The sequence below is a fragment of the Ahaetulla prasina genome, chromosome 6, assembly GCF_028640845.1.
Source record: "Ahaetulla prasina isolate Xishuangbanna chromosome 6, ASM2864084v1, whole genome shotgun sequence".
NCBI lineage: Eukaryota > Metazoa > Chordata > Lepidosauria > Squamata > Colubridae > Ahaetulla > Ahaetulla prasina.
The window spans coordinates 69,849,751-70,388,535 of NC_080544.1; the positions used below are offsets into that span (position 1 = coordinate 69,849,751).

Sequence of the window (538,785 nt, forward strand, 5' to 3'; positions counted from 1 at the left end):
AAACGTGAAATCCAAAAAAATACAAGAATTATACAAGATCATGGAAGGCTCAAAAGCCTTTCTTTAGTCTTGAGAACATAAAAAGCTGTTTATTCAGAATTTATTTTGGTAAATAATACCTGAATACTTTGGAAACCAATATTCTACTTTCTTCAGATTATATAAATCTGTTGCCTTTTACAGTACTAAACATTTCCATTGCATGGACTGTTATATTCTATGTTTGTAACTAATTTTGGTCTCTTTCTTGTGGAATACTTTCCCTCTTGAGATCCAGTAAACTCCATCCTCTTAATCTTCCAAAAAGCAGTTAAGAGCTGACTTATCCCTTGTCTGGGCGATAGTTCTGCTGAACCAAGTGATTGTATAGTTGGCTGGATATAGTTGATAGAGTTATCAACTCTAGTTTTTCTTGTTCATTGAATATTTTTATTGTTGCATTTCATAGCTATTACTGCTATTTATTTTTCTTTGTTGTTTCACAGCTATACTTTACTGCTTATTTTTTAGATCTGTATCTCCATCTTTCCATAAATAGATGCATTAAAAAATGAAATAAATCTATTGCCTGTCTGTCTGTCTCTGCCTGCCTGCCTGCCTGCATGCCTATCTATCTATCTATCTATCTATCTATCTATCTATCTATCTATCTATCTATCTATCTATCTATCTATCTATCTATTCTTTGACTCATTCTTGATTCCTTGAGATTGTCTGGAGAAAATTGGGTAGCTTTTTAGGCAACGTTTTAGGAAGTGGCTTGCCCTTGCCTTTTTCCTAGAGCTGAGAGAAAGTGACCTGCCCAAGGTCAGCCAGCTGGTTCTGTCCTTAAGGAAATATTAGAATTCACAGTCTCCTGATTTCAAGTCTTTAAGTATTACATCCAGTGGTGGGTTGCCCTCGGGTCGGACCAGTTCGCAAGAACTGGTAGTAAAACGGTTGCGAACCGGTAGTAAAACTAAGTAGAACCCACCCCTGACTACCTCAAATTGGTTCTAATTTAAAATATAATTACACATTCAAATCAGAACATCAGTAAATCTATATCATAATCATATACACATATTTCAAAGTAAACTAAGTTTTGCTGCTTAAATAATACTTAAATACTTAAATATTTAATATCCTTATTCATTTTGCCAACTCTTCAGGAAGCAAAGACTTGTTTAATCCACTTCCTCCTACTTGCTGACATTTTCTGGCAAGTTCTCTAACCTATTCCATATTAACTCAATAAGAATCATCTACAAAATGGTATGTAGTTAATTTATTTCTGTCACATTTCTTACAGATATACATCATCTTGAATCTTAAGACTGGATTTTAATACACTAAACCATAGCATATTAAATTTTGTATGAGCCATGAATTCTTAGCTGCAATAAGTCTATTTGTGATTTAGTCAACAAATCATGATTAAGCCAACCATAACTTATGCAGAACTGTGTGCCTGCACTTTTGGGTTACACTTGGTTCTATGTGGAGTGCTGAAGATGCACACTACTAAAGTAATGGATTAAAAAAAAGGAACGTGGGATTTTTAAGAGCAAAATAAGGTTCTACAATGCTTGCTTTTGCCCCTTACCTGCCACTGCCAATCTATTAGAAATGCTAACACAGTGAGAGAGATAGAGAGAGAGGGAGACTTCCAGGGTTTGGGAATGCAAATAAGATATTGGATGACTGCATGAATCTCAATGATTGCAAATTGACTTTGCCTGTTCTTCTGTACAGATATTCAAGAACAAATACTTCTCTTTTAGTTACATAAGAATAGAAAGCAACCTGTTTGGATTAGATCACGCGTGACCAGAGTTGGGTTTCAGCAGGTTCTGACCAGTTTGAACTTTGAGTAGTTCAAAGAACTGGTAGTAAAAATTCTGACTGGTCCCACCCCCATCTATTCTCTGCCTCCCGAGTTCCAGCTGATCAGGAGGAAATGGGGATTTTGCAGTAACTTTCCCCTGGAGTGAGGAGGGAATAGTGATTTTACAGTATCCTTCCCCTGCCACGCCCACCAAGTCACACCCACCAAGCCATGCCATGTCCACCAAGCCACACCCACAGAACTGGTAGTAAAAAAATTTGAAACCCACCATTGGGCGTGACCAACCTTTTGGCTTGTCAGGGCCACATTGAATGAAGAATTATCTTGAACCACATATAAAATATATCATACAGTTAATGTATATATATATGTACAAATGTTAAAAGTTTACAATCTTGTGGGGGCCGCACTACTAGCTGCTTAGAACCACATGCGGTCCATAAACCAAAGTTTAGACACGCCTGGACTAGACCCATTTTAGTGCAGCCTTTTGTTTCCCACCAAATGCTATGGGAAGAAAACATGGAGACATATCCTTACCCACTCTTGTTCCCTTACAAATGATATTTGGAGGTAAGCTATCCCCATCAGAAAGAGATAGAAAAAAAAAATCTCCTTGCTTATTTTCTCCAGGCCATCCATGATTTTATACACTTCAGGAATGTGTCTACTTAGTTATCTTTTTTCTAAGCCAAATAGTGCAAGCATTTACCCTTCTCTCATAGGGAAGACATTCAAAGCCCCTCATGCTTTCGATTGCCCTGTCCTTCATTTTAGCCAGTTCTTTATATCTATTTTTAACTTTGGCAATCCAAACTGTGCACAGTATTTCAGATGTTGATACCTCATATATTTGTTTATATTTTGTTATAAAAAGCTTTGGCTGTGAAATTAGCCTTTTTCTACGTATATTGACCCAATATCTGATTATACAGATTGTATTTCTGTTTGCCATTTGGTAGAATCCACTTAGTTTGTTGAAAGAGATCCTTCTTGTGTTTGCCTTCTGGGCAGAGCAAAAAGGAAATGTGTTGGAGGGAATTTACCGGTAGATTGCAAAAGGCTCAGCATATATATTTGGTCACAAAAATAGTTGCTTCTGAATTGTAAAACCTTTTTAACTTCATCATACTTAAGAATGGCTTTTATTAGTTCAGCCTGAATCATCAACTTGGTGGTTCTTACATCTGCCACAAATGTTTAAAATTTGCATCTAATAAAGTACCTTAAAATGCAGTATAAAGTTGAATTTCATATGTAATTCATGTAGCTTTATTATGTTTGTATATAATATTTATATGTGGGATGCGGTGGCTCAGTGGCTAAGACGCTGAGCTTACCCATCAAAAGGTCAGCAATTCAGTGATTCGAATCCCTAGTGCCGCGTAATGGGGTGAGCTCCCATTACTTGTCCCAGCTTCTGCCAAGCTAGCAGTTCGAAAGCACGTAAAAAATGCAAGTAGAAAAATAGGGACCACCTTTGGTGGGAAGGTAATAGCATTCCGTGTGCCTTTGGCGTTTTGTCACGCTGGCCACATAACCACAAAGACGTCTTCAGACAGCGCTGGCTCTTCGGCTTTGAAACAGAGATGAGCACTGCCCCCTAGAGTTGAGAATGACTAGCACATATATTCGAGGGGAACCTTTACCTTTATCTTTTGTAATACCTATATAGATAGTAAAATTTCCTTAGAAGGAAAAACCTTTAAAAAATAATGCTTCTTTTTAAGGTGCAGAAATAAGAAAAATATCATGGAAATATCATTAAATGTTAAAATTAATTGAATATTACAACTAATGAGGTGATTTGTTTATATGTAATGTTGATTTCAGCAAAGGAGTTGAACTTTCTAATTTCTTAAATGAATATGCTATGTCTAGTGTTATCAAAAAACATTTATGCTCATACAACTAAGACATCTAATGTTCATAAATTTATCTTTTCTTCTAGGTTTTCAGATTTTAGGAACAATTTTTCAGATTCTGCAAGACAGGAGTTCCTTTGCTTTGAGTGTTTAAAGAAAAAAAAAAGATCCCTTTCCACTCTATTTAGAAAACATCCAACAGATAAAAAGAAATGGAATTTATTCAGTTTTATTCAACTTGTATTAATGAAAATGCTTTTCGTGTCAGCATCAGCTGAAGATGCCTATGGAATTGGCCAGACATCCCTTGACATGGCATATAAAAATCCAAGAGCAGTCACTGAGTAGATCCTCCCTCTTATCTTTACTAAATGTGCTTTTGGAAGTGGTGACCAGAAAGAATGGCAATTCCCAAAGTTCCTAAAACTTGATAAGGCTCAATTCCTTAAGCCATTTGCTGTCTGAATTTACAAATATGAAACTGATCAAGTTTCCCTTCCTTTCCCATACGCTTCTTTTATGGCACTCTAATTGGTAACACTTGTGTCAGGAAGAGGTCAGAGCTCAAGTTTGTACCCCACATTCTTCAGACTGAGTATTCAAATGTGGCTAACAATCTTACCTCTGTTCTATTCTTCAGCCGCTGCCTTTGTTGTGATATAAAACTCATGTACTTAGACCTGATTGATTCATTAAATTGTCTCTGTACATACTATGCATATACAGACCATAGCTTTAATATTTGATTTGGCAAATTGCATTACTTCCTTTATTTTAGTTACTGATTTTCTACAATCTTGCATATTGACTACTCCCTATTATATTTTATTGCGGTTTTATGATGTATACCATAAATGTGACAGAATGGCCTTTACAGTAAATGTCTCTCCCTTCCCCTTTTATTTACCCTACCATCTTAATGAGAGACTATGAGGATTGTAAAATCTTGTATTAAATGGCATCTCTGCAGTTCAGGTACACGCTAAGGAAATTACACCATTGGGTCTCATATAATGAAATGGTTCTAAATTCCAGTTTTACGTAATTGGTTGAAAAAATAAAGGAAAAAAGCATTGATGTGTATGTCTATGAAGACTCTCGGTCATTCAAGTCAGAGCTGTTCCAAAAATGTTTTTTTTTTTTGAAAAGGCAATTGGACTGATTTTTGGAGGAAGACGGAGATGTTCCACTTCCAATCCTGGAAGTTTCATCAGTTGTATTGGATGGTATGGGTGATTCTCTTACACCATGGTTGATACATAGATACATCTCTGCCATGTACAGGTAGTCCTTGACTTATGACCACAATGGAACCCAAAATTTATGTTGTTAAGTGAGACATTTTTAAAGTGAGCTTTGCCCCATTTTATGACTTTTCTTGCCACAGTTGTTAAGTGAATCACTACAGTTTGTAAGTTAGTAACCTGGTTGTTAAATGAATCTGGCTTTCCCATTGACTTTGCTTGTCAGAAGTTCACAAAAGGGGATCACATGACTGGGACACAGCAAAGATCATAGAATTAGAATAGAATAGAATAGAATTTTTTATTGGCCAAGTGTGATTGGACACACAAGGAATTTGTCTCGGTGCATATGCTCTCAGTGTACATAAAAGAAAAGATACGTTCATCAAAGTACAACATTTACAACACAATTGATGATCAATATAGCAATATAAATCATAAGGATTGCCAGCAACAAGTTATAGTCATACAGTCATAAGTGGAAAGAGATTGGTGATGGGAACTATGAAACGATTAATAGTAGTGCAGATTCAGTAAATAGTCTGACAGTGTTGAGGGAATTATTTGTTTAGCAGAGTGATGGCCTTCGGGAAAAAACTGTTCTTGTGTCTAGTTGTTCTGGTGTGCAGTGCTCTATAGCGTCGTTTTGAGGGTAGGAGTTGAAACAGTTTATGTCCAGGATGCGAGGGATCTGCAAATATTTTCACGGCCCTCTTCTTGATTCGTGCAGTATACAGGTCCTCAATGGAAGGCAAGTTGGTAGCAAATCATAAATACGAACCAGTTGCCAAGCATCTAAATTTTGATCACATAATCATGGGAATGCTGCAAAGATTGTAATTATGACAAATGGTCATAAATCACAATTTTCAGTGCCATTGTAACTTTGAATGGCCCCTAAACGAACTGTTGCATGTCAAGGACTACCTGTATATTATCAGGTTGCCACACTGGTTTTGATTACTTTTCCAAAGGCCTTTAGAAATAGAGGGCTTTTGAAAGTCACTGCTAATAGAAAAAAAAGAAAAAAGAAACAACATTGTGAAATACAAGGAAACGATTACCAAGACTGACAGAAATTTCAATGTAGGAGAAAGAAAAAGTTCCTTATACTCAGAACAGTCAATGTCTGTCTCACAGCAACCACTGACTTCCACATCTATTATAGCAGGGGTCTCCAACCTTAGGCTTGTGGACTTCAACTCCCAGAGTTGAACTCTGGCTGAGGAACTTTGGGACTTGAAATCCACAAACCTTAAAGTTACTAAGGTTGGAGACCCCTGTATTATAGCATAGATGATACAGATGCAATGTGCCTTTGACACATATGCTGAGCCTGAAAACTCAGCAAAATAAAATTTTATTCCTTATTTTATTAATCTTGACTGAAGAAATTTAGTTCTGGATACAAAAAGATTATTCAAAGTGTCAATACCGACATAACTGATTATGAAAGTAATAGATATGGAAAGCTTCAGATTTACCTAAAAGAGTATGAAATAGGTTATATCTAACGTTATGTAGAATAATCCATTTTGGAATACTTTATTAATGCTGTTAAATTCATGTTCACAGAAAAACACAATAAAGAAGAATTCCACTTGGGGGAATTAATGAATTAATCCAAGTATATTACCCAAATGAACTAATTTAAATATATTACAAGAACTTTGCAATCATTTTTCAAATATTTCCATGAAATCTTATAGAGTAGAATTGAGATAGAATAGAATAGAACAGAACAGAACAGAACTCTTTATTGGCCAAGTGAGATTGGACACACAAGGAATTTGTCTTAAGTGTATGGGCTCTTATTTATTTATTTATTTATTTATTTATTTATTTATTTATTTATTCGTATTTGTATACCGCCCTATCTCCCTAGGGACTCAGGGCAGTTTACAGGCAGATAAAAATATATATAAATATAAAATAAAACATCAATTAAAAAACTTATTCCAAATAGCCGAATAATTAAAAATAACAATATACATAATAAAACCCATTAAAACCAGTTTAAATTTAAAATCTAAAATCTAGTCCAGTCCTGCGCAGATGAATAGATGAGTTTTAAGCTCGCGGCGAAAGGTTCGGAGGTCCGGAAGTTGACGAAGTCCTGGGGGAAGCTCGTTCCAAAGGGTGGGAGCCCCCACAGAGAAGGCCCTTCCCCTGGGTGTCGCCAGACGGCACTGCCTAGCTGACGGCACCCTGAGGAGTCCCTCTCTGTGAGAGCGCACGGGTTGGTGAGAGGTATTCGGTAGCAGCAGACGGTCCCGTAAATAGCCCGGCCCTATGCCATGGAGCGCTTTGAAGATCATTACCAAAACCTTGAAGGTTTGTGACCCGGAAGGCCACAGGCAGCCAGTGCAGTCTGCGCAGGAGAGGTGTTACGTGGGAGCCCCGAGGGGCTCCCTCTATCACCCGCGCAGCCGCATTCTGAACTACCTGGAGTCTCCGGGTGCTCCTCAAGGGGAGCCCCATGTAGAGAGCATTGCAGTAATCTTAGTGTACGTAAGGAGAATAAAATACATTCATCAAGAGTAAAAAGATACAACAATTTGTAATAGTTAAGGTTAGCTATCAAATCATACTAGAAAAAAAATAAAAACAATATAATTGAAAGATACAAGCAACATGGTTATAGTAATAAGTGGGAAGAGATAGATAACTAGTAAGGAAGAGAAGAATAATAGTAATAGTCTTAGTAAATTATTTGACATTGTTATGGGAATAAGTTGTTAAGCAGAGTGATGGCATTCAGGAAAAAACTGTCCTTGTGTCCAGTTGTTTTGGTGTGCAATGCCCTATAGCATCTTTTTGAGGATAGAAGTTGAAACAATTTATGTCCAGGATGTGAGGGTTCTGTAGATATTTTCACAGCCCTCTTTTTGACTCGTGCAGTATACAGGTCCTCAATGGAAGGGAGGTTGGTAGCAATTGTTGCATGAACTTTGGAATCATCTGTCAGATGGTTCTATATATAGTCCTCAAATATTTACATAAGATTCTAAGTTTTAAAAGAAACTTGAGAAAGCTTTTATGAAATGAAACTGTAGTTAGTTGATGCAGATTACAAGTGTGTGCATCCAAGGAAAAGAGAAAAAACCCTAACAATTAAACCCAAAATTGTTGAGTTTTCTCCCATTTTACTAGAGGAATTATTGAATCTTTCATCTGCACCTCTATAACTGTCTGGTTTGATTCTGCAACCCAACAAGACAGACACAGACTTCAGGTGATAATTAGAACTGCAGAAAAAACAAATTACTACCAACCTGCCTTCCATTGAAGACCTGTATACTGCACAAGTCAAAAAGAGGGCTGTGAAAATATTTACAGACCCCTCGCATCATGGACATAAATTGTTTCAACTCCTTCCTCAAAATGACGCTATAGAGCAGTGATGGCTAACCTTTTTGCCATTGTCTGCCAGGAGGTGGGGGCGGGCACCCATGCCCGCACCCATAATTCTATGTGCCCCACCCCCCACATATGCGCATGCGACCCCCCCCTTGCTCCTGAGCCTCCTCTGAGTCTGAGGAGGGTGAAAATGGCCTTTCCCACCCCCCAGAGGCCAGAAATGGCCCATTTACCAACTTCCGGTTGGACAGGAAGTGACTTTTTTGCTGTCCCCAGCCTCCAGAGACTCCTGAAGAGGAGTTCTTCTTGTTTGGCTAGTTCAAGAGTGTCAAACTCATGACAACATGTTGTCGTCACGTGACATATCACAACTTTCCCCCCCTTCGCTAAACCAGGGATGGGCGTGGCCAGCACGCCATAGGCCGCGAGTTTGACACCACTAGGCTAGTTGGTTAGAATCTTTACTAACCGAGAATTTTCTAATTTGTCTTTTATTGTTATACATGCTTCTGTAGAGATTCTATCAATTTGTATAGCCTTCGAACTTGGCAATGACTGCAGCACTTATCTAAGTTCATTTTCCAGTACTAGAGATACTTGTGACTAGGAAATATCTTCCAATATATCTTTGATGTTGACATCTCTACTGTATAGTATTTCAATACACTTTTTCCATCTTTCTTTGGTCTTCTTTGAATCAGTTACTACATGTCTACTGGTGTCTTTTGGATAGTGGAGAGATAATCATGCCATAGGAAGCATGTTTCATTCTTGCAAGGTTTTATTTGCTGTTTATTTATTTATTATTTAACACATACATTAGTTACATTAACATGTTCTATGTCTGTGCTTAATGTATTCTACTAATCAGGCACTGGGATTTTCCTGTTAGCCACTGTGTGATTCAGACTCCATATACAAGATGTTTGAAGCTTTGTATACTAAACCAAACTATTTGAAAACACAGAAGAAAATGTCATATAGATGTTTGTGATATCCGGCTATAAATGAAAATTCATACTGGATCCTTTTACAAAGTGCAGTTTCTACACACTATAAAAATAGATAAATTTTATTTAATTTTTATAGCATTTATGCCATTAAGAAACCATGTTACATTTTAGGGATGGGTAACTCAGACCTTCTGAATGCTATTGTAGTACATGATCTCTGACTTCCCTATATCATAACTGAGGCAGGACAGAGCTGTGGTTCAACTGAAGGCCTACAGTTCCCTTATTCCGATTTGTTTTCTAGAACAGACCTTGAAGACAAGAAGAGAGGATCCTTAGGAAATAGTATTCCTGAAACTGCCAACGTTTTCATTCAGATCAGAAAATAAAACTGTGGTAGATAATACTGGGAAATGAATCAAGTTCAGTTGTTACATTCTTCTTCTTTAGAAAAATAGAAAACTGGCTCTGGCTTCAGAGTTTATTTACAAAAAGACCTGATACACCATACAAGCAATAGATTAAAACTTCCAAAAGTATCATTGTTCAGCCTTTGATGGTAATGTTTTATAAGGGTTTAAAATTCCCTTAGGATCTAACATAACTTTGAATTGCTGCATGAGAAGAACGGCCTCTTTTGGCTTACTGTAGTGGATGTAATGTTTCTTCTTGAAACCCAGGCCATGCTCTGCACTGATGCTTCCATCATATTTTGAAACCCACTCATACACATATGGCTCAATGGCATCCAGGAGAGAATGACTATATGACTCTGCTGTGACATTCAGGTGCAAGTTTCCATCTCCTGTCAAAGCAAACTGGAAATAAGAACTGACTTCAAAAGAGAAAATAAACAATATAATTATTCTCTGTCTGTGATATGCATTAGTACTGAGAATTGGTTTCAAAAGAGAAAGTAGACAATACTTTACTAATTGCTTAGCTGTGATATGCAATAATATATTTTTATTAAAAAGTAACAATTTCCAAACTCCTTTGCAGTTAACTGGAGATGGTGGAAATGGTAAGCCAACAACACATTGTAATAGTTTGGTGATCTTTTCTGGAATGCTGAAATCTTGAGGGTACTAAATTGAAAAAGTGTATTCTAAACACGGGATCATACCAGTCTTCCATAGTTCATGGCTTTATTTTTGAACAAAAAAGAACTAAAAGATATCACTATTGTTCTGTCCTCACTATACATTAGTCTGTGTGCAGCTTGACATGTAGCTAAACCCACCTATCCTCCAATAAAACAGATCATGTGTGTAGAAGAAAGAAGAGGATATGGTGAAACTGGGGAAAACAGGAATACATACAATGAGAACCAAATACAAGATAGACAGCACTGAGTTACTGCTGAATATAACAATTAATAAATACAAGCAATTTAAATCTCACCAGCGATGTGTGTGGGATATGGGTTTGTCCTTGTATGACCTTGTGCCACAGATTAAGTTGGATTCTTCTTTATGCTTCTGCCTTCTCCAAATACTAAAGAAAATGGAGTCTGGCTTCCTAGCATGCACTTGTTTTGAGAGTGCGGGCTGATGGGTAAAAGGGTTGGGTCAGCTTCAGACAATATAATTAGTATTTGTCTCTCCACCCATTAGATGGGGCTAGAGAGCAACAACAGTATATAAAAGTTATATATATGCTGGGGCATGACAACTATCATATTCTTGAAAGAAAAAATACAGAGGGACACTAGTTTCTTGGCAGCAGGGAATAACTGCATTTTAATCTTTGTGTATAACTTTGCATGTCCATATTTGTAATAAAGCCTGGCCTTCTGTCCCTTTCAAAAATGCTTCCTATTAGCTGCTAGAACACTTTGCCAATCTGTGCCTTCCATAAGGTTACTTCATGGGCTTAGAAAATAATGTCCTATATCCATGCTGAGTAGTCTCTTTTTGAAATTTCCTGTCCAAAGAATTTATATGATTTTAGCATTTCCAGAAAAGATCATCCAAATGTTACAATTCAGCAATGTATTATATCATTTTAAAAACATAATTTATTCTGGGCCAACAACACTTCCTCCCCTAATATGCATGCTTACAGTAATTCTGTCAAGTCAGCTACTATTATATCCTTGCTGCAAATGCCTGAACCATGCACAAAAACACCAACTTGACTGAGACCAAAAGATAATAGTTTAACATTATCTAGCAATTGAAAGCAGAAAGCTGAGATTTAAATCCAGAACTGAAACACAATCAGCTATTTTGCTACGATTCAAAATCCAAATCATTCATAATTAAGGAAGTTTTTATCAGCATAGTGGAACTCGCCTAGATGTCCATAGCCAACCACATTCTTAGCAGCTGTATCCAGTCGTACTTTCATGTCAGTCACAAGATCATAGAGTTTTTCCACAGGGAGTGAAATGTCATATTTATAAACAACTCCATCACATGTCAGAGCTTCTGTGATCCGTTCCCGTAAAGCCCATAATGCCTGTAGTTGACCAAATAAATTGTTTGGAGGAAACAATACCACATTGGCATTCTTAAAGAATATAAGACTGGGAAAAGTTATGGGTTTAACTGTCTTTATGTTGTTCTCATTTCTGAATGTTGTATTATTTTTACTGGTTTGTTCCGCTGTATCCTGCTTTAGATCATTTTTTTTTAAAGAAAACCAGGTTAAAAAGACCAAACAATAAGCAACTTACATTATATTCACTTAGATGTGCACATTGAAGAGCAATGCTTCCATACAAAACATCAGCACTGCAGGATTTGAGGCCAAAAGATCTCTTGTTTAAATCAGGGATAGGAGGTGCATTTTGGAATTAAGAACATCATCTGTACACTGTTCCAATCTGGCTGACATATCTTCTATAGAGAAAGGCAATTACTTATTCACAAAATAGGGGCCATTCTATATGTGGCTAGGCCTCAAAACCTTCATTTACTAAAAGGCAATCTGATAAAAAAAGCTCTCTTCTCCTTTAGACCCAAAATGCACTCTGCCAACTAAAGTTGTCTTTTTTCTAGCTCTGGGCATATTTCCAAACAAGGCATCACATTGTAGCCTTTCTACCACTTTTTTAATTATCTAACATATATATGGGATTGAAAGGGATTTAGAGGCATTCTTGTATAAAACATTAGAATAGAAGTAAAGATGGGACAACTTTTTAAACCTAGAAACAGGGAATGACGGTAATGATACTGAGTCTTTAAAATGCAAAACATGTAAATTTTAGACTAACTCATTCTGTGGGGTACTGAGGATTGTAGATGGGTACTGGTGATCTCACAAGGTCCACATATTGAGGGTAAGTTCTGCAGCAGAGTACTCACATTCCCAGGTCCCATAAGATGACTCTCTTTGAGCGATGGGACCCAAATGTCTATGGAGATTCTCAGTCATCCAGATCATGGTTGTCCCAAAGTGCACCTACTCTGTCTGATTGTACTGGACTGTCAGAAACATTTGGAAATAACATACCCTCAGATAATCAAGACAGTTCTCTGAGACTTTTACTCCAACTGAGCTACAGTGTAGAGTTTGAATTTATTATTCAGTGATCACTTATCAAAATACATGGCCAATAGTTGCAAATTCAGCTCAAGTATGTTTCAGATTTAAATCATGTTTGAATCCAAAACAAACATGTCGGTAAGAAAAGAAAAAAAATACCTTTATCTTTTTTCCTTCTGAGGCCAGAGTTCCATCTACCACCAAATCTGAGCCCATTACATGTTCCAGGAAATGGCTGAGTTTTTCCTCATCATGACTAGAATTGGAGCCTGAAGTCTCAATTAACACATAAAAAGGACTTTCTAGGTTTACAAAAAGGAGAATTAAAGAGTCATACAGTTTCAAACATATACATCAACTGAAGTTATGAGATTTTAGATGTAAAAATTAAGTCAAATTTCCTAGGATTATGAAAATTGAATAACAGAGTTGGGACACACACACACACACACCCAAAGTCCTACTATAGTGATTGCATGTTCCTGGGAGGGGTGAGCAAAGAATATCAGGGGTGTATGCCAATAATACATATTCCCAGCACGACACCCAAAGTGTGAAAGTTATCCCAGCTGCCCAGCTAAAATCAAAGAGTACAGTGAAAAATAGGACTAAAATTAAATATAGAATAGAATAACAGAGTTGGAAGGGACCTTGGAGGTCTTCTAGTCCAACCCCCTGCTTAGGCAGGAACCCCTAAAGCATTTCAGACAAATGGTTATCCAAGATCTTCTTAAAAACTTCCAGTGTTGGAGTATTCACAACTTCTGGAGTTGTTGTTCCACTGATTAATTGTTCTAACTGTCAGGAAATTTCTCCTTAGTTCTAATTTGCTTCTCTCCTTGATTAGTTTCCACCCATTGCTTCTTGTCCTACCCTCAGGTGCTTTGGAGAATAGCTTGACTCCCTCTTCTATGTGGGAAGACTCCCTCTTCTTTGTAGGTGGCAGCCCCTGAGATATTGGAATACTGCTGTCATGTCTCCCCTAGTCCTTCTTTTCATTAAACTAGACACACCCAGTTCCAGCAACCGTTCTTCATATGTTTTAGCCTCCAGATTATTTAAGCAAAAATAAATTTGCATATATAGACTTAGTAATGGGAATCCATTTGTGGAGCAGCTGGTACCTGTTACTGGATTGGTCAGTTTCAGATGTCTCTCTACCAACTTCATGCATCCATTGTCCATGAACTCATAAGCAGACAGAATTTCTCCCAGCATATCCTTGCAGGTTATGAAGGTTCTCAGGACCTGAGAGAAACTTAGGCAAGCTTTATGGTGAAAGCAAAAATCATAGAAAATAAGTAAGAAGGCACATAAACAAAATAAAAAAACGGTAGGGAAAGCACTGGAACTTTTCATATTTATTCTTTCTTTTTCTTTAAATATATAATTGCTACCTTCATTCATTCTACCTTCATTTCAAGATTAACAGAGAATGAAACTGACAAAGTCATTTCTATAAAACTAAATTAGATACCATAATAGAAATTTAATTGTTCTCATTTAGTGTATGCACGAAAGGCAGAAATTAGTCCATTCCCCTAGCTTTCATGAATGAAGGCAAATATATGTTTCCCAGGATAATGTTGCAATCTGACTCGGTCACCAGAGGTTTTGTCTTCCGAGCTTTTGGGCTTCTGCTGGAGCCATCCTCAGGGAACACGGAGAAGTTCTCCGAGAATGGGCTCTAGCACGAGTCTGAAAGCTTGGAAGACAAAACCTCTAGTCCCAATGACTGACCCAGATTGGATGCCCTAGCTTTGCTTGACACTTCTCACTGCCTCCCCCAGCAAATATCACCAACTGAAGGGAAAACACCCATTATCCATCTTAATATGATGTAACAGGGCTGGAGGAAAAGTTGAATTCTGACATTTGCTTTGTTTAGGTCCAGGTGTTTTGTAAGGGTATTCAAAGGGATGATGACTCTTTGCTGAGATGTGTGCTATTCCAAAAAAGTACTAAAGTCATATTCAGAAGCATACCAGACAACAGCTGTACAAGTGTGGGAAAAGACACACTATGAAATAGCAGAGTAAGATCTTCTGTCTTCCCAACATCATCATGCACTGCCCTCATCCTGCGACCTATCAGCAGCTGTTCAAGCTGATTCAAATTTTGCAACTTGAAATAGCTTGGAGATTTGGTAGGTATTGGGCAAGAGCCTGGTTTTAAAGACCCAGACTTACCCATTGCCCAAATCAGAAAACCCAGAAGACAGTAGCCAGGCCTCAAAGGGCACCAGAACCAATAGGACCAATAGATCCCAGGTTGAACCTATCCCTTAGAAGCCACTCGACTGTACCACCAACAGATCAGTTGGCATAACATTATATTTTATACATGGCAAAACCTATGTCAAAATAAGGAGGAAAATGCTACTTCAAAACCAGTACAGCTAAGAACAACTTAAAGCTGCCCCAGATATGGAGTAGAGGTGTAGTGAAAGCAACTCATAAAGGCAGAAGGGAAAAAGGAGATAGCCAGATGTGATTTTGTTGTAGTTAAGTATAAGTGAAGAATTAGTTTGTGTCATTCTACATGAGAGCTCTAATTTGCCACTGACAAAAGTTTTGAGGTTTATCTATAAATTAGACAAGATTCATGATAATTCTATTTCATATCCAGTTATTATTTCAGGATGCCCTGGTTTTTCACATCTGCCTGTGGCTTCCATGCCAATAGTAAAAAGCATAAATTATTTTCTCTGTTCTCATTCCTCTGTTTGCTACTGGCATAAATTATTTTCTCTGTTCTCATCCCTGTTTTCATTACTAACACTGGTGATCACATCAAATGGTTACAAAACCTAAATATAAGAAGTAGCCTTGATAAACAAACTGCTGCCTCAGTTGCACTCTTCCTGGGCAACACTTGGAAGTACAAAAAATGCACTAAAAATAAAGAGACAGGAATGATTCGCACCAAGAAATGCCAGATTCACAGCATTTGGCTTCCGTGGACAGAGGATGGACACAGCAGTGACCACCCCCAAAGTCCCCTCTGAGCCAATGAAAAGCTGCTTCAAGTCATAGCCAGTATTGTCTTTTCGCAGAGATGCCAAACAGTTCAGAATGGAGCCATCAGCCAGCACCTGAAAGAGGACAAACTTTGGTCCATCACTGAGGAATCTGCTTCATTTCAAATAAATCAATACTATGTTCTTATTTTAAATTTTGTTTATGATGGTTACACAGGCTGAACTAGAGAAACAGTATTTTCTAAATTACATTTTTGTAGAAAAAAGGAACATAAGATAGTAGTACCTTTGAAATAGAATAAAGGGAATGGTAGAGAATATTTATTTTAAACAATTTAAAAAACAAAGTGCTTTTTTGAATTTCAACTTACCACTTCCAATCCAAGAACTGTCCCTCGAAGGGACCCATACCTCAGGAGGCGCAAGCCCCCTGCATTTGTAGCTACATTTCCTCCAATATGACAACTGCCCTTGGCTCCAAGGTCAAGAGGCATGACAAAACCCTTTGGCTCCAAATACTGGTTGAGGTTTTCTAAAATGCAGCCTGCCTGGCAAATCAGGATTCCTGAAGCATAAGTATCAAATCACAGTAATGTCAGATAAATATAATTCTTTCTAATGGAGCAGCTTTCTCTAAATTCAGGCATAAAACAATCTGGTTGGATTTGTGGGATACAATTAGCAATCAAAGATCTAGTAACTGCATCTTCACAACAGGCTAAGCTCAATCGATTTTAGTTGTTTTCATTTAGCATGCAGCCGAACCCAGTCTCTGGTGAATTTATGGCTCAATATGTTTTGACAAAAAAAACAAGAAAAGGAATTAAATTTAAAGGTGTGGTATGAACTCAGCTGGATAACCTTGAATAGGTCTTCCAACTCTTCAACTAACCTTCCTTGCAGTAATCAGGTGACTATTATATATGCAAGATCCTTTCTTAGACCACAGATCACTTTGAAGTCTTCAAAGATATGGCTGAGGACACAAGCATTTAAGAACATTTCTCTATCCGGTATTTAGATTCCCTCCCTCCCCTCCCCCCCATGTTATAGGTGTGGAGAGGGGAGATAATACTTTTATTAGGCTTTGTAAGTCTGGGAACCATCTTCCCTGAAAAGACAATTCTATCAAGCCACCAGACTTGCCCCCCAGGCCTTGACAAGAATTTACCAGAAATATGGTCAAAACTGATGATCTGGTTCATAAGTCCTGTAGAAAGAATGATCTCATCAAAGACAGGAACGCTGCCACCAACAAGGCCGGTATTGCCTCCCTGAGGATTCACAGCCAAGTTCTTCTCATTGCAGTACCTGAAAAGGAAAACATTTTTGACTGTTCTAGGAGTTAAAAATGCTGCACCCATGACACAATTACTTTAGGTCTCTCCACAGATCAAGTCAGAGTAAACTTTCTGGCTTCTAGTCAGAAAGTCAGTATGATTCCTACACTAAAACATGGGGATGGCTAGCCAAAATTCAGGAAATGATTGTCAACATTTACAGCTAGTCCTCGCCTTACAACCATTTGTTTAGGGACCATTCAAAGTCATAACAGCACTGAAAAAAGTAATTTACCACCAGTTATTGTACTTACAACCATCAAGGCATCCCCATGGTCATGTCATCAAAATTCAGGCATCTGCCAACCAGCATGTATTTACAATGGTTGCAATGTCCTTGGATCATGTGATTACTATTTGGGATCTTCCCTGCCAGCTTTTGAGAAGAAAGACTAATGGAGGAATCGATTTACTTAATAACCATGTGATTCAGTTAACAACTAATGATTCACTTAACAATTATATCAAAAAGGTTGTAAAATCAAGTGTGACTTACCTAACAACCACCCTGCTTACTAACAAAAATTCTGGCCCCAATTGAGGATTACCAGTAATGTCAGCATTCAGCACACATTTGTACTAATGACTGTCAGCATTTGGTACCTATTTAGTTGATACTGCTTCTTCAAATAGTTATATGCTTGCATACATGGATGTGTAAATATGTCCTAGGAGAATCTGCATCTGTTTTCTTGCAAAGTTGACATGCAGAACTCCCTTTGACTATAGATGCTTCTATACACTCTAGATGTATAGATGCTTCCTGACTGAAGGCTGATACTGCTTCCAGTCAAAAGATACCAACTATTCCATCATTTTTCCACTTTTGGTGGAAAAGCTGCAATAGTAAGAAAAAGATAGAAGTGTTGGTAAAATATGGAAATATTATAGTCAACAATATTTAAATCTTCTGTAAAAATCATTTGTCTGTGGAAAGGGATTAAACAAATGCATGCTGAAATCCATCTATCTGGAAGCACAATTTTGACAGCATTTTTTAAAATCTGTTTTAAGGTTAATGTCTTCTTAAAAGCACAAGGCTGATATAGTGTATACTCTGATGATTCCTTAGTGTTGTCTCAGTTTCTCTTTTTAAACAAAGATTAAGTCAACTGAAAAGTATAGACAATTGTTCTGTGTTCCCACATAAAAATTGTCAATTAAGAGATTATGAGAAGATCCAGGAGATAAAAACTACTGTAATGTTCTATTCTCTCCTCTCTATGTAGTAATTATAAGCTGTGTTCTATCCTCTTAAACATCAATTCATTTATCATACAAAATCATGCTTATATGAGTTTTTCCTATTTAATGCACCTTAAACCTCAATACTAACTGCTCTTTACCTGCTTCAGACTTTACACTGATAGTGCAGTTACAAAAGGGGATGGAGAAGGAAGGGAGGGATGGGAAAAAGGCAAGGAGGCTGCAGAAGAGAGACAGAGAAAGACAGAGAGAGACAGAGAGGTGGGGGGAAGAGAGAGAGAGATGGAAAGAAGACTCTTCTTCAAAAACTACAATCCTAACTCCTGAACTACTAAGTCTTCAGAAATGTAACAGGACGTGGGCCATTTTGCTTCATTCTGTACTCTGTTTTTCATATGTCTATTGACAATACAGAAGTAAGGCACGTTCTTCTGAATAACAAAATTTCTAACACTGTGCACTATGTTCAAAGAAACATGTTTACTTGAGAATCTGAGATACTTCCATTGTTGTCCGTGGCTTTAGCAGTACTGTACTGCAGCCTGCAATGAAAATAAGATGAGAGAATTCTATTACAAGCATGACTGAAGTCCAATTACCCAACCCTTCATGCACAGGGGTTAGATGGGGGAGGAAATTAACCCACCCCAGCCTCCCGTTTTCCCATCACTTATTTCTTAGCTGCAAAAAGCAACAACCACCCTTCAGAATAAAGATAGCTACACAATGCAATTTAGTTGGTATTACACTATGGATACTCCTATGCAGTACAATTCCCCCCCTTCAATGCCAGATTTATCCTTAAATAATCTTTGAGCTAAAGACCTATCCTATGCTGTTTGCAGAACTGCTTTATCAGGATGGCAACTATAGCAATGTTCAGTTGTAATAAAACATTAAAATAATTTACCTCTCACAGACTTTAGCCAATCCACATTGAAAGGTTTGAGTTCCTCTGCATCAGTAATGACTCTCCCAGGCAAAAAGTGCTCAAAGAAAGTTAAATCAGAATCAGAAATATGGGCAAAGGGCAGCCTCTCTACCCCATACCGTTCACACGTGAGAATTACTTCCTGGAGATGAAGCTGGCTGGTGTGCAGATTTCTCTTAGCTATGTTGCTGATGCTCCACTGGAGAGAAGGTAAAAGCAGCAATGTCTTCAATGGTTCTGTGGCTTTCTTCTCGATTCTGGATAGAGCGGCAGTTCTATTCCATACACTCCTAGTTTTTCTCTGGCATCTGGTAACTAACCTAGGTACAGTCCCAATGTATTGAAATAGACAAGGCCAGACAAGGCTGGAAATAGCCATAATCAACCTGAAACACAAAAATAACCGGATGGAAACCCTCTTTCCAAAAAGCTCCCATTACATTTTTTCCCTTTTTAAAAAATGAAGACCATTTAAAATGTTTATAAAGTCATAGTCATGGATAAGATCACATGCTATAGCAATTTGCTAAGCTACTCTAGGAGGTTCAAGGACTAAAAATCAATCACAACTGACTTCACCAGTCCTGTTTATTTCTATATTGCTATGTAGGAGAAAATACATTTTCAATAAAGTATAATTGCATTAACTCTGCAATTATATGTGAATAATTGCTTGTGGTCCCATACATTAATGGTCCTCATCCAAAATACAGTTTGGTATTTGAAATGAATTTTTTACTACGCAAGAAATAAACATGAAAACTTGATTTACAAAGCATGCACAAAGTGCAAAATATCCCCAGAAATGGGCAAGGAAGCTGGGCTTTTTGGGTGCAAACCATAGAAGAGACTAAATCAGATAAGCCGTCTAAATCTCACTTTGCTTATCTTCAAATTATTTCACCACTTTACTTAATACCGTAGTTAAATGAATACCAGTTTCCAGTCTTGACAATTTCCAAATATAATTTATTAATTTCAGGTGCTTTAGAGTTCTCCACTTGGCAGATCATTGTGGGTGAGAATTCTGCTAGCTGAAGTCCAGCAAACGAAATTTGACATTTGGCTTTAACCCTTTTTTAATCCTCTTCCTGCTAATTGGAAAAAAGCAAAGATTGCACGCTATTTTGTGACCTTGCAATCGGATTTATTATTCTTTTTAGGATTGCTGGGATTTAAATAGGAAAGGGAACAAAACGAGGGGGACAAGGCAGAGCTCGTTGCTTATTTTTTTTTCCGAGCTACTGGGAAAATTCAATCAGGCATTTATGGCCGGGAGGAGCACGAGAATCGCAGGACCTGGAGGAGAATTCCGATCGACGCTAGCAGAGCTGTAGGGAAGGGAAAGGCAGGGAAGAGTGTCGCCAGGCGTAAGTTTCTTCTGCGCGCCTCTCAAGCAGCAGTTATTTCCCTACTCACTTTTGCACCAGATCAGGGCCGACTTTTCCACTTCGGGCGAATCTAGGCGGTGCCTTGTTCGCTCCGCCCCATCTTTGCGGGTAAAGAAGCGACACGCCACCTGAGCTCGCTTAAAGGCTCGTGGCCTAAGCTCGATTGAATCGATCAGGAATGAATGTGGGTGGCGTTCCTGCTTCCCGACTTTTCTCTCGCAGCGCTGCATCTCTACTTTTAATGTGCACCATTCACTCCGCTGATTCAGGACAGAAGCTTCTCCATCTATCGGTCATAGCCTAACGCCCCCCAGGGCTGTCAAAGCGGCCATAGAAAAATACAATCGTTTGACGTTTTAAAGTTTAACGAATGTATTTTCAAAATCTGGGGGGTGGGTGGGAGAACATGGCAATGTTAATATTCTGGTTAACGCTCGTATTAAAATAGCGGGTTCTTCGAGAGGGTCTGAAAGTGAAACTATCTCTTGCCCCACCCACTTGGCTTTTTGGCCACAGAAGAAAGGCGGTGGCGGCGGGGGGGAAGATAGAAATGTGTTCAATTTCCCACCCACCCAGACTTTAAAATGTAACTGGAAAGTCAGTAAATAAACATCAGTTCTCATTCTTTATTTAAATAAATCATTAATATTTAAATTGTAAACGTTTTTTTCTAGCCCCTTTCCTTTCCAAAGTTCGTAAAACGTTATCATGCTTTATGATGTTTATCAGCGTAAACATTTAGGTTTATATACTATATAATCTTTTTGTGTGATGCTTATGTATATTGTTGTGACTAAATAAATAAATAAATAAAGGTTAAAATAAAAAATCGTGAGCACGTTGAAACTCTCTCCACACACTGGAGGTCCCATGTGAGCAGAGAATGTGCCCCTGTGGACAAGGGGATCATTCAAACTATAGCTCTTACCCTGTTACATTGCACCCTCTGTAAGGACTCAGACTCCTATCTCCTTACCACAGAAAAATAACACAGAAATTCTTATCTATGTAGTTACTACTATCAGCATCTCCAAACATAGTTAAATTCTGTTATACTATCCGTAAAGTTAGGCAGACTCTGGCTACCATTGATTATCACCATTAATTCTAATAGCCATTATGTTTTGTTTTGCTCTATTTTATTTTAATGTTTTAATTTCTATTTTAGTCTGTAGCCATAATAAAAGATTGAAGTGAATTGAGTTGCAAAAATAGAGATTTGTCATCAGGATTTTACTTGGATTTAAAATCTCGCAACTAAAATGAAAGTCAAATTTAGAAAAGTAAAGGTTAAGTGGAGGATTACAAAATCCTGTAATCATCCTAAGGAAATATTGTTCTGATAAATCATCCAATGCAGGGAGATTATCATTAGAATAGTAAAGGCTGAATTATACTTTAGAAATAGACAGGAAATTAGATATTGTGACTGCAATAACTGCTAGACTTGAATTCAAAGTGGTTATGCCATCAAATGTACAAGCTTTAAACTAGATGTTTTGAACAATAATGGAATGAAACTGGTCAAAGCCAATGATTCTTCTTCCATAGTTTTCTATAAGATAATGTTATACAGTGGTGAAAGTGGGTTACTTCCATTTCAATTATCAGTTATACTCCAGATAAAGCATAAAAGTGAAATGTAAATATTCAAAGGGCTCCTGGAGTGGAGCTTAAAATAAAAGTCAACTTCGCAACTGAGTTTTCTTCCCAAGAACTTTGAAGCAAGACTTAAAAGTTCAAACTTTAGATAGAGATAGATGATAGATATCTAGATAGATACATAGAATTTTGTTTGCAAACAAATTCACTTCTAGTTTGTGCACTATTTTCTTTCTCGGAAACAAACAAAACATATCCATATATTTGTCCTCAAAAATACTTTATTTATAATATACCTAATATAACATGATCAAAAATACATTTCACATTTTAATAAAAAGATTTATAATATTCTCTTCATTTACAAAGAAAACATAAACATAGAGCTATGACTAGAAAATTTACGCTGTGACATTTATTTATGACAAACAATGGGGAAAAGATAACATTTCTTTTTGAAAAATGGAGTTCTTTATTTTTTAAAACGTATTCAGCTTCTCACATTCAAGTTTCAATAATGAAACAGGATACTGTACAAGCAACATTGAGAATAGTTTCTCAAAAGACAAGAATCAATGTGACAAGTTCAAAATCAATAAGGATTTTAAAACTTCAATAATAAACTAGTTGGTATCAATGCAAAGCCTTCTTTCAAAATAGACAAGTCAACATGGAACAATTGCTCAGTCCAATACCATTTTTCAAAAATTGGATGATGAAATTTTACTCATTCACTCACTCATAAGGTTAAGGTAAAGATTCCCCTCGCACATATGTGCTAGTCATTCCCAACTTTAGGCGGTGATGCTCCTCTCTGTTTCAAAGCCGAAGAGCCAGCACTGTCCAAAGTGGTCATGATCTGTGGTCATGTGGCTGGCATGAATAAACACCAAAGGCACATGGAGCGCTGTTTCCTTCCTACCAAAGGTGGTCCCTATTTTTCTACTTGCATTTTTTACGTGCTTTCGAACTGCAAGGTTGGCAGAAGCTGGGACAAGTAATGGGAGCTCACCCTGTTACGCAGCACTAAGGATTCAAACAGCTGAAATTACAACCTTTCAATCGACAAGCTCAGTGTCTTAGCCACTGAGCCACTGCATCCATTCTTCATTTGCCCATACCAAATACCTAATTCCTTGGGACTGAAGAATTTGTTTATGATAAATTAACAATCTAATTTGCTTCAGGAACAATGTAGCAGCTGTCATTGTTGGTATTATATAAAAAGAGCCTTTACCATCAACCTATAATACTGTACTCTTTACTGACAGGAAAAACAATTTAAAAGTAATTGCAATTGTAATATAATGTCACTTTCTTCTAAATCTGGAATGGAAGGCTAAACACCACAATTACTGTTTGTTAATAACTGAACTACTGATCTGTGAATTCTTACAAAAACAGCTGTCAATAAGAATGCATACTGTTTTATTGGAGGCTAGAAAAACTGACTTGGCGGCTATTATAAAAACTACGTAACTTTGCTCAAGAATCCCATAAGGTACTCAATATAATTTTTATTATGTTACAATTGGGATTGTAAAACAACTACCAAGCATCTGGCAGACTGTAAAAGATTAGTCAACTGATGCACCACTACCTACAGAGGCACCCTTTATTTTATAGCAGATCAATATAGTACACCCACAATTTCACATTTATCTTTTGCTCTCTTCTAGAAATTTACCATAACTTAGGGCAGAGACTTCGGTAAAAGCCTGTCTTCTAAAATTCCTTAATGCTGAAAACAGAATGCTATGCAGTGGTACCTTGGTACCCAACTGCTTTGAAACTCTTCAAATTCGGTACTCAATGCATTCTGATGAGAAAATTTTGTCCTGGTACTTGTTTGTTTGGGACTCAACACACAAGGTGTCAGTTGCCTCATGATTCATAACTTTTCCAGCCAAAACAAAGGGTGACCTGTTAGTAACGTGATAGTCCTTGCCCTGTGCACATCCTCTTGTAGTCTTATCTTAGTTTCTGTGGTCATTTTGTGTATTTTTGTATTTTTTTTCTCAGTACAAGTGAAGTTTTTATTTTATTTAATCAATTTATTAATTTTTAGGCTTATTTCTCATATAAAGTAATGATACACAATCCTAGCTTTTTACATATTGCCTTAAAATGTGCATTGTTTTTGGTTTGGGAACATATTATTGACATTATTCCTTATAGAAGAAAAAAGTTTGGGTACTCATTGCGCCTCCCAGAACCAACGAGTACCGAAGTACCACTGTATAACAATACGACATTTCAGAAGCATATAAGGACCCTGTGGCATGACTTCTACAATGTTGTTTCTTCTCTCCTTCGTAAGAAATTAATGCAGTTTGCACTTTTAGAAAGCAAGTACAGTTACAGAAAACATAAAATGGTACAAAGAATACTATAAATGAACTGCCTTACTAACTACAAAATTGTGTGTATAAAACTATATGAATTTGCATTCTTCCATAATAAAAACCAAACTCTTATAAGATTTTTTTTCTAAATGTAAACTAACCATTTTGAGGGTTTTGCAACATTCTAGAGATCAGCTTTTCCAGATTGAAATGGAGTTCATTTTGATACTGCAGATGTAATGGTGACAATTGTTTAAAGAAAGGTATTGATTGCTATCATTTCTGGCAATCATTTTTACATTACAAGCTAAAACCAATTTTAGCAAATTGGGCAACTGGATATTTTCAAAAGGGTATTCCTTCCATTTAAACTGACTTCACTTTTTATTTTTATTTTTAAATTAAAATATACTATTTAAAAGCTGAAGGTTGTATGGCAGACTCCTTGGTGAACAAGTGTTATGTTTTTGTCTAGCTGAACAGAATTGTCAGGTTGATGAATTATATAAAAGCATGCAAACCTTGACTACCTATGAGAGAATGACAGATGGACAACAAAAAGCAACGTGTGTGTATGTTTGGGGGGGGGGGGGGAGGGAATGCCTATCTCTTACCTGAGAAGATCAGAAAAGAATGCCAATATTTACAGTGGGTAGTAGAAAGTATCTCAGTGAAGTCAGAACAGGAACATACTGCATAACATTCTATCAAACACTTTTGTGCAGTTATGGGAACTTCTCATTTTCTAAAACTATTATTTCCTGAAAACTAGTTTTCCTGGTCCAGTTTTCCTGGTCCTTTATTTTAAAATATTAAATCTTATTTTATGAGGGATTTATACTATACTGATATCACAGGTATTGATTATCAGCAGGAATGAGAGCAATGCATCCAGTTTCAGTGAAAGCAAAATGAAGTTCAGAGGGGACAGCACACAGAAACAATAAGCATTTTGAAATAAGCATTGTGAACTCTCCTAATCAAAAACAAATTCTCTATTCTTTTTGTGAAATATAACTTTGCAAACTTATTTCCAAAGTGGCAAAATTGCACGTTGAAAACCTCAACCCACTCCTTAACAGAGTCAAATGGAAAATCTACCTGCAAAAGTGAACTAAGTAATTCTACATCTTATTAACAATAATAAAGATTTAAAAGATTTCATAAATTTATTGTGCAAAGCAAAGGTTTGCATCAAAAATTATGCAAGCATATCCTCACATAATAGGACTCTTACTTCATTCTGAACCTGTTTCCCAATGCTCATTCCAAATCTCTAAAATAATTTTAGAGGATGCATTGGAAATACAAGAGAAAACATGTCATTCTGCCGGTGAAATGGCGCTGGTGAAAGTGACTACATTTTGTGACAACAAAAGATGCTATCTTATTCACATGAAAGGCCACAGGCAGTTTTCACAGGTTTCAGTATATTAGAAATTCCAGTGCAGATCTATCCTTAAGTACTTCATATCTTTGATTACAGTGACCAAGTGCACTTTGTAACCCAAATAATCATTACTAATGAACTTCCTGTATACCCCACTTTTATGATTCGCATGGCTAATAAAGAGAACACCTGGCTACTGCATTGCTTCAGGCCAAACAAGATGGGTTGGTGATGAAAACAATATACTGCAACATATGAATATATTAAAACTTTTCTTTTCATACTATACATCATTTCTACTTCTTCTTCTTCTCTTGCGCACAGCGAGGACAGTACCTAAAAAAAGAGAAGCATTATATTTAGCCCAATATACTTCTATGAAACCACTGTTATTTGAGAAAGGAATAAATTGATTTTAGCACAAAGACCACTGGGGATCTCATGTCCCCTATTAATATTATCACAGATGTATTCACTTCCCCTATTTTCATTCATTCATTCAATACTGCATGTTGGCCTAAACATACTAGACCCACATAAGATATGTACAGTATGTTACATGTGTAGATATGTAATTTTTTTAATTTGCCAATTTAGATTTGCAAATACGCAGATGTATAAATCCTAAAATATAAATCTCACAGATTTCAGTGATATTTGCAAATAAAGGAATAGTCATTTCTTCGTACAGCAATTTGCTGAACGATATACATTCCTAAATTCAGTGGAATATGTTTCCCAACAAATATGCTTACAGTAATTGCAGACCACTTTTCCCTAAACTGGAATCTGATAGATATGTTAAGACTATAATTTCCAGGACATTCAGAAGGTTGCTAGATTGAGGAAGGGTTGTTTTATAAGCTCAAATATCAAAGGATAGCTCTTCCACAATAATTTAGAAAGCACTGAATCAAATATAGCTTGGCAACAGTATTTTCAATCTTCTTGGGACAAATGATCTATAAAGAAATAGAACAAAAAGTAAACAATTCATGGTACATACCATTTTCCTTTGGGTTTGGTCGTGAGATCCACACAAGCAAAGTGAAACCATTCAATTGGACACTGTATTTGGGGTTGAAAAAAAGATGAATGGCATTATGTTTTCCTCATCAGTCTTATGAGCAACGTGAGTTTGGCTACCTAGTCCTTCCATATCATATGCAGAATAGGAAATTTTTTACTATATTCTTTCTTGCAAAATGCTTACATTGTAGAATTAGATAGCTTATTCTTTACAGCAAAGGAAACAAGAGTGTATTAACTGATGATATATTCATGATTTCATAGTAGTATGTATTCTGTGTGTTTGTGAGAACTATGTAGTATAAAATATGGAGCAATGATATGTGGAGAATGTTAATGTGTAGATTTTTTCAAATTAAAAAATATAATTAAACTTTTCCAAACTCTCTATGGTGTTACTATGACTGATTTTTTTTTGTTTTGCATCTTCTTTTTCTTCTTTTTAAACCTAAACTTCAGTGTAATTTTAAATAGCTACTGCAATGCCGCTTTTTCCAAATTTGCAATACAAATTCTTGCAAAATTAATTGTATTTTCTGGAAGGGTACAAGATGACTCAATATTCCAACACTCTGCAAGAACTAGGGACAGGTTTGTGATTTTATGAAGAATACTATACTGGACTAGCAGTTGTTTTTGCTTTAGACAGCAAATTTAAACTCATAGTACAAATGGATAGCATTTGTCATACTTTGGTTTATTTCAATACTCACATCGGGGTTGTCACACCCAATCATTTCTCCATAAGATACTTGATGGCACAAGCAGTATGTGGGTTCATTGGGATCCACTGGCATGTCCAAGACATCAGAAGGGTGAACCGACAGGATGGTATCAGCTAATTCAGATCTGCTATGATATAAATTCAGTGGAATTGGGTGAATGTCAGTGACTCAGTAATTCAGAATGTTAAGAATTTGTCATTAACTAGAAGGGGTTCAAAAACTGAATTAAAGTCTTGCTAAACTAACTCTATTGCATTTTTTTAAATCAACAAACATCCTTAATGAATTGTGAGAATGCTGTGCATCCAATATCATGATTTCAGCAAAATATCTGACAAAGTATTCCATGATATTCTGATTAGCAAGTTGGCAAGATCTGGATGGGTTGACAATTAAGTGGTCAATATCCCTTCTATTTCTCAACATTTTTATTAATGACTTGAAAGAAAAGATGAGAACATGCTGAACAAGCCTGTAAAATAGTACAAGTAGTCCTTGACTTACATCCATTTGTTTCGTTACCATTCAAAGTTAGAACGGCACTGAAAAAAGTGACATGATCACTTTTCACTTTTCCAACTATTGTAGCATCCCCATGGTCACATGATCAAAATTCAGATGCTTGGCAACTGAGTCATGATAGTTGCCATGTCCTCGGGTCATGTAATCACTTTTGCGACCTGACAAGCACAGTTAATGGAAAGCAAAACAGATTCAGTTGCTAAATTAACAACTGCAGTGATTCACTTAACAACTGTGGCAGGAAAGGTTGTAAAATTGGGAAAAACTCACTTAACAGTCTCACTTAACATCATAAATTTTAGGCTCAGTTGTGGTCATAAGTCGAGGACTACCTGTATTATTGATGTCTCAAAGTCAGAAATAAAATTTAACACAATATTAATAAACAAGAAAGAGTTCAAGATACTGCAATAGGTTCAGAAAGCCTATGAGAATGATCAAAGGGCTGGAAAGTAAATTCTCTGAAGAGATGTATTTCTGTATGTTTTATTCTTTAGAAAAAAAGGTAAACAAGACAAGATTCTTCAAATCCCTGGAAGAACATTCCAGGATATAAATATATACGATCTTATGTTTAAATGTTATTATCAACATCTTTTTCAAAGATGATACATAGCAGAAAGACACCACCACTGGGTTTTTGAATAGCTTAAACATTTTTCTGTACTGTTTTGTCTTGCTCCCATTCATAAATTTATGTCACCCATTAGAATATTCTCTTCCATTCTATTCACTGCATCATAAGAGAAAGAGTCACAAACCTATGGTTTTCTACTTCAATATGCATCTGCAATCATTTAGATGATGCCATTGGTTCCTTTATGACACCTACTGTTTCATTCATAATTAAATTTGCAACTTCATCTCCTTGTAGTAGCCATCAGCCGCATTAAACAAGATCAGATCACCTTCATTCAGATCTATTACATAATTATCAATGTACTTTCATTCATTTCACTCCTTAATGCTTGCTCTTTATCATTTATTCCTTGTACATTCCAAACTGCAATCTTTTATAAGCAGTGGCCATCGCCAGACTGGCCCATAGACATTAACCTTTGTGGCTTTGGTCAAGCAAAGCTTTCACATGTTTTTAGGAATTATAGGGAAGCTTTATATTAGGTTACCAGCTGAGTGACTTCTCCAGGCAACCCCCAAGAACCCCATCTCACAACAATCCATTTGCCATGCCTCAGATGAGGCAGGTGGAGTCACTGTCTTTACACAGGGGTACCATTTTGCACTTGCTGCAATTGGGGAACAGGGAAGAATATGGATTTTCTCCCCTCTTCTGCTGTCTCCCTCTTTCTCCTAGCTCACTTGCTTCCTCTGTTCCTCTTCCTTTCAATGCACCTTCCCTTATCTCTACATCTGCTGGAAAGTACCAGAACCATGGTACTCTCTTGGCTTATTTCTCTGTGCCACATTTGAAAGTTTTCTGATAAAAAATACCACTTTCCTGCCAGATAGCTTTGTCCGATTTCAACTTGCCTTGCTGGCAGCAAAACGGAGGTCTACTATGTCTTCAACAAAAAGAAAACAAGCCATTTTGGAGCTGTGGTTAAGAGTGCAGTCTAGATGAGCACCTTAATGACACGTGTCACAAGAAGTATTTCCTGCTAAAGGTATGGACAATACCAATTAGTTTGGACACATTTTGCCCATAGGCTACAACTGCAATCAATGCTCAATTTTTTACCCCAAGCACATGGAAACTACTCTCTGTGAGCTAGGATATCTAAATTAGGGCTTGATATTCCCAACAGCTGTTTTCTGCTCATTCTCCAATGATTGAGTATTTTTGTCCAAGATTCGGTATTTTTTTAAAAAAAAACCCATCTGAAGCCAGCCAAAACAGAAGGCAAAAAACAAATGCAAAATGGAGTTTCACTTTTCTCTTTTTAAGCCTACCTGGAAAGGAACTTTCTTGCTTTTGACTAGTTGTTCAAAGGTTGGGTTCCTAAGCTTTACTCGTTTCTATTCACTCTCTATAGACTGAAAGATCTAATTTGAATAATCTTGAAATCTTTTGTGTCTGAATGGGATTTTTCCTTCTTACCAAAAGCTACAAACCAAAACATACTTACCCTAGAATAGTTTCATGGAGTCTGGAATAAAAAAGTGTCTCTACTGAAAGTTGACCGGGGGGGGGCAGGGGGGGGCAAGAACTCCTGCCTATAATTTGTACTAATATTAACCTTCGTTTTGGTTTCTTTTTCACTGGAGCATCTTCCTCTGATGTCCGCCGGCCTCGACCACGGGAAGTTTTCTTATCCTTTGGAATTCTCCCCTCTGAAATACAAATATTTTTCATTAACTACGCTGTTAAGGAAAATAGCATGATTTTGTTTTTAGATGTGTGTACTAATATTATCACAGGAAGCTTTTATCCATTGCCATTTTCAATTCAGAATTTTTCTCATAGGTATCCAGGCAAGGAGTAAGCTTTTCTTACAGGAAGTGCTATTATAAGACACTTCCTCAAGGTCACATTAATACTCTTTCCCCCTTCAATCATAAAGGAAAGCATATTGACACAAACCAAGCTGCTCCTACAACCTATTACTGCACCATATCACTGCTGTTACCCTGACACTAATTCATATGGTATAATTTGGTGGATTCCCAAATTTCCTTCTCTTCTCCTGTTCAGCATCACCTGCTGGCAGGACTTCAAATACAAATTAGTATAATGAGTAAGGCTGAGGGATTTAATCTATAATTTCACTGCTTATTTATTTATTATTAGTTTTTATTATTTACAGCTTGCTTTTCTTAACAAGTAAATCCTGCAGGAATCCGGATGATCTCAAGAATGCAGTTTCTCCCGAATTGTTTCAGGGATTATCACTCTCTTGGCAGCTAAGGAGTCCTGTTACAGGAAGATTGGTATGTCTGGTTCAAACAACTTCTCTTCACAAAATCTGCCTAACTGAAAGCATCAATTTGAAGTACAGGTAGATCTTGACTTATGACCACTATTAAGACCAAAATTTCCATTACTAAACAAGACAGTTGTTAAGTGAGTTTTGCCCCATTTTACAACCTTTCTTGCCACAGTTAAGTGAATCATCATAGTTAAGTTAGTAGCATGGTTGTTAAGTGAGTCTGACTTCCCATTGATTTTGTCAAAAGGTCGCAAAAGGTGATCACGTGACCTCAGGATACTGCAATTGTCATAAATATGGGCCAGATTCTAAACAGCCAAGTTTGATCATGTAATCATGAGGATGCTGCAAGTCTTAAGTATGAAAAACAATCATAAGTCACTTTTTTCAGTGCCACTGTAATTTCAAATAGTCACTAAACAAATGGTCATAAGTCAAGGACTACCTGTACAAAGTAGATGTGCCAAATCAGAAAAATTGCATCCCTGGATCTTTCTCATTTTTCTCTTCCAAGGACAATTTATCTCATAAATCATGTTTGGTCAGATAGTCTTTTCTTTCTCTATTCCAGTATTTGAGTGTGTAATTATACCATCAATCATACACTTCCTCATATTACGAACTTCCCCATGTACAAATATGTGTACACCTCAAGGGCCAAGATTGTTGTCTGAAGCTGACTGAAAAGTTAATTCAAGTTCTAGAGACTATTTCATATTAGTCACAATATCCATACTTTTTAAGGTTTGTGTCACAGGGTTTTCAAAATCACTGCCTTCCAACTTATCCTTCAGATCAGCTTCAAATCGGGCAAGATCAGCATCTAGCCGTCGAATGTGCTTGTCCACCTGAAACAGAGACAGATACACCACAGAGCTGAAGAAAACAATTTTTCTTAAATAGTATTTTAATTAAAAATCAGACTGTTTTTCTGTAATAAAATATTAGATAGAAATTAGATACATGTTTAAAAGGTAAAATAAGACTAGCTTTAAAGTACAAGAAAGCAGATTTTGGTTAGATATCAGGGAGAATTTCCTAATCATAATAGCTGTTTAACAACAGAACAAACTGTCTCAAGAGGCAGTATACTCTCCTTCATTCAAGGATATAAACATAGCCTGAATGGCCGTCTGATGTTATAATAAGGGATTCTTACACTAGATGATTAATAATGCCCCTTCCAACCATTACATTATTTTTTTTAATTAAACATTTTTAAGAAAAGGAAAAACAGGAAGAGAAAAAAAGAAAGCATCAAATATATTAATACTTAATTTATATACAATATAAAACTAGGTCACATTTTTCAATATTTCATTAATTTATTTTAAATAACTGAATATACAATATTCATGTATATTTTTATAATTTTATAAACCACACAAAAATATTTGTACGTCTTTCCTCATTTACTTATGCACACTAAATTTGGCTGCTTGCTAGCTGTTCTGAAGCTTCATACCAGTAACAAAATATAGGTGGTGGTTACAATTCTTTTTTTTCCAGACATCATTGGAAACATTTTTCTATAAGTGCAGAAACAAGGGAACATTATCATAAGAATGGATTCTGCTTTTATTAAGCAGAATTATGTCTCAATGTCAAATGTGCACAATATAGTTATTATAGCTGTCAATAAGCCAGGGGCAAAAATCATGATTTAATACAATGTGTGAGTTTCAGTTGTTTCATAGCTGTTAATATATTCCTCAATGAAATTCTAATCAATACTCCATTCCAGAAATATGGCTGAAGAGAAATTTTGATAAATGTATTTCTGACAAATATTACTTAGTAACTCGTCAGATACATTCACTCTAGATTTCACATCTTTTACTGTTTCTTCATTCTACAAAAGATTAAATGAGGAAATAATAGAATCTTATACACAATCCCTGAATCAGAAAATTTATAATGATAGGTGTTAGTTGAAGTCCAGCACAGCACCTCCATTTGTCAGTTAGCAGTTACTAAATATTAAAAAAAAAGTTGCTATTTGAAAGACAAGCTAAAAGGTTAGATAAGAAATGTCATAAACATAGGCACTGTCTTGGTCTTCTGCAGTATCATTGCCCTATTATTTAATCTTACCATCTCGTAGGTCTGCATGGCCAACTGCACTTTGTCATCACTATACTCTTTGCATTTTGTATAAGCATTTTGGATCTTCTGCAAGATTTCTACTCGTTGCTCTGATGACAGATCCCGCACCGTTGAAATATATTGTGCAGCAAGACTATCAATTTCTGCTTTCTTGTCTGAAGGATAATGAGAAACAGTATAAGTATAAAACTGAAACCCAAACTTCATCATACCAAAAAGTCTTAAATTGTCTAAGTAGAGAAATAAGAAAATGTGTTTCGATGCTGTAGTTAGGAGTTCATTTACCAGGGGATGTTTTACTAATTTGATTTGGATTTATTGTCACATAAACACAATAAGTATCTAATTGTATTTTATAACTGAAATGTTTCAAAAACCATACAAAACAAAACTTATTTATTTTAAATACAAATATATTTATTTTAAAATATAGGATGGAAATCTCAACCCTAAAGTGTCATTTTAAAAGTCTTTAGCACTGCAATTTCTAAAATTTCAGTATCTCAATCTCCAATGAATTTACTTCACCCACTAACTCACTGGCAACCATCTCTTTACCACAAAATCTTTAAGCATACTACCAGATGGATGGAGCTTATTACTGGATATCTCATATGTGATTTTGGATGCTAAGCCAACGCTAGCATTAGAAGAGAGCTAAACAAAATATCTCACTCTCCCTCCAAAAACCAGCTAGTTAAGAAAAGACTAATGTATTATTTGACTCTCTGAATGTAAATGGCTAGAATAATAATTTTGAGGATTAAAACATTAAATTTCTGCTGGTAGGAGAAAACATCCCTTTGTATTCAGACCTCTGAAATAGTTTAAAAAACTTTTTTCCAACAATACCTTATAAATGCAGATACAATACTTGTTTCCCATATGCAAGCAGAGGACCGAAGTCGAAGAAATGGGCTACTTCTAATATACTTTTGGCTAATGAATAGCATTGCAGCACCAGACCTGTACTGTTTGTCCTTCAAAACATGTCATATACAAAAATAAAATATTCAATAATTTGATTCTTATCACTAATTATTGTCAAGATGAGGAAAGTAATATTGTTCGACTTTAGTTTAAAAATGTATGCCAAGTCTTTAAACTTACCTTCTCAGATATACATTACATCAGAAATGGGAAACCTTTCTTTCTATTGAAGGCTATATTGCTTAGGAGCAAAATGAGAAATATATTGCTTTGAAGGTAATATGAAAGATAAAGCTTAAAACAAACAGTGAATGGGGCTAGAACCAAAAGTACATACTCATTCTTTTTCTAATGCCTCTTTTTTCTCTCATTCTCTTTCTGATATTTTTCAACTCTCTTCCACGAATAAAGTGTAAGAGAGGATGTATATCTTACCATGATTCTGAACTGATCTCTTGCAAAGGGCTTTTTAAATTAAACCAAAGGCTAAATATGATCCTAAACAATCAGTTATATCCCTGCATTACCTGAAAAAAATCTGAGTTAGTATATTTGAATATACCTTCTGTTCTCTGATCCAGTTCACGCATAAGTTGGAAGTTTCTCTGTAATTCACAGGGCAGGTTTTCAATGCCTGAAAAAGAGATAGAAAGACTGAATTCTTTTCATATCACAAACCTATTCAAATTAAATTTCTGATCACAGTTTGTAACTATCATTATGATCTCTTCCCACCACACATCATTCGCAGTTGCATATGCTGCTTGGTCTCATGGGTCCCAGTGCCTAAGGTTGAAAAACAAATATTGCTAGAACCCAAAATACTTTAAAATCTCCGAATGGGAATTAAAAGTGGTAATTGTGGCTCATAAACACTGCTCTGTTCACTAACATTCTTGCTGTCTCCGAATGTTCTGTTGTCAGAAGTTATGCGGGGGAGGGGGGGGGAGAGAGCGCAGAAAAGCTAAACTTGCAGCAATGTCACCATGCCATTTCCCTGTTTTCTACAATATTATGGATAATGGCAGAAGATATTGCTCAGAAGTCTTTTACCAACTTTACTTCTATCATCAGCATGTATAATATATTTTTGGCACAGAATGTATGTCTTTTCCATTATGATAAAACATTTTCTGTGCATTTGATGTCTCTGACATTTTACATTCTAATCCTATGGACCCTTTATCAATGCTGTTCGGTATCTGAGAGAATTCCTTATCCTCACAGTGGTCCGTCCATCTCACCAACCTCTTGTATTACTGAGTAAGAGGGGGATTGAATGCGGTCTTCTATTGGAAAATACATTAAAACCTATGTGAATGATCCCTGTTATATGGAAGAGGAGTATAAAAGAGATCAGCAACATGCAAGGCTCCAGTTCTTCTGTTGCAAGACCACTCATCCCATCCAGCCGTGGGAATTTGTTGTTTCATAGACATTTCTGTTCTTGCTGCTGAAGAATATCAATAATGCAGCTTCTTTCTTTTCTTCTTTATTTCATAATAAAACTATTGATCTTGTAGAGCAGCTCTTACAGGAAGCTGATATTCCCACATACTGTATCTACAAATGGGCTGCCAGTGACAGCATGGTTCTTTACTTTCTTTAGCTCCTCTGTCAAATCCAATATTTTGCTTGCTTCTAAGGAAGTATCTTCAGCTTATTACATGAATCTACTTACTTTTGTGATACTTCACTCATTGCCCAGCTGATTCCTGGGTTCTGGTCTGCTGCCTTTTACTAATAAAAATGTGGGTTTCAGAGAATTCAATGTACTGCATGTTATTTCAGCTGCTTGCTCAAAGTTGTATCTCCCTGCCACCTGTCTTTCATTTCAGTTTTCATGTAATAAAACAATAATTTCCTTGGAAAAATTAAAAAATGACCAATAATATAATAAGCTGATTGGCTACTTAAGTTTCAACCCTAGTTCACTGCATATTCAGGGCTGGAGAAAAGCAAAACGTATCTTTCCTGTTGCAAGCAGTTTTCCAGAGCCCTAGACTAACTAATCACTGAACATAACAGTTGATACTTTTCTAAACAGTATAGGCAGCAGGAGGTACAAAGACAGATGTGGGGGGAGGGGCATCTGTCTTCTACTTCTTCAAAACTTCTCCCGATCTTTGCTAGTGCAATAATTCAATATCAGCAATCCCCAAACCAAGCTCTAATGATGTGACAAGTTAGGCCTGATCTGTACTTATTTGTAGGGATATACTTTTCTCCAGTTAAGGACGAGACATCCACAACCAAGAGGGTATATGGATAAGCCTAACAAGGGGGGACAGACTGGATTCTCAACTCAACCTTTATACAGGTAGTCCTCGATTTACGACAACTGAGCCCAAAATTTATGCTCCTGTGAAACATTTGTTAAGTGAGTTTTGTCCCATTTTACAAGCTTTCTTGCCAGAATTGTTAAGTGAACCACTGCAGTTGTCAATTTAGGAACATGGTTGACTTTGCTTGTCAAGTCATAAAAGGGGATTCACATGACCCGCTGCAACTGTCATAAATATGAACCAATTGCCAAGTATCTGAATTTTGATCACCTGACTACAGGGATGCTGCAATGTTGTAAGTGTGAAAAACGGTCATAAGTCTCTTTTTTCAGCACCGTTATTAACTTCAGTCACTAAATTAATTGTCGTAAGTCGAGGACTATCTGTAGATAGTGAAAGCTGGGCTGTAGCCCACATCTGGTTCTTTCCTCGTTGCCTCTTGGGAGTTTTTTCCTCACCGCAGTTCTGAATTCAGTAATGAGAGCATTCGTTTCGACGTTTGCACAATTCTCTCGTCGGTATTGAAGGGAAGCTTTCGGTCTGAGCCAGTCGGAAGAATGCAAGTTCGCTTTAAAAATTCCGCGACGGCTCAACTGATTCAAGATCAAAATCGGTAAAAGATGGTTCGCTTTTGCTCTTGAAAGTGTTTTAAAGTAACCGTTTTAAGCAACTGCGCCGACTTGCAGCGAGGAATAAAAAGGAAATTCTTTCATGGCCACGAGGTTCTTTAAAGAGAAGGGGGGGCTGTTGTAAACGGGGCGGTCACCTGGGAAAATGCTCCAAGTTTAAAGTGTTGGTGTAATAAGCTTACAGGTGGCACTGATGGCGAGGAGCGACGAAGCGGCCCCTACAGGCCAAGACCATCAACTACAGCCCCAGATCCGGCTGAATGTGTTTTTCGGTGCGGTTAGAGGTGTGACGCAGCAAAAATACCTCTCCAGTTAGTTCCTCTCCGCACCACCCCTCCCTCCCCAACACACACACACACACACACACACCGGGGCTATGACGCAGCTGTAACAGCCGGCGAGACCACGCGGCGGTTCAACCCTCCCCAACGCCGCACTCACTCACTGTCCAGGTAGTGCTCCAAATACAAGGCCGCTGCCGCCATCTCGAGTCAGCCAACCGCCAACCAACCGGCCGACGCCCACCTTTCAGCCGTCGCGCGCTCGGCGCTGTCACCCCGGAGCCTTCGCAATGGCCGGCCAAGCTTTCATCGCATAGTCATGAGGCGCCGCCACCGATTGGTCGCGCCGCCACCGTGCCGCCTATCAATAAGAAGGCGGGGACGAGGACTGGAAGGCCGGGAGCCGTCCGGGCACAGCTTCTCCCCCAGCTGGCTGGACGCTGGAAAGTTTGCACGACACGGCCCCGGGGCGCGGCTGCAAGGAAACCCTCTCTCCGTCAAGCCTTTGCTTAATATCAAATGCAGTTTGGATGCCTAACGTTCTCGGTTCTAAGTCTTTTGGACATTCGTATTTGTTTTTTCAAAGTAGTTCTCCCCTTGTCCTGTTCCGGCCACTTAAGTCGCGCCACGATGAGGAAATGAACGGGCTGCGAACTGCTATCCCGTTTGTCAAACCCTGAACATAAATATTTTTCACAACGGATTCGGTTATAAAGCAAAGCGTGCTACTTTGGAGGGTTCTTTTCCAATGAAAAGAATTAAGGGGGAGGGGAAACAGATTTTGAGAGTGATGCTTTATCTGTCGTGGTTAATTTGCAGAAATGGTTTGAAAAGATCCAATCCTTCCAATTCCCCGCTTAGTTGATTGAAGGCAGCCAATCTCGTGCAGGGTTCGTTATGGGGATAAATGAGGGAGTGCCACGTGCTCAGCCTTCAGCATCCGAAGCAGAGGTTTGGCGTACTTATTAAGCATGAATAAAAATCCTCGGAAATATATCCGATATATTTGAATATATATATTCATTCAAATGAGCTAAGGACGTTCTCTCGCTAAATAAAAATACTGCATACAAAAGTCCTCCGCGATCGCTTCTCCCGCTGTCTTGAAAGAGTTACCGCTCCGAATCCCGTATTTTAAAAAATGATTTCTAAAACCTATCTCGCAGCGCGTGCAGTTCTTCCACCTACCCCCTGCAAATTAATCGGCGACTGTTTTACACTGTATGGAATTTGTTAGAAGGTAGCCACAAAAAGACTTGGTGGTTAATAAATACGGTAGGTTAAGAGATAAAAGCGAGAAGAAGCGACGAAGCACCGGGCGATCGGCTTCCTTGCTCGCATCTTTCATTAACTCGTAGTTCTTTTTGGTGCTCAAAAGGAAATTCGGGTGTGTTCTCCCGCCCACCTTCTAGTTAAACCTTCTTTCTTGGTATTTTTCCAGGACCTCATGTAAAGAAAATGTTCGCGCGTTTCCGGGTTCACCTTCCTGTTTGGTTACCATGGCGACAGTAGGGCCGCTCTGCACGCCGGAAGTATCATTTCTATGACTTGTGAAGCGCGGGAAGTTGCAAGTTCGGTGACTGTTTTTTTTTGGTTGTTGCTTCGGGTAGAGACTGGAAGGGTGTATCAATGGCGGGCCGACGCGGGGCTTTGATTGTCCTGGAGGGGGTTGACCGAGCAGGCAAAAGCACACAGAGCCAAAGGCTCGTGGAGGCCCTCTGGGCTGGAGGGCATCAGGCCGAACTTCTCAGGTTTCCCGGTAAGTGGAGTGCAGACCTCAGAGTGGATACACACTGCAGGAATGGCGTCCCCTCTAATTTAGTTAGAGAAAAATGATCTCAATAGAATGTCGCAGAGCAGACTGGAACTCAATGGATACAGCCGTTCAGAACCAGACAAGCATGGTTTAGATGACATGGTTGAATTTATATTTATTGAGCAACTGATAGTAGAAGAAAAACATGGTAATGCTAAGCGGGTTTTCCATTAGTGCTATTGATAGGGAAAGTGTTGTACACCATCTGTGCTTTATTATAATCTGTGATTAATCTATAGTTAATAAATACTCAAAATTATCCTGCCCTACACTTTTAAGCTTTTCTTTAAGATCTTACTATTGGAGCACTTGGAACTAGCATTTTCAGCAGCTGGTTCTGTACAGAATATGCTTACATTTAATCATTTTCAGCATACTAGTGAAATTTTAAATAATGTTTCCTTTATTTTCACTGCAAATTATTTGTTACAGTGGTGCCTCGGTACTCATTGTTCCAGGTTCCAGGAGACGGGATGAGTACCAAATTTTTCCCATAAAGAATAATGCAGTGAATCACAAGGCAGCCAACACAAGTTTTAGCTTGTGCATTGAGTACCAAACAAACAATGAGTACTGGGACAAAATGTTCATATCAAAAGTACAAAATTCAGTAGGTTTCAAAGCAGTTGAATATCAAGGCACCACTGTACATACAGTATTTAACTAAATTAATATTCCATTAGGATCTTGTTTGCATGTTCATTTGGATTATGGCACTAAAGAGGGGAAGGCACATACAGCTTTATTTCCTACACTTCAAGACATGAAGTGCAACTAACAAACATGGAATCATAATCTTTGTATGTACTTTACAGTACTTTAATTGCATATTGAAGTCATGCCATACTTTTCAACTGAATTTTGAGAGAGATAAAAATTATCAGATAAAGCAGTGGCACTTTATGTAATGCATGTTTAATTCATGTGCTGTATGTTTAAAGAAGAGACACTGAGGAAGTGTGTGATATTTCATTTTTTCCTATTTATTTATTATAGAAAGGTCAACAGAAACTGGACAGCTAATAAGTTCTTACTTGGAAAAGAAAAACAACTTGGAGGACCACACAGTACATCTACTGTTTTCTGCGAATCGTTGGGAGCAAGTGTAAGATAATTTTTTATTTAGTACTAGGGGGTCCAAATATTTCCCATTAAATCCAATTTGATTTCACATTTTACTTTGGGAAAATTATGAATGTATAACTTTCAAATATTGTGTTAGGCTTCAATCCTGTGATCTGTGTAGAATATCCTAAGATAAAAAATAAATTTTTAGAAGCCCTTCTCAGTTTCAGTTCCAAGAAGGAAATCGGGCATAAAGCCCCTTCTCCCAAGAACATTCAAAACTTCAGTAGTTCTTTTCAGAAAAAGGTGAAAGAAGCAGATTGGAATTTGAATATTTATATTAAGCACTTGTTACTATAAACTAGCATGTAATTAAATTAGCAGAATTATTTCAAGAGGTTAAGCATTATTTCTGGGAAGATAAAGCAGAGTGCCTTTTCTTATTTCTGCCCTAAAAAGTGCACTAACAACGCAGATGGGGCCTCTGTGGCTCAGACTGGTAAGACAGTCTGTTATTAAGAGCAGCTGCTTGCAATTACTGCAGGTTCAAGCCCCACTAGGCCCAAGGTTGACTCAGCCTTCCATCTTTTATAAGGTAGGTAAAATGAGGACCCAGATTGTTGGGGGCAATAAGTTGACTTTGTATATAATATACAAATGGATGAAGACTATTGCTTGACATAGTGTAAGCCGCCCTGAGTCTTCTGAGAAGGGCGGGATATAAAGGCAAATAATAATAATAATAAAAAAAGATAGGATTGTTCTGGACATATTTCCTGAAAAGGATGGGAAAGGTAACCAGGGAACAAAATCAGGAAAAGAGTACTATCTCTTGTCAAGATCCAGAAATTTCAGAATTATGATATAGACATGCTGGTAAAATATTTGAAATAAAGAAATGTTGTAGAATAACATCATGAAGCAAGTGCAAACTATCTTTAACACAAGTTTAAAGGATATTGTTCCAAAAGTTTTTTAAAGAATAGATTCTACCACCCATTTAAATCCGGTACAGGTATAGTACAGAATAGCATAATAATGTAAGAAAAGACAGCGAAATGAGCTTAGAATTATAACACAATTTCCTAGGCCATAAGATTGCAACTCTGGTGCAGTATTATATAAACTTACCCAAAAATTTGTACTGAAATTCTTGTAAAGACTTATCTCTTTTTGTGCCTTTGAGACATGTTGACACATAGAGACTACCTGAACTAACCCTTGCAGTTTTCTTATCTTTAAGCGCGAGCTCAAGACTTTCTTATTTCATCGAGCAGGGCTAGCCTAAAGGAAATTTTAATGGGATTTTATAGGGTTTTTATAATTTTATTCTATTATTTTTAACTTTTAGCCAAATTTAATTAGATTTTTAGTGATATATGGTTTTAATTGCTGTGTTACTGTTTTATTTTGGCTGTATACCGCCCTGAGTCTTCGGAGAAGGTGGTATAAAAATATAAATAATAAATAAATAAATAATAAGGGTTTTCTTAAGTGGTTTGCCATTGCTTCCTTCCTAAGATTGAGAGAGTGATGGCCCATGAAACAGCTGGTTTCAGAACTCATGGTCTCTCAATTTCTGATCTTAAAACGACATCAAATTGACTCTCAAAAACATAATCCAGTTTTTAAACTGTAAGTAACAAAATGAAGGCACTGAAAACTATGGTATTAGCAAAACACATTTTACTGACCTTAAAGAGTTGCCCAAGTGCCAGTGACTATATATGCCTTTAAAAATTATCCAATGAATTAATTGTTATAAAACTAATTATAATTGGTTATAATTTTGAAGTAGCCCAATTTGTTTGGTATATTATCTTCATTATATTAAAGGATGTTATGAAACAATGCAGTCTTAAAAGTAATCTATATAAAGGAGAAGTACTGAAATCGCCCATTGCTTTCTTCTGGAGTTCTTCCCTAAGATGTGTGAACATTGACCCTTCCCACACACTAAATGAATAGTCATGGAATGCTAATATTGTAACTTAATCTATTTTTATTTTTGGTAAATAACATACCATTCTCTTGTTTAGGCCATCTATTAAAGAAAAATTAAGCCAAGGTGTCACTCTAATAGTGGACAGATACGCCTTTTCTGGAGTAGCCTTCACAGGTGCAAAAGAAGTGAGTAAATCAGAAATGTACTAGCCTAGCATTGTATCAAAATTTTATTTTGCCCTTTCTAGCAGCGATCCCTGGGAATCAGTTTATGTCAATTTTCTGCTTGCTTATAAGATTTTTTTATACATTTTGCAGTGTTGCAAAGTTTTGTTAGTATAAAGGCTTTGACAGGAAATCCCTTTTAACATTAAGATTGCTTGTTGTATATGGTTATTTGTCTTTATTGGACTCTGTTTTACTGGCTAAAGGCAGTTATAAATAAATAAAATTGAAACGGCCTGGCCTATTTAATCCTATTTAAACTCCCTAAAAAAATTAGCATTTATCCTAATACATTGGGTACTGTTCTCAAAAGTCCCAGTCATTGTCGAGTATCTAAATATTATGGGAATTTTAGCAGAATAGACGATATCCTTGGGGAAGGGTAGTAGTTTGCAGCACATCTGGTTGTACTGTATGTAAAGGTCTTATGTTCAAATATTTCTACAAGGTAAAAGCTGACAAGATACAAATACTACAAGAATGCTTATCTGTTGAGAACTGAAAGTATGGACAGTAGTGAACAAATAGAACTATAATTTATGTTCCTATAATCTTATCAAATGGTTATTTGTTTACTTTTAACTATTTGCTACAGCTCTTAATTCTCTCTGAACAGAACTTCTCTTTGGAATGGTGCAAGCAACCTGACGTGGGGCTTCCAAAGCCAGATTTGATCCTTTTTCTTCAATTGAGCACATCGGAAGCAGCCAAACGAGGAGAATTTGGAAATGAACGCTATGAGAATACGTCTTTTCAGGAGAAAGTTCTCCAGTGCTTTTACCATCTGATAAAAGATAAATCTTTAAACTGGAAGGTAAGAAATTAAATTAAAAAAATAGAATTAGCTGGTAGTACTTGCAGTTTTTGGTTAACCATAAGCTATTGGTAGTTAGCTATAAGCTATGAATATCATTAAGTGTTGTAAGTGTTGTGCCTTGATGAAGGTATCTTTTCTTTAAGCCCGAGCTCAAGACTTTCTTATTTCATTGAGCAAGGCTGGCCTAAAGGGAATTTTAATGGGGTTTTATAGGGTTTTTATAATTTTATTCTATTATTTTTAACTTTTAGCCAAATGTAATTATATTTTTAGTGATATACGGTTTTAATTGCTGTGTTACTGTTTTATTTTGGCTGTACACCGCCCTGAGTCTTCGGAGAAGGGTGGTATAAAAATATAAATAATAAATAAATAAATAATAAGGGTTTTCTTAAGTGGTTTGCCATTGCTTCCTTCCTAAGATTGAGAGAATGATGGCCCATGATCACACAGCTGGTTTCAGAACTCATGATCTCTCAATTTCTGATCTTAAAACGACATCAAATTGACTCTCAAAAACATAATCCAGTTTTTAAACTGTAAGTAACAAAATGAAGGCACTGAAAACTATGGTATTAGCAAAACACATTTTACTGACCTTAAAGAGTTTCCCAAGTGCCAGTGACTATATATGCCTTTAAAAATTATCCAATGAATTAATTGTTATAAAACTAATTATAATTGGTTATAATTTTGAAGTAGCCCAATTTGTTTGGTATATTATCTTCATTATATTAAAGGATGTTATGAAACAATGCAGTCTTAAAAGTAATCTATATAAAGGAGAAGTACTGAAATCGCCCATTGCTTTCTTCCCTAAGATGTATGAACATTGACCCTTCCCACACACTAAATGAATAGTCATGGAATGCTAATATTGTAACTTAATCTATTTTTATTTTTGGTAAATAACATACCATTCTCTTGTTTAGGCCATCTATTAAAGAAAAATTAAGCCAAGGTGTCACTCTAATAGTGGACAGATACGCCTTTTCTGGAGTAGCCTTCACAGGTGCAAAAGAAGTGAGTAAATCAGAAATGTACTAGCCTAGCATTGTAGCAAAATTTTATTTTGCCCTTTCTAGCAGCAAACCCTGGGAATCAGTTTATGTCAATTTTCTGCTTGCTTATAAGATTTTTTAATACATTTTGCAGTGTTGCAAAGTTTTGTTAGTATAAAGGCTTTGACAGGAAATCCCTTTTAACATTAAGATTGCTTGTTGTATATGGTTATTTGTCTTTATTGGACTCTGGTTTACTGGCTAAAGGCAGTTATAAATAAATAAAATTGAAACAGCCTGGCCTATTTAATCCTATTTAAACTCCCTAAAAAATTAGCATTTATCCTAATACATTGGGTACTGTTCTCAAAAGTCCCAGTCATTGTCGAGTATCTAAATATTATGGGAATTTTAGCAGAATAGACAATATCCTTGGGGAAGGGTCGTAGTTTGCAGCACATCTGGTTGTACTGTATGTAAAGGTCTTACGTTCAAATATTTCTACAAGGTAAAAGCTGTCAAGATACAAATACTACAAGAATGCTTATCTGTTGAGAACTGAAAGTATGGACAGTAGTGAACAAATAGAACTATAATTTATGTTCCTATAATCTTATCAAATGGTTATTTGTTTACTTTTAACTATTTGCTACAGCTCTTAATTCTCTCTGAACAGAACTTCTCTTTGGAATGGTGCAAGCAACCTGACGTGGGGCTTCCAAAGCCAGATTTGATCCTTTTTCTTCAATTGAGCACATCGGAAGCAGCCAAACGAGGAGAATTTGGAAATGAACGCTATGAGAATACGTCTTTTCAGGAGAAAGTTCTCCAGTGCTTTTACCATCTGATAAAAGATAAATCTTTAAACTGGAAGGTAAGAAATTAAATTAAAAAAATAGAATTAGCTGGTAGTACTTGCAGTTTTTGGTTAACCATAAGCTATTGGTAGTTAGCTATAAGCTATGAATATCATTAAGTGTTGTAAGTGTTGTGCCTTGATGAAGGTATCTTTTGTTTTATGTACACTGAGAGCATATGCACCAAGACGAATTCATTGTGTGTCCAATCACACTTGGCCAATAAAAAAATCCTATTCCTATTCTATGCTATGCTAGTCTAGTCTAGTCTAGTCTAGTCTAACTTTTTATGAGTAGAAGTTGGAAAGAGTCATTTCTCTCTAGCTGAAAAGCTGAATTTAGGGCATTCATTCAATGACACTTTTTTCTTAGTTGAATAATAAATGTTTCATTTCTGTATGTTTTGTTTTTGAATATAGTTGATCGATGCCTCGAAGAGTGTAGAAGATTTGCACAAAGAAATTAAATCCTTTGCAGAAGAGGCTATGCAAGAAGCGCAGCACAAACCTCTAGGAGAACTATGGAAATGAAATTACTTAACTCTTAAAAGTCAGAGCTTATTTAATCAAATCCTGCACTATTTGCATTCACATATTTGGTGAACCTGCATGTGTGTATCTATATTTGAGAGGCCAAGCAGGTTTCATTTGCTAATCTTTACTATTTATTAGTTGCATTCCTCAACAGACTCTGGAGTTTTAGAAGAGTGAAGCTTGTCCTTTCGTTAGAAAGCAATTTTGCAGAGACTCACACCTGGAAAAAAATGCATGAATGGAGTACCCTGTTTCCCCCAAAATAAGACATCCTCTGATAATAAGCCCAATCGGGCTTTTGCGTACATGGTAATAAGGCCAAGCGCTTATTGCAGGGTTCAAAAAAATATAAGAGTTTTATTTTCGGGAAAACATGGTAATATCTTCTATATTCCATTAGATAAGACTTGATATGTTCAGTACTAAAGTTTTTCTATAAATATATTGAATGAAATCATGTGCATTAACTTTTTCTCACAATAGTTTGTAATATTTCATTTGTAATAATGTAGAGTAAGTATCGATAAAATATTTCCAATATGCAGTGGGCATGTTTGGCTAATGACATTTAATAACTTGAGGTATTAACGTGTGTGTGGGGGCGGGGGTAGATTCTAAAGGAAGTTTGATGTCACTGATGTAACAGCTTAAAATAGTGTTTGTATGTATAGAGGTTGGTAATAATCGTCCAAGCTGACACAGACTGTTCCAGGCATTGTAGGAAGACAACCAGGTTAGTCTTTGGAAGACAAAAATCTGGTAGCATCATTTTAAATTAACATTTTATTCTATTGTATAGTGGATTAAAGCAAAATAATAAACTTTTTTGTCCCAATTGATAAACTTTTGTCAGGATTATCTATTGGAAGAGTTTGAAATAGATCAATTTTGGGAATAATATTTTACTGGTAATTGCTGATATATGGCCCAAAATCCTAGAATAATTTGTTCAACCTTTTTATAGTCGTTTTATCCCAAGCAAAGCCATAATTATAATTGAATAACTTACCGTATTTTTTGGTGTATAAGACGTACCTGGGGGGGGGGGGAATTCTGCCTAGCAGAGCCATACCAGTCTACTTGCCTTTTTTTGGAGTCTACCTTCTTTAAAAATAGAGGCACCGGTCTACTAGCCGCCTACAGCGCTGAGCAGCTGTAGTATGGCCCTTTGAAGTGACACGGCAGATGAAAGACCGTTTTCATGAGGATGCGCAGCTATGCAACGCACAGAGGCTGACAACTTCCGAGGGTGGGGGGCGGCAAGTAGGTGGGGCTACATTCGGTGTATAAGACGCACCCAGATTTTCACCCTCTTTTGGGGGGTAAAAAGGTGCATCTTATACACTGAAAAATACAGTATTTAAATTCTTTAATATGTTAATTTTTATATATGTTTTCTTACATTTTATGTTCAAATGGAATTTCTAAAATAGTGGATATAATTTTTTCTTACAAGGTGAATTTGAATGCTATTCATATACTATTATACAGTATTAAAAATTAGACTTAAGCAATTCTTGGTTTTTTATTAAACTGGCAGGAATATATTGCATTACAGAGGATTATAATAACTAGCAATTTCAATCAATTATTCTCTCATAATGCAACCACTGACATTTCAATAATTAAACACAGACTGAATATAGACTGAAGCAATAGTTATCTGTAAATTATTTAACTTCAATAAACATAATTTTTCAGGAAAAAATTATCTTTAACACTGTCCTGTAAGTTTCTTGCAGTATAATGTTTGAAGTGAAATAACCTAATTACAGGAAGTCCTTGAATTACTATCACAATTGAGCCCAAAATTTATGTTGCTAAGTGAAACAATAGTTAAGTGAGTTTTGTCCCATTTTACAATCTTCTTCCCAGTTCAGAGAATCACTGTAGTTAAGTAACATGATTGTTAAGTGAATCTGCCTTCCCCATAGCTTTGCTTGTCAAAAGGTGATCACATGACCTTGGGACACAGCAATGGTCATAAATACGAACCAGTTGCCAACATCAGAATTTTGATCATGGGGATGCTGCAAAGATTGTAACTGGAAAATGGTCATAAGTCACTTTTTCAGTTCTGTTGTAACTGGTCATTAGAATAGAATAGAATTTTTTATTGGCAAGAATGATTGGACACACAAGGAATTTGTCTTGGTGCTTATGCCAATGAACTGTTATTAAATGAACTGTTGTAAGTCGAGGACAACCTTTCCTTGATTTGTTAAATTTTGCAAGCTTGGGATTTTGAACTCTGCACTTCAATCTAATGTACTTCTGGGAAGAGATCATTAAATCTTATTACTATCTAATCCATCACATCGTTAGCTTTTTTGCTAATATTTCTGATTGGTTCATGTTGCTTAGTTACATATTTCAAATTTTGCTATTTTATTTTTTATTTATTTATTTTCTATTATTTTAACCTCAATGATATTCTGCTAAATCAACTGTACATTACAGGCATTTTAGCACTTTTCTCTCAGACATATCTATTAGATGCCAATTCTCTCAGACGTATCTATTAGATCTTTTATTAAAATAAAGGACTTCTCCCATTCCAATTTCAAACCCCATTTGAATTCTTGAAAACAAATGTTTGATTGAAGGCTTTTGAATAACATGATGAGCTGAATAACAGGATGAGCTTTTGAATAACATGAACTTGGTTTGCATTTGTTTCATTGCCCTCTATTGGAAGAGGATAGTTGATTCCTTGTTTTAGCTCTTATATGTTATGTTTTAATCCTTTTAAACTTTTTGCAAAGCACCTCCAGAACTATTTGCATTTGGAGGAATATTTGGTTCATTTAATCAGTTAATAATAGTTAAAAACTTGAGTTGGAAGAGTAAAGGTTTCAGTATATTCTCTGGAGAATATGGAGGTTAAACTACCTTCCCCAAGGTCTACAGAATTCTTAGGTAATTAGGATTTGTTTTTAATTTGTGTGTGTGTTGTCTGCCTTGAAAATTCCTCAGTTATTTGATTATAAAATACTTAAAAATCTGCAGACACATGGAAGGAACTGCCTTATTTTCTTTCCTCTTGTTGGTACTTCTTTTTTACGAATTAACGTACATATCTTATTTACATTTAATGTGTTTAAATTATGTATTCAAATGTTAAATAATGTGTGTAATTTTTAGTACTATTTTCTTCATATTCAATTATTAGTCCACCAATTTTTAAAGGATGAGGCTTTAATTGCTTGTATAATTTAACTTAATGTTCTTTTAGAGCTGTATGTGTCAATCAGATTATCAATCCTATATACTGGTAGTGTTTGTTATGTCTGTGCAGAAAATTTAATGAGGAAACCTAAGTACTATATCCGTCTAGATTGGGAAAGGTTGTATTAGAATATTCAGAATGTGTATCATTTTTAAAATACACAATAGAGCTTTTATTAAAAGAAAGTCTGATTCTCTTTTAAGTTTGTCTTACTTTCAACCAGTGTACAGAAAAAAGTACCAGGAATACAAAAGGCTTTTTAAATTTGTTTTATTCAGATACAAATTGAAAGCAGTTGATGAATGAAACACAATCTGACTATGCTCTTCTTCCAAAAGAAGGAGAAACACAGCAAGCTATAACAATGACAAATAGCAACATGGTTCAAATTTGATTTCTAGTAGCTAAATAGGCAACTGGACCTACTATATGCAATTACTTTATAGATGGCTATAGTACCATCTGTAGTTTGACAGTTCTGCTTATAAATGCAGGCAAGAATGCTTTGTAAACATATTTGCCACTGCAACATCCATTGATTGAGCTAATGCTTGGAACTGATGGGGTTCTTGCCAGCCATTCCTACCTTTTAGAAACAGAGGAGCTCTTCTGCTATTTTGGAATATAATAGGCTGGAAATCCTGGCCAGAAAGCTAATCATTTAAGGGACGCAGAATTTGCTTTAGGTTTCTTTAGAATTTCATATTAAGAACTGAAACAAATGAAAAACAAATAAAGACACACAATATAAATAGCCTTGTGTAGTACTTTCAAAAAGGGGGAGATGAGAACACACCTTTGGCCTAAAATTGTGATTTTAAAATAGCTGTTAATGCAAGATTTATGTCCATGTACAGTCTAAAGTTTATTAAAAGGAGGAATCAGAAGTACTTTTAATTCGTGAGCTAATGGATGTTTTCACCTCATTTTATTAAATAGCAGCCATAATTTTAATACAAAATAGAAAAATGTCCAAATAAAAATTAGGTATAACGAAGGAAAATCTGAATAACACCATTCTGTTTGTGCATACTATGAGAAGAGTCAAGTGAATAACTGAGAGCCTTCCATATTATATAGCGATGTTCTCTTGTTATCTTTAGAACATATTTTATCATGTTCCGTATGATATGCTCTTGTGATTGCTAGAATGCAGACCATTATATTTTTAAAAATAAATTGCAACTTTGAAACCAAAAGTATGGAAGCACTGTATTGGAGAAAATCTAAAGTACAAGTTGGAACATTTGGTGCAGTCAATCTTGAGAGTGCTTGTGGCCCCAAATAATTCAGAATATGGCCGGCTGGTTAGGGAGACATAACACAGATACCTGTCTCACAGCTGTTATGCTGGTTTTCATTTCACACTATAAAAATGGGAACAGAAGTAGTAAGACCCCCTAATAATAGAGAGACTTAAACCAAACACTCCGAAGGGCTTTTACTATTATAGTCAAGCCTTTGTGCCTGTGCCTGTTCCTATGAAAATAATTTCCAGCTCCTAGGAAACTTTGCATACCGTTCCCATGGATATCCTTGCACTGAGAAAGTAACTAAAGCTATTAAGGCCTTAATGACGACCCGTTTTCTTGATCCCACTGCAAAAATCCACTCTGCTCCAAGGTTGCACAGAATGCTGGGGTAAATGGGAGGCAAGGATGTCAACAAGCACCTATGAAAGCTGGTAGCCCAAGGCTCTCCAAGGAGCTCCCCTCCCCCCCTCAACCCAAGTTGGCAGTTATTGTAGTTTATTTTGTTAGAGTGATAAGATTTCAAAATCTTCATCCTCTGAATCAAAGAATCTTTCCAATCTGTCTGCATCAGAAGAATCTACAAGAGATGAATGATTTATATGCTTCAGTATTACATTTAGACTGTTTCCGCAACACATTTAATCATAATTAAATATAAATTATGGAAACACCAACTGTAATTTGCATTCTGAATAATAAAAACACTAGGTAATGCCAGGCAGTTTAACTATTATTTTTAGCAAATGCACGTGGTCTATGCTAATTCAATTTGCATCAGCCACAGTACATGGGTAGAATGAAAGCTTAGCCTTCCTTCTCTATTTTCAGAAATTTTTACAGGGATGAAAAGCTAAAGTAGTACTGTATAACAAAAATCCTGCAAGAGCTGCTCTGCTTTGCAGGATTTAGAAGTAATTGTTTTATAAATTATTGCATTTTATGAAACAACAATGTAGTGAATAAAGAGGATGACTCCCAGGATGGAAGACTCCCCTCACCAAATGTGAGTCCAGGTTGAGAAAATGTCTCAGACAGCCACCCTCTCCAATTTTCATGAAGATAAAAGGGAGGGAAGATCTGTTAAACCTGCAGAATCCTGCTACTATAGCTCAGGGGCCCATGGGCTGGATTTGGCCTGCGGAGTGTTTAGATCTGGCCGGCAGGGCCGCCCTGGAAATAGCAAAGGACCAGCCCCCGGTGCCTCTGCCAACAAAAACAGCTTGGGAGGACCACACATGGCCCTCCCGAGCTCTGTTTTTGACTGTGACGGCCTCTCAGCCCTCTGCCAGCAAAAATGGAGCCTGGGAGGACAGTGCATGGCCCTCCCGGGTTCCATTTTTTCTGGCAGAGGGCTGAAGCAGGATCCTGCCAGCCCTGCCCAGGCCACCAAAGGTGCTCCCAACACGAGTGACGTCGAGCTGGTTACGCCCACCCTAGCCATGTCCATCCGCCGCCCTGAGGTCAAACACAACCCTGATGCGGCCCTCAATGAAATCAAGTTTTGACACCCCTGCTATAGCTGTTCTGATAAAAGTAACTAGATCTGCACAATGTTTGTTTCATAGTCTGGTTATCTGATACAGCTGACATTAGAATATTATAGTGTGGAACTGCATCTAAAAACAATCCCAATGACTTTTAAAGATCAAATATCAATTTTGAAAGCTGGTACACTTTCTTAGGCAATGAAGAAATATGCTGTCATAATTTATCTGGAATAAAAAAAATCTCCAAATATTAAAACTCCGTTATTCATACAGCATTCATTCCTTTTATAACCAAATAAATGAACATTACCTGGAGTGAGATTCAAGACATCAGGACTAGAGAAGTGTGAAGGCTGATGTTCTATTAGCTCAAACATGGGAAGGGCTCCTCTAATCAGTGACAACTGTTAGAAATGTATTAAAAACAGTTATACTCCTTTGCTATTTCTAGGGGTATTGAAATAAATAATGCACCTTCAGTTCACAGTTTCACTTACAGAACAAATTGATTTTGTCTTTATGATTGTAAAGACTTGCTTAAAATGTGTAAATGCACAGCATATTGCAATACTAAAAAATGTTCTGAAAAGTATAGTGGTTTTACATATTTGTTATAATTCTCTTCAGCTTCCAACAATAAAAAAGAACTAAGTAATAAAAGCACAGGAACCTATACTGTATTTGAGGATAGAATATACACAGTCCCACTTAAGGAACACAAATTAATGCAGCCAGCAAGACAGCAGCTTTCCAGTGAGATTTGAACCCAAGGAGGGGCAAATTTATATAGTTTGATTTCACTGTTTTTCATTACATTAATCCTTATATGCTAGCTTGTACAAATTTGAATATATATTTTTGTGTGCATTTTCTCTTAGCACACAGGGTTGCAAATGCAATTTTCTTTAAAGATGCATTGTGTATTGCAAATTGCCTCTAAAATGAGGATTAGTGCAGATGCTGGAAAACCAGGAATTTTGCTTTTTATATATATTTGTGAAATGTATGCTTATTTATATTAATCATTTATATCCACTATCTCACCAAGGGAGATCTACTGGATGAGTTTAGTTTTTTTAACCTTTCCCCCCATTCCTGTAATGTACAATTAGGTTCCCCTTCCTTTTTTCCCACTATTGATTTAATACACAAAAGTAGGGAAGTTGTTACTGTCACAAATCAAGACTGCATGCCTTTTAAAGAAATTAGGTCATTTAGACTTTGCTACTGTGTAATATTTTCTTGTTCCATCCTCTTTAAATACCAAAAAATGTTAGCTTCTTGAAAACAAAAACAATGCTAGAAGTGCTACAACTAGCTAGTGTTCAAAGTCCTTCTAGAGATTTAAAGCTTGTAATCAATATTATTTTACTGTCTAAACAATTTCATATTTCATTGTTGAACTTTCTATCCAATCGTTTTAATGGAAAGTAAAATCTATTCTGCATTAAATACAACTGGCGTGGAAATACTGTTTTTGCACACTATCATTAAATTAATACTTTAATAATAGGCTACAGGATTTCCATCGCAATATCCAGCTCTTCACCCTATTTTATATATTTATTCTTGAAACTACATTCCCAAAGTTCCTTGCCTAGGACCTAGTTTGATGACTTTAATGTGCCTTACATGAAATGCAGAAAAAACTTGGGCTTCAATCTCAAACAAATAGGATGGATAATTGTGGCTAGCTGAGGCCCTGTTGATTTTAATGAAATTTGCAAAATGACTAATTGAGATATGGTTATTTCATGTTTTATCATTTAATGTTTCAGAGTTAAGATGAGTTGTTTCAGATGTCTTACAGATCTCATGGTTTCAAGCAGGAACTTGGAAGAATTCCCCGGTGATCATGTGGGCAGTTCTGTTCACTGGCAATAGGGGATGGTGCAGACATTTGCTGAGACCAGCCTCCCTCTATTGGCTCCCTAGCGAACTGAGGAGTTCTTGGTAAGTGATGAGACCAAAGTAATGTCTGGAGGGGGTGAAGAGGAATTTATTTTTCCCTTTGAGTGTGTTGGTGGGCTGTTGGCCAGTGCTCTTGTTTAAGGTAACCAGCTCTCTTCTTGGGAGGTGGTGGAAGGTAGATTTCCCACCCAGCTACTAGGACCAGTTTGCATAGTACATTACAGATAAAGTTATACATTAAAAATTAAATTTCTTATCTTTTAAACATCTTCCCCAAATTTCTTGTCTCTTTATGGAGTTCTTATGGCTTAGATGTCCACCCCATGCCCATTCCTGGTTCTTCTACAGATCTGCACTTCACTTCAAGAGGCAACTGAAAGAAATTCCTGTGTCCTCTCCTTCATAGGCCTCTCTACATTTAACCATTTTTGACTTTCACCCTGACTCCAAAAAGGAAAGATTTATTAGAGGGCAATTATACAGCACCCTTCAAGAGGATGATTATCTGGATTTTTTGAAGACATGGAACAAAGCCAGCACTGATTTCTTACATAAACAATTAAATAATTCCATGGTAAATCTTAGATTTTGTTTACCAGATGTTTCAAGACAACAGAAGTACTTTTATTTGTACATATCCCATATTTTATTACTTTTAAAAAACAAATATTCAATGGATATCTCTGAAAGAGATAAAACATTTTCAATATCAAATAAAGCCCACTGATTTATCTATCTTACAATAGTAAAATGATGGCCTAATGATTAGGCAATCCAGAAAAGCTGTAACCTCTAAGAAAGATATCTAACAGAGCTAACATAAGATGACATTGGCAACAGATATCTTGACAAGATTGGTAGACTTTTAAAAATAACTCATTTTACCCTAACTCTTCCAAATGCATTCATTTTTATATATATATTTTTTAAATCAGATGTTGCCCTAGTCATAAGTTCTGACCATTTTTGTGTTTTGTTTTGTTTTTACAAAAAAAGCTACATACAAACCTTCTTGATTTGCTGGCACCAGTCACTGAAATCTTCTTCTTTCTTGCAGAAAAATCCCTATAATGGCAATATTTTTATTATTCTACAACAGATTCAAATTAAGACCCCTATTAGATAAGTCATGAATCTGTCTTCTCCAGCATTCAGTATTACAGAGTGGCCAATAGATGTATTTGGAAAGCTCACAAGGTTGTACTTGGAGGACAATATGAATTCCCAGTAACTAATATTTCAGACATGCTGCCTATGATTCCATCCACATTAGTAGGCACTGATAGCCTGATTGTCCATCAACTTGATCAGTTTCCTCTAAAACCACCCCAATGTATTGCCATTATATTTACAGGGATAACAGTTTATATTTAGTTAGATTCTATATGAAATTATGTCTGTCCTGAATCTCCCTACATTAAATTTCAATGGATGATCTTTTCTTGTAATACAATGTAAAGAATATGGCATCTGACCATTCATTTATCTAGGATACATGTCTCTCTTCTGTTACCCATAATCTAAAAGCCTCAACTATTGTAATCTGGAAATAATTATTTCTCATGCTTCAGAACAGGAATATATTCAATTTTATGATGAAAAGGGAGAGCACAACAGAATACCTTCATAAAGAGAGGAATCGGTAGCTAACTAGAGCAGGGGTCTCCAATCCTGGCAGCTTTAAGACTTGTGGACTTCAACTCCCAGAATTCCTCAGTCAGCTTTGCTTTGCTGGCTGAGGAATTCTGGGAGCTGAAGTCCACAAGTCTTAATATCGGCAAAGTTGGAGATCCCTGAAATAGAGGATTGTCCGAAATCATAGCACTCCCTTGATAGGAAAGTGAACTTCATGTATGCATACTCACTACTGCAATAGAAGGATCCAGCTCTGCAATGCTCATTCTGCAAGGCGGATGCTGGCAATGAAAGCTTTCATCAGAGATGTGGCAACTGTCTACAGGATCCACTGCAGGCTGAGTAGTGTGTGGGTCAAGATAGATTAGTTCTTCACCTAAATAAAGATCAATGGAAAGATCATTGATTTACAAGCTCCTTAATATTATCAGTAAACTCTATGTGAGACATATCCATTGGAAACAAAAGATTACCTGCAAAAGAACAAGCTGCTTTGGAGAAGGTCACTTTACAATTGACCAGTGCCTCACACTTGAACATCTTACTGGGAAATATAGCCCCCAGAGTAGTATCTCAGTCCTGCCTTTATCTTGATTACATGTCTCAGACAAAGCTATCCCAAAAGGTATATACTACTACCACTGATCACTGATTTATTTCTTATTCATGAACCACAATAAAATATTCTAAAATTATATGTCATTGTGAAGGATATTTGACAGTACCCCATTCCAGCTGTCAACGCTGTAAAACAGAACTGCACATCAGCACCTTTTGTATTCAAATTGTATTCAAACGAAATGGTAGATTGGCTTGACAACCTGAATTTTCAACCACCCAAACAGTAGAGAGGCATATTGTTATTCTTTTTATGTACTAATTCAATTATAAGTTATAAACAGATGATGCAGTAATCCTCTCAAGGACCCCTATTGGACTTGAATGCTTTTGTACAGCTAAATAAAAAGGAATAATTGGAAATTAATTACAGTACTCCCCCTCCCAAAAAAATTACTGCATTTGCCAATTGATCCAAAAGGCTCCCAGGTCTATCAATAACAATGCCACTGAACAAATGGTAGATAAATAAATACCAAGCAGTGGTCCTCCAAACTAATGGAAAGAAAATGGCTGATGCTAACTATGTTACACAGAATGCACATAAAAGGGCAGTGGATATTTTAAGATTTTACTACTCTAGTAAAGGCCAATATAAATACCTGCAGCTATTTAGCTTTTTAAGCCAAGTAAGTAATACAGAGTTTGGAACAATCCACAATCTGTCTTCTTTGAAACTCAATGCAGTCCAAATTTCTAAGGGCAATTCTGAGTCCTCCACCTAACGCATATGGGGTTGGAATGGCAAGTGTGGAGATGAGAATGTACAGACCACATTAAATTACTGGCTGAAGTAAACACTTCTTCCATCAGGTTTAGGATAGATTACAAAGCAAGTAGAAGCAAGCAAATTCACAAGTTTTTGCTCCTATGACTTTCCCTCTCCTACCTAATTCTATTTAGATTATGAACAAGTAACAGTAACATTTAAGAAGCAACTGTTTGATATAGCTCATCAAATCAACGCAGGTAATACTTCTCAGTTTCTCACGGCTAATAAAATCTACATGGAATACCAGGTAAATGTTCTAACTCAGAAGGGTTTTCACTCCAGCCTTATATAATGCTCTCTCCTCAGCATTGCTAGAAGATGTAAGAAGATACCCTATCTGCCAGGACTATGCCCCTGGATTTAGAACAGGTTTAAGCATGTTTTCCTATACTGACATTTCTGCAGTACACTTCCTCCTCTTTTGAGCAACATAATAGGATTTACTATCATGTGCAAATCCTGCTTTTTGACCTTGTTCTGCAGTTGCTAAGTGAATCATTGGTTGTTAAGTGAACCTGGCTTCTCCCATTGCTTGTCAGAAGCCATCTGGGAAAGTTATAAATGATATAATCCCAGGACAGTGGAACTGTCATAAATGCATGCGAGTTGCCAAGTGCCCAAATTTTGATCACATGACAATGGGGATGCTTCAATAGTCTTTAAGTGTGAAAGATAGTCACAAATCACCTTTTTATGTGTCACTGTTAAGTTCAAACAGTCACTAAATGGTTGGTTATAATTTCAAGGACTACCTCGAATTGCATGTATGTGTAATTCTGTGTTACTAGGAAACTTGTTATATAATCCTAATAGTCTCCAAAAATACAGGTTAAAGATTGTCAAACCACTTTATTAGTACAGGCTGGAAACAAAGTTCAATACATTTTTGCATGATCATGTAAGAAATTACCTTTTTACAGATCAAAGTTTGAGAGAATACAGATTTTAGGAATGACTGTGTGAACACAAACAGATGTTTCCCTCATACTATAAATATAAACTTAAGACTCCCCATGTCCTCTTCAGCTTGGTCTCATCCTCTTAAGAAGAATGCTTCAAGATATGTCAATAAATAGCACTAAGCCTTGTTTAGTCTATCTTGGCTCACAGCAGCTGGTTTGCACCTGAGAAAATGGTTTGAAATATCTTACAGACCCATACTCATTAATATATTCAGCATCAATACAGCTTAAACTTACCAACATATCCAATGAAATAATGAGCACTATTCGGTTTTCCTCCAATCACACCTAAGGACTGAGGCATCATAAAACAATGCTGGAAGGTAATATATGCACAGTTAATCACAGTGGAAAACAACACTCATAATAAAGGGCATTACACAGCTATTCAGAATAGGATTTTTTACACATATCTACTGAACATTCAAACAAGTTACTTCAGCACTAGCCATTTTTAAGACAAGAAACCACAGGGGGAAGCCATTTACAGTGCAATGGTTTTCATGAAATAACAGTGTCAAAACTACTTTATATAATTAAACTCCAATAAAGAGTGACTGACAATGATAGCATGAAATGATTGGCTCCCTACACACAATACCACCACCACAATTTTATGCATGGTATTTAATCAAAACTAAGCTCTATTCTCAAGAAAATGTTTGTAGTTTAATCATATTAGTCAATGAAGACACAGTTGTTCAGAATTAGCTCAGAGAAAAATATATGACCTTGAATTATTAAATAGAACTAGGGCAGTGGTGGCAGACTTTTTACTTACCAAGTGCCGAACAGGAACGCGCTTTGCGTGCTGTGTGCGCTCGCATACCATCTGCAGTAATGCACGGCTCCTCGTGTGCAACCACACCATCTGCACATGCACCCAGCACTAGTGCACGCTGCATGCACAATCTATCTGCGCATGCAGCACAGATTTCATCAGGCAATGCATGCACACAAACGCTGTCTGCCCACGCATACACTGCGCACCAGTCATCTCATGTGCATGCGCAAACACGCATGCACTGGAGAGGTCCAAAGACCAGCTGGGTCCCCTGAATTGCGCACATGCACACCATAGGCCTGAACACCAGCTGGGGCGCGTGTGCATGCGCAGCTTCAGACGAGCTTGGCAACGGCTTGTGTGCCCAGAAAAAATGGCTCTGCGTGCCACTTCCGGTATGCATGCCATAGGTTCGCCAACACTGAACTAGGGCGATTACAAATGTGTATTGGGTACCTGCATATTTAAATCACTGCAACAACCACTAAGCAATTCTACTTATTCAGAATGAGCTGCTCTAATAATGACAGTTTTGGATAGCACAGCTGAATACAGTATATAGATCATGTATTTCAGACATTCTGAGCCTTATAATGAATTTATCTTGATATGCTATTGCATTCACAGTTAAGACTGTTAATTATGAATTAACAGAATTATAAGTATTAAAAATGCATACACCAAACCACATGGTTTCAGATATCCAGGTAGTTAAAATTATTTTATACCTTTAGTGTTTCAATATAGGCTTCATTGATGTCTGTGAGACCAAGGCGAAGAGGTATCAGCAGCACTAGTGGTTTCCAAAGCAATAAACTGTCTGTAGATACATCTCCATCTGGATAACCATTGGAAAGAAAATCTGATTCTGCAGAAGGAAATGCTGAGGCTCCAGGACATGGACAGTTGGCCTTACATAACCTTCCTGCCAAAAGATAAAAAATCAGCAGAAATAGCCTTGGTTATGCCCATATAATCTAATTTGCTGTTGAGTAGCAAATAGAACTACATACAGTACATCTACCACATATTACGTACATCATTATTGCTAATATAAATTTTTATTTTATTGTAAAGGAAATATTTATAATCAACATTTCAAAGCCTGGAAGCAGGTTCTTCCACACATTCTGTTGCTACCATAAAGCTGCAAAAGTAAAACTTTCTTTTTCATAAGTAGAAAAGAAATCTTTAGTTTTGAGAGCTCAACCATTCAGTTTTATCAGACATAACAATAAATACTGAAATATAAAATTACACTATTTCAGAAATCCACCTCTAACAACAGTACCAATAAAAACTTACTCAAACCAAACAATTACAGATTTGATACATTGCAGCAGGCATCCAGTAAACCTAACCAATATCTTGTAACTCTTTAAACCCAATTATCTTAAAAACCTCACTGACTCACTGGAGAACTCACTGGAGAAGAGCCTAATGCTGGGAAAGATTGAGGGCAAAAGAAGAATGGGACGACAGAGAATGAGGTAGCTGGATGGAGTCACTGAAGCAGTAGGCGTGAGCTTAAATGGACTCCAGAGGATGGTAGAGGACAGGAAGGCCTGGAGGAACGTTGTCCATGGGGTCACGATCGGTCGGACACGATTTCGCAACTAACAACAACAATCTTAAAAACCATATCCCTTCAACAATAGGCACATACTTTTATAAACATTACAGTGATACTTACTTATTTCCTCTATCACAACAGTATTGTCCATGGCTATGTGCACTGCCAAAGAACTCCACATATCAAATGTGGCAAGTTTTCTAAGGATAAAAATTAAAGACAAAAGTATTTAAGTGAATAAAGTACACATTAAGAGATCTAGAAATTTGCCAAGGGCAATCACATCACCTGGGTCACTATCAGTGAATCAACACAAAATCTCAAGTTTTAATCTGTCATATTTTTACTGAAGTACACAAAATGATAAAGTATAAAGAGGATATAAATATGAATTACAAATTGCCTGCATTCTTCTTTTCCATACAATTTCATAATACTTAAATTTTTATTATTTTGACCAACAGAAAAAAAAGAGCTTTCAGGGAAAAGGACTTTCTACCTATGGTTAATATGTTCTTGTTATGGTCATTCAAAATTCACTAACACCTGATGAGATGCAGTTTACTTGGCAGTATTTTGAAAATGATTTCTCAGTACCTTTTTTCTTCCAGAACTCAATTCTGCCTATTCCTAGTCTGGCATTTTTAACTACTATACCAAATTTGTTCTATTTGTAATGCTATCAATACTCATTTATATAGTGCAATTGATGTATGTAAAGCTTTTTTAAAAATTAGAATAATTATATTCTTTCAAGGGTCTTTTGAGCTAAAAATATTGTTTTCTTCATTAGACAAAAACTCATTTCCTGCTTACGGTCTTTGTATATATATCTAGTTGTCCACAATAGGATCAAGATGCTGAATCAGGTAAGTGCCTGATCCAGCAGGGCATGGAGCAAGTGGTGAGAAATGGAGGCAGAAGAAAGGTATAATTCAATATTATATGAGTTATAGGAACTTCATTTTGAAGTTTTATTCAATATTGGGTCTCAGTAGCTTTTCTAGAATTTTTGGAAATTCTAGAAAAATTTATAGTGAACTATATGAAATATACATATTGATAGCATTTTGAAAAGCTATTCATTCTGGAGTTCAATAAATTGCTCAGACAACTATATTTCAGGGTACCATATAAACAATATGGAAAAGCTAAGCATAAACATATGAAAATTGACATAATATTTGGCATAAATTCCTCTAGCATGAAGACAGAATAAATGAACTTCATGAGACAGAGACTCTGCTAATATCCAATTCAGAGTCTACAAAAAATAGTATCTCAGTATATTGATGACAATTATAGCTTCAAACTGTGAATGATCTTTCCAGCTGATCTTTCACGTTGGCACTGATTAATATAGAAGGCAAAGTTGAATCTTCTGAGCCTTTCCCCCCAAACAGGTCCATTCTCAAGGAAAAACCTTGCAATACAGTATCATTTTATTTTCACCCAGAAAAGTTGAAATGGAAATACCAGATGGCACCTTCCACCTCCAGCTATCTTAAGCACTCCAACAAGTTAATGTAGTCAACAATATCAAAATTCACCAAAAGATCCAACAGAATCATATTCCCCTCCCCTCCCTCTCTTTCCTAATACAGAATATCCAAAAAAGTGATCAAGACCGTCACCACATGTAAACCAGAGAGGAAAGGGTCAAGGAAAACTGACTCATTTAAAGACTCCTAAAATTGCAATGCTACTTAATTAAGACAGTTTGTCTTAATATAGAACATCAGATACGGCTGAAACTTATTAAAATCTATTAAGTCTAATTATGGCCTTGTTTGAAGCAAAAGCCTCATCTTTTTTTCTTGTAAGGTTACAGACAATTCAACATGCAAAAGAAGTATTACTGATCTATCATTGGTTTGAGGCTGAGGAACATTTCTTTAGAGCAGTAGTAATATTAACAGAATAAAAACCTCACAAAACAAGTAATGAAACTAATTCAGACAGATATTAATAGAAAATGTGATAGATTGCCCAGGTAAAGCTCTATCTTAAGTAACATCAAGCTTAGCAAAAAACTGAGCAAATACAGCTGCAAAGAATACTACAAATTGCTCAGGTGATTTTGGGGCACAAGCTAGGACAACTGGAAGATCTACCCACAAACTCTAGAAATAGCCCATGGAATTTAATATCCCAATATTAGATACAGAATTCTGAAGGCATACTGAATGGAAAATCAATTTTAACATTTCATTTGTATAGGTAATTTAACTGCTTTATTTTATACACTATCTAAAACCATAACTGCTGGAGCTATTGAATACTTACTTAAGTACTTGTGCAACTGTATTTGGTCCATACCATTGGCCTATGGATTTGCCTTCTCCAACTCCCATCTGGGCTGCAACAAACACATTATAATTGATCCATAGTACCATTCAAGGTTACTTCTCAATCACTTAAGAAACTTAATTGGACAAGTATTTAGACTTCTTAAGAATACTGAACTAAGGTCCTATTAAAAATGTGAAATGTTTTAAATAATAACATACCTATCCAGCAAAGAAGTATGTTGTGATCATTGGAGAAATGTACTACAGTAATTTTTTGGAAGGTCATACATAAAAATTCATCAGGGAAAATCTTTCTACTCTGTCTATAATAAGGAATCCCACTAGGCTTCAAAACAAGAACCAATAATTCCAGACATATTAACCTATTGCAATGTTTGTCAACCTTAGCAACTTTAAGAAATCGGGACATCAACTCCCAGAATTCTGGGAACTGAAACCCATACATCTTAAAGATGCCAAGGTTGAGAAACATTGATTTATTGCCATCCCATGCTGCTATAAAATCATTATGCTCTTTAGGGCAAGGACTTTTTTCTCGGGAAGCATTTTAAAATCTGATCTCTGAGGCTGCAAGCAAGATGTCTGGCAAACTGATGTCCTTGCTGAGTAAGCATAGCTGAAAAATGTTGGCCTTTTTCATTTGTTAAGATATGGAAGAAGTTTAATGATTGGAAATAGATAGATGAAGCCTTGCAAAGATGTCATACTTTAAAAAGTGAAAAATAAGCAGTAATGCCTTATTTTGCCATTTTTGATGCAGTCTGGGGGCTATACATTTCAGATTATGAGTTTTAGTGTGAATGGCTCACCCTGGTGGAGGATAAAGCCTATTCTGAGAGATGCAAAGAATGCACTCTTCGCATTGAATAGAACAACTAAAGGTATGTTTTCCTGTATTCTCCATTCATTCCTTTAAGAGAAAATGCTACCTTTTCTCATTATACTCCTTATGTCCTTCAGTCACTTATATTTCTTTGTGATTGCTAGTAAAGTTGAGAACGCTGCAATGTAAATTAATGTCTCAAGAGATGGATTTAAAAAAAAAATATTCTCACAGCAAGAGATTATATTCCATAAAGAGAGAAGAGACACAAAAGTAGACAAAAAAGGCTTAGATAATAAAAGTTGCTTTAGCAACATTATTAAATAACTATTTTGAACAAATTGCTGGTTTAAAACGAATCTTAACTAAAATATCTGCTGTACGTTTTTCAAAAAAGAGTTTCCAATTTAGAACTAAGAGAAAAGGGAAAGATATAAAGATCTGTATAAAGACGGTCTGATTCATACAGGGAAAATGGTAATACAGTACATATTGGGAAGTGAAGGAAAGATTTAACTTTTCAGCTGCCATAACATAACAGAAGTTTTGTAAGGAGAGAAGGATATGAAGAGGTATAGTGAAGCATATTAATTCCTTAAAGTTAAACACATTACATTTCCTTTCCCTAGCTCATGTTTTTTAATTACCTTGGCTTAGTATTTCTGATTCCCTTGTTTCAGGTTGTATAATAACCCTGCTTATCCTGAAAGGGATTAACTGTACATGTATGTATGGTTTATATAACTTATAGCTGAAGGCAAACTGAAGTGTTAGTTTATTGCATCTTATAATCCACGGAACAAGATGTCTAGGTTTTCTTCTCCAACACAAAATGTAGAAAGTCTTTTAAATAATAAAAGCAGCCCTATGTGTTGTTTGCATAGATTATAAGGGGAAAATATAGACATGCTCACATCTTAAGCTAAGTTCGATTAAGCTCCATGGAATTTATTTCTAATTTGTATAGCAGTTGGCCTTTACACAATTATGTTTTATTTGGAAATGCCTGTCCCTAGATAACCTAGATCTATAATAGAAAAAAAATGAAAGGCTGGGCCAGTTTCTACATTATTATTTCCCTAACTCAATTTTCAATAATAAAACATGGTAATTTATATTATGTTTGCAAATGAACATATTCTCACACTTGATTGCCTATAGTGCTGATAATCATTTTACCTATTTGGTGGATTGAGTAGTAACTGTCCTTTTTATCAATGAAAGCATTGAGAACATTGTAATAGTTGTCTGTCTGTTTCTTCCCTTTCATCCACCTCCAATCTAAGAAACAAAAGGCAATGTTAAAGGGGGGGGAAAAAGAAAATCAAACTACCACACTTATATTTTCAAGGTATTCATACCAAAATAATCAGCTTGCTTTAAATGAATCCTTTCTAATACAAAGGTTGATGATTATAATCTGAAACTGCTTGAAAAGATAACTTCAAATACAATCTGCATGTAAAATGACAAACACTTTTCTGCTTTTATTGTTATTGTATTTCACAATCAACTCCACCAATATGTAATTTCTATGGAAAAATGTATGCACAAAATATACTTTACACTACAAGAAGTAAATAAACTGATCAGTCATCAAACTTATTGATTTCCACAACCCTTTTAACCATGACAAGAATTGTTGTCGTATTCGTGCTAGTGGTGCTTCTAGAGTGAAAGGATTAGCTGGGGGGAGGGGGGGCTTCCATGTCTCCATTAGGGGGCCCACCAAAGTGGTACCTATTTAGCTATACGCATTTTTACACACTTTCGAACTGCTAGGTCAGCAGGAGCTGGAGCGAATGATGAGCGGTCACCTATCACATAGCAGCACTCGGCACTTAAACATGGACTTGTTGATTGTCAACCCAGTGTTTTATCCATGGATAAGGTAAAATAAATATCCATGAATAAAATAAATATCCATGTAAGCCACTGTGTTCCCCAAGAAAAGAATTATACATTTTGTATACATTTTGAAGGAAATGATGCTACCAAGAGGAACTTGGAATATTTGGAAATAGGCCTGCTTCGTTATGCATTCCTTTACAGTGAAAAACAACTTTATGAAGGACCTTGTGTTACCTGAATATAAGGAGTATCATGATTTTGCATTATAATCGTCACAGTAATGTGACTTACCTCTGCTTAAATGCCTGCCAACCAAAGCCTGGGCAAAAATCATCTGGCCACATCTTAGCATACAACCCCAACCAGTGTCAGATGTCGGACCTGTTCCCCCTGCATAAACAAATCACACAAACCAACCTTTTTGACAAGTTGACACTTATAATTTGAAGCATTGGAGTTTTATGATGTACCTGAATAGGTTCGGGGGCCAGAAGTCAAAATACAGTTGTAAATATAAATATACTGATCTGATATTACCCTCTGAATATAAGGAAACATGCTTTACAGGTAGTCCTTGACTTACGACCACAATTGAGTCCAACATTTCTGTTGCTAAGTGAAACATTTATTAAGTGAATTTTTCCTAATTTTAAGTTAAGTGAATCACTGCAGTTGTTAAGGTTTTTTTTTTTTTTAAAGTTAGTATGGTTGTTAAGTGAATTTGGCTTCCCCATTGACTGCTTGTCAGAAGATTGCAAAAAGTGATCACATGACCCCAGGACACTATGACCATCATAAATATAAGTCTGTTGCCAAGTGGCCAAATTTTGACCACGTGACCATGGGGATGCTGCAACAATCATAAGTATGAAAAACGGTCTCAACTCACTTTTTTCAGTGCCATTGTAATTTTGAACAATCACTAAATGAACTGTTGTAAGTCATGGACTCTATCTGCACATATATAGTGTTATATCCTATTGAGTGTGAGTAATATTTTGTTTCCTTCTCTTGTGTTGTTGTCTACTCAGCAACTCAGTAAATTAGAGAGGAAAATAAATATACACATTTTAGAACATTATTAAAATATAAATTCATATGTATATGGTTATGATAATGTTAAAGTTTCCTAACCATTTCAAAAAATACAAACATCTATTCCCAGATATTGTTATAGATGAATAATTAAGTCCCAAAATATTAGACATGACAATTTTAAAATATATAGCCCACATGCACTATGAATATTTAAAACATGAATTTTATGTATATTTTTAGCCTCCGAGTTTATACGTAAGAACAACAACTAGAAGAGAATTTTAAGCAAGCCAAAAATTCAATCTTCTTCGTAGTGTACCTATGGCTCTCAGGCCTTTTTAGAAATTTCACAATGGCTTAATAAAGACAGGTAAATTCTTTTCAAACTTGAAAACTTTTCTATTTTTATCATTTGCTTCTTAATTTTTATGCAAATAGAAAGAAAAAAATTAATTGATCTAAATGATATAAAGTTGGTTGAAAGATGTATAGCTTTACATGTTTTAAATAAATATACAACTCTGATTTAAAAAAGAACACCTTTTTATTTTTTGCAATTTCCATCTTCCCATACTATTTTCAAAGTGGAAGAATCTTACCTTCAATAAAATGAAAACATACTCAGAAGTCCAAACAGACCATAAGCCAATGTTATTTGCTGAAATCTAGATAGTTTAGTACAAACTCAAATGTCAGGATGGCTTAACAAACACTAAATGGTTTATTTATTTATTATGGAATTTATTTGCCGCTCCTCTCCTAACCAACAAATATGCCAGGCCAATATTCCAATTGGCTTCTTTAGGTTGTAAAGAAATATGATTTAGAAATAAATATGCACCATTTCCACAACAATTTGGAAAATGAAAACTGGTGCTTACCAATGGCTGGAAAACCTTTCCTATATGTAAACCAAAGACGAGAAGTCACATCCAACAAAATCTCCTCTTTCTCTAAAGGGATGAAAACAACATTTCAATACACTTGCAGAACTTAAGATTGCATGGTTTCAATGATAAATGTTAACTGAAATACATTCATTTTTAATTAGGGTTATTCCATATTTAAAGTTAAGAATAGTATGGCACATATAAAAATAGTATATGTTATGTAAATTTTTTTGGGGGGTGGATGGGAACAGTTTAATATCTTTTGGACTTCTCCATCATATCAGTAGGAAAGTAGAACACCATCTAGCATTTATTATCTTCAAAATATGTGCTTTCTCTAAAAGGTTCAGCAGAAAGCAAGGCATTTGTTAGGATGGCAGAGCTGATCCAGAATAAGATCAGGAAACTGCCCTACGTGCATTCTAAGGCATGCCAAATCAATAAAGCGACAGCAGATTTCACGTCATGGTACAAAATCATAAAGCCCTTGAAATATTAGCAGAAGAAATACCTGTTAGTGCGCTGTATTTTCTTCCCAGGATCCAAACAGGCTCTTTGGTTTCTGGGAAGTCTTCATACTCAAACCTGAGAGTATCATAAGTGAGAGTAGCTGCTCAAAACAAACAAAGACAGGTAGTTTCAAACACTTTTCAGGATCTGCCATTCAAAATACAAAAAAAGTTTCCTTCAGAAAATTTCAACAAAGTAAAACTGTTTTAGATGACGAAAAAGTAGCAAGTATGCTCCAGGTTCTAATATCAAACAACAGAGGCAGATATTATATTCCATTTTGTCAATAGAAAAGAATATTTGTAGCTCAGGGTTGAAATGAGAAGTCCTTGGTGCTCTCTAAACTTGGTTGTTTTCTTGCAGAGTTTCACTACCAAAACTAGGTAACACCATCATGATCACTAGCACTGTTGACTATGAGCATCTATTTGCTTCTCTGCTTTCAGAAATTAAAGTTTGTTGTACTTAATTTTTTTTAAAAAGAACTGAGAATCAGTATAATCCACTCTAGAGTAAACCTACATCACATCCTTCTATTTGCCTCATAGTTGTTAAATCTAAAAATTAGTGTCCAGATAACCCATTCAGTTCAAATTTCACATACTCTGCAACCTTGCCTTAGAGAACATCATGTCCCATACACCATGTGATTCAGAATGGCATTTAATGTGAGAGGTTCCAAGAAAAGACTGCTAAGCCTTTTTCCTCAGTCTAGTCATAAATACATAACAGACAAGGTTCATTTTGCACTTGCTATGAAGTCTCAAGTCTGTTACATTCAATACACTGTTTACATGAAGTTAAAACATTCTCAATACATGTATTCCAAAATTTAAATTATCAAATATCAGAATTAACATGGGAGATTAGACTGAGAAATAAAAATAAAAACAGAAAAAGGGAATGCCAAATTTCAGAACAGAACTTAAAAAGCAAACTAATATTATTCAGTCAACTATCCTTATATAATATTAACATATATTCAAATAAAGATGGAGAAAGGGAAGTTTATAAAGATTTATTCTGCTAATAGCCAAAATGCAAAATGACTAATGAGATGGAAACAACTGTTATAAGAGACAGGCTGAAATAAATTTATTTACATATTCCAAACATATTTACATAGAAGTGCAAGTATAAGTACCTGGGCCTTATTCCCCAAGTACAGTATAGCATATAGGATTGCAGTAAAATTGTAATATATAGGAATAGTATAAATATATTGTGGAAAAAGTATGTGTATTTTATATGCCTTAAAATCAATTATCAATTGTTTATGAAATATCACTAAATAAAAGAGAATTTTCAAAATTCATTCTGTAACTAGAGAGCCAGGAGTCCATGAGTTCTAGTCTTGCCTTAGACACAAAGCCAGCTGGGTGATCTTGGGCCAATCATACTTTCTGCCCTAAGAAGCAGGCAATGGCAAACCACTTCAGAAAAACCTCACTGAGGAAGTTTTTGACCAGGAAGTCATCAGTTTGATTTGGAGACACCAGATTAATAAACAAATAAATAAAAATCCTTAACTGTCATCTACTAAGATGTATTTGGAAAGTTTCAATAAGAATTCAATTTGATGTAGATCTACTACCGAACACTGCACTTGTCTTCATAATCTTATTCAGACAGTAAAACCAGTATACAATTTTTTATATAAAATGCTTGTTTTATATATTTAATTTTTATTTATTTTTTTGGTTTGGGGAAAGTCAAGAAATTGATGAAAAGGAGAGTATTACCCATTTGCCTTAGAGTCTTAGTTTTTCCATTTGGGCAATGGCACTTTGGTAGATAGTATTAAAACAGCATGATTTTCCTTCTATCACAACTCAGGTCATTATATTAGTTATATAAGGAATCAATGTATTCACTTTTAACTACTTAAACAAGAACCTTGGGTCCTTATAAACTTTAGAAAACTTTAAGATTATTTCCATGCATCAAAGCCCTGAAGGACCAGCACGAAGCTTTATAAACCATGCAATCAACTAATGCTAGAAAAAACATGGCAATGTACAGTAGTGTCTTAAAATTGACAGGCTTTGTTATAGTGGAGTTGCCTCTATTTGAAAAGAGAAGGCATATTAGCCAAATTGCTTTAGCAACTTTAGCAACTTCTATTAATCACAGTCATTTAACAAAGAAAAAAAAAATACCGTAAGAAAACACAAGGCAACATAATTGACCCTTCATCGACCTCTCTCTTTTGGGCAATTCACGATCACAGTTCCACCGACTAGCCCAGTCCGCAATTTAGCCCTCTGCTGAAAAAACAAACCCGACTCCTTCCTTTCCACACCCATTGCCCGCTGCTACCCCAAATATAGAGCTGCGTGTCGACCCACGCAGCTTTCCCAATTGACCCCCACCAAACATTTCCCCACTCACCCGCGTCCATCCTGCCCCCGCCCTCTTAAGCTCGGGGAGCCCACGGCTGTCTCCTGACTGACACTGATCACCAAAGCGGCGCACTTTATACTTCTCATCACATAGCGCTGCTTTCGCCCAATCGCGGAATTGTTCAACACTCATCTAAGCGACGATTGGTTCGTTTCAGATGCAATGGTTTCTTCCGCTGTATGGCAGGTGCCATTTTGTTGTACGGAGAGACCGATGGGTGTGCAAGATTGCTTAAATCGGCCTTGCTTTCCTTCTGAAGCAGGAAAATTTTTTCCGTTAATTACCATGTACTGTTTTCTATCCCTCGGAGTAGTTTAACTGACATATGGTATTTTCAGGAGTAGAAAGTAGAAGGGAGCCGCCATATTCTTGTACGGAGTATTAAACACCATCCACTTGACCCAATATGGCGCTCTCAAGTAATTCGCATCGTAGCGTGGTTGTAGCAACATTGGCCCAACAACAGAGTAGCTGTTCTTCGCTGCTTCTGATTTGCCTGACAGCGAGTCAATCGGTGAGATGCAAAGGGAGAGGAGGGGGGGAAGAAAATTAAGGAGGGTTGCGGGTGGTTGTAAGCGCCGCTTCGCTTCGCTCACATACTGTACCACCGAAGGCATGTGGGGTGTAAGTGAATGACAGCTTCTTCCGTACGGAAGTTACTCTGCAGGGTGTGGCGAGACAGCTGTGTGACTCGCTTGGCTTCGCCATCTTGTTGTACGGCTGAAGGGGGGGCGGAGAGGGGGGTGAGGCAGGGCCGCCCGTGCGGCCTCCAGCGATGGTGATCTGTTGCGCGGCACTGAATTGCTCCAACCGGCAGGGCAAAGGTCCCCGGGGCCAAGTGGCCGTCTCTTTCCACAGGTAACCAGGGGGAGGGGGAGGAGCGGTCGCACCTGCCCGTCTCCTGCTTCGTACCTCGACACGGGGCTTCTCGAGGCGCACCTTTTCCATCGGGTAGCCCGACGCAGAGCTTCCCGTTTCCCTTCCGCTTGCAGTTCTGTGACAGGCTGATGCCCCCCGAAGCTAGCCCGGCTGTCCCCTTCACGTACCTTATTGCACTCGCCTTCTGGGGAGTTGGACAGTTCTTGCTCTTTCGCTGACTAGCATCACTCACTGCTGGTCTCTCCCAGACAGGCCAAGTCAGCATCCCCCCAACAATAGGAGACCAACTTCACACACACACACACACACACCCAACAATAGGGAACCAACTCCCCCCTCCCGACAATAGGGGACCAACTTCACACACACCCACCCAACAATAGGTGACCAACTTCACACACACACCCAACGATAGGGGACCAACTTCACCCCCCACAACAATAGGAGACCAACTTCACACATACACCCAACAATAGGGGATCAACTTCACACACACACTCACAGAGCCACACATGCACGCCAAAAATGCATTTGTTGCCTTTCTCATCCTTCTTATTCTCACCACCACCACCACCACCACCACCATTCTTCTTGCAATCTGTGCCCAGTTTAAGATAAAATAGTGAAAGGGGCTGCAACTTCTGTGAAAATGACTGTACATGTTTTGGGCTAAAAGTTTCTTTTCTTTCTTTTTTTTGTGTTTTGTTTGAGAAGGGAAGGACTCTACTTGCTTGGTTATAGTGACATCTCCCCTAATCCTCCACTGCCACCCTGCACCATGGATTTGTAGTTGAAGCATTCCAGTGTTAAGATATGGCTCAAGTTTTAGCTCTGATTTTTACTTATTTAGTTAGTTATTAAATTTCATATGTGGGACACGGATGCATGAGTAAGCAGTGTTACTGTTGTTCACAAGTTTACCTGTTCTGTCTTGTCTGAGTTTTGCAAATATACACCCATTGGAGTAGCAAATCTGTCTGTAGGTGGCTTGTGGAGCAACCGCTTTCATAAGAAAAAAAGCTGACAGTTGATTTTCCTGTCACATCCTAATCTCTGATTTGCTCTGAGATGTGGCATATTTGCCAATCCTTGCAAGAGATAGATTGTATTCTAGAAGTATCAACTGAATATGGATTGGTTTTTTAAATCCAATATATACAGTTGTGTGCGAATCCTTATTTGAACTAGAACTTAACAGTAATAGAGTTGGAAGGGACCTTGGAGGTCATCTAGTCTAACCCCCTGCTCACGCAGAAAATCTGTACTAGGGATTCGAACCGCAGAACTGCCGACTTTTCTGATCGACAAGCTCAGTGTCTTAACCCCTTGAACTACCTAGTCAAAAGAAACACATTACAGCTATGAGAAAATAAGCAAAAAAGTGATAGTGTTTTTTAGTATGCTGTCAATGTAAAACAAGAAATGTCATCTCTGTATATTCAAACTATGAGGCATTTTCATTTTCTTTATTTATTTTGCATACAACAGAAAAACAAATATATAATTATCATCACAGTGGATGGTATCTAATGTTTTTGGTATTGGTGTAAATGTAAACATTTTCAAGAATTAAAACATTCAATAGCAGCCATTATTTCCTATCTAAGATTAATTTTAAAAAATTTAAAATGTGAAAGTAGTCCAAAGGTAAAAATATGCAAGATCAATTTAATTCAGTTGAAGAAATTTTTATGAATTTAAGATAAGGATTGGATGCTGGATAGTGACTCTGTTTAAAAGCATCAAATGAGATGCATCTAGAAATTCCCAAGTATAATGCAAGGACAATGTCTGGGCCCTGTTTGCTACTCAAAACATATATTCCCTTTTCAGCATAGGAGTTTGATTCAATTATTATAAGTAGTAAATATTCTTTGGATCCCAGATTTTTCTTATGCAATTGTCTTGTGATTTATTTTTGCTTGTCTCCATATTTTAAAGATGGTTTATAGTGTTTGATTGTGTCAATTGTTTATTTTCTGGGACCAAGGTGGGACAGATTGATTATACAAGGATAACCTCTTCAAGAAGTCTTTTCGTTAATATATCTTTCTCCTGTTTCTTTGCTGTCAACTGAATCTTGCATTGTTCCCCCATCTAAACCAATCTAAACATCCCTCATCTAAAATAAGATCATCCTTAATAGTTTTCGAGAATTTGGTTAAAATTGACTTATTTCAAAGAACTTTAATGTGAATTGTAACATCATCAAGCTTGTTATGTGGTTTTAATTTTAAATTAAATTTAACAATTAGTTTGATTGTTAAGTTTAATTGCAGTCAATCTCACCTCTAAAGGCAAAATAAATAATTAGTGCTGCTAAATTTTTGCTGCTTAAATATTGGAAAAAGATGTGTGACATCTTTGCAAGGTTCCAACTCTATGTTTCCAACTATATACCATATATGTGATTAAATTTCTTCTGTATCTTAACAAATGAAAATTTCTGGTCCCAATTATGGTCATAACTGGAGGACTACTGTAAAAATGCATAATTTCTATGACAAGAGGTCTATATACATTTCTTTTAAGTTCCTTTGAAATATTAAAACTGACTTCTTAACATGCTTAGAATTGCGTGGTATCCTCTAATTATGATTTGCTATAACATATAATTTGAGTTACATAAATATTTAGCTTTGACACACTAAACTAAAAATGGATGAAAAGGAAAATTTATTTACTTGATTAATTAAATACTTAAATAATTATAATAATTAAATAATTAAAATAGGTTTATTGCACGTAGCACTTTCTACAAGAATCTGAACTACTAATTGTCAAAGCAAATTGGTGGCAGATAAGAGTCAATAGAATTCAAGATGGGCTGAACTTAGATCCCTTTTGAGACTGATGACTCCTCTCTCAGGGCTCAGCCTTATCACCTCCTATATCTATTAAAAACACTTAAAAAAATAAATAGAAACAAGACTTCTGGAAGAACTTCCATCTAAAAACACAATACAACCATCACATTACATGGAATTCTAATCTCTACTTCAACATATTCAATGATGTGGAACACACAGTTCATTTCACTAACTGATGCCGCTTTCAAATTGCTGTTATGGCTAGAAAAAAAATTGTAAGGTTCATTGGAATACTTTTCTTCAACTTTAATATATTATTTAGTGTACTAAACTTTTCCAGCCAGAGGACTGGAAAAGAGCTGATGTAGTTCCCATCTTCAAAAAAGGAAAAAAAACAGATCCAGGAAACTACAGACCTATCAGTCTGACCTCAATACCGGGGAAGATTCTGGAAAAGATAATCAAGCAACGAATCACCGAACACCTAGAAGCAAACAAAGTAATAACCAAAAGCCAACATGGGTTTGTCAAAAACAGATCATGCCAGACTAATCTTATCGCATTCTTTGACAAAATGACAAAATTAGTAGACCAGAGGAATGCTGTTGATATAATTTACTTGGACTTCAGTAAAGCATTTGATAAAGTAGACCATAACCTACTACTAGATAAAGTAGAAAAATGTGGGTTAGACAGCACCACCACCAGATGGATTCGTAACTGGCTGACCAACCGCACTCAACGTGTAGTCCTCAACGGAACTACATCCACATGGCAGGAAGTATGCAGTGGAGTACCCCAAGGCTCTGTTTTAGGCCCAGTACTCTTCAACACCTTCATCAATGACTTGGACGAGGGATAGATGGGAACCCACCAAAGTTGCAGATGACACCAAGCTGGCAGGAATAGCCAACACTCCAGAAGATAGGCTCAAGTTACAGAAAGATCTTGACAGACTTGAACATTGGGCGCTATCTAACAAAATGAAATTCAACAGTGAAAAGAGTAAGGTTCTACATTTAGGCCAAAAAAACAAAATGCACCAGTACCGTATATGTGGTACCTTGCTCAATAGTAGTACCTGTGAGAGGGATCTTGGAGTCCTAGTGGATAACCATTTAGATATGAGCCAGCAGTGTGCAGCAGCTGTTAAAAAGCCAACACAGTTCTGGGCTGCATAAACAGAGGATAGAATCAAGATCACGTGAAGTGTTAGTACCACTTTATAATGCCTTGGTAAGGCCACACTTGGAATATTGCATCCAGTTTTGGTCGCCACGATGTAAAAAGATGTTGAGACTCTAGAAAGAGTGCAGAGAAGAGCAACAAAGATGATTAGGGACTGGAGGATAAAACATATGAAGAACGGTTGCAGGAACTGGGTATGTCTAGTTTAACAAAAGAAGGACCAGGGGAGACATGATAGCAGTGTTCCAATATCTCAGGGGCTGCCACAGAGAAGTGGGAGTCGGGCTGTTCTCCAGAGCACCTGAGGGTAGAACAAGAAGCAATGGGTGGAAACTGATCAAGGAAAGAAGCAACTTAGAACTAAGGAGAAATTTCCTGACAGTTAGAACAATTAATAAGTGGAACAACTTGCCTTCAGAAGTTGTGAATGCTCCAACACTGGAAATTTTTAAGAAAATGTTGGATAACCATCTGACTGAGATGGTGTAGGGTTTCCTGCCTGGGCAGGGGGTTGGACTAGAAGGCCTCCAAGGTCCCTTCCAACTCTGATGTTATGTTATGTTAAATGTTACTGCATTCTGGAACAATGGAAAACAGGTGTGATCTTGCATTTGACATCCTTTCAGGTATTTGAATAGTGCTTTCTCATTTTCTCTTGGTTTTTTTAAAAAACTAAATGGACCCAATTGTTTCTACCTTTCTTTTAGATTGTGATTTCTAGTATCTTGATAGTTATCATTGATCTCTGAATGTGTTCCAGTTTCTCTGAATATTTCTTAAAGTATGATATCCAGAATTGAACATAATATTTGAAGTGGAGATATAACCACTCAAAATAAAAGGAAGCTACAATCCTATGATTTGGAGGCTACTCTTTTTGTTGCAGTCTAAATTTTTTGGTATCTCCTTGATGACTCATAGCCAGTTTAGAGCATTCTAGAAATCTCTTACATATAACCAAGTCAAGTATCCTCAATCTTTTGTCTGAATATTTGATTGTAGTTTCTTAAGATAACTTTGTGTTTGATTCTAGTCAGTGTAATACTATTTTTAATAGCCTGCTTTTCTAACCTATCAAAACCATTTTGAATTCCTAATTATGTATTTCTGTATTAGCTATCTCATCCAATTCTTTGTCATTTCTAGTCTGCAGTTTGATCATATGCAGTTAATTGACTGAGAACCTTTGGGGCATAATTTCACGTAGGATTAATGTTTGGATGATGAATCTTTTAAAATCTAATCGTTGAACCACTTTTTGGAAATGATTGTTTCATAAAAATAGCTATTGAATAAATCAAAAGCTAAACAGCTCGGCATCTTTATGAAATACTGGTTTTAAAAATGTAATGAATGCTACTTATGTCTGTATGTTATATCTAACTTTTTCAGAAGATATTTAGTTTAACCTTATCTATGTAATTTTCATGATTCCAAGAAAGAAAGAAAAAGTATATAATAATGTTCTGCTTTTATACTTTTTTGAAGGTTTCCATTAAAGGATTCAAAGCGATTAATTCAATGGTTGAAAGCAGTACAACGGGACAATTGGATTCCCACCAAATATTCCTTTCTCTGCAGTGAACACTTCACTAAAGACAGCTTTTCAAAACGGCTGGAAGACCAGCATCGGTTACTGAAACCCACCGCCATCCCAACTATATTCCATATTTCTGAAACAAGGAGCAACAGCAGGGTTTATGTCAAAAGAAAGAGAAGAATAATAACCCAGACTCTACAAAAAAATGGCAATCAATCAAATGAAGGAAATGGGGAGGTAGTTGACGAAATCTTATCATCTGGCCAAGACTTGCTTATGGAAGGAACTAATAATATGGAGCACATGACTCTTCAAGCTGAAATTGGGTCAATGACTGAGCAGGGGGAGAATTTTCAGGTCCAACTTGAAGGTTCTCTCAGAAGGATATTAGCAGATAACTTAGTTACAAAAGTTACTCAACATAAGCCAGAAAAGCATTCTATTGAGGACCATTCTGAAGTGGTCATCCACCCAGGAAGTTTCAAAATCGATAAAAATGGTATATCAGAGGATGACTTCACACCTCCGGTGTCAGGTGCTTGTAAATTTATTGGATCCCTTCATTCTTACAGCTTTTTCTCCAAGCATACTAGAGAGAAATCATTTCCAAAGGAACAACTAGAAAGAAAAAGGTTAAGGAGAAGTGTGGAATCAAACTCTGGTAACAACCCTGTGGAGCAGGACACTAGGTTTAGAGAAGCCTCCTCTACTTCTTCTCTTACAGCTATCCCCCAGAAATCTTCCCAAAGCATGTCTGCATCCCCTGCAGATCTGACCCCTAAATCAGCCACAGAAGCTGTAGTAGGTCAGAAGCGAGAGACTGATGCCAACCCCATGTCAATCAATGAGGTCATTATGTCTGCTTCAGGAGCATGCAAGCTCATTGATTCCCTTCATTCCTACTGTTTCTCCTCTAGGCAAAGTAAAAGTCAAGTATGTTGTTTGAGAGAACAAGTAGAAAAGAAGAATGGAGAGCTGAAGCAGCTGAGGCAAAAGATCAGCCGCTCTGACAGCCAGGTTAGAAAGCTGAAGGAAAAGCTGGATGAGCTGAAGAGGACTAATTTCCCCTTGAACAACCTGTTGCCCCAGGACTGTGGTTAGTATACTGTGCACTTTCACAGCTGAGAAAAATTGATGGCAAAATGTGCAGGTATCTAACATAAAATATGATGTTTCTTTTTTTTTTTTCCTGTTCAAGAAAGATTCACACTTGCCTCTTGCCATAGCTCTTTCTCTCAATACTATTATGATATTCACTTCTTCCTCTATTTCCTCTTCTAATTCTATTGTTCTCAAGTTCTGGTCCTGCCTGCCTAGAAGGGATTCTCACCCATCACTCTCTCATCTTAATTTTTAATTATAACAGTCACATACTCCAATGTTCTATACTTCTCACTCATTAGCAACCCATATCCTTTCTCCATCATTTGGCTTCCCATGCCTGAGTTACTTAGCAGCCACTACTAGTTGCAGAAATCCCATCTAAATGTTCTCTAATTACCCTAATCCTAACCAAGATCAATTATATTTCCACTCTCCCCAAGTAGACTCCACTCGTATCCATAACTGATGGAAAATACCAGCCTTGACTCCCCAAACTTACTCTGATTGAATAATCAATCTTGCAACTGGAGAAGACCATATATCTTTTTCCTTATCAACAGGTCCAACCCATATACTCCACTTTTATTAATTTTTCCTTTATCCTCCTTTATCTTCACCTCAAATAGATTGCTTTTCCAAATAACTTTACACAAGACCAATTCCATTTACCACCAGTGGTCCTCATGGAATAGTTAAAGTCATGATCATTCCCTATCTGTTTTCACCATGTTCAAAAGTGAAGGCAATCAAATGACCTCACAGAATAATCCTTATGGATATACCCAGCCAAGTCAACCATGAGACTTGAACAGGTAGCAAACTTCCAAAAAGATAGACTCTGCTTCTGCTGCCTATAATGCTCTGGGCCATCCATCCCATTTTTACCAGCTGTCTCACTTTCAGATCACTTTCACTATTCTACTCACTCCTTGCATGCCATCAATATTTTCTACCATCTGGCGCCTCCAACATTTCATTCTCATGTTTAACTAATGTTCCCACCTAGATTTTTCTTTGTTGCATGCAGTATCTTTTCTTTTATGTACACTGTGAGCATATGCACCAAGAAAATTCCTTGTGTGTCCAATCACACTTGGCCAATAAAAAATTCTATCCTATCCTATTCTGTTCTGTTCTATTCTATTCTATTCTCTCAGTCTGTCTTTCTTCCCTTCCATTTTATCTTCAATTGAGTTCTTCCTTCTCCAATAAGCTGACATACTAATACTTCCCTCTTCTCTTCTACTCATAGCTCACAGCTCACTTTCACTAATCTTAATTTCTTTTCACTTCATGCTGCTATGCAGTTACTCCCTCCTCATTGCTATTAGTATTTTCTCATATTTAAATCCCACAAATTCATATCCCTTGATTAGTATAGCATTTCGTAAGAGATAAAATTAATTCTGTTCGAATTGAAGGCTTGGCTGTCAAGTGGTGGAATACAGACCTATATAAATATAGGTCATGCCAAAAATATAACTCAACCAGTATTTGAATGAAGTTTCAAACATGAATTACACCCAAAATAAATTGGAAAAGAAATAAATGATGCAATGCTAAGGGCAACAGCTATAGTTACAGAATCTTTCAAATCTTGAATGTGTTGCCGCCCTCCTTCACTTTATCTTGTTGTGAATTAGAGGACCTTGTTTTTTCAAATTAGTTTCTTGGCCAGACTCAGTCGTCTATCAATCAATCTAGTTTCTTGGTAGTGACTCTTCTTCCTGTCCTTCACGTCCATTTCTTATATTCTCTTTACAAGTAAACTGTGTATTTAGTAATGCAAATTTACTAAAGCCTGCAAACAGGACCAGATGATGTCCAGATGACTGGAAAGATGTGTATCTTTCCAGTTGGGAATCGGCAAATCCTGCCTTTCACTCCTAAAATTGAGGTTATCAGCACTAGGAACCAGTTTTTTTTCCTCAATAGTGATGTAAAACACTATTGATGAATGTGGGCCAAAAGAAAAAGATGTTTGAAATGAGGTCAGAATGCTTTCCTTGCCTGCATTCCAAAACCTCTTAATTGTCCCAGTTTCAATTATCTCACTGATTATAGCTGTTGTCCCAAAGAAATCTATGAAAGTCATGCACTTTCAGTTAAAAGAACAAGTACTACATTTGATATTGTGATGGAAACATTCAGAATTTTTATATAATATGAGTTAAGCACCAGAGAATTGACCGTTGGACCGTTCGACTGTCATAATTTGGCATTCAGAATTACACCAATAATTCTTATTGGTGTAATTTTTAATGATCTGCTACTAAACAATGGCTTTAGTTATGTTATATGTGCTATACCGAAGAACTTCTGAGGGACGATTACTGTTACTTATTGTTATACTCTTACTGTTTAAGAAAAACCAGTAAAAATCACAGATATATTTTGATATTCTGTAGGGAAAATTATGTGCTCATTTCTTTTGTTTGGATAACAATTGTTGCCAGCCTTCAGATTTTTATATAATGTTTATTCTGAATGCCTAATTTCTTACCTAATCCTTTTAATTTATTTTTAAAATAGGATACAATTTAATAGGAGCATATTGTCAATTTATTTAACAAAATGTACAGGTGAAACTCAAAAAATTAGAATATTGTGCAAAAGTTCATTTATTTCAGTAATGCAACTTAAAAGGTGCAACTAATATATGAGATAGACTCATTACATGCAAAGCGAGATAGTTCACGCCTTGATTTGTCATAATTTTGATGATTATGGCTTACAGCTCATGAAAACCCCAAATTCACAATCTCAGAATATTAGTATATTGTGAAAAGGTTCAATATTCTAGACTCATACTGTCCCAGTCTAATCAGCTAATTAAGCAATAACACCTGCCAAAGGTTACTGAGCCTTTAAATGGTCTCCCAGTCTGGTACAGTAGAAATCACAATCATGGGAAATACTGCTGACCTGACAGTTGTGCAGAAAACCATCATTGACACCCTCCATAAGGACAGAAAGCCTCAAAAGGTAATTGCAAAAGAAGTTGGATGTTCTCAAAGTGCTGTATCAAAGCACATTAATAGAAAGTCATGTGGAAAGGAAAAGTGTGGAAGAAAAAGGTGCACAAGCAGCAGGGATGACCATAGCCTGGAGGGGATTATCAGGAAAAGGCCATTCAAAAGTGTTGGGGACTTTCACAAGGAGTGGACTGAGGCTGGAGTCAGTGCATCAAGAGTCACCACACACAGGTGGATCCTGGACATGGGCTTCAAATGTTGTATTCCTCTTGTCAAACCGCTCCTGAACAACAAACAACGTCAGAAGCATCTTACCTGGGCTAAAGAAAAAAAGAATTGGTCTGTTGCTCAGTGGTCCAAAGTCCTCTTTTCTGATGAGAGCAACTTTTGCATCTCATTTGGAAACCAAGGACCCAGAGTCTGGAGGAAAAATGGAGAGGCACACACTGCAAGATGCTTGAAGTCCAGTGTGAAGTTTCCACAGTCTGTGTGGGCGAGCCATGTCATCTGCTGGTGTTGGTCCACTGTGCTTCATTAAGTCCAGGGTCAACGCAGCCGTCTACCAGGAGATTTTGGAGCACTTCATGCTTCCTTCCGCAGACGAGCTTTATGGGGATGCTGACTTCATTTTCCAGCAGGACATGGCACCTGCCCACAATGCCAAAAGTACCAAAACCTGGTTCAATGCCCATGGGATTACTGTGCTTGATTGGCCAGCAAACTCGCCTGACATGAACCCCATAGAGAATCTATGGGGTATTGCCAAGAGAAAGATGAGAGACATGAGACCGAACAATACAGAAGAGCTGAAGACCAGTATTGAAGCATCCTGGTCTTCCATAACACCTCAGCAGTGCCACAGGTTACTAGCATCCATGCCACGCCGCATTGAGGCAGTAATTGATGCAAAAGGGGCCCAAACTAAGTACTTACTACACTGATATTGTTCTATGTACAATCCTTGTTTTATTGATTTCATATAATAATCTAATTTTCTGAGATTGTGAATTTGGGGTTTTTATGAGCTGTCAGCCATAATCATCAAAATTATGACAAATCAAGGCGTGAAATATCTCACTTTGCATGTAATGAGTCTATCTCATATATTAGTTTCACCTTTTAAGTTGCATTACTGAAATAAATGAACTTTTGCACGATAGTCTAATTTTTTGAGTTTTACCTGTATATCCTTCCTCAATCATGATAATTACAGGAAAAAAAAACCCTAGGAAAAACATTCAAAAGAAGAAAACATTTAAAACATTTAAAACCAGATAGTCAAGACATTTTGAAGGAACTAAGTATCAGAAACAAACTGGATCAAATTTTTAATGGATTTTGTGCTACACATTGCTTACAAGATCTGTATTGACATTCATCTTTTTCTGGTCTTGGCTCAAGCAGAATTAAATTACAGCAGTGTATTGATGTTTCTGGGTGATCTGCTCATTGATTTCATATTTATGCTAAATAGCACAGGATACAGGATAGAACTCTGCTGCATCAGATTTTTCCTTAAGAGAAACAGGTAGACAAAGTAAGATAATTAACGAAGTTTCTTAGCATAGAATATTTTCAAGGGCCAGTTGCTCTGTTTTCCCTCTATATACATTTCTCCTTGGAGGGGGGAATGTCGGGTAAGTAGGACTAAATCTGTTTCACAATGGTCTTGATACCTTTGCTGGGAGATGGATTGTATCAACTGTTTTGCTTCCTGCCCTCATGTGCTACCTTCAAAGGGCCTTGTGCACAAGCATTGAGTTCTGTTTGTGAGACCCAGTTGTTAAAATGACAGACTAAAGTGACACACCTAATACTGGCCCTATTGCTGATTTAGCTCCAATGATAGTGGTGGTTTTTTCACACTCTTTGGCTGCTAGTCTCTATGGATTAGCCTACCAATCCAGCTGATGGGTGAGAGATCCCAGGCTGGTTGCTCAGCTGGGCCACATCTTAATTAGTTACAGGTGAGAGTGATAGTGGCAGGAAGTCCTGTGTGGCAGACAGGGTCTCACTAAACCAGCACAGCCCACAGCCTCCCCAGAGGTTTAACAGATGAAACTGGGTAAGATTTTCGCCTGCCCAAGAGCTTGCCTGCCCCCAATCACATCTCCCAACTCAGAGAGTTGCAGATGATAATTGGAATAGATTGCTGCCTAATTTATTATTATTATTATTTATTATTATTATTTATTATATTTGTATATCGCCCTTCTCCCGAAGGACTTAGGGCGGTTCACAGCCAATAAAAACAACAGAAAACATATAATACATATAAAACAGCAAAAAAGAATAGAAAATTAATTCAATTGATGACCTAAAACTTTTAAATACAAATTTAAAATTTAGATGACTTGGGCTTGAAGGATTCAGTATTTGAGCCTAATCCTGGTCATGTGCACCTGCTTTAGGTCAGTGCCATATTGCACTTTCCAAACAAGAAATCTAGGAACTACATTTATTCTGTGTTGGCTAAGTTACCTGATGCTACAGTTTAAATCTGGTCAAAAGAACCCACAGGGCCACATTGCCTTTTTAATATTCCCTAATTAGATTATAACCCTAATTAGATTTATAACCATTTATATTTTACTGATAAAGGAGAATATTTGTAACTGAGGGTTGAATTGGTGTCCTTGGTGTTCTGTGTGCTTGGTTGTTTTCTTGCAGATGTTGCATTATCCAAACTAGGTAACATTATCAGTGCAAGTGATGATGGAATAGCACTGACGATGTTACCTAGTTTGGGCAATGAAATATCTGCCAGAAAACAACCAAACTCAGAGAGCACCCAGGACCCCTAATTTATGCTTGGAACATAAATTTATTTTCATATAACACTGATTATGAACTATAATATTGTTGAGGTACATTTTCATTTGTAAATGTGTGTAGGCTGCCACCATTTCTATCCCTTGTTTACTTACTGTATTTTTCGGAGTATAAGACGCACCAGAGTATAAGACACAGCTTAGTTTTTGGGGAGAAAAATGGGGGGGGGGAATCTACCTACCAGGTATTCATCTGGCTAGCGTCCTTAGTCTGGTCAGCTTCAGCACGTTAGTTTGCTGGTTTTGAGCGCGCACAGGCTTTTTATCCCTTGCTTGGGGATAAAAAAACAGCTTCTAAAGCTGATCTTTAGAGAGAGAAGCAATGAGAAAAGCAGGCAAAGCTTGGAAGATTGCTTCACTCGCTAGTGCCTCGTTAGGACTGAAAAACAGCTTCTAAAGCACAGCTGAGAGGGAGCAGCAATGAGAAAAGTAGGCAAAGCACGGAGACTGCTTCACTGTCTAAAAAGCTACATTTGGAGTATAAGATGCACCCAAATTTTCAGCCTCTTTTTGGGGAGGGGGGAGTGTGTCTTATACTCTGAAAAATACAGTAGCTTATAAAAAAGAAAGCCTGGCAAATTGGATTTCACTAGCAAAAGAATTATTTAGTCATGCTAACATTTCTCACTCTGGCTTTTAACTTCCTCCTCCTTTGTTTCTGCCCTGTTTTACAAACTGAATACAGTATTGAAAGCTTGCCTTTGTTTTATGGGATGCTAGCATGTGCTTTATCTTTATGAAAGAGCAGAAGGAACCAAAAAGAATTATGAATCACAATCTATGCCAAAGTTTCCCATCAGTTCTGCATAACTTGTTAAATTTGACTACAAATCCCAGAAAACACTGCAGTAACCTTTATAGAGTCCAAAGATTGTTTCCTGTTCCTTAGATTGTTGCAGCTTTTCATGGAGGCTAGGGAAAGAATTAGTGATCTTAAGTAAGCAAGCTATAAATAATATTGCAAAATATGGCCAGTGGTGAAATGCAAACAGGTACTGTATAAAATAGTTACTTTTTAAAAGTGAAGTACTAATACATTTCGCATATAGCGATATGGGTTATGTTTTATGTACTGTATATTAAATTACTCTGCTAAGCGGAGCCTGCACTTGTGGGAATACACTAGGAAGAAGAAGATATTACATTACACTGCTGATTGCTATTCTTTTTCCTTTGCATATAGAAAACATTTCAATCAGTGCTGCACAGGCACTAAATTCTATAATGTTTCAATTTGTGCTGATTGTTGATTGTTTCTGAACCTGTGATAGTACCAAAAATAAGAAAATTCCAAATTTACACACTCTTTCTCCCACTTTGCTAATGTTAAGTTAATGTTAAGAAGGGACCAGGAAGTTTCTATATGGTTTTGAATTCAATTGTGTCAATGTTTATTTATGGTGGCAAGAATTTGGCTAACATTAAGCTCAATTTCCAGGGCATGAATGCAAACAAAATATTGTTGTATTCAAGATACATACACAGTTAAAAATGTATAACATATTATTATTTTTCTGTGACTGATCATTTCTCAGGAATTAAGTCCTCACAAATACTATAATACATTCATAAGCTTTTAAACTATTATTTTTAAACTGTTTACTATTAACTGCATCTAACAGCACAACTATTAGATGAACTATTCAGAAGAGGATTATAAAGTTGATAGGTCAACTGAAACATTTGTAATGTTTATTAGTTTAACACTATATAAATAAATGTAGTTCCATGAGTTTCCCCTTTTCAAAATATATATAATCATATCATTATAAGATTGTAGTAGATAGGTATCAAAAATTTTAAAATCATGTAACCATACTAATTTATTGGAAAGCAATACACATTCAGTGAAATTATGCACTCCTTGAAGCTGTTCAATTAAGTACTATTACAGTATTTGCAATGTAAAATAGGAGCTTTGAGTTGCACCAAACAACATTTAGCATAGTACTAAAAGGAGGGAGAGAATGAGCAAGGCTTAGGCACTGTTTGTATGTGGCTTTTGGGAAAGGCTGCTGGTTAATAATATATAATATTTTGTTTCAGATCAATTTTCTAAGTTAGGGAACTATTTATATTTCACCATTGTCTTTGGTTTAATTCAATCCAAAAATAAAAATAAAGCTGCTTGCATGATCAGGTTGGAAAATTAGTTAAATTATGATATAGAAGAATAAATCAAGTTGTCTGTGAGCAAAATGATTCAGAACAAATCTATTAAAATGTAGCTTTTGGATTTTAGATCAGTTTTTATATTTAAATTGTATGAATCATGATATAAAATTTCTACTGCATGCCAACATATTTAATAAGTTTTCTGTTCCTTTTTTTGCTCCACCCACAAAAAAAGGGGAAAATACCCAGGACTGATTGTGTACTTATATGTCGTTACTCAGCTGCATTAAAATATCTGATTTCTCCATTAATGTTTGTGGGTAGCTTTCATGTTCATCCCTAGGCAAATTTAAAAATAGTTTTAAGTGTGATTGCAGATTGCTTACTCAAACAATAGCATAGTTCAATCCATCCTTTTATTTCTTACACCCTTTTCTGCATTCATTGTTAATAGCTACCAATACATTCTATTTCCCTTCCCAATCTGTTTTCATTTTTTTCCCTTCTGGTCCCTAAAACTCTAAAGCCATGGAGTGTTAGTGACCTAGTTGCCCTCTTTATTCCCTCCTGGAGTTAGTGTGTTTTGTTTATGTGGAGGTGTGTGTCAGTGAAAATGTATGAAAGTGTAATGCCTACAGAGTATGTATTTAACTTGAATCTGTGAATACCTTTCTATTGTGCACAATGATACAGTTCTGGTTGCAGTTCCATAAGCAAATATAAGTTAAACATTTGCAAAATGTTGCTTAGTCTGCTGTGTACCTTTATGTTTTGAGTTGCTATAATGTGAGTTCATCCACTAGATGGTAGTATAAACACTTCTTTAGCCTCCCTTCATTTTTCAATTTTGTTATTTGAATTCATTCCCCCCCCCAAATATCTTATCAATTTTTAGTTTCCATTCCATGGAAATACTGTTTAACTCCAAATTCAGCCCTGTTTAAGCTTCAGAAGATCATAAAATATATTTCCTTAGACTCTTAAAATAATCCTTTTAAAGTAGATTATTGTCTATATTATAGCTTCCAAGAAGCCCCAGCTGATATCTGTGGAACAAATTTAACTTGATTTTTCTTTACAACCACTCCATTGATTTTCTTTAGGTTTTCTCCAAATTCAAAAGAATACATTTTTAATAAGCTTTTAAAATACATTATTGTAAATGTTATTTTATTTTGCAATTAAAAAGCTGGCATTATAAGGATCTATTAATTTATCATTTCTTCTGGAATTTTATACAACTTATTAAGGGAGGTTGCCTATTGCTACTTTCAAAAAACTGGTACAGTTTGATACTCTCACATTGTTTATTTATTTAGAAACTGCACAGTTGAATCCTGTGATTGAACCGCTCTCCTGGATGCTGGGCACTTGGCTTTCAGATCCCCCTGGAGATGGTACCTTCCCTTCAATGACGCCCTTCCAATACCTTGAAGAAGTGCACATCTCTCATGTTGGTCAACCCATGCTGAATTTCTCGTGAGTTTTCTTTTCTTTTTCATATGTTTAAGAAGAACACCTCTGAAACAATATGTAGTAAATAATAATTTATTGCTTTTGACTTCCTAAATATTAATGAGGCATAAAGAAAATCTTAACTATAGAGAATACTGGTACACTAATTTTAGAAGAAAACCTCCTTCTAAACTGTAAGTTCCCAAACGGCTGCCACAGAGACCTTGACTTATTTAGCTCTCTTTGTTAATTGTTAATAATTAAAAACATTTTAACTCTTGTGGGCTAGCTCAAGGGAATTGGTGGTTTTTACATTATTTGCATAGCTTTTTAGGAACCATCTAAGCTAGACATAAGCACCTAACCTTCCTTCGTGTAGCATGAAGGAATTAAAATAGAGGAAACTATTCTGTTACATCATAAATGTAGGTGAGAGAACAAGGAGGTTATATGGGAAAGCATGTTTTTTTTGCTGTATCTCTTTTGGATCTGTTGTTTAGAAATAGCACTTTTTCCTAGTATTAATGTTCACGAACCGATTAAGATGATCAATGAACAAGAATTTATAATGAGCATGAATTGGGGCATTTTGTGCCTACAGAAAAAACAATATCCCACTACTTTCACATATCTACTTTTGAATTTCTCTAATGTCAGATAGTCCGATAGTTATCTAATGACATTGACAAATTATTTTCTGAAGCAAGATTATAAAAATGGTCCAATATTATAACAGAGAGAAGTATATCTTGCTTCCGACAATAATTTTATGACAAACATATTACTTTACATTTGAGTACTGTTCAGTGGTACTTCTACTTAAAGAGAATATATGAGAATGCTACTCAAATTTCTTTCATTCAAATAATATTGAAGGGAAATGGCTGAATGAATTCTGATTTATGTGGAGAATGCAGATAGTACTGTTTTTTATCCCAACAGTTTCAATGCTTTCCATCCAGACACCAAGAAACCAATGCATCGAGAATGTGGATTTATCCGCATCCAACCTGACACTAACAAGGTGGCCTTCATTAGTGCTCAGAACACAGGTATTAATCTTATTGCATTAGTTGTTTTTAATCCCAATTTTGAACTTGATTTTCCAGAAAGTGCTTAGAAAATGTTGTGGTATCTACTTTTTTGTTTTCGTAAATCATTATTTTGGGGAGGTATGGTTGATATACTTTTGTGAACCCTATGGATATTAATGTTCATTTGTTTTCTATAGGGTTGGTGGAAGTGGAAGAGGGAGAGGTAAATGGACAAGAGCTTTCTATAGCTTCCCACTCAGTAGCAAGGATTTCTTTTGCCAAGAAACCTCATGTAGAGCAAGTGAGTATGCTTAATCATCATTTAGTTGATGAATATGTACTTAGCATCCTACTGCTAGCCCAAACAATATAATTCTGCTATGACATTCCCCTCAAACTGTTGTATTTCTGGTCAATTCTATTCTATATGTTTGTAATAATAGTGGATGGACCAGAAAACTCAGCTGTTGTATCATCACCATTGTGTGTTTTCTAAAGCTCTAGCTATATTACCACTGTGGAAAATCACTTGCTATTTTGATGGATTTTAATTGAATCATCACACATCATGCTTCTAATATTTTGTAATTATTTGACCTTTCCATTTAGTTTTAGCTAAGTGAAAATGAAAGCAATGAAATGGAATTTAGGGTTAGGACATTTGCAGCTAATTCTATCAGCAGTACATTTGCTTGATGCAAAGGTTTCTTTGTGCTATTATAATATTTAAAATTCTTCAAATAATAATTTTACTCACATTCCTGCATCACTGCTAGGATTTTTTCATCTAGTCCAGTGATCTAGTCCTCCTTGTTTTAAGACTGGTAGAGCAGAGGTTACTTTGTATTGTTTTCCAGAGATTCTGATACTCTGATGGAGTTTTGCATGTCCCCAAACCACACTGTTTTCCAATGGATGGCTGTGTTCAATTTGGTCAAGATGAATCTGTGGACCATAAGATTGGATACTGATTGAAAATCAGTATCTCAGATTCTGCTTAAGATCCTCCCGGCATTTAACTTACATACATAATAACAGAGTTGGAAGGGACCTTGGAGGTCTTCTAGTCTAACCCCCTGCCCAGGCAGGAAACTCTACACCATTTCAGACAAATGGCTATCCAACATTTTCTTAAAAATTTCCAGTGTTGGAGTATTCACAACTTCTGCAGGCAAGTTGTTCCACTTATTGATTGTTCTAACTGTCAGGAAATTTCTCCTTAGTTCTAAGTTGCATCTCTCCTTGATTAGTTTCCACCCATTGCTTCTTGTTCTACCCTCAGGTGCTTTGGAGAATAGTTTGACTCCCTCTTCTTTGTGGCAACCCCTGAGATATTGGAACACTGCTATCATGTCTCCCCAGTCCTTCTTTTCATTAAACTAGACATACCGAGTTCCTGCAACCGTTCTTCATATGTTTTAGCCTCCAGTCCCCTAATCATCTTTGTTGCTCTTCTCTGCACTCTTTCTAGAGTCTCAACATCTTTTTTACATCGTGGCGACCAAAACTGAATGCAATATTCCAAGTGTGGCCTTACCAAAGCATTATAAAGTGGTATTAACACTTCACATGATCTTGATTCTATCCCTCTGTTTATGCAGCCCAGAACTGTGTTGGCTTTTTTGGCAGCTGCTGCACACTGCTGGCTCATATCTAAATGGTTGTCCACTAGGACTCCAAAATCCCTCTCACAGTTACTACTATTGAGCAAGGTACCACATATATCGTACCTTTGCATTTTGTTTTGTTTTTTGCCTAAATGTAGAACCTTATTTTTTTCACGGTTGAATTTCATTTTGTTAGTTAGCACCCAATGTTCAAGTCTGTCAAGATCCTTCTGTATCTTGAGTCTATCTTCTGGAGTGTTGGCTATTCCTGCCAGCTTGGTGTCATCTGCAAATTTGATGAGTTCCCCATCTATCCCCTCGTCCAAGTCATTGATGAAGATGTTGAAGAGTACTGGGCCTAAAACAGAGCCTTGGGGTACTCCACTGCATACTTCCCTCCATGTGGATGTAGTTCCGTTGAGGACTACACGTTGAGTGCGGTTGGTCAGCCAGTTGCTAATCCATCTGGTGGTGGTGCTGTCTAACCCACATTTTTCTACTTTATCTAGTAGTAGGTTATGGTCTACTTTATCAAATGCTTTGCTGAAGTCCAAGTAAATTATATCGACACCATTCCTCTGGTCCACTAATTTTGTCATTTTGTCAAAGAATGCAATGAGATTAGTCTGGCATGATCTGTTTTTGACAAACCCATGTTGGCTTTTGGTTATTACTTCGTTTGCTTCTAGGTGTTCAATGATTCATTGCTTGATTATCTTTTCCAGAATCTTCCCTGGTATTGAGGTCAGTCTGATAGGTCTGTAGTTTCCTGGATCTGTTTCCCCCCCCCCTTTTTTTTGAAGCTGGGAATTACATCAGCTCTTTTCCAGTCCTCTGGCAGTTCCCCTGTGCTCCAGGATCTTTGAAAGATATAGCTCAGTGGTTCTGAGATCTTATCTGCCATTTTCACATCCAAATCGGAAGAGGCTGTCCAAAGAGAATCCTAGAAGTTGAAGACGGCTTTTAGCTCTTGCTAGAATAGAATAGAATAGAATAGAATAGAATAGAATAGAATAGAATAGAATAGAATAGAATAGAATTTTTTATTGGCCAAGTGTGATTGGACACACAAGGAATTTGTCTTGGTGCATTTGCTCTCAGTGTACATAAAAGAAAAGATACATTCATCAAGGTACAACATTTACAACACAAATGATGGTCAATATATCAATATAAACCGTAAGGATTGCCAGCAACAAAGTTACAGTCATACAGTCATAAGTGGAAAGAGATTGGTGATGGGAACAATGAGAAGATCAATAGTAGTGCAGATTCAGTAAATAGTTTGATAGTGTTGAGTGAATTATTTGTTTAGCAGAGTGATGGCCTTCGGGAAAAAACTGTTCTTGTGTCTAGTTGTTCTGATGTGCAGTGCTGTATAGCGTCGTTTTGAGGGTAGGAATTGAAACAGTTTATGTCCTGGATGTGAGGGATCTGTAAATATTTTCACGGCCCTCTTCTTGATTCGTGCAGTATACAGGTCCTTAGTGGAAGGCAGGTTGGTAGCAATTATTTTTTCTGCAGTTCTAATTATCCTCTGAAGTCTGTGTCTTTCTTGTTGGGTTGCAGAACCGAACAAGACAGTTATAGAGGTGCAAATGACAGACTCAATAATTCGTCTGTAGAACTGGATCAGCAGCTCCTTGGGCAGTTTGAGCTTACTGAGTTGGCGCAGAAAGAACATTCTTTGTTGTCCTTTTTTGATGATGTTTTTGATGTTCGCTGTCCATTTTAGATCTTACGATATGATAGAACCTAAAGGTTTCTACTGTTGATACTGTGTTGTCTAGTATTGTGAGAGGTGGAAGTATGGAAGGGTTTCTCCTAAAGTCTACCACCATTTGAGCAGTTTTGAGCGTGTTCAGTTCCAGATTGTTTTGGTTGCACCACAAGGCTAGTCGTTCGACCTCTCGTCTATATGCGGATTTGTCATTGTCTCGAATGAGACCAATCACTGTTGTGTCATCTGCGAACTTCAGTAGCTTGACAGATGGATCGTTGGAGATGCAGTCATTGGTATACAGAGAGAAGAGAAGTGGGGAGAGCACACAGCCTTGGGGGGCCCCTGTGCTAATTGTAAAGGTATTTGATGTGATCTTGCTTAGCTTCACCTGCTGCTTCCTGTTTGTTAGGAAGCTTGTGATCCACTTACAAGTCTGTTCCGGTACCTGTAGCTGGTTTAGCTTAGTTGGAAGAGTGTCTGGAATGATGGTATCGAATGCTGAACTGAAGTCTACAAAGAGGACCCTTGCATAGGTCTTTGGAGACTCAAGATGTTGTAGGATGTAGTGCAGAGCCATATTAACAGCATCATCTGTTGATCTATTTGCTCGGCATGCAAATTGCAAGGGGTCTAAGAGTGGATCCGTGATGGTTTTCAAGTAGGAAAGCACTAGCCTTTCTTTTTTTTTCTTTTTTTTTTTTATTCAAAAAGTTTTACAAAAAAAATTTTTTTTCCCCTTTCCCCCCAACCACTCTCCCTTCAGAAACCCCCTCCCCCCTCCCCCGCTGGCTTCCCGGAACAAACACAAGGTATAGTTAAAAATAAAACAAACATATGCTAAAAAAATTTTTCCCAAAACTATTATACCAATTCTCCCTCTCTAGCTCTGACTTCCTCCTTACATAACCAAATCCTTCAAAAAATTAACAATAAACAGTAATAAAATATATAAATCAGTAGAACAAATTAATCCTAAAATATTTAAAACCAGCTAAAGCATAAAAATCCAACCTAGTTCAGAGAATATCTCTCTTATAGCTTCTATAACCATATAACCATATAATTTCCCCCCCAAGTCTTTCTTACATAAGATCTTTCGAGAATATTCTATTTAAAGTTCAATACAACAGATTATAAAATTTATAAAATTTCAATAGAGAAAATTACAATATTATTTAATTAATTACAATATCTATTCAACTTTAGTCCTTCCTCATCAAAATCCAGTATATCCAAATATCTAGTCTCTTATAATCACAAATTGTCTTTCGGGGACACTAATATTTTTGTCTATTAATATTTTAAAAAAACCTTGTTTCAAGAATAATACTTTTGTCTCTTGCCATTTTTTTTGGTGCATTAATCTCTGTCTTTCCTTCGTTGCTCCTTTTAAAAAGTCAATCACAATATTTCCTAGTAATTCCTTATGTCCAGAAATCCAAAAATTACTGCCGATATTCCATCAGTCCAAAAGAGAACTCTTGGGAAACATTAAGCTTGTGGGTCTTTTCCATTTGAGGACAATCTCCTGTAGCACAAATTCAGGCAGCTCATCCAAACTATTTAAAGAAAACTTCTTTAGATCACCTTGTTTCTTCACGATCAAATCTTCATATTTATCCACTTTTATTTGTATGTCCTCCATTCCATTTTCCGAATAATTGCACTGGTTAATTTGCTCCAAACTCTCATCCAAAACGTCCCCATTTTTTATCAATTCGTATTTTTGAATAATTAAATACATACTTTCTGTGTAGTCCTGTATAAAGTCACGAATCCATTCTTCTGAAAGAACCCCCATAACAAAATTCCTGCTGAGAATCCCCTTGTAAAGTACTTAAACCGCGTAATATAATCCAACAGTCCACAGTCAAACACAATAAGATAAAATCTCCATTCAGTTTCGATTCAACAGCAAAGCTCCCTTTGATGTATCGCTCTGCTTTCAGTTTCTCCAAAACGAAACTGAAGGGGGGGCGGAAATTCCTTTTTTTTTTTTAAAGGGTAGAAGTCAGAAAATCAAAAATACTTGCAAACCAATAATTGTTCCTCACACTCGTTCCGCCTACTTTTCGTATCCACAAAAAGAAATCAATTGCTAGCAGAAGTGGACATCTTCCTCTTTTCCTGCTTTTTCAGGAGCGCAGAGAATACTGGAGGTTGGGGGAGGGGTAAATAAGGGGATTCGACCGTTCAGGACTTTGTATTACAAAAACAAAGCCCCTAGGGGAATCTACCCAATTCCTTCCCCTTGCTCTGTCTCTCTCTTTCAACCAGAGAGAGAAATGAAGCCGGGATCAGTTGTTAAATCTGGCTTTTACCATATTCAATGCGGAGTGCCATAAATTAGCACCCAGCGAGAAAGGTGGCGCCACCCAGAAGCCAGCACTAGCCTTTCAAAGGTTTTCATGACTACAGATGTTAAAGCAACTGATCTGTAGTCATTCAGTTCCTTGATGGTGGGCTTCTTCAGCACTGGGATGATGGTAGAGCATTTTAAGCAAGAAGGAACATAGCACATCTCTAGTGATTTATTGAAAATATGGGTGAAGATGGGGGCCAATTGGTCAGCACAGACTTTTAAACAAGAAGGAGTTATCTTGTCTGGGCCTGGAGCTTTTCCTGGCTTTTGTTTGTGAAATAGGTCCTGCACTTCCTTTTCTGTGATTTAAAATGGTACCTGAGAACTAGTGGGATCAGAAGATTTTAACACTAATTAATGTGATAATACCAGGCTATGGGACCCACAGAAACCCATTCTGCCTCTAGCCGTAAGGCAGCAATGTTGATACAGTTTGGAATTGCAAAGATAGCTTTCAAAAACTTGGACTGGAAAGCTTTTAGGATATTATACTTTATAAAAGTACAAATCTGAATCCCTATAGAGAAAGTGCAAAATAATCATAGCAAGAAAGACCTTGTTTACTCTGTGAATACATTGAGCAACACTGGTCAGTCAAGAGAAGTATGTGCTCCAAGATAAGAAGGTCTGAATCTGAAACGCAAGATATTTATAAGTACACACCTGCCCTATAGAAATCCCATTAATTGACCATTTATGCATATCTAATCAAATATTTGGAGTTAGAAAGAATATAGGATTAAAATCAAACGGTAGATTGGGATTGAGGTTAAATAAAAATGGGTACTGGCATTGTTCTTCACAAATCTTTATGATATGTAATATAAATCCTAGTTAAAGTATGAGAATCTTTGAGTATGTGCTAATTTAACAATTCTGCCAAAAAACCAATAACAAAAATACTTTTACCTGCAAAATATAAATATAAAAAAGTTTATTCTGAAACTGTTGATAAATTCAGAAAACATTGATAGCAGCTTGATCACATTACAATATATCCTTGCCCATCTTCAAAAGACAAGCAGCTTTCACAATTAATTTAAAAGGTTTGGTTTAAAAGTATCTTGTTCTTCTTTGAGTGGAGTAATAGCATCCTTTCTCTCCTTAACTAGAGACCAAAGGTTTCTAGAGTTGAGGAAGAATAAAGAGATTTATAGCAGCTATAAGTTTTTAGCCAAAATATTTGGTCAAACTGTCCCAGTGCCCTCAATGTCTCTTCACAGGACTTAGCTCATGCCCTCCTGATCTTTCTAGCTACCTTTCTCTCAACTAGCTTCAAATAGTCTGAATTAAGTGAAGTGTCCAGAACTGGACACAATACTCAAGATAGAGTTCGAATTTATTCTGAAGCAGTTACTTCTGGTGAGTACTGCATGAAAGTACTGTTCATGCAATCTAAAATTGCCACTTCCAGCCACATTAATAGTCTCAAAGTTTGGACTAACTTGCTAGTCCAAATTCTTTTACATAGCTATTCAGGTCTCTTCCTTTCTATATCTTTGATATTTATGTCTTAAGTGAAGAGCTCTGTTTTGATATTTACTATACTATTTCTGGGTAATTATCTAACAATAATGAATTTCACATCCACACACCCCAAAAAAATTTCCATTGGGAAATTAAAAATGTGGTGTAGTGATAAGGGTCCTGGACTAGGACCCAGATCCCCAAATTCTACTCTTCTAGTCTTAGCCCTAGATTGGGAAGACAGAATACACCTATTTGCCAGCCTGCACAGAACTAGCCTTGTAGATTATGGTCCATAAACTTCACTGAAGAGGCCTTTATCTTGCAGTGGATTGACTTGGGATATAAGAATAAGAAGAATAGATACAGATTTTATTGCAGTAGTTGTCTTTTTTCATAATATATCCCTCAAAATAATTGGTCCTTTAATAGACATTGATGTGTTACTATTATTGCTGTGCAATTTTTATTATTCATCTGTACCAGGCAAACTGTTTTTCAAGTTGTTTTGAACACTTGCCCCAAAAGAACAATTTTTGGCAGAATTTCCTGGGGAGGGTTTTGCAATCCCAGATATTTCATTCTCATTCTAAAATACTATTTCAAAGGGACAAAGGGCACCACAGATTCAAAACCTAGATGAGAAACAGAATTGTTTTTTAGAAACAATTTGATGAGCATTGCAGGAGACCGGTACCCTGTTTGGGTTTGCTATGTGAAATTTTATTTTAGTTATTTATTTTGATCTAGCCTTAATTATTTTTATATATAACTCAAGGTGGTGAACATACCTAACAGCCCTTCTACCTCTTATTTTCCCCACAAGCCTGTGAGGCTAGATGGGCCAATAATAAATTATTTGACATAGTATCCTGTAATTTTCAAAGGTATTTAATGTAAACTATTCTTTGCTACCTCTCTTTTTAAGAATTACTGTTAGGTTTATTACTTACATTGTTTAATTGTAACTTGACAAATTAGAAGCAAATGTAGGTTTCAGACAAAGCAAAGAGATCACCATGATTTACTGACAGATTTCTGTACTTTTATTCTAAGGGTACCCATTAGTCTGTGCTTTTTGTATTATATACCACAATTCTGGTTTGTGTTCAGAAGCCTTCTAAAAAGGTTTCTCCTTCCAATAAGTGTCAAAATGAAAAGATAAACATTGAAATAAGACTCAATATCCTGCTTGGAATTTTGCGAGGATTTGAATTATGCATATTATAGTAGTACTTGGGAACATTTTTATTCGTTTATGTCCCTTCATCTTAATTTGCTTTGCTGTTTTCTTGAATTCTAAGCAGACCTCAATAATACATAATGTCTTTTTTATATTCTTTTTAGATTACTAGAAAATTCAGGCTCAATTCTGAGGGGAAACTAGAACAGACAGTCTCTATGTCAACTACTACGCAACCAATGACTCAGCACCTTCATATAACATACAAAAAAGTGATTCCTTAAAAAGGAGGATTTGTTTCATGAAGAAAAAGACATTGCATGGAGAGAAGTGAAATAGCTTGAAAGCAAAATATGACTTTGCATCTTCACAACCCAATTCATAACCAAGAGTAGAACTGCAGTTGTTGAAGTTTATTTTCAGTTTCTGTAATAGTAGACTTACAAAACCAAACAAAATCAAAAGCCAATAAAAAAGCTTTTATTTTTAAAAATGTGACTTGGAGTTGCATTCTGTTGCTTTAAAAATGCTTGCAAAGGGATGCATTAAAATTTCCAAAATGTATTATTTATATAATAATGAAAATCAAAGGGATTTTATCTTGGGAGTTTTCTTTCAGTTCAATTAGGAATTGCAAATAAAATACTGCATGCAAAGGAAGATTGCGGATGACTCTACTTCAATGCAGCCCAACGTTCGAATCTGTTAATTACTTTATGATAGTAGTATAATAGAACCACTACCTGCTTAATGCTAAATAACCAGTGATGAATCTGTAGTTCATGTCCAAATGCGGCTTGTTAGTCCTTTGCCCTTCTACCTTGAAGCCCATATGGATGGAAGTCCCAATTTCCCAAAATAACCCAAGCAGAAGATACTGTCCATAAATTTAAATAAAAGGGAGATGCTGGAACCATTATTTTAAGACTGAACAACTGAATCAGTCCTTTCCTACCTCTACTTCCCTTTTCAGAGAATTCATAGTTTTGAGTGTTGGGATGAGTCAATTTTCCTTTTCCGAATTCAAAAACTAAACGACCTTTAAAATAGTTTTGAAAAAGCAGCCTATATTTGATCAGTGTTTACAAATGGTGACAAACCAGATGAGGGCAAATGGACCCAGGAAGTTAAAAAATTCACTGGTTGGGCAGGTTGCAAATCCAGGGAGTGGGATTCCTCCCCACCCCCCCACCCTGGTGCTAGCAGTTCCCTCTAGGACTACATTTGGGAAGCTCTGGGAAGTCAAATTATCACTGGAGATGCATATGATCTTTGTTTAGAAAGATGCACAGATTTGGCTGGCATTCAACTCTGTCTTTGCCAGAGAAAATAACATGACCTTAGTTGTACATGTTATAAAAATTCAGAGTTTACATCTGGTGCTATGCCTAGGTTATGGCTAGAAACAGATGTTGGCTCTGAAAACAAGAGCATGTTACTACTACTGTGGAAGCATACTAGCTGCCAGCCCTAATTTAAGATGTTGGCATTTATTTACACAGCTCTAAATAGTTCTGAACCAAGCTATCTGAGAGCATTTTGCCTAATAATATCTACAATCTGAGATTTACTAAGGAGAGATTGATGACAGTCCCATTTGTAAAAGATGAATTGGCAGACTCCACAGTTTAATAAAGCCAGAACTTGGAATAAACTTCCAACAGGCCTCTTTACTTCGGACTTTTTTAAACAGTTAAATGTATTATTAACCAGTCATTTCCTGAAATATGAACAGGCCCCCTGAAATGGATTTAACATATTTTTACAAGGTTTACATATGTAATGTTATGCTTTCCATGTTTGAAATCTTCATGCTATTTTTGTGTATTGTTGAAAGGCACCTTGAGCACCATGAGTTGGTAAGGCAGTACATACATCTAAATATATGTCATGGAATTCAATAATTATCAGAATCTTCTTAGGAATTCTCAGTAATCATGGCTAATCTGGATTGATACTGATTTAATTTGCCATACTCACCTGACATGTTTGTGTGAAACTTCAGTAAGCACAGGGCACTTTTCTCCCCTTTCTCATGCAACATTTTAGACTTACCATCAGTCAAACTCTAAATAACCACCAGTCTGAATATATTTAATATTTAGAGTTACCTTATATATATAAAGTATGAAAGCTCTAAAAAGCTACATGCAGGTAGTTAACAGTGTAACTTGCTTGCTCTTTACTAAGCATATTGAACAAATCCAGCTTCTCTTTATCTAATATGGCAGAGATCCCCTGTTATATTTGTCCATTCGTTCCTTAACTCAGAGGATAATTCTTATAGTTCTTGTCATGTTGCTTGATGATCATATGTATAATATTTAAGAACACTTAATGCACATGTTTTCTTGGGGTATGTCTTCTGTAAACATAAGAGTTTTTCCACATCTTTATATATTTTTTATTTAGGGCTCTGATTGTATCTATGGCAACAGATCTCACAAAATGTAGCATTGTACACTGATTCTGCTCTGGAGCTGAAATATTCTATTTCCCCCCACAATGTTATGTATTTTCAGTGTATGCTAAATATAGTTTTGAAGGGTCCTCCTACTTTCCACACCCAACATATATATTTCTTCTCTTAGTGATGGATCTTTCAAGCCTGCTCCTTATCCTTGCATCATTTTGGCTTTATAAGGACTCGGTCAACAAACATATCAGCATATACAAATCTTTTTAAACCATAGAATGGTGGAAAGAAGTTCTATAGAGGAAACCGAGACCTTGTCCTGCTTTCTATTCATCAGAATGGAACTCACTTTTCACTCCTGGAAATTTCATTCCATTTCCTTCCTTGCAGAAGGAAGATTAAAAAAACGGGCTAGGTCCAGATGGAATCTTCAGACGGGAAAAAAAACTTGAAAAATCCCCAAATATATCCTTTTTTGGAAAGGCATTTAGATAGCCATTTGAAATATTCCTGATGCCACAAATCTAAGATCAACTTCTGACCACTTGACCCAGAGCAGAATTATGATTAAGTGATTACAAAGAGTTCCAGAAGACATGCTCTTCATGCTCTGTTGTGTTTTATTTAGTCACAATAAATCAACCTCTTCAAGGTGTCATTTCATTATACACAGTGTTCAAATTCTGTTTCAATGGCTTAACACCAGAAGCCTGAAGCTTTGCTGTTTTTCACAAATTTCAAGGATAATCTTCATTGCTAATCCCACTCCCATTTACCAGCATTTTTCACACTGTAAGTTACAAAGTAGAAAGAAACAAAATGAGTTGGAGTATCTTTAAGATGTTTACACACTTCATTGTGTATACACAGTTCTGTATTTGCATTTAGGCATCAAAGCAGGTTTTGATTTCCTTCTGTCTTGATCATATATGGGCTACAGTAGGATTACAATCAAAGCACATACTGTAATCTGGCAGTTGCACCTCACATTAAAATGTATGCTCCAAATAGGGTATCTTTTTGCTGTATTCTAAAAATTGTTGCAGTTGATGTCTGGATCCTTTTATTCAACATAAACAAGCTTTTTTTTAAAAAAATATCACATGACCTTATATTTTGGTACCTCGGGTGTGAAAATACAAAGATGGATATGTAGATTGGCAATATATGATGTATAATCCCAGTTTACTTTCTTAGACAGGAAGTGGTATTTAAACTAAATTTCAGTATATTGGAGAAACCCCTCCCTTTATTTAGCAATCATTAACCAACAATTTAGAATCCAGAATGAATAACACTGAAAAGCACAACTGGAAAATACAAAACATTTAGGATACAGTTTTCCTCTTTGCACAACTCCAAATCAACTTCCTTGTGTTTTTAGTACAATAAAATGTGACACAATTTATAAACAATAAACTGAGTGGCAAGTTCTTTCATTGGTCAGCCTTGTGAACAGATCTATGCAAATCTCAAAGTACAAAAGATGCTTGGTATAAGACATGAACTGAAAAAAGGCTTCCCATTGCGCAGGAAGGTCATCTCATTACTTCTTTACTGTGGCTCTTTGTCACTGAGAAGAAAATGGAACGTCTTTTGATAACTAGATATCATCTTTCTGGCAAGAGCACAAAAAAGATGGCCTTCAAAAAGTGGCCAAAATTACAAATGGCAGCCACAAGCCAATGGGAGCGGAGGTTGGGATCAGTATTCACTACACATTTTGTTATGTCTGCCTGTGGTGGAAAAGAAAAGGATAATCAGCATTTTTGCATAAGTTATAGACTGAATACTAACATCAGATTACTGGTGAAGGATTTATCAAAATCACTAAAACATTTCCATTGATCTGGAAAACTTGAATAAATCTCCTGTTGGAAACCTTGAACTTTTCTCAATCCACTTCTGAATACTATCTCAGAGATTTAAATTTTCAGGATGGTGGTGGCATGGACAGGCACTAGGGGAGCATAGGTGGAAGAAACGGCAGCAAAAGCATGAGTGCTTCTGATGTCATGATGGCTTTTCCATTGACTTTGCTGGTGGGAAACTAGCAGAGAACATCAGAAATTGTGGCCATGTAACAGTAGGAATATTGTGATGACCCAAACACTGCTTGTTCAGTGCCTTCGGAACTTTGAATGGTTGTTGACTGAATGGTTATAATCTGAGGATTACCTGTACCTGTACAGATAGTCCTTGACTTACAACAGTTCATTTAGTGACCGTTCAACGTTTCAACACTACTGAGAAAAGTGACTTATGACCAGTTTTCACACTTACGGCCATGGTAGCATCCCCACGGCCACGTGATCAAAATTCAGAGGCTTGGCAATTGATTCATATTTATGATGGTTGCAGTGTCCCAGGGTCATGTGATCTCCTTTTGTGACCTGACAAGCAAGAGTCAATGGAGAAGCCAGATTCACTTAACAACAGTCTAACTAATTTAACAACTACAGTGATTCATTTAAAAACTGGCAAGAAAAGTCGTAAAATGGGACAAACTCACTTAACAAATGTTTCACTTAGGAACAGAAATTTTGGGCTCAATTGTGGTTGTAAGTCGAGGACTACTTGTATAAGACTGTACCTAATCAGCTCTATCTCCATGTGCAGCATTATACTATTGCCTAGCCACTGAAAATGGCAGTTAACAAACAAGGGGCAGGGATATTTTCCAAGCTACAAAGTATCTGTAAAAAAGGTGCCCCTGAATACATATATACACACATCAAATGACTAATAACTGGCCAAGATTTCCTATTGTGTCATTACTTAGCTCTCTTAAAAGCACAAATTCCTATAAACGATTATCACAAGTCAGCAGTAGCAAATTAAGCAAATGAAATGAGGCTAAAAACTTGAGAAAAAAGGCAGCCACAGTTCCAATGGATCAGATTCAAAGCTACACGGAGAAACTAATACAGTCTGAATTCAGACCAAGGATGGCAAGAAGGCCTGACAAAGTTTTATTGAAGGAGAACTTTGTCCTCTTGTGAAATACCCATCTAATTTGATTCCTGCCAGTAACAGTCCCATGGCTTATCCTCTCATGCTTTCAAGGAAGGTGTAACTCTACAGTTACACTTACCCAGCCTCCTCTCCTCTTCATCCATGTCACCAATGTCTTGCGCACAAACTCTCCCAAACAGTCCACGATGGTATGGACCATGGCTGGCTGGGCATGTCTCACACAGTCCACAGCAAGGCCTGCTGCCACAGCATAGAGAGATGCAATTTTACCCCATGTTATTCCTACAGCAAGAGAGAAAAAATCAAACATAGTTGGCACAGAGCTGGCAGGAAAATGGTGAAGTTAGTAGTTATAACCTGTGTGTTTAGGTAAGCCTCTTCAGGCAAGTATTTTTGCATTTGGTATTGTTCTTTCCCATCACCCCACTATCATCACATACCAGACAGTTCAGCTGGAGAGGTGTTCAGCCAGATTCTATACAAAATTATGTGTACACATAGTTTATTTTCACATTGTCTGACCCAGGCTACAGACAGTATATGGAGCAACTGTTGTGCAGTGTTACTTGTCCAATTGGAACATTAACGTTTGCCTATTTTGTAATTACTCCCCAGGGATAGGCATTGACTGAATAGCTACCGTTGGATAAGAACAATTCTTAAAGATTTCAATTAGATGTGATGCCATTCACACAATTATGGGAATAATTTATAAATATGTACATGAATGTATATAATATCCTGCTTTGGATCAGATCTAGCTTGCTCTCTCCTCTTGTGTGCTTGCTCCAATAAGAAATCTGGATCGAATGTAATTGCTAGAGCCACTCTGGATTCTGATATAGAGAAGAGTTAAAGTTATCAAGGGACAGCCCAATCTCCATTCTCACCCCCTTCTACCATCTCCATTTGCTTTTAAACATTTATTTACAAAATTGCTTATCACACATATGAGAGAACAGCTGATTTGGATTTTACAGTACAATATATTTTATGTAATGCCACCAATTAATATTCATTCTCTTAACAAATATAAAGCATGGTACAGCAGATACAGTGTCGCCTCATCAATGAGAGGGGTGGTATATAAAAGTAATAAATAAACAAACAAACAAACAAACTTTGTCTTACATATGAAAGAGCTAAACCCAGAGCTAAGGACAGGACACAAGAGTGTTTTAGATAATGTCAGCCCAATGTAAAGCATTTCAGGCACAGGTGAGGGTTGCCAAAAATGTTATTTTCATCATTTATATAGTTTTTTAAAAATGTAATAGACATTAACACCCAAGGACAGCATTAGGGTACAATCTTATTTCTCCAATAATTCAGAAAATTAACTTTCATCAGTACCTCAGAACGGAACAGAACCAAGAAATGTTATTAAAAAAGAAGAAGAAATAAATATGTTATAGAAATGTATTTCAGCATTCTGCATTCTACATTCTGAAAATTAGGAACCTACTGAAGTATGAAGAATTTTGATTTCATGTGTTAGAGCAAAAACTAAGAGCAAAAACTAAATCAATGGATGATTTAATGATATCTGATCTGAATATTCACATATGACTATCAATTACAATGTAATATATAATACAAGACAATTCCACATGTCAGGATTTCATTTGTTGCTTAAGACTTGAGTATCATAAATACAAATGGTTTTGATATTTATTTTTTCTTTGTTCTTTCTTTTTTTTCTTGCCACAATTTCACTTATTTTTCTGGTTGATTTCCTTTTTTCTTGCATTGTTATTACTTTCTTTTGTTATTGTTAGGTTAGGTTAAAAAAAAAAACTACACATCTTTTTAAAGGGTTTTGTCTAAGCAGTGATTAATATGTCAGCATAACTTTGCCGCAGCTTCTTATTTTCTAAATGTACACATTATATAAAGCTACAACATGATTAATAAAAAAAAGAAAAATTGTAGGCAAGAAAAAAAATATAAGCCAGTTATCCCCAAAGAGTTATTTGTAGAGATAAAATTAGTATTGGATTCTAATGCTTATACTAGAAATTCACAATTTGTGTTTCAATCGTTTTAAAAAATGCACCTCTTAGTGGAAGCATATACAAAATTTCTGACCCGCAGTGGCCACAAACGTTGTCAGCCAGGGAATTACACACACATACAAAAACACACTGTTCTTCTTAAGATTGCTGGGAAGAGGGAGAGCCTCCATCTTCTCCCTCCCATTAACCCTGCTTACATAAAGTGGGCATAAATTGCTTGCTACTTTGCCTTCCCATGTACAGCAGGCAGTGGGAGCAGTCGCAAATGGCATCTAAAAAAAATGCCACCAGATCAGATTCCAGCTGGGCGAAACTGTCATTCTTTATATAAGCATCTTCCTAACAGCTGTAAAAAAGAAGTCAGCTTGGAGAACAGGCTCAAAGGAACTGGTTCTAAAACCAACCTCTATTGCAAAACTATGAGAGAGCAGAAAAACAGCTGATTCTGCTGAATTATTTTTTAAGAGTCGACAGATGGAAGCCATCTGTCGAGTGGAGTTATGTACCGTAAATACCAAATGGAGCAAAACAAAATAAATGAGAACTGGTCCCTTGCTTTAGTCTCCTAGATGCTGGAAAATCTCCAGGAAACCATGTGGATAAGCGTCTGGTCAGTTTCTGAGCTCACAAAACGACACTTCCTTTCACTGTACAAATAAACTTATCCACTTGATGATCAAAGTGCACAGCTTTCTATTCCAGTCCAAAACAAACTTGTGATGGACTCTATTACAAGAGGGGGGTAGGGAGAGAAAACTGAATTAGCATGTGTTCCGCTTGAATGTCACCACCTTCTCACCACTTGCAAATGACAATAGTAAGGATAACATACTTACTAACCTTGAATAATCAAGCCATGTTTTATTTAGTCCAGGATTACTCAAGATAATAAGCCACAAATAAGTCAACTATTTTAACTTAGCATGTTCTGGAAATCTAAGTTTTAGTTCAGAACTTGCTCAACTTAGTGGGGCACTAAACCTGGGGACACCCATAGTTCGAGAGAACTGGAATGGATGTTGTAATTTTCTATTCACCTCCAACTTACTATGAATGTGACTTCTGCCAATGTTTTCCTGAAAGTGAGAATTTCTGGCTTCTTCCAGATCAAGAGTTGCTTGCTTTGTTCTAGGAAAATCCCTTCACTTTGATTGGTGACTGAGTAGAAGCAGGAGTAGTCCTCAATTTAAAATCAATAGCTTTTATGGTCTACAATCTCTTCTAAAGCTACCTTTATCAGTACTGTAGTTATCTAATTCCACAGTGGTTATAGTTCTTATCTAGAATATAGTTGCTTTGAACCAGCAATATATACTGTTTATTACTCCAGATAGTCTGCAACTTACAACAGTTTGCTTAGTAACCGTTCAAAGTTACAACAGCACTATGACTATTTTCCACACTTATGACCATTACAGCACCCCCATGGTCATGTGATTTACATTTGGATGCTTGACAGTGGCTCATATTTATGATGGTTGCAATGTCCTGGGATCATGTGATCCCCTTTTGCAACCTTCTGACAAGCAAAGTCAATGGGGAAACCAGATTTACTTCACAATCGTGTTACTATGTAACAACTGCAGTGCTTAACAAATGGGGCAAGAAAAGTCATAAAATGGGGCAAAGCTTACTTAACAAATTTCTCAATTAGCAAATTAATTTTGGGCTCAATTGTGGTCATAACTTAAGGACCACCTGTATTATTTTTCCTGAACTATATACTTTTCTATTGGGGTTTTTGAAAAAAAAAATAATAAATCCACCAGTGCATTGTTTCATAATTCTCATAATTTTCCAGATGTCTGAAATACAAGGGTTCCAGCTGCCAAAGAGCCCATCTGATTCATACACATATTTTTATTTTTATGTATGTATTTTTATGTATGTGTGCAAATACATATAAAAGCATTTATATCCAGTAGAATCTGCCCACTGAAACAGGGGTCTCCAACCTTGGCAACTTTAAGACTTGGTGACTTCAACTCCCAGAGGAACTCTGGGAGTTGATGTCCCCAAATCTTAAAGTTGCCAAGGTTGGAGACCCCTGCATTGAAAGGATTGTGGTTGACAAGTGTTTCCTGGAATGGGAAGCCACAGCAATCAGGACATAATAGCATTTAACTCCAGCTTCACTCTTACAGTAATTCCAAAAGTAAAAATTAGCTCTTATCTTGCTCTATTTAACATTAAGCAAATAAAGGAAAGTTGTGATAATGCATTCAGTGGATCTAACAATATGCAAGCTTTCTAGTGATTTAGTTTAACAGATTTTTTTAAATCATGAAAAAAGAGATAGAAGGTAATAGAATTTAGGCTCAAAGTAAAATAACTTTTATCCATATTCAGTGTGTTAAGTCAGGAAAAACACACTATAATTATGGGTAAGCATTGCTCATAATAGTTTATAAAAAACAGGAAAAAATAGTTTGCAGGAGTCCTACATTTTTCCAAGTAAAACTAAACACAATTGTTTTCATTCCATATTAAGGCGTACAGTTTTATCAAGTTTCTATTAATTCTAATGTTACTACAGGTGACTGGTTTACAATTAAATATAGCTTCATCAGCTGCTTTAATAGAGAAATTATTTTCCGTCACAAGACACAATCAGAAAAAAAATGACAAGGAGAGGTCTATGATGAAAATTCTGTTCCAAGATTCTGAATCTCAGAAAGATCCTGTTCAACAGATATAGTTTACACAGAGGTCAATAGTCAATGGTTTATTTTCAGTAGAACTTTTTAATAGCATAGAAACCCTTGCCTTCTGTATATCTGTTATACTTTATAAACCTTACATGAATCATTCAGCTAGTAATACATTGTGATGGCAAATGGTAATCATTTTGGGATTGGCAGGCTCGGTACAAAAAAATGGAAAATAAGTTTCATTCAGTCTTAGTCTGGAATGATTACTGTTATCTTTCATCTTTGCACACAGTAATAAAGGGAATATTAAAATAGATTAGCAGATAGAAAGAGGATGTGGAAGGTCACCTCCATCCTACCAAACTGACAATTAGGGAGTCGTTCATCTGGACTCAGGAGTCAACTCCTTGCTTCTTGTTATTTATTTGACAGAGAAGAGCAGAGATTGATTGTTTGACAAAGAAGAGCAGAAATTGAGTATATGTTGTTTCACCTTAAAATAAGCACTGAATATTACACACTAGTTTATACAATGTCTTGTATAAGGCAGTTTTTCTCCACTTCTTCCAACGGTCTCTTAAAGTAATTGAGATGACTCCTCAAATGAACACATGTATGAAAGATCCATCCCTGACTTGACTGGGTCCTTGAAGTTACCTTAGACTAAACATGATTTGTTTGGGTTTGCCTCTTCACAGGAATGTCTACAGCAGGGGTGTCAAACTCATGTTGTCCTAGCAGTGTCACGTGATGTATAGGGACTTTTTTCCCCTTTGCTAAATTGGGCGTAGCCAGCATGTGACACATCCAGACTGCAGGCTAGCAGTTTGAGAGCCTTGGTCTACAGGATACATTTTTGACCATACCTTGGCAGATATCCTTGCCTCCTCATGTTATACAACAATCTACAACAATCCAGCCACAAAATGTCTACTTCCAGTTATAAGCTATATTAGGGGTCCTTAGTGCTTGCTTGTTTTGTTGCAAGAAAACGAGCAAGCTCAGAGAGCACCAAAGACCACTCATGTCAACCCTGACTTACAAATATTCTCCTTTGTTAATAAGCTATATTTGCAGGATACTTTTGTCTGTGTGTAATAGAAACTAATAAGGTGACATTAAAAGACTATACTAATATTTTAACCTCTGGATTTAGATACACTTGTTTTTTTAATTGCTACTTAACTTGTGACAACTAAACAATACAATGTTAAAGAACAAAGAAAATAAGGAAATATTTTTGTTGTCTACTACTATCATTCTCAGAGATTAGGCAAATGAGAAAAATATATTATCAATCATGGAGGATGATCTTCAATTGAGAGGTGTTTTTTAAAGTGTTTTTAGAAACAATTTTAGCATTTCAGCCCTTTTAGTAGATTGTTATATTAATTTTTAAAAAGTATGCAGCACATTAGCTAGGCAACTTGATGGTGTTGTACTGAGGTTTAGTTGGCATGAGCCATGATGGTGCAGTGGTTAGAATGCAGTACTGCATACTAGTTCTGCTGACTGTCGGATGACTGAAGTTTGGCAGTTCAATTCTCACTGACTCAAGGTTGACTCAGCTTTCCATCCTTTCAAGGTCAGTAAAATGAGGACTCAGATTGTAATCCAGGACAATATGCTGACTCTGTAACCCACTTAGAGACAGCTGTAAAGTACTGTGAAGCAGTATTTAAGTCTAACAGCTATTGCTATAACTACTTCCCCATTTATATTTATACTTAATACCATAGCTTGGCAGATCAATTTTCAAAGACCCAAGAGTACTATCATTTACAACATGAAGAACAAGTCCTGGATTACAGTGAAATAACTAGATGTGCTTCTGTATGTGTTTGTGTGACAGAAAGTGATGGCATCACTTATGTATGTATTACATGTGGATGTAAGCACAAATGACAAAAATCCAAAGGCAGGCATACTCACCTCCCTTTCTACTGAATACAAAAGGAAAATAAACACAGTACTTGGAAAATAACCATACTAAGCACACTGTTTGGGAAAGACAAGACATTTTGTTTCTCCATTTTTACATTTTTTAACAGAGCCAGTGCTTTGTTATATTGTCACATAATTCTAGAGAAATTGAATAAATCATACATACCCCATTCAACAAAGCTAAATACAGTAAGCATACACAGGGTTTCAGCTTTAATATTTTTCCCCCAGAAATTTCAAACACCTCCCTCCCTCAGCAATCATAACCTCCCACTTTCTTGATATTGTGTCTTATGCAATGTAACCCTCCTGACAAAAGGAGATAAAAAATATTCTATTTTCAAAGAGACACTAAAAAAATAATATATTATTTTTAAAACCCATTCCTAGGTTTCTTTTAAAAATGGCCTATCTGAACAAAACAACTGTGTTTTATAAACATACATTTTGATAAGTTTCTAAATTGCATATGTGTTCAAAGATTCAAGAAAGCCTGAAATAAATTTGTACAGAAAGGTTCATCAGTGCTAAATCAATATGGTCAATTTGGTTGGTTTTTCATTGGGATCCGGGAAGCCCAGTTTCAAATTCATCAGACTCATGGGCAATGCTGAACTATCCCTTCTAGCATTCATGCAATATGCTAAGCCACATGGTACTTTGTTGCATTAATCTTGTTCTAACATAGAAACTTTGTGGTTTTTGTCTGGCACAGAGTGGCCAGCTGGATGTATTGATAAGTTCTCAACCTAGACTGAAGATGGAGTGTCCGTTCCACTGTTGCTTTCAGCAACAAGAATTTAAGACATGCTGCCTATAATTCAGAAGGTAGTAAACAAGAATCACTGATAAGTCTGATTCTCAGTGAAAATGTCCAGACTTGTTCAGAAGAAGACTGGACATTTAGCCAACTGGCTATCATAACACAGTTTTGCAATAACCATGTGCTTATAAAAAAGTATTTCCTTCTGTTAGTCTCTGAAATAGCTCTGAACATGAAGAACAACTTATCAGCCACTTTGCAATCACTACTGTCCGTGTGAGGAGATAAACTCTCACAGATAATCTTCAGTTAGCCAACACCAAATTTTTATGGTAAGGAACAGCATGCCTAGGAACTGGAAGCTGAATAAATCCACTCCATTCCAGTGAGAAATTATATACACTACTTTGCAGGGCTATATTATCATTTCAAGACTAGCTTTGTTCTGATTTCAAATAAATTGATGCAGAGCTAGGGAAAAAAAATCAACCTCACTGTTAAAAACACTCAATGAAATGCAACAAATCAGGTCTTAAACTGGCTCCAAAGTGACACAAAAACTTAGCCTATTTCACAGTGTTGTGATAGATATTAGGAAAAGGGGGAGGGGCAAAATCATAAATATCACCACCAGTCTCTGAAATAAAGACAAGAAGCTCAAATATTGATACTCCTTGATTTTCCATCTAGACCTTTTCTTACCGCTTTGTTACTTGAGAAACAGAGTAAAATGAAGCTCATTCTGCAGCCCGGGGGAGCATATACAATCTCACAAACCAAAGAGAGGAGAAAAACAGAACTGTCTGTAGCAAACATAGCAGTTGCCAAGAACGTATAAAAATAAGCACTTGACATTAAAGAGGCTTCCTTGCTGGAAGACAGAAAACAGGGAGAGGCTAAAATATTTCTTTCCTCAAGAAAAATGTGCATTTGTCTTACAACGTATGTTTAATACAACATCCATTGGCTCTTTGCTTATGCTAGTGGCATTCTTTGCCTTGTGGCCTCCACTCACTCCACTGACCAGCAACTGCTATGCTCTACACACGTTGGCTTCTCTAGTTTCTCTTTTCTCTGCCCATAGTTTGCATTTTAATACATCACCTGATGAAAAGATTTGAGTGGCCACAGCCAAGAATGCATCCGTCACCACAGTTTCTGAATGGAGAGAGATGTTTAGCTGCCGTGCTATGTTTCGATAAAGATTGGGCCTGATATACTCCAGTTCATCCCCTAAAAAAAAGAAACACAAATATGCAAAACATATTTATTAAACTATCTGAATCCTACTTTCAGTTAAGATATTCAAACAGGATGCAAATCCACAAAAAATCAATAAAATTATAGGATGAAATCATAAAGCTAATAACATGTTCTTACAGAGTAGCTAAAATGCTGGGATCCTGAATAGAGCGCTCTTGGCTCCATTGAAGGGAGTCTGTTGTGGCATCCGATCTCTTTGTTTCTCTTTCTATTGCTTTTTTTGCCTTTATTTTTTTTACGATGTTGGCTTTGTATAATGGTTAGGAGCCACACAGAATTATGGTTCTAAAATGGGCACCCAAGCAAATCTTTTAAATAAATAAATGCATACTTTTCATTGAGACTTGAGATTCAAAATGTTTTACTATTTTTTACTGTGGGGGTGGTTTGGTGGGCATGGCATGGCTTGGTGGGCATGGCATGGCTTGGTGGACGTGGCAGGGGAAGGATACTGTAAAATCTCCATTCCCTCCCCATTCCAGGGGAAGGTTACTGCAAAATCCCTATTTCCTCCCAATCAGCTGGGGACTTGGGAGGCTGACAATAGATGGGGATGGGGCCAGTCAGAGGTGGTATTTACTGGTTCTCCAAACTACTCAAAATTTCCGCTACCGGTTTTCCAGAACTGGTTAGTACCTGCTGAATACCACCTCTGATGTTAACTATATTTAAAGGGGAAAAAACACAACAATAGGAGTTGCTGGTGCTTTCTGAGTCTCACTGTTTGCTTGCAGAAGTTTCATTACCCAAATAGGTAATACCATCAGTGGGAGTACCTAATTTTCAGCAGAGACAGGACTCTGCCCAGTTGTAACTAGGAAGGATAGTGTGCCACAGATATGTGTGCCACAGATAAGTGTGCCATTAGTAGAAACACTACACCTCTCATTATTATCTGATGGACTTCGCTTGGCAGATGGATTTCCCTTGATAGCCCTGAGAATAAAGTCTTAATGAGAATATCAAAGGACAAAACAGGAGACCAGTAATCTATGCTTTAGAAATGCAATACATCCTCTAGAAATGAGCACATCTAAATTATCTGGCAGTCATTTTCATGATTTGACTTCTATCTAGATATAGTGTGATAGACATGTAGCCAACCTAGAAGAGATACAAATTAATGAAATGCCACCTAACATTAGTACCCAAATTAAAATAGTTGATTCAGTTGTACAATGCTTTTTGGCAGTGAGTGCCTTGGTTTCCTACTCTGGGGTGACCTCCTTAGCCTGTGCTTCACAAGCATCTACTCCCCGTTGTGGAGTCAGATACCATCTGTTTCCTCCATCCATACCAATGGATCCAGTTTGAAGAACCACATATTTCTCTTATTAAGATTTGTTTAACATACTAAACAGTACATTGAACTAGGAAGTGGTGATATTATCAAATGTTTATGAAGGCTAGTATTCAGCCTATTTTTTCTTTTGAAATTCCATATTCATATATATCTTCATAAGATATACATTCAATGCATATTCCTCTAATGCAAACAGTTTGTAAATAAACTTTAAAAAAAATAGCTCTAAAAATGTTTCTGCAAATCTTATCAGGTCAAGGACTTGAAAGTCAGCCACTGTTTATTTCTTCATCCCTCTGATCCTTCAGAGAATTATTTTGTGACTTTGAGTTGACCTAAAGAGGTCTTGCCCTAATGCGGAATTTACATCTCGAAGTGGACATGCAACTAAAAACATCTAAAAGAAATGAATCCGAGTCACGTATTCTGGCCTTCATACTGTCTGTGCACGTACTTGTGAGAAGTAACACCTTTTCTTTCTTTTTTCCCTTTGCCCTACACTTTTCCCTTCCCTTATCCCTCCCTTATTTTCCCACTATTTTCTTTTATGTTTTATATTATAAACTAATAAATAAAAAGATGTAACAAAAAAGGGCTGTTGACCATTTTCTAAAAGATCAGGGAGGCCGCCCTTCCTTCAACTGGCCTCTCTGCTGGGAATTCTGATGTTTCTTACTCCCAACACAACAAAAGGATTATCAAGCTGAAAGAGAAAAACATGCTAGTTCTTAAGATGAGGCTGCTATTTTAAATTCAAATGGCATAATTTTTTTTCCTCTATTGGAAAAATGGCAAAGTGCCCTTCTGCGCTTATGCTAGCGTGGATAGCAAAAGACAATATAATCTATGTCATAATCCTGATTTCATGTGATTCAGTAGATTCTATTTAAAAAAAGGATTAAGAGCAACCGGATGGGGGACGGTACTTTAACCTTATATGCTTGTCTGGTATATTTTTTACTATTCAGTTGTATGGTTATGATTTACCAGATTTTCTTGCTTATGTTTTTGTTTTTAATCATCTTTGAAGCCGTTCTGGATTCAAATTTTTAAAATAATATTTTGTTCAGACTTGTCCCCAAAATCTTTAGAAATATGCTATTGTTTTGTTTATATATGGCTAGAAAAATGTGATAATCTTCCCCATTGGACCCCAGACAAGATGAGGATTAACTTTTATTGTTGAAAAAAAGGGTGTATCCCATTAAAGCAATCTGTCAACCTCATCTCAAGCAAAACAAAAAAGGATTTCCATGGTTGGAACATGATAAAAGCTTATGGCTTGCCTGAAGCCGTGAAACATTCATCAGACAGACTATTGTGTCACCAGTTATTTCACACTACGGCAGACATGAGGTGCTAAAATCAGGAACCGTATTTATTTCTTGGGTTCTTTCCTAGCTTGGCAGCCTCTCCTTGAATCTCAGTATATCCTTCCCACAGAAGCATAATAGAAAGATTATCTCATCCAGAAAAGGCCATATCCAATATCAACTTTCCCAACATCATCAAATATTTTTTAAAAATTGGAGTGAGGACAAGGAGGTTCGAAAGTAGCCAGGGATGCTTGTTATCTTGCAAAAAGAGAATTGCCGAGGATAAGTCTCCAGCTCCATCAATTCCACAAACGTCTCCAGACGTTTTGCAAGCGCACTTTCAGTAGGCATAGAGTTGTTGTTTTGCATGAAGCAAACTAATTTTATCAGAAGCTCAGATCCTGACAGCCACTACTGTAGTACAACCAGAAAATAATCTAATTAACAGCATTCAATAGCCACTACTAATCAGTGTATAAAAAATACACTTAAATGTTAGATTTGCTGGATGAGACCCTATTGTATTCCGCACCTATCTGTTCCCATTGTACAAACATTTTTGCCATTTTCTATCCACTCATTTCTTTATCTTGGAACCTATATCTCCACCAGCAGTTTGAACTAGCCACTAACTAGTTCTGCCATAAACATAATTAGGAAAACATGGTAAATATGCATTTATTTCTTCTTTCATGTGTCTGTGCATCATTCCTTAATAGGAAGATTTATCCATATTTTCTTTTCAGCATTTTCAGTTAATTTTAAAATCTTGTCTTCTATATGGAAATTGGAAGAAAGAAAAAGCAAACCATTCCACATGCTGACAAAAATATTATAACAACATGACTATGTAGTCACCAAGAATCACTCAATTCTATTAAGATTTTGTATTTTTCCCCAAGATAATTCATTATTAATTAATTTTAGTATTAGTTCTTCTAGCTTTTAGTATTCTATATTTTAATTGTTGCCAGCTGCTTTAACTTCTCAGTTAAACAAAAAGATAGTATACTTATGGAATAAATTAAACTGCTGGTTGAAAAGACTTATACTTTCTTTTTTGAAAACCTACTAATATTATATTTCATTTATCTTATATAGTGAATAGCATCCTGGGAGTTTTATATTTGAAGAATGGCTTAAATGGTTTTTTTTAAAAGTAATAAAATAGCTCTCTATATGAAAGCCATTTCTCCCTCCATTCCTCTCTTTTGTTTTATGTGTTACTTACACAATCATTTGGAAATCTCATTTAAACCAACTTCTGAAATATTTGGCAGAAAGCTGTAACATTTGACCCTCTGAAGGGCTAAACTGTTCCATGTAATCTGATAAAAAAGAGAGAAAGGAAACATGGCATATACATGCACAGCCTGATAAGAAACCTTCTGAGAATAGGAACTTTCTGCCCAGAGTGTGTAAAACTCCTTCATGAGATAAAGCAAAAGAAAAAAGGCAGGAAATCAAGGATGGCAGCTTCTGAGAAAAATAAAATCACATTTGGATGAGATATAACTGAAGCTCCTAAGGGAAAGCTATTTTCTGTCATATAAGCTGATTATTTTGCTTGGGAGAAGGCCGTCTAATTATGGCAGACTGCCTATGTCACTACACAAAGATTTAAAATATTTACGCATCTGCACCACTCACTTTTTCATGAACGTGAATGTATCTTAGCACCAATCTCCTGCTGGTGGTCCTTCACACATAATTTTAGAAGGTAAACAGTTACAAAAAGACAATGCCGAGAACTCCAAAAAGCTAATTTCCAAGGTGTGGGAACAAATCAGCAAGTACTCTGCCGTGCAAGTATACAAGGATTGCATACTCCCTTCTACCCACCCATCCCTAAATTCACTCATATACTGATGGAGTCTGAGCTGACAGCTGGTGACTAAGAGAATCTGAGGTCATAATGGATAGATCAGGCTTCCCTAGATGTTTGAGCTCATTTGGAATAGTGAATGTATAGTAATAGTAATTCTTCCAAAATGATTTGTGACATCTGCTGTGACAATCAGGTGTGGAAGTTCCACACAGATCAAAATCAAAAACACAGCACTGTGCTGCAGTCTCCTCTTAATTAAATTTATAAGAATGCCTCTAGGATGTATTTTTGACTTACAGGCATTTTTGGAAATGCAGATTCTACCAGAAGCAACATTTTGCTTTGCAGCATACCAGGTTCCAATGCATTATTTTAATAAAATTTAAAAAATAGGTAGGATATGGAATTTGATAGGTGCTAAAGAATGTATCTCAGCATGCACACCGATTGCCTTGTCGGACCATAGAGGGAACCCAATATCATACATTCATCAATACAGTTCAGAAGAAAATGACCAGGTGAGGGAATATTCCATGTTAGGGAAGTAGGAAAGCAAAGAAAACTACCGTAATCCTTTAGCAAAACTGTGATGCACCCAAATCTGGACTATTAAGTATAATCATTATTAAGAATACTTTTTATCAATGTCAAGAAAGGGAAACTAAATCAATGAAAGCGCTTGATCAGTGCCTTTATAAGGAAAATTACAGTATTTCTGGATTTTTAATGTGTGTTTTTTTTAAAGGAAGTGACATATGTTACAAATTATCCAGTGAAGCTGAATGATAAGACATTCTGGAATAAATAAAAGGAAAGACTTTGGGAAACCCTGTGATTTCACTGTAATTTATTATAACAATGACCGCTAACTGAGATAGTTTTAAAAGACTATAAATCAGGGGTGTCCAACCGTGGCAACTTTAAGACTTGTAGATTTCAATTCATGCTGGCTGGGGAATTCTGGTAGTTTAAATCCACAAGTCATAAAGTTGCCAAGGTTGGATACCACCCCTGCTATAAATTGTTAGTAGTTGTGGTCATTATCTGATCTGGGAAGTAGTAGTGGCTATAACAGAGGGGAGTATAGGCTGAAAAAATATCTAGCAGGCACTGAGATTTTCACTCAAGATAGATTGAGCTTTCCTTCCTGAAATCTGTACTGGAACATTTTGATGACTGGATTTGCATGATGTGTTGAATCACAAACTGGATGATCCCAAAATTTTATATTTTTCCCCCATTAACTAAGTTTAATGAATACGTCATGCAAGCACAACTTTTTTATCACAAGTTCACTCAGGAAAAATGTTTGGGCCTACTCTCATCTACATTATTTACAGTATCTGCCAAAGTTTTAGTCCTGAAATATTTCTAAATAATTGCCTAAAAACAATTCAAAAATATTAAATCAGCAACAAGTCTATTGAAGTAATTGCAACAGGAAAATAGTAATCATACTTTTTTTGTCCACCATGCAATTCCCAGTTATTTTCATTAAAGTAGTGCTTCTCAATCTTGGCAATTTTAAGATGGTTGGAGTTCAATTTTCAGAAGAACTGGAATTCTGGGAGTTGAAATCCACTCATCTTAAAGTTGCCAAGTTTGAGAAACAGCATTAAAGCTACAGCAGGTTAGACTTACTGAACAGGGGGTTCAGTAGTATATGTATTTCACTGTGAATTTAATTTCATTTAATGCTAATCCTAATTTAGCATATTGTACATTTTACTCCAGTCTTAACTGGATTTAATAGCCAGGATGATTATCAAGTAGATACCTTCAGGTCTTGTACCAACATCTCCCACTTATTTAAATATTTAACACCAACATAATCAATGGAAGGCAAGCTTGATATTTCTGTGTATCAATTAAATGAAGGGGCACAAAATTCAAGAAAAAATATCAGGACAATTAGATTAAGAAAATAGATGGAAGGATCAACATCAAGAAAGAAAGGAAATTAATTCACCCTCTCCCCCAAAACACAAAATCTGCTGGAAAGGATATTGTAGAAAAAAATTAAATTTCTAGTAGCACCAAGGTGGACTAAAAATGACATATCAAGCTCGCTGACCTTTTATGCTATAACTTTCATCCTGGAGGATAGAGTTTAAAAACAGTGGACAATGACAATCAACTGTACAGAGATGTTACTGCATGTTCAACTTTTAAAACTGATGTTCCAAACTGAAGATATCATTGATTAAATTTTGGAGTTTGGTACCAAAGAATACGGTGGCAGCTACCAACTTAGCCGGATTAAAAAAAGGACTTCTCAATAGTATCACCAATGCCTCTTGTTATTTTTCTCTGTCATTTTGTTTTCGCAATTTTTATTATAAATTGCTTTCATCCTTTGACCACTTTTTTGGGGGGATATTGTAACTAATAAAGGTCACTAATGTGAGGTAGGATAATAAATAAATAATCATGCTGAGAAAGGCTATTTGGCCTCCTTGTGTACATCATTAGCAGTATTGATGTTTAATGTCAAAGGAAAAAAATCTGGACAAACAATAAAGAAACCAGAAATAGTTTTTGTTCCCCTTCAAATAATCTTTGTAGAAGAAAGTAAAGTGGCTTCTCTAGGTACTGACTAATAAGTGTCCACAAAAACAGAAAATTCCAAACTCAGCTCAAAAAATAAAGTCTAAAACTCCTCTAACCAAATTGTTGTCTTGTTATGAAATCTAATATGCATAATAACCATCTTAGTCTGGGAATAAAGAACATCATCAAAGCTCTTTTGAAACTCAATGCATAAAATCCAGCACGTACACCTCCCTCTTCATCCACGCAAACAATTAGGAAAATATTGTTCTGGCATGACACCTGAAACCCTAGAAGCCATCTCTTACTCCTGGCTAATCTAGGGCTAGTCCTGGCACAGCCCAAGCCAGACTGAGAGCGTGAGGAACAGACTTTACCTTTGTTTTCAATAAATTATAAAAAATAAAGGTGTAGGAAGGCTGATGCTGCACAACAAAATGGGCTCACAAACTCAGACCAAATGAAAGCAGATCGCCTGTATGCTATAGTGAGATATATCTATTTTAACAGCATATGTGATGCTTATTGCAGTTTAGTTCAAGGAGAACTGGAAGTTAGTTTGCTCTTGGCAAGAACAGATGCAAGCTTGATCTATTACAGCACGGGTGTCAAACTTGTGGCATTACATTGCAGTCACGTGACATTTTGCAACATTTTTCCCATTCGCAGAGCTGGGGTGGGCATGGCCTGCATGTGATGCATCCAGCCCGTGGGCCACCTCCAGTTTGACAGGGAAGTTCAGAAAACGTAGCTGCTGAAGGGATACCTCTGATATGACAATGGTGTCAAAATATGTATTTCTACTCAATATCATTCTCGAGACAATGTAGGTGGGCTGTTTTGGAGCTTAGTTGATCTCATAAGAGCCTTTTCAGATCCAAGCACCATATAAATTGCAGTATTGAAAATAAATAAGGTTGAAGCTCTATTTTACAAGACAAACCTCTGAATGCACAGAGAACGATGAGAATTTCACGCAGGAAGAATTTTATATTATACATTCCTTGTAGCCAGTAACAAATAATTTTAAAGGACCTAAATGGTGGAATACCTGATTTAGGAATACAAGAGAATTATATTTATATAAAATCTCTTATATTCCTAAATCAGGTATCCCACCATTTAATTGTAATTATATGCTTATTATATATTTATTATATTAAAATATACACTATATATAAATGTAGGTTATTTTATATATATATAAATATATATATATATATATATATATATATATATATATATATATATATATATATATACATACACACACACATATATATACATATACACTCAATGTGTGCATGTGTATATATATATATGTGTGTGTGTGTGTGTGTGTGTATAGTAATAATTGTAACATATATTTATATATAGTACATAATATAATAAATGTATGATTATAATTATATAAACACACATTCATATGTTTCCCTTGTGTTGCCTTTAGTCAAATAATTTTTGAAGCACGGCGGAAGCTTGCTTTATTTATATATTAATTACACCTTTGCTCCCCAAGCAGACATACATGCCAAGTTCTAAAAAACATGTTGCCTGCCATTTCTTTTCTCCCTCTTCCATAATTGAAGAGCAGCCTGTTTTTAAGTACTTCTTCAAATATTAACATATATACATGATGGATAAAGTACTAAGAAATGGAGCCCTTGGCCATCTAGCACTACATATCGGCTAAACATGTTTTCCATGGTGAGAAAACAGGAAGGGTGCCAAAAATACAGGCAAATATTAACAAGCCTTTGTCTCTCTTTTCACTGAATGCAGGGGAGAGTGGGATAGATTTTGCCAATTTGGACCCTGAGAAGAAGAGACAGTCTGAGACAGAAAGAGCCAGAGGCAACAAATTGTTAGATGATTTCGACATGGGGGATGAATAAGATTACAAGTAACTGTTGGTGAAAAGAGCAGTGATATCACAAGCATTACGCCATTGTAATGTAACTAGCCAGTTGTATCTTTTGCCCATTTTTGCACTTACCCAACCTTAAAAGTATGCTGGACACTTCTGCTAACTTGCCAACTGGAACAGGTGAGCTGTGCTCAGGCTTATTCCAGCCAATTCCAGCCCGAATGAGCCTGGAGTGAATGTAGTCCCTGCAAAGCACCTTGGCTTGAGATACAAGCTCCTTGTCAGTGGGAGTCCGGTCAAACACTTCCATCACCTCTGCAGCAAAGACAGAAGAACGACGGAGGACTTCCATTCTATCACCAATCTTCAAACATGCTGGGGAGAGTCAGGATTTCATTGGTGGGACACCTGGAGAGGAATCTATACCTAGAGAACGTGTTCGCGGGATACTGCTTCGCTACAATTTTCAGTCAAGATGTTTGTTGGAGTTTCCTGATTGACAAGTGAACAAGAAGAAATTACCCAACTATAATCAATAGCTGTTCATGGTAGCTTCTTGATAAAGCTAAACTGGTTGATGCTGAAATCAATGTGCAGCGTTATCTTGATGCCTTCCAGATATATTAGCATTATATCTCCCAGCATTCCAAACCAACATAAGTAAGGAACCAGATCAAGGAAGGCTGAATCAAATTAAGTTGTTTTTCTGTGGAGCTTACATACAGATAAATGTTTACATAGTTGCAATTTTACCAGCACTTGACAATATGGAAGTAAACTCTTTTGAATACAAATCACATGGCAGACTTCAAGATCTCTGCAAAACCAATGGGAGATGCAAACACACATTTTTATAAACTTAATTTTCTGAAGGGTGTTTCTGGACAAGACTTTTATCATTTGCCTTCAAGATGAAATTTTTACAAGAGATTCAAAAAAATGATATATTTGTTTTGTTACCATCCTATGTTTTTGCATTTCAACTGCCTTTTGCTTAGAGAAAAACCAGAAATGCATTCATTAAGACAGAAAAGCTGCAGAGTGCCTTTTGAATGACAGAATAAGGCACATGAGTCTGGAAACAGACTCACACACCCTCTTAAAAATCAACAGTTATAAAAACAAATTAATGGAATATTGAAATAACATTTGAAAGCATCTTGTTTTTTGCAAAGGAGGACAGGCAAATGCCAATGTTCAGGAGCAATGACATCAAAAGAAATAGGCATGTCATATTATGTTACTGAAGGAAAAATAATAGGAATAGTGACATTATCTTCACCAAAGATGGCTTTCTGTCAATGTCATCTTTTAGGACACAAAAAACACCCAAGCCTTTTTGTATAATTTTTTAACTCCATCTAAAATAAAATGACATGGCCATACAACACTATCTCTCAGTTCTGCAAGGATGCAACATTCCTCGAATTTCATCTCTACGGACTTTATGTTTTAACATACTTAAATACTCCTTATTTAAATATTATCTTAACAAGAAGGTAATCTTGTTAATGGTGCGACTTGAAAATTTAAGGCAGGAACTAAGAGTTACCATAAAAGTTTCTCACAGGACACACAAAACATTTCCAGCCAATCCGTTACTGATAAAATATTTTTTAATCAATATTGAGGTAAACAGGTACAACCCTGAGTATCCAAGCAGTGTCCTCAAACACAGGTACACCTAAACTGAGAGTTATAAGCATAACAGCATTCATTACAGATTTCTATACAGATTCCTATATAGATTTCTACAGGGCTTGCATTGGCCAAAATACAGAAAATCCCCCCTGGAACATGACACAGGGAGGTAGAAACCTACTTAGGGATTTGATGCTTTAGCTGTATTCACCAATCACACAGTGACACAAATGAGCCAACCGTATAATTAACTTGTCTTTTCTGCAAACCCAGAACCATGGGAAATTATCTAAGTTCCACTGTGCCATGCGAACCTATAAAATCAAATTAATTGATAAACCATAGCTAAGTCTACCGCTATGTTTATAAACAAAGGTTCTGACAGGGCGCTGTTACTCTTACTCAATCTGTTCTAAATCAATAAAAAGGCAGCAGCGACGTCCACCCGTGAAGTTTCCCAGCGAGGTGCCTCCCCAAGGCATTTCCACGCCGCAGTGATGTTTTGCAGCGCAGGAGGTTCCTTACGTGCTCTGCTTTACTTAAAGGAGCGTTCCTTGATTCTCCCCACTGGGACCGGGTTGGGTAGAGATCCCAAGAATTCTTGGTAGTTGAAATTCCGCAGAAACGCCTAATTTTTCCTTTAAAAAAAAAAAAAACTTCGAGTCGTTGTTCCTTCTGCCTTTACGAAGCTTGAAAGTTCCCAGCGCTCGCAAGATTCCCTCCGTGGAAAAAGCCGTTCTCGCTATAGCCTTGTAAGGCAAGTGAATTAGCCAGGAGGAGGAGGAGCTGGAAAGAATTCGCCCGCCCCTTTCTTCTGTCTCTTAAGGAGGCACCAGGAAGCCGGGCCGATGAGGGTTGAAAGCTGTTTTGGGCGTCCTGTGCGAGCTGGTCCTCGGGTGTCCAGCGCTGCCTGGCTCAAACCGAGAGCGGTTCCTTTAAGGTGCTACGGCCACAAGGTGGTTTCGTCGGTCTTGGCTTAGCTTCTATGAATTCATCCAATACAGGCTGTAAGCCTGACTTATTTTGTGGTGAAGCCAGCCAACTGTGCTTTATTAAGTAAGCTCTACTGAAGCAAAACGTGACTTTGCATGTTGAGCAAGCATCTCCCAATAAAACAGCTCTTGAAAATGTACAGGTATCTCTAGGCATAAAGGTGATAGGCTATAATACCGTTCTGAGTAAGGCTTCTTAAACCTGATGGGGCTGTAGCTAGATCTTACTGATCGTGATTTGTTGTTGTTAGATGCAAAGTCATGGGGGAACCCATCGTGACTCCATGGACAATGGTCCTCCAGGCCTTCCTATCCTCTGCCATCCTCTGGAATCCTTTTAAGCTCATACCTACTGCTTCAGTGACTTGTAGTCTTGTAGTCTTCAGTGATTTGTAGTCTTAGGTAGTTTATTATTTTATTTTTAAAAAACTTGTATTTTTCTGAGAAGGAATCCATCAGTCTCATCATACTCTCAAAGGAATCTATCTATGCCCCGAAGAGGTTATGTTTTAGAGCAAAATCTTACCGTTCCTCTAAGGACTGCAGAGTTTTTTGGCCCTGCCTATTGAAATGAGACCCATCCACTCCACTCATAATTCATACTGAATCAGGAGTTATTTCTTCTGCCATCTAAACCTATTTGGCTCTGCCATTTCTACCTCAATTACATCAGCCAATCACTCAAAGCTGGAGCTGTTAGCTCAGTTGCTCCTCTGCTCTTTTCAGTTATTGGGCTCATACATTATTCGACTACTAAGCCATAATACTTGGTCTGGCTTACTCTGTTGTGTGAACCAGCTATTCTTGTTTTAAATTCAGCATGTTTGTGAACCAACCACTTATGTATTCAACTAACATAACTGGCCCCTGAAGTCCTGAATGGTGTTCATTGCCTATGCCTAGCAAGGTAAAACTTTTTTTTCTACGGCAGCATAACTGTATTCATTATGAATATGTACTGATTGTTGTGCAATAGCCATAAACATTCAACTGGCATTTATCCATTATCTGTTTGTGGTTGACACTTCTTTCACCCTCTTTTTAATCTGATATAACCTCACTATTTCCCAAAAAGCATTTGACAAATGTGCAGACCAGCATTGCGCAGCTTCAGCATAAAAGAGTTTATCCTTATATGTTTCAAAGGGTAAACAGAGTCCTGTTCTGCACTTGCTTCCATCAAAGACAGTAATTCAAATATATCTCAGGAAGGCCGCATTTCCATTGCAAGCAGGCTTCAAGAGAATTTGACAGTTGATGGTTACTAACTTCCACTGCCATATGGACTAGTCAGATAGGCTGAGAAGCTCCTTAATCATTAAAACGGTATAGACTTTGATAGACGCATTCTGCTTTCTTTAGGGGCTGGTAGAGAAAAACAGGATGACTGTTTTGGGTTCGCTCCTGTGTTTTATTTTCCAGCTGCCTGTTTTCTTTCCTCTCAGGCCCGTTTTTTTCCTGTGTTTATTATGATGCCCATTAGGCATTGTAAAACTTAACTAGAATAGATAAAAACACTATAAAGAATTAAGATTGGGTAAGCTCATAAAATATACCTCTGAGGCATCTATTCCTACAAAGTCAGATTTTCTCTGTGATACTCTATGGAAGCCGATGTTTTCAGACGCAGAATAGGAAGAACATTGATACTTTTGAACTTTAATGTTGGAGAAGACTGCTGAAAATACCATAGATAGACAAGAAAACCAACAAATAGAGATCATCAACCAAAAATTCTCACTCAAGGAACAAATGTCCAGGTCAAATTTGGATACATTAGACAAGTCTATTAGACAAGTCTATAAAACTAGGAAAATTGGAAGAAAAAATAAGAAAATAATCAGGAGTAAGGTGGATAGACTCGATTATAGTGGCAATTGCAGGACCTGAGGGACCAGGTCATAGGCAGATTATTCTCACTGAAATCTAGATGGTCACCGAGAGATGACACCAATTTGATGGCACATATTCAATCAATCTGTCATCATAGAGAGGATAAGCAGGAAGGGATACTTTAGAGTGATCATTTCCTTCTGGACTCTTATCAAAAAATATTGTTTTTTAAAAAAAAAACATTCTGAATGAAAAGCATAGGAATGAAGGACTTACGGTTCAAGCTCTTTCAGACTTACACATAAAAACCTGGATAAAAAAATAGCCAGCATACATGACAACATCTGAATCAACAAGTACAATGTTATTGGTTACAAAACCCAAAACCATTTTTAAATCACCTCCTACTCTTCTCTTACTTAAGTTAAGACATCTATGCCTCATGCTCACATTATAGTTTCAGCATGTAATAAATATATTGTGTTACTTATGTGATTACAATTATATTTTGGAAATCTACCATCAATGTGGAGTGTCACACAGCTTATAGTTACATTATTTTCTATGTTGGCTTCTAATACTGATACTGTACTTGATTTATAGCAGTTCAAGAGGCAATAAATACAATGACAGAATAGTTTAATTGAAATTGAAAGACATGGTGTTAATTTCAAAGCTACTAAAGGATGGCTTAATATATTTTGTGCAATATTAAAGATAAATGATAATTAATTTACATCTATTACATAGTATAAAACAAACACATGGCAAGGGTGGACACATTAAAATTCATTTTATTTTAAGATACTGTGTTTACCACTATGAGGTTGAATAGTTTTCAAGTCTCTGAAATGTCCTTCAAAACATATTTGTAATCACCAATTACAACATAGTTGTAAATGTTGGAATTGCAAGTGGTGTAGGATTGTTGTTGTTAGTTGCGAAGTCATGTCCAACCCATTGCGACCTGATGGACAATGTTCCTCCAGGCCTTCCTGTTCTCTACCATCCCATTTAGGATATCCTACTGTGTAGGATACACAGTATAAAATGTCTATGATAGCAGTTGTCAAGACTAGGACACAATGAATCTCTTTTAAACTTGAAGAGAAGTTTGTCTCTCCAATCTTGGCTTCTAGTTCTTTCATTCTAATGCAAATTAGAATGTTATTAGAATGTTATAGGTCAGAGGGACTGCAGAATTTTTTTTCAAGGATTACAAGTTTGGATACATGAGGAATGGTGGCACTCATGAACAGTGGTTCAATAGACAAGAATGCTTTTTAATGCTGAAAAAGCAAATACTATTACAACTTGTTAGACTGAAAAATAGAAGCTATAGTATATGAATTATAAATAAAATAATTGTTTTTGGATTTTCACTGAAAAGGGAATGAGTATAGGGAAGGATTTGCTTAATCAAGGACACAATAAGCATTGAGCAGAAATGTTAAGTATCCAGACCACTTCACTTCTTGCCTTCTAAAACAATCTAAACATCAAATTGACAAAGACAGTTCTCAATTTCTACTCTTACCACTGTATATAAGAAGGAAGATCCACAACAGTAACCTGCCTATTATAAAATGTCTTGGAGAAAGATAATTTCTAATGACTATTGAATATAGTATGGTTGGTTACCAATCTTATTGTGAAATGGAATCAAACTATTCCCCACAAGATTGGTAGGAATTTACAGCCTGGGGGAGAAAGTTGGCCACCTACATTGTAATGATCCTTATCCACTTACAAAGACTCTAGAATTCCTAGAAATATGACTAGATCAGATGAATCAGCCGCTTCTCAGAACAATTTCACCGACTACGTCTTAAAGATACAGGAGCACTCTGATCTATTAATAATATTAAAGATATATTAAGTAATAAAATGGTAAAGGCTTGAAAGGAATGAAAATCTCTTCTTTTTCCTGGTGAAAAACCAGATGATAGTGATTGTGATTTTATATCTTCTTACATTTTATCTTTGTACTATATAACGGTACTTTATGTTTTTCTTTTCTTCTTCTTTGCCAAATTCTTATTTTTCTTTCTTTTTGATTTTACTTTCTGTTTTTCTTCACCTTCTACTTTTTTTGCATTAGTTTTTTATTTTATAAGTTGTAATATTTAATAACATTATTATAAAATAATGAAACATCCTTCAAAGATCCTGTTGGCCCCAGTCCTCTTGGCCTCTTTTAAAGCATTAAAGATCTGGAAGCTCCCACATGGACCAGGTGGTTGGGTGACTCCCAATGATTGATAATTTTGTCTTTATGACTGAAGTGGAACATATTTTTTTCTTTTGGAACTCAGGCATGTGTATGACTTCCCCCCCCCTCTATATATTTTGTATATTGTTTAAACTGTATTTTGTTGTATGGTTTTAAATTTTTTTTGTAAGCTACCTAGACCAGGGGTGTCAAACTCAAGGCCTGTGGGCCATATTCGGCCTGTGGAATGCTTAAATCTGACCCGCGGGGCCACCCTAGAAACTGCAAAGGACCAGGCCACAGTGCCTCTGCCAGAAAAAATGGAACTCGAGACAGCTGCATGCAGCTCTCCCAAGTTCAGTTTTCGCTGGCAGAGGGTTGCAGGAAACTATCACAGCTGAAAATGGAGCTCGCGAGGCCCACAGGAATCTGTTGCAGCCGGAAACGGAGCTCGGGAGCCTGTTTTCGCTGAAAGAGCACTTGGGCTACCACAGGTGCCCCTGACACGAGTGATGTTGAGCTGACCACGCTACCCTGGCCACGCCCACTCTGCCCCCCCCAAGGTCAAACACAACCCTGATGTGGCCCTCAATGAAATAGATTTTGACACCCCTGACCTAGACTCACTGGTGAGATAGGCATCTATAGAAATTTGCTTAAATATTTACTAGTATTTGCTTATATTTTAATTACAAAAAATGATCTGCAACTTTAATTTTAATGAATTGGAAATGTAACCCAACTAGAAGCATATTTGTTTAATTAATTTAGGTTGAAATAAAATTCTTATATCATGCCTTTGTGGACTTAAAAACCAGATTATTATTTTTTAAAAAATAGTGAATGGGTAGGTTAAAAGAAAGAGAAGGAAGGACTTCTACTTGTAGTTAATTTTAGGCTGGACCGTACATTGCCCGACTCTGGGCCCTTCCCGCCCCCAAAACCTAAACACTGGACCAAAATGCCTTTGTAACACCGTTTTTCAGATTCAGGCTTAAGGAATCCTTACTGTAGTAGGGTTAAAAGCAAGGTTCCCCCTTAACGTAACCTAAGCAAGGACAAGCTCAAAAATGTATACAGTCTTTTAGACTACTATCTATTATCTTGATGGATGGTACAGTGACTCAGCAATTAAGATGCAGGGCTTGTCAACTGGAAAGCTGGCAGCTCAGGTGCAAGACCCAAGTGTCTCGCAATGGGATGAGCTACTGTCAACCTAGTAGTTCCAAAGCATGCAAATGTGACTAGATAAATAGGTAACACTTCAGTGGAAAGGTAACAGCACTTCGTTATGTCATGCTGGCCACATAGCCTTGGAAATGTTTTTGGACAGCGCTGGCTCAATGGCCTTGAAATGGAGATGAACACCACCCCCTATAGTTGATAATGACCAGCGGAGTGAAATCCGCAGGGGACTCCTAGTATCTTGAAGGAAGTCAAAGGACTGCATTGATTAGGAAGAGGCACCATAAAGGAAGGATAGGGGTTGCAACAGGGACAGCTTTTATTGTTGTGTCAAGGGTGCGTAGTGAGCATTCCATTAAATATTGGAGAAAGGCCCTGGGACTATCATTCCAAGCCGTACTCTGTACTGACTGTTTTGCTTTTTATTCTTAGACATCAGCTTCTGTAGATTTACACATTTTGCTTGGTTATATGTACAAAATTGTTTTAATCTTACCTTACGTAAATTAAAGGTTAAAAAATAGGACCTTAAAACTGCTAATCACATTAAATTTTTATGTCACTTAAGACATTGCAATTTCCTTTTGAAAAATTTTCCGTCATGTTGCCAACTCCTATGCAGAGAGAAATAAATAGAACCTTGAATGTGTAAAATCATTTTAAGAATGAGGAACCAAGGTTTGCTGGGCAGCAGCCTCAGGGAGAGGAGAGGCAGTGGAAGCAGCAGCTTTCCTAACTGGATATTCTGGCTCCTTGAAATCAGGTAATTCTGGTGCCTGGTTGTTGGGTTTTTTGCCTACCTGAATAATTTCTGCTAGCAAGCACATATGAATACTTTTGAAAGTTTTTTTGCCTAGGTGTGTGTCTGAGCACTTGGGGATTCAGACTGAAACTGCTTGATGTATAAATAGATCCTTTAGAATAATAGGCAAATGCCACAGTTTATTACAGCCATCCCCAGGCTGGTGCTTTTGAAATACACTAGATTGTAGTTTCTAGAAATTAGAGTTAATGTAACCAATAAAATGTTGTTTGTCCTGCCTGGAGGATATCAGATTGAAAAAATGCTTGCTCATTGCATAAGCAATCTGAAGATTTCAAAATATATGGTACCTAACACTTGGTATATAATCTCTAGCAATTACTATCCCAGAAAAGTGCAGGTCTCAGCACAGGCTATTATCATGAGAAGACGCCCAGCTTGGTTCCATTCCACACACTTACCACATTATCTGAAGTATCATATTATTGAATTATTTCCATTAGCTGTGTTAAATAGACATGTTAAATATTTTCTAGAGCTGGAGTTTTTAACATGATTCCCGTATCATCTCTCTTTCTCAATGATGACTTTGACCCTAAAGAGTTCTCTAAAGCTTGACTGGCTGCAGCCAAATTTATTTATAAGTGGTAGTGCACCAAATCTAGAAGACCACTAGATGACAGCAAAATGATACAGAAAATTCTAACACTTTGCTTCCCTCTAGTTTTCCTCTGGATTAGTGCAACTAAGCTTTGATCATCCTTGTAAGAGGTCCTACATGTCCAAGCATGTATGGACAGAAAGAGTAGGGAATCAATAGCTGGCAGTAATTCTGGTAAATGAATACTTCGTAGGTGGTTGTATTACTTACAGCAGCCATTTTGTGAATGACGAAGCCCTCTTGCAGCAGCCACTTGACTAGAGTTGTCCCCAACATGTTCTTAATGTTTCAAATGGCTCACTAAGCCCCAAAGGTTTCTCCCCATCTTGAGAAAAGCAAGCACTATCGTACTATTGTTCAGAACTATTTGATTGGTGGATGACTCATGCTCGTAAGATATTTAAGAGAAATATCTTTAAGTCATTCTTAGCTATGCTAGTGTTAGCTTAAGCCATTCTCCAGCTATTCCTAGAGAAATATCCTTAAAGCATTTTTAGCAGTTCTGTAAGTTTCCCCCTTTATTCTGATACATCCAAGATATAGCCTCCCGACAGATGTATAAAATTTGCAATGATTTGTCACCCATCACTTTGCAGGAAGCCAAGTAACTGTAGTATTTAAAACAGAAGCAGCAATAGCAGGACTGAAGTCAGCAAATGCCATATTTTTTTGCCAATTCAAGGATGGCTAAAGAGCATTTCAAATCAGCACTGAGAAACACAAAACTGGAGAATAACACAATTAGGATAGTGTTGGTGTGCAGTTACTGCCCTCTAGTGGCATTAAAAGAAAAGACATAGCTATGTTCATACTTCACATATCAAGAGTTACAAATGTATGACCCTTAGGCTGCACATGATTCATCAGCACTACTTTTGCAGTCCAGAATCCCCTTAAAATGTATTTCCCCCTTCCCGGTTTCCTTTTCTTAAAAAGAAAAATGGGTATCTTAAATCTAAAAAATATCACCGGCTATGGCAAACCTCCTTCCCAGGCTGAAGGTAATCAACAACTGGCAGATGACCTGAATGAGTTTTACTGCAGGTTTGAAAGGAAACTACAGTCACCTATCTCCACAACCCCCATCTCAGACACACCAACAACAGCCAAGCCTCCTACAACTGACCCCATTCCATTGGGTTCACAACCCCTAGTGATCACAGAAAAGGAAGTGCAGGACCTATTTCACAGACAAAAGCCAGGAAAAGCTCCAGGCCCAGACAAGATAACTCCTTCTTGCTTAAAAGTCTGTGCTGACCAATTGGCCCCCATCTTCACCCATATTTTCAATAAATCACTAGAGATGTGCTATGTTCCTTCTTGGTTTAAACGCTCTACCATCATCCCAGTGCCGAAGAAGCCCACCATCAAGGAACTGAATGACTACAGACCAGTTGTTTTAACATCTGTAGTCATGAAAACCTTTGAAAGGCTAATGCTTTCCTACTTGAAAACCATCATGGATCCACAGTTAGACCCCTTCCAATTTGCATACCGAGCAAATAGATCAACAGATGATGCTGTTAATATGGCTCTGCACTACATCCTACAACATCTTGAGTCTCCAAAGACCTATGCAAGGGTCCTTTTTGTAGACTTTAGTTCAGCATTCAATACCATCATTCCAGACATTCTTCTAACTAAGCTAAACCAGCTACAGGTACCGGAACAGACTTGTAAGTGGATCACAAGCTTCCTAACAAACAGGAAGCAGCAGGTGAAGCTAAGCAAGATCACATCAAATACCTGTACAATTAGCACAGGGGCCCCCCAAGGCTGTGTGCTCTCCCCACTTCTCTTCTCTCTGTATACCAATGACTGCATCTCCAACGATCCATCTGTTAAGCTACTGAAGTTCGCAGATGACACAACAGTGATTGGTCTCATTCGAGACAATGATGAATCCGCATATAGATGAGAGGTCGAACGACTAGCCTTGTGGTGCAACCAAAACAATCTGGAACTGAACACACTCAAAACCGTAGAAATGGTGGTAGACTTTAGGAAAAACCCTTCCATACTTCCACCTCTCACAATACTTGACAACACAGTATCAACAGTAGAAACCTTCAAATTTCTGGGTTCTATCATATCGCAAGATCTCAAATGGACAGCTAACATCAAAAACATCATTAAAAAAGGACAACAAAGAATGTTCTTTCTGCGCCAACTCAGTAAGCTCAAACTGCCCAAGGAGCTGCTGATCCAATTCTACAGAGGAATTATTGAGTCTGTCATTTGCACCTCTATAACTGTCTTGTTCGGTTCTGCAACCCAACAAGAAAGACACAGACTTCAGAGGATAATTAGAACTGCAGAAAAAATAATTGCTACAACCTGCCTTCCATTGAAGACCTGTATACTGCACGAATCAAGAAGAGGGCCGTGAAAATATTTACAGATCCCTCACATCCAGGACATAAACTGTTTCAACTCCTACCCTCAAGACGATGCTATAGAGCTGCACACCAGAACAACTAGTCACAAGAAGAGTTTTTCCCCGAAGGCCATCACTCTGCTAAACAAATAATTCCCTCAACACTGTCAAACTATTTACTAAATCTGCACTACTATTAATCTTCTCATTGTTCCCATCACCAATCTCTTTCCACTTATGACTGTATGACTGTAACTTTGTTGCAATCCTTATGATTTATATTGATATATTGACCATCATTTGTGTTGTAAATGTTGTATCTTGATGAACATATCTTTTCTTTTATGTACACTGAGAGCATATGCACCAAGACAAATTCCTTGTGTGTCCAATCACACTTGGCCAATAAAAATTCTATTCTATTCTATTCTATTCTATTAAAGAATTGGTGCTTATTTTATTTCTTAAGCCAACATTCTTCAGGTCCATTTAGGATCCTGTCTCTGTTTACTTTTGGGGTGCAGCCATCAACATGCCTTTAACCTCAACATTAGCCCTTATTTTGGATGGGATGCTACTAAATGAAATATTCTAAACAGAAGGCCTGAAAGCTGAAAATGCAACTGATTTGTAAATTCCAGTAATAAAGATTAGGGGGAACAGTGAAAAAATGGGACTAAAAATAAATATAAATAAAAAATAATGAACAGCCTTAAAATTGAAAATGAAGATACCAAAGTAGTAGATAGCTTTTGCCTTTTTGGATTGACCATCAAAAGTTCTTGATCTTAGGAAAAACACCACAATGCCATGATATATCTATAGCTACAAAGATCAGAATTTTGCAAACCATTCTCTGTGGAACTCTACAGAAGTGGAAGTTTAAAAAGAATGATAGAAAGAGCATTCATGCTCCTGAACTTTGATGCTGGAGAAAATTCTTGAGAATATCATGGACAGCCAAGAAAACAAATGAATGGATCATCAAACGAATCAAACTTAGTTTTGGTGATAATAAGTGCACTGATAGAAGAACTGAAGGATCAGGATAAGGAGGGATCATTCAGGGGGAAATCTAGCAATATGATCATAAAAGCTGATAACAGCTTAATGGCACATAATCAGTCAATTAGAAGGGCTATTTAGTTGGTTTGTCTAATCACCATTAGATGGCAGCAAAGAGATATAGAAACCTCTTGACTGCATTAACTTTGGGAATATTATGCTAGTATAACTGGTAGAATGAAGTACTTAGACACTGTCACCACCCCTGGAATGCTTCAAATCAGTGGAGAAAACTTAAAGAAGGTGGACATTTTTCGGTATCTGGGATCCCATCTCCAAGACAATGGCAACATCAATGACGAGGTGCGAACAAGGATGAATGCAGACTGGATGCGTTGGCGAGAACTCACTGGTATATTATGTAAAAGACGAATGCCAACCCATCTTAAATGTAAGATTTACAAAACAACCATCCACCCTGTTGCACTGTATGTCACTGAATGCTGGGTAGCAACAACAGGGACCAAAAACTATTTCCATGCCATGGAAATGCGAATGCTCCGTTGGATATCAGGCATCTTCCTTCTTGACCACATCACAAATGATACCATTAAATAACATTTTGGTGTGGCATCAATTAGAGAGAAGATGAGAGAAGGTCGGTTCCGCTGGTATGGACGTCCTGAGAGAAGCACCTTCCACCGTTGCCAAGATTGCCTACCAACTAGAAGTCAATGATCGGCAACCTCACGGCGCCCAAAACAGATATGGCAAGACACCATCAACAAAGATATGCAGACTGCAGGCGTGTGCCCTGGAGACGCAGTTGACTGTGGAAAGTGGCATTCAATGATCCCAAAAGTAGGTCCTGCACTTGCAGGAATAAGCTAGGAAGAAGATAACTGCTAGAACTGGGATAGTATTGTGTGTGTGTGTATGCACGCGCACGTGTGGACACCTTCGAGTCAGTATTTTTTTTTAAATTCACATTTATATCCCGCCCTTCTCCGAAGACTCAGGGCGGCTTACATTGTGTAAGGCAATAGTCTCAACCTATTTGTATATTTATATACAAAGTCAACTTATTGCCCCCACAACAATCTGGGTCCTCATTTTACCTACCTTATAAAGGATGGAAGGCTGAGTCAACCTTGGGCCTGGTGGGACTTGAGCCTGCAGTAATTGCAAGCAGCTGTGTTTAATAACAGGCTTCTTACAGCCTGAGCCACACCGCGGCCATACCAATTTGACAACTGGTGACTGCCTGGACAAGTCAGTACAATTTTCTTGGCAATTTTTTTCAGTAGTTTGCCATTGCCTCCTTCTCAGAGTTGAGAGTGAGTGACTGGTCCAAGGTCATGCAGCTGGTTTTGTGCTTAAGCAAGACTAGAACTCATGGTCTTTTGATTTCTAGCCTGGTGCTTTTAACCTGGTGCATCATCTGACTCTCATAGAAATGTGTGTGTGTGTGTATTCTATTATAATCTATCAAATGATGTGATTCAATAATTATGTCTCAGCATGGACTGGGATGGGAGCTATGTAATAAAATTTGTCAGATACACAAATTATGAGCAATGTCTTATCTGTAATATCTTTTAACAAAATGTGTTGTTTTTAGTTTCTGTCAGATGAGAGGTTCAGTCCAAGAAAGAAAAATTATGATATAGAGTGTAGGAATTTAATGAGTTGCTATAATAACCTGTGAAGTCATTTTTACACTCCCTAGAATTTAGTACACTGGACTTCATATCTGGAGTTTGAAAGATGAAAAATTGATCCTTCAATTTGTCTCATGGATCCTGAGCAATGGACTGGAATTAAGGCTAAGAACAGATGGGTAGAACCAAGGAACAATCAGGATCCAGAGTAAAAATAGCAAAAATGCTGAGAAGTACTTAGCATACTAGAGCAGGCGTCTCCAACTTTGGTCCCTTTAAGACTTGTGGACTTCAACTCCCAGAGTCCCTCAGCCAGCAAATCTCCAAATTAGATTCAACCAGGCACAGAAGTTCTTTCAGATTGTCCAAAAATAAATTGACAGGTTGGTGGATGAGAGAAGGGTGTGAGAGGAAATGGGTTGGACTTCCATGGTATGGGTGCATTTCGCATCCTGTCCCAGGTTCATCCTCCATATCATTAATCTGCCAGCTAGTTTATTTGGGGTTTAGATCAAACTTTCATCCGTTTAACAGGACAAATAGGCAGAATTATCTGCCTGTTTGTCCTGTTATGGTCAGCAGCATCTAGATGTTCATCTTCTGGGACATACAAAATGGCCTTGGAGTAGACAAAATGGCAGCTTTCTTCCCAAGTAATTTAAACAATAAAAAGCATGACTATATGAAACCTTTCGTTAGCAGAAGTAATAATCACGCTGTAATGCACTGATTTGAGACAAAACAAGCAATTCTTCTCTTTCCCAGTTTAAATCAACCAGTAGCCTTGTTTTTACACACAGGTGTACTACTGTTCTTTTGAAATATGGCTGAACATGTGTTTAATAACAGATCAAATTTCCTTCCAAAAGACTTGAATGGTACTATGTAAAGCATGGGCCAGGTATTAACAGGCAAATCCCTCCTTAGGAATCAGGTATCCAGCATCTCCTTGAACTCAAGCCAAAATGACTGTGGAAGTCAAAGGTCAATTATTAGAGGGAGAGAGTTTGTCTATAATAGTTTAAATCTGCCAGTAGGAATTCAACATATGCTGTTCTTGTCACATTAACACCAAGATAATAAATGAAGCATCATTGACTGAGTTATGCCAAGGGTTTTGTCAGGAGAATACAGAAAACACCACTTTAAAACTGGAACAGCTAAGGATGAACTTAGGTTGCGTCCATGATGAGTTGGAGATGAGAGAAAGGATGCATCACAAGAATATGTATCTGAAAATATTTAGCAAACTGTGGAAGTCAAAGGTCAATTATTAGAGGGAGAGAGTTTGTCTATAATAGTTTAAATCTGCCAGTAGGAATTCAACATATGCTGTTCTTGTCACATTAACACCAAGATAATAAATGAAGCATCATTGACTGAGTTATGCCAAGGGTTTTGTCAGGAGAATACAGAAAACACCACTTTAAAACTGGAACAGCTAAGGATGAACTTAGGTTGCGTCCATGATGAGTTGGAGATGAGAGAAAGGATGCATCACAAGAATATGTATCTGAAAATATTTAGCAAACTGTGTAGATTAGCCCAAAGACTCCTGAGAATGATTGGACTGCAAAAGCAAGGAGCCAATGCTTGATCCCACATTTTTCAAACTACAGAATCCAAACTATTAGTAGCAATGGTCATCACCCATAGACAAAACATACTCTAGTCATTGAAAAACAGTAGCAAGTAGCAGATGTTTATGTTAACAATGCTTAAATGAAATCTGTAATATAAAATATTGGCTGGTAAATACAATATAGAAAGGGCTACTCAAGTTACTGATCAATACTTACAGAATGTTCAGAACTTTCCAGATGAGTGGAAAGAAAAATGCTGTCTTCCTTGTGCTTTGAACGTAGCTCCATTTGGTAGGATGCTACACAGTGGTGGGTTGCCCCTGGTTCGGACCGGTTCTATAGAACTGGTAGTAAAACCGGCGGGAGGCTCCACCCGCTGATCCAAACATCATCAAACTTTTCTGTGCATGCACATGCGCGCAGGCACGATACGAACCAGTAGTAAAGGTAAGTAGAACTGATGTTACACCATCCTTTTTCTAATAGTACTATAAATTAAAGTTTCTATCAAGGATCACAAGCAAATTTACAATTGTCTTCCAAAAGGATGTCCGCATTAATTCCTTTTTGGCAGGTCACTTTTTCCTCCAATTCACACCTCTGCATGACCAATTTCATCTGGTAGAAAGTCATCATATGGTACATAGCCTGGTGTAAACCTGGAGTGGATTGCTAGAAGGAATGGATGGGATCAAAAAGACTAGAAATCCAATGATTATTTCCAGGAATAAATTTTATACTGAAGTAGAGTGTCTATATCTAAGAAAAGACTTATTTCAGAAATGTAATTCCTACCCCATACAGCTAATAGTTACGTTACGCTAAACCTAGTTTATACTTTAACTTCAGATTCAAATGCAAGGTTAAGTTAACTTCTAAAGCAGTGGCAAAAACTATGAATAGACAGGAAATAAGTGGTATTAAGTAAAATAGAATAATTATCTTTATATTGTTATCTAAATAGATTAACATAAATTTGAGCCCTTTGAAATATTTATTCGGTTACCACCTTTCACCTGAAAAATTTGACACCACCCCATTCTGCTGTGAATTGAGAACTAGCAAGACCGGCCAAAGCAGTTATACCTCCCATTAAAATTTATTTAACCCAAACTGAGCTTTATCTTTTGAGGCTAGTCTTTAGTGTGTGTAATTAAATTGCTTACTAATACACTCTTAAATTGCTGGTTAGACAATTCAGTTTGGTTCATGCAAATGCAACATACTAAGTTCTAACTATTTACTATGGAAATCTCTGTATCAATAACCAGCTATATTCTGTGACAGTTGACTCTCAAGTATCTTTCAAAGTACAACCTGTAAATTTACTTAAGAAACAACTTCCAAGCAAATATGTTGGAATGTTATGTTTTAATGTGTTTGAATTGAACTGTTTGTTTTTCAAATATTTCCAGACTTCCAGAGAGCAAGTCTTTTAGATCAGGGGTCTCCAACCTTGGCAACTTTAAGCCTGGTGGACTTCAACTCCTAGGATTCTGGTATTCTGGATTTTAGTATAGTAAAAATATAGTATAGAATGGAATGTTGATCCGAAGTATATAAAAATGACAGTCTGCTGAATATGTATAAGAATTATGTAAAGGAAAAAATGCAATAAAAATTATTTATAAAAAGAAATATGTTTCTGCATAAGTCAATGAAATATAAAAAATGGATGAAAATAAAATAAAAATTTAAATAATTATACTGAAATGATTGCTTCACTTTGAAAGAGATCATCTGAGATTTTTTACCTTGCAATACAAACAAACGTTATTTTAACTGCTTTGGGAACATTCTGCTCCTTCTCAAAGTGATGCTAAACATCGGCTTAACAGAGGAGCTCGTGTGACATTTTGCTTTATGCAAAAATTGTACTGCTCAATTCGACCACCAGAAGGAATCAAAGCTTCGCAAACAGTAAGAACTTCAGCCTTTCTTCCCGAGAGCCGAAAACGAAGCCTGATAAACTACCTTTCCCAGAAATCCCCGCTTTCCGATTTCCTGCCCTGCCCCTCCTGAAATGTATCATAGTCATTGCAGTCTCCGTTCCTACCTTTTTCTAGCAAGTCGCTTGGCCCAAAAACTAGTCTTCCCAGTAGACTCCGCGGCGAGTCGGATTCCTGCGCATGTTTGTTTTTCGTTTCGCTCCCTGCAGTTACTATCCCCGAGTCCGCTAGGCTGGATTGGCGCGCGCTAAGCTACAATGGGGCAGCTGGACTGGCGAGACCCTCGGGATGCAGGTGAGGCGAAGGGCTTCGGACACGCCCGGTGATAGAGGCGGGGCAACTTGTTTGGGTGTAGGGCTGGCCCCTGCAGCCGTTGCCATGGCAAGGTGTATCTAGAAGCTCTTCTCTCGGGGGGCAGCCGTAGGGCAAGGAGATTTTGGCCTTTATTCATCTCGGGTTGGCTGCAGGTCTGGAAACACCTGGTGGAAATCACCCGCTGGGGGTCTGCTCCGGATTAATCTCCACCCCCACTAGGCTTTTTTTTTTTTTAACACAGGTGTAGGAAAGGCGTTTCTTTTTAGATGTTTTTTTGGTGTCTCGTTGCAGTCCACCCTAAGGTTCCCCTTTGTGCAGCCCCGTCGGGGAATAAGAGAGGGGTTGTTTTGTCCCGCGCTGGAAAAGCGACTATGTATCTCTATGCTTTGGTTTGATTTTCTGTAATTAACCATCCCCGGATCTGCTTTCTTCTGTATCTCTTGGATTACCGTTGCCATTATCCAACGTAATTGGTATCTCAACACCCATAAGAGCGGATGGAATCGGAAATAATTCATACTGGGCTTAATCATGAAGTTAAACTTCATACTGTGCTTTAAGCTGAAATCCTGATGACAAAGTTATCTCTGTTTTCAAAGCCACTCTGTTAAATCTGTACTTTATCATAGTGTTACTAAGAAAGAGAGATTCTTTCTTATTTGTTAAACAAGCAGGTGTTCGCCCCCATTGTTTTCCAAAGAATTCTGGAGGGTAGATCTGGGTAGAGTTGAACTTTTCCCAACTCCTGGCACACTTGTGAATTGATAGACTAAGAGAGAATAACAGGTTCTGAGTTGCCTATTCTGAGATGATTCAGGTATTAGAAGTAGACTCCTTGTTGAAATTGTTATTGTTCCTGAGTCTGTTAAAATGTGAGCATGTCTTGTGTCATACCACATTAATTGGCTGCACTTTTTTTCTCTGTTTGTAGCTAAATGATCAATAGAAGGTAACATATTTTTTGTTGCTGAGCAAGAATTGGTATATGGGTGTGGTGCCAGTCTTCAGTCATGGCTCATCTGAGGGAATTTGCCAATCAGGTGAGTGAGAACTTGAGGCTATTTCTTAATCAGTTTAGATGAAATTGAAATATCTAAACAACTTTCTGCATGAGGCCACTTTACATTACATTCTGACATTCATTGTTGCAAAAGTCCAAGGTGGCATCAGGTTTCATGAGCCAGTTTACCATGTTATGTGAACCAAGCCAGTTTCCCTGGATACTTTATTCTACCATTTTCCTAGATGCTGTTATGCTGTGTATATCTTTATATGTTTCAGTTTTCACAATTGATCCTAAGTTTATGAGGGATTGACTGACTTTCTATCTTGTTCTCTGTCCCTCCCCGCATACATTTTTTCTTTTTATATTTCTTTTCATATATTCTATTTATATTTCTAATATGTATCTGCCGATAATTGATAATTGAATGAATGTGAGGCTTGCTTTTTGAGAGTATGAATGGATTTTGTGTCATTGTATGAAAAGTTGCTTGCATCTTGTCCCCTGTCAAAGAGTTGGAAAGTGTTTCTAGTTATGCTGTTCTGAACTTGAATGCTTGCACACTTCCTATTATTTTAGTTAATTCTAGAAAAACATATGTAGCTTTAGAGGAGATGATTGGTCTTTTCCTTGCATCTTAAATATACAAATTGCATAAAAGCAAAATATTAATTAATATATGAATTTATATATATTATTTATTAATTTTTTATCCTGCCCATCTCACTGATACAGTAAATCTGGGGAGCTTACAGTGTGATAAAAAAGTCCTACAAGTCCATTAAAATTAAAGGAATTAAATAGAAAAGCTGAAAACCAAGGCAATGGGCAGTCTGGGTCTTCTCTATCTGGTCAGCCACACTCAACATAGGTGGGCCGCTGCCAGACACCCAGGCCAAATGGCAGAGCCAAGTTTTCAAACTCTTCTGGAAGACTAGGGCTGTTGGGGTGGACCCTCACTTCCAATGGAAGAATATTCCAACAAAAAAGGCTCTAAATTCTTTGGCAGACAGGATCTAAATTAGGCCCTTTCCACTAGACAAGAGAGGCAAGCTAGTCCCTTCAGGTCAAAATAATTCCACAGATATCCTGTTGCCATGCCATAAGGGGCTTTATAAGTAATAACCAACACCTTGAATTGGACCCAGAAACAAACTGACAACTAGTGCAGCTCACGTAACAGCAAGATGTAAGGTCAAAGAATTTGAAAGAATACAATAAATTTTATAAATAAAAATGGTGACAGTTCACAAAGATTATTAGGTGCAAATAGAAATACACGTTTTTCCATAGCAAGGAAGATAAAGCAGGAATGGTTAAATTGATTATTTTATTCAAAGAGGAAAATATGGTCTTACTTGAATATCACTTCTGGAATTTCTGGTTGTGAAGAAAAAAAATGAAAGTTTGACCCGGGTTTTGTTGATTAGAAAGATTTGATGTTATAGGAATGGCTAGTGTTAAGTTTGGGCAATAATGAGGCAGGAGACCACACAAGTGACAACAGCTCTTTAGTTTATTGTGACCCAGCAAAAGACCAACAGCAAAAACCCCTCTTTAAATATTATTTTGGCTGAGGCATCAGCCAATCAGCAACGTGCTAGTTCCCGCCCAAACTTCCCTCCTAAAGTTCAAATACATAACACTCTTCCCCTACCAGAATGCATTGAGCCACTTTTTTGCATGGAATTTGCATGTTATTTCTCCACGTAGTCACGCAGGTAGACAGGGCGTCTCCTAACTCTTTCTGACCTGCGCAATTCATTCCCTGGGAGTGAGTCGAGCTGGTCGGAGGGACTGTTTGTTCCTCCCAGCTCCTCCTCTGGGCCCTCCGGCCCTGGATTACTTGCAGAGTCGTCCCTGCAGTCTTCTGGAGGAGCCAGTTGGCGTTGCTGGACTTCTCCAAGTTCAGATAAGTCCTCCGATCGCCCCGGGTCTGAGTTAGCTGTTGGTTCAAATATTTGGTAGTCAGGGTCTGGTTGCGCAGTTTCTGATTTATTTTGTACCCTTCTTCGTAATTGATCTATGTGGCGCCTCCATACTCGGCCATCCCCCATGTCCACTATATATGATTTTGGACCTGTTACTCCAGTGATTGTTCCTTTAAGCCATGCTGGGCCTTCACTATAGTTATGTGCCCACACTGAATCACCCGTTGCCATTTCCCTGGTTTTTTCCTGGATGCCTTGGTACCTGTCAGGGGAGTATGTTGGGTTTAATCTATCTAATGGACACCTGAGTTTCCTACCCATCAATAGTTCGGATGGGCTGCGCCCTGTGGCTACACAGGGGGTTCTGTGTTGTACTGCTAGAAAGGTATCGATTTTGGCTTGCCAATCACCGGGGGTTATTCTAGATAGCGCTTCCTTGGCACTGCGAACGAATCGTTCTGCAAGTCCGTTCGTCGCCGGGTGGAAAGGCACCGAGAGGACATGTCGGATGCCCTCTTCTGCTAAGTACCTCTCGAATTGGGTAGCCATGAATTGCGGGCCGTTGTCGGACACTAGGGTGTCTGGCAACCCGTGTGTTGTGTCTTGCCCGCCCTCAGAGCAGCCGGGGCCTTCTTACCTGCTCCCGCACACTGAGGAATGTATGCCTCCCGGTCCCAGTCCTGGCTCCATGCCCACACAAACTGCAGAAGGAGAATCTCCCTGCCCCAGCCCTGACTCCATGCCCAGGCAAACGGAGCAGCTAGACCCCTCCCCCTCCTCCACAGCAGGTGAGCCTGAGGAGGGTTTACTCCCAAGAACAGCTGATTGGTGTGACCCTCGCATCAGAAGATTGGAGAGGCGGAGGCTACAGAGGGAAGGGAGGGGCAGGCCTTAATGAGTGCTGAGTCATGGAGCCACACCCCATGGCCTATATAAAGGAGCTACTTTCTGGCAGTCTCTGAGTCAGGCAAAAGTCAAACTTATCTTGCTGAAGTCACTTACTGGTCTCCTGCCTGCTCTGAGGACTTTGCTAGGACTTTGGGCAGAGCTGCAGAGGCACGCCTGATTCGGATTTCCCGGACCCAGCCGTCAGCGGAGGAGTGGGACACGACATCTTGCCTGACTCCCACACATCTACAAGATGGATCAGCAACAGCTGGCGCTGATTGTGCAGCAGCTACAAACAGACAACCAGCAACTGCAACAGCAAGTCGCCCAGCTGACTGCTCAACTGGCTGCTGGGAATGCCCCAGCAGTCCAACCTCCTCCTCCTCCTCCTCCTCAGCGCCACAGCCCGGTACCGGTGCCGGAGAAGTTCTCAGGACGGATGGAGATGTTCCCGGCCTTCATGGCCCAGTGCCAGACCTACATGGCAATGCGGCCGGGGGACTTTCCAGATGACCGGGCCAGGGTGGCCTTCGTGATGAACCTGTTGTCTGGCCAGGCTGCGCAGTGGGCCACGCCCTTGGTGCTCAGGGACAGCCCCTTGCTGGCGGACTACCAGGGGTTCTGGGGGCAACTACGCCTGATGTATGAAGACCCTGTGCGGGCCCAGACGGCTGCCTGGCGCCTCGGAGAGATCCAACAAGGGCCCCGCCCCCTCCGGGAGTACATCGCGGAATTCCGGTTGCTGTGCCATGATTCGGACTGGAACGACACGGCACTAGCGGACGCGTTCAAGAGGGGCCTTTCGGAAGAGCTCCAGGACGAGCTGGCTCGGGTGGAGGCGCCGCGGACCCTCGTTGACCTGGTGCCCCTCTGCCTGCGCCTCGACACCCGTCTCCAGCAACGCCCGTCCTGTCGCCGCCCGCAACCGTCAAAGACCGTCGCCTCCTCGACCCGTGCCGACCCGTCCGGGCCACCCGCGCCGTGGCGCGCCGAGGAGCCCATGGAGTTAGGAGCGGCCAGGCCTTGCCTGACGGCCCAGGAGCGGAGCCGGAGGCGCCAAGGGGGGCTGTGCTTGTACTGTGGGGAGCCTGGCCATTTCGCCGCCGCATGCCCCAGGAAGCGCGGCGGAGCACGTACGCCCGTCCCCGAATCCCGGCCTGGCCAGTCGGGAAACGGGGCAGGCCCGGCCCAGGGGAAACCCTAGGCCGGGCACGGACCAAGCCCCCGCCAGACATGGCCGACGTGGACCCCGGGCCCCCTCGGCACCTGATTTTGGACACCCGGGTGTGGGTGGGTGACCGGCCGGAAGGGATCCCGGCACACGCGCTGGTAGATTCGGGGGCCACCACGAACTTTATGGACCGGGCCTTCGTGGACCATTTTGGTGTCCCCTTGGTTCCGGTAGACCCTCCGATGAGCGTCGAGACCATCGACGGGAGGGAGCTGGTGGCCGGACCCATTAACTTCGCCACGCAGCCCTTGCGCCTCGCCATCGGGGACCACGAGGAGGCGATTCGCTTCTACGTGACGGCGGACCTCCACTTCCCAGTGATCCTCGGACTGGCCTGGCTGCGGACGCACGACCCTCAGGTGGCCTGGTCGCGGAACGCCATCTCGTTTCCCAGCCTGCAGTGTGTCGACCACATCCGCCACACCTGCGCCGGCCAGGACGTCTTCACCCCGGCCGTCGCCGTGCCCCCGGAGCTGCAGGACTTCGCTGACGTCTTCAGCGAAAAGGAGGCGGACCGCTTACCCCCGCACCGGCCCTACGACTGCCCCGTGGACCTGCAACCCGGCGCCCCGCTGCCCACGGGGCGCCTGTATTCCATGTCCGAGCCCGAGTTGGCCGCCCTCAGGGACTTTCTGGACAAAAATCTGGCCCGAGGGTTCATCCGGCCTTCCAAGTCCCCTCTGTCGGCCCCGGTCCTCTTCGTAAAAAAGAAGACAGGGGATTTGCGCCTGTGTTGCGACTACCGCCGGCTGAACGCCATCACGGTGCGGAATCGCTACCCCCTGCCGCTCATCCCGGAGCTGATGGACCGGCTGCGGGAGGCCTCCATCTTTACCAAGCTCGACCTCCGGGGGGCCTACAACCTGGTGCGGATGCGTGAAGGGGACGAGTGGAAGGCGGCGTTCGCACCGCACGGACACTACGAGTACACAGTCATGCGGTTCGGGCTGACCAACGCCCCCGCCGTCTTCCAACATTTTATGAACGATGTGTTCCGGGACATGTTGGATCGGTTCGTGGTGATCTACCTGTACATCCTGGTCTACTCCCGGTCCAGGGAAAGTCACCTCCAGCACCTCCGCCTGGTCCTGCAGCGCCTGCGAGCACCAGCTCACGCCAAGCTGGAGAAGTGTTTTTCCTCCGGTCGTCCATCGAGTTCCTCGGGCACATCCTCTCACCCGAGGGGATCGCCATGGACCCGCGCAAGGTGGAGGCCCTGAGCAGCTGGGGAGCCCCGCGTCGGGTGGGGGATGTCCAGCGGCTGCTGGGCTTCGCCAATTACTATCGGACCTTCATCCCGGCTTCGCCACGCTGACGGCTCCGCTCACCCAGCTCCTTCAGAAGAAGGTCCTGCCCGTGGGGTCCCCCGCAGGAGGAAGCCTTCACGGCTCTCAGGAAGGCTTTCGTCACGGAGCCCATCCTGCGACATCCCGACCCGCACCGGCCTTTCGTGGTGGAGACGGACGCCTCCAACGTCGCCCTCGGAGCGGTGCTGCTACAGGCCCCGGCGGATGGCGGCACTCTTTTTCCCTGCGCGTACTACTCGCGGAAGCTCAACCCTTCCGAGCGCAACTATACCATCTGGGAAAAGGAGTTGCTGGCTATCAAGGCCGCGTTCGAGGCGTGGCGGCACCACCTGGAGGGGGCCCGGCATCAGGTGGAGGTCCGAACGGACCATCGGAACCTCGAACATCTCACCACGGCTCGGGAGGTGGACCAGCGGCAGATCCGGTGGTCGCTGTTCTTTGCCCGGTCCACCTCCCGCGTCACCTATATCCCCAGTGGCCACAACCGGAGGGCGGACGCCCTGTCCCGTAAGCCGGAGTACCTGAGCGCCCAAGACCCTCTTCCTCCACGGACCGTACTGCCGGCGGAAGCCTTGGCCGCCGCCCGGGAACCGGTGGACTTACGGGCCCGGGTGCGAGGCGCAGCGCCAAGACGCCTGGTCTCAGCAGCGGCGGCGGAGGCGGCCCCACGTCTCCGTGGACATTGGAAGACGACGTACTCAAGTTCCGGGGCGGTTGTATGTGCCCACGGGCCGCCCGGTCCCTCGTCCTGACCCAGTGCCACGACAACCCTGCTGCGGGCCATTTCGGGTTTTCAAGACTCTCAACCTGGTAACGCGGACCTTCTGGTGGCCCCGGGTGCGGCATGATGTCCATGCCTATGTGACGTCCTGCGTGCCGTGCCGGCAAGCCAAGGCCGCCACGGGGGCCCCTCCCGGTCTCCTCCAGCCCTTGCCGACTCCTGACAGACCCTGGGGGGCGATTTCCATGGGCTTCCTGGCGGACCTGGCGCGTCCTCGGGGTCACCACGGTGCTGGTGGTGGTGGACATGCTCACCAAGATGGCACACTTCATCCCGTGCCGCGGGCTGCCCACCGCCACCAAGACAGCCCGTCTCTTCTTGCAGCACGTCTTCCGCCTCCACGGCCTGCCGGACAGGGTGGTGTCGGACCGTGGGGTGCAGTTCACAGCCCGCTTTTGGAAGGGCCTGATGGCCGCATTGGAGGTGCAGGTGCCGGTCGCCGGCGCACCATCCGGAGACCGACGGCGGGACGGAAAAGGTCATCGGCGTCCTGGAACAGTACCTCCGGTGCTTCGTGAACCAACAGCAGGACAACTGGGCCGATTACCTGTCCCTAGCGGAGTTTGCATTCAACAACTCCCAACACACCTCCACCCAGACCACCCCGTTCCTGGCCAATTTGGGGTACCATCCGCGGCTCTTCCCTCTGGCGCCCCCGGACTCCCCGGTTCCCGAGACACAGTCCTTTCTCTCCGAGTTGCACGCGGTCCAGCAAATGGTGCGTCGGCAGCTGAATCGGGCGAAGGAGGACTACAAGCGGTCGCCGATCGTTCGACGGGCAACACCCCACTGGTGGTCGGAGACCGTGTGGCTCTCCACAGCATCTCCCGTCCGACCGCCGGCGAAGAAACTGGACCACTGGTTCATCGGTCCGTTCCCGTCGAGGCGGTCATCAATCCGTGGCCTACCGATTGACCCTGCCGCGTTCCATGCGGATCCATCCCGTCTTCCATCGGTCCTTGCTGGTCCCTGAGGCCCGCCGTCTCCCCTCGGCGCCCGGCGCCACCCGTCGCTGTCGTCGAGGACGGGGCGGAGGAGTACGGGGTGCACAGCATACGCGACTCCGCTGGCTGAAGGCGCCCAATACCTGGTTGCGTGGCAAGGGTACGGGACCGAGTTCACCTGGGTCAACGCCTCTGACGTCCACGCCCCGGACCTGGTGCGGGCCTTCCACGAGCAGAACCCAGCCCGACCGCATCCCGATCGTCAGCCCCGGGGGAAGGGCCCTGCGGTGAGGGATAGTGTTGTGTCTTGCCCGCCCTCAGAGCAGCCGGGGCCTTCTTACCTGCTCCCGCACACTGAGGAATGTATGCCTCCCGGTCCCAGTCCTGGCTCCATGCCCACACAAACTGCAGAAGGAGAATCTCCCTGCCCCAGCCCTGACTCCATGCCCAGGCAAACGGAGCAGCTAGACCCCTCCCCCTCCTCCACAGCAGGTGAGCCTGAGGAGGGTTTACTCCCAAGAACAGCTGATCGGTGTGACCCTCGCATCAGAAGATTGGAGAGGCGGAGGCTACAGAGGGAAGGGAGGGGCAGGCCTTAATGAGTGCTGAGTCATGGAGCCACACCCCATGGCCTATATAAAGGAGCTACTTTCTGGCAGTCTCTGAGTCAGGCAAAAGTCAAACTTATCTTGCTGAAGTCACTTACTGGTCTCCTGCCTGCTCTGAGGACTTTGCTAGGACTTTGGACAGAGCTGCAGAGGCACGCCTGATTCGGATTTCCCGGACCCAGCCGTCAGCGGAGGAGTGGGACACGACACCGTGTGTTACAAAAAGGTGCCGCAATGTTGTAATTACGACTTCAGCTGTTGTGGATTTCATAAGCAAGATTTCTAACCACTTTGAAAATGCGTCTACCACGATTAAAAAGGTTTGCCCATGGAATGGCCCGGCAAAGTCTATGTGGATCCTGGACCAAGGACCCTGGGGTTTCTCCCACTCCCTTATGGGGGCTGTCGGGGGTAGTGGCCTTGACTCTTGGCAGGCCTGGCATTTTCCTACCCTGTTGCTAATGTCTTTATCCATTTGTGGCCACCACACATAACTCCTCGCAAGGCTTTTCATTCTCACAATCCCCGGGTGACCCACATGTAACTGTTCCAACACGTTTTCTCACAGTTTCTCCGGAATAACCACTCTATCCCCCCATAAAAGACAACCCCCTTGAACCGACGGTTCCGAGCGTTTTTTTGTAAAGTCTTTGAAACGATCCCCCGGTGCATCGGGCCATCCCCTCTGTACCCAACCGATTACAGTCCTTATAATAACGTCTCTTTACGATGCCCTAGTCACTTCCTTAGAAGTGACCGGGCCGGAGTCTAGAGAGTCAATTAGTAGGATGGGTGTCCCCGGGGTCGGGTCTTCGATCGTCTCTGGTAACGGGCATCTACTCAAAGCGTCCGCGTGTCCTAGGTCCTTCCCTGGACGGTGGGACAATTTGTACGAGTATGCCGCCAGGAAAATAGTCCAACGGGTCATTCTGGGTGATAGAGCAACCGGAGTTGGACGGTCCCCTGCCAGGAGTCCTAATAGCGGTCTGTGGTCTGTTACTATTTCGAAATGGTGCCCAAATAGGTATTCATGGAATTTTTTGACTCCCGAAACTATGGCCAGGGCCTCTCTGTCTAACTGGCTGTAGTTTCTTTCTGCTGCTGACATCGTGCGGGAAAAATATGCTATGGGGGCTTCCGATCCGTTCGGTAGCCTATGGCTGAGGACAGCCCCTACCCCGTAGGGTGATGCATCGCAGACTAGCACTAGTGGTAATGTCCCGTTGTATTGGATTAGCAGGCTATCACTGGACAAAAGGTTCTTAACGCCCTCGAATGCCCTAGCCTCAACCTTGCCCCACATCCAAACAGCCTTTTTTGCCAATAGCTTGTGCAGCGGCTCTGCTACTGTTGCTTTATTTCGCAAGAAAACTGCGTAGAAGGTCACAAGCCCTAAAAATGCCTGTAACTCAGCCTTATTTTTGGGAGCCGGAGCCTTTATGATGGCTCGCACTTTGCTCTCCGTGGGGTGGATGCCTTCTCTGTCTATTTGGTAACCCAAGAATTCTACGGATTCAACTCCTATCTGGCATTTGTTGAGCTTGACCTTAAGTCCAGCAGACCTGAAAATGCCCAAGACCTTCCGTAGTTTGACCCCTAACTCATCTAGGTTCTCTGCTGAAACTAGTACGTCATCAAAATATGGCACGACCCCCGGTATTCCCTGTAGCAGACGTTCCATTAGATTTTGGAACAACGCTGGGGCTACGCTGACTCCAAACTGGAGTCGAGTGCATTTGAAAGCGCATCGATGCATTACAATCGTCTGCGCCTCGGCTGTGCCATTGTCTACGGGTAATTGTTGGTAGGCTTGGGCCAAATCGAGTTTGGCGAAGACCTGCCCTTGTCCCAATGAGTGTAACAGATGTTGCACTATGGGAACGGGGTATGCGTTCTTTTGCAATGCTTTGTTAAGTGTTGCCTTGTAGTCAGCGCAAATCCGGACTGATCTGTCCGGTTTGACTGGGGTCACAATCGGTGTCTCCCATTTGGCATGGTCGACGGGGACTAATATGCCCTGGTTTACCAGTTTGTCTAACTCCCGGTCAATCTTGGGCTTAAGGGCGAAGGGGACCCGCCTAGCCTTTAACCTAATGGGAGCCACCTGGGGATCTAAATTAAACAAAATAGGGGTCCCCATGTACTTGCCCAGGCAGTCCTGGAAGACGTCCTCGAACTCTTTCAGCAGTTCATCTTTTAGGTTGACTCTGTTGCTGTGAACCCCGGTCACTTCCATCCCTAGGGCTCTGAACCAGTCCAGGCCTAGCAAGCTTGGAAGGTTTCCATCTACGATGGTGATCGGTAGAGTTTTCTTAAAATTCCCGTATCTCACTTTGAGGGACGTGACTCCTCGAACAGGGATCCGGTTTCCCTGGTAGTCTTGCACTCTCAGCTTTTGGGTTTGCAGTTGGCGTTTCGCGACATCTGGCAGGTTCCTCACGACGGTGTCCCAGGACATGATCGTGATCGACGAGCCGGTGTCCACCTCCATCTTACACGGCACTCCTTCGATGTGCGTTCGTGTGAATATCTTTTTTTCTATTCGCGTTGATGCGTGACCCACTCGTACAGTTGTTTGGTTCAATTTCGCGCCTCTTTTGGATGGGCCAATCCCTGGCTGTCTCGTTGGTCCAGCGCTCTGCTGATTGGCCGGTTTGAATTTTGGGCGGGACGGTTGTGGGGCTCGACAGGCTTGTGCGATGTGCCTTTTCTTTTCGCACCGCCGGCAAATTGCGTCCTTGAATCTGCAATTTTGTCGTTGGTGTTGGTCTCCACAGCTTACGCACTCGTCCCGGTCGCCTCTCTCTGACCTCCCGGTATGGAAGACCTCTTTTTCTTCCTCACCCCCGGATTCGGCCTCGACGACCTCGCTGTGGACCGGCGCTGCTTTCGTGCCGGTGTTCGGTGCGTTCGGTTTCTGTAGGGTCTCCGCCGCTTTGGTGGACATCTCGTGTGCCCTTGCCTCGTCCAGGGCCAGGGCTAGGGTTAGGTTGCTTTTGGACAGCAACCGCCTCTGTAACCGAATGTCCCGGACCCCACAAATGAGTTGCTCCAGTAATGAGTCATCCAAGTCCCGGTACTCACAGTGGTTCACGGCTTTCCTCAACGTGGCCATGTACATGCTTATCGATTCGCCCTCTCGCTGAACTCTCTGTCTCGGCTCGAAACGCTGAACAAACTTCGACGGTACCGGAGCGTAGTGTGCCTTCAGTGTCATTTGCAGCGTTTGCCATGGTACCGACTGCACCGGCGTTGGTTCCGATAGCGATTCGGCGGTATCGAAGACCTCTGGTCCACAGTGACTCAGGAAGTAAGCACGCTTCCGATTGTCCGAGACTCCCTGTAGTTCGTTCGCTTCGAGAAAACACTCGAAACGAGCCATGTACGACCCCCATTTCTCCTTGGCAGGGTCAAATGGCGCTGGCGGTGTATAGCTGGACATTGCTATGTAACCGCTTCTGATACTGGCTGGGTTTTGCGAATCCGTACTCCTTCAGCTCTTTTTCTGGTCTCGCTGCCTCAGAATCCCACCTTCGTCGCCAATGTTAAGTTTGGGCAATGACGAGGCAGGAGACCACACAAGTGACAACAGCTCTTTAGTTTATTGTGACCCAGCAAAAGACCAACAGCAAAAACCCCTCTTTAAATACTATTTTGGCTGAGGCATCAGCCAATCAGCAAAGTGCTAGTTCCCGCCCAAACTTCCCTCCTAAAGTTCAAATACATAACAGCTAGTTATATATTAATATATAAAAGCAAAAAGTTGAGATTGGAGTATGTTTAATTTGTACTGTGCTAAGAAGAGTTGGAAGTGAATTTCCACTTTTCTTTCTTTTTCTCTTTCCGCTTGTATCTCACACACCCCTTTCTCCGCTCCCTTTCCTTCCCTTAATTTCCTATTTTTTCTTCTCTTCTTTGTATTTTAAAATAAAAATGAAAAATGAAAAAAAAAGTAACAGCAGTGTCACATGTGCCAGCTGAGGGCCCTCCAGAACTGTCAGTGTGTTAGCTGTAACTTCTGGATACTTTTCAAGGATTGCTCCATATCGAGTGCATTGCAATAAACCAACCAGTGGATGACCAGGAAATGAATGACTGTGTGCAGGGCCTCACAATCCAGGAAAAGGTGCAACTTGTACATAGGTTGAAATTGCGCAAAGGTTCTTCTAACCATGACTGTCATCTGCTCCTTGAGCAAGAATCAGGAGTTTAGGAGAACCTTCAGATTGTGCACCAAATCTGTCTAGGTAGTCAGCTCCATCCAGGACTAAAGATGATAAACACACTGAAATGTTTACATCTCCACAGCCACATTCGGTCTTTATCAGGGTTCAGCTGAAGCCAGTTGTTATCCATCCACACCTCTACAGCCTCCAGGCACTGTGAGAGAATAACTACAGCATCAGTATATATGAAAGTTTGCTGGTTTAATCTTCATTCATTAATACATAATAATTTTGGATAGCTATGGCTCATTATTACTATTTTAATAATGTTGTCTATTGACAATTCTCAGGAAAATAATTGATACTCATCCATTCATATTCCATATTAGCGTGCTTTCTGCTGCCTATATGGAACAGCCATTTCTGGAATGAGGTTCTTTCACAAAATAGGCATTGTACCTATTCTTCTGATGTTAGTCAGCCTGCAAGAGATGTACATGGGCTGTTAAATATCTTCCCATTTTTATGATATTTCCACTGTTACCGTTATACTTACAGAAATAAGATCAGATCAAAATAGCCCTGGAAATCTTGTTAAAATATGAAAGTTAAAAATGAATTCTGCAGCATTTTAAAATTATTTTCACAAATATAATTCTAGTAATTATTTTACTTCAATATTTCAACTCAAAAGAATGTTTTAAGCTGAGATTCTTTTATAGTAGATCTTGCACACTTTCTTTTTTGATAACATTTAAAATTGACCTTCTTTCAAAATCACTCGGAATAGAAATGAGCAATTTCAGATTTTATTCAGTACTTCAAGCCTTTATAATTAATTTTCAAGGTAGAAGAAACTTTGATGAAAGGTTACAGCTAATTTGATGATATATAAGAACAATTAATCTCCAGTATAGAAGAAACATTTATCCAACACTGCATCAAAACAACTCTGATGTATTAACAAATGCCACTTGGGTCTACTGGTTAAGGAACCAGAATATAAACCAGGAAAAAGATCTAATTCCATTTTAGACATGTAAAGTGGATAACTCTGGGCCAGTCACTCTCTCTCAGCTTAACTTAACCTCACAGAATTGTTGTGGTGGGAAAATAGGAGGAGGAAGGAGTATTAGGTATATTTGTTGCCTTGAGTTGTTTATAAAAATAATAAAGGCAGAATAGATATATCCTTTTACCTCTATTAATTTTTTTTATAGAAAAGAGGTATTTTAATGGGAAAGATAACTTTACAAAATGTCCAGTATTTTATGTCATTTGTGGGTTCAATTCTTTTTTAAATTTTTTATCTGAATAGCCTCAATATGAATAGAACCCTGAAATTCTAAGAGATGTTACAAGTTGAACAATACAGACAGATACTCTTCTTACGTATGTCAGTGAAGATTCTCAGTCATCCAGGTAGAATTGAGCTCAGACTGAAGAATTTATTGGATAAGCAGTGAAATGTTTCAAACCAAAAAGAAAAGAAGTCCAGTTGCCATGAATCAATTTCCAAATGGAATGCTTACATAGTATTATTTTTCCCCCTTTTCCCCTTTAGGTACATTATGTAGGAAAAAGGTAAACCCCTGGTGAACAAGTTAACCTTAGAAAAATATACTGAGTTACTCCTATTTTGAGAGATTTGTGTTACCACCTTTATTTGCAAACCTAACACTGATTTACCAGTTCATTTTCTAAATCCATGCTTAATCTTTTACCTAAATCTTACATTTGGTTGGTCTGCATACTGCTGTCTTTTTAAATGCATGTATTAGAAAGTCTTACCTGATTCATTGGCATTCTGCTAAACCAGTCTTCCGAATTAATCACGTTACTGGTTCACATATCACACTAAGTAACCTGGCTTGCTTGGTTTGGACTACTTCATTGTGATTACAAATTCATGCTTTATCACTATGTATGAATTGGCTCACTGGCTTATTTTGAAAAAAAGAAGTAAAGTTTCTGAGTTGAACTGCTGACTTCATAGTCCCATTATGCTTGCCTTTTTTCAAGATAGTTTTCAACTTCCAGCCTAGTTTATACTTCGGAATTTCATGTACTCAAATTAGTTTATAAACTGATTAGCCAATTATTGCCACTTTATGAAATCAATCTAAAATGAAATAAACACAAACGAAGAGAGAAAGCAAACGTTTTGCTTTACTACAAAACTATCGGAGAAAGTATTCATATTGTAGTCTTCCTATTCCTGTTCTTTAAATTGATGAGATATTTGGTCTTCATCGAATTATGATGTGGTTGTGAACTATATTATACCAGTAAGATTAAAATTACTTTTTAAAAAATTCTCCTGAATTTGATGTTTTTATATGTGGGCTCTTGGTTATTGACAGCAATAAGCCAAAGTTTCAGGAAATGTAAAATAGATTCTTCTGGCAATCTCCAGCATGGAATGTGAAGAAAACTGTGCAAATTCAAGGCTTGTTTCAGAGTAACTTTTAAGATTTGCATTTTCAATTTAATTGAAGGGCACTAAGTTGCGGAAGGATGTGCTATACTAAGTCATAGAACTCATGACATGCAAAAGGGGAAAATAATTCAAGTTTTGTTCTCTTGAGACCATACAGTTTCTTTTCACATTTATGAATATAATTAATCATTCATTTATTGACTACTATACATTGACACACTATTGATGTGTGCATGTAATAAAATCAAATATAGATTCTTGCAACACACAAAAGTCTTTCAATTTATTATGATGTAACTTTCTTGATTTACTTATTTCTTTTTTTACATCTGATGGTAGTCAAAGTGCCATTTTATTTTGGTGAAATTAACTGTTGTGACCGCCCCTAGAAAATGTAAACGTTAAGTTAAAATATAGTTTTTGGTATTCATAGATCTTCACATATATTCTTTTTCTGTTCTAATAGGGAGTCACTATTGTCACTGTACTATAGTGAGCTCTCCTATGGATGGTCTACTTAGAATTGTTATAGTAGCTAATAATAACTACCCTTCGTATTTCTTTGTTTTACAGTTCTGAATAGTTTGTCTTAATGTGTTGTCTTTCCCTCTCACCTCTTATCTTCTTCATTTCCCCAATGTTCTTGTATCCAACTTAGCACTCTCGGGTTGATCCAGAGGAACTGTTCACTAAGCTGGAGAGGATTGGTAAAGGATCATTTGGGGAAGTGTACAAAGGAATTGACAACCGTACCAAGGAAGTAGTAGCTATCAAAATCATTGACTTGGAAGAGGCAGAGGATGAAATTGAAGACATCCAGCAAGAGATAACTGTTCTTAGTCAGTGTGATAGTCCATATATCACCCGATACTATGGTTCCTACTTGAAGGTAACTGAAGCTAGAAAAGTAATCTGGATTGCAATGCTTTTGTTGCAAGCTGATAATTTTGCAATTTATCTATAAAATTGAAGGAAAGGGAAACAAAAACCAACTAATGTACAAACCTTCTGTCTCCAAGCACAGTAAAATGGCTTCTTTTTTTAGACAAGCCCTGTTTTTTCCAAGAATGGTTTATATTTCAAATCGCAGCACAAAATCTTGTGGTAAAGACACTGGTATGAGTGGATAAATGTCGGTGAGCAGGGGAAGATTTTCCTTCAAAGTCCTTTCTCTGTTATTGTTGAAATAAAAATACTCATGATCAATATTTAATCTCCCAGAGAGCTAATAATTTGAATGAAAATCAGTCTAAGCAATCATGGAGTGAAGAATAATACATGAGTGGTCCCTCCCTAAATTTACTGATTCTAAATTAGACTTTCTTAATAATTTTACTGAGTTTGTAAAAATGTTGTCATTTGTTAATTGAAGGTGCTTGATTATGGTGGATGAACTTTGCTTCTGAAATGTTAATCTTTTGCCTGAAGGACTGCTGTGTCCTTCAGGAGGGGTTTTCTGGAACGTTGACACTATGACCATTTCAATTTTTGTGCAGCAAAGATAAAGGTGTCCTTGTATTTCCTTATGCTAACATTCTTGTATGAAACTGGTTATTATGGTACTGTTTATATAATTTCTTAAACTATAAAAAAATAATAATACCATAAATGTGTTACAAAGGTGAGTGAGACAGATAGATCTTATTCTGGTATTAAGAACTATATAAGAGATGTCTGGTAATATTTCTAATAAGAAAGTAGATGGATTTAACTAAACATTTTGGTATTACTATTGTCACATCTGCTTGGTTTAATCTACAGGGCACCAAACTGTGGATAATCATGGAGTATTTGGGAGGTGGTTCAGCTCTGGATCTAGTAAGTATCTTTGTTGTTTTGTTTATTACCTTACCAGAATTTACCACCTCAAGAGCAGCTCAAGATTTCATATAATCAGTTGGTTCCGTCCCAGGCGCCTGATGGACCCTGAGCGGTTCCTGACGGAGCTTGGGCCGTTCCCTGAGGATCTGGCCCACGGCACGGCTGAAGAACTAGTCGTGGCCTGGGAGCAGGCCGCGGCTGGGGCTTTAGACCGTGTCATGCCTTTGCGGACTCTGACCCGGCGTAGGTCTCAACCGGCCCCTTGGTTTTCCGAGGGGCTGAGGGAGATGAAACGCCGGCGAAGACGCCTAGAGAGTGCTGGAGGTCCAGCCATTCCGAAGCTGACCGGACACTAGTTAGGTCTTATTCTAAGACCTACCTAGTGGCAATGAGGGAGGCGAGGCGTTCTTACATTTCTACCCTCATTGTGTCGGCAGATAACCACCCAGCTGCCCTGTTTTGGGTGACCCGCTCTGTCCTTCATTAGGGAGGGGCGGGATGACCCCTTACAGGGACGTGCCGAGGAGTTTAGTGGTTATCTATACGATAAAATCGTTCAGCTCCGGGATGGTTTGGACCGAAATTGGGATGATCCAGGTGAGAGGACGGAGCCGCGTCTTGTCGAGATTGTTTGGGACGGGTTTGACCCTGTGGCTCTCGAGGATGTGGACAGGTTGTTGGGGAGGCTGCATGCCACCACGTGTTTATTGGACCCGTGCCCTTCCTGGTTGGTGCTGGCCACACAGGAGGTGACACGAGGCTGGCTCCGGGGGATCATTAATGCTTCTTTGCAGGAAGGGGTCTTTCCTGCCGCCTTGAAAGAGGCGGTGGTGAGACCCCTCCTCAAGAAACCTTCCCTGGACCTAGCTATTTTGGGAAATTATCGTCCAGTCTCCAACCTTCACTTTGTCGCGAAGGTTGTAGAGAGTGGTGGCATGGCAGCTTCCCCGATACCTGGATGAAGCTGTCTAACTAGACCCGTTCCAGTCTGGCTTCCGGCCCGGATATAGTACGGAGACAGCTTTGGTCGCGTTGGTGGATGATCTCTGGAGGGCCAGAGACAGGGGTTGTTCCTCTGCCCTGGTCCTATTAGATCTCTCAGCAGTTTTTGATACCATCGACCATGGTATCTTGCTGCACCGGTTGGAGGGGTTGGGAATGGGAGGCACCGTTTATCAGTGGTTCTCCTCCTATCTCTCTGACCGGTCGCAGACGGTGTTGACGGGGGCAGAGATCGACCGCGAGGCGCCTCACTTGTGGGGTGCCGCAGGGGTCGATTCTCTCGCCTCTCCTGTTCAACATCTATATGAAGCCGCTGGGCGAGATCATCAGTGGCTTTGGGGTGAGATACCAACTGTACGCTGATGATACGCAGCTGTACTTCTCCACCCCAGGCCACCCCAACGAAGTTGCTGAAGTGCTGTCCCGGTGCTTGGAAGCCGTACGGGTCTGGATGGGGAGAAACAGGCTCAAGCTCAATCCCTCCAAGACGGAGTGGCTGTGGATGTCGGCACCCCGGTACAGTCAGCTGCAGTTGCGGCTGACTGTTGGGGGCGAGTCATTGGCCCCAGTGGAAAGGGTGCGCAACTTGGGTGTTCTCCTGGATGGACGGCTGTCGTTTGAAGATCATTTGACGGCCGTCTCCAGGAGAGCTTTTCACCAGGTTCGCCTGGTTCGCCAGTTGCGCCCCTTCCTCGACCGGGATGCCTTATGCACGGTCACTCATGCTCTTGTTACCTCTCGCTTGGATTATTGCAATGCTCTGTACATGGGGCTCCCCTTGAAGTGCACTCGGAGGCTTCAGTTAGTCCAGAATGCAGCTGCGTGGGTTATAGAGGGAGCTGCACGCGGCGCCCGTGTAACACTACTCCTGCGCAGACTGCACTGGCTGCCTGTGGCCTTTCGGGTGCACTTTAAGGTGTTGGTTACTACCTTTAAAGCGCTCCATGGCTTAGGGCCTGGGTACTTACAGTACCGCCTGCTGTTACCTCATGCCTCCCACCGACCCGTACGCTCACACAGAGAGGGACTTCTCAGGGTGCCGTCCGTCAAGCAATGTCGGCTGGCGGCCCCCAGGGGAAGAGCCTTCTCTGTGGGGGCTCCTACTCTCTGGAACGAACTTCCCCCTGGCTTGCGCCAATTGCCCGACCTTTGGACCTTTCGCCGCGAGCTGAAGACGTATTTATTTACTCGCGCGGGGTTGGCTTAAATTTTAAATTTTTGGATGTATTTTAATGGGTTTTAAATTTTAATATGTTTTAAATTTTGGCCAATTTTATAATAAGTTTTTTAATTGTTTATTTTAATTGTATTTTGTTACTGTTTTTATTTTGGCTGTACACCGCCCTGAGTCCTTCGGGAGAAGGGCGGTATAAAAATCTAATAAATAATAATAATAATAATGATCATCTAACTAACCCAATTGGTATTTGGCTCCACCCAGGCAACAGATTTTATATTCTGGTCTTGAATGAAGTGGATTATGTGGATCCTTTTCAGTCTCGGTTTAGGCCAAGGTATCATTGAGGCAGCACTGATCCCACTTGCAAGTGATCTCTGGGGGGTTTTGGATGGAGATGGTATAACTGTCCTGACCCTTCTGGATCACCTGGCAGTTTTCAGTATCAACTATGGTATCCATCTGGACTGGCTTCAAGGATTGGGAATTGGAGATACTGTTTTGCAGTGCTTCACCTCTTTCTCTCATAGCCATTTCCAATTTTTGGTGTGTGTGTGTGTGTGTCCAACCTAGATTCCTACAATATATGATATCTCAGGGTTCAGGTTTTTCACCCCACCTTTTTAATATCTACATTAAATTGCTGTGCAAGATCATTTGTGTTCATAGAATGTGATATCATCAGTATGCTAGTAATACATCTCCAACCTAGCTGGTCAGGTGATGCTGTTGAGATGCTGACCCAGCGCATGGATGTTCTGAGAATCTGGATGCGTAAACTCCAACTCAATACTAGCAAGGAGTGGCTTTGGGTTTTTGACTACCTAGGATCTGGTGATATTCATTTTTGATACTTGATGGGGATACATTCTCCTTGACAAAGTTGGTGTGCAATTTGGGGCTTCTCCTCATGAGCTGGTGGCTAGAAGGGCATTGCGCAGATTCATGTTTTGAAAAATCTTAGTAGCCAAAGTCATCTTCTATATTTCATGGACATATTTCTGCCCTTGTCTTTCAGCTCAAGCCTGGTCCCTTGGAAGAGACCTACATTGCCACAATTCTGCGAGAAATTCTGAAAGGTCTGGACTACTTACACTCTGAGAGGAAAATCCACAGAGACATCAAAGGTAAGGCACACAGACTAACATTGTGTTCATTCCTGGCAGTTCTTTACTAAGATCAGTGAATCAGTGTTTGTTGCTTGTTTGCACTAATACCCTAGGAAGAAAAATCTAGCTAAATATATATCTTCCTGTAATCATGTATTAAACTAAGGAGTCTGGATGCCCACATAAATCTATACAACATAATAATGAAGATTATTTCTTTTTTTTTTAAGAAGGAATTTTTTTTCATGATTTTGAAAATGAGAAGAGGGGATGAATGGGAAAAGGGGATTATGAAACAGACATCATATTTTACTCTGCCAAAGCACTATGCTTGTAATGGATAATAATATATAACTATATAAAGTTTATTGTCATTGTACGTATATACACAGTATACAGAACATCATAACAGAGTTGGAAGGGACCTTGGAGGTCTTCTAGTCCAACCCCCTGCCGAGGCAGGAAACCCTACACCATTTCAGACAAGTGGCTATCCAACATTTTCTTAAAAATTTCCAGTGTTGGTGCATTCACAACTTCTGCAGGCAAGTTGTTCCACTGATTAATTGTTCTAACTCTCAGGAAATTTCTCCTTAGTTCTAAGTTGCTTCTCTCCTTGATTAATTTCCACCCATTGCTTCTTGTTCTACCCTCAGGTGCTTTGGAGAATAGTTTGACTCCCTCAGGCAACCCCTGAGATATTGGAACACTGCTATCATGTTTCCCCTAGTCCTTCTTTTCATTAAACTAGACATACTGAGTTCCTGCAACCGTTCTTCATATGTTTTAGCCTCCAGTCCCCTAATCATCTTTGTTGCTCTTCTCTGCATTCTTGAGTCTCAACATCTTTTTTACATGTGTTATACGCATATAACGAAATTCACATAACACCCAGGGACCAAGCCCAATACACATGACAATCCCCAGACATACACACCCACACCCACACACCAAAAATTCCCCACCTGTAAACCACCCAAGCATCCACCCAGCAGACCAAGTAATGCTATCCAACAGCTCACTGATGGTGGCCCTTTAGTTCATTGTTGAGGGCAATTATAGCTCTGGGATAAAAACTATTCAGAATGGGTGTTGGTCTTACCTGATACACCCCTTTTCTGACGAGAAGGAGTGACTCCAGTGCATGGGTATCACTCTGTGTCTTCTGGCTCTAGGGACAGGGTTCAAACTTAAGAGACGCCCCCTTTGTAGACCTCCCACTTTCAACGAGGTTCGACGAGGTTCCGAATAATGTACCTGTAACAACACCCCACGGACACCTCCCTGACCAGACCCTTTCATTAGGGTGGGGCTGGAGTCACTCCTTCTCGTCAGAAAAGGGGTGTATCAGGTAAGACCAACACCCATTTTCCTGCCTGAGAAGTCGTGACTCCAGCTGTCAGTCCTCATGGGTGGGAAGCCGTCTGGTCATCTCCTTCCGGCGTCTCTACCACACGTTGTAGTACTCTCCGACCAAAGGCCGCCTCAGCCGATGCATATGCGTCAATCCGATAATGACGTATAAAAGGTGACGGAGTCGACCAGGTCGCTGCCCTGCAAATCTCCTCCACCGACGCTTGTGTGGCCCATGCAGCCGATGTGGCCGCACTCTTCGTTGAATGTGCTGTAATAGCCTTAGGCCTTGGTAAAGCCTGAGCCTCGTAGGCTCTGGCTATGGTGGCTCTGAGTAACCTGCCCACCGCCGAAGCGGAAAGCTTCTGTCCCATGGTGGATGGTTGGAATGACACAAAAAGTGCCTCTGTCCGTCGGAATGCCCTAGTTCTTTTGATGTAAACCCTCAGAGCCCGTCTTACATCCAGAGTGTGCCACACACGTTCCTTCGCGTGTGATGGATTAGGACAAAAATCCGGAAGAACCAATTCCTGGGCCCGGTGGAACCAGGAGTTGACCTTCGGCACAAAGGTTGGGTCCAAACGCAAAACCACTCTATTGGAGTGGAACACACACAAGTCTTCTCGCACCGAGAGTGCAGCCAGTTCCGAAATCCTGCGGGCCGATGTGATGGCTACCAAAAACAGCGTCTTGTAAGTCAAAAAACTGATGTGAACTGTCCTAATCGGTTCAAAGGGAGCCTTGCAAAGTGCCTGCAAAACCTTCTGAAGGTCCCAGGTGGGATAACGGTGAACCACTGCCGGTCTCAGGTTGGTCGCCCCCCTCAAAAACCTCTTTACCTCTGGGTCCTTTGTCACCGACCGCCTACCCGCAGAACCTAACACTGACGCTATCGCTGCCACCTGCCTGCGTAACGTCCCTGGTGCCAGCCCTTTCTTCAACCCAGCCTGCAAAAACTGCAACAACTGTGGAACCTTTACCTTGGTTGGCTGAATGCTCCTACCAGTGCACCAAATCACAAAGGTTCTCCAAGTGGAATCATAAATTCGTGTAGTAGACGGTCGTCTAGCCACCTGCATTGTCGTTATCACATCTGAGGGAAATTTCCGTCTTTCTAGCAGTCTCCGCTCAACAGCCACGCGGTCAAGTGCAACCACTGGGGACCCGGGTGATGAACCGGTCCCTGACTGAGAGACACCCTGTCGGGTGGAATTCTCCATGGTGCGGTGACCGACAGATGTACCAGATCCGCGAACCACGGCCTTCTGGGCCAGTATGGTGCCACCAGAATGACCTGTGCCCTGGTCTGCAGAATCCGACCAATTACCCGAGGAAGGATAGCCATCGGCGGGAAGGCATATAGTAGACCCCTGGGCCAAGGAAGACGGAGGGCGTTTACCCCTTCCGCCCCTGGCGCTGGGGACCTGGAGAAATACCGAGGAAGTTGATGGTTCGCTGGAGATGCGAAGAGATCGATGACCGGCTGTCCGAATCGCCTCACAATCTCCTTGAATAACTCCGGATCCAGTCTCCATTCTGCAGGATCCAGAGGTGCCCTGCTCAACCAATCTGCTCTGACATTGTCTATCCCGGCAATGTGTTCCGCCCTGATGGAAATCACATTGCGCTCGGCCCAGCGACAAAGGCGATCCGCCTCCGCCATGAGCCCTGGATCGAGTGCCTCCTGCCTGTTGATGTGGGCCTTCACTGTGATGTTGTCTGTCAGGAGAAGCACATGTCGATCCCTCAAACAGTGCCTGAAATGTCTGAGCGCTAACCTGGCGCTCTCAGCTCCAGCCAATTTATGCTCCTCTTTGTCTCCCCCCTTGACCAAGAGCCCTGGATCACCTGGTCCTGACAATGAGCCCCCCAGCCTATCAGACTGGCGTCCGTTGTCACCGTGATGCGGTCCTGTTCCAAAAAATGGCAGCCCCTTTCCATGTTCCTGGACTTCCACCAGCGTAGAGACATTAGAACGTCTCCCGGGACCCTGACCTTGAACTGCGACGTGTCCCTGCCTGACCTCTGAAACGGTAACATGAACCATTGTAGAGGCCTTGCATGAAACCTTGCCCATGGGACCACCTCTATGCAGGAAATCATCTTGCCCAGCAGAGATGAGAGTAATGCCAGTGGAACTCTCCTCTGTGAGCGAATCTGCACTACCAGGTCCTTGATGCTCTGAAGTCTGTCTGGGGACAGGAAAACTTGACCCTTCAGCGTATCTATTACTGCCCCTAAATGTAACAGCCGGTTCGTGGAATGACGTGACTCTTTCCATGTTTATGGAGAAACCATGAGTCTGCAGACAAAGTATCGTCTCCCTCAAATCTTCTATTGCCTGTCTGTGAGAGACTGACTGCACCAAAATATCGTCCAGGTATGCCTGAATCCGTATTGGACGAGCCCTGAGAAGCGCTCCTAACGCCGCCAGGATCTTCGTAAAACCCTGGGGCCGAGGCAAGGCCGAATGGAAGCGCCGGTACTGCAAATGCTTGCCGTCGTAAAGAACCTCAGGAACCTCCTGTGCTTCCGATTTATCGAACATGAAGGTATGCCTCCGTAAGGTCTGTGGAGGTCAAGAAGTCCCCCTTCCGGACATTCGTAAGGATTGACCGCAGGGAGTGCATCTTGAACCTCCGATACTTCACATACCTGTTCAATCCTTTCAGGTTGAGAATTGGTCGCAGCCCCCCCGAGGCCTTCTGGATGACGAACAACATTGAGTAATAACCGCTCCATTGTTCGTGAACCGGAACGGGCTCCACCGCTCCGATGTTCAGCAAGTGCTGAACCGCAGTGTCCATGATCTCTCTTTTTGTCGCATCTCGAGACCTGGGACATCGAAATAAGACCGTCGGAGGGGGTGCAAGAAATTCTAGTGAGAGACCTGATGAAATGGTCTCCCTTATCCATAGATCGGAGGTGGTTTTCTCCCACTGGTCGGCGAACAGCCCTAGACGGCCACCAATGGGAGCCTGATGCCTGCCGTCAGCGGTGTCTGCGGAAGGAGCGGTTGCCCCTCCCCCGAAAAGGACGCCGCGACTGGCCGCGGGACCTGCCTTTGTCAGAGGACCCCTCCTCTGAGTGATGATAGTGGCCCCACTGACCTCCCTGTGTTTGAAAACCTCTCTGATATCTGCCAAAGGCCGACCCCCAATAGGGACGAAAATAAGACTTCCGAAAGGAGGGGGAAAACCTTGTATCCCCTCTCCTTGACAAGGCAGTCAACACCTTCTTCTTCCCCTTAGTTTCCGTCAACACGGGCTCCAAAGCCTCACCAAACAACTTTGCACCTTTAAATGGCACAGAGGCCAATCGCCATCTGCGCTTTGTGTCTGCCTGCCAATTTTTTAACCAAAGAAACCTCCGTGCTGTGACCGAGGACGCAATCGACTTTGCCACATATTTCGCGGAGGACATAGTGGCATCCGCTGTGTATTCCACAGCTGCCACTATCTTGTTGAAATCCTGATGAGTCCTCAGATCGGTCACCGGCACTTTCTCCTGCATTTGTTTAAGCCACAGTAGGACGGCCCTGCTGAAGAAGGATGTGTCTTCGTGAGGGCCTGCTCCAACTTCCGATCCTCTGGCTTCAAAACTTCCTCAGGTTCAACCAAGGTGGCCGAAGAGGAAGCCAGGGCCAAAACCGGGTCATCCACCTCAGGCACTCTCAGGAGTTCCATCAGGTCAGAAGCCGTGTTAAAAAACCGTCTCTCAAGGGAGGACATGTTCGGTAATGCGGCCGGGGCTTCCCACTGTTTCTTAATCATATCTAGAAATAATTTAGGAGCAGGAACTGTCTCCGTCTCCACCGTTGGTTCAGAAAAAAGCATGTCTGCAGGGTCCTGCTCTGGACAGGCGCTTTGTTCCCCTAGGAGTCCCTGTTTAGTAACCGCCTAAGCTTTACTCAACAAGGCCTTAAAAAGATGAGGCCTGAACAGCCCTTTAAACATGGGCTGCTCCGGTAAAAAACCTTCCTCCTCAGACAATTCCTGGTCCCATTGTTCATCCTCCATGGATGGGGAACTCTCCGCCTCTGAAGGCGAATAAGAGCTGTCAGAACGCGACCCCATGTGTCCATCTGCTGGTTCTGTTTCTACCTGATCCCTATCCTGTGACTGGGCTTCCGCCCCAAGAACAGATTGCCTGTTACGACTTTTGCCTGCCTCAAGTTCCCGGTGAACCGCCTCTGCGATCCATTTCCGCACTAACTCAGGCATTTCTGTCACCTGGTCTATGGTCTGCCTATCCCCTTGTGATGCTACCAAGTTGATAGGTGTAGAACTGGGCCTCCCTGTATTGGAGCCGCTCCCCGATGGCTGGGGCGACAGGGCCCTGGCCAGAAAACTGGAAGAAGGATCCGGTTCCACCATTGGATCTTTCTCCATAGGCTGTACCTGATCCCTAATAAATGTGGACTTAGTGGCCTTGTTGGTGTTCCTCTGTACCTGTCTTTCCAGCGCCTTCTGGCGGCGTTTTTCCGCCTTCTCCTGCGCTTTAGTGGGCCTTTTAAGCGCCAAGGCTTTTGCTCTAAGTTTTGCAGCTGCTTCCGAACTGCCACTCCTTGTCTTATGACAACGGCTCTTCGAGCCTTCAGTGGCAGCTCTCTGAGGTTGAGAAGCATCAGTGACCTCCATCTGGTCACTAAGTGAGGCATCCGACGCCATATTTCTAGAACACATATAGAAATAAAATTACATATAAGTAAGCACCTTTTATAATTCCATGAAATTAAAAAAATAATATATTTTTTTAAAAATTATTATTATTATTTTTTATTATTATTGTTATCATAACAAATTCTATGTAATACATATACATGTCAATGTACAAGCCTCAATAACCAGTTACCATCTTAAGAACTCAGCAGCATTACAAGGGTTAATTCCCTAAACTGTTGGTCCTTTCCCTCTGCAGGTCAGAACGCCTGCTCAAAACTCCAAAGCCATGCAGCCTGGAAACAGCTGCCTCAGGCTAAATCAGGCCTCTTCACTTCTTTACTCCAAAGGCCTATGCTGTACTGGAGGGCCGATCACCGAAACCCCATGACGGCCTCTTTTCTCTTTCTTCAGTTCAATTTTTATTTTTTATTTTTTTATTTTTTATTTCTTTTATTTTTTATTTTTATTTTTCTGGTATTATTATTATTTAATTTTTATTTATTTATTTTTTCTTTATTATTATTATTATTATCATATTATTCCTGTTTATTTTCCATATATATATATATATCTATATCATTCATGTATTTATTTTCATCATCTTCTCTATAGATATAAGGTCAGCCAGCTCCCAAAATGGCCACCGCCCTGGCTAGCCCCATGTGGCTTCCAACATGGTGCTCAAGAGCTTGTTCCTTCCTCTGTGCCTTCCCCACATATGGCGGGTATTCCAGCAAAGGCACCTAAAATCCGAAGCTTAAAATAGCAGCACAAACAAAAAATAAATAAAATGGAGGCAATGTGTTCTCAAACTTCCCCCGCTGCTCTGATTCTCCCCCAAAGGAGTAACCATGTGGAATCAGCAGCTTGATTTAAATCTCCCGGTACTCACACCATGTGCTCCCGGTACAAACAAGTTAAAATGGAGACAAACAAAATAAACTTTCCTTGCAGCTCCAAATAATAGTTTCCCCCGCTGCTCTCCACACACACACACACTTTAACGATCCTCAGCCTTGTAATTAAACTCATCAAACACTTAAATAAGGTTCGCTCATTCCACTCAGCTTCTACATTTTCATAGAGGCTCCAAGAAAACTCCTATTAATAAAAAAAAACAAAACCCTCAAAGATAGCTCATTTACTTACTCAGTTGATGCCATTTCAAAGAGAAAGGCACAAATTTCCAAACTTCAACTCCTGCTAAATCCAAACACACAGGAGTAAACCCAGAAAATGTCCTCACGAGCTCAGGACAGAGTTGAAAGTGGGAGGTCTACAAAGGGGGCGTCTCTTAAGTTTGAACCCTGTCCATAGAGCCAGAAGACACAGAGTGATACCCATGCACTGGAGTCATGACTTCTCAGGCAGGAAAAGACGTGTGGTCCGAGTTTTAATTGTTCTGTATCTTCTGCCAGAAATGGAAATCATTTGAAATCAGCATAAAAGTGATTACAATTTTGAATCCATTTGCTATAGTTAAGAATATTATAGAAATAATTGACTCCCTTTCATAAAAGGATGGTTTTGATGAAATTTAAGCTGTGTGTATAAACTGTGCAGTTACTTTCAAGTGACAATACATTTAGGATAATTACAATGGTTTTCCAATAGAATATAGAAAGGAAAGATATAAAATATGGAAAGAACAAAGAAAGAAAATCAGAATTAAATGTTTCAGATAGGACAATTATAATATCCCATTGTCTGGTTTCTGAACATCTAAGGAAGTGGATTGAGAAATAGGTTTAAGGACTGAACCAAATTTCTGGCTGAGGAACTCTTTGAGTTGAAGTCCACAAGTTTTAAAGTTGTCAAGGTTGGAGACCCCTGCTTTAAATAACTATTTGTCTTCTTCTCTATCTTGAAAATTAACTGAAAACTGTATACCAAACCTTCAAAAGTTACTATCTTTCCACAAGAGAGATAACCCCACTTTGATTAAGTTACTTGTATAACTTTTTGTATAAACAGCTGCCAATGTGTTACTTTCGGAGCAAGGGGATGTGAAACTAGCTGACTTTGGTGTGGCTGGCCAACTGACAGACACTCAAATCAAGAGAAACACCTTTGTTGGGACTCCTTTTTGGATGGCACCCGAAGTCATCAAGCAGTCAGCCTATGACTTCAAGGTGAGCTGAGAGGAGCAACTAGAAGTAAAAAGACCATCAATGTATTATCTCATCAGGGAATTGCCCTATGTAGAAAAAATAAAAGGTTTACAGTATGTTTTATCCACATCCTTTGCCTACAGTAATGTTTGAGCATACTAACAGAGCTTTGCTCCTACCCACATATACAAACACACACCCAGACAGACAGGATCATTATGGAATGTGAATTGAACTATTGTATTCTGGAAATGGGAATCAAACCTATGACCACACAATGTTGGCTTCTATAGGCAAATTAAGGTGGAATATTCTGAATTTGTACCCTTTTGTTTTTCTTCCAGGCAGATATTTGGTCCCTTGGCATTACTGCTATTGAACTGGCAAAAGGAGAGCCTCCAAATTCTGACCTGCATCCAATGAGGGTTCTCTTCCTGATTCCCAAGAACAACCCTCCAACATTAGAAGGGCACCACAGTAAGCCCTTTAAGGAATTTGTGGAAGCCTGCCTTAACAAGGATCCGAGATTTGTAAGTGGGTTGTTGTTGTTTTTTTGCTTGTCTTCATAAGCAGAGCCTACAGAGTACTGCATCAGAATATCTGGCAACAGCTATTAAAAGAATGTGATAGTTTGACCTTTGGAGCTAAGGAGACTTGAGTTCTGGTTTATCCTCCACAGAAGATTGTGGTAACTTTGGTACCAGTCATGCTATCAGCTTTTCAGCCCAATCTGCTTTACAACATTGTTGATAGAAAATGTTATGTACACTGTTCTGACCTTCTGGAGGATGTAAGATTAATTAAAAGTAAGTCTGCCTGAGTCGTTTTCTAAACCAAAATGATCTTCAGAAAGCCAAAAGTGATGTTTACCTTCTTATTTGGGTTTCTGCTAGCTGGAACTCCTTGTTTTGTCTCTCTTTTTGGCACAGAGGCCCACTGCAAAGGAATTGCTAAAGCACAAATTTATTACACGTTACACAAAGAAAACATCATTTCTCATGGAACTCATTGACCGGTACAAACGGTGGAAATCAGAGGGGCATGGTGAGGACTCCAGCTCAGATGACTCTGACATGTATGTATATTCCCTGTCTCCTGTTCCGTTCCCAGATAAGAATAACTCACAGATGTTACCGAGAGGAATATGAACAGTATAAATTTTGCTGCATGGAAAATAATCTTTTGTAGATCTTAACATGGATATAATTGATGTGGCTTTTTTGGTGTGGGTGAGTAAGGAACAACATATGTTATTTTAATGCTAGATGCTTCCATTTAAAAAAAAATAATTGAATACGTGACTATCCAACTTTGGTTCTGGGAACCATGCTGGGAACCTACCATAAAGATTAGTGCATGTGGTATCACATCAAATATTAGCCCCCTGATACACCACACCAATTGTGAGGGCATAGGAGCAGTTGGGGAAAGTTTTTTCTAATTTTTGCTCTGTAATGTAATTTTTCCAGTTCGACATTTTTTTGAAGTGTATTTTATTTCCTAGTGATGGAGATGCAGATGAGAGGGATCAAGGGCCCATCTGGACTTTTCCTCCAACTATTCGGCCCAGTTCCCTGAACAAATTGCATAAAGGGATACCTCATCCTGGGTCTCAAAAGGTCAGTTTGGTATTTATTGCAGCTGAGAAGAACCAAACCTTTGATAGTTGGTCTGGGGGAACTTTAATGTTTCTCTATATTGAGACAACCGTATTAGAACATTCGCTTTGGCTGCTTTTTTATTTTTAGCATTAGTACTAGATACAAATGGCCGGTAGAATGTCATTCCAGCCTTAGGTTCTTTCTGGAATCAGAGTGGGACTCCTGAGAGTCTGTAGGGAAAAATAGAAAGCAATTAATGATGATTATTTGTTTCTTTCAAAACAATATAGGTTCATGATGCTTGGCAAATTTTGGTGGACAGAGCAAATATAGATAGTGGTAGGCAACCTAATGCACTCCAGATTTCAACCCCCATCAGTCCAAGTGGCTAGGGATTATGGAACATTTAATCCAAAAACATTCAGACTAAGTTTGTACATTACATTAGCCATAAAGATGTTGATTTTGATGTAGCATGATGTAGGCATAACAATTAAAGCAAACCCTGGCTTAGCATAAAGTATGAACCAGTTCTTGAATATTCTTGTTCTGATAACTGGAAGTCTTGCATAGGAAAACACTAGCTGGCAACCTTGGTTTTTCTTTCCAGGCTTGTGAACCCATCAAGAGGCAGCCCCGGTCCCAGTGTCTCTCTACTCTCGTCCGTCCTGTCTTTAGAGAGGTGAGTCTCTGGCAATTTCTGTAAACTTCTTTGTAACATGTAAAGGGCTTAGATAACTAGGTGAGGAGCTCTGAAATGGATAGAAATCTGAAAAGCAAGTGCATAGCAAGAGATGACTTTTGAAAGGAAAAATGAGGTACAGGTTCAACACAGGTGTCTAAATCCAATATTCATAAAGGCTTCGAAGTTGTTTTTACCTATACTATTGGGTCATGCATAGTTTTTTTTTTGGTGGGGTGGTGGTCATTTTTATATTTAAATAGCAAGTATTTATGGCGATTCACAATGCCAAAATGTTCATTGATGTCAGGTATAGCATGAAGATGAACTGCAGTGTCCTTCTGGTTATGACGTACAGAATACTTCTTGCAAGCCAAAAATACTCAAAACCAAAATTAGCAGTTGGTAACAATGCACTAGCCTCACAGTATCTGTTTGAAATCAGTTCACTGCTTCTTTGATGCCAGTCTGGCACTTTTTCAGTGTGTTTCTAGCAAGAGGCATTTTCTTCCACCAGAGGGGGTAATACACATTGCTGCTCTTTTCTCACAATCTGCTCAGCTTTGCCTTGTTTTGCATCCTGATTGCGTGGGAAGCGCAAAGCAAAAGGTAACTGACTTAGGTCAGGATATCTTCAGGACTAAGTACAGATGGATACATAAGCCATACTGATAATCAAAGAGGAAAGATATTCAGCCAAACAAGTTTTTGCTTACAGAGTGATTGCTCTTGTACTGATATTTTTTGCTTTTGGTTTTGCTTCATAGTTAGCTATTCAATTTCTTATGGAGAAATTTCTTAAGGAAAAATTCTTAGGCTGCAGTCTGTCCAGAACTAACGTTTTTCTGAAATATAAATGTCAAGTGTCCTGAAACTTAAATAGGAGATTCCAGAGATTGTACTATTTGGAGAAATGAAAAGCTACACTATTTTTTTTTTATTGGGTGGTGGATGCGTAGGCTATTTTTAATGAAACAAGCATGTTCCATATTATATTGCCTAACATGTAGGGTGTTCACAGTTTCATATATGAACTGGTCTCAAGCTCTCACCTATGATTATTTCATGCTGGAATTAAGAGTTGTCTAAACATTTGGATTTGGATGAAACATACGTGACAAAAATTAGTAAAAGAAATATACTACAGGTAGTCCTCAATTTATGACCACAATTGAGCCCAAAATTTATGTGCTAAATGAGAAATTTGTTAAGTGGGTTTTGTCCCATTTTATGACTTTTCTCGCCACAGATATTAATTGAATTACTGAAATTCTTAAATTAGTAACATAATTGGCTGCCAATTTGCTTCTGGATACAATTCAAAGGTACTGATTCTGGTTCTGGATACAAGGTGCTGGTTGTCACCTTTAAAGCCCTTCATGGCTTGGGACCAGGATATCTGAGGGACTGTCTCTTGCCAGTCACATCTATCTGACCCATTAGAGCAGGGAGACAGATTGCTGCGGGTCCCATCTCTGAGGGAGATACACCTGGTGGGACCCAGAAGAAGAGCCTTTTCCGTGGTGGCTCCCTCTCTCTGGAACATCATTCCCCCAGAGATTAGAACGGCTCCGACTCTAATTCTCTTCCGGAAGGCACTGAAAACTTGGTTCTGCCAGTGGGCCTGGGGAATCCAGAGCGGGATGGAGCCCATTAAATGGCTCATGTGAGTGGCTGTCACTGGGGCGGGAGATTTGGGTCAGGGGTGATTTTATTACATTAATTTATTTGCTTTTTTTAATGAGTTTTACTGCTTTTTAAATGTGATTTTTTATATTCTGTAAGCCGCCTTGAGTCGCCATGGGCGAATAGGCAACAATATAAATCAAATAAATAAATTAACTAAATAACTAACTAAATAACTATCATCTCTGACATAAAATGAAAATTTAAAACAAATATTGTGACTGTTCCAAACAAAGTGTTAATTATATTTTATTGGCAGCTCAAAGACAAGCACAAGCAGACTGGAGGGAACGTAGGCGCCATGGAAGAACTTGAAAATGCTTTTAGCTTAGCTGAAGAGTCTTGCCCTGGAATCTCAGATAAACTGATTGCATATATGGTGGAACGAGTGCAAAGGTAAAATCAGCAAGAACTGTTAGCCTGATCAAACTTAATAGTGTCAGAAGAGCAACAATGACCTTTTCCTAATTTATGCTGCCTTTTGTTTGGGCCCACAATGTTTAGGTAAGTGCTATAAATTGTGGATTCCTTCCTGTATAAGTCAGCTTCTAGAACTTAGTCCTTTGAACAGTTTCTGGACAGTATACTGAAAATCCATTCTGGTACTAATCCACACCAATTTTGGCTAAGCACGACTTTGAATATTTAGCCCAAAGCAATGTTCTACCTGTTTGTTACTGAATTTGAAGAAAGGTTATGGTATGCATCAGGGGTCCCCAACCTTCGGTTTGCAGCCTGTTGGGAATCGAGCTGCTCAAGTGGCGGCAAGTGCGCGAAGCTTCATTTGTGCATGTGTGGTATTAGGTTGCAGACGTGAAACCATCCCCTTCACCCCGCCCCCACCACTGGTCCATATAACCAGAAAGGTTGGGGGCCGCTGGTATACATAATACACGAGTTCTATATATAATATCTGTAAAGTGAAGGTGAGCCATCTGAGACTTCAGGGTCACAGGTGACATGCAAAGCTCTCCCATCTTCGCTGTTGAATTTCAGCTTTCCACTATTTTGAGGCACAGGACATATGAAAAAGTACAACATACAAAGTGTACTCACCTAAATAGTGGAATTCTCATTGTGGAACTTACATGCCTGTGATATTACCCACTTTTGGCTTAATAACATAAGATGGAGAAGCTTGACAGATGTCTCTTGTTCGTCCTTAGGTTCTCACACAGTAGGAACCACCTGTCTTCAGCACGCTGATGAGTTGCTCTTTATTGCTCATGAAAAGGGTGACTCCCCCACCCCTACCCGCTCCACAAGAACTGCATCTTGAATTATTACCTGCTATTGGATGTTAACATTGTGCTATGAATTCCCAGTCATTTCAGAGCCTTTATGTGTGTATGTGTCATGCGCCTATGATGGGATTTGTAAAGCAAATGATCATGGACTACTTTGCAGTACGGGGAGGGTAATTTCTACAATGCATTTCATGGAGGTTTTTAAACAATAACCAATTTTGCTCAGGTCAGACCTTGTTTCAAAGCAAAATCCTGACTGCTGGAAAATCAAAACTCTTAGACAAACACATTCCAAGAAGGAAGGAGACGCTGGTGGGTTTCTCCTCTGGCCAGAGGCAAAGTTTACTTAAGCACATAGATGATCTCTTGCCAGTCAGCTAGATAGCAATAGACAGCTGTTACTCAAGAGAATCTTCTTTAGACTTTCTCAGTTTAATTATACAGGTGATATTTTCCTCCTCAGTCTGCTTGCCCCTTTTGTGAGGCAGGCTTGTCTGCTGCTGTGATCTGCCCTTGGCCACGTTTCAGTGACAATAGCTCAAAGCAGAAATGCTTGTTGTGTGGCAAGGCCTTTTGCTGCTATACAGTATTCATTACTGTCAACTCATATCTGATTCAGTAATTTTGGCAAGCAAAGTATTATGGACTTATTAAAAAGGAGAGACATTAACAACTCCTACAAGTTAGAGGAAACAACAGAGTCCTTTCAAAGTTTCTACACATTTAGAGCTTTGTTTGTGAAATGTGGCTAAAATTTTCTGTTAAATTAAAATAAAAGTGTGGTGCCAACCAGTGAAGAATATTCTAAGTGACGTTCCTGAAACGTGTTCTTTGTTCTGTCTCTTTAACTGTTTACTCTATGTTGGACCTGAATAGTTTTAGGAGGTATCCTATCATTTTCTAAGCAATCTGAAACTCTTAAGTAGGAAGTTAGCAGATCTATAGCAGTATTAAAAATAGAAGTGGGAGGTCTTCAAGTATCATTTTCTAATCCTGTAACATCTGATAGTGCCATGGATGACTTGAGAAAGACGTGACTGCCTAATAATTACATTTGTGGGTGGAAGTGGATCTTCCAGTTCTGTTTATCCTCCCTGAAAAATGCTCTGTTAATAATATTCAGATATTATGCTGGAACATAATGCTCTTAAGAAATATCTGGGACAGTTGTATTTCAGCCACACTCATGAATTTGAATCGAATTTCTTCACCATTATTTCTCCAAATTATTTACACAAAATATAAAAATATACCAATGGAGAACAGGAAGCTGCTACTTTGTGCTGTTCATAAAAGGTACTTTATGCTAGTCCACACGGTATTGCCAGAATGCTCCCAAAAGTGACTCCAATACTCAAAGTAACAATTATTGCTATTCAAATAAGCAGCAAGAGGGATCTGCCACTTCCAATAAAAATTAACTTGTAAAACAATGTGACTTTGCTTCTTTATTCATTAGTTTTATATTTTGCCTTTCTCCCAGGAATTCAAGATAAGTACCTGCTTTTCTAATTTTTCCACGAACAACCCAATATGGTAGTTTGGGCTAAATGTTAGTGATCAGTTGCCAGGTCTTCCATGCCAGAGGGGTAGGCTTGAACCTAGATCTCCCCAGTCAAAGATAACTGGTATTATTGTTTATGGAATGAATGCAAAGTTTCAGGTTGATGCTAATTAAGGGCCAGAGTTTACACGTACACTTTCCTTAGGTTATTATTTTTTAACTGAGGATAAAGTTTGATCTTAGATAAGCTATAGGAATTAGTCAACTGATTTTATAGGCAACTACTGTATGTTGTAACCTATTGGCAACATAAAGCAAAGGATATTTAAAGGGACTCAAAATTGCAGAACTTTTAAAAATATTGAATATTCCTGTCAGATAATATATTTACTATCATCTGTATCTGATGATAGCTTCCCCTGGCTGTTTATATATCCAAATAGACATCAAGTAATCTTTTGTGCTAGTCAACTGAAAGAAGCTGAAAATATTTTTCTCATAAAAAAAAATATTCCCTAAGAGGAGGAAGGGCTATTAGCATCAGACACTGTCCTAAGTCAGGGCTCTCCAACCTTGGCAACTAAGTTTTGTAGACCAACTCCCAGAATAGCTAAGCCAGACATGCTGGCTGAGGAATTCTGGGACTTGAACTCCACAAATCTTAAAGTTGCTTAAGATAGCCCTGTCCTAAATGCTTATGCAGAACAGTAACAGATATAATGGGTTCGGGGATTAAAATGAAACTAGACAGTCTTAACTGTGCCAAAGGTTTGTTAATGGTTATAATAAAGAGTAATGGTGACTGGAAATTAAAAAGGGTTGGATATTATTACATGGCTGAAGTTATTTTTTTTTTCTTGGATGGTGGGGGGAGCATCTGATATGGAGGATCCCACCTCGAAAACTCTGCCAGAGTCAAGAAGAGGATGTGTCATAGGAGTTTTTCTACTCATTGCCACTATACCTCAGGTGTCAATTGGGGAAGAGAAGGACAATATATTTTTAGCCTTATCTTTAATAGCAAATAGCACTTAGACTTCTGCACCGCTTCATAGTGCTTTACAGCCCTCTCTAAGCGGTTTACAGAGTCAGCATATTGCCCCCAACAATGTGGGTCCTCATTTTACCAACTTCGGAAGGATGGAAGGCTGAGTCAACCTTGAGCCAGTGAGATTCGAACTGCCCAATTGCAGGCAGCCAGCAGGCAGCAGAAGCAACTTGCAGTACTGCATTCTAACCACTGCGCCACCTCAGTTCTCTTTAAAGAAGGATATATAGAGAGTAGCATAATTTTAAACTCCAAGGTGAATGTGCATGTTAGAGCAGTTTCATAGCTCACAAGCATATACACAGTTAGAAAAACGTAAGATATTCACAAATGGGAAAAAAAGTTACAATGTCTTTTTAATTTGAATCTATTGAATGGTTAGGAGAAAGTGCGGGGAGAGAAGGTGACTAAATCCTTGCTAAAGTTTACTAGGGAATATTGTGAATTTGAAAGTAGCTTAATAAAGTAGCTAAATTAAGTAGCTTAATAAATAAATAAAAATCCAACAACCCCTGCCCTATTGGGTCTGCTGTTCCCATATATTATTTGTGAAATCCTATCAACTATTAGAAAGCCCAGATTACGCATGATTGATTACAGTGAAACGTATTTAAGAGATCTATAATAGTTTATTTCCAAAAACATACTAATAAATAAAGACAGAAGATATAATAAATGGCCATTATGTTAAATAAATCTTTAGGAATTTGCTCCTCATCAAGAAAGATGTCAAAATTTTCCCTTTTCCCTCTGTGGGAAAGAAACCCTAATTTTATATAGTTTTTGAATCAATTCCATGAGTAATGAACTGAATCAAAATTTTTGTAAAGTCCTATTTTCAGCCTCCCACCTTTCAAAATACAAAGATAACATTTCACCCCACATTCTTTCTCCTACAGTACAACACCCATCACCACATTGTTGCTCAATCTAACAAATAGAGCTGTATTAACACCAGCCCTCTGTAGCTACTTTACACTGCTACCCAAAGACAATATGTGGCCATGTAAGAAACATGGAGCCTTCTTGCTAGAGTAGGTTTTTTTCCATCTTCACTGAAACATACCATAAAGACCAGGGCTGTCAAACTCCCGGCCCATGGGCTGGATGCGTCACATGCTGGCCACGCCCATGCCCAGTTTAGCGAAGGGGGAAAAAGTCCTGATACGTCATGTGATGCTGCCATGACGACGTAAGTTTGATACCCCTGATATAGACAGACACGTTAACTTTGCTTTCATGACATAGGACAATGGCACTAAGTTACAGGAGACAACTGTGAATGGGATATCTGTTATTTCTGACTTGTAGCTGTGTGGTATCTAAATTAAATGAACCATCATAATAACAGAATGTTGTATACATTTGAAGTTATGCCTGTTCCAGTTTTACATTGTAAATCATTGGCATTTATTTATTCCTTTGAATAAAAATTCATTAGTACTTCATTATTTATCCATAATTAGTGGTCATAAACACCCAGCCTTCTACTGCTGCTTCAGATTTTTTGAAAAAAAATATTGATTCTGTTTGGACATGCAGCGGCAGGCATTTTTTTTTGCTACAAAGGGAATAGGCTATTTTTTAAACTGACTTTCCTATTCCACAAAGTTGGATCCATATTTATAACTCCAGAGTTATAAAGAGAGAAAGAAAATAAAAGAACATTATTCAAAAGTCATGAGAAGCACATAGATATAGGAAGCTAATGGGAACAATATCAGGACACAGGGAACTCAAAATATTAATTGCAGTGATACAGACATGATTTCCTTTGTATCAGAATTAACTGCATGCTCTGAGCAAAATTTCCAGACAATTTGCTTGCTTCCTCTACAAAAAAAGCATCATATCAATTTTGGAAAATTAAAATTTATGTTGCTGGCAATTTTTAGAACTCTCCATTTTACTGAAAGTTGAAATATGATATAAACAATGTAAAGCTAGCTTGCAAAATATGGGGGAGAGGTTGCCTATCTGGTGTGCAAATAAAGATTGTTACTAAATACAAACTAAACATTCAAGGGTTCTAGGAAATCAATTCAAAATCACAAGATTTCAGACCAGCCAAACACTTCCAATTAATCTATTCATATAAATAGAAACAACAACATTGAGCCATATATAAATCCAGCACCATGTTCTCTCTTTGGATTTGAGTTCAGTGGGAGTTTAGTCCGTGTTTCATACTACAGTATGAAATTGTCCACCGTCTACAGCGAGTAACAGAGGTCTCCTTTCATTGTTGCCAAAGTCAGACTCCTGACTTCCACCAGACTGCTGCACATAATTTACAACAGAGAGCCAGCTCTATCTTTTCAGTTTATGTTACTTTCCTTTTCATCCTTTGGAGTCAGAAGGCTAGATCTTCCAGGAGAACTTGTGGCTCTCTTTATTACTTCCACCCACCTGATGAGAAAAGCAACACCCAAAGGTTTAATTAGCATTTTGACTCTTGTACTATGTGGTAGCTTTTCATAGAGCTATTATGTGTTAGATTCCCTTTTTACTACCTTACTGAAAAGTAGTATTACAGCTGCTGAATATTAATGGCAGTATTTCTATTATTAATGGGAGCACCCTCTAAACAGGGCTGTCAAACTTGCAACCCATGGACCGGATGCGTCACACGCTGGCCATGGCCACACCCGGTTTAGCGAAGGGGTGGAAGTCACGATACATCATGTGATGACACTGTGATGATGCGAATTTGACACCCCTGCTCAAAATGATGCAAATTACCAGCTATCTGCAAGGAATATAAATGACTGAGAATCTCTACAGACAATTAATGGCAGTATTATTTATGACCAAGAGATTAATAATACCGTAGCTACTCACCCCATTCTAAAGTGCATATTAAGTCATATTAAAAAGAGGTCCTACATTAGAGAATATTTGGAGAATACCACATGGAGAATATTTTTTTAAACTAATCTAGTTTTTATATTGGCTCTCCATGCTTTTACGATTTCATATTACCCAGCACATATTGTCCAAGAAAATTGCATTTATTTAATACTTTCAATATTTTATCCTCCCTTTTTTCTTTTAATTTCTTTTAATTAATTTATCAATAATGCAGAATTTTATGTACATATACAATACATAAATACATATGCATGTATGTATGTACAGTATGTTAGTCATAGAATGTAATAAAGTTTACTATTATTACATATAAAACTGTTCCTACGTGTTTTGACAATGTGCATTTATTCAATTTCTACCTCTGCATAGAACATTTCTGCATTTATTGGATTCAGACCAAATTTGCACCGCGGGAATCTTATATTTTTATATATTTCTCTTCAGTGATTATCAAAATGGCTGTATAAAGCAGGACTCCATTTATTAAAGACAAGTGGATTTCTTATTGGGTTACCAGGCTAATATTCAGGAACTCCTAAAATAACAACTTGGGGTAATCAGCTCCTTGAATAGATTTTGATTAATGTACATACTTACCTTTCAAAAGTATACTTGCTCTCAGCCCTGAAGAAGTAGACATGAGACTTAAACTGCAGCTTGAAGACATAATCTTTCTGAATGCCATCTGCCTCTGTGGGCATGTTGATTGTGTAACCAATAAGTGGTAAACTTGCCAGTGGATAATCATCCTGGAAATTATTTATTTATTTATTTTGGTGATTCTATGCTACTCTTTAACAAACATAGAATAATTTATAAAGTTATAAATAAAATAATGCCACATCATTTAAAGAATGCATATGAAAGGTATATCTAACTCTCTTCACTACAGATAAATACAGTTAACCAAATTAGTCCATGGGGAGAAAAAATCAGCAGAATATAAAATTAGCCAACAGATTGCCATAATTCTAAATCATGAGATAATGTGTGATTCCACAATGATAACTGCCATCATACTTCACCATTGGCTAAGCTGCTGGAAGCTGATTGTAATCATACTTGAGGGATTTTTGGAAAGCCACAGGACTTATCTGGGCTTTGTTACTGGAAAGGCAGGGGGGAGAAAAACAGAGCAAGCTATTTTGGTCATGAGGTATGAGTTTTATACCATATCTGGAAAGACCAGACTAATTAACCTGGAAACTCCAGTTCTTTGAATAGGCCTTACATGTATATATTAAACTTTGAGGCAATAAAATTAACACTCACCAGTTACATATCCACATATAAGAATACAGTACTTCATTATTCATGGAGTTATATCTGTTATAGTCTAACATAGTCATGGAGACTGAAACTTTTACACCACTGTATGTTGCTGGATGTTTCACGTGGTAAAACTACACAACTTTCACAACTTCAAAAAAGGACCAAAACTACAAAGGCAACACTTTGTAAAAATATTTGCTGTTACCTGTAGAATCATTATGGGCAGCATAGAAATTGAACTGAATAAAATAAAATCAACTGCTCTGCTCTTGGTTTATATGGATTAAATTTGGAATCTTTTTAGATACCGGCAACTATTATGATTGGTTCCATAGTCATCCAGATATTTAGACAGGATTTCATATTTTTATCCCCCTATCAAGTCCACCCTGAGGATCCAGGATAAGCACATTTCATTTCACTCATGAAGGCACAGAATTATGTTATTTCTAATCTTCATTCACGGATGATCATTATGTTATATGGGTCACCAAGTCCTCCCTCTAGCATTCCAGTATACTTTCATCTTGAAAATGTGCAACTTTTATCTTACCTGGTGTGTTTTGTAAAAGAACAGACAGAAATTTGTAAAAACAACCCACAGCTTCTGCCAACCATTACTATTTTTGAACTTCCTCAGCAGATACCCTGATAGTTGGTTCTATAAAGGAGAAGGAGAAATAATATTGTGAGATACCACAGTAAAAGTCTACTGATGTTGCTTGTAGTAGTTAAAAAACTAATTGCTATTCTTGAGGCCTGATTCTCCTAGGCCAAGAAATGTTACATAACATTCATTGTGAACAGTTGATTTTTGTATCACTAATTTCTTTGTTCGCAAGGCTGCTTCTTTCCTGCTTACATATATTAGCTTCTAATGTTGAAACTGAGATACTTATAGGGGAAAATGCACGAAAGATAAGATGTGGGTTGATTCTTTCGTCTTTTTACGATCCTGCAATCCCTTAATTTGGGATAAAGTTGGGGCGATTGAATGGAGCTGAGCATTTACTGGCCAGATGCCCTTCCTGCCTATGTGGAGTTTCCAGCAGATACTTTTTCTTTGCACCCTCAGAGAGAAAAATCTGCCACTACCTAGGATTCAAACCGCAATCTTCTGAGTGGGAGGAGAGTGTCTTTACCACAAGGCCACCACACCACTCAGGATTGAGTCTAACTTTGAAGAATTACAAAACAGACTTAGGTCTGCCTTGCCCAATTTCATTCCTATGGTTGTACTGAACTAGAAATCTCAGAATTCCCAGCCATCTCATTGTAGTTCAACATCTCAAGCGTAACTGGAGAGTGTCATGTTGGGAAAGATCACTCTAAAAGGTATATTACTATAATATGAATATTTAATATTCATATTAAAAAGTGTATATATGAATATCTTCCCAATATCTAGATGTATTATGAATTTCCTCCTTAGCCAGGATAGAATAATAATCAATGACAATCCCAACTAAGTAATCAGAGAGCCTCTGGTGGCTCAGACTGATAAGACAGTCTGTTATTAACACAGCTGCTTGCAATTATTGCAGGTTCAAGTCCCACCAGGCCCAAGGTTGACTCAGCCTTCCATCCTTTATAAGGTAGGTAAAATGAGGACCCAGATTGTTGGGGGCAATAAGTTGACTTTGTATATAATATACAAATGGATGAAGACTATAGCTAACATAGTGTAAGCCGCCCTGAGTCTTCGGAGAAGGGCGGGATATAAATGCAAATAAAAATAAAAAATCACTGCCGAAGTTATTCAAACCATTTCTAACCCTGGTTTCTCCAGTTAAATCTTTTCTCCTGGCTTCTTAGTTCTCACGTCATGCAAAGAACTAAACAGAATCTGGGTAAGGAGACAATATGGTAAATAGACTGAGAAAAAACACAGAGTAAAAGAAGTAGAAGGTAAAGCTATGCAGAGTAATTTACACCACTTCCCAAAGCACCATTGGAAAAGAAGTCTAGTTTGTTAGAAACAAAATTACAGTATAAATTAAATCTATCTAAAACAGTTTTCTGGAAACTGGCATTGCTGAATTACAATTGCCAGTACCCAATGTACTATACTGGTGGCAGATGTAATTTAACATCTGGAGAACTGCAGGGAAAGAATAAAAATAATGGCAAGGCATGTGAGCAAGTGTGTAAATGTGCATATAATCAACAAAACTGATCAATCTGGTTTTTGCAAAACAAATGATTTCTTACCATTGGCTCAATATGCTAGATCTTTTGTTGCTTCATACTAGTAGTGTTTCAGAGAGAGTGAGAATAGTGGTGGTGTAAAAATATATCTGCCTGTTAAGACTGAAAGAAGCAGTTTACCTGAATCATGCATAGATAATCAGACAGGGATAGGCTCTGGTTCCGATACCAGCAAACATGGGTGATTGTGTTAGGCCGATGAGTCTGGCCCAGTAAATAGCGAGGAGGAAGCTCTGGAGAAACAGCAACAGAGCAGCAAACTGAGCAGAGGAAGGAGGTGCAAGGCAGAAAAGGGAAGAAAAAAAATAGAATAAGTAAGGGTGGTATCTGAAAAGATCATTAAAATAGCACGAAAGGTAAAAAGTAAAAAATGATTTGAAGATGTGTGAGGCTCATGGATGATGAATCTTAAAAGCAGCAGTGCAAAGAGATCACAAGGCTTTAATGAGAAAAGAAGATTAATGCATTTACCAAAGCAAAATGTTAGTTAGAGTTAGTAAATGAAGATGATCATACATTTATCGTTCCACAGTCAGAAAGCTGATTTCCTTCAAAGTGGGCAGTGAAGACTAAATGACTACTTATTCATGCTGGCTGGGGAATTCTGGGAGCTGAAGTCCACACATCTTAAAGTTTCCATGGTTGAAAAACACTGATCTACAGTTATTGCTATTTATATTCCTATCCTTCTTGAGTGAATGCTGACAATCAATTATCAAATCCACTGTAGCTGTTACATTAAAATTACAAAGCCAACACAAAGTTGTATACAAACATCCTAAATCTGGGAATTCTATCCCTGAATCTACTTTTGTGCATATGGCTGCATTCACTTATCTTTTATTGAAAACTAAGGCATATATATACAGAGAGGTATTCCTTTCGCTAACATTAGTATCTGGGAGGAAAGGTTGTAGAAGACTGTTCTGTTTCCCATTCTGAGTTTGTTCCATGAAAGAGTTTTATTTCTCTAGCAGGCACCTCCACCAAGTTATACTATTTCCCTTAGACATTCTATGAAAAAGCATATACCAAAAAGAAGGCACTACTAGAGTGAGCAGAGGCTCTGTCAGAAGAGTTGAATATGTTTATTATGTCTTAAAAAGAAGTTGTGACAGATTATAGCTTTATAACTCTTAAAATGCTGTGCACATATATTATCTTGAAGCACAGATCACTCCTTCCAAATAACACTTGCTGGGGGACATTTTATGAGAATAGGATATCTTACAAATCTAGATTTGTCCATAGTCCAAGCACAAGCAAATGCACAGAAGAGATACTTCTGGGACTATAAATAATGGAAATGCTTTTTTTCATTCTTTTCAATTAAATGGACTGGTAGGGGGACATTTATGTGAAAGAGCTCCAGAGTATGCCTGCCTGCCAGTACCATAACACTCCGGAAGCTGAACACGATGAGAAGAAATTTAATCTAGGGAGAGAAATCACTCTAAGAAAGGACATAATTAAAAATGGGAAAGAGGGTACAAAGAAAAAAATTCCCCAAAGAAGAGACAGGAGAGGAGTAACTTCAGTGTTATTGACTGTTGCAATAGAAGGCCCCTTCCCCTTAGAGAAATGACTCAGAAGAAAGTCACTATTAAAGAGTTAGAAATAATTCTAGGGGCCAGACTTTACCAGCTTTCCTTATTTGTTTTCATTTTAAATCTTTCCTCAAAGCACTACTTTGTAATGGAACATGCAGAGGTACACACACCACAAAAATCATATTGCAATCATTAATATTTTTTTTCATATGGCCATTGAAATTACTGAAGGCAATGAAGAGGATGAAGGTTAAAAGCAAATGCATGTATAGAATTAGAGAAACCAGCAACCAAGACAGAGTGGTAAGTGAAAGTGATGCGTGAACTGCTGCTGGGTACCTCGACGGCCACACTGTGATCAGTCATGGAGACACTGGTATTGCGGTACCAACAGACATGTATGGTAGTGTTGGCCCGGTGGTGGCTCTGCCTGTCCAGGGAGCTACGAGAAGAATGAATGTCCTCTTCGGACTCCTGCTCTAGAGAAACCTCATCTGAGGATCCTGAAGGAGGAGAAGGGAGCAAACATTTAAGAGACATTTAATTATCCATGTAGGAGTACATGGATAATGATAGTGACAAGAATCTCTTAAGTAGGTCTCTCTCAAAGGTGTTATTCATCAGTTAACTCTGTTTCTAACATCCATGACCTTTGCAGTCCAGAACGTTTTGGAACTGATGATACTTTACTGTTATTATAGAGGAAGCCACAACTTTGTAACCAACTTGGCTGGATCAGATTTTCAGTGAGGAAAGTATACATAGAAATTATGTAACAATGCTATAGTTCTTGAGATGTCATATGGGATCTCATACCTATAAAATAAGTCAGTCAGGAATATACAACTCTTAAAAATCTATTTTGTGGCTACTGTAAAACTGGGTTCAAAGGATAGCTACTTTTAATACAAATAATGGAGAAAAAAGATCACATACCACAAAATTCATTACCAATATTTAACAACGGGAAGTTCTTATTTGCCAAGACTGATTTTATCAGGAGTGTCTGAGAGGGTATAGTTTACTTAGCCAAAATGTTTTTGGTTGTTATTATTGTAGTCATATTATTGCTGTCCTAAGAAAGCAGGCACTGTGTACTATCATAAATCATAAACATGGTACTTACTGTTAGAACGGTTGGATAGAGAATTTTCAAGGAATATGCCTGATTTCTCAACCATTTTCTTGGCCATTTCAATTGCCATATTCAAGTCCTCCAACCATTTTCCCATTTCCAGACGAGTGCTGAGAAGCACAGATAAACATTAAGCATCATGTGTTCACAGATAAATTGTAATGTATTTTATATTTCAAAGAAACATTGGTTATTATCCAATATATATGATGAACGTATCTTTTCTTTTATGTACACTGAGAGCATATGCACCAAGACAAATTCCTTGTGTGTCCAATCACACTTGGCCAATAAAAAATTCTATTCTATTCTATTCTATTCTATATAGAATACTTTCCTCCCTTTTCATAGAAAAGAAAGAATACTGGAATACTGCTAACATCCTGACCACTCCAGAATTTTGCCATAATCATTTTATACTCAAATACAACTATCAAAAATCCTACTTTGAAACACTATCACACATCTCAATATTTTTTCCAATTCTTTTGAAATCTGAGGTAACAAAAGGAACAGAGGAAACAACAATCATATTAGCAAATTTCAAAATTTAAGGTGCAGGATGCAATTTATTTCTCAGGATGTTCCTCCAGATAGAAACTTTGTCTCAATGCTTCCATTGCTATAACTATGAAATCTGAGTCTTCTTTGCATAAACTGGAACAGAGTTGGGATGGTATGCCTGCATTCTCTGTGCAGACATACATGTTCATTTGGAACTATCAACATATACATCCCTTCCTTGGCACCAACAAACTACTGAACAACTTCTTACCTTGCTGCCACTACTACAGTTTTTTGAGCTGAATAGATTGTGAAGCAATGAGGGACAGACCATTCATTTTCACTTTCTTCCACCTGAAATAACAGAAATATGCCTGGTTACTCAATGGACAATGGCATGTGTTCTGAATTAAAAGAAATGGCATGAAAAATTGTGACAATCTACCTATCAGCTATTTTTTAAAAGCGCTGTTAATTTCATCGCCATTTACCTTCTAATTGAGGGTCTCAAACTGTAATGTTAGGAGGGAATGACCTTGGGAGACAGGGTAACAGAATACAAAGGACTGGTCAGATAAAGGGCAGCTTAGCTCACAGGAAAGGGAATAGGGGAGAGAAGTACTTTCAGATCTGCAAGTTTCTGTTAATGTCATTTTATAATAAAGCAGAATTAGTTCATCTGGTTTTGTTTCTGGTCTATCTAGTAAGGCTGACACAAACTCTTATCATCATGGGGCTTCATGAGGACTACTATATTTTATTAGCCTGACATCCACAATAAGGAAACATTTTCCTACATTGATACAAAAGCCTCTACGCAGCATCAAAAAGACTGTTGCAGAGAATCACAAAACTACCCATTCCTATATCTGTTGCTTTTCAGTGTTTTTGCTACTGCTGACTGATTAGTAATAAATTGGCCAACAACGTGGTCTCATACCTTTCTGAGTAGTGGTGCTGACCTCAGCTAATGACAAAAGAACCTGATCATTTTCCTGGTGACAAACAAGATGTGAAAAGTGTGGTGTGATAGAAAAACTTTCAATGAACCTAAGCAACTGAGGTTAGGATTACACAGGAACAGTAGGAGGTTTAAAGGTACACAAGAACAATCATGACAGGAGGTTGACATTCATTCTGGATAAGAGACATCTGGCTTTTGCATTGAGGAGAAGCAAAAGCGCCTTCCCCTCTTGCTCCTACTACAGCCAGCCCCAGGCTGCCAGTCCTTTGCCTGGCTTCCCCAAAGCTGTGAATATGTGTCCCATGTACAGTATGCTCCTTTGTTAAACTATGGGAGGATTCATAAACTGTTGCCCTACTTCTGACTCTCCTGCTGTATGAGAACAAGGCAGGGTTCATGAATGACTGAACTGAATGACATATATGGCCTGTTGCCCAAAGTTTGAGACCTCTGTTCTAGAGGGTAAAACTAGTAACTACAATTACATTGCCACTTCAATAGGTCTAAACATAGCAGTCCTATTTGTCTTGCTTACTACTTACCGGAGGATCCAGAACTATCAGCTGAAAATCAAACATAAACATAGAAAAAAGTTCATTGGAAAGTAAAAGAGCATGCAATGTCCAGGTGTGGGAGTAACAGAAACTGCAACATCCATGAAGATGTACAAAGAACAGCATCATGATAAGTTCATCTGTAGTTACTTAATTGTTCTGACACCAGAAAATTGACAAAGTTTGCTCTTCTATTTCATACAAAAATTATAAGAACATCTAGAAAAAATTCAGAGCCACCAGGAATATCACAATTGACAATGGTTATTGATTTATTTTTCTCATTTGTTTATATCCCACTTTTGTTATTTTTACAAATAACTTAATAGTTAAACATAATATTTTAATAGTTAATTATAAGGAAAATGTGTAAATTAAGAGAAGAGATATCATATTATCTTAATTTTTGGCAGCTGTATGAAGAGTTACTTACCAGCATCCCATGCAGCGGGAGGTGTCCTCGTATTTTGAACTGATTGGTCCCTGTTACACCTTTACTTGTATACAGCAACATATCTGAAAACTGAGACGGGCATTTTTGTTTGTCAAACCTTTCTGTTTTTTAAAAACAATCTCTGATTACAGTTGTATTTTGTGACAGCCTTGAGCAAAGATATCAACTCACCAGAAAGAACATTCTTTGCTGTAAGCCCTTTTTGGTAAGTTTGTACAAACAACCCTCTCGAATAAATTCCTGTGGAACAGTCAAACAAGAAAAGTTGGCTCCAATAGTCCTTGAATAACAATGATTGATTCAATAACAATTCAAAGTTACAGCAATGCTGAACCAGTGGTGGTTACAATTGATCCTCAAAATTCCAGCCATCTCAACCCTCCCACAGTTATGCGATCACTTTCTGGATGTTTGGCTTATAGTAATGACAATTGTAGTGTCCCACGTGCTCTGTGACCTTCCACAAAAAAAGTCAATGGGGAAGCCACAGCAGGGAAGTTTGTAAGCTACTTGGGCAGCTCTTCCCCACCCACACACCCTTCCCCAGCCCCACTGTGCCTGCGTTGTGCTTGTTGGCCACCGTTCAATACAAAGCGCGTGCGTGAACCAGTGGTAACACTGGTTAGAACCCACCATTGATATGAGGGTCCAGGATGAGAAAATAGGCTGAGAGTATGGTGGTGAGGTAAACAGCCAATTGTCACCAACAGATCTGTGCGGTGCACAGGTCCACTTATACAGGGACAGCATGACCTTAATCTATTTCTTTGATGGGGACAAGTTTTTTTCTGACCAACGCTCTTGCTTTTGTTCAGCCTCTTCTCCTCACAGCAGGCCCTTGTACTAGGGGCAGATGTTAGTTTTGCCTCTTCATCTTCTGAGACCAATGATAGCTGCTTCTCGTGGTTGATAGGCAATGCTCTTTCCCCTGCCTATGACTCTTCCAGCTGAATCCATTCAGATTGATAACTATAATTCTCCTTCTTCTACTGAGTCTGAGTTGACCATGACAGCCTACTTGTGAATCACCTGAGATTTGGGGGCAAAGTGGTTAGAATGCAGTACTGCAGCAGCTCAAGGTTGACTTAGCCTTCCATCCTTCCGAGGTGGTAAAATGAAGACCCAGACTGTTGAGGCAATATGCTGACTCTATAAACCACTTACAGAGGGCTGTAAAGCATTGTGAAGCGGTATTTAAGTCTAAGTGCTATTGCTACTTCCAACTTCCTGCCAGCTTCCTCACTAAAATCTTTGTTGGAAGCTGGTAGGAAGTTTCAAGGAGATGACTCACAAGCCTTCAATGTCACATGACATTGTGCTTTATAACAGCATTGCTTAACAATGGAAATTTCAGTCTCTATTGCTACTCGCATCACAGAGAGATCTTTTTTACCACTGCTGCAAATTGTTGGGGAATGCTTAGTTTCCTGTGAGGTAAATAAACTGATGTGGGTTTTGTTGAGAGCCACCTCTGAAAAATACAATTTCTATTTACAGGTGGCCATTCTGGTATGGTTGACTAGCAGGCAAGATCTATTTATGTAGGATTATAAGCCTTCTTTCACTCACATGCAGCATTGGTGCTTCCTGTTTCTCCTATAGTAACAACTCTGTGAAGAAGGTACCATCGAGAGAGAAGGAGGATTGGTCCAAAACCATTCAATAAGTTTCTGTGACTGAGGATGAGAATCTGGATCTTTCCACTACACTACATTAGCTTACTATATGGAATGCAAGGATGAAGATAGAATGGACATATCAATACCAAATTTGTTATCTAAAACAGGATCCCCAACCTTTCTGGCTCTGTGAACTGGCAGCCATGGCAGTGGCAGCAGAGAGAGGGGGAGGGTTTCGCACATGCACCCACTGCTTGCACAAAAGGCAGTTTAAAATTATTTGCCTTTGGCAAACTGGCTTCTGAACATTCTGGTATTACTAACAATGGCTACATTTGGTTATATTATGACCACGCCTTTGGATTTTTTAAATTTTGATACATATTTTTTTTCTGTTCAATCATATCCAATTTTTTGAAACTATCTGGGCAAGTCCCTGCAATTTTCTTGGCAAGGTTTTTCAGAAGAGGTCCTTGCTAGGGTTGAGGGACAGTAACTGGCCCAAGGTCATCCAGCTGGCTTTGTGTCTAAGGCAGAACTACAATTCACTGTCTCTGGTGCCTTAATCAAACTGGCTCAACATAAATAGAGGAGTGCTAAAAAGGTCCCCAAAAGAAGCACAAAAGAAGCATGAAAGTAGACTTCATAGCAATGCATTCATTAGTTCCATGCTGGTTCTCATTGCCCCTGCAGACTAACATGGAACAAAATATTAAAACAGTGTTCTTGATATCTTCAACATGAGCCTTTCTCAAAATCAGCTTAAAATGTGTTAGAAACATATTTTAGAAGGCACATGTAAGTATAATTTCAAAATTTCTACTTCAAGCAGCAACACTTTAACCTAGGTTAACTCTAAAGTAACACAACAAATGCCTAAAGCAAGGTTATAGGATATAAGTAATAACCAATTCAAAATACTGTATAAAACCAAAGAAGACTTTAACACAGAAAAGAACTGATTACCCTTCCAGGTGCTATGAGATTATCAGTGCCAAGAAGATCATGCTGTAGTTCTATTAGCTTCTGGAAATTCTCCAGCCGGATCAAACTGTTTTGAAGTTGCGATGTCATATCTGCAATTTCCTTCAGTGCATCTACAGAATTACCCAAAAAATTGCCCACCCAAGGGCAAACAATCAGAACATCAAGGAAGAATTTACAGCATACTTTATCATTAGTAGATCTATTTTTAAAAATTCAAATTTTCTCTGAATTAAATATACACCTATAAAACCTGTAAGGATTATTAAGAAACATAATTTTGAGATGTTATATAATTTAACTACTTAATTATTTTTACCTGCATACCCAAATGAGCTTGTCTACAACATTTACATGGCCCTCTATCTTATATAATGACTCTCGGTGGCTCACAACAATCCCTAAATCATAATTAAAAACAATCGTCTTCAGATGCCAGACCAAATATCTTTACAGCTTAACCCTCATCCTAGTCCCATGATGGCAAACTTATGGCACACGTACTGGAAGTGCCACACAGAGCCATCTCTCTGGGCATGCGAGTCGTCTCCCGTTGCTCTTCTGGGTGTGTGTGCTGGCCAGCTGGTCTTCATGTACGCAGGAGTGCCGAAAACCAGAAGAGCAGCCTCCTGGCACGCATGCGCACCCCAGGCGGCTGCTCTTCCAGTTTCCGGCATGCACATGCCCACTGGCCACCAGGTCTTCTGGTTTCTGGCGCGCATGCATGTGCGAAGACCAGCTGGCTGGTGCACATGCATGCATCGGAAACCGGAAGATCATCTTCTCGGCACATGCATGCGCGCCAGGTGGCTGCTCTTCTGGTTCCTAGCACACACACAAACATGCACGCTCCTGTTTCTGCATTCGGTGACGAAAAAGTTCACCAACACTGTCCTAGACCAATGCTACGGGGGGGGGGGAATGGAGAGAGTGCTCCGGAAGACTTAAAGGGTTAGGATCCGCCTGATCTAGGAAGGGAAGCTGTTGAAAAGGGTTGGGTCAGCCACTGGGAAGGCATGCGTCCAAGGTCCCATCAAAATGCAAAATTCAAGGGAGTGAACCTGGAGCACACACATCATATCTAACCTACAAGGATGGGCACATATCCTCACAGAGAGGCAGTTCCAAAAGTAAGCTGGCCCTGTGCCATGTAGGACTTTAAAGATGATAATCAGCACCTTGAATTGCCCCCCAAAAGCAACTGGAAGTCAATGCAGTTCACACAGCAGTGATATTACTGGGCGAACTGCTGGGCACCAAAACTGTGTGAGCTGCTACATTCTGTACCAATTGTGGCTTCCCCATGTAGAGCGCATTGCAGTGATCCAAACAGATGACTAAAAATGGGTGATTGTGAGGAAGTTGTTAAAATGTATTTTATTATTTTTTACTCAAGAGATTCAGGTGACAAAACTGAATGAACTAATTCTGTAGCCATATCATTTCACCAACTCAATATCAGTTAGCAACATAAAATAAGAAAACAAAAAATGTCAGCCAGATCAGTGTGAAATGCAGCCAGTTCTATCCGGCTTGGGCGAACTGGTAGTGCTGGTGGAGGAAGGCTCTGCTCACCCTACCCGACCGAACGTCATCCTTTTTTGACCCTCAGCGCATGCGCAGAAGGTTCTGCGCATGTGTGGAGGAGACACATGCAACAGTAAAGAGCGCACTCGAACCAGTAGCGAAGGTAAGTGGATTTCACCCCTGAGTTAGAAGCTTTGTAACCATTTGCTTAATCTATTACTCACTCCTGCAATCAATGTAGTCTCGATGATCAGCTGGATAGTGTTTACAAAGTCTTCCCAAGATCAGCTTGTAGTACATTATACGGTGGATAGGCTTGAGCAGGAAAGTATTAAGGGGTAAATAGCAAACTCTTTGGAGTTCAAATTCCTTATAAACTATTTCCAGTTTCTTAATACGCTTAGTTGCTTTCTCAAGCTCCATCAAGACTTCATCATGTTTTTGCAGATAGTTAGTAAATTCCTATGGGATTACAGAAGATACAGCTATAAAGATTATAAAATCATGCAATCTCTTTACCTGAAATATTCAATTACTGAAGAAAAAAAGAATACTTCTTTAAAAAATTGTCTCAACAATTGTCCTTTTACATTAAATCTTTAGAAATGTGAATTCTATCTTTATACACAATAAAATATTAGATAAATTTTGTGAAAGATTCAGAATCTCAATAAATATATGAATGAACGATGGAGATTTTGCAGCATAAAATTCATCAAAGAATACAGAATTTTATGTATTTTAGAATCACTATAGCATAAAATATATTTATTTTTCAAAGTAGTAATATATCATTTTATATAATCATATATAATTATAATATACATTTTCTGGAACAATGTTGCAGGATCCAATGTGGGTCAATCACCAGTATGAGAGATTTAGTCTTCCGAGCTTTCGGAGTCGTGCTGGAGCGTTTCCTTAGGGAAGTTCTCTCACACAAAATGTGTGCTTTAGGCCAGTGGTCACCAACTGGTGGTCTGTAGACCACTGGTGGTCCTTGAGAAAATTTCGGTGGTCTGCAGAAAAATTATTTGCATTTTTTATCTTGCACTAAATTAGGGATCCTCAAACTAAGGCCCCCTGGGCTGGATACATGCAATCAACATTTGTGTTGCTGGAGAGAGTCTCCCCCTTCAGGGTCTTTTTGTGTAGGTCGGAGGAGGGCAGAAATTCCAATTTGGGGTCTGCTTCAGCCTCCTGGTGTGGGGCTTTGGGCAAGGGAGGGAAGCGCCACTGGTGGCGAAGAGCCGGAAGGCCTTGTTCCAGTGGGACTGCATCATGGTGTGGAACTGGCTGACCATCTCAGCCTGCTGAGCCTCCAGGCGCAAGTAGCTGGCCTTACAGTCCTGCAAGTCTTCCCTCTACTTGGAAAACCTATACTCATAGTTCTCAGTGAGGTGCTTCTGCTGACCTCCTTCTCGGTCAGATCCAATTTGTACTGAGCAAGAGTTGTTTTGCCAACTCTTTCATGTGGTGCTGCTGAGCTCCAACAACTTCTTCCTGTTGGGGTCCTAAGGAGCCCAGGTGGGTAGGCGAGGAGTGGTTGTGGGGTGAGTAGAGGCTGGCGAGGTGCCCCTTGATGCAAGTGAATCGAGTTGGCCATGCCCACCCAGTCACATGACCACCTAGCCATGCCCACCCAGCTGGTCATTAGGCAGATCAGATTAGTGGTCCATGGGATTTAAAATTATGAATTTAGTGGTCCCTGAGGTCTGAAAGGTTGGTGACCCTGCTTTAGGCTATACTATGCATAATAGGGTATACTATGCCTGGTTGTGTGTGGCTTTTTAGTTGTTGATTGGGGTGTTGATGGCTGGCTATTTAGTTGTTGGCTGTTTCTTGTACCTCATAAGTACCTGATAAGTTGGTGGTAAATCAGTGTTCAGTGATGAGGGGCTTGTTTCCCAGGCTTCAATCATTTCCTTGGCTATTTTTGTACCTGCTCGACCAACAATCTTAGTAGCTTGAAATTGAATGTATGTTCTTGTTCACTGCAATATGAGGCTTCTAGTGAGCTTGGATCTCCTTGTCTGACCGCTTGTTTGTGTTCTTGCAACTTGTTGATTAGCTTCGTCCCCGTTTGTGATACATAATCACAAGAGCAATTTGTGCAGGGATCTGGTAGATTACATAAGAAGTATCTCCCACTTCCAAGCGATCTTTACAATGCCATGCATAACCAGGCACCACATAAATATTATACAGTGTAGCCCAAAGGACACATTCTGGTGAGAGAGAAATTCCCAGAGGATAAGTTCCAGCATGAGTCCGAAAACTCAGAAGACTAAACCTGTGCTCCTAGTGACCAGCCCAGGTTGGGTCCTGCAATATCTAAATTTCCTACATAGAATATGCCATTTTTATCATTGAGACACATATTAAGCACCATATTAATGAGAATGGGGGGGGGGGAAGAGAACACAAGGTTCCTCTGATTTACAGATACTTCCATACCTTCAATATTTGCACATTTCTCAGCATGACATCTCCAATCCGCTGATAATCTCCTTTACCAGAACTTGGTTGCCCTTCCCTTCAATTGAGAGAGTGAAAAAGTGAGCTCTAGGGAAAACTGAGTCTAAAATTATTTTTCAGAGCCAACCAATAAATATAACGGCTCTTCTTTCAAAACTAGTAAGATATCCACAGTAACTTTGAAAGAAATACAGTAACTTGTTCGCAGTAATTTCTCAGCAGGTTAATCATTCTTCTGCTTTGTAGTTCAATCTGAATATATAAGCAAGAAAGATAAATCTCCCAGAAAGGCAAAAGAACTAGATACTGCGATGCATTTTGAAGAGCAGTTCCTTTTTCAGTGATATGTTCATTTGGACACTTCTGGAAAGGAGGAATAGTCTACTTTCCCATTCAGAATTTGAAATCTGTTTCTGAACTCACCAAAAATTATCCCTGAGCAAAGACTTTTTCTCTGAAATATAGTAGACATCTTGAATTATCAAAACTCAAAAAGAAATATTTTTTCTACACTCTTATGAGTCTCTCTTCATATTTAATGTGTTGTCATTTATTTTATACTTCATAATGGAATGTTAAGATATGATAAAAAAATTAAAAAAGGAAAATGGGTAAATTGTTAACATAATGTTATTAACTAAATTCAATATTTTGAATAAGATATACAACCAAACAAGAAAAAAACAAGGAAATTGACAAAAGAAAAAAATACAAATGGATAAATGGATAAAGTATAGCATTTGGAGTGAATCTGAAAATGTTCTTTCAGCAAAATTCTCATTATTGCATATTTATAGTACATACAAATGCTGCATCTATATGAGCATGCAGTCTTGACTTGTTCAGTTTCTGAATCTTACTTCACCAGCAGTTTATAAATAAGGCCCAGAAGATAGTTTAACTTCTATATTTAAAAGTTTTTCAAATTCACTGTTTCTAATTATTCTAAGTATTTGCCCTTCTTTCTGCAATTCTTTCAATTGCTATGTTATTCATTTGAAGATACTTCTACTCATTTGAAGATACCAGTTATGTAACATATTCCTTTTGGTTTTCTGAAACCCCCCTGGTGAACTAATCCATTATGAATTAAAAGGCTCAAAAGATTTCATCCTTGACTTATTAACTATCAGATCTTGCCATCTAAACAAATCATTTTTTTCCACTGAACAAATTTATTTTTCTCCTTCTCTTTATAAAAATAAAACATTTAAGTTGAAGCAAGTGGGGAAAGGTTTGGGTTTATTGCATTCTTCCTTCAGCAATATGTTTTATAAGGTTATCCAAAATATTAGACTTTCTCTGGAGACCATTTTTGACCAATTAATGTAATGAAGAAAGTATATGTAGTGTTTTTTTTAAATACATCCAAATAAATGTTTATCTCATAAATACAACAATGATTTGCTCAGTGGAATGACTGCAGTCACCAAACACTTAGAGACTTTATATCGTACAATTGGTATACAAATAAGTGTCATTCAGAAAACTGATTTCATGGAAAATATCATTAGCAAACACTATTCAAGTATGTATTCATGCAGCTTCGCAGGAAAGGAGTTTTGTCAGGTATCAAAGAATTCTAGAAAGCCAATTTTCATAGTCATATGATTAATAATGCTTACCAGACTGCTAGTCTCTGCTCAAGCTCTTTCAAAAAGCCTCTGTGAAACTCATAGATAGGATCTATATTGGAGAAGAATAAGGTCATGAGACCTTCAGGCATTGCATTCTCCTTGACAACTGCACTGCGGAACCACTGCAAAAGAAAAGAAAATAATAATCAAATTGAAGGTGCTTGTATTTTAGCTAATGTATTCATTTACTTTATTTCTATACTAAAACCACTCCCACTGAAAGCATGATTAAATATTTATTTTACAACTAACTGTGTGATCGACTAATATTAAAGAATTTTTAAAAGCATGTAGTGACATTTATAGAATATCTTAAAAATGAAACTCTACAAATCAATTTCCTATTCTGGAGAAAAATTTGCAGAGCACAGTGTTAGATAAGCATTCAATCACTTGCAAACATCTTTTGCCTTCAAATCTGACCTGCTGCACAATCCTGTAATTCCTAAATGCAACAAAAATATGTCAGAACATTGGAAGATGGAAAGGTACAACATTGGCCATGGAATTTTGAGCATCTCCTTTGTATGAGTAACAGAGGCAGATTAAAAAAACAGAACTGATTCAAAGATATTCGTCCATATAGTATAATTGTTTGAATAATTATTCAGGAGAGAGGAAATAGTTAATAAATGTAGGTTTAAATGAATTACTAGAGTTAGAACTTCCAGGTCTTTTAGGTATGTTCGTTCAGTAGCAAGGATTTCCTTTGCAATGAAATATGCTTTGTCTGTTGGGCATTTCTGAAAGAAACAAACAAATTCCAGTAAATAAAAAAAGAAATGCTACATGAAACATGTAGTATTACTGTTTTCAAATTGCTTTAACCCGTAAAATGTATATTGAGACTAATAAAACCACAAGTATTGCTTGGACAATTAGCTCTTGGACCTGAACAAAATATATAATCATACTATGCATTAGCCTACATCCAAACTGGCTTTCAATACATTTTACTTGTAACCAAGAAACACAAATGATTTTGCCTAATTCACAAATGCACTACCAATGGGAATTAAGGCTGATGAAAATGGGCACTCGAATGCAAACTGAATGTCCAAGGGAATTATACTGTGCATCCAAACTTCATCCATTACATACAGGAATCCTTATCCAGTTAGGCAAACTAGCAAGTATGATTTCTCTTAGTCCTTTTGTTTTCTGAACCAAAATGTATGGGATAACATGTCAATAATGCCATGCCAGAATACTATTTCCTTTTAGGCTCAAGCAGCAGTGGAAGCAATGCTAGTCAATGGGCTTCTCCCCACACCTCACAATGTGTCTTCCTCCTGACCTCAAGATAGGAATAAATTATATCAGTTTAAAAACCATTGCTCGTAATGTCTTCTTGCTTCACTTCCATAACAGGGGAAAGAAGTAGGGAGGGTGAAAGATCAGTCTTCCTTAGATGTTCTCCTGGAAAGTGCTGAGCCTTACATGGAGTAAAACCAACCATCTAGAGCAGGGGTAGTCAACCTTTTTATACCTAGTGACCACTTTTGTATCTCTGTTAGTAGTAAAATTTTCTAACCGCCCACCGGTTTCACAGAAATGGTGATTTATAAAGTAGGGAAGTAACTTTACTTTATAAAATTTATAAAGCTGAGTTACAGCAAGTTAAAGCATATAATAATAATTACTGACCAAATACTTTATGTCGGACTTCCGCTAAGTTCAGCAGAATAAATCTTAATAAAACAACTTACTGTAGTTAAATAGTATATTTTCAGAAATTTAAATTGTCACGGGGAATTTTATGAAAACCGAATGAAAATGTTTTTAAATAAAGCTATGAAAATTTTTTAAAAAGTCAATTAAATTTTAAAAAAAGGAAAGTATTTCAGTATCAAACAAAATCCCTACCACCCACCATGAAAGCTGGAACCCCCACTAGTGGGCGGTACGGACCAGGTTGACTACCACTGACCTAGAGAAAGAGATTTTCAATAGGAATGGCAATCTTCCTCAAGGTCACTATTTCTATCTGAGCCTTAAAAAATGAATCAGAGAAAACAAAATTTGATTGGCAGTTTCTGTTCACTTTGGCAGCCATAAAGACATTAAGGTTAGATTGAAGGAAATGATCGCACAAAAGGCCAAAGTGAGCCTGGCAGTTAATAACCGCCTTCAGAGTTTTTCTCCAAGTGAATCAGAATGTTCACTTAGAAGTTTATATTACATTTTCCAGTGGAAAACACAACATTCCTGTTGGATGATTTTGATTTTGATTTAGCTTCAGTCTGTCTTATCAGGTTAGCATAAAGGTGGAAGTTTTGTTATGAGGACAGGTCTTCAACAAATGGCCATCTTAATATTGGGATAAGGCATGTATGTTCGTGAGGCCAGTATTGTACAAAATTATGCAGTGAATAATTTTCTAGTCACAGTGAACAATATATAATTAATTATCCAGTTAGGTACTAGATCCCAACCTTATTCACCTTACTACATGTTTTTGAGCAAAAGCCTTTTACACAAGGCAAAAATATAGGCCTAAATTGACCATATTCTTTCAACTCAAGATATGGAGTTTTCCATTTGTATCTTAGGACTTTGACTTTTGTTCTTGAGAAGTTCACATTTGCATGACGATTATGTAATCAGTAATGTTAACAAAGGTAAATCACCTAAGAGTTTTGTTGAATTTGCAAAACGAGCATTAAAATCTTATATAAGTCCTTACTTTGCCCATAACTATGAGCCTTACTCTAATAGAGTCTGGTTTTGAAGAGAAATAACTGTTGAATGCATTTGCATTTTAAACTGCATTTCATTTATACATTACTATCTTCAATGTAAAAATAACATGAGCTCATAAGATAAGAACAGGCTTTTATTGATTCCTGGTTATGAAAAGATAATACAGTATTTATTATTTTTGGTAACTGTAGTGTACTTATTTGTCCTTAACTCTTTTGGATGGAAAGCCACACAACAAAGATACCATATGTGAAGTGGCTCCCATATACTGCATCCTTTGCAGTAAGACTACTAGACAAACATAGGCAAACTTGCACAAATAATATTAACATGTAACAAAGAAAATGACAAGCTGGGAATAATGCAATAAGTAGGAATGGAAGTTGCACTACCTGTTGTCAACTGCTCTTCCCCCACTTACTTTATGTTTCGTTTCATCCTCTTCTTCAAACCTGGCTCCACTAACATCACTCAGGACAGGACTCAGCAGAGATGAGCCCTGGGTCACAGTTTCCTGTAATAGGGGACTCAAGGATATTGGACTCTTCACTTTAAAAGAAGATAGTTGAGGATCTAAACATCACATAAGAAAGGAAGGGGAAAGAAAATAGTTAAACACTGTCTCCTTTTATAAAATACCAAAGTAGGTATAAATCTATGTAAAAGCAATTCTTGCCTCCTGTAACTTTACATTAAATTACTGTAACAAGCTCTCATATATTTTAAGTAGTCCGTGAACATTTTATAATTTGCTCAAATTCAAACCAGTATTAGCTAAAGATTTGAACTGTAGACCCCCCCAAAAAATGAATTTCCACCACCACCTGTAAATAATCAAAGTTGCATAGCACTGAATTAACATGCTCCTTTGGATAAATCAGTTCTATAACATGCAAATCATAATGCCTTTGGGAGAGTGGAAATGAGAAGCAAGAAAACATACATGGATGCACATTTCATCATTTCAGAATGTAGTTACTAATCGGAGAAACTTTTTGTAGAGACCGAAAAAAGAGCTTTAGGAAAGAGGGACTGAAATCCCTTCAAACTCTCTCAAGGAAACTTAAGCTAACTATTGACACAACCTTAAAACACATTGCATCGTTCATTATATAGAGACAATTTTCAGTTATCAATCAGCATTTGAAGAAGAATCATCCACAAGAAAATAATTGCCAAGAAAAGAGACCTAGGAAATAGAGAGAGGCAACTGGAGAAGCAACAAAATTGTTGAAGTGTTTACATAATTATAGATTCCAAGCTAAAGTATCTAGTCCAATTTTTCTAGCTTTTCTCTAAAATTTGGCACAACAACGTATCAAATGCTGCACACAGAAAGTCGGTAGCTGACGCCCCTAATTTTCCTTTTGCAAGTAATTATAATACTGTTTCAAGAGTGGCAGATTTTAAAATAATTTTTGTGCCATAACATTGCTATTTATTATTCAATTCCTATCATTATTTAAACCTTCAGTTTGGCTGACATTTTTGATGTTGCAAGTAAGATCTATCTTTCTTGGCTTTCCATGACAGAACTGTTTTGCAGAGGGCCGTACCAGAAAAGTCTCCTACGCTGATGCTGATACGAAAAGAATGCTTTCAAACAGTTTGCCACTCCCACTCCAAATTCCATCCTGTGTATTCTTAGGAAAAACAACATGTGTCTTTGTGCTCTGGGAGACATTTATTCTTAATAGTATGATTTTTTAAGTTATGTCAAACTGTCCAAAAATGTCACTGTACAGTGATGATACAAATAAGCAGATGTGCAGAGTTTTTCCAAGACTTACTTTCAAAGTAGATTACAAAGCTGGGAAAGAGCCAGCTGCAAGCTCTCTGCTACAATACTGGCTGCTGGTCTTTTGACTCAGGAAGTAAAGCTGTTTAAAAAGTCATGAACGAAGTAAGGGGGAGGTAGCATGAGAAGGAAAGGACATTTCAGTGCAAGTATTTGCACAGTTTGAGGAAGCTAAATAATGTTACACTTAGTCACCTGGAAGAGATTCAGGGAAGAAGTTAACTATTAACATTCTTTGCCAAACCACTGCATATCTGCACTATACATTAGCTTATATAATATTTTCCACTGGGGCCTTGTTAGCATCTGTAAGATCCGCAAGAATGAAAATTACTGACATTTGTTATTTGCAGGAAAAACCATTTACTGGAAAACTGTTTTAGTTCAAGGAATTAAATGTAAAGGAGGTAATGAATTAATATATGTATGCAGTTTATGCAGTTTGTAGCCAGTCCTGTTAGTTGTTTCTTTTCAGGAGAAAATATTTTTTCTTTGCAATTTTCTTTAAGCTATTTCAGAGAGCACAAAATACTATGAATGTTTATGTAAGTTAAAATATATAGTCTCAGAATTTGTCACTCTCTACAAAATATTATTAAAAAGTCATTTGATAGAAGTATTTTTGAAACAAAAATGTGTCTATCAGTGTCTAATTGAAATATGTATGCCATAATGTAGTAGTGGCTAAGGTGCTGGCCTAAAACATAGGCGACTCTGAATTCTAGTCCTGTTTTAGGCATGAAAACTCAGCCTTGGGACAATCACTCTCTCTCAGTCCAACTCATTTACACCATTGTTGTTGTGGGCAAAATAGGAGAAAGAAGGGGTATTATGTATATTTGCCACCTTGAGTTATTTATAAAATAAAAGTGGGATTTAAAAAATCTAATAAATGTATTCAGGTTCCTTTGCAGAAAGATCCAAAACCAGAGCAAAACCATTAGTTTAAATGTAGGCCTAGGAGTAGTATTACAATCTAGCATCTTGTCCTGAAGTTTCAAGATCCTGCCTTCCAATTACCTAAGACCCTGTATCTGTGAATGAAATATTCTGAGCATGTAAGAGATGTGTCTTCCATTGTCACTGCATCCGGCTGTTCTGCCTGCATCGGGACAGCGAAGTTATATGAAGATTTTTAGCAGCAAAAGATTATTTAAAATACAAATAGAAATTGTTTGTCTAAGAAGTGGGAACACAGATATACCTAAATGATGCAGGATTATATATTCAATTTCACACACATCTGTTAACATTTAAAAGAAAAGATGCAGTAATTTTAGCTGTCCTTTAATTATCTATATCTCAATAAACATTTCACCAATAAAATACTTGGAAAAGGCAAACTAATGCCAAAACACAGTAAAACACATAGCAGAGTCTAGTTTAAACTATTCTTTAAGTCTATAAAAAAAATTAGTGTCAGGATGCATATAAAATATCTATCTGTCTGTCTGTTAGGTGTACCACAATACACTCTTTTTGTTAAATGATGAATAGATTAATATTCTAGAAACTTAACATGCTACACCAGAAGTTCCAAAAATGGCTTTTTTCTTAGACTGAAAACTGCCCTTCCTCTTCTACTCCAAATTTGCTTTATTTGTTTTATACACTTATTCAATGTTTGCCCACTTGGAAACATTCAGGGAAAGAAGGAATCTATTCCAGTATTAATGTCCATTCAGATTTCCAATAGTCTCTGTTCCCCTCTATCTCCTTAATCTACTTAGAAGTGAGCAAAAGCAGTACATTTAAGTAAATACTGCCCTATCGTATGAGAATGTAAAAACCAAGGTCTCTATTTTTTAAAAATATCGATTACTTTGTAATACTGAATTAGCCTCCTAATGTTTCTCCACTGCTTCACAAATTATATACCACAATCACTGTTTGTCCCTGCAAAACAGAGGACTTGTCAACTCTTTAATATATATTTCATCTTTCCAAGAAACAAGACATCTCACACACACACACACACACACACGTCACATTCCAGGCCCTCATATGGCTTAATACTCGAAACTAAAAGTTATAAAAATGAATTCTCTCTAAAAAAACTGAATTGTCCTGTGTGCAAAGTTCTTTTTCTATATACTTCGAACAGAAATGCATTTTCTAAAATCTACAGTATTCATCCTTTCTAGTTCCCATATTTTGATATGAATTATTGAAAAGAGTTCTTATGCTCTAGCAAAAGTATTAAGTTTTTAATTTTGGGACTCTTAGTATGGGAACAATCATTAATTATTCTGCCTAAAATATCCATGAGAAAGTTTATTACGCAAAGGACTTCTAAGGAGGATGAACGTGAATATCAGCCTTGTAGGGCATTTTTTAGGAAGATTTTAGTGAGTTCCAATTTTTTCCCCCAAAGTTTAAGTGCAGAACCAAATAAAATTCTGATGCAATATGTTGGCATGCAGCATGTCCTAGTGGTTTCGGCTTAAAAGTTGAACTCAGCTATAAGTTTTATTGAATCATACTTTCTATCAGCCTCAGACCCCATTTATCAAATAGGTGCTGACAAAATATAGGATCTTTTAGAAGATATCAAAGGGGTATAGAAAATGCTCAGAGATCAGGGAGTTATATAAATATTAAGCAATAACAAGGCTACTATACTGCATCTGACTAAGAAAAGGAATGTAAATGATTTCTCAATGAAAACTACAAATTCTGCAATGCATTTTTACTTCTCATAAAAGCATCAAAAGCAGATTGAAGCATATATCTTGTGCACGTGCTTTATTGTCTAGTGAAATCTTTTCCCCAAAATTCTTATGTAACATTACATTTGCAAAGTTGCTTAAAACCAGTCAGTTCAGTTATTAAATTGCACTGAAGGCTGGAAAACTGTAATTGCCATTTATCTTTTTGCCTTCTACAAATCTATTGCAAATAAGTATAAATTATAATTATACCAGTGTGACACCAATTATCAGAATAAAGCTGAGTGCAATTCAAAGGAAGTAGGGAATCTGCATATTGCTCACTATAGGTAAAGGTAAAGGTTCCCCTCGCACATACGTGCTAGTCGTTGCCGACTCTAGGGGGCGGTGCTCATCTCCATTTCAAAGCCGAAGAGCCAGCGCTGTCCGAAGACGTCTCCGTGGTCATGTGGCCGGCATGACTCAACGCCAAAGGCGCACGGAACGCTGTTACCTTCCCACCAAAGGTGGTCCCTATTTTTTCTACTTGCATTTTTACGTGCTTTCGAAACTGCTAGGTTGGCAGAAGCTGGGACAAGTAACGGGTGCTCACCCCGTTACACGGCAGCACTAGGGATTCGAACCACTGAGCTGCTGACCTTTCGATCAACAAGCTCAACGTCCTAGCCCCTGAGCCACCACGTCCCCTTTGCTCGCTATAAAAAAGCCAAAAACTTTCTTCCCAGGATATGGTATATATTCCTACAGTAGTACATGGAGATTAAAATAAATATTCCAAGGAAAATATTTTACTTACTTGAAATAGTAATTCCTCAAGATCTGTTTCTATAAATTCATATTCACAAAATATAGTTCTTTAACATTGTTCAGCAATGCCAATAATATTAAAAACATGTCCTGTCTTGACTAAAATAACATCTTTAAGGGGAATTTAATATTTTAAGAAGTACTGAGAATGAGTAATTTCCCAATCAATGACAAATATTATTTGGGAAGGTGAATAATATTATATGAAGTTCTCTATAAATATAAACATTTTTTGTAAGTACTATACTACTGTAATATAGGTATTATTCTAAAAATAACTTGTGAACAGCATTGTTCCTGAAATAACAGCAGCACTACCACATTTTAACATTAAATTTAAATTATTACATGATTATATTCTTAAGCTAGAAAAAGCACTATCTACATTTAAATTCATCATGCCATTATTAAAAGAAAAAGAGCTAATTTAGACTGAAGTTTCAGGTTTCTCATTAACTTTTGCCTTCAGTTAAGATCATATGGCTGCATCTGAATGGCTAAGAAAACCTAGATCCCTGAAACATGTTACTTAAAGCAGTGGTGAAATCTAATTTTTTTTACTACTGGTTCTGTGGGTGTGGCTTGTTGGGCATGGCAGGGGAAGGATACTACAAAATCTCCATTTCCACCCCTCTCTGGGGCCAGCCAGAGGTGTCATTTGCTGGTTTTCCGAACTACTCAAAATTTCTGCTATTGGTTCTCCAGAACCTGTCAGAACCTGCTGGATTTCATCTCTGACGTGAAGATAATCAATAAAGCTACGTAGAGGCTTATAGTAAAGTCTTCTGCTTGAATGGAAAATGTGAGTTGGTGGCACAGGATACTTAAAGAATTTGAACATGTATTTCCTGCTGCATCTTTTCCTACATTTGCAACCTGAATTGTGACATAAAATATGATGTCAATCAAGAAAAATGTTAAGTGTCTTGAAGTTTAAAAACTCTACGTGTTTACGTAGAGTTTTAAGGACCTTCGATTCCACAGATTTGTTGATAAGGAAGGATACCTAAATATTAGCTGGAGACCATGTAATTCAAATAATAAAAATATAAATAAATCATAATATCTTTAAATTCATGCAACTGTAAAAATATGGATATGTAGATTATCTTACTGGTATAGAAACTGGCATCACTTGTTTAAACCTGCTTTTTTTTGTAACTAATTAACAATGATCTAATTGCATGAATAAAATAAATGTTAACTGTGAGGAAGAATATGTCACACCAAATTAGTAACTTGTACTAAATATCACAAAACAACAAAATGCTTTAGAAAAAAAACATTTGTTGTATTTCATATTTGCTTAAAATTTTATTCCTACTGTAAACGTCAGACAGCAAATCAGGAAAGCCTGAGAAAATCAATAATGATTCTCTATTAAGAAAGAACAAGGAAAAAAAAGTTAAAACATGTGTTCTTATTTATATTGAATACCTTCTAATTTTATTGGATATGTAATTTCAAAATTATCAATACAAATCTGTAGATATATAATCAAATTTCAACAGAAACAAAGACGTATAAAGCATTCATACTATGTAGACCATCATGATAAATAACTAAGAATTTCCAGTCTAAAATATTTTTCCTAATAAGTAAACACCAATAACATGAAATTGCTTATACCAAGGCACAAATAATTTGCATTATAAAACATTTAATAAAAGTAATTGCAGTACATTGTGAAGGCAACCTGTTATACTTTGGAATTATAATGGAATTATAATGTATTTTTAATATACTCCTACTGAAGGAATGCCGTCATTCTTTTAATGGCAGCTTCTCAAAGAACTGTACCTAGGAATGTTTTTTTCATTATTTAGTGGTTGAATCTCCTAATAGCTACTAGTAAACTTTATCAATATCATTTATTCCTTAAGGTTAGCATAAAGACTTGTAAAAAAAAAGCCCACAGTATTTATTTAGTCAACTTGCGCCCTCTAATATGCAATGTTTATTGGGAGGAAGTTTAACATAAAAGGGTAAGTAACCAACAGTCAATATTAAGAATTTTGTTATAAAAGTCTAATCATGCCATGTAATATTTAAAAATTCATAAAATGAAAATGTGAGAATGAATATGAACAGATTTTTAAGTAATGCCCTAAAGAAACATTTTAAAGATATGTATTATACCTTATAGTAATAGTATGATCTAATTATGATTAGTATAAGTGAAATCTCAAATGAACAAGACTGTTAAGTAAGCATAATTCTACCTAATTAAGAGATAACAATAATAATTAAAAATGAAATTAGAGCTGAAGTATTTGATTCTTCAAAAATAACAATAAAATACATTTCAGGTTAAACTTGATTCCTGGTGAATAGAGAGATGTCCATGTTGAGTTTTTGTAAAATGGTTTGCCATTGCCTTTCAGTCTTTTTAAGACTTCTTGATCTAGTTCTGTAATCTGTTCAATTTGTAACCAGCTCTGATCCTATTTAACTTATGTAAAATCAGCCAATCCATCAGCTATGCCACTTGCTATGACACCCACATAGTAACACAAACTGTGTTCCTCCAAAGCTCAACTGTGTGTTTAGTGTCTCTTTAGCTACATACAACCTATCTTCTTACAATTTTTAAATGATCAAAATAACTACTTTAATATACAACAAATGCAGATCTATAATAATATACTATACAAAATGAATGTATCTGATATATATCTAATCATATCACATCTCATCTATTGCAGTCAAATACCTTATCAGTATATAATGGAATTGTATGGATTGATATGGCTGCTGTGACTATCTGAAAACATAATTATTTTACACAGGATCTTTATCATTCCTATCTGGAAAAAATCCCCCACTATGTTTTCTTGCCTGATTGTTGACCCTTAGAGGATCAGCCTCTATCCAAAAAGTTGAGATATTTTTTCTATAAAATATCTTGCCAAGGAAAACCAATTTTAAAACTTAAGAGCTTTGAGGAATTCAGACTATTGTAAGATGAAAAAAATGGCCTCTACAGCACAGATTGTTTAAGAATGAACGAACAGCTCTTGAACTATAACTATAACTTTGTTAAAAATCATGAATTTCAGAATAAGAATCATGAAAACAAGAAAAAATTCTTTTTTTAAACAACCAAATGAATTGCACATTTATTCGTATACATTCATGCTTTTCCATGCAAAATTCTATTGAATACTATGACTCTCTAGTTTCAATACCCAAGTCAGCATTTCATTGCATAATATGCTGCCTCCATCCTGGTTTTTTAAAGGCTAGTGAAGAAACTAGTTTGTCCAGCATGTTCAGTTTGCTTTACTCAATAATGCTGTTTTATATTACATTCATTTGTTCATTCATTCATTTATTCATTCATTCATAGCCTGGAGATCTTATAAAATGGATAAAGTATTGTGAAAAAGTACTTTTAGCTGTTACAATAAAACGTACCAATACATTCACATATCCCTAATACCTGAGAATATAAAAATTAGTTTCTATTTCATACTGAAAATGTAGGCAATGTGATATATGAACAATTGCACTTATTTTTTTAAAAAAACATGTAATTTGTAAATTCTAGAACTAGGAAAGGTAAGAATGATAAGTATTATACAACAATACGAATAGCTTAATTTCAAAACTGCAGATGGGCCTTAGTTTTCATTCCAGTACTGAAAAACATGTTTCTTTTTGTAAGATAATAGAGTTAACCTCAGTAACAACTAGAACAGTTACTGAAAAAATGGGCAAAGTGTAATATTTTAAGAGCTTCTGGAAATTGTAACTCAGGACTTCTGACTGTCTCTCGCTCTTTTTATCTTTCTCACACACATACCATATAACATTATTTTTATAACAAAAAGTTTAAAAATATTTAGTAAATGAATATATTACAGTGCTTGTATTTACTTATTGATGCCTTCACTGCAATATAACTTGTTCTTGATGTCTTAAAAAATTAGAATGAGAGTCAACAATAATGATCTAGTCTACAAATTTATATTCCAATGATAGAAAATAATAATCAGAAAAAAATGACGTTCATGTTCTTTTTAAAAATCTGATTCTAATCAGCATAAATTAATGTGCCATATCATCCCAAATATTAATGGTCTGTGCATGTGTTTTCTGACTTATCTTCTTTAGTGAGATTTTTGAGATTATTCTGAAAGTCAAGAGAGAAATTCTCTACCGTAGCCTGAGCAAAAGGATTGCTAAAAAACAGGTTTATATCTAATGGAGGTGCAGATTCTGAGTCCCATGAATCATCAGAACTACTAGAGTCTTCTGTAGTGGTAGGTGGATAACTCAGCTGTTCTAACTGGTCAATAATGTCAGTGAACTGAAGAGCTGAGCTTGATTCAGAACGAACTGAATATGCTGGAAAATTCACCATAGAACTAGCTTCAGACTGATTAGCAGAGCTGTAAGTATGCAAAAATGGTGTGCCATTTAATGTTAAATTGTTGAGAGAGCTACTTTCAGACTGGTTATTAATCAGTGAACTAGTTTCAGAAGGACTCAGGAGGCTTTGCATTCTGCTTGCCTGTGCTTTAACTTCAAATAATTCTGAGGTATCTGATGGCTGCTGATTTCCATTGAAATCACTATCTCCTTCATATTCAAATTCATCATCCACATTCATATCTACTGCTTCAATTGAATATCTATCAGGACTTGAATGACAGGATACCATATTCTGTTGCAAAATTTCTTTAGTTAAAGTAGGTGAATCTGAGAGACACTTGGAAAGACTTGAGTCCTTTAAATCTAAGCCATCATACAAATAAGAAAAAGCTTCAGAGCCTCCAGCAAAAAAGGAGATTTCAGCTGGATCATCATCAATGAACTCCTCTGAAACATGAAGCTGAGAACTAACTAGCTTTACAAGAGGGGCATCCCTACCTTGAAGTTGACGCTGTTTACCAGCAATGACCATGCTTGTGGTAAAATCATCCTCCTCATCATTGTCATTGTTGTAAGTTATCCTGCCTTCTTTGCTATACTTGTCTACTGCTATTTCTAAAGCACAATGATTCTCAACATCAGAACAAATGGGGCTGTAGTTTTCTTCAACATTACAAATCCCAACACCTTGGAATGACTGGAGGTTTGGTGATGCAGGCTGTTGTACCACTTTCTTCCCAGATTCTTCTGATATTATACTATTTCCTTCTGCTGACAAGCTCCCTCCATGTGACATTCTGGGTTCCAAAAAGAAAGAATTGCTTTCTGTCAAAGAGGACAAGCTGGCAATGTTTGAAGGTAATAAATTATCCATATGGAAGGAGGCATATGTGCATGCATTAGATGCTGGGATTCTTAACCCCTCTGTAAACGAGATACTCTGGAGAGAAAAGAAAATTTATTATTAGATTAATTATTTACCATGAATCTAAAAATGTCAGACATAAAATACATAAATTAGCTTAGGAACTTATTCTCTAAGATCATGAAACTAGAATAACATGTATACCTCAATAGCAAAACAATAATGTTTTTCTTTGCTCCATTTTCAGGTTTTAGCAGCCCATTTTATTTTTGTTATAATGCACAGAAATATAAAAGCTGCATGTTTTCTGTAACTAGGAAAGATATGTGACTTTTATATTAGTATCCAAATGGCAATGGAATAAAATACTTGGGTTCTTAGTGTTCTCTGAGCCTGGTTGTTTTTCTGCAAACGTGCACAGAACATTATCAATGCACGGTAGAGTGATATTTGTTGGTTGCTTATATGACAGCTTGCCCTTCCAAATTTCTTGATGTAATTATCAAAACAAACCAATAAAGAGATGCTATATTATTTCAGAATGTCTTGAAAGACTTGCCTATTTTCATGGAATGGGAGTTAAGAGAGTATGTGAGTCCATACTACTGGTATAGTATGACAGCCACTTTGTAGTTTAATTCATTGTGAAATGTATTTTATTCAGTTTTTATATTATGTGTTTAATTTTTTGTCAGCCACCCAGAATTACATCAATGAGAAAGAAAGCTATACAAATTGATAGAAATATTTCAAATCTAAATACATTTCACCTTAATTGTGTATGAGTATATATACATACACTTTATGACATACAGGTAGTCCTCGACTTATGACCACAACTGAACCTCACATTTCTCTTGCTAAGCTAGACATTTGTTAAGTGAACTTTGGCCCATTTTGTGACTTTTCTTGCCATAATTGTTAAGTAAATCACTACAGTTCTTAAGTTAGTAACATGGGTTGTTAAATTAATCTGGCTTCCCCATTGACTTTGCTTGATATAGGGACACTGCAACCGTCATAAATATGAGACAGTTGCTAAGCATCTGAATTTTGATCACATAATTATGGAGATGCTGCGATGGTCATAAGTGTGAAAAACTGTCATAAGTCACTTATTTCAGTGCCGTTGTAACGGAACAGTCACTAAATGAACTGTTGTAAGTCAAGGACTACCTTATACAGTGTTGTTTTTGTAACTTTAGTAAATTACTGTTCTACTGGCTTTTCATATCACATATACCTACAGGTAACTCATGCATTTTCACTGTAAGATTATACTGGTGGCAATACTAATGTAGCAAACAGAGATGGTTGGTTGAGTCAAAGGACTTAACAGGCAGAAGAAAAATTATAGGTGTAAAACTGAGGGTTGTTGAGGAAATCTGACCTACAGAACAATGTAGAAAAAAAGTTTATTTGAACCCACATTATTCTACTCTATCGATTTTCTGATAAATGCCTATATATTGGTAACTATAGTAGGATAGATTAAGGTTAAACAGTTTGCAAAACGAGTAATAGTAGATTATTATTAGAATAGTAATAGCTGGCTTACAAGTACTTTTCATAAATGGTCTGCAATGGTTGTGCATGTGCAATGTAAATACACATGTGTGTGTATATGCATATGTACAAATGATACCATTTTCACACCAACCAGGGATAGTGATTTTATTGAGAAATTGCCAGAAATTCTTACTTAAAGCATGCAAAGAAGTTATGAATCGGAGACAAATAAGATGATTGTATGGATTACTCAGTGCTTTTGGTATGCCAAGCCAGGGCACTTACGTGTGTCACTATTGAGAGGTGATATATTTTCAGAACTGGGTACAGCTGCTACTTCCTTTTTCTGTCACAACTGTACTTTAACATGATATCTATAAGATCTAAACTGTCTTTTTTCAGTCCATCTTAAGATAAAGTTGAAATTGCAAACCTGATGATTTGAAATATCTAGCCTAAATTTTTGTCTGACTTTTCTTTTTTAATACTATTTAGTTTGTTGAAATTAGGAGCTTGCATACATTTTTTTGGTGTTAATTTGATAAAGCTATGTCCCAGCTATTTTAAATGGATTTTAGATATTTTAAGTGTCTAGTATGTGTTCATTAAATGTTTCCTTTGTATAGACATCACCTTATTTGGACCCTATTAAGGAGAAAAACACAGATTATTATGTTTATTTTATGACTGGGATGTGAAAGATTTCCTCATATGATTAAATGAATTCATCCAGTTTTAATGATGTAGCTTTAAAGGAATTATGGTGGTCAGAGTAGTCTTTAACTATGAGAGTAGTTCAACTTCTCTGTTGAAAATCAGCAGCTGTTCCAATTTAAGAAATACACTTCCATTCAAGGCCTACCTGGAAAACTATGCTAGCTCCGAATTCTGAACTTAAGAGATGACTAAGATCAGTAATTATATGATTATGCTAACTATATTCCAGCAATCACACAAATCTACATTCCTATCAGAAATTGCACTTACTGAAAAGTTTATCTATTATGCAAGGTTTTTTAAAAAAATATACTGGTAATACCTGCCCCTCATTAATTAAATTCCTTATTGAAAAGAGATAATATCCAATATTTAGTAAAAAAACTTGGACAAATCTCACAGTTCCATCCATTTATATTTTGCTGATAGGTTTAAACAGTACACCCTTTTCGCAACCTTCATAGCAAACCTGAAACTAAGACCTGGTTGTGTCAGGGGCATAATTTAGCAGGAATTTAGTATGGGAGAAATTGAGAGAAAAAACTCGAATCTTCTTGCTGTCAAGACAATTCAGTAGGCTTTTACCAATTACATTTTGGTTAATAAAATACAGTGATTTAAGGTACATTAATACAGTTCTATAAGAAATACAATGCATAATTATCTAATACCACTTCCAGAAGTAAAAAAAGACAATGCATATTTTAAATTTAAGAAGCATCAAGTGAATTTTCATAATCTTTTTAATCATGATACTTTACTTAAAACAGGTTAATTTCAAGACTAACCTGTTTGGGTGCATCAGGACTCAAGGTGTGAGCAGACATTCTAGTTTTGCTATGCCTCCTGTAAACAAAGAAGTTGATACATGCAACTGAGAAATAATCCAAGTTCTCTTTCTGCTGTATACAAGTTTAAAAAGTAATTATTTTACAAGCTGATTTACTGTATAAAAATATGAAACTCAGAACTTTCTTTCTACATTCATAATTTAACTTCCTAAAAAAATTGTTTACAAATTAGAACAATTCAAAATATACAATATACAATAAATAGTTGTATATTTAAGTGTATATTTAAGTGTATAAGTAAGTTTTTATATAATGTAAACCCAGTATTAAAATATCTAAAATAACATTGCTTAAGAAAAAAACATTAAAGCCAACTAAACCCTACATATAATTAAGCAAAAACGGGTGCAATCTGACTTGCTTAGAGAGTTCTTTAGATCTAATTTTATCTCCTTTTCCCATCACCCTAACTCTGTTGGTAGTTGAACACGCAATAGGATCTCTGAAGTTTAGACTATCAAATATCTAGATGGAGGAAAACAATGACTCTGACAAAACAGACCTACCTACCTGTCCAGCAATCCAAATCATTCATTCTAGTTCTACATTCTGAAAAGATTCAGTCACATCACATTGAATGTAAATTCCTAAACAGCCCATATTCTAACGTATATTTTAGGAAACTGTAGATTATGAAGTTTCTTTCTTGACTTCAGATACACCAATTATAGTATTATACAACTTCAAAGATAGTCGACATTTTAACAATGTCTAACTTAATATTTTAGCATTAGAATATATATTAATCATGTAGCAGGCCTGGGATTAAATTTCCCAGGTAAACATCGCAGATTACGAACTGGGAATTTTGGAACCATTTTTATTAGTCAAAGTAGCAATGAGCTTGAAGGACTGCCTTTGTATATTACAATTTCATATGTTTACTGATACCCAATACAATTTTTTTTCTATTGGAGATGAGATAGGGCCCAAATGTACTTTTACATCAAAAGGGATTAAGAGATTAGGACATGCAATTCAAAGCATTACAAATACTACTCTAGAAAAGGGATGACCATTTGCTGTGATTATTGTAATAATGAACAAATATATATGAAGAATAACTGTAAGATATACCTTCAATTGACATTATCTGAAGTGAAAGTTTTTAAATCAATCAATTAAATATTTAACAACTAATTATAATTCCATCCTGCCTAAGATTCAATTATCCAAATAGCTTCACTAAATTTAGTGAATCTTGAATTAAGATCAAGTTGTTGCTAAAAACATGAAAACTACAATTTAAAATTATTAGGGAAAAAATCAAATTAATTGTACAGTTATATTCTAAATATAAATAGTAGAATGCTATTATTTTAGAAGAAAAAGAAACACATAAGACAAATTCCAAAATAGTAACTGTTTGCTGATTTACAGCATAAATAACTTATTACCTTGCATAAGGAATTTTCTTCAACCCACTCTCTCTAACATAATCCACCAATTGTTTTTGTGTTCGTCCACTGTAAAAGAGTAAGTATAAATATTTTAAAATTCTCATGAGAACCATATTTAAACCCATGCTTTTAATTTCTGTAGTAATAAGATCCTAAATTTTTAGGATAAAAAAGGAGGGAAAAAAGCTTTCCTGAATGCCTTTTTTGGAACAAAAGAAAATGAGTTATATCATACCTGTATCTGAAAGATGATCCTCTGCTGAAGAAGACTGGTTTTGGTTTTGGTTTTGGTTGATCAGATAACCTAAAGAACGTATGATACTCAACACATATCTTCCAGAGGTTCTTGCACTCATCTCTACCTCCCAAAAGAAATTCCAAAGTATCCTGATATGGACCCTAGAATTACAAAATACATAAGGCTCAAGCAGTCAGACAAATTTAATGGCACTCTGTGTAGTTTAATACAGATTTAAATTACACACAAGTAGCCATTAATTTATCATCATGGGAAGGTAAGAGAGATAATAATTTAAACAGTTCTTGCTAGAAATAAGCTAATGCATAGCCTTTTCTCGAATATACTATGGTGATTTGGATAGGAAATAGAAACTATTTGAACTGCACAGTGTTTGAACAAAAAAATGAAGACAAAATTCATCTGGAGACAATCATTCATCAATATGAACGAATACCATCAGGAGTAAAATAAAAGTCATTACTAGATTTAAAGAAGTTATTGGTCACAGCATTTTTAGGATACTTTGTTGATACATGCAACTCTGTAAAAGGGCTATAAACATAGCAATTTAGCATGGACGATCCCTAAGCTTGAGAAGTTCCAATAAGGATGAAACCAGTGTCTCCTATTGCTAATACATATAATACGGATAGTCATTTTTATTTGCCCCAAAGCCTCTGTATACATGTCTTAGTCATATAAAGCACAATGCCAGCATTGGGGGAAAAAAGACATGGTTTATGTATGCTTCAGAGGCAATAATTTGTAGTGTTTCAGGTGATAAGGCTAATAGCCATTCAGCATCAATTGAAAGGACAGTCTTTGAAATACTACAATGTGGCAATAATATAATTATAGGACAAATGTTCATTACTTCAATCACACTGCTCTACCACTGAGCAACATTTTTTCCATGTACATGAATAATTGCCACATGACCTAAAAATATCCTTTGAAGAAAACTACAAGAAAGTCTGATTTCAAATTAGGTACAACCACTATAAATAGATAATATCCTTGCACATGAAATGAATGCTCAGAATAGAATAAAATTCATCGATTTTTTTTCCAGGTACAGTAACTTTATTTTCTTTTGCATTAGGTAGATCTGATTCCGTATTTGTTATGTTAGCATTCAGGAGGAAATGGAGTTGAAGAATAATGAAGTAGGAAGGTTTTAACAATTTTTCAGAATATTAGAAGGGGAGAGGGTTGCTTGAGCCTTCAGGAGGAAGCATTTTTTTTATATTAGGGAGACAATTACAGAAAAAGGCAACCAGTATATTGGCTCTTGTAGGAATGCATTGTCACGTGTATATCAGACATGGCTGGTTTTAGAGTATCAGCATGTACAAAAGAAAGGCTGTGTTCTCAAATTATAAGTGGAACCCATCTTTGTCTGACCAAATAACATCCCTGAACATAATGTCACAGAAATAACAGGTTCATTTGATGGTCTGCATATATGTCAGCTCATCCTTAAACCCAACATAAAATCATAGAAAAGATATTATGATAGTACTTACATGAACCTCTGGATGAAGCTTGATAAGAAATCGTTTTCTCTTGAAACTTATTTTTCGGATTTTGGACCAGTTGAAAGTATTGATTTTTATATTGCCCTGTGTTAAATGCAATATGTAACAAGTGAAGAAATATACATAATACAGGATTTAAACACATTTTTCAGCATCCCTCTTTGAGGGAGATGGGTGGTTCAGAAATGCAAAAAGTAAATTAAATATACAAATAAAATAAAATATACATAGAACAGGATTATACAATATGTATAAACATATACTATCAGATTACTTTTTTAGCTACAACTGTCTAAATAAATATTTACTATTGTCTCCTGAATACCAAGAACAAGCTTCTACATGACTTTGGTAAAAAAAGACTTTAAGCCAGAGATAAGGATGAGATGCTACAGATCCGTGATGGTGAACCTATGGCACGCGTGCCACAGGTGGCACAGAGCCCTTTCTGTCGGCATGCCAGCCATCGCCCCAGCCCAGCTCCACTGTGCATGCCCGCACACTCGCATCGGCCAGCTGGTCTTCGGGTCTCTTCCGTGTATGTGCAAGGGGTGGGGACATGTGTGGGGGGGTGCAGGTTGGTGCAGGAGGCCCAAAATGTGGTCAGGAGGGCCTCGCGCTGCGCACCCACACCCCATTTTGGCTTCCAGGTTGAGGCAGGAGGCTTTCCAGGCCCAAAATGGGGTGCGGTGGCCTGTGGCCCGTTTTGGGCCTGGAAAGCCTCCTGCACCAACCTGGAAGCCAAAACAGGGCACGGGAGGGTGTATGCACAGGGGGCATGTGCACATGAACGTGGGATGCATGTGCATTGCATTTTGGGGGTTCGGACACTTGCACACTTTGGGTATTCGGCACCAAAAAGGTTAGCCACCACTGCTATAGATTATTGTGAACCCTCTTGAATCAGACCATTTTAATTATACTAATCAGCATGTCATAATCAAGTTTTTAAAAAATATGATTCCCTTTTTTAAACATGTCATAATTACTAGCATAATTACTAGCATAATTACTAAACCAAAGTGTACTTCAGCTTGAAACCATCAACATTGGCAAACTGATGGGGAAATGAACTATATTGATTCCAAATGAAGAGTTCTCTGCAAAGAATATGATTAATCATTTGCATTTATTTAGCCAAAAAAAGGTTTAATCTGCCTCAGGATCTTAGAAAGAATTGTAAAAGTGAACTCCAGTTTCTCATTCAGAAAGGATGCCAAGCTCTTGACTCTTAAGATTAAACTTAGAATAATATTTAAAAATTACTCTCTTACCTGGAAAACCAATACACCCATGTTTGAAACAGCCAGATTAATTTTTGTCCCTTCACGATCACATGCCAAGTGATATCTCATGCCATACATCTCCAATTTCCGACCTATTTCAAGCACCTGAAAGTCTGATTCAGCAGGGGTTTCGCCCCTTTAGTAATAAAAATAAAATAAAAATACAGAAGTTATTGATGGATTTATGACACTCTGAATATGTACGGGGTGATTTAAGGCAACCAAATGAAAATTCTCCTTCCTTGCAAGCAGCCACATGGGCTTACTTTATCAGGTCGAAGGGGGGAACTAACCTAACAACAGCACATAAAAATAACTTGAAAATGATGCTCTTTATTACCTAATTTTATTTAGTATCTGGCTACAGTATCAAGCTACAAGTTGGTAAAAAATTGACTGAGGCTAATAAATACTCACACAACTGAATAATTCATACTAAAAATAAGTTTACTTACACATGCTTTCTGTGAAATGCAAATATTTTTTCTTGCAGTCTTTCCTGGTTTGGAAAGTATTGATTGTTTTTAAGATGTTCATGATCTCCTGATTCATCAAAATCTCCAATTTCCGCTGTGACATAACAGAAAATATATTTAAAACAAAATACCTCATATCTCAAATTACAAGTATTTCAAACTCCTAGCAAATTATTCTTTTATGATATTTTACAAAAACTATTCATTTATTAGAATAAGTATGTGCTGGCTTTTCTAAAAAAATAAAACTCTCAATTTTACAGAGTTCATCCTAAAAAATGATTATTTGTTTTCTGACAGGATTTTTATAAGCTAATGCTAAAGGTGTGATTCTGATAAGTTCAAGGGTTCATATAGGCAGTTTATCAGGTTTTTTTTAACTTCAACTGTTATTTAAATGGCAAGGTAGAAGATATGCAAATTCAGTTGAATTTTCTATATACTCTCATGGAAGAAACCAGAAAGGAGAAAAACGTTGACTTAATCTTCAGTGATGTTCAGGATCTAATATGTATCATAAATGCTACTATGCTGGAACCAGGGGATTGCTGAATTTAAGGCGAATGGTTACATTGTCAAAAGGGTTCAGACATAACTATATAAAAATAAATATCACTAAACTTATGGAAAGGGAATGGATGCCTCATTTTTTATGGCTGGTACAGACACAACTAATACAACAATAAAATTTATATAGTTGAACTCCTACAATCTTTTATCAAAAAATAGTGCAATGTCAGGACTGCACAATCAAATGACAAAGTTATATTATAAGTGGGAAAAAAACACTTCTGCATATATGTCATATAACAAAAGAAACAAAGTGTCAATCAAAACACATGGCAAACACTATATTAGCTGAAACCCTCAGATCACATCAGATTTCTCTGTATGTAAAAGGAAATTAAATGCATTAAATATCTGAATTCAGGAACTCTTCCATGAATAAAATGACCCTCGTTCGAATAGAGCAGCAAATATTGGTGTTATAAATTTGCTGTATTTAAGAAATACAAAATATACCAAAAGTCAGGTCTTCTAAACAATTTATTATCTAAATCATTTTAAATGTTTGAAATAATTACAATTTTCTTCTAAATAGTTTCTTACTCATTTGATGCATAATTTTGAAAATTGAGTTAAAATATGAGTAAGCATACATACTCTGAAAAAATAGTAAAACATATTCTGATGGGCCTATGGGCACTGATCTTATATACCCTATATATTATTTAGCAATCAAGCACTGATTAAACCAAAACTTGCTTCAGTTGACCAAGTTTGATGAATCACACACCATCTGATTCTGCCAATGTAATTCCAAATTCTTCATATGTCAATATTTCTCAAGCATGAAGCTGATCATTCTTATCTATAAAAGAACATTTCATACTAACATTGTAGAAGATGAGATATGAGGAGTGCTGCTGTATTGTCGTTACAGGTGAGGCGTTCCTCTGCCAGATCTCTCTTCATTTGCAGTGCAAACAGATATCTAAAAGAATTAGTAACATGTCTGGTCATAGGATATTACATATTCTGGAAAGGAGGACACAATCTGGCAATAGCCATAGCACAAGCAGAAGATAAATAAGAGTGTGAAGATTGCAACAGGCCCGTTAGCAGCTACTTACTTTTACTCTATGTCTCTAACTGACATATAAGAATTACCAAGTTCCACTTGCTTACTGCTACATCATCTTAGTGACTATTGTTTACCATCCTATTAGGCAGATTTGGAAAAATTTTAGAATCAATTTCAACAAGAGTGCAAAATTTGGCATGAATATATTTTAACATAAATAACATATTCAAATGATGAATATTTGATGATATGGATCAAGGATATAATGACTTGGGTAACAAGACTGCTGATCAAATTTGTGAAGGCACAAAACTGCATACTACAGAATATTAAACTAAATGATCCTTATGATCACTTCCAACTCCACAATTCTATGGTTAACCTACAGGTACAGTTAAATTGTAATTCCAATCTTCACTGATTAAGGGTGTGAACCTGATTTTGAATTATACATCAACAACGCAAGATCTAAAATGGACAGCTAACATCAAAAACATCATTAAAAAAGGACAGCAAAGAATGTTCTTTCTGCGCCAACTCAGTAAGCTCAAACTGCCCAAGGAGCTGCTGATTCAGTTCTAGAGGAATTATTGAGTCTGTCATTTGCACCTCTATAACTGTCTGGTTCGGTTCTGCAACCCAACAAGAAAAACACAGACTTCAGAGGATAATTAGAACTGCAGAAAAAATAATTGCTACCAACCTGCCTTCCATTGAGGACCTGTATACTGCACGAATCAAGAAGAGGGCCGTGAAAATATTTACAGACCCCTCGCATCCTGGACATAAACTGTTTCAACTCCTACCCTCAAAGCAGCTATAGAGCACTGCACACCAGAACAACTAGACACAAGAACAGTTTTTTCCCAAAGGCCATCACTCTGCTAAACAAATAATTCCATCAACACTGTCAAACTATTTACTGAATCTGCACTACTATTAATCTTCTCATAGTTCCCATCACCAATCTCTTTCCATTTATGACTGTATGACTATAACTTGTTGCTGGCAATCCTTGATTTATATTGATATACTGACCATCAATTGTGTTGTAAATGTTGTACCTTGATGAACGTATCTTTTCTTTTATGTACACTGAGAGCATATGCACCAAGACAAATTCCTTGTGTGTCCAATCACACTTGGCCAATAAAAATTCTATTCTATTCTATTCAATTTATCACCATACAAAAATATATTAATTTACCAAGCTTGGTTTGTAGCAAAAAATATACAAAGGAAAGACAGTTGGAGAAGTATAAAAAACCTGATCAATATTATTTCATGTGCCCAATTTAGATAAATCTGTCATGTGTTTTCATTCTAAAGGTATTTTATCTCCCAGCTTAAAAAATTATTACAGAAATGATCTGCAGCACTAATTATATGTGTTGTTTCTCAATTAGGCTTTTTTTTCCTTTTCTTTTCAGCAAATGGTCAAGATTTTTTTTTTTGCTTGGAGTTCTTATAACATAATTTTCCATTTTCTTCCTTCTCCTTTATTCTTTTATTTTGGTTATTAATTACATGGTTATATTATTTTATGTATATTATACTATAAATATCATATATCCCTTTTAAACTCTATTATTTTGCACTTTATTTTAATTATTTTTAATTACATCTCTTTTATATGATTTTTGGTTTGCCCATAATCAACTTGGATAGTAAAAAGGGTGATATCTAAATTTGATAGCTAAATAAATTAATTTTTATTGCATGTATACTAGTATTTATGAATTTTATATAATAAAGCAACTAATAAAACCTATTTTCTCTCTCTTTTTTATGGAATATAGAAAGTCTTTACCTGGTATACTCCTCTTGCAATTGGCCAGGATCTGGAGGAAAGAACTTTACAGCTAGACGAAGCACTGTGTTCTTTGGTCCTGTAGAAAGCCAGTAGATCATTAAAAACATGACAGTCAACTCACAAATCTTATTCTTTTATTGTAATTGCATGTTTGATGTCCTTATTTGTTATAAATTTTAAAACTAATCATGGGGTTATGGCTTTATCAATGGACTGCCACTGACCTACAGACTACTGTCCTTATACTATTTCTCAAAATTTGGCAGAGTTCCCAAATGAATAACAGAACATTCATTACATGTTATACCTCATAAAAATACATGAGGTATTACGCACAAAATATCAAATTAAATTTATTAGGGAAAGAAGGCAGGATCAAATAGTTTATTTTAATTCAATTTAATAAATTTCATAGTCACTTTTAACACCAAAATCTTCCCAAAGTACCTTTAAAAATTAAAACAATTTCATGATAAAGTCAGAATTTTGAACACAAGAACAAATAATGAAACCTATCAATTGAAAGACAAGCATGCCCCAGCTCTTTGCTTGAAATTGTCTTTAAATCAACAGATGAAAGCAACTATACATCCTTCTAGAAGAAAGTTCCACAGAGCAAAGTACTCTTTAAAAGAAATTTACTTTCTATAAACCATACACAATTCAATGACAGAGAGCAGCCAGTGCAAAGATCTAATTTATTAACAGGAAGATTGTCCACTGAACTCTAGACTCTGAAATAAGCAGTGAATATCTAACTTATAGTGACAACAATCTGAGATTATAAGGGAAGCCAACAGGATTTATGAACCAAAAGATGTACAAAGTGCAGATTCCTTTACTTATAGATGTTCCCTTCTTAAGTCAAGCTTTCCTGGAACTGTGCAACTGATATGCAAGCTCACACTAAGGCATGGCTTTTAAAAAAATATTCCAGAAACCTGCCCACAACTCTTCTGAACCTGCTTTTTCACTTAAGATCTAATTATCTATATGTCATTAGTGCACATTGCAGTTATATCTAAAAGTATTTAAATTCTCTGTTTTCTTGCTCTGTCCACAAATTAAGTGACTCTTTTTACAATGCCTGTTGGCCTTGTAGCCAAGTAATTGTTGCACATTTATATAACTTCTATTGCTACCCTGAAAACCCTGGGCCTATCTCAAACCTCTCATTTGAAAGTATGCGGAATTTAATAAATATTTATTGTTTGTAACTTATATGAAAACAAAATTATTTCCCTAAAAATGACAAAAAAGTGTAAGAAAACATTCATAAACCAGTTATTCATTGTTATTTCATCATAGCCTACATCATTAAGAATTCGAGACTAAGAATTCCTATCCAGTTAAAAGAATACATGTAGGATTTAGAACCAATGTTATTGAGAAATTGAGGACTTCAATTCAAACAAATAAAACAAAAGAGAATTTTGATGCTAGTTAACAGGACAAGTTCTACCTTCTGCTATCTGAGAAAAACAAATACTGGTCTATAAAGACTGAAAATATAACAAAATAATCAGCATTTGTATTATTGAATTTGTTAAATTGTTATTTTCATTATAACAATTTAAAGAATAGTATAATTAACCGAATTAGAGCTAATAATTGCTTTAAAATAGCTTCAGCCTTTGGGAATGGGGGTGCCAACATGTTTCTAAAATATACATTCCAGTATATGAGCAGCAGCATTTTTTAAAAAGGGCTGTTTCAACTAAATTCTGGAAAGAAACATTGATTTATAAATATATACACTTACTTCTTACTTGCTTTACAATAGGTTTCATTGGCTCCAACCAAATCTGAATTTAAAAAATAGACAAATAAACGGGAAACATTATCATACAACTAAATCCATTCTAACAATTGTAAAATTTATCTGCTTGCATTTCTCATTTAAAAACTAATTTAGCTAAACTAAATCTGGTAAATAAAAACCTGTTAACAAACTTTTCAGAAATATAGTGAAAAAGATGGGATAAGGAATTACAATATATTCTAATTAAAGGAGAACACTCTTGGAATTAATCTCAGGAAAAATCTGTCCATATGAATACTTCAGAGTTTAATCCAATTAGCAACAGTATACTGAATGTAATATTGTTTAGTTGCAAAACTGAATCTATTAGTTCATTCCATGAAGCAAAACAAGTTATTTTACAAGTTTGCTTATCGTGTTCCGTGAACCAATATCTTGATTCTCTGAACCAAGTTGAAGAAATAAATGAAATACAAAACAATATAGTCGCTATATTTTTTTGTAGATATGTACTCATGGATTTCTTGGTGAAGGATCCTCCATTGAGGATTTGTGGAATTTATGTTTCTTTATGTAGACTTTTTGTCATTGCACAACATTTCTGATTTGTAAGAAGGCAATCTATAATAACATCGATGAAAAACTTTTACTTACATTTTCACTACAGACTTTTTTAAGCAAACAAACAAAATCAAAGAATGAAAACAATATAAAAACATGCTACATACCCAATATGATTGCACGTTTTGGAACTCAATTCCAAAATAGTCAGATTCAATCAAATTCAGACGATTAAATATCTCTGTCAGTAGTTTCTGGCCGCAACATTTTGACTGAAAAAATAAAAATTTATAATTAACTTTTATGATAATCAAGGTGTATTATATGTTGAAAAATGCTAATTTCAAGGTCGATATTAAAAAAAATCAAAGAAAAATATTGCTATATATGTATACAGCAATACAGTGTTTGTTTTTGTACTATTACCATTTTCATGTTGCACAAATTCCAACAAAATTCTAAAGCACTATATTTTATTTCCATTTCATAATATATCTTAATATATACATAATAGACATCTTATGAATACAGTATATTTCAATAGATCATCTAGTTTTAAGAAATAATCTAATATAACATAGTCAAAGCTACTTTAAATTAAACTTTAGATTTTAAATTAGACTGGAAGGAAATTAAAATTACGTAACTATAGAAGCATGATCTTTTTTTATAATTTGACAGCAGCTAGATGCTATTGAGCTGTAACTCTTAGCATCCTGTATTTGCCATCATTCCTAAAGGTGGAGGGACTTGTACTGATGTTGAACTGGATTAGCAAAACATGCCACAATGAGAAGTTACCCCTCAAGATTGTCACATTTATCTGACAATCTTCACAACTGCATTTGCCCCAGTTTCCAAAAATATTAGTGCCGCTTGACTTACAGCAGTTCATTTAGTGACTGTTCGAAGTTACAACAGCATTGAAAAAAGTGATTTATGACCATTTTTCAGACGACCTTTTCAATATCCTCATGGTCATGTGATCAAAATTCAGATGCTTAGCAACTGTCTCATATTTATGGCAGTTATAGTGTCCTGAGCTCATGTGATCACTTTTTGCCGCCTTCTGACAAGCAAAGTCAATGGGAAAATCAGGTTCACCTAACAACTGTTTTACTAACGGTGTTAACAACTGCAATGATTCACTTAACAATTGTAGCAAGAAAGGTCATAAAATGGGGCAAAGCTCACTTAACAAATGACTTGCTTAGCAACAGAAATTCTGGGCTCAGTTGTGGTTGTACGTCAAGGACTATCTGTATTAAAAGATGCCATAAACCTTGCATCTTTTAAAAATTCCCAAACTTTAATATGTCAGATTTCTCCCTATTTAGAGTAGATTTAAGTGGTAAAATTTCAGCTCTGCCCACTAAAGCAAAACATGGCAGCTAATACGATTAACACAGACTACTCCATCTTTAGTGGGTAAATTAGGGATTAAGCTCACAACCTAGGACCCCAAAAGTTGAGTTTAGAAAGAACTCAAAAACATATAACATGTGTTAACATATGCTTACATTTTTATCATTTTTCCCCATTTTATTGTTGTAAACTGCTCACAGTAGCTCCACGAGATGGACAGCAAATAAATTTAACAAATAAATAAATAACAAATAATATAAAGCTAAGAAAGTTCTGGCATATGTTCACAGCTCCTGGAACGAGGAAAAGCTTTACTACCATACACATTGTTATCAGCTGAAGTTTCTGAACTATCCTCAAGAGATTTTCCAAAAAAATTCTTTAATCTTTAATCACTTTGTACCCCCATCTACACTAAATTATAGTTGTACTGGCAGTCCTCAATTTACAGCCACAATTAAGGCCAAAATTTCCATTGCTAAGCATGCAGTTGAGTGAGTTTTGCCCAATTTTATGAACTTTCATGCCACAGTTGTTAATTACTGTAGCTGTTAAATTAGTAATAGGTTGTTAAATGACAACCTTGCTTGTTAGAAGGTCGCAAAAGGTGATCACATGACCCTGGGATACCACAACCATCATAAATACATGCCAGTTGCTAAGCATCCAAATTTTGATCATGCGACTATGGCATGATGTCACAGCGGTCATAAGAGTGACAAACAGTCATAAGTCACTTTTTTTAGTGTTGTAACTTCAAACAGTCACTAAATGACTAATCATAAATTGAGGACTACTTGTAAATTATCTATGCTACTAATAAATATCCCTAGATTATGATATTAACTCTGTAATATTTCTATATTATTCATTTGGAAACATCCTGTAGAGAGGTCTTCCTCAGATTCTAAATATATGGAATTTAGTAGTGCATTCAGGCACTCATCCATTCCAATATCATTTGAATTAGAAATATAGAAAGAAAAAGAGAATTATATATCATCTACAAATTAATAATATTATAAACCAAAAATTGGGTCCTAGTTTCTGGAAAGAACTGTAAGGCCTTCAATTCAATTCAAACAGCTACCTTAGAAGAATCAATGAGTTATACATCAATCTGTTCTCTCATCTAAAATAGATTTTTCAAATCAATCACTTCCAAGATAAGTGATTCAGTAGTTTATGAATAAACATGGGTAAGTTATAAATTTATGTTTTTCCCTAATAAGTAAAAAAATTGATTTGAGATTTGCTCCAGTTTAGTAATTTTACAGAACTCCCTGTAAAACACAAAGATACCACATCAGCTGTTCCATTTGGCTCATTCAACAAAAGAAACTCCCATCTCTTTAAATTAACTAGAAGTGTAGCTTTATTGAAAAATCCATCTAGGCACGGCACAAGCAAAGTCAGTTCTGGGATTTTCCTGCGAAAACCCACATAGGCAATTCCCCTTTTCTCCTCCAGGCCACCCACCGTTCATAGTTCATCAACTGAGTTCAATTCTTTTGCTTTGAGAAAAGCAGTCTTCTTTGGTCAAAACATTCTTCATCATTTGGCCTTGTTAGATAATGTTTCTCCAGCAACAGACGGTTCACTTACATTCCACAGCCTCCTTCCACCCTTAGGAATTCACTACCCTCCTTCACCACTGTTTGGCAAAGCTGCGAGTGAAAGAAGGTACAGGCAACTTCCGCTATGGAGTCGAGTCAGGTTTGACACTATTTACCATAACATTCAAGATATATGCAGGGGACTAAAAAATTAAAGAGCTCGCTACAACATTTATTTGTGGAATTTAGAAGCAGATTCAACTTCATAAAGACTTTGGGTGCTCTAGAACATTGAAAGTAAAAGCAAGTAAGCAAAAAAGGCAAGCAAGCAAGAAGCCATCACTTCTACATACACACACCACTTTTATACACACACACACACACACACACACACACACACACACAGAGTGTGTGTGTGTGTGTGTGTAAGACCAGATTATCAATAAAACATTAACCATCGAATTATAGCTATTAGAAATCACAGCTTTCCCATAGTCAACTGGATGACTACTGCTGCAATTACTTAGGTTTTCAATCTTTAAAGAATAGCTCCAATTTCTTAAAAAATAAAATGGATCCTCAAAACTCTTATATTTATGAAACACAGAATTAACTGCAAATTAGTCATGAATTTTTGCTTGTGTTTTTTGTTGCAAGTTGTGCTTTTGAGTCAGTATTGACTCCTGGGAACGACATGGACATGTCCATGCAGTTTTCTTGGCAATATTTTCAGAAATAACTTGTCAGTGCCTTCTTCTTAGGGCTGAGAAATATGACAGGCCCACCCAGCTGACTTCATGCCTAAGGCAGGATTAATATTTAGAGTGTCTCAGTTTTTAGCCCAGTGTCTTTAACCACTACGCCAAACTGAATCTCCATTATGTTTTAATATTCTTTAAAAAATGATAACATTTTCTTCTAGCAATTTCAACTAGGCCCTCAAGTTATTTATTATATTTTTCATTATTTTTCATTTTATCTGTCAAGATACTATTAATTCATGCAATGCAATACCCGTTTAGAAAACTGGAATGTATTTTATACTCTCAGCTTAAAATTTTGAGTTTTCAAGATACATATTGTAAACTGAAAGTTTCATACATTACTCTCTCACATCATTGCAATTTTGACAACAACACTGAAAGTCCATAAGAGTTTTTAAAGTTTATAAAGTTGCAATAGTAAGTTTCCAATTTGAAAAGAGGATTTGTAGCTCAGAGTTGAACTTGAAGCTCTCTGAACTTGGCTGTTTTCTTGCAGACGTTTCATTACTAAATCAGGTAACACCATCAGTGCTAGTCTTAGTCCATTCAATGATGTCACCTAAACTGGTATTGAAATGTCTGCAAGAAAACTGAAGTCAGACTGCACCAAGGACCCCAGAATTTCCTATTGTGAATTATTTTTCAATCTTTTATTGCCGAGTACAGCTTAGATTCACAACATTGTTACAGTGCTGCATATAATAATCCTGCAACCTTAATTTTAACAAAGAAAATAGTAACTAGAAGAACTAGATCTATTTTGAATTTCACGTTGCCCAGAAAAACTGGTAATGCTGGTTTTCTAGGGTAGATCATATTTAAATCTACTTACCTTATTTTTTAATTAGAAACAACAACATTAGGCCTTTGTAAACCCTCAAATCTGATTCTTTACATACTGAAACACCATGTCCACTTAAAAGTCTGACATGACCTCTTTAAGAGCTTGTTGTCTAAACACGCCTGTTCATGCAGAAAATATTTCCATCAGAAGACTATTGAAGTAAGGTAAATTGCCAAAGCACTTCAGAAGCAATTCTGTTAAAATCATTATTTGTTCATGTACATGTATACTCAGAACATGTGAGAAGAGGTCCTCAAAGTAGCCAGGTGGGCCTTTGAAAGGATGTGGTGCTCTGACAGTTCAAACAGTGATTCAAAGGGATGCATTGAATTAGTCCTGCATCACCCTAGATGTGCAAATAGTTTTACTACAGCCTTAGTATTTACCATTAGTTAATAGTAAGGATTAAGGATTACAAAATGGATTGTAACCAAAGTACAGAATATTCCCATGATCTATACACAAAAGGATCCAGTTTTTGGATAGCAAAAGACTTTAGATTCAGCCAATGGTATAAATTAGCTAAATTAAAACTTGACTTAAGCCACTGCCTATTTGGCTGTGTAATGTTGCTCCGATTTATCAAGCTGTCTATAGCTCAATCTTTTAATGTCAACTATACACATAAATAAAATCTAATAAAATCTAATCAAACCTCTCCCAATAGCTTATTTCTACTTTATTTCTCCTATGTGACATCTTTTAGTATCCTTTTATTTCAACTGGTATAATTCTCAAGTAACTTTCTTCCCTTATTTTGAGACCTCTTCTGAGATAGGCAAATGGCAATCTTTTCTACGCCACAAATCCATCTATAATGAAAAGACTTTGAAAGAAATACTTCCATGAATTAACAGAAGAACATTTGAAGAAATGGTAATTTACAGTAATCAACATGTGATTTAACATTTCTCTTTTTTAACATGTAAATCTTCATGTATTCCAAGCAAATTTTGTGTTCTGGAATATAATCCAAATATCTCTACGGTTGCTAATTCTTACTTCTTTAATGTTGTTGTTGTTAGTTGCGAAGTCGTGTCCGACCCATCGCGACCCCATGGACAACATTCCTCCCGGCCTTCCTGTCCTCTACCATCCTCTGGAATCCATTTAAACTCATGCCTACTGCTTCAGTGACTCCATCCAGCCACCTTGTTCTCTGTCGTCCCATTCTTCTTTTGCCCTCAATCTTTCCCAGCATTAGGCTCTTCTCCAGTGAGTCCTTCTTTCTCATTAGGTGGCCAAAGTATTTCAGTTTCATCTTCAGGATCTGACCTTCTAAAGAGCAGTCAGGGTTGATCTTCTCTAGGACTGACTTGTTTGTTCGCCTTGCAATCCAAGGGACTCGCAGGAGTCTTCTCCAGCACCAGAGTTCAAAGGCCTCAATTCTTTGGCACTCAGCCTTTCTTATGGTCCAACCTTCACAGCCATACATTGCAACTGGGAAAACCATAGCTTTGACTATACGCACTTTTGTTGGCAGGGTGATGTCTCTGCTTTTTAGTATGCTTTAATACAATAATTTAATTTAATTATTTAATAATTTATTAAATTATTAAATAATTTATTTAATTATTAAATTAATTATTAATTAAAAATTATTAAATAATTTAATACTTCTTTAATACAATAGTATATACTCTAATGTTCACAAGTAAGAAATCCATCTGACTGTGTTGCATTATATAATTCAATTCTGAAGTTATGGGAGCTAACATTTGTCCTTTTAGTTATGGGAAATTATACTGTTTAATCAAATTGCACAAACACTTGGCCAGGGCTAAAATAAGTAAGCAACACATTTCATTAATCAATCAAAAATACAAGGAAAATCTTTGTGTCAAACACCCTTCTCCTGCTGCTGCATGAATTAAGTACTATACTGGTAGTCCTTGATTTACAACCTCAATTATGGTCATAGATCAAAGACTACCAGTATATAGGAACTTAAGAATCCACTGTTACATGGGATAATGATATGGTCTGGGGGTTCAGCTATATAACACAAAAATAAACAGAATTTGAAAGATAAGTGCAAATTCTTGACTAAATATGGTACCATTTTAGATCCCAACCTAACACACACACTCAGAGAAGTCAAGATAGTCTGTAGAAAAATTCTAGATACTCTAATTTGGCCTCACAGGAAGAACTGGCATGTATTTATGATGATTGAAGTGTCCTTGGGTCATGTGATCATCTTTTACAATCTTCTAACAAGCAAAGTCAATGAGGAATCTAGATTCATTTAAAAAACACGTTACTAACTTAACAACTCCAGGGATTCACTTAATGACTGTGATAATAAAGGTCATAAAATGGGGCAAAAGTAATCTAACAACTGTCTTGCTTAGCAACAGCAATTTTGGGCTCAATTGTGGCAGACTACCTGTAATATTATGTACGCCATCATCTACATTACAAATTATTCTGAAAAACTGAAGACACACATTTTTATTTTCTTGTCCTTACAAAGAAAAATCAAGTAAATCAGTTCTGATCACCTTTCTTGTGTAGATTGTCTTTGGGTATAATGTCATTTCTGTATTTTTCCATTAAGCGCTGCTTAAAGATCGCAATAGTGATCACAAATATATACATTATTTATTATTTCTCTTCTTATTCACAAAAATTACAGTAAAACATTTATGCAGTTTAATACTGTCCACAAATGCTTTAGAACCCACTTCCTCCTAATAATCTTCCCAAAATTATTATGATGGTTTCTTTTTTAAAAAAAGCATTTTCCCTGAAAGAATAAAATATTTTAATTGCTCACTACAGTAATATTAACACACAAATATAAGGACAAGAATTGGCAAGCTGGGAATCCAGAATTGTGTTTTGTAAACAGAAACTGTAAGTCATCCATTAAAAAAGATTAAGAAAGAGAAGTTCAAGATTTAAACCTCTGGTCATAAATATATGTAGCATCACATTTTTAAGCTGTTCTTTATCTTACTAAAGATTATTTTACTAAAGTTGTTCATACAGGTAGTCCTCATTTAGGAACTGCCTTGGATAACAACCATTACCTGTTAAAATACAGTAGTGAAAAAAAATAATTTTGCGAACAATATCCGCATTTACAACCTTCACAGCATCTATTACATGTTTACCATTATTGTCAATCAGTTTGTATTTTTCTGTTCCTGATTTTTTTCGCCTGATACACTCCCCTTTAGAGTGTGCAGACATTATCTAAACAAGCTACTCTTCCTGAGCTGCTTTTCTCTGCAGCACAAGGCATCCATAAAAAGTACTAACTGGGAGTTAACAAGCTCAGTTCTGTGACCTTAATTAGTTAATTAGAACCCTCCAGCCTGCCTGATACTGACAAAATCATGCTAAGCAAACAGCAAGTGCTGCATATTTCTATCTGTGTTCCTCATTGTATGCCTGAACTAGCACGTATGTGCGAGGGGAACCTTTACCTTTTACCTTATGCCTGCTTATTCTCTTGTAATCCCTTCCTCTCCAATGAATGTAAAAACAAACATTAATTCTCTTCTTGCTAATTATCCCAGCACTGGAGTGAACATTCCATAAGATGGGGGATTGGAAGAAAAAGGCTAGAAATTTTTTAACCAACTTCCTTATGAGTCATGTTTCCCTGCCATTTCAGCTCACCTGGCTGTCTGGAGTTGTATCCTTCCTAAAGCAAAGGAAAGCTGAAATAAAATAATAAGCACAGTCATGGCTGTATGATTTTCACTAGCAACCATTTTGTTTAACGACTAATTTGCTGTCCCAATTACAGTTGCTGAATAAGGATCACCTGTACAGTATGTCTAACACTGTGTCTATTTAAGTTGAATCCCTGAATTCCCATGATATTTCTAAGAGAAAGAGTTATTGCAAGAACTTTCATTGACAAAAGGCAAATTTATTTTTATAGGCTATTGAAAGAAGGCCAGGTCGTGATGGAGGGCTACCTGCAGGTTAGGATAAACTGCAGGGGCTTGTCCATATATTACTGGGAGTCAAGAGTGATTTGAAGGTACAAAAAATTCTTTTCTTACTAGAGGAAAAAACAATATGGATATTTAATTCAATTTAGTACTCTAGGAAGGTAAATAAAATAATTTAATGCAGTTTAAAAAGTTCTTCAAGTTTTTCTATGTTGTACTAAGACCTTCCATTTCCAGAGAACCTAGAGTGACCTGGATAAATTAAGACAAGTAAGTACAACAGCAACAACTGAAGAGGTACTTACAGGCAAAATGCCACCAATTAATCCAAAAATAATTGTATTGTCACTCTCCCCAAACTTTATAGCAAAAATGGCCAATATATGACCTTTAAATTTGGACACTTTGATTCTCAATAGAACTAGAAAATCAGTATCACTAAAATTAGTGTGTTACTTTATCAACAACAAGTATCCTACCTCTTGAATAATGCATTCTTTGAAACCAAATTCCTGTTTGATTTCACTAGTACTGAATGAGAGGTAAAACTGTTGTTCTTAAAAACTTCTTCAAAAGAAAGTCAGGCCATTAACAAAATAACAGGTTTTACCATATTTCAGACCAAATAACAGGGACAACACAAAACCTAAATTGCTTTTGCAGAAACAGCCTGTAATATCCTCGGCCATGAATTACTAACTCCCTTTTGAGGGCAGATAAAAATAAGCTTCAGGCAGTTTATTTGCCAAATTTAGAATATTCAGAGTCATGACAAACATCTGGCAATAATTCTTTCTGGAATTTAGTCTTTTTTTTCTGACTGGCAACAAGATGCAGACTATGCTAAACAGTATTCAATCTATTATTGACGAACAATTGTCTAATAGGATTTGAAAGCATTAATCCTGCCACACCACGCTCCCTCAGTGCACCCCAACACAATACAACTCACAGTGAAGACAGAAAATCCCTAACCCAATAAATCATATTAACAAAACATCCAGTCCTATTGCACCAGTGTGAACATGTTACACATTGCGCCGGCCCTGCAGTCCATCATACTACAGAGTTATGATGTTGTTTCTCATTCAGGAGTCTGACAGCCCATGGATAAAAACTGTTTTCTTCAGCCTGTTTGTACGGCTGGCTATATGCCTATATCTCCTTCCTGATGGTAGGATGGTAAAGAAGTAATGACCAGGGTGAGAGTTGTCCCTGAGAATTTTCCTCATTCTTCTAAGGCAGCAAGCCCTAGCGATCTCATCTAGTGGTATCAGGGGACAGCCCACAATGTTTTGTTCTGTGCTCACCACTCTCGGTAATGTTTTTCTATCCGTGGCTGTCAGACCAGCATGTCATACCGTGATGCAATAAGTGAGGATGCTTTCTATTGTGGACTAATAAAAGGAGGTCATCAATTGTTGTTCCACCCTGTTTTTATGCAAGACCCTAAGGAAATGGAGTCTCTGTTGGGTCTTCCTGACCACCTGGATCATGTTGTTTTTCCAGGTGAGGTCTTCACTGAGATGGACTGCCAGGAATTTAAAGGAAGAAACTTTCTCTACACAGTGGGGCAGGTTCCTCTCTCTTCCTCCGGAAGTCCAACACCATCTCCTTGGTCTTGCTGATGCTCAGGTGCAGATTGTTTTTTAAGCACCATGTGGAAAGTTTTTGAACCTCCCCCCTGTACGATGTTTCGTCTCCACCTGTAGTAAGACCCAGTATGGTGGTGTCATCTGTGAAATTAATAATCAGATGGGTCTGATGGTACACAATCATGTGTGTACACTGAATACAGGTAGGGAATACATGTAGGGACTGAGCACACAGCCCTGTGGGGAGCCAGTGCTAAGACCCAATCCTCACTGTTTGTGGCCGGTCCCTCAGAAAGTCTTTGATCCAGTCACAGATGGAAGAGGGAAAAGTCAGTCAGCTTTTCGATAAGAATGCTTGGCAGAATGGTGTTGAAGGCCCAGCTATAGTCTATGAAAAGCATCCTGACATAGTTCCTGGGTTTCTCCAGATGGCTTTACAAACTTTACACTTTACACTCCAGAGGCTTTACACAGAATGAAAAGCAGTAGCTATGGCATCGTCTGTCGACCTATTCCCCCTGTAGGCAAACTGATATTTGTCGAAATCTGGTGAGAGGCATGTCCTAAGAATTCCATATTAATAGTATAGTACTTTTTACGCTAAAGGAACTAACTATATCCCCAAGACGTATACACACATATACACCTTAAACAAAGCATTAATTCCCATGTAATTCCAGTGTTAAAGGGCTTTTAAATACATAAGCCATGAGTCTAGATTCAAACAGCACATTCTCACTCAAATGAATCCATTTTCCAAAGAGCAAATTTAAACATTTGGATATAACATCTTGCTGAAATCTTACCTCAATATCAAGTACTTCCTGAGTGTTATCCAAAAGCTTGACTTTGATTTGTATAGATCTTTCATATGTTCTAGGAGATGTTGAGACCATGGCAGAAGAAATATTCTGTCCTGCTTCCAGAGTACTCACTCCAGAATTTTTCTGCACTCCCAAACGAGATCCTGGAGTTTGCAATACTCTGTAAGTGCCTTCTATTTCTCCCATTTTTCACATCAGGCAATAATCCAAATAATCTAAAGTGAAACACAGGGATTAGATTTTAATATGAATACTCAAAAATGAATGAAGCAAAATGCTTCTTTTTACAGTCTTGGAAAAGTTTGTAAAATAATGAAATAATTAAGTGATCCTATGGAAAGAATAATCAATCTTTAAAGGCTAGCTGCCACATGGGGGGTGTATGATGAAGAATTGCTAGTTTGAAAAAAAATTGAAACGATGGGTAGGGCTATACATGAACATATATATATATGTTATATATATATATATATATATTCCAGAGGAAACTACAAATTGACAAATTGAAAGACAAAAAGGACAAATATAAAAAGTGGAAAGAGGGGCAAATAACTAAGGCAGAATATCAGCAAATAGCCCGAGCCTGTAAAGATGAAGTGAGGAAAGCTAAGGCTCACAATGAACAAAGGCTAGCGACAAAAGTAAAAAATAACAAAAAAAGCTTCTTCCAACATGTTAAAAACAAGAAAAAAGTCAAGGAAACAATTGGCCCATTGCTGGGAGAAAATGGCAAGAAGATGACAAGCAACAGGGAGAAAGCAGATCTACTTAACTCATATTTTGCATCTGTCTTTACACAAAGGGAAAAAACAATCCAACCTATCAAAACAGCACTACAAAAACAGATTAGAAACACAAATTAAAATAGGGAAGAAAATGGTAAGTGAACACCTGTCTACCCTAGACGAGTTCAAATCACCAGGACCGGATGGATTACACCCCAAGGTTCTGAAGGAACTGGCAGACGTGATCTCAGAACCACTGAACTATATCTTTCAAAGATCCTGGAGCACAGGGGAGCTGCCAGAGGACTGGAAAAGAGCTGATGTAGTTCCCATCTTCAAAAAGGAAAAAACAGATCCAGGAAACTACAGACCTATCAGTCTGACCTCAATACCGGGGAAGATTCTGGAAAAGATAATCAAGCAACGAATCACCGAACACCTAGAAGCAAACAAAGTAATAACCAAAAGCCAACATGGGTTTGTCAAAAAAAAAAACAGATCATGCCAGACTAATCTTATCACATTCTTTGACAAAATGACAAAATTAGTAGACCAGAGGAATGCTGTCGGTATAATTTACTTGGACTTCAGTAAAGCATTTGATAAAGTAGACCATAACCTACTACTAGATAAAGAGAAAAATGTGGGTTAGACAGCACCACCACCAGATGGATTCGTAAATGGCTGACCAACTGCACTCAACATGTAGTCCTCAACGGAACTACATCCACATGGAGGGAAGTATGCAGTGGAGTACCCCAAGGCTCTGTTTTAGGCCCAGTACTCTTCAACATCTTCATCAATGACTTGGACGAGGGGATAGATGGGGAACTCATCAAATTTGCAGATGACACCAAGCTGGCAGGAATAGCCAACACTCCAGAAGATAGGCTCAAGTTACAGAAAGATCTTGACAGACTTGAACATTGGGCGCTATCTAACAAAATGAAATTCAACAGTGAAAAAAGTAAGGTTCTACATTTAGGCCAGAAAAACAAAATGCACCAGTACCGTATGTGTGGTACCTTGCTCAATAGTAGTACCTGTGAGAGGGATCTTGGAGTCCTGGTGGATAACCATTTGGATATGAGCCAGCAGTGTGCGGCAGCTGTTAAGAAAGCCAACACAGTTCTGGGCTGCATAAACAGAGGGATAGAATCAAGATCACGTGAAGTGTTAGTGCCACTTTATAATGCCTTGGTAAGGCCACACTTGGAATATTGCATCCAGTTTTGGTCGCCACGATGTAAAAAAGATGTTGAGACTCTAGAAAGAGTGCAGAGAAGAGCAACAAAGATGATTAGGGGACTGGAGGATAAAACATATGAAGAACGGTTGCAGGAACTGGGTATGTCTAGTTTAACAAAAAGAAGGACTAGGGGAGACATGATAGCTGTGTTCCAATATCTCAGGGGCTGCCACAAAGAAGAGGGAGTCAGGCTGTTCACCAAAGCACCTGAGGGTAGAACAAGAAGCAATGGGTGGAAACTGATCAAAGAAAGAAGCAACTTAGAACTAAGGAGAAATTTCCTGACAGTTAGAACAATTAATAAGTGGAACGACTTGCCTTCAGAAGTTGTGAATGCTCCAACACTGGAAATTTTTAAGAAAATGTTGGATAACCATCTGACTGAGATGGTGTAGGGTTTCCTGCCTGGGCAGGGGGTTGGACTAGAAGGCCTCCAAGGTCCCTTCCAACTCTGATGTTATGTTATGTTATGTTATATATATATACAGGATTTTCTGGTTTTTCTTCTAAACTTTTAAGGTGTGGATTTTTTTCTGGGCTTTTAAAACTACTTTTGTATTCCTTTAAGGCCTTTAAAACTAATTTTAAGGCTATTTGTAAGGCTTTAAGGCTACTTTCAAGCTTCTATGGCTACTTTTGTACTATTTTAAGGCTTTAAAAACAACTTTTGCTTTATAATACAGTTGTGTCTATTACTATCTCAAAATGATAGGAAGTTAAATTTTAGCTTTGTAGTAAGAAGGACAGCTTTCTGGAAGAAAGAAACAAGTTAAAAAATGAGATCCATAAACCACCAGTTCTGTAATTTATCTTGTACATTCAGTAGCCAAACCAATGAATATTCTTTAATCATACCTGTGCATCATTCATCTAGCTGAAAGTTTGTAACAGTGTACTGTAACTACATTTAAGATATTAAAATGAAATGTCATTCACATTTGGAATATAGTGTGATCACTTAAAAGTTTCAACATCAGCTCAATCCCCAGGCATGTTCATTAGAGAGCAAATACAATGTCTTGACTTCATAATACTGAATCGAAGATTGGAGGTTTAATTTCATTTCCAAATGTAGACAAAGCATATTTTCAAACATGGATTGCATGGCCAATAAATATTGTTAAATATAAATAAATGTACAATTGGGGTATTCTATATATTGTTGCAAGAAGATGTATTCAGAGCAAAATATGACAACTAATCAAAAAGCATTATTTCAATTTCAAGAAAGGTAAACTGAGGAATATTTTGGTTCAGAGGATATGTAGTTCATACCAGTAAAGTTTTACTCTCTCACACACGCATACATACAGTTTCCTGCCTTTATATGCTTAATATTGCAATTATATGCATATTTATATGATTTACAAATAATGCCTCAATATCCAATTGCACAAAACTTTGGTAAAAATAACTGTTCCTAAAACATGTTTACAACCCTTAAAATAAAAACTAATACAGTATGTAAATTTATATTCATGTCTTTAGTAACAGCTATTATATAGGGAGGAAATTGTTCTTTAAAAAAATCAAAATCACCACTAATGTTTGTTCAATTAAATAATTCAGTTCAATCAAAATAGTACAAGCATAGACAATAATCTCATAACCTTTCCATTTATAGCCCACTGAATGTCTGAACCTTTGCCCATAGTTGTCTGTGGCATTAAAAAAAGGGAAAGGAATCTTGGCAGCCTCACTGGATAAAATAAGTCACTGGGAAGCTTTCCCCAGCCTGGGCAATATATCCTTCAGATGTATTGGCAATTCTCATAATCCTTAGCCAATGGCTCCATATGAGTTTGCAGTGTCCACTCTGTCCACAGAACGTACAATGCATGTCAATCATTAATTTAAAATCTCTTTTTAAAAAGGCTATGATTTTAATTACTGTCTTAATTTTTGTGTTAGTGCATGATGTCTAAAATTACGGTACCATTTATATTTTAGGCTTGAAGTCTACATTCATTTTCAAGTAAAGATATAGACTAGATTATAATGCACAACTGAAGCAAAGCTACTTGGGCACATTTAGCAGTCAATGCAAGGTACCAGTTTATCTGAGAGACTGTTTCTTCAAGATTACATCTACCCGTCCAATCAGGTTCAACAGGAGATGTATACTGCAAGTGCAAAAGAATTCTATCTGACAGGAAGGGGGTCTTTCCTGCCATGATGCCTACTCTTTAGAACATAATCTCCTTGGAGGTAAAGTTAGGCCCAACCCTGATGGCCTTCTGGAAAATATGTTTTTTCCAGCAAGTCTGAGAATCCTTTGGTATCAGGGACCACACATGCTGGCTGAATTATATATACTATGATATTTTCTTTGTCATGGTCTTGTTTTATCCATGATTATTGTTTAATTGTTTTTAATTAGTTTTGTAGTATTTTTTAAGATAGATGTTACTGTACACTGTCCGGAATCACTTTGTGCGGGATGGACAGCCATATAAATTTGACAGATAAATAAATGAATGAATGAATTTGCTAAAAGGAAGTCTGAGCTCAAATAGCTTTCTCACTAAAATAAAAGGTTATCCTTTTTTAAGAACACCAAACAGCTGCTAATTGTTCATCCATACTATCCATCTTTTGAATGATACAGATCATTTATTGACAGTAAATATTAATATCCGAATTATATTTTGAAAGAAATTTCTCCCATCATGATTCTTTAAAAGGCAATAAAAAATAAGAACTTCACTTTGAATGAATCCTAGTAGTCAAGAGATGTGCTTTGTGGAACAGTCCAATTCTATTATTATTTCTAAAAAATAATATGTTTAGAAAATAAAAAAGGAACTTGGATCTTCATTCAATCTGAGTGTATTATACACCTATAACCCTACTAATGGGCCAATACCAACAAGATTAGTTTGCCAGCTAGGGGTCAATCAAGGTCAAGAAATGTTGAAGGAAAACATGCACCTGCTCCATTCCATTGGGTAAAGGCTAAAACTAGCTGGGATCCAGCAATGGCCAAGCTAGACAGAATCATTATATAAACACTCAGCAAATGTTTCTGACTCTCAACTTGAGGAAAAACAGGACAAAGTCCATTGATTTACAAAGGCAGGAGGAAAAGGCTAAGATTTAAACCCCAGAGCAAACATACAGGGCTGAATTTCTATTTTCTGCAATAGATTGGTCTATGTATATGACATTTCTTGCTGCAATAAACCAGCCTTTTTGGACACGTTGAGGTTTTGAAATTTCTACCACAAACAACTTTATTAATACATTGTTTAGTGTTTGAAGAGTCAGGATTTATTACTTGGCTAGTGAAGTCTGACCCACAATAGCATCATCCTTCCACCATTCCTTTTTGCTTCAATGGTTTAACACCAATCAAGACATGCTTTTGTTTCTTCTGCCTAATAATCAGTCTTCCAACCCCACCAATTTGACATTTACCCAAGTATTCTGCTGGGACAATATCATCTACTGAGATAACCAAACAGAAGTGACTCAAGGGTGCTTTTTCAAAAGACAACTGGACTTTGTTTTTCCTAGGAAAAACGAAATCCAGTTGCCTTTTGAAAAAGTACCTTTGAGATAACCATGACCAGGTATTAAACTCGCAGCCCACAAGCCAGATGTGTCATCCACTGGCCACACCCACGCCTGGTTTAGCAAAGGGTGAAAAGTTGCAATATGTCATGAGACGCCACTGTGACGACACGAATTTGACACCCCTGACTTAGATGACTGAGGTTCTTCACAGATATACAGAAACGAGAACCTCAAATCTCTGTCTACCTCTTGCCCAACTTTTCCAGAGAAAAAGTTAATTATAACAGAAAGCCACCTCATCAGTGGGAAACCCCTAAAGGCAAGAGATATATTTCTGGTTTTCCTAGATAGAATAGAATAGAATAGAATTTTATTGGCCAAGTGTGATTGGACACACAAGGAATTTGTCTTGGTGCATATGCTCTCAGTGTACATAAAAGAAAAGATACGTTCATCAAGGTACAACATTTACAACACAATTGATGATAATATATCAATATAAATCATAAGGATTGCCAGCAACAAGTTATAGTCATACAGTCATAAGTGGAAAGAGATTGGTGATGGGAACTATGAAACGATTAATTAAATTAATTAAATTAAATTAATTACTGCAGATTCAGTAAATAGTCTGACAGTGTTGAGGGAATTATTTGTTTAGCACAGTGATGGCCTTCGGGAAAAAACTGTTCTTGTGTCTAGTTGTTCTGGTGTGCAGTGCTCTATAGCGTCGTTTTGAGGGTAGGAGTTGAAACAGTTTATGTCCAGGATGCGAGGGATCTGCAAATATTTTCACGGCCCTCTTCTTGATTCGTGCAGTATACAGGTCCTCAATGGAAGGCAAGTTGGTAGCAATTATTTTTTCTGCAGTTCTAATTATCCTCTGAAGTCTGTGTTTTTCTTGTTGGGTTGCAGAACCGAACCAGACAGTTATAGAGGTGCAAATGACAGACTCAATAATTCCTCTGTAGAATTGGATCAGCAGCTCCTTGGGCAGTTTGAGCTTACTGAGTTGGCGCAGAAAGAACATTCTTTGTTGTGCTTTTTAATGATGTTTTGATGTTAGCTGTCCATTTGAGATCTTGCGATATGATAGAACCCAGAAATTTGAAGGTTTCTACTGTTGATACTGTGTTGTCAAGTATTGTGAGAGGTGGAAGTATGGAAGGGTTTTTCCTAAAATCTACCACCATTTCTACGGTTTTGAGTGTGTTCAGTTCCAGATTGTTTTGGTTGCACCACAAGGCTAGTCGTTCGACCTCTCGCCTATATGCGGATTCGTCATTGTCTCGAATGAGACCAATCACTGTTGTGTCATCTGCGAACTTCAGTAGCTTAACAAATGGATCATTGGAGATGCAGTCATTGGTATACAGAGAGAAGAGAAGTGGGGAGAGCACACAGCCTTGGGGGGGCCCTGTGCTAATTGTACAGGTATTTGATGTGATCTTGCTTAGCTTCACCTGCTGCTTCCTGTTTGTTAGGAAGCTTGTGATCCACTTACAAGTCTGTTCCGGTACCTGTAGCTGGTTTAGCTTAGTTAGAAGAATGTCTGGAATGATGGTATTGAATGCTGAACTAAAGTCTACAAAGAGGACCCTTGCATAGGTCTTTGGAGACTCAAGATGTTGTAGGATGTAGTGCAGAGCCATATTAACAGCATCATCTGTTGATCTATTTGCTCGGTATGCAAATTGCAAGGGGTCTAAAAGCGGATTCGTGATGGTTTTCAGGTAGGAAAGCACTAGCCTTTCAAAGGTTTTCATGACTACAGATGTTAGAGCAACTGGTCTGTAGTCATTCAGTTCCTTGATGGTGGGCTTCTTTGGCACTGGGATGATGGTAGAGCGTTTGAAGCAAGAAGGAACATAGCACATCTCTAGTGATTTATTGAAAATATGGGTGAAGATGGGGGCCAATTGGTCAGCACAGACTTTTAAGCAAGAAGGAGTTATCTTGTCTGGGCCTGGCGCTTTTCCTGGCTTTTGTCTGTGAAATAGGTCCTGCACTTCCTTTTCTGTGATCACTAGGGGTTGTGAACCCAATGAAATGGGGTCAGTTGTAGGAGGCTTGGCTGTTGTTGGTGTGTCTGAGATGGGGGTTGTGGAGATAGGTGGCTGTAGTTTCCTTTCAAACCTGCAGTAAAACTCATTCAGGTCATCTGCCAGTTGTTGATTACCTTCAGCCTGGGAAGGAGGTTTGCCATAGCCGGTGATATTTTTAAGAGTTTTCCACATGTTTGCTGGTTCATTTGCTGAAAATTGATTCTTTAGCTTTTCAGAGTAGCTTCTTTTGCTGCTCTTATCTCCTTGTTAGTGCATTTCTGGCCTGATTGTACAGCATTTTATCACCTTTTCTGTAGGCTTCCTCTTTGGAATGTCGTAGCTGCTTAAGTTTAGGTGTAAACCAAGGTTTGTTATTACTGTGTATTCGCAAGTTCCTTGTAGGTACACATAGGTCTTCACAGAAGCTGACATATGATGTTACAGTATCTGTGAGTTCATCCAGGTCTGCAGAGGTATCTTTAAAAATATTCCAATCAGTGCAGTCAAAACATGCCTGTAGCTTTAATTCTGATTCCTCCGTCCAGGTTTTCACTGATTTAATTATTGGTTTTATGGCTTTAAGTCTTTGCCTGTAAGCAGGTACAAGGTGAATCATGCAATGATCAGAGTGTCCTACAGCTGCACGTGGTAAAGACCGATAGGCATCTTTTAGTGTTGTGTAGCAGTGGTCTAGAGTATTCTTGCCTCTGGTGGGACAATTGACATGCTGAAAGTATTTTGGTAGTTCTTTCCTTAAGTTTGCCTTGTTTAGATCTCCCAAAACAATGGCCAGTGAATCAGGGTGTTTGGCTTCAGCCTCCATGATTTGGTCAGCTAGAGTTCGTAATGCCTCGTTTACACAGGCTTGTGGTGGGACATAAACAGCAATTAGAAGAAATGAGGAAAATTCACGAGGCGAATAGTAAGGTTTGCAATTGATAATTAGAGTCTCTAAATTGTTGTCACAGAATTTGTAAATTATGTTAAAATCTTGACACCAGGTTGAATTAATATATAGGCATAAGCCTCCTCCTTTCTTTTTACCAGATGTTTCTGGAACCCTGTCTGATCGTTCAATTTGAAATCCTGGAATGTTCAGGCTGCTATTTTCAATGGATTCATTTAACCAGGTTTCAGAGAAGCATAGGACTGCTGAATTGCGAAAATCAGAATAGTATTTGTTTAAGAGAAGTATTTCATCCATCTTATTTGCAAGTGAGCGTATATTTGTTAGGAAAATTGAAGGCAGAGGAGTTTTAGTGCGAGTTCTTAGCTTGATTAAGATCCCAGATAAAGTTTATTTATTTATTTATTTATTTATTGAATTTATATTGCCACCTATTCACCCATGGCAACTCAAGGCAGCTTACAGAATACGAAACCACATTTAAAACAATAAAAACTAACAAAAAGAATCAAATAAATTAATATAGTACAATGTAACAAAATCACCTCCCACCCACCCCCACCCGCCCTGGTGACAGCAGATCACACCAGCCATTTAATGGGGTCCATCTCACGGTTACAGCTATATCCTACTTCAAAAGGTCAAGCCTTTGTGCCTCTTTCCTGGAGGACTAAGTAATACTGCTAGGATACAGTTAAAAGTTTTTCAAGGACTACAATGCTAAGGTATGTTACAACAGCAAGATTTCTCTCAAAGAAGGATAGGGAAGAGAATCTGCAATGATGAAGTCATTCTATTTTTAGAACTTTTTATTATTTTGTGGCTTGAATCCAGGCTACTTCTTCGGCCCAGCTATTTTTTAGGCAAATCCAATGAGATTCTTGGGAAAGGTAATCTTCCATTTGAATCTTCCCTTGTGTCTCAAAGGAAGATTTCTGTCTCCAAAATGGAGCCTTTCCCTTCTCTCAACTAAACGGAACATAATCTTGCCTTTTTCTGCAAAAAAACCCTGGTTAATAGCAGGGAAAAACTTTCAACGAGAATACATCTTTTCAACTTCTATGCCTTAATTTTGTTCTGTTCCTCTTCCAATTCTGTCTTGAGCCAATCTTCTCAAGCAAACCCTGCTCTTGATGGTTTTATGCAGACTAAAAATTGAAATACCAATCAGCACAGCTAAGTTATTTGGAGGCTTTATTTAGAATTTATTTTATTTTTGTTATTAATCTTTTTATTGTCAACAAATACTCTTACAGTTGGAAGAGATTGTTGTATGTGTGTTATCTAGATTCAATTCATCAAAATTGTTTTTGACAATTGCTTAAAAATCTTATCCATAATATTTACATGGAGATAGACGGATAAATCAATCCACAACCCAATATTGAGTTTTATTTTAAATGGCACTTTTGAGAGTTTTAATTTAAATGGTAGTTTAGGAAACTAACTGTAATGAAGACACTTTCTATTCTGCATGCAATAATTTAAAAGATGAACTCATAACAATTACATGCAACTTCTAGTACACTGCTAGCCCTGCAAGAAAAATATAATTAAAGATGCCAGGGCAATAAAATACATTTATGTAAGAAATTAAGGGGGTCTAATTGAATTGTATTTATGTTTATTAGATGTAAGTTTTACTCAGTAAGGTTCTGAGCAGTATGCAATTAAAACACTAAATACAATACACAACTAAAACCAGTAATGAATAAAAGATGAAAGGCTGCATGTAGCCAAACTTAAAAGTACTTTCAGGTGAAAGGGTTTTCATTTAACTTGTAGAATTAATTCTTATCCAGAGTTCTACAGCTATGCATCATTATTAAAACATCACTGTATCCTGCAAGAAATATGCATTGGTTATTTCTCCTGTTTTAATGTATAGGATGAGAAATATATAAAAGTAGGTATTTATTCCATTTAGTCAGAATGGAATTAGTCTATGATGAATTAAAAAGGTCAAGGTTAGTATTTTGACTGGATCCCAAAATAAAGAAATACAAACAATATTTTTATGACAAATTACATAAGACTCATCAAGGAGCTGATACAATATGTATATTCAGGGGAAATGAAGGTAACATTCTGGGAATGGCACTCTTATTTCATCAAAGGTGAATACACTACTGGAGTATTCATAATCTGTAAATCTGCTTCAGGAAAAAATGATAGATGTAATAACAGTCAATTATTTCTTAGTCTGTAATATTGTAACAATCTTTGTGTCTTATCTCATCCGAATGACCAGTCAAGCTTGGTCATGTGATATAATTAACCAGAATTGGAAACAAAACTATAGTTCATGTAAGTTTTAGGGTTGTGTAATGTTCCAGATTTAATTATAAAAAGTTGGCTTCAGAGTGCCAACGTAATGCCCATCTTCAACTTGTTCAAATAGCTACAATTTTCTCCAGAATCACACAGTAGTTACAGAGGGCAGCCATATATTTGCAGGAAAAGATGCAGTAACTTGAATGAGCTGCAGGCAGATGCTATGTTTGTCTTCTATGCACTCCAAAGGCTCTTTTCTGAATTACTTCAAAAGCAGTCCACAGTCCTAATGAAGTTTTTAACATTTTACTATATTATTTTATTAAACAATGCTTAGAATCCATTAAGAAATCAAAGGATAAAACAGAATATAATTTAATACCAACATGTATGAAAAAAGAAACTGTTGTAAATTTAGTAAAAATGAATGACCACTGCAAATAAGAGGCAATATTTCATGCAAATTTACAATTACTAGAGTAACTATAAAAATCCAACATTTGAAATCAAACAAATTTATTTTTTTGATTCCCAATATTCTAAAACAGAATTATAATACAGAAACATACACATATATAGACAGTATACCAACGGTCAGGCGCCACAGGCCAATCTTAATATCTTTTATTACCTTTTTTTCAGGGGAAAATGTTATTGTACTAAAAATGTACAAAGCTCATATATTAAAAAAATAAGAAAATGTTTAGAGGAAAATGACAACCACTTCCTACATTTAATTTAAACTGTTTAAAGGGGTCTACGTTTTGTTATACAATAAATCGTTCTCTAGAAGCCAAAATTATTAGTTTCTAATTGTTTTTATTACATTTTTCCTTTTAATTTCAGTTTAATATGAACCTAGAGAAAAGGAATCTACAATTTAGAAAATATTTCCAGCAACTTCAGTCAGTGCAAATGTTTTGCAAAAAAGGCATGAAAATCATGAAGACTATGTACAAACTTTACCTGTGCACAAATTGACCATAAGCTCCTACTGTCATTTATTTAGCTATAGGTGGGGCTGTTTCTAAGAAAAATTTAGAAAAATATTTGCAGCAAAATTGTAAATCACCAGTATATAAATAAACACATATGCAAACCTTGTGAAAACACAATAGAATATAACCAAATTTCTAACCAAAGCAAATTAGAAAAGATAGTTAGATGCAGAAATGTTCAGGAACAATGCTTTGTACTTATAATTACCTTTAAACATACAGGAAAGAGTTCCACAAGCTTTTTAGAAGAAAAACAAAATAAAGTAAGGTCTTGGAAAAACTGACTTACATTAAATCTACCAAAATGATAATGACATGAGTCAGTTTTTAAAACGCAATTTGTGAAGAATGATCATTGTGTTATTACAAAGTTATTTAAATACACAGCTGATTTTTCAGCAACTAGCATGGAATCAGGCTAAAGATAACCTAACTCTATAATGAAAAATAGTTTTAAGGCAAACCTTTTAACCTTACAAAGTTAAAAATTTGTGCGGCATATTTGGCAGCAATCACCAAGATTTAACACAGCTATCAAGTTTTGGCTGCAAAAACTTAGTGGGCGCACAGATTGTGGCAACCGCTGGTCCCAGGCCAGAAGTCACAAGAATCCCATATGATACCCTTCTGGTACGGGTATAGCTGCTGCTTGCCCCGCCCTGTCAAAGGGAGTGGCAAGGGCCAAAGAAACGACCACAGTTTTGTATTCTCCAGGAAAAGATTATTAATCCACCCCAGGTTCGACCTCACGTCCCCACATCATCATACAGCCTCGGGCCACGGATCCTAGAACCGACAAGGTTGACAATAGCGAAAAGCGAAGGGGCTTCGTCTAAAAAGGGCCCCTTTCAACACGGTTCTGAAAGAGTGAGCCCCCCCCCCCCAGCACTGATCCCTGTTGCGGGCATCACCCCTTCACCACTGTGCTCGTTCCGCCTTTTTCTCGAGCGCGCCCTCACCTTAAACCGCCGCCAAGAAGGACGCCGACGGCTGCCACTCGGTCACTCCTTCGCTCGCTCGCGCCTTCGCTGCTTCGCCCCTTCCCCGCTTCAGAAGGCCAGCGCCATCATTGCCTCCCCTTTTGACCGATACCTGTTGCTATTGGCTGCCGCAGACTTCCCGAGGCGGGGCTTTCATTCCCCCGGTTCCAAGAGCCCAGTCAGCAACCTCGAAGGAGGGCGGAGTGTGCCTGGAGTAGCACGCGGGGGTGTTCTCCCGATTATGGGAGCAGCTCATAAAATGCGTGGCGACAAGAAACTCAGGGCGTTATCCCTAGTGGCATTCGGGACCTTGCAGGGTTGGGCGAGGCATGCATCGCTATTCATGAAGAATGTGTGAACGGAAGGAAAAAGATGGGTTTCCTCAAATTAATAAGCATGGCACCCTGCGAAGTGTGATATTTTCAACTGCTTTTATTATACTGAAATAGAATAAGAAAAACATACTTATAAAAGTGTACTGTTGTGTTACTCCTTTTCAAAATTCTCCAATCGTCCCAACTGATGCAATGGGAAAATAATTGTCATGACATACCGGTATCTTACCTGCCTCAGAGATGGTAAGGTAAGCATGGGCCATAAAACAAATGATGAGAAATTCTGCTTTTCAACGTTCCAGCTGTGCTGAACTAGAGCTCATAACATCTGCAGCTAGGTGGCCAAATGTGATGAAAATTGGAAAGCATAGGTCAGCTGTATTTAATATATTGTAAGTTCCCCGTTAAGCAACCTCAAATATAAGAGTCAAATATAATATGACTGCAGGTGTTAAGCTGCTTCTACCTTGTGGTTTCATCATTTTTTTGGCTCTTTGCTTTTCTAGTGAACCCCAACTAATGCCAAGTTTGTGTCTTAAAAAGTCAAAGTGGGGAAATAAAGGAGGAAGGAGCCAATATATACTTGGCATGTTTCCAACCAATCTAAGGAAAAATTGTAATTCTCTTGTTTAAAAAATTAGGTGGAATTTTAGAAAAAAACTTTTATTTCAGAAAATAAAGTTTTCAAAAGCACTAAAATTAAAGCATTACTGAGCACATTTTCATTCAGTATTTATAGCATGGAAAACTATTAATTCTGTGATGCTGCCGTTGTCTCATTTCCTAGAATATAATTTACACAGCCTTATCCTGCTGTTTTCTCTACCGTAAAACACCACCCAGCAAGAAAACACAGAAAACATCAAGGAAAGTCAGGACAATGCATCCTTATACTGGCAGCTTTCTTATTACAGCGAAGATTAGATTCATGAGAAACTCAAAACAGTTGGAATGGACTTTGGAAACCAAATCACCTAACACAATCCAACTCTATGATCACTAAGTCCAAGATCTACAATGTTGGATGCTACTACATGTCCCTGGTAGATAGCCATGGAATCTGCTTAAATACTTTTATCCAAGAGGATATAACTATCTTTTTCAACAGTATCTTACATTATTGAATATGTTTTAAGAATTAGTAATTTTTCCCACTAAAATTTTCTCAAAATTTGCTTCCCTGCAATTTCTACCCAATGATGCTGATGTTGCCACATGAAGCAACACAAGAAAAACCTGCTCAATCTTTTGCATATTATCCTTTCAGGTGTTGCTGAAGATTGCTATTATTTATTTCCTTCACCTTTTCTTCCTTGGGCAAATATATTCAGCTGTTTCAACCTTTTTCATTAGGCTTAGTTTCCAGCCTCCCTATACTCCAAACATGATATAATACAAAACCAGAATGAGATGGTTATGACACAATACTTTTGTTAATGCTTTTCTAGCAGTGCTTTTCTCACTTTTGTATAATATCCAGCTTGTTCTGCTACTCTTAGATCTTTCCCATCACTGATTTTTATCTTGTTTTCTTTCTACCTAACTGCAAGATAGTACATTTACGATATAAATACAATCTAATAATAGCTATTCTGTTTTGTCTTCCATCTGAGGAAATATTTTTGTTCAATTCATTATTTCGAATTAAAAGTATATTTAAAATTTATAGATTATAATATATATGCTTCCCTTTCCTGTAATAATTCTTCTGTTATAATATTCCTAAGTGCTCAATTGTTTATATCTGGAGACATAACAGTGTATCTCATTGATTGCAGGTATAACTGGCAAATGAATGTAATTGTATGTAATAAATATGTAATATTTTAGTATGCAATAGAAAGAAAAATACTCCAATTCATTGTTACAGCCTTTGATTATAATTGCTTTGTAATAGCATTTGTGGATTTTATTTCATTTCTTATATCTTTTACTTGTAATTGTAGTTTTTTCTCCAATCCAAGCCATGAAGTTATAATTCAAGGAAAAATAAAGAATTTTTACTTAAGGATTTAAAGTTTAAACCAGAAATACATCTAAATATTCATACTTTCTACATAACACATTTCAAATATATTGGCAATTTCAAAAGAATTTCTGTTACTAGAGGTACATATGATCAACACATTAATTTACAGTTTAATGATGTTTTATTTTCATTGTAGAACATTCAATAAAAAATAAATTATTAGTAAACAGATCTCCATTCAGGTGGGTTGGGCTTCAGGTCTGAACTCACCTTATTTAACCCATGGTGCTGGAATATTCTTATCACTGGTAATATGTATGGTTGGGTCTTCAGTAAATGTAACAGTCCAGATGGTATCTATTTGAAATGTTTAAAAAAATCAGATTTGATTTTCTAATAAAAAATCAGATCTGATACAGAATATCAATGATGTGGTGGGTCAGCTCAAAAGTTCTACTCCTACTTGAAGTTTATGAAAGCTCTTAAGCAGGCCCCGAGTATAACACAGACTATTTAAAGGATTTTTGAAAAATAATTCTAAAGCAATTGGAAAAAACAACTGCTGGCATAATGAGGTTGCACCCAATTACAGCCCCCATCACTGCTATAATTGAATACATCTACCTTAATTCATCCTTAACCACCCTAGTTATCCTTTCCTTCCACTCTTCCAGCATTATAGACTACTTAAGAAACCTCGGTCTTAATATAGGTAGTCCTCAACTTATGACAATTGAATTCAAAATTTGTTGCTAAGCAAGTTGTGAGCTTTGCCTCATTTTATGATCTTTCTTGCCACAGTTAAGTGAATCACTGTAAGTTAATAACATTTGTGAAGTGAATCTGGTTCCCTAGAATTTGCTTGTCACCTGGGAACACTGCAACTGTCATAAATAGTCAATTGTCAAGTGCTTGAATTTTGATCATGTGACCATGGGGATACTGCAATGGTCATAAGTGAAAATTGATCATAAGTCATTTTTTTCCAATGCTGTTGTAACTTTAAATGGTCAGTAAATAAATTATTAAGTCCAAAGTATGATAATTTTAGTCTTTTGTGCCTCCACTAAGAACTGTGGGTTGATTTGTTTGATGATAATTTTTTTATTTTCTTGGCTCTTTATGGTATTTTCAGTAGTTTAACAATAGACTTAAGAAGCAACAGTATTCTATCCTGTTTCCTCAAAATCTCATTTTCATACTATGTTCAGAAAACATTGTATGAAATGTTATGCTAGCATTTATGCTAACACATGCTAGCCTGTGGTATATTTTTTTTACTCCTATTCCTCGTCTTGTCTCGTGTCAGAAATGCAGGAACTAGAAAGGGGGAAATTATTAATTTAAATTTAGAAAGATTAAAAGCTTTAATAAAAACAGGTTTATAGTGGTGCAACCAAAACAATCTGGAACTGAACACACTCAAAACCATAGAAATGGTGATAGACTTTAGGAGAAACCCTTCCATACTTCCACCTCTCACAATACTAGACAACACAGTATCAACAGTAGAAACCTTCAAATTTCTAGGTTCTATCATATCGCAAGATCTCAAATGGACAGCTAACATCAAAAACATCATTAAAAAAGGACAACAAAGAATGTTCTTTCTGCGCCAACTCAGTAAGCTCAAACTGCCCAAGGAGCTGCTGATTCAGTTCTACAGAGGAATTATTGAGTCTGTCATTTGCACCTCTATAACTGTCTGGTTCGGTTCTGCAACCCAACAAGAAAAACAGACTTCAGAGGATAATTAGAACTGCAGAAAAAATAATTGCTACCAACCTGCCTTCCATTGAGGACCTGTATACTGCACGAATCAAGAAGAGGGCCGTGAAAATATTTACAGACCCCTCGCATCCTGGACATAAACTGTTTCAACTCCTACCCTCAAAACGACGCTGTAGAGCACTGCACACCAGAACAACTAGACATAAGAACAGTTTTTTCCCGAAGGCCATCACTCTGCTAAACAAATAATTCCATCAACACTGTCAAACTATTTACTGAATCTGCACTACTATTAATTTTCTCATAGTTCCCATCACCAATCTCTTTCCACTTATGACTGTATGACTATAACTTGTTGCTGGCAATCCTTATGATTTATATTGATATATTGGCCATCAATTGTGTTGTAAATGTTGTACCTTGATGAAGGTATCTTTTCTTTTATGTACACTGAGAGCATATGCACCAAGACAAATTCCTTGTGTGTCCAATCACACTTGGCCAATAAAAAATTCTATTCTATTCTATTCTATTCTGACCAGCAAGTCATTCTGTGTGCACGTTGATCCCAGGGGGATAGCTATAAAAGATTGATAGCTGTCTGAATAGAGCCACATTCGCAGTAAATATCCTAGTCGTTTAGAAGAAACTCCCATTTTTCCATGTCCTTAGTTTTAGCCAAACTAGTACACAGTCTATTTAAACATTCTGATGGTGGGGAGGAATGAAAGGGAAGGCGCTGAGAAAATCAGGATGGTTGGGCTGGTAGGATGTGATATCTGTGACATCACTAATGGTGACTGAGAGAAAGGAGGAAAGATGTTGAGATCAGCAGGTGCATAGCCAGTGGTATATATTGTTTCTGGAGCTGCTGAGACAATTGAGAAACATATACAGGCCATTCAGAAGAGGCATCGGCAGCACCATCTTTGTTTCTGAAGAAGGAAAGACTGAAGCATACTTGGCTTTGCTCCAATTGCTCCATAAAATTCACCCAGAATCACTTCTTTCAACTCGGGGCAACAAAACCATTTTGGATTTTATTTCTGCTGCATTATGACAGATCTAAAAAAGTTTAAAAGAATGTGATGTATTTGCTTTGGACTGAAAATAAAATTCATTTCTGATTTGTGCATATTGTTAATACACATTAAAGTAGTATTTATTGTGTTTAAATTAACATTGTAAAAATAATTTTTAAATAACAGTACAGCAAATAAAATATGTGAGTTCGGATTACTGGAATGAATTATGTAGGAAGATGGTAGATTCCCTTTTAATAGATGTATCCAAACAGAGACTAAGTACTTAGTATTTCTATAGTTATACTGGAGAGGGAATTGGACTCTTATGTTCTAGGATTTCTTCCAATATTCTAATCAAGTACCATAGGTAAACAAGCAGTTAATGGAAGAAGCAGAAACTGTTAACATTACCTATATAAAATCATACATCATACAAAAGGGTCACTTTTTTATTTCTTGTATTTGTTCTGTCAACATACACATTCGACATAGTTATACTGGCCCCATTACAGGGTAAAAAAGTTAACCAGAGTTTAGACTGTTATCAAGTCTGAAAATAAAATGGCTTTTTGGTTGCCAAAAATGAAGTCTTTTTTTGGCTCTTATTCCACCGCAATATTAAAACCCCTAATTTGCACTGCTTGCAAACTGCACTTGGGCTCCTGTCCACATGAACCAATGTAACTTTGTAAACTTCGAGAATAGTAATCTTTTTAAATACTAAAAACATTATGTTGTAAGCTTGAATGATTGTTTTTGAATCTCTCCAACACCCACTTGCATACAGTAGATGCAAATCAGAGCTGCAAATGGTGTGATGTACTGACTGGCCTATTCTGACTATGCTTCATTTAACTGTAGATTAATGAATGTAGAAACTGATGTTCTTGGAAGCATGTGGTGATAATATAGCATTTTCCCTCTGACTCAATTTCATTCAGACTTCCTCAAAAACTTGAGGCATCTAAGGAGACATGGTGAAAGATAAACAAGATGTTAAGGCACCAAATGTGTCTGGCAAAAGCTTAGCTAGACTGTCACATATTCCACCATTAAAACAAAATAAAGCCAAATCAAATGGGAATGCTAGGACTAAGTTTGCATGTTATTTATTTTCCTTTTCTTCAGTGTTGTACTTATTGTAGATTATTTTAAAAATGGCTAGAGTTTACAGTAGCTTGGATGTGTGAATTCAGCCAGGGTAAATATTCTAGTAAGATTCTTACACTAGACTTGGAATAAAACAGAATTCCTTATATATTCATTTTAAAAAAAAATACAGTTCAATCATGTTTGGTGCTTTTATATCAAGAAACATCCTATAATTACAAAAATGAAATGTAAGTAAACAGACCCAGACACATGTAAAATAGTAATTTAAGTAATAAATACATAACATAAAATACATAAAATGAATAGATTATTAACCAACTACTAAAACAGGTCAAATTAAAACCAATACATGTAGTTCTTGCTTAACCCTAAAGAAGTTACTACTCTGCCTGAACTTACAACCATTGCAGTGTCTCTGGAGTCAAGTAAATAGCGGACGGGTCACCTAAAATATTGTGTAGTGTCATGTTTGATATGTGTGTCATAGATATACCATTGCTGGTCTATATTGGTATTTTTTTTTTGGCAAGCAATTTTGCCAATATCTTTTTAGTACAAGAATTCACCTTTGTGACTCATATCAAGTAAGAAAAGTATTTCAATTGATTTATTACCTTTATATCTGGCCTTGGAAGTTGGTTAACATGATTGGTCCAAAATCAGAGCTAGCTTTCATGACAAAGAGAGAGAGCTACAGTCTTCCCAATTTCTAATCAAGTACTTTCCACCACTAATTCAGCTCCACTTCTACTCCTGATGAGTAGAACATACCCTAGCATTCTGCCAGAGATTCACTCCTGTGAACTGTTTTCACTTGCAGAAGAATGAAACTGATGTAAAAGATTGTGGGAAGAATTAAGATCCCAGAGATAGACAGAAATTGCCTGAAAAAGTAGCATTTGACATTAAGACAATTGATACTTTTATTAGTAAATATAGAGCTATCTATGGGTGGGGTGTGTGTGCGGTGGCTAATGGTTAGACACTGAGCTTGTTAGCTGGAAATGCAATGCAACAAGGTGAGCTCCTGTTCCTTGCCCCAGCTCCTGCTCACCTAGCAGTTCGAAAGCATACAAATGCAAGTAGATAAATAGGTACCACTTCGGTGGGAAGATCAGTGTGTTCCATGCATCTCAGGATGTTGTCATGCTGGCCATGACCATGGAAATGTCTCTGGATAAGGCTGGCTCCCTTGGCTAAGAAACAGAGGTCAGCACTGCCCCCTACAGTCCGAAATGACTGGGCAGGAGAAACTTTACCTTTATCTGCACTTGGGAAACTCCTCTTTTTATGCAAATATCCAATTATTGTTGAACTAAATATTAGCCTTTAATATCATTAATGACAATACTGGAAGTTCATGTCAATGTTCTGAAACTACTGAAAAGGAAGATGTGATAATAACAGTTGTGAAACAGTGAGGTTCATATGGAACTGAATGTTATTATGTGTATCTTGCCCAACTTCTAAGAGTATCAACATTTTGGTAACACATGTCCTCAGCAAAACAACTGGTTGATGTAAATGTTTCTGTGTAATGAAACATATTATTTTAAGCTTTGTCATCAACAGTTTTTGCAAGAAACTATTTTTAATTAGGCACCATACCAGTTACATCACTTAATATAACCACACACTTCAGATTTGTACGTAACAGTTTAATGGGTTTATTAATAATTTGGGCTAAAATAAGGTACAGAAAATCAATTATAGGTTAATACTGTCTTATACAAAAAAGTAGCCCTTTGAGTACCCCAGTTATAAAAATCCAGTAAAAGTGTTAAAGAATATAACAGTATACTCCTAAAATTGTAATTATATTAGTTCGAAAAACAAAGACAAAAACCATTTGTGATGCTAACCATTTTTCAGGTTCCCAAAACCTTGAGAAATTCATTTTTGTATTCTAGTCTGAATATTCAAAGGTAGCTTAGTTCATGGAAATAGGTACAGATACTGTTATTCCTATATCAGGCACAGACTGGAAAACATCATTCAATCTCATGGAAATACACTGTTAAAAAAAATTAACCTTACTCAAAAGGTACAATTCAAATTAGTAAATTACAGCTGTTCAGGAATTAAGTTTTAGCAGTATGGATTTTGTAAGTGATCATAAAAGCCAAAATTCTTAAAATGTAGCACCACAAGTAAAGACTAAATTACAGTATATAATGAAGGTCTAATTACAGCAAACGATACATGCAGATGTTTAAAAATACTGAGCAATTCTTTAAAGTCAGTTATTGAAAACTAATGTATAGTAGGGTTAGGTTTATACTAGTTATTTGGCACACACATTCACATTTTCACAGGTTTTCAAAATACTAGGAATTTTTCTCCTTGCTATTTAATTATAATTACAGCTTCATACAAATAATACCAAAATCATCCCAGATCTAAAACATTCTAGGTAAACAAGTGTGTTCAAATCTAGTAGCATAATTTAACCCAGGAATATAATCTATATAGGACACAAAAAGATTGTAGGTGTTACTTCTGAACAGAAGAGGTGTTGAACAATTATCATCTTTCTAAGGGGGGGAAGTACTATTGGTGAAAGGTCTTCAGATTAGTATTATATTTTCCAAATAAATTACAAGATCAAAGTGAAATCTTTCTGTGATCCTATTTTTAAACTGAAAATACTGAAAATAAATGGCAGAACAGTTTTACCATATTTATATATCATTCATTACAGACTTCAAGAAATATAATTTGGATTTTATTTTTGAACATAGTAAATACAGATTAAAATATGGACCACATCAGGTTTTTGTTATCTGTGTTTAACAACAATCAAGATGAAAATGCCATAATTACTTTTTTTAATGTTAGAAGCCTGAAGGACATTAGATTAAGTCACTCTAATATTTCCAAGTACAGTATTTATTGGTCAGTATGTATGTACATCATGGGTATACTGAGGTAATCAGGGAGAAGCTAGTTTCTTCCATGATAGATACTTATGATCTTCCTTTATAGAAACACATGCCTCTGGTACAATTTGACCTTGCTTTCTTCAAAAATTAAATACAAATTTGAAAATCTGAAAGAAAAACCTAAAAAAGTCTGAAAAAATAACTGCATTTTTTTTCTAAATTATACTGCTTGTTTTAAACTCACATATGCCACAAAATGCTACACACATGGAACTTACTTGAAAATATTTACTGTATAGCACTGGTAAAGTACAGCAAATAGTCAATGCATAAAGACTGATACATTACTTCATACAGGTAGTTCTCGACTTACAACTGGCCATTTCACAATTGATCAAAGTTACGATGGCCTCGGAAAGGGTGCTTTTCTAAGCCCGTAAAACACTTCCAAACATTGTAAAGTGTAGCACTGCCCCCCAATCACATGACCATATTTCAGATTCTTGGCAGCCTATTCGCAGTTACAACCAGTTTCCAAGCGCCCTCCAATCATGTGAATGCCATCTGCTATCTTTTCTGCTGGGAAACTGGCAGGGAAGTTGCAAGGGGAAGGGACAGAGGGGAGCAACCTCATCCAGCCACCTGTAGCAGCTTTGTACATGCTGGTTGCTTCCATATCCAGCCTGAAGCTCCCTGGGTGGCTGAGTAGCTGGATTGGGAACCAGCTGAAAACTCACAGACATCAGCAGGTTTATGTATCCCTGTGGATCCAAGGCCTCCCTACCTGATGCAGCATCCCCTCATTCTGCTGAATGATCCACATGGTCACTTAACTGTAAATGAATGAGCCAGGATGGTAATCATTGAGGGAAGCAGTTATGTGATGTGTCATTTAACAACTGCTTCACTCAACAAAGATTCCAGGCTCAATTATGGTTGTAGTTCAAGGACTACCTGTATATAAAAAAAGTAGCATTGAAAAAATTTGCAAATATCATTACTTATTTTCTTGTTGGTCAGTCTGCACGCAAAGGTCTCTATTCAAAAAAAAAAATAACATTCCTTTAAGACTTTCTTTAGTCTTTCCTATGAAAACCTTTACAATGACATTTCAAAGAAATAGGCAATACATAAAATTTATAGGATAGGTAACTTAAAGGGACTTTCAATCATGTCAGCTGTAAAAAGGAAATCAGGAAGAATTAAGAATAAGAATTTAAACCATAAATATAATGTGGTTATAATCAATTTATATATTGAGTGCAAAAAAAACCCCCAAGCCCCTCGGTGGCATTAGTCCATAGAATTAGATGAACAACAGGCTAGGGAAAATCTAAACATTTGTGTAGTCTGCATAGTAAAATCAGCTCAATAAAATATTAGTAAATCTTAACAAACTCATATTTCATTTAACATTTTAAAAAGATTAAAGAGACCTTATTTGTTTACAAAATAGAGATTACAACAACTATATATTTGTTTGCTGAATGTTACCAGACCTTCAAAGTCACAGCAGGATAAGTAGTAACTCTCCCCACAAAATAAGCTCTGTGTCTTAAATCTTAAATGATTCCAATTAATGAAAGTTATCTGAAATGATGAAAAGAGAATATTGACAGGTTACATGGTCATGCATACTTTTAAAAAATGAATAATAGTATATTATATTATTATATAATATAATAATATAAAATATAATTGAAAGCAACAATGATAACCAAACTTTTCAATTACAAATCTGGGAAGGAGCAATACCTATACATTCCTCCTACAAATTTTACTAATAAAATAATAATGGCACCATCTCATAGATATATACAATAATGAAAGCTTACAGCGTAAAGATCACAGGGAACCACAAAAGAGTATATTGTTCTAGTCATTTTTCCTCTCTCTTTTTCTGTTAGCCTATGTTAACTCCCTCTTGTTCTTTGCAATCTATTGCTTAAAAAAAGGAAATATCCCCAATTATCTATGCATTTGTTGTTGTTAGTTGTGAAGTCGTGTCCAACCCATCGTGACCCCATGGACAACATTCCTCCAGGCCTTCCTGTCCTCTACCATCCTCTGGAGTCCATAGCTCACACCTACTGCTTCAGTGACTCCATCCAGCCACCTCATTCTCTGTCGTTCCCCTTCTTCTTTTTCCCCCAATCTTTCCCAGCATTAGGCTCTTCTCCAGTGAGTCCTTCCTTCTCATTAAGTGGCCAAAGTATTTCTTCATCTTCAGGATCTGACCTTCTAAGGAGCAGTCAGGGTTGATCTCCTCTAGGACTGACTTGTTTGTTCACCTTGCAGTCCATGGGACTCGCAGGAGTCTTCTCCAGCACCATAGTCCAAAGGCCTCAATTCTTTGGCGCTCAGCCTTTCTTATGATCCAACTTTCACAGCCATACATTGCAACTGGGAAAACCATAGCCTTGACTATACGCACTTTTGTTTTCAGAGTGATGTCTCTGCTTTTTAGTACACTGTCTAGATTTGCCATAGCTTTCCTCCCCAGGAGCAAGCGTTTTTTAATTTCTTGGCTGCAGTCCCCATCTGCGGTGATCTTGGAGCCCAGGAAAATAAAATCTGTCACTACCTCCATTTCTTCCCCATCTATCTGCCAGGAATTGAGAGGACTGGATGCCATGATCTTAGTTTTCTTAATGTCTTAATGAGTTTCAAGCCAACTTTTGCACTCTCCTTCTTCACCCGCATCAAGTTCCTCTTTGCTTTCTGCCATTAGAGTGGTATCATCTGCATATCTGACGTTGTTGATATTTCTCCCAGCAATCTTAATTCCAACTTTTGATTCATCTAGCCCTGCCTTTCTCATGATGTGCTGTATTTCCTCAGCTATCGTGCCAGCATGTAATATAGTTTAACTTCCCTTCCTCACTTTTAAAGAACCAAAACAAAACATAGAATGATACAGGGAAGAGAGCAGGGAAGGCTTTTTTTCCCTAAATGATCAAGCAAGTAATGAACTACAACATTTAACACAGCATACAGGTAGTCCTAGCTTAATGACCAATCACTTAATGATCAGTCAAAGTTACAAGCTACTTCTAGTTCCACAGTTCTGGGGGCCATACTACCTCAACTTTTCCCCCACGGTCCTGTGATCACATTTGGGGCACTTGATAACCAGCTTGCATTTATAGCCATTTGCAGTGTCCTGCAGTTACAAGACCATGATTTTCTGTGTTTTTGTTGGTTTTCAACATTCACTTCCCATTTCCAGCAAAAACAAACATCCATTGAAAAAATGGACTTATTTAATAGCTGCCACATTTGCTCAATGACTGTGATATATGCTTAATAATTACAGTGTAAGGTTAATGACAACCACAAAAAAGGTCATAAAAACAGAAAATGGACAAATACTATCTCATTTTACTTGATTTTAAAAGCTACTCTTCCCCTGAAGAACAGGATATAGCATACAGTGAGCATTAGTAATTGTATGCTGTCCAAACATTTGCAAAGTTGATTTGAGAATTGGTTCTTTAGTCTATTAATATATGCATTTTTAATTTTTTAAACTTAAGCTTTATGGCAAATAGACAACTGTAGCACTTGAATGAATGAGCAAATAATTAAATAAATGGATTCCTTTTTGTTTCAGAATGAAGTATTTATGTCCCTCTTAAAGTTATTTATCTAAAAGTCAAAATCATGATAAAAAGATCAAATCTGTATTACTATAATTTTCAAAGCAATATTTTATACATAGTTTTAATATAAAAGTGTTCTTACCAAATAATTCAAACTTTGTACCCATGAGTTGCACTGCTATCTCCTTCACCTCCCTGCCTTTGCATCTGCATCTGTGCCTGCATCCTTGCAATCATTTCCTGCATGCGGCGAAGCTAAAACAAAGAATATCATTTCTACATTGGCTAGAATTCCTCCAACTAACGGAGTGCTTTAGCAGCTTACAACACAAACATTAAACCAGAATATCACCAATTTAAAAAAACAACAGATTTCATATACCTTTCATCTAAAACTATGGTTCTTTTGTAGTACCGGTATGTGATAATGGTATCATAAGGCCAAATTCTTTCTCCACCTTTATCCTCTACTCCCCCCAACTGATGTGCAGTACAGGTAAGAAACCTATGCCTCTCCAGATATTTTTGAATTATAGACACCATCATATCCCACAGTGGAGACATTAGTTATAGATGCTGAGGACTAGAATTCAGCAATTTTCCAGTTTCTGGTTCAGTTTTTACATTTTTACTATGATGCTTAAACAAATTCTATAGAGCTCAATGGATTCAATTCACATGAATTAACATCAAGGCCATCATGAAATAAGGCTTTATTTCATTACACAAATCTAAGAGATACAAAACAGATCAATTATACTGGCAGGCAACAATAAACCATAGTTTGAATGACAAAATTCAGTGATATCTAAATCCAAATAAAAACTGGGAATGAAATCTCTTTTGAACTGAAAGGCTGCAATAAACTGATTTTAAGTCACCAGTATCAATTTAAAATTCTGTGTTTTGTATACCTGAAGAATTACCAAATGATAATCAAGTTTCTTTCAAGTATATTTTTAATTCTATAGTTACATGAGATTACTTTCCCATTGCTACTATATAAATCTAATCTACATAAGATTCATGATCTTCTGACAAAATACATAAATTCAGTTTTAACTTGGAAAACAGTCATACTAGATCACATCAAATTAGGGCTCCCTTTGAATCTGGGTTAAGCCATACAGGTTCATTTGCCTCTCCTTTCTCACTAATTATAAATCAATGAATGGCTGTAATTGTTTTAATTTTAAATTTATGGCCCCTGCAAAAGGATACCTTTCAGAGAATTCAGATTGAGAAGTGTTTGTGCTAGATGCCTTTAAAATTTTAATCTTTCCTTAGAAAAGCTTACTAATAACTTTGTAATTTCTTGGCAAAATCCTGCTGAGTAATATTCTGTCCCTATGGTGTAGGAATTCAGAAATGTTTATGAATATCACATGATTTGAAGATCCAAAATACAATATATATATATTTTTAAATGAAGTCCTTACTTCTGCTTCCTTTTCAAGCAAGATTTGATCTTTATTAACGTCTTCATCTTCCACTTTTCTACATTTAGGAGAGGAAAAAAAGGCTTAGAAACATACAGCAATAGCTTCTTAAAAGCAGCAACTTCTTACAAAGAAATTTAATTCAAACATGTAGTTATAGCTAAATACTGTTTTGCATCTGATAGTATTTAACTACTAATGACCAGTATTTTTAAAATGCAGATCCAATGGTAGTAAAAGAAAAAAGAGGATTATTTGAGTAGTTATTACTATACTGTATATATTTCCTAGGTGATGGGATTTTCTTTTCTTTATTAAATTTATATGCTATCTATTTCATTCTACAAAGAAATCTGCCAAAGGAATGTTGGTTTACAATGAAATCTCTAATTTAGAGATACTAGCTACACAGAATAGCATGGGAATGCTTAGAGTAGAGAAATCAGTGTATGACTGTATCAAAACTGACTGGACTTGTTTCTTTACTGATAGCAGAAAATTCTGGTATGGGTATTAAGGCTAGTAACCTTTAATAGTCATCTGTGATGAACATGAGAAGAGCACAACTTGGAAAGAAAGAAGAATAGACAAAGAGCATGAATTCATCAATGAAACATTACAAAGCCGAGTGTTTCTAATATTAAGTGAAAGAGTAAGAATGTTGTACATGTAAATGAACGTGGATCAATTTTGGGAAACAGAATTGAGGAATATATGCCTAAATTATGGAAGTAATATAGGTTCAATAATTAATAAAAGGATTATTACACTGTAAGTCAGAAAATGAAATTATATTTAAATTATGAAAACAGAAATTAATATATTAATGAAGGTAAATCTTACTTTCTACATTTGTTTCAGGTACAAGTATATATGCACCTCGCTTGAGTAGTGATAATGAAAGAACCAGAGATGTGATTTGTATATAGATGTCTTCCTGAGGAACAAAACTATTCTATTAGGTAACACAAACAGATAGATGGGAATGAGGTAGGAAAATATAGCAAAAATTATTAGAGCATTCAAACACTTCAAAATGAAAAAGTATAGGTATTGTTTGAGAATATTTGTTTAGAAAAAGATCCATTTTGAGTATGTGGTTTATAATGTGTGGTTTAAGTATAAGTCTATTTAAGTGAATATACAACAAAGGAATGACTTTAAAAGCTTGACTAATTTGATTGTAATAAGAGTGACTGAAGACTAAAAGATTAACGGTTTGCAATGAAGGACTGACTACTATTGGGCAGGGTCAGGAATTGGTCTTAGGAAAAATATAGGTGTGTAAAAATGAAACAAAAGAAATTCAAATATAAGTAGAATGATTACAGGAAGCAAAAGTTCAAAACATATATGAAAAAATATTAGGAGATAGCAGCTGCATGAAAGAGAATGAAAACTTGCAAAATGCCACAGAATGAAAATAAAAAAGATAATTGCTAGAACAACAAAGTGAAAGAAGCATATAAAAAAACTGAATATATGAAAAAAAAATAAAGATGAAAAATTCTGTATACTGTATACACAGAGAAAAAGTTGCAAAAAAAAAGACCAGTAAATGAGAACAAGGAACAGTTAAAAGTGGAACAGAAAACACAGTGATTTTGATCCAAATAAAATAGTATTTTGAAACTGGGGAAAGGGCTAACAAAGAATCTCCAACAGAATGAACTCAAAAAAAAAATACTGAATGCTGGAATAACATTTTAGAATGGTTGGGGAAAAAGTAAAATGTTAAAGTGGAATTAAAAAAATACTTTTAATCTTAGAATGTTAAGAAAATTGATGAAAAGGGAAGCCATTAATACAATGAGAATATTGAAAAATATCATAGCTTCAAGTTTAAATGGCATAACTCGAGAAACATTAAAATATGGATGAAGTTTACATACAACATGTTTAACACGTGTGAAAATTGCATCTGTTCCTAATAATTGAAAGAATGCTTTTACTGACCCTTTACAGAAAAAAAGATAATAGGAAAAATACACCCCAATACATTAATTGTTAGGTATGCTTGGAAAGTATTTGACATCTATTCAAAATGGTAGCAATTAAAACGTGACAAGAAAACCTGAAATATAATGGAACCATAGACCATTTAGTAAGAGATACTTTACCTGCCACCCTTTTTAAGTCTTTCAGAACGGAAGTTCTCATAATGAAGATCTTGAGTCACTTCTTGAAGATCCTGCATATGAGTGCTGGAATGACAAAAAAAACCTATGGTATAATAATTATTTAATACAGCTCAACAAATTTTATTTTAATCCTTAAATAAAATGAACACCATGAAGGGACATTTTATCATGAGTGATGGACATAGAAAACTAAAAAAAAAAATGGATCCAAATAAATACTTTGAGAGAGGCAATTTGAAAGATTAATATTTAATTTAAGCCACAACTTTTCATTTCAAGACTAACAAGCAAATAGAAAACAGTCACAGAAGATTATTTCAATATATGATCACAGCAGCCAGATTACTCTATGCATAGAGATGAAAAGATTTGACATTATCTATTATTAGTAGGTGAATTGAATAGATTTTGTTGAAATGGATAAATTAATTTCGTTACAGAAAAGGCATTTTCTACATTTATTGCTGATTACCAGCCTGTTATAGACTTTTGTGTAAAAATCAAAAGAATGAAATTGTGATTTATGGTTTTGATATTTATAGAAAGAACAAAATTATGTAATTTTAGAGGTCAAAATATATTTGTCCTTATATCTGCTGTGAAGAATAACTGAACCATTGTTTTGTCTTTTTCTATTTTTAACTTTCTTTCCTTTTCTTACACTTTTTTCTTTTTCTTTTATTGCTTTGGTTTCCTTGTTTACTTCTATTAACCTTTTACTTTCTTATTTAAAAGTTTTAATAAAAATTATACTCATGAAAATGATATTGGAGGATGAGGGGAAGAGATGCTTTTTAAGAAACAATTAGACAAGAAAGGGTGGAGTCCCTTGTGACTTAAGAGAGGAAGAAATTTGGGAAAGACCTGTCTTATTGATTGGGCAGTTAAAAGTGGCGGTGGGAGATTTCTACCTTCAGCCTTGCAAGATTCTATCAATGCAGCCTTACAATAAAATGGAATTATTTGCCTCTAATTTTATTTCTGGTCTGGTTTACCTGGAAAAGTTGATACGTGAAGTCTAACTTAAGAGACTGTGGGTGATTCACTTGGTAGTAAAAAAGGTTGTAAAAGTGGCCACAGTCACATAGTGCCTCACTTCACAATCACATTCCTTGACAATTTATTTTCCAGTCCCTACTGCGGTTGTAAGTTAAAAAACTGTCTGTATCTCCTGTTTAACAGTTCAACAATGATTTTGTTTTGTATTGTGTGGGAGATAAAAATAAGGTGAACAATGACCAAAGAACAGGAATAAATGCACTTTACTTACATCAGCATGGTTCTTAGTTTTAAGAAGTCATTATGTTCTGGATTTTCCACTTCAACAACACCCCAGGGATAAAGACGACCTCTAACTTTTTTACCCTTAGCTTCAATTAATTGATTTGATCCCACAACACAAAATGGAATGCTGGTCTGGAATTGAAGAGAAAAATAATCTTACAATCTCACTGTGCTTTGCAATTAGAAGTTTGATAACAATCAACACTAATTTAAATTTCTGAAAAGAAAGTCACGTATTTATCAAAAACATAAGACATGCCATTGACTAGAAACTCCTTATGGAGTTTTTGCATAAAACAACAAAAATGTGCTTATGATTTCGTTTTGATGATTAGACAAATCAGATTATAGACAGAAGATTTATGTTGTAACCATAGAGTAAGAGGTAAGTTTATAACTGTACTTACAACCGCTGTAAAGATCAGAAGCTATTTCTTTGTATCTTTTTTCTTTTCTATTTACTTTACTTTATTTTCATTTTGATTTATTTCTTTTTCTTATATTAGCTTTTATCTTCCTTTTTAAATACTTTTAAATAAGATACATAACCTCTTGTATCCTATCATTATCCAATTAAACATTTCTTGCCTAACCTTACTGCTTTCATCTTTTCTTCACAATGATTTCTAATAAAAATTCTGCTGGTTACATTCATTATCTTCTGTTGCCATCATCTAATCCAGTGGTTCTCAAACTTTTTTTGGCCATGCCCCACTTAAGCATCTCTAAAATCCTGCCACACACACACACACACACACACAGAGAGGGGGGGGAGAGAATTCTTACTATTCAAAAAGTGAACTCCTACTCACGGGAAGGAAACCTAAAAGGCCGTTAACTTGGTTTAAACAAGGTTCCAAATTGCCCCCATTAAAAATCAAATTGCCCTCCTGTGGGGCATGGGCTCCACGTTGGGAACCACTGATCTAACTCTAATGCTTCTGTTAAGTTTCTGTTATTGCCCCCTTGCATTCCTCTTCTATACTTTTAATTGCTAAAATTTACACTGTCAAAAATGAAACTCTCATTTTCACTTGAACCTTGGCCTTATATCTCTCCATGTGTTGCCTGCAGTGCTAACTGAAAGTAAGGTGCAAAGAAACCAAATTAAAAAAAGGAATTCTTGCTACAAATTCCTGCTCCATACTCTCATTCTGAACGCAAGATATAAAAAAAATTGCAATAAAATTTGCATGACAAAGCATTTTCCAATCCAGAGATCAAAACTCCCTTTTATATGAAGAATTCTCTTCCTTCTGAGATTAGAAACAGATTAAAGATACTAGCTTTGATAAGCAAAAATAAAAATTTCTAGAAATTAAATAAGATGACAGGATAAACTAATTCTGACTTAACAAATTGTCCTTACTTTCAAAAGCCTGGTTTGTTCCTTAAAATCTTCATCTTCATCTGATTCCGCATCGGGTAAGTGATAAATCTTGATGCTATGTTCTTCAATTTCATCCAAAATCTGACCCCAAAGGACAGTAAGATATAAATAAAACATGGGCTGAGATTCAACATCTGCAAAATCAACAGGGATTTTTTGCTTGCTTTTTATATATGTTTTCCCCACATACACCCAAACAGCTTCTGAAGGACCGGAAACCATACCTCCAGAATTACACATTGTACAAAGTGCTGCAGTTGGAAAAGCCAGCAATTATTCCCCTTCACTTCAAAATGTTAAAGCTTTACACACTACCTAAAAATTCACAATGTTCATTAGATTCTGACCAAAGGCCTATTATGCACAATATATGAATCATGATTTTCTTTATGCTATGCTTAAATTAAAGAAAAAAACTCACCCTTTTCTTCAATCTTTCCCGCTCTTTCAGCGTAAGGGTATCAGCTTTTGCAATCACAGGCACAATATTCACTTTGTTGTGTATAGCTTTCATGAATTCAACATCTAAAGGCTTGAGACTAAAAATACAGATTATGACTTCCTAATATTTAGACTCCTATTTCTTTCACAAACTAAAAATCAATAGAAGCAGTTAACATAAAACTTAAACATTTCTAAAAAAATTCAGATTCTCAGATCAAATGACTCGTTTGTTTATGTCAAGGAACAATATGCATTATTGTAAAACATATCTCATTTTTAAAAATGTAACTCTATAAAAATGTCGCGATGGGTCGGACACGACTTCGCAACTAACAGCAACAACAAACTCTTGTGAGTTTGTGATCTTGGCTATCATCTTAAGTATACCAAGCCACATGGGCATCCCCTGCAAAACTATGGGTGGCAACATATTCTGTCCAACATGCCATAAATAAAACCAAAGCCCAATTTTATACCAAACAAATTCAAACAACTTGATGCAAATTTTAGGTTTTTAAGCTAAAGACAACTTGCAAGTAGATACATTATTAGTTATACATCTTCCTCCCAGCTAGGAAATGCATACTGTGTATTCACATGCACGCATGCAAAATGTATAAACTTATATATGGGCATAGAAGGATGATTTGTAAAGGTGGGAAGAGAGAGAAGTATAGTAAAGGGTTTCATGTAAAGTAGATTTAGCTATATTTCATTTTAATTTCATGCTTTAATTTTGACTTTCTATTTTTAATCCTTTTCTACACTAGCATCACTTTTGATCCCTTATAAACTGCCTTTTTGGAATTGAATCCAAAGCACTATTCATAGTACTTACCCATGCCCAAATGGTGAGATAAAATAGAAGCAGCAATGAACTCGGTTATCCACAATATGCCGTCTATTCAAGCCACTTTCATCATGAAGATAACGTTCAAACTGCTCATCAATATAGGAAATAATGGTCCTGAAACTATTACAACAAATATGAAACATCATTGTTTAAATGTTCATTATCAGAGATGCTTTATACTTGTTGTTTAAACCTAAGGAAATAATGATGTTTAAAAATAACAATTCCATAAACTAACTGAATTGTTGTCAAAAGAAATGAACTATATGTATAATACAGAAAGAAATAAGAAGGCATTAAAATGTTTTATAATAATCCAAATCCCAACACTTTACAAGACTTTCTGTTTTCTATAGAGTTTTGGTTGTTAACTGTTCATCCATGAATGGTATCGTTCTTATTCTACATATATCCCATTAATCTGGAGACTTTACAGAAAAACATATGAAATATGTAATTAAATTTAGCAATTCTTAACATTAAAGCTAAGAATTATAAACAATATAACTGTTTATATTATTATATTCTGTTTAAATAATTTAACACATCTACTGAATACATACCAATCCCGACAATTAATAGCATCACCATATCCCGGTGTATCTACTACAGTCAGACGAAGCTTTACACCTCTTTCCTCAATTTCAACTGTTGAGGCCTCAATCTGTACAGTTCTTTCAATTTTTTCTAGGAAAGGAACAAAACTGGATTTCAGAAGATTGTTGACATCAAGCCTTTATGGCAGGATCAGGAATTAATTATTCTCAGTTGATATCTGATTAAGATATACCTCATAGACAAATCACTTGTGATGCTGCAACCTAATACATATTTTCAGTTATAAATTATGCCATAGAATTATAAAGCCGAAATGTTCCAAGGCAATCTAATTCAAATACATGGATATTACTCCACATTTGACAAACTTATCTGATTTAGACTGGAACACGGTTTGAGGTGAATGATTTTCTAATAATCCAATATATGTAGCTGATAAAAAGAAAAACATCCTACAATTGAAACAGCAAAAAGATCAAGTTTTGTGCTGCAAGAAAAACTAATTGCAAAATATAGATCAGGTGGCAGATTTCACCAAAATTGCAATATACTTTGATTTCTATACTTTAAAGAATCATAAACACCTTTTTTGAAAGATGTTTTTTACAATGAATACATTTGTGATTGTATAGAGAAAATTATGGATAATAAAAATGGACGAACAATTTCTAAAACTACACCCCCCAAAAACTTCACATAATTTTTTTTCATTAGAATCCATTTAATTTTTCTATTGCAATGTAAAGATCCAAAAGACAGTACTGAAAGGACAAAGTTAAGCTTACCAGCTGCTCCTGGGATTATCCTTTCTGGGTAGAGATCTGTTAAGAACAAGCTGTTTATTAGAGTTGATTTTCCCAATCCAGATTCACCTATTAAACAATATAAAATACAGTTAGAAACAAGCTTAATCACAAATAATTACCTTAACTATTTAAATAGACTATTATTATTATTCACTGAAATTCTGCATTGAAGCCCATATTTAGTGTTTAGATTTAGGAATTTAAAAACCAAAACCTTTTTGATTATAGATCTAAATTTCTGAATGATCAATTATAGACCATATGATGAATTCTTTATGTAATAGGCTCTATGATGCAGTTCTTTGAAAAATTTATCATTCTGAAATATTGATGCATCAATTAAACAGAATCTACCGCAAGCAATTTTTACAAATTAAGAGTACATTTTACTACAACAATTGAACTGGCATCCTGAAGGGTAATAGTGCAAGTATCAATTTAAAAAATTGTAATAATCTTACCAACTACCATAAGGGTAAATTCGAAGCCTTTTTTCACAGACTTCCGATGAACCTGGTTTGGAAGGTTTGCAAATCCAACATAACCAGGGGTTTCTGGATTTGCAAACTTTTCAGCAGGCTGTTGCTGAAAAGAAAAATAGAATACTGAAATTAAATAAAATTGTACAATTATTTTTGTAAAATTATTGAGGAAATGGTTAAAATTACAGATTCACTGAATTTAGTCATTTGGTGTTATTTGAAAAGTATAGTTCAATAATTGTTTTAGAATTAGTAATTAATAATAAGCTATTAGAAGAAATGGTTAAAGTTACAGGAGGTCGGATTAGAAGATCTCCAAGGTCCCTTTCAACTCTGTTGTTCTATATTCTATTTTGACTTTGCACAACCATTATTGACTCAAATCTGATGTTCCATTTATTTCACATTGATTTCTGAAAATAGAACTTATTGTGAATCATGTCCTAGGAAATATTTAAGTATAACAGAAACATGATTTTAGATTCTGATTAACTTGGTAAAAATAGATTAGTCTTGACATTTCTGAAATGAGTCTATTTTTATTATACAATATAAACAAATTATATATTAAATTCAGGGATACACAGAGTACTGAATTTATTATCTTTAAGAAAAATGAGCATTTTATAGGAAAAGAGCAGTCAGAGCTAGAGGTTGTTGTTAAATGTACCATCAGTTTAGAGTCCCTGAGTTGCCATAAGCAATCCAAATCCAGCCCCCTTGAATTCTGTTGACTGTTATCTACCACCAATTTAGTGCTGACCATTAATTGATCAGATTCTTTTATAACTGTAGCTCAGATTTATGAACAATAAATCTGAGCTACAGTTCAAGCAAGGGTCCTGATCCTTTTCTCCTGATACTGTTAAAATTAATGATCTGGCTCAACTGCTTGAATGCAGATTTAATATAAAAAAGTATTTTAATTGGAATTGTATCAAAAATATCATATACAAAAATGTGAAGATTTAAAAAGCATTTATTTTCTGATTTTTGTTTCCTAACAATCAACTGCTAAAGAAATTCAACCATTATTAAATAATCTTCACTAGCATATTAATCACATTCTTTTAAAAATGTATCACCTGTAAAGCTAATGAATTTAAAAAACATGTGTTCTTTCAACTAAAAGTTTTTTGCTTGCCACATTAGCAAATATATTTCTTTTATTGCCAGTGTAATAAATGAAACTAGTAGACTGTAGCAATATTAAATAAATGCATCCATGAATACATGAATCGTCATAAGATGAAAAATTAGTTTTTTAAATATTTTCTTGCATAAATATTAATTATAAAAATATTTAATCTAATCTATTAATTATAAAAACCTACATCTCATATTAATACAATTCACATGCTCTAAAATAATGAAATTATAGAATATAAACTACAATTTATGTATACAAATTGTCTATTATATGTAGAAATCAACAAATTACTTTGTTACTCATTAACAAAGGCATTTCTTACCTTAGACATGTTTCTGTAGATTCGCACAAGCTAAAAAAAGCCCAAAGTAATATATTGTTAGAAAAGACATTATGTCTTATGATCAAGTTAGATTTGTACAGCAAATATACATACATAGATATACTTATATGGAAATAAAGCTAGTGAACTCTAAGTGATTCATTTGTTGTAAAATATACAAATTAGATTCTAGCCCATCATTCTCTTAGATAAAGGGGAAAAAAAAGACCTGATTTTTAAATCTATAATCAGAACTGCAGAAGCTGTGAACTGAGGCTGGAAAACTTCCCGGCAAACCTACAATTAATTTACTAAAATCTGTAGGAAGTTCAGGAAAATTGAAGCAGAATAATATTTCAGATAACATGATTTCTGGGGAAAAAAGAAAAGAATGCATAGCAGAAATTGTCTTATTTTTTCTTTCTGTGTGGTATAAATGTATTCCTCTGTAAAAATTAAGATATTATTTTACAATAAATTTATTTTAGACTTGAAGCATATCTGCATGAGGATATTCTTTCTTTAAAATCCTATAATCTCTGTCTCTCTCCTTAGCAGTAATGCTCTATTTGTAATACACGTGAGACATCTTGTGACCTGCTGGTAGCATTACATTTTCTAATTTTTTTTTTAAAAGTCAAGCTACAGATCTTTTCTAAACAGCCCTGTATTTATGAATGAAAGCAAATATACATGTCCCATGATAATGTTGCTGAATCCAAACTGGGTCTATCTCTAGGACCAGAGGTCTTCCGAGCTTTTGGACCCATGCCCATCTTCAGGGAACTTCTCTTTAGCAAAGTGTATCCCCAAAAGCTCCCAGAGAGTAGTTCCCTGAAGATGGGCTCCAAAGGTTTAGACTACGCCTCTGGCCCCGTAACTGGACCTGATCCTGCAGCTCTGTTTCAACACTTTTCTCTACAGAAAGATTGCAGTTTGAATATTTAAAGGAGAAATATTTTTCGTGTTTTACATAAAGCTTATTTTTAACTTGTAAGACTGGTCTATCTTCCATGAATGCTCTGTGATATGATCAGTAAGTTGCATTAATTTTTCTTATTATTTTTTACTTTTAATCACCAGAATGGCAGCACAGAGCCTCATCTCTCTCACAATGAAGGCTAGGTGACGAATAGCAGGTGAGACATCCCTATGATGGTAGCAGTAACTTACAAACTACTATCTTAAGGCAAAGGATAGGGCTAGAATATGAAGACCAAAAAATCTTTGAATGTAAGAAAAGTAAATAGTAAAGAATATGTATCTCTTGCATGCCTATCAAAATATGACAAAGGATACAATAGAACTGAATGAAAATGGCCTGATTTCATCAGGTAGAGCTAATGAAGACAGCATGCAAGTGAAGATATAAGTTTAATTATGAAAGAAAGAACAATGTATTGGTGTCATCCAGGTTGTTCTGGGTGTATATTAATGCAGGAATCCAATGATAATATTTGCAGAACCGAAGGTGATTTTTATTTTATATTATAGAGGGGAAATAAATTGTTACACGACAAAAATGGATGTGGGGCAGGGGGGATGAGATGAGAATACAGAAAAAATGTCTGAGCCATTCTGTGATGAAAGAGAATAAGAATTGTGACTATTTGGCGAGTATCTACATAGAGGAATATATTTTGAATACATAAGTCTATTCATGTCTACATACAGCAAAGAAATCAGTACTATTTAAAAGTAATACTTCATTTTTATAATGAAAAACTGAGTGAATAAGTGAACTAACAAAGGTAGTTTCTGAACAGGCTATTTCTTTTGTAGGGTCAAGAGAGAACCTTGAGAAAAAAAAATGTATGTGGAAAAAAGCGAAGAGTACAACCAAAACAATAGCAAAAGGCGGTATTAAGTAACCTACTAAAAATTAGAAGGTAGATTAATCACCTAGTAGAATGAATGGAAAAATTATATAATGAATCTGTCTGAAGCAGTGTTACAGAAACAAGTGGAATTAAATTGATGGGAAATATTAAAAATGATGTTGGGTGTGATGAAGGCTCTGGATGAGAAAAATACGATTGCTAGAAAAAAAACAGAATGAATAATATATTATTCATAATATATTTATAGGGAGGAAAAGTTAATTTTAAAGAATTAGTTAAGGACAGCAAAAACAGGACTACAAAAGGCATAGCCATTGGAGATCCATTTTGATAGAAATAGAACCCAAATGTTACAGTGATTGTTAGATTTTATTATATAGAATAATAGGCCCATTTTTTAAAATATAAGTAATATTATATGTCAGTTCTTTAAACTGAAAAGCATACCGAGAACAAAGAGCAAAAAGGATATCAGTTATTAAAGTCAGATTTTCAGTATATATCTTTAAATGGCAAATCTACTAATTGTTCAAAACAGAAGTACTTAATAAAAAATTGAGGGAGTAAAATTAAGATATGAAGCATTGTGAAAATCAGCCTGAATACAATCAGTCATTCCAGATTTCTTTACCAAGAGAGAGCCAGAGAAAGAAATCATCTGACAAAGGGTTCCTATACAACAGAACGGACAAAGGAAGCCTTTGAGAGGTGATTTTCTTCCTTAAAAAAACTGTAATGCAGGAAACAACAGTCCAGCGCCAGATATAGAAACTATACTCTGCTACAGAGAATTTTTCTAAAGTATCAGGATATTCGGCACAAAAGGAATAAATGGGGAACAGAGAAAATCCTAATCCAGTATTATTATTATTATTGGAAATTAATTTTGCATGATCTGTAGGAACCACATTGATGTTTTCAAATGCTGGAAAAGAAAGATGCCTTAAGTTGTAAAATAAATATAATAAAGATTTCTTTGCTTAGGAATAGTCTAGGAAAACATCAACAATTCTATTCTATTCAAAAAACCACAAAACCATCTCCAATGTAAGAAAGAGAACCAGTATCTTTCTTCTCAGAGAGGTAGACACCCTAACATGTCAAGCCAGGAATGTCACTTAAAAGCAATTTAAAATTAAGCAATTTCTGCTTCCTCTTCTCCCCACGCATTTTAAAGTCTTTGCCTCTTTTCCACTTCTAACAGACTCTTTTGCATCCAGGTGACTTTTTAGATGCATGAAATCCAAACTATCATGACTGTGGCGGGGTGTGTGTGTGGGGCGGGGGGGGGGGAACAATAGATCAAAATCCGATTCATCGGAATCCTTTAACATTTCTTAAGACGGGGTGGGAGGGTCCTCCAGCCAGGCACCCGAGAAATATTTTTTTTTCTTTCAACACCCAGCTTCCCTTCAACACACTTTGTTGGGAGTCCAAGATGGAGCGGCGGAAATTAAGCGGTTCAAATCGTCCCCTTCCTCCCCCTCGACTTTTTCCTATTATATATATAAATATTGAGAGGCGGGATCCGTTTCCTAATCGTCCCCTGAAAACTGCGGAATGCACTGACTCGCTAACCCGCTTGGACGAAATAACGCCCGTTACACCACGGCCTCCCCACCCGATTTTCCTCGCCCTTCCTTCCCTCCGCCCCCTTTTCCTTTATTGCCCACCCAGGAATGGCAAGAACGGCGGCTTTAGAGGATGGGGAAAATGAGGGGGGGGAGAATGCAAAGTAGGGAGTCGGACGAGCAGAAGCCGTCTGCTTAGAAAAAGCAGGAATGGTCCCCGCTCCCCGTTTCTCTCAGAATAAAAAAAAACTGCGGCCACTGTCACCACCGTATATCCCTACAAGTTACCCAGTTCAAGAGAAATCGCACAGCAGGAGATGCCGCACCTGGGAGCCGCCCCAAAGTCGATCCTAAGTTGCTGCCGCCGCCGCCGCAATCACCGAACCCGCCCAACCGCTTCACAGGGTCCCGCAACGCATGCGCATGCTTGCCTCGCTTCACAAACGCATCTCCACTCAGCTCACGAGGCAAAATCATTTCTCCTCCCCCTTAAAAAGCCTTCACGGCTTCGCGCGCGACAAAAAAACGTCAAGGCTGCTGGTAACAAAAGCGCGTGCGCTACCCTCCTGCTAACACGTCATCTCTTCCGGTTGCTATAGTGATGTTTTAAAAAAAGGCAACGATGGAGGTGGAGCTTCCTCCTTCTGATATTAGCGGGTGACGGATAGCTTCTTTCCTTCACCAAGATGGCGGCAAGCTCTTCCTATTCGGTTTAGGAGTGTTGCGAGTCCATACGAGGTAGGTTTGTATGCTTTTTCAGATTCTGAGCACAATAAAAGAAATAAATTAAAAAGAGGCTGACGGAAGAATTGTTATGTGGACACCGCTTTTTAAAAAGATTGTTGTAAGGTCGAATTAGCGAATAGGCCTTCAAGTGCGGGAACTCTTCGGTAGTCCTCAATTGTAACTCTATGGTGTCTTTAATTTCAATTGGTTTCTGAGGGACACGTGATATCTCTCGCGGTATTCTCATTCTGCACAGTGGAAAGCTTTAGGCAAATATATTATTAGAGGCATTTCTTGAAAAATACGACTCCTACCAATTTTGCCTTTGAATGTAATTCACCAAAAAGTGTGGACTTGAACGAAGAATGTTGACCTTGTCTTTAGCAGCCATGTAGAAACAAATCGACCTTGTAACTTCCTTACATATAATGCTCGGATGCAAAGGAAGAAACGCCCCGATACCTTTACAGCCGACATAAAAGGAGGAAGCACTGTAGCTTTTTTCACTGCAGCATATCACCTAGCAAAATACAGTTTTTGAAAATACTAATTGGCCAGCTGTTATAGACACATAATTTTTCTCCAACTGATCTAACGTTGGAGACTTCTAAAGCAGAGAAATTAGCACTTGTTTATACTAATTTTAAAATACATGTGGTGTTAAAAGATAATCTTAGTTTTGTGCTGTTGAAATTAATGACAAAATTTAGTGTTCTATACGAAAGTGTACTCCCACTAGAATGAGCCAATTCATTATTGCTTCCTAATATATGTTGTACATTTATTGTTATATTTATTGAATATTCAATACAGGCAGTCCTCAACTTATCACTATTGAGACCAGAATGTCCCTTGCTAATCAAGGCAGTTAATTGAGTCATACCCAATTTTACATCCTTGCTTTGCATCAGTTATTAAACAAACCACAAAGTGAATCATGTGGTCATTAACTGAATCTGGCTTCCCTCATTGAGTTGTTGGAAGCCAGCTTTGTAGATTGCAAAGGGGATCACATGACCACAGGACACTGCAACCATCCTAAATATATGCCAGTTGCCAAGTGTTAAAATTTTGATCATGTTACTTTGGGGATGCTGTGACTGCTGTGTTTGAGGACGGGTTTTAAGCCACTTTTTCGGTGCCATTGTAACTTGGTCACTAAATGGCTGTAAGCTTAGGACTATCTGTATAAACAATACATTTTATTTATAATTTAGACTTATAAGGCCAGCCAACTCAGGGTGGTACACAGATTTAAAAAAGTTAAAAGGGAGGAACAGACATTTCTTTATCAAAACAGACACTGAATGCCAGATAAGCACCCCAATCTTGGGGGAAGTAAATAGACTTTTCATGATTGTTTAAAAGCTTATGGAATTGGTGCAGTCTGAATGGGGGGTGGGGGTAGAGCTGTGACAGAAAAAGTACATTTACTATGTTCCATCAGATGGCATTTCTTAGTGGATGGAATCTAAAACCCCATTGTGTCATATCTTATGGGGTGGATAGAAATAATGGATCTCAGCATCTCAGATAACTTGGCCATAGGGCTATATATATATATAAATAACTACCAATTGGATATGCAAATTATTAAAAGTAATAAAATAATACTAGTGAGAAAATACTTTAATCACATAGTTTCATGTTTGAAACAGTTGTTTTCTATTCAAAATTAGTTGTTTTAATTATACTGATAAGGTTTCAAGCTTAAACTGGTGCCAGCCTCTAAAATAGCCCTAAGAGCCAGTTTCACATAAGAAGCAATTATTTGAAATTTCCTAATTCTAAAGCATATGATTGAGTTTAATATGGTGATTAAGGTATTGAGTTAGAAAACAGGAGTTTATGAGTTCTGGTCCCACCTTGGGCACAAAGCCACCTGGGTGATCTTTCAGACTGTCATTCTTAGCTCTAGGAAGGACGCAATGGCAAGCCACTTCTGGGGGAAAAAAAGTTGCCAAAAAACTGCAGGGACTTGTCCAAGCAATTACCAGGAGTCAACACTGAATTGAAGGCACAAAAAATGCTAAACCATATAAACTAAAAACAATTATATTGAATGATACCTTGGGATAATAGTAAAAAAATATTTGAGCCAGCAGTTTGCAGCAGCTGCCAAAAAAGCCAACACAGTTCTGGGCTGCCTAAATGGATAGAATCAAGATCACGTGAAGTGTTAATACCACTTTATAATGCCTTGCTAAGGCCACACTTGGAATATTGCATTCAGTTTTGGTCACCACAATGTAAAAAAGATGTTGAGACTTTAGAAAGAGTGCAGAGAAGAGCAACAAAAATGATTAGGGGACTGGAGATTAAAACATATGAAGAACAGTTGCAGGAGCTGGGTATGTCTAGTTTAATGAAAAGAAGGACTAGGGGAGACATGATAGCAGTGTTCCAATATCTCAGGGGTTGCCACAAAGAAGAGGGAGTCAAACTATTCTCCAAAGCACCTGAGGGTAGAACAAGAAGCAATGGGTGGAAACTAATCAAGGAGAGAAGCAACTTAGAACTAAGGAGAAATTTCCTGACAGTTAGAACAATTAATAAGTGGAACAACTTGCCTGCAAAAGTTGTGAATGCTCCAACACTGGAAATTTTTAAGAAAATGTTGAATAACTGTTTGTCTGAAATGGTGTAGTGTCTCCTGCCTGGGCAGGGGGTTGGACTAGAAAGCCTCCAAGGTCCCTTCCAACTCTGTTGCTATTGTTGTTGTTGTTATTATTATTATTGTTATCTGAAGGCTATAGTTCTGCTTTGCTGTCTTACTGTGGCAGTGACTGTGATCTTGAGAAGAAGTAAAGCAAGCTGGGAGCGTATGTCAAGAGTACATATGGCCAGCAGGGTCACCCAGGGTAATGAAGGTAATCTCAGCTGTCCAGCTAAAGCAAGCAAGCTTCTATATTAGGCAAGAGTGATACAGGAAAATGCTGGAGGTGGATATTCACTTTAGTGATATTAGCAAAGGCATCATTTCATACTGCATAGACATCACTGGTAAACTTCTTCTGTATTTTATACACATATATACACACAAATATGGATAGACAATATAAAATTATTGACAATATAATGACGGGCCCTTCAAGTCTGATGGCATTGACTATGCTACTAGGAGGAACTAAGGAGCTTTTAATATGCCAGTGGTAATTATCATACAGCTAGACTGAAGCTTCAAGAGATATCATTGCAGGAAAAGAAAATTCAAAGCTGCTAAAGCAGAATTGGGAATGAGGAATGTATGAAGCTGAATGTGAGAATGGTCAATACAGTGAAAGATTAAATGAAGCATTTATAGTTTGACAGCTCCAGCATCAGTAAATGGGCTGGAAATGGATGCTTTTGATCAGAAGATCATAATATTTATCATTTAGACACAAACAAGAAAAAACAAGGAACAATGTTGATAAAGTTCATGCTGCATCTTCTGATATAGCAAAAAGGGAGCCTGGTCAGCTTTATCCTCAAGTTCAAGCAAGCAAGGAAGATGTGCCATTTGTGGGTGGAAACTGGAATACCAACGTTAGCAATATTGAGGAGAAAAATGTAGTTAGACTATGTGACTGGGGAAACTAAAATGATTGAGGAGAATCACTAAAGCTCAGTTATAACTGCAAAGACATGGCTACAAAAGGAAACTGGATGTTGGAACAAATGACAGAAAGAAGAGAAACCAAAGCCAAGAATGACAAATATCTTAGAACAGAAAATATCAGTAAACTGCTAAAAGAGACAAAGAAGGAATATTACAGCAACATATTTAAAGACACTAAGGATCAAAGTGATCAAAGCAGCCAAATGAGATCTCAACACTCAGAAGATGATTGCAACTTTCCATTAGTGTGCTAAAGGTTACCAATGGACAGATTAAATGATTCAAAGAAGATCACAGGTGAAAGCATACTGAAATTCTGTACAGTAGAAAAGTCAAAATTAAGACATCTTAGAATATATTCCATAGTTACAAGAAACTAGTACTAGAAGTGAAGTTAGGTCTGCAGTCTGGTCATTTCAAAATTAAAAGGCTACAGGAATTGTCAAATATGTAAAGAAAATGCAGTAGAAGAAAGAATCTGTAAAGGTTCTAACCCAAGTATGCTAGCAAATCTGGAAGACAACAGCGGCCACAGATTGGGAGAGGTTAGTATAAATACCAATATCAAAAAAAGAGAAAAAAAGGAGACAGCGTGCAGACTATTATACAGCATTCTTAATTTGATATGTTAGCACAATTGTGCATAGAGTTATACAATGCTGATTAGAGCTCTTCATAAAAAGGGAAATGCTTGATATTCAGGCTGGCTTTAGAAAAGGCTGAGGAACATATGACATTTTTGCTAATGCTTGTTAGATGATTGACAAAGCAAACAACAAAAAGAAGTCAATGTGTACTTCATTAATTACAAAATGGTGTTCAAAATGTGCTTAGGAAAATGGGAATCCCAGAGCATCTCACTGTCCTCAGACAAAATCTATGCACAGGTCAAGAAGCCACAGTCCAAATGGCACATGATCAAATAGAGTAGCTCTAGCTCAAGAAAAAAAACACCCAATAACTCTGAATGTAGCCACTTGGACCTATTATTCGCCTTTAGACACATGTGAAGACCTAGCTCTGGATAAATCTCTAAGTCTGAGAAAGATGGAAGGAAAGAGAAGACAAAAGGCAGCAGGGTGGATAGACTCACTTAAGTAGTGAGGAGTACATTATTGGAAGAGCTGAAGACAGATCATCATTGAGAATATCTAAATTATATGGTTGCTAATAGGTGACAACAACCTGATGACATGTAATCAGATCAATTAATTTTGTTTTTAAAATTCGTTTTGAGGATTTTTATTTAATCCTTCTTAGCTCATTCACTCTTAACATATTTTTTGTGATTCAATCCTCATTGTCTCTGAATTATAAAACCACCACAAAATGCTTCATTTATTCTAGTTATTTATTTTTCTATCCATTCAATATTCATTTATCAGCCCTCTGGTGTTTTTATTATTAAAAAGGAAAAAAAAGTGAAGCCATGCCTCTATCATGATTGTCAAAGGAATCACACAGTTGCTTTGTAATTGTGCCTAATTCTTTTTACTTAATAGCATTTCATAGGGATATAAAAATATAGACTTGTTGTCTACCTGCAATTGCATTACTTAAAATTGGTCTATATATTCCCCCCTTTCAGTAAACATTTTACCAAGGTACAGTAGATGGTATTGTCTCTACATTTTTTTTGCTGTTTATTATAACACTTGCACTTGTTCACTTCATTTTCTCTATAAAATATACCTACTTTATTCTTTGATGCATTAATTTTCAGATATATACTCCTGATTGCAACATTCAGATTCTCATCCAACAGCTGGATGTCCTTTGCATGCAAAAACTTCAGTGGCTCTAACTCATGCACTTCACTATAAAAATTCCGTTTACATTTATTCATAATCTGTTAAACAGTCGAAGTTCATACCAGTTCAAAGAGAAATAATTTATTATACATTCCATTAATTACATGCTTTTCCATTATACACAATATTGCCATAATCAAATTCAGCAAGCCAATTTTCTACTCCATGTCACATGAAACATTTTCTAATTCAAACCTAGTCACTTTATCACACATATCTAAAGTTAAGAATATGAAGTAAACTTTCTTTCCCTACATTCATACTTTTCTGAATTAGTTGGTGAAAAACCAAAATTCTGGTTTGCACACCTCATGCAAGATATAAAGTCATATTGCACTTTTTTACAGTAATTATATATTGCGGTTGTTACCTCTCATATTAATACAGGTAGTCCCTGACTTACGACCAGAATTGAGCCTAAAATTTATTTTACTAAGCAAGACAGTTATTAAGTGAGTATTGCCTCATTTTATATCCTTTTTTGCTACCATTGTTAAGTGAATCACTGCAGTTGTTAAATTGGTAACAGTCTGGCTTCCCCATTGACTAATCACATGACCCCAGGACCCTGAACTGTCATAAATATAAACCAGTTGCCATTCATGTAAATTTTGATCCCATGACTAAGGAGATGCTGCAGTGGTTGTAGGTGTGAAGAACAATCATTAAGTCACTTTTTTTCCTGTGCTTTTGTAACTTCAGCCACTAAATGAAAGGTTGTAAGTCAAAGGCTATCTGTATTAGTTCAGTGATTTTGTTGTTCTATTTTAAATCGTTTTATATATTGTATACTCATATTATAGACAATGGTAAGAAACATCTATTAAACATAGTTTTCTGTTTTGCCCAAATTAGGAAAGTGTGTTTTATAGAACAAAATTGGATGCTAAATCATCACTGAAACTGGTGCAATCATTACTCCTTTATATCCTTTACCTGCAAAAGTGCAGAGTTAACAATGCTGGGCTGAATTCCAGTAATTGGAACATTAACTCATGGCTGGTTCTTGTCTTATTATATATAATATTTGGGTTGACATCAACAGGATTGTTAATATGACTTTGGACAATCACAGTGCGCTATATGCTTTACTTGTTATATATTTTCAGTGTCTGTAATATATCAAAATATCAGTAATTGGATTCTCCAGCAAGGGAGCTAGTTAACAAAAATTATATACCAGACTGGAAAGAGAAACTTATAACTGATCTGTCGTGATGTATTGTTGATGTATTGTCTATTGTTGATGTGTTGTATTTTTTCCTAAGAAGCAGGTAAGAAGACTTTGAACTATATTGTCAGAGTTCTTGGAGTTGTTTTGTTTGTAATAAGTTTTCATTACAGTAAGTGCTATAAAGTCATTGCTGATTCTTAGCAGCCAATAGATTGCAATACATTTACCAATCTATTTTTGTATTTTTTCCTTTTTAAAAAAGTATTATGTATTTTTAAATTTTTAAGTTTGAATTATTTTATTTCCTTGTATATTATAAAATGTATGCTTTTCTCTTATTAAAGCAACAAAATTAATTAAAAACTGGATCCATTGAATTAGCATAACTGACATTGCAAAACAACAAAGCTACAAGTGCGAACACCCGTTTATATAACATCTTATTAAGTAAAAATGGAATCATTTGAACATGAACTTGTTTATTCTCATGATTAAAGCAAATCTTAAATTCTCCATTTGGAAAATTTACTTTTCCTTTATATGCACCTTGGAATATATTTGATGTAGAGCTTAATGGCTTTGAAAAGCCTTGTTGATAGATCCGTTCAGCGCAAGCATCCAATGCCAGGAAGTGTTACTATTCCTCTTTTGAACATGACTATTTCACCTCGTTATATATCGTACACAGGAGACCCTACATTTAAAAAATATTTTGGTCATTCTCATCATTCAGAGTAGTAATGGTATAGAATAGATTTTCTATTAGAAAAACAGTCAATTATGAGTGAGACTCACTTGAAGAGTACGTACAGAGCAAGAGTAAGCAAGGTAAAACTTCTTGCCTCTCCTATACACATTCCATTTTATCCTACCAGTTATATCTAATGATGTATAGAGAAAGTATAAGTAATAACTAGTTATTCCAGTGAAAAGTGATTTTACTGAAAAAGTATTATTCACACGGACATTTTTATTTTAGGAATAGAAACTAGAGGTATTTAGGCATGAAATTGGTGACCAATTGAGTTTCACATCTCCTCTTTAGTCATATACTAAAAGGTTTGCTTACATTTAAGAAGTGTCTTTTATAAAAGCAGAGAATCATTTCACCCAATGTATTATAATGGTTTTGATCTGTAACTTGCTAATTCATTCAGGGTAATGAATTCAGTAGTGGGTTTCAAAATTCTTTACTGATGGTTCTGTGGGTGTGGCTTGATGGGTGTGGCATGGCTTGGTAGGCGTGGTGGATGTGGCAGGGAAGGATACTGTAAAATCTCCATTCCCTCCCCAATCCAGGGGAAGGTTACTGCAAAATCCCCATTTCCTCCTGGTCAGTTGGGACTTGGGAAGCAGAAAATAGATGGGGGCAGGGCCAGTCAGAGGTGGTATTTACTGGTTCTCCAAACTACTCAAAATTTCCACTACCGATTCTCTAGAACTGGTCAGAACCTGCTGAAACCCACCTCTGAATGAATTGTATGATTTTCCTTGTAGAATATTTTACATGTTTATTGAAAACTTTGCAAGAAATTACAGTAGTCTCGTTTTGATATTTGCCCCAGAGTTCATGTTTTATGTAATGGAGAACATGTTTAGGTCCAGGGCTGCTCCTTTTAAGTTTTTCCTTCAGCCTACTTTGACTTGGGGCACCAAAATCACAGATTTCATGCTTATACTCTATTTGGGATTAAAGATGCTGATATAATATGAACCAAAAATGCTTGTACCTAGTGAATGCATGAAAGGAAGGTAGGCATCTTAAATTATGAAACTTTAAGCAGTCCAGATGCAGCCTATCATGATTCACATATATTAAGCCATGGTTTGCTTAATATGTCATTGCATAAACTACAATATCTAATTTACATAATATACTAAGCCATAGTTTATAAATGACAAAAATATGGTTGCATAAACAATAAGCTAGCCATAAATAAACCATATGATTTAGTGTGGCATATGAAGTATTAATGAAGATTTAGGTGAGTACCAGCAAACATTCAAAAATAGGTTCAAGATTGAATGTATAGTGCAGAGAACTGAAGATGCTAATATGATTCTTAGCATTCTGGTTATTAAAACCAGAATGAAGGCAGCTGTATGAAATGAATCTCACCAACATATCAAGCTCTGAATTATAGAAATATGAAAATCTTCAGTTTGTAGAATATGGTTGTCAAAAACAGTTCCCACTGGGAATTTATCTTGTTTACAGCTGTAGCTAGCAGATTTGAACAGTGCTATGTTGGGGATCATTTCAAAATGACGGTTGATTGAACTGTATTCCCTGCAACATGCCATTATTACTGTGTTTGGCTCCCACTTTTGGAGGAGTGGGATTTTTTTTAACAATCTTTGAGCATTTATTAGAAGGGCCGATAAACTGAATAAACAATACTGTAATTCCATTAATTGTCAACAAAAGAAAAATTGCAGTTGAAAATTAGAATGTGCTTAAAATCTATTCTATTGTTCCAGCAATGTGGCTTACAACTGTGCCATTTATCCCCACACTGCTACTTTTAATGATTTTCTTTACCCTTGCTTACAAACAACCTGTGAAACATAGCTTCAGTATGTTTCACACAGTGGTCAAATGTGTTGACAAGTTATTCCCAAGTGGCTATCGGGGATTTTCTCTATTAAGAGTATCTTGGAATTCCAGGAAAAAGTACTTTAATGTGGAAAACCTTGAAGACCAATAATGAACTATCAGTGTGTGCAGAGGGGGACATATCTTAAAAAATATTAACCTAAAAGTATCCCCAAGTCAAGGGACGTGGTGGCTTAGTGGGTAAGATGCTGAGCTTGTCGATCGAAAGGTCGGCAGTTCAGCGGTTCGTATCCCTAATGCCACGTAACGGGGTGAGCTCCTGTTACTTGTCCCAGCTTCTGCCAACCTAGCAGTTCGAAAGCATGTAAAAAATGCAAGTAGGAAAAATAGGGACCACCTTGGTGGGAAGGTAACAGTGTTCCGTGCGCCTTTGGCATTAAGTCATGCCGGCCACATGACCATGGAGACGTCTTTGGACAGCGCTGGCTCTTCGGCTTTGAAATGGAGATGAGCACCGCCCCCTAGAGTCGGGAACAACTAGCATGTATGTGCAAGGGGAACCTTAACCTTTACCTATTCCCAAATCTTATGAAACGATTCCCTTATCTATTCACACATTAAATTAAATGTAATGGACTAGTTTGTGGTACAGTGTAGTTTGTGAACACAGACAAATCAATTCAGTAAATTGTAATCTGGTTAATCATGAATATGTGAACCCAACCAGTGAATTTAAGAATAAAGCTTGCCGTTCGTGTTTGCTAATAAATCGGTCTTGCAATCTCATGTAACTTATTCCTACCTTTTACTTCTGTTTTAACATAAATCAAGTTATTTGTTAACAAAAGTAGGCTCCCCTAGAGATGCTTGGCGTCTCCATATATTACAAGTAGGACCGATCTACTTGCTTACATGTCATTGCTACCCGTGCTCTTCCGGGCAGCTGGGGAATCAGACTAGGGGACAGGGTCCGGATAGGTTACGAAGCATTGCTTCCACCCTCACCGAAGCTTTGCAGTTGTTCTCAGCTGGGCTGGGCCTTCCCAGGAAAGGAAAGGGAAGGGGCTCGGCTTTTCTGACGTGTGAGCTCAGGATTGGCAATTTCTGTCTCATATAGCAGACGAGAAGGTGCCTCGCCGCTTTCTCGGGAGCGCTTCGGGGCTTCTCAAGCAGAACGAGCTTAGCAGGCACGGGCCGGAGTGAGTGCCACGTAGGGGGGCAATCGGGTGGGCCAAAGAGAAGGGCATCAAATCGCTGGGGGAGGGAAAGAAGCCGGGGCTCGATCGCTTCGGCAGTGGAAAATACGGAGCCTTGCTCGATGCCTTAGGAGGAGGAATGGGGTCGGGTGGGCTTGCCGACGTGGAGGTAGAGAGGAGGTGCTGGCACCGGCTGCCCTTCTGTGTCCTCCACTATAGCTTCCCCTTGTTCTCTCTCTTATTTCCTTAGTAGTCAAAAACTAATCCGAGCCAGGCGCACTCTTCACGTCTGGCCGCTCTCTTGAAGAGGAGAAGGGGGGCGGGGAAACGGATCGGGCTACGTGTCATAGGCGCGCACGAGCCGGATCTTCTCCCCCTCCCGACTCAGCCGCAAAACTTTTGCGCTAACTTTGCTGCCTAGTTTCTGCCTGGATCTACGAGGAGACGTGGAGGGGAAAGTAAGCCTACTTGGCTTCAACTTATGCTGTTAAGTTAGGCGAAAGGGAGGGGGAGCTCGATTTGGGACTTGGTTGCACTCTGTCTTTCTCCTTCGATTTACATTGGACTGGGCCCCTGGCAGCTTTCCTAATCTCCTGGAAGATTGAGGTAGCCATCATGCCAGTTAGTCCCGTGGCTGTTTCCATACTGTGTTTCAGAGTATAGAGCAGACTTGGAAGCATCCATTAGGGAATACTCTTCAGGTTCCCCCCTCCCCTTGGAGATGTGGCAAAGAGAACGTGGCAAATAGACAGTAAAGGATTGATTGCTGGCATGGTAATAGACTGGGAAGTGTTGACCTCCATGATATTTTCTAGAATTTATGAGGGAGTTGTTTGCTGTCTTCACCATTGTGATGTGTTGGCATACAAGTAGGCAAAAGTGATTGCTTGCACAAGGAACTGCCATTTCCTTCACTAACTTGATCATCTGCAGTCTCCCTCCAGCCAGAATAGGAATTGAGCCCAATGAGTACATGTACTTTTTTCTGCATTGCCAGAAGTAGAGAATGAGATTGCAAGGTGAAGGCAGTTTCTCTTGTAAGATGAAGGTATTTGGCTTGCTATGTTCTACCTAATCTTTGGGCCTAGTTGTATTTGCCAGCAAATTTACAGCCCATATGACACTGTTATCTGATTAATATGATCAGTATTCAGTTTCTAAATAACTTTGAAGTTTTAAGATGGGTGGACAAGCATTTGCCTCCTCCTTTTGTGACAGTCACCTCCCTCCAATATTGAGAAATAAGCTAGGAGTTGTTTGGCAGCTTGGTGCACAAGGTAAATTGGCAATGCTTTCTGCTTCTCAGGCTCTCCAACCCCAAAGCTAAAAACACAGAAGGCTGGGTAAGAATTGGACACAATATCAAGCATCTTTAGTTGACCAGTTTAATTTGGTATCTAGGTCAGCTGAAAAGACAAAGAATAAATACCACATTAGTTCCAATGCCCCATCTTTGTGATCCAGAATCTAAAAGCAAAACAGCAGGCAGGTGTATGTAGTTCCTGAATCTTGCTTTCCCTTTTGGTAGGAGAGGATTGGTGCTACAGAAGCAAATCTTTTTGCAGTATGCAAAGGCATTGAGGGCAGGAATGTAGAATTTGTGTGCCCTAAGTATTCTGAATTATAGCTCCCAGCAATTCTCATCATAAACCACACTAGCTGGGATTACTAAAACTTGCAGAGTCCTATAGGGTTTTTGTGCATGTAGTGTTTTGGTAATGTATCAGTTAATTTCTTTCATGCTGAGTAAAGAGGTGGAAATGTTCAAGTCTGATTTCCACGCACTGAGAAATCCAGTTGTTTCAAATTTTCTGCTGCCTTTTTTATGAAAGAAGGTGAATAGGTGGGTGTAGCATAACTCATGCTGATGCGTAGTCTCCGGGCAGCATTATGCAGGGCAGTTAAGTAATTGGAGATAGAAGTTCTGTGCAACCATTCCAAGTTTGCATTACAGGACATATAAGCGACTGTTCATTAGTTTGGGTGTTGGTGGCCCTCCTGAAGCTTTAAAATGAGGAAACTGGAAGTTTGGATAGTTTTGATTCTATTTCCTTTAATTTGAGCTTTTATATCTGTTGGCAAATTTCAGATCTCCCATACATAGGCCTGACCTTAATACCAGATTCATTTTCTATGAACTAGTGCCCTTACATTTATATGGGCAGTTTTCCAGGGATTACAGTTTTCCAGGGATTATTGTATATTACTTACAGTAGTTTGGTGCGTTGAATCTCTAATATAGACCTCCTGCGTGAGCAGGGGGTTGGACTAGATGACCTCCAAGGTCGTCTCCAACTCTGTTACTTACTGTAGAAATGCCAATTTTTTTAATCATTCAAAACACATATACTCAGAGTTTGTGAAATTTCATTTTTGTAATATTAATTAAAATAAGTCTTCTTGAAAGTCTCCAGTCATTTCACAAAAAACCCTGTGCCTTCCTGGCAAACATATAGTTTCATTAGTGGGTTATTGCAAGGTTTAATTATATATCTTGAAATTTTTTCCCAGCAGATACATAAGAATTGTGTACAAGTGAATGTGGTCCCTTCCCTTAAATGTTGCCATATGATGGGACCTAGAAAGTGTGCTTTTTCTGTGATGCTCCAGCTCTCTGGAATAGCCTCCCACCTGAGATCAGCGGGATTTCTACTATTTTAACCTTCTGAAGGCTGTGAAGATTTGGTTCTTCCTCCTTTCTAAGCATGGCTAGGATGGGGGGGTTGAACTGTGAGAATTTTGTCTGCACCTGAGGAGAAGAATACCTTTGTTTTTAACTATGATTTATGGATTATTGTGCACCATCTAAAGTCATTGTATGAGATAGGACAGCCATATAAATCTTATAAATCTTGAGTGAACTAGTAAAAATTTGTGATACAAGATGTTTTTCATTCATGGTATTCTAAAGAAAAGTGCTATAAAACTAATACAGTTTTGTATCTGAGTATATTTTCATTTTTGAAGTTATTTCTCAACATCTTTTTTTCCTTTTTATGTAATTTCAACAATTTTTAAGGCTTGATATAGGTCAGGTTCTATATAATCCTAATTAGTTTAGTCGGCTGTAGATGCAGATTGGTAAAGAAATAACTGCTCTTTAAAATACCAGCATTATTGTTTCTGCTTGAAAGAGCTATTTATTTCCTTCTGACCTGTTGAATTGTTTAAAAACAAATGTAGCAAAGCATAACTTTAGTTATCTTGAAGTCTTACTTGATGATGCTTAGAACATAATCTTCAGTTTGATATAACTATTGCTGATCTGACAGTCTCACATAAAAGTCACCTGTAACATTAAACTGTAAACTGTTATATTTCACTAAAAGTGTGACATTTCTTTGTGTAATGCTTGTGTTGATAAATAGTGCTGTTTTTGGTTGTATTATGTCCATAGGCAGTATTGCTGTATCCGCTAGATACAGATTTAATATTACAAATTTTGTGAGTTATAAAACTTTACTACTGTGATGCATGATTTAGAAAAATGTTTCAGTAATATTTCTGCAGATATAGAAATGATTTTATATTTTAGGTTTGCTAATCATAATTGGCACCTTTTATGAACCAATCAATAAATCTCTGCACCAATATAAAAGCTAGCCTTTTCAAGAAGTTAATGAAGAGCAACAATATAATGACATTTGCTGTTCTTGTATCATTGCCCCTTCATTATTTTACATTTGATTGACTCGTAATTTCTTGTTCTTTATAGAGTTACTGGCTTTTTAAAATTTTCCTTCCCCCTCAAAAGTTGTGAATGGTTGTTGGTACAGGCTTTGCTGAGGTGGCATTTATGAAAATTACACCTGATTCTTTGCTGATACTTATATTGTGAAAGACACTCTGAAGTGTTAGGAATGTATGTCTACCTTCTTCCAAACACATTTGAACATGTATTAATTTATAATTTTTTGGGGGGAGAGAAGATAAGTCAAAACGTAAAGATTCAGGATTGGGAAAAATAGGATTTTTAGTATTTCAAATCAGAATTATTACTTGCTATCCTTCCTTTTTGAGTGTTATTAAATATCATGGTTTTTTTTGTTTAAATAATTTTTATTTCCATTTTCCAATTAAATATCAATGTTTATGATGTTCTAAAAGCTTATTTCCATAAACAAAAAATCTTCTCTTGCAGATGTGATTGAAATGGATGGTCTTTGCAAAGATTTGTGGGAAGCCATTTGTAATTTCAATTTTGTCTTTCTGTTGTGTGTTTCCTGGAGTTTGACTATCTATTCAATTCAATTAAATGTTACAATTTTTCATACATAAATGTATGAGACATTTATATATATATATATATATATATATATACATACATACATACATACATACATACATACATACACACATACACACACACACAAAATTGAGATCAGTTTTACCTAACAGGCTTTAAAAAACGATAATATTCCAAAGAAAGTTTGTCTCTTTTTTTTTTCTGATAGACTTATGTCCAAATATTACGGAGGATGAAATATGTCTGTACATAGTAAATCTTTCTCTACTTCTCCACCCTTCAGCATAATTATTTCAGAATTCTAAAGACATGTTTGATTGCATATTTAGCTATGCCCCAAATCCCAAGACTATAAACTAGAGGAGGAAGTTGGAAAAAAAATTGAAGATGATTGTGTCAAATTACTTCTGCATGTCTTTGTCAGGGTCAAACGCAACTTGAGGGATACTTTACATATTTTCTAAACCTAACTAGAATGGGAAGAATCTGTTAGTTTCTGTCAAAGAAAATAGTTTCTATAGGGAAATTGGAAGGAGGGATTCTGCATTTACTTGCACACAACGTACTCTGAATCTTTCCCAGATTGTCTTTCTAGCATAGCCATTGACGGCATAGGGTCTGTGGGAAAGAGAAAGAACATAAATGGAAGTTGGGATTTTATCCATTTTTCAAGTTAAGATGTTAGTAATATGTAATCCTATACCTGGTTTGTGGAAAATGAGCACCATAAACTGAATGGTATCGTTTTTGAAGTAATATGATTAGGATAGTACATTTATTTATTGATCAGTCAAATATAAGGCCACTTGATTCCATAGTGACTTTGAGTAGTATATAATACAAAAAATGTACTAAAACAGTATAAAAAAATAATAAGGTCCAAACAGAAAAACAAAACATTCAACCTAACAATGGACATTCCCAAAAAGCCTTATTCCTGGCCCAAGGCCTTCATAAGCCATTTTTAAGGACTGTTGAACAAGGGCAAGATAAGGACCATACACAGCTCTAAAGGACAAAATGCTTACAAGTAAATACTATGCACATATAAATACTATTACTCCAGAGAGTTGTTTTTCATGAGTAGATGGCAGAAACTGGTGTTTTTGAGGTAACCTTGCATGCATTTGGGAAGTCATGGGATTCCACCAAGCTCATTGCCTTTAATGTAGTTTATATGGACTCAAGTTCTTTGCTGGTCTGTGGCCGGAATAATAATTGATTGGACTCAAGGTCAGCTGAACCTCACTTTGGATTTAATTTTTTTTGCTTTTTAGAAATTGAGAACCTTTGGAATGGCAAGTTTTATTGTATTCATTGGGTGAGTTTTCTTTAAGAAAGTATTTGAATTAATAATTTTAAGATTTTCCCCAAAAAATGGGGGGCGGGAATATGTAGCAAAAGAGGGATTGGAATGTTAAAACATTTTAGATGGACAATGTCCGTGATGGTGAACCTATAGCACGAGTGCCAGAGGTGGCACGCAGAACCCTCTTTGGGCACTCATGCTGCCGCCAGCTGCTCTTCTGGGTTCTGTCATGCACATGCGCATGGCAGCAAGGTGCTTTCTTCCGGGTTCTGACGCTCCGGCATGCACGCAGGTGCATACACACACATTCCAGTTTCAGCACTCGGTGCCAAAAAGGTTAACCATCACAGGACGATATATTCAGGTGGACTTGAATTAAGACTTTGAAATTAACTATAAGAATCCTTCCAGTGGGTAACTTTTCATGTTTGTATCTGAGAAAAAAATCCTGGGAAGAAATTTTGAAGGTTGGTCACTACAAGGCACCAGAAGAAAATTAATACATGAGTGGATGCATTTTAGCAATATTTGGTATTAGAGATAAACTAGGTGATGTCGTGGAAGAGGAACAAGCCTCACTGGAAAAGATTGAAATTTCACTGTGGATTTAAACAAAAATATGAAATATTAAATATACAAATAAAAGTAACTTGTTAAAGTTGTTAACAATTTTGTGAGAAGAGACAGAGTATAGTGACCTGCCTAAACTTTTTATATAAGATTTACAAAAGGGACCTGTTAAAGCTGTCAAAATGCTTGTAAGAAGAGATAAAATAAACATGAAAAGAAAGCAGATGCTAGGACATTATCTGAGGGAATTAAAGATTTTTGGGGAAAGGGGGAAAGAATATAAAGTTGATTTATTTGATCAAGGTTAAAATAGATAGGTTGCTATCCCTAGTAAAATTTGAATGATTTCTGATAGGCCTGGGATGGTATTTTAAAGGTTCTGTTTATGTATGACAGATTAGATAGGGGATAGAGAATACAGTTGTTAAATTTAAGTTTATCTGATTAATAAATGTAAAAGGAAAGATTTAAAGTGGGTTTATTAGATTCAGCTTTAATAGTTCTGTTGCTTTTTCTGATACCCCTTAATGGAGTTTTGCTGATTAAGAGGAATGATGCTTTAAAGATCTGTTTGCATACAATGTATGGGATGAACAGATAAAAAAATAAAATAAGATTAAAGCAATCATATTCCTGACTGAATTCATACAATACTAAGTCATAAACAGAGTTTATAATAAACCACAGTGTCTGGTTCCATACACCAAAGTAAACCAAATAAACATTGTAATTCAGCTGAATATAGTTTTAATATCTCATCTGCTGTTTATGAGAACTAAACCAGAAACACCTTTCTTCCTTGAATGAAGATGACTTTATTCAGGCGGAGAGCCGTGTCTGCTCTTTTGTTTATCTTTAACCATTGTTCTCGTGTATAGAACTTTAGAAAATGATTTCTTGGAAAAGACAGGTTATGCCTACAGATGTTTGCAATCAAAATTGAATATTAATGTACTACTTTTATCTTAAATGTTTGAGAATTTTGCTTTGATCATCCTAAATAGGTGTGTTAAACTTTAAAGAAGGGATGCTGAAATTATATAAGATCCTGGCATTTCTTTTTTTCAGTGTAAGGTTTATTGTTGAATTTATAATGATAAATCATTTTATATGAAAAAAGAGTAAAAAATGTATAAATAGCAGGAATAGAGGATGGGGGAGTAAAATGCACCATGGTGCCTTAAAGAACTCTAACTAGGATTATGGACTATAGCTCTATTTCTTAAAAAAACATATTCAACATATTTAAAATGTATTAAATAAAACCTACCCTATATGAGAGCTAGAGAGTATTGTATTTTTTATACATGTAAATATACTGTGTTCAATAGCCCTTGCCTTTTTGAAAGTGTGAGATTGTGGTCTATGTGACTTAACCTAAGGAGCTGGAAAAATGTGTTATATGTTTCTTAGATATTTTGGTTTCCTAGAATTAATAGTTAGGAATTTAGATCTTTGTTCCATTTCATCTTGTAAAGCTTCAAAGTATAGCTGTGCACTGTTTCAGCTTTTCTGTACTACATTTAATTACATGTAATACTAGACTAGCCATTTAAAATAAATTAAAATAGCACATAATTTGCCTTGCTCTTTAAAAATGCTGACCCTATTAAAATTATGATATAATAATGGTTTGTGTTTTGAGCACAAATCATTCTAACTAAAATAATAGAAGTCTCTTCATTGAGGTCATTACTAAACAGCATTGTAATATCTTTTTGTGTGGGTTACAATATTTTTTTTAAAGAATTACTAAATTTTAAGCTTCTTACAGATTCTTTTCACATTTTTCAGGGCTCCAGTGCATAAATCCTCCAGCTCCCTTTGAGATTTTTGTAATCTAATGCCCAGTTATTCATCTCTTTAATATTTTTTCTTAGTTCACTTATCTACAATCTGTATCCCTCTGGGTTTTTTAGGCTACTATGCACGTCATCTTTGACTAGCTATCATGCTGTTTTGAAATAGATTAGAGTTATACTTTAAACATTCTGAAGCTGATCAGGTTGGGAAAAGGCTGTATCCTTTCTCGTGAACGTAACTGTTCTGTCATGTTTTCCTGATGCAATTTTAGACACATGGTGTAGAAAATTCAGTGCAGATTATATTTGAAGATCGCACACAATGTCTGCTTCAACTTCAGTGCCGCCTTCTATCTTTTACCATTAAAAACTACCCTCTCCATAAGGATCAGTTGGGTCCTTTATTTAAGGAGTTTGTTCTAAGTTTGTTAAATCTAAGTAAGGTTATGATAATTTTTTTGCTCAACTGTCCTGAAGGAGACAAAAATATATTCTGGTAAGATATTTTATACCACATCCCTTTTCACTTTTATGATAATAGTGCTGTTTGTCTCAATATGACTTTCATGAAACAATATTATAATTAACTCTACCTTGAGTGTCTAACTTTCTAATAGTTGCTCTATATTTGGAGAAACATGGAAAATAAGTGAGCTATGTATGATGTTTTGTAGTCCCAAAATTTGACCAGCCACTTGCTGACATGATCTCAGTTTCTGACCCTTTGAATAGTTCCTCTTCTGCTGATTAATATAAAGAAACAAAACTCAATTCCACTCTGATATTGTATGTGTATAAAATAAAAATCCAACTTATTTGGATATGTAGCTTCTACACAATACAGTATAATATGATGAAATGGAAGATACACATCCTTGCAATGTTTTAAATTAATTTTTTTAACCTTTTTATTGCTAAATTCTTTCATCCATAGTACCAAAATACAGATAGATAGTAGACTGTATAACAAGTTAAAAACGAGAAAAGGGTAAAGGTGAAATATCAAGACTTTTTAACTGGTTCTGCCACTTTAATAGCCAGGATTGTGATAAAATGTATGGGTAGTCCTCAATTTAAAACAGTTTATTTAGTAACCATTCAAAGTTACAATGGCCTTGAAAAAAGTGACTTATGTCTGTTTTTCACACTTACGACCAATACAGCATCCCAGGGGTGAAATGCTACCCGTTCGCACTGGTTCACGCGAACCAGTACTTAAAAAAAGCTGGTATTTCTGATGATCAGCTGTGCCGTGCGTTTTATATTTGCTAGAAAGCAGAAAATCAGCTAATCTAAATCATGCAGCACAGCTGTTCCCACCCCCCTCACTGTTCTACTCACCTTCAAATGGCTCCTTTTTCCGCACAAAGCACACGTTTGGTGCACAGTGTGCATGCAAGTGCACGCAGCGTGTGTTTGACATGTAGCATGCATTTGGTGTGCCATGTGTATGCACAGTGTGTGTTTGGCACGCACGGTGCAAGCACACATCCAGTGTGTATTTGGCAAGCAGCGCAGATGCGCGGGCAGTGAACCAGTGGCAACCCGCAAAGGATTTCGCACCTGCAGCATCTCCATAGTCACGTGATCAAAATTCAGATACTTGGCAACTGACTCATGACAAATGTTTCATTTAGCCAAAGAAATCTGGGGCTCAGTTGTCGTAAGTTGAGCACTACCTGTAGTCTGGAGTCTCAGGAGGAAGGGGCTCTTTTTCTAGAGGGCAAAGAGACAGTGGTGCTTGAAATGTCTAGTGGGCAGGAAGAGAACAAGTATAATTGACTGTGTTAAAAGCAAGAGAAAGGGATATGGCTTTAGTTCATTTGCTTAACTTTAAACTATAGGTGTTATTTCTAGTAACTCTTAATGGACTTTTGCTATTATGATGAGGCTTTAAAATTTCTACATAGATAAGAGATCTTTTGTTCCAATATCAGAAAAGATGTAATTACTGAAATTGTATTTGTCGTGATGAGTACAGATGTTTACACACACACACATACATACACACACACACAGTCTTAGTTTTTTGTTTTTTATTTTTGTAACTATAAACTTTAATAAAATTATAAAATATACAGTTAGTTTAATTAAGATTTGCATATGAGTTTATGTTATTCTAATTGTGTCTCCAGTATCTAAATAAACTATCTACAGGACCGCCTACTGCCACCAGTAGCCTCACACCGACCAGTGCGGTCTCACAGAGAGGGCCTCCTTCGGATACCGTCAGCCAAACAATGTCAGCTGGCGACCTCCAGGGGGAGGGCCTTCTCTGTGGGGGCTCCTGCCCTCTGGAACGAGCTGCCTCCGGGGCTTCGTCAACTCCCTGACCTCCGGACCTTCCGCCGCGAGCTGAAGACATTGTTGTTTTGACATGCAGGACTAGCTTGAACATAGTTTTAAATCGGGGTTTTAAATGGGGTTTTAATCATATTTAAAATTTTTAGGCCATATATCGAATTAGTTTTTTATACTGTTTTTTAATCTGTATTATATGTATTTTGGTTTTTATTGGCTGTGAACCGCCCTGAGTCCTTCGGGAGAAGGGCGGTATACAAATATAATAAATAAATAAAAACATACATACATACATACATACATACATACATACTCTTTCTGAATAGAATACAGTAGAATCTTTGTTTGAAGGCATGCAAGTATTCCTTTACAGTACCTCAGCCAGTAAGCATACTGTACTTCCTTCTTTTGATAGAATAGATAAATGAATAAGTAATTTTCCTTCACTGAACCCAGATTCTCCCTTTAACATTTTTATTTGTTTGGGACATTCCTATTTCTCTAACATTCTTTAATTTATATGAGACAAATTTAACAACGTCCCCATATTTTCCAGAACAGTATAAAGTGGAATGTACAGTTATTCACCTGTCACATAAGACAAGAGGAAACAAAAGGCTGAAAATTTGGAGGTTTAGAGTACTGGAATGGCTAGGTATTCATTTGTCAGGCTAACTCTTTGTCAGGCTAACTCTGGTAAGAGTCGCCTTTGATCTTTTTCTCACATTAATAATTGGTGTTATATGAATAGCCTGTATCTATGTAACTCTCAGATGTGTCTGGGTTTCAAGTTCCTGATTGATTTGCAGCCCTTTCATGTGACTCCAGTCTTCCTCTTCGTTTTCTGTTTTCCATTTTTTTTATCCCATTTAAAATTTTTACAGAGCAGACTTTTTCGGACTGTTTAGGTTTCCCTTTGTTTCCCATTTTGTGTTTCTAATAGTTTTCATTTATGTGGAAGTCTAGGGTTTGTCATTAATTGTAATATTCATTGTAATATTCAGTCCAGTTTTTTTCCTTTGCTTTCCCAATGTTCTATCCTTAATCGGTGGTTCATTGTTCAAAGTCTCTTTTGCAAAAGAGCACCAGAAGGCGATTTTCCTTGAGAAACATTCTACAGAAAGTCCTTGACTTATGGCTAATTTCTTAATATCTGTTTGTAGTTATGAAAGCTTGGAAAGGGGAGCTATATGACTTGTAAAGTACCTCCAACCATAGCAAAATGTCACACTCTCAGTCCTCCACCATCACCTGATTGCAATCTGGGCATTGGTAACCCATTGACATTTATGACCACGTGCTTCTCAATCATATGGTTCCAATTTGTAATCTTCCCTGAAAAAGATTGAAACTGATTTCAGTGTGGATAAAAACAAACATACGAAATATTGGATATACAAATGAAAGTGACTTGTTAAAGTTGTCAGCGATTTTGTGAGAAGAGACAGTGAGAATATGAAGAGTGACCTGTCTAAACTCTTTACTTAAGATTTACAAAAGGGACTTGTAAATCCCTTTTGTACAACTTTTGTACAAAAGTTGTCAAAGGTTCTGTGAGAAGAGATAAAATAATTCTGTTGAGGATGGAAGCCTAAGGAATCCTATTTGATACCACTCAAGTATGATTCAGAACTATTTACAAACAACTTTCGGTTGCAGTTGTTCAATCCTTCCCACATGCAAATCCTTTGGCAGGATTTTAAAACTGGGGCATTGAATTGTCTGTTAACAAATATGGCTCCCTGTCTTCTGCTGGGGCAAAATTATTTTTGTTTAAAAAACAGATCATAGATAAGGTACATTTAGGGTGTTAGTCCTGTCTCAACTTTATTTAACTAATTTTCAGGCTAATTACTTTGTATTATTGCACATGTAATAATATTATCAAAACTGGGTACTTTTATTCTCTCAAACAGAAGCTGGCAGGCTGAAAAACAGGCAGTGCACAGGACGGACTTTCTGGCTACTGACCATTTAGCTGGTAAGTTTACAGATCTCTACTTAAAATGATTCCCAGACTTTGGTCTAAGAACCCTTCCAACAATTGGCTTTAGTAGTATCTATTGATTCTTTATGGAGTCCACAAGATATATGTAATCTGCCAATTACCGTGGTAGGATATTTATCACATCTTTGTTATTTTCAAACCAATAAAGTTTGGATTCATGCAGCACATTTTATCTTTCTACAGAACTGGAAAATTTATAAAACAATTTCCAGGCTGTTTTTTTAAGGACAGCAAATATAATATATACAATTAAAGAGAGAATCTTAACTACTAGGACTTGCCCTTCCAGGCTTCATGCGTACTTATTCACATATGTACATGCACAGATTTTTTTATAATAGAGTAGAAGGAATGTTTGTGGTCAAACTCCATTCTTATGCCCTCCTTCCAGAATTCATTCTCTAGCTAATTTATTTTCTTAGGTCTGGCAGTTTCAATGGGTATAGTTCATCCATGTCCAGAAATAATACTATGATACTCTCTCAAAATAAATCAGAAAAATTGGGCAATCCACCATATACAGTCTGTATAATGTAATATATTATATAATTGGATCAATAATATTTTTCTATAGCCATTCCTATCTTGATCACTCTCTAGATGTGTCGATTTTCCCCCCCAGAATTCCATAGTCAATTTTATCACTGAGAATTCTGGAAATACATAAATGTGAAAAATGCCAAGGTAGGAAGATACTAATTATAGTAGATATTCCAAAGAGGTACTGATTTAAATTATCTTTGGATATTTATCTAAATGTGGAATATTTTGTAAAGCTAAAAATCCAATATTTGTTAATGTAAAAACAATTGCAGATGTTATTGCAGCTCTTTGTCTTGGAATTTGAACCCAGTAGAAAGAAAAAAATGATAGCATTTCATGTCTGTTGCTTACAGAAAAATAATGCTACGATGTTGTAAAAATAAGACCAATTTAAAAAGAAACAGTGTTTTCATTGTATTAGTCTTTTACCAAACAATCTAGGAAAGGTACTACAGTATTGATAAATTATGTTGTGGTTGAAGACATCCTTTGTTTCCTCAACCAAAGTCAATTGTACATCTTCAAAAGAAGTGGCTAAAATTGTTCCTCTGTTATAATGTATTTTCCTATTTTCTGTTTCTTTCCTTTTTTTAATGTCTGACACTATACTGACAGTTATCATGACAGTTTCTCTTTTTTCCTACCATCAGTGGCATACCCGGATTGTGTGTGAGTGGGAAATCAACCATGAGCTCCGTGGCAGTTTTGACCCAGGAAAGTTTTGCTGAACATCGCAGTGGCCTTGCTCAGCAGCAAGTGAAAGGTAAAAATGCAAAACAAGGTTATTACAAAATCCCATGTGATAACAGCTGCACAGAAATATTATCTTGTTGCTATTTAATTGCTTTGTTACTTGCAGGAGGATAGTTAAGATTTTTTGTTCTTTGATTCAGCAGAGACTACCAGTATTTAAATTAATAGTAATATTAAGAATATTAAGAAGCTCTTGGAGCATAAGTTAGATAATCTTTAGATAGCATTTTTTTCAATTTTGCCAAGCTATTTTTAGAAACATCTGTGCATTATAATCTTCTTTCATTTTCTCTCTATATTGAATTTATATGCTTCCCATCTTGTTATCAAACGCAACATTGGGCAGCTTGTAATTTAAAATATATACTATTTTATATATTTTAGATCAGTCTTTTCCAATTTAATATTCTCTAGATATTAGACTACAGATCCCACTATCTGCTATCCTGCTAGTATGACCAATGTTAGCTGGAAAGACCAAGCTGGGGAAGGTTTCTGTTGACAATATAGCTTGAGGCAAGATTAATGGATAGAGACCCTCATTTTGAGGAAGTTATTTGCCAAAATTATATTCAGGCATTTTCAAGTTACCATTCACAGTACCCATAGCACTGTGTTTAGAAAGGCATTACATAGGATAAAATGTGTCTGATTTCTTATTTAATTTTCTTTAATACAATAACATCAGTTCTTTATCTAGAGAATAAAAAAAACTGTTAAAAGTGGCATTCCAACTGTATATCATTTAATAAGAAGCCTTCCCTGGACCTGGCTATTTTGGCTAATTATCGTCCTGTCTCCAACCTTTGCTTTGTGGCAAAGGTTGTTGAGAGTGTGGTGGCATGGCAGCTTCCCCAGTACCTAGATGAAACCGTCTATCTAGACCCGTGCCAGTCCAGCTTCAGGCCTGGGTGCAGCACGGAGACGGCGTTGGTCACGTTGGTTGATTATCTCTGGAGGGCACGGGACAGGGGTTGTTCCTCTGTTCTTGTCCTGTTGGATCTGTCAGCGGCGTTTTATACCATCGACCATGGTATCTTGCTGCGACGGTTGGAGGGTTTGGGGGTGGGGGGCACCATTTTTCGGTGGTTCTCCTACCTCTCCGACCGTTCGCAGACGGTGTTGACAGGGGGGCAGAGGTCGACCGCTAGGCAACTCACTTGTGGGCTGCCGCAGGGATTGATCCTCTCGCCTCTCCTGTTCAACATCTATATGAAGCCGCTGGGGGAGATAATCCGTGGTTTCGGGGTGAGTTGTCAACTGTACGCTGACGATACTCAGCTGTACATCTCCACCCCGAACCACCCCAACAAAGCCGTTGATGTGATGACTCGGTGCCTTGAGGCCCTTCGGGTCTGGACAGACTCCGACTCAACCCATCCAAGACGGAGTGGCTGTGGATACTAGCGTCTCGGCACAGTCAGCTAATTCCATCGCTGACTGGGGGGGGGCAATCGTTGCCCCCAGGGAATCGATGCGCAATTTAGGCATTCTCCTGGATGCACGGTGTCAAGGTTCCAGAAATACCTCTTCTGCGAAAAAAAAGACTCGGAGGCATCCGTTCCTTTTCTCAAAGTCCTTTACTAGCATGAGGAGACTGGCACACGATGAGTGCAATTCCCAAAACTGAAGTTCCGGATTCGTTTCCCCAGTTATACAAACCCCAGTAGTCCCACCCCCCTGACCCCTCTGATGATCACACGGTCCCACGTCCTTCCAGTTCATTCGAGTAACTTCTTGCCACTCCTCGTGCAGACGTGAACGCCATCCGACCTTGACCACCGGAAGAATGTTACCCTGCCCTCAACCCCCTTCTCCCTTAAGATAAAATGTGGCAGCGTCTGGAAACCGAAAGTTCAATATGGTTTCCAGGCCTGACAGGCGCCCCTTGGAAAAGAAGCTATATCCTAGGAAAGAAAACAAAAGTCGATAAAGAAGAGTGTCAGTGGTCCACACTTCCTTCTACCCCCTCCCTCCAAGAGGTTTCCTAGGTTTGTCAGGAAAGTGTCGTGAAAATGTTTAATCAAAGTGTCCGCATGTACTTTCCAACTTTTGACCCAAGTAGATTCAGATAATGGATATCCTTCCAGTGGACTAAATATTGTAACTGACCTCTATATAGTCTAGAGTCAAGGATTTTGTTGATTTCATAGTGGGTTTCACCTTGGATTATCAAGGGTGGTGGGGAGCAGCAGGTTGAGGTCTCAGACCAGACTGTCTAGCAGGTTTTAATAAGCTGGTATGGAATACCGGTGTATTTTCCCAATATTCGAGGGAGCTTAAGTTGGACGGTAACGGGATTAATAATTTTTACAATGGGGAAAGGACCCAAAAATTTTGGACCGAATTTCCTGCTGGGTATTCTTAATCTTAGATATTTAGTAGACAAAAAGACTTTATCTCCAATGCGAAAAGGGGGTTGAAGGGAACGGTGTTTGTCAGCTTGGGCTTTGTAATTCCGAGCTGTGACAGCTAAGGCCTTTTTTGTGTTTTCCCAACCTTTCTTCAAGGAATTCATCCAGTCCATTAGGGAAACCGAAGTGGGGGGTTGCACGGGGAGTTCAGGCATTGGAACGAAGTCCATGCCGCTGGTTATTTGAAAAGGGGTTAATCCGTGCTGCTGTGTACTGCATTATTATATGCGACCTCTGCAAATGGTAACAAGTCGGACCAGTTTTCTTGTTGGTAATTTACGTAACACCGTATGTATTGTTCCACCATCAAATTTAATTTCTCAGCCGCTCCGTTAGTCTCCGGATGGAATCCAGAACTAAGTCCTTGAGGCGACCCAATGGACCGTGGAACTCTCTCCAGAACTTGGCTGTGAATTGAACACCCCTGTCGGATATTATCCTTTTAGGGACTCCATGCAGTCTGTAGATGTGTTTGAGGAAGAGCTTTGCTAATTTTCTAGCCGATGGTAATCCGCTGCACGCAGTGAAGTGGGCCTGTTTAGAGAACAAGTCCACTACGGTCCATATCACTGTATTTCCTCCACTAGGTGGGAGTTCAACAATAAAATCCATGGCAATCTCTTCCCAGGGTCTGGTCGGTTCGGCTACGGGTTGCAGGAGTCCAGGGGGTTTCCCTGGTCTGGACTTCATGGTGGCACAGGTAGCACAGCTCCTGACATAGTCTTCGACATCTGATTTCATTTTTGGCCACCAGAATTGTCTTCTAGCCAAGTGGAGTTTTAAAATCCAAAGTGGCCTCCTAGGCGAGAGTCGTGGCTTCTCTGTAGTATTGGCAACCGCATAGCGACGGGTACATAAATTTTGGTCCCTTCCAGGGTATCCCATCCCTTAAGGTGAGGTCTTGCAGTTTTCTTTAAACCAAGCATCATTAGTGAGTGCTGATTTTAAGTCCGCTAGTAGTTTATTTGGTGGGATGTTGGTACTGCGTGTGATCGCGGTCGAGTAAGTGCTTGGTTGACGGTTCGCTATCGGGATCATTGCATGTATCACCTCTTGCGTTGCTGTCAAATTGTGGTTTCCTAGATAGGGCGCCAGCCAGCAGGTTTTGGTCGCCTGGGATGTATTTGAGGGTGAAATGGAAGCGCTTGAAAACTGAGCCCATCGAACTTGTTTGGGAGAAAGCTTTGGGGTTTTCAAGTATTCGAGGTTTTGTGGTCCGTCCATACCTCGAAGGTTCTTTGCCCTTCAAGGAAGTGTCTCCAGGAGAGGAGTGCCCAACGTACTGCAAAGGCTTTTTTCCCAAACTGCCCATCTGCGTTCAGCGTCGGTCAGTTTTTAGATATGTACGCAGGGCATAAGGTTGTTTCGGTATTCCGTTGTAATAAGACAGCGGCTATTGCTACATCACTTGCATCAGCTTGGACCACAAAAGGTTTATTTGGATCCGGGTGTTGAAGAATCGGTTCCATTGAGAAGAGGCGTTTCAGGTGTTCAAAGGAACGTTGGCAGTCCATTGTCCAAGGTAGGGGTTCGTTAGGTTTGGGTTTGGTGGGTGGTGGGGCAGTTTTAGTAAGTCCGTTAATGGTAGAGCTACTTCTGCGAAAGAAGGAATGAATTTGCGGTAAAAATTTGCGAAACCCAAGAAACTTTGAAGTTGCTTACGTGTGCGTGGCGGTTGCCAATCCAATACTGCTTTCACTTTACCTGGGTCCATTTCGATACCTTTGTTTGATATCCGGTAACCTAGGTAGTCGAGGGATTCCTTATGGAATTCGCATTTGGAAAGTTTGACATATAGCTTGGCGGCTAGGAGTTTTTTAAGAACTTGTCTGACCAATTTGATGTGTTGTTGCATATTGTCTGAGTAGATAAGAATATCATCTAAGTAGACAAGAACCCCATTGTAGAGATGGGGGTGCAGGGTTTCATTAATCAGTTGCATAAAGACAGCTGGGGCCCCTTGGAGACCAAAGGGCATGACACGGTATTGGAAACTACCCAAGGGGCAATTGAAAGCTGTCTTCCATTCATCACCCTCCTTGATACGGACACGGTAATAGGCTTCCCTTAAATCCAATCTGGTGAAAATTTTTCCTTTTGATAGGTGGTTCAACAGGTCGTGCATAAGTGGTAACGGGTAAGTGTTTTGTATGCAAATCGCATTGATATTTTTGAAGTCAATACATAATCTGAGTGAACCATCTTTTTTTTGTTTAAATAGCACAGGCGCAGCTACAGGTGATTTTGCTGGTTCAATGAACCCTCTGGCTAGGTTAGTGTCAATGTATTTCCTTAGTTCAGACATTTCTGCTGGAGTCATTGAGTACATTTTGGGTTTTGGTAATTTTGCCCCTGGGTGCAATTCAATTGCGCAATCAGTTGGGCGGTGGGGTGGTAAGAGGTTACATTCATCTTCGCTAAAAACATCTGATAAATCTATGTATGCTCTAGGGATGTTGGGTTCTTTAGGAGATGGCTTGGATATGGTGGTTGAAGGTTCCATCTGGTGGTCATTTTGGGTAAGGTTTTCTTTTGTTGTTTTGGGGGGGGAGGGGATTTGGTCTAAGGGTCCGAAGGTCCATATAATTTTTCTGAATCCATCCTCCCATTTAATTGTGGGTTCCCATTTGTCCAACCAAGCTAAACCTAGGATGATGGATTCTGACATTTTAGGAATTACTATGAATCTTATAAGTTCATGATGGGCTCCAATTTCTAAGCGAAGTAGTTGCGTGACTCGGGTTGCTGGAACACCACCAATTAAGGTTCCATCTACTTGGTGGAATTTAATTGGGTGTTTTAAGGGAAAAGTTTTTATATGGAGTTGGGCGATTGTGGAGGTTGAAATTAGGCATCTGGTGCATCCTGTGTCCACAATAGCGTCTAAAAGTTTTTTGGTTCCTCCTCCTGGAATTATTAAGTTCACTTTAATGGCAAAAGGAGGAATAGGTGCACTTACCATTGGGTCGTTTTCTGCTTGGGTTGAGTCGTTGGGAGGCGAGTCAGGTGATGGAAGGTCAGTAGCGAGGTCTATGGCTTGCCTTGCAAAGCGAGTGGTATTAGGATGTTTTCGTTTTTTTTTTTTTTTTTCCTTTTCTCAAAGTCCTTTACTAGCATGAGGAGACTGGCACACGATGAGTGCAATTCCCAAAACTGAAGTTCCGGATTCGTTTCCCCAGTTATACAAACCCCAGTAGTCCCACCCCCCTGACCCCTCTGATGATCACACGGTCCCACGTCCTTCCAGTTCATTCGAGTAACTTCTTGCCACTCCTCGTGCAGACGTGAACGCCATCCGACCTTGACCACCGGAAGAATGTTACCCTGCCCCTCAACCCCCCCCTTCTCCCCTTAAGATAAAAATGTGGCAGCGTCTGGAAACCGAAAGTTCAATATGGTTTCCAGGCCTGACACACGGCTGTCTTTAGAAGATCATTTGACGGCCGTCACCAGGGGAGCTTTTTATCAGGTCCACCTGATTCGCCAATTGCGCCCTTTCCTGGATCAGGACTCGTTATGCACAGTCACTGGTGCCCTCGTTACTTCCCGTCTGGATTACTGCAATGCTCTCTACATGGGGCTCCCCTTGAAGAGCACCAGGAGGCTCCAACTGGTACAGAATGCGGCTGTGCGGGGGATTGAGGGAGCGCCTCGTAGCTCCCATGTAACACCTCTCCTGCGCAGGCTGCGCTGGTTACCGGTGGTCTTCCGGATGCGATTCAAGGTTTTGGTCATCACCTTTAAAGTGCTCCATGGCATGGGACCGGGATATCTATGGGACCGCCTGCTGCCGCCAGTTACCTCCCATCGACCAGTGTGCTCTCACAGGGAGGGCCTCCTTAGGGTGCCATCGGCCAATCAATGTTGGCTGGCGGCCCCCAGGGGAAGAGCGTTCTCTGTGGGGGCTCCAGCCCTGTGGAATGATCTACCTGTGGGACTACGTCTTCTCCCTGATCTTCGGACCTTTAAGCGCGAGCTCAAAACCTTCTTCTTTCACCAAGCAGGGCTGGCCTAATGATAATTTTTAATTTGAGGGTTTTTAGTGGGGTTTTTAATTTATTTAGCAATTTTTACTCAGTAATTTTAATATTCAGCTTATTGAATCAGATTATTAATGGAATATTGTATTTTAAATTTTTTTGATATCTTTGTTTATTTATGCTGTACACCGCCCTGAGTCCTCGGAGAAGGGTGGTATAAAAATATGATAGATAGATAGATAGATGGATGGATGGATGGATGGATGGATGGATGGATGGATGGATGGATGGATGGATGGATGAATGAATGAATGAATGAATGAATGAATGAATGAATGAATGAATGAATGAATAAATAAATAAAGGATTGTGTAAATAAAATAACACTGAATATAAGAATCCATGGAATCTCAGTTTGAATACATTTGTAGTTACCATAAATATCAGATAAATCTGTGGTTGATGTAGAATAGATCAGTACAAAAATGGGAATATAAAATATCAACAACTGAAACAAGAAAAAATATTAATCTTTTGATCCTTTTGTTTAGTCTTAGGTCTACTGTTGAATGACTGTTTGGAATTAATTCTCATGTATGGCAGTTTTGATATTATAGGAAATTGATTTGGTCATTATTTATAACTAGATATTAAGATACTATCAGCCCATAATAAGTGTTAGTTATAGGTATAGATTTCTTTTGATGGGATAAACTCTAGTTAATCTGTAAAACATGTTTTCTTTATCTTCTGATAGACAGAAATTATTATAGATGGATTAAATTATTATTGATGGATAGCTTGATTCAATTTGGTGTTTCTCAATAATAAAGTCTATATTTTTAACTAACAAATTAAGAATATTGTATGTTAACAGTCAGATGGATGCAGAAGAAATAGTATAGACTGTTGACCATTGTCTATAAAATCATTCTTTGTTTCCTTGCTTTTGCCACTGTAGTTACAGCTTTAAATGCTGAAGAAGAGAATGATCCTCCAACATACAAAGATGCCTTCCCCCCTCTCCCTGAGAAAGCTTGTTTGGAGCCAGCCCAGGAACCTGCTGGTGCCTGGAGTAAAATCCGACCAATCAAGGCTTCTGTTATCACTCAGGTCAGTACAAAGAACGTTTTCTTCCCTTCAGTGTCAAACCCTGTTCAGGCATTTAGAAAAATGTCCTTCAGGATGGTTTTAGTCACCTATCTCATTGTGGGAGAGAAAATGTAAACAGAAGAACTGTTTGAATATGCCTAAGGCCTTTCCCTGAAATATGCCAACAGATAAATGCAGTTCTGGAGAATTCTGTAATTATACAGTGAGGCATCTTCTGTGTATTGATCCCTTTAAGTAAATAACATGTTCTCTCAAATTAGATGCTACAACATTACTCCTATGCTAATGTTTTAAAATATGTATTTTCTTGGTGGGATGGAATAGTAGGTTCCTGTATTTATGCAGCATTTTGTTCCCAGAAATTCAGTGCTGTAAATTTAAATGAATTCAACAGAATTTGCTGTTTTAAGATTGTACCAAAAATATTTGTTGCAGAACTGGCTGCAAATTGAGAGAATGTCCTTTTAGAAATTTCAAATTGAAATTTGCTAATTGTTTCACATGAGCAGGTATTCCATGTGCCACTAGAAGAGAGGAAGTACAAGGATATGAACCAATTTGGGGAAGGAGAGCAAGCCAAAATCTGCTTAGACATCATGCAGAAGACAGGAGCTCACCTGGAGCTATCTCTTGCAAAAGATCAGGGATTATCAATAATGGTCTCTGGCAAGCTTGAAGCAGTGATGAAGGCTCGGAAGGAAATTGTAGCTCGGCTTCAGACCCAGGTGAGTAATTTGATTCTCCCTATGATGTTATTTTGCAATGGAGATTTAAAGGCATGGTGTCCATTTAGCCAATATTTTATGAACCAATTCATATAGTACTGTAGAGCAGGGGTCCCCAGTCCGCAAGCTGTGGACTGGTACCTGTCTGTGGCTTGTTAGGAACCAGGCCAAGCCAGCGAGCAAACTTCATCTGTGCATGCACGGAATCTAGGTAGCATGTGATCCATGAAAAAATTGTTTTCCACAAAACTGGTCCTGTGCCCAAAAGGTTGGGGACTACTGTTATAGACTTCTTGGTGCTTTCTGGGCTTACTTATTTTCTTGCAGACATTTGCAAGTGTGGTATGAAATGTCTGGAAGAAAACAGCCAAGCTCAGAGAGCGTCAAGAATTCCACAGTTCAACTACAAATATTCTCTTATTAGTATCATATGTACTGCATCTCAAGAGCCCAAAAGGAAGGCTTAAAGAATGCCAGGTTTTCCATAAAATAAAGTTCAAATATTTCTTCATTCCATAGCTTTATTTCTGGTTATATACCTTACCAGGAGCCACCACAACAAGGGATGGGTTTTGAAAGCATGAATTTAGTGATAGTTATTGAAGAATAGCTGGCTTTTTTAGGATATTCTGTATAGTTTAGGTTTTTATAGTAAAAGCTGATCTTTTGAGGGATGCCAACTTTTTCCCTCTGAAAATTGGTGCTCTGATAGAAAAAAAGAATACAATCGGGTCTTTTTTGTTAAAGTTGGCAAAATGTATTGCTTTTGTCACAATTTGAAAGAAAAAGATTTCAACAGTAGTCATATGCATTGTTCTGTTTCTCTTGGAAACTGAAAGGTGGATCAGATTCTCTGTATTGCTTTGAGAAAGATATTGCTTCTACTATAGGTGCCATTATAGAATACAGAATATATATTATCTGCTTGTTGGAGATTTTGTCCTAAAATATTGTCAAAATTGAGGCAGAATATATTTTGAAACATTTACATTTGTTATGTGTTACCAAATTATCTTATTTAATTATTCATACTGGTGGTTGTAAGTATTTAGGTTTTTTTCTGGTTGTTTAGAAAGGTTTAAACAAGGAAGTAGCAATGATAGAGGTTGAAAAATCAAAGAATGATATGAAAAAGGAAATTCCTTCTGTCCTTCTTCCCTTAGAATCCTGGAAGCCACTTAGTGAGAGATAAATTCAGATGAATATACACAGAATACATAAATAACTTCCTCCTACAAATTACAACCGTGGAGCTGTCTGATCCCGTGAGAACCTCATCCCCTGCTTTATTAACAACTGCCAACCCCCCATCTTAGAATTTTTCACCTTTTGAAATTTTATATTATTTTTATAATTTTAAAACTTTTAAATTTAATTCTGATTTTAATATTAATTTTATACATTATTTATATATATATATGTAGGTAGGTATAGGGACACAGTGGCTCAGGGGCTAGGATGTTGAGCTTGTCGATTGAAAGGTTGGCAGTTCGGCGGTTCAAATCCCTAGTGCAGCCGTGTAACGGGGTGAGCTCCCGTTACTTGTCCCAGCTTCTGCCAACCTAGCAGTTTCGAAAGCACGTAAAAATGCAAGTAGAAAAAATAGGGACAACCTTTGTTGGGAAGGTAACAGCGTTTTGTGCGCCTTCGGCGTTGAGTCATGCTGGCCACATGACCACGGAGACGTCTTCAGACAGCGCTGGCTCTTCGGCTTTGAAATGGAGATGAGCACTGCCCCCTAGAGTCGGCAACGACTAGCACGTATGTGCGAGGGGAACCTTTACCTTTACTATGTAGGTAGGTAGGTCTTGGCGTATTCGGGTCTTTGGTAGCATCCTGTGTGAGTGTGGTCCTAGTTGTGTGCCCATTAGTCACACAAAAGACTAATGGGCACACAACTAGGACCACATCCACACAGAATGCTACGAAACAGCCAACTAATCTGCAAACACCCACTCCACCTACCAATCAAGATGCAACCACATAGCCAATCAACCCGCTTACAGCAACACTCCCCACCTCCCCATCAGTATTTATAGAGAGACGGCAGCTCCGATCACGCTTTGCTTGCACAAGCATGAATCCGTAAGCACCAGCATGAAGTTGATGGGTGAGACCTCGTCGAAACGTCGCCAAAATATTCTCAACCCTACATGGGAAAAGACCCGAATACGCCAAGACCTACATACCTATACCTGTGAAAACCTATGTGTGTGTGTATACACACACACACACACACACACTATATATATATATATATATATATATATATATATATATATATATATATATATATATATATATATATATATATATATATATATGCGTGGTTTGTTCTTAGCTTTATTATTAAGATCTTGCAGTATTTTGGTTAATTCCATAAGCTTTTCTGATAAGTGAAGATCTTACTTGCATTATTTTATCTTGAGCAGTATTAGTAGCTCATTTTAAAAGGGTACAAGAAGGAAAGAGGTTTTTGTTTAAATCAGTGTTTTTGAATGTAGATCTGTCTGTTTGTTTATCTGTTTAATATATTTTCTATGGTATCTATATCATAAGACCCTAGGTGTTTTACAAAAATAGGTCCAGATTGTGTGGTTGAACCCATGTTTCATCTTATATTGATGAGATTGGTGGTTTTATCTCAGTTCTTCTATTTTTTTATTGTCTTTGTTATTTTTACTTTGTCTACACATAGACAATGTTTGGAATGGATGACCATAAAAATTAATAAATTAGTAAATAAGAACAAGATAGAAAAATTATAAAAGCAAGTTAATGGGGAAAGAGATGTCCTAACTCCTAAAGTTATTTCATAAGTCTGGCGGAAGCATAGAAAAGGTCTCTTTCCAGGCTCCCAACCCCCTAGCCTCATGAAAGATTGGGCTCCGCAATATGTTTTCCTGAGAGAAATATACAGGTAGTCCTCAGCTTATAACCACAATTGAGCCGAAAATTTCTGTTGCTAAGTGAAACATGTGACTTTTGCTCCATTTTATGAACTTTCTTGCCACAGTTGTGTGAATCATTGCAATTGTTAAGTTAGTAACATGGTTGTTATGTGAATCTGTCTCCACATTGATGTGATTTTCACATCAAGTTGCAAATGGTAATCACATCACCCCAGGATACTTCAACTGTCATAAATATGAGTCAGTTGCCAAATGTCTGAATTTTAATTGTGACTGTGGGGATGCCGCAATTGTCATAAGTGTGAAAGATGGTTATAAGTCACTTTTTTCAATGCCATTGTAACTCTGAATGGTCGTTAAAAAAACTGTTGTAAGTCAAGGATTATCTGTATTGGATTGGCAAATTCAGCTTAGAGAAAAGAGTCTCAATAGTAACAGGCACCCAAGCCATAAAAGACATTATATGTAATAGCTAGTAACCAGCACTTTGATTGTACAGTAGAACCTCTGTTCACAACTATAATTCTTTCCATAACTTTGGTCGCAAACCGAACCTAATTTTGGAAATTTGACGCTTACAAAAAAAACACAGAAGGGAAAATAGGCTGTGGGGGGAAAAAACGGGAATTTTTTGGTCCCAATTTGGTTGTGGTCAGAAGTGTTTGTGACCAGAGGTTCTACTGTATCTGAAAACCGTTGGTTAGCTAGTGAAGTGACCAAAGGGCTATTCCTCCACAGGTGTGACTTTCATTTGTCTCGTTTATAATAATAAGCAATTAAGTTTATGTTGGAATTTATCACTTTGAATAGGCAGGCAGGCAGGCAGAAGTGGATGGATAGATGGATGGATAGAAAGATAGATAGATAAGAGATAGGCAGCAGGTAGGCAAGCAAGCAGACATCAATGTTGTGCTAGAAATAGTGTTACGAATACAATTTAGTAAGTCAGTGACTAGATACATACAGTACATGAGAGTGCAGGATTTTGATTTATTCTAAAGTGCGGGGAAATAATGCAATATGCAGTTTCCCTCCCAGTTCCTTGAAGTGTCTCAGTTTTGTTTCTGGGCAATATATGTGCAAACCCTATATCCCATATGTTTTTTTATAGTGGTGAAATTTGACAAATACTTTTTTCCATTGCTAATCTATAACAATGAATTATAGATTTCCTCCTATCGTACCACAGTTAAAAGAAAAATTCTAAACTGAATCAGTTGGTGAATTGCATCTGTATTGTTGAATTAAAAGTGTGATTTCACTCTAGTGCATGCTCTTTTTTTATAGGCTTCAGCAACAGTTGCCATTCCCAAAGAACATCATCGCTTTGTCATCGGAAAAAATGGAGAGAAGTTACAGGACCTTGAGCTCAAAACTGCCACAAAAATTCAGATCCCCCGCCCGGATGACCCCAGCAACCAGATCAAGATCACTGGCACCAAGGAAGGGATTGAGAAAGCTCGACATGAGATCCTTTTGATTTCTGCTGAGCAGGTAAACTATTTTTCGTTCTATAATTGCTGAAGTGATTCTGAAAACACTAGCTCAAATAATCCTTTTTATAAGGGAACATTCTTTAGGCCAAGCTGAAGTTCATCCAGACTTAAGTTGAGTAATTCATTGTTTGAAAAGTACTTCCCAAATTTCACTGTTTTAGGAAGGTATTGTGTATCACAAGACTATTCGTGGCAGTTTATAATCCTTTGACTATCTAAAACTGTTCGTGGCAGTTTATAATCCTTTGACTACCTAAAATCAAATTCTGTTAAAATTCATCAAAATTATTTCTGATGTGCCTAAATGTAAAGGTTTCCCCGCATATGTGTGCTAGTCGTTTCTGGCTCTAGGGCAGTGCTCATCTCCATTTCCAGGCCGAAGAGCCAGCCTCCATGGTCATGTGGCCAGCATGACTAAACGCCGAAGATGCACAGAGTGCTGTTACCTTTCCACCAAAGGCGGTCTCTATTTTTCTACTTGCATTTTTTACGTGCTTTCGAACTGCTAGGTTGGCAGAAGCTGGGACAAGCAATGGGACCTGACTCCATTACGTGGTGCTAGGAATTCAAACTACTGAACTGCGGACCTGATTGACAAGCTCAGCGTCTTAGCCACTGAGCCACCGCATCCCCTTCTGATATGCCTACTGGGGATTTAGATGATTTACATACAAAGTATATAATAATCTGTAATATAATATTTCTCTTAGAAGGGAAAACAATTTAAAAAGTCATTCTGAAAATCTGGCCCTTTGCCTTCTTCATATATTGATGACTGCTGCAGTTTCCTATCGTAGTTACAATTCTCCTTCGCTTCAGATTTTTCTAATGATAGTTATTTTTTATGCATGCATTTACAATGTTTTCAAGATGATGATCACAGCCATAATTTCAATCTCCGCAAATATCACGATGTGACAAGCAATGTTGTTAAGTACTATGCAGGTAGTTCTCAACTTAAGTATATAATGGAATCTGCCCATCACAATTATAAAATGTGTCACCCGTACGGCTGACCTGGTTTAAGAACATTTTTGTGGCAACTGTTAAGTGATTGCCACGGTGATAAAGCAGCCATCGTGATCATAAAGCATACCAATGGTTCACTATGGGCCGGTTTAGCCAAAAGCCAGAAATAAATTCCAGTTTTCAGAAAAACCATTGTAAACCACAGTCACCTGATGATGGGATGCAAACAGACATAAATATGGCCAGATACCGAGCACCCTTCATGTGACCATGGGGCAGGCTACCTGTTGAAACTTTGGAACAAGGTCATAAGTACATCCAGGAAGGTCTTGAAACTATTGCTAAATAAAGTTGAGGACTATTTATTTTATTAGTTTTTTATCAGGCTTTTATTACTTTATAGATAACCAAAGGCAGTGAACATAAATAAATACTCCTTCTTTTTCCTATTTTCCCCACAACAATCCTGTGAGGTTGGCTGGGCTGAGAGAGAGTGACTGACCCAAAGTCACCTAGCTGTCTTTTATGCCTCTGGTGGGAGAAGAACTCAAAGACTTCTGGTTTGTAGGCCAGCATCTTAACATTATACCGAACTGGCTCTCAATCTTAAATTGCTATGTAATCACAAAATATTTGGTTTATATGGATTGTTATGATCACATATTAAATTATATGAAATAATATGACTTTATGGCATCATTGTCACCTCAATTGTATTTCTTCTTTGTTCTTCTTTGTTCTTAATTCCTTTTGTCTTAAAGATTATTTCTCTCTAGCACTTCTGAGAAGTTTAGCAAGGTTGCTCATTCAACACCCACCCACTCCCGCCAGTCATTCCTAGATCAGATACTTTCTGATAAAGTGAAACAAAGTTTCAAAATGAGGATCTACAGAAGTAGGAGGCACATGCAGAAGCCTTTCATTCTTTTCTTGTAGTGTGTGTAGTATATATGTATAAAAATGTGATTTTATTTTCCAGGATAAACGTGCAGTAGAGAGGCTTGAGTTGGAGAAAGTATACCATCCTTTTATTGCTGGTCCTTTCAACAAGCTAGTGAGTGAAATCATGCAGGAGACTGGGACGCGCATAAATATCCCTCCACCCAGCGTCAACAGAACTGAGATAGTCTTCACTGGAGAGAAGGAGCAGCTGGCTCAAGCAGTGGCTCGTGTTAAAAAGATCTATGAGGAGAAGGTACGATCTTTCATGGGGGTCTGTATAAAGCTGTATCTTTCATTTTAAATAACTTCAAACACTAGTATTACAAGTGAGAACATGGGACTCTTCCTTTCCCCCGCTACAATATTTGGTACACTGATACACAAGAAATAGCAGTGCAAAAATCATGATAGTGGTGCAAGGGAGACTAGCACCCTTAAGTGACTGAGGGGATAAGTGATAAGTGACTGAGGGGATGTGATGAACTATAGCTTGGGGTTTGACTTCCTTCCATTCAAAATGGCTAATGCAACCACCAAAAATAAGCTCTCTAAGGTAAGATGCCAAAAGAGAGTCCAAACTTTTTGGTCTGCCTGTTCTGACATGATTGATCACAAACCTGCAGTTCTAGTAAACACAATGCAGTTCCAGCATCAAATAAACCATGACTTCCTGTGGTAGACCATAGTTTTTCATTTATCGTATAAAGCATATATTAATCAAAGGCTTGTAGGGTATCTCCCCTTTTTGGAGCCTATTTGGGCAAATTTAGTTTCTCTGCTCTTTAATCTGTAGCTCCCTTAGTTCAATGCCTTTTCAAGTAACTTGCCATTTCCTGGCTGATACTTCCCCACAGAAAAAGAAGACTACCACCATTGCTGTGGAGGTGAAGAAGTCCCAGCACAAGTATGTCATCGGCCCCAAAGGAAACTCCCTGCAGGAGATCTTGGAGAAAACTGGAGTCTCGGTTGAAATCCCCCCCACTGATAGCAGCTCAGAGACTGTGATACTGCGTGGCGAACCTGAAAAGCTTGGACAGGCATTGACTGAAGTTTATGCCAAGGTATCGAGAGTGCCACTCAGCAAGGTCTTTCTTTTATGGACAACTGATTAACATTTGACTAATTAGACTTTTATTAAAAAATTAATTCCTAACCTATAAGTGTTCATAATACAAATAATGTGTTCAGCAATAAGATTTCCCCAAGCCCTATACAAAGTATGGGATAGTAGTCAAAATCAATTGTGTGATCAGTTGCCTGTGGTTTATGTAGCAGACTACTTTGCCTCTGAAGATGTCAGCCACAATTGCCACAAAATGTCAGGAAATGTTTTCTCTAGTCTAGCCAGTTGTGTGATAATTTTATTATTGTGACATATGAAAGCTGGAGCATCATGTTTGGAGTGAATTTCAGAAGTCAAGAGTATTGGATTGGGAAAGAAATTGTTGATATCAGTAACAGTTGGTATAAATATGTACCGCTTATGGAATGATACATTTATTCATACAACCAATGTCTTTTATAGGCGAACAGTTTCACAGTCTCCTCTGTCTCAGCCCCCTCTTGGCTTCATCGTTTCATCATTGGCAAGAAGGGGCAAAACTTGGCCAAAATCACACAACAAATGCCAAAGGTATGAGTTCATAAACATAAGTTGTTTGGTGTAAGCAGTAGAGAATAAAAGTTGACAGCAAGCCTGGAAATGTGAAAACAGGTTGCATCTTTCAGTTTTAATAAGGATAGAAACACTTAGACATTCTAAAAATCAAAGCATTTCATCAAGACCAAACTGAAGTTAATAAATGGCAGTTAAAGCAAGCTGTTTTCATTGAATAGTGTGAACTCTTTAGCCAATACTTACATTGTAGTTAGGGAGAGAATTCCACAGAGAGGGTATCAGGACTAGGAAAGTTCTATTCCAGGTGGCTTCTCATTTCTTCTTTGAAAGCATGGGTATGTAGATGGGGTCTTAATGCTTTTAACTTTTGGTAGTTGCTTAAATTTCTTTTTTCAATTGTGTCTAAATACTGTTTTGTTTGAGAGGCTATCTGAGTCGCCATCTTTAAAAATGACAATATAGGCTTTTAGATGTTTCTGGTTGCAGATTAGGAGAAGCAAACAGTTTAATTTAACTGATTTGTCTTTCATTCTGGTGCTGAATTGCATCTATTTTTAAAAGGTTCATATAGAATTCACTGAAGGGGAAGATAAAATCACTCTGGAAGGACCCACAGAAGATGTGAATGTGGCTCAAGACCAGATTGAGATCATGGTCAAGGATCTGGTAAGTTGAGAAGCCATAACATCTAGGTTTATCAAGTGGAAAAGTAAAAGCTATCAATACAGCTTGAAAACAATTACTCCTCTAAAAATAAAAATGCTATTTTGAATATTGTAGCAAAGTAAGATCGCAGTGTTCAGTGGAATTTTCAGCTAGTGGTGTATGTGCTTATGACTGCAGTCCTGGAAACAAAAAGTAACTGTTAAGCTTTTCAGAGAATGGTTGAAAGGGGAGTAAAAAGGGCTGTATGAGAACAAGTTCTGAATAAGCAAAGTAGCTCAAAAAATATAGTATGTACTCATGCTTGAATTAATTTAGCTGAACATACGGATTTAATAATGATTACTTAACTATATTAGGTTGATATTGCTGCCACGTTTCTTTTGGAGTAGAGATTTACAATGTCCATAATTTTGATTAAATTCTGCTTTTGCAGATTAATCGGATGGATTATGCAGAAATCAACATAGATCACAAATTCCACAGACACCTCATTGGAAAGAGCGGAGCCAATAGTGAGTTAAATGTTATTTAGGTCTCTAGAAGTGAACTGTCCTAAATAATTAATTATATATTTGGCAACTGTAATGAGGGTCCCTAATAAAACACATTTGTAATTATAATTTGATATAGAGAATAAACACTTTGGAAAAAGATTTTTTAGAAACATCTTTCTTCCCTTTTGCATCTCTGTTATTTTCTTCTGTTAAACAGTACTTTTTCAATAGTCTTTAAAAACCTCTATGTTTATTAAACATTAAACTTCAAATTCTGCTCTTCTACCTTATTCTCTATGATTATATATTGCCTTAAAACAATAGTAACCTTTAAACGTCCCTTGTTCTAAAATTGAGAAAGCTTGGGTTTAGCATTTTTGAAATACAAAGTGGTGCTATTAACTTTTGCTTAATTTGCAGTCAACAGAATTAAGGATCAATATAAAGTATCTGTGCGGATCCCTCCAGACAATGAAAAAAGCAATCTCATCAGAATAGAAGGAGACCCTCAGGGAGTTCAAGAGGCCAAGAGAGAGCTGTTGGATCTTGCATCACGTATGGTGAGAAGGAAGAGAAAATTCATTATTATTGAGGATTTTTGTTAGTCTTTAGTACACATGATGATACAACATGATTAACTAGGTCAGATGAACCCTTAGAAACTCTGTTCACATAGCAAGCTAACTGTTCTTTGTTAACTTCGATTTGGTTTTTAGGGGAAGGATTAATATTTTGGTTATTTTGAGATCTATTGTAGTGTTGGTACTCAAAAGTGGATAAATTCAGAGGCAAAAGTGCATTGTGTGATCGCAGCCATACGTTCTGTACCTGAATAACAAAAAGGTGTTATGAAAGTGTAAATTGTCTAAACAAGGTATGGTAAAGTCTCAGTTTAACTGCTCAGGGGGAGGGATTGTCCATTAAATTATGGTTCCTTTATATGTTTAATTATGAGTAAACAGATCAACTCTCGATTGAAAGGACAAGTTCACCTAAATACTACTAAAATTCTCATGTCTATAACCTTACACTGGGCAAAACAGTGTACCGCAGGGCAACGCTTTTCCAACCAAAATACCTCAAATGGGTTAACTTACAGAATACATTCAAAATCCAGAGCTCATGACTGCCATGGAATTGAAATGCAGCAAATTTTACAAAACATTTTGTGACATAAAAATTATCATAGAGCATTTTGTGACCTAATATAAAATTTCATAAAATATTTCCTATGCTCAACTCCTCATGTTTGACTATGCTATACAGCTCAATAAGTGCTACTTTTAGATATATCTCTAAATTTTAAAGAATTTTTAAATTTTTAAATCATTAATTTTTAAATTTTAAAGAATTTTTCCAATACATTAGAAATTCTGCCATTGTTGAAGTCATTGAGGAATCTGGTAAGGAAATATCTCTGAAACAATGACCCAGCAGATCTTTGGTTGTCTAGTTCAGGGGTAACCAATCTTTTCGACCTCAGAGACCACTACATTCATAATTTTTAAATCCTGCATACCACTAATATGATCTACGTAATGGCCGGCTGGTGGGCGTGGCTAGGTGGTCATGTGACTGGGTGGGCGTGGCCAACTCATCACATCAAGGGGCACCTCGCCGGCCTCTACTTGCCCCTCCCCTCCCAGCTACCCCTCCCCTCCTGCCCAGATTCCTTAAGGCCCCAACAGGAAGCAGTTGTTGGAGCTAAGCAGCCACCATGAGAAAGAGTTGGCAAAACAGCTCAGTTTAAATTGGATCTGACCAAGAAGGAGACTCAGTAGAAGCACCTCACTGAGGACTACGAGCATAGGCTTTCCAAGCAGAGGGAAGACCTGCAGGAGTGCAAGGCCAGGTACAGGTATCTGGAGACTCAGCGGGTTGAGATGGTCAGCCAGTTCCAGGCCATGTTGCAGTCCCACTGAAACAAGGTTCTCCGGCTCTTTGCCACCAGCGACGCTTCTCTCCAGCCTTCACCAAAGCCCCGTACCAACAGGCTGAAGCAGACTCCAAGTCAGAATTTTTGCCCCCCTCTGACCCACACAAAAGACCCTGAAGGGGGAGACTCTCTGCAGCAACAAAAACATTCATTGCACGTATCTGTCCAAGGGGCCTTAGTTTGAGGACCCCCTGATTTAGTGCAATATAAAAAATGCAAATAATTTTTCTGTGGACCACCAAAGTTTTCTCACGGGCCACTGTGCTTTGATTAATTGATACTGTGTTTCCCCGAAAATAAGACACTGTCTTATATTTTTTTGAACCCTGAAATAAGGGCTTGGCCTTATTATTGGGGGGGGGGGTGTCTTATTATTTTGGGGGTACAGGAGGCAGAGAGTGTGGCCACCTCATGGCTGCTGCTGTGTTGCGCTGCTGTGGCTCCACAGCTGCTCGTCAGTTGTTCGCTGGGGTAACCAAAGGTGGGAATCTCCCTGGTGTTCTTGGCACTTGCCCACCTCCCATCCATCCATCCATCCCCCTTGCCTGCAAATTCCCACCCTGCTCCCGCCTCTCCGCCGGGCAACCCCCAGCAGCCCCAGACGCCCAAAGCCTGCAGCCACCCGGCTCCCTTTTCCACAGCACCCAGCTCTTTATCGAGGGGGGTGGCATGTGGGTGGGGGAAAAGCAAGACGCATGGAGCGAGCTGGGGCTCGCTCCTCTTGCCGTCTCTTCTTCCCCCAGGGGCCGGGCAGTTGCAAAACGTGTGTCTTACCTGCCTTGCAGCTCTGTCGCAAGTTTCGCCGTTGTCTGCAGGCAAACACGTAGGATAAAACCAAACTTTCTTGCGAGTTCGAGAAGTTTGAACTCGCGAGGTTTTTTTTTTACCCTACAACATGTTTGCCTGCAGACAATGTCAAGACATGCGACAGAGCTACAAGGCAGATACATCTTACGTCTCCCCAGCCCCTCCTCACCTGCCACCCCCAAATTGCATCTAATTTGGGCAGGAACAGGAAGCCCTGCCATGCCTGGCAAGAGAGGGAGAAGATACAGCAAGAGGAGCAAGCCCTGTCTCACTCCATGTGTCTTGCTTCTCTCCCCCCCTCGATAAAGAGCCGGGCACTGTGGAAAAGGGAGCCAGGTGGGCACGGGCTTTGGACATCTGGGGCTGCCAGGAGTTGCTTGGTAGAGAGCCGGGAGCAGAGCAGGAGTTTGGAGGCGATCGCTTCCCCTTTGCCTTCTTTCCCAAAAGTGCTCTTCGGGTGCAGCCACTTCTGTAGCAGGAGACTCTTGCCTTGCGCTGGATCGTTTGCCCTCCTGCTGCAGAAGTGGCCGCAATCCATGGCAAAAATTGCTGCACTTGCTGGAGGCGCCAGCTGGAGTGGCACTCATGAGGCAGCTGTTCCGTGGATGGAATTGCCTGCTGTGACTGTCACCATTAGGTAAGGAGGGTGTGAGGCATGTGGGGTGCGTCGCTTGGTCTCCGGCTTCTTTTGCAGCTGCAATTGACTGCAAAAGTAGGTGCGCTTGCTGGAGGCTGCGGCCTGAGTGGCACCTGCGAATCAGCTGTGAAAGGCAGCCTGAGTGGCTCAGCTGATCCGATTAAGGGGCTGAGAAGCCCTGAGGTGACCAGGGAAGGGAAGGGTTGCCTCCTGTGCTGGCCATGCCCACCCCGTCACTAGGGCTTATTTTCTGGGGAGGGTGTATATTTACGCCCACCCCAAAATCAGGTTTGGCCTTATTTTTGGGACATGTCCTATTTTCGGGAAAACACATTAGGTCAAATGAACTATACTTTGGGAATAGTCGATGCTATGTATTTTCTTCTAGTAGTATTACTCATACAGAATATTTTTCTTTCTGTCACCACTCTGTAGGAAAATGAACGCACAAAGGACTTGATCATTGATCAGAAATTTCATAGAACTATCATTGGACAGAAAGGTGAAAGGATTCGGGACACTCGGGATAAATTTCCAGAGGTACCAAAATTATACACATGTATATTTATATATAATTATTGATTTTTTTAAAAAATACCATACATAATACACAATATTTTTTTAAAAATGTGTATACACACATGTATATACAAATATGTTTGTAAATAAATGCTTGTATTGTTATTCATAACTTGATTCTATAAGGTTTTCTAATAGTGGAAGAAACGATCATCCCTGACATTTAGTCTATTATTTGGCTCATAGGCTATACTGATTTTTTATAGGTTTTTTTTCATTCCGCTTCCTTTACATCCAGTCTTAATCCAGCAGATCTGAATGATGTCATTTATAGCAATAAGCAGCACAGAGCTACAAGAACCACAGAAAAACAGGATGACATATGGATTCCACAATTCCAAAATAGTCTCTGAAGTGTCACAAATGAACAAGTAAATGCAGTTGTCTATACAACTGAAACATTAAAATTGAGCTTTCTTGCAGGTTATTATCAACTTCCCAGATCCATCACACAAAAGTGATATTGTCCAACTCAGAGGACCGAAGAATGAGGTGGAAAAATGCACAAAGTACATGCAGAAAATGGTGGCAGATTTGGTAGGTGATTTTTACTTTTTGCCCTCTCTGTAACTGTATCAGAGCTGTGGCTAACCTTAAGAAATCAATATTTTTTAAATAATTGGAGATACTTTGCTAACTTTTATAACATTAATGTCTTAGATTTATTCATATGTTTGAGAACAAGGCTGATCAACCACATAAGCAAGAAGTATGGAATATAAAATGCAACTGATATTTAGAAGATTATCATTTCTATTGTACCTAACTTGAAACTAGAGTTTACATTTCAGTCTGAGGGCTAATAGTTATTGTATTATCCTCCACGAGTATGTGCAATTCCAATCATCTATGCCAATTTGCTACACAACATACCCTGTTTTCCCCAAAATAAGACATCCCCTGATAATAAGCCCAAATGGGCTTTTAAGTGCATGACAATAAGACCAAAGCACTTATTTCAGGGTTTATGGTAGCTAGGATGTGCTTTAACTATGAAGCTATTTCTTTAACTATCCTGATTCTGCTATTAGTACACTTTAGTGAGTTCTGATGTGAAAGGAGAAATAAAACTTTTCTCCTCTTCAGTCACATTATTTATGATTATATAATCCTTCACTCCTTCACAAAAAGAAAAAGAAAATAGAGAGGAAAGAAAGAAGAAGCTTCCCAAACATAATATAAGAAGTGGTTCATTCTAATTTTTGAGCACATAATTAATTTTTGACGCACAAAGTAATATTGATCAATCTTCAGTATTACATCAGAAGGGAGACAATTCATGAATAAAATAAAATAAAAACATTTTATATGTGGGATCACACTATCTTTCCAATCTTGAAAAGTATTGTTTGCCCCTCCCATGCTTGATAGATCCATATACTGATGCATTTCCAAGTTTTTCTAATAGGATTTTAAAATACGGATTTTTTGAAACATCATGCCAACAAACTTATGGATATCAAATCAAAACAGAGCAATAGTGGGACAAACTTGTTTGAGTTTCGTATCACTTTACCCATTTTACACTTTCAACATATTGAAACATTTTGTTAAACATTGTCTGGTATGTGCAGTAAATGTGCAAAAATAATCTTTTGCTCATGTTCTTAATATTCTTTCTCAGTTCTTTGCCATTGATTTCTAATATTTATTTTAGAATTTTATTGATTTTGTTTAAGGATAATTTATGAGAATTGTCATAATCACATAAAATACAAATGGAATGGTATTTGTCCATGATTTATTGATCCTAACCTTTCTTTCTTAAAAGGTTGAGAATAGCTATTCTATTTCTGTTCCCATCTTCAAACAATTCCACAAGAACATCATTGGCAAAGGAGGTGCAAATATTAAAAAGGTAAGGCTACTTGAATTTTCTTTGAAATTATAGACTTTTTATTGCTCCAAATTATTGATACTATCCCCTACTGATAGGATTGATGTGTCACTTTTATAGCAAAAAGTGCATCATTTAGTTTAGAGCAGTGGTAGTCAACCTGGTCCCTACCGCCCACTAGTAGGTGTTCCAGCTTTCATGGTGGGCGGTAGGGGTTTTGTCCAATAATGAAGCACTTTCCTTTTTTTAATTTATTGACTTTTTAAAAAATTTTCATAGCATTATTTAAAAACATTTTCATTAGATTTTCATAAAATTCCCTGTGACAATTTAAATTTCTGAAAATATACTATTTGTATTACCTGCGCATAAGTTTAGTTCACGTTATGTAAGTGAAACTAAATGGCGCTATAGTGCAACCGCAAACAAAAGAGCCTCGTCCCAGAATAGCTCGCGCATCTTCCCTCACACCACCCAGCTATAACAGACAAGCAGAGCTGGTAGCCAGCACCCCCCCCCAACCCAATCCATGATGCGCAAGAGGCATGTGCAGACAATGATGCACAGCGCATTACTGTGGAACCAGTGGGTGGTTAGAAAATTTTACTATTAACAGAGATACAAAAGTGGGCAGTAGGTATAAAAAGGTTAACTACCCCTGGTTTAGAGTTTAGAAAATAAACTATGCCTGTCCTTTCAACCTTTTTTTTAAACATTCACCATAGATCCGTGAAGAATGCAGCACTAAGATAGATCTACCAGCAGAGAACAGTAACTCGGAAACAATTGTCATAACAGGAAAACGAGCCAATTGTGAAGCTGCTCGCCATCGGATTCTCTCCATCCAGAAAGAATTGGTAGGAGAAACGAGGGTTAAAGGGTATAGTTATAAGTAGTCCTTGACTTATGATTGTAATGGAGTCTGCCCCTTTAATATTGCATGTTACAATTGAAGCATCTCACTTAATGACCCCCATTCTTGCTTTTCCCAGTACAATTGTTAAACGAACATGGCAGTCATTAAGTAGTGTATGGGGTACCTTGAGGTGGGGGACACTTTTGGAGGCCTAATGCAGGCCCAGGGCCACCTACTCTGAGCCTCCCAAGACTTCCCCCACTCCTAAGGCACCCAGTGCTCTGCTCCCTGTCCCTTGGGATACCTCCAAGCTTCAACAAAACTCTCTTTTTTCAAGGAGGCTCCAAAAGCTCCATAAACAAATGATGGGTTTTGGGAGAGACCAAAGATATTTTTGATGTATTTTTGAAGCATTGAATTTCAGTTATCTTTTTTCTCTTATGTTCTGAGGGATCCTTGGTATTCTCTGAGCTTGGTTGTTTCCTTGCAGATGTTTCAGTATGCAGACTAGGTACCTAGTAACATCATCAGTGCTAGTAAGGAGTAGGGGGGTTGCTCTCAATTTGTATTCTAATGGCTTGCCTTGTCTGTGTTGGTTGGAGTGGTCTTGGTGTTTTTTTTGGTTGGGCTGTTTACTCTCAGCTTGTTTGGCAGTTTCTTGATTGGGGTATTGTTTACTTCTTGATTGTTGGTCTGTTGCTAATCTGGGTGTTAATTGCTGGTGGGGAGGTGTTTTGACCTTCTTGTTCTCTTTTTGGCTTATGATTGTCTCTTTTGCATAGTATGTAGATGTTGTTTATGTCTGTGTGAGTATTAATAGCTAATTTGTTGGAGTACCAGGCTTTCAGAAATTATCTAGCATTTTTGGACTTGGCTTGGTATTGGGTGTTCATAGTTTTCCAGTTGAAACTCTGGTTAACTCTGTCCATATGTTGTGAAATTAAAGAGTTTTCATTAAAACTTCTGGCAGTCTTGAGAGCAAACCTCACTCCCTACTACTGATTATGATGTTACCTAGTTTGGGTAATGAAATCTCTGCAAGAGAACAACTAAGCTCAGAGAGCACTAAGGACTCCTCATTTCAGTCCTAAGCTACAAATACTCTCCTTTAGCAGTCCTCTAGGTTTTTTTCTACATATTTTATAGGCAGTTGGAAAAAGATCAAAACAGGCTATTTTGTACATGTAGTCCTTGAGTTATGATGGCAATTGGGGCCAGACTGGCAGTTGTACAATGCAACATCAGATAACCATATGGCTTAGTGAAGGCAACCCTGGCAAATTGCAATCATGTAACCTCAGAATGTACAACTGTCTTTAAGTGTGAACTGGTTGCCAACCACCCAAATTGTGATCGTGTGGTCACAATTTGCTGGGACCACCAGAACCTCAAGGTCCAGTTGTTACGCCGTGTGTAAAGCACTATTGTAATTTGGAATTGTCACTGAATTGAATGATCAATAACCAAGGACTATATATGCTCATTATACAGTGAACTGAACACTAAACTAGATTTAATATGAATTTGAACATTCAGTATATGTTTTATCTTCCCATTAGTTCTTTAGCTAAGTGGTATTATTTCATTTTGTTGTGAAAAGTACAATTTAGTAGAATTAGATAGACACAATATAGATATGATAGTAATGCTGCCTGATACAGTTCGGGACTGTTAGTTACAATTTGGCTCAGATCTCATTCACCATCAGTTCTAAGTAAAAATGAATTAGAAACTTCCTAAATTCATTCTTAGAGGGAAGGTACTCTTTGTACTTTCCAAATATTTTTAGGTATGAGAGAGATTTTTAAAAATATTTCTCTTTCTAGGCTAATATCACAGAAGTGGAAGTCTCCATCCCTTCCAAGCTACACAACTCACTCATTGGTGCCAAAGGTCGTTTTATCCGCTCCATCATGGAAGAATGTGGTGGAGTTCATATTCACTTCCCCACCGAAGGCTCAGGTAGTGATACAGTGACTATCAGAGGCCCTGCTCAGGATGTTGACAAGGCAAAGAAACAACTCCTACAATTGGCAGAAGAAAAGGTGATAATATGAATTTGGAAAAATAGATGCACATATATATTTTCTCTCTTTCTTTATAGAACGTGACTTGCTTTATTTATTTATTTTAAAGCCTGAAACAAGTTATATTGTCTGCCTCACTTTTTAATCTTCTGATTGGCTGCTACATAAGTCTTAATTGCTTAAAATAAACTATGTATCAAAAACAGACAGGTTTTTTATAATAGATCAAAGTTATAAATAATCTGAGAATTGTTGCCTTGTTTCTTCCCTACTAGGTTCCAGATATCTGCATTTTTGCTTGTCCCCATTCTTCCCTAAGATTGTCTTTTTAGTGTGGTGTTATATTTAAACAGTGTGTCATTTTATATCATACTTTTATCAGAAACTTGAAGTCTTAATAACATTTAAAATATGACCATTGTAATATTTCCTGAAACTATGTAATCCTGCTATTTTGTTTCCTCATGATAGTAACCAGTCATGATGAGAAATTTTAAAAATACCAAAAAGTCATTTCATGCATTCCAGGAGCTCAAACCATATTTATTTGGCATTCTTACTGTTCTCATTTAGTTTCAAATAGACTAAATATTTAATTTCTATTTCATTTGTCTATATCTGTCTCTCTGTATAGCCCAAGGTGATTATCATAACAATTTTTCATTGTAGAATAAACTGAGAAGACAGGGTACATTGGGTTGAAAGAAAGAACTTTGCCCAAGGTCATAAATAAACTGAGGTTCATAGCTAAGCAGGTTTTTCTGACCCAAGTCCAGTTTAATCTCTTTCTTACTACCTTATTCAGAAAAACTGAAATTCAGTAGAGATTATGCTTTACAAGGAAAGCATCTGAGTTTTATAGCTGATTTCCTGATAATCAGAAAAAAAATCCAGAGTCTTGTTGCCTGTATGTGTAGACAGTAGTGAATTACATGGTTTACTGGCCACTTTTTGTATTCCACCATAATTCTATAATTCTTTGAAAACTGATAATGTATGCATATACTTATGACGTGGCCTTCCCTGGTCTGAGTGGATGAATGTTTTTGAAAGTCCAGAGGAATCCACTCAAGGAAAATGAAAAAAATGGAAACATAATTTAATTTTCGCATGATTTATACACAAAGTTTACACATAGTTTAATTTGGCTTTTCTTGCATGTTGCTGTATTCTTGTAGATGTTTCCCTTGAATATTCTAAAATAAGACTTTTATTCAAATCAGTTATTAGGCTTCACAAACATGTAGGAATGTTCATTTCTTTTTTTTTTTTTAAAGAAAAAACAAAGGGGATTTGGACAAATAGCTTCCATTTCTTTCTTCCATGTAGCAAACCAAGAGTTATACTGTGGACTTGCGGGCCAAACCAGAATATCATAAGTTCCTGATTGGCAAAGGTGGTGGCAATATTCGCAAAGTGCGTGATAATACTGGTGCTCGGATTATCTTTCCTACTTCAGAAGACAAAGATCAAGAACTGATTACTATCATGGGAACAGAAGAAGCTGTCAAGGAAGCCCAGAAAGAACTGGAGGTGCTCATTAAGAACCTGGTAAGGAGAACATCCTAATTTTCTTATTTATATAGTAATTGCATTTTCACATTGACATGGGTTTAAAAACACTATTGTTACAAACAGCAATTATATGTCTTATGTGTCTATAGGATAATGTAGTTGAAGATTCTATGACTGTGGATCCAAAGCATCATCGGTACTTTGTCATTCGGAAAGGGCAGGTCCTGAGGATCATTGCAGAGGAGTATGGGGGTGTGATGGTCAGTTTCCCACGCCCCGGTACGCAAAGTGACAAAGTCACTCTTAAAGGAGCAAAGGATTGTGTGGAAGCAGCAAAGAAACGTATCCTTGAAATAATTGATGATTTGGTAAGTCTTTAATGGATCACAGAGAATAAAGACAATTTATATTCCTTATTTCTTATGCCCTTAGTTTATGTTATTGCAACAGAAGAAAAAGGCTGGGTTCATTCTAGCTTTTCTTCATGCTTACGTGATAACATTTCAAATTCTTACATAAATGTGTAAGATATATATACATGTGATTGAGGGAAGACCACATCTCTTTTTCAGACCATATTTATTTTAGTCTCAAGTCATTCTATGTCCTTTAGTAATTCCAGCCCACTTAGTGATTCTGCTCATTCCTGTTGTCATTCTGCATGTGAGTTTCTTAATCTTGGAAATAACATAATAGTTTTACAAAAAGTACATCTTTGTGAATTAGCGTTGTCTTTGCTTCATTAAACTTGTAAAAGGAAGATAGAATTTATTAATACCAATGGACGAATATAAAGCAGATTTAATAGGTCTACCTTGGTTTATGTCTTTGGCTCCTTTTCACAGCTGCATATGCATTTTTGAGATTTTCCTATGTTCCCCTGGGAATTATATTTTCAGAAGGATAACTTAATCTGTAAATCATATTGTAAAACTTTCTTCTTTCATAGGTCTACCTTGGTTTATGTCTTTGGCTCCTTTTCACAGCTGCATATGCATTTTTGAGATTTTCCTATGTTCCCCTGGGAATTATATTTTCAGAAGGATAACTTAATCTGTAAATCATATTGTAAAACTTTCTTCTTTCATAGGAAGCCCAGGTGACAATAGAATGCACTATTCTTCAGAAATACCATCGTTCTATTATGGGCCCTAAAGGTTCTAGGATCCAACAGATTACTCGTGACTATGGTGTTCAGATCAAATTTCCAGACCGAGAAGAAAGTACAGGTACAGTAACACAAGTTTGCCCTTAGAAGGAATGCCTTTGGAACACTGTGACCACTATTATTCCATAATCCAATAACATTAACTTTTTAAAAAGTTGTATGGATGGATGGATGGATAACTGATACATGATTGATAGATAAATGAGTATTGAATATTCATGGAAGTTTTCAGGAAAATTTTTATCAGTACGTATAATTCCATGTGTTATCAAGGGGTGGCTTAAAAACAGTATTGCTGTGTAAAGAGCAGCAAGCTGAAGAACTGGAAGAACTGGGATGTTGCAAACCTTCAGTGTTTCCTTGCCTCATAAAATTCTGGCCTTCTGTTGCACATTGCGATCTGTTATATCTCTGTTGATAGTGTTGCTTGCCAGGAATTAACTTTATTATGTATGCATAGGATGTGAATAAAATTAGGTAAGCTTGACAGACTTTGAACTGCTTATTCTTGTATTAAAAAAGAGGGTGCTTGCTGAATAGATGAACAAGATGAATTACCGTATATACTCGAGTATAAGCCGAGTTTTTCAGCACGTTTTTTGTGCTGAAAAACGTCCCCTCGGCTTATACTCGAGTATATACGGCTTATACTCGAGTTTTTTTTTTCTTCTTTTTTTCACATTATACCGGATGGTGCAAACTTGGCGGGCTTTTGCATTAGCGCGGGGAAGCCCTGCCGGTGCAGTGAGAGGGCGGGGCGGGGGAGCCGCCAGCCTTCTCGGCTGAGGGAGGGAGGCTTTCCCTGACCGGTAGCTGCCTCATTTCCCTCCCTCGGCTTATACTCGAGTCCCCAGTTTACCCCAGTTTTTTTGGGTAAAATTGGGGACCTCGGCTTATACTCGGATCGGCTTATATTCGAGTATATACGGTAATAGGAATTTGGCAGATCACTAGAGACCTTGTCTCAAAATAGATAATGCAAGAAATAGAAAATAAAATGTATGGATGATTATGCACACAGGTCCTGGTATGTTTATATTCTTTTGTGGAACAGCACAGCATGGGTAGGAAACAAAAACGAACCCAATGCACTGCTTAAAAACAAAGAAGTTTGGGTCAGGAAATAGCAACACTTCAAGTTATAATAAGGGTGGGAAGTTGATTATCTAATTCCTTTCTAAACATTTTAAAACCACTTCTTTGATTGTTTTTTTTTAGAATTTTACCAAGTATTAATGACAAGCTGATTGGTCTAAAATTTCCTGTGTCTGCTTTTTCCCTTTTTTAAAATATTAGCTTTCCTCTGTCATCAGGTATTTTCTCTGCACTCCAGGATTCTGAGCTAGCAGTTTCCTTAGTACCCTGAAAAATAATTCATCTGGCCTATTAATTTGAATTCACTGAAAGCAATTAAGTTTTGACTCTTCTCCCTTGATTGTTTTGACCTGCATTTTTTTCTTCTAACATTTTTATTGAATACTGAAAGTAATTGCATAGCTTTAGCAAGAATCTCCTTGTTCTCTTGGTCTTCAAGGTTAGAGGCTGCTAGGCTTTCTCCAATAGATGTTGTCTTTTCTTTGTAGCAGCCTCTTCTTCCTGTAATTGTTTTGCAAACATCCTTTTGGTTTATCTAGAAATTTCTTATCTTCCTTGATTAATCTCAGAGTTGTCAGACATGCATCCAGGTCATCCACTTTCTCCTCCAGCAAGATAAGTTTGTACTTTGTGCAGATCGTCACACTACTTGCCTCATTACCCATGTCACTATGAAGACTGCTGTCTAGGCTCTCCTGACTGCTATCTGAAAAAGAAAAAAGCTAATTAATTTGTTTTCACATCCCTTTAAGAATCCAGGTTGTTAATTAGAGCTGATGAAATAAAATCAAATTTCTCTACAGCTTGTGATGACTTTCCCAGCATACCTAGGAATATGTAAACCATCTCAATGGGATCTCAGGCTAACAGCTTGAATTATGAGACAGTATGGAATAACAAGAGCAGAATACGAAATCATGGATTTAAATTAGAAGAAGGGAGATTCTAATAAATGTTTTTAACATAATCAATATATAGTAACTAAGTTATTCTTATTCCTATAAACAGCTTCTGTTGCAGATGTGGTAGCACATGAGAATGACAAAGAGAATAATGAAGGGAAAGAATACAAAGAAATAGATCCTGGTTCCCCAAAGAAATGTGATACTATCATAATCTCTGGTCGTCGAGAGAAATGCGAGGCAGCAAAAGAGGCTCTCCAGGTAAGTGAGATTGGATATCTGTATTATCTTAGAGGCTTCCCATGTCTCAACACAGGAGTATAATCAGTTTTGTTTATAAGCACTGTAAAGTGATCTTCGTATTAAATCTCAAGGGGCTATTGTGCAAGATGTCCTGTCTTCTGGAGACACTATTTTATTGACAAGTATGTAGTGTGTGTTAACAGCTTATAGAAACAGAATAGTCAATTAAATGGAAAGTGTAGTAAAATGACTTCTAATGAGTTGTGACTTACATTATGGAGTAAAAGCATTTGATAGGCAACATACCAATGCTTCTTTCAGTATTTATTTGATGTTTTATGGTTTGAATTAAACAGCAGTGATTGGGCAAACTGTTCTGTTGTGAAGGTCAGGCCAGAATCTCAGATATGCACAGGCTGCTTGCCAGACATAGAATCAGTGTTTCCATGGGGGAGAGATTCTCTGTCATGTAGGCACAAAGATACTCCCCAACTTTCTCTCAACTAGGGAGAGAAGCTTTGAATGGTTTTAAAACAAAGAAATTCCAAAGGGGACAAAAGAACAATATGTTTATCAAAATTAGCAAAAGAAATAAAGTAGTTTCAGCTTCTGTTCAGTTTCCAGCTTCTGATTAAAGCAAACTTTCCAGGGAAAGGGAATCTTTATATAAATTGAACTAGAAGAAGTAATTGTTTTAAAAGTCGTGCCTGTATAAAATTGGGTGAATGCCTACCTAGAAAACACGTTAGGATTATTTTCTTTTTGTCTCTATATTTGCTAAAAAAAATTTTTGGCTGAGTATCAGACAATGCTGGCTCCCTCAGCCAAGAAACTGGGATGAGCGTTGTACTCTAAAATCAAACAAAACTGGACAGGGAAACTTTACCTTTTATAGGAAGCTTTATTAATTTCATTTTATTTGTTTATTTAATAGTTGCCCAGCTCCAGTGGAGTTGAACACTTAATGTCATTAATGTTATTAGAATCTTTTGATATCAAGCACGAAAACCAGGTCCACACATAAAGGCTCAAATTAACTGATTTATTGCTGCAAGCCTATGCACAGGACTCAAGCAACAGTTAGCACCTGGTTCATCGACACTCAAGGGGGGTTGGACTTGGTCCTTTTGTAGCTGCATAAGGGCTGTAAACTGATGCTTTGTTTAATTCCTTCCCCTGGTTCTACCAGTCTCTCCTATGGTTGTCCATATATTTAATTAATTAATTAGATTTCCCAAAGAAAATTATGCTGTTTGTAGCAGATGCTGCATGTATCTTTGTAAATTTCTTACGAAGTTAAAAAAATGTTTGAAATCCCTAGATATAAGCCAGCTATACAGCTGGCTGGTGATTATATTATATAAATTATTTTATTTTCTCCCTTTTTAGCCTTTTAATTGCTGGTTTAATTCATGTGCTTTTTGTCATAATTTACTTACTTGATATAATTTTCATGTTCATTTTCAGGCTTTGGTCCCAGTTACAATTGAAGTAGAAGTTCCCTTTGACCTTCATCGTTTTATCATTGGTCAAAAGGGTGTTGGAATCCGAAAAATGATGGATGAATTTGAGGTGAGTACAGGTAATCCTTGAATTATGACCACAATTGGGACTGGAACTAAGTCACTAAGCAGTGGAGTTGTTAAGTGAGCCACACCCAATTTTACAACCTTTTTGGCCACAGTATTAAGTGAATCTGGTTTCCAGCATTGATTTTATCAATCCCCTTGGGAAAGTTGTCGGTGGTGATCACATGTTCCTTGGATGCTGCAAGCATCATAAATACATGCCAGGTGCCTGGATTTTGATCACATGACTACAAGTATTCTGTGACTGTCATAAATGCAAAGCCCAGTTGTAAGCCACTTTTTTCAAAGCTTGAACCGTTATTAAATAAACGGTCATAAGTCTAGGACTACTTGTAATGTCTTTGTTGTATGTCATCTTGGTTATGATAAAAATTACCGTAAAACATTTTATGAGATAATATGAAATGTCATAAAATATTTCCTTTGGTCAGCCTTTAGTGTTTGATTGTACTATATAGTTTAACTTTGGAGGCAGATACAGCTCTAAGTATCACTCCCATTTTTGAAGGCATTGAGGAATGTGGTACGGAAATATCTCTGAAACAGTGACCCAGAGGATCACAGGTTGTCTAATGTTTAATAGTATTGTATTTACCTAAGAGCTTGGCAGATCCAACTCATTGAATAATGACATTTTTGAAGGTTGAGGACATCTGTAAAAATGCTCATTTGTGATAAGATATCAATTCCTTATCTACATTTGTTAGGTAAACATCCAAGTTCCTGCTCCTGAGCTTCAATCTGATATCATCTCTATAAGTGGGCTTGCTGCTAATCTTGATCGTGCCAAAGCCAGACTTTTAGAAAGAGTGAAGGAACTGCAAGCTGAGCAAGAAGATCGGGTATGCATGGGACAATAATTATAATGCTTTTGTCAATGTCCTTCACTTACTTGCCTTGTTAAAGTTTAAAATAACTTAGTAAAAATGTTTTAATTAAGGATGTTCGTATAGAGAAAAATCTTAGCAGGAGCCTTATGTAGGAAAGACCTTGGGAGATGTGGGGGAAGAGATACTGTCTAGCAAATGATTAGATAAGAGATAAGTTAGATACTTTTTTGAAAAGCATAGATCCTGCTCAAGAATAGATATTATTTGGATTTCAACATCAAATAATTTGATTACTAGTAAAAACATCATCATTACTTTCACCAACTCTTGCTGCAATTTCTGAAAGAACTTTAAATATATGACCCTAGACTAGAGAATGAAATATTTTGATATCCTCTTGGGGAAAGTACCAACTTTCTAAATTTGTTATGTGGAGGTTACTAAGCTGTGATATAGTACAAATCCTGTTAAGAATAATCAATCTAGCCAAAGACAATGTTTGATGGTTGTGATTCAAGGTGCAATCCAACCCATCTGAAGGGCAGCAGATTGGATGAGATTGCTCTAGGTGGCAAGATTATATTTATACTCTTTCCAAACAATAGCTCCTTAATATAGTTTTCAGCAATTGCCTTTTCCAACCTGGTGTAACAAGATTGTTAAAACTCCTAAAATTACCAGTGTCCTATTCCTACTAGACACCAACTGGGGAGAGCAAGTTTACAAGATAAAATTCAATAAAATATATTCAATTTAATAAAGTAATAGCAAAATCATTTTAAAATGAATATTTATCTATTCATTTTAGAGATTAGTGCAGCCAGATATTTAAGATCTATTATAAATACTCAAGGCACAACCATGCAGTCCTCCTGTAGTAAGATATTCTGAAAATTGAGGCCATCATAGAAAAGGCCCAGGCTCTTATTATCACCACTATAAAAGTCTATTAAATAGAATAGTCATAAAAGCAAAACCTCTGTAGTTTGGAAAGAAGTTCATATAAGTACAGACCTATTATTATATCGATAGCTCTCTTGTTAAATATCCATTGTACTGTATTAGTAAAAGTAGTAGTAAAATTGCTTAATTAGAGGTAGAAAATGTTTAAAACATAAACATCTTTATTGTTCTAGGCTTTGCGAAACTTTAAATTAACTGTTGCTGTGGACCCCAGATACCATCCTAAAATCATTGGCAGAAAAGGGGCAGTGATCACCCAAATCCGCACAGAACATGATGTGACTATACAGTTCCCAGACAAGGATGATGAATCTCAGGTGAAGAACTGGGTGTGGAAGAAAAGTTGGGAACCTGTCAAAAAATTTGGAGTGGATTTGTTTTGTTTAGCATATACTTGTGTTACCTAGTTTGTTCCCCACTGCTGTCTTCACAACAAGACATTTTATTTGTATTGTTTGCTACCAACTTGAAGAGCCTAGCATTAAAGATTAACATTTCCTCCCTTAGGCCCAGGATCAGATTATCATAACAGGCTATGAGAAAAATACTGAATCTGCGCGAGATGCCATCATGAAAATTGTTGGTGAACTGGAGCAGATGGTATCTGAAGACATCACCCTAGACCATCGTGTTCATGCCCGCATTATTGGAGCACGTGGGAAAGCTATCCGCAAAATTATGGATGAATTCAAGGTGATTAAAACATTGTGCCATCTGGTAAATAGATAGAAATCAATTTATCAATAGCAATAGCTAAATTGTTTGGTTTTTTGTTTCAGCAGATGAATGAGAAACAGTGCAAACAAAAACAATTTAATTGAATAAAGAAAAGCAAGATTATATACTGACCCTTATGGTATATAAGGAACTTCTATGTTGTATCTTTCCACCTGTTTCCAGAATAACTGTGAATGTGGTCTGAATACTATTCAAAACACAGCAGGCATGGTTCTAATGAAGCACATAATTCCCTATAAATATGGCCTTATTTGTTGATTTAAGTATGAATAGTCCTTTCTTTGAGAAACCAAACAATTTTAGTTGCTCCTTGCATTCTGTAACCGCATTAGTCACACAATCTTTTTGGGGTATACAACTTCAAGGGAAATGGGAAAGAGAAGCAAATATATCAGGTCACCATATCTGAGATAATTGTTGTCTCTCCAGGTGGATATACGTTTTCCTCAAAGTGGAGCGGCTGATCCCAACTGCGTGACTGTGACTGGACTCCCTGACAATGTGGAGGAAGCCATTGATCATATTCTGAATCTGGAGGAGGAATATGTATGTGTATTACTTAATTACATGAATTCAAAATATTGTAAAGGAGAATTACAGCATTACTCTTGTGTTTGTGTATATATTCTGCTAACTAAGCTATGCTTGTTTGGCATTGCAGCTGGCTGATGTAGTGGATAATGAGGCAATGCAAGTCTACATGAAACCACCTGGTCATGAAGAAGCTAAGGCTGCATCAAAGGGATTTGTGGTTAGAGATGCCCCATGGACAGCAGGCAATACTGAGAAGGTAGGAGTTGTTTATGTAGTAAACTTTCCTTGGGTGGGAGAAAACATTGGGACACGAGTCCCAAATATTGAGTCTTTCATTTAGATTCCAGTAAAAGCCAAAGCAAAGTGAGATGGTGAGAGAGAATTGTCTTCCACCATGTCTGTTGTTATTTTAACAGAATAACAGAGTTGGAAGGGACCTTGGAGATCTTCTAGTCCAACCTCCTAGTCAGGCAGGAAACCCTATACCATTTCAGACAAACGGTTGTCAAATATCTTCTTAAAAACTTCTTATTTATTTATTTATTTATTTATTTATTTATTTTTCGTATTTTTATACCGCCCTATCTCCCTAGGGACTCAGGGCGGTTCACAGCCAAATAAAAATATACATATAAATACAAAATAAAACATCAGTTAAAAAACTTATTACAAATGGCCATAACTTGTTGCTGGCAATCCTTATGATTTATATTGATATATTGATCATCAATTGTGTTGTAAATGTTGTACCTTGATGAACGTATCTTTTCTTTTATGTACACTGAGAGTATATGCACCAAGACAAATTCCTTGTGTGTCCAATCACACTTGGCCAATAAAAATTCTATTCTATTCTATTCTATTCTATTCTAATTAAAAATAACAATATACATAATAAAACCCATTTTTCTAGATTTCATTTACTTTTATTCTTTCCAAAAACATTCATTTTGATACTCATAACCTCTTATAAAAATTGTATAAAATACTGGTCAGTGACTAATAAGGATATTACTAAAAGTTGGCTTAATACACCCACATTTATAATGGAGTCTTAAGACCTATGTGGGCTGAACATAAAAACAGAATGGTCTGTGGGCATGAAATTCATATCTGATACATGAAAAAAAATAATTTCAATTTTGGAAAAAATAAACTCTTTTTAAGTAGCCCACTAGTTCCATTTTGCATTGATTTTACACTGGTAGGGAGAGAATAAACTATATATTTTCAGCTATTGCTGTACATGACATGCATATTTTTTATTCTGTCCTGCACACAAGAGCATTTGGAATATCACAGTCTCAGTACTAAATTGTAGAAAATTGTGAACCATGATTCACTTTTTGGCTCTTGTAATATGGGTGGGATGCAGACTGCTGAATATAATTTTGAGTCCAGTGAGTATTTGTTGATTTATTGATTGCAATATCTGCATTCTCTATACAGTAACATAGTACCTGAATTACTGAGGTCTTTTCAGAGCTACGGGTGGTTTGATTTTTGAAAAAGTGAAATTGCTCTTACAGTTATTAATCAAACACTTCTGTCCTTCTTTTTTATATCCCTGCAGGCCCCGGATATGAGCAGTTCTGAAGATTTTCCAAGTTTTGGAGCTCAGGTGGCTCCCAAGACTCTGCCATGGGGTCCCAAGCGATAATAACATGAAAACAGCAATCATATCCAGCCATTTGCCACAAAACAAAAAAAAATTCCTGAATTCTGCCCTACTGGCTGGATCTAGTGCAGATTGTCAATGAGGGGTCTCTTAATGAAACTAGAGTGCTTATTCCCTCTGTTATCCTTATACTCAGGCCTCGCTATGCTTCTGTTTGACATTTTTTTCTTCCCCTTGACCTGGAACAAAACTTTCCGTATTAATTCCAACCTGAAATACATACAGTTTTTCTTTCAAATTTCAGCCTATCATGTGAATCATTGTGTTGTAACCCAGCCTCCCAAGCACATTATATAAAGCACTCTAACCTCCATTAGGAGATCACCTTACTGCACCTAGGAATATACTTCCTGTCTTTCAACCTCAGGAAACACATTTCCTTGACTTTCTCAAAGCCAAAATATTTGCTCTTTCCCTTCCCTGCCGTTTTTCCAAGGCCTTACCTTTGTAGTGTGCAATCAGTTTTTCCTTTTCACTGCCGAGCTCTCCCCCTCCCCGCCCCGCCCCAATTGTCCATCTAATTCCACTATTGGTAAGATAGTGAGTTTTATCTGAAAGAGCAATGATTTGTCCTGGAGTTTGAGACATCAGAAAGCACTAACAGGGTCATAGTCCTTGTCGTGCTAATTGCAGCACTAAGTGCACAAACATTATTTCACTGGGTTGAGTACTGAATTGCAACTCATCATCAGGTTTTTTTTCCCCCCTTCACTTTTTTGCATTATCCTTCCTTCCCAACTGTAGTATGGCTAAACAGAGCCGGAAAACTGACAGTATTATTGGATCTAAGAAAACTTGGTTCAACCAAAAGTGCCATGTTAGCATGTCACAAAGGATGTTGGGTGACTAGTGCAGTGTTACGAGTGCATTGCCCTTTTCCCCCTAGCTTGATAGTGATGGCATTTAAGTACCAGGGTTAAGGTGTGTCTTTTGCTTTTTACTATTGCCTTCTTTCTACCTCAAGCCAGTATGACAGTGGCCTGCTTCTTCAGATAGCTCCTCTTGCTTCCTGATATCATGATTATTGTTCCTCTGTGAGAGGAGGAATATATATGTGTGTGGCTTTAGCTATGTATGTGGCAGTTAGTTTCTCCGCTGGCAAAGATGATCTTAACTATTGCCACATAATTTGGTCTCTCGTCTTGCAACAGAGATTAAGCCTTGGAGGGAGGTAAGTGAGGAGTGGCTTTCACTTAAATTGAAGAATTTGATTGCAGTTCAGTCTTAAAGATGAAGTATTTCTTTGATGGCCAGCGGCAGGGGTGGGAGATTAGACTTATATTCAGCAAAAGCCTTCTGTAGTTGGCAACAAGTGTTTGTCCTGTTGTCTTGACACCAGTAGTTGCTGCACTCTAGCTGCTACCATAAACTTGATACAAGGCTGCTTGTATTTTAAAGCTGCTCTTCTAGCCACAATTCTCTTTTCTGCTGAAGGTGCTGGCGGCAGTTCTGGGTCTGTTGCCAACTTTGCTCTCTGTCTTTCCTGCTCTCTTCTGAAGAGCTTTTCTGAGCCATTTGTATCTTTCCCCAAGGTCCTTTGTGTCCCAGAATATATGCTGAGAGATGGTTTATAAAGCATCTAGCTTTTTAGTCCAATAGAAAAGAAAAAAAATCCTCTCAGTTTAAATAAACCTAAGTGAAAGGAGGAGAAATTGTTTCTCTAGGATGGTTCCACTTGGGACAGGAGAAGCCCTATCACTATCTGAGCAGGAGTCTAAAACAGGGTAGAAGTATTAATGCCTTGCCAGTGGGACCTGGTGTTTGAATGTCACACATCACTTGCACATGTGTTTTGGGCTTAACTGCCATCGAGCATGGCTCTAATGCTGCCGTCTGTTCAAATTGTTAAAAATACTTCACTCTTCTGTCCCATGTAGTGTGCAGCAGTTGATCTGTGGAGATGTGCTCCATGTCCTCTTAATGTCTTCCATATTACGTTTCCATGGCAATGATCCCTTGGCCTTAACTTTGGAATTTGGAGATTATATGCAAAACGTGTATAAAGGCTCATGAGTATGGATGACACTGGAATTTTATAAATTCTAAAAAATAAAACCTGAAACAGCTTTGTGTGTTTTTTATTTTTTTAAAAAGTCACTCCAAATTACAATTTCTACCTGTCCTGTTAATAAAATATATACCCTTGTTTCTCTATATTGTTCCAACGAGTAATAAGCAAATTTATATCCATCTCAGCTGCTTATTCAATTTCTGTCAGCAAGGATATTGATTTAAGCATGATAAAGATTGCAGGTTCATGGTTCATGCATATTGTTGAAACATTATTCCAGCTAAAAGAGATTTGGATGTGAAGATGATTACAACCCTATGTTTCTTTTGTAGGAAAAAAAACCCTCTTACATAGCTGAAAGCAAGTTTTCTTTTCATAATTGACTTCATATATGGCAGTAATCTTCAGCATATGACTAGAGTCATATGCTACAAAAGTCATGCTGCTATATCCGCTAATCTGCTTTTCTTTTACTAAAGAAAGCAAACCAGTATGAGTTGTTCTAGTGTTGCAGGTTCCTACTATTTGGAAAATGTGCTGCCTTTAAACCAAGAGATTCCTATATTATCATAAATAACAGCTGAGCTTAGTAGTAGTCAACTGAATTTCACTATATTTAGAAGTCACCTCTATGATAGGAGAGAAACAGATTGAAAATTCTTACATATGTCTTGTAATTTTCTCTGTACTGTTTTTATCCAAGAAACATGAAATCGCTACTTTGGTAAATATGGATGAAGTTCCTGACGCTTTAAAGATTTGAGGCACATTCTACACCTGCAATATGTTACATAATTAACAGCTCTATATCCATACTATGCCAGCTTACACAGTGCTTCCTCCATGAAGGTTACCCTTGTGTGGAAGCTTGATAATCTGATCTCGGCCACATCCTTCTCAGATCTTCAAATGTTTATTTTGATACCTTCTCCACAGGCTGGGTTGGATTGACAACATCTATCACTTCAATGAGAGCCTATCCCAAAAAGAAAAAGAAATGTATAATGCATTTTTCCATCAAAGAGAATATAGCTGAGGGAGGTTATCAAAGAAATATACATGACCATTGTAATCACGCACAAAGTCTATTATTCAAGTTCCATTTTATACAGTGATATGCATATCTGACAGGATCCAATCTCAGTTTAGCCATTATTTAGTTTGTCACATTTAAATTCTTACTCAGTTGCACCTAAATGTAACTGCATATGAGATAGATATATAGATGCTTTAGAATTTGCAGTTTAAACAGAGGAGTGTTCCCCCTTCCCACATTTAGCTTATGGTGACAAAGTATCACCAAATCTGTGATGACTTCTTATTTTTCAGGCTAAATAGCAATTCAGTTTTGTAAGACAAAAGTATTCATAATGAAGAGTTTGAACAGGGTGGAAAACAGACTAGGGTTGAAGCCTTGATCTACAGACATTTAAAATAATGCTAACCTGTTTTTTTGGTTATGTCTCACCGAGAGCAAATTATGATTAATTTAAAATGCAGGAAACATGACTCAAATTAGCTTCAAAAAAACAGCAAAAAATTACTAAATTGACATTAAGATTAAGTGCTGGGGTCTGAAAATTAGTGATGGGACACTAGGACTGCATGCTTTGATTTGTTCTGAAAAACTAAAGTAATCTTAGTAATTGAAAAAATATAACGTGCGACAAAATATAAGGTATCCTAAGAAGTTTTTTTGTTTTTTGTCCCTCAAGGAGAGGCTCTGGTAATTCAGTAAAAGCAAACAAAGTAAGGATGGTTATGCCTTAGCACAGCAGTGTAAATGAGTGTGCCAGGCTTTGCATTTTCTGTTCCAAAAATTGATACAGCATCTGGTTGTGGGAAGGTGGATTTTATTGGACAAAATATTGTAACAAGGCACATGAAAACGAAATTATTCCCTAAATGTTTCTGCCATTCCAGAAAATGTAAAAAGGCTCTCACCGAAAGAGATGCTGGATGTTGCATGGTTTAATATAGGCAAATATTTTGGATCAACAAAGTTGTATAAGTAGTGAGTTTACCCTAAAGAATAAAGATTTATTCAACTATCAGATAAAGTAACGAGTTTGGTGGTTTGATAGCTAGTGTGATTGAGTGGTTAATATCCTGGAAATGAGGAATTTCCTGATGGGGAAAATGATTAATCAGTTGCCTCCTGGAGCTGTGGTATTCCATTGCTGGAGGCTTTCAAGAAAAGATTGGTCAAACATTTGTGTAGGGTGGTATAAGGACTCCTGCCTTAGGCAGTAGGTTGGACTAGACAACCTCAAAGACCTCTTTTACAGCCCTATAAGTCTAAATTTTTGAGGGGCAATTTTCTGTGAAAATGTAGTTAAGGCCTGTGTTAGTAATCTGAAGGGGAGAAGAAAATGATACTTTTTCATAGACCGCAAAGTTATTTTACTGAGGAAGGGAGGAAAAATGGACCACGATGAAAAGGTACTGAAGTCCTAATTTTTATTAGTAAATCTGTATTTCAGCCTTCAACCAGCATAAGGTAAAACAAAAAAGCAACCTAAACTATATAACGTTAGGAATAACCTATCTTTAAAAGTCACAAAAATAGAAAAGAAATTACAGAGTAATAGCATGGATATTATAACAATTATAAAACCCAAACCTCGATTCCTATAAAATTATTAAATTTTAATAAAAAATAAACCATGATACAGTAAATATGGTAAATATATGTATTGTTACAAAATCAATGGAAATGTGTGGGTTCACATAAATCATTTTAACTATGTTATTAAGGTGTTCTAAGTCAGGGGTCTCCAACCTTGGCAAGAGTTGTGGATTTCAACTCCCAGAATTCCTCAGCCAGCTTTGTTCCACAACTCTTAAAGTTGCCAAGGTTGGAGACCCCTGTTCTAGGTGACCCAACCTAAGGAAAGGAAATGGAGAGGGAAGAGTCAGACTCCAAGAGATAATTAATTTTGCATACAAAGCTTATTTCAAGATCAACTTTGTAGTTTCAACTAATTTAATACAAAAATTACATTTCTTTGGAAGAAATTGGAATATGCAGTGTAGAACTCAATTACCCATAGAAGTACAATGATCTTAAGCAATTTGTATCCTGGTTTTCAAAGAAAGGGTCTTCATTTTCATAATAATAGAGAATTTACCTTATTCTCAGCCAGGGCTTGTTTAGCAAGATACTGTTCTCGCTTTACTTTTATTGCCACTGCTTCTGGGATGTCAGGTACCATCATATCAATCATACGTGCAATGAAGAAAACTACATGCTATGAAAAGAGGTAAAAGAAAGTAAGTTGGAAGAATTTATTGTGAATGGACAGCAGGCTGGGCAGAAAATGGAAAATCTCATGCGTAGAATTATGATGAACCCAGTTAGATATGGTACTCTGCAGAAAGGTTATGATTTTCCATTAAGCCAAGAAATATGAAAATTGATAAAGGTCTCCTTAGAAAACAATTGCTTATGAGCTTTGGAATGCCTGTTTACTTATTTGTTTGGCAATTTTTGGTGATGGTTCATTTTAATGTGAATATATAATATGGGGGATGTGCATTCTCTCCATAATCACTAATTTTGCTTCCAAAATTTTACAGAATTTCTGGCATTGAAGAACCCATAGTACTTTTATCACTAGAACAAAATTTTAGTGCTACATCCTTTCCAATAGCATAACTTATACCATAATTTTGATGCATTTTATGTCCAAATAATTTATTTAATTTCAGAACAGTACAAGTTTCTTTCAAGCAATCTAAAGTATGCAGTATGGCTCATTTTTAACATACTAGTGCTAACACAAGGAAGAAACAATACTACAAATAGGATTTTTAAATGTGCTAAATTTTGCAATGGCCAATATAAGGTTTCTAAGAAACAAGTATATGGAAAATAGTAACTTGAAATGCAATGTACCTCAAATACAATGATGAAGCCAAGTTGGATTGCCAGTAGATTCCAATAAGGTAGTGAATACCTGCCATTCTGTTCTCTATAGGCTCGGTACCTGTGGAGTTTCAAAATTCATGCTAAGTAACAATGCAGCGATCATCTTAGTAATTACAAGTTTTCCAGATTAATTTCTGATGTCTCTTGCTGTCACTTTTTGTTCACAAATTTTCTTTAGTTGAACTAGCCCAGGTGAAATTTAGCGCAGTACTTTCTGTCTGCTACTCTATGAATAAGGCGTGTCTCCTGTTACAGGTAGTCCTTGACTATGACAATAACAGAACAGGGATGCAGTAAGCCTGCCTTCCCTAGCCCTCCCAAGGCCTCCCCCACTCCTTGAAACACTCTGTGATCCACTTCCTTCCTCTGGGGTCCCCCCCACAGCTTAACCTATACAGCAGATTCCTGCAGGTATCTTCCCACAGGGCCCTGCAGAGACTGAGCCTTTTCTGCACTCTATTGAAGATCTCTGGAGTTCTACTAGAGCTTTCCTCAGCACTATGCAGACCATGTCAAAGAAGCAGAATTTGTCCTTGGGCCAAGTGGTGGTCTCCCAGAAGTGTGGCCACCATTTCAATGCAAGCACAAGGAATTGTGGGTGTGCTGAAAATGGTGGTTGCTTTTGGGAGGCAGCCATGTGGTCCAATGATAAGTGCACTGCTTTCCTTCCTCAACATGAGATCCAGAGATCTTCAAAAGATAAGTATGTAATGGATGATGGGGTGGGGTAGAAAGCAGGCCCAATATCTGCAGGTACTCGGTGTAGTGGGATGGGGAGGGTGGGGGGCTGCTGCAGTATTCCTTCAGTTGTCAAGGACACATGACTGAGGGTATTGCAGCAGCTATAACTTCAAAACAGGGTCGTAAGTAGCTTTTGGGAGATACGTTGTAATTTTTAATAGCTGCCAAGTGACAGGTTGTTAAGCGAGGATTACTTGTACTTGATTATGAGCAAGGAAAGAGCCACCCAAAGAACTGCATTTCCATGTTTGCAGCACAATTGAGAAATCTGGCTTTTTTTAAAAAAAGTAAATACATAATGTAGGACTACATATTTTCATATGTTTGGCAATACATAATATAGGACTGGATATTTTCATATGTTTGGCAATTACAGAGTAAACTTTAACTTGTGTACACTACTACTGTACACACAAATATCTAATAATAATAACAACAGAGTTGGAAGGGACCTTGGAGGTCTTCTAGTCCAACCCCCTGCCCAGGCAGGAAACCCTACACCATTTCAGACAAATGGTTATCCAACATTTTTAAAAAAATTTCCAGTGTTGGAGCATTTACAACTTCTACAGGCAAATTGTTGCACTTATTAATTGTTCTAACCGTCAGGAAATTTCTCCTTAGTTCTAAGTTGCATCTCTCCTTGATTAGTTTCCACCCATTGCTTCTTGTTCTACTCTCAGGTGCTTTGGAGAATAGTTTGACTCCCTCTTCTTTGTGGCAACCCCTGAGATATTGGAACACTGTTATCATGTCTCCCCTAGTCCTTCTTTTCATTAAACTAGGCATACAGAGTTCTTGCAACCGTTCTTCATGTTTTAGCTTCCAGTCTCCTAATCATCTTTGTTGCTCTTCTCTGCAGTCTTTCTAGAGTCTCAACATCTTTTTTACATCGTGGCGACCAAAACTGGATGCAATATTCTAAGTGTGGCCTTACCAAGGCATTATAAAGTGGTATTAACACTTCACGTGATCATGATTCTATCCCTCTGTTTATGCAGCCCAGAACTGTGTTGGCTTTTTTGGCAGCTGCTGCACACTGCTGGCTCATATCTAAATGGTTGTCCACTAGGACTCAAAGATCCCACTCACAGTTACTACTACTGAGCAAGGTACCACATATCCAGTACCTGTGCATTTTGTTTTTTTGGCCTAAATGTAGAACCTTACTTTTTTCACTGTTGAATTTCATTTTGTTAGATAGCGCCCAATGTTCTAGTCTGTCAAGATCTTTCTGTATCTTGAGCCTATCTTCTGGAGTGTTGGCTATTCCTGCCAGCTTGGTGTCATCTGCAAATTTAATGAGTTTCCCATCTATCCCCTCGTCCAAGTTATTGATGAAAATGTTGAAGAGTACTGGGCCTAAAACAGAGCCTTGGGGTACTCCACTGCATACTTCCCTCCATGTGGATGTAGTTCTGTTGAGGACTACACGTTGAGCACGGTTGGTCAGCCAGTTACAAATCCATCTGGTGGTGATGCTGTCTAACCCACATTTTTCTACTTTATCTAGTAGTAGGTTATGGTCTACTTTATCAAATGCTTTACTGAAGTCCAAGTAAATTATATCGACAGCATTCCTCTGGTCCATTAATTTTGTCACTTTGTCAAAGAATGCAATAAGATTAGTCTGGCATGATCTGTTTTTGACAAACCCATGTTGGCTTTTGGTTATTATTTTGTTTGCTTCTAGGTGTTCGGTGATTCGCTCTTTGATTATCTTTTCCAGAATCTTCCCTGGTATTGAGGTTAGGCTGATAAGTCTGTAGTTTCCTGGATCTGTGTTTTTTTTCCTTTTTTGAAGATGGGAACTATATCAGCTCTTTTCCAGTCCTCTGGCAGCTCCCCTGTGCTCCAGGATCTTTGAAAGATATAGTTCAGTGGTTCTAAGATTTCGTCTGCCAGTTCCTTCAGAACTCTGGGGTGTAATCCATCCGGTCCTGGTGATTTGAACTCGTCTAGGGTAGACAGATGTTCACTTACCATTTCCCCCCCTATTTTAACTTGTGTTCCTAATCTGTTTTTTGTGGTGCTGTTTTTGATAGGTTGGACTGTTTTTTCCTTTTGTGTAAAGACAAATGCAAAAAACGAGTTCAGTAGGTCTGCTTTCTCCCTGTTGCTTGTCACCTTCTTGCCACTTTCTCCCAGCAATTGGCCAATTGTTTCCTTAACTTTTTTCTTGTTTTTAACATGTTGGAAGAAGCTTTTTTTGTTATTTTTTACTTTTGTTCTTTTTGAGCCTTAGCTTTCCTCACTTCATCTTTACAGGCTCGGGCTATTTGCTGATATTCTGCCTTAGTTATTTGCCCCTCTTTCCACTTTTTATACTTGTCCTTTTTGTCTTTCAATTTATATCTCAAAAGATATCTCAATCAATATGTAGCAAGCCAGGACAAAAATCATTCAAATTCTGATATTGTGTTACATGAGAGTCCTTACTTTGAATTTTAAACAAGCAATTTGAGTTCCAATAGATTCACTCACTAATCATCTTTAAACAGCTATCCTCATCAGCTACAAGAGTAGGAGATCCCACCTGCATGTGATATTGCTCTTCAGGTCAAAAGATTTAGGGGCATAGGCCAGGGTGAAATCAATGTAGCCCTGTAGATTGCTAGCCCGAGTGTACTGGTAATAGAGCCGAGGAAGGAAGTCAGAAGTGAAGGCAATCAGGAAGGCCTAAAAGAACAACATGTTTATTTTTTTAAGTATTGTGTGAGTGACACACAGAACTCTTGCTTCTTACTCGTGGCAGAATAGATACTTACTGTACTTTCAGCAACAGTCATAGAAACACAAATCAGCTCATTCTAGATCAGGTCATTGAGCATATAGTTCATTGCTTCATAATTAGCCTTTCCCAACCTAGTGATCACTTCCTGTATTGGGACCAAATACTAGAATTTCCATTCATGATATCCAAAAGGAATTTTTGGATTGGAGAGAGAGAGACCAAGTAGTACTTCTCTCCAGAGTGTTTCTGTCTCTCAGAGCATTCTTTCACCAGGACACCTGCTAACCCAATTCCACCTTTCTCCAACAACCAACCAGCCTGCTACATGATGATATGTTCTATCAGTAACTTACAGTGTCTTTCCTTTACCACTTGGTATTTAAATAATTCTGTAAGCCAGTTCTGTCACCAAAGAACTGGGTCAATTTGAGTTCACCTTAAATCCTCATCTGTTTTGGGAACAGGAAAGTAATGTAACCTTGAATTAAAATAACCTTAAAATATCCTTGAATTGTAAATTCAGTGTAATCCAACTGCAGTATTTCAGGGCTGTAGCTGCTATGCTTGTACAATTTCTGTTGATTGCTTCCCGTATACACCAGTATAACTCACATTACTAATAACTGCAAAGTGTGTGATGACCTCCAGGATATGAAACCAGATGCCAATGCCCTGGGTCCGCTCTGCAACTGGACGTCGATATTCACAAACAAACTTCTGAGCATCCAAACGAATTTCCACCCAATTGTTAAGTAAAGCAAAAAGAGGGGCCAAGGGGCAGGCAGCAACAAAGATAGTAATGAAGCCAAATTGCAGAACTGAAAGGCAATAAAACATTTTAATTTCCAGAGTTTGAGGAAAGAAACCTTATCAAAAAAATAATTTGGAGGAGACCAAGATGAGATTGCAGTGAAAGCAGAACTGAAATGCTTTTTCTGAAACCCCAAAAAGTACGGTAATATTTTTTCACTAAAATGCATCCACTTTAACTTAGATAAAACGAATGACCTTTTATTTCACATATTTTAAGCTGGTTGGCGAATTTATAATACAGAAGTGTTCAGTTCAGAGAAATCCTATACACTGCCTCAAATATTTTACATTTATTGCTTGAATATAGAAATATTGAAAATATCTAATAGGACTTTTCAGTCTCTCTTACCACTTTTTCATCTGTTTGAGTTATAAATTCCAAGTCTTACTGCATAAAGATTAGGGGAATTCATGAGATTTCAGAAAGATCTTTTCATATTTCTCTCCCTAATTACTCATTTTATCCCAGAGTTTCTTTCCTCACTGTTCTTTTAATTCTTGTATTTTTCAATCTCTCCAAGAATATACACACTCATCCCCCTCCATAATCAGGCCACAGTACTAGAAATTTTCAGAAAACTATTCTTAAGTTTCCCATTTTGCCCAGGTGGCTCATACCCATTTCCAAATATTCAGCGAAAAGCCCATTATAGGGCAGCAGTTTATAATCATTCTCCCAGAGTTGCTTCGTGAAGTTGTCTTGGCTTGTCTTATTTCTTTCAGAAAGATCTCGCTTATACCACCATGTTTTCAACTTCCTATGGAGAACAGAAAAATGTATTTACTAGAATATCTAGGATAAGCTTCTTTTTCAGGCAAAGCGAGATGATCAAATAATATCTGGATTCATCTAGATCAGGGGTCTCCAACCTTGGCAACTTTTAGACTTGTGGACCTCAACTCCCAGAATTCCTCAGCCAGCTTTGCTGGCTGAGGAATTCTGGGAGTTGAAGTCCACAAATCTAAAAGTTGCCAAGGCTGGAGACCCCTGATCTAGATAAAGTATGTTTTTTTATTTGTGCCCCATATTTAGCCATTCTCAGCCCAACTCACCTTACAGGTTATTGTTGTGGGAAAATAGGATAAGCAAGGAGAGTAAGACATGTTTGACATGTTTGAGTTATTTATAAAAAATAATATAGGTGGGATAAGATAATATTTTTAAAATTCTAACATTAGTAGTGGTTCTTCAGTTTCATGGGGGTCTGGACAAGTGTATTCCAAGGATTTGTCCTACAGATTTCACTAACTAGTTCATTTTCTTTCTCTCCACCATGGACTTGCCACTTTAACACTATCTTAGTGCCTCTGTTGGATCTAGACTATCTGACATGTATCCTGATCTAGCAGAATCACTAGATGTGGCCATAATATAGGTCACTATTAGGGTTGCTGATTATGATTGAGTGCATTCATGATCTTGGACTCAGAACAGATGCATGATAGAAAAACAATAGCAGCAATACCAGTTCTCTCTCTCTTCCTCTGATCTAGTGTAAGTGGGAACAACTTCTCCTGCTTCTTCCACATAAAGTCTCCATCGTGACTTGGCAACAATAACATGACATCATGGAAATGACATTTTTGTAGTGATACTGTTGTTGTTGTTGTTGTTGTTGTTGTTGTTGTTGTTGTTGTTGTTATTATTATTATTATTATTATTATTATTATTATTATTATTATTATTATTATTATTATTATTATTATTATTATGTGGTACAGTGGAGTCATGCAGGTTAATACTGCTATGGAAAAACTGGTAATACTGGGCAAGGTGAATGGAAAAAGAAGAATCCAAGAGTATATGAGTTGGCTAGACAGAGTATTGGAGGCTAAAGGAATATAACCATGATGCAAAAATTGTATAATGTGGCAAGAGACAGGGTAGCTTTTATCCACAGAGTCACCATGAATAGGTACAGCTCAATGGAACAGAAGAAAAGTAACAACACTGGAACTGATGCAAGTAACAATCCTGCAACCTGCTGGCAATACTAAGATGACAACAGAAGTGCTTGGATCAGAAAGAGACACATCCAAACTGAAGATTTGGGAGCAATGTCATCTAAAATACTGACAAAAGCTGAATGTGATGTTTAGCACAATATAGTTGTTACCATGTCAAAGGCCTGTATGGATGGGTACATTTTTCTCAGGCAGAATCCTCATTCGCCTTCATCAGATAAATCAGCAGGTATATTAGACTTAAACTAGCTTGTACTCAAAACAGATGTTGATTTTTATCGCTGGGTCTCAACATTTTCAATAAAGCAATGAATTGTACTTGGAGATCCATGAGAGAAAAAAAGACCTTGGAACATTGGTGAATAACACATTTGATAAATGCAATCTACCTCTAATCTCTATCAAATAGCTCTGAGAGGCAATCTGAGTCATCTCTTCGGACTCTTACTAGTGTCACAATTAGAAATGAGACATTATACAACAAAAGTGCAAAAGGGAGCAATGTGCATTGGAAGGCTGATGGTCTAGTAGGGGAAAAATTATTACATAGCAGCCTGACTGTTAAGAAAGTTAAAATCTGTCTAGGAGACAGGGATCTACTCTAATACTATTCTGACAATTCCAAACATTTTCTAAGAGCAAAATATTTTGCACAACTGTAGGCAAATTATATAGGAAGAAACTAGTGTTATTTCCAGCAGTGGAACATTTCACAGTATGGTCATAGAATTATGTTCCCGTCTCACAGGAATACTGTGGAATAGTTCTATATTCATTTGATATATTTTTTTACACAGGGGTATATATATTCCTTTATGAATATTAAATTCAAACGTTTCTTCACCCTTTCTGATTGACAAAATTACAGTTTCTAGTAAGGAAGCAATTTTTGGGATGCTGAAGACCATCTCATACAGCAATTTTTATGTAATAAACAGCCCAAACTTCATTCAGGCTAAACTAACAAACATACTACCTTGGTTCACCTATAAAGCTGAACCCAAACCAACAACAAACCAACATTTTCATTTTCATTTATGGATCATCAGAACATCAGAAACACTTGCAAATACTCGTATCTGTGTTTGCTCTATTCACAGACTGTATTTGTCAATGTTTGCACATATTCAAAAATAATTATGTCTTGGCAAAAATGCAAAACATTATTTTGTGAAGCAATTGTAATTGCCAAAGTAACTAGGGAGTGGCTTCTCTTTTCCCACAGTTGCATTTCTACAAAGATTTTTGCTAGATTTTACAGGGTTTGTGACTTCAGGCAGTTGCCAAGCCTCTTTTTGTATCTCCTGCATTCTTCTCCAGCTTCATCTCTGAATTTCAGTAGCATGATTGCCAAAAATTAAGGGTGGAGTTTCTTGACATTTTAAGACAGAAGATAATATAAAAATTAATAAGCTAAGTCTAAAGCAGGCTTAAGAGAGAACATTTCTACACAATCACTTGCCATGTTCTCAGACCCACTGCAGAAGTTTTGTCCTATCAGGCAAATTTTCTTAATACTTTGCTCCTCCTTTGATCAAGCCTAGCAGCTGCATAAAATGGCAAGTTTGTTCTCATTCTTCTCTTGCTGGGTTTGTTTTTTAGAATGGGTTTTAAAAAAAAGAGCTTGTAGTCCTACACTGTGGAAATGAACTGGCAAAGCCATCCCTCAGAACAACTGGATATGGACTACAAACATACAATTGTGCTTTGACTATAGAAATGAATGAAAAATCCCCAGAATTGGAAAAAGGATGAGGCAAAAATCCTTTTCAGCAGAAAATTGTCTGTTCCATAATTCTAAGGAAATGTTGGCACTACAATTATCTCTGCAATGTCCCATATGGAGCAGGAGATGAGACAGTCGTTAATTGCTTCAGCTTCCCAGGAACTATTAAGGCCCATGATTACATATGGGCAGTGGTGGGATTCAAATAATTTAACAACCGGTTCTCTGCCCTAATGATTTCTTCCACAAACCAGTTTACCAAACTGCTCAGAAAGTTAACAACCGGTTCTCCTGAAGCGGTGCGAACTGGCTGAATCCCACCACTGCATATGGGAGGAACTGGAAGTTGTTGTTTTTTAAATAGAAATGAAATCCCTTCTCTTGTACAATGATGCAGCACCAATATACTGCAAAGCTGTAGTTTCCATCCCTTCCATATTAATTGCAGCCCCTGTTTGCCCACCCTTGCTTTGTACAAGAACATTGATTGGAATGGATGGCAAAAGTATCAAATCAGAGCATAGCACTCACGGGATAAGGATTTCTTGAATGTTGTTAATTACTTGCTTTCCCACCATGATGACAAGAAGTTCCTGAGCAAGTTCAATGAGGCAGCCACCTGGAGCACACTGGACAAAAAAAGAGAGAAAGGCTTTTGGGTATGGTTGGTTGTCTAATGAACACTGAATATAACCTATGCAGAAACCTTTAAAGTTTCATATGTAGCATGCAATAGGCATCTATTAAGAATCACTCATGTAGTGAAGCATCATGCAACATTATTGGAGTTGTTGAATAAAGGCCTCCATAATGGAATATATCTACCAGGATGAAAAACTTGACCAAAACTGGAAAGCTTGAATGCTTTTCCTCAGGATCCAGCTTTCTACATAAGGAGAATATTTGTGATTAAGCAGCATTCAGCCACGAGATTCCTATTTGCAGGGTCCCAAGGTTATAACTTCTTCATTGTTGTTGAGAACTAGACTCAGTCCTCTCATTTCCTCAGGAAATACCACTTACTTACCATAAAGGGGTAATTACAAAGAAAAGGGAAATCTCTCATAAATTTTATTAAAAAAATAAATGAGTTATTAAGAAGAGAACTAACAATGAATATACTATTATAGTAAAGTTCTTTGATATAGATAAATCTATGGTGAGTTCATACTTGGAAGGCCATTTACAGTTCAGGTCATCCTAGGACTATAAGGGCCATAAAAAGGCAATGAAAATGATAAACATATACTTTGGGATTTTTGCTTAGAATGAAGGCATAACTTGGTAGAGATATGCAAACCATTCCTGACTCAGCAAAAAGGATCAGGTTGGGGGGGGAAAAAGTATTTTGCACACTACATGACTAATTAGTGAAATTCACACCCATCAGATTCAGTGTCTAAGTAGCTCATTTGTTATGGCTATATGCAGGCAGCATCCAAAGGCAACAGAACTATCTCCTTCTTGTCCATGTAAACTTCTCAGATGCATCTGGTGAAACACAGAATGTTGTGGACTTTTTCTAACATGTTTACAAATATGTTGTGGATATAGATAGAAGAGAGTGTTCTTTTGAGCTCTAAAAAAGATACTTGTTCCACTCCTTGGTCTGAGACTAACAGTCTTTCTATTTATCTCTGGAATGGTTGGGATGAACCTGACTCTATTCATTAATAATTATATATTTGTCACTTTGCAATCCAATCTAATTTGCACAGGTTGCCTAGGAATCTGCTGCTCTAGAGGATTCCTCCACATTTGTTCAAGAACCCATCTCTTTCTTATCTCTTCTGAGATACTTACATCCTCATTGCGTATGCCCAGTAATTTGTCATAGTGGCCTGGATAACCAACAAACCTGAAAGGGAAAAAGGAAAAACAAATAGGCAAGAAATGAAAAAAATTATTGGTTTTAATTGTCCATTTGTTGATTTCAGGTACTAATATATTTGTTAGATGCAGCCTACCCTGTAACACCCATTCAAGATTTACATTATTATACTTATTCTGAACAATAGATGGCAGACATTCTTCACTTTTCCCCATCTTTCTGTCACTATTATGAAGAATCCTGTTGAATTACTGTTATGAGATATTTAATAACTTTTTTTGAAATTATCCTCCCAGGTTAATAAAACCTCCAGTTTTCATTCAAGCAGCAAGCTGTGAGACAAGCCCAAATGTCTACTTTTGCAGACATTTATAGAGATTGTACTTGCACTATCTGCAAGTTTTGAGAAACTCTCAATGGTCCAGCATTCTATAGGAATAGCAGGATATATCAGGCAACATGTTGCCAAAATTGAATATACATGCCTAGTCTGGTTATTAAGAGTGTTATGTATCTTTAAATATTTAGGCGGGAAACAAGCACGTTGCTGATTGGTTGAAGCCGCCGGTTAAACAGTATATAAAGGGTTGTTTTTCCCCAGCCTGGTTGCTGGGTTCACCATATATTAAAGAGCTGTTGTCACTACCCTGGTCTCCAGCCTCGTTACTTCCCGAACTTAACACTGGCGACGAAGGTGGGATTTCGAGGCTAAGGAGCACCAGAACCGAGCTGAAGCACGGAAGAACCGAACCCAGCAAACACAGGGCAGAAAAACGGAGATGGCCAGTTACACTCCGCCCGCACCGTTTGACCCGGCTAAAGAGAAATGGGGAACGTATATGACCCGTTTCGAAAGCTTTCTAGAAGCCAACGAACTGCAAGGAGTTCCAGACAACCGCAAAAGGGCATACTTTTTGAGCCACTGCGGTCCCGAGGTCATCGACATCGCGGAAGCCCTGGCAGAGCCAACGCCGTTACAATCGGTGTCGTGGCAAACTCTGCAAACCCTGCTAAAAAACCATTTCGCGCCAACGCCGTCCAAATACGTGCGGCGTTTTGAATTTGGAGAGCGCCGGCAGCTAGAGGGCGAATCCATCGGCGACTACATGGCCGCCCTGCGGAAAGCCTCCAAAGACTGTGGGTACCGAGACCTAGACGAGGTGCTGCTGGAGCAACTCATCAGGGGGGTCCGAGACATGCGTTTGCGGAGGCGACTGCTATCGAAAAGCAATCTGACGCTGGCAAACGCCCTGGACGAAGCCCGAGCGCATGAAATGTCCACCCAAGCGGCGGAAACACTGCAAAAGCCTCTCACACCAAAGGCGAGCACAAAGTCAACCCCGGTGCATCAAGAGGATATCCAGACCGAATCCGACGGTGAGGATGAGGAAGGGGTCTGCCGAACCGAGAAACGCGGCAAAGAGGACCGGGACGAATGCGGAAGTTGCGGAGGTCAACACCAGCGCCAGCGCTGCAAGTTCAAGGACGCAACATGTCGGCGGTGCGAGAAGAAGGGGCACCTAGCTCAAGTCTGTCGAGCTCCCCAACCTTCCCGCCGAAAATTCAAATCGGCCAATCAGAGCGCGGGATCGGCAAGGCGACCCGCGATTGGCTCAAACAAAAAAGGCGCGGATTCAAACCAAACGACGGTGGTCATAGGCCGCGCCTCAACCCGGGTGGAGAAGAAGATCTTCACCAAACCCAAAATAGAAGGAGTACGGTGCCGACTCGAAGTAGACACCGGGTCAGCGATCACCATCATGTCCTGGGACACTTTGGCGAAGTCACTGCCGTCCGTCGCGAAGCGCCACCTGCAAACACAACGGCTACGAGTCCACGACTACCAAGGGAATCGCATCCCTGTTCGAGGGACAACCTCCGTCCGAGTCGAGTACGGACCACACAAGAAGACCCTGCCCATCACAATCGTCGAAGGAACCCTGCCTAGTTTGTTGGGACTAGACTGGTTTCGTGCACTGGGCATGGGAGTGACTGGCATCTACAGAAGTGACTGTAATCTGAAAGACATGCTCATGAACGAGTTCGAAGATGTCTTCAAGGACTGCCTGGGCAAGTACAAGGGGACCCCTATTTCCTTCAACTTAGACCCCCAGGTAGCTCCCATTAGGTTAAAGGCAAGGAGAGTCCCTTTTGCCCTTAAGCCAAAAATTGACAAGGAGCTAGATAAGCTTATAAATCAGGGGATTTTGGTGCCAGTCGATCACGCAAAGTGGGAGACGCCAATCGTCACCCCAGTAAAATCAGATGGGTCAATTAGAATCTGCGCTGACTACAAGGCGACGCTAAACAAAGCCTTACAGAAAAGTGCTTATCCAGTTCCCGTGGTGCAACACTTGCTGCACTCTTTGGGGCAAGGGCAAGTCTTTGCAAAGTTAGACTTGGCTCAAGCCTACCAACAACTGCCCGTGAGCGCCAACACAGCGAAGCCCAAACAATTGTAACTCACAGGGGGCCTTCAAGTGCACCGATTACAATTTGGGGTGAGTGTGGCACCGGGCTGTTCCAAAACTTGATGGAACGACTTCTGCAAGGGCTCCCAGGGTAGTTCCCTACTTCGATGATGTATTAATATCAGCGGAAAATGTAGAGGAATTGGGGGAGCGTCTGAGGAAGGTTCTGGGCATTTTTCGGTCAGCCGGACTAAAGGTTAAAGTGAACAAATGCCAGATAGGGGTAGAATCCGTCGAATTCTTGGGCTACAGAATAGACAAGAAGGGAATTCACCCCACTGAGAGCAAGGTCAAAGCAATCAGAAAGGCTCCAGCGCCCACAAACAAAACAGAGCTACAGGCATTCCTGGGGCTAGTGAATTTTTACGCGGTCTTTTTAAAAAACAAAGCGACCGTTGCTGAACCGCTGCATAAGCTTCTAGGGAAAAATACTGTTTGGTCTTGGGGAAAGTCGGAAAGTAGGGCTTTCGAAGCAGTAAAAAACCTGCTCTCGAGCGATAGCCTGCTCATCCAGTATCATAGCTCATTACCCTTAGTGCTGGTTTGCGATGCCTCCCCTTACGGAGTGGGGGCTGTGCTCAGCCACAGACTTCCAAACGGCACAGAAGCCCCTATAGCCTTCTACTCCAGAACGATGTCCTCCCCAGAGAGGAACTATAGCCAGTTAGATAAAGAAGCGCTAGCAATTGTGTCAGGGGTGAAAAAATTTCACGAATATGTTTTTGGGCGAGACTTTGAAATTGTGACTGACCACAGACCGCTGTTAGGAATACTGGCTGGCGACCGCCCAACGCCTGTGGCACTTTCGCCACGATTGACTCGATGGACTATTTTCTTAGCCGCTTATTCTTACAAGCTGCAGCATCGACCAGGGAAAGAAGTGGGGCATGCAGACGCGTTAAGCAGATGCCCACTACCAGGGGCGATCGAAGATCCCACTCCGGGGACGCCCATCCTGCTGATTGACTCTTTGGACTCTGGCCCAGTCACATCTAAGGAAGTGGCTCGGGCATCATACCGGGACATTATGTTAAGGACTGTACTCGGTTGGGTACAGAGAGGGTGGCCCGCTGCGCCGGGCGAACGGTTTAAGGAATTTGTAAAAAAACGTGATGAGCTCTCGGCTCAAGGGGGGTGCCTGTTATGGGGTGATCGTGTGGTAATCCCGGATAAATTAAGGGGAAAGGTATTGGACCTCCTCCACGAGGGTCACCCAGGGATCGTAAGGATGAAGGGGTTAGCAAGAAGCTATGTGTGGTGGCCTCTCATGGACTCAGAGATTGCTGAGAGGGTAGGGAAATGCCAGGCTTGCCAAGAGTCCAGACCTCTACCCCCAACGGCCCCAGTCAGGGAATGGGAAAAACCCCAAGGGCCCTGGTCAAGAATCCACATTGATTTTGCTGGCCCCTTCCACGGCCAAACCTTCCTCGTGGTCGTCGATGCATTCTCTAAATGGTTGGAGATCATACTCATGAAATCCACCACGGCCGAGGCAGTAATCGCAGCCCTGCGCCACCTATTCGCAACCCACGGGTTGCCGGACACTCTGGTGTCCGACAACGGCCCGCAATTCACGGCAGCCCAGTTTGAGGAATACTTGGCAGAGGAGGGCATCCGACATGCCCTCTCTGCGCCTTTCCACCCTGCGTCGAATGGCCTTGCAGAGCGTTCCGTCCGGAGCGCTAAGGAGGCATTGTCCAGGCTCAAGCCAGGTGACTGGCAAACAAAGATAGATTTCTTTCTGGCCGTTCAGCACAGAACCCCAAGCACTGCTACAGGCAGAAGCCCGGCCGAATTATTGATGGGACGGAAACTCCGGTGCCCACTTGACCGTTTGAATCCCCATTACACACCAGAGGGTTACAAGGGGGAAATAGAAAAAACGAGAGAAATGGGCATAGGCGACCGAGTGTGGGCCCGCAACTATGGGGACGGCCCAAGTTGGCTCGCAGGGCAAATCATAAAAGCAACCGGTCCAAAGTCGTACTTAGTCGAATTACAAGACAACCGAGTATGGAGGCGCCACATAGACCAGATCAGGAAACGAATAGCTGAACAAACCGAGCTAGCTGAGACAGAAAATGACCACTCCCTATTTGAATCCACAGCTGACCATAACCCGGGGGAGGCGCAAGACTTAGCTGAGGTCCCGGAGGTCCAGCGACGCCATCAGGTTCCCGATGGAAACAGCAGGGAAAACTCAAAAAGTAATCCAAGGCCGGAGGGCCAAGAAAAAGAGACTGCCAGTAATCCAGGGCCCGATGGCCTAGAGAGAGAGCTGGGAGGAGAAAAAAGCCCCTCCGACCAGCTCAAAACACCACCCAGGACTGAACTGCGCAGGTCCGAAAGAATTAGGAGACGCCCAGGTTATTTGCGTGACTACGTCGAAAAATAACATGTAAATAATATGTAAATAGTGGTAAAGTGTTTTCTGGGAGGGGAGGAGTGTTATGTATCTTTAAATATTTAGGCGGGAAACAAGCACGTTGCTGATTGGTTGAAGCCGCCGGTTAAACAGTATATAAAGGGTTGTTTTTCCCCAGCCTGGTTGCTGGGTTCACCATATATTAAAGAGCTGTTGTCACTACCCTGGTCTCCAGCCTCGTTACTTCCCGAACTTAACAAAGAGAGACTCTGTTGTGTGTCCCCTTCTCTTGAGCTTCATGGAACTTAAACCACATGACCAGCCTTTCCAGTGGTGGTCCCCATTTAACGGAACATTCTCCTCCCCTTCCCAGGTAAAATAGCCATACAATCTATTTCGAAAAGATCAAAATGGCATTATTTCATCAGATGTTTGGTTAGACTAAATTAATGGCACCTCTGATATACTTGTTTGTGTTTTGCTGGAGATTTTTACTAGTGATATGCACATGTATGTACTGTATGTATGTTAAAAATTCTGTTACATTCAAGGCAGATTCTGTCAGGATTAGTATGGGTTATAACTTCAGCATACTGTACAGATATATATACAATTCTGATTATTTGCAATATATGAAAGATGTACAATAAATTCATTTTTTTTGTAAACCACCCAGAGTTCTTGAGACTGAGTGGGTGGCCATATAAATTACCTGAATTATTGCATCCCTTCATGCCCTGAAAAAATACCTACCAAGCATGCTCTTTTTAACCTAAACAAAACTTCCTTCCATTTCTCCATCATATTAAAAGTTATTCTACACTCTTCCTCAATAAAACATTAGCAGGATGTGTTGAGCCTACAGCGCCTATAAATCTTGCTGACTTGTGCTACCTGAGATTATGGATATTGTAATTCAAATTAAGTAAGTTTCCTCTATTACAAAGGAAAACAATTCTACAAAATAAAACTTAAAAGGAGAGAAAGAAGGGAGGGAAAATATTGCATAAACAAAAGCAGGAAGCCAGGGCATTTTAAAAATTGTGTCTTTGAAGCCTTATCACTGCAAAGAAAATTATTTTCACTATGAATTAGGAAAATTCTCAATTTTTTTGAAAATTCTATATCTAACTATCATTGTTCCATCTGTCTGTCTGTCTGTCTCTGTCTGTCTATCTTCCATGTATCTACATCATCTATGTCTGTCTGTCTGTCTGTCTGTCTTTCTCTCTCTCTCTCTCTTGGTTTTAATGGATTTTATGATTGTTTGGCACCAGAGTGACTTGTCTGAGAGGAGTGGTTATAGAAATTAAATTAAATAAAAAATAACAAAATTTACCTGCCCTTAAAGAAGGCAATGTAGATGGGAGATGAATAGAAATTGATGAACTCAAAAATAAAGACTTTAAAAGTGAAGGCATCTTCAAATTTGGTCTGGGTGCGATGCATTTCTGTGGCAGAAAAATTAATGCATGATTTAGAGTAGTGTTTATCCTTCAAGTTTCTCTGAACAATTCCTTATTTTCGTCATCTATCCTTATCTGTCTTCACATCACTATGTGATGTGTTAAGATAAGTTGTGCATTAAAAAATATTTTCATGTTATTATATATTATGGCTAAGTTGGCAAAGCAAGTTGGAATACATTCTGATTAATGTTTTTTTTTTTTTTACATTTTCTTCAAACCTTAAGTCTGACTTATTGGGGGAGAGGATAGAACATTCCCTTGATGTATGCAAGTTGAATGCAGATATCTTTCAAGTGGATATTCTTGATCCTTTCAAATACCTATATTCAAGTGGATGTTCTTGATCCTAAAGTTCCCAGATGAAGCTTCTATGTATGAGGGGTTGAACAGCATTAGTTCTGGGCAAGGGCAAAATACCTGCATATTGCTACAATGATTATATGTGCAAAATATATGTCATATATAATGCAGTTAAAAATTTAGTGTGACGATGACATTTGCCTAAGAATTTAGCACTGAGAGAAAAGTGTTTTGTCACAAATTATACTTTCTAACACAAGGACTATCAAATCTAGGCTGCAAAAATACATATGATTAGAGGTTAATATCTAGAGTTAAATTTAAATTTTGTATCCTGGGTCTAGTGCCATACTGGCTCGTTTTCTCAACATTCCAAGAAACAGATTAAGAGAGGAGAAGATACAAAAAAAGGTAAACTTTCCCTGCTTGATAGTACAGGTTATCCTCAAGTTATGACAGTTCACTTAGCGACTGTTCAAAGTTATGACATCATCTCCCCCAAGTACTTATGACACAGTCTCAAAGTTACAAATGTTGCAGCACCACAGTAGTCATTCATCCTTACGAACAACTGCAGAGGCATTGCAACATTTACCCTGCCTATTATTATTTTTTATTTATTTATTTTTGTCACAACAGTATATATAAGCATAAGCATGAAAATAACTATATAATATATAAGCATATATATGAGCATGAGTACGTAATAACTATATTAATTGGATATAATGGAAGGAAACAATAGGACGGGAACGGTAGGCACGTTTGTGCTCTTATGCACGCCCCTTACAGACCTCTTAGGAATGGGGTGAGGTCAATAGTGGACAGTTTTTGGTTAAAGCTTTGGGGATTTTGAGAAGAGACCACAGAGTCAGGTAGTGTGTTCCAAATATTAATAACTCTGTTACAGAAGTCATATTTTCTGCAATCAAGATTGAAGCGGTTAACATTAAGTTTAAATCTATTGTTTGCTCTTGTATTGCTGTGATTGAAGCTGAAGTAGTCTTTAACAGGAATGACATTGCAATAGATGATTCTATGAGTTAAACACAGGTCCTGTCGAAAGCGGTGGAGTTCTCCCCCACCTCACCAAATCTCCACAGGCACTGGGCCTGTGATGACTCACTTACCTTGCAAAGATCTAGCAAGCTGTGTCCTCTCCAACCTCTGTGCCGCGGTTTCTTTGCCTGCGTCCTTGCAGGCTCCAGTCGTCTTTGCAAAAAGTTTTTGGCACAAAGAACGGAGGCCTGGAAGGGCACGGAGGATGCAATCACTCGCTCCTGCAAGATTTGGCTGACTTTCTCTACAAAGAATGAAAGCCGGGAGCAGTGTACACACCCCTCCTAACCTCCATTCTTCGCACCAAAAACTTTTTTCAAAGATGACCAGAGCCTGCAGGGAGACAGGCAAAGAAACTACAGCAGAGAGACTGGAGAGGACACAGCTCGCTTGATCATCGAGACATTCAAAAGATAAGTGCCTATGGAGACCCGGTGGGACTGGATAATGGGGGAAAACATGAGATATTTAGTGTATCGGGGAGACCTTGGGTGGTCGGAAGCACTAGGCCCCACCCCAATGGTCTTCCCCACCCTGATACCTCATATGCACTTAACAACATGAGCATTCGATTAGCGAATGCATTGAGTATTTCAGGGAGGGATCACATTCAATTAACATGATACCATTAACAAATTCCTTGAGTTACAAATGTAATTGGCAGGTTCCATTACATTTGTAAGTCAAGAACTATGTGTAAATCAAGTCACCGCTAGCCGAAGTACAAATATTTTGGAGTCTCCAGAAATTGTGTATAAATTTCTAACAAACTACTGAGTAATCCTGATGCTACTGAATGAAAGACAGTAAAATTCTTTGAGATATGCTACAACTCTTAGATAATTTTTTCAAACTGGAAATTTACTGCATTATAGAAACTTCATTTTTGCTTTAAATTTGTGGGTGATAAATGCATTTAATATAGGACTCAAAATGTCCTCATTTTGATTACATCTCCTTAACTACCTTATTTCTATAAACAAAACCTACTGTAGTTTTATGTTTTAGAAGCTAAGAGATAGGGCTGAAAGTGATGTTTTGCTTGATGTCCAAGCCAATACAGTTTACTTACCCCACTTCGTAAGAAAAAGTGCCAGTGCAATGTAAATTTTCGAGAGGAGGAGGATGAAAAGGAGATTCACTACTGAGCCTGTCAGGCTAGCAATACGAGAAGCCTAGTGGGGAAAAAGGAGTTAAAAATGCAAATGAAGTCCAATAGCAAAACCCAACCATTCCAAAAAGGAATAGATACTTAGAGTTCCCTTACCGAAGATACAAGTAGGAAGTTCCGGGACCTGGATACAATTACAGCAATGATGGCCCGGTAAAGGATAACGGAAATCAGGAATATTATTACCACAGCAATCTGTAGACAGGTAAAGAAGAACTAGTAATGTGCATTTGTTGTCTAACTACTGCAAATAATTAGTCAGTCTGGCTGTGGCCAGTGGAATTACGTTGCCCCAATCTATATTCTTCGTATGTCCTGAACTCTGATTCCCGCTACCCACAGCTAATAAAATATGGTGTGGTAGATGGAGGAATACTGGGTTGGTGAAGATTAGACTTGAATTTGGAACAGAAAATGCTGATCTTTCTTAATATCCATACGTATTTCCTCTAAATAAGCAATTCATCTGTCTATGTAGATCCAAGATGTGAACACATATTAAGCCATAATGTATTTATATTTAGCTTAATGTCATTGCAAACACATACTTTGCATTATAGCCAAATATTTTTATTGGTTTATTATTTTATTCAACAAACCATGGTTAACATGGCTTGGCATTATGTATCAACAGATCATATCTCAAGATTTAGTTCACTTGGGGTTTCCAACCTCCCTCACCATAACGATGATGACCATTGATCCAGTGATGATTCTGTTGAATCGAGTCCGCTTTGGGAAATAGGGCTCCTCCTCTCCAGTAATTGGGTTTATAGTTGTCATGGGAGCCAAAGCAGCAAACTGGGGTCGTGGACGTTCCTATAATAGAAGAAATATGAATATTGTAATGTATGCCAGTTTGGATTATGCGTTATATTAGAAGCCCTCTAAGTTCAGTACCTCAGTGTCCTCAAAATCTGAACAATCCCAGCGGTATGTCAGGGTAGCATTCATTCGTTTCCAGTACTCAAGAAACGTGACTGCCCACAGAGACATGAAGATGCTGAAGAAAACAGTGCCACCATGGTCAAAGAGACGGCCAGCCTGGAGGAAAAAGGGAGAGATTACTCTTATGCATGTAGCAATGTACCCAGATAGAGAAGTGAGTCAAGTGAGCAAAGCTCTTGAATGCAGCAGCTGGACTCCCACGTTATTTCAACACATTGTTTTAACCAAAAGGTTGCTGAATAGCTGTGTCCAACACACAAAGTAATTAAGCCTGTTATTCAATGCTTACACAGTATGCCAAGTCGCCTTGGTGACATGGGTAGAATAGAAATCTTATAATAAATACATAAGTAAAGAAATCCAAAACAAAGCACCATATTATGGCATAGTTGATTGAATCTACTCTCTTGCTAACTACCACATACCTGTGTTCCTTCAATTCTTTATTTCATACATACCCACTGTGGATGGGTTACAGAAATGGGCCTATAGCTATTTGTAGTTTAGCCTCTAAAACTATAAGTAAGCTAAATTGCCTTTGCAACAAAAATAGCTTACAAATTGCAAATGTTGCAATATATGCACATATTAGAATTACTAAATGGATGGAACTTATATCATATTGTTTTGGAAGAGATAGCTAAAAGCATAAACTTTACAAACCATAAACTATAAACTTTACATATAAACTACAAATGACCAATCAGTCAAACAAGGGAGGCTGAGAAAAAAAGGGGGAAAAACCCTCAAGAGTGTAGCTTAACTTAATTTCAAGCAATATATTAGAAAGGAACCAACTGAGGAAAGGCTATTTAAACAACTTCATATTAACAGTTTTCTTGTGAGTTCTCAATGAGAAGATGAAGAGCAAAAGATAAACAGGTTTGTTTACGGAGTGGCTATGCAACTATGTGTAAAGATTGTATCTCTGCTTGAATAAGAAAGTGGGATTACTGTTTTGACTCCAGCCCCAGAACCTAGCCCCATGTCCAAAAGTGACTCTGAGAGTGAGGGGAAAGAGCCGGTAAGGTTTACCTCAGGAGCACCGATTCCTTTGGCCTGGCTCCAGGAGCCAAAACCAGACTAGTCGGAGGACGTAATGAGGCCGTCATCCCCTGATTCCTCCCTTCCTCAGGCTATGCCTTCAGATCCAGCTGACAATAATAATAATCAAGCTTGGATTAACCCGCGCTTCAGAAGATTAGAGAGGTGGCATCATCAAAGGGAAGGGTGGGGCAGGAGCCCCGCCCCACAGGCTATATAAGGAGCTTTGGGACTGCTCTCATTCCACGGGAAGCAAAAGTTTAGCTGAACCGTTTCAAAAAGAGCTGAAAGTCTTGCTACGTGAGTCATATGTTTGAACTATGGCAGGCAGCTGCGATTTCTCTGCCAGGACTGATAAGAGCCGTGAATCCATTGGCTGAAGGCCAGCTCGCTAATTCGAAGTGGGGAAGGAGACGGAACAATTACTGGTCTCACTTAGAAACAAAAGAGCAGCAAGGGTGAATACAAAAACGACAGGTGAATTAGTTTCGTAAGTATGGCAGAGTTCTGACCGAAAGGTAAATACATGACAGTGATAAAATTATGGGGATTGCAATGTGGTTTGATGATCCCAGAGAGGGGTCTGCAGACCAGATTTTTGTTCTTCAGCAGGTCAATGAGAAGTATGTGAAGTTGATTATAAATTTGTTGATTTAGATAAAGCATCTGAAAAGAACATAACATTATAACCTCACCTGAAACATGGGGCAGACAGTAGATAGATTCCAATAAGGACAGACTTTGCAAATTGGGCACATCTTGTATTTGTCACCACTGGAACAGATTTCCTGTCTAGTTCAGAAGGAAAGAAAAGTGCGAGGAAAATTTTTTGCTATGGAACCAGATTCCTTCTTCCATAACTTTGCTATTGGTTTTAGAATAGAATAAAATAACAAAGTTGGAAGAAACCTTGGAGGTCTTCTAGTCCAACCCCCTGCTTAGGCAGGAAACCCTACAGCACTTCAGACAAATGATTATGTAATCTCTTCTTAAAAACTTCTAGTGTTGGAGCATTTACAACTTCTGGAGGCAAATTGTTCCACTGATTAATTGTTCTGTCAGGAAATTTCTCCTTAGTTCTCTCCTTGATTAGTTTCCACCCATTGCTTCTTGTCCTACCCTCAGATGCTTTGGATAATAGTTTGGCTCCCTCTTCTTTGTGGCAACCCCTGATATATCAGAACACTGCTATCATGTCACCCCTATTCCTTCTTTTCATAAGACTAGACATATCTAGTTCCAGCAACTGTTCTTTATATGTTTTATCCTCAAGTCCCCTAATCATCTTTGTTGCTCTTCTATGCACTCTTTCTAGAGTCTCAACATCTTTTTTATATCATGGTGACCAAAATTGGATGCAGTATTCCAAGTGTGGCCTTACCAAGGCCTTATAAAGTGGTATTAATACTTCACATGATCTTATTTCTATTCCTCTGTTTATGCAGCCTAGAACTGTGTTGGCTTTTTTGGCAGCTACAGCATACTGCTGGCTCATATTTACGTGATTGTCCACTACTACTCCAAGATCCATCTCACAGTCACCACTATTGAGTAAGGTGCCACATATACTGTACCTGTGCGTTTTGTTTTTCTTGCCTAAATGTAGAACCTTACTTTTTTTACCATTGAATTTCATTTTGTTAGATAGCGCCCAATGTTCAAGTCTGTCAAGATCCTTCTGTATCTTAATCCTATCTTCCAGAGTGTTGGTTATTCCTGCTAGCTTGGTGTTGTCTGCAAATTTGATGAGTTCCCCATCTATTCTCTACTTTTCAACATGCGATACTCCACACATGAACTCCTCCGCCTGCGAGGTGCCCCCGCCTCGCAGGAATGGCCCACTGCATTACCAAGGGCCGGCCTCAATGACGGGTCTTGGGACCCACAGAGGTGGCATGCGTCTAGGAAGAGCCTTTGGGGATTTTTAAATAGGGAATTTTTAAAGGGGGGAGGGTAAGGGCGGGTGTTGGGGGAAACCCGTCGGGGAGGGTATGTCCAGTCCTTGCGCGTGCTCACGACACTATTTTAGCTGGTCCGAAGACAGGGGGGGAGGGATTTGAACAGAGCAGAGAGTACCATTCCATCTGTACGGTAAGTGGGAGGGGCAGATATGGCGGAGGCAGGGGGAGCACGTGTTCGATGTTTAAAGGCGATCACGTGCTCCGGCCCCCCAGTCCTCACTCGTTCCCCAGATGGTCAAGATCCTCAGAGCTTGGGTCTACGGCTGATGCTCTGCAATGCCCGGTCCGTGGTCAACAAGGCTCCCCTGATTTGTGACCTTATTCAGAGGGAGTCCGTGGACTTTATGGGTATTACGGAGACCTGGTTGGGCACAGAAGGGGGTGTACCCCTGGTTGAACTGTGCCCTCCGGGTTTCCGTGCATTCCATCAGCCGAGGGCCCAAGGTAGGGGTGGGGGGGTGGCGGTTGTGATTAGAGAAAGTCTGGAGCCGAGGGAGTCCACTGTTCCTCAGATAGCTGGCTGTGAATCCCTCCTTGTGAAGTGGGGCCATCGGAATCAGATGGGGCTGTTGATCACGTACCTGGCTCCTTGCTGCGTGACTACAGCCCTACCTGAACTACTAGAGGTGCTTGCTGGCGTGGCGGTTGAGGTTCCCAGACTTTTGGTCTTGGGAGATTTCAACTTGCCATCGGCCGGCTTGTCATCGACAGTGGTTCAGGAGTTCCAGGCCTCCATGACGGCCTTGGACCTGATTCAAGTAACTGATGGCCCTACACACATTGGGGGAGGCGCGCTAGACTTGATTTTTATCTCTGGTCAGTGGGTAAATGATCTGGTTTTAGGAGATATAGTGAAAGAACCGGTGTCATGGTCAGATCATTTTCTCCTTCGCCTAGACTTTCGGACCACTGCTCCCTGCCGCAGGGAGACGGAGCCGATGCGTTGGTTCCGTCCCAGGCGCCTGATGGACCCGGAGAGGTTCCTGACGGAGCTTGGGCCGTTTCCTGAGGATCTTACCCACGGCACGACTGAAGAACTGGTTGCGGCTTGGGAACGGGCCGCAGCTGGGGCTTTGGACCATGTCGTGCCTTTGCGGCGTCTGACCCAGCGTAGATCTCAATTGGCTCCCTGGTTCTCCGAGGAGCTGAGAGAGATGAAACGCCGGAGAAGACACCTAGAGAGTATTTGGAGGTCCAGCCGTTCCGAGGCTGATCGGACACTAGTGAGGTCTTTTACTAAGACCTACCTAGTGGCAATGAGGGAGGCGAAGCGTTCCTACGTTTCCACCCTCATTGCATCGGCAGATAACCGCCCGGCCGCCCTGTTTCGGGTGACCCGTTCCCTCCTTCAACAAGAGGGTCGGGATGACCCCCTACAGGGACGAGCTGAGGAGTTTAACGGTTATCTATACGATAAAATCGTTCAGCTTCGTGATGGCTTGGACCATGATTGCGATGATTCAGCCGAGATGGCAGAGGCACGTCTTGTGGAGGTTATTTGGGATGAGTTTGATTCTGTGGCTCTCGAGGACGTGGACAGGTTGCTGGGGAGGTTGCATGCAACTACATGTTTACTGGACCCGTGTCCTTCCTGGTTAGTACTGGCTGCTCAGGAAGTGACACGAGGCTGGCTCCAGGGGATTATAAATGCTTCTTTGGTTGAAGGGGTTTTCCCCGCCGCCTTGAAAGAGGCGGTGGTGAGACCTCTCCTGAAGAAGCCTTCCCTGGACCCAGCTATTTTGGGAAATTATCGTCCAGTCTCCAACCTTCGCTTTTTAGCGAAGGTTGTAGAGAGTATGGTTGCATGGCAGCTTCCCCGGCACCTGGAAGAAGCTGTCTATCTAGACCCATTCCAGTCCGGCTTCCAACCCGGTTACAGCACGGAGACGGCTTTGGTCGCGTTGGTGGATGACCTCTGGAGGGACAGGGACAGGGGTTGTTCCTCTGCCCTGGTCCTATTAGATCTCTCAGCGGCTTTTGATACCATCGACCATGGTATCCTGCTGCGCCGGTTGGAGGGATTGGGAGTGGGAGGCACCGTTTATCGGTGGTTCTCCTCCTATCTCTCCAACCGGTCGCAGACGGTGTTGACAGGGGGGCAGAGGTCGTCCTCGAGGTGCCTCACTTGTGGGGTACCTCAGGGGTCGATTCTCTCGCCTACCCTGTTCAACATCTATATGAAGCCGCTGGGTGAGGTCATCAGTGGTTTCGGGGTGAGTTATCATCTGTACGCTGATGATACCCAGCTGTACTTTTCCACCCCGGACCACCCCAACGAAGCGGTCGAAGTGCTGTCCCGGTGCCTGGAAGCTGTACGGGTCTGGATGGGGAGAAACAGATTCAAGCTCAATCCCTCCAAGACGGAGTGGCTGTGGATGCCGGCACCCCGGTACAGTCAGCTGCATCCGCAGCTGACTGTTGGGGGCGAGTTAGTGGCCCCAAAGGAGGTGGTTCGCAACTTGGGCGTCCTCCTGGATGGACGGCTGTCCTTTGATGAACATCTGGTGGCCGTCTCCAGGAGGGCCTTTTACCAAGTTCACTTGGTTCGCCAGTTGCGTCCCTTCCTTGACCGGGATGCCTTATGCACAGTCACTCACGCTCTGGTTACGTCTCGGCTGGATTACTGCAATGCTGTCTACATGGGGCTGCCCTTGAGGTGCACCCGGAGGCTGCAGTTAGTCCAGAATGCAGCTGCACGAGTAGTAATGGGAGCCCCTCGTGGCTCCCACGTAACACCACTGCTCCGTAGTCTGCACTGGCTTCCTGTGGTCTTTCGGGTGCGCTTCAAGATTCTGGTTACCACCTTTAAAGCGCTCCATGGCTTAGGACCCAGGTACTTACGAGACCGCCTGCTGTTACCCTATGCCTCCCACCGACCCGTACGCTCTCATAGAGAGGGTCTCCTCAGGGTGCCGTCCGCCAAACAATGTCGGCTGGCGGCCCCCAGGAGTAGGGCCTTCTCTGTGGGAGCATCAACACTCTGGAATGAACTCCCCCCTGGTCTACGTCAAGTGCCTGATCTTCGGACCTTCCGTCGTGAGCTAAAAACATATTTATTCATTCAAGCGGGACTGGCATAAATAGATTGATTTTAAATTGGGTTTTATCAATATTTTAAATTTTAAATTCATTTTAATTCTGAGCCATTTAGTAATTGTTACATTTTAATTCGTTTTAATTGTATATATTTTGTATTTTATTTTGGCTGTACACCGCCCTGAGTCCTTCGGGAGAAGGGCGGTATAAAAATTTAATAAATAAATAAATCTATTCCCTCATCCAAATCATTGATGAATATGTTGATGAGTACTGGGCCTAAGCAGAGCCCTGGGATACCCCACTGCATACCTCCCTTCATCTAGATGCAGTTCCATTGAGGACTATACATTGAGTATGGTTGATCAGCCAGTTACGAATCCATCTGGTGGTGATGCTGTCTAACCCACATTTTTCTATTTTATCAAGTAGTAGGTTATGGTCTACTTTGTCAAATGCCTTACTGAAGTCCAAGTAAATTATATTGACAGCATTCCTCTGGTCCATTAGTTTTGTCACTTTGTCAAAGAATGTAATAAGATTAGTCTGTCATGATCTGTTTTTGACAAACCTTGCTGTGTTTCATTTTTACTTGCTGTGTTTCATTTATTTTATGTTTTGGGTTTGTTTTTGGTTTTTTGGTTTTTTTTTAGTAATTCCATAACTCTAATCTGCTATTGAAAATTTTTGGGGTGGAAGAGCAGGATAAAAATGTTAGAAATCTATAGATCTGTCATTTACATATTGAGGAACATATTTTTAAAAAACTTTATAAATTTAAGCAAAGGGTGACTCAGTCATGCTGGTTGTCAGTCATGCTGGTTAATGAAAAAGGCTTCTTGCTAAAAACAGAAGAAAACAGGAAGAAAAAAGATAGTTTGCCACTTACGTTGGAATGTCATGAAACATCATAAAAATGCCAATTATGAAGACCAGTGTTCCCACTATAGCTGCTGGAAGAAGCCATGCTGTGTAGAAACCTACACAAAAAGAAGAGAGGCAACAGTATATTCATACTCAGCATCACATGCTGCCCCACCCCTTGTGATTGAGAACCATCAACCTGCTGTCCAGAAAATCTAAGTTTGTGATATTTTGCAAAACAGCAAAAATAAAATAACAGATAACAGGATGTTACAACTTGGGAGCTGGTTGTTAATAGCAAGTCAGTGGACAGGTTTCTGACAACCAGATTGGTTCCTAGCACCAAATAGAACAAATGCATCATATGAGAAAGAAATAGCACCATGGTGAGATGGGTGGCAAATAAATTTAACAAACAAACAAATATAGAGTATCAGTTAGGTTTTTGCCATGTTATAATCTCCTACCTGAAACCTATTCAATGTTAAGAAACAGGTCAGAAAATATTCCTTGGGGTATGACTGATTAATTGCTATCACTGAGATATGCCCCCAGAAGTAGGGGTTCTCTTGAAAACCATAAAGCACCAATTGAAGGATCAAATTTAGATTTCTGGATCAAATTTCGAGGCCAGAATTGGGTGCCTTGGGATCATCCAGAAAACAGCAAGTAATAATGGCAAACTGGTCTTAATCTTCACTAAGGCTTCTTGCTTTTTCTTTATTTTTAAAACTTTAATGTCAGCATACAAGTGGCAGGATACCTATGACTGCAGATCTACACACAATCACTACCCTGTTTAAAAAAAAAGAATCATTATTGTGAAGTACATATGCTTAACTTCTTGAATTCATAATGGTGCTGTGTTAAATGAGTTTAAAATATGAAAGTACAAATGCTTCAAAATGTTCATCGAAGCAAAACAGATTTTTTTATTGCTTGCATTTAGGATATTTTCCCATTTGCCCAAAACAGCATAAATATGCCAGGACAACATGTTTTGTCATATCTCTCACCTAGTGTCATTCTTATTCTACCAATATTAAAGTAGTAATTTTCCATATATCAAGATGATACCCATTATATTGGAAGCAAAGTGTAGTGACTAGTAATGGATGGGATCAAAGTAATACTTCTTGGACATTTCAGATGATGTGAGTACACCATGTCTCCTCTTGGCTTCTCGGTCCTCATTTTCTATCTAAACAACTGGTGACCTATCAAAATTGCACAATAGCACTTAGATGGCTCAGTAAACAATAATGTAAGGGCTTCCCGTCTATGACCCTTATTGGTTTAGTGCATGGCTGATATGGCAGAAGAGTGGGATAACATATCACCCTGAAAGAGTTTAACAACTGAAATTACAGGACCAACATCTCTCCACCCAAGAAAACACAAAGCAATCTGAAAATTGGAGTTTGTTGCCAATATGAAGGAAAAGAAGCAAAAGGAGATAAATGATGCTTGTGTCTCTTTAACCTTCATGATTATAAATTGTTGCTGTTTTAACTTTATTCAACTTGAGTGGCAATAAACCCTGAGTGGACAGGGTTTTATTCAATGTATCAGGAGTGTAAAAGCAGCAATAGAGCATAGGAAAAAAACAAGACAAATGTCAGATGTACATTTCACAACAGAAACTGGTTACATTTAATTTGCTACTACAGGTAGTCCTCACAACTGAACCCAAAATTTATATTATTAAGTGAAAAATTTGCTAAGTGAGTTTTGCCCCATTTTAAGACATTTTTCACCACATTTGTTAAGTGAATCACTGCAGTTCTTAAATTAGTAACACGGTTGTTAAGTGAATTCGGCTTCCCCATTGACTTAGCTTGTCAGAATGTCGTTAAAAGGGAGCACATGACTCCGGGACATTGCAACCATCATAAATGTGAGTCAGTTGCCAAGCATCTGAATGTAAATCACGTGACCATGGGGATGCTGCAAAGGTCATAAGTGTGAAAAATGGTCCTAAGTCACTTTTTTCAGTCCTGTTGTAACTTTGAACCATCAATAAATGACCTGTTTTAAGTTGAGGACTACCTGTACTAACTGGGTCCATGTGTTTTTATCAATTTATCTTTCTATCCCAACAGTAATACTACTATAAAGTACTATTTTAGAGCCATATGACTGGGATCCAAGTTAGATTTGGCGATTATACTTGATTACCATAGAGAAAAAAGGAATAAGCAGAAGGTAGTCATAGTCAATTTTTTCAGTTTTTAGGAATTCATGCTGATCAGTTAACAAATGGATTATTGTAATGTGCTCTACTTGGCGCTTTACCTGAAGACAACTTAAAAACTAAGTTGGCCCACAATGTAGCAGCACAGGCAATGCTAAGCATGCCTAATTTTGCTTGTGTGATCCAACTATTCTGTGAACTGCACTGATTACCAGTTGGCTTCTGAATGCAATTCAAGGTGCAGTTATCACCTATAAAGACTTACATGGCATAAGGTCTCGTTATTTGTGGGACCATCTATGTCCATTTTTTCTGCCCATCCAATGCAAACATAGACAGTGGATGTACTCTACGTCCCATCACTTAAACATTTCTTTCTTATGGTGCCATGAAACATGCCTTCTCTCTCATGGCACTTGCCCCCGGAAATAATCTCCCCCAGAAATCTTGATGGCTCCACTCTGATGAGTTTCATGAAGCTCTTATAGCTGGTTAGTCTCCAGGCTCTAGAGAAGAGGAAAGTTTATATCTTGGCATGATATATCGGATATACTGTATATTCTTTACAATATACCTGATGCAGTGGTGGGATTCAGCCAGTTCGCACCACTTCGGGAGAACCGATTGTTAACTTTCTGAGCAGTTTGGTAAACTGGTTGTTGGAAGAAATCATTAGGGCAGAGAACCGGTTGTTAAATTACTTGAATCCCACCGCTGACCTGATGGTATAACCTAAGACAACACTAACCTTTAATGAGGATTTCAGCATTCAGACTTAGTTACAAACTTTAATTCCCATGATTTCTTAAGACAAAATAATGATTGCAAGACCATATATTTTCTATGTGTTGATATATCCCAATGTTTTGCTTATCACTGAAGGGTACTAGTCTTTAACATGACTTTTTTTTTGGTAACCTTATTCACGGGGGGTGTGTGTGGAGTAGAGCATCCACATAATTTTAGAAGTCAGGAAGCTGGGGATCCATTGAAAGAATAGGTACTCACCAAGCCAGGCAAAGTAGAGAGCAATCTTCTCTCCAAAGTACCTGCGGATATGATTCAAAGGCTGATATTTCTTCCACTTACTCCACCGGGCCCAATAATGGAAAAGAATTTGCCTCTGATTAAGTAGGTTAGTGGGCTCTTCCTCTGATGACATCTTGTATGGACCCTTTGGCAGAGAGTGATATTATCCACATAAAATACAAATTTGTATAGTGTATGTTGCATTTTACATGAACTTTCTTGTACACTGTAAATACTTTGTAAAATGCAATAATTAATAATACTAACAGCATTAATTATTAAAATTATAATGATAATTAGATGCCCTGTTTCCCCCAAAACAAGACATCCCCTGTTAATTAGCCCAATCGGGCTTTTGAGTGCATGGCAATAAGACCAAGCACTTATTTCAGTTCAAAAAAATAAAGGTCTTATTTTCAGGAAAACATGGTATTATATAATACTTATGCATACATACATTATACTATTAAAACTTCTTTTTGTAACTTTTTAGAACAAAGGTGACACAAGTTGTTGTGGTGACATGTCAACTTTCACCAAAACATCACAACTATTCTCAAAGCACACTTCATACTTACACAATTTTTGGAAGTTGAGAGTCTGCTCTGCCACAGCCAATCATGTGGCCTCTGGAGCCTCCAAAAAATGTGTGAGAATGTGCCATGCTTTTGTGTGATTTTTGGAAGCTGAAAAGGCTGTGTTAGAGTGCAATGCACTTTTGTACTGCCTCCAGGCCATCCAGAACTCAAGCAGCTCCCCACAGCCTCCAAATATCATGCAGCAACGGAGTGTGCTTTTGTACAGTGTTCAGAGGCCGCAGAAGAAGTTTCTCCGAAGTTGCTTCAAGAACAAAGGCCTTGTGGGAAGTAGAGCAGCCTTGGATAGGTCACAGGGGCTTGTCAATAGAAAGAGAATACTGCCTGAAGGTAAAAGCAGCACGAAGCAGATCCTGGGGAATGGTAGGCCGTGGGGGAATTGTGCCATTCCCCAAGGCTCATGCACATTGGAGAATAGTGCAAGATAGCCTTTTGGAATGGCAAGGATAGTGCTAGGGCTGAATTCAGGGCCTGGTCTCTACTTCAGGCCCAGAGTTGGGCCTGCTGCTGAGTGTCGTTATTCAGTGTGGCCTAAATTAGGGGAAGGGGGGATAGAGCCTTGCTTCTCTTTTGTTTGGGGGTGGGGGATGACACACCAGCAGAATCAAGTAAGTCGTTTTCTGAATGTTTGATATGCTGAGCCCGAAGAGATTTGCTATTACTCTTCAGCGCCCACAGACTTTGTCTCATTAAACTGAACATATAAAACTATCCAAAATCACTAACACTTAAACTATTATGTTAGTCTGGAAACTAACTAGATGCGAATTTATGGCAGACTTTTCAAAAGCCACCTTCAATACAAGTGTCTCCTATCTGAGAGAGGACTGCTTGCAAACATACATCATGTAGTGGAAATGCAGCTGTGAAGACTTCCTCATTCAGCATCCTTTCTATTCCAACCTGCCCTGCCTTTGGATTGCCATAGGATGTAGTGGACAGGATCTCATACAGCTGAAGAAAAGCAAAGAAGAGTTAAAGTAAACCATACTTCGATTTCCACAGTTAACAGCAACATCACCCACATTACACATTTTAAAAGCTCCAATAGTCGCCCTCAATTATACTTAACATTAATATGCAGCACTATGATTAGCTACACATATATACACATGTTACCCTGCATTTGTTTCACTCCAAGCTTACTATTCTATGCCGTTGTGTACTACTGAAGAAAGTCTCATGGTTATCACTTCCACGGAACCTGGGGGGGAAAATCACTGATAAATTACCAGACATAAAACAGAAGCTATATAAAAGAGATACTGTGATATCCTAGCTATCATTTCCATATACCCACTTACTGGTTCTACTAATACCTAACATGAAGCCTGTTTTTGCTTTATCAATGGTTAATGTCACTGCACATAATGTTAAACTGTAAAGCTATGTGCAACTCTAAATGGCCGAATTTTCCACATGTTGCACTTGTTCAAAGCCTATTGCCTTATTGCTTGCTACAGAGTGTGATCCTAGTCTTACTCTGTTTGCTCTCCATTTTTTCTTCCAATGTCCACATTTATGAGAACAGAAATGAACTAGGAAAATTCATGGCTCTGGATTGCTTCAGAAAAAAATGTGATGGTTAAATCATGCTAATTTCATAAACCTTTAAGATGTGGTTCTACAGTACAGTTTAGGGCGAAAATTAAAAAGCTTTTTTGGGATAGGTTCGTACCATGTGCTAAGTGATAAGCAAACAAACCATATTTAGTGTAATGTGCTAATCAGGCTGCTATGGATGTTGCTTGGTTATTTCTGGCACAGCTAGGAAAACGCTGATTTTTGGAAGCCAATATACACAGCAGGGAGAATACTAGGAAAATTTTATAATTCTCTATTATGTCAAGAAAGCATTCAAGAGTTCTGGGCATTACTATTATGTTGGTGGGACAGGCATGCATGAAGCCACAGAGGCTTCTTCTCTACAACATTTATTGTTGCTGCCTGATCTCAAGGGTAAGGGACTATATTTACTCCATCCTTGCAAAGTGTAGGCATCCATGTAGACATTTAGAAGTGTCTTGCCTAATGAAAACACTAAGGACAGGCACATCTGCCTTTGGTGCAATCATGTAAAAAGTACTTTTGTTTTAAAGAATGGAAAAGATCATTTCACATTGCTAATGTTCTGTTTAAACTGCATGGATTGGTGGAATCCAGGCACATTGGAAGAGGACTCAGCTAAGAACCCTGCAACAGTGGTGGGTTTCAAATTTTTTTACTACCGGTTCTGTGGGCGTGGCTTGGTGGGCATGGCATGGCTTGGAGGACATGGCTTGGTGGGCGAGGCAGGGGAAGGATACTGTAAAATCTCCATTCCCTCCCCGATCCAGGGGAAGGTTACTGCAAAATCCCCATTTCATTCCAATCAGTTGGAATTTGGGAGGCAGAGAATAGATGGGGGCGAGGCCAGTCAGAATTTTTACTACCGGTTCTCCGAACTACTCAAAATTTCCACTACGGGTTCTCCAGAATTGGTCAGAACCTGCTGAAAGCCACCTCTGCCCTGGAGGATTAGAAACTGTGATCTGCAGGATAGACTGGCTGGAGCAGCATTTGCGAGGGTCAAGCCGGATGTCACTTGGGAAAAATACAAAGGTGCTAGAATTCCAAGCAGTGAAAAGTTAATTTTCTTTCTTTCCTTTCTCCTCTCTAGATTAAAAGCAAGTCAGAAAAGTGAAAGTACTGAATAAATAAGTTTGTGATCACGAGCACTTATATAAATCAGGATGCAAGGAAGAGATACATTTATGAAAAGATAAAAAGCCCTATATAGAACTGTATGTATAATCTGCTAAATCAAGATCACCATATATAATAGAAATCAATCCAAATTATTTACTTAAAAAGTACTATACTGTAGTATTAATCATCCTTGTACAAATTGTGGAGATTTTTGCAGTGATGTATCTGAAAAATCCTTAGTCTTTGCAGAATGCTGCTGAGGTCTAAAAAAAGATGAAGCATGAAATGCGGGTTTTTCTGAGAAACGTATTTGCAAGAGACAGGTTGATTTTTCTTTATATAACTAGATTGATGCTCAGCGTGATATTTTTTTTTTTTGGAGAAAAGAGCAAATATTGGGATATCACAGTTAGGCAATGTTACTATTGGATAACCATTTGTCTGAAATGGTATAGGGTTTCCTGCCTAAGCAGAGGGTTGGACTGAAAGACCACCAAGGTCCCTTCCAACTCTCTTGTTCTATTCTATTGTAATCTAATTATAATGAAATAGGGGATAATAACTCTAAGTTAGGAAAAATCAGTATAATTTGAAAAGAGGAAAGATCAAAGAAAGAAAACTCATACCAAAATCTTACCAGGGTAACTTGTTTGCTTTAAAATGACAGGTGTAGTTATCTAAGGGAATGTCAGGAACCTCCTCATAGAGTAAATTAGGGATGCCCAGTTTCATCAGAATCCTATGAGACCAGTTGATTTCAGGTTCAATGGGCATAGCCTAGGATACAGGAAAAGAAATATTCTAAACAAGAGGTCCCTTTGTCAGTAATTTACATCAGAGAGAGAGAGAGAGAGACAGAGAGACAGAGAGAAAGAGAGAGAGAGGGAGATCAGAAGTCAAAATTATTAAGTTCATGAACAAAAGCATAACATAAAAGAAGGGAGAGTTTCTGATAAAGCTCCCTTTACTCCATTGCAATCTTTTAAAATATATAATCTAATTTTACAATCACATATAGAAAAGTACAGCACATGAATCACAGAAAATAGGAACTAGAGATTGGCGAAAAGCTGTTTGTTCCAATACAACACTAATTTCCTATTTTATCAAAAGAAATAGTGATAAAACTATCACTGAAAAAATTAAAAGAGTGATGGGGAGAGGTGAAGTAAAGCAATAGAGAGGCAGAAAAAGAACAAGAGAACTTGTTTCTTTCTATGCTTTGTTTCCTCTGATTTTCACAGTTATTTTCTGGATCGTTATTTGTTGAATCCTGTGTTTGTGTGTGTGTGTGTGTGTGTGTGTGTGTTGGTAGATATTATATTGGAGGAATAGCATGTGAAGGTAGCATTCTCGTTGATACAGATATGGGAGCAGGGTAGACATCTGGAGTTGTTTCAGAGTCTGGTACCCATTTTGGTATTATCCTGCTGTTGTTGCTTGAGAGACTCTTCAGGCTGGGTGCTTATTTGTATGCAAGTAGGAGCCTGCCACCCAATGCCTGAATAAGTGCAGTATCATTTTCTAGTATGAGCTGTAGTTTATCAATAATGCATTAGTGTGACTTGAACAGTGAACTGTAGGTGACAACCAGTGGCTTTCAATTTCTCTTTTTCTGGTCTGTCTTTTAATAAATCCCCCTGGGAACTGGCTTGGTACTATTGTCTATTGATCTCATTGGGTGGGTAGTTCAGTTTTGTGAATATTGTTTTTATTCCATCAGTTGAGTATTTCTGTGAAGTGGGCAAAAACAAAGGCAGTTGCTGTGTAAAACGTGGTTCCTAAATCTTATGCTAAATCTTATGCTAAAAAGCAACATCTGTTAGAAAAGGTGCTGGCCAGGCTACTTTTGATTTTTTGATAACATAAATTAAATCAGTTCTTCTCCTACAATTTTTGCATATTTTTCCTTTATTTATTAATTTACTTATAGAAGCTTTTATCTTTGCCAAGCTCCCCAAGATGCTGGACAGTTTACAAAAGTAAATAAAAACAAAACATCTAAATGAATAAAAATCACTGTTCACAAAAGGAAGATACTGCAGAAGAGGGAGATGGACTGCCTTAATGTCAACTTGTAGTTTCCACATGGAGATAGTTTTTTTTAGTGAACTAATATTTACATAAGCAACTTCCTTCCAATCAACTGCAGTCTAATGTAATATAGCTAACAAACAACTAACACCCCAACCTCGTCTTTCTTGAGATCAGACTATAATAAATGATTTTAACTGGCAGCAAAGTTTGATCTATGGGTATTAGGTTCCACAACATTCTCACCTGCAAGGGGACTCTCAGCCTGAGGTCTTCAGCATAGTAACATAGCACACTCCAGGGAGCATTCAACAATATAAAGTGGATCACCTTCTTTGTATGTTGGGCTGCATGCTGCAAAAGAGACCATTAGAGTCACTCAGCTACATCAAAATTTGCTACTTTAGATTCCCTTAGAAAAATGTATTCAACTGGAAGAGGGCAACTATTTCCAAAATTCCGAAATTTTTCCAAAACACTCATGAGCAAAATAAGTTTAACAGCACTTTTCTGAACCAGAGTGCTTGTGTTACTAGTCCTTTCTGACCCCAATTATTACTAACAGCTCTATTGGACTGAAATGATTCTCTTTGTCAGCCCAATTTAAATACCATCATTCTGATATCAGAAACATATTAACAGTCCCAGATCACAAGGAGAGAAATGTTTGTAATCAGTGCATTCAAAATAGAATATGAAATAGCATTTAACAGAAAAAACAGAATTGGAAGGGATCTTGGAGGTCTTCAGTTCAACCCTATGCTGATGCAGAAGACCCTACACCATTTCAGACAAATGGTTGTCCAATTTCCTCTTAAAAATCTCCAGTGATGGAGCACCGACAACTTCTGAAGGCAAGCTGTTCTACTGCTTGTTAAGTGATTCTGGCTTCCCCATTGACTTTGCTTACCAGAAAGATGCAAAAGGTGGTCACATGACCCTGGGACACTGTAACTATCATAAATATGATAAATTGCCGAGCATCTGAATTTTAATCACATGACCATGGGGATGCCGCAATGGTCACAAGCATGAAAAATGGTCATAACTCGCTTTTTTCAGTGCCGTAACTTTGAATGGTCATTAAAAAAATGGCTGTAAATGGTTGTAAAATTCACTGTAAAGTGAATTTATTTGGCCAAGGTGAAAATATATACGTTGTAGTTTCTGTTGGCTATTATAGGAATTTCTTTTTGAGCAGGATTGAATATTGATGATTTAAAGACCTGATTATAAATGGAGAGAGATTTCTTTTGCTTTATTTCTTAGAAAAAGTCATAAATTGGAATACAAAATCGATTTATTTAATTAAGGTCAAAATAAATATGTTTACATTTCTGGTAATTCTTAACAGACACAAATGAAGAATTAGTTTTTCCAATTTGATTAAGGAATGAGATACAGGAATGATAAAATGTAGTAAGAAGAGTTTTTTAATTGAAATACTACCGGTATTAGACGATTGAAGTTGTTTATATCTTGTCTGGAGGAGGGAGTTATTATATATATATATATATATATATATATATATATTTGTTTTCTGAGGTTTTCACGGGTGTTTGTATATAGGTCTTTGGTTGTTCGGGTTTTCTCCCGTGTAAAATTGGAAGTGTCTTGGCGACGTTTCGACGAAGTCTCATTCGTCATCTTCAGGCTTCAGCTTCGTGCTTCTGGGAGCAATGTGTGATCACAGCTGTTTCTTCCTTTTAACTGCTAGTGGGGGTTTGAACTGATTGGATGGGGGTTTTTTGTGCTCTGATTGGCTGGGGGTGTGTCCTGTGTTGGTGGGGGCTTGGTTGTGCTCAGTTTAGTCTGTATTGCAGGGGGATTTGAGCTGGTGAGCTGCATAGCTGTTGTTTGGCTTTGTGGTCGTGCTACATCTTCATAGTGGGTGTCAGTCTGCTGCATGTATGGATTGGAGGGGTTTGAAATGGCTAATGTTGCAGCTGCGGTCTGGCTTCTGGTCCTTGGTCGTGCTTCATGATCAGTGTGGGTTTGGGTCTGCTTTCTGGGTGGATGTGCGGTGGTGACATCCTGTGTGGACCTCGTGAGTGTGGGTCTGGTGTCATTCCTCGTGTTAGGGACTCGTTTGTCAATAAGGCGGGTTTCCAAATGGCTGGTAGGCGGAGGTGTCATCTCGTTTGTTCATGCTGTGTGGGCGTTTTCTATCTCAATGGCTTCTCTGATTATTCTGTTGTTAAAGTGTTCAGTTTTGGCGATAGTTCTGGTCTTTTAAAGTCAATATCATGTCCTGTGACTTTAAAGTGTTGGACCAGGGAAGAAGTTGGTTCCTCTTTTTGAATGAGTTCTTGTGTTCTTCAATCGTGCACTTATTCTTCTGTTGGTTTGTCCAATGTATGTGGTGGGGCAGGCGGTGCATGGGATTTCATATACTCCTTGATTTTCTAACTCAATTTTGTCTTTGGGGTTTCTTAGGATGGTGGATATTTTTCTGTTTGTGCAGAATGCTGTCTTGATGTTGTGTTTGTGGAGGATCTTGCTGATTCTGTCTGTGGTGCCTTTTATATATGGGAGGAGGGCTGTGCCGTTTTCTTGTTCTCTGTCTTGGATTTTAGTGGGGGGTTCTTTTTGGATTAGCTTGGTAATCTTATTTGTTTGGAATCCATTGGATGTTAGTACGTTAGTGAGAGTGTCTAGTTCGGGTTTTAGGTGTTGTTCATCAGCTAAGCATTTTGTTCTGGAGATGAGTGTCTTGGCTACGGAGTTGATCTGTGCTGGGTGGTGGTGTGAGAGTGCGTGCAGATAGCGGTTTGTGTGTGTTTTCTTCTGGTAGATGGTGTGTCCTAGGGAGCCATTGGGTTTTCTGTAGACTAAGACATCCAGGAAGGGAAGTTGGTTATTAAGATTATGAAGGCCACACGGGAAAGAAAAACTTGACAACTTCCTCACACACCTCAATAGCCTACACCCCAAAATACAGTTCACCATGGAAACAGAAGTTAATAACCAACTTTCCTTCAGAAATCAACTTTCAGAGCACAGCCAAGCTCCCACCCAATCAGTTCAAACCCCCACTAGCAGTTAAAAGGAAGAAACAGCTGCGATCACACATTGCTCCCAGAAGCACGAAGCTGAAGCCTGAAGATGACGAATGAGACTTCGTCGAAACGTCGCCAAGACACTTCCAATTTTACATGGGAGAAAACCCGAACAACCAAAGACCTATATATATATATATATATATATATATATATATATTTATATATATATATATATATATATATATATATATATATATATATATTGTACTTGCACTTCTGTTTTTTTCTTTTCTTTACATTTTTATATCTCTCTTATTTTGTATTAATTTTTTATTGCTATATTTTTAAACTTTACTAAAATGATTTTAAAATAAGAATAAGGGTGATAAAATTATTTGGGCTGAAACCGAACTGAAGCAGTGCTGCACAGATATTTTAGAGATTTGTATGAGAATTATATATTAAAAAGTGGAATTGATATGAACTCTATTAATGTTGCTGTCCAAGAAAAAATATGAAAGTTTAAATTGAAGAGTGTTTCTCTCCCCAGTCAACTTCCCACCCACCTTCCCAGCCAACACTCTGTTGCTAGCAATCCATTTTTTTGCATGCCTTTTCAATTCTGATCCCCTTCATCTGGAGCTTATGCAGAAATTTCTCCCGCCATTCTTTGTGAATTTCAAATGATCTCTTTTGTTTGGATTTTGGATAATCATTCTCTTCTTTTTGACCCTCTGGATTCTGGCCATCTGATTCCCATACAAGGATGAAGTCTGTGGCAAAACACATAGACAGTAGAAATATTCCATTAGCCATTTTTTCAGGAGTAAAAAAAAATAAAAAGATAATCAGATACATTGATAATCTGAGATGCATTTGTAAAAATGGAGAATTACATGGAATCGACAAAAAGAAACCTCAAGATTGTTAAGTTTCCTCATGAATTTTTTAAAAAGTGCCTGTTTTTGCTAGCCAGACAGACAATATAAAATCACCAGAAAAACTGCAGCAATAGTAATTTAATTCCTAAGGAAAAGTATAAGAGGAAAGGAATAGAGATCCCAAAATATGTTGTATTCCACATGACAAATCTTTTGATATGGCATTGTACTTATGATTCTCTGAAAACTATATAAATGTTGAAGGAATGAAATTTTAAAAATGAATTCTTCTAATCTCTTTCCTGCACTGGAAATACAAGAGTCATCATTAGAACTTCAAGAGTCTGAGATCAAATCCAACTGCAGAGCAACTTTCTAGTCCTAATTAGAGAAAAGATCCGAGAAAATGAGAAGCAGTTTCTATTGCAGTCCCATGGGCCACTTAATGCTTTATATTTGGTGAGATAATTGGACACATGAAGTATGTAAGGGTTCAGTACATTTTCATTACATTGTTTTCCATTGAAAATGCCATTCCCTGTAATTATCTTTTATCCAGAAGGTGATTCTGCATGAAAGGAGGACAAATATTGAAAGTGGCTAAGGAAGAATATTGTGCCCGGAGGAAAAATACTGACAGTGACTAAGAGGTCCGTTAAGGGGATGTGCATTTATTTATACTCATTTCCTATGTTCATGTCCATACCTGTTATCTTGTACATGTTTGAAATAAATAAATAAATAAATAGGGAGTACTTTTTAAAGAGAACCAGTTTATTAGAAAAGGATTAAGCACACAAGAACACCTGCTAAACTCATCACTTTAAGGTGTATTTCAAATAAAACATGGAATTTGGGATCTCCCATTTCTTCACAATGTCTGGTTTGGACCTACACTTTTCATTAAACTTTTAGATGTAGAGATAATTCTATATAAATCCAGTTTCCAACCAAATTTTTAAAACATTCCCCTAGCCAAATTGAACATAAATCAACATTTCTGCAGTAACAGGACAAAGGACCTAGACATTTTACCAATAGCTACAAGACAACTGATTTCAGATAAATGGAAAGAGGCATGAAAGAAAACAAGTGCTCAGTCATCCTTTGAAAGGAAATATTGGTATTTTATGCTTTGAGGTGAGCTATTTCTTCACTTACCTATCCTGGTCTTTTCATCACTGAAGAAGTTTGCAGTGCTGTTTACAAGGCAGCCTTTATTCCACTGGGGGAAAAATATTAACAATCAATAGAAAAGCAGGTTAGCTCAGATTTCCCACTCCAGCTGAACTGATGGCAAAAGGAGATTAGACTGCAATCATGACTCTACTGATCAGTAGGTTGTTCTTGATTAGAAATTGAAAGATCCTCTTTGTGAGAATATGAGGTAGATTTAGGGTGATTTATTACTCTATCCCTGAGTATTTTCTTCTGCAGAGGCATTACACAGGTATATGTACACAGGGTTGGGCAACCAGCTAGTCTTGAGCTCCTTCTCTCCAGCTCAGATGTTTCCTCTGACCACTATTGTGAAAAAGAGTGGAATTGTTTCTTAACACTTTGAGGCAAGAAACAATATAAATGGGTAAGTAAAGTCACTTTTGATTTGAGCTTAGCTTAGATGATTTAATAAATTTGGCCCTTTTTATGGCAACTTTTATGACAACGGTAGAAAATTGGTTTGCCATTGCCCTATTCTATTGCAATAGCCACAGAAGTAGTCACCACATAATAGCTATGCTGATTTTAACTTTCCTATTTAAAGCAAAAGGAAAGGACAGATACATTACTTTTACTGTATATATGAATTTGCATGCACGCATATGTATGTATGTACAGAGACACAAATTCTATAGCCTCCTTATACATGTTGACTTAAAAAAAATCAACACCATGAATCATATTTAAATCATGAAATATTGCAACACTGTCATTCCAAAATTCAAGCTTGTTTCATCCTGCTGATGTTTCTAAACCTAGTTATATCAGAAAAGCCTGACTAAAAGATTCTGCCTCTTACTGATTGCATGAGAACTAAATAAATTGCATGAGAACTAAATAATTCCTCATTCTTCCCTTCCTTTCAGACAAGGAAGAAATGAGGGGGAAAGCACTTTTCTTCTTTAATTCTTTTGCCTATCAGCTAAAATATGCCCCTATTCTAACGGCCTATATCAGGGGTCTCCAATCTTGGCAACTTTAAGACTTGTAGACTCAGCCAGAAAATCTGACTGAGGAATTCTGGGAGTTGAAGTCCACAAGTCTTAAAGTTGCCAAGGTTGGGGACCCCTGGCCCAGTTTCAGCCAGTTCGCACCACTTCGGGAGAACCAGTTGTTAACTTTCTGAGCAGTTTGGTGAACTGGTTGTTGGAAGAAATCATTAGGGCAGAGAACCGGTTGTTAAATTACATGAATCCCACCACTGCCCTGGCCCATACTGAAGTCAGAATGCTGCTTTAAATAAAAAACTATGAATTTTCCTAATGAAGAGATTAAAAGACTTCCCATTGGGGAGAACAATCCAAGAGGAACCCTTAAACTTGTTGCTCAAGTTATTAAATCCCATTTTCTCACTCCTTTTTACTGAAGCTCTAGCTCTGTTTAAAATGATTCAAACAAGCAGACAATTGGTGGTTTTTTTACACAACTATTGGTTTATAAGACAATTAATTCTTCACTTTTGCTTATTTATTACCTTGGTTTTTAGCATAAACCTAACACTGGCAAATATTTCTCAATCAACAATTTTCAGTAAGTTCTTCCCATAAGACTGGTTAACAATTATGCATTTAAAAATTTTCCCCATCTCTTTTCAAAACCTAAACATCCTTGACTTTGCTACTTTTTTCTACAACTCTGCTTTCCATGGTACCATTTTTTTTTTAGAAACTATCGTTTCTAATTACAGTTTGACTCAAATACAAACATTAATTTCACTGGATTTTGCTCTTTTATTACTTTTTAAAGTTTTTTAAGATTTAAGAGTTAAAGATCTACAATTCATGTACTATTTCCTTACCTGTGGGACCTTAAGAGAGGTCGTGGATAACCTCCAATATCTGTCACCCTCCACGTTCTTCTGCTTGGACTGGTTAACATCCTTTGAGTTATGCTCAGAGTTGCCACCTAGGCTTTCATAAGAGGACAACTTAACAATCTTCTCGGGCCCAAAGGCCATGGTTTCATAAATGTACTCCTTTATTTTTGACTCAGGATTCTTTTTTAAGCTCCCATAATTGGCTTCTTTGAGATCATGTTCTTCTGTAAACAAGCTATCATCTTCTCTGTTCTTTCTTCGCTGCATCTTTATTCTTCATGCCAATGACAGGAAGAAATCTAGGATGTCTGGATGGTAAGAAGCAACAAACTGAATTTGCCCTTATAGTTCACAGAAGTTGTAGCTTTGTTTGCTGCAAAAGGAGTAGCCTCCCTTCCCATTTTTAGTCCTACTAGGATACTATCAGTGTTCACAGACTGAACTTGTCTAACCAGTCCTGTCACTTACAAAGGCAGAACAACTTCCGTGTAAATTTATATCCCTTAGGGGAGGGAAATATAGTGCAGATAAATGGCCAGAAGTTGAGTTTCAGGCCTCTTCTGTGAGAAAAGCAGAGATAGACACTGTCTTCTCAATTTACATCTTAAGCAGATGTCATTGTAAAAATAACCACCTACTTACTAAATGTTTCACTTTATATGAAAATATTTGGGACACTAGGAACAAAGGAAATAGCCCAATGCTATCACTGACAAAAGAGTCAACACCACAAACTCTTTATGGATAATGGCAGGTAAACTATTGAATCATTATAGATTTTAAATCTCTGTTTCCAATTTAAAACACAATTACAATAATTTTTTAATATAGAATCTTAACTCCTATATGCTCAAATTGGTATATAGTCAGATTCTCAAGCAAACATTATTTTTAAAACTCCTTCAAAGATGACTGGAATTCTAATTTCATAAAATGGGGATAGGGTAAAACTGCTGCTATGGGGAGGCAGGCCCAAACTGTTAAGGGATTTATGATATCAATCTTTGTGTTATATGTTAATGCACACATTTTGAATTTAATATGGAAAACTATATGATGCCAGTGAACTTTGCATTTACTCCCAATGGAAAGCACCCCAAAGAGATCTGGCTGTTACATTCTGGACTTGTTGTAATTTCTGGGCCTCTTTTAAGATCATTCCTCATAGAGTTCATTACCATAGCCTGGAAGATAACCAGCATACAGTCAGCTTCCTCTCTCTTTTTCATTACTTTTTGCTTTTGTATTTTATACACATGTAAAGGGTATCTTTCTGCTACTAATACTGGATTATTTTTTGTGCTAGGTTAAAAAGTATTGTTTCAGTGCCATTGTTACATTGTAACGTTCACTAAATGGACTGTTATAAGTCAAGGACTATTCGTACTACAAAACAGTAAGGTAAAGGTAAAGGTTCCCCTCGCATATACGTGCTAGTCATTCCCGACTCTAGGGGGTGGTGCTCATCTCCGTTTCAAAGCCGAAGAGCCAGCGCTGTCCGAAGACGTCTCTGTGGTTATGTGGCCGGCATGACTCAACGCCAAAGGCGCACGGAACGCTGTTACCTTCCCACCAAAGGTGGTCCCTATTTTTTCTACTTGCATTTTTACGTGCTTTCGAAACTGCTACAAAACTGCTACAAACAAAACAGTACTGTACAATTATTGTGTATTACAAAACAGTACTGTACAATTTACTGGAAAATGAAGATTATATAAAATAATACAAAATAAAGATGGACACTGGTAAGAGATGCTGAATGAGATGCCAAAAAGGTATTAGATGGAGCATTGGCTCTGGGGGTAAGAAGGTCAAAGACCATACAACAATAGTGTCAGACAGAGAAGATATGGCAGTGGAGGGCCTGATGTTATAGAAGTAGGATTTGCACATTGGTGCAGGTTCTTTTTTCTAAAACAGTAGCCCTAAGTATGAGATTGAATGGTTGAATCATTGGGCACCTTGTAAATATCTGCCTCTGTAAATATCACTTCTGTATAGAGGAAATACCTAATCTATTCATACCACTTAGAGTGTTTTGGATTGGACTGGAGTTTAAAAAGTGTTGATATTAGTGAACAATGAAGGAGATATAACCCTATCTGAAATCTGGCTGGCTGGGCTTCATGTTCTGCAGTATCTATAATGATAAGATTTGGGAAAAGTTGTGGTAATTCATGTGATTGTGGCAGTAATTAGTAATACTGCCCCAGAGATAAATGGATGTGGGATACAAGGTCAGCTCGAGATGCCGCTAGTGTACTGGCTACCCTCTTGTCCAGCAGTGGCTCTTCTGGAGCTCCTCAACTTCACTGATTGAGTGTAATTGGATTTGCCCAGAACTTTATTAATCAGTGCTTTCAAGCTCTGTGTCATTGGGTTGAGTCTATGAACCCTAGAATTTCATAACCTCCAGGTGACCATAAGCTTGTCTTGGGTAATCTTGCCTCAAATCATAAGAGTGATTTCATGCAAGATCTGATTTTTATTTTGGGGCAGGAATGACATGATCTGAAGAAGGAGGACTTTATATCTGTTCTTTCTGTGGCCAGGTCACTTTTCGTCAAGATTGTGAGTACCATGACTATTCAAAGGCCATGGCCAATTAGGATAGCCCACATTGGTTGGCTGATGGATTATGAAAGTTTTCTGAAGCCATCTGGGAAATTCCATCTATGTTAAGCTTAGTTACCTCTAGTGATTCAATCACTTGATAGTAATTGATGATTGATCACTTGATGGGTGGTATATAAATGTAATAAAGTAAATAACTATAGCTCTGGATGAGATTAATTAAGAATGAGATTGCCTCTTTCAACTCACCAATCCTGATTAGCTCCCTGGTTCTCAGAAAAGCTACAGGAGCTGAAGTGAGTGTAAAGACACCTATTAAGACAAAAGCATAAAATCAAAAGTGAATACAACTGAGCACTGCTACACATCAGATTCAGGTCTATACAGAGTAACAAGGGAAACAAAGCATCTGTAATGTTCCTCTCTCATTGCAGCGTCACCTGATTACTCTATTCAAATAATCCAGAGTGTTTTGAAGGGAGGGGAAGGATAACATTATTACAACCAATTGTGATGCTTTTGTGGGTTTCTTTGCAGAAAGCTACTCATATTTGTTCAGGGTTTAGATGTCAATCGGGCAGTCACGTCAATAAATAGGCAATATTTTGCAATGCAGTTTTTCTTTGACTGTTTGGAATTTGCGAAGTGTGTAAGGCATTTTATTTTACGATCTCAATCAACTGTGGAATGGACCCACGCCCAATCTGACTCTCATCAAGGAGCTAAGGGTGTGTGTGTGGTCAGGTGGATTCAGAAGTGACATCATCTGAGGCGATGAGGTGCTGTGTTCATTGAAAGAGGCAGTGATCCTCCACTTGAAGAGACCATTTCTTACTCCAGCTCTATTGAATAACTAACACCCAGAAACCAACTTTTCCTTTTAGGGAAAAATTGTTGGCATGGTGGAAAATCAGCTAAATCAGGATCTCTCTAGGATCCTCTTAGCATATTACACAATATCCAGAGCCTGCCTTCTGGTTCACAGTCATCAGTCATGGAGGGGGACCCTTGATCAAACTATCTAAATGTTCTGGCAGAATCATTTTGGACAAGATGGGAATATTTCTCTCAAGATTCCAAGAGACAATTCTGCCAGATAGTGGAAGGAGGTAGCTAAGGCTCCATTTAGGGAGTTCTCTTAGTAACAGTTTAAAAACTCCATATCCAGTTGATGCATGGTGAAAAGTTTGTAAATATTTCATCTAAGGTTTAATTAATATTTTAAAGGGCCTTAATTCTTGCTGTGCTATTTTCATTTCAGGAGGCAGACTATTTAGCATTGGTTGGATATTTTAAATTCAGCTTTTATACAGCAGTATGTGTGCCAAGAACTTAAGAGTTTCTGCCCGGGTGTCCACGGGGAAGAAAGATGAACAAATGATGCCATGAGCATTGTTATCAACACAGAGATCATTTGTATCACTTGTTCAATAATATCATGATATGCATGGTATCACTGAGGCTTCTAACAGATGTTTAGGAATATCTGTCTCTTCTAACAAATATTGCATTAGCACAATATAGCTTCTCTGTAAGTTTACTGAATTAACTCAATTGTCTTGTGCCACATAAAACATTGTCTTATCCTGACTTAGATTTATACAATACATCAAGGCAGAAAGAAGGATTATTATATTTTATAATTATAACAATTATAATTTATCCTGGTGTATTATATAAATTTAAACTGAACAATTAGTCTAAGATGGTTCTCATCCCATCTATCAAATGTCAACTCTTACAAAATCTTATTGCAAGCTTGGAAATGCACAGCACACATGAAATCCAGTCCCATTTCAAAAATGCTAAAACACATCCTGCATGGCACACATGACTCAGAAAGCTTCATTTCCCAACAGTTCTTCCTCCCTGCCTCCATTCATCATTCACTTTGTTGCAGGCCAGAGACTGTTTTATATAAAACTGAAGAAATCTACAAAATAGGCAGACTTACCAGATTAAGTCCAGAGAAATGTAAAGAAATTTTTTTTGCAATTGTGTAATGTTGCAATTTTTTTTCTTTTTTTGGGGGGGAGGAAGAGTTTAATAATTCCTTCTTCCTTTTCCGCTTCCAACCAGATAACTCCTCCCCAAAGCCCAACAGTAGAAATGTTGGGAAATGAGGGATTGAAGTAAACACAACAAACATACACAAAAGAAATATACACTAAAGTACTTGCTCTCAGCAAAAGCATTGCAGAACCGTTGCTAATTAAACAACTTTTCTAAAGTAAATTTTTGGTAATCACACAAATCGAGTGTGGGAGTAATCAGATCTGAATTTCCCCAAAATTTCCCACTATGGATTTTTTATTTTCTTTTAGCAAACCACCTGGGAAGTATTTTTCAACTGTCGCATACTGAGGCCAGTATTGTATTACATGTTTTTTAAAAAGGAGAAGCATTACAAGAAACACACTAGAAGAATGCCTTTCAGTTTTCCACATATGAACAAATCTTTAGCTAAAAACAGGGAGGGGAGGAATTTTGGAAATAGATTTGGGGATAAGCAGCTCTGTACACACTTTTGTATTGTGTCAATGCAAATTATGCATCATATATAACAGACATTCTTGTTGTGTACAAAACTACCTATTGTTGTGATGGGCTTATTGCACCTGTACTCTCTTTCTCTGGGTTGAATGATTATCAGCTGACAAGTCCATCTGACAAATTTGAGACATTCCATGGAAATGCAAAGGATGCTCAGTACTGTATATCATGTTGCTAACTTCCTGTCTTTGTCTTCACTTGTCTTTACTTTAGAAGACAGCAAATGCCACTGATTGGCAATGCCTTGCTGACATTGTACAACATATACTCCAGCAGAATTCTGCTTTGGTTAATACATGGCTGTGTGCATAAGGTGGGGTAATCTCAAACTTGCAGTTTCTCCAGAGCACTCCTGTTTAATAGCTTTTAGCAGACCTTGCCTTTGTTTGATATGAGGGTGTGAATTTGCAGATCCATGCGTAAACGTAAGCAGACACATTTTATCAAAGTTTTTCTTAAAGGAAATATATAAAGAAAAAACACATGTATAAGAAAAAGGAGAGGAGAGACAGATTTCACACTTCAACCATTTTTTCCTGCTGTGTAAAAGAAAAGATGTAGGGAGAAAAAAAATGAGAACAATGTAACAATTGAAGATAACAGAGAAGCCACTGATTAGCCTCTCTCTCCATATCCTCATCCCCAATATATATTTTATTAGATTATAAACCTGTAGAAAGGGCTGACCTCACTTAGAGTTTTAATAAAGCAATAGTTGAGCTTCAATAACAATATAGAACTATATTGTAATTAAATATTTGGCCCATATTAAACTTTCCAAACGGGGTAAGCAGCAAGTTTTTAAGATCCTAGTGAGAACATCTGGACAGAGGTTATAGAGATCATTCTGGTTTCAAGACAAAGTTGTATTCCTACCTAAATTGTAGAATTTCTATTCATCATTATTGTAATAATCCTATTTCACATTTACATGTACAGATTTATGTAATGTTTGCATTTAGTTTTTATTGTATTCTTCCTATTTGGGAGCACTGCATTAATCGTTCACCTAGTTTCTCATTATCAGTGCTATTCTAAGCATTTTTGCTGAAACCTGATTAGAATATACATGTATATATGCTTATGTGTACTTGTGCACAACTGAAAAAAACAGCTTCTGAGATATTAAAGTGAATGAAAATTAATAATATAGTGAAATGGTGAGAATTAAAGAATCAAGTTTACAATAATCAGAACAGAATCATTTAGAATGTGAATTGTAAGGGGCAGTTTAAAATTTCATACGCTTTTTAAAAAGGCTCCACTGGAAGAGAGTTGTAAAGTGTAGAGCAAGAAAGACGTTTGGGCAAAATATTATCCTACTACTGACATTTGGGAAAGGAAAAACCGCATTTAAAATTTAAAAGGTAATTGAATAAAAGGACATTCTCTTGGTCGGGAAAAAATATGTAAAAATCTCAGGATTTCTCACACTGCCTAATTTTCCTTTATGTATTTCAAAGGACTGCTTTTGCCAAAGGAGTGCACAAAATTGTAAACCTAATACAAAACCTGGGAGATATCAATGGCTCTTTGCTTGCAAAGCTCCCAAACCAAGACATAAAATGCTCAATTATTGCAGAGTATAACAAATAGTCTAATCATCTTAGTGCATTTCCTGAACCGTTTTGCCTGTCTGATGTTCAGAAGCATAGACTACTAATATAAAGATAAAAATTTGGAGCAGAAATTGGTGATTTGACTAAAACTTGTCAAAAGGCCTAAGGCAGGTCAAAACATATTAGTTTCAAATTGCAAACTGCATCTTAACTGGCTAAATAGATCTATCCTATAGAGTTATTAAACCTTACCTTCTGTTACTGATAGAATTCTAATGCCATCATTTATGAGATCATAACTGAAGAATGATGGAGTGCCTGGCATTGGAGGATTACAAAGTAATGCCAACAAAGCAAGTTTAGAGCTCCTCTTCAAACAACAGAAAAACATTTAAAAGGAGTCCAATTATTTTCCTTAAAGGTAGCAGCAGCATATTATAATTAATAATTTGCCAAAGCAAAGAATGCTTTATTTCAAGAAAATTTTTAAATGGGCATACATTCAAATAAACCAATGGAAATCCTGAAAAATTTTGCAAAACCGGTGACATTGATGATATAGATATCAGTTAAAAATTTTCAAACTAGGCATCTTAATGTAGACATTGGAAAAAATATATTTTTAAACATCAAATGTAATAATTTCTGTTCTATAAATACTAATGTGGGATCAAAACAGATTTCAGAACAATTTGTCTAGATGACCAGAGATTTCAATCAATAAATTTTTGCAATATTAGTATAAAGAGGCTGGAACAGTTTTGTTTTTTTTTACATTTAAAGCCACTATATTATCATCAGTTACCCTAGACAGGCAATCTGCTGGCTTCTGGATGTATTGGGCTTACTGTTGCCATGCTAGTTAGGGATGAAAACTGGAAGATCAAAATATTTAGAGAAATACAATTGACTATTCTTGATTGTATTTGGAATGATTGGGTGTTTTTTTTATAGAAAACATTCAAAAGCATGATTGTTTAAGCTCAGCTGTAATATTCATCAATATAGCACTCTCTGTTACTTGGAAAAAAATGCAAACAATTTGTCTACTTGCTGTGGTTTTATTCAGATTTGTTTATCATGTGAATATTTAAAAGAGGGAATCATACACCTTTACTGCCAGCATCTTTCCAAGGCAATGGCATGCTTAAAGGGCCTCTGTGAAAACAAACCATGTCTTCCACCCTTGGCTGCAAAAGTCAGTTACTCCTGTAATCAACACAGTTTTTCTGCCCATCAGGAACTGTTGGCACCCAAATACAGTTACATTTCACTTATACCATTCTACCACCTGTAGTTACTTGACTGGTTTAGGAACAAATCAGTCATTTATAGGATTGTGCCTTCTTCCTTTAATAATTAGTGTTTGAAATTCATTTCATGTTGATTATAAAGCTTGCTCTACCATCTTTTGCAGAACAGAAACTATGTATAGAACAGCATATCAAAAGCATAAAGCTTTGCAGATCGGGCAATCAGAAAAGTAAATAGGCATATTGAATATATCCATCTTTGTATAGTGAGAAACACAAGGATGTGTACATTAAAAAGAGCAAGTCAATTACATGGTGGAGAAAATGTACATAGGTGAACGCAAATAACTTAGCAATATAATGCAATTTACTCTATACATCCAATTGCTTCTGTGTTCACTGGATGATTCTAAGGTTTCTATGTTCACCTTAAGAAAGAAAACAAAATGAAAGTAATGTTTCAATATATGAACCCCTGTCAGAGGCTATTTTAGTTCTAAGAAGGCTGTCAGAGCACTGAAAAAATTTAGAGGACAAATGATTTGAAAGTTTGCCTAATTCAGACAGACACCATTATGGCCAGAAGATTTCACATGTTAGGGTTTAATAATAATAATCATAACAACAATATTCAAAAACAACAATAGTGTGTGCATTGTATGCAAGGTCTGATATCAGTGCTTCTGGTTGGCCATTCGCTGTGTAAGTGTCAGCAGGCTGAAGACAGAGGGTACAGTATGTGGATAAAAATCCCAGTTGTGACACTCTGAGAGGGAGAAAGGCAAAGGCAAAGGGCCAGGGAAGGTTCAGAATCGGACAAAGGTAGCATCTATCTGCCGGACAGATGGAAGAGCCAGCATGATTTTGCGACGGTATTGGGGATCCTTCTGGAGAGGGTTTCGCTCTAGATAGACTGTTTCCAACTTCTTGGCTCCTTTCAGCTCATCTAAGTCACTCCAGCATTCAATGAAATTATCATTCATCTGAGAAGCATAGAGAAAATAAAAATTGCTAGAAGTTTAAGACATGGGTTAGTAACTGTCAATAGCTGTCATCATTATCTCATGTTCCTTCTACTGCAATAGAAAACTCTTGAGAAGGTGAAGCTTATTCTGCCTCATCACCAATTATTTGGCGATGTGCGTGATGGTTCCCCTGGAAGGGGTGCTAGGGTGATGGACTATAGTGAAAAGGCCGTTTCCCAGGAAGAAAGGAGTATATTCTCTTCCCTACAGGAGAGTAAGAAGAGGCAGTGCAGCCTAGTGCTGACTAAGAGACAGAGAAAGTAGGTAAGGATTGCCATTCCCTAGAATCTCCCAGGATATATCCATTAGGCTTTGAGTAGTAAGGGTTTGCTCTGGAAAGATGCTGTTTGCTATATGTAAGCAAATAAAGAACTGTTCCACATTCTTGAGCTTAGCCTGATAGGTCCTGAAACCAGATTCCTGTGCATTAATTATTTATCTACATAATGTGGGAACTCATGCATGCTCTGAAGCCCATTTTTCATAGTAGATAGGAAATAACAGTGAAAATGAATTATCCCTTAAAAGTATTATTTGTCAGGAGTTCACAGTGTACTGACACTGGAAAATGAAAGGTTCAATATGGATTTAAAAGAATGATATCCCTATTCTAAAATCTCCATACAAAAGAAAATTAAACTAAAATCTGCAGCACAGAAAGCAAGGCTCATTCAACATCACGTAGGTCCTGAAGATGATGGCAACTTCCTCTTTGTTAGAAGGCTTTCATTGCAACTATTTCTACCATTTGTAAAAGCACACAAAAGCTTATTCCAGCATTGTCTATTGTGATACGATAGAAATCTTCCAGAATTCCCAGGAAGCATGATCAGGAATTCTGGGAGAAATAGTTCAAATATATTTAGATGGCACTAAGGTTTCTGTATGTTTGTATTGTACTTGCTATGTGGATACTGTTTTAAATTCAACAAGCTAGTTAAGGAATCTTGTGGCTAGGCGGAATTTGTATTTTGATAGCAACATCAACTTTTCATAGTTTTACAGGACAGAAAAATGAAAGATTATAGTATGGGCTTGTCCCACATGAGCAAGAATTTCACAAAGTGATCAGACAGCAATGGAAGGATTCATGTTGAAGCAGCTCCCAACCCTCTAGAATAGTATGAGGAAGCCATTTAAAGCCCATCATAAACATAAGGGGGATGAATCCCAGTATCAGAGAGAAGCATTTAATAGTGTTTACTCAGTTTACTGCTGACAGAAACAACAGGGAAAGATGTTGTTGACTAAAGTTACTGCAGATTTAAGACTGCAGACTTACCCAAAATTCCTGGAGTTCTGTTAGATGGGTGATATTTTCAATCTTTTTGATCCTATTGGCTGCAATGTCCAGCATTGTAAGTTTATTCTAAAACAAATTTATGGAAAACTGACATTAGTTCTCACATATTTTATCTCTTGCATAGAACGTTATTAAATGTTAAAGGACATGCCATCCAGTAACATATATAGAGTTCAGCAGTTACATATTGAGCCCTTAGTTGTCTTCCTCACAATAAACATATTGATTGTTGGTACCCAACTACAGAAAAGGCAAAACATTTTTCTTCCTGATATCAATCAATCTAAGTAACAAGACAGTTTGGACATAATTTTACTAAGGTAACACAGATCATTTGGGACTCTCTCCATATTGCTTCATTGTTCAAAATGTGATTAAAATATTTATGTCCTTATGACATCTACTCTAGGCAAGAAGAATAAAGGAACCAAGAGATATATTTAATTCATGGAAAACCAAATCAATAATGTTCTTTGAGAAGAGGATTAAACTTAAGAAACCTTTACATAAGATATAGCAATATTTTAAAATACATTTTTCTTTTTACAAATTTTCAGATGTATGGATACTAGGAAAGCATAAGTTAACCTTTCTTTCTGTTAAAAAAGACACATTAACTCTTATTATTTAAACCAGAAGAGCAAAAGTGGAAATCCATATGAGACCTGCAGCTTCTACTGCTTCAAATGACCTTGTTCTCTCTCCTTTGTTCCTAGACTACCTCCTTAATAGCGTCTCTTCCTTCAAGTCCATCCATAAAACATACCCTTCTTACAAAGCCTCTAGTACAACACACTAGTCATAATACATTCTCATAGGATATAATAACGTTCTGATATCTGTTTATGCATTTGGAATTTTCAAAAGATGTAGCAAGTAGTCTTGTAAAATGGCTGATTGTGGGTACAGTTAATAATATCAGAAGGAAAAGTGAAGAGCATCTTCTAGCATTCTGGATGGTTTTCATTGCCTCCTATATGTTAAATTTTTTTCCTGGGCAAGCATACCCTTAAACATATGATTTTTATTTCACAAGAATAACTAGCCCTGAAGAAAATATATGCGGTCACATTCATATCCAGACATACCCTATTCCTTACTTCAGTTTCTTAAATTATTTTAATCCTTTTCTTCTTCTTCTCAAATGTTTACATTTCCCTGGTCTTCCTCTCTCATCTCTGCTCTATCTATTTCTACATGATAAACCTATGATTTAGAAATTTGTGTGGTTCTTGGTGTTCTCTGAGCTTGGCGGTTTTCTTGCAGACATCTGGTTACTAAACTAAGTAACATCAGCAAAGCTGGCTGGGGAATTCTGGGAGTTGAAGTCCGTCAGGCTTAAAATTGCCAAGGTTGGAGACCCCTGTTTTAAGTATACCCAAGTCAATGGGTTCCACAAGCATAAAGCAATCCATACAACAACACAGATCCCTAGGCAACACACACACAAGCATTTACAGGTTAGTACTGCTCATTATCACTCCACTCTTCCCCACTAACACCACACCTCCTCCTACTGCTGCTCCAACTACTACTCCTACTACTAGAGAAAAGTATTTCTTTCTAGCTGCTTTATTCCCCTTCCCACACACACCTCCTTTCTCCTCTCTTATACATTAACACCACCACCAGCCATCTCTCAGCTCAGAGTTTATAGCCAAGTTACTTGCCAGGCTGGCTTGGGAGAGGGCTTAAACAGGGAGGATAACAGCTGCACAGGTGCTAGTCATTTTTTTAGGCAATCTGTCCTCTCACAATGGCCACCCATTCTTTATGAAGTGCCATGTTCAAGGGTAGGACTAAGTAAATAATAAAAAAATTGCTCACATTATTCTCCAGGCCCTCAATGACCTCTATGCCATTATGGCTAAGGTACAGCTCTCGCAGATTTACCAGATTCTGTAGTCCTTCAATCTTTGTTAACCGATTGCTCTGGAATAGGTATAAAATCTGGATTAATTCCATGTAAGGATCATTCTGGTGTCATCTCAGAACCAAATAAATAAATAAATAAATATCACATTTGGAAGACATATCTAAAGACTTTGACCCAAATACATATTACTTTGCTTTTGTCACTTTCATTAATACTTTAACCCATTCGTTCAATTCAAAACTGTATTTATGTCTTTCAAAAGAAACTAGATGACTAGTATTAAGTTAAATCTTTTCTGGTCAGAACTATGCACAACTTTCTAACACTGAATTAGCCAGACAGAATGCAATAGTTATCCTCCCAGAAAGCGGATTTATGATTCTATTAAAGAAAAACATAATTTTCATTTCAATTATATTGTCTCATTTTTAAGGTTAACTGAACTTCTTAAGGTTCTATGAAATTGTATTCTCTGCTGGCCTTTTTGGGTGGGGGGGAGGGGGGGAAATTAAGTACATACTTTAACAGGCTATTCTATGGCATAATTGCTATATTCTATTCAATTTTTGGAAAGAAAAGAAATATATGTACCAGACAGCTATTCTGTGTGTGAAAGAAAAAGCATACAATTTCAATGATAATTTAATGAAGGTCTGAAAAATAAATATTTAAATTCAAATATTCAAAGACAAACAGCATTTGTCATTTCATTTTAGTTAGAAATTATGCAGACAGGAAAGGCAAATAAGTTAAATCATATAAGGACAATCAAAATAGAAAGCACAGGACTGGTACCTGTATGCTAAGCACTGTCAAGTTTGTCAGTGCATCCAGGTTCTGCAATTTAGTGATTTTGTTTTTCCCCAGAAATAGACTATCCAGGTTAGTCAGGGTATCAATATTCTGAATTGCCTAGAAAACAACCATATTGAACAAGATTGCAGTTTCTGACTCCTGCAAGCAACACATCACTAACCTGTTTTATCTTTTGATATTGTTAAGCCGTCCAGAGTTACCATGTGGTGAGATGGGTGGTTAATAAATTTTACAAATAAATAAATATATTAAATAAATAAATAAATAAATACAAATAAATAAATAAATTAACCAGGAAATAACACTGTAGCATAGCTAGCTAACCCACATTGCCATATTTGTCCTTTTCATCATGATTACATGCTTATATTTGTGAGATTATTCAAAACTGAACAGTGCCATGCGATATGACAGATTATTTGTACTTTCTATCAGCCAATTGAATTAAATACGCACAGCAAGCAAGTAAGACATGGGAAAAGGATGGAAAATAGCAGCCTTCACATTTCAAAGTCTGTATTTTTTTCAATTTTCCTCAAAAAGACACTTCATAACAAATTTGCTGATATTTTTTTGCATTGAATCTTTATACCATTTGCTTTGTTAGAAAAGATTTTCATTGTTATTATTTCTAGCAGCACAATTCATATTAATCCATTACTTATAGAAAAAAGCACTTTTCCTAAAAGAAAAGGAAAATCATGCTATATAAAAAATCTATGCAGCTGAAAATGTCTACAAATTGTTGTCATTTTACAGACAGGATCTGCTCGTATTTTCATCATTTCCTTGTGTATAATTAACATGATTTGGAGTTTGCTCTTAATATTCCAATTCAGATTTATTTTGAAAGCATTGCCTGGATATAAACTGACTCTTGTGCTGTTTAGAGAGAAACAAATCTTACCCTGATTCGATTAGATCCTAGCTCTAACATCTGCAACTGTTGTAAGTTGCTTAGGTTCTCAATTTTGCTGATTTTGTTGTTGACCAGGAAGAGTTTCTTTAACTGAATGAGCTGATCCAAGCCTTCAATGTGTCGTAAAATATTAAATGAAATATCTAAGACCCTAATAAGAAACAAAGAAAATAATTTCAAAAAACAAAACCAGACAGCTTCTATCATAGGATACAATCTGGGTTAGTCACTGGGACCAGAGGTTTAGCCTTCCAAGCTTTTGGACTCCTGCTGGAACCCATCATCAGGAAATTTCTCTCTTCTGGAATGTGCGCTTTGGGCTGTTCTATGTGTCATATTTAGGTACCTGTTGGGTGTGGCTTCCTATTAATTGATTGCTATGTTGGTGGCTGGCTATTGGCTGTTGTTTCCTTGTGCTGCCAAGTCCTTGGTTCCTAAGTACCTTATAAGCTGGTGGCAAATCAGCACTCCTGTTGCCTGAGAAGGGGCCTGTTTCTATCATTTCCCTGGCCAATTTTGCACCTCCTCAGCCAACAATCTTAGTAGCTGTGAAACTGAATGCATGTCCTTCTTCTGTTATATGTTGCTGCATTCTTTCTCATGTGCCTCACCCCCATTTTATCCTGACCATTTCCCTATGAAGAATATGCTTATGAATGCATTTCCTCCTGCCATTTTCTGGCTTAAAAGTGGCTATAATTAAAAAACAAAACAAAATTGACAAGCTAGATATTGAAAAAGCACCAGGAAATCTAACAAATAAAGATAATAAATTCTGGTGAGAGAGAAGTTCCCTGAGGATGGGCTCCAGCACGAGTCCGAAAGTTTGGAAGACTAAACATCTGTTCCAATGACTGACCCAGACTGGATCCTGTAACAAATAAAGCAGGACAAGAGAGAGGAATTGAGAGGGAGGGAGTCATCTCAACCATGATTCTTTACTTGTCTGACTTTCTCCCAACTGGTACTAGCTAAAGATGCTTCATTTCTCCAAACCTATACCATTCTCTTAAAGTGGTACACTTTTCTCTTGGTGCATTTTTTTAAAAGTAACCAGTCTGCATGAAGACCAATATATAAATCAGCCAACATTTTTAAAAAAATAAAAACTGGCAACCTTTATGAAATGAACCAGCCAGTTTCCCATCAACCATTCAGATAGGGACCCACTGTTTATCCAGATACTTACTCAAGATCTGTCAAGGCCTCCAAGTTCTCAATCTCACGAATCTGATTGTCATAAAGATCCAACTCTTTGAGAGTTTTCAGCTGTTCCAGGTTCTCAATGCACTTAATCAAGTTCTGCCGAAGACAAAGTGTCTAAAGAGAAGGAAGAAATTTAAAAAAAGAACAATTATTTTTAAAGATTCTTTCACCAAGATTCACATGGAGGAGAATCTAAGCCAGAGTTCTAGTTTTAAAATTCTACAACTTTCAAATACAGATAGTCCTTGACTTATGACCATAATTGAGCACAAAATTTATGTTGTTAAGTGAGAATTCGTTAAGTATGTTTTGCCCCATTTTACAACATTTCTTGCCACAGTTGTTAAGTGAATCACTGCAGTTGATAAGGTAGTAACCTGGTTGTTAAGTGAATCTGGCTTCCTTACTGACTTTGCTTATCAGAAGGCTTCAAAAAGTGATCACATGACCTTGGGATGGGGATCTGCAAAGGTTGTAACTGGGAAAAATGTCATAAGTCACTTTTTTCAATGCCATTGTAACTTTGAACAGTCACTAAATGAACTGTTGTAAGTAGAGGACTACCTGTACCTTTGAAAAGCAAACATTTTTTGCCACAATAAGTAGTTTAAACCTTGGTAAGTCTCAGCAGGTGATACCCAGCCTGATTAGCCACCATTTCCATCCAATGCCAGTCTGCAGATGGTCATTTGGGATCCTGGACTTTGGCTTGAGATTCCTAGTTGCCTTATTGTTTGGATGTCCTCTTCTCTCAACAACTACAGCATTAGACTATGGTCACCAAGTAGAAGAATATACGTAATTCAATGAACTGCCATAAAGACCAATGCAACAGTATGTCATGCTTGTGATAAGATGGGTGCCACAAGCATCTCACCTTCACTTTCTTGAGCACCTCAAACCCTTCTATTTTGCCAATTCGGAAATGATTCAGATCAACATCCTAAAAGGCAAAAAAATAATGGAAAAATGGAAAATCAAATTTATTTCTAAATCAAGAAGACACAGAGACTTACCAATGTACACATGTCAAGGAATTTACTCAAAACAAATGTACTGACAGTATAGACACAAGAAATACATTTATTATATAGCAATGAGAATATCTGCAGCTAAAAGTCCTCCACAAGAAGTAATCAATCCATCCTTGTTAATTGTGATTCATGTACTATTCAGGATATATAGATGTTTAATCTAAACAAAGAACATTCCTTCTGAATTCCCAGTTTTTCCAGCATTTAAAGAAGAGTTAATAGTATATGCAAATATAGTTCAAAATCTGTATTTGCCCTCTTCCCCTTTTGAGAGGTTTCTACCAAATTTCTTAAAGGAACAGAAATATATGGATACTAATTACAGTTTTAGTTTCAACCGAGAAATTATGTCCTAATCTACCATGCATACTGCCTATTCTCACACTCAGTCCATTTTTTCTTTTTATTATTTATTTACAATCCTGTCACTGATGTTACACAATATTACCAGTGAATAAGTTATTCCCTCAGCCCCCAAAATGGTAAAAGTAAGAATTAAAGAAGTTATTTATATTACTGAGGTTTATATTGGTTAGTAATTCTGCATAGCTTTTCCTCCTGATCCAACCTTCTGTTCCCACAGAAACCATCAAAATGTCTTTTAGAAGCATAGAAACAGTACACAAAAGTGTTTTGTATAAAATGGCCAGTGAAGGGCATCATTTTTCACGCCTGAGGCAATATGCAAGCAATGCTGCTACTAGTCAGTGATTCCCTTCTCCTTCATGAATTCAAAGTAATTCAGCGTGTCTTGTGGCATTAAAATCTTTAGTTGTATGTATCCTGAACCTCCCATTTAATTAAGCCATTATGGAACTCTCAATTCTTAAAATACAAGAACCTATTTAGTGGCCATAAAATGTGACTGACTGCTTCAGGGAAACCTAAAGAAGCTGTGAAGGGAGAAGGAAGATTGAATAAAATTGTTGAAATTATCAGAATGTTCAGTGTTAGTTAACTGGGACTTACAAAATTGCACAAAATGTCATAACATTGGAAATAATAAAGGAAATCTTTAAAGAATGAAACCAGATATCAACGTGGGAATGACAGATATGGAGCAATTGTTTTCTGACAAGACAGAGAAAATACTGAAGTTGGAACTAAAAATGACAGGTCAAGAGAACAATTTGGAAAAGGATGCTTTTTTGGCGGGATATACAAAAGAAAATGGCTAAACTTTTAAAAATTTAAAGGGAAATACAAATGACAAATCAAGAAAATGTTTTCTCATTGGCTGTAACAAAAGAGGGCTATTAAATGAAGTGGAATGGGATAAAGAAAAATTAAAGAGAAATCAAATCTTAATTTTTGAATGCACAAAAATTAAGACTATTAGATGTAAAAGGAAGGCATATAAAGCTGGTTTACTTGATCAAGATTAAAATAAGATATTTATTTGCACAGTTACCTTTTTGCTGACACTAGAATCAAAAAAGTGATGTTTTATGGATTTTCTTATAGCAAAAGGATGAGATGTGGGATGAAGAGATAAATGTTTGTAATTTTAGAGGGGGTGAAGAGTTACTTAATTTGTCTATGCTTGTAATGAAGATCAGAAGTCACTGCTTTATATATTTTTTTTATATTTTTCTTTCTTGTAGTTTTTATTCTTTTTTTACTATTCTTTTTTCATCAACTTTAGCTTGCATTAGTTTTTAGTATTTTAATTAAACTCCTTAATAAAAATTATATGCAAAGCAGTTTAAAAAATAACAACTCAGGAATTATTCTTCGCCTAAATTTCAGAGATATATCTCCAAAACTTTTCACATAAGCCGGTTGTGTGGATCTGTGTGTTTCAGTGTGAAAGTGACATTTACAATACCTCGGCCTCTGGATCCAGGCTAATAGTTTCCATATCCACTGGAATCTCTGAGTCACCTGTAAAACAGCAAGTACATCCTGCATAAACCCATGATGTTCTCCAACCAAAAGCAATTTTGCAAAGTGAGCTCTTCTCCAAGAGAAATTAAGCCTTAAGGCAAAAGGAAAGCTAATGGATTTAGATTTTACTGTTATAATGCAAGTGTCATATAAACCTTTCTCAGCTAATGATCACTTTGGCTAAATCCAAATATAGGGGAAGAAATACCAATGCACTTGTGGAAAATGTACATTACCTAATACTGAATTCAATTATGAAGCAAGAACTAACTCAAATGACTTAACACCGAGCAAGCAATAAATATCAGAAATTTTAAATTACTCTTGCATTCTGGTTATCGTCTCAGTTTTGCAGTATGGCAAAAAAAATGTTCTCCTGGAAAGGCACACTGCAAAACTGATATAGCACACATGTTCTTCCTGGATGCCAGCAATTTGAAGAAAACTTTTCTGTTCTGGAATCAAAAAGATCTTTGCAAATTCCCTCTTTCTCAATGTGCCTGGGTGAAGATAAGAAGCTCAGGGATTTCTGCTAAATAATTCATGCATGCTCTTATTTGACAACTGGGTGGATTTGCTCTTACATATTTTTTTGAGCACAATGCAATACAATAGTGCTAAGCATTATAAAGCAGTAAGCCAGTGTTGTTCAAATTCCTGGGTTATCAGTAAATGAGTAATATGCGCATACACACTAATTCACAGAACATAATAATAAAAAACCCAAACCCAACAATAGAAGAGCTATTGGGTCTTGATCACCATGCCCAACAGAAGAAAGAGTTTATTCATCAGCAAGTTAGTAGTTTACAGGAAGTCCTCAAATTACAACTGTAACGAAACCCAGAATTTCTGTCAGGATAGTCATAAATTGAGGAACCCACAAAACAGGACCAGATTATTCTTATGGCTGTTTTTGGCCAGAACCAGCAAAATCTGGTGTAAACTGGTGTCATGTGACTATGGAATGCTACAGCCAACCATAAAAGTGAGGCAATCGCCAAATGCCCAAACTGTGGTCATGTTATGGAGGTGTGTGCAGCCATTGGAATTCTGGAACTGGCTTGTAAATGACTTTGGGGGCGGGGTGTTCACTGTAACTTAGAATGATCATTAGGCAACCAGTTGTTAAGTGAGGATTACCTGTAATTACCTCTTTCCAGGTATTTGATTATGTATTCTGCAAAACAAAACCCTGCAGATACTTACTGAACATTAGAGTCTTTTGTTCTTTTAAACTGTGTGCTTTACACTCCTTTTCATATTTTTTCATTGTACCAACACTACACTCTGGGTTTTTTCAAATCTTTTTTTGGAAACTTTATGATTTTTACCTTACTTATCAGATAGTAATAAAATAAAGATATACAGTCATGGCCGAAATTGTTGGCACCCCAGAATTTTTTCCAGAAAATCAGGTATTTCTCACAGAAAAGTATTGCTTTAACACATGTTTTGCTATACACATGTTTATTCCCTTTGTGTGTATTGAAACAAAACAAAAAAAGGCAGGAAAAAAAGCAAATTGGACATAATGTCACACAAAACTCCAAAAATGGGCTGGACAAAATTATTGGCACCCTTTCAAAATTGTGGATAAATAAGATTGTTTCAAGCATGTGATGCTCCTTTAAACTCATCTGGGGCAAGTAACAGGTGTGGGCAATATAAAAATCACACCTGAAAGCAGATAAAAAGGAGAGAAGTTCACTTAGTCTTTGCATTGTGTGTCTGTGTGTGCCACACTAAGCATGGATAACAGAAAGAGGAGAAGAGAACTGTCTGAGGACTTGAGAACCAAAATTGTGGAAAAATATCAACATTCTCAAGGTTACAAGTCCATCTCCAGAGATCTAGATTTACCTTTGTCCACAGTGCGCAACATTATCAAGAAGCTTGCAACCCATGGCACTGTAGCTAATCTCCCTTGGCGTGGACGGAAGAGAAAAATTGATGAAAGGTTGCAATGCAGGATAGTCCGGATGGTGGATAAGCAGCCCCAAACAAGTTCCAAAGAAATTCAAGCTGTCCTGAAGGCTCAGGGAGCATCAGTGTGAACTATCCGTCGACATTCAAATGAAATGAAACGCTATGGCAGGAGACCCAGGAGGATCCCACTGCTGACACAGAGACATAAAAAAAGCAAGACTACAGTTTGCCAAAATGTACTTGAGTAAGCCAAAATCCTTCTGGAAAAACGTCTTGTGGACAGATGAGACCAAGATAGAGCTTTTTGGTAAAGCACATCATTCTACTGTTTACCGAAAACGGAATGAGGCCTACAAAGAAAAGAACACAGTACCTACAGTGAAATATGGTGGAGGTTCAATGATGTTTTGGGGTTGTTTTGCTGCCTCTGGCACTGGGTGCCTTGACTGTATGCAAGGCATCATGAAATCTGAGGATTACCAAAGAATTTTGAGTCACACTGTAGAGCCCAGTGTCAGAAAGCTGGGTTTGCGTCCGAGATCTTGGGTCTTCCAGCAGGACAATGACCCCAAACATACGTCAAAAAGCACCCAGAAATGGATGGCAACAAAGCGCTGGAGAGTTCTGAAGTGGCCAGCAATGAGTCCAGATCTAAATCCCATTGAACACCTGTGGAGAGATCTTAAAATTGCTGTTGGGAAAAGGCGCCCTTCCAATAAGAGAGACCTGGAGCAGTTTGCAAAGGAAGAGTGGTCCAAAATTCTGGGTGAGAGGTGTAAGAAGCTTATTGATGGTTATAGGAAGCGACTGATTTCAGTTATTTTTTCCAAAGGGTGTGCAATTAAATATTAAGTTAAGGGTGCCAATAATTTTGTCCAGCTCATTTTTGGAGTTTTGTGTGACATTATGTCCAATTTCCTTTTTTTCCTGCCTTTTTTTGTTTTGTTCCAATACACACAAAGGGAATAAACATGTGTATAGCAAAACATGTGTTAATGCTATACTTTTCTGTGAGAAATACTTGATTTTCTGGAAAAATTTCTGGGGTGCCAACAATTTCGGCTATGGCTGTATGTATATATGTACATGTGTACATATGTGGCTTAATTTCTACTTCCATCTCATTCTTCTACTATATACCATCAAGAAATCAAAAATTTCTTCTGCTTCAAGTCATTAGGGCTTATATTCATAAGGGCATTTGTTAGGTTAATATATTCATTATCAGTGTTTTTATGCCACATTAACAAAAAAAAAAAGTTAGTTTATAAAAGCAGTACAAAATAAATAATACACAATAACATCACAAAACTTTCATCACTAGCACTGTCCATGTAGATCCAAAATAGTTAATATAATTTATCTCTCTCTGCCCCAATGTTTGCTCAAATAATTTTGTTTTCGATAATTTTCTATATATTAACAGTGGAGTCCTAATTTTGTTTCTGGGGTAGCTGAAATAGTAGGAGGAGATCTGGCAATAAAACCCCCTGAGTCATCACCCACTGTAACCTTGTGGGAATGGAAACTTGGCAGAGTAATCCTGATGTAAAATAGCTTAAAAAGGTTCTGCAATGTTGAGCGAAGTTGAAACTGTATTCTCTCTCTCTCTGAATTCTCTTGCAAGAGGAATAGGGGAAGTATTGTTGGCCAGTAGAAATATACCGTTACATATGACTCTATTTGGGAAAGCAGCCAACATTTACTTTGAAATAAAAATATCCAAATATTTTCCCCCCTCCAAAAATATCATGGAATTATTTAGGCTTGCATAGTCACTCTCTTTTGAAAATATTGTTTTGAATAAAAGAAGGTAAAATTTCACATTAATTGGCACACAGAGCAACCACTGTAAAGAGATGATTATGTTTGGTAAACCTAGAAGTAAAAGGTGACAAGTATGCATATGAAGCAGTAATTAGTGGAAATACTGCCAGGCATTGAAGTATGGGACACAGGCTATGTTCTTTAAAATTTTGATTGAAGAAGTAGAAAAGACTTATTTTGTTCTTTATGAAAAGATTCTTCTATCTCTAAGTCCCCGGAAACAGTTTGGGCAGCCCTCAAACCCAGTAAGTAAAATGAAAATAAAATAAAATAAAATATTTTTTATATTAAACATATCTACATGTAATTGCAATGCAACCATAAAATAATATTTTTTAAGAGCCAGAGGGAATTTGATATCTTACCACCTTTTATTATTCATAGGCAAGAGAATATAGAATATAGAAATAACTCCTCATAAAAATAACAGCCAGGAATCTTGCAATATTAATTTATACACCTCCTTTTCATTTAGAAAGTACAATTTCTCAGTGTTTCCAAGAGTTATAATAAAATTCAAAACCATGCGATGAATAAACACTGAATATGCAAAAACATTAATTATATGCAGTGGAAAAGTTAACATTTAACATATTCAATTGCATTCTACTGGTTCAAAGAGATGGGCGTTGGTAAGTCTTCAATTCTATAGTTCTACATATTATATGCTATAAAGGGCATACTCCAAATAGTAGCTTACTTGTTAAATTCTCTCCATTCTGCTCTTCTCTTAGACTTTGTTGACTAAGATCTGTTACTATGCAAACTGCTTGTTTCTTCCCTTCATCATCTCCAGATTCTTCTGATTCAATTCTTTTATCAACTGTAGAACAGAAAACATAATTGCTTATTTTAGAATGATTAAAGTATAATAACAGAGAACAAAACTGATACTATATAAGTTACAAAGCATATTGTGGCATTCTACAGAAAAACAATTATTACAGCATATGCTTTTATGGATTAAAACAAACCTTGTGAAGGCTTATGTATAATAAATCTGTTATGACTTGACTTACCTTTCCAACAACAATTTAACAGAGCTTACGTTTTAAAAATAAACTAATAAGACTGGAGTTTGAGGAAGATGCATGAGTATTGTAGTAAGCCCCCCCCCCCCGCCCCCAGGTAGATTTACTCCCATATAACAAAATCTAAAAAAAACACCCCAGCTAAATGGAATGCTAAACATGCAACATATCCAAGTTATGGCAAAAACCAACTTGTACATACTATAAAGGCCAGAGTAAGTTACATGTGATAACTTTTCAGAGGGATAACCACGATAGGGTTTTTGCAACAAATACAGTAACTTTGTAACAAATTAAACATTAATAAAACTATTGTACAAACCCTTTGGAGTTATAAATTATTTTGCTACATTTATATTGTCCATTACACATATGCATAAATATGCACACTCTACCACTATATATTTAAGATAATACAGTCTTTGTTTTTGAACAAATATGCATTTGGATGTCACATCTTGGCTTACTACGCTAAAATATGAAAAATCATGGCACACAAACACTTCATTTTCTTCTTACAAGTAGGTGTTGGTTGACTATATACCATCAAGTTGTTTTCGACTCTTAGTGATGAATCTCTCTAATCTGTTCTTTCAAGTTTCCCAATGGTGCACTCATAGCCACAGTTACTAAGATCTTGCTGCTGGTCATCTTCTTCCTCCCTTTCCTTTCACCCTTTGTAGAATTAGAGCCTTTTCAGACAGTTGGGTCTTCATATAATGTATCCAAAATAGGATAATTTGAGCCTAATTATTTGTGCCTCAAGTGAGAACTCTGGGCTGATTTGTGCATTGGTTTGTTTTCTTGGCTATACGCAATATTCTCAGTTTTCCCCAACACTAAAGTTTAAAGACATCAATACTCTTCCTATCTTGATTCTTTAAAATCCGATGTTTGCTTCCATAGAATGTCACAGGGAACATTAGGTAATTGCACTAAATGTGCCAAGTTATTAAGAGAATTTTAAATCACAACTTTATATCCTAAATAACTTCAAAGGGATTATTTCCCTGTTTTCATAGGGTTTTCATCTCAGTTCTTGGCCCAAGATTTGGGTTTTGAATTCTTATTACCGGGTGCTCAAGAATTGATCTACAGTGAATGAGCTGCTACAGTTCTGGTATAGTTTATTAATATACAGTATTCAGATAAAAGTAAAAAGCATGGCACAAAAGTCTTGTCAGGCCAGCCAAGAATATTTTCATCTCCTTTGATAACTTCCTTTTCAATATGAAGCCAATCAGATTGACAACTTAAAAAGCTCATGAGAATGTTTTTATTATCTTGTTTAATAGAGCACAACAAGTTGTACAAGATGGCCAAGTTTTGTTTCTCTCAACAAAATATTGCCGCAGATATTATGTCTCAAAGTTGCTGAAATCTCAATGTCATACTGTCAAAAGCTGTGATATGGGTCATACAAATGACTTTCTGGAAGTATTGCATCAGCAAACGTAACACTTTACCAATGTTCATTGGGGATGTGAGTGTATGTTCACACCAAATTTCATCAAAATCCGTGATGGTCGACCTGGGTGCTTTCCTGAAATCAGACCAATTGATATGGAATGACCCAATATTTTTTTTTTGCTAACTATATGGACATTTTTAACTGTTCCATCTGCAGCATCTCTCATTTTATAAGAAAAAGGGTAATAACTGACTTTATAGAATTTTTATAAGATTATATGAACAGTATGTGATGTACTTTCGGTTTATTGTCACTGATGTCTACGAAGCATCCAACAGGAGGTAGGGGATGGTCTCCTTACTGATATGTCACACCTTCCTTCAAATTTTGGAAAGCCACAATATAAATAATACAAACTGGTTGTGTAAAAATAGCTTTCATAAAATTATTTTGTTCTGTAAGCAGCAGCAAAATAAAACCTGAAACACAAAGCCATGATTCCCATTCTTCAAGTTAGATGTACCTCCTGAAAGATGCAAATAAAACCTTTTTGCTGTGGATAAATTTAGAATATGTTGCTACAATCTCTACTCAGATCCAATGCAGGCAGTGAGATTACCACTCTCACGACAGTAAATTTTATAACAATAATTCATGTTTTCATGTTGCAAGTTCATCCTACAATGCCGTCATTGATATAATAAATTCCTTGTGTGTCCAATCACACTTGGCCAATAAAATTCAATTCAATTCAATTCAATAACCCTTTCTCTCTTCACAATAACACTTAGCAGGAAATTGCTGAATTTAAGGCATGAGTGAACAATATGGAAGTCCTGAAATCTTCATGTGAATAAAAGGTGGGATTTAAATGAAGTTTGATGAGTCAGTGGCAGATTAAATCGTCAACGCCAAGAACTCCTGCACCGACTCAGTGCTGACATCTGAGCTGCTGTAAGGCAAGGTTTATAAAAACACTTCTTACTCAAAATTATTAATGTCTTCTTCCAGCATCATCATCTCACAAATGACAACGTGCGTTTACTTTGCATGCCATGCCAGTTACGGCAAGACTGGCAATTTGCAGGAGAGTAAAAATAGCTGATTTAATTGATGAAGTAGGGTGGAGATGGGGATCATGAGACCCTACTACATCAATTCTGACTCCGGGAAACAGCCCCAGCTTTTTCTCACAACATCCCTCGCCCGAAACGCTTCACCCACTGTGCTGACCACCCCCTAAATAGATGCCCCGCCAATACCTCGGCATCTCCCTCTCTCACATTAAGGCCAGCAGCCTCAAATCATAGCGTCCCCTATTTCTCTACAGTCGCTGAACGGAACCAAGCCAACCCTAGCCTAGATTCGGACATCGCGCGCTACAATCCGGTCTCTCACCCTCCATCATCTCTTGAGCGCCCTCCCCACTCTCTGGCTCTGCTGTCGTCGTTGTCGTCGTCGTCGCCATAACGCTTTCCGCTCCCCCCTCCTTCCGGCATTGGACATGGCCCTGGGATAGCCAATGAATAACGGGTTTGGAGTCTCCTCCAGCCAATCACAGAATCAGCTTCGCCGCAGAAGTACCAATGAGACATTATACGCCTGCGTTTAGCCCCGTAGCTTTCTGGGAAATGTAGTTTTTTCTCAGAGACGTTAACTTGCCAATGAAACGAGCAGAAGAATTTCAGGAAAGCCGTGTGTGCGCGCGCGTGCGTATTGTGATCGTAATTCATGTTTGCTGGGCGTTTCTAGTATCGGTGTGGATGTACTGCCCTCGCCATTTAATGGGAAATTAATTGAGATAACTAGTAGACAGAAAAAAGAGAGAGGTAAATGATAAAATAGAATGATAGAAAAAAAAGGCTGTAACTTAGTGTCTTATCTATCCTTGAACTGCTTTAGTGGAAAGCTGCTGCTTTCTTTTCCTTTGCCAGATAACTGGGTTTTTGTCTACAATCTATTTTTGTGGCCCAGTATGGATCTTTTTAAAAAAATATTATTTTTGCGCTGTTTTCTTTTCGAAATGTCATTTAAATATATTAGAAGAATCATGCTGTATCTAGTGGAAGATCCAGCCTCATGCTTCCAAGCAATAGACCTTTGTAACTGCTGTTCCCAACAACTAATAAATTCTGAGACTTAAAAAATAATACCTCATGCAGTACGTGAATAATTAATAACTTTCATCTGTGCTAACTATTTATATTAATGCCACAGATATTGCGATGGCAGGAAAAAAAACTCCTAACTTTTATCTAAGCAATGTACTGTAACATTTTATAGATCTGTTACATCAATCATTTTGAAAAAGTTGAAATAAGTTATTCTGTCCCCTTCCTGTCAATACTTAACAATTAGTTTTTCAAAAGTGACAATAACATTTGAAATTTGCTTTTTTTTTTTTTTTTGGTGCTAAACAGTGACTGATATTTAGTACCTGGATGGATAACCATCAAGTAATCCACACACTAGAAGTAACAAATAAAATAAAATCAACCTGGAAGAAGGCAACTGCAAAACACTATAAAATCATGGTCGTGATCATCTAGTTATTGGAACTTAAGCCTGACTTGAGTCTTATGTTTTTAGCAAATGCTATTACAGTGAGAAATCTCTTTCTCTAGTCTACACATTATGATTGGTTTCATGTTTTGTACTAAGTCACAATTGGCTAAGTACAATTTACATAACATACTAAGCAAAAATCAAAGTGACCACATAATGAATTAACGTGATGTATGAAACTAGTGGTAAGTCTGTATTGTCTGGTGAAAAGCTAATAAGTACAAGTGGTTTTCTGCATGCTGTAGAAGGCAAATCATTTTGGATTTCATTTTATCATGTAGAAAGGAACTTAAAACCCAATAATTGCATTTTCTTTTGATATGAGAGTTTGATATGCCAGATACATGTGATTGCAGCTTACAAATCAGCCTTTATGACAGATTAGCCGCATTTGAAGGGGGAATTTTAACTGGAGTGTGAATGGAAAAGAACTGTTTTAAAATATGTACGGTAAAGGTTAGGATAAAAGGTTTTTAATATGGTAGAAAAATGGGAATTTGTTTTGAACCCTTATTGACTAATGATGATTATGTGTCATCAAGTTGGTGGGACTCATCACAACAGAGAGATTTTCTCCAGGATGATCTGTCCTTCAGCCTTGTTGTGCTGCTCATTTAGCAAGCAGAAGGCATGATGAAGAACCATGGAAGTGTTTACTACAAATATGTATTCCCAGCAGAGATGAAAACCATCCCAGCTGCTCAGCAAGGGGCTCCCGTATTGGGCAACAAGAATACAGGAAAATACTTGAAGCAAATGAATACTTGAGTGAGAATAGGAAAGGCATTATTTCATATTGCACAGGAGAAAGCAATGGAAAACCACCCATGTATTCTATAAAAAACCTATTTGAATAGATGATATAAACATTGTTGCAAATCTAAAATGTGCTCCTTCTGAGGTTTAATCAAACAATCCATTTATGAACATTACAGTATGTTTGAATACTTAAAAATAAATATTGGAAGTATATGATGTTGTATCTAATTTTTGTATGTATTTAAATTTGTTTGCTTTTCAATACTTTAAAATATATTATTTTCTATGCAAAAAAGGAAAGAAAATAGACATTAAAAATAGCCATGTCATATTAATTCACCTGAAGAGTTAAATAATTAAGAATGGATTCAAAAAAGTAATACTAATCAATCTTTGCAACAGTTCTAGTATGATTCAGTACTGGATTAACAAAGATACAGCTGCCTCATAGTAAATGAAATATTTAGTCCAATTATCATTTTCTAGAAGTGGTCCCCCAGAATTTTATATGCCAGCATTTTTGGAAGCTTATTATTACTTAGGGTATGATAAGAACATGACAGAATAGAAGTAAACATATATACACACAATATATTTTGGAAGTTGATAGTATTTTACTCATTTTTCTGAGTTCAGAAGTAAGCAGTGCTGGCCTAGTGCGTCTTCAAGTGAAAGATAATCAGGTATAGAGATGTTGACTAAATTGGGAAAACAAAAAAACATCCTGGAGAAAGGCAAACTACCTGCCTATTATTACCAAGAAAGTTGTATCATGTGCTCATAAAATCACCAAAAGATGAGTTTGACTTGGAGTTTGCCTTGGACTTGACCCCCCCCCCTTTTTTTTTTTTTTAAATGGATGCTTTTGCTCTTTTAAAGTATTATTGGAAGAAAAATCCTAGTGAAAAATTCTTATTTATATCTGGAGTATTTATTAGAAAGGCTAGAAAATCCATATTATAATGTTCTGAAAAGTATGGAAAGGTTCTTAGGGGGAAAAATCTTAATTTTATTAGAGAAAGTGGATAAAGATCCACAACAGTTTAAGCTATATTTTTAGACTATAAAATGCCACGACTGTTATTTACGCCGTAATAGATTAAAAATAAGCCCTCCACGGATAGTTACAAACACCGCCGTCCTTTCTGGGAAAGAGATGAAATAACGTGGGCAAGATCTGAATGGACGAGTTTCCTCCGTGCTCTACCGAACAGAACCTGCTCGGCGCGTCCCTAGCAACAGTTTGCGCGGGATCTTTTTGTCTTTGAACGTCGGGGAAACTCCACCCCTCAGAACTGGTTGGGTTATCGAACCGTTGGCTTCTAGTTCCGCCGCGTTGCTTGGCTCCTGATATAACTACGTAGTCATTCCCCGCCTACTTGGCTCGGACTGAACACAGCTCCCCTCGGGCAGACAGTTGGGTAAGTTACTCCGTAGGAGTAGGGTCGTTCTGATAACTCGGGGTGGGGTGGGGTGGACTCATCTATGGGTTGTTTTTAGCATCAAAGAAAATCTCGTGTGATAAAAATGAAAGGGATCTTCTGAGCATACGTGTAGCGAGCTAATCCATCCTAGTTTAAACAGCCACCACAGCCATCACAAGAGGTGCCCTGCCATCTCCTGCGCTTGTCGTGGAGCCTCGTGGTGTGACAAACCACCTGTTGCACTTGAAAGCCGTTCCATTTGTGTTAGTGTTTTCCTGACGGAAGGTATCCAATTGCTCCTCCTCTTCACCGCTATCAGGTTAGTAGAAATTAGTTGAGATGCCAAATGCACTTCTTCTGTGCCATTCTCCCTCTCTTCCAAATTATAAGTCTCTTTGAAGTCATTGCCCCTTTAGGCGTTCCTGGTTGGGATGCTTAGAAAATGAATACAAATTTACTAATGAACTTTGTGCTAAGTTGGAATTAACCTGAACAGATACACGCTCTCTTTGTCCTCTGATATTATAAAGTTCCCCAGGAGTGATATTTTCAGGCATGTCTTAATTCTTCTCTTCCTGTGGATTTGTATTCTGCTGTGTTTACTATTTTCGCATTTTCTTTTCCTGCAAAGTGGTGTCAGAAGCACCATGTCTGCTTGCTATTTGGCAATTCAATTCTACTACTAAATCTTTTTATAAGTATAAAATAAATATTTTATAAATATCTCAGAACCTGATTTGAAAGGGACTAGGACGTTGAGCTTGTTGATCAAAAGGTCGGCGGCTCAGCGGTTCGAATCCCTAGTGCTGCCGTGTAACGGGGTGAGCTCCCGTTACTTGTCCCAGCTTCTGCCAACCTAGCAGTTTCGAAAGCACGTAAAAATACAAGTAGAAAAAATAGGGACCACTTTTGCTGGGAAGGTAACAGTGTTCCGTGCGCCTTTGGCGTTGAGTCATGCCAGCCACATGACCACGGAGACGTCTTCGGACAGCACTGGCTCTTCGGCTTTGAAACTGAGATGAGCACCGCGCCCTAGAGTCGGCAATGACTAGCATGTATGTGCGAGGGGAACCTTTACCTTTATCCAGTCCTAGATATAACATTCTGTTCTGTTTCAGAGCCTGCAGTTTCTGTGAAGAACTTCCTGTAGTTCACCTACAAGCATGACAGATAAGGAGTTTGTCACTTGTAAAGAAATCATTTCAGGCCCCTCTGTCTCTGTGACTGATCCTGGGATCTGTGAAGAACTGAGCAAATCTTTTCCCTGGACAAATAAGAAAAGGAAGAGTTGGCTTTCAAGGCTGTGTAAGAAAAAAACATCTTTGTCAGGTGATTTGCTTGCCTAGCAAGGAATATAAAGCAATTGTTAATTAAAGAGAACAGTAACTACTCAACAAGAAGATATTCTTTCTTAGCAGATTTTCTGGAGAAAGAAAATAAAAGAATGGATGGGAAAAGACTAAAGGCTTATAAATAGAAAACCCTTTTGGATTCCTTCTAAACCTCCATGAATAGTATTACAGCTCAATTAAGCATTAAATGTCTTGTCTAAAGCACTTCAGGGGAATGGAAACTATAGAGAATATAGGAAATTGGGTGTAAATAGATCTGAAGGAGATAGGCAGTTTAGAAATAGGAAATATAAACAAGCAAATGACTATTTTTAAATCACATTTGTGTGCTGATAGTGCTTTTAGACAGTCCTGTTATTTTTGCTTGTTTAAGGTGGTAACTTCAGGCAAACATTTCTTGCTATACTATTTTTACCTAGTATGTCTGAATAATGCTTTTTTGTAATTTTGTTTTTAATAAGTTGTTGGTACTTTGCAAAATTGTCTGATTGTCTTTAATTCCAGTATTTCTCTGCCTACGCTTCTTTTTCTTTTTGTTCTTAGAAAATGGATGGAATTCCTACTGCCTATCTTCATTAGCTGCCCGGAATATCTGTACTGGCAAACTTCATAGCTCTTGGGATCATTTGGAAACTGCTTCCCTTTGTTGTTCCATATGTAGCACCTCTTCTTGTTCTCTTTTAAATGCACTGACTTTGGGAGAATCTATTCAGGCACTGTCAAGTAGTATCCGTAACCCAAACAAGGCCATCTTCACTGTGGATATTAGAACAACTGAGGTACTAAATGGATTTGCATAACATTGGCATTCCCTTAGCATGGCACTGGTGTGTATATATAGAGGTTCAATAGATATGAAATTATCTTGTATTTACAGAATGCACTGTATCACAATCAAACATTTGAATAATTGGAAATGGGAAAAGATTAAACCAAAAACCACATCTTTTATGGTCTTGTTGTACCAGGGTGTATAAAAACCATTTTTTAATTTTAAAAAAATCAGATTTTTTAAATTTAAATCAGATTTTTTTATTTTTATCAAATATATTTTATTAAAATGCTTTTGGAGTAAAAATATATCTAAAGATAGTTTTCTATTTAAGATACATTAATTATTTAGTTTAATCAGCATGAAATGGAGCTTAGTTATGTAAGCATGAGACTGTATATTCTCTAATATTTACATTTTTGTTAAACTCATTCAATGAATCCAAGCTCTGCAAGCTAAATAGGAAGCCTTCTTTTGCTTGCAAATAATACTATTAAAGATTCTAACTACCAGCAAGAATGAGTCCTTACATTTAAAGAGCAGCTGTCATTTCAGATCCATCATGGTGGGCATCCAGTCACCTGCTGCCCGCCACATCCCTCACCTTGTTGTGTCACTGCTGCATCACCAGCCATTCCATTAAAATTAATGGGACTGTCTGTGAGTCAACAGCAGATCAGAGGAGGAGCCGCTGCGGGACAGTTGTTCTTTAAAAAATACAATTTAAATTGAGTTGATTTAAAGCAAGCCTTTTTACTAATGATTTAAATTATGATTTAAATAGTGATTTAAATTGATTTCATTTAAATCAAATCCACCCTGTGTTGTACAATACTGATTTAATGATACTATAGAATTAGGGGCAGAAAGCCTTAGATCTTATTTCATACTTCCCAAAAGGACACTTTGTAAATCTTACAGATTTCTGATATACAAGGTATATTAAGGATTTCCCTCATCAATATTAATATATTAATATTACACAATATTAAATGTAATCATTAGAAAGTTATCTTTGAAAAAGCAAGCTAGAGAAGATTTTATATATTAACTTTTACTTTTGGAACAGAGGACCTGTTACAAATCCATTTTGAAAATGGAATAGGCTTCATGTCAATTTTTATTCCTTTAATAATAGGTATTTTGGAGTAATTTGTGTCAGAGCTATAACTAGCTTTGTAAGAAAATTGAAACCAAAATGGGGTTAGCTTTACTTTGTTAATAACTGTACTTGGCATGCCACTTTATTGTTAAGAGCCAATTAAGTATTTTTACCAAGATGCTACTGCCTGGATTTAACACCCATAAAATTGTAGTTGTCTGATTACTCATTTGTTAGCATTTGCTGATTATATAAGCTTGTAATACCTAAAGAAGACATGTTTGTAAACAAACTGCAATGATAGATTAATGAGTACTGATTTTTAACTAATAGAGCAAAATAGAATAGGCTAAAACCTGTGACTTGATTTAGCCAATTATGATTAGTTCAATAAAAAAGCCAGATTTAGAGTGATATGTGAACACAGATGTAAATGATAAAGCAATAATTACTGAAGTTCATCTCATGGTATATCTTGTGCTCTATCTACAAATGTTAAGGTTATGTTCATGTTACAGTTAACAGTGATTAATTCAGGTCAATTCACCTGAAACACTGGACTGTGACCTAAACAAATCATAAACTAAAATAAGGCTCATACAACAGACTAAACTAAAACATGGTTTTATATTTTTTTTTAAAAACTTACACATATTAATGATTTATTTAATATCACATTAATTAGTTGAATAAATATATATTAGAATACTTGTATATTATTAGAAGACATTGGAATTCAATCGCAGGACAACAGCTTTTTATTTGTGCCCATCACTTGCTATAGAATCAAGTCAAGCTTCAAAGTCCACCAGAAGATAATTTTTCTTGTTCTTTTTTAGATTCTAGTTGCAAATGATAAAGCCTGCAAGATTCTTGGCTATAGTACCCAGGAAATGATTGGGCGGAAATTAACTGAAATGATTTCAAAATCCAACTGGGATATTGTGGAAGCTCTGAAGGAAGGATATACTGATGTTGAAGAACATGGACCAGTAATTCCAGGAACAGTGGTGTGTGATTTCTTCAATTAAATATCTTACACCTGTAATAGGCTTATCAGTATTTCAGATTTGTATTTTCAATTACTTTTCTATCACAGAAGCCTTAGGAATCCATGGGACTCCTATTTGTTTCAATATAGATTTATCTTTGTTCAGATTTATTGATGAAGTATTTATAAATTTGGTATTTATAAATGTGGCATTTAAATTTCTAAAGCTATAATAGAAGTAAAACAGTGTGTTCGCTTTACATGTAATAAAGATAATGTGCTTTTGTTTAATATTTCTGTGCGGTGCTAGAAAAATCTGAATGTACTTAAATATACGTATTTAGATACGTATCAGATCTAAATAAAATCAGATACTGACTTTTTATGATTATTACCAGAGCACAAGTAGTCTAATTCAAGAGGACATATATCTATTTGTGATTAATACTTATCTAGGCTGTTAACAAATATAACAGCCTCAGAATTAGCTATATTAAATAATTGTTCTTGAATGATGTCCTTTATGATAAAGAAGCATGAGTAGTTCATAAGTCAAACTGTTTTAATCCTTTTCTACTGATGACAATCAGACAGAATTGGTTTGTTCTGTTTTACTGCGTTTCACTGTGAACATTAAATTCCCTAGTTATTCTATAGCAGATGAAATAGCTTTTAAAGATAGTGCTACCATACTAGTTGAAAAGCTGGCTATTTTATTGAGAATTTCATATACACACAGAACTACATTTGCTTTGATATATTAGTCAGAAATTAGGATATGAACTGTGTTCTACAAAACCAATAAAAATTCTTGTGGCATCCGAAGAACATATTTGTTGCCAGGGTGAATTTGATTTAAATCAAGTCGATTTAAATCATGATTTAAATCACTAGTGATAAATTTGAAGTGGGATAATATTACTGACTATAGTTTGTAGGTTTGTAGTGAGAATTATTGAGAATCTATGTATCTTTAACTTAAAACTTCCGCGGACACCTGAGGGACTGCAGTATCACAGGGAGTCTGTGAAGGCTTGAAGAAATTTTATGATATAAATCTTGAATTAAATCTTGGAGGTTTGTGGCCATGGCCCATGGCCATAAAACCTATTTAAAGGGGGTCTGTGGTGAAGAAAAGGTTGAGAACCATTAACTTAAAATATTCAAAAACTGCTATTCAAATATGTAAAATTTTGATAAAATTCCTTGTAGGGTGTGTCTTAAATCATCTACAGAATATAAATATCATAACTTAAGCGTCTGAACTCTTGAATAATCATGGCAAAATTTTATATACAAAATTAATTATGGTGCATTCATCTGGAAATAAAACTATTTTGCTAAAACTTGCTAAAGTAATTTGCATATAATTAGTGAAAATTCATATCTACAAATATGCATATATTCATTAACATTAAATATGGATGAAATAGTATAGTATAGCCTTTATTGTCATTGTACATCATGTATACAACGAAATTGGTTTTAACCTCACTGGTAAATCCATGACAAAAAATACATAAATATTATAAAGAAAAATGTTTCCGTGTGTGCGTAGAGTGGTTGTGGTTGTGTTTAAGAGTCTGACAGCCCAAGGATGGAAATTATTTTTAAACCTATTTGTTCAGGTGGCTTCAATGTCTTCTGCCCGATGGTAGAAGTGTGACCAGGGTGTGAATCATGTCTGAGTATCTTCCTTAGTCTGCTAAAGCAGCGAGACCTGGCGACATCATCCAAATATAGAAACACATTTTAAAAGACAGTGTTTAAAGGCTGCTTGTCTAAACCAGCAATTTAGAAAGCTGACATGTATTTTATCACTAGGTAGATGTCATTTCCCAAAATAATGAAAAGATCCCTGTCACTATATGGACGAGAAAAATTAAAGGCCATTGCAGTCAGTACTGTGTTGTTGTTTTGGAACCTGTGGAAAGACTCTCTGCTTCCGTTTCTTTCAAAAGTAATGTAAGTAAACCAGCAAAATAATGGAATGGAAATTACAGAAACATGCTTGCTTCTTAACATGGACGACAAACCTCATGTTAGCCAACTTTATCAAAGAAAAGAAATAGGAATGTGCTTGCTTGTGTTCTCTTATAATTGTACACAAGAACCACTGATCCTGAAATAATACAGTGGAACTTCAGATGCTTTAAATAAATGATTTAATAGCTGTACAGCTATCTTGATGTTTGTTGATGTGAAGCATTGTAATAAATAAATGAAGTAAATGAGACTTTTTTCTTTAAATGTTATTGTTGCCCTCTTATAGAAAGGCATGATATAAATATTTAAGTAAAATTAGTATAAAAATTAGAAATTAGCAGGATATAGAATCAGTGTGGAAGTTCATCTGTCCTAAAGTAGTTTTTTCTAGGCTCTATTCCTTAAATCAGCAATCAACAATATTGTGTTTGGTCACTTTAATACTGCTATAAAACCAGTGCTTTAGAACTGAATGCCTAGCATTTGTAATACAAATTATGTTGAACTCTCTTATTAAGGGAGAGATTACTTCTTGTGACCCCCTTTTTGCTCATCTTCATGGATATTCATCATCAGAAGATGTGGTTGGTCACTACATAAAAGATTTGATACCTTCTATCCAACTTCCTGCACCTGGGAAAAAAATTCCAAAGGTACCATTAAGTTTATTACAGACAATTATTGGCATGAATGAATGAATGATTTTTACATAAAATAATGTTTGGGCTTAACTCCAACTATATGATAGTAATTTGAAACCTTTTTACTTTCTAGTCTTGCCAGTGAAAATTTTAGTAGCTTAGATTTGCATTATTGTATGATTATAGCTTTCTTCTTTCAGAATATCAGAATTCAGAGATCTGTTGGCCGAGCAAGGGAAGGAACAACATTCCCTCTCAGCTTGAAACTCAAACTAAATCCCCTTGCTGATGAAGTTATTTCAGTATCAGATGACCCTCCACCAGTTATGGATGTTGAAGCTTTGGAAAATAGCATCTCTTTACCAATAGATTGTTGCTTCTGTGCTACCATCTGGGTGTTCACCACTATCAGCGGATTGGTAACCATTCAGGCAGATGGTACAATTTATGGAATTAACAATACGTTTTCTCTAATGCTATTTGGTTATGAGAAGAAAGAACTATTAGGCAAGGTAAAAATCTTACAATTCTTTACAGAAAAAGTTTTTGTATAGTGCAATCTTTCCTAGAATGATGTCCTCTTTTAAAATCACTGGTAATTTAGTTTCAATTACCAGATTTGTAGTCTTTCATATTATCTATTGTCTAATCCCATGCTGTTTGGAATTTCTACAAATTAGAGTCCAATTCATTTGAGAGCCATCAAATTGGGAACACTGATTAGTGCTGTAAAATGTTGGGGATTTTGACAACCCTTTAAAAGCAGAGCAGAGGTCCCAATCCCCAAGCCACTGACTGGTACTGATCCATGGCCTATTAGGAACCGGGGGATGAGTGATGGGCGAGCGAGTGAAACTGAAACCATTCCCCACCCCCCACCCCAGTCCATGGAAAAATTATCTCCCACAAAACCGGTTGAGCAGTGGGCAAGCGAGCAAAACCAAAACCACCACCCCGGTCTGTGAAAAAATAGTCTTTCACGAAACCAATCTTTGGTTGCCCAAAAAGTTGGAGACCATTGATCTAGAGCAGTGCATTCTTAACCACCCAAATTTTTGATTACAATCATGGCCAGAGATGATGAGTCATCGGTAGACAAGATCTGGACGTTCAAGACTCGGAAAGACTGTTTTTGATACCAGGATATTATTAATTAAATTACCAGATTTTTGTTTGTATTTTACAATTGTAGAATGTTCGTCTTTTTTTAAAAATAAAATAAAATAAAGAATTGGTTTCTATTAATTGCCATAGAATAAGAGGAAAGGGATGAATTTTATAATTTCTCATTTTTTATTATAGAATATCACTTTCTTGATTCCTGGATTTTACAAGAATATGGATAAGACTGATTCTTCTTTGCAACTTCCACAATCTAGAGAAAGCTACATTAATGCAGAAAACATGAATTCCTCTGAAGGAATGCAGAAGGATGGATGTGCTATTAGGAAAGGTAAGTTTAAACCACAGATATTGTTCACCCAAAATAATGTTTTGTTTTTAATAGATTGTGTTTGGCATCTGATTTTATAATGGTGGGACATTAACATTGTATTCGGAACATAGCAATGTCTAGTTTTATTTTATTTCTCAGGCAAATTTATTTATAAAAGATTTTTTTTTCATATGGAAACTAACTTGTAATTGCACCCTTGATATTAGGAACTGTCATTACTATTAGAATCAGAATATATTTTTGGAGTATATAGTGCAAGGTGATTGTCAGTGAGCTCTAGCTGCATTAAAAAACAATTCTAAATAAAAATACAGGATTCAGCATTATATAGATTACAGGGGGCTCCCGCCCTCTGGAACGAGCTCCCCCCAGGACTTCACCAACTCTCGGACCTTAGAACCTTCCGTCGTGAACTTAAAACACACTTATTCAGGTGCGCAGGACTGGATTAGATTTTTTAGCTTTTAAATTTTAAATTTTAAACTTTATACTGATTTTAATTGGTTTTATTATTTTTAGTTCAATTGGCCGGCTAAATATTTCATTTTAAAATTATTTTAAATTCATTGTCTATCTATGTATTTTAATATGGCTGTACACCGCCCTGAGTCCTTCGGGAGAAGGGCGGTCTAGAAATTTGATTAATAAATAAATAAAAATACAGGATTCAGCATTATATAGATTACAGGGGGCTCCCGCCCTCTGGAACGAGCTCCCCCCAGGACTTCACCAACTCTCGGACCTTAGAACCTTCCGTCGTGAACTTAAAACACACTTATTCAGGTGCGCAGGACTGGATTAGATTTTTTAGCTTTTAAATTTTAAATTTTAAACTTTATACTGATTTTAATTGGTTTTATTATTTTTAGTTCAATTGGCCGGCTAAATATTTCATTTTAAAATTATTTTAAATTCATTGTCTATCTATGTATTTTAATATGGCTGTACACCGCCCTGAGTCCTTCGGGAGAAGGGCGGTCTAGAAATTTGATTAATAAATAAATAAAAAATAAATGATTAATAGGGAGACCTTGACTACTGATCATTCATTTGGTGACCATTTAAGTTACAATGGCACTGAAAAAAATGACGTATGACAGTTTTTCACATAGCCATTATAACATCTCCATGGTCAAATACAGTAGAACCTCTGGTCACAACCATAATTTGTATCATAACTTTGGTTGCAAACCAATTTGGTTGTGACCTGAACCTAATATTGAAAATTTGGCACTTGCAAAAAAAAAAAAAATGGTGCGGAAGGAGAAATCAGCTGCAAAAAAAAAATAATGGTGAATTTTTTGGTCAGAACCTGATTTGGTCATGGTCAGAAGTGTTCATGACCAGAGGTTCTACTGTAATCAAAATTCAGATGTTTGGAGATATATATATACACACACACAGTGGGGCAAAAAAGTATTTAGTCAGCCACCAGTTGTGCAAGTTCTCCCACTGAAAAAGATGAGAGAGGCCTGTAATTGTTATCATAGGTATACCTCAACTAGTAGAAACAACATGAGAAAACATATCCAGAAAATCACATTGTCTGATTTGTAACGAATTTATTTGCAAATTATGGTGGAAAATAAGTATTTGGTCAATATCAAAAGTTAATCTCAATACTTTGTTAGCCAGGTCCGTGGTTAATAAAGCCCCCCTGATTTCAGATCTAATTCAGGAAGGGACCGCGGACGTTATGGGCATTACGGAAACCTGGTTGGGCACCGAAGGGGGGGTTCCCCTAGTGGAGATGTGCCCACCAGGTTTCCGAGCATTCCATCAGCCGAGGGCCCAGGGTAGGGGTGGCGGGGTGGCGGTTATTATTAAGGAGAGTCTTGAGCCAAGGGAGACCACTGTGCCTCAGATAGCTGGGTGTGAATCCCTCTACGTGAAGTGGGGTTGTAGGACTCAGGTGGGCTTGCTGATCACGTACCTGGCTCCTTGCTGCATGACAACAGCCCTGCCTGAGCTGTTGGAGTTGCTGGCCGGGTTGGCAGTTGAAACCCCTAGACTGCTGGTCATGGGGGATTTCAATCTGCCATCAACCGGTGTGGCATCCTCGGCGGCTCGGGAGTTCATGGCTTCCATGACGGCCATGGACCTGATTCAATTAATTGACGGCCCTACCCACGTCGGGGGAGGCACCCTAGACTTGATTTTTATCTCTGGCCAGTGGTTGAATGATCTGGTTTTAAATGATTTAGTTGTCGAACCTTTGTCATGGTCAGATCATTTTCTCCTTCGTCTAGACTTTCTGACCGCTACCCACTACCGCAGGGAGACGGAACCAATGCGTTGGTTCTGTCCCAGGGCCTGATGGACCCAGAGAGGTTCCTGACGGAGCTTGGGCCGTTTCCTGAGAATTTGGCCCACGATATGACTGAAGAACTAGTCGCGGCCTGGGAACAGGCCGTGGCTGGAGCTTTGGACCGTGTTGTGCCTTTGTGGCCTCTGACCCGGCGTCGGTCTCAACCAGCTCCTTGGTTCTCCGAGGAGCTGAGGGAGATGAAACGCCGGAGAAGACGCCTAGAGAGTGTCTGGAGATCCAGCCGTTCTGAGGCTGACCGGACACTAGTTAGGTCCTATAGCAGGACCTACCTAGTGGCATTGAGGGATGCGAAACGTTCCTACATTTCCTCCCTCATTGCGTCGGCAGATAACCGCCCGGCCGCCCTGTTTCGGGTGACCCGCTCTCTCCACCAACAGGAGGGGCGGGAGGACCCCCTACAAGGGCGTGCCGAGGAGTTTAACGGTTATCTATATGATAAAATCGTTCAGCTTCGGGACGGATTGGATCAAAATTGGGTAGATCCAGGCGAGAGTTCCGAGACCCGTCTTGTTGAGGTGGTTTGGGATAATTTTGACCCTGTGACTCCCGAGGACATGGACAGGTTGCTGGGTAGGCTGAATGCCACCACATGTTTACTGGATCCGTGCCCCTCCTGGTTGGTACTGGCCACACAGGAGGTGACACGAGGCTGGCTCCGGGCAATTACAAATGCTTCTTTGCGGGAGGGGGTCTTTCCCGCTACCTTGAAAGAGGCGGTGGTGAGACCTCTCCTCAAGAAGCCTTCCCTGGACCCAGCTGTTTTAGGAAATTACCGGCCAGTCTCCAATCTTCGCTTCACGGCGATGGTTGTAGAGACTGCGGTGGCATGTCAGCTACCCCAGTACCTGGATGAAGCTGTTTATCTAGACCCAGTCCGGCTTTCGGCCCGGATACAGTACGGAGACAGCTTTGGTCGCGCTGGTGGATGATCTCTGGAGGGCCAGGGATAAGGGTTATTCCTCTGCCCTGGTCCTATTAGACCTCTCAGCGGCTTTTGATACCATCGACCATGGTATCCTGCTGCGCCGGTTGGAGGGGTTGGGAGTGGGAGGCACCGTTTATCGGTGGTTCTCCTCCTACCTCTCTGACCGGATACAGACGGTGTTGACAGGGGGGCAGAGATCGACTCTGAGGTGCCTCATGTGTGGGGTGCCGCAGGGATCGATTTTCTCGCCTCTCCTGTTCAACATCTACATGAAGCCGCTGGGTGAGATCATCAGTGGTTTTGCGGTGAGATACCAACTGTACGCTGATGACACTCAGCTGTACTTTTCCACCCCGGGCCACCCCAGCGAAGCTGTCAAAGTGCTGTCCCGGTGTTTGGAAGCCGTACGGGTCTGGATGGGGAGGAACAGGCTCAAACTTAATCCCTCCAAGACGGAGTGGCTGTGGATGCCGGCACCCCGGTACAGTCAGCTGCAGATGTGGCTGTCTGTTGGGGGCGAGTTGTTGGCCCCGATGGAGAGGGTACGCAACCTGGGCGTGCTCGTGGATGGGCGGTTGTCCTTTGAAGATCATTTGACGACCGTCTCCAGGAGAGCTTTTTATCAGGTTCGCCTGATCCGCCAGTTGCGTCCCTTCCTGGACTGGGATGCCCTATGCACGGTCACTCATGCTCTCGTTACCTCTCGCTTGGACTACTGCAATGCTCTCTACATGGGGCTCCCCTTGAAGAGCACTCGGAGACTTCAGCTAGTCCAGAATGCGGCTGCGCGGGTTATTGAGGGAGCGGTTCGGAGCTCCCATGTAACACCTATCCTGCGCAGACTGCACTGGCTACCTGTTGTTTTCCAGGTGCGCTTCAAGGTATTGGTTACCACCTTTAAAGCGCTCCATGGCTTAGGACCGGGTTACTTACGGGACCGTCTACTGCCGGCTTCTATTTCTCAGCGTCTGGTGCGTTCCCACAGAGAGGGACTCCTCAGGATGCCATTAGCCAAACAGTGTCGACTGGCGGCCCCCAGGGGGAGGGCCTTCTCTGTGGGGGCTCCTACCCTGTGGAACGAGCTTCCCCTTGGGCTTCGACAACTACCTGACCTTAGGACCTTTCGCCGCAAACTTAAAACCTATTTATTTCATATGGCTGGACTGGCCTGATTTTTAAATTTTAAATTTTAATTGAATTTTGATGGGTTTTAAATTTCTGTAATTTTATAGGGTGTAATGTTATTTTAAATTTCCTGGCTAATTGAATAAGTTTCTTAAGGGTTGTTTTAATATTGTGTATGTTTCTGTTTGTATTTTACTTGCCTGTTCACCGCCCTGAGTCCTTCGGGAGAAGGGCGGTATACAAATTAAAATATTATTATTATTATTATTATTATTATTATTATTATTATTATTATTATTATTATTATTATTATTATTATTATTATTATTATTATTTCCTTTGTTGGCAATGACAGAGGTCAAACGTTTTCTGTACGTCTTCACAAGGTTTTCACACACTGTTGCTGGTATGTTGGCCCTTTCCTCCATGCAGATCTCCTCGAGAGCAGTGATGTTTTGGGGCTGTCGCTGGGCAACATGGACTTTCAACTCCCTCCAAAGGTTTTCTATGGGGTTGAGATCTGGTGACTGGCTAGGCCACTCCAGGACCTTGAAATGCTTCTTATGGAGCCACTCCTTCGTTGCCCGGGCAGTGTGTTTAGGATCATTGTCATGGTGAAAGACCCTTGCTGATGGAAGGAGGTTTGCACTCAAAATCTCACGATACATGGCCCCATTCATTCTTTCCTTTACACGATCAGTCGTCCTGGTCCCTTTGCAGAGAAACAGCCCCACAACATGATGTTGCCACTCCCATGCTTCACAATAGGTATGGTGTTCTTTGGATGCAACTCAGCATTCTCTCTCCTCCAAACACGACGAGTTGAGTTTCTACCAAACAGTTCTACTTTGGTTTCATCTGACCATATGACATTCTCCCAATCCTCTTCTGGATCATCCAAATGCTCTCCAGCAAACTTTAGACGGGCCCGGACATGTACTGGCTTAAGCAGGGGGACACGTCTGGCACTGCAGGATCTGAGTCCCTGGCGGTGTAGTGTGTTACTGATGGTAGCCTTTGTTACGTTGGTCCCAGCTCTCTGCAGGTCATTCACTAGGTCCTCCTGTGTGGTTCTGGGATATTTGCTCACTGTTCTTGTGATCATTTTGACCCCACGGGGTGAGTTCTTGCATGGAGCCCCAGATCGAGGGAGATTATCAGTGGTCTTGTATTATCTTCCATTTTCTAATTATTCCTCCCACAGTTGATTTCTTCACACCAAGCTGCTTGCCTATTGCAGATTCAGTCTTCCCAGCCTGGTGCAGGTCTACAATTTTGTTTCTGGTGTCCTTCGACAGCTCTTTGGTCTTCACCATAGTGGAGTTTGGAGTGTGACTGTTTGAGGTTGTGGACAGGTGTCTTTTATACTGATAGCAAGTTCAAACAGGTACCATTAATACAGGTAATGAGTGGAGAACAGAGGAGCCTCTTAAAGTAGAAGTTACAGGTCTGTGAGAGCCAGAAATCTTGCTTGTTTGTTGGTGACCAAATACTTATTTTCCACCATAATTTCTGCCTCTCTCATCTTTTTCAGTGGGAGAACTTGCACAATTGGTGGCTGACTAAATACTTTTTTGCCCCACTGTATATACCCGTGAAATATACCCGTGAAATACATATACCCGTGAAAACCTACGAATATATATATACATATACATATATATACATATATATACATACATACATACATACATATATATATATATATATATATATATATATATATATATATATATTCTCGTAGGTTTTCACGGGTATATGTATGCAGGTTTTGGTATGTTCGGGTCTTTTCCCGTGTAAGATTGGAAGTATTTAGGCAACGTTTCGATGAGATCTCACTCATAATCTTCAGGTTTTGGCTTTGTTCTTGTGAGCAAAGTGTGGATTTTAACTGCTGTTTCTCTATAAATAGTGGTGGGGGGGTGTTTTTTGAATTGCAGGCCTAGCTGTTGCAAGCTGATTGGTTGGCTGTGTGTTTTTTTTTGTTTTTTTTTTGTTTACATTTATATCCCGCCCTTCTCCGAAGACTCAGGGCGGCTTACAGTGTATAAGGCAATAGTCTCATTCTATTTGTATATTTTTTACAAAGTCAACTTATTGCCCCCCCCAACAATCTGGGTCCTCATTTTATTTTATTTTTTATTTTTTAAAAAAATTTTTTTTTATTAACGTTACAAACAAACAAAAAAAAAAGAAAATACATTTTCCACCCTTGTGCTATACATAAAAAAAAAAGGAAGATTTGGGTCTTCGGATATATCCTCATGATTGCCAAAATCCACGTTCTCGAGGTACAGGTACCGAAGCGTCCAATGTTCCAAGCACATAGTCCATGTGCTGGGTCCTCATTTTACCTACCTTATAAAGGATGGAAGGCTGAGTCAACCTTGGGCCGGGCTTGAACCTGCAGTAATTGCAGGCTGTGTTCTAATAACAGGCTTCGTAACAGCCTGAGCTATTCCGGCCCTATGTGTTCCTACATATTGATTGGTTGGCTGTGTTGCTAATTGGTTAATGGGGTTGATGTTTGTGTGGGAAGTAGCATTTTGGGCCCTGGTCTGGTTCCGAGTTCGAGGTCCTATTATGTGTTGATGTTTGTGTGGGGAGTAGTATTTTGGGGTCTGGTTCTGAGTTCGAGGTCTTGTCATGTGTGGATGTTTGTGTGGGAAGTAGCATTTTGGGCTCTGGTCTGGTTCCGAGTTCGAGGTCCTGTCGTGTGTTGGTGTCAATTTTTGTAGCTGCGATTCGTTTCTTGACTAGTGCTAGTTTCCAGATGTTTGGTAAGCGGGAGGTATCGTCACGTTTATTCATGTTATGGGGGTGTTTCTCTATTTCTATGGCTTCCATAATTATTCTCTTGTGATAGTGTTCAGTTTTGGAGATTAATTTGGTTCCTTCAAAATCAATGTCATGTCCTGTTTCTTTAAGGTGTTGGAAAAGAAATGAAGATTTTTCTTCTTTTCTGACTGCAATCTTGTGTTCTGCTATGCGTGCGTTTATTCTATTAATTTGTCCAATGTATGTTGCTGGGCAGATTTTGCAACGTATTTCATAGACTCCTTGGTTTTCTAGCTGGAACTTGTCTTTGGGGTTTCTTAAGATGTTGGCTATTTTTCGGTCTGTGCAGAAGGCTGTCTTGATGTTGTGTTTGTGGAGAATTTTCCTGATTTTATCTGTAGTGCCTTTGATGTATGGGAGGAGGGCGATGTCATTGTTTTGTTCTATGTCTTGGTTTTTGGGTTGAGTGTCTCTTTGGATTAGGTTTGTAATTGTGTTTCTTTGGAATCCGTTTGAGATTAGTACGTTTGTAAGTGTGTGTAATTCAGTTTCTAGGTAGTCTTTGTCAGCTAGGTGTTCTAACTAGCTAGTTTTATTAAGTATTTTAGGGGTGCATCAAATGTAGAGATGTAGATCTTGTATTTGCCAATTTTGCAAGGTTATAATTATACATGTTTGTTCAAAAAATTATATCTTCTGTATGATATAAAAATGCTATCAAGAGCCATGTAGCCACATTTCACGTGTAAAGTGACATTAGAGCCTCTTGGGGCATATCTTGCTGAAAGGATTGTTGCCCATACAGTTTTCTTCTGATGCAGTCATCAGCTCATTCTTCGTTGAAGACATGGATTTGCCAGATCTGAAGGAACAACAGGAATTAGGGAGGAATGGAGCTGAGCTCCCACCTAAAAGGGAAATCCAGCTGGAAAGTTTGGGAAATGTGTCCTGTGCTCTACTGTCTCCTGCAGTGGTACCTTCATCCCTAATTTGGTAAGTTTCAAATGCACAAGTCTGTTTTATGTTGCCACTGCTGGAAAAGTTATATCATGGGATGGAAGAGTAAGAGTTTTAGTTTCTAAATAATATAGATCATGACTTTAATATTACAGGAAAATTGTGTAGTAACAATAGTTATTCAATGGCTAAGTCGTGCTTGACTTTTCGTGACCCTATGGACCACAGCACAGCAGGCCCCTTTATCTTTCACTGTCTCTTTGTCCAAATTCATGTTCATTGTGTCATTGACACTATCTAACCATCTCATCTTCTGCCATCCCCTTCTCCCTTTGCCTTCAATCTTTCCCAACATCCGGGACTTTTCAAATGAGTGGTGCAGTGGTTAGAATGCAATAGTGCAGGCTATTTCTGCTGACTGCAGGATGCCAGCAGTTTGGTAATTCAATCCTGACTGGCTCAAGGTTGACTCAGCCTTCGATTCTTCCAAGATCGGTAAAATGAGGACCCAGATTGTTGAGGGCAACATGCTGACGGTGTAAGCTGCTTATGGCTGTAAAGCCCTGTGAAGCGGTATGTAAGTCTAAGTGCTATTGCTGTTGCTATTCTTCTCATTTGGTGGCCAAAGTACTTGAACTTCAGCTTCAGTATCTGTCCTTCAAAGAACGCTCAGGGTTGATTTCCTTTAGGATTGACTGATTTGATTTCCTTGCAGACCCAGGGACTCTCAAGAGTCTTCTCTAATACCACAATTTGAAAGCATCAGTTCTTCAGCGCTCAGCCTTCCTTATGGCCCAACACTCACAGCCATACCTTACTATTGGAAAAGCTATGGGGAAATCATAGCTTTGATTGTAGGACCCTTGTCGGCAAGGTGATGTCTCTGCTTTTAATATGCTGTCTTAGTTTGCCATAGCTTTCCTCCTCAGGAGCAAGCATCTTTTAATTTCATGGCTGCAGTTACCCTGAGGCTCTTTGGTTTCTCTTAACTTTCTGCCATTAGAGTATTATTCTCAGCATATCTGAAGTTGTTGATATTTCTCCCACAATCTTCATTCCAACTTGTGATTCATCTAGCACAGCATTTTGTGTGATGTATTCTGCATATAATTTAAATAAGCAGTGTGACAGTATACAGCCTTATATTCCTTTCCCTATTTTGAATCAATCCTTATTCCACATGTTGTTCTAATTGTTCTTGACCTGGATACCGATTCTCAGGAGACAGGTAAGGTAGTCTGATACTCCTATCTCTTTAAGAACTTGCCAAAGATCCACACAATCAAAGGCTTTAGTGTAATGAAGACAAGTGTAATGTAGTGAAGCAGAACTCCCCTGCTTTCTCCATAATCCAGTGAATGTTGGTATTTTGATTTCTAGTTTCTCTGCCTCTTCAAAACCCAAGTTGTATTTTTGGTAGTTCTCTGTCTACATGCTGCTGAAGTCTAGTCTGTACAATCTTAAACATGACCTTGCTAGTGTGTGAAATGAGAATAATTGTACGGTAGTTTGAACATTCTTTGGCATTGTCTTCTTTGGGATTGGAATATAAACTGACTCCCCCCCACCCCATAATGTGGTGGTCATTGTTGAATTTTCCAAATTTGTTGGCATATTGAATGCACCACTTTACCTGAGATGTGATTTTTGCTAATTCTATGTTGGTCAGCTCTCCCAATTTGTGTAATCTCCCAATTTTCTAGATCATTAATAAAAAATGTTGAGCAATACTGGTCCTAAAACAAATTTTCCCCGAACAGCCATTGGTTCCTACTTTCGAATACAGTGTTGAACTATTAATGCTATCTTTCCGAGTACAGTTATAACTTACTATAGTGCCATACAAATTATACTTTAATAGTTTGCAGAATCATTTCAAAACCTTTGCAGAAATCAAAGTACATTACACCTAGAGCAGTCTTCTTGCACTGGAGTAGTTATTTTTATCAAAGGAGACAAAATCTGTTTAACATGATTTCTTTTTAACAAAGTCAGATTGGTTCTCAACAATCATGGCATTGTTTTCAGTGTCGTTATTTTATTTAATTGTGCTATGTAAATATATCAGTGAAGGTTCTCAGTCATCCAGGAAGAGTTGTTTGGAAGTTGAGTCATGGCAACTGGACTTCTTTTCTTTTTTGGTTTGAAACATTTCATTGCTTATCCAAGTAGCTTCTTCAGTCTGTGCTATATGAATAGTTTTATTAATGCAAGTCCTTGCATTCTAAAGAAGGAATACAAATAAATTATGGGTGAGTGGAGAACATGGTGAGAAAGATACTGGGTTCTTCAATATAACAAAGTAAATTTTCTTTTTTTGCAGCGGAAACCACATACCTAGCAATAATGTGCTAGCTACTTATGAAGCTATATCTTCTGAGAATCTATATTATGAAGATGGTACTGAAAAAGAGACTGGAAAATCTGCCATCCGTCAGATGAATGAACAACATTCTTTAAAACTGAATCATTCAGAATCAAACATATTAGATGATAGAAGTAAACTAAATAACTGCCTTTCCAGAAGTACTTATGACCTAATTCAGGAAGAAAATGACAATTTGAATATACACGATTCTACTTCACCACAAGATATGAAGTACCAGCCTTCCACAATAAGAAGAGGAAGAAAACTTTCTTTCCTGGGTAGTGAGATATTTGATAAAAATTTATTAAAAGCTGAATTACAACTTGAGGCAAATGTGCCTTGTGAAGCTGTACATGGGTCATTTGGAACTCCAACAATGGTTTAGCCAAATGACGATATAGCATCTAACCCAAGGCAAAGCCATGAAGTTCCACCTAGAACTCTAATGAATAGAACCAACAGCTTAACTTTTGAGAATAATTCCTTAGAAAATTCAACTAATGATTCTTCAGTTTTTCTGCCTGCAAAAAAGAGCAATAGTCTTCCTATACATGAAGGATCATCAAAACTTTATAATGCCTCTATAATTATGGGAAATGAGAATGTGGGTAGTAACCATTCTGTTTGCTGTGGACTGATGAACCTGGGGATTAATGAAGAGGTGAGATCTGACTCATGTGCTGCCTTTGGACCAATAAAACTTTCCTTCTTAGATGCGAAAGATCTTGTCCAGTCCCTGGATCGGACAAATAATATTACAAATGATCAGTTGGAGTTTAGTTGAGTGGTATCTCTCCATCAGCCAGTCAAAAGAACTTGTTTGTTAATAAGCCGCCTGATTACTTTGACAGTGATTTCTCTATACTTTGTACTTCAGAATTTGAAAGTGCTGTACCAATTATAACGGATGATCTAGAAATGAATTCACTAAGAAGTAGTGTTGACTCTCAAGAAGACTTCCTGACATTAAAGCAGCAGCATATGGCACAGGTAACATCAACGCCTGTAAAACTAGAAAATGTGGTATCTCCAACAACTCTTTCGAACACTGAAATACTAGAAGGCAGCTATACTGGTAACTGCTACCACCGAGATGGTTCGCGACTCAGTAAGTTGGAAGCAATTGTTGGCGCTCTCCGTCTGATCTTTAATAAACATCGTTTAGAAAGCTACAGGGAATGGGAGTTTATTATGAAAGGGATGAATATTGAATACCAAAGAAAATTTTTGAACACTATCTAACCAAACTAAATGTTAATCTGATTTTGCTAATTTCTCTTGGTTAATAGTATTCCTTGTTTCTTAAAGACCAATCATGGCATATTCTTGAGTGCCATATCTAACCAGATACTGCAACTGGATTAAGAACAATACAGAGATACAATCTAAAATCCCTAATCACAGTTAATAATAATTTGGCTATAGATTTTTTTTTGTTGGTTGGAATAAAATAACATATCAAGTGCTAACTCATGCCAGGACTTTACAGCTTTTTGAAAACAGAAGATCCTAGGGGAACAATCTAAATTTCTGGGGGATATTGGAGAAAGCTTTTGGAAGAATTTGGCTATTTTCCAACTCTTCCAACCTTGCCTTATTTTTTATCAAACAAATTTATACTTATAAAGTTTTGGGCTGGTTAGTTATTAAAGGTCTTGACTCATAGCATTGAACACATCTCAAGGTGTTTTGTAAATCAAAGTTAGCTTTTCCTTCCAGGTAATTTCCAATATGCATTGATTGAGAATTTTGGCAGTTACTGTCCCAGCAACTCTAGAACATGCAATATTCAGAAAGGCTGACCAAAACCATGCTGTTTTGTCATGAATTATTTTAGAATTATATTGTTAAATATTGATTTGAGCTGCGTAGTGATCTAGTTGTGAAGACACTTGCTTCCTACTCAGAAGACTGAGCGTTCAATCCTAAGTAGCAGCAGATATTTCTCTCCTAAGGCACAAAGAAAAAATATCTGCTGCAAAGTCCATGTAGGAAGGGCATCTGGTCAGTAAACTTTCAGCTTCATTGAGTTGCCCTGACTACCCTGAATTAAGGGATCATATGGTCATAAAAAGGGAGTTTTATTGTTAAGTATGAATTTCTTTAACAGTAAGTATATTGGTTTCTATTTAAAATTCCACAAGACATATTCAATTTTCCTCTAGTGAAAGAAGACTAATAATAATGCTTTTATTTCACTGTTCAATTTGTTCTTACGTTATCCCATGTTGGTCATGTTTATATATTTCTGAAAAGTTTAGCTGCAGTATTAAAATCCGCAATATATGTAGGGGCTTTAGACTCTCACTCTTGGTTAAGTGTTGTTTTTCTTTTCTCTATCTCATTTTATGTATTTTATGAGTTTTTAACTTGGTAAATTATTTTGCAGGCATACTCTTTGAAGTGAAACGTGTGGAATTGCATGATCCTGCTGCTCTTTTTTGTATTTGGGTTATGAGAGACCTTTTTCAAAGCCAGAAACAAGCAGCAGCAAAGACACAATTACTTCTTTCTAGCTTGGCCAGTTCCTGCCAAACATTAGATGAAATCTCAGCTGTTAATTTGGCAGAAGTAAGTATATTGATTTCTATATAACCATAGACATTAGCTATTGCAGTATTTCTTAGCATTAGTGCAACCAACCCTGCTCACTGTGGAGTTCTGGGAGTTGAAATCCACACATCTTAAAGTTGTTGAAGTTGAGAAACACTGGTGTACAGGAATACAATAATTCCTGTGCACAAACAGTAGCTGTTAGAGTGTTACTGATATTAATGTGATCAGCTGACTTTACAAGACCAAAGGATAATTGCACTGCCACTTACTAACAACCAATATTTAAAACATGCTGCCTATGATTTAGTAAGTAATAAATAATTAACTTTAATAGCCACTGACAGCCTGATCTTCCATAAACTTATTCATAACTTTTTAAAAGCCTTCCAAATTGGCTTACAACTGTTGAAAACAAATTCCACAGTTTAACTGCACACAGTGGTTTTAGGATTCCCCCCCCCCCCAAATTTAAGGTTTTTGAACTATGACTTGAAAAACCTAAGTTCAAAAGAAGATGTAACCATGAATATTCAATGGATGAGTAGGCCAGTCATTCTCTCTCAACCCCATCTACTTTACATAATAAACAAATATTTAAATATCTTGCTGGTCCTGAAGTTCTCTGAATTTAGTTTTAATTAATGTCTTTATATTCTGATACTTTAAGAATGAGAAAAAAATCTCTAAATTACTAGTGCTGTACACAATTTTATACATACCATTAAAATCCTCCTTTTCCCCCTTTTTTCTAAACTAAATAAACCAAATTACTGCAGTATACCCTCATAGGAGAGCTGCTCCAGCCCTCCAATGAATGATGCAAGATAAATATGACACATATAATACTTGCTTCCTCTTGAAACATGAATGGTAAGGTAACACCATTCTCCGTATCTGCTGATTTTGACAGGGAGATCAGACTTGTATTTAGAGAATTTAATGACAAAGTTATTGTTTCTAACCAAAAGAATCTTGTCAGGCAGAAAATAAAAGGGAATGCTCATTCTTTATAATGAATTCTTGTTTAACCGAAAGTAGAAATAAAACTTGAGGAAGGCTATAAGGTGTGATTAAATTAAATGATCCAATAGGAAATTATTCATATATCCTAGAAAGGGCAGGGACCTTGTAGATACATTTTAATGCTAGGATTTTTACTGAAAAACTTTTCCTGGCATTCCCCAGAATAGATTATTCCCGTAAACTCTCTAATTCTTTTGGCTTGTAAAAATCTCTTGCCCTTCTTTTTTTTTTTTTTTGTCACAACAGTATATACAATCATCAACATAAACAATAATTCATCATGAGAGAAAAAGTATATATAAGTAAAAGTATAAGTAAAAGTATGCATATAATACTATAATGAAGAGAACAATAGAACAGGAACGGTAGGCACTTTTGTGCTCTCATGCACGCCCCTTATAGTCCTCTTAGGAATGGGGTGAGGTCAATAGTAGACAGTTTTTGGTTGAAGATTTTGGGGTTTTGAGTAGAGACTATGGAGTCAGGTAGTGAGTTCCAAGCGTTAACAACTCTGTTACAAAAGTCATATTTTCTGCAATCAAGTTTGAATAGAATAGAATAGAATAGAATAGAATAGAATAGAATAGAATAGAATTTTATTGGCCAAGTGTGATTGAACACACAAGGAATTTGTCTTGGTGCATATGCTCTCAGTGTACATAAAAGAAAAGATACGTTCATCAAGGTACAACATTTACAACACAATTGATGGTCAATATATCAATATAAATCATAAGGATTGCCAGCAACAAGTTATAGTCATACAGTCATAAGTGGAAAGAGATTGGTGATGGGAACTATGAGACGATTAATAGTAGTGCAGATTCAGTAAATAGTCTGACAGTGTTGATGGAATTATTTGTTTGGCAGAGTGATGGCCTTCGGGGAAAAACTGTTCTTGTGTCTAGTTGTTCTGGTGTGCAGTGCTCTATAGCGTCGTTTTGAGGGTAGGAGTTGAAACAGTTTATGTCCAGGATGCGAGGAATCTACAAATATAAATAGCTGTTGACATTAAGTTTAAATCTATTGTTTGCTCTTGTATTGTTGAGATTGAAGCTGATAATGTGCCATGTAACACCGCTCCTGCGCAGACTGCACTGGCTACCTGTGGCCTTTCGAGTGCACTTTAAGGTTTTGGTTACTACCTTTAAAGCGCTCCATGGCTTAGGGCCTGGGTACTTACGGGACCGCCTGCTGTTACCGCATGCCTCCCACCGACCCGTACGCTCTCACAGAGAGGGACTTCTCAAGCAATGTCGGCTGGCGGCCCCCAGGGGAAGGTCCTTCTCTGTGGGGGCTCCCACACTCTGGAACGAGCTTCCCCCGGGTTTACGCCAAATACCTGACCTTCGGACCTTTTTTAGTTTTAGTTTTATATATTTTAAAGTTTTTTTAGGCCAATTATAAAATAAGTTTTTTAATTTGTATTTTAAATTGTATATTGTATTGTCTGTTTTTTTACTTTTGGCTGTACACCGCCCTGAGTCCTTCGGGAGAAGGGCGGTATAAAAATCGAATTAATAATAATAATAATAATAATAATAATAATAATAATAATAATAATAATAATAATAATAATAATAATAATAATAATAATAATAATAATAATGTTTGAGCTTGTAAACCGAACAATACACTTTTGTATTGTTAATAGTGAAAAACACAAACTATCCAAACTTCTATAGTTTGGGCCAAAAAACAATGCCTGAAAAGATGAAAATCAGGCCACCAGATGGCAGTGGATACCAGGGAATATGCCCTGCTTAATGTGACATTGACTACCTAGTTCTTCACTGATAATCCAATTAACTTTCACATCTGTTAAACTGTTATAATCCTCTAATTAGGGTCAGGTCCCAAGATTTTGTTGCAGTTAGTTGCTCAATATCTCAGCAAGATGAGGACAGTCATTCTATAAATGAAGTATGTTATAGTAGCTGCAGCAGTGCCATCATTACTATAAAAAACAATGGTCTCTTGAGATCTGCCACCAGTCTGGGATGACGTTTTTGCTTAAAACAGTAACACAACACAAATTTCTTCTTTGAAAAGTTTCAGAAAAGTTGTCTTTTGCAGCAGACGTACACATTTCCATTTGTGCATAGATTTTGGGGTGGGGTGGAGTTAGATTTAGTTCCCTTTGGGGAAAAAAATCATAGGAACACAGTTGGAAACTCAGGGCATATATATAATATTTTTGTTTGTTTGCAAAGATACTGCTCTGCACAGTATATCTTCCTGAAATGTTATATATAACTTTACCACATCAGATTCCCAACTCTCAGAAGCACCTCACTGAATTCAGAATTACTGGTAACTCTCTTCACATTATCTATGTAACATACCATGTTTGCATTGATTTTTCTTTATTTTTGATTCTCCCTACCTATACCCCTCTCCAGTACACACACACACACATACAGGGAGAGTTATGCATCTGGAATTCTTAACTCAATAGAAGAATAATCTCAACTCCCCCTTTCATAACATTAATCAATATTCTAGGCATTTCTTGGCAGTTCTGCACAATTTGCAAGAAATCTCTAACAAACACAGACAGAATTGGATGATGATTTTGACAGATACAGGTTGTTGCCATTTTAACAATAACTGAAACTGCCACATTTTCAGGATTACCTGGTTTCAAGTACATATGTTAAAACTGGAGCAAATTTGGTTAATCTTTGGATGGTTTTAAATATCTACATTCCTTATTTATTTATTATATTGATGCCCCCGCTTTAGGCTAATTTCAGGAGCATCCACTTCAATTTTGAGTAATAATTGAATTTATTTCAAAATTCGTTAGTGAATTTTGAAATAGCTCAAAATAGCTCAAAAAGGAACAATTTGAGGACAGCTACAGATGAAATATTTACCTGTTTTTAATATATTTCCTACATTTTTCCTTGTTTTTATGTTTTGGTTGTAATTAGTTCACTAACAGTTATAATGTGCATCAATTCTTTTTTTTCCTGCAGTTAATCAAAACCACACCCTTATTTGACAATTCACGAAAAGCTGAAGAATTAGAAAGACTGAAAGCTTGTGAGGGATGCTATGGAGACAAATATGATACTCTTACTTTTATTGGAAAAGGAGCTTTCGGGTTTGTCTGGACAGGAAAATGCAAAAGGGATGAGAAAGAGGTAAAAATGCTATTTGCTTAAAATTAGTAGTCAGTATTAGTAGTCATGTTACTATTAGCTACTTGCATTATGTTTTACGTGTGCTGTGCATTATTAAGAAATATCTTTCTTTTATACTCTGGATAGATACAGATAGTCCTAACTTACTGACCTCTTATTCAATGGTCATTTGAAGTTATGACAGTGCTGAAAAAATAACTATAACAAAGTTATAGCCATTTGCTACCTCTAGCATCCTGCAGTCACATGATAATTGAAGAAGAAATTTGAGCAGAATAAGCTGGCATATAATGAGGAATATATATCAAAAGCCATGAGTACATTCGACACAGCTAATGTGCCTACTTACTCTGGTCATAAATCTGGTTGCAACTTTGAATGGTTGCTGAATGAATGCTCAGTAAGCGACAACTGCCTGTATTTTGTTTTCAAAAAGAAGAAAAAAATATGTTTTGTTCTTGTCTCAAGTGATGAATCTTATATGGATTTAAACCACTGTTTCCCAGCTTTGGCAATATATGGACTTCAACTCCTAGAATTCTGAGCAATGGCCATGTTGATTAGGGGATTCTGCACACTGAAGGCTACACCTCAAGAAGCTGCCAAAATTAGGAAACACTGATTTAAAACTAATTATTCAGTATGTCTAAATTGTGAATGAACTAGTAAATGCCTACTCAGATTGCATTGCTTATCTTTTTAACAAATCGAATCAAATTCAGTTGACCAATTTCTGTTAAATCACTGAATTATTAGAAGGAAAAAGTAATGCATGTACAAATGCCCTTCTCATGCCATCATGATATGTGATTCAGTCTATAGTTCTTTAAGCAAAACAATAAATATAAAATGCATACCTATTTGAACTGCCATTTTACAGTTTAAGTATAAATTGTTTTTTAAAATCTGTAACAGATAAAAAGTAAATTAATTCTTCCTATCCTGTCCCATCCAAAATTGGTCTAATTATTCCTTTGCATCTTATCATTCATAGGTTGTAGTGAAATTCATTTGGAAAGGAAGGGTATTAGATTATTGCTGGGTAGAAGATCCTGAACTAGGGACAATTACTCAGGAGATTTCTATTCTGAGGAAACTTCAACATCCCAATATTATCAAGGTATAGTAGACCTGTTAAGCAGATATATAAACTATAACTTCAGCAATTAAGCCCCTTGTATTAATGTATGTGAAACCATTTTATTTGGTCTTAATGGATGATATATTAGAATACAGCAAATTTCCAAACATGGAAATTTAAGTATTGGATCATTCATCATTTTTGTATTTTGTTCTTGATTTGACTTATCTTCTTGCTAGGATTTAATCTGTGACTACTAAGTTTGCTCATTTTATACTAGTTCTCCTGAAACAAGATGAAAATGTCTGAGCCTATTTATTTAAGAAGTAGGCAGCATAAGGCATAGACTTGCACTTTTCCATAATTTTGAGATGGAAACATTTGAAAATTATGTTAGCCTAAAATAAGCTCATAATGTTCCTCTCCAGATCAATGAGAAAACTTATCCATACCCAGTATATCCATATATACTGATACACCCTAACCTCAATACACACAGCTCCACTCAGCTCTTTGTCCCTAACATCTGTCCCCAGCCAAAATAAGGTTTTATTATTAACCATCAAAATATTATTCATTTTTGTGCTCTAATTGTAAGATGGTACCTTACTGGACCATTTTTGGGGGTTTGGATTGGTGGCACAATTCTGCAGTGGTTCTGCTCTTTCATTAGTGTATCGTTTCAATCAGTGGTGACAGGGAAGGAGGAATTGCCCTAACAGTCTCTGATATGTAGTACTGAAAGGCCCACCCCTGTCCCATACTTTTAAATATCTACATCATGGGCATCAAACTCACTGCGTCACGTTGCCGTCACGTGATGTTTCATGATGTTTTCACCATTCATGGAGCTGGGGTGAGCATGGCCTGCACGTGACGCATCTGGCTGCCAGTTGATCTACACCCCTGATCTACATGGAATCACTAGATGAAGTTATTTGATGATTCAGGATGTGGTATCATCAATATGCTGATGATATTCAACTTTTACCACCTTGGGTTGTAGGGGACATCCTGTTGGTCCTGCTCCAGTGCTTGAATGCTATAAGGGTCTGAATGGGAAACAACAGACCATAGCTGAAGCCTAATAAGATAAAATTACTGTTTTTACACAGGGCTTCCCTGTTGATGTTAGTGTTTTGTGGGTTCTTCATGGAGTGTTCTTCCTAGAGATAATAGGTGCAAGGCAATCTAGCTATAATGATTCATACTTTCATTATCACTCAGTTGGATTATATTGCAAAATAATGTATGTAGCCTTAAAATATTTGGAAAGTTAAAGCTAGTCCAGAAGGTGACCCATGTGCTTATCCATTCCTGACATAGGGTACATATAACACCAATTCTGAGGGCCTTGCACTGGTTCTCAGTAAGCTTATAAGTACCCTTACAAGTTGGTGGTATTGGCTTGGAAAGCCCTTCATGGCTTCACTCTACAGGACTGACTACTTCCAACTAGATTGGCTTGACCTATCAGATCTTGTAGCTGCTAGTGATTCCATACTCCTGAAGTTAGAAAAACTAAGACAAAACATACTTCTAACAGCCTCCCATTGGAAATAAAACTACACCTAGTCCTCGACTTATGACCACAATTGAACCCAAAATGTATGTCTAAGCAAAACATTTAAGTGAATTTTGCCCCATTTTAAGAACTTTCTTGTCACAATTGTTAAATTGTTAAAATTGTTAATTTTGCTTTAACCAAAAACTTTCTACTATTGACCTCACCCCATTCCTAAGAGGACCATAAGGGGCGTGCATAAGCGCACAAACGTGCCTACCGTTCCTGTCCTATTGTTTTTCTTTTCTTCTTCCTATATATATATATGCTTATACCTCCTAATATTTACTCGTATATATGTTTATATACTATATAATCTTTTTGTATGATACTTACATATGTTGTTGTGACAAAATAAATAAATAAATAAATAAAATTGGGGTGATTGGAAAAAAAATGAATCACTGCAGTGGTTAATTTAGTAACAAGGTTGTTAAGTGAATCTGGCTTCCCATTGGCTTGTCAGGTTAAAAAGATGATCACATGACCTTGGGACATTGCTTCTGTCATAAATATGATTCCCCTGGAGATGCTGCAACTGTCATGAGTCATTTTTTCCCCCAGTGCTGTTGTAACTTGAAATGGTCTCTAAATGAACTGTTGTAAGTTGAGGACTACCTGTATTATAACCCTTTAGGAAGCTATTAAAAACTGAATTATTTTAGACAGCATTTTTGGATAAGTTTTATTATTTTGCTTTTATTTATTATTATAATAATAATAATATAATAATAATAATAACAACAACAACAGAGTTGGAAGGGACCTTGGAGGCCTTCTAGTCCAACCCCCTGCCCAGGCAGGAAACCCTACACCATCTCAGACAGATGGTTATCCAACATTTTCTTAAAAATTTCCAGTGTTGGAGCTTTCACAACTTCTGCAGGCAAGTCGTTCCACTTATTGATTGTTCTAACTGTCAGGAAATTTCTCCTTAGTTCTAAGTTGCTTCTTTCCTTGATCAGTTTCCACCCATTGCTTCTTGTTCTACCCTCAGGTGCTTTGGAGAACAGCCCGACTCCCACTTCTCTGTGGCAACCCCTGAGATATTGGAACACTGCTATCATGTCTCCCCTAGTCCTTCTTTTCATTAAACTAGACATACCCAGTTCCTGCAATCGTTCTTCATATGTTTTATCCTCCAGTCCCCTAATTCATCTTTGTTGCTCTTCTCTGCACTCTTTCTAGAGTCTCAGCATCTTTTTTACATCGTGGCGACCAAAACTGAATGCAGTATTCCAAGTGTGGCCTTACCAAGGCATTATAAAGTGGCACTAACACTTCACGTGATCTTGATTCTATCCCTCTGTTTATGCAGCCCAGAACTGTGTTGGCTTTTTTAGCAGCAGCTGCACACTGCTGGCTCATATCTAAATGGTTGTCCACTAGGACTCCAAGATCCCTCTCACAGGTACTACTATTGAGCAAGGTACCACATATATGGTACCTGTGCATTTTGGGTTTTTTGCCTAAATGTAGAACCTTACTTTTTTCACTGTTGAATTTCATTTTGTTAGATAGCGCCCAATGTTCAAGTCTGTCAAGATCTTTCTGTAACTTGAGCCTATCTTCTGGAGTGTTGGCTATTCCTGCCAGCTTGGTGTCATCTGCAAATTTGATGAGTTCCCCATCTATCCCCTCGTCCAAGTCATTGATGAAGATGTTGAAGAGTACTGGGCCTAAAACAGAGCCTTGGGGTACTCCACTGCATACTTCCCTCCATGTGGATGTAGTTCCGTTGAGGACTACACGTTGAGTGCGGTTGGTCAGCCAGTTACGAATCCATCTGGTGGTGGTGCTGTCTAACCCACATTTTTCTACTTTATCTAGTAGGTTATGATCTACTTTATCAAATGCTTTACTGAAGTCCAAGTAAATTACATCGACAGTATTCCTCTGGTCTACTAATTTTGTCACTTTGTCAAAGAATGCAATAATTTATTACGACTTGGCATTCTGTATAATTACTTAAATTGTCATTTCATTGTATTTATTGTAAACTGCTGAGAGTTTATTGAAGGCAGTAGGATATCAGTCCCCAAAATAAATTAATATAATAAATAAATCCAGTAAATAAATAAAAAGTAGTTTAATACTTTTGAAATGAGAAGGGTCCAGTGGGATACGAAATTTGTGGAGTTTTTTGGAAAGTTGTTTACACTACATTTTTTGACACTAGGTGCTAGATATATTTGAGAACCAACAGTTCTTTCAACTAGTGATGGAGAAGCATGGTACCGGTCTAGATCTCTTCACATTCATTGATAATCAACCTGATTTGGATGAGCCTTTGGCAAGTTACATATTCCGGCAGGTGAGATTTTGTTAAAATGCAATATGCAGTAAAGAGCTGATAAAATGGTAAAAAAATGTTAGCCAGGTATAGATTTCAGATTTGAATCTAAATTGAGGCAGAGGCAAAGGAGTTAGCTTCCTTTTCTTATATGCCTAGTCTTGATCTGGGTTATCTGTGATATTTTATTCTATAAAGGAACATCACAAAGTTTATAATAGTGCTGTGATATTGTTTTGCATATATGTCTTTTGATCTGTATTCCAAAGGGCATTCTATATTTGGCCTGACCTGTAACTTTATTCATGGAAAACTAAAAGGGATGAATGCTTAAGGTGAATACTATATATATTTGCACATCAAATTTTAACAAAACTTCTTTTTACTATTAAAATAAAAACCGTACCTAGGAAATCTGTAATTTTGTTCCTTAGAACCACTAATGCTTCTGACAGACAGATTATGATCTAGGCGTCATATTGACCAACAAGAAAAAAGATGGAAGAGCAAGAGACTTATGTATAAATGAGGAAGGGGTGGAAGCTATTTTGTTGTTGCAAATGGAGCATGAGAACGTATTGGTTACTGCTTTCCTTGTTATCTATTTGCTACAACTTCTTTATATACATCACAGTAGTCTCTCCCTTTGGTAATCTCTTTCCACTTATGACTGTATGACTATAACTTGTTGCTTGCAATCCTTATGATTTATATTGATATATTGATCATCAATTGTGTTGTAAATGTTGTACCTTGATGAACGTATCTTTTCTTTTATATACACTGAGAGCATATGCACCAAGACTAATTCCTTGTGTATCCAATCACACTTGGCCAATAAAATTCTATTCTATTCTATTCTATTCTATTCTATTCTATTCTATTCTATTCTATTCTATTCTATTCTATTCTATTCTATTCTAAAGAATAGATTTCTGTGGTGTACTTTTCTCCACCTTAAAATTTCTGCTATTTCTTATTCTTTCTTCTAGGTCAAAACTAGAGGCAATAATTGGTTTTGCTTAAATGTTTTTCTGCCTATAAGCAGAAGAAATATGATGAAATCTGCATTTATGGACTACAGTAAATATTTAATTCTGGAGAAGAGGGAACTTGTCTGGTGCCGTAGTTAAGATGCTGGCTATAGGTCTTCCTTAGGCTGAAAGCTGGCTGAGTGACTTCAGGCCAGTCACTCTCTCTCAACCCAATCTACATTACAATGTTGTAGGGAAGATAGGAGGCAGTAACATGAAACATGTTCACTAGCTTGATTTGATCAAAATATATAAGAAAGGTGGAATAAAACTAATTGTTTACCCAGGATTAGAAAAACTTTGATTATTGTAAGTTCTATTGGTCTCATATAATCAGAAGAGGCATTACCCTGCTCATCTTCCTCACGGAATTGTTCTAATGAAAATGTTAGTTAACAAAATAAGGTGTATAAAATATTGCTTCTAGTAATACACAAAACAGTAGTGACATTTTGAGTTTTAATCACTACAGAGGCAGGATTAGAATGAAATGTGAATTTCATATTCTCTTAATTCCATGTCTTTTTCAAGGCAAAAAAGCAAAAAGCTAATAAGATTTTAAGCAGAACATATAATTATTTTTTGGTTACAGTTACTTTATTATCTGGAATGGGTGATATTCTGATCTCATCTTATTTGTGCATCAGCTCGTATCTGCAGTGAACTATCTTCGCTCTAGGAATATTCTTCACAGAGACATAAAAGATGAGAACATCATAATTGCTGAAGATTTCACGATCAAGCTAATAGACTTTGGCTCAGCTGCTTATTTGGAACCTGGCAAAATGTTCTATACTTTTTGTGGGACAATTGAGTATTGTTCTCCAGAAGTGCTATCAGGCAATCCGTATGTATGATTTTGAAATAACTTTTATGTTCCAACAGAGTACATTAGTCTGATTGAGGGGAGACGCTGTTCATTAACTCCAAAACTCACATAGGGAAAGACCATGGAAATTTTATCATATTTATAATTAATAAAATGAGTTATGAATATATTGTCAGGCTATTTAGCAAGCTGAGTAAAAATCTAGAGAATTTTTATGATGTCCAGGTTCAGTCAAACTGGGAAATCATAGCGAATATTAATCCACAATTTTAAATGTGTTTAACACGTTGGTTTTTTTAAAAAGCTGTTAATTATAATTTCCTATTTTGAAAAACATGAGAATTTGTGATTTGTGCCAGATTTCTTGGTTATACCCAGCATGCTTATTAAATTAAAATATTATTGAACTATAACATTTCTGTTTAATTTTGAATCTCTCTCACTTTGGGGAAACATGTAACCATCCCTAATCAGATCTCTTGTCAATAATACAGAAAGCTTTAGGGGAAAAGGTGAGAAAGGCAGAACAACGTGTTGTTTAGTGGGAAGAAGGAATTATATTTGGATATATTTTGTTCCTGGGTGCTATTTTTCTAAGTAATTTCTTTTGTTTGTATTTCTATATTGGATGATTCTTTATAGATACTCAGGACCAGAACTGGAAATGTGGTCACTAGGTATTACCCTTTATACCATAGTCTTTGGAGAAAATCCTTTTTGTGAGCTTGAAGAAACAATAGATGCTGTATTACGACCTCCTTACAATGTGTCAGTTGGTGAGTAGTTCACTAATGTATTTACAAGTCTGCTAAACAAATAATTCCCTCAACACTGTCAAACTATTTACTAAATCTGCACTGCTATTAATCTTCTCATAGTTCCCATCACCAATCTCTTTCCACTTATGACTGTATGACTATAACTTTGTTGCTGGCAATCCTTATGAATTTATATTGATATATTGACCATCAATTGTGTTGTAAATGTTGTACCTTGATGAACGTATCTTTTCTTTTATGTACACTGAGAGCATATGCACCAAGACAAATTCCTTGTGTGTCCAATCACACTTGGCCAATAAAAAATTCTATTCTATTCTATTCTATTCTAAATCAAGGGAAAAGGAAATACTTTTTCAGATAGACTTTCTATTTAATACAATTGATAGAATGACTGGCCTTTCACCTGGCATCGCCCAAAGAAACATTTTTTTTTGAAGCTGTAATGATTTTTAATCGGAATTTCTATATTACTAGAACCCTGAACTTTGCAAATCGAATTGATAATTTTTTGCTTTTGTTAAGTCTATTTCTCTGAGTTGTTAATTGTTTATAAATTGCACTTCTCAGTTCATTGGGTCTTTATTATTATTGGTAAGAGGAGGGAATCCTTGTTGCTTAATACCTGTCGTACATTTCAAGAAGCAGCATTCCCAGAAGTTTCTACAAATTTCATCGGGGAAATCAGGGTAGTATTATAGAGGGTTAAGATGAAAATAGTATTGGTCACCCTTTGGGGTGACTTATCCGGATTTAGATGAAGGGAGTGCATTCTCTTTGTTCTGCTTAATCTCTAAAGAGTGTTCAGTGCCATCAATTATGTTTCTAGATTGCCTATGAAAGCTGGATTGAAGCTTCAGTGATTCTGATATTCCTTGAGTGGGCAGTTGAAGTTGCTATTAGTGAAGGAGGAAAGGTTTGCATCCTTAGGTACTTCATTATGGAGCAGAGGACCAATGCTATCTCCACAAACATTTATAGCAATAAGATAAAATCTAATAACAGAACATCTAATAAGTATAAAATACCAGGCCTTTTCTGTAGCTTTGCAGACAATTAAGCAGCTATCCCCTTTTATTTAAATTTATTTATACTTACGTTATAAATATTTAGCAGTATTTAGAGACATTGAATGAGATGTGTTACTTATATCAGATGGTAAATACCAAAGCTAAAAGGAGTCTGGCTACCTTGGACAGTTTATTAATAGCAGTACAATAGTAAAATACCATGCATAAATATCCCAAAGGAGGGACAGTTCAGAAAAAAAATGAATATTGAGGTCCGTGTAATATGGGCTTCAATATTACCCATATTGCGTGGGCCAAGTTGTTCATTATAAGGAATATTCTTACATTTCCTTTCCAAGATAGCAGAAGGTAAAACATTAAATTTTGTTGGCATCGTAGCTCATCTTATATTTAGCAATTTGAGCTTATCTCATACCCAGGCTGAGATTGGATACCTCCCAATACACAAGTTTGAATTTTCTATATCTGTGTTGGCTTGGCTTTGGCATGGTAACGGCCTAAGGCTTTCAACATGGAAATTTGGAAGTAGTTGCTGATTTAAAAAAAATATCAGCTGTCAATTTCCTGATTGATCAGATCTGGTATAACAGAGTAACTCCAAAATTGCAGGATATGCACTTTTGTCATTTGGCCTCTAAATCCAATTAAATGGGCTGCATTAGATTTTTGTTAGGTTCTTTGGAACTATGTGATCTAAAGAGAATTGGCCTGACCATTCTGACTTGCCTAAAATGATAGAATAGGAATCCTGTTCTCTGAGATGTTAGGAGTATTTGTGCTTGGAAATAGCCCTTCTAGTAGCAGTCCTTTTGCTCTGGAATAATTGCCAAGATTAGGATGGCTGCTTTCTTACTAATATTTTGAAAAGAAGCAAAAACTATTTCCTTCCAACAGTCCTTTAGCTGGTGTTATTTAATAGAGGGCTAACTGTCAGAATTAGGTGATTGCATGATATGCTTTACATTCTGTATTTCAAAACACATTTATGATTTATATGGCATGTGAGATGCATAGAAACTCAGGAGGAGTGGCATAAAGTGAGTGAGTATGTGTGCTTTATAAGTAAATAAATATAATTACTGTACTTTATTCAGACTTTTGGGTTCTAATTACACTTTTCAAACTCACGTGTCAAAGGCTTGCTGACCTCTTCCTATAGATAGTTTCAGGAGGAGAATCTGAAGTATATAAAAAGTATAAGATAAGGAGCATGTAACACTCATTTGCCTGCTAATTCTTCGTTCTGAATTTCAATTCCATGTTGACTTTCCTGTGAGAAAAAAAAAGATACATCATGATTTTTGTTATGAACACATACCATTTCAGTGGTACTCATTTGCAGAACTTTTATCCTGCATTGTTTTATTCTCATATGGCCTTTGGATCATATAATGAATTACAATATCTCAAAGCAAAAAAGAAATCAATTTCATATAGTCATAAAGGATTATAATTTGAAATTATAATTCTTCGGAAATTATAGGTGCAGTATGTCTTATTCAAGGCAGATGATCCTGAAACCTTGATTCTATTGCAGTAATTTTCACTACTGAATAGAAGCCATCTTGAGAAAAGAAATTAATTACAAATGAAGCCAAGAAAGGTAATAAGGAGTAAAAAACCCTTAAAGTGTGCTGAATTTTAATTTGTAATTTGTTCATTTTACAATTACATTCAATGAAAGTAGAATATCTGAAAGGCAAGCTGAAGGCTAATATGGTGTTGTTTCTCTTTTCTTTCTTCAGATCTGATGAATCTTCTGTCTGGGCTCTTGAAGCCTTTTCCACAGGATCGGATAACTCTAGACATGGTCATACGGGATCCTTGGGTGATCCAACCTGTAAACGTGATAAACTATGCATGGGAGAAAGTATTTGCTTGTGGCAAAACAGGTATGAGAAAGGATTCTGAAAGCAGCATTCCTAATTCCTAATGAATTTTCAGATGAATGAGATTTACAAAGAGTTCTATACAGGGGATATTTTGCATTTGACACAGTTGTTTCAAGGTCTTAGCACACAAGGTTGTGTTTGAAATAAATTTCTGTGCAGTGCAGATTTATGTGTGTTTTGCACATCAGTAAATCTTGTTCTGTTCAGGAACACTTCTGTTACATATACAAAATCACACTAAAGTATGTAGCGGCTGGTGAACTAGTATTTGCTATTCAGTGTTTATTAATACTAATAAAAATATTTTATTTTTAGAAAACAACAGTTTTAAAATTCATCCCACTGGCTGCAATCATGGTGGTATCTGGGCAATCCCAAGCCTGAACAGTGAGCAGAGTTTTAATGATGAGGTCAATAATCATGAGCCGGCAAATTCCCAGCTACTTGGAATGATCTCTTCTTCAGAACGAGAGCCATCAACCTCTTCCCAGTGCCAGAATCACTGAAATCTTAACTTTGGACACAATCTTACTCATCTTGAGAACTAAACAAAAAAACCCCATAAGGATATCAATGTGATGAACGTAATGAAGCAGCAAAATTACAAGTTCACTCTGCCTCCTGTGAGCGCGTCTGATATGATTCTTTAATTCCAACATATGGGGATTTAGTCTTCATAATGCCTGTCTACATAACTGTAGTATAATTATAGTTAGATAGCATAAGTTAGATAGCATAAAATCTAGGTCTCAACTACATAATTTAAATCTGTGTATTTGATTTTTCATCCACTGACATAAAACTATTATCAACAAATAGATCTTCAGTATTTTTGGAGAAAGACTAAACATTAAATTACCACAGTGAATAGAGCAGGCAACCACATTCTGTATTTCATTTTGATTAGTTTATTTTCTATTAATAAGTAATAGAATTAATTTGTTTATGATTGTTAATCATAACAGAAACTTTGCAGAAGAGAGAGCATTCATTTTAGATTCTTTTATATTTTAAAGTTTCCTCATACATCAGGCTTTTTTTGAAAGAAAGTATCTAACATTTTTCTTATTGGAATATTAGACATCATTTGAGATTTTGTTTAAGTTGACAGTTGTCCTGATAAAAATAAACTTTACCTCATCTTCCAAAATTTAGGTGATACATAACTAAAGGGATTATCAGTATTAAATTATAATACTCTGTATTTTGGCTTTGCGGATGGTCTTACTTCACAATAGAGGAAACATTGCACATGTTAAGTTTAAATGCAAGGTCAATATTTTCTTATAAATATCAAGACAAAACAAAACTTTTTAGTATGTTAATCAACATCTATACTAAAGTGGGCATTTATTTTCCAACAAACAACATTAGCCAGAAGTTTCTGACAGGTGAGTTTCACTTAAAAACTTTTATTATGCACAATGCAGCTATCCTTAATATTAATGCCAATTTGAATGTTATTTTACTACGGTTCACTTTAGAGGTTGTTGCAGTGGAAAACATTTTCAGTTCTGTTTTGGTTATATTATGAGGTTGTACCTTTCTTTCTTTCATAGTGAAGAAAGCTATTACCCAAACTATACAGAGAAAAAAAGAAGCTATTAATCTACAGAAAAGAAAATATTTGGAAGAATTCTACTAAAAATGTTTTTTTATGTATGTGTGTAGTATAAAAAAAGACTTATCAATAGCTAGCAACAATTACTATGAAATCAATCCATAATATATTCTGTCCCTTGAGGTCTACTGTTTCTCTATCTTGGTGTGTATTTCACAGTAGTGTGGGAAAAAAGACTACATCATAAGTAAGACTGTAGAAACTTTTAAAAAGGTATTTTGAAACTGATACCTGTTTCCTTTCAAAAACTCTTCCTGGCTACTGCACGTGTGTATTCATGAATAGTTGCTTGGTTGACAGTTCTAGTGGAAACATTGGTGAATGCATACACAGAAAATCTAAGATTACCTTTATAAATCTTATGAACCTTCAAGACGTGCTGGATATGCTGGATGCTTTAATGCTTCAAGGAAAATAGTGCTTTCTTTAGCTAATATACTTTGTGAAGTACCTCATTCACTTGTTTTGCACAACCGTAATAATCGGATAAATCTTGTGTCTTGAATTTTTGCCATAAACTATTTTAGACTGAGAGCTTTTTGAATTATATATGCTGTAATTGTGTTAAATCATTTGCTAAAATGAATGAAATACACAGTAGTATTTTAATGTATGTCTCATTACTTTCTTTTCATGAACACCTGTAGTCCAGTCTTTTTTGCAGCATTTTTTTGTTCTGAACATTTTACAATATTTACAGAAAAAATATATATTATTTTTATCCTGCTATTTTTAGGGAACTCATAACTGATATATCTGGCTTCTTTTTTTCTCCTTTCCAATCTCCTTTTTCTAAAATAGATTCAGTTGAGAATGAATTATCCAAAGTAACTCAGTGAAATTAACGAACGAAAACTTAACATTAAAAAAAGTTAAATTTGTGAGTCTGCCAACTAAGAGTCAGGAATATCATAACTAGATTTTTTAGGGATGTTAATAAGCATCATTTGACCAAAACAAAGCTGGTATCAGGATATTCCTTGAAGAGATGAAAATGCTTTGATTAGAATGTAACGTGTAGATTGTCAGCATTCCAGAAAACCCCTCCTGCAGAAAAGACTCCGAAGGAAACATCTTTCAAAGTTCTTTTACTAGCATAGGTAAACTGGCACAGTTGGTTGAAATCTGAATTTGGGGATCCGGCTTCCTCCCTCAGTAATACTAACTCCAAAATCCCCACTCTCATGACCCCTCTGCTGATCACATGCTCAAATCTTCAACCGTCCCATGTCGAGACATCACTCCGGCCATTCCTCCAGATGCGAGCTCAACCTGACCTTGACCAGCAGGAAGAATGTTGTTATGTCTAATAGCCCCTTGTACCACCACCCCCTTCTACTTTCCCACACAGGAGAAAGTGGCAGTGTGTAGAAGCCTTTGGCCTAGCATGGCTTCCAAAGCTGACAGATATTTTCATTGACATAATTTGACAGATAGGCCTGCTACAGTTTTTAAGATTTTTATTCATTTTTCTATGTTCATCAGTATTGCTGTTTGTCTGTTTTCCTTCAAAAAGGAGTAAAAACAGCCAAGAAGGGGAGAGTTATCCTCTCCCCTTTTACATGGCACCATGCCTCATGGAGAAATAATTGTATGGGAAATAACTCTTCATTCAGAACGTACATGTTTTTTGTCAGTTTGAGAAAATACTAGACTAGAAGAATCTGCTGGAACACACTAAAAACAGAAAAGTCACAACATCTCACTAGTTCTAGAGCTCAGGGACAGCACTAACTCTCTTTTTCTTAGAAAGGAAAGAGAATCTTTGAAAACTAATTCTCCATTTCTATCAACAAGCTTGAAGAATTTAGGGTAACATTTTTTCACCCAGGTTATTTTTCTCCTGTTCATTGTACAGAATTTTACTCTATTTCTTTTCAAGGAATCTAGGGCTTCCCACAACAAATATCCTCACAACAACCCTATGAGGAAGGCTAGACAGAGAGAATGCTGTACACAAAGCATTCCAAGTAATCTAATAAACTTCATTTTTAAATTATGTTTTTGAGCAAGCATAATGAAATTACGAAACACACTTTATTGGAATAAAAATTATAAATATACATCTTAAAATGGGAGCACTACTTTTTTACGAACTCAGGAATCAAATGGCTGAAAAATTCAAATAATTAGAACGACTATTTTTACAATCAGTTGGACGCAAACATTCCTGTATAGTAATTTTCTTTGCAGCATCCATTAAAAGAGTATAAAATTTAATAAGTTGATATGTTCTACAACTAAAACGTGTGCATTCTTAAAAGTCAATGGAAGGACAAGTTCTAATCGTATTAGTTTTATTGTTTCATTCTTCCAAATGAATCCCTAGACTAGAGCATTCTTTACAATGTACAATATTTGTGGGGGGGAAATCTATTAATAACCACATTTTGAATTTTAGAATAAGATATTCAAACTCATTTCCAATGTCAGATGGTTAGTACCACTTTTAAATAGCTTTCAGTTGATTAGATACATAGTACATAAGATCCAAAAATCTTAATATAGAATTTAGGACATTAAACAATCAGAATCAAACAGGTGAAATCAGAAATATATTGCCCCAGTAAGAAAATCAGGCAATCAAAAGCAGAAAAAATTATATCAAAGGTTTTACAACTTATATAAAAGAATTTAAAAGCAGAGAGGAACTATGGAAAGCTACAAGAACCAACATTGGATGGAACCAACAGAGGAGCTGGCACCAGGAGCTGGCAAAACTGGGAGAAGCTAATCATTGAATAGACTGCACAGGTACAACAAAATCCAGAGATATTTTGAACAAATAGGGCTATCTGGTGGCTTGGGTCCTTTGTGATTGTGGTGACATGCAGACAACACATATATACACTTGTACTTTGTGTCTTGATCAATACACACTTGATCTTGTAACAGTTTGGGGGCAAGAACTGTTTAACTTGTACATATTTTAATCTTGTATTTTATCTTTCAAATGTTATGTCATATATTATGCCTTATTTTAATTGTGATGGATTGTGACATGAATAAACAGTAGGGATAACTGAAAACCTAATTTAATTACCCTTCACCTCATTTAAAAAAAAATGAACCATTCCAATGATTGAATGGACATTTGAAGCTCCGTTTCCCTGATTCTAGTCCATCTTTAATGTTTTCCCTTCACACTAAAATGCTTAAGAGGGAAAGCTGATGCTTTTTGGTATTGTCATAATGCAAAAAACTGGATCCCAGTTATGGATATTCAGAGTCTTATAGGTCACATTTGTCTCCCATAACTATGACCTTTTTTAAAAAAAACCAAAACCAATCCTATGCCGTGTAAAATTGTGAATCTGAGGCATCGCTTCTGTGCATTTTTGCGCTGTGGCAATATCAGAAACAATTCTATAATCATACTAATTTACGTAAGTAAACTAGTAAACTAGTAAACTGATGTGATTTATAACTGTTGCTTCCAAGTAAAATTGAAATACGGTATCTATAAGGAACTGTAACACCAATGTTCGTTTCTGTCGTTTTTTTGCGTTTCTGTCGTTTTCAGTCTAGTGACTGAAACGACTTGGTTTGTGGAGATGTAATCGGATTCATTCGGGTAGATCCGATACAGTATAAGCAATATGAATATTCATAAGAATCGGATTTTTATTCAAGTGGGATTCTTCACGAATGTCAGGTACGATATGCCCTTTACTACTCTCGGGGAAGATAATCGCTTACTCCCTCTGTTGACATTTCTGATTTGGCCCCGCCAGGTCTTCATTCACAACCTTTTACAACGACTTCAAGGTATTTTTATCCGCCCTTCGGTTGCCCCACGGAACGTTTTCCCCCCAGCTTCCGTTTCGGTAGGAAAACGTTTACACGAACACCTTCCTCTTTCGTTTTCTCGCTACTTAGCCCAACTGCGAAAGCTCTGAGAGATGCCGAATGTGAAATTAGCAATCCGCTATTGGCGCGTGAGTACGCTTCGCGTTATCGGTTTGTCCACCGAAAAATAATCTGTGAACAGAAATGCGATTTACTATTGCACTTTCATGGGTTATAAGCAGAGGTGCGAAAAGCTACTCACCCGATGAGTTCGCATATACCTCTCCGTGTCCTGTATGAACGCAGCAAGTGTAATTTGTAACCATGGTTTACGGTTGAGTGACAATATAAATCAAGCCAGTTGCGGCTCATCAGACAATAATCGTTTAACACTATTTGGGTTTTAAGTGCCGTTTCCCTTTTATGGACGGCTGAGACAAAAGCATGCTCAAGTCTTTTTCTAATCATTTCCAACCGAATGCTTTCCACCGGTGCTACCACTTCATCTCACAGGGTATAGGCTCTTGTGTCCAGAGGAGGAAAGGGAAAAGGTCGATCGTGGTAAAGGGGCGAGGTTGAAGAGGGATTCCTTGTGTCAGATTCTGTTAAGATCACGATCTGGTTTTCATTCATTTAATGTACATGGTGATTTCAAGGACATTAAAATGCATGTTTACTAGATGTATGGGTATGTTGTACCTTGATGAAGCTATATTTTCTTTTATGCACACTGAGAGCAGATGCACCAAGACAAATTCCTTGTGTGTCCAATCACACTTGCCCAATAAAAAATTCTATCCTATTCTATTCTTTTTTCTATTCTATTCTATTCTATTCTATTCTATTCTATTCTGTTCTGTTCTGTTCTGTTCTGTTCTATGTGTATCGTGTTTAGAACAAAATGACAAACTAATGTAATTTATATAATTTTCATGAAGATCAATATGTTCTTTGGCCATGGTTAGATTGTGTGCACACAATATGCTAGACTTGGCTAAAATGGAGCCACTGTGTTTTAGTATGCTGTAGAATAGCCAAGGTTTTTTAATTGTAGATCAGATTATCATTCAAGTCTTAATTTATTTGGATGCAATATGTCATTTGAATATAGCAATCTTAATTTTTTAACCTGAGGATCATTTACTGTAGATAGTTCAAATTTAAAGTCTAGGTAATTTAAATTTAAATTTTGAAAGTATGCAGTGAGATCATTATAGAACAGTCTGATGTGCTTTTAAGTTAATGTTTCATGAGTATTCATGTGGAACATTTTATCTTTCAAACAGACTAGGGCACCAACATATTCTGAAAAGCTGCAGAAATATTTGGAAAAGATTGCTTCTTAATATTATTCTACGTAATAATATTTTTCTTTAAATACACTTTTGAAATACCCCCCCCCTCCAAATGGAGTACTAGTGTTTGATAGTTTATGCAGAACAGTTTACTTTTTGTTTTGGTGTTGCCCAAAACCAAGAGATTTCTACCTATTATTTGTGAACATATTTTCTATGTTTTCTACTTATTTCCTAAAAATACAATATTTAATGTGGCCTTTGTGATTTGAATGAAGCTTAAAAGTGGTTATGTTCAGTGTAAGCTGTAACACTTTTTGAACAATTAAATGTTTCTGTAGAGTAGTGACAAATTTATCTTAATTGTGTGAAATACATGGATACTGTAATTAAATACCTTAAATAAGGTAAATTGGGAGGCAAGTTATAGCTTTAATATTTGATAAATTATGGTGTGATAGTGGTTTTAGTTTAGTTTTGGCAGGCGTCTTTGATCTGGTGGCAACTATACTTGTTCTTTCCTTTAAAATACAATTATGTTTGCTTTTTTAAATCTATTTTTGCAGATTTTTGAGAAATACAGCTTTCCCCCCCTTGCCTATGACTGTATCCATTTACCTTCTCTCAGTGTATTACCAGCTGCCTTTTGGTGGTCTCATCAACACCTACATTGCAGATTGATTACTACCAGGTCTTTTGTACAAAGCAAAAAAGGCTTTCCACCTTATAGGTCAAACTATGAGTGCTCTCCAAAGCCTCAAGAAACTTTAATTAATACACCAGTAGAAGTAAAAACAACAGATGTGGACCATTTGAAGCTAGAAGAGGACACAAGTGCTTATGTTAACCTGGGATTCAGTCCTGCTGAGATAACACAGCTATTTAGGTTGCAGCTGGATGTACCTTTTCAGTCAAAACTGACTGCAATTTCAGAATTACTCCTATTGGGTTTAAGCATTTCCACAATATTGAAGACCCTAGAAAAGAAGCCTGAACTGCTGAGAATGCCACCAAAACATTTGAAGGAACGTGCAGATCTTCTGAGGAGACTTGACTTAGATGCAGGTAATCCTCTTCTTGAATTGTTCAGTTGCTGAATTTATACACTGAATTAGTGGATTATTTAGTTCTAATTTGTTTAGATTCTGTCCACAATGTATTTAGTTTTCCTGTCCCTTCTATTTAGGGAAGTGTTCATGTTCAGTTAATTATATACATAGTCAATGGATATTCTTCAAATTGCTACAAATAGCTACATATGTTTCTGGATCAAGTTCTTAATCTACACTTAGTTTCTTACATATAGGTGCCAATTGCTTGACAAAAGATATTAGAATATTTTACCCACCATCTTTCATTTCAGCATAATTTTTTTTGCTGCCAGAATAAATATTTGGTGGTTTGGTGGGCATCTTCGAGGATTGAAGGGTCTAGAGCAGTGTTGTCACTCAACAAAATGGAATTATTTTGTCATATATACACATACATCCTTCTGGGGGGAGATCCTAGAGTTGGGCTGAACAAGTGCTTTAAGCTTGTGTTATAATTAAATATATTTATAATTAAATTATCTGTTTTCCTATTTTTAAATACATATACACATGCGCAAACACATACAAAAAACATGTATACTCTCTATATCAATAAGGAATTGCAAGCAATGGCCAATGTGGAAATATTTCACGTTGAAATAGCTGTAGTGGCACAATGGTTAGAATGCAGTATTGCAGGCTAATTCTGCCAACTTGCAGCAGCTCGTTCCTGACCTGCCAAAGATTGACTGAGCTTTCCATCCTTCTGAGGTTGGTAAAATGAGGACCCAGATTGTTGGGGGCAATATGCTGACTCTGTAGACTATTAGAGAGGGCTGTAAAGCACTACGAAGTGGTATATACTATATATATGGTATTGCTACTGTATTTTTTGCACTGAAGAGCAGTAAATTAAGTATAAATCTGGGATAATGTAGTAATGTAGACTCAGAAGTACTCCAAATGCATTATTTAGAGAGAATATGCTTAGACATGTGAAACACTTAGGAAAAATTATATCTTTAAAATATACTAGTTTGCTTTTAATATTGCCAGGGATACATGGGTCTGTCAACAGGGAAAGAATAGAGGATTTTAGTCAGCGTTATCTTATTTCTTTCCTCTTATTTTAACAGGAGGCGTTAACCAGGTGGCAGTACATTTTCCAAGTATCTTTACAGTGCCACACAAGAGAATCAAATCCCTAGAGAATCTCCTTAAAGAAAAATGTCTCTTCACAATGGCACAAGTATCAAAAATTCTACGAACAACTCCACAGCTCCTTTTAGAAGATTTAAATGATGTAGAATACAAATTCCAGGTATTTTCAGAATAACTTTGCTGATGTCAGATTGCATGTAGTGGTATACTTTTCCATTGCTGAACTTGAGCAATTCAATAAATAAAAATATGCTTTAAGAGATTTCATATATCTCCTAGTTTCAGAATGTGACTTCAATAGTTGCATTTATTATTCCTTCAAATATTGCCTGTAACAATATGTTAGAAAGTATTGTTCCTATGCACTTTTTTTTGCTTATTAAAATCTATTATATGGATCCTGAGAAATATCTGTCTATTGAATCTACCTTATGATATTTTTTGCTTCTGGATGATGAAGACTTTGGCCTCATATCTTACTTCAGGAAAGCTTGCATCCTGATGTTTTAAATTCATTTATCTTTAACTATATTTTCTTTCTGTTGTTTTTAAAAAATGTAACCTTCCATTGTTATGCTTTTTTTGTTTTAACAATTGCTGAAAATGATATATGAGTCATAAAGTTCAGATCACAGGAAGTAATTGTCATACTCTATTCTGCCTTGGTCAGATTTTATACTTGTGAAACCAGTTGCTCATGAAGCAGCACAATTCTTCCTATTGGAGAACTTCAAATAGAGACTTAATTCTTCTTCCAAAAATGCTTTAGCACATCCTCTACTGAGAAAGTAACCCGTTAGTTCTCAGGTTGGTTCCAGGTCTATGATTTACTAATTCGGTTAAGTTTTACAATCGCCCTATTTCTCCAGGATGGCTTACTTTATCTACATTTTTATTTCCACAGCCAATTTTTAAAATTAAAATTGCCAAATCCCTTTTCATCTTTAGAACGTAAACACTCAATTGCTGTGGGTGTTAGTAAGTTATTTTGCTGCTTGATTTTCCTGTAAAATATGAGGCAAAATATAGGAAATACTAACGAATAGTAGAAACATGCAGCAAAAGGAATTTAGTAATTAAAAATCAGTCACCCCCTCTTAATCTTACACCCGTAATCTACCACAATATGGTTTGGTTACTTGGAATTCAAGCCCCATTAGCACCAGCTATCATAAATAATTATAATTTATAATGACTGAATTTTAACACATATAGTAGTCTCAATTCCTTCACATCCCAATTGATTCTCAGATTTAAAATAAAAGTATATTTCATGTGACAATACCTCTTAGAGCTAATTTTCTTGTACACATTTCACACCTGAGTAAAGTATGGTTTTTCTTGCAGGCTGCAAATTGTGCCCGTATATATTAAGAACACAATCTTCTTGAAACTAAGAGACACAATTTAATGTACTTCTGTGTTGAACTGTGTCCCTGACTTACATTCTTTGTAGTAGAATGCTAGTGTTTATTCTTCCACTTAATAATCTCTGTTTTTTAGTTTGCATATTTCAGGATGGGAATTAAACATGGAGAAATAGTGCAGTCTGGTTTCTTCCAAGCATCACTGGCTGAAATAAATAAGCGAATAAATTTTTTGGAGCGGTTGGGACGCTATCAAACTCCTGATAAGAAAGGACAGACTCAAATTGTCAATCCCAAACTGAAAAGACTTATCAGAGCTTCTGAACAGGATTTTGTGACTGAAATAGCCTGTTCCTCAATTGAAGAATATGAGGTCTTTAAGAAGTTGCTGGCCGATGAAGAAGAGCAGAGGAGGCAACAGGAGGAAGCAATGGAAGAATTCTCAGATTCGGAGCATGATGATGAAACTGATTCTGAATAATTTTGTAATTAAAAGTTTTTGCTATCTGGTAGTAGTAGCATTTCTTGCCTTTTTAAGATAGGAAGGAGGGAGCTGATAGATACTCCTGATAATAGAAAAAGTAATACTTGTGAATATTTTTAAATGAGTTATTAAAAATAAAAGGCAGGTTGGCAAATCAAACTCAAAATATCAATTCATAAATATGGCTTTAAATAAAGTTTCTAAATGGTAGCCTTATTTGAAAAGAAATGGTTTTTTGTAAATGCAATTTTTATAGCTATCTCCAGGAATCCTTTCATTCTTAAAAAAAAGCAGAATGACTTTGAAATATATATTTGGTCTAAAATGGAAAAAAAAAACACAAGGTAACTTTAATAAAATAAAACCTTTTTAGTTTATTGGTGCATTACATATGCCTTGACCTGACTACAGAGTACTGGATTGATAATGGTCCTCTTCTGCCTTAAGACAGTCTTTGGGGAAAACAATGTGACAAAAAAGGAACAAGCAATAAAGATCTGTCATACCCTTTGTCTTCTGCAGATACTATTTTAAAACTTTACTTTGGATTTTGAAAAATGTAATATTTTGACGCTACCCCTTCTTTGTTCTCTTTAGTCTTGGAAACTTTGATATTCTAGTTAAAAGGTGAGATAGTTCTCATAAGCCAAATATGTAGCATAACTGCAGTGCTGATGTGGTTGTGCAAAATTCCAAGGATTTCACTTCCTTCTTCCTTTCATGTAGTCTTCCTAACACACATTTTCTGCTGACCACGCTCAGTTCTCATTTAGTTATTTTTTTCCAGATTCTGTCACACCAGAAATAGAGGGAACAATACACCAATTCAACCTAGCAATGTAAATGAACGTGCAAATATTTCTGCTGGCTACACTGAGTTTAGCAGAAGACTACTGGGTTTTTAAAAGTTGTAATTCTACATTTTTAATGCAATCTGTGGCCCTTTAGTGTTGTGCCATCCCCCATCAGGGAAAAGAATCACAAATGGACTGTATCACCCATTACTCACAGCACACATAAATAACTTATGTAGGAATGCGACTAAGCATCTCTTGAGGACTTCTAGGGTTTTAAATTTTTTATTTATTAATTTTTTATACCACCAATCTCCCCTACAAGGTGACTCTGGGCAGCTTAAAAGTTATAAAACAAGTAAAAATTAGTTAAAGAATTAAAAGAATGAAGGAACTTTGGAACCACTTTGTGCTATTTCTGCCAATAGCAAGGATTATTGTCTTTCCAATTAGAAAAATATCCCCTTTTCAATATGCTCCTCTATGCTAAATAAACAATATTTACAGCTCTTAAAATTTGCCATGAATTATGTTGCAGCAACGGCTGTGCCTTTTCTGCAATAAACCAATACCTGCCAGAATAGTAATTTAAAACTATGACTTTCTAGTTGTATTGCTTTATAAAACACAATATATGTCTATTAACACAACCTTATTGTTTTAACTAGTCAAACGGTTCACAAAGGCTAGGCTAAGGCTTTTTGAAGGCTAGTCATCGTGTTTTGCAAAATAAACACCTCTGAAGAGGGATGGAAGTCTTTTTTTCCCATCGGCATCTCAATTTTCTCTTTTAAGACTATCAAAAGAAATCCTTTACCTATTAAACATTAAGGTTTTCAGTAAAATTCTTTATGAAAGCACAGAAACCTTCATAAACAGCATTTGGAGGCCGAACAACCAAGTCTTTGGTTTTTCTAAAAGACAGAGTCCTCTATTGCTGCCGCCCGCCAGTTTTTTTCTTATTCTAATTTCTGAAGTGCTGATAATTTGTTAGCAATAAGGAATTTAGGGAGCTGGCTAAACAAATTGGATAATTTTTCATTTACATTAATTTTGCCAAGGAACAAAAAAAAACCAAAAAACAAAACCCAACGCTTTGTATATGTGGTTTTAAATGTTTGAGGATCAATTTCTGAGGCAATAAGATTTGTTTTTAGGTTATAAAGAGAACACTTTTTTTTCCAGGACTCAGGTTTAAGGCAGTCCATAAATCAGATTATTTGTCCAAATCTCAAATGCTGTTAAGCTTGAGTACTGTTCTGCAGGTAGCTTGCAAAAGAACTTTTACTCAATTTATATAATGAAATTAAATCCTGTGATGAAAAGAAACTCGAAATGAAAGTGAGATATTATAATCTTTCTGAAGAGAAGGGGCTACATAGCTCTTGAACAAAAAAGATGGGAAGTCCTTTGTTCCAGCTGTTCCCCCACTCTTTAAAAAAAAAACCAGTTGACATGATGAAGCTATTGTATCCTTGGGATGAAGTGGAGCTGAAAACAATCTAGATTGTTTGGTATTGCAAGTACTGATGTAATGATTCTCCATTTCATGCCAAATATTTGTATTTCAATTGTAAATTAATAAATGGATTTGTTCTCTATTCACATTGCAATTAAAATCTGTAGCAGATCACTGTTATTCCTTGAGAGCAGTTCCTTGGTACTTCAAAAGCAAGTAGGATCTCAGTGAGGAATTCTGTTGGTACAACTCTGGCACTTATCAGTAGAAGACTTAATGGAGGGAATCTTCCTCTTCCATTTAAGGATTGAGACACAACCTTAAAATGAGAGACTGTTTTCCATCAGCCATTATCAAATAAGCACTATAGGAAGCAGAAATAAAAGCTGTAATACAATATATTTAAAAAGGTGAGGCATACTGTGGCTGAATAAACCTGGAAAAAGGTACTTTGCAACTTAAGAGAAAACATACAAAGCACTTATTTTCAAACTGTTAAAACTGCAAGACTGACATGGTTATTTTGTGAGCTGTTCCTAGCTGTCTGTACATATACATGCATGCAGTTAGAAACATCTTCCAGAGTAGCTGCATGAATAATTTGATTGCTCTAATGAATTGAAAATACATTTCTATACAGTATGTTATGAAACATTGCTTTGGTTAGCTTTGCTTAGCTCTGTAATACATGTAAATATAAATGCAATGTATACTATATATAAATGTTACATAAATCTAAATGTATATATTTTTCTTATTATGCCTGATTTTTTGAGATTTTTAAAAAACCCAGTCATTATTAGTATGCCTTGCTAATTCCATCGCATTCATAAAATATTTTGTGGCATTCAGTGAATATAGCTACAGTTTCCTTCTAATGTTTGGCAGGCTATCAATATCTTAGAAGTTCTTCAAAAAAGAGATGTAAATATTTGCTTGTCAATGATGCTTTACCCATGGTTTAAGCTATGGGGAATTATAAAATGAGCCCAGACACTTCCTGTCCAAGGAACTCTGATTTATCAAGTGTCTAAATTTCTTAATTTATCTAGTATATCAGTTAATGGAACCCATCCACTGCCCAATAAAAATACTTACTGTGGGTTTCAGTGCCTGTTGATTTGTTTTCTGAAATAAGAAATTCTAATATAAGACTATTTATCTTACACAGTAACATAGGACTTATTTCTAAGAATTTCTGATGCTACTTAATTCCAACAGTGTGTTAGGCGAAAGAAGCGACAAAGAAAAAACGAATAAAATATTGACTATGATATTCAGGATCTTTCATAAGTAATTCTTAGAGAGACTGCTTGGACAAGTCTCTGTGGTTTTCTTGACAAGATTTTTTCAGAAGTGGTTTTCCATTAACTCCTTTCTAGGGCTGAGAAACAGCGATTGGCCCAAGGTCACCCAACTGACTTACAATATCCAAATTGGCTGACGTCCCCCATAAATTAACATCCAGGTTGTTTAGGATGTCCACCATTTTGTTAAAAATTATAATTCGTACGATGAGAAATTGGAAGTTAGGCATCCTTAGGATTTCTCCCCAAATGATGGCTTATAAAAACTACATTTGTTTTACCTGCTGAGTGCTTTATTTGTTACAGTACTCTCACAACTCTCCTTATAACAAATGTCCTGATGCACTTTGTAGACTCGCTTGTATCTGATAGGAAAACAAACATATATCAAAGAATGAATGATGGGAAATTTGACCACAAAGAGGTATAGCATGGGTTGTAAATTAAATCCCAGAGCTTAAATCCCTTGGATTTTTTTTTTTTACTGAGCAAGAGTAACAATCCCCCAATGCCCTAATAAAACTCCAGGCCATTGGCAGAAATACATTACTCACATTTCCCTCAAAGCCTCAGCAGAATCAGGCAACCTGCAGTCTCCCCAAAAACATATTGCCAATTTTTGATGGTGCAACTGGTGAAAGTTGATACTACCTTGCTATTTTAAGGCAGAAAAATGGTATTTGTAGTATAAATCTAAACTAGCCTTAATTCAGTGTAAAAGACATCTCTCCTCCCCCCTCTTTCCTCCCTGGGCTTCCTATGGAAAAAAGTGAACAGGCAGGTTGGAATAAAAAGTAGACTGCATCAGGGATAGCAGGCTGAAATCTGAAGTTTGATATGTGAAGAAAAAAAATGATCAAGACAATACTTACAGATAATGACAGACGCCTCCTTCCCAGACTGGAAAAGGTTTTGTTTCAGAGTATAGTCGAGTACAAGACTGAGGCACTTTTTTACAAGCTGGAGGGGAAAAACATTATGTACTGAGGACATTTCAATGAATAGAGATACATATTTGGATTTAATTTTCTTTGTGCAAATCATTAAAATTATTTAGAGCCAGGGAATTAAACTGTTCTTATGTGTAAGAGGGGAAAGGAAACACACCAATAACAAGTACATGATACAACTTAATTGTATGTTAGTGCAGTTTGTTCTCAGATAATAAAATACGCTGTGCCAAGGAGGGTTGTATAGGATCACCTTGTAATTTATGTAGCAAACAAGGCAAGAACAGTTTTTGTAAAGCAGGTGAATGTCATCTTCTCAAAAGAAAAAAATGTGGTGCTTTTTACATCTTTATTTTTGTTTTAATTCTTCTTTCTTCTGTTCAATCAATCAATGTCATCCATCAAAAAACTGCTTGGACAAGTCCCTGCAGTTTTCTTGGCAAAGTTTTTCAGATGCAGTTTGCCATTACCTCTTTTTTAGGGCTGAGAGAATGTGACTGGCCTAAGGACATCAAAGGTCTCCTGCTTTATAGCCAGATGCCTCAATTGCTGCACTAAACTGGCTCTAATAAGGTTAGAATTTTAATAAAGCTCAGCATCATAATTATGCATTATCTTAGACAACACAGCCATGAAAACCTCAACTTTTCCTCCCAGTTACAGTTCTCATAGATACACAATTACAAATTATGCTATGCAGACATATTTCCTATTTCCTAATAGCAATATTGAAATAGCAATTTCACTCCATAAAGCAAGCTTGCAGCAATTCAGCCTTTGCTCAATTTCTATCCATATATCTGTCTACAGTACTTAATTATATAAACCAGTAGCTACAGTATGTCTGTGGTCTCTTTTTTCCATTAAAAAGATGGACACCTATATTTTGTAAAAATAAGAGTAATTTGAACTTATAGCAGACTGGAACCTGGATCAGGCGAATCGGTAATGGCGGCGGCGGGAGGCTCCGCCCACCCGCCCGGATGACTCTGCGCATGCGCAGAAGCATCACACGCACGCCCACGAACGAACCGTTAATGTCCGAAATTGAAACCCACTACTGATATAAACCCCTTCTCTAGACTATTCTTGGTGGCATAATTTTATTTCATTATAGAGAATATAAAAACAGAAAGAAAAGGGAAATCATTATCAGGAAGAGACAAGACTTGTTATAAGTTTTTATGCACACCTTATTTCATCTTTTCAATATCTACTACTACTTTTCAATCATGACCCATGATTGAAGGTACTTCCCACATATGGTTTTTAATGTTCATTTATAAGTCAGAAATAGATTTCATGAAAATGGAGCTTGCAAGGTCAATGTCTTCTGAATCAGAACTATATGGAAAGTGTATACACACACACACACACACACACACATTCACTCACATATTTCTTTATGAAAATTCACCTTCTAAAGACTGTTTTTAAGCCATAAAGTTTTTCTTTTATACATTTGTAGCAATCATATTACAATTAGATTCTATATGTGGAATCTATATGTACACAAATCTTACTTCCTCTTCCAATAATATTTTTTTTTCAGTTCATGGAAAAAACATAGCCATATAACATATTGACGTGTGAACAATACTTTGTGTGGGTTAATGGCCTATATTAATGGATTTATCAGGTCCCAAAGTCTGATGAACATTACATTTATGACAAGGGCGTGGGCAAATGTCTTTTTTGGACCAGAAAGAGTTTGTCAGTATTGTTGCATATATTTCCTACAGCCCATAAATTAATTTCTTCCCCTATTTTTCAATGCAGATTTTTAACTCAACTTCTCCTTCCAACCTATGGATAAATTTCTATGCAGTTTATATCCTGTACTGCTAAACACCATTTCTAATCCTGTATGTAAGTTTTTCAGCCCTTTTAAAAAAAGGGAGCAACAGTTGCATATCCAGGCAGATTCCTATTACTCTTTCTTTTTCTTTCTTTCTCTCTCTCTCTCCTCCCTTCCTCTTTCTTCTTTCTTTCTTTCTTTCTTTCTTTCTTTCTTTCTTTCTTTCTTTCTTTCTCTTTCTTTCTTTCTTTCTTTCTCCTTCCTTCCTTCCTTCCTTCCTTCCTTCCTTCCTTCCTTCCATCCATCCATCCATCCATCCTTCCTTCCTTCTCTTCTCTCTCCTTCTTAGTAGCATGTGGCAAAATTGTTCAGAAAAGCATACTTTTCTCTTAACTCACCTAGTTCACATAATCTGCCTTTGAATCCTGGAGTACAGTCACAATTGTAAGACTCTAAGCCAGCAACGCAGGTCCCACCATTTTTGCAGAAGTTTATGGAACAATTCTGCCTCTCACCTGGTGATGCAAAGGGAAGGATGTAATACTCTGGCTATTTTTAAGATTCTTGATAATCCAGTACAAATCAAACATTACTTAAGGTTGGAGAGGCAAGGGGGTAATCTTGGACCATCTCTATCTCCTTTCTTCAAACATACTTTCTCTCTTGGTACTCTCAGGTTCTGACAGCTGCACTGCTAGTTTGGCCCGACTAGTTGATTCCTCCACATTTTCTTCAACTTTCGTAAGAGCTTCTGGTTCTAGAAGAAGCAGGCAAGAATATATTTTAACCAGAAAGTTTGTGCTGTGTGACAGAGCAGAAAGCCAAGAAGGGAAAGTGAACAGTACATACGTGTTTTCACAGAAACTGATCGACTGGGAGAGCTGCTGATTTTAGTAGTGATCCTTCCTCTGCCATCAACTAGTTCTGTAAACCTTTTAAAAAACAGAAGCATTCAGACAATTCCCTTTGCAAAGCTCAAATGATGTGCACCAACTTAGCACCCCATGAATCCATAGGTTATTTTATTCTAGTTTCATTTATTGTAATCTAGTTTCATTCTTTACCTGGGTGTTAGTGAGGGCTCCTCGGGGACAGAGTGCTCAGCAAGCACATGCAATTCTGGTAGGAAAGCTGGGGGCACTCTGTTTCTCAGCACCCGTGGATGCCCAGTTTGGCTCCAGCGTCTTTCAGAGGTTCCATCTTTCTGCACTAAATATAAGACACGATAACAAAAGTGGATGAATGGAATGTAAAAATCTGGGTAATTTGAGGCCTGTCTCCTTTTCAGCAGGGTATGCCTATGCCACAGTCTTAGGAAAAAAATTCAAAGTATGCTGGTGAATGTTATTGTAATTACGATGTTGTGCAGATGGTAGAGTTAAGCCTTTCCTTTTAGGCTATTTTACCCAATAAAAATCTTCCCAGAATAGAACAGATTCAGCAAGGGAGACATTCCTCATCATAAAAATAATCTTGGACAGATATGTTACATTTCCTTGAGGATGCAGTCACAATCAGATTTATTCTATTTCTCTCCCATTATCATCATCATCATCATCATCATCATCATCATCATCATCATCATCATCATCATCATCATCGTTGTTGTTGTTTTAAAAAAGATACTCAATAATTGATTTCCAGCAACTATTTTTGCTTCCTTGGTAGTGGCATGATGTTACTTTAAATCAAAAGGATAAGCAAGACATCTAAGCCTTTCATTTGCACATCCAAGGAAACAGGATGCAAACACTGATTCTTAGGTTTTGCTTAAAAAAATCATCTTGCTTTTATCACAGAGAATAGAAGTAGCTGATCACTGAATGCATGAAGGATATAGAGAGATACAAGTTGCTGCTGCCTCTGCCTTTCTCATCCTTAATAAGGAAGGTAAACAACAGCAGTATGAAGAATAATGTGTGATCTACACTTACAGGCCGTAATGTAAAGATGGGCAGGCTCACTCATCACTTGTCCTTGATCAGTATTTTGAACAGCCATCACAGATAAGCGATACCTTTGACCTGGGTTCAGGTCACGCACGGTGTAGGAAAACAATTTTCCATTGGGGACATAGCGGCTCTTTACACTCTGGCTGGTACTGACATTGATGATGTAGCCTTCCACTGAACCCACAAGGGGCTGTTCCCAAGTCATTTGGACAGAGGTGGCTGCCACTCTGGATGCAGTGAGGTTTCTAGGAGACAGAGGTCCTGTTCAGAGAGAAGAAGGAAATTTGATTGGAATTCTTTTCAGCTGCCTATCAAATAAATAGTTATGAAAATGGGGGAACCCTCAACATTAGTACTAAGCCCACTTCTCTGCTTTCTTAAATGAGCAAGCAGCTTCCGGGAATTCAATAGTTATCTGGCTCCTGCAATTGTGTTACCTTTGTGCCCTCTTCTACATTTGTATCCTCTCTCCTCCCCCAACTTTATTCCACTCATAGGAAAAAAGGCATCTCATGTGTATTATGAAAGCATTGCATTTATTTGGTTGCTGGTCTTCATAACAAGAAGTATAGAGGAGGAACAATGATCAAAGTAGTTTAAACTAGAGATGGATTTTTAACTCATTTCAGATGAAAGTATGGCGGTAACTAATATTTGAATCATCCTTCTGCATCAGCTAAACTAATGATATAATGTAAAATTAAGCAGGAAATCATGCACACTGAACGGTAAGGGTTCATTCCAGCTGTATACCATTGACAAGCAAGGTAAGTCATTCTCTCTTTTACTTTCTAGACTTTGGAGGAAGTTGCATGAAGAACAGAGTTTAATGATTTTAAGATTATGGATTCAACAGGTTTATTTCCTCTTTAGCAGTATTTTGAAGCTAATGACAGCTATTAAAGTGCAGCATTCTCTCTGGACAATTATGTGTGACCATGAAGAGAAGAAACAGTACAGGATAAAAAGTTTGTTCAGTTTTTATATGTGAAGGCAAGGAAAAGAAATGTATTAGAGTTGAAAAAAATATCTCTTTCCTTCTTTATAAATAAATGATCATTCAAATCATAAACAGTGCAAAGTGTAGTCAGATGCTCTCCTATGGTATCAGCAATGGGGCTACAAACACTTTTACCACAGTTTTGCTCTGTTGTTTTAATTGGTTTATGAATTACAAAATGACAAAGCAAAAAGCAAGCAGAAAATATTCAATAAAACTCACGGGTCCAGACGTAAAAAGGAGATGTAGCAAAGCTCTCTGTGGCATGATCTTCACTACTAAGGCCACTCAAGGTCCACATATGGATAAGATACTTCTGTCCTGGTTGAAGGTCCCTTATAAAGGATTAGTTACAATGAATAAATCTTAATCAGAGAGTTAGGATTTTTGAAGAAAACAACACAGTTCCATATTGACCACTGATGAGTCAGAAACTTAGATAAACTACCCAGTCAAATATATGCACACAGCTATTCAGTAGAAGTTAAATACTTAAATCAATGCCAGTTTCAATTTTCTACCACATATATACTTCAATTGTCTTTCTAATTTGAGAAGTTTTCATATTTAATTTAATGGAAATGAATAAAGGTGGATTCAGATAGGATAAATTTTCCCTTTCTTTTTTCCACTTGATCTTGTTGATTTGTCTTCCCTTTCCCATCTTTATTATGGATCCAAGAGCTAATTTTAGAGCTAATTTCTTGATGAAGGGTCTGTACACTGAGGTTCCTAAAATTCATAAAAAATATCTAAGCAAGAAATACAACTGCTTAATCTCTAATCTCGGCTAGGCCTATGGAAATAATCTGGTAGTACTCTAATAAACTCAGAAGGTCTTTGAAGCAGCTTATGCCAATTTTCCAGTGACTATTCTGAGGCCTTGAGGAGTGGATCTATATGAGTGCTTTGCTCATTAAATTGTTTACCCTGCCCTAATCTTTGGTGATCTAGCAAGTTAGCTGTTAGCTAAATTACAAAAAACCACTCTGGACTACTTTTATATATTCTCCACTATCTCCCTTCTTCCATCTCATATAGTTTTTGCTTCTTGCTCACCAAAATGTGTATTTGGTCACAGTATTGTTTAATTCTACAGCATGATCCTCTACATCTTCTGGCTGCCGTATGGACAGGCGCACCTTGCTGACTGTGGCATGTTTGAGTTTATGAAGAGCCCATTGCACAGTAATGGTTGTGGAAGTCACATTGGCTATTTCAAATCCTTCTACTGGGTGAGGTCCTGTTAGGATGAGAGAAGGGAAGTGCAAGGGATTGTTACAACTCACTATAATCGACAACACACCCACTTGATCTTCCTCAAGAAGCACCGTTCTATCAGAAGCCTTTTTCTTGATTTCTACTAAGACAAATGTTGCTCTGGGATTTTGACAGGACTTTTACAACATAATGTGCCCCTCCCCCACCCCACTTCCTTAGGCAGTAAACTACATGGCATCTTGCAACTGTACTGGAGAAAAAGCATTTTATTCTATAGTAAAGGGTCTCCCTCGAGAGGTTCTGACACACTCAATTACCAAGTATTTATTTATTTATTTGATTTATATCATCATCACCCATCTCCATTCAAATTTCCAGAGCCTCCAAGCAATGGGAAAGAACTTGAGTGCATCATCTGAGTGCACCAGCAGCTTCATGTACATGTTAAAAAAGGGTGGGGAAAGAGTGAAGCCCTGAGACATCCTATAAAAAAGTAAAGTGAATGGTATAGAAAGGATGCAGCCACAATTTATACCAATAACCGGGAAACTCTCAGTTTGTGGCTTGTATTTGAGACTAGCAGCAAGTTATCCTTCTCTGCCTGGGATTTGTATATTTTTAATTTTTTAAATTAAATTAACTTCTAATTTCTAAATATTGATTTTTAAATATTTGTAAAATGCTTTTATAGGTACCAATAATTCTCAAGTTACAACCATTCGTTTTGTGACATCTAAAGTTACAACAGCACTGAAAAAAGTGACTTACAACTGTTTTCCACGCTTATAACTGTGGCAGCATCCCCATGGTCACGTGATCAAAATATCAGAAACCAGATTCACTTAACAACCAGGTTACTAACTTAACAACTGCAGTGATTTGCTTAACAGCTTTGACAAGAAAGGTCATAAAATGGGACAAAACCAATTTAACAACTGTCTTGCTTAGCAAAGGAAATTTTGGGTTCAATTGTGATTGTAAGTCGAGGATTACCTATATTGTTTTTTGTCTAATTATTGTACAGTACCCAGAGTTACTTCTCATGATATGAGAGCCTACATAAATTTGATTAATAAAGATACTTCATGAATACATACAGTTATTCGTTTACAAAGCAAGCTCTAGTTCTGTTGCTTCCAACCTGATACTTTACATTGGGGCTAGTATTCCTGACTTTCTGGGAATTATAACTTCCAAACTTCTGGAAGGGACCAATGGGGACAGATATTCTCATCAGTCAGTCATGAGCATAACAGCATAGAAAATGTAAATCCATGAACAATAGCATTATCTATTCAGCAACTTTCTGTAGAGCTAATTTAGTGCTATGTAACTCAAATTAGTACAGAAGTCCCTGGAACAAATGTACTAACAGCACGTCACTTTTATATGTCTTATGCATTCATGTTCTAGTATAAATCATAATCCCACAGAAAAATAGTCTAATTTTGCTGCATCACCCATAAACATTTAATCCCTCAAATATTTCATTGGCATAGCAATTGTATTAATCCAGCTGGTTCTTATTCTGCATTTTGAAATAGCAACAGCCATAAAATAGACAAGAAAAATATTGTGAACATTAGTAACGATACCATTGCAAAATAATAAGAAATATTATGGGTCATCCTTCTAGATAGTTCTTTTCAAGACCTATAGTTCATATCCTTGAGGAAGAAATACTTTCCTCTTGTTTTCCCAGATTAAAAAAAGAATCTCAAGTTTATCAGCATTGCCTAGGTCTAGGATATTTCATTGTCTATTGCTTCACGTGTGTTCTTGTTTTATTAGGGTAGGATAGGCTGTCTTTCAATTGCACTTAATTTATTCTGATGTACTGAATTGCTAAAAACCAGGATAGAGGAAGGGAAGAATTGCAGATTAACAGGTCATTTAACAGACTAAAAGTCATTTTCTCATATCAATTTTGCCTACCCAATTAAAAACACTTTAAAACACTTTATTCACTAACATTCTATGGAATTCTACTCTTTAATATTACCTGGAATTCCCTTCCCCACTATCAGTGCTATTTATTTCAGGACTCTTCTTTGAAAAAAAATTAATACTAGTGTCAAAGACAAGTATGGAACAGTAAAGCACATATAAACTTTATAAATAATTTGTCCACACATTCCATAGCTTTAAGAGTAATTATCAAAATTAATTTACTTTCTATGTCCAAAGGACACTAGTAAATTATCAAGCATGATAACTCAGGTTCTTTTAATGTTTTTTCTTATTATAATTAAAGAAATCAAACTATCACAAGCTAGCAAGCAGCCACCAATTGAATCTTTGTTGGGAGCATTTTAAGCACTGTCTGAAAATGCAAATAATCTGAACTAATTCAGCCTAAGATTACATCATATAGAAGAAATATATATTTTAAGAGTGGTAATACTTGATTATAATTTTGTAACTGCCACTGCAAATTATTTGCTGTAACTTTGACTTTTATAGATTGTGATTATAAGGTAATACATATTTGGAGAACAAGACAAGATTAATGCAACATTTTTCCTTTTGTTCCTATGTTACTTGGTTCATTTCCCACTAGTTATACATCAAGCATTCTTATGATAAGCAGCATATCTAAATGTAATTATGCTAGCTTGGTATAGAGGAAGTTTCTACTATGAATCAAAGAATGGTGTCCCACTATTCTTATTGTACAGCTTTCTCCAACCAAGTGCCCTTTGTTCATGCTAGTTGTAGATTCTGGAACTCTAAGGGAGAATAGCCAGGTTCTGGAAGATTGTTACATATGTTAAGGATCCTACAAAATGCCTTGAGGATCCTTGAGCACTGCTTGCATGGCATTCTAGCTACTGCAGCCAGGCATTTCTGTACCCACAACTCTATTCCTCTAAAGGAGCTACTCACTAGTACGAGTGACGAGCATGATGGGCCTGCTGATATCATTCTTGTTATTCGATTTGCGTTTGACTGAAAAGACAGAAATATTGTAGGCTTTGCCGGAGGCTAGTGCCCGCAAATGGTGGGCAGCACGACTTCGGTCCACATAATCAGTCCAGCGGTAAGAGCCGTCGAAGGATACGTACGTCACGGCGTAGCCATCAATTATATGTTTGGCAGCCAGGTCCTTGGGCGGGCGCCAAGAGATTGACAACCCATTCTCCTCCACTTTTTCCACCTTTAATGACATTGGTGGCAGCAGTTCTTCATGGTGTCAGTGCCAACAAAAAGAAGGAAGAAAATAGAAATCATTTAAATGAGTTAGGTTGGAATGTCACTGCCTAAATTCTTTCAGACAACTTCCAGAATACGTAGCCATATTGGAGGCACCCAACAGCCATTTGTTATATTTTATGACAGATTGCTTCAAATTACTGCCACCTTACGATCCTCTTCTCTCTCTCTCTCTCTCTCCTTCCCCCCTCTCCCTCCCTCCCTCCCTTCCTCCCTCTGTGTGTGTAAATAGTCACAACAACAGTTGCAGCAATGCAATCAAAGTCCCAATCAATATGTATGCCCATCAGCATCACATGTATATACAAAGAGATGGGTGCTGTAATGACTATCTTTTTTAACACCTTCCTTCTCAGAACAGTACTGTGCCCTCCCAATGAAAAGGTTTTCTTCCCATATTTCCTTCGCCAACATTACAATATACCTGGAAGGAAAACTAGGGGAAAAAAAGGCAAATAGTGGAATTCAGCTACCTCAGAAGAATCAACAAAAACATCACAGGAAGATGTTTTTGCAATTACAGTATCTATTGTAAAACCACTGACACTTTCCTAATGAAATTCCATCCAGCAATTGAAATTGTTGAGATGAAATTAGGAAGGAGATTTTGTTCATCCCATATGAAGAAAAAATGAGGAGGAAAAAATGTATTCAATCCATACAATTACTATTTTCTAGGACGAGCATGACTAATGTAGATTCAGCTTTTTAGTTTGATTACCTTTCTCACAATTCCTGCCAGTATAGCCCACTTTGCAGGTGCAGATGTGGGATTCATTAGTTGGTAGACAGTACCCTCTATTTCCACATGGATTGTAGTAACAGGGATCACTAACTAGGACAGAAGACAAAACAATTCATTGAGAACCACAGTTTATACAGAAACTGTGAAAAGTGAAAATGTTTGTAAGGGAAGACCGAACTTCCTTAAAACATATACAATATACTGTATCTATTCCTTTTACTGTCTTAGAAAGTTAGTAACTACCTTTGAGTTTGCTAAAATCCCTTGCATTTCATGTTACCTTACCTGACTCACAGTGATAGCCAAAGAATCCCTCTGGACAGACACACAGGTAAGAACCACTGTGACTTTCACAACTTCCTCGATTCCGACATGGATTTGATTTACAGGCGTCCACTTCTGGGGAGCATAAATACACTCACTCAGATATCTGTAGGAGGTGTCACATGGAATTAAGAAGATGACTCTGCTTCTGGTGGATAGCCCTTTACAAAGATGCCTGCTGTAATGTAATTTACACTCAGTACCCCATAATGACAAAGTGAAACAGAATTTTAGAAATGTCTGTAAGTTTATTAAAAAGAAAAAAACCCTGAAATATCACATTGGTATAATTATTCTTCACTCAGTACTTTGTTGAAGCATCTCTGGCAGCAATTACAGCCTGGAATCTTTTGGGGTATGATACGACAAGCTTTGTAAACCTAGATTGGGGGATTTTCTGCCATTCTTCCTTGAAAATCCTCTCAAACTCAGTCAGGTTGGATTGTGACTGTTGGTGGACAGCCATTTTCAGGTCCCTCCCAAGATGTTCAATAGTGTTCAAGTCTGGCTGGGCCACTCTAGGACATTCACGGCGTTCTCCCTAAGCCACTCCTGTGTTGTCTTGGCTATGAGCTTAGGATCGTTGTCATGTTGGAAAGTGAACCTTCGGCCCAGTCTGAGGTCCTGAGTGCTATGGAACATCTTTTCATTGAGGCTATCCTTATACTTTGTTCTAGTCAGGTTTCCCTCAACCCTGACCAGTCTCCTGCTACTGAAAAACATTCCCACAGCATGATGCTGCCACCACCATGCTCCAATGTTGGGATGGCATTGGGCAGGTGATGAGTGGTGCCTGGTTTTCTCCAGACATAATGTTTAGAATTGAGGCCAAACAGTTCAATCTTGGTTTCATCAGACCAGAGAATCATGCAAATGGTCTGAATACTTATACCAATGTAATTTTTCAGTTTTTTTCTTTTTAATAAATTTACAGACATTTCTAAAATTCTGTTTTCACTTTGTCATTATGGGATCCTGAGTGTAGATTAATGAGAAAAAAATGAATTTCAACAACTGTAGAATCAGGCAGCAGCATAACAAAATTGACAAAAGTGAAAAGGATCTGAATACTTTATGAATGCACTGTATACTTTCTGCTTAATAAGTATGAAATTGGTGGAGGAAACTCATGTCAGATAATGACATTATTATTTCTATGAAAATCTAAGGAAAAATACTTATGGGGCCCAAGTTAGTGCAATTTCAGATTTGTTGTTTAGCAACCTTTTCAGAGGTTTCAATTTCATTAAGAAATACATCACTTGAATAACTATCTAAAATGACAATCTAACTGTAATGAATAGCCTCATGACAGGGGAGATATACAGAAAATCTAAAAATAATAGGAATACATCACAGCTGGCTCAACATAGCCTAATCACTGCAGATTATCTTCCTCCTCAGTGAGATGAATAGGTAACTACTTCATGCCATCTAAAATCTCTATCAGAATGTATAAAATCTGTAAATCTCTAAATAGCATTTTCTAAGAATTAGAGCAGTGATATGTTCTAATTTATACTGCTGTGCACAGACCAGCTACAAGGTTGGTTGCTGGTGGTCTTCCGAGTGCGCTTCAAGGTGTTGGTTATCACCTTTAAAACGCTCCATGGCATGGGACCGGGATATTTACGGGACCGCCTGCTGCCGCCAGTTATCTCCCATCGTCCGGTGTGTCCAGTGCGCTCTCACAGGGAAGGCCTCCTTAGGGTGCCATCGGCCAACCAATGTCGGCTGGCAGCCCCCAGGGTAAGAGCGTTCTCTGTGGGGGCCCCGGCCTTGTGGAACGAGTTGCCGGTGGGACTCCGTCTTCTCCCTGATCTTCGGACCTTTAAGCGCGAGCTCAAGACTTTCTTTTTTCACCAAGCGGGACTGGCCTGATTGATTTTAATACTGAGGGTTTTTAGTGGGCTTTTAACAGGGTTTTTATCTTTGGTAATTTTTTCTTAGCTAATATTTTTAATTATACAGCATTTAAATTAGATTTTTAAGCTTGTTATTGTATTTTAATATTTTTGGATTATTGTTGTTTTATTTGCTGTACACCGCCCTGAGTCTCCGGAGAAGGGCGGTATAAAAATGTGAATAAATAAATAAAATAAATAAATAAATAAAAGGTTTATACAACCTGCAACAGCTTATACAATCTAGAACCAGCTACAAAGCTTATTCAACCTACAAACACCCTGCCTTCCAATTCAGAAGGAATAACTTCTTTAAATAGCTATGATTTTTACTGTAATAGTTAATTAATATTTATACTGAATAAAGCATATTTATGAGACAGATCAAACAACACAAAGATGTTTATCTTCCATTGTTAGTAAGAAGTAATATTGGAAGTTCTAAGAACTTTCTTAGAATTCATTCATTCATTCATTATTTACCCATTTCACACTGTGTTCCAATGAAGCCTTCAGAACAATGACAGATAAATGATCCTGGCTGGTCTTTGCAGATTCCACCATTTTTGCATGGACTAGATTGACATTCATTAATTTCTGCAGGTGTGAAAGAAAAATTAAAAATTAATTGAGTTATTCAACCCAACAGTAATGATGTGCTAGAAAACCAGCATTACTGAATATCCATGGAGTCTAAAGCGATTTGTCTTACCTCCCGTTTCAATTAAATCTTATTGTTTTACTTATGCAAAGTTGCAAAATAACTTCCATGCTTGATAGCCACAGCAGCTCCTCAAAGTTTTAGAACTGCAATGAATTGACACTAAAAACTACATAGTGCAAAAATTAACAAGATTTAATAATTATTTGTGCAAGCAAAGGGACAGCAGAACAATATAAAGATCAACATACGCAGCAAATGATGCATTATAATTAGTACTACACTGTAGTGAATAAGGGAGGTGACCTTGACAGAGATATGGAAGATCCTTGCCAGCACAATGAAGGATAAAAAGCCCAGAAGAGACAGAAAACATTTGGAAGTGGTTCAGGCAGATATCTTTAGTGTAGCTGAGGATATACTTTAGGATAATATACATTTCTTAGAATTATATGCCAAGGAATGTGAGTACAGGCATACTTAATTGCAATTTTGCACAAGCAAATGATTTTAACAATAGAATTCTTAGGAGCCTCCAAAAAACAAAATCACAGGGTGTCATTTATAACTGAAAGAATGAATCACGCATAAGGCTTGTCCTTGTCTGCCAGCAGCTATAGTACAACTATGCCTTGACAATATGAACCCCCCACATTGCATCAAATTGTTCTCATATTCCCAATCAATGAATGAGACAGCCTTAAGTTGCTATAAACTGTACTAGTATACAAGTATTGTTTTTTTCCTTTCGATGTCCAACAGATGAACAGAGGTTGATTTTAGAGTGTTGGGAGATATGAGCAGATGTCATCCTTCTGGTAACTAGTCAGTCTTCATACAGACATTTTTCTCCTAGCATTTGCTTTTCTCCATAAGCACTGTGCTTCTTGACTTCGTTCCATATCTCTCACCTTCCAGCTACATTTGACACGAAGTTCTCCCAGGATTTCCATCAAAGTAGAAGAGAGAGGACCAGATCTTTACAATTTCATTCCAGAAAGAAGGGACATGAAGGGACCTATTACCGCTAATTTACTTTAAGAATATCCTGAAGTGTATCTGTACCATTAGATACAATAGCCATACTGTTTGTGATTACAGTCACAATTGTAACGGGGAATCTCAAAGTTTTGAAGCTTTGTGTTTATGTGTGGGTATCAGCAACCTTGAAACAGTATGTAGCCCTCACTTAGCTAAAATAATTGGGATTGGAATTTCTGTCACTAAGCAATATGGTTGTAAAACACAACATGTGACTACATGGTTTAACAATGGCAATCCTGGCAGTACCTGCTGCCATTGTTAGAAGAAGTTTGTAGGCTGTTAACTAGTTTCCAACAAGCAAAGTCAATGTGGAAGCCGGCACAAAGTGGCAAGTTTTGGGCAGCTTGCAAGCAGGCCAGTGGCAGCCCAGTGCAGATATGGCCACCATCGTGAATCACAAGTATGTCAAGGCATGGGTTGGCTGCTGCGGAATGTGGGAGAGCATGCAGGTGACTACTGTGACATGATGGGAACATAGCCAGGCAGGAGGGTGTCACAGTTGAGTGTGATAGGGCACACAGGTGGATGAGCATGAACAGGTGGTGGGTGCTGCAGAGTACAGGAGGGAACATAGACACAAAATCAGCTGGGTGGCTCTGGTTCTGGTCCTTCTCTCTCAGAAAGTAGTGAATAGCAAGCTATTTCTGAAAATCTACAAAGAAAACCGCGGAGTTTATAGCCCAGGAAGTGATCAGCAGGTCAAGACTAACTTGAAGACACACATGCATCCCAGAAAAAAAAGTGGCACTCTCGTGGGGCATGGAATAGAAATCAAACATATCAGACTAGAGGAGACTGTTCTGAATTGCCACTCAGTGCACAGTGCTTCAATGCATTGATTCTCATGGTTTTCCTCACTGTCTGATAACGTGTTGAAAAGGGACAGCAGCAACAGAAGAACAGGACAATCTTGTCCACTACAGGAATAAACAGATGCAACAAAGGAAGCAGCTAATTTTATGTTGTTGCCTTTATACTGACTTAAGCAAAAGTAGATGTACTTGCTCACAGTAGGTAAAAGATGATAGTCAAATTCTATAAGGAGTGAACTGACTGAACAAGAGGCAGATTTTATTTTTCTTTATCTAGTTTGTTAACAGAGCCCGATGAAGAAGTAGATATAAATGTAATCCAATCCAATCCAATCCAATCCATCCAATAGTCAAGGAATGTCCTGGGATTATTTTGTAATTTGAAAAAGTACTGTGGAATGTATTGGCCACCATTTTATATCATAATTTTCTATTTGTTTGGTTAATATTCTGCTACTTTCATTTTTTGTGAAATCCTCCCCTTGTAAACAATGGCATTATTTCAGGCTTGCATCATTCTATTCCTGAATAAATTATTTGCAGTGTTCCCAGCACTAATTCCTCTCATTTCTTCTTAGAAGGCTGAGAATTCTATCTCAATTGCATTAATGGCTTGGGGTTCTGTCAAAACAGATTTTTCATATCTGAAAGGATAATGGGAAGTTTTGCTGTTCTTCCAAGCAGGCAACAAAAAGAACAGCTATCCAATTGTGATTCAGCTGATAAAATTCCTAATTTGAGACTAGGATATTTCACACACCATGAATTTAGTTATTAAGATTATCCCCAACATCTGGATGTCAGGTGCATAATGATTGGTGAAACTGCACTTAAATGGAATGCACTTTAATTTTCCATTTTAATCTGATCTGCTGTAGACATTTTGGGATGTGATCTTTTTGATTTCTTTATTTACTTAGAACTCTTTCTTTATAGGAAGGGCTCTTCTCCAGAACATATGGAGAAGTAACAGGACCTTGCCTGAAGGCCTCTTCCTGCCCCTGTCCAGCCTACAAATATTCAGGCAAGAGATCTGAAAAGAATCCAAATCTGAAAGGAATTGAAGTATTTTACAGCTAAATCGTACAATAGCAATAGCACTCAGATTTATATTATGCTTCATAGTTGTTTTAAGACTTCTCTAAGCGCTTTACAGAGTCAGCATATTGTCCCCAACAATCTGGGTCCTCATTTTACCAACCTCGGAAGGATGGAAGGCTGAGTCAACCTTGAGCCGGTGAGACTCAAATTAGCGAACTGCTGGCAGTGGGCAATCAGCAGAATTAGCCTGAAATATTGTATTCTAACCACTGCATCACCTGATCACCTGTGGCTTGGAACTCTGGGAACTGTAGTTTGATACATCTGGTAGATAATGACTGAAAATACTGATCAGTTGCCAAACATATATATCTACTACATTCAGGGACTCCTAGGTTCCAAAACAGGTTTGCAATTTCACAGTCCTTCTAGACTCATGGCTGTGCTTCAAAAGCAAGTGGAAATTGTGCTAGAAGGGTCCAGCTGGTGCACTCAATGCAAATTGTCCAGCTTCAGCTGCTGCACTCAATGCAGCCTTATCTAGTGCAGGATGACCTGACTACAGCATCTCATGTCAGACTACTGCAATGCAGTAGTCTGCCCTTAAAAACCACTAAGAAACAGCAATTGGACAAGAATGTAGTGGCCTATTGTGTTGATTCCTACCCAATGTTGGGAACTTATAATTCCAATATTGTCAAGTCTTGTACCAATTGTTGGTTGGTCTTTAATATAATTTAAAAGTGCTGGTGTTGACAAGGCGCTAAAGCCAAGAAATGCTTCTTTTCAATTGTTTTGGAATGGTCTCCTATAAGAGACCAGACTGGCTCCTTCCCTGATGACTTTTAGACAGAAATGAATGTTTGAGCTTTGTAGAGAGTGTTTCAGTTCAGTATATCATGAAACCATATATTATCATTTTTTTTGTTATTGTGATTGTTGTGGATGATTTATTAGGGTCACTATTTTAAATGTAGATTTTAAAATGTTTACTTTGAATTGTACTGTAGATATTTTGATTAACTTTTTGCTTGGAAGATGCCAGGACCCCTTTGATTGCAGTGGGATGTGATAGACAAACTAACAAAAATGGTCTAAGAACCTTTGTTTGTTTGTTTATTTGTTTATTTGTTTATTTGTTTATTTGTTTGTTTATTTATTCATTCATTCATTCATTCATTCATTCATTCATTCATTCATTCATTCATTCAATTTATATAGCCATCAAACTTAGTCCAATGACAATGGGCAGCTACCAAGTGTCTGGGTGGTTTGCCAGAAAGAATCTTGCCCATTCTTTCATAGAGTTTTGTCAACTACTTACAACACAATGTTTTAGGAAAGCTTTCAGTGGCTTTGGGGTGAGATACCAACTGTACGCTGATGACACCCAGCTGTACTTTTCCACCCCGGGCCATCCCAGTGAAGCTGTCGAAGTGCTGTCCCGGTGTCTGGAAGCCGTACGGGTCTGGATGGGGAGGAACAGGCTCAAACTTAATCCCTCCAAGACGGAGTGGCTGTGGATGCCGGCACCTCGGTACAGTCAGCTGCAGATGCGGCTGTCTGTCGGGGGTGAATCATTGGCCCCGATGGAGAAGGTACGCAACTTGGGCGTGCTCCTGGATGGTCGGTTGTCCTTTGAAGACCATTTGGCGACCGTCTCTAGGAGAGCATTCTATCAGGTTCGCCTGATCCGCCAGTTGCGTCCCTTCCTGGACCGGGATGCCTTATGCACAGTCACTCATGCTCTCGTTACCTCTCGCCTGGACTACTGCAATGCTCTCTACATGGGGCTCCCCTTGAAGAGCACCGGAGACTTCAGCTAGTTCAGAACGCGGCTGCGCGGGTTATTGAGGGAGCGTCTCGAGCTCCCACATAACACCTATCCTGCGCAGACTGCACTGGCTACCTGTTGTTTTCCGGTGCGCTTCAAGGTATTGGTTACCATCTTTAAAGCGCCCATGGCTTAGGACCGGCTATCTACGGGACCGCCTACTGCCGGCTTCTATCTCCCATCGTCCGCACGCGTTCCCACAGAGAGGGACTCCTCAGGGTGCCGTCAGCCAAACAGTGTCGACTGGCGGCCCCCAGGGGGGGGGCCTTCTCTGTGGGGGCTCCGGCCCTGTGGAACGAACTTCCCCTCGGACTTCGACAATTACCTGACCTTAGGACCTTTCGCCGCGAACTTAAAACTTATTTATTTCGTATGGCTGGACTAGCCTGATTTTTATTTTTATTGGATGGGTTTTTAAAACTGTGTTATTTTAAGGGGGAGTACGTTTTTTAACATTTTGGGCATTTAAATTAGTTTTTTAAGGGATGTTTTTAATTATTGTGTGTATTTATATTTTATCTGCCTGTTCACCGCCCTGAGTCCTTCGGGAGAAGGGCGGTATACAAATTAAAATATTATTATTATTATTAGGTATGGCTATCATATATGGGTAGGAAAGTGTTGGGATTTTCTGAATCTCTTTGTCATGTGCTAGTGGTCATTTTGACTTTGGCATCCTATAAGTAGTAACCCTGCTTTTGAGATCAAAGGCTCCAAAGTATTAACAGAATTGTGATCCAATAAGAAATGTACTTCACTAATAAACAGTAACATTAAACAATTTCCTAGTAAAGATATTTCCATGTTTTCTTACCCGATTCACAGTTGCTTCCTGTATAGCCAGCTTTACACAAGCAAAGGTAATGGGCAATTTGATCTTTGCACAACCCCCCATTCAGACAGGGTTGAGATATGCACTCATCGATTTCTGTAAAAGAAGGTAAAAGAAACAGGCATCATCTATCTGCAATGGAAAATCTGATGTCTAGAAAGCATCTGGAAAGAGACTGCTGTATTCTTGCTTCTTAAATTATAAGTTGAATTATAAAGGGTATCATTAGTTTGAATATCAAAAATTGTGCATTTTAAAAATAACCCTCCCTCCCAATCATCAGAATTCAGGATCGCACAATGTTGGTTTTTAAGAGAAGTAACTAAACAGACAAAGAGGAGAAAACAATTGCAATATCTGCTGTTCTCCCTAAAACACATTAATAATAACAACAACAACAACAACAACAACAATAACAACAGAGTTGGAAGGGACCTTGGAGGTCTTCCAGTCCAACCCCCTGCCCAGGCAGGAAACCCTACACCATTTCAGACAAATGGTTATCCAACATTTTCTTAAAAATTTCCAGTGTTGGAGCATTTACAACTTCTGCAGGCAAGTTGTTCCACTGATTAATTGTTCTAACTGTCAGGAAATTTCTTCTTAGTTCTAAGTTGCATCTTTCCTTGATTAGTTTCCACCCATTGCATCTTGTTCTACCCTCAGATGCTTTGGAGAATAGTTTGACTCCCTCTTCTTTGTGGCAACCCCTAAGATATTGGAACACTTCTATCATGTCTCCCCGAGTCCTTCTTTTCATTAAACTAGGCATACCGAGTTCTTGCAAACGTTCTTCATATGTTTTAGCCTCCAGTCCCCTAATCATCTTTGTTGCTCTTCTCTGCACTCTTTCTAGAGTCTCAACATCTTTTTTACATCGTGGCGACCAAAACTGAATGCAATATTCCAAGTGTGGCCTTACCAAGGCATTATAAAGTGGTATTAACGCTTCATGTGATCTTGATTCTATTCCTCTGTTTATGCAGCCCAGAACTGTGTTGACTTTTTTGGCAGCTGCTGCACACTGCTGGCTCATATCTAAATGGTTGTCCACTAGGACTCAAGATCCATCTCACAGTTACTACTATTGAGCAGGGTAATATGGGTGAGAAGAGCCATATCTGATACAAACATTTCTAGATTCAAACCCCAACAACCCAAAGTGGAACTAAAATCCATCTAAAATACCAGAGAACTGCTACAATTCAGTGCAATTGTAAAAAGTTACAAATGGACCTTATACTTGTATACATAATGTCACTGTAAAGGATAGCTTCCTAAATTCTGGGAGATTTTTCTGATATTTTAGTAGACTTGAAGCATATACACTGGGGAGTGAATGCTTCATCCCTTCTTTAAGAAGAATTACCTCCCTTTGGAATTTTATTAGCAGTTCTTTATTGTAGGGAAGAATCATTGTTGGTTATTATTATTGTTGCTATTATAATCATTGTTATAATTATATTATTGCATTACAATGATAAATAGTGTTCTTATAATCGTTGGTTATTATGTGTGCTGTTAACAGAGAGCAGAAACTCCTTATGGAAATGTAGTATAATTATATTATTGTATTATAATGATAATTATTGTTGTTATTATAATCATTATTGGTTATTATGTGTGCCGATTACAGTGAGCAGAAACTCCATATGGAAATGTAGTTCCTTCCTTCTTCCCTCCCCCCCCCTGCACCAATAAAACACAAGTACAATATTTAAAATACAGAAAAATCAAACCTGAAACAAACAAAAAAAGATACTGAGTTCTGCAAACCGTAGTTATTGCTAGAAACTTGCAACCTTTATAACCTTGCAGAAGGAAGATTGTAAGATCAGAGACATAACTAAAATTTCTGAAAATCAGGTTTATGAATGCCAAACATAATGGGTGGTACAATTGGCAGTGCAACTATGGCTCAAACTTTAAATCAGAGTAAATACACATAAGGTTATTTTACAGACAATTAGTATATATGGTAGTGTGCCAATTTGAGCTAAGATAACAAAAAATCTCCTATGTGGAACGTGTAAGATATTATAGAGGTATGTAGGAATTGTCCATGAAGAACCTGCAATTATTCCATAAGACTGCATGATTGTAACCCTAACATTTTGTAAGTTTATAAACCTCAAATTCTCTATTTAAATTCTATTAAGACTTTATCTGGACTAAGCATGAATGAAGGAGTGAAAAGCCAGAATATGTCATGCCAGAGTCAATTTGTTTCTTCAGGGATGAGGAAAATCTATCCAGTAGGATGTAATGAATCAGGAACTCACTCCCCCCTCACCATGTTTCAGCCAAAATTTGAGATGGCAAAGTCTCAGGCCAGCCGCAAAGAAATGCATCGAAGCTCATTTGAATGAGGGCCTCTGTGGCTCAGACTGGTAAGACAGTCTGTTATTAACAGCAGCTGCCTGCAATTACTGCAGGTTCAAGCCCCACCAGGCCCAAGGTTGACTCAGCCTTCCATCCTTTATAAGGTAGGTAAAATGAGGACCCAGATTGTTGGGGGCAATAAGTTGACTTTGTATATAATATACAAATGGATGAAGACTATTGCTTGACATAGTGTAAGCCGTCCTGAGTCTTCGGAGAAGGGCGGGATATAAATGCAAATTAAAAAAAAAAGTGTGGCTTTCAGAAACTTAGACTAAATCACTTCCAGGGTACAGGCATCTTCATAAGCATAAAGCTTGATTTATATAGCAGGAAGCCCAGAACCTCTGCTTTACATAGTTTAATGATACTTGGAGTTAAGGATATTATATCTGTAGGTGCCATTGATTACAGTAGATAACAGGAGTTTCCTATTATTTGTACAGGATGATAAAGGGAATCGCTTCTCCTTCATAACAAACCTTACCTATTCAATATCTATGTCTTGTAGCCATATCAGCATTATCTTACCTCTTTTTCTTCTGTCAAGAATTATCCACACAATAATTTTCTTGTGTTCACAAGTTCTATGTTTGCTGGTCATCATGCAGGACTAAGATCATTAGCCTTGTCTGAACCAAACTGCTGAGAATGGAAGCAGACAAACAGATGCTCTGCAAACATTCCACATTTTAACTCTCATCAGAACTGGCCAACATGGCTCCTGGTAATAGGCTGGGGGACCTAGTCCAGAAAACTGTAGAACACTCCATTGGCCTGCTCCTGATCCTAGATAACTGCTTGTCCTAGCAACAAGTCTCCTATACGTAGGATGTTCTCTTTTAATAGTTAACAGCAGGTGCAAAATTGGGAAGTTGCTTGAGAAGAAAAGTTTTATGCTAAAAGTCTCATTTCTCTACCTTTAAGGTAGAGAACTGACATGGAAATAATTTTCCACCCAAGGAAACTTCATACACATACATCATATATTGTCACACGTGGAAATAAATCAATAAATACCAGCTTTCAAAACACCTGCAAAATTTGAGTCCATTTTGGTGCTACTGATAAGTAAAATTAGTTTAGATTCTTCCAACTATTATTAAATATGTATAATAGCATTCTCTGAATTCTCTGAACTCTCCAGATGTACTAGACGTCAGTTCTCCCTAGCCGGACTAATTATTAGTCCAGTGAATCTGAAGGTTAAATTAGGGTAGTCAGAAGTAGAGCAGTCTACAAAGATTTTTTTAAAAGCATCATGGAAGATATATAGAAATCACAGAAAGGATTAATTTCATTCTATCATTCTTCCAAGATTAATATGTTTAATTGTTAAAGAATAGTGCTGAAAAATAAAAGTCAAAAGAGAAATGATTGTTTGAAGTTGACAGAAAAACAGTAGTCTTACTTTTTTGTCTGTTTATCACATATATATGTACACACACATATGTGTACAGTGAATCAAATTACCATTGCATTCTGGTGGGTCACTCCAGATGCCTTTTGCCAAACATAGGCGAGGGTTATTTTGGGAATTCAGAATATAACCAAGAGCACAGTGATATATTGCCAAGGACCCCATCTTAGTGGAGTTAAATGCTAACTGAGCATGCTTCACTTCAGTGGGGATTCCACAGTCAATCTCTAAAGTAAAAAGAGAGAGGGAGGGGGAGAGAGAGAGGTGGGAGGGTTATAGCAGAAGATAAAAAAGCAATGAGTGCCATTATAGTCTTTGACTTGCATAAATAAAGACCTCACAGTGATGAGCCTTTTGGGTGTAAATATAAAGGCACATTTATGTGTCAGTGCAGAGTTATTTTAGAAAAGGTATTTGATTATAGCTTGCCATCAGGCAGGCTTTCAGCTATTGGCATCCAAAAGAATGCAACCATACCTGCATGCTTATTTAAAGAATGTTACGAATGCAAGTTTTGGCACAACTTCTAATCAATATGGATACAAACTTTAGTTCTGAGGGAAAAGAAAATTGTTTGCAAAGCTCTGGGCTGTGAATTCCAGCATGCCTTACCCTAGCTGTGCTGCCAGGTTTTAAACACTTTTTTTCCTGAAAAAAGAAAAAAGTGTGAAGTAGAATATTCTAGAACACTGGCATTTCTATTAAAAAAAAACAAACCTAGTGTTTTGTTTAATAAAAATGTAGGCACTGCCCTCTTTCCTGGCACAGATGAATCTCATGGTGACAATTATTATCTTTTCCAACAAGGAAACTTTTTCTCTAGGGTGTATTATGCTTTTCTAATGTTACCTGATTGGCAGTGTCTTCCTGTGTAACCTGCAGAGCATATGCAGACATAGCTGTTGCCAAAATCCTCACAAGTGGCCCCATTTTTGCATGGATGCAGGAAACAAGGAGAAGGAGCTGTAAAACAGATTTCATTCCAGCATGGTAAACTGTTCCATTCCCAGCTTACAAAAGGTTCTATGCAGGACCTTAAAATCAGAAATTACTAATACAATTTCACTAATGTCTGTTGAAACATTTTCTCAATGCAAGAAAAAACATAGGGGTACGTTAGACTTGCCTGGGCATCTCAGGCCATGAAATAAGGAAAGGAAGGGGCTGGCTGGTGAAAAGGCTTAATATGATCTTATCCAATAATACCATATGACCATTGGAAATATCACAGATGACCAATCTGCAATCAAATAAGTATCCTTTAGGTAGTTCTTGTTGTTATTACATTTATATTGCCATATACATTTATATCATCATGTACATATGCTGTACATGGCGAGACTTTACCCTATTACAATGATATTATGAAGGGACTCGGTTAAGTCACTCAATGAGCTCTATGATCAAGTGGAGATTTGCATTTGGCTCTTTTGGTCTCAGTCCAGCACCTTAAACATTAATACAGCTTAGGCCTTCAAATCTGCAAATCAAAGCAGGAATTTAAAATTTCCTGGAATCTAAGCTGATCTATATTTCATTAAATTAAATTGCTTTTACAGTCTTGGAAGTATAATGACTTCTTTGTCACTTGGCACTTATGAGATAGACCTAATATCAGCTTTTCATTCTTCACCTGTTTTTATTTTCTCTTCCATCATATTTGGTCTGTTCAAGCAAAAAGCTATCAAGTTATTTTCTACTACACAGATATAAAGTGCGCAGTCTTGAAGTGCCAATCAAGTTCCAGTGAAAGACCACTCAGAACTTATATCCAGTTGAATTTAATGGGACATAAGACCCAAAATGTATGTATATGGCTGAAAATTTCCTGTGCTGCTTTCAAGAAAATAATGATCATAACACTGAGGAAGAAAGATCAATAGCAGAACAGAACAGGATAGAATATTAAAGACCTTTTTGAAAAAAGTGAACTTTTTTGAATGGAATCCAGGTTGTTTGAGAGATATAAGATGCAAAAGATTAAGGCCCACATATTATCTTAAAAATATATTAAGAGGTGAACACAGTTACATTAGCCAAGCTTCAGCTTGTTCGATCTCTTGACTCTCTTCGATGCAGATGTCATTAATTTTATCAAAGAGATTAATTATGTACTGTAGGCAAGAGTTGTTAAACTATTTCTTCACAGAAATAGTTTCTTTACACAGACAGCATGAAAGCTAATAAAGCTTTTGAACATAACCTTTCCCTCACTTTTTCATCTGCTTTTATTTTAATGTAACTTTCAGGGGATTAGAAGCCAAAAGTAAAGGATGTTGAAACTGTAGTTCAGCCACAACTAAAGGGATGTACTCTGCCTTCTGGATTAAGAAGAGCTAAACTGTTATTCAAAGGCTTATCACATTTTTCTAAAAGTTACAATGAATGCCATTTTATAATATCCTCTCTTACTGTTGATAATGAGCAGTGGTAGCGCAATGGTTAGAGTACAATACTGTAGGCTACTTCTGTTGACTGCTGGCTGCCTGAAATTTGGCAGTTCAAATCTCACCAGGTTGACCCAGCCTTCCATCCAGTGGTGGGATGCTACCAGTTCACCCTGAATTGGGTGAACTGGTAGCGGAGGCAGCAGAAGGCTCCACCCACCCGCCTGGTCATCTCTGCGCATGCGCAAAAGCTCATGCTTATGAGCAGAAGCGTCGTGCATGCATGTGCACACACGTCCACGAGCGAACCAGTAATAGCCAAAATTGAAACCCACTACTGCTTCCATCCTTCCGAGGTGGGTAAAATGAAGAGCCAAATTATTGGGGCCAATATAGTGACTCTGTAAACTGCTTAGAGAAGGCTGTAAATCACTGTAAAGCAGTATATAAATCTAAGTGCTATTGCTATAATTATTTTAAATACTAATGCAAAATGGGTACTTCCTTAGCTTTATTCTTTGGGGATAGAAACACCTGCTGCTTAATGAATGAAGAACCCAACCACAAAACTCTTGGCCAGCCCAAAGGCTACATGCAAAGTCTTTGGATTCACAATTATCCTCCAATATGCAAAGATCCCTCCTATGCCAATACCTATTTCGCAGTGCCGTCCAGTGTATCCAGGCAGGCAGTCACATTTGTACTTGCCAATATAATGGAAACAAGTGCCCCCATTATGACAAGGCCCTGAGGTACAAGGATCAGGTTTACCTATAAGAATAGAAGATTTAAGTCACAGAGTATACAACTGCAAAGCATTTCAAGGAGACAAAATGGTATGTCATTGAGTACCTATCTCGCAGTGTTTCCCTGTAAAGCGGTAGGGACAGGTGCAGTGGTATTCCCCATCTGATTCCTTACAGGTCCCTCCATTGCGGCAGGGTCCAGAGCTGCACAATTTGGGTCTTGCTGGCAAGAGAAAAGTAATAATACTTGCTATGTGCCCTTTGAAAATAAACCCTACACCCCATGCAAATGGGATGAAAGCCGTAGTCTGTTCATTCCTTGTCTAGACCTTTCATCACATTAAACCGATTCCTAAACTTCCAACAACCAATCCACAGATACAGATTATGAATAAATTAAAGCTAGAACACCAAATACTTTGCCAAAACCAATTTCTGCTATGAATAATATTCACAAATATTGCTAAGCCAAGCTTTGTATTAAGAAGGGGTTGTTGAACAAGCTGGCATTAGACAAAAAGGAGAAGGGAAAAGTCTCATGGAGCATGTGGGGACACCTAGTTTAATAACTGTCTGCAACTTCTTAAAGGGATGGGGTCTTGTGAGACTGTCTGCTGACAGTCTCACAAGTGCTTGATTGAAGTGCTTGATTTAAGGAATTGCAGTACTCTGCATGTTCCCACGAATGTTCCAAATTATCTTCAATACAGATTGTCCACATAAAACCATATGTTTTCCACTTCCAAATAAACACTTCCCAGTCAATTTGAGGAATTCCGGGAGATGAAGTCCACATATGCTAAAGTTGCCAAGATTGAGAAAGACTAACCTGATAATTCTTTCTTAGATAAGATGTTAAGACCCACCAAACTCCAAAATGTACTATCTTCCAAGGGCCAATGAATTGGGTACTTATTGATACAGACATACTAAGAAAGGATCCCATAATGAATGTTCTAACAAGAGAATACTTCTTCAATGGTCTCACCCAACTTTGGCTGGCCATAGAATGAACCATGCACTAGTTCAGTCATATGAGAGAAAAAAACACCAATCCTTGCAATCAGTTTCTCACCCAATCCTGTTCTGGGTGAAAAGGTTGTCTCTCATCAAAGCAGGTTTGAGAATGTAGATTCTGTTCAACCACCTCTGTGTTGTCAAGTACCTTTCTCACAATATTTTCCAGTGAAGCCTCGGGGACAGTCACAGGTGTAGGAGTCTTCATGAGCATCACAAGATCCACCGTTCAGGCAGGGCTCTGAGTCACATGGAGAGGGTGGCTCAGCTGCAAAAGCAGACATGGCCTCACATGGGCTGATGCTAAATGAAAAACCCACCTGCCCCATGGAGATGAGCTCAATTAAATGACATGGAAAAATAGGACACATCTCTTTGAATTCAGATGCCCATGGATATTCTAAGCCAGGGGTGTCAAACTGGCAGCACATGGGCTGGATGCGTCATGCACAGGTCATGCCCACCCAGCTCCTCGAAGGGGAAAAACATCGCAAAATATCAAGTGACAGCAATGTGACACGGCGAGTTTGACACCTGTGTTCCAGGCCATGCATCCTGGAATTGCAGACATAAGAATGACATCATCTTAAATATACACAGGTCAAGATGGAGGTGTGGTTGGAGATTTTGCAATACTCTAGAGAGTGATGGCTAACTTTTTTCCCATATTGCATGGCTGAGAAAAAAAGCACCCTATTCGCTGATAATATTAATATATTATATTAATATATTAATATTCACTTTAAAGGGCCTGATGCCAAGAAAATGTCAATCTCAAAGGAGGATTATTTTTTGAAAGATATAGCAGGTTCTCCTTCCTACTATTCACAAAGCCCAAACTTAACAGCCCACTTGATATTCTCCCCAATTTTATATCATTTACAAGAGAAAGTATAATTTGCGTGAGCAGCATAATCAACAACAAAGATGGTACAAGTCACTTGCACATTATTTTCCCACACTACCATGTCACTTGCATGTTCCTTATAAATTATATTGCACTTCTCAAGATTGCATTTCTCCCGCCTTCATTTTTAAACCTATCCCTTAACCTTCACTAACCAGGCTCACTCTTGATTGGCATCATTATATGAAATTCTCCCCTCTTCCCTATCATGTTTCTTATAATCAGGACACACTCTAATCCTCTGAAACTTTTTTTACTTACTGTGATTAGTGCCATAATCTGTATGGCACACACAAAGGTAACTGCCATCATACTCCATACAATAACCCCCATCAGGGCACTGGGTGTTCATATTGCAAGGTGTAGTAGTCACTTCTGCAATAGAGCAAAAGCACATATAGGGTGATTTCTTATTACAAAACTGAGCACGCTACAGATGCGCTTTATAATGATGAGAAATGTCACCCATTAGACTCAGCAGGATCAATTATCCAGCTCAGGGAAAGTTATCTTCTTTACTTACAAAGCAAGGAGATATAGGACACACAAGAGAAGAAGCAGTGCTGCATGGCATAAAATTATCTTCCCTAGACTAACTCTTCATCTTAGTCAGATTATCAGTCACTGGCTTGATCTGTATCCAAAATAACTTGAGGGTATCAGCTATAGATACAGACTCAGATCATTACTTGTGGCCAACACAAATTTAGACTGTTAGCTTGGTTCTTGGTGCTTTCAGTGATCATATGCCAGGGAGTGGCTCTGAAGAAATCAAAACATTGGTTGGGCAGTTATGTAAAAAGAGTTCTGCCCATGTTCACAAATGGAAATGTCAGTCAGAAATGTCAGGATAGCTGAGGTGGGATCAATGTGAAATCATCTAAGATCACTAAACAAAGGCAAACAATAAACTTTAAATGGGCAACTAGTATAGTATCTTTCATGCCCAGAGCAGCCTTGTTTGAGTGCAGAAGTATTGAAAAGCGATAGGTCTGATCCTAATTCATAAATGAAGAAAATTAGATAACATTGAACTAATCAATCCATAATCAAATCCACTATGGATATATGGATAAAATAGGAGTTTGAATGTGTAGAGAAATCATACATGCTACCTTGCATGCCATGATAGGGAGATAAAAATCAAAATGTAATTAATTACAAAGTGAGATAATTTCAGGCCATCCTGACTGGCAAATCTTCCAAACCTTTTTCTTACCAAATTCACAGAGAAGCCCAAAATATCCAGGTGGGCAATGGCACACAGTGATATTTCCATCCAGGCACTTTCCTCCATTTCGACACTCGCAGTCATCTGAGAGTTCTGCAAAAATTTGAGGGAGGGAGGAAGAATGTTGAGGAGGACAAATTAGACTCATCTGAGCCAGCAAATCTGAGCCTTCATTAATCTATTTCCAGTAACCAAAGCAGGATGATGTAGCCTGCTGAGAGGAAATATCAGAATTAGAGCTGGTTATGTATCTTATGAAGAACTTTTACTTCCTTTTCTCATAACATCCGTTATTTTCTTTAATTAATATCCAAGCAATGGCAAATTACAAACCAGCTGTACTCCCCACAGGAGTAATCACACTTTACCTATTAAATGCTCCCTTGTGGTGGTATCTGCCCTTGGTTCAACAATTCTAATGAGCCTTATTGTTTTTGTTTTTTAATACAGCAGACACTGCCTATTCTGTTCCTAGAAGATGGTATGAGAAATAATTAGTACCTGTAAGCTTAAGAGTGGGAAAAGCTTAATGAACATAAATGAGGTCAACAGGAGATACAGAGAGTATGAAAGAAATTCGTTCTCCAGAAACTGGAGAAAAAAAATGGCCCTGGATAATAGGCATTAAAATAAGAATTAGCAACACATGATGGGAGCTGATTCTTTTCTCTGTGTAACAAGGACAGGTAAACCTATCTAGTGCTGAAAGCCTTTACTTTACATCAGCCAGAGTCCTCTTTAACCGTACCACCAACTTTAATATGGCCGCTGCTGAAAACCAATGATACATTTTCCTACATTTTTAGGCAGAAATACTGGTGATGGTGGTAAAAGTGTAAGGCTTAAAACAGACTTTATATAGTTAAATAAAAATCTCAAATTCCACCAGTGAAATGTTAAAATCCTGCTTACAATCTGTTACTGCAGGCCTGTCCCCTGTATGAGGCTTCGCTACTAAAAATTGATGGAATTTTTTGAATCAACATTTCTTGATCTGAGCAACTTTTAAGATTTGTGGACTTTAAGTCTCAGAATTCCCCAACCAGCATACTGACTGGGGAATTCTGGGAATTAAAATCCACAGGTCTTAAAGTCACTTAGACAGCAATATACTGAACGTACAAAGATCAAATTTTTTTCTGGTTTTATGCTGCGCTCACATTTGGCTCACACTTTAATCCCCAGTTTGAAATGATGAATACCCCAAATTTGCAAGTCTTTTGAAATAAATTTGACATCAGAAAAACGTTATAAACCTCTTTATTCTGAAAATTCTGAGAGCAGAGTTCAAGCAAGGAGGTATGATGGCCATGACACAAACTTAAAATAGTAGCTACTGCACCATACATCTAACTCTGAAGTCATGTCACTATCTTCCATGTCATCAGTACCACCACATGCAAATGAAGACATCAATCCCATTATTAGTTTGCTAACTATGTCAATATTTTCTTTTGCAAATTCCTGATAGGATCTTATTATTACTGATAAATCTAAAACAACAGGGAGTTTAATGAGGTTGGAGAAAGTATTAATAGTAATTTTTCAAGAGCTAGAACCTGCATAGATACAATCACTTTGAAAAAGAAAACAAATGAAAACAATTTGTTTTCCTCAAGTTACCCAACGAGACTGCAGTGTTCCATTGCTAATTTAGAAATAAATGTATACAGGCATGAATCTCAAGGAGAGCATAAACATTTTGTTTAGTGTGCTTGACTCCAATACTTACTATCTCTGCAGTCAGTGCCTGCGTATCCTTCTGCACATTCACAAACATAACCTTGACTGCTTTCAAGACATGTGCCCTCATTCTGGCATGGATTGGAGCGACAGGCATTAGACATTCTAGGGCCACCTAAAAAACATCAGTAAAGGACTCATGAAAATATATAAAAAGAGATACATTTCTGTAGCACAAAAAACAATATTAGAACATCTTCTCAGTATCAAATATAGAAGCTGGTCTTTATCTATAGAATTCTACATGACATTTGGCCTGATTACTTTTGGGACTACCTATCTCTCATAGTCTCCTTCATAGATTACTGCTTTGTCGTGGCGAAGGAGCTTGCATAGCTCAATGAAGCTATGAGCTATGCCGTGCAGGGACACCCAATATGGGCAGGTCATAGCAGAGAGCTCTGACAAAACGTGATCCACTGGAGAAGGAAATGGCAACCCACTCCAGTATCTTTGCCATGAAAACCCCGTGGACAGTACCAAAAGGAAAAAAAATATGACGCTGGAAGATGAGCTCCTCAGGTCGGAAGGTGTCCTATATGCTGGAGAAGAGCAGAGGGCTGGTACTAGTAGCACCAAAAAGAGATGACAAGACAGAACATTGACATCTTAGGAATCAGTGAACTAAAATCAACAGGAATGAGTGAATTTATTTCAGATTACCATCAGGTATACTACTGCAGGCAAGAATACCTCAGAAGAAATGGAGTAGCCTTCATAGTCAATAAAAGAGTAGGAAAAGCAATACTGGGATACAATCCTCAAAATGACAGAATGATCTCAGTTTGAGTCCAAGGCAAACCATTCAATATCACAGTAGTCCAAGTCTATGCCCCAACCACTGGTGCTGAAGACGATGAAATTGACTGGTTCTATGAAGCCCTATAGCACCTTATAGAATTAACACCAAAAAACGATGTCCTTATCATCATGGGGGATTGGAATGCTAAAGTAGGAAGCCAAAAGATAACTGGAATAACAGGCAAGTTTGGCCTTGGAGTAAAAAATGAAGCAGGGCAAAGGCTGCTAGAATTTGGTCAAGAGAATACGATGGTCATAACAAACAATCTTTTCTAACAACCCAAGAGACGACTCTACACATGGATATCACCACATGGTCAACACAGAAATCAGATTCACTATGTGCAGCCAAAGATGGAGAAGCTCTATACAGTCAGTAAAAACAAGACCAGGAGCTGACTGTGGCTCAGATCATGAGCTTCTTGTTGAAAAATTTAGACTTAAATTGAAGAAAGTAGGGAAAAGCACTAGGCCACTCAGGTATGAACTAAATCACATCCCTGATGAATATACAGTAGAGGTGACAAATAGATTTAAGGAATTAGATCTGATAGACAGAGTGCCTGAAGAACTATGGGCGGAGGTTCGCAACATTGTACAAGAGGTAGCAACTAAAACCATCCCAAAGAAAAAGAAAGGCAAGAAAGCAAAATGGCTGTCTGAGGAAGCTTTGCATATAGCTGAGGAAAGAAGGGAAGTGAAAGGCAAGGGAGAAAGAGAAAGACACACCCAATTGAATGCAGAATTCCAGAGAATAGCAAAGAGATAAGAATGCCTTCTTAAATGAACAGTGCAAAAAAATAGAAGAAAACAATAGAATAGGAAGGACCAGAGATCTCTTCAAGAAAATTGAAGATATGAAGGGAATGTTTCATGCAAAGATGGGCATGATAAAGGACCAAAATGGCAGGGACCTAACAGAGGCAGAAGAGATTAAGAAGAGGTGGCAAAATTACACAGAAGAACTATACAAGAATGATCTTAACATCCTTAATAACCACAATGGGGTGGTCACTGACCTCGAGCCAGACATCCTATAATGTGAAGTCAAATCAGCCTTAGGAAATCTGAGCAACAACAAAGTTAGTGGAGGTGGTAGTATTCCAGCTGAGCTATTCAAAATCTTAAAAGATGATGAAGTAAAAATGCTACACTCAATTTGCCAGCAAATTTGAAAAACTCAACAGTGGCCACAGGATTGGAAAAGGTCAGTTTACATTCCAATTCCAAAGAAAGGCAGCGCCAAAGGGTGATCAAACTATTGCACCATTGCACTCATTTCACATGCTAATAAGGTTATGCTTAAAATCCTACAAGCTAGGCTCCAGCAGTATGTGGATCAAGTACTATCAGAACTACAGGCAGGATTTTGAAGAGGCAGAGGAACTAGAGATCAAATTGCTAACATATGCTGGATCATGGAGAAAGCTAGGGAGTTCCAGGAAAACATCTACTTCTGCTTCATTGACTATGCTAAAGCCTTTGATTGTGTGGATCACAAAAAATTGTGGCAAGTTCTTAAAAAGATGGGAGTACCAGACCATCTTATTGATGGTCTCTTGAGAAATCTATATGCTGGTCAAGAAGTAACAGTAAGAACTGGACATAGAACCACTGATCAGTTCAAATTTGGGAAAGGAGTCCGGCAAGGCTGTATACTGTAACCCTGCCTATTTAACTTATATGCAGAGCACATCATGAGATGAATCAAAAATTGGAATTAAGATTGCCGGGAGAAATATCAACAACCTCAGATACGGAGATGATACCACTTTAATGGCAGAAAGGAAGAGGAACTAAAGAGCCTCTTGATGTGGGTGAAGAAGGAGAGTGCAAAAGTTGGCTTGAAACTCAACATTAAGAAAACTAAGATCATGGCATCTGGACCTCTCAATTCCTGAGAAATAGAGGGGGAAGAAATGGAGGTAGTGACAGATTTTACTTTCCTGGGCTCCAAGATCACCGCAAATGGGGACTGCAGCCAAGAAATTAAAAGACGCTTGCTCCTGGGGAGGAAAACTATGGCAAATCTAGACAGCATACTAAAAAGCAGAGACATCACCCTGCCAACAAAAGTGCATATAGTCAAGGCTATGGTTTTCCCAGTTGCAATGTATGGCTGTGAAAGTTGGACCAGAAGGAAGGCTGAGCACCAAAGAATTGAGGCCTTTGGACTAAGGTGCTGGAGAAGACTCCTGCAAGTCCCTTGGACTGCAAGGCGATCAAACTGGTCAGTCCTAGAGGAGATCAACCCTGATTGCTCTTTAGAAGGCCAGATCCTGAAGATGAAACTCCAATACTTTGGCCACCTAATGAGAAGGAAGGACTCACTGGAGAACAGCCTAATGCTAGGAAAGATTGAGGGCAAAGGAAGAATGGGACGACAGAGAACGAGGTGGCTGGATGGAATCACTGAAGCAGTAGGCATGAGCTTAAATGGACTCCAGAGGATGGTAGAGGACAGGAAAGCCTGGAGGAACGTTGTCCATGGGGTTGCGATGGGTTGGACATGACTTCGCAACTAACAACAACAACAAAAATATCTCATAGTATCCACCCACCCAATCACATCTTGCAGGGTTGATGTGCTTCATCTTCTTTCAATTAAACAATGTCATCTATAGGACTGTTAAACACCTTACATAGTTGTATTTTGTGAGATGGATGGCTATATAAATTAAATAAATAAATCTGATCAATAAATAAAAGTGCTTTGCTTTAGCACCTGGCTCCTTGCTGGTATTTTGCACAGTCTTGAGGACATTGTTGCCTGGTTTCTGCCATATTTTCTTTGTTTTTATTACTGCATTATTTTATTGTTCTGTATATATTTATCTGGGAACCACTCAGTTGGATTGTATAAAAATTTCTTTCATTAAATACACCTCCTTCTCTTGATATTCTACAGGGAGGACAAATGAGAAGTAAACACAGGTAACTTTAGAAAATCTAGCATCCCCAAAATGTAGGCTCTCAAGTCAAGAGGCAGTTCCTGTATGTCCAGTTTTACATATCAACACTTCTTTACCACCACATAGTTATTAGGAGGACCTACATAAAGTGCAAAAAATCCAGTCACTTGTAAGCATAAGGATAAGATAATGGATGGAAAGTTCTGCCCAAGAGGATGATTCTACCTTCTTAACAAGGGCTACCTCAAATAATTTGGCCACAAGACTAAAAGTATCTGAAATTAATCTAGTTTGATACCAAGAATTTTCTTTTCACAAAGCTAATCAACAGAATAAGTCCTTGACATATAATCACAATTGTGACTACGGTACAAAGTCTTCGGGAGAAGGGCGGTATAGAAATCAAATAAATAAATAAATAAATAAATAAATAAATAAATAAATAAATAAATAAATAAATAAATAAATAAATAAATAAATAAATAAATAAATAAATAATTAAGCAGCACGGTTGTTGAGGCAGCACATGACTGCACCCAATTTTAAGGCCTTTTTGACATGATAGTTAAGTGAACCACCATGATTGTTGAGCAAGACACAATGCAATTGTGATTTGTGACTTTCCCTGCTTTTGTTTGATTTTGATTTTGTTTGTTGGAAACCAGATGGGAAGTTCCAATGATGTGACTGCAAGGATCCTGCAACTATTGTACTGTAAATGTGAGCTAGTTGCCAAGCATTAAAGCACAATCACACAATCATGTGGATGGTACAATTGTTGTAACTCTGAGGATGGGTCATAAATTGTTTTTGCAGTGCTGTCATAACTTTGAACCATTGTTAAAGAAATGGTTGTTAAGTTGAGAACTACCTGTAACTCCTAAATGGATTTTAAGGTGTGATCTGTGAATCAATTTCCACAATGATTTTTAAATAATTGCTCTATTATTACAGACTTTCCTTGGATTCTGGTATCCTTTTTAGTTGTGGTTGGCTGGGAAAAACAAAACCTTTTCAGGTTTATAATACTAATATTATTACAGATATTTTTTACAACAATAAAACTAATAAAAAGAAAATAATAAAAAGAAAAAATAGACGCACATAAAATAGAGAATATAGAAATATAGAAAAGAAATATAAGAATAAGGAAAAAATATATAAAGAAGTGACTTCCCATTTCATCACAAGAGTAAACAATTTAGTAACGTACTATCTTGACTTAAAATACAACAAATGATCTTTTTTCCACATATCCCATCTTTATTAAAAAAAATACATTAAAAAGTCATCATTTCAATCCTGATGTCAGCAAATATCAATTAAGGCTTACCAGAGATAACATTTTAACCTTGATCAAATAAATCAATGTTATATTCCTTCCTTTTATATTTAACCATTTTCTTTAATCCCTTCAAAATGCCCTAGAACATTTTTTTAATTTTTTGTCTCTCCTTACAAAATTCTTTAAAGCTTTAACAAGCCTCTTCTGTAAATACTATATAGTGTAAATGAATTTATCCAGATTACTCTCTTGATTTGTTATTTATATAACCCTTTTCATTATTACGACATCAGCTGGTTTCTTTTGCAATATTTTTTCCATGTCATTCTTATAACATATCATTTTTAAATTCCCTTTTAAACCAGTCTCAATCATGTCAGGTAATACTTGTTCCTCTTCTATAGCATATTTTCAAAACAGTCTATCTACAGTGGCAGACATTTTTAAAATTAACTTCTGAGTCCATTCTTCAAAAATAATCTTCAATATGCCCAGTGTTAAAATAGTTTTCTTCATTCAGTATTAGTAAGTGTAAATGTTCTTCTCATTTAATTGTGATCCTTAGTTCTTTCTGGTTTCTCTAGTGTCCAATTTTTAAACTATTATCTTATTATTTCATTTAAGAATTCAAAACAAAAGCATTTTTCAACGGCAAGAATTTTTGATAATTAATTCCAAAATCTTAATTTAAATTTATCTGGATCCTTAGTCCATTTGTAACTTTCTAAAATAAAAGTTCTAATTACCTTTTTCTATTTATTTTAGAAAAAAAATCTAAATCCTTAAACATGTATTTAAATTTTCTTTTGGCAAGGATTGAAGGAAACTCATCTGGTGTTTTCAGACTTGTCAATCCAAAAGTTCCGAATACCTGAAAAGTAATTAATTGCCAATTTCTGAAAGTGATTAGAAAAAGAAATATGTGAACTCAGTGTCCCTTTAAAGGTGCTGAATATGGTTGGAGAAAGATGGCTATTCCATTATCTCCCGATCTTGAAATCTGCCAGAGACTGCTGTCTTGGGGCTTCCTCATGTGCAGCAACTATCTGGAACACTTGTAGACAATTCTCAAGCCCTCTTTATGTTTGCAGAAGAATTGTGAAGAACTGGTCTCCTTGCCAGCTCTTTATTTTGCCAGCTTTTCAGTTCTGCTTTCTGCAGCACTGACTTCAGTTTGCCATTTCTTCCCCAGAAGTGGCCTTTTCAGTTGTCATCCCCAAATCGTAGAATTTAGCTACTCATTATGGTTTAATAGTTCTGTTTTAAATATTTTACTCTTTATATATTCTATTGATTGATGGTGTTTTAATGGTTTTGTATCTAAATACTCTCTGGTGTAATGTTAATTAGAACTATATTTAAGAACTGAAATAAAAAAGTTATAGTCTGGATGCCAATGTTCTTTCCATCAGAAAAAATGGTAAGGTATACTAGTAGCTCTGTACCATCAGGAGAACGACAGATTCCTTTCTTCTTATAAAGGTTTTTTTTAAAAAAAATGATCAGGTAACACATGCCTTACTATGCAAGTTCAAAGAGGGCCATGAACATCAGGACTAAAGTCTAGTAAGCATACATTTATTTATTTATTTATTTTGTCACACAGTATATATAAGCATAAGCATGAAGTAACTATATAATATATAAGCATATATATGAGTATAAGTATGTAATAACTATATTAATTGGATATAACGAAAGGAAACAATAGGACAGGAACGGTAGGCATGCTTGTGCTCTATATGCATAGGGAGACTCCTTCCCAAAACACACTTCCATACGGTAAAATGTCACTGAGCTCTTAAAATACTCACCTTGTACCACTTAAGACTACTTCAAAGCTTCATTAAAAACTAGGAGCTTGGGATAAGAGCAATGAATTCTTTTATGCAAAGTTTAAGTAAAGTGACTAGTTCACTCTAAGCATGGATCCAAGCAAGTATGTCTGGAGCGTGATTACTTATACTGAGAGTTACTTAACCCCAGCCAACCCTCTGGTCAAAACAAGCTCCCCGTCCTTGAGCTGTAATTGTTTAACGAATATTAGATGAGGAAACACAATTGCCATTTTCCAAAAGTAAACTAGAGAAGAAGCTGAACAATTTGAATGTCAAAAATAACCAGTCGCTAGATTAAAAAAAAACAGTGGAGAGCATTCTACGTGAGCAGAATGTATAGGGGCAGTGTTGAACTACACATTTTTCCCTTTAGAGAAAACAGATAAATATACTCACCATATTGGCAATTGTTCCCATAGTAGCCTGGTGAGCATGTGCAGACATAGCGCCCTGGGCGAATATAGTTGCACATCTGCCGATTCCTGCAATTTCTACCCTCACAGGTTGAAGGATCTAGAATGAAGAGGAGGGAGCCTCAGTATACATCAATGAAGCTGAATAATTGAAGATAACACATACAAGGATGGCTCTAAGCCCGAGTGCCTGAAAGTAGCAAAGAAAGAGAAAGAACAATAAAGACTAGCTTGGTAGGAAGAAGGATGCCATCATGCAGTTATAAAATCAGGCACCTATTTCACAATGCTGTCCAGTAAAAGGTGTTGCACAGGAACAAGTATAGTTGTTGACAAGATCCATACATTGCCCACCATTCAGACACGGGCTGGACTCACATTCATTTATTTCTGCAGAGAAAAGAAAGAACAAAAATCTGAAGTCTGAAATGAAGCTATAGTGTTCGTTTAATATAAAACTTTACTGCTCAAACACTTTAAGTTCTGTTATTCATAAACAGGGAATTAACTCATTAAATAAACAGAAGTACTTATTAACATAGAACAGAAACAAACAGTGCAATTGCTGTCAGATGAGCAGGAGATTAAATGGTGATTACATTAAATACACATGCTTATTTTTGGCTCACCTATTTCACAGTCTTCTCCAGTATAACCTGGCTGACAAAGGCAGACAGCTGTTGTGTTAGTTATTTGGCACTCCCCACCGTTCTGGCATTCTTTGGTTTTACATGGCGACTCCTCTATTATATTTCAAGAACAACAACAACAAAAAGGAAAATTAAATTATGACGTTAAGATATTTTTTTTCACTGAAAAAAAACCCATACAAGCTATAGAATCTCTCAGTTTCTGAATATGCACACAGCCCAGCTATTTAAATTAGCATTATTTCTTGTTTAATGGAAGATAAATAAATTGTAATGAAAATTATACGGAAGGGAAATATGGGGAGTTTCACGGTAGCCATACCTATCTATTTTATCTGGGGCACATGCTTCCATTTCATCTCTTTAGTCATCCTAGCTGGGCATTCTGAGAAGTGTAATCCAACACCTCTGGAGATACCCTGTCAGTAGAGCACATTCTTTCCTAAAATTAAAGTAATTGCCACAAACAAGTTCTGCTATGACTTTGTCTTTGTTATGTGTCTAATTAATCTGCTTTCCGCTTAGGCAAAAAGTCAGTTAAAAAAGGTAAAGCACAAAAATTAAATGCTAAATACTATTAACAGTAAACTCATAATCACATCTTCTCCTTAGATTGGTTATTGGATTGTGTCTTTGCTCTTACACAATATTTCTCACCAATTTCACATGTAGCTCCTTTAAATCCTGGTGGACACCAACAGCTGAAGCTGTTGATGCCACTGATACAAGATGCTTTATTATGACATGGATTGGAAGCACACTCATCCACATCTGGAAGAGAAAATGAGAGGTGCTATGGTTAGGATTTACTCAGATACTCAATTCCTCTTTCCCCAGGGAGAAAAAAAAATAATCTATAGATCTATAAATTTATATTACCTAAAATAAGTAGCTGTATAAGGTCTAATTTGCGGCTGAAATAGTTTATGATAGTTGCTCCGTACAATTGTGCACAGCAGACAAGCAGGACTCACCAATTTGGCATTGTTTTCCAGTGAAACCAGCGAGACAAGAACAAGTGTATGAAGGGTTCCCTGTGATGCAGTCCTCAATACATTTTCCTCCATTCAAGCAAGGACGAAGTGTCAGACACACTGAAGCTGCATGAAGAAATAAACCCACTATTCAATAGCTGGAAGCATGCTCAGACAGATGTTAGACGATGTGGCAACAGAAGTATTAGACTAATCCAACTTCCTTTGTTCTTGTAGATCAGGGCTGTCAAACTCCCAGCCTATGGGCTGGATGGGTCATGCACTGGCCAGGCCCATGCCTGGTTTAGTGAAAGGGAAAAAATTCCCGATACATCACGTGACGCTGCCGTGATGACGTGAATTTGACATCCCTGTTGATGATTCTCTATAATGAACTTAGATCACCAATGTGCAGAAGTATCATATTTGTTTCAAAACCACACAATGTAATGTACTTCATCCACATTTAAACTGGTTTGAAATTGGTTTAAAAAATTAGTTTAAAGACAGAAAGTTGGTTTTCCTTGCTTCAGTTGTCCATGCCAGTACTTTTACTGATATACATAGAAGTTTTACAATCTTTTTGAAAATCTAGATAATGACATTAATATCTCTATAGAGATTCAGCCTTTTATTAAGTGAACTTTTTTTATTATTAAATCATTTTTACAGAAAAATATTTTTGATCAATTCTACAATCTACATGGCATCTCTTTGCTTTTTGCTATATTGTAATACTTTTATAGCAATCTCAAGAGTTAAGAACTACATCAATATCAATAAATTTCCCATTGATAAAAGAATTTTGGCAACATTATTAATATTTTTAACACAATTATGTGTTCAAGGAAATAAAAAAGAGGCAGAGAAAATCAGCTACTAAACCTCTAGAATTGTTTGGAAATCAGGGAGTGGGAGAAGGAAGACAGCTCCAGAGATGCATATCTCGAAGATGAACAGTTACGTTTAAATTAAGAATGAAGAGTTAGAAGAGAAATCATTTAACTCTTAGAAGCCAAAGATTGGGAAAAACTGAATGCATGTTTTTATCTAGAAACCATGCAGACCCTGCAAAACTGATGGTCACAGATTGTGGGAGGTTTTAATTTTTGAACAGAACCTCAGCATTACAGTAGAATAATATCTGGCATGATGGATAGCTTTTAGTGATGGTTTTAGCCAATCCCTGGGGGAGGTTTAATTTCACTTCCCATATGGATTTGCAAACATATCTGCTAGTAACCTCAGAGCCCCACACATTAAACATTTTGCAACTAAACCTGGGATAGAATCTAATGTATCCATTTGGATATTACACAGGGATTACACCTTCCAGAGTTCCAGCTATTAAACTTGTAGAATAATCTGGCAACTGTAGTCTTATCAGATTCAGGACATCAGATTGGAGAAAACTGGCATACATCTGGGACCAAGTCCTATCAAACATGATTGAATTAATTTAAGAAAACATTATGGATTTATGCTTGCAATTATGCTTGGATTTATGATTGTATGGAATTAATTTACAGTTTAAGAGTCTTTAGTCTTTTTCTAAACCAACAGCTTTGACACGTAAGAAGAACTAATGAGAAGACTTGAGTTCTAAACACCATGAACCTCAATAGGTAATTGGGGCCCAATTTCTATCAACTCAACAGGAGAGGAAAGCACCATAGATGCCACTTTTAGCTCATGGTTGAGATGAATATCATGATATGAAGTGTAACAAGCAGAGTATTAACTAAGAAGAAACTAGCTTTCCCTCATCTTCCAAAAAAATTCAGTGTTAAAATGAGGGAATCTAGGATTTACTTGAGAATATAGCAAAGGCAGTAAGCATGGATGAATTTGTTCTCTGACTTTTGTTGGGGAAGATGGAATCTTCTTAATTTCAGGATCATTATCCTTTCATATAAAGACCTGCTTTTCTCAAAGGTATTCTGTTTATGTCTTATTTCTACTTGTTTCATTCTCAAGAAATAATTAAGTAGCTCTTAATCAGCCAGAAGAGATCTACAGCCACCAAGGAATTCAGTCTGAGTAGCACAGCCATAGCCCCCACATTTATAACTTGCAGAGTTTCAGCATCAGTACATCCCATGTCTTGCTAACCATATTTATTATACAGCATTAATGTAACAATTCAGTAAAGTATTCAGATGTTTATGTGCCACTCACAACTGCTCCTATTGCATGGCTGCCACCCTTCATAAAACTTTCACAGGGACAAAGAGAAGGGCTGGAAGAATTGGTTGCATTAAATAAACCTAACTGCTGTCCTCTTACTTGTGTTGTTGCAGCCCCCCACTTGCACCTGGGCATCATCGATTCTGAATACCCAGCGCCCGGGGATACCCACATTTGTCGTCATCTCCACGTCGACAATGTCATCAGTGCGGGATCCGGGGATGTTAAAATACCGTTTTCCATCACCGGCATTGAAACCTGCCTAGAAGACAAGGGCAGAGACTGAAACCTCTTGCTGGGGAAAGCAGGGCAGCTGTGGGGAAATGCAAGTGACTTCTCTCTTCCACCATGCCCAGTGCCCTGCAGAGGAATGGACTGCAAGAACATAAGGAAGGGAAGCATCCAATTTCCCTGAATGTTGTTTTGTGTTTCTGCTTCCCATCTAAATAGCCACTATTTTGCATAGGAAGCATTAGCAATCTCACAATACAACTCCTCTGATCCCTCAGTGGAGATAATAGTTTGCTCTTCTAGAAGTTTTCCTTTGACAGATTCCTTACAAGGAGAAGTCCTGTAGTTCAGTGAAAAATCATATGCTTTGTATATATGGCGCATCCTTGTATATGTGGCGCATCCACAGTTTGGGCTGGGAAGGGCTCTGGTTGGGAATCTTGAAATGCCATTACTGGTGTTAACAGAACTCAGCAAAAGGGACCAATGAGTTCATTTGATATATGGCAGCTTCACTTGTTCCTAGATTATCTTCACTTTATGAAGTTCTTAAACATTCAGTTCCTAGGGCATTCAATTCTGTTGAAACATGTGGCCTAAACTTGGAGGTTCTTGTTCTTGTCAACACCTAAATGGGAGACCTCACAGAAACCCAGCATATGTCAAGTTGATTCCACAAGGGAAAAAGGGGATAGGAGTGCAATAAATATAGCCAGAATGTTTTGAGTTTAGGTTTTCTGGTAAACCAGGGGTCAGGATTCCTGGATAAGAACTCTTGACTAGGCAGTCATACAGTCCATAAATGACTAAAACTGGTTCACAATTAGCAAACGTTGTGGGCCACCAACATTTGGAGGTTTACTTGCAAGTTTATGTTGAGGCAAGCAATTCTTCTCCAGGACAACAATTTATTTGGACCCTTGTTCCAGTTGCTTCAGGACAGACCAGTAGAAAATAAGCAGCGTATATAGTCTAGAAGCCATCTCCTACTGTTTTGAATGTCATCTGTGATTAAAGACTTTGGCTACAACACATGATAACTGTCATCATTAAAAGGGAAAAAAGGAGGTGGGAGGGGAAGAGGGAGTTCAGATGGTCTACTTGTGTAACTCTTTTCCCAAATGGCTTTTGGCACCAAAAGGCCCCAGCAATCCCCACTCATCCATGACTCACTAGCTGGAAAGTGCACAAAACACTGATTTTCATCCCCATTCATCTATACAGGGTGAATCCAAGAGAATCTTGGACTCACTTGCTGCTTTCCACAAAATGAGCACAGCTCTGTTAGCTCAAGCCAAGCAGCAGCCTCTGCCATGCTGAGCTGCAAGGTCCTTCTGCCGAGCCACTTTATCGTGTTGTGAATTACAGCAGCAAATTCTCACAAATTTGGTCAGAAGCCAGGGCCTGGTGAAAATCTTTTCAACTTCCTCTCTCTCCCCCTTTGGCTGAGCTAGGGCAGGGTGTTCCTAAAGCACTGTACAGTATCCAAAGCATGTGGTTACTGCTCTGTTTACAGTCATAAAAGTCTACACTCCTGAATTTCTGGGGCTGAAAATGGATTAATTTCCTATACACCTGCAACTTCCTGCTTACTGGAGATAACTCAGATGACTGCCAGCAGCTGGCCAAGCATAGATCAATTAATGGTAAATCCACACTTCCGAACAGCCACCGACTAAAAGAAAGAAAAAACATATAGGATGAAATATAAATGCCAAGAGAAAGTTGTACTTGCTGCAGCCATTGCTGGATGACTCTTTTTAAAAAGTTGATGGCTAACAAAGGGAAGGAACTCAGAAGCACTGGCCAAAATAAAGAGCTGCAATTTCCTTCACTAAAGGTCCTAGGTAGTCTTAGCTCTGAAGTGAAGGGAAAAATAAGATTATTATTTAAATTGAGGCTAAGGATTATCTTGGTCATGGTGACCATTTCAAGACAATCAACATCATCTTCAGCCATCTCCAAGAATGTATGCTGTGTATTAGAAAGGAGACTTGCTTGAATGTGATCATGTAATCTACCTGGGCTGCTATCCCTCCCAGGCCTGCTAAATTTCCTCCACTGCTGGCATGCATGCCAGTGGTCCAGGTTATTGATTCATAGTTGAAGATAGTGAAGGAAAGTAGGCCGTCAGTGATGAGGACTATCTGGAAAGTATTTACCTGCAAGAAAAACAACAACAAAGAGAGTATTAAGGCAATAGGCAAGGTCCAGAAAGTTGCAACATTGATTAATACTGAAGTAAAAACTTCTCAAGGAGGTCTCAAACAATACTCCTTGAGCCGTTTTGAATCCTGACGAGCTGCTTGGGCTGCAAGAGAGGCAGAGTCCTCTGAGGAGCAGATTTATGGCAAAAATAGCAATAGTATTTACATAACAATTCACAGTGCTTTATAGCCCTCTCTAAGCTGTTTTACTCCGCAGATTGCCCCCAACAATCTGGGTCCTCATTTTATGGACCTCGGAAGTATGGAAGGTTGAGCCAACCAATCTTTGAACATTGAACTTTTTATTGTTTTGCTATATTGTCTGCCCTAATTCCTATTTTTTAAAATAGTTTTAATTTGTATTTTTTCTCTTTCTTTTATCAATGGAATGAATATTGTATTTTATTCTCTGATCTCTCATACTATAGGAAAGGTAGAACGCAGATGTCTGAAATGAAGGAAGATGATTCTCAATCATCCAGGTCATGATTGTCCCAAAAGTGCTTTTGTAAAAAGCAACTGGACTTCCTTAGTTTTTCTTTGATAATGTTTTGCTTCTTGTCCCAGAAGCTTCTTTTGGGATGAGAAGCAAAACATTATCAAAGAAAAAACCAAGAAAGCCCAGTTGCCTTTTGGAAAAACACCTTTGAGTCTGAAATGAAGATTACTCTGCTGATAAATCAACAATTTATTACAATTTCTGTTCTGCCCAAGCTTAATCACAATGGGGCAGGGAGGAAATGCTTGTATTCTTATTACTCATCAGTCAATATTCTTGTCCTGATACTTACTGGAGAAAACAAGTTTCCTCCAAAGAACGTAACCTTGTTCCAAGTTGCTATGAATATCCACTGGGCTGAGAACTCTGGGAATTCTGGGAAATACTGTGCGATATCCTTAGTGGCTCTCTCCAAAATGGCTTGGTCTGTGGTTTCCCGGTAATACACTTGTCCTGAACGCCGGTTATCAACATCAGCCCAGAATGCGGCAACAACACGTCGGTCATTGGAAATGGGGAAAGCCACAGGGGTGAACTGAGATACCTCTTTCAAGAAGGAGATGATTCCATTGTTGTTTACCTAGGCAGGGAAAAAAAAGCTAGATGTGGTGAAAAAATAAAATACACTCAGCTATGAGAGATTGGGAATAAAGCAAACTCCCTCGCCTTATTTGACCTTCCACCAGAAAGACAGCAGAAACCACATAACGAACCATATAACAAAAATACACCGCAATATAAGTCTCACTGCTTATTATAGAAACCATATCTTGAAATTAAGTATCTGTTCCTCCTGCCATACAAGTATGCCATTCTCCCAACTTTTAAACCAAAAGAAAAAGTATACCCACAAATAGCCAGAGATCTGCTTCTGCCTTTAGATATTCCTCTAACCACACTCTTTGCTTGCCTCCTGCATAATAGGGTTGGAAAGCCATCGCCCAAGGATCTAAGAAGGCAGGCAGAACAAACCATACCCTGTTCTCTTACCGGAGATGGGCCAAAGGAAGGAGGAACAGCTGAGAAAACTGCAGCAGCCACAGTGATCTAAACAAACAAGGTGAAGTTCATTTGGGCCAGTCTCACCTTCAAATGCACTCAAACTTTGCATTTCCTCCCATGATTTAAAGAGGCAGAAAAGTATATTTTGAAGGTGCTCAAGGACAAACAGCATTTCTAAAGACAGGTGAGACTCTTCTGTCAAAGCAGCATTTGCTGGGGTGAACTAAAAGCAGACCCATGAAATCAAAAGGCGAACCATATCTCCCATATAGAAGCAAACACTTTATGGCCAGAGATGATTTGTTCTGACACACTATTTTATTTCTTACTATTCTATACTGTTTCATCCCCTTGATACACGTTGTGCTACAGATTTGTAGCAATTTCAGAAAAGAGAAAGAAGTATGAGTTATATTATGGCAATTCTACTAATATCACAAATATGGTATTTATGTAAAGGAATTGAAATCTCTCATTCAGAAAAAAATCACATCATAAACCCACAGTGGAAGATACAGTAATGAAGTGGATTGTAATCTGTTTTATGCCATTGTAAAAAGTCCTCCAGATGCTATCTTTTTCCTTACATGTACAGAAACAGCTTCAGAGGGAAAAGACTGAAATGCTATCTTACTTCCTCATTAAGTCTTCAGTCAGGCAGAGAGTTGCTGATATAAAGTAGTATTCAGGTTTATAGAAGTTGAGTGGTACACTCTACACTATATTATTTTCATGTTTGTAGCCTGGGTCAAATTACATGGATTTTGCTCATGTCTCAATTCTCTGACTACCATAATTGAATTCTTCCAACAAAAATGAAGTTTCCTGTTCTTTATCCTTCCTTACTATTCACCTTCCTACATGAAGTAGGGCAGAAACAATATTTTTCCACCACCTAAGAACCTCATGCCTTTGAAGAACATTTTTTGGAGGCCATATACAAATGGAGTCAAACCTTGAGTCTTTGGATCTCCATTATGTAGACTTCAGTTACAATGGACAAAAATTCACTTTAGACTTTATTTCCAAACAATGGGCAAAGTTCATTGTGTTCAAAGTAATGCAGGGAACTGATATATGAAATGAGATTCAAATTAAATTACATAACTTTCCTAATTTATTTATTTATTAAACCAATTTAGCTATAGCAATAGCACTTAGATTTATTTACTGCTTCACAATGCTTTACAGCCCTCTCTAAGCAGTTTACAAAGTCAGCATATTGCCCCCAACTGTCTGGGTCCTCATTTTACCCACCTCGGAAGGATGAAAGGCTGAGTCAACCTTGAGCCTGGTGAGATTTGATCTGCTAAACTGCTGGCAGCTGGTGATCAGCAGAAGTAGGCTGCAGTACTGCACTCTAACCATGCACCACCACGGCTCATTATAATTTATATTATACCAACTCTGGGAGATATACATCAGAACTAAAACTGTTAACAAATAGATTAAAAAGCATTAAAACCAAGCTAAAACAAAGAATAATAGACAAAGGGTTGTTAAAAATAGCTGAATCATCTCACTAGTTCACCGGTCCCCTAGAGCCCCTGGTCTGCTAACATAACCAAGTCTTGAGAACCTCTGGAAGTTTAATAGTGACAAGGTGAACTTCATCTCAGGGGAGAGAAATTCCGTAGTGCAAGGACCACAGCAGAAAAGGCCCATCCTCTATGATCCATCAAATGTAGCTCTTTAGATGATGGAACAACATATCCTCTCTGCTGGATCTGATAGGATGGGCAGGTGAAATTAGAGCAGATGGCCCCTTAAATAACCTGGTCCCATGCCATGAAAGGTTAAGATCAACACCAGCACCTTGGCCTGGGAAACAAACTGGTAACCAATACAGCTGACAAAACAGAGGTGTGACATTTGTTTTGTACCAGCTACAGTTTATAGATAAGCCCTAAGCCACCTCAGATCCCACTCCCAGGAAAGGCAAATTGGGAAGTCCCCCAAGATCACAGGTGTAGGGAACCCCACTGGCAACTTGGAGATGGAAGCAAGGAACTCAAGCACGGAGTTTGCTATGTGAACCTGGTACAACAGCAACAGTCCTAACTGATCCCTAGAGCCCAACTTAATTAACAGGATGTCACATCCAGTGATTTGTGGAACAGCACTCCTGAAAACTGTAAATGATTCTCAGATGACAATTGCCATACCATTGTCCCTGCCTACGTTCTTGGCTGATGCCATACTCATAACCACACCAGGCACTTCTCTGAGAGGAAGAGGCCCCCTTTGGGACCCAGCAGTTTGGTAATACATTCCAGATTAGCCATCTCATGCACAATCAAATCACAGATAAAAGGATGGCTTATTATAAACCAACCTGGCATTTAAGAGCCTGGATGGAAGCTATATGCTATATCAATGACCATTGTGTCATTTGCATCAATCTGCGTCATCTGGAAAACTGATAAAAATGGTGTCAAATATCAATTACATAATTATAAAAATAATGTAAATTTGGTTGCCATGGACATTCAACCTTTCTCCACAAATGGTTTATTTAATTGAATTTTAACTACATACAGTACAGTCAACCTCCATGGAAGAAAGAGTGTCTTCCAGGCAGGGAAATGTATACACAAACTTGAAGGTCCAATCACAGAGTAATTTAAGTAGAACATTTTTCATCTAGCAGCATTAGATAAGATTCTATGTTGTTAGACCTCTAAGCCTGTTTGAGCAACTGACAGCTTGTCTCTGTTTTGTGCAACTTCAGGTAGTGGTTAATAGAGGGGTGTCAAATTCAATTTCATTGAGGGCTGCATCAAGGTTGTGTTTGACCTTGGGGGGCGGGAGCATGGCCAGGGTGTGTGTGGTCAGCTCGATGTCACTCATCAGTTTTCAGCCCGCCTGGGCTCTGTTTTCAGCTGCAGCGGCCTCCTGCAGCCCTCTGCCAGCAAAAAGAACTCAGGGAGGCTGCTGAGCTCCGTTTTTGCTGACAGAGGGTTGCAGGAGGCCGTCATAGCCAAATATTGAGCCCGGGAGGGCCACGCGCAGCCCTCCCGAGCTCTGTTTTTGCTGGCAGAGGCAGTGCGGACTGGTTCTTTGCTGTTCCCATGGGCCAAATCTAAGCATCCCGTGGGCCGGATCTGGCCTGCAGACCTTGAGTTTGACACCCCTGAGTTAATACATCTACATGAAATGCTGGTTAAGTAGGGATGAAAAAATAAAGCCAAAGATTGCCTATGTCAGTCTAAAGTCATCTCCCTAATGCATCATACTTAGCTTTAATAGTGTTTAGATGTCAATATCCACTGCAGTACAATTTACAATATTATTAGTTTGAATTTACTTTGGGTACTGTCACATATATTGCTGTTTTAGTTAAAGATGTGGAATTCAAGAATACCATGGTATAAATTTCTTGTACATTTAATCAAACAATGAAGACCCATTAACAATAACAACAATTGTAGGGGCAAAGACAAGGTGTTATTCAGTGCACACCAATGTTTTACATTCTCCCATTTTTGTTGTGTCTTGCCCGCCCTCAGAACAGCCGGGGCCTTCTTACCTGCTCCCGAACACTGAGGAATGTATGCCTCCCGGCCCAAGTCCTGGCTCCATGCCCACACAAACTGCAGAAGAAGGAGCATCTCCCGGCCCCAGCCCTGACTCCATGCCCAGGCAAACGGAGCAGCTAGACCCCTCCCCCTCCTCCACAGCATGTGAGCCTGAGGAGGGTTTATTCCCAACAGCTGCTCATTGGTGTGACCCTCGCATCAGAAGGCTGGATAGGCGGAGGCAACAGAAGGAAGGGAGGGGCAGGCCTTAATGAGTGCTGAGTCATGGAGCCACATCCCATGGCCTATATAAAGGATCTGCTTTCTGGCAGTCTCTGAGTCAGGCAAAAGTCGAACTTATCTTGCTGAAGTCACTTACTGGTCTCCTGCCTGCTCTGAGGACTTTGCTAGGACTTTGGGCAGAGCTGCAGAGGCAAGCCTGATTCGGATTTCCCTGACCCGGCCGTCAGCGGAGGAGTGGGACACGACAATTTTGCTAATATTACCTTTATAGGATAAAGCAGCTCAAATTAGGCCACTGTGCTGCCAGAAAGCCCCCTCTGACTCAGTGACTCTTTCATGTTTAGTGTGTACACAAAGATCACTCAATTCTCTGGAATTAGAAGAAACCTCAAAACCTCTGAACTCTAGCCTGTGCATAAAATAGCAGGAAAAAATTCTGCTGCGGAAAGAAGCTGAGCCTTTGTGCATAGAAGGAATGTGGTCTGAGATGCAGGTGTGACATTTGTTGGGGGAGGAGGCTGGTAAGCAAACTCAGAAGTCAAAAAATGTTTTGTATGCTCTGCAAAGTCATGTGCTTGGAATCTCAGTAAAGCTTGAGAATCACATCACTCTGAGGTTGAACAGGGCAAAGTAAAGGTAGGATCCAATGCTTATGGAGCTGTAAAACTGATAAAGGGCACAGATTAACCAGGCAATATTAGGAGTGTGTGCCTTTTACTTTGGAAGATATAGGGCAGAAAGGGGGAACTAACAGAACCAATCAGAATAGTTGCAGCCTTCACACAATTGCCTGTTACAGCTACCAACTGTTAGAAAAAAAATTTCACAGCCAAATGAGTTTTAAACAATTAAATATGTTTAAACATGGATACAGGCATGACAATTTCGGATGTGTTCAGGGATAGGAGCTCTTACAATTACCTGAAACATTGCTGAAGAGCTTTTTGGTTGGGAATCTCAGACCTTAGCACGGCACTAGACAATGGAAAAGTGGGGTGCAATAATGAGTTTTGAAGCAAGACAATTATTTTTTAGCCACTGCATAGACTTGTGAACATCACATTTGAGATAAAATATATGATACACTTATTAAAGATAATGCTTGCCATCTGCTGTATTTTTAATTACTTTAAAACATCAAACATACTAATTAGATACAATCTTTATTTGAAATAATTATGCATTTAAAGATTAATCTGTTACTCTAATTGATTAGAATATTTGACAAATTTGCATATTCCAGGGTTGGTTTTGAATGTGGCATCAGCTGGGACTCCAGGGGAGCAGTGAAGGTATGGCCATTGTCATCAGGGAAGCTCTCATGGCTTTCAAGGATGCCGATTGTGAGACCCTGTTAATTAAACTGGGCTCTAGGGATAAATTAGGATTATGGCTGTTGTTATCAACCTCCCTACTGTATAACAAATTACCTGACTAATCTTGACTTCATTTCTGAGTTGGCACTGGAATTCTCCATGTTTACAGTTCTGGAGGACTTTAATCCATTTTCCGTAGGCAGGGAGTTCATGGCTTTCATGAAAGCCATGGGTCTATTCCAGGTCATCCAGAACCCAACTTGGGACAGCGGTCACATGCCGAGTTAGCTGTTCCTGTCAGAGAAGTGAATTGGTCTTCTCCTGGTGACTGATGGATCTGGGGTGGTGGTGGTTTCAAAGAAAACTCTGTGGTGTGTGTGTGTGTGTGTGTGTGTGTGTGTGTGTGTGTGTTGTCCTTATGGTCTGCTGCATAGTCTATTTGAAGCCTTGGTTACTGCTTGGAATAAATGGGTATCTCAAGCCTTGGATCAGATCACATCTGTGTAACCTCTTTCCTCTCATGGACCCAGCTACTCTCTGTGATTTATGGAGAAATTGAGCAAACTGAAAACAGAGCAGAAGTGTCTAGAACACTGCTGACACTCAGAAAGAAAAAACTCAAGAGAACATTGGTAAGAACCACTATTAAGGCCTACCTTGTGGTTATTAGAGCCATGGTGGCGAAGTGGTTAGAGTGCAGTACTGCAGGCTACTTCTGCTGACTACCGGCTGCCTGCAATTAGGCACTTCGAATCTCACCAGGCTCAAGGTTGACTCAGCCTTCCATCCTTCCAAGGTCGGTAAAATGAGGACCCAGATTGCTGGGGGCAATATGCTGACTCTGTGAAACCGCTTAGAGAGGGCTATAAAGCACTGTGAAGCAATATATAAAACTGCTATTGCTATAAGGACAGTGAAACCCCAATACTTTTCCACCATTATGCACTGCAGACTATCATCTGTTCTGGGTGGCTCATGTCTTCTTGGGTAAAGGAGGAATGGAGAATATTCTACAGGGACATGTGTAGGAATTTGCACAGCATCTGATGGATAAAAACACTTGGATTTGTTCCCTGTTAAATGGTGGCCTCGTTGCAGGTCCAGTGGAGATGCCTGGGGAGGAGTCTTGCCCAGTTGTCTAGGAATGGTTTGAATCAGTTTGACCTGAGGAAAATCTTGTGCACAATCAGGAAGTCCTCCTACACTGGTGAATCCTACTCATAGGTGGCAGTCCTGTGCATCAGTTGCACCCATTCCTGGATTGGCAGGCCCTGCTTATAATCACTCATGGCCTTGTCACCTCCATATTGTACTACTGCTTCCACCTTCTGGAATATTCTTCTCTTCCCCCCCTCCCCTTGAATTAGATTAGTTTAGTGTCTTTTAAGATTTTGGAAGTCCCTTAAGACCTGGTTATATAAACAGACCTGGGACTTCATTGCTTGATGCCTATTGTTTTCCTCTTTTGTTGAAATGTTGTATATTTGTTTTTAAAATGTTTTTTAAAAGTCTGGGTTTTAAAAAAATATTTCTTGTTTTGATATTTGTCGTTTGATTGTTATATGCTTCCAAATGTCACGTTTTGTGAGACAGCCAGCTATACAAATTTGACTAATAGAATTTTGATTAATAAATTAATTTATTCAGAAATGCCAGTAATGTATTGCTCCTCTCAAAAAACTTTAAATGGCTTTGGATACTGAGCAATACAATAGATGAAACTATACCTAGGTTGCATAGGAATATATTTAAAAAAAACACAATAGTTTTCAGTGTGCTAGAATATGGACTTAACTTGGTCTGATTAAGAGAAAAAAAGAAGAGATAGATGTAGGAGACAAAACCTCATCAACCTAAAAAAACTTGACCCAAGAAAAACAATTGGCATAGAAAAAAACCAATATAATTCCTGGCATTGCTTAAGAACGTTAACTGGGCAAATTTAGAACAACAATTATGCCTTTAAAAAAATAACATCCCTACAGATTTAATCCACTTTCAGACTGGCACTTCAGATTTACAGCTGGAAACAAATTCTACAAGGACCAAGAGCCAATGGGCTTTTGTTGTTTATATTAGAGAAAGAAAGTATTAATGATGGGTAGGAGGGTGGAGGGTGAACAATGGGCAAGGATTTAGCTGAAGGAAGAAGATCCATTTTCAAGGACATTTTTTTTCCTCCTTATTATTCCATGTATCATTTATCTATTTAACTGACCGTGCAATGCCCTAATAGTGCCTGGTTTCTTTGTTCATTATTGCCCATGACAACTATGCCTCTCTGTATCTTACAAATTACATAAAACAGCTTTAATGAAACCACTACAAATGTTGCAGCTTATCTATAATCAGACAACACAGTTTTAATATCCCAATCAAATACACTTTTATATATTTGTATATGGAATTTATATTGTTCCTCTCTGGAATTCTGCCCAACATGCACCATTAAAGATCTAAAATAATTTACTACAGAAAAGTTCAATTAAAAAAAGTTAAACTGAATACATTGTATAGCATTAGTTAAGGATTTTTCAGTTCTACAGACTTGTTAGCACTTTTTTCATCCTTCTTTTATCAGGAACAGTCTTCTCCTCCCTTTAATATTCCAAATTAGAATATTTTGAAAAGTTCTTCATCTTTTTCGGTTGGTAGTAGCCATCCTCACCATGATATCTGTGGACTTCTATTTCCAAGAATCTCCAACCAATAAGAACATTGCAAAGAATTAAGAGTTGGATCCTGTATCTTAGAGCCATCCAATGTTTTATTTTATTTATTTTTTTGTTTTTGTGTATTATGCTTTTTTTTTGTATTGTGTATTTTAACTTTTGGAAATTCAATAAATATTTTTTTAAAAGAACATTGCAAAGAATTAAGAGTTGGACCCCGCATCTTAGAGCCATCCATTGTGATAAAGACTGGCCTATGGAGTCAGGATTAAACCTTCCTTGGATACACATCATTATCCAATGCACTCATTGTGATCTTTGCTTTATGTAAAGGAATATACATATATATTCCCTTACTTCCTCCTTTTGTTAGTACTATTTGTAGTATTTCAACCAAAGGCTTGACACAGGATAGTGTATGGGGTTAATTATTTTGTCTCAGCATTTTCTGTTTGTTCTAAATAATGGGAATCAAAGTTAATGTTCTTCTCTTTTATCTCTTATACAAAACTAGGATTCCCATCAAATGACTATGGTTTTCCATTGTTAACTGATCACTTAATATTTGACTGCAGTCAAGAATATTATTATGAATATATCATTCAAATGACTAGCTAGTAAACTAATTGAACTGAATCATCAGACATTTTTCAATAGCCATTTTATTAAAGATGACAATTTTTATATTTTTAATTAATTATTTTAATTAATAAAAAGTAAAAAAGTAAAGAAAAATAGAAAGTGCAGAAAAGAATAGAAATAAAAATAGAAAAGAAAGAAATCTTCTTTTACAATAAAATAAATGATCTCGTCTTCCCCTATCCTAGGGGTCTACAAAATTGGCTCTTTTAAGACTTGTGGACTTCAACTCCCAGAGTTCCTCAGCCAGCTTTGCTTTGCTGGCTGAGGAACTCTGGGAATTGAAGTCCACAAGTCTTAAAAGAGCCAAGTTTGCAGACCCCTGCCCTATTCCAACTCTTATCTATAAATACATTCTTAAAGTCTCATGATTTTAGTACTCATGTCAGGAAAAGTCCACTAAGGGTTACCAAAGATATCTTGTTTAACCTGGAATAAATAAACAAGCTTTATATTTTACTTCTAACAATCTTGATTTTTAGTCCTTTCAAATAATGACCCAGAACTTGAATTCTTTTCATGCTTTCTTTATATTTTCTCACAAAATTCTTCAAAGCTTTAACAAGTCTCTTTTGTAAATTCAATATGGGAACGTTATACAGGTAACTTGCTTAGTTTATTATTTGTATATTCCCTTTAATTATTAAGACATCAGACTTTTTATCTTCAATGCATCATTTTTTCCATATCATTTTTGTAACCTATCCTTTTTAAATCAACTTTCAGATCAGTATCAATCTTATCAGATATAACTTGTTCCTCTTTCATAGCATCTTTTAAACACAGTCCTTCTTTAGAGGCAGATACTAACTTCTGAATTCACTGTTCAAAAATAGCCTTAAGTGTGCCCAATATTAAATTATATTGCCTCATTCTGTGATAGTAAGTCAAATTTAATTGTAATTTGATTGAAGTGTTCTTCTCTTTTAATTGTAATCTTCAGGTCTTCCTAGTTCCGTTTAGTATCCAACCTTCAAAATCTCATGGTATTCAATTTTTAAGAGAATTGAAAAGAAAAGCATTGTCCCATGGGAAGGATTTCTACAATTAATTCCAAAATATTCTTTCAAATCTATTCATCCATTTGTAACTTTGTAATCATCTTTTTGCTGTTAATTCCAAAATATTTTTAAGTCTTTAAACTTGTTTTTAAAATTTATTTCACTAAGGAGTGAAGGAAACTCACCCAAATCTGTAAAACTTCTTGATTCAAAAGTTCCTACCATAATAGATGAAAAACAGTTAACAAGCAATTTCCAAAAGTGATTAGAAAAAGAAGCACGCAAACTCAGTGTCTTTTGGTTATTTCATCATCTCCCGGAGTTCTAAACCCATCAGAGGCCACTGTCTTGTGGTTTCCTTGCGAGGAGCAACTGTATGGCGCGCTTGTGGGTAATCTCAAATCCTCTCTTTGTCCAGAGAGGAATTACAGAGAGCCAGTCTCCTCACCAGATCTTCATTCCATCATGGTTATCAGTTTCACTTTTAGCAGAGCTATTTTCAGTCCACCATTTCTTCTCTGGACATTTGAATCATCCAAAATTTTCTTAGGTGACCTCTATTGGGTGTTAATGAGAAATATTCATAGTGCCACTCTGTTTTAGCAATTCTTTGAATTGATGTAGATGCTGTAGTATAAAGCTATAAATAAGAAACTTCATAGCTGATAACTAAAGATCTACTTAATGCAGCAGATCTTTATTCTATTAGAGAATGTTGCAAAAATTGTCAAGAAATTAATTCTGCTTGTAAGCCTTTTTGAAATTGTTATCCAGATGGACACCTATGGTACACACTTTTCCTAACAAAGATTTCAAGACCAGAATACTTTTAACTTATTGCTATTTGTTGTCATCTTGCTTCCTAGCTTGGGGTGGGGGTATAAAACAAAACAAAACTTCTACATGTTCTGGACATTAGGTCCATTGCTTACCCAACATATTCTTGAAGAATTTGGTATAGCAACCCCTCGGGTCAGCATTTGTATGAGGCAACCCTTCTGTATAAACATATGTTGAGTTATTGCCATGACTAAGGGGAATAAGATTACTGTTTCATAAATTCTTAGTAACCTTTTAATGTCCACATGGGAACATTCTTCCTATTATTAAAGAAATATGGGATGAAGCAGAAGCCAAGATTTTTTTTTTGAAAGAGCTGCTTCAAACTAGTTTGGATTTTCAAAGCAATGCAGGTTATTTAGATGCTATCACCATATCCATTCAATAAACAAGGGATCATAACAAGCTGTCATTGCAAGCTTCAACATATTTACATGGTAGTAAATCAAACTATTTACTTCTAACAAGTAATAGTTAAGCATATGGTTTTAGTAACACTTACTTTGAATGTTATGAGCTGTTAAAGCTGTTACTGTAGAAAAGAATTTTACCACTTCATATCAAATAAATAGATCCTTAATATATTCATGAATTCTTAATAGAGATGTGCAGATATCTTTTTTATGTATACAGATTGGAGAATTGGAAAAACTACTTTCATAATACAAAATCATAACACAGGAAATGCAACCATGTCAAATATACTTATTCATTCTTCACAACTTTAAATAGAAAAGATCAATCTTCCAAACATAACTGTGATACAATGATTGAAATGCTGGTTTAGGGCTGGAAAGATTGAGGTTTAAGTCTAGCCTCAGCCATAAAAACTTACTACGTGACTTTGGATCTCTCTCAGCTGATCTACTTTTGGGGGAGTAAAAGAAAGGAAGATCCCCATGTAAGTTGCCACAAGAAGTTGGAAGTAAATCTGAATATAAACATAAATAATAATGAAGAAATAATAATACTTATTTTAGTGCGTAGGTTCAGGAATCCAATCCAGGGTCAGTGATGAAGACAGTTCTCATTCATGAGTTTCTAGATGTGCAGAGTGGATTCACGGTGTACTAAACCAGTAAGATGGCTTGTTTGTGGTTAGAATTCTGTAGAACCTAACCACTGATTTGTGGATGATTTGACTTAACATGCTCAATAAATTTGCCCAGTTGTGATGGATTCAATAAACTGGTTAAAACTATGTTTTAGCATAATATATCACAACTCTGTATGATGTCAGAATATTAATTTATGTCACTCAATAGCTTCACTTTTTCATAGATATTATAGAGGCATATGCTGTAAGATGTTAGTGAATAACTGAACATGATAGAAAACTTATCTTTATTTCTCTCCTAAGCTCCTCCAGTATAAACTTTACTTGTAAAGATATCTGCATTCTCTACTGAGTCAACAGTTCACACATGCCAGGCTAAAATATAATTGCCTCTAAAGTGAGACTTAAGGAAAGTTGCATAGTGGATCTTCTTATCATTTATATTCTATTAGAATTGGCTGGATAACAGTATACAATTTTAAACAAAGCTTTTAAGATGTGATTTCCAGTTTATAAATAACAATTGCTGAAAGTCCATGCATTTATCTTAAAATGCATGTTCAAATTAAATGCAGATGCGTTCCATGAATGCACAAAGTAGAGGTATATGAATCACAAAATCCACACTTTGTACATATTCCAAGAAATCACATCAGGAACGGGGTCACAGGCTTTCCCTAGAGAAGCCCCCATTTCTAATTGTTGCCATTTGTCAGAACTCTAGAGAACCACCTGCTGATTACATGTGCCATGAAAGGTGCCTTCAAGCAGAAACTGTTTTCAGAATCTGTAAAGCAGCTAACGAGGAAAATGATAAACACAACCTATAAAAGTAGAACAATATGTGTGTGTGTACTTGTGTGTGTGCATTGAGAGAGAATCTAAATTAAACCCAGAAACGTCACAGAGGGAAAAACACTCTCAAGCCAAATCAAGCTGAACTTCTAGAAAAAAAAGGCCAGCAATACACAAGCCAATCCAGGCACCACCCATGTAACTCAGGCAAGAAACAAAATCTATCTCAGCAAAATGGCAGCTAGTATCGATGCAGAATAACAAGCCTTTTTTATTTATAGCTAAGAGCTTTCTTTAGCTGGGAATCTTACAGTTGCACAATGAAAGGTACTTTTTTACTTACCCCAGATGAGCTTTGGTCACATCCAGACCAATGGCTTTAGGGATAAAAATAGAATATCCCCAAGCTTCACACAGTGGTGCAAAGAACAGTACAATCTTTTGGGTGAACCCTACAACTTATTGATGTTCATCATGGGGGGGGGCATAAATGAAAAATAGAGTAAACATCATTGTGTTGGGAAACATATGGTGCACTTTTGACATTTAAGAAATCCAAAAAACAAAACAACCCACCCCCACACCAAGAAGTGGCTTTAATAGCACAAATGAAACACAGAATGCATCTGAACAAGATTCTACGGGTTTAATAGAAAAGTAACAAACCAAATATTATTTTAAATTTTTTTTTGGGGGGGATGCTCATGTTAATTTAACATATCATGTTAAGCTACTATCTAGCTACACAATGCCTTAGACCAGGGGTGTCCAAACCTTGCAACTTTAAGACTTGTGGACTTCAACTCCCAGATTTCCTCAGCCAGCAAAGCAAAGCTGGCTGAGAAATTCTGGGAGTTGAAGTCCACAAGTCTTAAAGTTGCCAGGTTTGGACACCCCTGCATTAGGCAGTATAGGTAGTGATTTTAACTACAATTGTATGTTGCTCAAAGCTGCAGCTGTTTGAATTGGGTGGCCATATAAATACCGTGTTTCCCCGAAAATAAGACATTGTCTTATATTTTTTTGTTGCCACCAAAAAAGGCACCAAGTCTTATTTTTTTTGGGGGGGGGGATGTCATCCACTGACTCACCTCACTTGTGCCTCCGGCCTCCTTTTCACTGTCAGAGGCCTTCTTCCTCGGGCAAGGCCAGTAAGGCTTTCCTGAAGGCCTCTGTAGCTGATAACAGAGTTCCAGATTGATCCAAAGCTCTGTTATCGGCTACAGAGGCCTTCAGGAAAGCCTTGCCAGCTGCAGCAAAAGAAAAGGCCAAGGTGTGTGAGGCCTGGTTGCAACTATTTGAAGGTAAGTAGGAGGGCAGCTCCACCCTCGCATCCCCACCCTAGCTTAATTATTACCTGTGTACCCTGGAGTGGGTAGGCTCTTAATTAGGGCTTATTTTGGGGGGTAGAGATTATATTGGACACATGTAAAAATCAAGCTAGGACTTACTTTCTGAGTAGGTTGTATTTTCGGGGAAACACGGTCGTTAGATAATAAATAAATAAACAAACAAACAACTCAATAGAATAGAATAGAATAGAATAGAATAGAATAGAATAGAATTTTTTATTGGCCAAGTGTGATTGGACACACAAAGAATTTGTCTTGGTGCATATACTCTCAGTGTACATAAAAGAAAAGATATGTTCATGCTTTTAAAGCCACAATCCTGGGTTCACATTGGTCATTATACTAAATCAGCAATGGGAAATTCCTATGGTTGGAGGCCTCAATTATCAGTCTCATCAGTGGAAGGGCCATAGAAGGCCGTCCAGTAATGTAGTGACATAAATGCAGTGACCATATTTTCCTGGAAAAATGATGGGTAAATCTGAAATCTGAAAAAGGGGCAAACCTGAAAGAGATTTGTAAGAATTAAAAATATTTATATTTATAGTTTAGTTTTACAAAGAAAAATTCAAGAGAAACCCAAGATAATAAGCAATTAAATTAAATAAATCTGAAGAGCAGATTTATTTAAAAATAAAGGACTGTTTTTTATCATTAGGAATGCATGGCCACTATAGCCATTAAAGCCATTTAGTTGCTGCTTTGCTGCTTTATTTTATATGCCTCCCAATTCCCAGAGATTTGGGTTATTTCACAACTTTTTATTAAAAATTAAAACAAGAAAATAACAGAAAACAAAAGAGCAGAGATGGGAAAGCTAACTAAGCCGGAGGGAGCAAGGAAAAGAAGAAAAGGGAGCATCAATCATTCTTGTCAACAGCCTGGATGAAGAGCTGGGTGTTGAGGGCCTTTCAAAACACCAGTGGGGTGGACACAGTTCAAATCTAGAGGGATCTCATTCCAGAGGGCAGTACTGAGAATGATAACTTCCAGAGTGCTAATAGAGGACACTGTTTAATCAAAAGGACCAAGAGCACCCAATCCTGCCAGATCAGATTGGGCAGGTAAATACAATGGGAAACAGGTTGTCCCTCAACTAACATTGCTTCTCCGCTCTTACTCATTTTCAGAGTATTTTCCCATGACTCTGTTTCAGATGAACTGAGCTTCTTGGGTAAAGAGCACAGAAAACCTCCTGTGAGTTTTCTAGCATACTATCCAAACTTGCCTCCTTTGGATAGGATGATTTTGGACTATCTTTGAGGTGGAAATGAGAGGTAACTGCCTCCTAGAGCTTATTTCTGCCCATTCTACTTTGGTGGGGGTGGGGGAATCATGCTGCTTAAAAATGAGCCATAATAATCAGATAGAAAAATAAACCAAATGTAACTACTGTACATTTACTCAAGACAATGCAAAGTTACTTCTTTATAAAATAAAGGGGAAAATGTGGACTATCTAGCTTGGTAACATCAGTGATAAAATAGTCTTGAAATGCTAGTTGGTTATAGGCTGAATATGAGTCAGTAGGATGTTACTGCAAAAAAAAAAGTAAATTCACTTTTTGGCTTATTCAATAGCTTCAAAATCATGAGAAATAACTGTAATATTACGTACTGTCATCCCTTCCCCCCTTTCAATATTGAGTCCAATTCTGGAAGCACACTTTAAAATTAATTTAGATAAATTGGAATAGGTTCAGAAAAGGGCAGTGTGAATGACCAGGAAAGTATAAACAAAATCTTTGAAGACAGATTGAAGGAACTGGAAATGTTTATCCTTGAGAATACATGATTTATGTATGGATATAATAGCACTTGAAAAATATCTAAAAATATTTGAGAGAGTCAAGACTTGTTTTCTATTATTCCAGAACAGAGAACTCGGAATAGATTTACTTATTCCAGGAAGAAAGATTCCTGTATATAATGATTATAACAATCTCTTATCTCCCTTTACATCTCTGCAAATAGACCCTTCCATAGAGGTTAGGTCATTTAAACCTATTAAACTGAATGAAACAGGAGGTTTTGGAGTAAGATTAAAACCTTAATCTTCTGTTTCATTTGGAGTTTGTTCAGAGTCATCTTTCTTCATTCTGCCAATCTGAAGGACTGGTAAAGCAGATCTTCTAGGATGGTATGCTTTTTCTCAATAGCACATTCTATAGAAGTTATAAGACCTGCCAGAGAGGATTTTTATCTTAATACCATTGCATAATAATCATTGTTGTACACAAGTAGCAAGTTTGAGAGTGGAGAGAGACATTTCATATCACTCATTGGCTCCTCTGATTTCTTCTTCCTATCCCCAATTCTGCCTTTTAGAGCACAATCATAAGGGCATCAAGATTGCCCATCAGAAAAATCCAGGCAAGATCCCACAGACATCTGCTTTTGATGCTTGTGTGGAAAAGAAGCCTTGGCCAATCTTCAATTTAGCTACTCCCACTACAGCTGTCAGTGGAAGCCAGAGTTCAGTATGTTAATGAGGTAAAAAAAAAATCCTCCTTTAAAGTTACACCCCTCACTTCCCAAAGGAGACATGCATCAAACTATTTCATTTTAGTGCGTCTTACTTCCCTGGAGTCATCCCCATGTGATTGTTGCCAAATAAAACATTGCTAAGGAGAACATATGTAAGACAGATCAGAGGGGTCAGGTCTGAAATCATTCATAAATGGAAGCTAAGGCTTAAACTTTCTGCTCTTAATCCTAATGACAATGGGAGCAGAATATTTTTGCTATTTCTGCAGCAGGAGATATGGATTTATACAATACCTCTTGTTTCAAGTCTCTTCAGCATCATTTGTTAATCTGGTATTCTGATTAAGTCCTGAAATGCAAGAGGCTGGACAGAAAATCAAAATTATGTTTTTCCTCCATTTAGATGATTTGCCTCCTTTTCATCTACCTGTGCAATTTTTCTTCCTTGAAGTGTTATCTCACAAGTTAATATATGCATACTGTATTAAGAATTTGCCCTGAGCTGGAAATGTTTCACTACTCTAGTCAGATTTTAAATTATCCATATACTGGCAAAGGAATCAGTAATCTCCCAGACACAGTATGTGAAAATCTCAAAGAGCCACTTCTCTGCTTGCAATTTGTGCACTCTGCTTGCACAAATAAAATTATTAAAAAGTCATAAATATACTGATTTTATAATATATGCATACCAGTGCATATACTGGTACCATTGCATATTTTAGGTAATTCATTTTAACTTAAAAAATGATATAGTCAGGGTAGCATTTCTGTGACTATGATAAATTGCTAGTCTTCCTTTCATTACAGTTTACTTTTACAATTGCTAAATATCTAAAAATTAGAGCAGAAGAGCAGAATTGACAAGTGTCTAACCTTACCACCACCCCCAGGCCTTGACTGCAGCCCCCAAATTCTTTTCAAGTGGCCAAGGAGAGAGGCCTAACAATTGTTCACTGAGGCTATAGGTGTCTGACCAAAAAGGATGCCTAGTTTGTCTGTCTCCCTTTACCTTTAAAAACCTGCTTGAAACTCTAGGAGAGGCATCTGTCAGTTTCAGATGAATATCATCAATATACTGGTAATAACTCAGTTATATGTCAACCTTAGACTGGACTGAAGGTGCTATGGTGGTTTTAATGTCTAGGAGCATAAGTAATGTTCATTCAGAAAGACCATCAGTTCCAGTGTTAACCCAGGTAGGGTAAACACTTCCCTTGAAAGCATAGGTCCATGATTTTGGAGCCTCCTGGACTCACAGCTATTGATGGATCAGCAGGAAGAAACACTGACTAGAGGAACCTTAGGCCAGCGGTCACCAACTGGTGGTCCGTGGCCCACTGGTGGTCCATGAGAAAATTTTGGTGGTCCCCAGAAAAAATATTTGCATTTTTTATATTGCACTAAATCAGGGGTCCTCAAATTACAGTCCCTGTGCCGATACGTGCAATGAACGTTTGTGTTGCTGCAGAGAGTCTCCCCCTTCGGGATCTTTTTGTGTGGGTTGGAGTGGGGCAGAAATTCTTACCTGGGATCTGCTTCAGCCTCCTGGTGTGGGGCTTTGGACGAAAGCTGGAGGGAAGTGCCGCTGGTGGCGAAGAGCCGCAGGGCTTTGTTCCTGTGGGACTGCATCATGGCCTGGAACTGGCTGACTATCTCAGCCCACTGAGCCTCCAGGTGACGGTACCTGGCCATGCACTCCTGCAGGTCTTCCCTCTGCTTGGAAAGCCTTTGCTCATAGTCATCAATGAGGTGCTTCTGCTAAGCCTCCTTCTTGGTTAGATCCAATTTGAACTGAGCCAGCTGTTTTGCCAACTCTTTCTCATGGTGGCTGTTTAACTCCAGCAACTGCTTCCCGTTGGGGCCCTAAAGATCCCAGGCGGGCAGGCAAGAAGTTACGAGTAGAGGCTGGCAAGGTGCCCCTCGATGTGAGTGACATTGAGTTGGCCACACCCACCCAGTCATATGACCACCTTGCTACGCCCACCCAGCTGGTCATTAGGCAGATCATATTAGTGGTCCACAGGATTTAAAATTATGAATTTAGTGGTCCCCGAGTTCCAAAAGGTTGGTGACCCCTGCCTTAGGCCATTTTCCATTTATGTACCAGCTGTGCCTCTTTCTGGAGCAGAAGGACCTGATTATAGTAACTCATACCCTTATCACCACATGGCTAGACTGTTGCAATGCACTATATATGCAGTGCACTATATCATTTAATTCCATTCAGAGTTTGTAGCCGGTGCAAAATACAGCAATTTATCTTTTGGTAAGTGAGAGCTGTTGTAAGCTTGTAGCTTCTGTGCTATGATGCCTGCATTGGGGTTCCAGTAGATTGTGGTGTGATTCAGTGCTGCTTTTAATTTATACTGTAAACTTCTATATGGCTTGAATCCCAGGTTCTCCAGGACAGATTGCTTAAATCAGAATCTAACATTTTCCCCAGCAGTAGTTACCTACTTTAATGTGTGAGGGAGGTTGGGACACCAAACAGTGTTTTGATGAGGGTTCTTATTTTATGGAATAGTTTCTCTTCTGAAGCTAAGCTGGCATCCATTCTGATGGCACAGCAGAAATTGTTTAGAACAGAGCTTTTCCAGAGAACATTTTGAGAATAATGATACGGCATCATCTTTTACTTTATTGTAAGTGATTATTATTATACTTTAAGGAGCTTTTGTATGGTATGTTATGTTTTATGCATTTTTATACAAAGCAGATAAACTACTACTAAGATGAAGTCCCTAAACAAACATTTATTTATTCAGTGAATGCTCTGGTTTTCTACTCTCAAGTGCTCAAATTTAAAACATAAAAACAGAACACTTATAATTGCTGCTTGTCATATGGGGGCAAAAGGAGTTTGGTTTTGGGGAAATATTAGGAATTAAATTTTATATTAATTCCTCCCACATATTGCAAGCATCATTTTCTTCTTAAAGGACACTCCATCCCATCAATTATTGTACTGAACACAAGCAAATGTACTCTGAAGTGCCAAATTGTTGCATATATGCATGATAGTACTGAAAGAGTTGGTCCATTGCCTCCTGTGAAAAAAAACAGCAGCTGTAATGGGAAGTTGGGACTACCGTGTTTTCCCGAATATAAAAACCTGTCTTATATTTTTTTTAACCCTGAAATAAGCGCTTGGCCTTATTGCCATGAGCTCAAAAGCCCAATTGGGCTTATTATCAGGGGGTGTCTTATTTAGGGGGAAACAGGGTAGTTGTATGGTCTGTAATGCTATAGAGCAGGGGTGTCAAACTTCCGTCGTCACGGTGTTGTCACGTGACATATTGGGACTTTTTTCTCCTTTTGCTAAACTGGGCGGGGACGGGGCCAGCACGTGACGCATCCGGCCTGCGGGTCACAAGTTTGATACCCCTACTATAGAGTAAGAAGAAAGGGTGCTTCAGTCTTTCAGAGTGACCCTTTCATGTTCCACAGGGAGGAAAAAGCCTTTATTATGACACATTAAAAATTTATCCAGCACAAGATTTCTTAGCCTGATTCATCTTTGCCTTTGCACTTTTAAAGCATAGCCAAAGGCAAGCCACTAAAAATATGGCGCTGTTATAAAGAATAGGAGGACTTAACAGCTACTCTATGTAAATTTAGAGCTGAGCCAATGTAGATGGGGCAGGGTTGAACTGAGTGATGCAAGAAGGATGTGCAAACTTATTCTTTGATCTTTTTCTTGGAAAAAGAAATTGCTGACAAAAGACGCAATGAAAGAGAAAAAGAATATACAAGTCAGCATTGGTTCTACACACACACACACACACACACACACAAATGGTGGCAGATTCTCAGATTACAAAAGTATTACGCAATAGTTTTGGAAGCTACAAAGGTTTCATATTGAGGCCACTTTTCTGAACCTGATGCTCTCTAGATGTTTTGGAATTCAACTCTTTTAACCAGCAGATAGGTAGGACATCTGCAAATAGCTGCATCAGGAACACAACAGAGTAGGACCAATTAGTTAAACAAAGACATGAGAGAAATGGTTGGAGGAGGGGAAATATTTTTGACCATCTGAAATAGAGTTCTCAGAATAAGAGGCATTTTAAAACAAAATGGTAGGAGTGGGGAGAAGAGTGTCTGTAACCTTTAACCCCTCTGCGGAAATGTATACACCTGAGCAACTGACATGAATTTTTAGGGGTGGGGGATCGAGCAAGTAAGCAAATTAATCAATCAATTGGTCTCTGTTAGAATAGGATTTGGCTGCATGAGAGACAACTAAGATTTTAAAAAATACAATGACAAATATTGATAGAGGGGAATCCATGCAACTTGGAACACAGCACTGAATCACATTACACTTCTTTTTTTTTTATGGTGAAGATGCTATTGAATCAATCTTGTCTCCTGATGACTGACTGGATAACTCTCTAAATGGCATGATTTCAGAAGTGGTTTGCTATTGCCTTCTTCCTAGGGCAGAAAGTAAATGACTGGCCAATGGTCACCCAGTTGGCTTTCTTCTTAAGGTGGGACTAGAGCTCACCATCTCCTGGTTTCTAGTCTTGTGTTTGAATCACTACACCAAACCAGCTTTCATAAATTTACACTGTGAATATTTTGAGTCCAAGTTTGCAAACTGATTTGCATTTAAATTCATAATAAAGAAGGGAATGTGAAAGTTTCTTTGAGCCTAAAGAGGCTATGCTGGGAAAGAGAAAGCACCATTCTACATCTTCACTGGCAGTTTGAATTTAGAGTAGGGCACATAGTCAAGTTCTGACAGTAGATTAGATACCTAGAAATGTAGACAATATTTTCATTATTCCAATCGAACTCAATGCATGATTTGGGAATGTAAGAGTACTGATGTTAGATTGTGGTGAAGGCATCACATAAAAATGCTTTTACAGCAGCCAAAATCTTGGTGTATAATATTTCCTCAATATTTTGGCAATCTTCCTTGAGATCTTTCAAAATTTTGATATTCTCTCAACACCTTGAAAGGTTCAAGGATTTTTAAAAAAGTATAATTTTAATTATAAATCAATTGGAGGCCAATTGTCCACAAGTCAAAGAAACAGAAGCAAAGGTTAGGATTAGAATAGGCTGAAGAGAGAGAAAGAGAATTGTTGGATAGCCAGGATTCAAGGTTACATAGATTGTTATGCCATAGATGTACAGAGTTTTCTACCAGATGATGTATCTTCCCTACCATCCCTCAGCTGGAAGCTTGTCGTGCCACAGGTTTTGGAGCTGCCTTTCTGGACAGCCTTATTCCCAAGGTGAGTGACCAACTGCACAGATTTGTAAGCAATGCTGAATTACTTCCAGCTGTGAGTTTCTCCCATATAGAGTGCTTTAGACAAGATGCTATAGTAGATATAGCAGTAAGACAGCTGCAAAAATACAGACTCCATTAGAAGGTAGCAGACAGGCACAGAAGCTACTAACCCCACTCCAACCTGATCCATATACATCAAGACAAAGAACAACAAAAAAGGGATAAAAGAGTAAGATACCAGCGTAAAATGCTGATCATGGAAGTATCATAGAAATTTGTGGGTTTTTTTCAGTACATCATTAGTTGATTGCAGACAGGTAAGTATTTTTATGTTTAAAAACCTGAAAAATCACCATTGAACTCGGAACGGAATATAAATGTCAGGAACTGTGGTGAAGACATAGTATAAATCATAAAATGAAATGGTAAACTATCCATGCTGCTAAAATTTTGGTCTAAGTATTAATAACTGGATAAGTTAACAATCGAAATATCAAAATTTTATGTAGTAAGAAATCCAAAGTAGTCATTTTAGATTGTTCAAAATGCATTTCTGCATAGCTTTCTTTCTATTAGATACAAGAAGACAAACAATCTCTTCATAAACTTTCATAGAGCTGAGGTGGCGCAGTGGTTAAAGTACAGCACTGCAGGCTATTTCAGCTGACTGCTAGCTGCAGTTCAGCAGTTCAAATCTCACCCACTCATGGTTGACTCAGCCTTCCATCCTTCTGATGTTGGTAAAATGAGGACCCAGATTGGGAGCAATCTGCTAACTCTGTAAACCGCTTAGAGAGGGCTGTAAAAGCACTATGAAATGCTATATAAGTCTAAGTGCTATTGCTATACCATACTGTGAATAAAGAAATTTCAGAAGTTATGTTGATTTGGAAATAACACTGTAGCTTCGGATAAAACTTCAGTTAAATATGTTTTTACAACAATAAAAAAACCATTCTTCACTTAATGATCCACATTAAAGGGATAATTGTATACGACTGACAGTGCAATTAATCAACAGTATATGTGGCTAAGTATATTGTGAGAACTTAGTCAATTCAGCAATCCATGGTTTAAAAAAGCCTTAGTTTAGCACAGTAAGGGAATCCAGCCGGAGGAGGAGAGGAAGAAGAGAAAAATTAGAGAATTATATACTGCAATGGAAAGTTCTAGCTTAACCATTCTCTGCAATGCTAGTTTTTGGTGAAGAAATGATTTTCTTTACTTAATTGAAGCAGCGTTTAATTTCTAAATCCTGCCAATCTAGAATGGTGTAACCAAAAACAGATTCTCATCCTCTAAGGAATTATGCAGTATGGAAAACATTCAAATGCCCACCTAAATATGAAATTTAATGGAATTCTTTGGGTCAAGTATAGGCCATACATCTGAGCATTTTATCTTATTGTATGAATAAGAAGAAGATGGGAGTGTCCTCTTTTGTGAGAAAAATATGGAATGGGTATATTTTTCTTATGATCTCCAGGAAAAGAGATTCTAAAGCTAAGATATTCACAGTATTTTATTACTACCCGTTGTTTTGTAAAACCACTATATCTTTTGACATTCTTAAACCTTTCTTGTAACATTTTTTTATCATGTAAAAGACAGTCAAATTAACCCAACCTTCTGCCTGCCACTCAACTAATCCACTGAATCACTGTTTATAAAGAGAAATAGAACCATTCCTGTGGTCTTTCTTTAGGTCATCTTGCTCTTCAACTTCCTTTCAGCTGGGAAAAGTTTTCCAAACCGAATACCATATTCTGGACTGAAGGAGTTGTTCTTTAATTATATTGAGTTGTGTGTTAATTATATATTCAAATTAAATATTGTGGGATACAACACACACACACACACACACATACATATACATACATACACACCATGTTTCCCCAGAAATAGGACCTGGTCTTATTTTCTTTTCAGCCCCAAAATAAGCACCAGGACTTATTTTCGCGGGATGTCTTACTGGTGGCAGTGGCGTGATACGCCATGTGGTATCCGGCTGCAAGTGCCTGTGGAAGTTGGGCAACAGCGCAACAGGTGTCAAGGTGTGAGAGGCCTGGCTGCAGTAGTACTACGGTAAGCGGGTGCGGGGCATGTGGGGCAGCCCCACCCCCTGCCCTAGCTTGATTTTTACACCTGCACCTCACCCCACCTTGTACAACCAGACAGTGGGTGGGGCTTAACTATGGCTTATTTTTTGGGGTAGGGGTTATATTAGGCGCAGGCATGAAAATTGGCAAGAGCTTGTTTTTAGGTTAGGTTGTATTTTTTAGGAAACACGATATGTACACACACACACATACACGTATACATACATAAACACACATAAACAAATAGATACATACATATTGCCAACCAGCTTAAGAAAAGCCTTGTACATCTTAGCCACACACACCACATGAAAGTATTCAATATTCACTATACAAAAATTAAGGTCTTAACTTTTGCTAAATACCCCAGCATTACCTTTTTTCAATTGACCAGAATCAGCTGTTTGAGGGAGACCAAATTAGGAACAGATACTGCAAGGATTACTGGGATTCCACTTTACTGATTATAGATTAGTATTAATGTATGGTGTTGTTACATTAGCCATGAGACTACAATGCAATTGTAGAGTAGTCATTTGGCTGCCAAGGTACCAGCTGGTTTGTAAGACATGCTCATGTGCTTCTCATGGTGTGCCACAAGAGGACAAACTGGCTTTGCACCAGAAAAAAGCCAAGCAGCTTTTCCTGCAGCATCATCCAAGGCACACTCCCTCCGTGGAACTACCTTGCATCACAACCAGGAAGGTTCAGAGAACAGGAAACTGACTGAGGGACGAGTTGGGGCTTCCTATTTACCTACTTATCTATTCGCTTTCAAACTGTTAGGTGGATAGAAGCTGAGGCGAGTGACGGGAGCTCAACTTGACACACAGTGCAAGGACTCGAACCACTGGAGCAGAAACCATCTCCAGCATCAATAAACCACTGAGCCATCATGCCTCTTTACTCTTGTAGGTTATATACAGTAATAATATCTTGAAAACCTGCCATTTCCTTCTGCCGTCCTTATATCATTGTTTTGAGTCTCTTTCATATAGTCCTCCTGTCCCAGTGTTGAGATGTTGTTTACTGTGTCTTTTATCAGTTGACAATTCTTGCATACCTTTGCCAACTTTAGCTGTTTTTCTCCCCAATCAATATCCATCATGAAGTGTATTGATTGACATACACACATAATGGCTATTTTCAACTAATAAATTAACCTTGTTTAACTAGCCAATGTTCTACAGTATCTATAGACAGAATTTTCAACCATAAGCACTTCTTGTATTGTTACAAGTTAAAAATACACATTTCAATGGAGACATTATAAATAATGTCATCTGATTCCATTTTTTACAGATGTTATCCAGATGCATTTAGACCACATCCTAAGGATTCAATTTTGGAAGTTGTAATCCCAACACTTCAAAGAGCACCTGGTTTGGTCCAAATACTCTGTTTACTATTTATTTCATTAATTTAAAACATTTATACTATAGGCGCCCATACACAACTGAGCAGCCCCCAATCAAAAGTTAAAACATATAACTATAAAACATATATAGTTTTATAGTAAGACTATAAAACTAAACACATTAAAACATTAAAAACAACAAAACCTGTCGCCAAATCAAACTTCTAATATGCAGTCATCCAATCTTATCCCAGCACTTAGAGAAAAAGCCTTACCTTTAGGAAGGTAACTGAAGTAGAAGCCTGCCAAACTTCAGAGTGCAAAGTGTGTTCCATAGGAGAGGGGCTGCCATGAAAATGCACAATTACTAGATCCCCTCAAATCTCAACATTTAGGGGAAGGAAATAGGTTTGTGCCCACCCTATCTGACCTGCTAGAGTGGTAGACATCTTAGGAAAAGCTGATTGTTGCAGATAACCTGACCTCTGCCACATAAGGCTTTAAAGGTGATGACGAGGACCTTGAACTGGAAGCTAGTCAACTTCTGCAACAAAGATGTAACATGGGCAAAATTAGGAAGCCCCATTATTGTGTGCGCTGCTGCATTCTGAACCAGTTGAAGTTTCTGGGTTGTCTTCAAGCACAGCCCTATGTACCAGCTTTCCCATGTAGGATCTGCTAAATGACAAAGCTTCATCTAAGAGTCTTGTTTTATTATCTTACAAAAAACTTTTTGACCAGTTTGAGTGGAGTAGTTTCCCCCCATGCTGCATGCAAAGCAACGGCCTACGTTGTTAGTAGACAGAATGACAGGGCTTACATGTTGCATTATGCCAAAAGTTCTCAAACTTTCTGTAATTTCTAAAACAAAAAATGTATTTGTGTGACCCCTATGAATTAAACTAATGATTTCTTCCTTGGTAATAGTCAATGTGCCAGCTATCAGATTAGAATCAAATTACTTCATGCAATTTTTTTTGTCCTTTTTCTACCCCTGCCACCCTCCCCCTCAAGTTTGCTAGTGTTTTGGTTATCTAAAGCAATGGCCCCCAAACTTTTGGGCACTAGGGGCCAGTTCCATGGAGAAAGATTTTTCCGCAGACCAGGGGCGAGTGGGGGGCATGGTTTCACATGCTGCCTGCATCTCATGGATGGGGCTTTGCTTGTTTGCGCGGCCCAGTTTCTGGCATGCCATGGACTGGTCCTGGTCCACGGACCAGGGGTGGGGGAGCTCTGATCTAAAGGTTGTTCACTCATCTCTGGATTTTGGAAATAATAATGTAGGAGTAATAATAATTTAGTGGAAAACAGATTACAAAATGTAGTTCCATGTAAATAGAAGATAATGTTCTGAATGATCTCTCACATTTTAAATCATGAAACAGGGAGCTTCCCAACTGCAGCTGAGTTTTCAATGTAGGAAAGTATTTAAAAATCAAATGCTTTTATCTATTGTTCCTCCTACTAAATAATTATACCACCTTAAAATGCCGAGAAGGGAAGGGTGCTTTATGATTTCTCCTTCCTTCTTGGAAGGTTTTGGTCCTTCCACCTCTATGTTTTTTTTAATGCAAATATAATGCATTATCAGGATTCCTGAGGCAAACTAATAAACAAATAACAGAATTGGACAGGACCTTGGAGGTCTTCTAGTCCAATCCCTGTTCAAACAGGAGACCCTATCCCAGGGATGGCACCGAGTGCCAAAAAGGTCATGCAGAAATGTCACACATGCATGTGCACGCTCATTGGTGCCACACTACAGAAAAGTCAAACTTCCAGGTTCTAGCACGTATGAACACCCGATGATCAGCTAGATGACACGTATGCACAGGCCGGTTTTTGGCACTGCCATGCGCACGAAGGGATCACGCTCTGAAAAAGCCAAACTTCCAGGTTCTGGCGCGCATGCACACCCGACAATCAGCTGGCTGACGCACATGCACACACCGGTTTTCAGCACTGCCGTGTCTGCAGACAGCTGATTGTCACACGTGCATGCACGCCAGAAACCCAAAAGACAAACAGGCAAGGCTGTGCGTGCCAGGCGACATGGCTTCATGTACTGCTTTGGGCACACATGCCATAAGATCGTCATCACAGCCCTATGCCATTCCGGAAAAATGGCTGTTTTTTAAAAACCTCCAGTGTTGGAACCCACAAATTTGGAGGCAAGTTGTTCTATTATGTGCTGGTTTATTTCCACGTATCTGCTTGCAATGCTACCCCCAAATGCATCACAACAGGAATCAGAGAAGCTGAAAATGAAATGGATCAGGCAAAATAGCATCACTTATAGGAAATTGCATCCTCTCTCTCATTACAGAAAGAAAAATAGTGATGAAAATATTCTAACACTCTTATGTCTTTCTTGTTGACTTGACTAATAGTCACCTGTCAGTGTATGTCAGCATTTCACTGTTACTCATCTCGGGTTTTGAATGGGGCGAAGACTTGAAGTGCCTTTGTTTGTTCATGGTCTCATATTGTATTTCAAAGATTTAGCATAAGGCCAAACGTTCAGATTATATGAGTATAATCTATTTCTGAATCAACCCCGTTAACACAAATACTCAATGTGTTGTCATTTTTAATGAACATAAGAGGAAGGTCAACTGAGAAAGTTTTCAGCTGAACTCATCTTTCAAGAAGGAATTTCTTCAAAAATTATCCTTATAAACAAACATATTTCTAAAGAAAATGTCAACAAGCTGAAAATCCTCAAGGGCCTGAGCCTGAGGATAGTTAAACAATTATATTTCAGAGCATTTTATGATGCTACAATTGCCATTACAGAATTGCAAAAATATATTTTGAATACATTTATCACCTCCATGTTGCAGAATGATGTTTTTTGTGGACTTTCAAATGCACATAAATTTCATGTTCAGGTGTCACTACTTGGAATACTTCCTGGGGTATCTATACGCAAATACAAGAAATCTGTTTGCTTGTCATATAAGATTAATGCATGTATCACAAAAACAAGACAAAAGCTGTATCTGTGAGCAGACTGTCAAATTTAAAGCATCACAATGAATCCAGAGAGTCAAGGTTTTGGGTTGACTTAGCTGAAGGAATCTCTTTCACTGACCTATTTCGTAACAAACTTGTGTATTGCTGCAGTAACAAATTCAGCATAAGTACTGTTAACATTCATTATTTTGTCCAGGAAATTGAGTTTTGCTGGATCAGCACCACAAAAGAATTTCCTATTTCCTATCATGGGCAGGTAAAAGAAAACAGCGAGACAATGGAGGAAGAGAATAAGATTAACTATCCTTTAGGAGGTGGAAATAGCAGGCACATTGATAGACTTGATCATGCGATGTACGGTTCTTAATACCAGAAAAATAGGATAAAATTTATATTTGATATTATATGTTTTGACAAGCAGCAAGAATTGTATTTGCACAATACTGGAAAAAACAAGGAAACACCTCCAGAAGAAGACATAATTTAAAAAGTTAAAGAATATTATGTTCAGTAGAAAAGATCTTAAACTTCAAGGAACTAAATTCTAATATTCCCAGAGCAATGATAAGTAGCATTCCATGGCAGAGGAAACTAGTGGGAAAAGGAGCTCAAAGAGGATAGAAGTTCCTAAAAAAGGAAGTATTATAAGAACTATTTGAATCAGCTTCAATGAGGAAAAGCAGAGAAAGTGACAATTTTAAAGTATCATACTGGAGTGCAAATCATCTCCAAATTTACAGAATCTCAAGTTACATCAGCCCATGAATCTGGGTAGCAGAAGAATTTGGAAAGACTATGTTATGCTTTTCCTTGAACCCAAAATATTTAGGCCATTATGCCTCCTTGGCTGCAGAGTGTAATTGCCTAATACAGCAAAGACACTCCGATTCTCAACATCCTGTTACAGCTTTGATGCCTTAAATTAAATTAGACTGTTTGACTGTCCCCAAGTAAATCCAGATGGTTTTGGAATAATATAAGTGACTTTACAGCAAAAAAAGGCAGAGACAAAAATCTTAGCAGGCAGATAAAGCTATTCATTGGAGATTGGATGGAAGGGGGGTAGGGATCCCCTATCCTTCAAGAGTTTTCAGGGAGATTGTAGAGGCCAAGTCTGGCCTTCAATTTTAAATTTGAAGCCTGAGAAACAATGGCTGCTGGAGATATTGATCCTAGGATAAGTTACATTAAAGGATACTTATGGAAGAATCATTTTCTTTTCCCTCCATCCTTCCATAAACCTCAAAAGGCTTCTGATTATGTGGTCTGCCTTTCAACAATGTAAGGTGAGGAATAATGAAGGGAAAAGGAGATTACTGTATAGCAGTGGTGGGTGCTACTGGTTCACCCCAGGTCGGGTGACCGGTGGCGGCAGGAGGCTCCACCCACCTGACCTGCTTCTGCTTCTTTGCAGAAGTGTCACAGGTGTGCAAGAGCGTGCATGCGCCCACAAGCAAACTGGTAGTTTGAAACCCGCCCCTGCTGTACAGGAATCACAAAACATTCTTTCTGTGAACTTCTTTAGGTTCAGTTATCTAAAGCACTGGAGTTGAATACCTATTTTCCTAGATCAAGATGACAGGAGATAATAAAACATTAGGAGTCCCCAGTCTCATCCTGCTGATAATCGCATCCTGCTGATAATCTTACCAAACACTGTTCCTTCCTCCCCCTCTCCTCCAGTTTATTGCTCAAAATCTGTATTATGGGAATAATAATACTGCCACACTGTATGCTGTATGAAATTATGAATAGATTGTGCACCAGGTAATGTACAGCCTTAAAAACAGTTCCTCAAGATCCCAAAAGGTGCATTGAAACACTTACCTTTTTTTAAAAAAAAGGCAAAAATGATTAGTATCTGACTGACAAACGATTCTACTGATTATATAGTATTACAATTTATTTATATTTAAAAGGAGTAGAATCAAATTCAATTTCAGTCCTTGACTTACTAATTGCTTTTTGGGGAAATGACTCCTGGCATGGCCAAGTGTGTCTTTCCCAGGAAAAATTATGAATATCACCTTCTGGGCTATTTGTGAATTTTTTTGAATACCTAAAAGTACTATACAAACCATAGCAAGCTAGATTAGATCATAAACTATCATAGCTTTTCCATCTGATGATAATTAGTGATAAATGGTTTGGAAAACAAGATTAGTTTGAAGGATTCATTAATTCACATTGTATTCTAATAATCTTAAAGTTTAATATACAATAAATTTCCATTTGTATAGGAGCTACAAATCTCAACCAGCAGGATTCCAATACATTTGAAGAACACCAATTTGTGAAAATTAACCTAAACACCAAGCTATGCCAACTATTTGGTTAGCTATGATTAATACTGATTTCTGTTGATTGCACAACCTCCAGTTGTTAACCATATTATTTACAAAGCACTCAGTGGTATATTTATTTTGTAAATCTGCTTTGGGATATGAGAAGAGAAAGAATTCTAGTTTAATTTCCACAATTACTGGACAGTTGAAAAGCTGTTACAACATGACAAATATATTATGCATGATGCCAAGAAGACAAATATGTTGCCTCTTTTGTTTTCTCTTAAAAAACAAAGCTAAACAACTCCTTAGTGATTTTATAGCATCGTCTTGTCTTATCTTGGCCAAGCTGGTTGTCCTCTACATGTTTTGGAATACAACACCAGCTCCAACTATAACATCTCAGCTGATTAAAGATGCTTTCCAAAATAACTGAAAGGGAGCAGGGTATTTTTTAATTTATTTACCTAAATTTTAACCCTTTTGATTTGTTCTCTGGTTAGAAAACACCCATAAGAGAAAAGGAAAAAGCAGATTCCAGGAAATTGTTTTAATAGTAAAACTAGATCTGGACCAGTGACCTCAATCAGGAACAAAGAACCTTCATGTTGTTTTTTTTAACCTAGAACACCAAAAATAACGTTATTCAAAGAGTAGTTTTTCAAACTGGAATACTTAAATAAGTTACATTAAAACAAAACCTATTTCCCTCTAGGATTAGAACTGTTCAATACAAACTGGGACTTGAAGCCAGGCTCTCCTTTTTGTCTCATCTCTCCCTGCAAACCATTAATGGATTTTCTTACTGGTTTCTTATATATTCTATCAGTTCTATCACTTTCTTATTATGAAGAATTTATTATAGCAGTTGACTACCTTGCATGCAAGTTGTCATATTGAGTGGCAGTCATAGTAAGTGGAACAATCTCTCTGTCCTAATCATCCAGTAAATGCAAAATCCCTCTCAAGTCAAACTTGACTCCTGGACCTGGATACATCTGTGTAATTTTCTTAGTATCATTACAGAAGTGATTTGCCACTGTCTTTTTCCCTGGATTATTTTTTAAACAAAAAAAATTCCAGTTCAACTTTCAGCCCTGAGATTCCCCTAATGATCTCCCATCCAAATTCTAACAGGCTTGGCCCCACTCAATTTTTTAAGATCACCCAAGTTCAGCTGTGTGTTACCAACAAGCCAGGCTAAGCAATCAAAACACTGGCTGTTAATATGAGTGATTCTGTGTGAATTCAGCAGCTTTCCTAACTTGTTTTCTTTTCTAATATGTTATCCTACATCTTCCATGATCATTAATCAGCAATCCAGGGAAGATTGGTATGTAGTCTTTCATAACACCTCACAGTCTTTCTAGCATCCTCTTTGAGGATGTGGGGAGAAGAGGACTATGGGGAAGTTTTAAACAAGATACTTAAACTTTATTATCAGCCTCCAGCTCTAATCTTTAGGAAGTCGATTAAGATCTGAGTTTCCTTTGGGACTAGTTCGATGGTTCAAAGGCTGGGGTCCCAAGCAGTACAGTTAAGGGTAAGATCAATCGTGCTTAGGTAAGACTCTTAGGATCGGTACCCAATGCTTTGAAGACAGAGCATCCTGGAGCAGGAAGCAAAAAAGCAGACATCTGACATAGCAGTACAACCTAATTGGCAGGCATATCATGGGGGGTGGGGAATTCCAATGGCACGCATGGCAGTTAACAAATATTCAGAACTAAAATATGTTTCAGAAAGGGGTTAGGGCTGATGCATTATTACTCCGCACTAAGCATACTATTTCTCGTCAATGGAGATTCTCAGTCATCCAAATCATGATTGTCCCAAAGGTGCTATTGCAAGAGGCAACTGGACTTTCAGAGCTGAAGAAGCTTCTTGGATGAAGAAGCGAAACGACTTCAAAGGAAAAACCAGAAAGTCCATTTGCCTCTCGAAAAAGGCACTTTTGGGGCATCCGCCTTCTCATTTAGAAACCTCAGAGATGAGCAAAGTCCCGCGCGGCGGTGACCGCACTTTCCTTAGCACCGACGGGACGACTACTCACGTAGAGCGCTGTGTGAGTCGCACCGAAGAAGGGGAACTTGACGGCGATGGGCTGGAGCCCAGAGCCGCCGTCGTCTTGCTGAGGAGTGGCCGTGTCCCCCTGCGCCGGCCCGAAGGGATAAAAGCCAGTCAGCGACACGGCGCCCTTTGCTCGCAGACGGAACCAGCTGCCGAGCACCAGCAGCACCATCCATCCGGACAGGCCCCGCATCTCTTCGGCAGGCGTCGCAAGCAGGAGCGCGGAGACGGGGCCGGCAGAGAAGCAGCGTGCCTGGCAGGAGGAAGAGGCGTGCAGCGGCAGCGGCAGCGAAGAAGCAAGGAGCTCCCGGGGTTCTGTGGCAACAGGACCACGCCGGCTCCAGAGCCGCCAGGCACGCTCGGCGAGCGACCAGAAGAGCGATTGCTCAGCAAAGTCCTGCACGCTCCCTAAGCCTGTCTGTGCTGCGGCGAAGGAGGGCACAGCGCCTCATTCACACAGGTCAGGACATACATATTCATATCCTACTCAGCCAATTGGGATGGGATCTGACGAAGGCGTCCCGGGAACTTAGGGGCGGAGTTCGAAGGATCAGCCTTCTCTTAAAGCGCTATGAAGATCCATCGGGGACAGTTAAGGCTTTGACTCGCCGGAGCAGCGGCGGCAGAATGCGTGGCAGGCAGGCAAGTTAGTTTCCAGGCACACCGAATTGCATTCTTAAACTGCCGTGCCCAGTGAGTTTCCTAAAGAAGGATGGGACCGCATCCACTTTGCATTTCCCCCCTTCTTTAGTAAGTCACAAGCGTTGGTTAGCATTTGGCATCCTTTTAAAGTTATTGCTCCAAAAAACCAAACTGGTTGTATGCTGCAGGCCTCGCTGGGAGGATACAAAAGCAAGGCTTCACCGAACCATAAACTAGCTAGGCACTTTGAAGCAATGTGGCTTCTCATTTATAATCACTTAAAGACAATGTTACTGCACTGTCTCTTGGGCATAGGAGCTCCTTGTGCTCAAAAAACAGGCAATATGGCCTAAAATACCCATTATGAAGACTTGTAGGTGGAAAAAGTATAGAGAACTTTTTTTCTGCCATACTCCGATTCTACTTCTTACTGCTTCTTGAATGAAAAAGCTTCCAGATTCCATTTTTACGGAAGTGGTGGTTAAAATCTCAGAGTCTGTG

At 37.7% G+C, this 538,785-nt stretch overlaps 15 protein-coding genes and 1 long non-coding RNA gene across 40 annotated transcripts; 6 read left to right on the top strand and 10 right to left on the bottom strand.

Annotated features, from left to right (window-relative positions):
- Positions 1-9,717: 9,717 nt before the first annotated feature.
- D2HGDH (D-2-hydroxyglutarate dehydrogenase) lies at positions 9,718-20,729 on the bottom strand. Of its 2 annotated transcripts, none has more exons than XM_058188335.1 (10): positions 20,622-20,729; positions 19,182-19,588; positions 18,756-18,813; positions 16,897-17,036; positions 16,097-16,290; positions 15,671-15,839; positions 13,870-14,013; positions 12,905-13,047; positions 11,548-11,713; positions 9,718-10,055 (listed from the first exon to the last, which is right to left on the bottom strand). In XM_058188335.1, the coding sequence occupies exons 2-10, from the start codon at positions 19,579-19,581 to the stop codon at positions 9,790-9,792; spliced, it is 1,680 nt and encodes a 559-aa protein (XP_058044318.1). In that variant the 5' UTR covers positions 19,582-19,588; positions 20,622-20,729; the 3' UTR covers positions 9,718-9,789. The 2 variants fall into 2 exon arrangements, with proteins under 2 accessions (XP_058044318.1, XP_058044319.1); XM_058188336.1 differs by having other exon boundaries at positions 20,502-20,639.
- Positions 20,730-24,204: 3,475 nt separating this feature from the next.
- On the bottom strand, positions 24,205-37,683 carry ING5 (inhibitor of growth family member 5). Of its 4 annotated transcripts, none has more exons than XM_058187047.1 (8): positions 37,490-37,683; positions 34,693-34,764; positions 33,189-33,355; positions 31,831-31,942; positions 30,405-30,498; positions 27,673-27,808; positions 26,937-26,998; positions 24,205-26,266 (listed from the first exon to the last, which is right to left on the bottom strand). In XM_058187047.1, the coding sequence occupies exons 1-8, from the start codon at positions 37,527-37,529 to the stop codon at positions 26,227-26,229; spliced, it is 723 nt and encodes a 240-aa protein (XP_058043030.1). In that variant the 5' UTR covers positions 37,530-37,683; the 3' UTR covers positions 24,205-26,226. The 4 variants fall into 4 exon arrangements, with proteins under 4 accessions (XP_058043030.1, XP_058043029.1, XP_058043031.1 ...); XM_058187046.1 differs by having other exon boundaries at positions 27,673-27,811; positions 37,490-37,673; XM_058187048.1 differs by having other exon boundaries at positions 27,673-27,811; positions 37,486-37,623.
- Positions 37,684-38,222: 539 nt separating this feature from the next.
- Positions 38,223-46,594, top strand: DTYMK (deoxythymidylate kinase). The gene is made up of 8 exons (XM_058189131.1): positions 38,223-39,084; positions 40,138-40,246; positions 42,246-42,336; positions 42,992-43,189; positions 43,646-43,731; positions 44,125-44,215; positions 44,870-45,067; positions 45,470-46,594. Exons 1-8 carry the CDS (start codon positions 38,955-38,957, stop codon positions 45,578-45,580), a joined length of 1,014 nt encoding a protein of 337 aa, XP_058045114.1. The 5' UTR covers positions 38,223-38,954; the 3' UTR covers positions 45,581-46,594.
- A 2,488-nt stretch (positions 46,595-49,082) lies between these two features.
- ATG4B (autophagy related 4B cysteine peptidase) lies at positions 49,083-69,729 on the bottom strand. Its single transcript, XM_058187045.1, has 13 exons — positions 69,623-69,729; positions 67,233-67,331; positions 66,713-66,784; positions 65,085-65,183; positions 64,122-64,223; positions 62,094-62,166; positions 59,928-60,007; positions 58,963-59,159; positions 57,688-57,766; positions 55,329-55,474; positions 54,472-54,528; positions 51,863-51,956; positions 49,083-50,642 (listed from the first exon to the last, which is right to left on the bottom strand). Exons 1-13 carry the CDS (start codon positions 69,630-69,632, stop codon positions 50,569-50,571), a joined length of 1,182 nt encoding a protein of 393 aa, XP_058043028.1. The 5' UTR covers positions 69,633-69,729; the 3' UTR covers positions 49,083-50,568.
- Positions 69,730-70,340: 611 nt separating this feature from the next.
- Positions 70,341-96,405, top strand: THAP4 (THAP domain containing 4). Of its 2 annotated transcripts, XM_058187043.1 has the most exons (6): positions 70,341-70,492; positions 76,000-77,147; positions 86,396-86,555; positions 87,474-87,583; positions 87,763-87,866; positions 96,072-96,405. In XM_058187043.1, the coding sequence occupies exons 1-6, from the start codon at positions 70,410-70,412 to the stop codon at positions 96,189-96,191; spliced, it is 1,725 nt and encodes a 574-aa protein (XP_058043026.1). In that variant the 5' UTR covers positions 70,341-70,409; the 3' UTR covers positions 96,192-96,405. The 2 variants fall into 2 exon arrangements, with proteins under 2 accessions (XP_058043026.1, XP_058043027.1); XM_058187044.1 differs by lacking the exons at positions 70,341-70,492; positions 76,000-77,147 and adding an exon at positions 83,139-83,953.
- Positions 96,406-98,071: 1,666 nt separating this feature from the next.
- On the bottom strand, positions 98,072-121,182 carry BOK (BCL2 family apoptosis regulator BOK). Of its 3 annotated transcripts, none has more exons than XM_058189186.1 (5): positions 120,966-121,182; positions 118,929-119,291; positions 109,777-109,905; positions 101,418-101,581; positions 98,072-100,059 (listed from the first exon to the last, which is right to left on the bottom strand). In XM_058189186.1, exons 2-5 carry the CDS (start codon positions 119,149-119,151, stop codon positions 99,934-99,936), a joined length of 642 nt encoding a protein of 213 aa, XP_058045169.1. In that variant the 5' UTR covers positions 119,152-119,291; positions 120,966-121,182; the 3' UTR covers positions 98,072-99,933. The 3 variants fall into 3 exon arrangements, with proteins under 3 accessions (XP_058045169.1, XP_058045170.1, XP_058045171.1); XM_058189187.1 differs by having other exon boundaries at positions 120,843-121,182; XM_058189188.1 differs by lacking the exon at positions 120,966-121,182 and adding an exon at positions 120,622-120,832.
- A 15,599-nt stretch (positions 121,183-136,781) lies between these two features.
- Positions 136,782-172,161, top strand: STK25 (serine/threonine kinase 25). The gene is made up of 12 exons (XM_058189185.1): positions 136,782-136,955; positions 137,908-138,016; positions 152,934-153,164; positions 154,037-154,093; positions 157,294-157,402; positions 165,376-165,533; positions 165,857-166,042; positions 166,442-166,587; positions 167,017-167,131; positions 167,724-167,795; positions 169,741-169,877; positions 170,648-172,161. The coding sequence occupies exons 2-12, from the start codon at positions 137,987-137,989 to the stop codon at positions 170,685-170,687; spliced, it is 1,281 nt and encodes a 426-aa protein (XP_058045168.1). The 5' UTR covers positions 136,782-136,955; positions 137,908-137,986; the 3' UTR covers positions 170,688-172,161.
- An 870-nt stretch (positions 172,162-173,031) lies between these two features.
- Positions 173,032-243,685, bottom strand: FARP2 (FERM, ARH/RhoGEF and pleckstrin domain protein 2). 3 transcript variants are annotated; one of them, XM_058189184.1, is made up of 27 exons: positions 243,528-243,685; positions 230,837-231,069; positions 220,163-220,267; positions 219,435-219,477; positions 217,670-217,748; positions 215,672-215,769; positions 214,254-214,368; positions 213,787-213,934; positions 212,501-212,596; positions 210,969-211,132; positions 210,731-210,799; positions 209,271-209,328; positions 206,079-206,331; positions 196,162-196,313; positions 193,691-193,780; positions 193,026-193,159; positions 191,380-191,458; positions 189,147-189,384; positions 187,378-187,508; positions 184,964-185,032; positions 184,772-184,861; positions 183,092-183,174; positions 182,308-182,426; positions 181,521-181,684; positions 177,977-178,084; positions 176,749-176,900; positions 173,032-175,689 (listed from the first exon to the last, which is right to left on the bottom strand). In XM_058189184.1, exons 2-27 carry the CDS (start codon positions 231,038-231,040, stop codon positions 175,599-175,601), a joined length of 3,132 nt encoding a protein of 1,043 aa, XP_058045167.1. In that variant the 5' UTR covers positions 231,041-231,069; positions 243,528-243,685; the 3' UTR covers positions 173,032-175,598. The 3 variants fall into 3 exon arrangements, 2 of the variants coding, with proteins under 2 accessions (XP_058045167.1, XP_058045166.1); XM_058189183.1 differs by having other exon boundaries at positions 173,034-175,689; positions 205,890-206,331; XR_009155822.1 differs by lacking the exon at positions 173,032-175,689 and adding an exon at positions 179,752-179,891 and having other exon boundaries at positions 176,886-176,900; positions 205,890-206,331.
- A 7,679-nt stretch (positions 243,686-251,364) lies between these two features.
- SEPTIN2 (septin 2) lies at positions 251,365-270,940 on the bottom strand. Of its 2 annotated transcripts, none has more exons than XM_058188999.1 (13): positions 270,813-270,940; positions 267,075-267,104; positions 265,582-265,705; positions 265,100-265,186; positions 264,320-264,443; positions 263,742-263,876; positions 262,881-262,998; positions 262,439-262,540; positions 261,056-261,201; positions 259,765-259,848; positions 257,645-257,702; positions 256,348-256,460; positions 251,365-254,193 (listed from the first exon to the last, which is right to left on the bottom strand). In XM_058188999.1, the coding sequence occupies exons 2-12, from the start codon at positions 267,081-267,083 to the stop codon at positions 256,356-256,358; spliced, it is 1,092 nt and encodes a 363-aa protein (XP_058044982.1). In that variant the 5' UTR covers positions 267,084-267,104; positions 270,813-270,940; the 3' UTR covers positions 251,365-254,193; positions 256,348-256,355. The 2 variants fall into 2 exon arrangements, with proteins under 2 accessions (XP_058044982.1, XP_058044980.1); XM_058188997.1 differs by having other exon boundaries at positions 270,775-270,899.
- A 189-nt stretch (positions 270,941-271,129) lies between these two features.
- HDLBP (high density lipoprotein binding protein) lies at positions 271,130-334,412 on the top strand. Of its 3 annotated transcripts, none has more exons than XM_058188991.1 (28): positions 271,130-271,224; positions 293,696-293,760; positions 294,981-295,093; positions 302,439-302,590; positions 303,100-303,315; positions 307,515-307,721; positions 309,672-309,887; positions 310,489-310,695; positions 311,160-311,267; positions 311,814-311,918; positions 312,352-312,430; positions 312,833-312,972; positions 316,228-316,332; positions 316,795-316,908; positions 318,143-318,229; positions 318,934-319,065; positions 320,891-321,109; positions 322,421-322,642; positions 322,756-322,974; positions 323,697-323,835; positions 325,878-326,032; positions 327,482-327,586; positions 328,311-328,445; positions 329,570-329,713; positions 329,904-330,089; positions 330,564-330,680; positions 330,796-330,924; positions 332,242-334,412. In XM_058188991.1, exons 3-28 carry the CDS (start codon positions 295,018-295,020, stop codon positions 332,326-332,328), a joined length of 3,801 nt encoding a protein of 1,266 aa, XP_058044974.1. In that variant the 5' UTR covers positions 271,130-271,224; positions 293,696-293,760; positions 294,981-295,017; the 3' UTR covers positions 332,329-334,412. The 3 variants fall into 3 exon arrangements, with proteins under 3 accessions (XP_058044974.1, XP_058044976.1, XP_058044975.1); XM_058188993.1 differs by lacking the exon at positions 271,130-271,224 and adding an exon at positions 277,012-277,076; XM_058188992.1 differs by lacking the exon at positions 271,130-271,224 and adding an exon at positions 281,467-281,554.
- On the bottom strand, positions 325,442-380,691 carry ANO7 (anoctamin 7). 7 transcript variants are annotated; one of them, XR_009155807.1, is made up of 24 exons: positions 380,230-380,691; positions 378,372-378,435; positions 376,942-377,102; positions 373,574-373,681; positions 371,931-372,070; positions 369,752-369,809; positions 369,449-369,559; positions 367,989-368,154; positions 364,812-364,902; positions 359,621-359,717; positions 357,834-357,977; positions 357,615-357,752; positions 357,030-357,128; positions 356,835-356,937; positions 354,274-354,385; positions 348,071-348,125; positions 346,799-346,896; positions 343,195-343,334; positions 342,376-342,581; positions 341,566-341,708; positions 338,256-338,346; positions 337,489-337,608; positions 335,187-335,333; positions 325,442-325,571 (listed from the first exon to the last, which is right to left on the bottom strand). XR_009155807.1 is itself a non-coding variant. In XM_058188994.1 (23 exons), exons 1-23 carry the CDS (start codon positions 380,512-380,514, stop codon positions 335,271-335,273), a joined length of 2,793 nt encoding a protein of 930 aa, XP_058044977.1. In that variant the 5' UTR covers positions 380,515-380,691; the 3' UTR covers positions 334,556-335,270. The 7 variants fall into 7 exon arrangements, 3 of the variants coding, with proteins under 3 accessions (XP_058044977.1, XP_058044978.1, XP_058044979.1); XR_009155806.1 differs by having other exon boundaries at positions 325,442-325,575; XM_058188994.1 differs by lacking the exon at positions 325,442-325,571 and having other exon boundaries at positions 334,556-335,333.
- A 7,283-nt stretch (positions 380,692-387,974) lies between these two features.
- PPP1R7 (protein phosphatase 1 regulatory subunit 7) lies at positions 387,975-405,972 on the bottom strand. 2 transcript variants are annotated; one of them, XM_058188553.1, is made up of 10 exons: positions 405,849-405,972; positions 402,709-402,831; positions 398,194-398,249; positions 396,209-396,274; positions 395,315-395,445; positions 394,114-394,276; positions 393,186-393,302; positions 392,342-392,446; positions 390,494-390,580; positions 387,975-389,169 (listed from the first exon to the last, which is right to left on the bottom strand). In XM_058188553.1, exons 1-10 carry the CDS (start codon positions 405,916-405,918, stop codon positions 388,993-388,995), a joined length of 1,095 nt encoding a protein of 364 aa, XP_058044536.1. In that variant the 5' UTR covers positions 405,919-405,972; the 3' UTR covers positions 387,975-388,992. The 2 variants fall into 2 exon arrangements, with proteins under 2 accessions (XP_058044536.1, XP_058044537.1); XM_058188554.1 differs by lacking the exon at positions 393,186-393,302.
- A 3,317-nt stretch (positions 405,973-409,289) lies between these two features.
- Positions 409,290-447,435, top strand: PASK (PAS domain containing serine/threonine kinase). Its single transcript, XM_058187546.1, has 19 exons — positions 409,290-409,517; positions 410,317-410,527; positions 411,094-411,329; positions 413,264-413,434; positions 415,240-415,380; positions 415,920-416,054; positions 416,243-416,554; positions 417,345-417,495; positions 425,477-425,648; positions 427,936-428,258; positions 428,858-429,088; positions 430,370-430,551; positions 434,541-434,708; positions 435,703-435,828; positions 439,533-439,667; positions 441,328-441,527; positions 442,152-442,285; positions 445,065-445,211; positions 445,527-447,435. Exons 2-19 carry the CDS (start codon positions 410,362-410,364, stop codon positions 445,715-445,717), a joined length of 3,321 nt encoding a protein of 1,106 aa, XP_058043529.1. The 5' UTR covers positions 409,290-409,517; positions 410,317-410,361; the 3' UTR covers positions 445,718-447,435.
- Positions 427,654-452,017, bottom strand: LOC131200575 (uncharacterized). Its single transcript, XR_009155657.1, has 3 exons — positions 450,884-452,017; positions 444,448-444,497; positions 427,654-427,836 (listed from the first exon to the last, which is right to left on the bottom strand). It is a non-coding gene; the product is annotated as an uncharacterized LOC131200575 (long non-coding RNA).
- On the top strand, positions 450,670-458,969 carry MTERF4 (mitochondrial transcription termination factor 4). The gene is made up of 4 exons (XM_058187547.1): positions 450,670-450,770; positions 452,483-452,981; positions 454,084-454,268; positions 455,612-458,969. The coding sequence occupies exons 1-4, from the start codon at positions 450,735-450,737 to the stop codon at positions 455,954-455,956; spliced, it is 1,065 nt and encodes a 354-aa protein (XP_058043530.1). The 5' UTR covers positions 450,670-450,734; the 3' UTR covers positions 455,957-458,969.
- SNED1 (sushi, nidogen and EGF like domains 1) lies at positions 458,437-538,091 on the bottom strand. Of its 6 annotated transcripts, none has more exons than XM_058187540.1 (33): positions 537,626-538,091; positions 504,973-505,260; positions 503,996-504,136; positions 501,843-502,005; positions 499,557-499,682; positions 499,240-499,353; positions 498,562-498,675; positions 498,209-498,322; positions 497,916-498,032; positions 490,673-490,798; positions 488,929-489,033; positions 487,971-488,084; positions 486,951-487,070; positions 485,892-486,008; positions 485,694-485,810; positions 483,502-483,615; positions 482,706-482,879; positions 478,833-478,946; positions 473,110-473,223; positions 470,684-470,797; positions 470,375-470,488; positions 469,327-469,623; positions 466,279-466,462; positions 465,442-465,554; positions 464,202-464,480; positions 463,332-463,476; positions 463,117-463,199; positions 462,923-463,024; positions 462,666-462,782; positions 460,392-460,479; positions 459,801-459,884; positions 459,311-459,340; positions 458,437-458,576 (listed from the first exon to the last, which is right to left on the bottom strand). In XM_058187540.1, exons 1-32 carry the CDS (start codon positions 537,833-537,835, stop codon positions 459,319-459,321), a joined length of 4,344 nt encoding a protein of 1,447 aa, XP_058043523.1. In that variant the 5' UTR covers positions 537,836-538,091; the 3' UTR covers positions 458,437-458,576; positions 459,311-459,318. The 6 variants fall into 6 exon arrangements, 5 of the variants coding, with proteins under 5 accessions (XP_058043523.1, XP_058043528.1, XP_058043526.1 ...); XM_058187545.1 differs by lacking the exon at positions 537,626-538,091 and adding an exon at positions 533,142-533,429; XM_058187543.1 differs by lacking the exon at positions 537,626-538,091 and adding an exon at positions 530,587-530,946.
- Between the last annotated feature and the right edge of the window lie 694 nt (positions 538,092-538,785).

Excerpts from the sequence above, each read along its gene's own strand:
- D2HGDH (XM_058188335.1), bottom strand. The coding sequence starts at position 19,581 with ATGGCTATTTCCAGCCTTGTCTGGCCTTGTCTATTTCAATACATTGGG. Across the intron at positions 18,814-19,181 it reads TTGGCTAAAGTCTGTGAGAG|GCTGCAGTACAGTACTGCTA; the intron begins GTAAATTATTTT and ends TTTTCATTGCAG. Across the intron at positions 10,056-11,547 it reads GGTTGGCTATGGACATCTAG|GAGATGGAAACTTGCACCTG; the intron begins GCGAGTTCCACT and ends TTGCTTTGACAG.
- ING5 (XM_058187046.1), bottom strand. The coding sequence starts at position 37,529 with ATGGCGGCAGCGGCCTTGTATTTGGAGCACTACCTGGACA. Across the intron at positions 30,499-31,830 it reads TGTGACACAAACCTTAAAAA|AGGGGAGAATTCCAAAGGAT; the intron begins GTATGGATATTG and ends TTTGTATTTCAG. Across the intron at positions 27,812-30,404 it reads AAAAAGAAACCAAAACGAAG|CAGATCTGAATTAGCTGATA; the intron begins GTTAATATTAGT and ends TTTATATCATAG.
- DTYMK (XM_058189131.1), top strand. The coding sequence starts at position 38,955 with ATGGCGGGCCGACGCGGGGCTTTGATTGTCCTGGAGGGGGTTGACCGA. Across the intron at positions 39,085-40,137 it reads CGAACTTCTCAGGTTTCCCG|AAAGGTCAACAGAAACTGGA; the intron begins GTAAGTGGAGTG and ends TATTTATTATAG. Across the intron at positions 42,337-42,991 it reads CCTTCACAGGTGCAAAAGAA|AACTTCTCTTTGGAATGGTG; the intron begins GTGAGTAAATCA and ends CTCTCTGAACAG.
- ATG4B (XM_058187045.1), bottom strand. Across the intron at positions 55,475-57,687 it reads TTATTTCATTGGATATGTTG|GTGAAGAACTAATCTATCTT; the intron begins GTAAGTTTAAGC and ends ATCTTTATTTAG. Across the intron at positions 51,957-54,471 it reads GGTGCCAGCAAATCAAGAAG|TTGTCACTGATTAGAGGAGC; the intron begins GTTTGTATGTAG and ends CATTTCTAACAG.
- THAP4 (XM_058187043.1), top strand. The coding sequence starts at position 70,410 with ATGGTGATCTGTTGCGCGGCACTGAATTGCTCCAACCGGCAGGGCAAA. Across the intron at positions 77,148-86,395 it reads CCTGTTGCCCCAGGACTGTG|AAACTGCACAGTTGAATCCT; the intron begins GTTAGTATACTG and ends TTATTTATTTAG. Across the intron at positions 86,556-87,473 it reads CAACCCATGCTGAATTTCTC|TTTCAATGCTTTCCATCCAG; the intron begins GTGAGTTTTCTT and ends TTATCCCAACAG.
- BOK (XM_058189186.1), bottom strand. The coding sequence starts at position 119,151 with ATGGAAGTCCTCCGTCGTTCTTCTGTCTTTGCTGCAGAGGTGATGGAA. Across the intron at positions 101,582-109,776 it reads CACTCAAATCTTTTCATCAG|GAATAACATGGGGTAAAATT; the intron begins GTGATGTATTAA and ends CTCTTGCTGTAG. Across the intron at positions 100,060-101,417 it reads TGAAGAGGAGAGGAGGCTGG|GCAGACATAACAAAATGTGT; the intron begins GTAAGTGTAACT and ends TTTCCACCACAG.
- STK25 (XM_058189185.1), top strand. The coding sequence starts at position 137,987 with ATGGCTCATCTGAGGGAATTTGCCAATCAG. Across the intron at positions 153,165-154,036 it reads ACTATGGTTCCTACTTGAAG|GGCACCAAACTGTGGATAAT; the intron begins GTAACTGAAGCT and ends TTTAATCTACAG. Across the intron at positions 157,403-165,375 it reads AATCCACAGAGACATCAAAG|CTGCCAATGTGTTACTTTCG; the intron begins GTAAGGCACACA and ends TTGTATAAACAG.
- FARP2 (XM_058189183.1), bottom strand. The coding sequence starts at position 231,040 with ATGGGAGAAATAGAAGGCACTTACAGAGTATTGCAAACTCCAGGATCT. Across the intron at positions 191,459-193,025 it reads GAGCAGAGACTAGCAGTCTG|GGAAGGGCAACCAAGTTCTG; the intron begins GTAAGCATTATT and ends TCTCAATTGAAG. Across the intron at positions 185,033-187,377 it reads ATCTCATAGCACCTGGAAGG|GAATTTATTCGAGAGGGTTG; the intron begins GTAATCAGTTCT and ends ACTGTTCCACAG.
- SEPTIN2 (XM_058188999.1), bottom strand. Across the intron at positions 261,202-262,438 it reads AACAAACCAGGCTTTTGAAA|ACCAGCATTCCATTTTGTGT; the intron begins GTAAGGACAATT and ends CTTCAATTCCAG. Across the intron at positions 257,703-259,764 it reads AGACTTAAAAAGGGTGGCAG|AAAAGTGGAAGATGAAGACG; the intron begins GTAAAGTATCTC and ends TCCTAAATGTAG.
- HDLBP (XM_058188991.1), top strand. The coding sequence starts at position 295,018 with ATGAGCTCCGTGGCAGTTTTGACCCAGGAAAGTTTTGCTGAACATCGC. Across the intron at positions 316,909-318,142 it reads AGAAAATGGTGGCAGATTTG|GTTGAGAATAGCTATTCTAT; the intron begins GTAGGTGATTTT and ends CTTTCTTAAAAG. Across the intron at positions 327,587-328,310 it reads AAATGATGGATGAATTTGAG|GTAAACATCCAAGTTCCTGC; the intron begins GTGAGTACAGGT and ends TACATTTGTTAG.
- ANO7 (XM_058188994.1), bottom strand. The coding sequence starts at position 380,514 with ATGCAGCGAAGAAAGAACAGAGAAGATGATAGCTTGTTTACAGAAGAA. Across the intron at positions 369,560-369,751 it reads GTACACAACGGCATAGAATA|CTGTATGAGATCCTGTCCAC; the intron begins GTAAGCTTGGAG and ends GCTTTTCTTCAG. Across the intron at positions 341,709-342,375 it reads ACTTTGCAGTTATTAGTAAT|GCCTTCCTGATTGCCTTCAC; the intron begins GTGAGTTATACT and ends TTGTTCTTTTAG.
- PPP1R7 (XM_058188553.1), bottom strand. The coding sequence starts at position 405,918 with ATGGCGACGACGACGACAACGACGACAGCAGAGCCAGAGAGTGGGGAG. Across the intron at positions 396,275-398,193 it reads GCCTGGATCCAGAGGCCGAG|GATGTTGATCTGAATCATTT; the intron begins GTATTGTAAATG and ends TTTGCCTTTTAG. Across the intron at positions 393,303-394,113 it reads TAGGATCTAATCGAATCAGG|GCAATTCAGAATATTGATAC; the intron begins GTAAGATTTGTT and ends GTTGTTTTCTAG.
- PASK (XM_058187546.1), top strand. The coding sequence starts at position 410,362 with ATGACAGATAAGGAGTTTGTCACTTGTAAAGAAATCATTTCAGGCCCC. Across the intron at positions 441,528-442,151 it reads GAAGTGCTATCAGGCAATCC|ATACTCAGGACCAGAACTGG; the intron begins GTATGTATGATT and ends GATTCTTTATAG. Across the intron at positions 442,286-445,064 it reads TCCTTACAATGTGTCAGTTG|ATCTGATGAATCTTCTGTCT; the intron begins GTGAGTAGTTCA and ends TTCTTTCTTCAG.
- MTERF4 (XM_058187547.1), top strand. The coding sequence starts at position 450,735 with ATGCCGAATGTGAAATTAGCAATCCGCTATTGGCGC. Across the intron at positions 452,982-454,083 it reads GAGACTTGACTTAGATGCAG|GAGGCGTTAACCAGGTGGCA; the intron begins GTAATCCTCTTC and ends TTATTTTAACAG. Across the intron at positions 454,269-455,611 it reads ATGTAGAATACAAATTCCAG|TTTGCATATTTCAGGATGGG; the intron begins GTATTTTCAGAA and ends TCTGTTTTTTAG.
- SNED1 (XM_058187540.1), bottom strand. The coding sequence starts at position 537,835 with ATGCGGGGCCTGTCCGGATGGATGGTGCTGCTGGTGCTCGGCAGCTGG. Across the intron at positions 485,811-485,891 it reads AGGGAAACACTGCGAGATAG|GTAAACCTGATCCTTGTACC; the intron begins GTACTCAATGAC and ends CTATTCTTATAG. Across the intron at positions 470,489-470,683 it reads TGGCTATCACTGTGAGTCAG|TTAGTGATCCCTGTTACTAC; the intron begins GTAAGGTAACAT and ends CTTCTGTCCTAG.